The sequence below is a fragment of the Dunckerocampus dactyliophorus genome, chromosome 13 (genome assembly GCF_027744805.1).
Source record: "Dunckerocampus dactyliophorus isolate RoL2022-P2 chromosome 13, RoL_Ddac_1.1, whole genome shotgun sequence".
In the NCBI taxonomy this organism is placed as follows: Eukaryota; Metazoa; Chordata; class Actinopteri; order Syngnathiformes; family Syngnathidae; genus Dunckerocampus; species Dunckerocampus dactyliophorus.
In genome coordinates, this window is record NC_072831.1 from 17,114,789 (window position 1) to 17,663,486 (window position 548,698).

General features: G+C 41.2%; 19 protein-coding genes across 51 annotated transcripts; 9 read left to right on the plus strand and 10 right to left on the minus strand.

Annotated features, from left to right (window-relative positions):
• Positions 1 to 47,229: 47,229 nt before the first annotated feature.
• Positions 47,230 to 169,426, plus strand: ralgapa2 (Ral GTPase activating protein catalytic subunit alpha 2). Of its 9 annotated transcripts, XM_054796881.1 has the most exons (44): positions 47,230 to 47,858; positions 65,460 to 65,570; positions 65,795 to 65,844; positions 74,032 to 74,089; positions 77,199 to 77,242; positions 77,450 to 77,630; positions 77,743 to 77,858; positions 79,176 to 79,314; positions 80,347 to 80,555; positions 80,695 to 80,940; positions 81,149 to 81,331; positions 82,973 to 83,107; positions 83,208 to 83,356; positions 83,442 to 83,553; positions 84,745 to 84,982; positions 87,271 to 87,450; positions 92,299 to 92,445; positions 92,757 to 92,873; positions 94,575 to 94,660; positions 94,814 to 94,904; positions 95,459 to 95,632; positions 96,669 to 96,845; positions 97,446 to 97,639; positions 97,733 to 97,831; positions 99,204 to 99,359; positions 104,274 to 104,402; positions 105,883 to 106,011; positions 106,189 to 106,247; positions 106,424 to 106,532; positions 111,900 to 112,010; positions 112,143 to 112,211; positions 112,453 to 112,590; positions 117,737 to 117,914; positions 120,461 to 121,289; positions 122,747 to 122,818; positions 125,187 to 125,310; positions 126,987 to 127,142; positions 132,265 to 132,423; positions 136,003 to 136,130; positions 160,977 to 161,098; positions 162,674 to 162,733; positions 163,004 to 163,073; positions 163,515 to 163,555; positions 167,307 to 169,426. In XM_054796881.1, the coding sequence occupies exons 1-44, from the start codon at positions 47,753 to 47,755 to the stop codon at positions 167,480 to 167,482; spliced, it is 6,357 nt and encodes a 2,118-aa protein (XP_054652856.1). In that variant the 5' UTR covers positions 47,230 to 47,752; the 3' UTR covers positions 167,483 to 169,426. The 9 variants fall into 9 exon arrangements, with proteins under 9 accessions (XP_054652856.1, XP_054652857.1, XP_054652861.1 ...); XM_054796882.1 differs by lacking the exon at positions 162,674 to 162,733; XM_054796886.1 differs by lacking the exon at positions 96,669 to 96,845.
• Positions 169,427 to 170,915: 1,489 nt separating this feature from the next.
• On the minus strand, positions 170,916 to 173,370 carry insm1b (insulinoma-associated 1b). The gene has a single exon (XM_054796891.1). It carries the CDS (start codon positions 173,168 to 173,170, stop codon positions 171,749 to 171,751), a length of 1,422 nt encoding a protein of 473 aa, XP_054652866.1. The 5' UTR covers positions 173,171 to 173,370; the 3' UTR covers positions 170,916 to 171,748.
• gale (UDP-galactose-4-epimerase) lies at positions 173,053 to 197,314 on the plus strand. Of its 6 annotated transcripts, XM_054796892.1 has the most exons (13): positions 173,053 to 173,684; positions 178,423 to 178,584; positions 179,987 to 180,081; positions 193,985 to 194,108; positions 194,204 to 194,319; positions 194,636 to 194,749; positions 194,935 to 195,111; positions 195,200 to 195,313; positions 195,896 to 195,962; positions 196,035 to 196,120; positions 196,544 to 196,621; positions 196,711 to 196,825; positions 196,917 to 197,314. In XM_054796892.1, the coding sequence occupies exons 3-13, from the start codon at positions 180,046 to 180,048 to the stop codon at positions 196,979 to 196,981; spliced, it is 1,092 nt and encodes a 363-aa protein (XP_054652867.1). In that variant the 5' UTR covers positions 173,053 to 173,684; positions 178,423 to 178,584; positions 179,987 to 180,045; the 3' UTR covers positions 196,982 to 197,314. The 6 variants fall into 6 exon arrangements, with proteins under 6 accessions (XP_054652867.1, XP_054652872.1, XP_054652868.1 ...); XM_054796893.1 differs by lacking the exon at positions 173,053 to 173,684 and having other exon boundaries at positions 177,554 to 178,584; positions 194,207 to 194,319; XM_054796897.1 differs by lacking the exons at positions 173,053 to 173,684; positions 195,200 to 195,313 and having other exon boundaries at positions 177,550 to 178,584.
• Positions 197,315 to 198,323: 1,009 nt separating this feature from the next.
• On the plus strand, positions 198,324 to 202,582 carry zbtb8a (zinc finger and BTB domain containing 8A). Its single transcript, XM_054796750.1, has 4 exons — positions 198,324 to 198,487; positions 200,208 to 201,073; positions 201,152 to 201,321; positions 201,656 to 202,582. The coding sequence occupies exons 1-4, from the start codon at positions 198,423 to 198,425 to the stop codon at positions 201,968 to 201,970; spliced, it is 1,416 nt and encodes a 471-aa protein (XP_054652725.1). The 5' UTR covers positions 198,324 to 198,422; the 3' UTR covers positions 201,971 to 202,582.
• Positions 202,583 to 203,132: 550 nt separating this feature from the next.
• On the plus strand, positions 203,133 to 209,556 carry hmgcl (3-hydroxy-3-methylglutaryl-CoA lyase). Its single transcript, XM_054797417.1, has 9 exons — positions 203,133 to 203,261; positions 203,369 to 203,452; positions 203,616 to 203,723; positions 203,836 to 203,931; positions 204,012 to 204,160; positions 204,230 to 204,293; positions 206,353 to 206,541; positions 207,400 to 207,525; positions 208,990 to 209,556. Exons 1-9 carry the CDS (start codon positions 203,178 to 203,180, stop codon positions 209,089 to 209,091), a joined length of 1,002 nt encoding a protein of 333 aa, XP_054653392.1. The 5' UTR covers positions 203,133 to 203,177; the 3' UTR covers positions 209,092 to 209,556.
• Positions 209,557 to 209,773: 217 nt separating this feature from the next.
• On the minus strand, positions 209,774 to 214,262 carry gjb3 (gap junction protein beta 3). Its single transcript, XM_054797418.1, has 2 exons — positions 214,078 to 214,262; positions 209,774 to 213,225 (listed from the first exon to the last, which is right to left on the minus strand). The coding sequence occupies exon 2, from the start codon at positions 213,166 to 213,168 to the stop codon at positions 212,302 to 212,304; it is 867 nt and encodes a 288-aa protein (XP_054653393.1). The 5' UTR covers positions 213,169 to 213,225; positions 214,078 to 214,262; the 3' UTR covers positions 209,774 to 212,301.
• Positions 214,263 to 224,117: 9,855 nt separating this feature from the next.
• Positions 224,118 to 227,115, minus strand: gjb10 (gap junction protein beta 10). The gene is made up of 2 exons (XM_054797196.1): positions 226,693 to 227,115; positions 224,118 to 226,182 (listed from the first exon to the last, which is right to left on the minus strand). The coding sequence occupies exon 2, from the start codon at positions 226,126 to 226,128 to the stop codon at positions 225,343 to 225,345; it is 786 nt and encodes a 261-aa protein (XP_054653171.1). The 5' UTR covers positions 226,129 to 226,182; positions 226,693 to 227,115; the 3' UTR covers positions 224,118 to 225,342.
• A 225-nt stretch (positions 227,116 to 227,340) lies between these two features.
• ppie (peptidylprolyl isomerase E (cyclophilin E)) lies at positions 227,341 to 233,231 on the minus strand. Its single transcript, XM_054797195.1, has 10 exons — positions 233,164 to 233,231; positions 232,810 to 232,908; positions 232,686 to 232,729; positions 231,489 to 231,515; positions 231,317 to 231,398; positions 231,109 to 231,209; positions 229,515 to 229,638; positions 228,565 to 228,750; positions 228,318 to 228,460; positions 227,341 to 228,137 (listed from the first exon to the last, which is right to left on the minus strand). The coding sequence occupies exons 1-10, from the start codon at positions 233,192 to 233,194 to the stop codon at positions 228,069 to 228,071; spliced, it is 906 nt and encodes a 301-aa protein (XP_054653170.1). The 5' UTR covers positions 233,195 to 233,231; the 3' UTR covers positions 227,341 to 228,068.
• A 484-nt stretch (positions 233,232 to 233,715) lies between these two features.
• pabpc4 (poly(A) binding protein, cytoplasmic 4 (inducible form)) lies at positions 233,716 to 245,346 on the minus strand. Of its 3 annotated transcripts, none has more exons than XM_054797526.1 (16): positions 245,059 to 245,346; positions 244,780 to 244,987; positions 240,789 to 240,982; positions 239,214 to 239,329; positions 238,274 to 238,413; positions 236,549 to 236,643; positions 236,333 to 236,470; positions 236,152 to 236,247; positions 235,803 to 236,072; positions 235,179 to 235,269; positions 234,969 to 235,061; positions 234,718 to 234,848; positions 234,546 to 234,636; positions 234,324 to 234,454; positions 234,108 to 234,226; positions 233,716 to 234,017 (listed from the first exon to the last, which is right to left on the minus strand). In XM_054797526.1, the coding sequence occupies exons 2-15, from the start codon at positions 244,970 to 244,972 to the stop codon at positions 234,125 to 234,127; spliced, it is 1,881 nt and encodes a 626-aa protein (XP_054653501.1). In that variant the 5' UTR covers positions 244,973 to 244,987; positions 245,059 to 245,346; the 3' UTR covers positions 233,716 to 234,017; positions 234,108 to 234,124. The 3 variants fall into 3 exon arrangements, with proteins under 3 accessions (XP_054653501.1, XP_054653500.1, XP_054653499.1); XM_054797525.1 differs by having other exon boundaries at positions 244,780 to 245,000; XM_054797524.1 differs by having other exon boundaries at positions 244,780 to 245,346.
• A 5,906-nt stretch (positions 245,347 to 251,252) lies between these two features.
• LOC129192134 (tubulin beta-4B chain-like) lies at positions 251,253 to 263,259 on the minus strand. Of its 5 annotated transcripts, XM_054795755.1 has the most exons (6): positions 260,869 to 263,259; positions 254,231 to 254,412; positions 252,678 to 252,786; positions 252,471 to 252,581; positions 252,152 to 252,396; positions 251,253 to 252,083 (listed from the first exon to the last, which is right to left on the minus strand). In XM_054795755.1, exons 2-6 carry the CDS (start codon positions 254,285 to 254,287, stop codon positions 251,274 to 251,276), a joined length of 1,332 nt encoding a protein of 443 aa, XP_054651730.1. In that variant the 5' UTR covers positions 254,288 to 254,412; positions 260,869 to 263,259; the 3' UTR covers positions 251,253 to 251,273. The 5 variants fall into 5 exon arrangements, with proteins under 5 accessions (XP_054651730.1, XP_054651726.1, XP_054651729.1 ...); XM_054795751.1 differs by having other exon boundaries at positions 252,471 to 252,786; XM_054795754.1 differs by lacking the exon at positions 260,869 to 263,259 and adding an exon at positions 259,646 to 259,682 and having other exon boundaries at positions 252,471 to 252,786.
• tmem54a (transmembrane protein 54a) lies at positions 255,552 to 263,077 on the plus strand. The gene is made up of 6 exons (XM_054795757.1): positions 255,552 to 255,733; positions 258,614 to 258,810; positions 260,441 to 260,500; positions 261,388 to 261,582; positions 261,657 to 261,794; positions 262,807 to 263,077. Exons 1-6 carry the CDS (start codon positions 255,721 to 255,723, stop codon positions 262,939 to 262,941), a joined length of 738 nt encoding a protein of 245 aa, XP_054651732.1. The 5' UTR covers positions 255,552 to 255,720; the 3' UTR covers positions 262,942 to 263,077.
• A 141-nt stretch (positions 263,260 to 263,400) lies between the features above and the next one.
• LOC129192133 (histone deacetylase 1) lies at positions 263,401 to 272,058 on the minus strand. 2 transcript variants are annotated; one of them, XM_054795750.1, is made up of 14 exons: positions 271,894 to 272,058; positions 271,155 to 271,267; positions 270,975 to 271,092; positions 270,818 to 270,892; positions 270,592 to 270,730; positions 268,729 to 268,870; positions 268,562 to 268,654; positions 268,372 to 268,480; positions 268,157 to 268,297; positions 267,023 to 267,131; positions 266,681 to 266,811; positions 266,397 to 266,549; positions 263,950 to 264,001; positions 263,401 to 263,877 (listed from the first exon to the last, which is right to left on the minus strand). In XM_054795750.1, the coding sequence occupies exons 1-14, from the start codon at positions 271,940 to 271,942 to the stop codon at positions 263,850 to 263,852; spliced, it is 1,452 nt and encodes a 483-aa protein (XP_054651725.1). In that variant the 5' UTR covers positions 271,943 to 272,058; the 3' UTR covers positions 263,401 to 263,849. The 2 variants fall into 2 exon arrangements, with proteins under 2 accessions (XP_054651725.1, XP_054651724.1); XM_054795749.1 differs by having other exon boundaries at positions 266,379 to 266,549.
• Positions 272,059 to 272,785: 727 nt separating this feature from the next.
• lck (LCK proto-oncogene, Src family tyrosine kinase) lies at positions 272,786 to 288,016 on the minus strand. Of its 3 annotated transcripts, none has more exons than XM_054797267.1 (13): positions 287,846 to 288,016; positions 286,691 to 286,798; positions 286,470 to 286,518; positions 285,499 to 285,589; positions 284,852 to 284,950; positions 284,644 to 284,747; positions 283,556 to 283,705; positions 283,315 to 283,467; positions 279,151 to 279,330; positions 275,750 to 275,826; positions 273,482 to 273,635; positions 273,278 to 273,409; positions 272,786 to 273,168 (listed from the first exon to the last, which is right to left on the minus strand). In XM_054797267.1, the coding sequence occupies exons 2-13, from the start codon at positions 286,796 to 286,798 to the stop codon at positions 272,972 to 272,974; spliced, it is 1,494 nt and encodes a 497-aa protein (XP_054653242.1). In that variant the 5' UTR covers positions 287,846 to 288,016; the 3' UTR covers positions 272,786 to 272,971. The 3 variants fall into 3 exon arrangements, with proteins under 3 accessions (XP_054653242.1, XP_054653241.1, XP_054653243.1); XM_054797266.1 differs by having other exon boundaries at positions 286,691 to 286,803; XM_054797268.1 differs by lacking the exon at positions 287,846 to 288,016 and having other exon boundaries at positions 285,499 to 285,600; positions 286,691 to 286,764.
• An 8,868-nt stretch (positions 288,017 to 296,884) lies between these two features.
• fam167b (family with sequence similarity 167 member B) lies at positions 296,885 to 300,593 on the minus strand. Its single transcript, XM_054797120.1, has 2 exons — positions 300,134 to 300,593; positions 296,885 to 298,304 (listed from the first exon to the last, which is right to left on the minus strand). The coding sequence occupies exons 1-2, from the start codon at positions 300,395 to 300,397 to the stop codon at positions 298,041 to 298,043; spliced, it is 528 nt and encodes a 175-aa protein (XP_054653095.1). The 5' UTR covers positions 300,398 to 300,593; the 3' UTR covers positions 296,885 to 298,040.
• Positions 300,594 to 301,981: 1,388 nt separating this feature from the next.
• On the plus strand, positions 301,982 to 311,569 carry zgc:154055 (uncharacterized protein LOC556036 homolog). 5 transcript variants are annotated; one of them, XM_054797114.1, is made up of 11 exons: positions 301,982 to 302,260; positions 302,443 to 302,499; positions 302,788 to 302,896; positions 302,977 to 303,102; positions 304,901 to 305,074; positions 305,156 to 305,373; positions 305,492 to 305,653; positions 305,759 to 305,900; positions 308,484 to 308,704; positions 309,587 to 309,738; positions 311,305 to 311,569. In XM_054797114.1, exons 1-11 carry the CDS (start codon positions 302,076 to 302,078, stop codon positions 311,403 to 311,405), a joined length of 1,647 nt encoding a protein of 548 aa, XP_054653089.1. In that variant the 5' UTR covers positions 301,982 to 302,075; the 3' UTR covers positions 311,406 to 311,569. The 5 variants fall into 5 exon arrangements, 4 of the variants coding, with proteins under 4 accessions (XP_054653089.1, XP_054653091.1, XP_054653090.1 ...); XM_054797116.1 differs by having other exon boundaries at positions 304,982 to 305,074; XR_008573498.1 differs by lacking the exon at positions 311,305 to 311,569 and having other exon boundaries at positions 305,759 to 305,916; positions 309,587 to 309,734.
• A 1,798-nt stretch (positions 311,570 to 313,367) lies between these two features.
• On the plus strand, positions 313,368 to 316,464 carry tdh2 (L-threonine dehydrogenase 2). Of its 2 annotated transcripts, XM_054797118.1 has the most exons (8): positions 313,368 to 313,909; positions 314,138 to 314,180; positions 314,262 to 314,332; positions 314,439 to 314,588; positions 314,670 to 314,842; positions 314,925 to 315,015; positions 315,702 to 315,971; positions 316,062 to 316,464. In XM_054797118.1, exons 1-8 carry the CDS (start codon positions 313,723 to 313,725, stop codon positions 316,193 to 316,195), a joined length of 1,119 nt encoding a protein of 372 aa, XP_054653093.1. In that variant the 5' UTR covers positions 313,368 to 313,722; the 3' UTR covers positions 316,196 to 316,464. The 2 variants fall into 2 exon arrangements, with proteins under 2 accessions (XP_054653093.1, XP_054653094.1); XM_054797119.1 differs by lacking the exons at positions 314,138 to 314,180; positions 314,262 to 314,332.
• A 1,841-nt stretch (positions 316,465 to 318,305) lies between these two features.
• srrm1 (serine/arginine repetitive matrix 1) lies at positions 318,306 to 333,508 on the plus strand. Of its 3 annotated transcripts, none has more exons than XM_054797024.1 (17): positions 318,306 to 318,463; positions 319,245 to 319,334; positions 320,039 to 320,161; positions 325,079 to 325,249; positions 325,450 to 325,538; positions 326,485 to 326,730; positions 326,874 to 327,056; positions 327,163 to 327,282; positions 328,598 to 328,806; positions 328,886 to 328,963; positions 329,124 to 329,210; positions 329,328 to 329,463; positions 329,775 to 329,861; positions 330,092 to 330,559; positions 330,653 to 330,839; positions 332,436 to 332,609; positions 332,782 to 333,508. In XM_054797024.1, exons 1-17 carry the CDS (start codon positions 318,443 to 318,445, stop codon positions 332,890 to 332,892), a joined length of 2,580 nt encoding a protein of 859 aa, XP_054652999.1. In that variant the 5' UTR covers positions 318,306 to 318,442; the 3' UTR covers positions 332,893 to 333,508. The 3 variants fall into 3 exon arrangements, with proteins under 3 accessions (XP_054652999.1, XP_054653000.1, XP_054653001.1); XM_054797025.1 differs by having other exon boundaries at positions 332,436 to 332,580; XM_054797026.1 differs by lacking the exons at positions 318,306 to 318,463; positions 319,245 to 319,334; positions 320,039 to 320,161 and adding an exon at positions 320,378 to 320,483.
• Positions 333,509 to 335,360: 1,852 nt separating this feature from the next.
• Positions 335,361 to 357,141, plus strand: clic4 (chloride intracellular channel 4). 3 transcript variants are annotated; one of them, XM_054797066.1, is made up of 7 exons: positions 335,361 to 335,781; positions 337,844 to 337,889; positions 349,759 to 349,868; positions 351,491 to 351,616; positions 351,735 to 351,841; positions 352,879 to 353,060; positions 355,695 to 357,141. In XM_054797066.1, exons 3-7 carry the CDS (start codon positions 349,813 to 349,815, stop codon positions 355,857 to 355,859), a joined length of 636 nt encoding a protein of 211 aa, XP_054653041.1. In that variant the 5' UTR covers positions 335,361 to 335,781; positions 337,844 to 337,889; positions 349,759 to 349,812; the 3' UTR covers positions 355,860 to 357,141. The 3 variants fall into 3 exon arrangements, with proteins under 3 accessions (XP_054653041.1, XP_054653040.1, XP_054653042.1); XM_054797065.1 differs by lacking the exon at positions 337,844 to 337,889; XM_054797067.1 differs by lacking the exons at positions 335,361 to 335,781; positions 337,844 to 337,889 and adding an exon at positions 343,984 to 344,007.
• A 24,304-nt stretch (positions 357,142 to 381,445) lies between these two features.
• runx3 (RUNX family transcription factor 3) lies at positions 381,446 to 418,874 on the minus strand. 2 transcript variants are annotated; one of them, XM_054796805.1, is made up of 6 exons: positions 418,038 to 418,874; positions 417,409 to 417,565; positions 416,358 to 416,462; positions 400,277 to 400,420; positions 389,579 to 389,653; positions 381,446 to 384,093 (listed from the first exon to the last, which is right to left on the minus strand). In XM_054796805.1, exons 1-6 carry the CDS (start codon positions 418,293 to 418,295, stop codon positions 383,618 to 383,620), a joined length of 1,215 nt encoding a protein of 404 aa, XP_054652780.1. In that variant the 5' UTR covers positions 418,296 to 418,874; the 3' UTR covers positions 381,446 to 383,617. The 2 variants fall into 2 exon arrangements, with proteins under 2 accessions (XP_054652780.1, XP_054652779.1); XM_054796804.1 differs by having other exon boundaries at positions 389,579 to 389,656.
• Between the last annotated feature and the right edge of the window lie 129,824 nt (positions 418,875 to 548,698).

Here is a 548,698-nt window from a genome sequence, read left to right on the forward strand (position 1 = left end):
TTCATTAACGTTCTATTGAAGCCTACAATAGAGAATGGAGAGGCTCTGGCCCTGCAGTTCCCCTGATCATGCTCTGTAACTAAGAACAAAAAATCTGGATTGCATCCTGGTATACAAATGAAAAATAAAATGACCTCCCGCCCCTCCCAAAGTGATGAACAGTCACTTGCTTCCAATAGGAGCAATTAGGAATGAAAAGGGGAAAAAATACATTTTTGTTTCCAAATATAAAAGGCAGTTTTATTGCCAGGGCAAATATTTCAGGTGTCCCCATTGCTGCACTTGAAAATTGTGGATTTGTTTCTCATTCAGGCTTGACTGCGTCTTTGTAGTCACCCAGAGCTCTTTAAAAACACCTAAGCAGTTACACAAGCCATGCTAACTATGTCTGTGAAAGGTCACCCGCTATTTGCATCCTTGCACATATGGAGGGACACACACATAGAGTCTGGAGAATTCATCTCGTTGAACAGTCGATTATGTGATAGGGTGCTGTGACAAAGGCTAAGCATGTTGCTAACACGTTCCCTGTCAGCAGAGGGGCTGCATGTGGGCTGACACAAAGCCTCATTAAAATACATACATAGCTGGTGCTGCTCCAGTGGGTGGGAAAGATGCTCCATCAAGATGTCGTTATAACAAGGCTATCTCCACCCACTGGCATGTATCTCACTTGCACTGTCCTCCCCCATGCCTGGACGGCACAATGGCTGGCTCCTTTATAGCCAGTGTGGCCCATTCCCTCCATTCCCCTGCGAGGTCAGGGCCTAATCCTTGGGGAGTTCTTACATTGTGTTTTAGCGAACTGGGGTCAAATGAGGTGGTTTAGTTAAACATCTATTAAGCGGGCCCAGTGTGTTGGGGCGCGCTTGATTTATGTGCAAAGCTGTTGTGCTCAGCTGTTGTGCTACTCCAGGCTGCATGTTCCACAAGTTCTGTATGCGTCACCTTTAGCTTCAAATCCCAAAGCACAACATTTGCTTAAATAATGCACACTGACCCTACGTTCACCTCAACGTATGTCCACCTACACGTGCAGTGCAACGTCCAGGACGGAGTGAATGTGTGTTGCAGTTCTGCATTTTGTCTGTTATCTTCTTTGCAGCGGAGAGGCACTATGCTGAGCAAAAGGGGGTGGGGGAGGTAGAATTAAAGACTAAAAGTTGAAAGTTGGAGCTGTGTTGTCGCCACTTCCATGTAGGCACACTGCCCTGTTAGTGAGGCTGACATTCAAAGAGAGCTGGGATGCGACAACAATCCCACAACCTCCTGCTGTGAGAAGACATTTCCAATGGTGGCCCGGTGCTTTGATACAGCTCTTGTGATCCGGGCTTGCCATGCTTCGAGAAAGCACACACATACACACATACACACACACACACACACACACACGCACATGCTCACACAGAGCGCTATCATCATTTAATTTATCATTTCATGGTATTTTTGTTTCAGAATGTGCATTTGTGATGCTGATTAACACTGTCCATTTAACGTCATGAATCTGTTCCATAAGGTCAGAAAAAAAACAGAATACATTTTTCCCTTAGAGAAATAATGCAAATCCAATTAATCCATTCCAGACACCAAAATATAGTAACACAAAACACATTTTACAGGCAATAATTCTAGTTGTACATGAATAAAACTAAGCGAAATACAATGATCCCTCACGCTATCGCGGTTCACCTTTCGCGGATTCGCTGTTTCGCGGGTTTTTCTATAGTGCTTCTTTTTTTTTTAATGGCATCGTATGAACGCTGTTACAGATCGAGCCTGGCCCTTTAAGAAGAATTGCATTGTGGGAAGTTGAGTGTCTCTCTCGTCCCTCTCTCATCTGTCTGCACCGCCCATTGTTTTCTGCATCCTGATTGGCTGTAGACCATTGTCAATCAGTCTCCTTCGTGCCGCCCTGCCGTGTCTCCGGTGTCATCGCGAGCTTGCTTGCTTGCTAACTTGTACGCGTGAGTGACTTAGTAATTTCATGTGTCCGACCTGTTGGTCTACGTATAGTTCATTCAGAATGATGTAAAAGATCCTCAAATTGTCCGATATGGTAAAAAATATAAAAATATATTAAAAAAAGATCAAATACAAATACATTTCTGTATACGTACGCTCCTGATCAAATATTTAAGACCAGTTGAAACATTTTAAGAATTTACATTTTGCACTGTTGGCTCTTAAGGAGGTTTGATGTAGAGCTTCAAAATGCAAAAAGAAAAAATGAGAGTGAGACGAAATTGATTTCAAATGACCATTAAAGTGAAATAGGCTGATTAAAAGTTTAATACCACAGCTGTCACGCTCTGTTTTGTAGCCTGCGTGACAGTTTGTTTAGTTTCACTTTTATGCCTTAGTTCCTGTTTTGATACTCTTATTTTGTAGTTCTGCCTGTTTTGCCGGTGCTGTTTTCTGCCTGCTTTACGTTTCTGTTCCTACACACCTGTCTCTCATTTGTGTTTGATTGTTTAGTGGAGCGTTTGGCATCTGCCGGGTGTTGGAGCATTGTTTCCTGTTTGCATTCTTACTGCTCATGATTGAATCCGTCGCTGCACGGCAGCCATTCATGATTTAATAAATGCCTTTTACCTGGATTTGGGTCCTGTTCCCGGCATACCTGGGGTGGCGCCACATCACCTCCGAGCCAAGACGTGACAACAGCCTTTAAAAGACAAAATCTTGGCAAAATTGTGGATTCGACGTCACTTTCTGTCAGGTATTCAAAATGTCATGATCTCTTGATGGCAAAGGCAAAAAAGCTTTCTCTCTTTGAACTTCTTAAAAGATCCTGAGGGTGATGGAACAAAAAAGTCAAGTGGTAGACCCAGAACAATTTCACCGGCCCTGAGCCGAAGGATACGATTGACTGGGACGATCCTCGGCCCAAATGAAGGTTGGTACTGGTGCCAAGTACAGTCCAGTAACCATCAGAAGGCATCTGCGAGAGAAGGGTTTTCAGAACAAGAAACGTCTTCAAAGGCCTCGTCCCCTTCAATGCCACAAAATTGCCCATTTGGAATTTGCACTAGAGCACCAAAAAGGCATTGAAAGATGGAAGAAACTTTTATTTTCTAATGAGAAAAATTGTAACCCTGACAGTCCTGATGGCTTCCAACCTTACAGCCATGACAATGAGATCCCACGTGAGATGTTGTCTAGGTGGTCCAGTGGAGGGGGTGCCATCATGATCTGGGGTGCTTCTTTCATCAATGGAACAATGGAGCTTCAGGTTGTGCAGGGGTGTCAAACGGCAGCTGGCTATGTGGCGATGTTGCAAGGGACATCCCTCATCTGCCCTCATTTGTGTGGTAATGACTAGGTTTTTTTTAACAGGCCGACGCTGCAGTTCACAGTTCGACAAAGGACTTCCTCCAGAGGAATAACGTCACTCTTTTGGCCCGTCCTGTGTGTTCCCCTGATATAAATCCAATTGAGAACATTTGGGGATGAATGCCAAGGGAAGTTTACAAAAATGGACATCACTTCCAGACGGTGGATGCCCTCTGTGAAGCCATCTTCACCACCTGGAGCAACATTCCCACTGTCCTCCTGGAAACACTGGCATTAAGCGTGCCCAAACCGATTTTTGAGGTGATTAACAATAATGGCGCATCTACTCATTACTGAGTCCTTTTTTGAATTTTTTTTTTTTTTTTTTTTTTAAGGGAGTTTTGTTTTGTTTTTTTAGCTATGGTCTTAAACTTTCGATCAGCTGATGAAAAGCCTATTTCAGTTGAATGGTTGTTTCCAATAAGTTGCTTACTCAAAACCATTTTTCTCTCACTCACTCACTTTTGCATTTTGAAGTTGTACTTAGAACCTCTTTAAGATCTAACATTGCAAAATTTAAATTTTTGAAATTTTTCAACTGGTCTATAAATTTTAATGAGGAGTGTATCCCTACACAACTTCTTACTGTCTTGTCGTTTTAATTTGTTGTGTCACTTCCAGCCAGAATATACTCATTTATTACATAAATATAAACTCAAAATGTGTCCACTCATTCTCTCTCGTAATGTACAGTACATTATAAGATCTTAATCAAAAATAATGTAACTATGAATAGTTTAATGCCCAGTTTGACTGACACTGCAGGACACTGTTTAATTTAATTGAATGGGAAATAACGCTATTGTGATGCATTATGCAGCAATTCAACTACAACAACAGCTAACATGTTTAAAATGATTACATCTCACTCAGTGTCAGCAGAATCTGTATTTTATTTTTGTAAAGGCCAAGCTCTTATATTTGGTGACATTAGCTTTTGGAAGCAGTGAAGTGTCCCGAGCATTTATCTTATTTGTCACACTGAAATGACTAAACATTTAATATATGGCAGCCGCTGAAAATGTAAATTGAAAAGGCTACTTCATTTAAAGCTGGTTATTGATACAACCAAATAGGAAATTATTGCGTTGCTTTGCAAAGCTGTGACATAGAGAGATTTGCAAGCACTAAGCCGCAATGCAGGTTAGTGAATAGACAGCCCTCCTTCGAGGCTAAAGGCAAATAAGCTGCGCTAATTACTCAGGCGCTATGCAGTCATTTCTCTGAGCAAGGGTTACAGAATTGTTGCCTATTACTTCACACTCACCACACCAAATGCTTATGATAATGACCAGTTAGTAATTGGTGCTTATATGTCATATTAGATATAATTGCTGCTATTATGGCACCAAATAATCATTAGAATTAGCATCTTTCTGGAAAAAAAAGCACTAAATAGTAGTATGGAGCCTCTTGCACAGAGAACCTGTAATGTTGATGTATGTCTCTTTGATTTAACATTAACTAGAGAGTTCAGGGCACGGGAATGCCTTCCCTATCATACTGTGGTGTCAGTGCATCCTCTGCACAAGCTAATGGAGCTACTAATGGAGCATATTCACATCTGTGTGCAGTCTTGTGTGTGTGTGTCTACTTCAATAACAGGTCAGGGATTTCTCCGCATAATGTGTGTGCCTGGGCACGACTTGGAGTGCACAGGCGAAAGGAGGCAGGTCTGGATTCTATGCAGATCACGCTCCTCATGCTTCAGCAGCTCCTCCTTTGTGTCGGCCCTTCCGTCAGCTGTTGACTTCCTAAGTGTCTGAGACAGCCGTCTTTCTGTCTGTGCCTCTGTCCACTGCCTTGTCCCGCTCACATTTCTGAAGTCCACTGACTGCTAATGGCCGTGTTCACACAAAGAGCCCACTCTGTGGCCACTTCGCAGGACCAGGCCGGGGGCCAGGGACAACCAGAACGGGCTCCAGGGGGAGGAGGGAACGCAGGGGAGGGAGATCAGAGCTGGGAGGAACACCCGGTACTGCCTGCCTCTCTATACTCATGTCACGCTTGTGTGACTGCCTCTTCTCTGTGCTTGTTTCAACTGTCCTTCCCAATTAGCACTAATAAGTCACTCTGTACGGATGAACGAGCATTGTGTGCCCAAACACCGCCGGTTTGCATACACACAAACAGATTAGTTCTCAAAACACACTCATGGCATCAACCCCTGGGGCATCGGACGATGAGCGGAGAATAGACAGCAAAGCCTTTGAGGAATTTTACTCTCCCTTTCTCGAAAGAATTGATTGGATGCATGCTGAATCAATAAGTGTGGTTCCTGTAGCCCCGTTTACTAGTCCCAATCTTACTAGTATCATAGGTTGGGACCCGTTTTCAGTGGGTCCTGAGTCTTAAGCTTGCCCTTTTATTTTTTATTTTTTAGGTTTTTTTAATGCAGCAAGGCGTTGTCTGTGAAGGCTATAGGTGGCGACAACGTTCTGTAGTGCTACTTGAAACTTGCTGTCACAGACTTAACAACGTTTGTTAGTCATATGGCAATGTGTCGGCCCCGTCTCTTGTTGAGCCTTACAAAGTGTGTGGCTGTTTCATGCTTATTATACATCAGCTGTTTAAGTGGCACGTACGTCTTAGTTATCTATTTAATTGTCATATGTGGAGGACGGGTGTCTGAGAATAACTGACTTCGGCAATTCGATTCCGAGGAGTCTGATTCGACTCTCAACTTCACCGTCTAGTTTTTTAGGAACATTCCAAGGAATTATTGGAAAAAAGCAAGAACCACACAATATAACTAAAGTTGTAGCTCAATAATACAGCAGAAGCACACAAGACTGCACTAGAGCATTTGTTTTATTATTAGAATCATGCAGAATTAAAAAGTATGTCAATTGTGTGCATGATTGTTGCTAGTTTGCTCTCTGAAGAACACAATTTTGTTGAACTGGATGGATGTTAAAACCATTTTTGGATTATGGATTATTGTGCATACTCTCTGCCATTTTTACATTAAATGTACCCTGAATAAAGGTTATATAAAGGCACCGTTTGACTCAGGAACAGAGTATTTATATTTCTACTCCTGTTGGATAATTTACTCAGACAACGATCAGCATTTTGTTCGACCAAAGAAATTCCAGCTGGTCTTTTACTCCAAAAGCAGTACTGCATTGGGGGATACAAATACTGTATGTACGAGTAGTATTTCACAGCACAAACTATCTCACTCTGAGAGTATTCTCTTGACCAAAGCCTTTATCGACTATTTAGAGTAATTATTTAGACTGTGCATGGTGGCGGATATTAATTATAGTGGGAGTGGAGCAATTGCATTCATTATATTACACTCATATTATTCATGTGCTTGTGCATTAACAGTCATGCTGAGCCCATCCCCGCTTCTTCCAAGAGATAGAACATGTTGCCCAGATGCACGTCGTACCCATCAACCCTCCTGTTTTCCCCAGGAAACGCTGGTATTTTGCTCTTATTTTCCCAGTGCCATCTTGTTTTAATACTTTCCTGTATTTTAACTATCATGACAAAAAAGAAACTCCTCTCCGGTAGTGCTTGAGCTGCAGCTACCAGTCCGCTTAGCAACACCGGCATAACACATCCTGGAAGTAGAGTCAGGCCCTCGAAATAAAGGCGCAGCAGTAAAATAACACAGTTGCACCACAGGAGGCAGTCGGATTTTCCCTTATATTCAAATGTTGCGTATGATGCGCATCATTTTGCCCACATTTCCCAGGTGCAAGCAGCAAAAATACAACAACAACACACCAAACGTAAATGCTGGAGTTGCAGAAATGAGCCCTATGGGAGGCATTAGTGTAGATCGCATACAGGAAATGCATTAACCACTGCCTCTATTTCTGATTGTACACAAGCACTGTCATAATATAAAGCTTTAAAAACGATTTATTTTCAGTGGGGGTGGGGCCAAGAACTGTCAGGAACAATCACTTGTGTTTTCTCAAAGTAGAGCCTGGAGGACTTAGTCAAGCTTGGCTGTGCTCGGCTGTTTATTGTTGCCGCTTGTATATTGTCATGCAGAATGCATTAAAGGCAGATTTCGCCCTTATTTTAAAATGTGCTGCCCAAGATTAGCGCGCTTGCCAAACGCTGTGGAAACACTTAATTGATTTCCTTTCGACTGTTTACCTCTACTGTAGCCCTCCCGGAGCCAAGCCCTCGCTCCTGCACACACAAACACACATATAGTACAATCCTGGACCCACTGACGCCAACGCAGGCCTGCCAAGAGCCTCATTAGTATTCACAGCGGTGGCATTTGCCAGCCAGAGCGTTGCCGTGGTGATGCTGCCCACACAAGTGATGATAAATGGTGCTTTCAGCTTGTCTGTCTTCCACAGAGCGGAGTAGGGAGCTGAGGAGATGCTGGCCGGGACCCAGCGTCATCGGCCACGGCTAGCGAGGCCTCATCCCGACGCCGGGCAAGCGACACAAGCTCAGGACTGCTTGAAGTCTTTGGGTGCTGGGTAATGGTGGGTAAGAGGGGTTTGGTGTGTGTGTGTGTGTCAGCAGAGGGGGAGGAGGACAGTTCATGTTGGGCAAGTGTGTGCTTCAACTTGTTATTGTTGGCTGATAAAGGGATGTCAGTTTCAGTGTTTCTGAGAGTGTTTTGTTTCTTTCAGGGTTTTTTGCATGATAAGCTGATTACAAGTTAGCAGTATTCTACTCAAAAACGTATTTGTCACAAATATTCTGTCTTTATGACAAACGTGACAATAATTTATTATTTTTTTAATAAAAAGGTCCCGCTGTTATTTTAATAGATCACTTTATTTTGTTCTTATTTGTTTTTATTATTTGTTGTCGTGTGTTGGTTTACATTGTTACCACTTTCTATTGGTCAAGGAGCTATTTTTGGTCATTTAAGTGGCTGCACCAAATTGGCCCCCCCACTATGCGCCTCTAGAGAAGAATTACGTGATTTGCCCAAATTTTTCAGCAAAGAAAATTAATAAGTAAAGAACAGAAATAATTACTTAATAATGTAATATAATAATGATTTTAAAAATGAAAAAATCTACACAAATCCAAAAATGAATTATTAAATATCATGAGTAATTAATTAATAATGTAATATACTGATAATACAAAATGTACAAAATCACACAAATTAAAATGAATTCCATTTTTTTTTATGTGTAGCTATATTCACAAATGAAAATGAATTGTTAAATATAACGAATAACTAATTAATCATTTAATATGACAATAAAAAAGACAAATAAATCACACAAGTTACAATGCAATCCTTTATTTTTAGGTTTGCAGCCCATCATTTTTTGCAGTTGAAATTTTGCATGCATTTCAGTGTAGTGCATATGACAGCTTTATTTACATAAATGCTCCATCACAACAACATCCAACATTTATTTATTGTAGAAAATATAACACACCACAGCACGCTCATATGCGGTACACACAGCACGGAAATCCTGCACCATTGCCTGCAGCTCACCAAACCTTTTTTTTAACACTGACTTCATCCTAAAGCAAATCGAAAGGATTTAATATTTGAATGATTATTTGAATTCATTCCGAAACACAGTGCAATAGAATCCTGGCTATAGTGCAGTTTGCTTCAGTCCTTCTAGTGTTCATTTCAGTGAAGGTGCAGCAGTTTGAGCCTCAGCTCAACGTATTTCAGGCACCCAACTGCACTTGCCTTCTTTCCTCAGATTGCATGCATGCAGATGCAGAGGAAAAAGGATAAAACAAGATAAAGAAGCAAGTCAAACAGGGACAGGTGATGTTATTTCACACATTATGATGCATTAATGCCTTTGGAGCCAGTGGGAGTTTTTCTGTGACGGTTTCGTTGTAAACAGCGATTTACATAACAGGAACATAACGGTTCCTTCTTCCAGCTTAAAAAAAAAAAAAACACACTTCGGATGTGTGTTTGGTTGTGTGTTGAGATATCAGCAAAACTATACTCTATTTTTCCATTGTGATGAATTTAGGGTATTGTGTCAAAGGGATGCGTGGTTGATGGGACTGTCATTTACCAACTCAGCCAGAAGGAAGGCAACTGTGCTCTACCTGTGCATGAGACACTCTTGGGAACACCCATCGTGATCCACTGTTGTCCTTTCACCATACAGCCATACTTGCAAAAAGCCCAAATGATCTTAAAATGACAACTTTTCTTGTTTCAAGCAAAACATCCTGCCAATGGGGTAAGCAAAATCTCCTTGGCTCGAATTATTATAACAGGGATATTTTTAGTTGTGACTTTTAAGAATATAATGAGTCCGAAAATAAGAAATCAGGTCTACGTTTATTCTTAATCTTATTCTTGATATTCTTAACCATATAGCTAGATTTAAGTAAAATGTTTTTATTACAAGGTAAGAATTCAGCCAAATGCTCTTATAGGATTCATAAATTGGGATAAAATTTGCTTTTGTGATGCTAGATGTAAGCAAAAAGTTACTACATATTCTAGAATTACAATACTATTCTAGAAACAAGGTTTTCCCATAGACCAGGGGTCTCAAACTCACGGCCCGCGGGCCATTTGCGGCGAGTCATATTTTGAGACCCGCGACTTGACATAAAAAAAATTGTGCAAATGCGGCTCACGAAGTCTGGGCAAGTCCAAGGTTACAATCCTAGGTTCAGCACCACAGTGTGCACCTTCATAGATACGAGGGTTGCCAACCGTCCCTTAGAAAGCAAAATTATCCCGTATTTAGGAACAAAAGCACATGTCCTTTATTGAGTTAAAAAGGGATGCACTTTCTGAAATGTTATGGTAAACTTATTCTGAGCAGGGTTGCCCATTTATATGATTCTATTAATTTTGCTATTTTGCACTAAAAATAAATTATTGAACCGTCTGTTCCCTTGTAATCCAGTTTAGGTTTGAGTCAAATAATGTAAACATTGTTTCACACAAAGTTGCCAACAAGGTGTCCTGTATTTATTTCCAGGCCGTTGGCAACCAACATACACACCCCCTGTATGTGCATGGATTTTATCATTAAATCATGTCTTATTCATGCACCTTCATCCACTTTTGCAGCCAAATCGGATGGGTTCTTCCTGGGCTGATGCCCCACCTCTCCACAAAGTTTTGAACAAGTCATCTTGCTCACTAACGAGCAAATGCATTGGCTGAAATGAAAAATCACCTTTTTGCCAGCTGTACACAACACCACTACAATTTCATGAGCACGGAAAAGTTCTAATCTTCTTCTCCTTAATTATACACTTGTCTTAAATTCCAAACACAGCCATGATAAAATTACAGTCATTCTTTCACAGACTGTGAGCACAACCCTCCTAAGTTGAACTTGGGGGTGAACACCCTCTCCCCTCCACTGCTCCCTTCAGAAGGTGACCTGACCCTTCCAAAATCAAGCCTGATTACCCATCTCTAGGACACTAAGAAGCACCTTACTTCAAAAGGAGCAGAGACAATCACGGCTGTGGTGGGGCGCTCAGAACCCTCAGCCCTGTGCCGTGGCGCTATATGGGCCAGACTGAAAGCTCTCAGCGAGGGGGATGGGGGTGGGGCGAGGCTATTAAAAGATAAATGTATTTCTCCCTTCCATTATTCATGACGCGATGAGGTGGGGAGGGAGCACGGGAGCCGGAGGCTTAGCGCAGCGGTGGATCCCCTCTCGGCCGCGCCAGGGCCAAGACCCCCATGGCCGCCTTTGCTCCCACAAGCATGAGAGGGTAAATCTGGATAGGGGTGGGAGGGGGTGACAGCAGCAGCTGCTGTCCCGAGATACATAGATAACACAGTAACATGGACCGCCAGTGGCTTAATGATACATTATGGGTCATTTGATATCATACAAATATTTTTCATTCATACCGTATAAAAATGTATTTAAAATTCTATCATTTTAATTGTTGAATTTTAAATCAAATTGGCATATCTTTTTATTTTATAATTGCTTAAAAGTATTGTCTCTCTCCTCGCATCAGACTGGTGCTCAGTAACCTCTCAGCTGTGATTGGGTAAAGGGTTTGGGCAAATATTTTTGGAGACATATTGCACTTCTATGCCAGAGTGAGCTTTTGTGCAGGTCATCTCTAATCTGCACAGAAAGAAGATTAGGATGACCCTGGTGTCACCCGTTTGGAGATGAGACATAGTTAAGAGAAGACAAACACTCTGGAGAGAACAACTGTCAAACAACTCCAACAGCTTAGCGTCAAGTATGTCTTTGCACACAATATCAAAATGTGACATTTCTTTACTTTTAATGTGGATTTTTTAAATATTTTATTTAGTTGTAGGCCCCTATTCTTAAAAAACTCCACATGAGTATGGTCAAAATATGTTTTTTAAATACATTTTTAATTGTTTTCAAAGCATTTCAAATCCAGCTTGTATAACCCTGTCCTCCCAGACACTAGTAAACACGTTACTCCTAATTGCACATCCAAGGCAAAATAGTAAAAGCATTTCAAATGTGTCGTTCACTTTTTTTTATTGTGTGTGTGCGTGTGTCCAAGATGCACAGCATCAGGGCAAATTGGTGCATGTATAAAAATAAAAGGCTATATAAGATTAGAGTGGAGGGTGGTCTGAACACACCATGACTCCATGCTGTTTGCACACAAGAGGGCACATGGGTGGGAAAAAAGAATCCAAGACGCAGGCGGAAGGGGCGATGAAATGTTATGCCTGTGCACTCAGACCCATGAGTGTGTTTTATCTGTGTGTGTACTTATTTATGTGGATCGCTATTCTAGTTTTGCCACAGTGCAAATTCAGGCTTGAATTAGAGACAAGAGACAAAAGGCTTCATATTTGTGCTTGCATGTCAAGGATTACTTGTTCCATTGAATGTGTTCCCCCATTATCTGCTTATCACTCTCTGTGCTCTTTAATCTCTTTCTTGTCTCTGCTCAATGGTTTCCTCTCACTGTCTCCCCATCACAAATGTAGCCTTTCTCCCCTTCTATTTTTTAACACTTACAAAACTGAAAAGACTGGGTCTGCTCTGGGCCACCTGGAAGCATCAGTGAAGCTTTCTCCCAGGCCTGGCTCCCTGCCACTAGCCAGCTGTAGCATTGTGAGTGGCCCGTCTCAGTTAATTCCATGCATTGCAATTGTTGCCGGGCACTGTTTACAGCCACCTCCTACTCTGCCTGGGTAGCCTCTTCGATTGTCCCGGGGCCTCCCTTGTTTAATACTGTTTTGCAAGTTATTAAGCCCTGGAAGTCCATTAATCACAGTTCACGGGCTGTGTAAGCCCACACAAGGCAGGCAGAGGTGGGGGATGGGGAGGCACACTCGCTCCCCTCAATGGGCTTAGACGGTGGTCCATTCAGATCCCTAACGAGATCATTACCACTAACTAAATACAAACCTGACCCCACGACCCGCTGGGAAATTACGTAGGAGCTCCCCGGTACACGACATTAATACATGCCCCCCCTCCCATCCTAACCCCACCCCTTTGCAGCAGTGTGTAAACGCCCACCCCCAAAGTCTCCCAAAGTAAAGTAGCCCCACTCCCTGAACACCCCACCCCCCTTACCCCCCACCCCCTGGCCATTCTCACTTTCTTGCCAATGGACAGAAAACTAAACCTGTCATCAAAAGGGGGCTAATCACTACTGTGATTGTGGTAAACCAAGCCTGACAGACATTTCACTGAGACCTCAATGGCCAGCCTCCATCCCACCCTTCTCCCTTTTTCTCTCAGTCCCTCGCTCTCTCCTTTTACCAGGCCTCTGTCCAATGAGGGACAAACACCCGGGGGCTTTTCAGATTACTTGACACACTGTGTCCATTTTGGGTAGGGAGACCACCTGGTTAGCTCATTTTAATACAAAACCAGTTGAGACTCCTCTCCCTTTTCCATACTCCTCTAATTCCACCTCTCAAGCCAAGCTACCACCATGAATTCTGTCTAATCCAGTGACCCGCACAGAACATTCCTGGTTTAACACTCCTCGGAAGAGGCTGGATTTGGACGGATTACATGCCTCCAGTTCTGCTTGGAGCCACCTAGAGCTCAAAGTGGACGGACAGTGAAACACGAACAGATTCTTCTTTTCTTTTTTACTTTGGGAATCATTGCAAGGACCCCCTTCTGACATGGAAGTATTTTGCATTGTGGGATGTCAGGGTTGCTACATGCACTTTTGGGTGAGGCGGGTGAGGCGGGTGACCCAGAGAGAGTGACGAATGAGAGGATGATAAGAAGTTGGTTGGGGGTTTGCACTGACTTTCACTCGAGCCCTCCAGCTTATGTTAAGATGTTGTCACTTTCACCATCTCAAGTGTTGCCACTTCACATGCTGGAGCTTAGCGTTCGCAATGCTCTATGGAGTCGGGGGTGGGGTGTGGGGGCGGGGGGTTGCTCTGGGAAGATTTCCATTTTAACAAGCACAACTTTGTCACGCTGTCACCTGATTACCATGGCACCCTGTATTCAACGCTTCCCAACTTCCTGTTTCCTCTTTGCTCCTTTCGTGGCTCCTCTTCACCAGCCTCTCCATCTTTCTCAAGAACTCTTTAGGGCGGCATTTCCTGCTCCTGAATCTGGGGCTACCGGTTTCACAGCTTTTCTTTTTTTTTTCTGTACTGCGACGGTTAATTGTTTCATTGCGCGGATTCACATATTTTAAATTAGGTCCACCACTTTAAATCATGATAACGTCTCAATTGTTTCACGAGACGTAATGGAGATGCAGACGCAGGCAGTCCTGAATTCCATCAGAATCTTAATTTACGTGGTCGTTGTCTTCCTGTGAAATACCGTCACATACTGACTGAGCTCAACATTGAATTGACTCTTAATATCATAATGTCATCATGGAACGTTCAGGGCCTTGATCCCAAATAACAAGAGCTAAATTGTGTCAGCAAAATAAAATGTACTATTAGTGGGAGTGTTGCGGGTGATCTACTTTGTTTGCAAGTTTTAACAGGTACAAAAGTGATGCGGACCACCCTGTTTAAATGAGGATTTTGCGTGTGGTACTGGCTGTCACCATGGAGCTTGGGAGACAGGGTGGCCGTAAAAAAATGAGGTTTGAAACCATGAAGTTGGGGGTTCACACTGGTGAACACCAGCGAAGACAGCGCATCATCATAATAATGCTATATTTGTGTACTTTGTCATTTAATATACATGTTTTGCACTACAATATGTGTAGATATATGTGTTTTACACTACAACTGGTGATATGTAGGATTTATTAGGTTATGATATTCATGTGGACATGTCGAAATTGTTCTTACAGTATATCGCATTACACGTTTGTGAGATAGCTGCATAGCCAGGTTATATCCAGACTAAAATCCACACCATTTCTCTAAGGGCAGCATGGCATCGTATTACACTGGCACTGCGATGGTGCGCTGGAATGAACCAGACGCAAGAAAATACAGTGTGGCTCTTTTTTATTTCTGACAGCCCAAATATGTTGACAAGCGCATGCTCCTGCGTCTGTCATTGCACATACTGTATGCCTCCTTCTCGCCACAATGACCGTGGCCATGTGTTATGCCAGTCTGCACCTGTCTTCGAAACTTGCTAAATATAAACACCAGCCGCAAACAGGTTTCAGATGTGCAAAATCACATTATATTTGTATCTCCTCCCACCAGTATTTTGTGTGCTCTGATAATTTGCATATATTCTGCACGCTCATGAAGGCAAACACGCACAATGGATCGGCAGTGCTATTTTGCTCATTTGACAGATGCATCCTCTGGGTAGATCAGCTTTGCACACCCTTGCAAACCTTTAGTAGATCAGGCTCACGGTATGCTTCAGTGTAAATAAAGTTAAGATGAAGAAAGGGCTCATGTCCTCATAATCAGAGTGACATTTTTAAATTAGCCACTCTGGAAAACAAAAGTATACACAAACCTACACCACAGGATAGTGTTAAGAGTGTTGGCCCTGCATGTACTGCGTCGATTGTTCCTCACCACTGACAATTGGAAGCTCATAATGATGATCTCTGGCATGACAAGTGATTTTAACCCGCCTGTGGGACACCCCCGCGCCAAGTCACAGATCAGCTACCCCACATAAACAAAAACATTAGGAGAGCATTCCATATTTAAGAGCACACTAATTACAGTCATTCCCATCTGAAGTACTTTCTGCTGCAATTTGCTCAGATCACCAAACCTCCAGTCCCTCTCCTGCAAACAAATAAACTCTCACGCGGCACAACGATAAAGCAAATAATAAAATAGGTGTTGGTGCTTTCCAAAATCGGTAGGGGCACCGTGTGTGAAGTAGGCTTCAAATCGTATCACAAACACTACATCTTTGAGTCCTCATGCTAAAACCAACTGGGGAATAATTGCGAGGGTTTTTGATGTGTACAAAAAAATAATCCAGTAGAATAATGATTGATTCACGGAAGTAATAATGCATTATTTCAGTTGTATGTGTATTTAAAGCCAAAGTATGTCGTATTTTGACCCTGTGATAAGAGTTATCATTTGGACGGTACATTGGCAAATGTTGGGGAGAATACCAAAGCACAAAAAAAACATGACGTGTAAACATACACCAAGTCATCACCACAATACAATCCAGTGGGTGAGTTGGAGCCCATCCTATCCGACTTTGGGCAAGAAGCGGGGTACACCCTGGACTGGTCGCCAACCACAGGGCACATATAGACAAGCAACCGTGCAGGCTCACATTTCCACCTATGGACAGTTCTGAGTCTAGCCTAGCCTAACGTGCATGTTTTTGGGATGTGGGAGGAAGTCGAAGTATCCGGCCGCATGGAGTACGCACACACAAGGAGAACATGCAAACTCCACACAGATGCCCAAACAGAGATTCAAACCCTCGATCCTTGGGGCCATCATGCTAACCACTTGGACACCGTGCGGCCCTAAATTGGATTTTTTAGAAAGACAACCATTGTTTCCAAAAATTACCATTAACAATGTTACGAAACGATATCTTTGTCACTGGTAATTAATGTTAGGGTTACTGTTAGGGTATATAAGTTTGAACTCCAGAAGCAGAGGCTGGAGGCGAGGTCAAAGTTCAAAGTTGAGAGATTTAATGACAATAATAGATAACATTAAACAACAGTGTGGAAGCAAAGAAGTAACTAACGGAGCAACGCGAGGAAAAGTAGAATTAAAAATACAAAGTACAACAAAAAGCGCTGCTGAGCGAGCGTAACCACACGCAGCAAAAAATGAAACAAGCCACGGTAACACTAACACAGGAATAATGCTAATAATGCTAATGTAGCATACAGCATGAACAACGAGTCTGCAGGTAAGTAGCAAAGACGGGTAGAAACATGCAGGTAGGGAAAAATACTCTCGACACACATGACCAGTAAGTAGCACGGAGACTAAATAGTGCTAGGCTAACTGTCATCTAGAACCAGGTGCAGCTGCTCCTAGCTCCGCCCAGCATCCAATTACCGCAAGTCTGCAGGCACATAACACAGGAAATGCTGTAGCACACCAGAATAAGAGCATACCACATTGAACGTGACAGTGAGGATTCAATATTTTTTCATACATTTACTTATGTTTTTGGTTAATTTATTTTTACGCTTGTTTGACATTTAAGAAATTTTAAAATGTTACTTTAAAATTTTGGACTACCAAAGATATCCTGTTAATAAACCCGCTAATTTTGTAAAAATTGTTATTTAGGAGAAACAGGAAGCAATGCAGCTGCGGAAAGCGTGTGACATGTTTAAACACAACCTGAGCTGGGCAGACCTGGCTACAGAAAAGGGTCTTATGAATGGCACGTTCATCATAATGACTTGGGTCTTTTTTTGTTCCTTGTTAAACTTTGAAACATTTTTTTCCAACCGCTAAAACACAATTTTGCAAACTATGCTTGTTTTTTCAAAAACTTAATACCCCATCTATCCGGCAAAATAAAGCGTCATATCCAACTCAAACTTTTGCACCAAACAGCACACAATTCATTCATATTAACAGATTTTTGCCTAACCAACACCAAAATCACTCTCATATTTAGCATGCTTTGCCATAATACTGAAAAATGTACTCACGAGTGAGTTAGTGTCGCCATGGGTTTTGACTCTTTAGCTTACCTCCCCATGTATTTATATTAGGAAGTTGTGCGGGTTGTCATTGATGAGGGGACGTGTCCTGAGAGGATAAAAGAGTATGTTCTTCTCTGATGTGAGCTTGGAAAAATAGAGGAGATATATTTGGTTCCCGCTTTTTGCGGGTGTTACGATCGACGACTACCTGCAAATCTGTGAGTGATTGAGACAATTTAAGCCATAATTTTGCCTTGGTTTGTGTACGTTTTCTGGTTAGCATACAATATGCCCTCTTGTTGTGTTGTTAATACACTTCCAATCCAATCCAATGCACTTTCTTTATCTAGCACATTTTATAAACACTGTTTCCAAAGTGCTGCACAGACTAGCAAAACCACAAATAATAAGTAAACAAGGGAATGCAAATGCAAATGTAAACAATAACTAAAAATCACTACAGTAAAAAGTAAAAAATCTAATAAATAAAAACGTACAACAGTGACATATTTAAACAGGAAGTAAAAACAATAAAAGCAAAAAATTCCAAGAAGTAGATAAAAAATAAATAAATAAGTACATTGAATTAAAAATTAAGATAAATAAAACAATTAAAACTAAAAAAATAATAAAAGGCACAGACTCACGCCGAGTTAAAAGCCAGAGAATAAAAGTGGGTTATAAGACGAGACTTAAAGCTTTCAATTGTGGGGGCCGTTTTTACATGAGGGGGGGAGAGTGTTCCACAGAGTGTTCTTCATGAGTCCAGCCGTGCTCTTAATATATTTTTAATGACAAAACGTCCTTTTTAGCATCCTACTGCCTTGCCACTACATGGAAACAGGAAGTGGAAGGCAGCGCCATCGCCCGTTGATGATGTTATCAGAGGTTGACTCTCAAAATGTTAACACAAAACACATTTTAGTAGTTTTACAATTATAGTTTTACATGCATAAAACAATTTTATATCCATATAAATGACGAGTTAAAGGGAGAAATTCTCATTTACGGCTACTTTTACCTTCATTGAAGACGTGACTGTTCCCAAAGACACGATGCAGCTGCGACATCAACAGAGCCGCCACTTTCGTGTTTTGTCACGAGTCATTACTTGAATTCAATACTGTTTCTCACCTTCTTTATCAGATGCTGGCACTTGCAACTTTCTTTGGCTCCATTTTGGGTTATTAAGTTGGAAAAACTATTCCATTCAAGAAATAAATCAAGGCTAAACAGGAAGGTGGTGTCCGTGTTGACCTTGCTGCCATATTGTATCTTTGGGAACAGTCACATCAAGAATCACATCTTCCATGAGCGTAACCTTAAATGTTCATTTAGCCTCTTCATTCACTATTTATATGCATTTCCAATTGTGTTAAGCATGTAAAACTAACTATTGTGCTAAAAATTTGGGCTTTCTGGAACAGATTCATTGGATTTACATTATTTCTTATGGGGAAAATGTATTTGGTTGGCGTCCGTTTCAGACTTGCTGGAATGGATTAATGATGCTAACCAAGGTTCCACCGTGCCTGACACACTTACGTGTATTTAAAAGTATAGTTGTATAGGTACTCAACACTAGTTATATGTATGTCACACGTAAGTTTCATTTTTGCATCTCACATCAACTATGGTGTGTTCAAGCGCTGCCAAACAAAACGTGAAATTTCAACGCTTGACAAAAAAAACATTTTCAGTGCAGCATTAAGACATAAACGTGTAAATTTTTAACAGTGCTACATGTATGCTGTACATTTCCCTGTATTATCACATATTTATGAGTTATTACTGACTGGTAAATGAGATGTGTTTTCTTTGGAGGAAAAAAATAACCAAAAAATGTGACATATTGAAGGATCAGGCTATATTGCACATTTGGTACAATTGTTGAGTTGCTTAAATCGGAGGACGTTTATTTGGACATTATTTTGCATTAGAATTGGATCAGTTGTCGCTTGTTGGGCCAAAGTTGTGCTGCTTTTGAGAATACCTGTCAGTGCAGTAGACTACTGTTTAAGTATTGTGGAGAAGAGTTCTGGAAAACACTGGATTCTTTTGGATAAAAATCGAATAAAACTACCACGTTTTCTGTCAAATCAAACATTATTTGCAATTAATCACAAATTAACTATGAAAATCTTGTGATTAATCATGATTAAAAATGTTTAATCGATTGACAGCCTTATTATAAATGTAGAGTTAATAAAGTTTGTGTAAGAGCTACAGTTCCAATCTAGAACTGACAGAATCTGGAACAAATCAGAAATCAACCATAATGGATTTTTGGTCACCCATCAAAGTTGTCTTGGACATTGTGAACTCATGGTCTTGTTTCCTGTTTATTCATCTGTTGCACACACAAAAAAATGTCTATGTTTCCCAAAAAGAGGTTAAATCAGAAGTCAGTCATGGCAATTACACAATTAGCCGTTTCTACTCAACACCCCTCCTTATTCATCACAATTGCTTTCCTTTGCCCAAAGGCACCAGATCCACAGCAACAGATAAAGCTGAGTGTCACCACATCCCCTTCCAGCCCTCCAGGTGAGTGTGTTTCTCCAGTGTCGGAGGAAATGAAGCAAAAATGATAGAGTGTTTGTTTTCTGACATTTTGTCTCTCTGCAGCCTCATCAGGGCTGAGCCTCGCAGACGTCAAGTGTTAATTTAGGGCTCCTGCCGAGCGTGAGGCTGTCAGGGACGGCGCTTGCAGGAGGGAGGTGAGCTCTTGCAGAAAATGACCCTTCTGCTCTGATTGTCTTCTGGCCTGCACACTGCCACTGAGGGGGAAAAACAAAGGCACAGGCAAAGAGAGGGAGAGGCGGCTGAGTGCTAATGCATCTCGCAGCAATTAGAGAAGCTTACCTGACTGCATGAGCACTGCACACAATAACAGACATGGAACACTCAGGAACATACAACACCTCTCCTCAAAGTCCAAAAAAAAAATACAATTTTGCACACCCACTAAACACATACAGTAAACACCAGCTGATGTCCACATTTACACAAACAGAGATAAAAAACTACTTCTTAATAGGGGCCACACAGCACGATATGACGCATGTGATGATGGGTCACCGTGAGTACTTTGGTTAGTTGTTCCCAACACAGAACGGAACAGTTGAGCTGTAGCCTGTTCCAGCTGTCTTTAGGCAAGAGATGGCGGACACCCAGGACTGGTCACCAGTCAATCACAGAGCACTTATAGACGCACAACCACTGGACAATTTAGAGCAGGGATCTGAAACATGTGGCCCGCGGGCCTTTTGCAGGCCACCGGGCTATATTACATTAGGTATACAGGACAGTGCACCTAATAATAAACAGAAAAGCACAGTGAGACTAAAATGAGATGAGAACATTTCCACTTTTATGCTTGCTCCGGGGAAGGATTTTAATTCTTTGGGCTACGTCTGATTCATCCAGGGTTTGAAAAGTGTTTTCCCAGTCAAGTATTCGTTTTGGCCCAGCTACCGCCCTACTGATCTGAAATACAAAACCAAATGGGGGTGTTACTGAACAGACTCATGACACCTGGTTGCATAATTAAAAGATGGTGTCAATGCTTAATATTGTAATAATACTCAACAAAGTGCTGAAAAGGATCTCCATAGACAGGAGAATTGAGTCTAGACCAGGGGTCGGCAACCCGCGGCTCCGGGGGGAGCATGGCGGCTCTTCAGCCTCATCTTTGTAATTTTTTGTTAACACCGAAATAGCGGAAAGTGCATTTTCGAAAAGGATTTGAAATATCCGACTCACCCCAAGTCCCTGAATGCATCTAGACTGTGTTCTGACTGCTGATTGGATGAGCAAGGAAGCAAGTTACTGCACAATAAAATGAAACTATAGAATTTACGAGAGCATTGCAATATGTTTTGAAACGAGAAGCGCGCTGTAGCTACAGTATGTGTTCGGAGCCCGTGACACGCTAATCGCCGGGGTGGTGATTCTGGGAGACGCGGCTAGTGTGCGGACGGTGTCACCCCCCACTTGTGACTGCTGTGAGGCGGGGCAGAACAATACGTTTTTCACGTTTACGTCTCCAAATACCCGTCCCTACATTTTTCGCCAGTCGCTTTTTTGGAAAATAAATAACCGAGAGGGTTTTGAAAGTCGCCAGATTTTGCGAGAAAATAGCGAAGTTGGCAACACTGGGCTGCACATGATCGCACATCGTAAAGAGGGAGCAGCCGTTCACAGATGGAGAACACGTGAAAGAATCGTTTACAAAAACATCAGCGCATCTATTCTTCGAATCACAAAATAAACAAGAAATGATTCAGACAATCTAAGAATGCCGCCCTCTGCAAAGACAGTCAAGGACAGGCTCAATAGAATGGTTTTTGATGGCAAGTCAGCAAAGGCATAAAAACGCTATTGAGCAAACGACACAGATACAAAAATGTGATCTCTGATGAGTTTGTTTATGTTAAAGTTGGCTACATTTTGTTTTCTTTTTAAACAAACACAGGAACCACTGAGAAAGGCGTTTAAATGATTTCAGAGTAGGCCTACACATGCTTGCTGCACTTTTATTTGTTGAATTTCATTGCTATAACAGGTAACATTTAAAAAAGATTACAACTTTGAGAAGTTTATAAGCTGTGTAATGTTTTGCTGCTTTTTTTTTCTCCTGGAGGAGGAGGCAAAATGGCTCTTTTGATGCTAAAGGTTGCCGACCCCTGGTCTAGACCATTCAGTGAAGTGGATTTAGAGGCATGTCATGTTGGAAGAAAAGGTTCATTCTACTTTGCTGTGATTTTTTTGTCTTCCGAATTTGTCAGGAGATTCATTTCCATGCCTCTTTTTTGACTGCACCACAGCTCAAGTCAGCCACTTGAGTGCTTCTGTCTCGGTTATGGAAATAGCGTCTCAGAATGAAACCATTTGAATACCCGACTCAGCTTGTGAGTCAAGAAAAATAAGAATTCTTCTATTTCAAAGTCCCTTTTGCACAGTTCTGCTATTTATTTTGATATTGCCCCGCTAGTTAATTGCATGGAGTCTCTCTGTCTCTTTGTATCGCAGGGTAATGTTTCATGTTACACGATCATTTTAACGTCATAAAATGTGTCTTTCAGCAAGCTGCTCTGATACTGCTTGGATTGTGACGTAACAATCCATGTAATTTCTATGACGTTGCGATTAGGCGAATCACCTGACTGCTACTGTGGTGGAGAGGGGCGGGTGAGCAGTGGCTTTGCATGAGACACGATCGTCCCCAAAACCCGATGTTCTTAACAGGGCTGTTTCGAGGGGGCCTTTAATATTCTATCATTCTTGATCTTTGTGGTATTTTCACCAAAACATGTCACATATTAAAACCACCTAGGAACTGTTTTTGTCTGTGATAAAACTGCATTACATGTCTATTTTAATAACCTTCATCAGGTGGTTGTGACGTGAATTATGAAGTGAATGACACTTCCCACACATTTGTTCGCAGCCTGTTTTCAGTCTTTACACTGAAACAATGGTGTCGTTTTTAAAACCTCTTTGACTCATTTTTAAATGTTCCACAAGGCTGTTGTTGTATAAAGGAACAGCCAAAATAAACACAATATTTTAGATCCATTTTCATTTGAAAACAGTGTTCTGTACGCAGTCCTCTAACTTGAAGAATGAAACTGATATTTTTTGCTAATATAAACATTAGTTGGCTGAAACTGGCCGATGTCTAGCCTGGTCAGACTCCGCCAGGGTTATGGAGGCATGCAGATGTAACCCTATTATTTCGACTTATCCCCAGGAATAAGTCCAGCTAGCCAGGCTCTCAGCAGGGGGCTAATAGACTAGCTCAGAGGAGTGCCCCCTGAATCTTGATGTATTGTGTCATTGCCTTGTCAACATTTAGGATCACATGCCACAATTTCACAGTACAGCAGGGGGACTGGCCCCCAGCCCAGGCCCTGATTGGCCAGTGATGGATGGTGTTGACAGTTACAAGCTGAGTACCAAGTGGAGCAACACAAAGGTCAAGGTTGATGCTGCCAGTGTGGTCTGGTTAACAATGCAAGGTCTCCATGGTGGAAAAATGCTGAGGGCACAACACACTAATTACGCAGGGCCTTGTATGGCCACAATGGCTTTTGGTCACTTGAAGACATGTTTTATTGTTTTATTTGTTGACTGTCATTGTTCTCTCCAAAAGTACTCAACATGTCAGACTAAAATACCCAAGGATCATTTTTGATTCTCTCCTAATCTTAATCATTGTACTACATTGAACTGTTTTATTGTCAAATTTGAAATGGGATTAAGTAAGGACTCAAGCTGTGGCCCCTTTGTCTTTTCCAGACCATACCAGCCAACTAGTTATTTAAAAGACACGTGTTTCTGGAAAAAAAAAAAAAAAACACAAACCAATCCTTCTTTTGAGTGTATTCAACTTCTATTCCTCAGTGTCAGTAGCACTTAGTCGAATTCTGATTGCTGGGGAGGGAAAAAAAAACAAACTTGTTAGCTTTCAAAAGCACCCAAAGCCCTGCCTCTGCTCCCATAGTTCAAGGACAGCTTCACATTTACTCAGGTATGACTTTTTTAGGCATTTCAGCCCAAAAAATTCAGTAATTCTAAGGGTTTAAAGTCACATTTTCACAAACAAATGTAAAAAGAAGTTAACTGTAATATTGGTATATTGCACATAATAAATCTAAATAAACTTTAAAGTAAGTACTCTTTAAATAGTCTTGATCTGAATGACTTATAAGGGGCTTAATAAAAGTTGTGTCGCAGATGCATCTCAAGCGTCTCATTTTTTTATATTTTTAATTATGCAAAAGTAAAAAAAGAAGTCAATCACTTTAAAAAGAAAAACCTAAGTAGAAATGTCCATTAATATTGGCCGACCTTGGCATGAGAAATTATATATCGGATTATATCGGTATGGGTTTTTCGCCTTCGGATTGTAAATATGCAATCTGCAAACGCTGTAAAGTATTACGTTTTGTTGTTTGTGCAAAATGTGGCTCCACATAAATAGCTTTCCATGAGCTGCACCTCATGCCAAACTGGAAACAGAAAACTAAAATAAGAGCACAAAACAGAAAATGATGTCCAACCTGTCCTGTAAAACATGCAAACATGAGGCGTCTTTCTTCAATACTTCTAATTGACAGTAATATCACACCTCGGGAAGAATCACTTGGAGTCGCATGCAGCGTTTTGGCACTTTCTGGCAGTATTTGTCTTATTTTGCACAAACAGTGTTTATTTGTGAACTGCAGCCAGTAGAAGAAGCATAATGTGTTTATAACACGACATTAGTTTGAGGGAAGTGGTGCTGCCTATATCGGTATCAGTTGATATTGATAATGAAGTGCTGGAAAATAATGGATAGCGGATGCAGTCATCCCTCGAATAGCAATTAATTGGTTTAAATGAATTTCCGCAATATACTGTAGGATTCAATGTTAATAAATTTTGTATTTTCGTACAGCATAGGAAATCTGTTTATGACTTTCTAGATACAGTTTTTAACATTGTTAGAGCCCTGTAGACATGAAATAACACCCCTATAGTCACCTTTACGCTCCTATTACTTATTATGTACACCACATTGCGCAACTCATATGCTGCAGAGACGGCCGCTCGCTAGCAGGCTAGTGAGCTAACAACCGAACGAGCTAGCCAGTTAGCTTCAAATTTATTTCTCCTTAAGTTAAGAAGCCAAAATCTAACCACTTCCACACGGAATGGGAGGAGATCGTTTTTTTCACTCTATCATGTCAGACATGCCATGGCTGACACCATGCAGTGTTAAGGCAATGTAATGTAAGGTAATGTCTCCATATTTTGTGACATTACTGCTGCCTAAGTACCAGAATACTACATATCCTTTGTATTTCAATATGTGTTGACACAGAATAAACCATAGTCTACCATGAAAGAACATGTATTAATTAATTAATTTCTGGAAAAAACGCAATATAGCAAGGTAGTGATAATCGACGCGCAATATAGCAAAGGACGACTGTATTGGTATAATAAAAAGTGACAACGCAGAAAGCAGTTGGCTATTTAATGGTGGCCATCCACTCCTATTGTATGGACTTCACCAGTCTATAGCCTCATAAGCCTCATTCACTGTTCATTTCGCTTACTCATCCCCGTGGCTAACATTAGTAGTCCATCGTTTGGAGTAAGTGTCATAAAAAGCCACGAAAGGCCAAAGAAATCACTCTCAGAGTTAATCTTTTGACGCACATTGAACCAATATCTCTTGAGATTTTGAGTTTGAGTTTGAACCATCATTTTCCCCACAAATTTTGGTGGAAGTCCAAATTTCACAATCAATTTTGAGGTATGTCCAGACAAACTGAAAATAAAATATGAACGCACCAGTCAGCTCATACCTTTCCTAAGAGGCCATTCTTTTTTGTGCCCTCATAAATAAAACATTTGTTTCCACTCCATGGTCTTGCAGCGAGAAGAACTTGACGATGAAGACATTTCTCTTGTCATTTTTCTGCAGCACTTCAGTATAATTTCTTTTTTTTTTTTCACTCTGCCCTCTATTCCCCCCACCCCCAAGCGCCTGCAGTATGTGGCAGTCTGAATTGTGTGTTATTACCCAGCAGGAGACAATATCATTACCACATATTTGCTGTCAAGGGTCTGCAAAGAACGGTGCTGTCTTGGGCCTCAGTGATCTAACAACCTCACACAGGGCTCCAGAATTACCCACTCCTGGCTGGTGGAAGTCAAACACTACCAGTTAGAGAGAGAGGAGTGAACAAAAGAGAACCTCCTCTGTCTATCTCTCTCTCTCTCTCGACAAGGTAGACACACCTCCTCTGCGCAAAACTGGATGTTATTCTCTGGCGGATTGATAGAAATATATGCTTGGTTCAAGTGTGCAACAATGTAGATGCAGGTGGGCTGCGTATATGTCAGCCTGTCATTTTGTTTTGCCAAAGCGAGTGATTGTGTTCCCTGTGGTGTGCCATTAATGTTGAACGAGCTGCTCATAATTACCTGCGCTTGTCAAGTTTTTGCTGCTGAATAAGAGGAGACACCGTCACTTGCAATAATATTTGTACAAAACATGTCAAGGGGTTTTAGAATGAAACTTGCAGATAACGTCTGAAGAATAGGCAAACTATCCCTTTCATGAAGACGACTATTCAGCAGCTTTCTCATGGCACAATAGAATTGCTATCATTTCGGTTGACAGTGTACAACAAACAGATGAGCAGTTTATGCATACTGAGTGACAAAGCCATCTATTTTCTTTCTGCGAAAACAGGCAATACGCACTCTGGCAATTGAACCACAAATGAGGAGTGAAAAACTGCCTCTCCGATTCACAAGCCATAGCAATATATGATTGCACTTGCATATCTCCCCACACTTAAAAAGGCAGCCAAGCAATGCATGGCGACGTAAACAAAACCTGAGACATACTAGATGAGCCTATCATTTAAGAATCAAGCTGGAAAACAATCAGGAGGGAAAAAGAAAGGGAACTTTATGAGAGGTTTTACTTCCGGCCCTTTAAAAAGGTGTAAACAGACCCTTAGTTAAGGTAAGATGCGGCAGCGCCTCCTTGATACAACTCTTTGGTGAAAGAAGGCAAGAGTCCTTGATTTGTCACAATATTGGCCAGCGCTTCACAGAGGCGTAGTCATATTCATGAAATGGGAGGCAAAATAGAAGAAAGGGAAAAAAAATAATGTAAGTTAAGTTCATGATCATACTATATATGCTGTGATGCAAATCATTGAGTATACAATAGTGGAATAATTAACCAAATGTAACGAAGCGCAGTAGTACTGCTCATTGAGGAATATTATATAAGGTCAAGCAAACAGACGACATTGGAAGGATTTTCATTCTCCTGGTAGAGTGCGCTCATTGCAATTTAGAGTTTAATTGAATTTACGGCCCTGCTGGTATTATCCAAGATCATGCATCAGTAAGATGCGTTATCTGACATGATATTTAATTTGAACACCTTACAAACAGAGAGCACTCAAAGACACGAGCAGATGAGATGATAGGAAAACGTTTTGAAATCTTTGCCACTAAATTAACCCGATTCTGATAGGATTGGTGGTAGATAACAAGGAGCATTACTGTTTTCTTTTCAAGGTGATACACAAAATGGAAGCACTACTGATTCCCATTTCCTTCCGTGATGCCCTCCCCCCACGCATTCACACATTTTCATAATTTGAGATGAGGTGATACAGCATTAATAGTTCCTATCTTATCTTGTCACATCATGCAATTCTTGGAGAGGATATGATTAGCTGAACAATAGCACTTTATGAAGGCTATCCTGGTTTTTAGGGCAAAGAAAGTGCTGGTAGGACGCACACATGACTGTCAGTGGCGTAGTGTGGGGGAAGGGGGGAGCAGGGGGCAGTTGCCCTGGGCATAAAACCTCAAGAGAGGAAAACATAGGAGTAGAAGCTTTTTCTTTTCAAAACAATCGGCATAAAATTAATAACAAAAACAAGTTGAAATGATGAATGGAACAAAATAGCACACTCATACAAATAAATTTGCTTTGTGATGTACAACACAAAGCTGAAATGCAGGGGGCGGCAGTGGCTCAGGAGGTAGAGCAGGTTGTCCACAAACCGGAAGAGCGGTGGTTCAAACCCTGTTTCCTCCATCCCAGTATCTGTTGTTGTGTCCTTGGGCAAGACACTTAGCGGACCCCGCTGCCTGGTGAATACATGTGGATGAATAAGAAGCTGTTGAAATGAAATGGCGGCTAAGCTTCCATCAGTGTACCCAATTCAGCTGGGGCTCCAAATTTATCTTACGACCAGCGTGTTACTGCGGAGTGAATGAAGGGTTTCTTACCAGTATCCGATATACCAATATTGTCCAGCACTTCATTACCAATACCAATACCGATAATGGTGGCAGCACTTCCCTCAAACTAAAGTCAGGACACATCTTGCATAACAATGAACACATTATGCTTCCTTTACTGTCATGCCACTGGATGCATTTCACAAATAAACGCTTTTTGTGTAAAATAAGACACATACTTCAATATGCAATGCCAGTTATGGAAAAAGTGCCACATTTTGTCTCAATACAATAGTCATAAAAAAGACCAATGGTCAACTAAAATAATACACATAATTCATAACATTAATACAGGTGTATCAACTCCAGACAGCAGACTTATCGAGGTAGCAAGCTTGTTGCCGTGTGGAGCTCGACGTCATCACCCTTGCACCAATGTCATTATCGGCAGAAAAAACTATACCGATGTGAACTAATATCAGCCGATAATTGGATCCCTAGTTTTCAGGGTATCTTAAAAGGTGCTATATAAATCCAATCCATTATTATTAATAGTATTATTACAGACGGTGGCAAATATTACCATTTTTAAATCTTTCGGTACGTGGACTTCAGTGGAAAACGTTTAGACACCCCTGTCTTGAAAGCATCTCTCCATTCGACCATGCGGCTAATAAAGCTCACTTCTATGTTGCAGGACGCGAAGGAAACTACAGTGGCCCTAAAGGGACAAACCACATTGTGTTTGATGGTTTCATTACAAAGTGGGCAATGGGCTGGGCAATGTTGGGCAAATTACTTTTAAAAAGTAAGTAGTTATAGTTGCTAGTTACTTTACCAATAAAGTAGTTGAATTAGTAACTGAATTACTCCTTCATCAACGTAATTAGTTACCAGTGAAAGATGTGTCATGAGATTAGTGCTGAGTGCTAAGCTTGTGACTTCTCAACCAAAACGCTAGGGGGCACTAGTTTACCGTGTAGTAGCAGTGAACAATAGCGACTTCCAGATCGTTGGTTCAGATATCAGTGTATAACAATGTGCCTCATTTCACCGTCAGTGTTGTAATGTTTGAAATAGTAATTTATTAATTTACTCGTCGCTGGAAAACAATAACAGCCTTCCTAACACTTTTATTTTTAAGGCCAACACTGGTGCTGGGGAGCGTTTGGGGGTGCATTGGCAACCCACAGTGGTGCCGTGGCTGAATCGTGATTAGTCACACAAGTCGCTGAGTGTCGTCCAGAATCTGACCACGCATGTCCAGCAGTGTTGTGCCGTTCACACAGGATTCTATTATTGTTTTACAGGTCATTTAGGAACAGGAAGACTTCCCCAAGCCAAATTGTGAAAGCATGGGTCCCAAAGCACAGTGTTTTGAAACGGTTAAATGCACCATTAACCCTTTTAAAATGAGCTCCTCCCGTCAGAGACTAAAAACAAACGTGGCATTCTGGTAATCAATGGGCACCACTCAAAGGAAACAATGTCCTGTTGAGGCCCACCAGTTTCCTCATCAATGAACATCAAAGATGAATGAACGCTGGCTGACAACTTTGCTTTGGACTGACACCCACAAAGCCCTGTTCAATATCATCCTGGACTTGCTGCTGTAGGCTGCCCGAACAGGTGCCGCCCCTCCTCTCAATGCATCTTTTGACAAGACTGTGCTAGACAAGGGTTGGGGAGGGTTCCCGTTTCATATCCGGGCTAAATGCACCCCTACAATAAAAGCACTTTGAAAACTCAAACGCTTGTTTGGCCAAAGTCAAAGATGGGATTCATGTGTCGCTTTTGCCACCCCCTTCTCCTTTTTGCCGACCTTCATTTTGACCCTAATGTCACCTCTTCATTTGAATGGTACATTAAATGAGACCCAAGAGGATGTGATTCACAGCCATTTCCCTCCATCTACTGTTAGAAAAGCCAGTTATTTGGACTATGACAACAGAATATAAAGAAGAAGACAAGAAAGACAAGGAGATGCTGGGGGGCAAAGCCAGTCAAGCACACAAATATTTAAACTCAGTGCTTCTCTGGAGAGCACAGGCCACTTCCTGACGGGGAACCTACCATTGCTAATTGTGGGTTGGGGGAAACATCTCTAATTAAATTAGGGCGTACTCACACTAGCTCAATCGCACCATGCTTTGGCCCATTTCAAACCTTGGCTAGTGTGAGTGCACTGATCCGTGCCCAAGCATGGCACGCTTCCCCTCCTTTGGCATGATTGGAAGAGGTTGGCCAGGGCACTGCTCCTTTCCGTGCACATGCAAATGCATTGAATGACCATCATGCAATTTCTCCTTGTTGGTTCTTAATGATAACCAACACATTTTATAATAGAAATAAAATACAAAGACTCAAAATTATCCAAAAGTCAAACCCTCAGCTCATCCGCAACTATATTCATGTGTGTAATAAAGTGTCATTTAAGTAATGGTAATTAATGATAATTTCTTTGACAGCCACCACATTGCACACAAGAAATGTGCAACACAACTTCCTGTGTTCAACATGTACCATTTACCAATTTTGTAATAAACAAAATTGAAATAACATAAAAAAAATGATAAGGCAGTATAACAATGTGTTACAATAGGAGTTAAGGGTTGTAATGCATTGATAAATTATGTAAATAATAATAAATATAGAATCATTAGTTCTGAAAAGTTACAGGAATAGTTGACAGAAACATACCGTAGTTCGATGTTGAGTGAGTACAGACTAGGGATGAGTGAGTACACCACTATCTGCATCTGCATCCGCATCTGCATCTGCATCCGCATCCGCATCCGCATCCGCATCCGGATCTGCCTCTGTTCACCCATCTAAATTATCTGTACCATATCTGTACTCGGAGGGGGTGTGGCAGACTCGGGAAGTGGGCGTGGTTTAACTGAAAATGGGTGGGCCTTTAATCAGTATGTTATTTTAAGTGTGAAATTGCCATGGATTGATCAGAAGTTGCTTTGTTTATTGTTTATTATTCAGCTATATGTGTACTGTGTATGTGTATAAGTGATAGGTAGGACAGCTATAAGGAGTCTGTCTAGGGAGGGGTGGTCGCTGTGTGTGACTGGCCAATCACAGAGCGTGAAGAGTGAACACATAAATAGTTACCAAATGAGGATTTTCCTTCAGGACGATTACGGATAATGATGAGCTGTACACTTTTGTACTCTGCAAAAATGCATTATCTCTAACGGATACTCATCCCTAGTACAGACCATGTAATACTTCAAGTAGTCCTAAGAAAGGAGAAATTAGTAGTAAGTGCAAGAGTGATTAGACATGGTGTTGTATGTACAGTGGTTCACAATACTTCTTTCTTGTACTTTGTAAACATCAACTGTTTGTGCTGTTTCTTGAAATGGCTCATTTTAGTTAATTGTTTGAGTTCTTTACTTAATTTCCTTCATCAATATTACACTAGGTGTGTTATTATCAAAATCATTGGTGAATATATTATCAGTTAGTGTGGCACAATGGTCTGTTATTCTGCTTGGTCTGGTGATTTTAGGATATAGACTCATGCTGTACATTGTGTCTATGAAGTCATCTACTGGATTATCTTTTGCTTATTTGGATCCAAAAGATCAATACTGAGGTCCCCACATACAAAGATTATCTTTGGGCTGATGTGTGTGAAGGTCGCTTTGATCCAGTCCTCGAACCTTTCAGTATTTGACTTAGGTGTTCTATATAAACAACTTAGTAATACATTTTTACTTTTTTCTCTACAGATTTCAATCATTCTACATTCTAAAATGTTATCGATTACAAATTAAATGTTATTTACCACTTTGTCGTTCAGATGTTTGTCCACGTACACAGCTACTCCTCCTCCACTTTTGTTATTCCTGTTGATGCAGTCCATTTCATATCCTTCCAGCTCAAAATCCATGCCCTTCTCAGCATCCATCCAACTTTCTGAGATTGCGATTACCTTGAATTGACTGAAATACTGTCTAATGTTGTTTGAGTTGTAGTTTGCGTACATGTCTCTGCTGTTGAGGTGAATAATTGATAACTGTTGTCAGTTGTAATACTGTGTTATTATTCTATTGTTCCTTCATGTAGTAAAAGCAGACATTTCTCACATTAGAAATAAAGTTTGTGTCCGGATCTATATCTTTCTCCAATTCCAGTTGTTTGTGTTCTGGGAAGCAAAAGGTTTTTAATGTCAGGTCTTCTTGTCCTGCAGACCTTTGAGTTGTATTGTGGGTGTCACTGAATGTACAGTAGATAAACGGGTACGAAATTCCGATACTTCTTGTTGAGTCGTCCCTTGCAACGTGCTGGTGATGTTATCGATGTTAATAAATGTAATCCTTACATCTGCATCGTTCTTGTGAGTTGTGTCCTAAATTTATTATCATATATATATTATGTATATAGTTATTTCAGTCATACAGTGGAATGCATGTATCGATGGTGTCGATATCTACATCCACCTCCTTAGATTGTAGAAAGTTGGAAATGTTTTGCTCCGCTGAAGCAGCATCCATTTCATCTGGTTCTCCTCTGTTCTCAGCTGCCTTGGCATATAACCTGGGTTTAATTCAGAACCCCATCAGGATCACATCATTCATTCTTGCTTTCTGATCAATCTCATCAATTGTATTCTTCATCTGCTCATTTTTTTTCCCTTTCCTTCTGTATCTTCCTTAAGAGCGGTGCGCAAGGCATCATTATTATCCTGTAATATCTTGATATCATTCTGCAATGGTCTGTTTTTCGCCGTATTTTGACCTGTTCACAGATTCCAGAGAAGCTCACCTTGAGGTTGTCATACTGTGCTCTTAGTTCTCGCTATATCTCCTTCTGTTGCTCAGAGAGGCTTCCTTTGAGTTTGTCAATGTGCGCATTCAGATTCCCTTCTGTAGCTCTTTGATTTGCATTTGCTTTGCTCCGTCTAAGGCGTTGAATGACGAGCGCTCTTTGGGTTCCAACGGCTTGCTTCCCTTGCTTTTGGTGGCTTGGGAGGCGCCAGAAGCCAGTGGGGCACACTGTTCCCGACTAAAAATATGGACATAACCCACAAAGTCAGGGAAATTGCAGTAACACGGAAGAATTGTAGTGATGGAACAAGCAAACGGGCTGAAGCACGCATGCTCAGTATGAGTGCAAGTCAGTGGAGGCCAGGAGAGGCGGGGGGAAACACGCCCTTGTCCGGCTTGACACAAATGGCGTTGTGTGAGTACGCTACAGTACAAGTGGTTCAGTGAAGTACCCCCGAACCAGAGGAAACATTTTTAGTTGAAAAAAGATGTAAAACACAGCATTGTTGCATCAGTTTGTGATTCGTTACTGTCTAAATCTGTGCTCATCTGTAGAGGTCTTCTTTGAAACATTTCAAAAATAAAAATACATATAAAATAAATTTGAAGTGATAATACATTTTATAGAGAATAATTATAGTTTTACATGCAGAAAACGTTATAATTATAAACAATAAAGGGATTAAATGTATTGTTGATGCGGACTTCATGTACATTCTGGGAGGATGAAATTCAGTAGTGTTTCTCACCTTCTTTGTCTGGCACTCACGACTTTCCTTTGCCCCATGGTGTGTTATTTTTATTCAACTGTGCATTTGACTACTGAAAGTATTTGATCTGCACTCTTCATGTTTAATTCTTTTGTTTTATGAAATGATTCATGGAATTTTATGTAATGATTTAAGTGATTTTATGTTTTATGGAATGATTTTATGAAGTGATTTTATCCTTCGTTTCTGTGAGGCACTGTGAATTAATGTGTACGAATTGTGGTCTGTAAATAAACTTGGCTTGCCTTATTTGGTATTCACAGTTTTGCAGAACAATATAGTACAGGGCAAACAGACTAGCTTGTGACGTGCAATATTGTAAAAAAAAAAAAAAAAGCGAAAAAGACAGTGTATGACAAAATGTATGCAAATATTTTCAAAGAAAACCGAATCATACGATAACTGGGACGCACGAAAACCGTGCTCTGACTGTATGTAACCCGCCCTTTTTCGCACTGCCCGCACTGGGGCTCGAAACACAGGACCTTCGCAATGGGAGGCGAGAACGCTGACCACACGGCCAAAAGCCCGGACTGTCGACCGCGTGTTCAGCGCTGCTCTTGATCCTTGGCATCCGTTACACTTATACCAATTTTTTCATCCATACAGAGGCGGCATACTTGAAATGTATTGAAGTTATAAGTCATCTTTGAGTAAGCTTCAAGTATAATTTCAGTATCTCATTGCTGAGTGTCCTGGTTTTTGGTATTCAAAATTTGGTCGCCCTACACTAACTAATGAAAGGAGTTCAAAGCAGTCATCTTTCACACACCAGTGGCTAAAAAGATGTAAAAGATGGATTTAAATGAATTGTCATAAAAGATGGTCTTTGGATTAAAAGCTTGTTCTGTTCACAATATAGAGAAGCATACGTTTCTCTCAGTGATAGGCTTCTGCTACTTCATGGGGAGATTAGGGCTCCTCCACTCGTGGATATAGAAAGGCTTTCAGTGTGGCAGGGAGAGCCAATGTTGAGCATTTTAATCTAGAGTCTTAAAGATAAGATGCAATGGCAGATCAATATGTGCTCTATGGTGGCAGCTCCCTGAGAACTTGTCTCTCTGCCTGTGTAATGAGAAGCCTTACCCTGAGTGCCCTGTGGCTTCGTTTCACCCCACGGCGGCTATCTGTAGTGACTGTCTCTCAGTGACATCTCACACCGGGGCACGTTAAACCCCAGACACCACGCAAAACAGGCGCTGAATATCTAAATAGGATCGCCTGTGCAATTTGCTATGATAAATCTCTCCAGGAATCACCCATTTTGAATATTTGATATCGTGTATGTCCTTTCCTACCTCGGGGAGGCAAGGCAGCTGTGATAAGCGATATTCAAAGTGATGATAGATAAAAGTAAGCTAAATTCTTTTTTGATTGTGGGCAATGCATGGTAATGATATTTGCACTCTGACACGTCTGTGTGACTGAAGCAAAGTGTATATGCTACATTCACAATGCCATTTCGACTTCATTTGCGCTCCTCTGCATCGCTGCCAAATTCCATCATTCCACTATCATCAGATGTGCTGTCAATGGCGACGAGTTGTACAAAGATAAAATGAAAATTCTTTTGAGGATCGTAATGCTGCAAAGTGAGAAACCTTGAACTCGCTTAATTTTCAGATAAACCGCTCCCGCAGCATACCATTGTGTTTCAGAGAGACATTGGCATGCACTCCATGACACAGACATCGTTAGGACACAAAAGTGGGTGATGACAGCGCTCTCTTTCATGCAAGCGTACATCATTCCGTGTTTATGCCCGTCCTTCACATTTCAGCTTTCTGGCAACGCTCCTGATGCAACTGTGCAACTCCAAACAGAGAGACACTTAAAGTAGCAGTAAGGAATCATTTCTTTGTTTTGTTTTCGCTCCTTGGCTCCCCGCTACCTTTGCATGTGGTTATGTACTTTTAAACCACATTTGGTCAGCCACAAAGACATAATTAGTCGCTAAAGAAGCCAAGCCAATAAAGGGCTAACAAACCCGTCGCTGCTGTAATTATTAAATTAGATTCAGCTCCAAAACCCTCCCTGCCATTGATCACCAGCAATGGCAGCTATCAAGCTAAATTATAAATGCACAATCAAGGTTCAATCCCGAAATATGCCTCTCAAAATGATTAAATACATGTTTATATAATTATAAAATGTATAGGTACTCACCACTAATGAATGATAACGATGGAGCCACAGGCCCAGCGTGTCTAACAGCAACTATGGTGCGTTCAAGAAACGGAAAACAAAGTGCGACATCTCAACGCTTGATTTTTTAAAATGTGTTATGTGTATGGTGTCCAAATACTTTTTTTTACCAAAACATTTGTGAATTTGCGGGCAATCTGAGTGCTTAATTGCGAATGTGCGAAGATCCAATGTATTTGTTCGTATCAGTGGCCAATGGTATCGGTTGGATCAGCAATCAGGTGCCCCATATAAGACGTCAGTGCAGTGCCTAATATGTGTCTTCTATCTGAGGTATTGTTGTTTTTCCCCCAATCTCATTCCTTTCATCTTCGCTTAAGTAACAATTCTCTCAACCAATCAACATACAGCAGCACATTTAACCTTCTGAAAGCATTTGCACAAGTAAAGACTTACTTGCAAGTACATTCCAAAAAATATAAATGCAACACTTTTGTTTTTGCTCCCATTTTTCATGAGCTGAACTCCGGCATCTAAAACTTGTTCTCTGTACACAAAAGGCCTGTCTCTAAACCTGTGTTAGTGAACATTCATAATTCACTTCACAGGTGTGGCATATCAACATGCTTAGACAGCATGATTATTGCACAAGTGTGCCTGAGGTTGGCCACAATAAAAGACCACTCCACAATGTGCGGCCTGAAATGTCCAGGCTGGTCCATCAGTCATATGCCCCTCAGGTACAGTAGGTGTTCCAGAATCGCCAAGGCAATGGCACATTGTTGCACAAGTCAAGTCAGGCACAGTTACTGCATATTGTTGCTTTGAATGGAAAACGCAGTGTTGTACGTGAATTGTTGTAATATCGCCCTTGCATGCGGTTCCCAACAATGCAAATATTCTCCACGAGTGTACTATTAAAAACAACTTCAGCATTTTGGTTAAGGGTGGATGCCGCTTGCTGCGCGTGCACAGGTGCATGCACATTTGTGAGTGTTTGTATGTCTGGGCGTTTTGTGACAGCAGACCTCCCAGAGGAGCACTAGCAATCACTCCATTTGGCATCTGCTGCCGCACAGCTTATATTGTCATTCCCCAGTTTAAAGGAACCTTGAACGGCTTCAAAGATCTTTTCAAAGCCTTAATCCTAATAGGTCGCGGTTTGTTCTGTCACATCAAAAAGGGGGGGAAGAGAAGAGGTAGGAGGAATAATGCAACAGGGCTGGCAGAGATTCTTAAGGGCAGAAGATTGGCAGAGGATTTGCAGGACTGAAATCGGAAATATCGGACACAGAATGCCTGCTGTAATAGATATGAAATAGGTCTTCTCAACAGCTTGAAAGGCTGACATTTGCAGAAAGTTTGCCATGAGAAGGCCCTTTTATTCCCCGCTGTCTATCTGCGTTTGTACTGCCACCTTGTCTATAGTGGAAGTTGGCGAGTGTCACTCTGACAGGTTACAGAATAGGATTCGACATTTTCATGTTTTTTTCTTCCCACCTCTTCTCTTTTTTATTGAATGTTTCCGCTGAGAGACCAATTGAGCCAGAACCATTTTAGAAGACTGCCTTCCACATGGCACTCAAGTTATAAATACATATTCAACACTGGTTCCTTGAGACTATGCCAGCTTGAATGAAGTCGGTTTCATACAGGGTCCTTTATCATTTACTACGCTATATTTATACGTTCAAGTTGTTTTTTCAAGGACGATATTACATTTGCTGTTGTCAATAATGACTGCATTCACGGTCTCTCTTATTAACCAACCACAAAATCCAAAAATAGAAATGGAACGTCCAAAGTTGGACCAAGTCTGCTCCATGACGGTGGTTGACCAAGTGTTTTTTTCACAACTAAAAAGTCACATTCATTATTTTTCGCACTGTCACTGTCTCACTGGACTGAACATTTTCACATTGTTAATTGCTGTACAACTATAAAATAAGTAAACCCCTGGATAATCAAACTAAATAAAACAGAAATACAGTGGTACCTCGGTTTTTGCTATTAATTAGTTTCAAAACGTTCAAGGAAAAAACGAAACATACAAAAACTGAGGCAGTTTTTCATATAGGAAATAATGTAAATCCAATTAATCCGTTCCAGACACAAAAATATGAACAAAAAAAGTATTTTATAGAAAGTAATTAGTTTTACATGCAGAAAACAATGTGAAATAATTATCAGTGGCAAATGAATGGAAGTTATTGTTGATTCGGACATCCTGGCGAGATCAAATTCAACAATTCAACCACTCAGCGGCCCCTGGATTGCTCGTATTGTATCGTATTATTGTATGTACAACTTTATTATGTCAAAATAGGTTCAGGTTCTAGTTCTTTGGTTAGCATCACACTTTTTTCTCTTTGCTATTACTGGGACCTTTTTGTGGTGGCGTCACAAAAATACAAAACACATACACTGAGCTATTTTGAGTCTTAGTCTTAGTCTTTTGGATGAAAATGCTTCTTGTTTTGGTCGCATTTCAGTCAGTATTATATGTGATAGTTTCAGTCCAGTTTTAGTGGATGAAAACTAAAAACTAAACTAAAACTAAAGTAACTAAAAAATAAAAAAAATAAAACAATTCAGTCGACAAAAACGAAAAATGCTTTAGACAGTTTTAGTAAAAAAAATTATTTGAAAATTGAATTAAAATTACTGGATATTGGATGAGGAAAAAAAAGAGGGGATACAATTACTTTATCTCTGTATACAAAGTACACCCCCTGTAAAGGTGTACAGGTGAACACAGGTATAACATCTTAAAAAACATAATATACAGACACATGTATGTATACATATATATATTACTAATGTACTGTATATATATATATATATATATATATATATAATATATATATATATATATATATATATATATATATATATATATATATATATATAGCTGATTAACCACTTGACTGGCACCCACACTCTACTGAAGCCTTCTGACTTTCCTCCGTTCTGAGCAATGGTCAAAATTATAATGTATCTGCACTGCTGAGGTTTTTTTGTGTGAATGTGCCCCAAATTGTTTGTAAAACGCCACAGGTCACGGTTGATTATGGGTCAGCCTGCCACTTTTTGTTTGACTTATGAGCAGTGTTTGGCAAATTACTATTAAAAAGTAATTAGTTATAGTTACTAGTTACTTTCCCCAAAAAAGTAATTCAATTAGTAATGTAATTATTCCCTCATAAATGTAATTAGCTACCAGGGAAAGTAATTATTTTGCCCCTATTTTGAAAAACCAAATATCTGGCGTGTGCCGTGGAGTGTTTACCGTAACAGTGCATAAACAGCCTGCTTGTGTTTTGCGTTGATGTTTGGCGTTTCGATGTCCCACATGAGTGTGAATGGAGGAGAATGAGGAAGTGTTTGCGTGGGTGTGGAGAGGGCACAGAGACAGTATGCAGGTTGGAGATGTATACGGTGTTGGAACTGAGCACTGCTGTTGATGTGTTAAAGGTGCTGGCTGCCTTGGTTAAGTACGGCTTTCTTTGAATGTGCTGCAGGCTACAGTATATATCCCACCCTTTCCCTGTGCCGACGTTGCAAGCCACGCCCCACGTAACGCACACATGCACTAGTTATGTTTGTTGTCAGCTAATCATAGCAATTTTGGCAAAGTTCAGCTACTATTGTCAGATATCATTGAATGCATAGCCTATTGTAACAACAGCATGATTGAAAATTGTTGATTGCCTCTCGGAAACCGCTTTTGTGTACGTACATGTGCTGAGGGTCTTACTGGAAAACAATAATGGTGTGAGCAATGCTATTATTTTTAACGCCGTCGCGCCAAACACTGCTTATGACGTGTATTTTTTCACCAAATTTTGGCCGAACCGTTGATTGTGGAAGTGAAATGAATGCTCTGTCGAAAAAAGTAACATAAGCAACAAAGGTATTATTGGTGGACTGTGTATCAAAAATCATTGGAGGCATTTGTACGAGATAAGAAAGCCCATTTTGTTGCCCTCAGTGTGAGATGTCTGTGAGTCGGCCGATAAAGTTGAAATCCCAGCTACCAAAGCATATAGTGGGTGTGAGACGTGCTAGACCATAAGTGTCACTTGTGTGTTTACTCCTCACCTCTCTGACACTTTATCTGCAATGAAGGTGTCTCTCGTGCATTTCGTCCTATCGACCCGGTGGACAAAGAGATCTGGCCTGTGTTTTAACAGCTCACAAGTGTCCAGCTAATTAGGTGCTCATGGGAAACTGAGCATTGATTTTCTGTCTGCCCCCCAGAAAGAAACAAGGCTGTTTGTCTTTTTCTAATGATGCACAGCTTGCCATTGATAACCACGATAAAAAGGCCAGAGGTGTAACATAAGTAAACCTGAATGCACTATACCCGTGGGAACCCATACGTAATGACACCTTTTAATTGTATGGGGTTTGCAGGAAATATGTAGGTTGTTGCAGCCCGTGGAAGTAAACAAAGTTTGTTGGGGAGACTGCGGGAAAACATATCTTTCCAGCAAGGAAAAGGCGTGAAATCCCTCTTGTGCTTATTATTTCACAGTCCTGTGGCTCCAGTTTGTGCCATAAATAACACACAAGGCAACGAATAAAAACATGTGAATGCACACATATACACACACTTTATATAGAAGGACAGTGAATTTTGCCAGAGAACTTATTAATGGCCCGGCAACAATATAAATCCAATAGAATAAATTTATCAGGTTATGTGTGTAGCATTAGCATTGCATCTCAGCACCAGCATTTTTCTAGAATATAAACTACCCAAAGATGGCATCTACTTCCCATAAATTCAGCTTTTGCTGGGCAGGCAGAGAGTAAATCATGATTTCAGTATCATGGTGGACAGTGTAGCAGCCACCTGCTGATCCAGCTACACACAGGTAGAGCCAACAGTGACACACAGGCATTCAATCTGCCAGCAAACTAATCAGTAAAAGGGATGAACTCCAAGCTTATCGGACGAGGTCATGGATGTAGGTGGATGAGGCGGCAGTGGGAGAGCAGGAATGTTTTTTTTTTTTTTGCACAGTGGGGTGACACTGGCCCTCGAATGGGAGAATACACACATTTCAATGTAGAGGTTAGGAGAGCACAAACCTTGAGGAGGTGAAGGAAGCTGGGCTGTGTGCCACCTACACATGGAGTGAACTTGTCAGAGTCTGATGTTAACACCCTCAACTTAACTATGATATCATGACTGCCGTGTTGCTTTGGAATGGATATCTGACAGCTCAAGTATTCGCAAGGGATGGTCGTGCGTTTTAATGTAGTGTGGTGATAATGAGTAGTGTCTACGATGAGTTCACGGTGTTGGAGATTGACGGTTTGATCAAGAGAATTACAATGTGCCACCTTGAATCTACTGCAAAGGCATGCTTAAGTATTGCATCGGGTCCAAAGCGCTCTGCTGTTAAAAACAATTCATTTTACGAGATAAATGTTTTGTCTTTGAAATGCAAGGCCTCTGAACAAGCAGTTTCGAGACTGTTCTCTCACTGAAGCGTTGAATGGAGGCATTATTTCAGCTCCTTAACTGATCACCACTGGTAACCAGGCGGTATCAGCTTTTAAAGGCAGATGACTGTAATTCACATCTTAACAGAATCCAATTAAAAAGCGCAAGCATTTCAATTAAACGTCCCCTGGCTTGTCACGACGGTGTGGCATCCCAAGTGAAATTGGAATCAGATTACGGCGAGAACCAGTAGAAGTATTTTTCAGCTTAATATGGATCTCACATTCCAAATGGAGACCCCTGTCATGCATACTGCATAAGAAAAATAGCCTTTCTTTGCCAACATTAGCGGTTTAATTCGCCATCCTTATTAATTTCACAGCAGATTACCTGGGAAGATCCAAAATGCTGGAAGCGAAGAGTTTTAATTAAGTATAGCATATTTTGCAATGAGTACCTTATGTGAAACAGTCGCCTTATAACGCTCTTGTTTTAATTACTTCAGAGTGCCCCCTCATTAACCTCAATGGAGATGTGCTCCAAAACACTGTGTGCATTACAAACACCAGCTTGAATAATCGCTTGGATGTATTTAATACACAGCGTCATCTATATATTTGGTAATGAGAGTGAATAACTATATATTCTAGTAGAGATCAAATTTAAAAAATAATAAAAACTGAAGATATTTAAGGATTTTATGCTGTGAACCTAACAAATTTTGGATAACTTGGACAGTTGGGGGCACTATGACGACCCCTGGTGGCAGCAGGGATGTCGAATAGGATCTACGGTAATCTGTGCTATTCTACTCCATTCTATTTTATTCTATTATTCATTCAATTCTATTGTATTATATTATTATTATTATACTACATTAAATTATTGTACTTTAAATTAATATTAACTTAAAAAAGGGAGTTCTGACTAAACTAATATTTCTTGGTAAAACAATCCACACAGTTGTATTATATTTTTAAACACCAAAAACATAATTTGGTGCGTGTTGACCTAATAAAGTACAATTGTGTGGAGCAGTTTGACAAAATAATTTAAGTGAATTTAAAAACAATCTCACACCTGACTGCTACGTTAGTAACCAGGATTGTGTTTCATTTATGTAAATCGTCTGCCATGAGTGAAACAGCTGTTGATGATCTTTTTTTTTTATCCATTTCATTTCATTTTTTCATTTTCCCAATAAAATAAAACATGTTCAAAAAGAGGTGGCTTAGAGTGCCTATTTTCACTATGTGGATGGGAAAATATGCCACTGTCCACTCCACCGCCTTAATGTGGTTTAACTGGATACATTAGCTTTTAATGGCACTTAATTGTGGAAAAAGGAAATCCATAACCACATAAGGAGAAAAGTCAAGTATTACCAAGCTCTTTGTAGGAACAATTGAGAGGCGACAAGACAGCCTGGCCCTAAGAGGAGTCTACATTTATGAGGCTGCAGTGCCACCCTTTGGTCACAGGCCCTCGTAGCTCTGTATGGAAACAAGTCTCAGACACAAATTGCTCGACTAAACTATCTTTAAGGTGTCTGGCCTTATAGAAGACAAAGCATATAATAAATAGCCTCGGCCTGTCATTTGGAAAATAAGATGAGCTCAATACTTGCAGGTGCAGGGCCCTATGGGGAAGAAAACATTCAGTCTCACTGTTGTTGTTGATAGATTATCAATGGTCCATGTTATCTCAGATAATGAGCAATAAACTGCACTTGAACAACAGGGCAGGTTTGCCAAGACTGAGCGGTGATTACAGCGGTGATTACTCCTTTCTCAGAATGGCCCACTTCAGATAATGAGTGGCGTACCAAACAACAGGGCAAAGGCGGATTTCACTCTTCTTTTTGCTCCTTGGCTCCAGCTCCCATTCTCTCTGTTGTTCATTTCCTGTTGTTCAAGATCGATATTTTGAAGAACCTTGAAAAACAGACACAATCACTTCAACAATATTGTCGGGACTAAATATTTAGCGGCGGTCTGCTGAACAACGCAGCAGTGTTTTGATTTGTTCCATCACCAGTTATTGCAGTCCCTGATGGGAAGTACTGCAGGGGTGTCCAAACTTTTTCCACTGACTCCAGTCCAATTTGTAAAGCACTTTTTTTTTTTTTTTACAATTAAAGCACTTTAAAACAACCACAGTGCATCAAAGTGTATAGAGTATAATAATATTTAATAATAATATATAATAATATTTCATTATATATCATATTTTATACAGTATATAAAAGACATACTTTAATAAATAACACCACAGAAACTCACAAAAGGCAACAAGGTATATATTGTATCTAAAACAGCCATCCAACCATCTACTATGCCACTTATCCTCACTAGGGTTGCGGGGGTATGCTGGAGCCTATCCCAGCTGACTTCGGGCGAGAGGCAGGGTCGCAAGCCACGACCATTCACACTCACATTCATATCTATGGACAATTTAGAGTCTCCAGTTAACCTAACATGCATGTTTTTGGAATGTGGGAGGACGGGGAGAACATGCAGACTCCACACAGAGATGCCCAACCGAAGATTCTAACTCAGATCTTCCAGATGTCCTGACTGTATGGCCAACATGCTAACCATTGGGCCACCGTGTAAAACATTTCAAATAAAATCAAAGACGTAACATAATAATAATAGATTTTAAAAAGAGGATTTGATTCATTTAAAAAAATATATCAAAATTAAAGGATGTAGGGGCTATTTGATCCATTTTGTACGATGGTACAACCAAGCCATGTAGTCAAAGTTATTTGAAGAAAACATCCACATTTCAGCTTTTGTGTTACACATCACAAAACAAATAGTTTTAAAACCATTGTACTATCTGATAATATACCTTATTAATCATGAATGATTCAACTTTCAGAAAATGCTAAGGGCCAATAAAAAATGAACAGTGGGCTGAAAATGGCCCTCAGGCCAAGCTTTGGACACACTGGGTCTAGCAATTGACTTCCTTGTCTTCCATGCAGGCAGCGTGGGTTCGGTCCGCACTCAGTGACTGTATGAATATGAGTAATTGTCTGTTTGTATGTGTCCTGTGATTGACTGGTACTCCACTTTTTGCCCAAAGTGTGCTGGGATAGGCTCCAGCTCCGTGTGACCCTGTGCAGGGTAAGCATGAAAATGGACAGATGCATTGATAATTTACGAGTGCTGCACTGACCAGAATAATTGACTAGCATAATAATTCGTGTACAGTAATTGTTTAATTGGAGTATAACTTGTGTGTACTTTGGTTTTAGATATCTTCATTCCAAATGATTCGAGCGCCCTCTCTTGGCAAATGTTGGAAGAGCATGGTGCCCTGGTTGTACCACAAATAGCTATGAATAGTCAATATTTCTTCTGCTCTTCAGTTATCTGTCAAAACTCAATTTTTGCATTCAGGTTCATATCAATAGATGACACAGCATCTCAGAATAATGATATTTATGACGTTTTAAATGTCATACATTCAAAGGCACTCTGTTATTGAGAGCATTGGTCAGCCATAACGCCATTGTGATGCAAACGTAAGGCAAAGAGGTTAAAAAAACAATGACATCGCAAAGGGTTTCAAGTATGTATATGTGTCACAATTACATATTGTTCATAATTCCAGACTGAACAAATACATTTGAAATCTTTTAAATGACATTTAATTTAATATAACCTTAAATCAGCATTATTACTGCTGGAGAGCTCCCTTGAGTAGCCGCTCATAAAACATGTACATTATGCTCAGTGTTGATGTTTGATGCCTTGTGCTTCTTAAATCTGGAAGCAAACCAACTAATTGAACGTTGAACTGAGGTGAATGGGGGAAGGAAACCAAGTAAACTATCATCTATGATTTAATACTTTATATTAAGAGAGTGAAGAGAGAGATCGTTTGTATTCAGAGTGAGCTTAGTATTTGCATACATTAGTCTACAATGACAGTTGCACTTCCTAAAAGATATACGTACTTTTTGCAAAAGGTATTTTACACAACATATATATGTTAACATATATATATATATATATACAGTGGTGTGAAAAATTGTTTGCCCCCTTGCTGATTTCTTATTATAAGTATAAGTAGTTTGTCACACTTCAGATCACCAGTCAAATTTAAATATTAGTCAATGACAACACAACTGAACACAAAATGCAGTTTTTAAATGAAAAACTTTTTATTATTAGGGGAGAAAACTAACTCAAACCTGCATGGCCCTTTGTGAAAAAGTGATTCCCCCCCGCGATAAAACATAACTGAAATAAACTGAGATCTATCACTCTGGAAAAGGTTATAAAGCCGTCCACTATCGGGTTCGGGTCTTGCCGCCAAGACTGGCACCGACCACCTTGTGGCCACAGCTCCGATCGGTTGCCTCAGAGGAATACGGCCCATTCGATATCCTCGTCTTCCCCCGGCATGCAGGCGAAGCTCTGCCGGAGTTGAGAGTTGACGTTCCCAGCACACCCTCACTGCACGTTTGGATGTCCCAAGTCTATCGGGCATCCACCCCCGCCATCCAGTCCAACTCATCACCAGGTGCTGATCAGTTGACAGCTCAGCCCCTCTCTTCACCCGCATGACCCGAACATGCGGACAACTACAAAGTCGACCTGCGGCCTAGGGTGTCCTGTTGCCAAGTGCACTTCTGGACATCCTTACGTTCGAACATGGTGTTTGTTCTGGACAAATTGTGGCTCGCACAGAAGTCCAATAACATCACACCGCACGGGTTCAGATCGGTGAGGCCGTTCCTCCCAATCACGCCCCTCCAGGTCACACTGTCATTGCCCACATGGGTGTTGAAGTCTCCCAGTAAAACTACAGAATCACCAGCTGCCATTTGGCGCGTACGCACAAACGACAGTCAGGGCCCTTTCCCCAACCCGAAGGCATAGAGAAATGACCCACTCGTTCACTGGGGACCCTCTGATTCCATACCTTTCTAGTAGATGACTTATGATATTGTGATTAATTGTACCAAATGCTTTTGTTAAATCCATGAATACTGTCGCTACCCACTTCCTGCGGTCTACTGTATAGCGTTGGTCATTTTCTCGGTTATTTTGATTAGTGTCATACAAGTTGAAATGTTGGCTCTGTATCCGTATTGGATGTCTGTGAACAATTCATTCTTATTTATAAATGTATCCAACCTGTTGTTGAATAGCTTTTCAATGATTTTAGAAAACTGAGATAATACGAAACTGGTCGATAGTTTGTGAATTTATGTTTGTCTCCAGTTTTGAAAATTGGTACTACTTTAGCTATTTTTATATTATTTGGAAATTTAGCAGTGGGAAATGACAAATGACTGATGAGCGTCAGTGGTGCTGCAATCTCATGAATGACTTTGTTTATCATTTCCATTTCAACTCCATTACAATCAGTTGAGGTTTTTGCTTTACATTTGTTGACAATATCAACAATTTCCCTTTTTGCCACGTCAGTGAGGAACATGGAGTTAGGATGCCTGTCTGGACTGGAGCAAGGGAATGAAAGTATAGCTATACTTTCATACCCTTCAAATTTGGGATCCATTCTTCCAGATTTGGTTCAATATTTGCAAAAGAACCATTCCTGTTACTGTTTAGGATGCCCCAAACTGCTCTAATGTTGTCTTTGTTATTGCGTAATAATTGACTATATAATATTTTTTCTTACACAGTCTTAAAATATGTATTAACTTGTTTTCATACGTCTTGTTTTTTTTTCTGCTGCTTTAGTTTTTTGTATCATAAATCTCCTGTTATAGTTAATAAAGTTAGGATATTTACTCCCATGACACAAATATTTTGTAAAACAGATAATTGTATTACTGGTACTACAATTCCATCTTTTAAAAAATAAATACATGATTATTATTATAATATTAAGCAGTATTATTCTACATCAGCAGTCAAGAATGTCACAAATGCACTTCCGGGACTGGCTGAATTTCATCCGCTTTAGTGACTTTCTATTCCGAGACACCAGAGGGCGCTTTGGAATTATGACAACCACATGACGTTAACGTCTAATTATGAAATGTCTTTTGTTTATTATACCACAAATATATTTGTATATACGTATTGGTTCAAACTAGTTTCAATGTTACTTTAAGCGGTTTAAAGCATTTTTCGCGTACGCCAGCGTATCGGGCTCAACTAGACGCCAGACATAATACATTTCTTGACAATGTCAACGCTTGCTGGAAAGTATACTCCTATAGTAACAGCAGGAAACGAATGGTGAAATTAGAAAGTCCCCACAGAGCAAGTTAAAATGTGAGGTTATAAACCAGGCAGACCCCATATAGCCAGACCACTCCTTGCTGTCAAGACGCGCTTCCGTGTTTACGCTCTCACCAAAAAAAAAAAAAAGAAAAAAAAAACACTGGCGGCGGTGGGGCGAATGTTTACCGAGCAAGCATCGAGTGGTGGCGAGGGAAGTGACAGTCACACTGGAGCCTTGCTGTATGGTAAAAACACAGGTGATCGGCTTCCACGGTTACATTATACAGCGTAATGTTCACACGAAGGGGTCATGGAGACGTCAAGAAATCTACACAGAAAGTTTTGGACCCAAAGAAGGATGTTGTGACTCGGCTGAAACACCTGCGCTCGCTGTTAGGTGAGTGAAATGACACCGTGCTGTTGGTGCTGCATCACTGTCGCTAAGCTAGACAAGCTAGCTAGCAGGCATCCAGCCGACTATCGTCACACAGGTCGGCGACTTAGCCGGCTGGATGTCACTGTACATGGCTTGAGTAAGCTTGCTGACAGGTTCCGTTAATTTACAAAATAGCTCGACTCGGACTTTGGCGTGTTCGCCGCACTGCGTTCGTTTCTTTGCATATTGCTTGACGTAACAATGATCCATTGTGACACAACGTGGATGCTCGCTACCTTAAGCTAGCTCTTGTGTTCGCTAACTAGCCTGGCGATGCTAACTGCCTCGTTAGTGTATCAGTTGCTGCGTTGCCTCCCAAACAATTGTTTTCATCCAGTCCTTTGTCTTTACTCATAGCATTAATATAACTCAATTCGTTATTAACAGCCTATTGCTTTGTTTGCATTCGGCATTTATTTATGAATTACACATTTCGGTCAGTTTTACACACTATTTGTTTACGTATTTATTAATTCAGCTTTAGTATTTTTATTCCAGCGGATTTAATTTTCTATCAATTATAAATACAAACCTCTTTAACGGTTTAAATATTGACGATTAATTTCATAAAAAATAAAAAAAATCGTATCTGTACTTTATACTATACTATTATTTTGTATTTATTTTCTATGATTTCAATACCTTTTTCCCTTGTTTCTTTCTCTTTTTTTCCTCACATATGGTGTGAATGTATGATCACTCATAGACATAGAGAAGGGGTGAGATTAAACATCTGCTTCTTCTTCCTCCTCCTTTTCGAACATGTTAAATTGTGCAGCTAAAAGTCATATTCCTCAGTGTAACCTGTTACACATGTCCCAAACAAAGAAATCTTGTCATACCAATTTCCCACCAATGGCACAAGCAAAAGGCAGCTTTGACTCCAAGCGTACTGTGTATTACATGAGCAATAGTTATCCCTCACCTTCATCACCTGGAGCAGCTGACATCAAGTTGCTACCCCGTGGATATGTTTTCATTTTGTTACATAGTGTATGGTATTGTAATAAAGCACCGTACACTTCATCTGACTGGGAAGTGACTTATACACTCACTAGCCACAACATCAGGTACAACCACACAATCCTCCCTTTTGATAATAATGCTCAGTTTTAATTGGCACTTTCAGGGACTTAAGTGACACATTTATTGTGGCTGTGGTCTGAGGTGCTTTATAACAACTGCATTACGCTGAGAGAGATGTTCTATGTTTTGCCTGTATGTTGTCATGTAGCTCAATAAGTAACCAAAACATCAGAAGCACTTATAAACACAATATACAGCATATAATACAGTACAGTGTCTAGGCTAGCGCAGGGGTGTTCAAAGTGCGGCCTGGGGGCCATTTTGCAACATAAATTGGAAAATACAGAGCAAAAAGGCAGACAATGACGAGAAAAAGCAGAATAGTTTTATAAATAACTAATAATAACAAAACCTTTGTCTTGAAATTGATTTGTATTTTTTTTAGCCTTTTTTACAAAATAAAAAAAAAACTATAAAAATATCAAAGTGGCCTCGAGCATCTTTTGATTCTTCAGTTGCGGTCCTCGGTGTAAAAAGTTTGGACACCCCTGGTGTTGTGATTGACTCTCGCTGAGTGGGTTCAGTTCCCTGTCAGTGACAGTGTGCAGTGTTTTCCCCCATTGTCTAATTTGCAAAATAGTCCATGACGCATGAGCATGTCATTTTTATGGACGCTGTGGGAGAGACAAAAAGTGAGTAAAAAACATGAAAAGAAATATGTATAGCAGTACATATGAACGTTCATCTGTTTGTGGTTTTCGTTTTTTTTTGTCACAAGCAAGACGGAGCCGTCTGTGAGTGCGTTTGGATGGGAGGACTCATTGAGAAGAGCATTTAGAGAAGACCAGAAAAGGTTGCCATATTAGTCGCTGGTCACTGTTTTCAAGACGAAAATCTAGCGGAGTCTGAATACTCGCTAAATATGAATATGAATGGATGTCTGTCGCCCCCCTGGTATCTTGGGATAGGCTTTAGCTCTGTGCGACCCTGAACAGAATAAGCGGTAGAAAATAGATAGGATGGATTGACATTTTGTGATTGATAACCCTGTATTAGTGTCAACAAAATCAGTGCCTTGTTGTTTTCGTAAATGCAAAAATCTTTGCGACAACTCGTGTGTTAAACTTGATGTGTGGGTGTACCTCATGAAGCCTCCAGCGTGAGCGTCATATTCTGCAGTTAGAAAGCAGTGGGTAGCTGCTGTTAAACCCTCCTAAACATCTACCATTGTAATCTACTATGATTAGTATTGAAATGCAATGGATTTAATAACCAGGGCAATCTGAAGGTTATATTTAGTCAATGACAGACAAACACAATATCCCAAAACATACTGCGAAAGGCATGGCTCAGGTGGTAGAGTTGGTCGGCTCCCAATCTGAAGGTTGCTGGTTTGATGCGCCATCCGCCCGTGACCATGCCAAAGTATCATTGGGCAAGATACTGAAGTCCCAGTTGCTCCGGATGCTGCGTCATCTGTAGGTAAATGTAGTAAGAGTGTCAAAGCGCTTTGAGTACCTTGAAGGTAGAAAAGCGTTATACAAGTGAAAGTCCATTTTCTTACTCAAAACAGATTGCTTAGGCAATATTTTATTTTAGCTGTAAGCTATCATGTCTTCTCAAGAAGAACATATGGTGCACTGAAGAACCCTTGTCCTGAGCAGACAAAATTGGGTCAGTGTGTACTTGGAAAGTGTGAAGGAAGTTTACTAGAGGGAATTATGAGCCATGGAACTGCAGTTATGATCAGTGTAAGATGCGATGTAAGAGCGTTGTATGTTTTTGACTGGATGGTCTTGATGGTCTTTCTGTTCATTTCTATAAAGAAGGTCCCCCGTCAACTATTCTTCCAGGACATCCCATGAAGAACGACAGAAAGACCATTGGAAGATTATTTAAAGCAGAACAAAACAATGAGGAGTATAATAATTATAATAATAACAATAATAATGAAAAAACACTGTCATTTATTTAAAACTGCAGGTCATGACCCTATGTACTGTATGTGGAAAAAGTAATCCCAGAGAATCGCTGTCTCAATTTTAAACAAGAAAGTCAGAATCCACATGTTTTGCAGAATCCTGCAGCCCAGCCCGAGTAGGCATCTATAATCAGGCATGTCCTCACTTTGACCCATTTGCAAGCAGTTTTATTGAGACGTGGGGGCTGTTAACATTGATTTTTTTGTACAAATGCACCATGCCGCCACTGTGGCAGTCAATGCTGCTAATTGTTGGCCTACATTTTTGTGCTAAAATACAGGAGCAGAGCTGGGTTTCTTGTGCCGTGATACACCAGTTCAATGTCAAGTGGAGTTGCAACCCAAAGAGGTTGCACTGGAGGTCAAAGCCGGACTCTGGCAGACTGCGTGTCCTCTGTTTTTCTTTCCTACATGTGCAGTTAAAGTGTGTTTATCCAGCAGTTGAGTTGCTGAGTTCATATGTTGGTGACGACGGAAGGATTTCCTCCTGGTACTGCTGGTTCCTGTGTGGACAGGAAGCAGTGATGAGGAGGGATGCTATAAGGGATGCTGGTGAACAGGGAGTAATAGGAAAAGAGCTAACACCCCTCCAGCTCATTCTCTTTTTTTATTTACAATGAAAATACATGGGAATGGCAACACTGGTGTTGTATTTTACAGTCAATACGATGTGCCATATAGTTTAACAATCTAAAGTATTTACTGCACACAGCACTGCATCTTTATAAAACCCACATTAACGGTACAGACAAGTACCATTAATGAGCTAACAGCTAATGAGTACAATTAAGTAACATTTTACACATGAACATTCGTAACTGTCAAACAAGTATAAAAACAAGTTTTTTAAAAATTACTGAAAACACTTGTCCTTTAAGTAGGCATTCTTAGTTGACACACAAGTTGAAAATAAGTTTAAAACAGCTAAAAACCAACAAATTTCATACACGTCATCGAGATATCGATATTACTTACAAAAAGTGTTCACCCTCCTTCACTTACTTGCTGTATTTTAAAGTGCTAGTTCGGATTTTTGACATGACGTTGTATGACATCCCCATCAGCAGTGTTGTGCACCTCCAGTGACTTTTCCCTGACTTTGTTCCTAGAGCTCAGTTTTGGTGAGTTTTTGGTGTTGAAGAAAGTAGTTGCGGCTAGCTGGTGAGGTCAGAAAAATAAAGTGTTTGCTTCTGAATACAATATGCACTAATAAATGAGTGCTGTTTTGTTCGTTGAATACGGCCTATTATTAGTAAAAGAAATATGCATATTTAAGCAAACTGTTAGGATTCTTGGCCTAAATTAAGCATTTTGAAGCATAAAAATGGCCAAATGAGTGAAATTGCATATGTAAGGCATTTAGAAGACTTGATTATGAAGTGTAATACCTGTGAGTTATTGTGTGCACCTTTTAAGGAGTGGGGCCTGGGGAGTGACCTGTGTAATGTCAGCTAGCTAGAGTTGACAGTTGTGTTTCACAGATTGTTAGCAGCAGCGTCTTTGGTTAGCAGTGTGGAGGGAGCAGATAGGGGCATGAGCTGTGGCTGACAGCAGCTCCCGTGTGAATGTTCACTGCATACGTGTTCTCTGCTCGTTAATAAAGCCATTGAAGTGCATTGTGAGTCGCTCCTTAACCACAAACCGTATTCTACACTAGTCACTCCATCGTGTCAGTAACGGTTTCAGCACAAAGTGTATGTTACAAATGTGTATGGCGTCATGTTTTGTATTATTATATCTACTATATTGGGTAATACAAGTGTAAAAGTGACTGTACGAGTGTTATTTCATGTCTTGAAGGCTCTAATAATGCTACAAAGCATATTTAGAAGGTTGGAAACAGATTTTGTATGCTTTAACGGCAAAAATATTCAGTTTAGAAAGAAGAGAAAGTGTGTGTGGGGGGGTGGGGGGGGGGGTGTTTGTGCACTACAGTGATGATGGGGGTGTCACAAAATCCAGATCCTTTAAACTTAATTACATTAACACACAATTACGTCACAGTTCTACACACCCCGTAATGACAAAGTCAAAATATTTTCTTGTAAATGTTTGCAAATTTCTTAAAAATAAAACACTCAACTATCTCATTTACTCTGATCATGCCCTCTGCTATGTCACTTAAAATTAAGAGACAAGATTGTTATGAGACACAGATCAGGCGAAGTGAACGATGCAAAATGCAGTATTGGAGTCCGGACATCTGGACACTTCGTTGAGCTTCTTAATTATCCTAAACCAATGCCTTGAAATGCTGTGCAAATGTGTTGTGCTCTGACTTTTTGTGTCATTTGTGACTGTTTTTTTTTTCTGAAAGAAGGTAATCAGATCAGGCAGAAAGAGTAGAGCTAACTAAGCAAACAAATGATTCCGAGTACAATTTATTCCATCCATTTTCTATACCGCTTCTCCTCATTAGGGTCGCGGGGGCATGCTGGAGCCTATCCCAGCTGACTTCGGGCGACAGGCGGGGTACACCCTGGACCGGTCGCCAGCCAATCGCAGGGCACATATAGACAAACAACCATTCACACTCACATTCATACCTATGGACAATTTAGAGTCTCCAATTAACCTCACCTGCATGTTTTTGGAATGTGGGAGGAAACCGGAGTACCCGGAGAAAACCCACGCACGCACGGGAAGAACATGCAAACTCCACACAGAAATGCCCAAGGGAGAATCGAACCTAGGTCTTCCCGATCTCCAGGCTGTTACTGTGTTGGCCAACATGCTAACCACTATTTTCAAACCCTAACAAATCCAAGATTAGCCAGCGTCACGGAGCAAGTTCTTTGACTTTGGCAGTCGTTATGAAGTCTTAACTAAAAAGGTTTTCTGCAACTTGTGGCATATTTTTCCTTTGGTTATTTTCTAAGCTGTAGGGAATTCAAATTTGGAGTCTGCAACGGTTTCAATATTCTCAATTCAATATATGAAGTTCAACACGGTAAACTGGGCTTCATTTTGTCAGATACTTCTTATTACCAGTGGATACAATGTCTGAAACTTTTTTTTTTTAAAAGCATAGATCGATTATTAAGGCATTTTAAGCAGGCCATTGGTTTTGGCTGTTTTCAGAGTGGAGTGGCCCCATATTGGTTTTCTGCTCACTGAGCAGATCTGTCGGACAGTGTGAAAGCGGCTGCATGTTAATTTGTTGGTCATGCTTGGCTGGATTTGGCTGAGGTTGTTAATTACAGCAGACCAGCAAAAAAAACTCACTACTTGTCTCGCTTCAAGCAACAAAGAGTCAGAGGGATCGTGGCCATGGATATTTCTCGAGCTCTTTTGTTGCACACATGCCTCGTCAGCACGTTGACTGTGCAGAGAAGAAGTGTATTCAACAGTCAGATATTATTGAGATATTTTGCCAACAAATATCATAGTGCTAATACACAGCAAGTTTGAGGTGATTGACACATTGGAAGAAGGTCACTAGGAAATAATGGAATTGGAAATCAAATGTGGGTGATGTCGCATCGTAAAAGATGGGACTCATTTTTTATTTTCTTAATTTTCTAATTTTCATATTAATTGCAATAAAAAAATGTTAATCCCTGTTAATAGTAAAACATGAAAACACCCTACCGTAACGTTGATGACACTGGACCCTATCTCTTTGTAGCGCTTCTCTAGTCTTTTGTTCATTGGAAAATTGATTCTTTTGGTAATTGACCAATTAGTTGTTGCAGCAAGTCTTCTATTGTGTGTTGGAAGGAATCTTTGAGTCCAAGTGTTGTCTGATGGGATACATCGTGGTTGTGTGAGGATCTGTGTAGCGCTTGATTGGATCTCAGGATGCAGAGGTGAAAGAGGTGATTGCAAACAGTCTTTAATAGGACAGGAACAAAAAACAACTGTGCCAGGCAAGCAAATAGGCCACCGCGGAAAAAGGAGCATGATGGAAAAATAATAATAAACCCAAACTGGCCTGGCGGACCCACTGTACATTCAGCAGAGCAGATAGGCTGGACTGGATGGCACAGGGAATGACCAACAGCAGACTAATGGGGAGAATTGGAAAGATGGTGGCATGTGGCATGGAGGCTCTAGCAAAGCTAACCCAGCTGCTTACACTGGCTAGTACGTGAGCTCACGCTCTCGCTTGGTGACAAGAGTTTCAAAGTTTTTTTGCTGACTTAGCCGATGAATGATGAAAAAACGCAATAGACCGAGGGGGCGATGTTCTAACCGTGGTGTAGCGAGGGCCGACTGTATCAAGAGTCGTCAGTACTGTAAATTCACTCCGTTTTTGAAGTCACTGTCAAAATATGCCAGTTTTGTAATAATTTCCACAAATTTCTTTTTGTCTCCTAGCCTATTCAGTTGAACTCAGAAACAGGCTTCATGGGAGCAACATTGAATGAGTACACATATTGTGGGTGATAACATTAATGTGTTTTTCAGGAAAGGAGAGTCTGTAGCTCAAGGTAATGTTTTCCAAGGTTGCTCTTCAATCATCTGAAGTTAAATAGTGCCATTATAGTGTTACTTGAAATGTGTGAGGGTTGTTAGGAGCCAGGGTCAACTGTGCATGCGTTCCTTTTATGAGAGGAAATCACAACAAGGTGAACACAGCGGTGGAGGGGCTCTCAAGACGGTCCGCTGTGTGACTCAAGTGAAGGCTGAGACCACTCGACTTCTCATTCTGCCCTTTTGTGAAACTCTCACTATAGACTTGAGAATAACTTCCGCCTCTTATTATCTTTTAGTCCAACAATGCCGGTATAATATCAGCTCTTAAGAGGTTTTTTGTAGCCCAGCAGAATAAAGCTGTTAAATGGATAGTTCAGATTTTTTGACATGAAGTTGTATGATATCCCCATCAGCAGTGGACTATATCAACAGTGACTGCCCCCCCCCCATGTTTCGCCACAATGTTTAAACAATTGTTTAAATACAACTGTTTATTTTATTATTATTTTTCTATTAAAAAAAACTCAGAATGTAATTTATTTGAAATATCAGCCGAATGGGTTGCTTTTATTTATATTAAAAAAAATAATTTTGCATTTTTTAAAATAAAAGCATTTTAAGTCATTTTTTTCTACCTTTTTTGTACCGGAAATGAACCGAACCAAAATTAACTTTTGAGTTTTAAGTTACTGTGTGATGATTTTAGCATTCTTTCTAAGATGACACTGTGAGTCAGACTTATTGAGTGATGACCTGCGATTTCTGATGGATTGGCTCCTGCCACAGAATGAGCTACTGTTTCCTCACTGACTCGTGAGTGGCACAGAATTTAAACGATAAGTAGTAGTTCTGAAGTAAAGAAGATGTCACAAGATGAGAACATGGCCATAAATTAGCCACACCGCTGTATAAGCCGCAGTGTTCAAAGGTGAAGAAAAAAGTAGTGGCTTATACACTGGAAACTACGGTATACACTTATAGAAAATTCTAGGCTTAAAAGCTGCATATAACATTGTTAAATGTAACGGGGGGGTTAAAAAACAATTAATGTCAACAACAAAGTTTGCAGCAAAGTGCAAACAACAAAGTAAAAAGTACGTACACTATAACCACCATTTGTAATTTGTATTCATGTGTTATGTACAGAAACAAATGCATTGTCAACACACACTCACTGGCCATCAGTGTTGATAGGTGACAACATCAGGTAATTTGCATAACAATAGATTTTAGGGAAAAGGAGGGGAGAGACAAAACATGAGGGACAAATATTCCTACCTACAAATTAACCAAACAAACGAATTTAACAACAAAATCTAATTTGTGCATGTACATTTCCACTCAAACCTCTTAGGGATGAGGAGTCAAGACTGTCAAGAGGTACTATTGTTTTCAATTTTTATATTTTTCTAGTCAGATGAATACAAATTTAGAAAAATGGTTTGGTGTTCAATGTTCTATGGAAAGTGCCTTATATTGATCTATTAATGTAATGTTGTATATATTTAGGCATTCAATTTCTATCTAGTTCTATTTGTGCAAGGTAATATGTGTTGCAGAATCATCAAGCTCCAGTTCCTGCCTCTGCCCTGATATAATAATAATCTTTAGTCACCTCCATGAAGCGAGCGTGAAGGCGAGGGCTGTTATTGTTTGTCTTTGTTAGTAAGCAGAATTATTCAAAAACCATTGCACTGACTTCAGTGAAACTTTGGGTATAGATGGCACGTGCCAGACAAGAAGTCATAAAAAAATTTGTCTGAACCTTTTCCAGTCACTCCACACTCTTTACTGTTCTCTGGTGTTACCATATCTAACTTACTGTGTGGAGATATGGCGCGATAACTATAAAAGCAATGTTCACTCACCAAATGCAAACTGCAAAAAAGATGGGTGAGGATAATTCACAATGCCGCGTATCGATAACATACAAATCCCTTATTTTTAAAATCACAAATATTAAAATTTGCTGATTTTGTAAATTTCCAAACCACTAAAATAATGCATAAAGTTAACAATAACCTGCTACCCAAAAATGTCATACAATACTTACAATACTCTACAAGAGAGGAGAAATATGATCTTAGGGAAAAATGAAACCTGAAACACTTAATGTGAGGACAACGCTAAAAACCCAAAGCATTTCTGTATGTGGAATTAAATTATGGAACGGATTTAGCAAGGAACTCAAACAATGCACGAAGATGAGCGAATTAAAAAAACAATACAAGCAGTTGATGTTTGCTAAATACAAGGCAGAAAAGTATTGAACTTGTTTTGTTATGCTTGTCTCTATTATTATTTATGATTTATTTATTATTATACTGAGTATTATATTAATTGTGAAAAAATCAAAATAATTACATCATCATATTGTTACATTACCTTATCATTATTGTATTAAATCATTATCATTATGTATTAAAAAAATCACATATGGATTACAGGAAGTGAATAAGATGTACTGCACATGAAGTGGAACGGATGAGGGGTAGGATTAAATAAGCTTTGCTTCTTTGTACTCCTTTCGGACTTGTGGAACGGTGAATTGAATTATGTGATGTATTTCATTGTAACTTGCATGCATGTTCAAATAAAAATAAACCAAACCAATAAATAATAATAATACATAATAAGTTAACAAGTCCAGTCCAGCCACATTTTGAACATGAGCAAAATCACATGGTCTTGAAAAACATGCTTTTTGGAGCTATGAATGTTCTGAAGAGAATGAATAGAACGGGGCTGTTCAATTAACACAACACAACAAAATCACTTTGTCGAGTTCCACTGTGTTTACCTGTGAGGCTTGTATAATGTGAACTCAAAACTGCCCGGTTTATCGATATCTCGCAGTGGATTTACTTTGTATGATACTTTTGCTAAAATTCTGTAGATGAACAGCTGAAGTGAAATGAAAATCTAGTCTCTTTGCGATGTTTGTCTAAGAAAATGAGATCCTACGATATTTGATCATATTAAGCAGGCGTGTCAAACTCGTGCCATGGAGGGCCGAGACACTGCATGTTTTCTCTCCAACCAGTTTTTCCAGCAGGTGATTTAATTGATGAGCTCCTTCCCTCTAATTGAAAGAGGCGTTGCTCATTAAAGTCATCTGCTTTAGTGACTGGCAGTCTCTCAGCTCTCTATGGCACGAGTTTGACACATGAGATATAAAGAATCAAGGCATTTGCCAATGTTTGGAATGAATATTATTCTTTTGTAATATTTTTATGCGAGTCAAAACCTAAAACTCCAAACTAGCACAAGACAATGTATTTTAATGGCACTGGAGATAGTCAGCAGTGTTACTAAGATGGACTGAGAAAGGTTAACATTGTTGGGAAAATGGAATTAGATTACAAAAGTATTAGGAATGAAACATTATACAGCATACACATAAACCATTATATAATTATGGCGGTTTGTGTACTATTTCAAAATGTAATTATCACAATAATCGTGTTTACCATTCTACCATCGTTACTGTACAACAGTTGTCAGCCAACTGCACAACAAACGTATCAAGAAGAATAATTTATAAGTTATGGTATCATTTATTTTGCTATGATGAAACAGGGTGAATGGCAAATCACTTGGCAGTATTCAAAAGTGGACTACGGTTGATGTGCTGGTGTATTTTCAGCAAATGTTAACAATGTAGTGATAATATTGATATCAGTGATCATTTTGATCACAATGGTCATTATATAAAATGTTCATATCTAAACTTGAATCTCTAAAATGCCTCAAGCCACTGCAACAGGACAGACAGAAGAGTGGATACTACTGGCTCTCAATTTCGCTACTAAGACTCAATAAGATGCTCGTTTGCTGTCAGCATTTTTTACCTGAGGACCGAAGCACAAGTCTTGTGCTGGAAGACACAGCCATCCCAACGAGAGCGGACATTGCAAGTGTCGTCGCTGTTTCTATGCCGCTGTTGTTGACGGAAGTAGCGTTAGCTATATGGGCTATGTGAAATCAGTGTGCCTCGGAAAGAGGTTTTAGTAATGTTTTAAATCATCAAAATACGGCAAGATACTGTAAGTATTACATGTTATCATCAACGTGCCTGTTAATGCATGATCATAGCATGTGTATAAAACAATCAAATGTTGTTAGAGTTTTTTTTAGAGGGCTTCATAGGTACCTCCCATGACGTGCATTGTTACAGGCTCATACTAACTCGTTTTCTCTCATTAGAACACACAGAAAAAGGAAAGAAATATGTGTTCATGTTTCACATAAGGATTGTGGATGATGGGCAAAATTTTAAAAAAAGTGCAGTTTTCCTTTAACACACCACATAAGCACAACTAACTTGGTCGCGCATCTGTTCATTGATGTAGTGAGATCTTAGATGTACGTTACCACTGCAGTCAGTGCGCACTTCCATGGAGCCCAGGAAACATGAATGCTTTACGTGTGCGTGGTATAGGGCGCACGTACCACTGCATGAAATGAAACCAACACATGTAAGTCAATAACGTCATTTTCTGTTGTTTTAAGTAAGGTTTAAAAACATTTCTTATGGCACAAACCAAAAACTTCCATTTTATCCTTCTACACACAAATGCTAAGTCTGAGTTTCTAGCATCTCTACTCTGGCCGCAGTTTTGTGTCATGACATTTAGCACTTCCCCCCCGGACCCAATGCCACAGAAAGATTGCAGCCCTGTGGGAAACATTGTACTTTGGAACACTGGCTTTGTAATGAAATGATCTGCAGCAAAAACATTTCCAGGCAAACCCATTTTCCTAATGATTTCATCTCTCTGATTTGTTTTGATGCAAATTTGTGCCAAGAGACTTGTGATGAGTGTGAGGACAACACACTGTTGCATGTACTCTGTGCGTCACAATATTTATTCAGTCATCACAAGCCTGCTGGCATTTCATCTTAAGACATGAATGATTTATATTTGTTTATGGGGAATGCATTGCTGCCTATGGTTCCTGATGAATATGTTGTTCAGAGAGGATTATACATGTTATGAGTCTAAGAGCCACTGTGAAAGATGACCTTATTGTCAGCAGGGATGGCAAAACCAGAGGTAGCCCTTGGGAAAGCACATAACTCTGCCAAGCCCTATTTGAAGTAATTAAGTATTGAACTATTATTACATAGTTCAGTACTCGTTCAGTGTAATTGCCATTGAAAGTTTCATGTGTATTCATCAAATGTTAATTTATTAGTGCTTTGGTCAATCATTGGAAATAACGATGCAGATAATGATCAAAATTTAATTCATTTGTTCTTGGGTCACACCAAATACTCATTAATCCGCAACTCATATTTTACTGTCTATCCTTATGAGATTAGTTTTCCAAGCTCAATGTTGTGATTTCCTTAGTTCTTTTTTGCCATCATTTATTCACACTTACTTTATTTCGTGATCACAAATGAATAAATGTAAAAGTGGTAACGAACAGTAGATGACTTATAATCTCTATGTGGGAGAAAAATGTTATTTCCGTGGTCTTTTACATTTCAGTGTTGCCCTAACAACTTGATTAATGAACAGTGATGATCGGCCGTGTGTGTACATGATACAAGTACTTGAATTTCAGAAGAACTCAGTTCAGTACATTTGACAAATACTATACGTCCATCTTCCCAGTGAGTCTCTCCCATCAGTGGTGAAGTATTTAAGCTTTTGACTACCAAGCTCAAGGCACTTCCCTGACTGGAGTCTTAAAAGAGTCTTCTGTGTCTGAATTAAGCATATATTGGCCTGGAAGGATTCCTTTGCTCTCTCCTCATCTCCATTTTGGCAGCAGTGTAGAGCACCTGCAGACACAGCTAGCTGAGGGCTAATGCTAATGAGGCTATTCTCTGCGGCTGTTAAGACTGTGGCATGAGCATGACATGGCATATTAATAATGGAGGTGTTGTAAATGTCTCACACTGTGAGCTTTCCAGATAGTTAAATATGGTTTGGACATGAAATGTGCTTATTTTCTGCTGTGCATGTGGTAGACATAGTAGTCATATGACTGGTTTTGATTGTGTAAATATATCATTGGCTGCTTCAGCTCATTAGGTGACCTTCGCCCGCTCTGCAAACAAGGTCAGTTGTCACACCCAGTGTGAACGATGCTAATGCTTGCCTGGTAGATCAAGTTTAAAGGCAGTTCATTCGCCAGGCAGGCAACAGAAAGCTGGCTACTAATTATTATCACTAACGCATCATTCACTAACACTGTGGTATTTCCAAATTCATACATCAGAGATGGGAAAATAATCTTTGCACAGCTATTGGCATGGGAAGTTACAGTTAACGAAGATAACAAATATCCCTTTAGAGGTAGCATTCTGAATCTTTTTAATGGAAACGCTGCCTGCCTTTAGTTTGGATTCTGGCACGCATTCACTGTAGCATCATAAGCTTCTGCAATGTCACAACATTTACTTTTGTCCAGAGTTGCATTTACTTTTTTTCAAGATATTGATGACAGGAGATTTGGACCACTTTTTAAAGTCTTCTTCAACACGTTCCACAGATTCTCAGTGGGGCTTAGTCTGGACTTTTTGGTGGTCAATGCATGTTTGAAAATGATGTTCCCATGCTCTGTGAACCACTCTTTCACAATTTGAGCCTGATGAATCCTGACACTGCCATCTTGGACTATGCCTGTGCCATCATAAAGATGTATAAATAATAAATAACCAGAATGACTCCAAATAAGTCTGGACATTTTTCACAAAGTCAGAGAAATTTCAGTAAAACAGCAGCAGAATAGAAGTGATGAGACAAACAAACGGGCCATGGCACAAATGCACAGTGTGAGCGCAGGCCAGTGGGGTCCTGAAGAGGGAGGGAAGTTGCACCCAAGTCAAGCAGGGTATGAATGGCTTAGTGTGACTATACCCTAAATCAACAGCACCACTGCTGGTTGCGGTCGAATAGTGCACTCTTATTTTTCCTCACTTGCTTCACGATGCAATTACTGATCAATTAATCCCGCCGTTATCGTGCCCTTCCTGATTCTTGTCACCTTGGGTCATGTTGGTACACACTGGCAGAATTCCTTATAAATCTACAGACTAGATGGTATTATACCTTGTTTAACCATTGAGTAGCTGAAATAAATACACTCTTGGCCCAGTGTTATCATTTTCCAGCTGGTCTTTTCACATGGGATGGGGCTACTTGGGGGTGGGTTTCTTTGACAAATAACAGGAAACACACCACAGTCGTGAGTACCGTGATCATTTAAGCCAAACTTGCCATGGTTGCTGTCTTTGACATGTATTTATTACATGTCAGGCCTCTGCTTCATTAAGTTGTCACCAAGAGCAGCACTGAATCCCGAGTGGTTACAGTACATTGTTTAGCCAGTTAAGCTTAAAGGTTTGGTACTGGTATTTTATCTAACACTGTAGATTAGGTGTCATCTGCTGCAATTCAGTGTCCAGAAAACTGGTTCAGTCTGTTTCTTTCCACACTCAGTGGAAAGTGAATCTAATGGAGGGATGTGTCTCACTGGACAGTACTGCTTACAAAGCTGGTAATATCTGCAGTCATCCAGACTATACCAAAAACTGAAATATGGCTACCGATTGTTCAGACCCTTATTTAGCATGAATTATTCACTGTATGTATCAACGTTGAAGTGTAGCTTTGGTCATAGATTCAGTGTTTATTCTTGATATATTCCCAACAGTTGGCCGTTGCTCTTGTCCCACTCGGAACCATCAATATTTTAAAACTATTGTTTTCTTGTGAGATTCTTGCTATGTGTCAAAATGCTGTGATCCTCAACGTGTTCTTTCCATTTATTCGTCATGCTTCAGTAACTGGTGTGGGGCCTTTGAGCAGATGGGGGGCCTCTGAAGGCTTTTTAAAGCAGGATGACAAGCCCGCATAGCTCTTGAGCTGTGATGTGTTGCATATGAATTGGACCCGTCCCTTTCTGTACCAAAATTATATTCTTATTTTTGATCTGACGTTACTTTTCAGACTTTCGCTCCTTCACTATAGTCACATTTCATGGCAGTTAGTTTTGCCACAGTGTTGGAACACTGAACCCTGGTCCGGCTATCATTTCCATTTTGTGCTGGCTGAGGTTTGGGTACAGTGATGTATGCTAAACCCCGTCAGCATGCTAGATGTTCTGGCTGTAAGAAACACAAATGCTGTGAATCTTTTTTTCCATGGTAATACACTATTTTTTAATGCCAGTTAAAATGGAACATGTTGCAGAAATAGATTGTGGTGTGGATTAGGGATTTTCCGATCGATCGGCCAATTTCGGTGTGCCAATAAACGCCTTTCATAACCGATCAGAATAACCGATGGGCGTGTGGTGGAAAATCCTACATGTCTGCTGCTGAAATTCTACTGTTAAAATGTCATGGTGTCATTCCTGTTTTCTGGAGTCTATAGGCAAATTAGCATTCATATTATTGGCTGGTATAAAGCAAATCCCTTATTACAACAAGTTTAGGTGGGCAACAATATTGGGAATACAGGACTTGTACAACAAAGCACATGTTGACTGTAATAGAGTCACAATTGATAGGATGAACCTTTGTAGGACATTCCTTCATCAAGGCTAAGTACTTTGATTTAGAGCCTATTCTTCCATTTATCTATCCTCAGTATCCTTTGTTTCATCTCAGGGCTTCCGAGCCTCCCTTATTAGTCTTTGTCATACATAATTCCAGTACTAACTACCCTTAAGCGGGCTGACCCTCCAGGGTTTCTTTCAGTTTGCTAAGTGTTAGCAGTATGAACTCAACAGAAGGTGAGACGTAATTTCTGCTGTTGTGTCAGAAGGTCTGAGAGTCTTTCGTTCCGCAGACCAAGTAAAACTAACACTTTTCTTTTACATAAAGAAAAAACAGAAATTGTGTACATCATACGCCGTAATTCCTCAGTGATGATCTGTATTTGCACAACTAGTCTAGAAGGGTTGTCACGATACCAGAATTTCAGTAGTCGATACCAATACCTGTGAATTTTACCATTCTCAATACTTTTTTGATACCACAATTAAAAAGAAAAAGAAAAACAGAACCCATATACATATAAATATCTACCAACTCGTTGTAGATAATGCATTTTTGCTGAGTACAAGCCTGAAAGGAGTACAGCTCGTCATTATCTGTAATCGTGATGATGGAAAATCCTCATTATGTATTCATTATGTGTATGTGACGACAACAACTCTCAAAGCTCTGCGGCTGCCCTGGTGCAGTCATGTGCCCATCTTGTGTCTTAATTGATAGCTACGTTTAATCATACGTGAACTTAAAGGAACGAAAGAGAATGGCCACTACTAAAGCAGTCTTTTGTGCAATTTTTAAACTGTCTTTTTATATATTGTCATTTCCAGTTTACGTGTAAGTGTGATTTTAAACAAGAATAGCAACCCAAAAAAAATAGGTAAGGTAAGTGGTACTATTTTAGCTATCTTTAGAACAGGTTCGCAGTCCTTAGGGGCCACCCGGTACCCACGGGCATCTTGTTGGTGACCCGATTTAGACCAGAAATACAAGCATAATAAGGACGTTCAAAACGGAATGAAGTTTTCTCAACTGGGGAAATAAAACTACTGATGTAGGTGCCTCGGGCAGCGGAGCCTTCGTCCCGACAGTCAACACTTCCTTGACAAATATAAGCAAAACAGTGCAAAATGGTGCACACTCGCAACCAGTGTTGCAGGCTACATTGCAAAAACATACATACAGGCAACTTCTGTGTCAAGTTAATGTCTCACACAAATACACCATACACTATACTTGAGTACCATCTCGTGGTTCAAATGTGAAGAAGACCTCACATGACAATTACTGAAAAAATGTTTTTTGATCAAATTGATTATCAAAAAAATGTATAGCACAATTATCGACCAGCAAAATGTGTTATCATGACAGGCCTCGACATGGTATTGAAGTATCAATTGTTGTGACAGCCCTAATCCCTAGTACAGATATAATTTAAAAAAATAACAGCGGTACAATTTAATATGGCCACTCTTTGGACTGGCTCTTGGTGCATTTGTAAAACGCCATTTTACGATCAAACATGTCCACTAATTTAGGGTGGCTCTAGGTCAATCAGTCAATCAGTTGAACAAAGGTCTACAGTATGTTTGAATTTAAGATTCTTGCCTCTGTTTTCCAGATATCATTGACAAGAGTGAGCTGAAGCCCTTCTTCGAGAACAACTGTTCACAGATTTATTTTATCTTGCATGAAAATTTCATTACACTGGAAAGCAACTTAAAGCAAAAAGGTGAGTTCAGCCTTTGTTTTTGCAAACACAAAAGTTCAATAACTAACATCTCCCTACTCTGTGTGATGTATTGCAAGAGTTAATTTTGCTTTCTGCTAGCACTATAAATATATATATATAAATCACATACACTTACTGTTTATTTTTAACAGCTATTAGAAATGTCTGTAAAATTGATCACCCTGCGTGTTGAACAACTGAATTAGCTTACTTGTTATTCACAGGGATCAAATCTCAACGGGAGGAGCTGGACTCCGTCCTCTTTATTTTTGAAGTAAGTTGCCCTCTTTCTGTTTTTCTAAAATGTTCTAAAAGATACTGCTGCCTCTCTAACCCTCAATTTACCTGAAACAGTCAAGTTATCAACTGAAGGCTCTATGGGGGAGGGGGAATCGGCTCAATCATTCTCTAGCTTAAGTGTGTATGATGGCCCCTCCCCCTATTTTACTGAGCAGTCTAATGTTGCACACGTAGGTTAAAGTCCTCCACCTTGTTTTTTCCGTCTGAATGCAACGACGGCTCCTGTTTCCAACACAAACACCCAGCTCTCCAGTTACATTTGCTTAGGGCAGAGCCATAAGAGTGGCAGTGCATAAATCGGATGTGTGTGATGAAACTCACATTTCCAAACAAAAAAAGCTAAGCTAAAAGGTTGCCTGTAAATATTGTCATTCATCCAGGTCGTTATATTTTCAAGGCATTGAATCGATTGCAGCTGGACTGTTCAGGTTGTCTTAGAGGATGTTTTGCCTGTCATCCGAGCAGGCTTCATCAGCTCATCCTCAAAGGCTAGATAGGACAGCTTTAGCCCGCTGTAGTCCTATCTAGTTGAACGAAAATGCCATGAAAAACCTCTAAAATGTATTGTTATTTTTTAGAAACCTTCATTATTTTGCTGTGCTTCTTGCTGGCATTTCATGTTGGTCTTAGGTCCTGTAGTGCCTGTAGTGAGACCCACGTCTTTAAGGGATATTGGGCCGTGTTTGGTGCACACCGGGGTTTGGGTGATTGTGTATTCACATGCTAAACAAATCGGACTATCAGAGTAATCTAACTAGTGTCCATTTCAAACCATAGACCTGTGAATGCAGCCTAAATTTATTGGCAGGATACACAATGTTGTCCTGGCAGCATGTCCCGGAAACTAAACTTTCCATATTGTCCTTCACTGTTCCTGCCAATATTCCTGACGCTCTGCACACAAGCTGACCTCTAACTGAAGCCTGGATTCTTGCCTCCTGCATATTTATGCCGTCATCTTTTCAAAAAGAACTAATATTGAATGCAGCTTAACCCTCACTTGTCCCCTTTTAGCCCCTGTCTGTGTCGCCCTGTGCTTTTTTACTCTTGTACTGAGAAGATAAGCATTGGGCAATGTGTACGGGACAGATCTGCGACTTTGTGCCCACTCTTGTTCCACCACATTCGATTAGATCATGTAAAATAATTTGTTGTTCACATATCAGTGGAACCATCCTCCACAAATATGTACTGTGCAAGTTGGTCTGGATTGGCTGTGCAAGCCATGCTGTGCCACACGTTGAAATGCTGTATGACATGTTAGCAGCCTTCCCCTGAATATTTAAGATATAATTATGTCATTTAATACGCTGCGCTATGAGGAATAAACTATGTTCTTCCACACCCCCTCCCACATTGCATTAAAACCTGGCTGACACAGGAGACAACATTTATCCGCACTGCGCCTTTGCTTTGTGCAGCTATGCAGGGATTACTTTGCTATCATTATGAAGTATCTGGCCCCTTTTCTTGGTTTGGCGTTAGGTAGCATAGCCCCCATGGATGAGCCTGTTTGTGTGATAGGTGTCCAAAGGGAGGCAGGCCATTGTCCTGAATGTGCCGCAACCAACCCCCACAACCACTACCAGCCATTGCCATTCGCTTTCCTAGGATTTCTTTTCATGCTCCCGTAGTAGCTTGTAACGCTGCACGCCAACTGATGGACAGAAACCAGATTTACCCTGTCACGTCTGTGGTACAATTTTGTCTAGAATAGTATGAATCTTAATACATCCATGTCTCCATTGATGTTGTGGAAGTGAGATTTCATTAGCTGTGTAAATAGCTTTATGTCATGCTAGCTCCATGGTGAAACCCATCAATAAATGAAGCAAAGAGGAACGTTGCGTGGTAAATAATGGGGAACAATGGAGGACAAACAGTCATGTTGGTTAGGCTGCAGGCATACATCAGTAGCCTCCAGCCTCTTGGACCCTTAGCTTGTGGCTTTTAATTACAAGAGGAAGGCTTTGTGGAGAAAAGACATGTTTTGTGTTCTTCTCATTGTTTGTTGGAGATAATGCAACCAAAGTATGACTGAATTTACTTTTTTATTACAAAGCATGACCAACAATATTGTTTGGCTTTTGTAACAAACAGTGAGTCAGGTCCCTAATCCAATAAAAGTGCATCCAATAAAAGATAACATTGGAAAAAATGGGCGTGTAAAATACTTTCAGGGTATGGCTAATCATTTGACATGATTATAGATGAATTTGTGGTTTGATTTAGAATATATGACTTTTTTTTTTTTTTAAACAAACTCTCTTCAACACAATAGTGATTTATTTACAGTATAGTATCCCTGCCATTCCCGGAGCCAGAAATTTTTCATTAGGGTGGACAAGTTGAGAGCTTTACTCACATAGGGTAGCAATAAGTTGATACCTGAAATGTCTAGATGGCCAGTGGGGTGGCCGGAGAGGGACCAAGGGTGGCCACAGCCTCCATTGGCCGCCACATAGCTCTGCCACTGTACAGCGTCACTTCCCGTGCACCATGACACAGCAGTCCGAGCACAGTGAGGGGCAACTACCACTGTAGCTACGTAGCTGAATATCCACCCTCCAACTGAATCTTCACCACGGTACACAACAGACATGTCTGCATGGTGGTGTTGTGTTTTCTTCTTCTTGCGGGTGGCGGGAGTCAAGTGGCAACCAGCTTCGAGGCACATTACCGCACCTACCATGTTGGAGTGTGGCCCAGAGTTACGAACGCTATACGGCAACAGGATCGGCCCGATCTTGTGGCAGAAGCCAATATTATGCAATCTTCAAAATACAGTGGATCGGCAGCTGATCCCGTTCCTGAAGATCTGATCAGGACATCCCTAGTTTGTGTATCTGAGCTGTCACAGTGGTCCAAGACAGTGGAGTAGTTGTGTGACTGGGAAATTATCATTAGCTGTGTAACTGAGCATTTCCATGCGATGCCATGCTATCCCCAGAATAAAGGGTAGAGCAGAATGAGCAGTGATAGACTATTGAGACTGTGAAGTCCAGTCCGTGGGGTGGACTCCTAACGAAAGCTAGCCACTACAGGCGTTAAAGTTGTTTGTATCGAGTTAATATATTTTACAGCGCATGTTATACTTGTGTGACAGTTCAAAATGTTGCAAATAGACATATGCATGCCAAAACCTTCTTGCAATGCAGAATGAAATAACTTTTTCCCCCAGACAGTCAGCTGTTTTTGCAGTCACAAGACCGAGCCTCTCAGCCAGTCGACTCAAGTCTCCAGACTTGAGAGACTCCAGTGTGTTTATACTCCCATATGCCTGTACATGACCTTATCTGCTGACTGCCTGAAAGGTTGTGGGACAAGTCAGGACAAACGCGCGCGCACACACACACACACACACACACACACACACACACACACACACACACACACACACACACACACATACACCAAATAAAAAAACTCAGGGAAGTTTGCACATATCCATTTCCGTTGATTTTCTTTACAGGATACAACCTTACCATACCCCCCTTTTGTTATCCGGATTTGACTCAGCATTCTGAATTTCCCATGTCAGCCTCTTTCAGAATCACCTGTCTAGTTGTGACATGGCTAACCGCTGGTGAGGCTCAATGAAATCCGACTTAGCGGTGATGCACTCAGCGGTGTGCTCCATGAGACTGATGTTGTTTATGTAAAGAAATGGGAAAATGAATTACAGTGTAACCTTTGTTAGCATTATCAATATGTTCCAGAAGGTCTGACTCTAACCGCAATAGACACTAACTGAATCCATTTTTCCCATAAGAAATAGTGTAAATCCAATTAATTTTTTCCAGAAAGCCAAAAATGTTAACGTAAAACACATAATTATATTTTTACAATTATAGCTTGACATGCAGAAACAATTAAAACAAAGTGCATGTAAATACATATCAAAGAAAGGGATAAATGAGCATTTAAGGTTACTTATACCTTCATTGAAGACGTGATTCTTGGTATGACTGTCCCCAAAGACACGATGTGGCAGCGAAATCAACCACCACCACCTTCCTGTTTTGACGTGATTAGTTTATTGAATTCAGTAGTGTCTCTCACCTCAGTAGTGTAACCCAAAATGGAGCCAAAGAAAGTTGCAAGTGCCATCATTTTGATAAAGAAGGTGAGAAACACTATTGAATTTGAGAAATAACTCATAATACGGGAAGGTGGTGTGCCTGTGGTGGTCTCACTGCCACGTGTCTTTGGGAACAGTAGTCTTCAATGAAGGTAAAAGTAAACTTACATGTTCATTTAGCCCTCTCATATGTAATTTATATGCATTTAGAATTGTTTTATACATGTAAAAGTCTTATTATAAACTTTAAAAACATGTTTTGTTTTAACATTTTTGATAGTCAACTGCTGATGACAGATGTACGACGTAATGTAGCTGACGTCCAGTTGCCATTTTGTAAGCTAGCTAATAGGATGAACATAAACATTTTCTGATTTAAAAGAAATATATTAAGAATACAGATGGACCCACGTAGTCTATTAATAACACAATAAGATGCACACCATATTGTACGCTAACTGGAGAATGCTGAGGCAAAATTGTGGCCTAAATTTTCGACGTTAACCAAAAACCACGGATGTGACCTGAAGTTCCACTGCATATAAGTTCTGAACAGTATCCAGTCAATGTTTTTTTTTTTTTTTTTTTCCCCCAATCTCCCCACAGATGAATGCATACACTACCGGCCAAATGTTGTAGAACATTCCATTTTCTCTGGAGGAAAAACCTACATTTTTATGTTAAGATGGTCTGTTAATTTCCTTTTTTCTTTCCATTTTTGTAGCAACAAATGACCTTCTCCAGTACAATGCAGTTCAACTGATGTTCATGAGGGTATAGTACCACAGTGTTTTCCGAACACTGTTTTTATGCAGACAAAAGAGGTAGTAAGTACTCCAGAACTTGGAACACCCGTAGGAATTAGTTGCACCAACTGCCAAGGCTTGATCAACCTCCATTTCTGCAGAACAGCTTTCAACTGTTGACCCATTTTGTGTTCCCTGAAACAGGCTTTTTTGTATAACTCTGACATACACATTATTTTTCATTACCTTTTTTTTTTTTTTACCCTCTGGCACTTCACTTACCTTTGTACCATTTCAAGCTATTTAGTGGACTTGAATGACTTAAATTTCAATAAATAACTGAAAAAATTGGGGTGTTATAAAACCTTTGACTGATAGTGTATATTGGACTTATTTTTAAAATGTTTGTTTGGTTAATTTAAATAATGCTATACACTGCACAATATTTTTTGGCCCCATTGACGTTTAATAGTAAATAATGTAATAATAGATAATGATCACTGGGATAGCAGCCTATTTTTGTCTGTCTCCGCAGCACATGGATTGAATTGACTCGTAGTGATTAAATTGATTTGACTGCCACACACAATACAGTACATCATTTAACACATTATATTTCATTTATTATCTACTACACTTTAAGTTTGACATCTTTCATTGGCACTTCATTCCTTTTCATGCTATCTGTTGCAAGTGTTTTCAATATTTCATTAGCTGATGATGCAAATACAGTATTGTGATGGTGTGATCTGCTACCCAAATGAGAACCTGATGATAAGTCAACACAGGGAGCATGTGCATGAGTAGCAGTTTGATTGTGCTCTGCTGCTGCCATCTATTGGCGAGAAATGAGAATACATGCATGACTCACTATTATTTTCTAGATTATTCAGTAGTGCACTAGCAATGCGGTCAGATGCCAGATGCTTTGCACAATTTCCAAGCACATTAGTTAATATCAGCCCATGAAGCCAAGATGAGAGACTACGGTAAAATTCAACATGTCTAGCCTGTGCATACTTTCTATGGGAAAGATGTACACTCTTCTATGGGAAGGTTGTACACTATTCTATTTGACAGTCTATGTCCTGCTTTTTAATAAGTTTGTGGTTTTGGTTTCATTATCATTGTTGGGTTTTGATGATTTATTCATTTAAAAGTCAGACAAGTGTTAACGAGGAAACTGTTCTGAGAGTCCTTCTTGTTTGTCATAAAGCCCTTGTGGACCACCTCTGGGAGAAGTGTATTCTGCGCCATGTTCAGACCCTGCAGCTAGAAACCTAAGTGCGGATCATGTTAATGTGCTAAGGCTGTGGTGGCAGCACAGTAATGCTCCCATCTTTATGCTGGCGTATAGCTGCAGATTAGAGTATAACTCCACCAACCTTCAGCGCGGCAGAATCTGCTTTTGCCTTATATCAGCCAGTAAATTCCTCATTGTTGCGACGACCATTCCGGCTCCACGGGGAGTCTTTCTCAGTGAGCTTCTCCATCTCATGCCCCCTCTCCTTACCGGGTGTTCTGTAAGCGAGAGAGAGAAGGTGTTATTGTGTCTGCAAGCACATGCCCACACGTCCACACTGGGGAAGGCTTAAACAGGCTACCCTGCTGTGTTATGGCCTAGGATAATATGCCCGCCACGCCAAGGAGACTGACTGAGTGAGGCTAACACTGAGCCTGTACGGAGTTGCTATAATCTCATGCAGGATCAATAGTGAGGTGCAGCCACACACACACACACGTCTTTCAGCATCTCTGCTGCGGCTGAGAATTAAAGGGATTTAGCCCATACAGTAGGACAAAAAGGGGACGTTAAAGATGTTGGATGAGAAGAGAAGGAAGTTGAAACACATTCACTAACCGATTGACTACTGCAAAGCAAGCTGTAGTTCATAATATTATAACAATAATATCATAGCACACGGCTGCCAGTCACCCTCCATTGATGACATTTGCTACAAAAGCTGTTTGGGCAAAGTAATCATGGACTTTCCACTCTCCTCCCATCTGGCAGGTTCACGGAAGCTTATGCTTCTGCACTAGCAGGCTCCCAAAGAGCTTCCATCCTGAGGCTACTTAATCTGCTGAATCTGGCACCCGTATTTTGGAGTTCATTATCCACATTTTGCACTTTAAACTGTATATTCATACTTTGTATCTACAAAATGCACTGCATATCCTTTTTCACTGCCTCATATTGCACTCATAAGTGTTGTATGCAAGTTGTACACCTTGCTACCCAATTAACTGTAAAGATGCTGATATATTCTACAGTTTGTACAAAACACTTTTGTGTGTGTCTTTTGGCTTTTCCCGTCCAGGGTCACCACAGCGAGTCTATGGCATGTTTTGATTTGAGTTACTTTTTACGTTGTATGTCCGTCCTTATGCAACCCTCCCATTTATCCAGGCTTGGGACTGGGACTGGACATCTCCAATGGCCAGTGTTGGGGCGCTGGCCGGTAATCAAATCATGGGCATGAAAGGCAGTAGAGTGTACCATTACACCACTAGGGCAGTCACGTACATACCCCTGGAATTGTACCTGTAAATATTCCTATGTTTGGTACCTGTATCTTGCACAATGAGAGTCAAGTTGACCCTACCTATCTAATCTAATCTAATCTAATATAACCTCAAAGCATATTGTAATTGACAGAGCTGCTGTCTCGTGTTATTTAACAATATCAACCTTGTATTGTGCAAATATAAATGTAATTTTTGTTTTCTCACCAAGATACACAATTTGAAGGTCTATTGATGGGTAGGCTTCTTTTTCTTGCTGATGGTGTCTGACAAGTTTTTCATGCCTGACTTGACCTCTGTATTAGAATCATGAAGTCTTCCTGGTTCACTGATTTGGATTTGATGAGTAGTGAGCCGCTGCCACATCAGTTGCTCACATAGCAATGACTATTACCGAACTGTGTGCGTAAGCACGGTCACCTCCTCCATCACCCAGCCATTTTTTCCCTTCTCTCAAGAGAGGCCAGTTAACCTGCTGCTGCATTCAAGAATAATGATAAGCTGCTGAAAGGTTAGGACACTAATTGAGTTGTAAAGCGCTTGGAGGTGAGGTGATGACATTTCTCAGTCGTCTTCTGTGTCATGTGGATGACATTGTGGGGAATGGAGGCAAACTGCCCAGGCACTGTGGTTCATGTACTGTATGTGTGCCACATTGGCTAAATAGTCATACACAATGCTGCTCATTGGTCTTTAAATAAAGTAGACAATTACTTGATTGATGATAACTGGAGGCAATCTGTGTCTGATATGGAGCAAAGACAATGTTTGTTGTTGCAGCTCATATATTTTTTTGTGTTTTCCTCAGAAAATTCTACAACTTCTACCGGAGAAAATCTACAACCGGTGGCAGTTTCACAGTATCGGTATGTATTGTAAACTAAAATGTCACAAATTTTCTTTCTTTCTTTCTTTCTTTCTTTCTTTCTTTCTTTCTTTCTTTCTTTCCCCTGTTCTTCCATGACATTTAGAGATGTCTTCGTTTTCCACAACAAAGAGAAAATAATTAGTCTTAGAATGGAATATAAATGAGAAATGCTACTTAGGGATTCATTTGAAATGCAAATAAGTAATTGAGTTGTGATGGCATGATTTCACTCCCGCACAGAATGGAAAGTCATTGCAAGATGTGCTAACCCCAATTAGAACGGTTGTTTGTCAGCCATCAGCGGCTTAACAGTGATGGTTCATGATCACTGTTGCAGATTGGCCCTTCAAACTCCCTTCTGTCTTTAGTTTTGAAAGACAAAATTTGATGCACCTGTAACATTTTCTGAAACATCACAGCTGAGATTTTTCTTGTTGTAAAGTCAAATAAAAGTCACTTGTCTTTGTGTCATACTGCATATGTATGCATGTAGAGTCGTCTCTCGTTTATCGCGGTTAATTGGTTCCAGACCCGACCGCGAGAAGGGAATTTCCACAAAGTAGGATTCAACATTAATAAATGGAATATTGTTGTAGTGAAAGCATAGAAAACCTGTTTAAATACACTTTTCGCTATTATTTGAGCCCTGTGGACATGAAATAACACACCTATAGTCACTTTTACAATCTTAGTATTCTTTGTTTACACTACATTGTGCAACTAATATGCGCAGGCTACAGGTTCACTGCAGGGAAAGGAGAGACAAACGCTGCTTTAAGATTCATTCACGGACACTGCGAACATCACAACAGTGTCTTTATTATGCGTGTATGTGTGGTGTAAATAAACAGAAAGACCAAGATAAACAATAAGTGGATATTCTTATGACTCACTTTGTAACCCTTAATGCAAAGTACAATTTGCTGCATTTAAGTCTGCTTGGAAATCCCACAAAATACACTCAAAACATGTGAATTCAACTTAAATGACGTGGTGCCTTTGAACGCAACTCCACATTGCTCATAATAACACAGTTAAAGTGTGATTCACATGTTCCGCTACTATTAAAGAAACTAGTGTTAGGTAAGTAGCTCTTCAGACGTGTGCTATTTTTTGGAGGGGAGGGATAAAACACGAATCCTACTTTGCAGACATTCAGTTATCACAGTCGGGTCTGGAACCAATAACCTGTGATAAACGAGGGATTACTGTACATGTAAATTGCATATGTGTCAAGTTGGTCCGGACTGCGAGCCGTGTGTGTTTAAAAAAAAAAAAAAAAAAAAAAAAAAAAAAAAACGAAAAAATTATACGTGTCTTTAAAGACAAACCCTTGTGTTTTTATTAGTTATCAGTATCAACATCTTAGATTTTTCCAGTTACATTATTCATTTTTGCTCTATGTATCTGCGTTTGCTGGGTTTTTTGTTTATTTTATTTCTGCAATGAACCATGTTCCACAGCTGGCCCCTAGGCCGCACTTTGAACATCCATGCTTGTTTCACCAGGAAGTCCAGGTTTTGCCAGGTGACAGAGGAGTGTGTCCAAGCTCTGCCTCCTTGGTTCTCTCGCTGGTCAGGGGTTGGGGTGCGTTTTAGAGGGGTTTATGCAGCTTCCAGACTGGCATTACGCAGTGATACTTTTGCACAGTCAGAGGTGGAGCTCTGCTCCAGCTCGCCTCTAGGGTGGATACTTTGCAAAATGCATGACGCAAGAGACACTTCCTGAGTTTCACTTTCACTTTTCTGCACCCCTACTTGCTAAATATAGTGACCATGTCGCTAAATTGTCAACACGGATCTCTTCTACACATGAGGTGTGTTATGAAGCGCAGCTGGTCACCACAGTACCATTATTAATGAAGCAAGACACCCACTTAACTTTTTATCTTCCAATACATCGTCACAGATACGCCTGACTTTCATTTCTGCTACTAAGAGATGCCATGCTTTTAAAGTCAGAGCTCATTCAAATGTAATGATCATAAATAGAACGGCTCAGTGATTAAGGGTCCAGACAAGTCAAGAGAAGAGCTACACTACAACATCATCCGGAGCAGTTCAGAAACAGTATTTATGTAATTACATGACAAAACCATAAAACGTTTAAATAAAATACATCCACTCACCAGAGATGTCAATTTCCTCCTCAGTCAGCTCAGTTGTTGAACAATTTTGCTCTGACCAACCATTGAGAGGACAGAGAAGTTCTGATGCCACAGTGGGCTGGCTAGCTGGCCATGAGAGGCAAATCCAGAAGTCTGATTGGCTGCTAACACTCCTTATTCTGAAGGCTTTGGGCAGATTATATTAATATGGCAACACATAGAAGCTGAAATGTGATTGGACAAACATATGTTAAGTACACATTTACTACTAGAAGCAATGCAGCCAAGAAACGCGCTACTAAATAAAGATAATAGACTATTGGGATTAAGTGAGTATAATTTCATGGAGCAAATACTATAATTGAAGTTGTAGCGGTCAATGCTTCTGGTAGTGGTTAGGCCAGCAGAGAAGACTTTGCTGGCCCGGGCTGCACACCACTGATACATATAATTGCCTGTCTTTTTATCTGCGCTGTGATGGCCTGGCAACTAGCCTAAGTTGTAGTCCTCCTTTCGACTGAAGTTAGTTAGCTGCGGTGATTCAATGAAGCTTTATTCAAATAAATCTTGATAATAACCTGAAAAAAAGTTTTCCTGAACCTGAATCTCATTTCATAGTCAGAATTTCTTGACAGTCTGTCGTTCCTCCTTAGACATACCAGTATGTATGCAAGCGTGTCCGTACTCCTACACACACACACACACACACACACACACACACACACACACACACACACACACACACACACACACACCCCACCCAAGACATTTAGCAGACATCTAGCTCATTTGATTAGAGCAGATTGCTTCTATGAATGCATGTCCTACCATTTTATCAAGACCACCTATTAAGGTCAATTTGCCTCTGTGAGGATGACACCCCTCCCTGCCCTTGTTGTAATGTGTTTTGTGGTTGTGTCTGTGAGCATCAGCTTTGTATGGCGGTTTGTTGAATATCAAGACTGCAAACATGTTAACAATAACCATTTGTTTTGTTCAGGTTCTATTCTGAAAAAGCTTCTACACACTGGAAATTCCTTCAAGGTAACTGCTGTTTTCATTAAAATAAAATGATTTCATTAATACATTACTCTGTTACTTGCAAAATCATTGCATTTGAGACCAGATTCCACAGCTTTCTGATCTGTCTGGCCTCTTTTAGTATATAAAACACATCTCCTTGGTGTGGTTCCTCTTTTGCATAAAATTTTGCCTACCCACACTAATCGCCCTATCCCTTTCCCAATTTAGATCCGATGTGAGGGGATCCGTCTCTTCCTGCTATGGCTGCAGGCCCTGAGAGACAACTGTGCTGAGGAGCAGTTTCTTATCTTTGCCTGTCTGGTGCCAGGTTTCCCGGCAGTGCCCTCATCCAGAGGGCCTTGCACCCTTGACACCATCATATACAACCCCTTCTCTAACCCCCCTGATGGTGAGCTGAGAAAATACATAGGGGCTTGCATAAAGCTTCATGCACGGTTATTGCAGTAAACTGTACCACTCACTGGTGATGATGTGACTCTTAACACTTGCAATCTGAGCAGCCAAGGTGGTGCCTGAAGAGATCACCCCCCTTGTTCCTGCTGTGGTCGGCGAAAAGGTAGCAGATGACCAGACTTGTTACATCCTTGAAACCCTGCTCAAGTTCATGGTTGTCCAGGTAATTGTTAAAGGAAAGCTGCACTTTTTCTGGAATTCTGCCCATTATCCACAATCCTTAGGTGACACATAAACACATGTCTTTCTCTTTTCTTTGCGTTCTGAATATATAAAAACAGCTAAACTGCTAAAATAATGCATAAAGTTAATAATAATTTCTTACCCAAAAACGCCAAAGCATTTCATTATGTGGAATTAAATTATGGAACGGATTAAGCAAGGAACTCAAACAATGTACGGAGATGAGTAAATTAAAAAAACAAACAATACAAACAGTTGATGTTTACTAAATACAAGGCAGAAGAGTCTTGATCATTACACCGATTGTTCTGTCATGCTTGTTTTTTATTTTTATTATTTATTATGACACTATTATATAAAATATGATATGGAATGTGGGAAGTGAACAATATGTACTGTACTAAATGTGGAATGGATGGGGGGTAGGATTAAATAAGCTTTGCTTCTTCCTACTTCTTTTGGACATATGGAACTGTGAAAGGATGATTCATGAGATGTATTCCATTGGAACCTTCATGTTCAAATAAACTAAACTAAACCAAACCAAACCAAACCAGATCAAACTACACTACTGGCATACTGACACCTTGCCACACCACACCAACTAGCTACTAGCCGGCTAGCGACTAGCTTCACCTCACACTTGCCATAACGCGTTGCGATCTCAGTGCCTCAGGCCACTACCAAAAGGTAACGCTACATATTGGAGCTGCCGCTACTGCTGCTGCTGTTTTTGTCTTTGAGTTTGGAAAAGTTAATGTGTAGGCGTTCATTTCTATGTTGCTATGTGAAATCAATGCGCCCAAGAAGGAAGTTCCCATAATGCTTAAAACAACCAAATTACTGCAAAATACTGTAAGTATTACATGTTTTCATGAATGTACCTGTTACTACATGGCTACAGCATGTATACGAAACCATAAAACCTTGTTGGAGGTTTTTGGAGGTGGTCATAGTAGCCGGCATAGGTGTGTCCCATTACGTACAGTAATGACCAGTCTCTTTTTATCCGTTTTTATATCTTTAGAACGCACAGAAAAGAGAAAGGCTTGTGTTCATGTCTCTCATAAGGATTGCGGATGATTGGCAAAATTCCAAAAAGAGTTCAGTTTTCCTTTAAGTGTGTACAGTTGGAGTCTGTTGATATCATTTGCACAAGGCACACACCATGTTCCCTCAGTAGGCTTTTTTACTACCTTCAATCGGTCGACAATGAACTGTCAAGACAGTGACTAAGGAGTAATCTCTACTGGCTGTAGCCTGACCTTGTCAGTCTTTGTTTCTGTCTACCTGTCAGGCATCCAGTTTAGAGTGGAAGAACAAAGAGAACCAGGAGACGGGCTTCAGGTTTCTCTTCAGCCTGTTCAAGAAGTACTACCTTCCACATCTATTCCCCTCATTCACTAAGCTCACAAATCTCTACAAGCCGTTATTAGGTAAGGTGGTGTGCAGTTACATACATAAAATATTTCCTTGTTTTCTCTAACTATGCTTGATAAATGTTCTTTATCAGGTGGTTTGGTGTTCTCATTTTCTGTGGTTACTCCAGTTTTCCCACATTCCAAAAACATGCACTCTTAATTGCCCATAGGTGTGAATGTGATCGTGATTGCACAATTCTTTTTGCACATTGCTACAAACCTCCAGGGGTTGGTCTCATACATTTTAGTGATCTAATTTATCTTATTTGTTATTGGGGACACCCCAATCCACCCAAAAAAATCGGTCTGCAACTCCACCCCAGCACTTCTATCCAGCAGCGGCCTTAGATAGTGCACATGATCACAACAGCGTATGCTAACGTGTTAAGCATGGAGTGGGGTTGATGTCGGCCATGTGTATTTTTTGTTAAAGTGCGACAAAGACATTGCACCTGAGTGCAACACTTGTCATGCACAAGTTTCCCGGGGTGGCACAGAACCGGGAAATTTTAACACGAACCAAACATATTGTGGATTCGATGCAGCGTTACACAGGAAACTCCCACGGGATGACAAGAAGTCATTTGCCATAACTGAAAAGGTGACGTCAAACCCAAATGTTTTCAGTCTACAGCAAAAATAAAGAAATTTACCTCACCGTTGCAATACTTCTGCAGGGCACCACAGCCTATTCACTGAAGGTAGTGGTACTGAAAAGATCTGCTGTATGTATCCCAAGGGATACAATCAGAGCTAAAGGCCCTGTTGGCCTTAAAACTCTGTTGACATTGCCCAAGATTGCATAAGTGTTAAAGTGTTTAAGCACAGCTGCGATTGGCTGGCGACCAGTCCAGGGTGTACCCCGCCTCTTGCCCGAAGTCAGCTGGGATAGGCTCCAGCATACCCCCGCGATCCTAATGAAGAAAAGCGGTATAGAAAATGGATGGATGGATAGTAAGCACAGTAATGGTCTTTTGTCAAACCTTCACAGTTACATGTTCCCTGTTTTTTTTCCCAACTATTTTCCACTTTTGTTTTCCCAATCAGACCTCCCACACCATAGACCAAAACCTTTGTATGTACCAGTGACAAGGAACAATGAGAGCACCTTCTGCACCAGGGACCAGTACCTGGCACCCCGTGTGGCCTTCATCACTTGGCTAGTCACCTTCTTCCTGAAGAAGAAGTATGTCAGCAGTGCTGTGGCAGCTCAAAGCACCAAGAATGGCACTGAAGTCCTTCCCAAACTCATCCAGGTGGGCACGATGAAACGGAATGATGTGGACTGTTCTATAATAATGATGAGAATGAATGAATGTAGGGGTGGCTTATAAGGATGAGCGTGATTCAATAGGTGTATTATATGGTGTATCTTAATATGTTTGGTGTGTCCAGACTGTAACTGCAGGCAGTAGCAGCCAGGAGAAGGAAAAGGAGAAGATTTTAGACAGTGATACAAATGGACCTGCCGGGGAGCCGGAGAAGAGCCACTCCAACAGCAGCACGCTGTCAGACCGACGGGCCAGTGATTCAAGTTTATGTAGCATCGAGGAGGAGCACCGCTACGTCTATGACATGGTGCATGCCATCCTACTATCTACCAGGGACAATGTGAATTTTGTAAACGAGGTCTTCCACCAGGTAGGTTGATGGGATTTTTAATGGGATTCTTATTTAACACAATTACTTAATCATTTACTTAAATATTAGCTGTATCATTTCATTGGCTCTCAATTGTTTCATGGTGGCTATCATGATTGCACGGATTGTATTGCCCTCTGCTGGCCGTTTGTTGCAAGGGTCCCACATTGTCTGAGCACATGTAACAATTGTGTTGTTCCCTCCCAAGGCTTTTTTGTTACCGTCCTGTGAGGCATCAGCAACCAGGAAGGTGATCAAAGTGTACCGAACATGGATACTACAGGAGAAGCCCAGCTTTATGACAGAACCTGACAAAATTATACAGGAGGATGAAGTGGATGACGGCACTGAGCAGATTATTAGCGCAGAGAATAACAACATGCAAGCACAGGTACTGATGAACATAGATTCCTTATTTTGACAATCAAACACAATATCCTATTGATCAAATGTAATTTTTATAGAATTAATTTAATATAATTCAGCATTATACATGCATACCTGTCTTGTAATTTTCCAATGAGTTACATTTTTGGGGGGTCTGTATTTCCTTTTTTTAAAATAATGAACTGCTAAATTGTGTGGCTATTGTTTTTGGTATAATGCCATCACTTGCTGATAATAACCACGTTCTATTATGCATTTAATGTCTCTTTATTATATGAACGTGACTCTAACTTAAGTTTAAGTAAGGGATTTGTTTACTTAAAAGGACCAATGGATACTCGATGAACATCAGTATGCATTCAAAATAGAATATGACATGCAGATGTACTGCATCATTACGTGGCGAGATCTTGCGAGATTAAAACGTGACGAGATTTCTCATTTGGAGAAAATCTGTGTCGTGAGAACAGGGCAGCCAGAGGTCAAATCAGACTGTGAACTATGGCATCCCTACTGTGAATGATCATACAGTAATGTGGAAGTAGCAGGGTGCAAGGCATTATTGGAAGCGCACATGAAGTCCTTTCGGCACACCTGGCAATCCAACCTACCTTGGTGTTCACAGCATTAGCATCAGCGAGTGACGTGTGGCTGTTATTTCCATCGGAATTAAACAACTACTTGCTACTTGTTGATGTCCAAACAGAAGCTGGAGTAATTTTGTATTTGGTCAATTTTACTTAAAGATTTGTCAGATCAACCCAGGTAGATGTTTGGACTTGTCCGTTCCTTTAATCACCGAGCAATTCTATTGATGCTCATTGCATTTGGCTAAGCGCCAGCTTTCAAGCACCAACTCCGTTTCATAACGCGCCTTATACTGGACATAGAAGAGATCCGTGTTGACAATTTAGAGACATGGTTGCCATATTTAGCAAGTAAGGGTGCCCATTTAAGTGTTTCTTTCATCATGCATTTATTCGTTAAATACAAGTCATCAACAAAGGTGAAGCATTCACCGAGCAGACGCGCGGGAGTGAGCCCCACCTCCATAACGCCGTGCAATGCACGTCTGAAAGCTGTAAAGCGGTAAGCTGACCAACATTGCCAAGAAGGCAGAGCTTGGACACACTCGCCTTCCTGGCACACACATTGGTGTCCAAAATGTGGCGCAGGGCCCAAAAAATCAGACCTCACAATCGCTCGGTGTTATCACTATGCGTCTATTTTTGTGTATGTGTATGCAAGCCTCTCTCGTTGCATCCGTGCACGTAAACACATACACAACAATGGACGCGCAGTGATACGACGGGAGAGAAAGTAACGTCGAGCGATTGTGAGGTCTGATTTTTTTTCAAGGAGGCATTTTTTGTGATTCAAATGTATTACTCTTTTGAACACATTGTTTTGAGAAGCCAAATTCTTTACTTAAGTGGCCCCACCAACTAACCGGAGCTACGTTCCTCATCACCGAAATCCGACCAGAACTCTGCTCACGGGACGACGTGAGGGGAAAGTCACTGTTGATGCACTACACTGCTGATGGGGATGTCATACAACTTCATGTCAAAAATCTGAACTATCCCTTTAAGTCTCATACTTAATCTTGTCTGAGAGGTTGAGTGGCCTTTTTTTCATTTAACAGATATTGGAGAGTCATGGCCACAAGCGGTCATCAAGCTGGGGGAGGACTTACTCTTTCAGCAGTGCCATCAGTCGAGGCTTCCTCACTGAGGAGCAAAACAGGGACATCAAAGCAGGCATACAGCCCACACTACAGGTGTGTCTCGTATACTCCGAGGCATGTTTTACATTAGCAGCAATAATCATATTAGTTATGACTGTACTCATGCTTCCACGTCCCCTGTCTACACATGTAGGTGTTCCTGACCAACTCTTCAAATGTGTTCCTCCTGGAGCCATGCCAGGATGTACCCAAGCTTCTGGAAAATCAAGTCGAGGTCTGCAAGTGTGTGCTCAGCATCTACCGGCACATGATCATGGAGCACACAATGAACTCACAGACATGGTCAGTGGCATTTTTTCCCCTTCCTGGCTCTCCAGTGTGTATTTTCTCTCTCACTTCAATCTTTGTTCTTTTTCATTGTCTGCAGGGAGCAGATGTTGCAGGTGCTACTGAGAATCACTGAAGCTGTGATGAAGAGGCCTTCAGAAAACCAAAGAAAAGACAGCTTTGCTGAAAGTTTGGCGTCTATACTTTTTCGGGTATGTACTTGGGGAGTATAACAATAGAACATTTATTGCACCACAAGATGTTTTATAAGTACAGTCGTCCCTCACAATATCGCAGTTCGGTTATCGCTCCCTCGCTGTACCGTGGTTTTTCAGAAGTTAATTAATTAATGATTGCTGTTTCGTGGTAGACTATGGACTATTATTAGTCAAAACATATTGAAATACAAGTGATATGTAGTGGGCCACACGGTGGTCTGGTGGTTAGCATGTTGGCCACACATTCAGGGGGTCAGTCGGGAATACTTGTATCTGGGTTCAAATCTCAATTGGGCATCTCTGTGTGGAGTTTGCATGTTAAATGGTTGTTTGCTGTCTATATGTGCCATGCGATCGGCTGGCGACCAGTCCAGGGTGTACCCTTGACTGGCCTCTCGCACGAAGTCAGCTGGGAAAGGCTCCAGCATGCACGTGACACTAGTTAGGATAAGCGGCATAGAAGATGGATGGATATGTAGTATTCTGGTCACTAGGCGGCAATAATGACACAAAACATTGATGAAACTTGACCTTACAGTGCATTACTTTAAAAATGCATAAGTGTCAGCCAAGGCATGTCTGACTTGATGGACAATTCCGTGTGGAAGTGGAAAATTTTTGGCTTTTCAAGTTTACAAGAAATAAATTTGAGGTCAACTGATTTGCTTGCCAGCTTGCTAGCTTGTCAGCTCTCTAGCTTGCTAGCTAGTGGCGGTCTCGAGTCGCTTCAGGATATGAGTTGCACAGTGTGATGTAAACAATGAATAACTGCAGTGTAAAAGTGGCTATAGGTGTGTTATTTCATGTTTACAGGGCTCTAATAATGTTAAAAAACGTATTTAGAAAGTCATAAACAGGTTTTCTATGCTTTAACTATTTATAAATTTCCATTTGTTAGCTTTGAATGCTGTATCGCGAAAATGCATTTAGTGCTGTCGGGTCTGGAACTAATTTAACTGCTATAAACGAGGGACGACGGTAACTAAAAGGAGGAGTAAGTGGGTTTAAAATTATAGGGCAGCAGACGCTCGCTCTCTAAGAACTTGATATGGGGCCGTAGGGTCATGGTTGAAATGTCACTGCAAATGAAAAAAGACCTGTTGGAGAGATGCTAGTACTGACGACTGTCATAAACACCAATGTAAAAAATGTACCCATTCATCTTTGTCCTTGTTTTTCATTCAGACCATCATTGTAGCGTGGGTGCGAGCCAACCTCTGCGTATACATCTCACGGGAGCTGTGGGATGAGCTGCTAACAGTGTTGTCATCCTTGACGTACTGGGAAGAGCTGGTGACAGAGTGGGCCAGCATCATGGACTCCCTGACAGCTGTGCTGGCCCGCTCTGTTTATGGCCTGGACATGGCCAATTTGCCACTGGACAAACTCAGTGAACAGAAGGAGAAGAAGCAGCGAGCACGTGGTGAGGAGGCCATTTGATACAAAAAAAAAAAAGAACATATTTTGTGCCCATACTTCCCTGTCATCTGTCATCCTTTTACCCTCTCTAAGCTGTATGATTGTTTCTTCTTGCAACTGAACTGAAATTGAAGTTCATAGACTTTACAATGAATTTAGCTGAATGCAAGCCTTTTCTGTTAGGAGAGGTTTTATCCAAAACGTTTTCTTATTTTCTCACATTTGTTTGTACGAAACAATAGCATTTAATATCACAGTTTCCCCCAGTCTGATAAAATTAAGCTTGGTTGGGCAAATATTTGGCTTTTGGCTTTTAATGCCCAAGCCGTGGAATAATTATTATTAGCATGAAATGTAACATTTACATAATGTTTGTTTCACTATCCATCCATTTTCTATGCCGCTTATCCTCATTAAGGTCGCGAGAGCCTATCCCAGCTGACTTTGGGCGAGAGGCAGTGTACACCCTGGACTGGTCGCCAGCCAATCACAGGCACACACACCTATGGACAGTTTAGAGTCGCCAATTAACCTAACATGCATGTTACCCGGAGAAAACCCATGCACGCACAGGGAGAACAGGGCAGACACCAAACAGATGTCCCGATGTCCTGCTGATGGCCAACATGCTAATCACTCGACCACCGTGCAGCCGTTCTTTTTGCTAATCATTTAAAAATCATATACTTATAGGTGTGTCACGAGAGCAGACCAAAGCAGTTGTTTCCACATTTTTCACTTTTTAAACCATAATTGCATCTTTTAGGTTTAAAAATAACCTTGCCCTTAGTGGACTTCATGCAAACAGTGTTGCTGGTCACCCTTTTTTGCCACCAGCAATGTTTTTTCTGATAGATAAGACACTCATCAGACGTCTGTTATACTTTTGCTGTCCAAAACAAGATACAAAATAATTTAACTCGTTGATTAGAAAAGTCTGTCTGTATTAGCAGTATGCCAAGTGGAATTTGAATAAAATTGCTGGTAATGAATAAATCCAGGGATGCTAAGATTTCTGTGAAAAAGCATGTGATCGAGCTAATGCCGATAAATACCTTTTAAACGCTGATCACAAAAGCCGATCACCTGTGGCTTGCACTATTGCCTCCTGTAGATGCGAGCCCTGCGGGCAGTGTAGTGTCTTGGGTGGCGTCCTCCTCCCACTTTCCTTGTGGGAGGAAAGCAACCACATGGGGGTGCTAAAGTTACATCTTTATCACAGGTTTATACAAGCTGCTGTGCTTGTATCCTCCTGAGACCCAGCGATGCGTTTGTGTTCTTTGTAAGGGACGAGCATTTCACAGCTTTACGTCAAGTGACAAACACTCCACAATAATAAGAACACCAACACCGGTCACCACTGCGATGCGGGTCTTTCAGTTGTATGATTTGTTGTAGTTTGTTCAGTTCAATTGAAGATCTGTTTCATTAAAATGGTTGCAACGTTAGCCAGTAGATTTGTGGGCACAAGAGAAGTATGTTATCAAATTGGTCCAGTTATGGTGTTTTTGAGGGTAGAAATCGGGTGGATGTTTTTAAGAACAAATCTGCAGTCAATAGTTGGAGGTGCTTTTGGTTACTTTACAAAATAAGATATTATTACATAAGATAATAACATAAGATACTGACAAAAAAAACTCCCACACACTATCCAATGTCCTCTGTGGTTGACACGGGGACTCACCACTACTACTTTTTCATATAAAGTGATGGAAATGATTGTTGCTACAAATGCAGCATGATGCAGAGATGCATGTTTCTAACGTGAAGAACTAATAGTAGGAAAAACTGCTTCTTGCAGTAACATCCATAATATGACTGAAAAGGTGTGCTATGAAATTGCATAATGTCAAAACCATGAAAGTTTAAGTTCAAGCAATGGTTTTCAATATGTTTTTCATCCCCAGTGGTAATATAACTGTAAAAATGGAATATAGACAATATAGGCAAGTAGCCCTACAGACTGCTTTCTCTTGTAAATAATGTGTTCTTTTGTTTGTTTTATTGAAAGAAGTTCTTGTTTCTTTCATCAAAAACGTAGAGAATATGATGAATGAAAGAATTATTCATTTGGCAATAAATACGGTTGTCCACTGTGAAGGATATTGCATTAAAATAAAAAAAATAAACATTTCTCACCAAAATGTATCGTTTTCACCAAAGACAAAAAAAAAAAAATGCAGCTTTATTTTTTGGGGTCTCAGGAGGATACAAGAACACAAACTGCCGCACCCAGATAGGATCACCCTCCACATTTTGTCAAACAAACACATGCTGTGCTGTCCATGGCAGGAGTGATACCGGACTCCCAGAAGGCAGCAGCAGTGGCACGTTCCTTCTCACTAAGTTGGAGAAACCAAGGGGACGTGAGCGGGCCAGGAGTTCAGGAACCAATGAGAATTCGCTCTGCCACCACATCTGGTGCTCCGGGTGTGGAGAAGGCCCGCAACATTGTCCGACAGAAGGCTTCTGGTAAGGATACGCGCTATGACAAGCTGCTGCTATTGCTGCTGGAGGTATATGTATTCTCCACTTTAATCAAAGTAGGGTGTTAAAATGAATAGCTAATTAAAATGAAGGTGCATTTTATTCCCCCATTCACAGCGATATTAATTAAGCTAGGCCCAAGTATGACTAAACAGTGGGGGAAGTAATTATACTTGTATGATCCTCTGCTGATTTTGATGTTTACTCCTACAAACGGTCTAATTTGTTGTTTCTCCACCAAGTAGGGCTGAGTGGTTTATTTTTACGATGTGACAATATATTTGTTGCGGGGATATTGGATGAGACAACAATAGGGCAGTATATGTAATCATCACCATCACAACAACATTACGGAAGACATCCAGTCAAGCAGGGAACATGCCTGCTCTAACTTCACAAATGAAAGTATAATTAATAGCAATTATGTTAATCTATCATGTTTGACATTCCTTAGATAAATAAATATAGTCATTTATTTTTTTAGGGCCAAATGTTGAATGGAAAGGATGCCTCTTATATTTTCTTTTGACTTAAATTTGAACACTTTCCAACTTCTGTAGATACTATACCAGGATATACATACGGTGTATCATATTTGACCATTTAGCCATAAAGTACCAGGATATGACTTTTAGACAATATCACCCAGCCTGACCACACAAGTACGCTTTTGCTTGAAGATCAAATACTTAAAGGTGGTCCTCATGTTACGTATGAGTGCCATTTCTGCACTGTGATGTCAGTCGAGTTTTTGTGTAAGTCGGATCTCTTCCTCATTGTGACTAGACAACAGCGAGGGGCATTCACGGACACTCCGAACATCATGACAATGACTTTATTATGCATGCATGTGTGGTCTAAGTAAACAAAACGACAAAGAAAAATATTCTTCTCACCCACTAAAGTAACTTTTGGTGTTTAAGTACTACAATTTGCTGCATTTAAGTATGCTCGGAGATCCCAGAAAATATATCTACACTCAAAATATGTGAATTCAACTTAAATTACGTGTTGTCTTTGAACGCAACCCATCATGGCTCATAACACGGTTAAAGTGTGATTCAAATGTTCTGATACTATTAAGGAGACTAGTGCTAGGCAAATACATTTTCAGACATGTGCACTATCTTTTGCTAGCTTGATTTAAATTTTCAGTTCATTTTGAGCTGCTAATGCATATAAATATGTATAATCCTGTCCTGTCATTTCTTTCTGTTCATAAAATAGAGTCAAATGGGCACATTTCACACATAATTGCAAATGGTGATTAATCATGATCAATTAATTTCAAAACTGATTAATTTACATGTTTTAATCATTTGACAGCCCTAAGAAAAAGATTTAATAAAATAATTCATTGAAAAACCATGTAATTTAACAACTCCTTCCCTTTACTCTGTGGCTTTTTGGGAGGAGGAAGTAGACGAGGCAGGAGAACTAATAAAGTCCACTACGCTGCTTATTACTGTCGCTTTCATAGGAGTAGACGCTTTAACATGCTGAAGGCTACGATCTTTATCCTTCATGATGGTCATGATAATCCAACGTTTAGTACTTGTACCTAATGTGCTGTCAGAGGTATGATGTTAATTTTCACTTCTACGGTGATGGCTTTTGTCTTCCATGGCGTATTTCCACCAGAAGAGTCTGCCTTACACTTGGAAGACATTAATGAAATGCAAAAAGTTAATTAATAAGCAGCATTATTCACCCTGTGTATAGCTTCAAATGAGGCACACACTATATTCATCCGCTGTACTCAAGACGAGTGCAAAGTACATCCTTGCAGCGTGCATAGCATATTCATTTGCTTCGCATGCTGAAACTTGTTCTTGAGTGAGTGCAGTGTTTATGGACCAAAATTAAGTCTATGCAACTACAAAACGGAAACTCAGAACACCGTAACCCCGGGGACCACATGTATTTCACTCAATCAAATGTAAATTACTATAGTTTATAGTCTCTATCTGTTAAAATGAATCTACTAGAGAAATTAATGGGTAAACCTACAAAATCAGAACGGGATCAAATAATACAGATAATTCCCCCACTGTATAATTGCAAAAAGATCACAGGAGTCCTTATAATAGATCTTTTATGTGTATTTTTTTTTCTTTCTGCCTTCATGTAATAAGCTGATGGCACTAAGCTTCTGGGGCTCTCCATTGCATTGACTGCATTGAGATCCATGTGACAGGTCCATGTATACACCAGCCCAGGTGCCACTGAAAGGTCAAACACCACTGACAGAGAGCTCCAGCAGATGGCCCCCATTGTCCTCTTGACTCTATTTCCACGTCTTGACAGTGGCTTAAAACTCCCATTGTCACTAGCTCAGTCCAGACACAGCAAACGACTCTTATCTGATGGAGATGTGGCAGGCTAATTATAAGTTGAGGCCGTGGTAGAAGAGTAACTGGCTAAAATGCCTGTCACGCTTGTATGAATTCTTGGTCTAGACCGAATCTCATTGTGGAAGATAAAAGACAGACAATCCTTTTTTCCTTTCCACAATTACACCTAATGCTCTGAAATGACAAGCTTGTTCAACAAGGAACAGCATTTGAACCTGAAGATGGAAGACCGAAATAGGTGTGTGTGTGGGTGTGTGTGTGTGTGTGTGTGTGTGTGTGTGTACGTGCTGACACATCTGTGTATCCTAATGGGCAGTGTTCCTCGCTCAGTTAGTCTGCTTCTGTGCACACGCACTGCTAGACATTAAACACAACCGCTTCAAATTCTCTTCCCTTTCTTTGGGCCTAATTGGATTTCTCTCCCATTGATCTTCAAAGGACCAACAGCTCTTCTCTCTACTGCTCCAAAGAAGGTCCGCACATTAATTGCACCATACTTTTTGATAGTTTCATTAAGAGTGTAATTAATGCTCATTAACATGCATGAATTGGAAACAGTTGCACGCCGTAGCAGACGCAATGTATCTCCCACTGAAAGGCATAATTAAAGGGCACTGAAAGCATACAATAGAAGACTCCCCTTTCATCGCTCACTTTGACATTAAGCCTGAAGTACCATCCACATCCAAGGGCAATGCCTCATCATTGACATCTGTCAAAACTTGCCTGCACTCGCTCATGCAAATACAAATGCTTAATGTTTGGTGCTGGTCTTCATAATGAGAGGATATTTCATCAAGGTGATCTTTCAGTTAACTGGAGCCAACTCAGTTTGGACTTTAGCAAATTTGTAATCTCTCAAGGCAGCAGCACGGTGGGAATCTGTTAGCAGTTTAAAAAAAAACATATTCACGAGAAATATGTGCCCTTTTCATTGTTTTTATTTTTTATATATTTTTATTATTAGTTATAAAATTCTAAAGGAGAAACATTGTAATCAGCTGTAAATTGAGGACATAGGATATGCTTATATTGACAAAGATATGTTCAAATTTACTGTCAAAATGAAAATTGCAATTCATATTTTATCTTGTTGCGCTGTGATGATTGGTGACCAGTCCAAGGTTTAGTCCACCTTTCGCCCGAAGTCAAATGGGATAGGCTCCAGCTTCACGCAACCCTAAACAGTATAAGTGGGAGAAAATGGATGGAAGTTAATATTGGAATTAGTATCTCTTAAAGGTGCTGTCTGCCTTGGGGAGGTACTGCATGGGAGGCGCTAATTTTCAAATGTGCTACGAGCATTATAAACCAACCCTCTTCCTGCTCCAACATTGCAAGCCACGGCCTATGTAACACACACGCACATTATGTTTGTTGTTTGTTGTATCATAACCACACAATGACCCAAAATTGTTAATCACTTCTCTGAGACTGCTTTTGTGTACGTGTACATGTGACAGACATGTGCATGCAGTGGTGTGAAAAAGTGTTTGTCCTCTTCCTGTTTTGTTGTTTTGGGTTTTTTTTAACACTTAAATGTTTCAACAAATGCAGGAGGGGATGTGGTGGGTTGTCAAAACACCGCTAATTGTGAGGGGGTAGCGGGAATGTAAAAACAACAACAACCTGGGAGTAGCGGCATACCTGGTAGTGTCCGCAGGAGAGTCCTCGGCAAAAAATAGATAAGACCTGAGAATACAATGACCTGGATGAATGGTAATATTCACAGGCATAATAGATAGATAATTTATATCTATCTATGTAATAATAGTATATAATCGCGGTTGAGGCAGCAGTGGTGTTGAAGATCCCGCTGTAAGTGATGATGATGATGATGGCTGGGTTTGTTCGACAAGTGGATCAGACATTTTGTTGAGCTGGTATCGTGGAGACAGGGATCTGACAAATTCTGAGCCTGGTGATGTCATAATATGCAAATTAGATATATCAAACATTGGGTGATACAGTATGCCTTTAACTCTAACCATTTTCAAGCTACAACCTTTTCAAATAGTAACATCAAAACTGAAAAAAACTAAAGGGTTAAATCACCATTGCTTTAAATATGCTAACCGGTGGTGGTGTTATATTTTTTTTGGTTGGAAAGAAATTGTAGTTTGAAGTCGAAGAGGGACAGCACCTTTTTAACAAAACATCTTATAGTTGCCACTTCTATGTGTCATTTCTAGCAATAAGATGCACATTCAACAAATCAAAAATCACTTTAAATAAAAATGCCTTAACTGTATACATACAATTCAGACAAGTGCGCATATTTTACTTTTTCCCCCATCATGGTTTACATTTGGTTGTGACATGTTTGCATTTAGAAGTACAGTATATTTCCCATTCCTCTCGAGGAATTCATTCATGATGTCAGTTAAACCTTTTTCTGTATATTGTACTCCGTTATTATTGGATGCTATCTTTATTCTCTTTTATTCTTTTCTTTTCCACCCTCTTTCTCTGATGGAAGCTAAGCGAAGCCAGTCCATCAGCAACTGTGTTCACCTATGCGAGGCTATGCCCACTACTAAAAGCGTTCCTATGCTGCTCCACACTGTGAGCTCTTTCTTGCCTGGTGTCTCTTCTGGTAACTCTGCTTGCTCTCACAGACTCTCAGGTAAAGTGTATTCTGAGAGCTGAGTGTGTTGGTGTGTTTGTGACATCCACCCTTACTTTTTTCATCCACCTGTTGCTGTCCCATCATAAGCCATCTTTTTTCTGCTATGCCACTACTTGGTGCAGGGAGCATTGAGCTTTTCCACAGACTTTCCTGGAATGAATAACTTGGAATGAGATGTCTACATTCCCACTGCATGTGTGCATGCTCTAATTTTGCTAACTGCATTTCCAAGTAATGATTTTTATACATTTTGTTTCATCATGTTGCATTTGCCTCATTTACATGCTTTCTTATGCTCTGTTCACCAGATGTAGAGGAGTGTCAGCTTTCAGAATGTGGGGAGGAGCTAGGAGGAGGAGATGGACCACTCCCACGGAGCAGCAGCACCTCAGACATAACCCAGCAACTCTCTGACACCTTACAAGGTACAAAATACATATGATGTGAATGTATTTTCCAATAATGACCACGCTTGTCTAGGTACACTATTATTGTTTTACATTACATCTATGAACCTGTGAAGATATTTACAAGGATTTTCTATTCTATGTATGTTTTGAAATTGTAGGAAATGAAAATTCCTTAAGACTGTTACATTATTGAGGTATAGTGATGATAACCTTTATTTTTTTCTTGAATGATGATTTAATCCTGGCTATTGCAGAGAAAAAAGGACACAAAACTTGACACAAATATCAGTTTTATTGAGTGGCTCTGATATTAACTGCAATTGCATTCTTTGTAATGATTTGCAGTGGATGTCATTATTGATCTGCTGTTTGCAAAATATGCACACAATTTCCGCTATACAGATAATGTTGACAAAGTGCAGGAACTATCAAAATCCAATAACAATGGTACCTTTTGTGTCTACCAGCATCACGTGCGTTAATTAGCGTTGGAAGCGCTTTGAACGCCTTATGTTATGGAGCCAAATTACTCCATGTGAATAAAATGCTTTTAAGTTAATTATGTATTGAAATCTAAATATTTGGTGTAGAATCATCACGACTGCAAGGTGCAAGGTTTTATTTGCCACCTTTAACATTGTACAGTTAACTTTTTACATGTTTTTATAATGTAGTGATGATTGAACACAGCAAAAAGTTTTAACTGCACCTTAACTTTAAATTAAAGGTTCAGAGAACGTGTCGTATTTGTCTGTATGTACAGTGATGTGAAAAAATGTTTGCCCCTCCTCCTGATTTCATATTTTTTGCATGTTTGTCACCCTTAAATGTTTCAAATCATCAAACAAATGTAAATATTAGTCAATGACAAAGCAACTGAACACAAAGTGCAGTTTTTAAATGAAAGTTATTATTAAGGGCGAAAAATCAAAACCTACATGGTCGTGTGTGAAAAAAGTGATTGCTCCCTAAACTTAATACCTGGTTGTGCCCACTTTAGTAGCAACAACTGAAATCAAGCATTTCTGATAACTTTGGCGACAGAGTATATACAGTGGTGTGAAAAATTGTTTGCCCTGTTCCTGATTTCTTTTTTTTTTTTTGCGTGTTTGTCACACTTAAATGTTTCAGATCATCAAACAGATTTAAATATTACTGTAGTCAATGACAACACCACTGAACACAAAATACAGTTTTTCAATGAAACTTTTTATTATTAAGGGAGAAAAAAAATCCAAACATACATGGTCCTGTAGGGAAAAGGTGATTGCCCCCAATAACTGGTTAGACCACCCTTAGCAGCAACGACTGCAATCAAGCATTTGCTTTAACTTGCAATGAGGCTCTTACAGCGCTGTGGAGGAATTTTGAAAAATGTAAGTGTGACAAACGTGCAAAAAAAATAAGGAATCGGGAACGGGGCAAGCACTTTTTCACCAATGTATATATTGTGGTTCTCGTTTTCAAATGTGTAGAATCGCATTATAATGAGAAGTGTGATGTGTGATTTACATACATTGCTCTATGAAAGAAAAAAAAAACACACAAATCACTGATCAGTTCTGATGCACTGCATCGACAAATAATATAATAATGTAAATAGGTTGATTGAAGCATGGAAGACAAAATCATACAGTTTTAAATGCATCGTATTACTGTTATATTATAGCATGCAGTATATTATGATATTTATTTGAATCTTTTTACACTTTTCAGCCCAAAAGAGAGAGAACTCGCCTACTTCCTGTGGTTCTGACAGCAGAACCTCTGAGGACAGAAGAGAGAACAGTGAACCCCCAATGGTGAGTGGCTTGTCCTCTCTTTTAGTGTTACAAAATGCCATCCATCCATCCATTTTCTATACTCTTCTTACTCGAGAGTCGCGGGTCTTAAATAATGGTCAACAAAAAATAATTTATAAACATAAATGTTTATTTATCTTCTTCTGCTCATAGATCCTGATCCGGCGAAGCAGCAGTCCCCCTGATACAGAAGATAATTCTTATGGTTACCAGCAGTACACAAGAGCAAAGCTCAGAGAGAAAAGTCAGAATGAAGTCTTTAGTAATGTGTTTTACATCTGATACATTATACAGACAAAAGTATTTGGCCACCACCGCTACAGGACGTAAAAATATACTGTAGTTGATCCCCTTTTTGCAACTGTAACCACTCTTCTGGTAAGATTTGCCACAAGATGTTGGGAGTGTTTCTCTGGCTATTTTTGTCCATTCATCCACAAAGATGTGTGAGGTCAGATGTCATTGATGTTGGCAGAGAGAGAGGGGGCTTTGGGACACAAGTTTTTTGATGGGGTTGAGGTCAGGGTTCTGTGCAAGTTTTTCCACTACAAATTCATGTCTTTATGGACCTTACTTTGTGGACTAGTGCACAATCATGTACGTAGGAATGGAAAACAGAGGTCAAGAGCTCTTGACAAGATGAAAAATTAACAATCAGGAGGTCTAGTGCAACTCTCAATTGATTTATTACTTGATTGTGTGTCTGGATGCTTTTGTCTATATACTGTATATCTATAAGTTAACTCTTAACTGAAGTACTCAATTTCAAGCACAACTCATGCTGACTATCCTTCTCAGGCGAGAGTATAAGTAGCGAGACATCCAACGGCTACCTCAACGAAGCAGAGGTTACCTGGCAGGCCTTTGAGGAGGAGGCTGATAGTCAGTCCACGCAGTCAACCCATATGGATGTGATTGCTGACCCACAGAGCCAGGGGAGTCTGCTGCTTAGTCACCATGAAGCTCTAGCAGGTGAGGAATAAAAAAAAAAGGGTTCACACAGACACAACTTCACTTTTTTTATTTTTTATTTTTTTTGGTTACCATAGATGATTTTCTGGGGCCGCACGGTGGCCGAGTGGTTAGCATGGTGGCCACACAGTCAGGAGATCGGGAAGATCTGGGTTCAAATCTCCACTTGGGAATCAGTTTGCATGTTCTCCCCGTGCGTGTGTGGGTTTTCTCCGGGTACTTCGGTTTCCTCCCACATTCCAAAACCACGTTAGGTTAATAGGCGACTCAAAATTATCAATAGATATGAATGTGAGTGTGAATGGTGTGTGTGTGTGTGTGTGTGTGTATACATATATATACATATATATGTGTGTATATATATATATATATGTGTGTATATATATATATATGTGTGTGTGTGTATATATATATATATATATATATATATATATATATATATATATGTATATATATGTGTATATGTATATATATCTATATGTATATATATATATATATATATGTATATATGTATATATGTATGTATATGTATATATATATATATATATATATATATGTATATATATATATATATATATATATATATGTATATATATATATATGTATATATATATATATATATGTATATGTGTATATATATATATATATATATGTATATATATATGTATATGTGTATATATATATATATATATATGTATATGTATGTGTGTGTGCCCTGCAATTGGCTGGCGCCCATAAGTCAGCTGGGATAGGCTCTAGCATACCCCCGTGACCCTAATGAGGATAAAAGGCATAGAAAATGGATGATTTTCTGAGGGTGGATGCTGTACAGTTGCTACGTAACAACTGGGTTTTGCGAGCAAAGTAGTATTTTGCTCAGTGAGCCCCCTCGACCCTGTGACCCAAGCACACACACATACAGACACAATTGTGCGTGATTTTTTTTTTTGTCTGTGTTGTGATCATCATAAAGTTCTGTCTTTGTCACTCTGCTCCCCTCCCCAACCCCAATTTTATCCCTATCCCTTGTTCATAGGTCCTGAGTGTGCTTTCCCTCCCCACTCTACACCCCCACCCGAACACCTCAACCACTACCACTATCCTCAGAACCCCCCCGCCTCCCCAGCCCTCATGGTGCACACTGAGTGCCCGCAGGATTACCCTCTGGACGACAACATGCATCAGTCTGTCTTACATATGCCACACCACTTGGGTATTTCTCCATAGCTTCTACTCATCACTGACTCCTCTATTCTCTCCATTGTTCAGCATTACATTGACTTCCCCTCTTTACATTGCACATTTTTCTCATTGAAGTTATTTCACTGAAACAACTAACCTTGGATTAATCACGCTACATAAATTACTGCAGTGTCTCCTGAGATGCGCCACACTCACGTGATCAATTTCATACTCCAGCCAACAAATATCCCTTTGCCTTTTTCATGCCTCTGTTGGCCACTAAGGGGTGCTGTCCTCCTGCAAATCCAACAGAACTCATTTGGCTGCTGCATGCTACCATGAATGTTTTACTAAAGCCTTTCACAGTTCAGCACTTCTGTGGAGAAATATTGAATCACCTAGTGACAAAATGGCTACCTTGATTTTTGTATAACAAAAATGTACAAACAAACAGAACTGCTTCTCTGAAAGCCCTTCATCACTTGTTGACTGTATCCTACGTCTCATTGATAAACCTTTTGGTTCACTCTCTGACATTCACAGCTACATATAATGTACGTTTGCTACTAGTTGGAGTTTATAAAATCCAAACTTTTCTTTCCTGCTTTCCTTCTTCTCTTTGACAATGTAGACAGTAGCGAGTGCCTGGCTGATGATGTCAGCATAATTGCTGGTGGGACCCTGACAGGATGGCATGCCGATTCCGCCTTTGTCCTGTGGAGGAGGATTTTAGGTATACTTGGAGATGTCAACAACATCCAATGCCCCAAAATCCATGCCAAGGTCTTTTCCTATCTGTATGAGCTCTGGCAAAAACTGGCCAAGGTACATGGATACGCACTCTGTCATGTACAACAACATTTCATTGAAAATTGTGCTGCTTGTTTCACCTACTCAATGTTAAATATGTGCTCACAGATCCGAGACAACCTTGGAATCAGTGTGGACAACCAAACTTCTCCTCCCCAGCCTGCTTTCATCCCTCCCCTCCGTATGCTCGCCTCATGGCTCTTCAGGGTATAAACAACACAGTCATCCCTCACCACTTTGCGGTTCGAATTTCGCGGCTTCAGTCTATCACGGTTTTTCTAAAATATATTCATAAATCATGCTGTTTCGTAGCTGAATATGGCTATTATTACTCAAAACACGCATATGGAAGCAAGTATTGTGTATATTTTGCCTAAATGAAGCATTTCCGTGCATAAAAATGCCTCAAAGAGCTAAAATACTCATATAAGACATTCAGAAGACTCATTCAAAGATGCTCTGAATGATATGTAGTATTCTACACTGGTCACTGGTCGTCAGTAATGTTACGGTAATGCCTGGTGAGACAAGGATCAGACCTGATCACCGGAACTACAGGCTTTATTGCAGGTTTTAATTATCTCACAACAGGTACAATAATCCCTAAAAAATAGCAATGCTAATAAAAACACAGTAATGGCTTTTGTGGCCATTACCCATGCACAGCTGAAACGCAACTGTGAATCCCCAACGTCACTTCCTGTGCATCTCTCTATCAGGTCCCATAGTGAAGACATTTATTATTACATTATTACAATCAGTAACTATTATTTATGTTTTAAATGTCTAATTTACTCTGAATTTGTCTACTATATTGGGTATTACTACTGTAAAGGTAACTATAGGGGTTATTTCATGTGTAGGGGGTTCTAATAATAACGTATTTAGAAGGTCGGAAATATTTTTTCTATGCTCTAACTACAAAAATATTCCATTTATAAATATGGACTCCTACTTTGTGGAAATTCACTTATCACAGTCAGGTCTGGAACCAATTAACAATGATATACACGGGATTACTGTACCACTATCAACATTTATAAATGAAAATAATCTGTCTATAATGAAAAATTTACATTGACATGCTGTCTGAAGTTGATTGGGGGGGGGGAAATGAGTAAAATGTATCTTGAACAACTGAAATAGTGAATTGATTTATGGACTATTTGTGACAGGATTAAGGCTAAATGTATTTATTGGAAGATCTGGGTTTGAATCTACGTTGGGCATCTCTGTGTGGAGTTTGCATGCCCTGCCCGTGCGTGCGTGTGTTTTCTCCAGGTACTCCGGTTTCCTCCCACAGTCCAAAATCATGCATGTTAGGTTAACTGGTGATTCTAAATTGTCAATAGCTATGAATGTGAGTGTGAAAAGTTGTTTGTCTAAATGTGCTCGACAATTGGCTGGCGACCAGTCCAGGGTGTACCCCGCCAGCCCGTCAGCTGGGCTAGGCTCCAGCATACCTCCGCGACCCTTAAGCGGCATACAAAATGAATCAATGTATTTACTGTGTATGTATAGCCATATCAAAGTTTTACATTCATTAATCCTTCCGCTGCTCCCTGTCTCTCACACAAAGGCCACCATGCTCCCAGCAGAATACAAAGCAGGCAAACTGCAGGCCTATAAGTTGATCTGTGAAATGATGACCAGGCACCAAGATGTCCTCCCCAACAGCGACTTCCTGGTGCACCTCTATCACATCTTGCACAAGGGCTTCACTAGTGATGATCAGGTATGACCAACAGATGGCACCACAGTTGCAGGAATTTAGTTCATCGCGACACTTTGCACCAGCCAAACCCAAGTGCTGTATTTCGGTTTTGAGAAAAAAATACTTGAGAGATGCCAGTATTGTCATAGTTAGGTTTACTGTGGTTTGTTGTTTACCAAACAAGAAATTAGATGTAGTTCAGACCAGCTGTTTTCTATAAAAACATGGCAGGTACATTATATTCCCAAAATTCTGCTCTTCAACAATTTTTTTAATGAGTCAGGGGTTAAGTCCCCTAAATGATTCCGGAAAATCAATTATTCAACTTTCCAAGACATTTTGTAAAATTTTCTCAAACTTTGTTCTGGCAAAAGTTAATTCTGGTTCACAAATAGATGTCAAGAAAGGCATGGTTGGATGAGTTTGTTGTAGAAGAACTTGACAGGCCCACACTGAGCTCTGACAAAAACAAATGGAGATTGTGGTTCAGTTCTTGTCATCCACCATTTGTGTCTGACGTCACACATTTCCACAAACACACTACCAGGTCTTGTTAGTCTTATAAAGCTGCAAAAGTGAGATGGACTATATTTTCCTCCTGTAGGTGTAATAGCCAGGTGTCCCAATATTTTTGTCCATATTCCATATTGAAAAGGAGCTTGAGGATATATATTATGAGCACACAAGCCCCTCTTTCTTTTAATGTCAGTTATGATGTTGAAGAATTTTACAGTGTTTTGGCATCTTCAAGTTGATTTAGTCCTGTTTTCATTTTTAAATCTGGCCTAGCACCAATTCCTTCCAAACGATGCTGAGTGAAGATGAATGGAGTCCTCCCACCACCACAAAAAAACAAAGAACAGGATAAAAGTGTGGGTAGGGGGTATTTTGGATACAAGTATGTGTGTGCGTGTGTATCTGCCCTCCTGGCTGGGTTTCTATTGCGCCTTGGCAGTGCGACAAGCTTATTAGAATGTTTTCAATATCGTTAAATAATGTTTTGAGCCCCTGCCGTGTATTCGTGATTAATTAAGGATTGACGTCTGTCGCGCTCCGTTAGACTGACAAGTCGGCCAGGGGCCCAGAGTGGGCTGGCCTTCCTGTGTGTGTGTGTGTGTGTGTGTGTGTGTGTGTGTGTGTGTGTGTAGGTCTGTAAAGGAGCGGGAGGAGAGCCAAGGGATCGCAGTCTAGAGTGGAGCAATGAGGGGGGCACACTGAGGGACAAGGCAACATTCTCCCGCTTTTGTTGCAGCTCTGTATAATGCGTCAGGGGGCCAGAGCCAGGCTGGCCACTGAAGCATGCTCAAATTGGACAGAGAAAAGAGTCCTCACGTCACACAATAGAGGACAGCCGCACGCCTGCTTAACATAAGAAAGTGGCTCTTATTCCCCCTCCTCCCTCCTCTCCTCTTCTAAGCTGCCCTACCCCTCCCAAAAAGAGTAAAATCATATATATTGGATGTATATACTGTAAATTTATACTTTTTTTGTGCATTGATTCCAATTTGCCATTAAATGGCAGTCCTCAAGTTGCATGATGTGATTGTGCTAGCGTATTTAAATAATTTAAGATATATAGTAGCCTGTATTCATCTTGTAACTTTTGCATAGATAAAGGAGATGACATAATCACCCATGCTCTGTAGACAATTGAGGGGGAATCCCTGCATAAGTCCTCACCATTAAATTCTGATAAGCTTAAAGCAAAATGACAGTTCCCTTGGAGGGATTGAAGGGATTGTCACTGCAACTGACAAGAGGGACAAGGTCAGGGCTATTGTCCTTATAGTCTGTCCTGTTCTGCTCTCATAAAGACATGACCATGCCATGACAGGAGTAATCCATCCAGGAGGTCATTTGTCTGGTCTGCAACATATTATACAGAGCAAAAGTCGCTGGTCTTCTACTCGGTATATCTTTTTTACCGGTGATCACATACAGTGGAACCTCGGCTTTTGTCATTTACTCGTTCCAAAAAGTTAGATGACAACTGAAACGTACCAAAACTGAATAAAAAAATTTTAATCAAATTATAGTTTTGCGTGCAAAAAACAAAACAAAATACATTTACATAGAAATGATGAATGAAATGGTTGAATGAACACTTACAGTAACATTACTTTTACCATTATTGAAGACTTATTGGTAAACACAGCAATGAGGGGAGGCGACTGAAGAGCCTGTTTCACTCTTGTTCAGCCCAAACTTAACCTTAACGAGTAGATGTTTATTATAGCTGTGTACTTGCTCACCTTAACTTTTATTGTAAACTTCAAAAGCAGGTGCAATCATCATTAACACACACTGACGTGGCTCATCTCTCTGATGTGTCTCCCTCTGCAACTTATGTTAAAGGTTCCTGCCTATACATTACAATTCTCTTGTAACAGACGTTACCTTCGTGCTTTGCTACGAGTTCTTTCTTGAATTCAATAGTGTTTCTCACCTACTTTATCAAAGTTGTGTCATTTTCCATTTTTTTGCAGCTGTATTTAATTTAAAAAGCACAGATTTGTCTAACACTAAGAAATACGCAGTGCCCTTGAACACATCATCAGTGAATGGTCACTGTGCTAAGTTGGAGGAAGGAAGGAGACTGATACGAGTTGTTCATCGTTCTGTGTGAGTTTTATAAACGCATCTGGACTCTCAAGTAGTGGTCCCCAACCTTTTTTAATTCATGATACGTTCCAACAAACCTCTGGCGGACTGGATTTTGTTTTCCAGAGAGATCATCACATCATTGTTTGATATGTGGGTGACAGGCAGCGTGCTAGCATGAATTAACTTTATATCGAATAAATACGAACACTAGCAGTCAACACAGACATGATAACGTCAAACCTCACCTTTATGCATTTACACACAGCATCAGCATTTGGGAACAATGATGAGGTGAAAGAAGAACAACAAAAATATTATAGTCTTTTGTGGCAGCATCGGTGAAACTTTGGCTCTCAGAGAACACATCTATGGCAAGTTCAAGGACCGCTGAACAAAGTAGGAATAACCACTTGAAGAAACATAATAAACATGCAATAAATATGGGCTTTCTAAATGTATATTATTTTTACAATTAAATAATACAGTAGCTCTTATTTCCAAAATTGATATGCATTAACATCAAATGTTTATTTACAAAACTATTTTTAAAAACATGTCTTGACAACACCACTAAACACAAAATGCAACAGGGACCAATCACTTTTCCACACAAGGCCATGGAAGTTTGGAGTTTTTTCTCCCTTAATAAAAAAAAGTTTCATTTAAACTGCATTTTGTGTTGAGTTGTGTTGTCATTGGCTAATATTTAAATTTGTTTGATGATCAGAAACATTTAAGTGTGACAAACAATACAATACAATACAATCAAATAAGAAATCAGGAAGGGGGCAAACACTTTTTCACACCACTGTATAAGATGGGGAATAACCTTTTATCAGCACACCCATTTGTTGTCATCATGAGTATTTTTTTTCCATACCTAGCAGGAAACATCCATGTTTAGCGAATTAGAAACAAGAAAAATATTTGTATACTTTGCAAGGCGACGAAATGTCAGCATGCACCCTGTCACTCCAAAGGCCGGCCGGCGGACAGGGTGTGCTTACTTGAAATGAGGTCAAATGAAAAGGTGTCTCTATTCAGACATACATTAATGCTTCTTTTGTTGATGTGGGGGCCATTCCTTCTGCCAACACACAGCCCACACATGGGCCTCAATTCCCATTTCTATACACTCCTTAAATTTGCGCAATAAAAGACACTTTGCATTCTACATTTGCGGCTTCCTCCAAAATGCTCATTTCAAGCAATCAAGCAACAGTTTGTTGTTCGCTAATTACCTCTGACTGCACTTCACATTATGTTTCAGAGGTCAATTACCAACAAAATGAGGGTAAAATAGGCCCTCAAGCTCTTACCATCAATTTTCCACAGGCAGTGCATCCTGTTGGATCCACTTCCTGCATATTACCTTTGTGTGTTTATTCTTTTTAGTTCAACATCTCCGTGAGTGTCCGAGCTTGGGTTTATGGTTGACGATAGATAGAAAGGAAGTACGGTGCCAGGGTATGAGAGAACGGGGGAACATTTGATGTTTTATGTTTGCTGAGGTGCCCCGCAGAAACAGCCCAATGTTTGAACTGTGGGATTTGCACAGGTTTATGGCCAAGAAGGCAGATGTTTCCAGGCTGGACATTGCCTGTGTACACATATGCATGAGCCAGTGTAAGATAAGAGAGAGAGAACACTTGCTGCATAGCCATACGCAATGCATGTGTTTTTCTGCAATGGCAGTATCGTTTGTGTACTCCAAGATAATAAAAAATATGTCCAGTCTTTTGCTGCTTTATCTGACATTCCTGCTGCCTTTTCAACACCCAGCTGCATTCTTAAGCAGTTTGTACAACCTACTTAGCATACGCGAGTGAAAGGAGACCCATCTGCTACTGAGCTGCCTGTACCTCAACAAAACAATACAATGCCTGCAACTTTAATTACAGGTTTGCCTGTGTGTGTGTTTATATATACATCGATTGATTCACAAAGGTGGAGGTCTTTGTTTCCCTCTTTTTTTCTATGAGCAGTGCATCTGCTGCCTCTTTTTTCCACCATTCTTTTTTTCCTGTTGCTGCTTTAATGTCCCGTTGAGGGCCTTACTCTCTTCGCCACACTTAAACTGCTTAGTCTACCTGTTGGAAGACGAAAAAGCTTTCTCCCCACCATGCCTTGTACATTTGCCCCCCTTATGCACATTTGTATCTCTGCCCCCCTCCAGCAAAAAGCCTATATTGCCAAATGCACACAGTGTGTTTCTGGTGTTATTTTGTCTGATTTCTTGTGTTATGGTATTAATTCCTTATCTTAATGCAGGTGTTGCTGTACTGCACCATAATATGGCATATTACAAGTTTATGTTTATGTATGCACCAGGATGCATTAAACACCATCATTCGTTCCTGCTCTCCACGATTTTTCTTCCTCGGCCTGCCGGGCTTCACTATGCTGGTTGGAGATTTCATCACTGCTGCTGCCCGTGTCCTCAGCTGTGACTCTTCAGAGGTACATGCATGCTGTTTCCACCGAACATTAGATTAGATTCACAAAACCATTTTGGTTTTTTTTGTTTTTTTGGTATTTTCCCTGTCAAAAGTTGCAAAGTATACTCTTTTATACCATGCCACATTTCACCACCACTGTGTCACAAATGCAGTGACACAGGGACACACACTCAATTGATAGGTTCAGGGACAATCATTACCTCTGTGTAAACACGGTAATGGATTTCAAGGAACACAAAATGGACATAGAGTTTAAAGTGATATCTTTTTTACTAATGCAGCACACAGCACTGTCCCAGTCTGTGTTCCTCTTCTGTGGAAATAGCACACTACACAGGGTCGCTCTCAAATGATGTCACACTATTTGCATCACCATCCTACCAGGACACACACCCTGTGGTGTAAACGCAAATTGCCTTTGGTTGCTTGCTTTGCTTTTTCTTTATTGGTTTTACCTATCTAACTGTAAACACAGTAGAACCTCTGTTTTCCCCATTAATCCATTCCAAAAAGACGAAAACCGAAATAAGCAAAAACTGAATAAATTGTTTCCAAAAAAATATATAAATCCAATTAATATGTTCAAGATACCCCACAAATGTAAAACCAAAACACATTTTGTAGAGAATAATTCGTTTTGCATGCGGAAAACAAAGCAACATGCATATAAATGAGGAATTAAATGGATAAATTAACATTTACCATGACTTTTACCTTTATCGAAGACAAGCAAACTTCTCTGTTACAAGCTTACCTTTAAAGAGTGGACAGTTAGAGCTGTATATTTGCTCACTTGAACTTTATTGTAAACTTCAGCAGCAGGTACAATCATCATTACACACACTGGCCCACTCACTATCTGTTATGTTTCTCCATTAAACCATTCCCCCTGCAACCTGTGTTCACCAAGGAATCTTTACATTCCGATCCTATTGTAACAGACGCTACCTTCATACTTTTCTACGACTTCTTTGTTGAATTAAATAATGTCCTCACCTTCTTTATCAAAGGTCTGGCACTTGAAACTTTTTTCGCTGCCGTTTTTTCTCAGCATTCTTCTAACACTCAGACTGTAACTGAGGCAGTGTACAAAAACTGAGACAAATGTGGTAATCATTTTCATTGAATACTGAATCCTTCGCTAACCGAGGTTGCACTGTATTTACAGTTTTTGCAGCTCGTCATTATTACATTACTTCGACACCTGCCATGTGTCAACATGATCGACGTGTGATCAACATGATCTGTCAAACATTTTGTAGGAAATCATATGTAAAACTAAGCATTAAATTGTTTTCACAATATATAAGTGTAATTGCACTTTCACAAACCGTGTAAGTCCTGCCAATAATTTCCTGATATACATATGTTCCATATAAACACAGCAGTACATCAGTACATTTATGGACATAGTGCTGTAAAAAAAAAAAAAGATTTAAGAATTCCAAAGCTGTTGTGATATTATATTTTCCTCTTGCTAGGCTCCCAGGATGGAGGCTCAAACAATCCTTGGCTCTTTAGTATGTTTCCCCAACCTTTATGTCCACATTCCAGTCCTGCGGAGTGTAGCTGGCTCTGATGACATTGTTATAGGAAATGAGGATATCAAGGTAAGAGGTTGAATCATCAAAGGGGAATTCTGTGTTTTTCATTACTATAAAATGTTTTAAGACCATGGATGACTTCAATCCCACGATGGATTTTATAGGACATGTAGCTGGGAAACCACAGTATGTGTACGTGGAAGGACAAGACTGCCATTTTAATAATGTGTATTTGCACTGCAGGATTATCTTGTCAACATCCTTCTTGAGGCCGCAACAAAGGAACACTGTGAACGGGCTAGGTATGTTATTACATTGATGAAATGACATTGTATTTATTAGTAGTACAGTAGTAAAGAAACAATGATCTGGAAGGCAGCGACAACCTTATTAAAAGAGCTTTATTTGTGAAGCCATTCTCTCTAAATCAGATCTATTGTCCCTACTTGTATACAAGTTAAGTTTTTTTGCACTCCAGGTGTATTGCTGTGTGCAGTCTGGGCCTGTGGGTGTGTGAGGAGCTGATGCAAGAAAAAATCCATGACCAGGTGAAAGACGCCATCAATGTCCTTGGAGTAACATTAAAGGTTAGTAAACAACCCCATGCACAAGGCCTTTACTGTACTACGTGTGTTTACTAGGGATGCAACAGTAAAACCATATACCGTTCGGTCCGCCCTGCACGAGACAATCCACCTTGTGGACCGGCTGCGATACATTTTGCACTGTGTGCGTGGGTGTCCAGGCTGGCAAAACGGCCTCCCTATGACGTATAGTAATGTCCCATTTCTCACACTGTATGTATTTCAAGTGAGGGACAGTCTGCCTAAAAGCAGATGAAAAGGTGAGGCATTCGGCGACAGAGTATATACAGTGATGTGAAAAAGTGTTTGTCCCGTTCCTGATTTCTTTTTTTTTTTTTGCATGTTTGTCATACTTAAATGTTTGTAGTCAATGACAACACCACTGAACACAAAATGCACTTTTTCAATGAAACGTTTTATTATTAAGGGAGGAAAAAAATCCAAACATACATGGCCATGTATGAAAAAGTGATTGCCCCCTAAACCTAATAACTGGTTGGGCCACCCTTAGCAGCAACAACTGCAATCAAGCATTTGCGATAACCTGAGTCTCTTACAGCGCTGTGGAGGAATTTTGGCCCGTTCATCTTTGAAGAATTGTTGTAATTTAGCCACATTGTATGGTTTTCACGCACGAACCGCCTCTTATGGTCATGCCACAGCATCTCAACAGGATTCAGGTCAGGACTTTGACTAGGCCACAAGTCTTAATTTTGCTTTTCTTCAACCATTCAGAGGTGGACTTGCTGGTGTGTTTTGGATCATTGTCCTGCCGCAGAACACAAGTTTTTTTCAACTTGAGTTCACGAACAGATGGCCGGACACTGTCCTTCAGGAATTTTTGGTGGACAGCGGAATTAATGGTTCCATTTATGACAGCAAGTGTTCCAGGTCCTGAAGCAGCAAAACAGCCCCAGACCATCACACTACCACCACCATATTTTACTGATGATATGATGTTCTTTTTCTGGAATGCGGCGTTACTTTTACGCCAGATGTAATGGGACACACACACCTTCCAAAAAGTTCAACTTTTGTCTCGTCAGAACACAGAGTATTTTCCTGAAGGTCTTGGAGATGGTCTTCAAGATGTTTTCTGGCAGAATTGAGACAAACCTTAATGTTCTTTTCGTTCAGCAGTAGTTTTTGTCTTGGAACTCTGCCACGCAGGCCGTTTTTGCCCAGTTTCTTTCTTATAGTGCAGTCAGGCAAGTGAGGCCTGCAGTTCTTGGGATGTTGTTGTGCTGTCTTTTGTGGCCTGGATGAGTCGTCACTGCGCTCTTGGGGTAATTTTGTTTGGCCAGCCACTCCTGGGAAGGTTCACTACTGTTCCATGTTTTCACCATTTGTGGATAATGGCTCTCACTGTGGTTGGCTGGAGTCCCAAAGCTTTAGCAATGGCTTTATAACCTTTTTCAGACTGATAGATCTCAATTAATCTCAATTAAGTTGTGTTTTAACAGGGGTGCAATCACTTTTTCACACAAAGGGCCATGTAGGTTTGTTTGTTTTTTTCCTCCCTTCATAATAAAAGTTTCATTTAAAAACTGCATTTTGTGGTCAGTTGTGTTGTCATTGACTAATAATGAGATTTGTTTGATGATCTGAAACATTTAAGTGTGACAAACATGCAAAAAAATCAGAAATCAGGAAGGGGGAATACACTTTTTCACACCACTGTGTATCAGAGAGTATAAGGTGACAACAGTGGTGCTGACCCGCCCGTCTGTGTTGCCGATGTCCTAAAAAGAAACACTGTAAACCAGAGGTGTCCAAAATGCGTCCCAGTGGCCTTTTTCACCCCGCAGCTTGTTCTTTTTTCTTTCTAATAAGGATATGTTATTAGATATTAAACTAATTTGCTTTGTCACCTGTATCTTAATGTACACATCAAATTGGCCCCCCCCCCCCCCCCCCCCCACACGTAATTTTTTTTTGGTTTTGAGTATTGTATTTATTGCCTACCAGTAGTTTGTAAATCAGATGGTCACAGTGTCTGTAAATGAATAGAATACATACATACCCTGAGCACAACAATGATGAGCTTTTATAGAAATGATGTTGACTGTAGAATATTTAACAAGGTTTATAAAGGAAATTAGGATAAAATTACTCCATTAATGTGACTCGTGGGGGTATTTTGGAAGAACCCTCTAATTCCTCTGAGTAAAGAGATGTAGAAAACGTGCAGGGTGCTTTTTTCTTCCTTATGGAAACGGACTTGGATGGCGGCATAATTTCCAGGCTACTCTCTCTCAGTAGGACCAATTTAAGCAGCTACATCTCCCAGCTTCCTGCTCGAGCAACCCCCCCACCCCCATCTCTAATGGAGCAGTAATCACTCCCCTGTACAACTTGACACACAGACTCCGCCAGCCCCAAAATAGAGGGTATAGGCTGGGTAAGAGTATGCTGCAGAGGGGGAGAGGGGGTTGAAGAGTGGCACTGACAGTCTCTTTTCTAAAAGCAGGTGCTGAACTCTCAGGGCCTCTTTTTGTGTTTGGCCATTTCTGCACTCACCACATTGTCTCCCCTTGTTACATGTTGAGAGGCATTCAACTGGAAGAAAGAGGAAATTCTATTTCTCTATAAAGAATTTCAAATCACTGAAGAAATCCACATTTTGGCAGAAATTGTCAACAGTGCAATTCTTGTCTCTGATGAGTCCGGAGAAAATGAGGCATGGAGGTAGAAGTGGAAATGAATGTATGCTGATTATCTACCGAATTTTGAAAAACAAGATTCAAGTGAGCTTGTGCAGAACATTGTCTCAGTCAGTGTGTGTGTGTGTCTTTCTTGAGATTTCTTAGATTTAGATTTTAGATTTCTAATAGAATTTAGGTATTTAGAACACAAATTTATCAACACTCATTGTTCTAATGGGCTGTGTCAAATCAAGAACATGATCATTTTAGAAAGTATTGTTAATATATTTATAAATATACAGTGGTGTAAGAAAGCGTTTGTCCCCTTCCTGATCTCTTTATTTTTTGCATGTCACATTTAAATGTTTAAGATCATCAAAGAAATTTCAATATTAGTCAATGACAACACAACTGAACACAAAATGCAGTTTTTAAATGAAACTTTTTATTATTAAGGGAGGAAAAAATACAAACCTACATGGCCCTGTGTCTCTAGCCGCAGCCAGGCCTGTTTACTGCCACACCTGATCTCAGTCAAGAAATCACTTAGATAGGACTTGCCTGACAAAATCAGGACAAAATCCTGACTTTCCAAAGTCAACAGTTTCACCCTCCCCATCGACAGCTTTTCGGCATCCCTCTCACCTCAGGTAAAGAGTCTGGGTGCCATCTTAGATAGTGAACTGTCATATAAATCCCACATCAACAACATCACTCGATCTGGTTACTTTCACCTTCTCAATATTAATTGTCTTCAGCCATCCCTCACTGTCCATGCTGCCTCTATCCTTATTCATAGCCTGGTCACTTCTCGCTTTGACTAGAAGTCCCTCCATATATTTCAACTGGTCCAGAACTTTGCTACCCGGATTTGAACAAGAACCACCTCATTTCGTCACATCACCCCCATCCTACAGCAACATCACTGACTCCCGGTCAAGCAGAAAATAGACGACTAACTCCTCCTACATACCTTTAAGTCCATACACAACCTCAGCCCTCTGTACCTGACTGACCTCCACATTGCCACTCCAGCTCGCTCCCTCAGATCCTCCTCCTCCATTCACCTCACTGTCCCCTCTGCCCGCCTCAGCACCATAGGGAGCAGAGCTTTCAGCCGCTGTGCTCCCAAACTCTGGAACTCATTACCAACTGACATCTGAAATATTGACTCATTCATCTTCATATCCAGACTCAAAACTCATCTGTTCAAGACTGCATACTCCCTTTGAAGTGTTTAAGTTGTTTTTATCCTTTCTTGTTTTTTCATGTGCACTGTCCTTGGGTTTTTAGAAAGGTGGTTATAAATTAAATGTATTGTTATTGTTCTTATTATTACATCTGTTGTAAAAGTAATGCCGCACTTCAGAAAAAGAACATCATACCAACAGTAAAATATGGTGGTGGTAGGGTGATGGTTGCTGGGGCTGTTTTGCTGCTTCAGGACCTGGAAGACTTGCTGTGATAAATGGAACCATGAATTCTGCTGTCTACCAAAAAAAATCCTGAAGGAGAATATCCGGCCATCGGTTCTTTCAAGCTGAAACCAATTTGGGTTCTGCAGCAGGACAATGATCCAAAACACACGAGCAAGTCCACCTCTGAATGGTTGAAGAAAAACAAAATGAAGACTTTGGAGTGGCCTAGTCAAAGTCCTGACCTGAACCCTATTGAGATGCTGTGGCATGACCTTAAAAAGGGGGTTCATGCTTGAAAACCATCCAATGTGGCTGAATTACAACAATTCTGCAAAGATAAGTGGGCCAAAATTCCTCCACAGCGCTGTAAGAGACTCATTGCAAGTTATTGCCAACGCTTGATTGCAGTTGTTGCTGCTCAGGGTTGCCCAACCAGTTATTAGGTTTAGGGGGCCATCACTTTTCAAGCAGTTTGATGATCTGAAACATTTAAGTGTGACAAACATGCAAAAAAATAAAAATTCAAACACTTTTTCACAACACTGTATGATTATGTACATTGTACATGAAGACTCATATTAATAAAGAGATGTGTGTGTGTTTGTAGTAAGAGGTAGATCTTAGTCATATTAAAAGTAGCTTGCAGGCTGAAAAAGTGTGGGCACCCCTGTCCTACACGGACCAAATCAGTGTGAACCAAAGACAAACAGTGGTTTGGTCTGCAATCAGATGAGGCAAAAATGTCTATCACTGTTTTCCAAAATCAAAGCTGATGTATGAGAATACTGTGTTTTTCCTAAAAGACAAAGATAAAAGGCCTGCTTTTTAAGGGTGAATAAGGACATTTGAAAAATACATGTATTTACAGATGAGGCTGATTTTAGAGGCTATTTACATGAAAAAATGCTTACATAATCGAATACCAAAAGAGCTGTTGATTTGTTGCAGAGTTTACAACCGATTTCCCAAAGCTTCACAAATGTTCAACATGGGCGCCACCTATCACATGGCACACATCAAGACTAGTCCAGCTCTTGCCAAACATGCAATTGCATGTTTTGCACCTGAATTATTATCTCTAAATCATTAAACTTAGTTCATCTTTATACATCTCATTAAAGTTTTCGATTATTTGAGCAAGAATTGGCTATGTTATTAGACTACAAAATGATGTCAGTGTGTTTGCGATACTATCTATATTGTCATACAGGAGCTATTGCTGAAATAGCTATTATTTACTCTCTTGACCTCTTATTGTACACCAGTCCCCATTTTTTTTATAACCATTCTTTTCATGCTTTATGCAGTTTGGAAACAAAGCAGTGGCTCAGGTAGCCTCTGACGTGTTTCAGTTGCTCATCTCTCACTGGGAGCCTCTCCAAAGTTTGGATCCTACTCTGCCTAAGAAAATCATTGAAGTAAGATATGCATCCATTACCATATGTGTTGTTAGAGGCATACTATAATATATAAAACTTTTTTTTTTTTTTACCTCAACATGGCATTTGAGCCCAATGGGTAATTTGTGTCCATGCTTTGTCCCCTTGCAGATATTTGTGGCCACAATAGCCTTTTTGTTGCCAAGCGCAGAGCACTCAACAGTGGAAGCGGACAAAAAGGTATATGTTGGAAAGGACATGAAATGGCTGAGATCTGAAGGACCTTGATCTATCATGTTGGAATGGTGCATTTATGGAGGAATGTTTTCACTGTTGTGATTGATGTTTTCTTCTCTACCCTTTTTGTTTCCTTTGACCATTCCCTAACCCATTTGCTTTGGTGGAACATTTTTATTGTGTTTTAATGTTTACTGTTTTGTATCTGACCCCCCCCTCTAAAATGTCTTCCAAATGTCCTCAGTTGATGGTGTCCCTGCTGCTTTGTCTATTGGACTGGTGCATGGCTGTTCCCTTGAATCTGCTGTTGGAACCTATTACCATGTCTGTGCTGGAGGACAACACATCCCACAGAGCCCCACTACTGGACTACATATACAGGGTGGGTATCATCACTGGCAACTTGGGAGTTGGACAAGCTGGATTTTACAACTGTTTTCTTTGGTCTCTTCGAGCGTCAATTCTGGCAACTCGCATAGAAACAAACCACTCCGACACTAAGACCTTGTGACTATGGCTCATTTAACATAGTGGCACGTTTCATTTGTATAAAATTGTTTGAGACTTCCCTCTCATTCCTTTTTTGTGCTCTGACCCTGAGGATGCTGGGCAGGCTTCCGGCTAAAATGAATGACATATTATTCATTCCCTCCTGTCTAGGCAGATGCGGTCAACGGTAGATCTTTGTAAGGATGTCAGCCCTGATAAGAAATGGTCCAATTATTCAAACAGAACTCTTTGTCCACTTGATAAGCTCAGGCCATAAACGCTTGTCCTGCAGATTTGAATGGAATATGTCTTAATATGCGAGCGACTGCAGCTGCTATAAAAGCAAAGACAATTAGGCATGATTGGTTGTCTATCACCACACAAAAAACAAGGCCCCTGTGAGTTTCATTAGAAATAATACATCAAGTAAGGCATGACAATATTAATGCAATATCAAGTTGGAAATCTGTATATGTCCATTGACAGAGGGTGACTGCTAATTATTCCACACAAAGAATAGTTTTTATAACAGAGAAAAACCTCCCTATTTATTCCATTACTGACCAGAATTCATCACTGTCAAGGTAGTGGCCTGTCCGTTTGTCCTCCATTGTTGACCTTCCTTTTAATCACAATTTTCAATTTAAAAGCTTTTTCAAACCTAATAATGAAATATCAGCACAATACGTATAAGCACAAAGGTTTGTCGTCCTATTCATTCTGGCTCTGATAGTGTGTTTGTGATGCATAACACAATGCTGATTAGTTGCAAAAGCAACATTGCACTAGACCTCTTTGGCTTACTTGAGTTCTACTCAAGCTTCTCCATCTGCTGCCTGTTCCTGCCTCAGCAGTCAGCTGCACCACCCCTCCATGCGGGCATGTGAGTTGTACATCTGTCCTTGTGAGGACCAAATTTAAATTGAACCGCCTTCGTAAGGGTAAACTTGAAATAAGGAAAATGTGTGTCTATCACGTACAGTAACATTTTATTGAGACAGTTATGTTCAAACATGTATAAGTTGATGCTTTAGGGTAAGTGAAGGGGTCAATCTGAATATAATTCAATCCTTGCCATAGTGTAGTGTTATACATTTGTACCCCACTTAACTACGCTGTGCTCATTTGTCGTCGTGCTACCGTCCAGGAACTGTTGCTATGCAAAGTGTAGTCACTTAGTTGTCAAGCGCAGCCGTGGGTTTTCCCCCTCCCTTTCTGTCTCTCCATCTCTCCTCAGAGAGAAGCTCTTTGGGGGCTTTGGTGTAGCAGCTGTTTGGTTCAGGTCTTTTCACCATCAAGCCGCCAGTCCCTCCCCCATGTACTCAAAGGTCTGCATGGGAGATTCATCCACATACTGTCTGCATTGCCTCACACAATACTGTTTCAGATGACGGGCCCAGCCTGCCTTCTCTGTGCGTCTCTCCGCCAAGTGTGCACTGAAAGGGATAAGCCTTTACATGGCTTTACCCAAGTTGCTCTACTGTGACCAAGCGGGCCCCTCATTTACATACATTAGGCATATGATCTTTCCTCTCACAACCACTCGCATCATATAAAATACAGGTGTGTTCGGAGGATGCATGTGGCGGTGTGGAGTTAAACACAAGGAAAAAAGTCTTAATTAAATCAAACAGCATAAACCTGTCCAATGGCTGTAATCGACTGCCCCAGCGCGCCTTATCTGGCCCTGCCAACGGATGCTCTGCCATCTGTTATGTAGATCGATACATTCTCGCAACACAGGAGAGATGGATTAGAAGCAATAAAAACACTCTTTTGCTCCTCTTATCCCTCTCTTCTTCCATCTGCACAGTGTAAATGGGTCCGATATTTCTGCTAAGGAGGTTGTGTTTACATTATTGTAGGTTTTTTTTTTATATATGTAATGTCAGTTTGGGTGACAATCTACATGTGGATGACATTAAAAATTCTTAAATGTACAAAAAAAAGTTAAATCTTGAACATGATTTATGTATGTATGATATGTATTTTGGTTGAAAGTACAGTTTTACCCTTGTTTCTTCAGTTTCTTGGACATTTGAATGCCTGTTACAACTAAAGGTACCTTTATACAGGACATTTATCATTCAACAGACTAAAGAAGCAGAACAAAAGTATAAGACATACAAAAACAAGTTGACAACTATCTTGAGAGTGTGTAAGAGGGAATATTATAGTCACGTACTAAATAAGAACAAAAATAACATGAGAGCAACTTGGGGCATCTTAAATAGTATTATAAAGAACAACGTTAAGAAAGCAGACTATCCTCCCTATTTCATGGTTGGAAACACTTACAGGAATGACATGAATGCGGTAGCTGAAATGTTAAATGAATATTTTGTAAATATTGGACAAAAACTGGAAGAGGAAATTCCAAAACAAGACACAATTGATGAAGGGATTGATATTATCGATAGGAATCTTAATTCTATGTTTCTCACTGCTGTAACCAAAAAGGAGATCACTGACATTGTTAACCATTTTAAGGCAAAAACATCAACTGATTGTCATGGAATCGAAATGGAAACAATTAAAAGGGTCATCAATGAGATCGCAGACCCGTTAACATATATTAGTAACTTATCATTTCAGACTGGAATATTTCCAAGCAAAATGAAAACAGCCAAGGTGGTTCCAATTTTCAAAAAAGGAGACAAACACCAATTTACAAATTATCGACCAGTTTCCTTGTTACCACAATTCTCGAAAATTGTGGAGAAGCTATTTAATAATAGGTTGGACAAATTTATTAATAAGAATGAATTATTGGCAAGTAGTCAATATGGTTACAGAGCCAACATTTCAACTTCTATGGCACTGATGGAAATCACGGAGGAAATCACTACTGCCATAGACAACAGAAGATGCGCAGCTGCAGTATTCATGGATCTGACAAAAGCCTTCGATACAATTAATCACACTATTTTAATTTCAAAATTAGAAAGGTACGGAATTAGAGGTTTAGTCTTAAATTGGGTTAAAAGCTACCTAGCAAAGAGGAAACAATTTGTAAAGCTAGGAGAATATACATCTGGGAGTCTACACAATACGTGTGGAGTACCACAGGGGTCCATACTGGGACCAAAACTGTTTAACTTGTACATTAACGACATTTGCAAAGTAACTAACAACTTAAAATTGGTCTTATTCGCCGATGATACCACTGCTTTCTGTTCTGGTGAAAGCACACAAGAACTCATTAAAAAGGTCAAGGATGAAATGGTCATATTAAAGTCATGGTTTGACAAGAATAGATTATCTCTGAATTTAAGTAAAACTAAAATAATGCTATTTGGTAATAGTAGAAAGGACACGTACGACCAAATACAAATTAATGGAACGGATATTGAAAAAGTGGAAGAATATAAATTCCTTGGGGTTATAATAGATGAAAAAATGAGTTGGAAATCTCATATTAAATATATACAGCAAAAGGTGGCGAGAAATATCTCTATATTGAATAAAGCAAAATATCTTCTTGATCAAAAATCACTCCACACTCTGTACTGTTCCTTAGTATTTCCATATCTAACGTATTGTGTGGAGATATGGGGAAATAACTACAAAAGTAATCTTCACTCACTCACTGTACTGCAAAAAAGATCTGTGAGGATAATTCATAATGCCAAGTATAGAGAACATACAAACCCTTTATTTTTAAAATCACAGATATTAAAATTCGCAGATTTAGTACACTTTCAAACCGCTAGAATAATGTATAAAGTTAATAATAACTCGTTACCCAAAAATCTAATCAAGTATTTCTCAATCAGAGAGGAGAAATATGATCTTAGAGGAAAATTAAACCTAAAACATTTATATGCGAGAACAACGCTGAAAACCCATAGCATTTCCGTGTGTGGAATTAAATTATGGAACGGATTGAGTAAAGAACTCAAACAATGTACAGAGATGAGCAAATTCAAAAAACAATACAAGCAGTTGATGTTTGCCAAATACAAGGCAGAAGAGTCCTGATTGTTCTGTCAGGTTTGTTATTTTATTTTATTTATTTATTTTTTTATTTTCTATTTTATTTTATTTTATTTTATTTTTTATTTATTTAATTAAATTTTATTTGTTATTTATTTATTTCTATTTATTTATTTATTTATTTTTTATAATTTTCTTTGTTGTGTTTAAAAAAAAAAAAAAAAAGCTTTGTTCTTATTTATTTATTTATTTATTTAGTATTGTCATCATATTATCATTATTATGAATGTTCTCTCTTTTTTTGGGGGGACGGTTATCTCACCGTTATCTATTATGTGTTATCCTGACTATCACTGAAAACATGACATGGAATCCAGGAAGTGAACTACATGTACTGTACTAGATATAGAATGGATGGGGGGTAGGATTAAATAAGCTTTGCTTCTTCCTACTCCTTTTGGACATGTGGAACTGTCAAAAAAATGATTCACGAGATGTATTCCATTGTAACCTTCATGTTCAAATAAACTAAACCAAACCAAACCAAACCAAACCAAACTTTTGTTTGGACAAATATAACAATGACAACAAAAATAGCTCATAAGCGTTAAATTTGTTGGCAGTACAATGCTAAAGCTATTCATGTAAGAACTTAAGTGATTTTGGTTGTTAAGAAAACCATGGAAGTTGCTAATATAGCTCTGATGAGCTATATTTGTTATCATCATTATATTTGTCTAAACAAATGTACCTTTAGTTGTACCAGGCATTAAAATGGATCAATGAAGTGAAGAAATAAGGGTGGTTGAATATTTTTTCCCATGACTGTATACTGTATGTATGAAAATGTCTCATTTTAGCAATTAACAACTTTGATGTTCATTCTCTGATTTCGCTGGCAGCTTTTCTGAGGTCTGCAGGTTTGTCACTGCACATCATCTTTGCCAGACACTGCCATATCTAATCAGACAGTGTCTTTGCACATCACTGATACAATTTTGGCATCAAAGCACCTCTTACTGGCTGATGGGAGAATACATGGACAGGTCCACAATATCTGGAAATGATCAAGTTTTGTCCCCCTTTTTTTACTATTTCTCCAGATGCTGCACTGCTGTGTGTCAGGCTCGACACTCCACACGCAGCAAAGCCACTACCTCCTCAGCCTAGCAGACTTGTCCACAGACTACGACCTCATGTTGGGACAGGTTAAGAGCTTTGAGCCGCCGCCTTCCCAGCCAACCACCACAGACTTTGGCAGCTTGCTCACCGTAGCAGAGGGTAAAGTTTACAAGGTCCACGCTTATGACACAACTATACAACCAAATCACTGAATTCTGTTGGACAACATACAGTACTGTGCAAAAGTCTTAGGTGTGGGGAAAAAAACAGCAAATAGGGAGACAACATAAATACAAAACTGGTTTCCACGAAACTTCAAGGTGCATGGGCCAAGAACCTATCCCATTTTAGTGAATATCTAGATAAAGGTACAGCTAGAAAAATGTACCATATTGATCCAAATATAAGACGAATCCTATTTTTCAAGACCCCCAGAAAAATGTTTTTTAAGACAAAAGTAATCGTTTTTTTAAATCATCTTTTTAATATGAGTCAAGTCATATTTCATTCATCACATTATATTAATCATTAGCTAGACAGTTGTTTGATGACGGCGTCATTGATCACCATTATCTTGAAATTAGCATCCTGTGTTGTTTGCAAAGGCTGCGTTCACGCTTGTGGTTCAGTACTACAAACATTTTTGAAAAAGATTTTCATCGGAACAAAGGCTTGAGTCCATTCCAGTCTTGTGGAAGTCTACAATCTTGTTCCCGACTTCCATTGACAGCGCTTTGGTCTGTCCGTGGTGGTGGAGCGGTTTGAATGTTAAATAGTTTTACACATAAGAAATTACCTGAGGAGTACTCTCCTAAAGGGACAGGGCTAATGTGTGTGTTTTATGGGCACATAGTGAAATATTCAAAGACATTCCTAATTTTCACCAGCAATTATGTTACAACATTTTCTAAAGTATGCTTTTTAAGAGCGCCATTGGCACAAGCTGCTTGATAGTGATAATGCTACACGGACCAGAAATATGGACTAGTGTTAAAATGACAGCAAAAATGCAATATTTTCAACCTATCACAATCTCATTAGTCGTCTATTTTACACAGAGATTGACACAGAACCCATCGAAAAGCGGCATCACTTGTTTGTATTCACGTTCATTCAGTGAAACAGTATCCTGGGGTCGGATAGACGCGTGGCAATATCAGCGCTAGCATCAAGTGTGACATATAAATTGTTGGTAGACAGTTGCTGTCAACAGAACAGCGTGGTGGTCCAGTGTTAAATTTTTGACTTTGAGCCCCTATTCTGGGTCATTATTGTGCACACAGAACAGCAACTCAAGAAAAAGGTGTAAACGTTCTCTGATTTTATTGGCAACATGAATGGGCTAATGAAGCAACCCTCCAGAGTCATAATGGTACCTCTTGTCTGTTCATCATCGTTCATGAACCTGGAAACGAGCTGACGAGCAGACAAATGGACAAATACAAACATATTACTCCATAATTTCTTCTCACGTATTTGAACAGTTCAGCATTAGTGGAGGTCCGTGCTAGACTGACTGATATTTGAGTTGAATGATATTTGAGTTTGATGTGGTCATTAGAGGACTGCCTAAAAACACATCTCATCTCATGTTGGCGTACGATTTAAGCAGCTGTCTCTTCAGCGCAGTGCCAAACTACCTTTATCATCTTCCTAAAAATTTAAGTTAGCAGCAAGACTAAACTCTAAGTAGCCCATCCAGTTTAGAGATGGCCCATTGAATGTCAATGTCCTATTAAAAGTATGAAAAGAAAATCAACCATCAGGGAATGTAATGTTCACATTAGTGTTCACCCTTAGAAAGAAGATCCATTATGGGGTTTAGATAGAAATGTCATATTTTTCCTATTTTTGTGACCTTGTGATTCCATTAGGCACTGTTTTCCTCTTTCTCTCCGACTCTCTTGAACCCATGTAACATTTGCACTGAAACAATGTCTAAATTTGGAAAGTATGGTCTGCTTCAGAATTTCCACCTCATTGTTTCTTTGTGGTGAACAGCTGCGCCGTCTTCGTCGAAATAACAAAACACTATCAAAAGGGTAAACCAAAGAGTGCCGGCCTAGTTACAGTATGTCCAAGCCCCCACCTTGTATTGATCAAGTCACATCAAAGGGCCTGCATATTTCTAATGCAGCTTGGCCTACTTTCTAAAGAGCTTTTCCCACTTTGATGGGGGATGATGGTATTGATAGCACTGTCACAATGCAAGAGTGCATCTTCTTGTTTTTCGTACATCACCGCATAATGAAGCCCAGCATGCTTTTCACTTCAGCGTAACAACCCATGCATTTACATAAATGCAATTCACAGAGTCGGGTCCTATTCAGTAGCTTGTGAAGATGGAGGTTCTCATTAGCGTGCGGCCAGTCTAAACACTTGTCCATTATAAGAAGCCTCAATGGGCTTTTCAGAGTTGTCTCCTATGATTAGATGCTACTTAGAGTCGTGCTGGCTAAGCTATTGTGAGAAATGAATAAAGTACTCTTATTAGTAATCATAATTGAGATGTTGCTGTGTGTTTAAAAAAAAAGATAGCAGAGATAATAGCATGTCTACACACAAATGTGAAGCTTTTGAAATATGTCAAGTCGGGATTATATTAGAAATGATAGCCTTGCTCTTCATTGCCTCATTGGTATTTTTGTGATTATCTCAAACCCGTGTGTTGTATATTTATCTTAGTGTCCACATTCTTTTGCCAGAAAAGCGTCGCCGAAGCATGGAGCTGATTCCCTTGACAGCACGGATGGTCATGACACACCTGGTGAATCATTTGGGCCATCATCCTCTGAGTGGAGGCCCTGCCCTTCTTCATAGTCTAGTGAGCGAAAATCATGACAATCCATACGTGGAGTCCTCAGAGCTGTCCTCAGAGGTTTTCAAAAGCCCCAATCTACAGCTGTTTGTGTTCAATGACACCACACTGGTGTCCTACCTGCAGATCCCCACTGAGACTCCCTCTGTCGGAAATCCTCCTCACCTCTCCTCCCAGGTGCGCGTCATTGTCCGTGACATTTCAGGCAAATACTCATGGGATGGGTCAGTTCTGTTCTCTACAAGTCAGGAAGACTCTGAGCATATTGAAGTTTTTAATTCAGTGGATCACACACTTTTGACAACCACTAATGCCACACATAGCAGTTGTTGTTCTCCAACAAGAGGACCGTCCAAGTATCATTCCTCTGGCTCAGATGCCCTCTCTGACTTGTGCGATGTGGAAGAAGTGGATGTTCTCGATAAACTTTTGGAGGAACTTGGCCAGACCAGCCCAGAATGTCTGCCCCAGTCTCAGCTCAAGCTAAATCAGCCAGCCCCATCACCCTCAGGCATGAACTTGGAGCAAGAGAGCGCCATCCTTAGTGCCATTCTCCGCCAGACTCAGCAGGAAGAAGAGCAGGTGAGGAGGTGGGACGCTGATGTCAGCTTTCGGGCTGCCTGCCAGAGAGAACCATCCCACCAGGAGCCCAAAGCACCTTTTTATTTTTGTCGGCTGCTGCTCAATGACCTTGGAATGAACTCTTGGGACCGAAGGTATGCTGTCACTTTTCCTAACTGGCTCTGTTGAGCCTTGTTTGAATGTATTAAGCAGAAGGCACAGTTATGACTAATCGAGTAAACTGTACTACTACTATATATATAGTACTGTACTTATAATGTTTCCATCATTCAGTGTAGTCATCACTTCTACTGCCAACATGTAACCACTCCGAATTTTTTAAAATACCATAAATTCCGGTGTATAAGCTGCTACTTTTTTTTAAATTTTCAACGCTCAAACAACGGTGCGGCTAATTTATGGCTAAATTCTAATCTCATGACATCTCCTTTACTTCAGAGCTACTACTAATTGTTTAAATACTGTACCACTCACGAGTCAGTGAGGAAACGGTAGCTCTTTCTTTGGCATTAGCCAATCACGAGCTGTCAGTGCACGCACAACGAGGCTGTCAACCCATTGGAAATCACAAGAGGTCATTATATATAACAGTATAACAATATAACAGTCTGACTCACGGTGTCATCTTACTAAGAACACTAACCTCATAACACAGCGACTTAACACTTTAAAAAGTATACCTGACAAATATACAAACATGTATCAATACAAATATTAAATGGAAGAAAAACAACTCTCGAAGTTTTCCCATAATGTATTGCATCTGAGCAATGCATTCATTGGGGCGCTGCATTGACATCAGCCTGCTTGTCCTCCAATTAAATGCTTTGCTCAAACGAAATGCATTATGACTAAACTTTAAAATGTTGTTTTTTTTTTCATTTTCAACTACATTTTGAGTGTTAAGTTGCTGTGTGATAACTTTAGTGTTGTTTGTAAGATGACACCGTTAGTCAGACTTTTATATTGACCAATGACCTCCTGTGATTTCCAATGGGTTGACAAGCTCATTGTGAGTTTTTTCATAGCTCATGATTGGTTCCTGTCAAGTAAAGACCTGCCTGGTCCTCACCGACTCGTACGCGCCACAATATTACATTTCATGACGTGGACACGTACGGCTTATACACCATTGCGGCTTATATACTGTATGCACAGATCTGGTCTTTCCTCTGAATGTAGTGGGTGCGGTTTATACACCGGAATTTACGGTAGATAACAATCTTGAATTAACAGTGTTTTTTCATGCCTATCATATTTGCAATTATGACACCTTCGGGCTCACAGTGACATGTGCTTGTGACTCTTAGTTAAAAGCACTGGATTGAGTGCTTTAATCTTCCCTCCACGGGGTGTAAGTGCCCAGCTGTTTTCACTAAGGTCTACATTGCACTGCCACCTTTTTGCAGTGCCACCCGTAAATTAAAAAACCTTACACCTCTTAATGGTGATGGCACAGCATGCAAACAACTTGTGGGAGATTGTAGTTTGCACCTGTGCCTTTTTTACATTAATCTTAGCAGCTTCAGTACTTTTCATAATTTATGACACTTAATACAAGATGACTTATTTGGACCTTTTTGTCAACCAGGAAAAGTTTCCATTTGCTGAAGAAGAACTCCAAACTTTTGAGGGAACTAAAGAACTTGGATTCCAGACAGTGGTAATGCTTTTGAAATTATATTTGTATATTCCATATGGCTGCTGTATCTTAATAGTTTCTTCACAAGTAACCAGATGAAACAAGTACACATGTAGAGTACTGCACAAAAGTGAGGACATCCCTCACATTTCTGCAAATATTTTATATATTCCACGGGACAACACTGAATAAATGACAAATGCAAGCTGTACAGATGATCAATACAGTTTAGGTTCATCACCTTTATCCTCAGCTTTTTTAGCAAGGCAGTGGTTGTGTTGCAGGTATGTTTGGGGTCGTTATGATGTTGGAATACTGCCCTGCGGCCCAGATTCCAAAGCAAGGGGATCATACTCTGCTTCATTATGTCACAGTACATATTGGCATTCATGTTTCCCCTCAAAGAACTATAGCCCCTCACTGCAGGCAGCAATCATACAGCTCCATACCATGACACTTCCACCACCTTGCTTGACTGTAGATAAGTACTCCTCACCTGGTTGCTACCTCACACGCTTGACACCATCTGAACCTAAAAAGTTTGTCTTGGTCTCATCAGAACAGGACACAGGACATGGTTCCAGTAATTCAGGTGCTAAGTCTGATTGTCTTCAGCAAACTGTTTGCAGGCTTTCTTATGCATCATCCTTAGTATAGGCTTCCTTTTGGGATGACAGCCATGCAGATCAATTTGATCCAGTATGCGGCGTATGGTGTGAGCACTGACCAGCTGACCCCCCTCCTCTTCAACCTGTGTAGCAATGCTGGCAGCCTTCATACGTCTATTACGTGGATACGTGGATTGTTCATATTGCTCTAAGACTGCTTATTTTCTGTGACCTGAGTTCAAACTTGAGTGGGCACGTTTGGTCAAAAACCTTGTGCTTTGTCTCATAGTTTCACATTGCCATTGTTTGCCACAGTCTCTGAGCATACAGTATAACTGGTTTTGTGCTTCCAGAGGGAAGAATGAACATAATTGAGTCTGTCCATTCAAGGTTGAAAGCACCGTTCTCTTTTCTCTTCTCAGAGCACCATGTGTACTTATTTTTCTGTTGTCTCCGGCTCACTTGTCTCGCTGTCCTTTCACTCCTCTACCACTGCCTGTGGCCAAGGCGAGGGAGGGCGGGAGTATCAAGCAGGGGACAAGTGGGGGGCATATGTATCTCTCTTCTTTCCCTATAACTTCCACTCATCTCACTGTTGTTTTTGTCCATATCTTTACCTGTAAATAAGATATGCCAGTCAAAATAAGAAGTGCCACAATCAAAACTTGAACGCTTAAAAAATTTGACTATAGGTACAGGTCCATATTGGATGGCGTCTGGGTCCGGACTCGGACCACCGTCCGCCAGTAGGTGATCTCTGGCCTAGGCCATGTTGAGCTTCCAATGACCTGTATGACAGAGTGTGAGAGCAATAACACCATATTTAACACACCTGCTTCCCATTCACACCTGATACATTGCAACACTAACGAGTCACATGACACCGGGGAGGGAAAATGACAAATTGGGCCTAATTTGGACATTTTCACTTGGGTGTGTACTCACTTTTGTTGCCAGCAGTTGAGATATTAATGGCTGTTGTAGGAAAGCAGTGAGGAGAAGCGGTATTATTTTAGAATAAGTGTTTGCATTGATTGCCTTATTGTTGAGTGCCTTAAAATAAGTACGGCATAGAAATAACTGTTTAATCAATTAATATAATTAATGATTACAAGTAGTTTATAGAAATAAGTCTTTATTAAATAATTAGCTGAGTGGATGAACATCTGTTTTAAGTGTGTCAAAGGTGTGTCAAAGGTTAAACAGAAAAGTGGCGGTGCAAAACAGCTTGCACCAGCCAGGGTCAGCAGAATGTAGTCACAACAGATAAACATTGGCCTGAGCCTTGAAGTAGGTGAAGGACCAGCAGGTACAAACCAAGTCAGTCACTGGGACAATCTTTGGAGAGACTGGCACCAATGTTCTGAGCAAAGCAAGTATAAAAATGACAGATGGGACAATCGAGGGGAACTCTTTCATTCAGCCGGAAGATGGGAACAGGTGAATGAAACTAGGTACAGGGCTCTGAAGCCGCGAAAGATATCCTGTCTGACTTATTTTTCAATTAATGTCTGACTCATTCTTCAATACATTTTGTAAATCTAATTTGATGTGAGAGTCTTTTTTTCCTTCTCATAACTGGAAATTAAGCAACACGCAAGGGGGAGGTGAAATTGGCTTAATTAATTTTTCAAAGTGGTCCTTTGACCTTTAGGAGTTTGTGGAGAATTCCATCTCCAACACTGTGTTACGTTTTGAGGGGACAGTAAATTTACAAGCTGCACACCAACTACTTTGCATTGTAGTCAATGGTAACTGCTTTGTGCTTTCTTCTTCTGTAGTCGAGAGACTCACAAGATCGCTGTTTTCTACATTGGTGAAGGCCAAGAAGACAAGTGCTCCATCCTGTCCAACAGTGCCGGAAGCAAGGCTTATGAAGACTTTGTATCCGGACTTGGCTGGGAGGTAGCATAATTTTCGGACTATAAGCTTGGTCTGTCACGGTAAAAAATTTTGCTCAAGGATAATTGTTCAACAAATTATTGGCGATAATCGATATTGTTGACAACATTTTTTGAGACAATTTTTTCATTAATTATATGGCATAATAATGTGAGTACATCGTATCAAAAGCAATAAACTTAAATTTCTCAAGGATATTTAACATTGTAATTGGAATGTCAAGACCTTTTAAATCAAATGAATTAATTAATTGAACAAACAAAAAAAAACATTAAAATAAAATTGACTCTGTCTCATTTAGCAAAAATTGCAAAATCATAATCATAACCAGTAAACAAAATTGCACTTTAAAAAATAATCAACAATGAGTATAATTAACAGGTAAACAAATAACAAAAGTGCAGACTAGCCACAGGCCATATGCAAATCTGCAGCCACTTAATTTGACAGAGTCTAAGCAAGGAACACCAACATGTTGACATGGTTTAAGGCAGGATCACTCTGGAGGACCAATGTTGCCAGCTGTGCTAAACATTGTGCAAACAAACACAAGCAAACAGAGCTGGTGCTCTTTGCACAAGGAATTGCTGTTTGTGACATGCATGTCCTCCCAGGCAATTCATACTGTCTGTCAAACATTTGTAACATTTCCAGAAATGTTGGGTTTTCAACCGTATTGAAAGTTTGCATTTGTTTTGCAGTGTAGCAAGCGACACTGTCTATGACCGCGCACCATTTTTCACTGTTTTGTTTATATTTACTTTGCCAACCAAACACCTCAGTAAGCGTTGACTGTTGGGACTGTTTCGCCTTAGAAACCATCGGTTTTGTGCCTTCATTCATATTTGCGTTTGTTTGCTCACGAAGCTGACTTGCACCACTCTGTGTATCCACTCACTAGTAGCCCTGCCTCCACATACTGCAACAAAGAGGCTGAATGGCTGACAGGAGGGTTCACGCTCTCCGTTCATTCCACTATATAACCAACATGCACAGACAGACCCTCTTGTCATCCTGCCTGTGTAGTAAAGAGAGAGGTGGGAAACAAACACGTATGCACATGTCAATTTATCGAGGCCGGCAAAATTATCAACTTGATTTTATTTATCGTGCAATTAATCCATTTATTGATTATCGTGACAGGCCTACCTGCGGCTTATTTTATGGCTAAAAGTACTACAACTCCCATGATGCTTAGAGTCAGGAAGTAGTGATTTGGAGTAGTGAAGTGGACGATAAGTCTTATGCAGCGATCGTGTTTTGATCTGACAAATGTTTGATCAAGAGTAGAGTTACTTCAGCTTCTGCCTTGACTGCTTGGACCGCAGCAGTTGTTGAACTCCGATGGGGAAAAAAAGTGTCTCACGTCTCACCGGAGCTAACGAGTGACGCTGGGAACACAGAGTGTAGGTAGGATTGCAAGGTTTAAAGTGTCTTTTTGTGTAAATATTCCATGTTACGAGGACACCTGTGGTTTATGGACAAGTGCGGCCTATATATGTACATTTTTTTTTCTCTTTGGTTGGTGCGACTTACAGTATTATTCAGGTGTGTATCTATTCAGTCCGAAATTTACGGCACTTGCTAACTTGTCTGTCACTCAATACTGATGCATTTTTAATTTTTGCACACAAAAAACAGTTGCATTTCTATATGCTGATTTGAAACATTTTCTTCAGGTGGACCTAGCCACACACTGTGGCTTCATGGGGGGCCTCCAGCGGAACGGCAGCACAGGTCTAACTGCTCCGTACTATGCTACCTCCACTGTGGAAGCCATCTTCCACGTCTCTACGCGTATGCCATCTGATTCTGATGACTCCCTCACCAAAAAGGTAACTAACACTTACAACTGATGCCTGTAAGTCATATCTTCCTGTTCTAATTAGGATGCATGTAGCTTTACTTGGCGCCCCTGGAGTGGGGAAACAACACTATGCATGTCTGATGCAGAGAAATGGCTACACTGTTGCGTTTGGCCAGAATAGTATTTTTGATATCCTCCAGATTGGTGTTAAGCTGTGATCAGGAGGTGTGACTCCAGAATGCGACCATTGATTAGTGACCCTGGCAGGCAGGCATGACGAGTAGAGAGTGGCTGGTGTGCGAGTGAACAGGGGGGCATTTACCACTGTGGTAATGACAATGATTCTGCTATCCCCTGCCCCCCTCCCTGTGTGCTGTGACCAGGGCCTGGATTCAGCCATTAGCTCTCCCTGCGAGAGCAGGCGCCGGCCGGATGCCGGCAGGATCCTTTTATCCAATTCCTGCTGCCGCCACAGGAGCGATCGATTGAGTTCTGCAGTAGGATTCAAGACTGTAGTACACAAGTAGCAGTTAGTGCGAAGAAATGAGCTGCAAAGGCCCCTGCCCATGCTGCCAATCTTCTCATACAGTGCCCTGCTGAGAAGGGAAATTCATCAGGCCTCAACCTCACTCCGGTCCTCCACAGACCCTGCGTCACAGTAAAACACGTAAAATGCCAAAGCCATATAATGATCCGCAAAAAATTGCCCAAGTAAAAATATTGCCTATCTCGCAGAAGAAAAAGGGGGGAAATGGCAGAATGCAGTTTGCGGTCCCTCTCTAACCATTTCACGACAGGAACTTCTGTAATTGCTTATGCTCACCTTTCGGCCATGGGCTATATAGAAATTGGTTGGCTGGCTGCACGCACAAATTCCTGGAATGGGATGATTACAGTGGGAAGTGAAGATGATATAAGAATTGGAATGAGCAATGGGCTTCATCTCTTCGTGGATAGGTTGTTTTCCATGTCAATTTAAAAATAACACTTTTAGTCCAGCCGTCACCTACTTTACTGCCTGTGGCCATAGAGGCATACTGTGGGGGTTAGCTGCGTAGAAAAATGGATAAGAGGGGGGTCTTGGTGGCATGTTGCCTGTTTGAGAAGACCAAGGAGAAAAAAACAGCCAAATGAAACAAAAATGGTAAAAAAAAAAATTACAAATTCCTCAATCCAATTGTGTGTTGTTGCGCAGTGCAAGCTGCAGCAGTAGCAGCTGGCCTCGGTAATGCAGTTACAGAAGCGACATGCAGCGTTAGGGGTCAGGCCGTGTGTGTGTGTGTGTGTGTGTGTGCACGGGTGCGGGTGTGTGTGAGAGAAGATAGCCCAAGCTATTTAATTTGCCCCGAGGCACAGCAGCTTCAATGGGGCACCAAAGGTTGTTTTTATGAGTAGCCCCCAGTGTTCTGAGGTCCTCATCTGCTACATCCTTGTGTTTGAGGCGTATCTGTTGGGTGGGAGGTCAAAGACTGTTAATTGGACAGCATCCTTTGACTTGAATCAGATTTATAAAAATAAAACAAAGAAAGGAGTCTTCAACATTTGGATGTGATTAACAAGGGAGTGAATAAGTGCTGGAGCTGATTGATTGGAGCATAAGCATCCTCATTAAACTTGTAATTTAGCTCATCCAAATGCTAATATCTTAACCTAAATTAACATTGCAGTGTTAATTGTCATTTCTAAATGCATATTCAACATTTCTGTGAAATTGTCCCAGTGACTGACTTGGTTTGCTGGTCCTTGGATAGACTGGTGAGCAGTAATCAGCATGTCGTGTGTTTGTTTAAGATCACAGAATTACCATAATTAAGGGCTTATAATAGAATGCACTAATTGCATTTTTGGTGGCGAGGGCATGTTTTCTAATGGCTCATTAGGTCCGCAGTACATTGGCAGATGTTTTCTACTGAGCAGAGTCTTAATTTCTGCTAATGTATGAGCTACACTTGTCGGAGAATATAATGTAACTGTGTTGATTCAACTTTGGGTAAAGCTGTTTACCTATTTCAAAGTAGCGTCAGTCAATTTCCTGGTCTTTAAGTGTACCCTCTTGTCCTGCCTGCTTTCATTTGTGTTTGTGAATAGAGTGGAAATAGGAAGCAATTTAATCTCTGATGGGGGAAGTTAATTGGGTTTGAATTATTGGTTTTAAAATGCTCAATTTTATGCATTTTTGCCTTTCAATTTGAATGCATGTTGAGAACACTATAAAAGGGGTCAAATCTTAACCAAGACCACTGTTTAAATTCTTGTTTGTAAAATGTATTTACTGTGTTTATTTAACGTCGTAGCTGCCCTTGTATCTGATGCATTATGTGTTTTCTTTTGTTACGAGTAGGGATGTCCCAATCAGCATTTTTGGCCTCCGATACGATTTTGAGTCCCGATCCGATACTTTGACAATGTTATTATAGATTATGGAACTGAAAATGTTTTTAGCAAGTCACTAAAGTAAACACAATAACACCATTTTATGAATCTTTTTCATAAAATTAAGAATTTGCTAGTATTGTTGTAAATCCCATGAAATAAAACTCTGAGAGAATTAAAGGTCAGATTCACATTGAATTTGTGGTATTTAATGCAGCTCTGCTAATACTACCCACTGAAATTGTCATTTTGCAGACATTGCACCTGGTTGTAGGACTATTTTCATTCACACTGCAAAAGCGCTTCCACACAGCTGACATGGCTTTGGTTACTTTCCGGTCTGCCACAAAAACAAAGCACTTTATGGTAGCTGCCGTAAATATTGGGTGGGCTCATTTGGAAAAAAGGCAAAAATGGTCCCGATCCTGATCAAATAACATACGCACACAAAAGTTTGTGTGTAAAATGGGATACTAAGTAATGTACAAAAAAGGCTCACATCACTCCGACTTTTCTGTTTAGTTTTGGGGCTTCTGGGGATGATGCTAACCACCGACAATGACGGGCTGAACTCAGTCACTTGCCCTAAACCTCTAGCATTCTGGATGTACTGAAGTTGTGCAGCTTTGTCTGAATTTAGCTGGAGAATTTTTTTGCATCTACACACTGATCTGTTTGATGCAGTGACAAAGTAAATCTGCAGAACCAAACTTCTAAAATAATGCATAAAGTTAACAATAACTTGTTACCCAAAAACATTATACAGTATTTCTCTATAAAAGATACTATATGTTCTAAATCAGGGGTCACCAACGTTTTTCGTTGTGAGAGCTATTTTTACAAAATGAAAATGGCCAAGAGCTACTCATTTTTGTAACATTTATTTTCAGAGCTTATTTTTAACCCAAACAAAGTGAATATGCTTGTTTGACCAGAACATTAACAAAATGCTGGTGTCCACAACTCATATTTTGTATTTCAGAATGCATTTCTTTCTACTGTTCTTTCATTATTAACTGAAAACCTGAATGAAAAGCAGGCTTGCAGCACCTCATGTGGTCGTGGGGGGCTACCTGGTGCCCGCGGGCACCACGTTGGTGACCCATTTTCTAAATGAACCAATATCGTCCTTGCAACGTATCGGCCACCACGAATTGTGATCCAAATTAAATCATTACTAAAACGAATCGTTACACTCCTAGCCTTTGGTAATGTTCCAGTCTGAAGTGAGATGTTAACTAGATGAGTGAGTTGTGGTAGCAAACTACTCAGCACAGACTTTTATAAATCTAATGAGTAACTCATCAAGGCAGCATGTTGATGGACTGACTGAAATGTGTCAGCTTGAGGTGTCGAGCTAGCTGCAGAGTAGTTATTTGTGTTGTGGAAATGATTGGATTTGTTTATACCTTGAACTTTGTCATGAAAGAATTTTGCACATAAACTTAGATGAAACTGGAGGGGTTGTTAATCTGTTAACTGTAGCAAACAGTATTAATGAACCTGAAGCTTTGACTTGCACCGTTTCCTTTTGGCTCTCTGGCACTCCCATTTCTGTGCCATGACAGATTCTTCTTTTCTCCATGGTGCCTTTTGCCTACTTTTAACCATCCTAACGTTGACAGGAGCAATGATATCCAAAACATTTACAACACTTGATGTATAAGCGCTCAACAGATCATCACGCTAGATGTTTTCAAACCTAATCCTTGCCATAAACTGTATCCCTGTGTTATCATTAATGAGGCTTCCCTGAACAACTGCAGACCCAACTGCTGGTTTGGGTGTAACAGACAGGTCAATGAAAACACAAAAGTGATCACAAAAAGCAACATTCACATTTGTAAATAGTAACACCCTCAGTAATGATCAAACCAAGAATGTGGCCTCTGCTATGGGTGGGTTCAGTCACATGCTCAATGAGACCAATTTGGGGACAGCAGTGAGTTGTTTAGCATGCCTGTCGTTGGCTACATCCACATGCACATTCCTGTCCCCTGTACTGACCAAAAAGTCAAAATCAGTGGACCCAACTGAAAGTAAATCAGTAAAATCATCAATAAAACAAATCTGTTATGATTTGTAAATGGTAATATAAAGTATGGAAGTTCATTGTTCCAGCTATGTTGTCTGATGTCTATTTATAGGATTCTTATTTTTTATTTATTATTATACTGATTATTGTATATAATTATTATTTATTATGATTGTGGAAAAACTTTGACCATTATATTACCACATTGTTACATGATCTTATCATTTGGAATACAGACCTTTGGAATACAGGAAGTGAATAAATGTATTGCAATTGATTTGAAATGGATTGGGGTAGGATTAAATAAGTTTTGCTTCTTGCTACACCTTTTGGACATGTGGAACTATGAATTGTACTATGTGATGTATTCCATTGTAATTTGTATACATATTGAACTACAATTAAACCATTACTATTACCGTGTTTTAACACCATGTTGAATGACACATACTGTACTTTTTGGGTGATTTATATTATCGCTGAATATGGCACAAACCCGCCACCCCTCTGGTTTTGTCGTGTTTAAGATACAAAGTTGAAATGAAGTGGACTAGACTCAATCAGGACAGCATTAGCTGTGTTTTTGTCGAGCCACATCTCAGTTAAAAACACAAAATCTAGATGGTAAAAAGAAATAAAATCATTAATTTAAAAAATTATTGATTAATTAATCATCACCATCGGAGGAAAACTTCATGGATTCGCCAGTCTCTTGATCAGTCTGATTTTGCGTTTTTGGCAGCTGCGTCACCTTGGAAATGACGAGGTACACATTGTGTGGTCAGAGCACACCAGGGACTACCGGCGTGGCATCATTCCAACGGACTTTGGAGACGTGCTGATTGTCATTTATCCGATGAAGAACCACATGTATTTCATCCAGATCATGAAGAAACCACAGGTGAGACAATTGATTTTGTCATCTGTTTTGTGAAGAATACACACAAAGGACACATGGAAATAACACCCGGCAAACACCATATACTGTATATGATAAAACAGAATAACACAATGTGGACACTCAGTAAAGCGTAAGCCTCCGATTCCAAACCAGATGAATTTATCAGCATCAACTGTACCTCTTTAAGTCCTGCATTTACCCACATTTTATCATAAAGATTCAGATAAAATATATTAATTTGGGCTTTAAAAAAATGTGCCCTTTTCTTTGGCACACTTCCCCCAGAAGAACCTGCGTCACACTTGAAAGATATTGTGCACATTAAAGTTAAAAAGTACACTAAAAACAACAAAAGTGATATTGTCCATCCTCAGTGTAGCAACACGGGACTACAGTATGTATTACTCTACTTACATATTCTTCCACCATGCACGAAACTAGTTCTTTTTCCATTTTGTACAGTATTAATAATTTATTGGAGTGCGTTCGTCATCACAAAAAGTATATTCATGTTGTATAGCAAAGATTGTTTTTGTTGTGAAGCATTAAACTAATTGGGTTTTTTTTTCAGGATGACAGCTAAAGCACGTTATTTTTCTGGCACAATAAACAAAATATTGGATGGCTATATTCACAGTATTCATTTCTACCCTGTACACATTAATAACCCCATGTTTCCTGGTCATTTCAATTAGTTTTAGATGTTCTTTCTTCTGTTGCAATGTCTGTCTGAAGGCTCTTAGCTTCTGCACTCTCATAGTGCATTATTACCCACACTGTGGGTATGTGCTCTCAGAAATGGTTACTTTCCATTCATGGCAGGCTTTCATCTTCAGATACTCCATAGTACTTCACTGGATGTAGAGCCTTCCTGTGGATAGTTCCATTTTCTGTGGCTCACTCAATGCTCTCATATTCTCATATAGCATTCTACATACATGCAGCAAAACATTTAAATAATGTATTTCTCTTGTAGGCCCCATAACCCTGCTATATTTACGTATATACACTACCGGTCAAAAGTTTAGAACACCCCAATTTTTCCAGTTATTTACTGAAATTCAAGACCAATGAATAGCTTGAAATGGTACAAAGGTAAGTGGTGAAGTGCCAGAGGTTAAGAAAAAAAGGTTACCTAAAACTGAAAAATAATGTGTATTTCTGAATTATACAAAAAGGCCTGTTTCAGAGACGACAAAATGGGTCAACAATTTAAAGCTGTTCTGCAGAAATGGAGGCTGATCAAGCCTTGGCAGTTGGTGCAACTAATTCCTACAGGTGTTCCAAGTTCTCGAGTACTTACTATGTCCTGTTTGCATAAAAACAGTGTTCAGAACACACTGTGGTACGATATCCTCGTGAACATCGGTTGACCAGCATTGTACTGGAGGAGATAATTTGTTGCTACAAAAATGGCAAGAAAATAGGGAATTAACAATAAAGACACGTAACATAGACCTTGTTTTTGATGTTCAACTAACGGTGTGCGTCTATAAACGTGAGTAACCTGGTTATCTCTCATTCATTCAATGCTAGACGCTGTTTGCACTGTGATATTGTATGAGTTGTGTGCCTTAAGCATCCAGCCACCAAGCTGGTCACCAACTGCTGAGCTAAGTTAGCCTCGTCAGCATTGCCACCAATTCATTATATTGTTAGCTTGCTATTTCAATGTGTTTAGTGCACTGCTGATTGCTGAGATGTTATGTTGCTGTGCATTTGTGTATATGTCTAGGGAGGGGCGGCCGCTGTGTGTGACTGACCTATCACAGAGCGTGAAGAGTTAATATAAAATGAGGATTTTCCGTCATCACGATTACGGATAATGATGAGCTGTACTCCTTTCATGCTCGTATCCTGAAAAATGCATTATCTGTAACGGATACTCGTCTACAACATCCCTAGCGGCTTTCTACTTGTCTCACATAGGGATTGTGGATGATGGGCAAGCTTCCAAAAAAGTGCAGTTTTCCTTTAAGACAGTTAAAAGTAGGATTGGGCTTAGAGTCTCGAGCATCAATGGGAACCGGGACTAACATTGCGATTCTCCCGGGATCGTTCAAATGTTTTTATTTCGATTCCTAGTTTTGATGCTCACTTCGCCAACTGGAAGAAATAGCTGCGAACACCAATGAAGAAGAGGCCGGCGAGCACTAGCCAAAAAGAAGCGGCTAAAAAGTTTGGCTTGACTTCATTAAAAAAAAAAAAAACGGTCAGCTCAGTGCAACATTTGCTACACAATGATATCATGCAAAGGAGGGTGCACGATCAACATGATTATTGTTCAGAAATAACGGTTTACCTCGCATTTGAGGCGCTGTGTCGAACTTCCTCCAAGCAGCCAGAATCAGGGATGTTCAACAATAAATGACGTCTCCTACCAAAGTAAACCAGGATTTCAGGATCCTAGCTGATGTGGAAGTTTGGTGTAAATAAAGGACAGGAGCTATGGCTAGGCAATTTATGTACTTGCACAGTACGTCTCTGTTTGCAACAGTCAAGGGACTTTCTCAACCCACACAACACACTTCTGGCCTTCAAAATAAGAGCAGTGTCATAAAAAATATCTTACACCAACATTGAGACAGAAATCCAAGTATAATACTTGTCAAAAGTAAACATCTTTTGTGAAAGTGTACCCCAGTGAAATGAAACTTCATAACATTTATAATTCAAGTTGAATGCTTTGATGTTTGTATTCTGGTTGAAAATACCCCTGTAAGAAATTCAGACTAAAGTTGATCAAAAGTTCATATCATGAAACAATTCATCGACAAGTTCAGACATTTCATCCAAAAAGAATTCCAGTTAGCACCTTCATTTAAACCGTGCAAACTTTTATGACCCTGCCTTTTAAAAGCATTGGAATCGAGAATCGTTAGGAACCGGAATTAAAACAAGGAATTGGAACTGGAATCATTGAAATTCAAACGATGCCCAACTCTAGTTAAAAGGTACAGAAAAGCACTTCGCCTCCTTCAAATTTCAAAGTCAGAAGTCACATTTTATGGTACAATTTCATCCATCACTGCAGTTTTATGGCAAATGAGTTAATAATAATCACCTAAAAATCCCCTTTGTTATATCATTTGACTTCCTATTACCCCCCTTAAATTACCAAGTTGAAGACAGAAGGACCTTTAGGAGAGACTTTGACATTCCCGTCAACTTCCAGGTCAATAACCATTGGGCCTCGGTGATTAAGGGCCCGCATGAACAGACACGTGTGCCCACACACACTCACACACTGGCGCTGAAATGCTTATTGCTGCTTTGTATTTGTTTGGTAGCTCAATATGAGGGCATTGTTAAGTATCGATTGTCATTTTAATTTCATTTGCCATACATTGATTCTCACTCAATATGTGCCGTTGTCATGCAAAGTTGGGTAACATCAGGTTAAGTGTTGAACCTTGCCTTAAACAGATGGAAAAACGGTCGGAGCATGATTTTTTAATCAGCCTCTCTTATTTTTTTAGGTGCGGGATAAACCATCAACAAAATTAAGTTCAGATGAGCATGCATGTTGAAATACGCAGTGTCTGTATTGTTACAATTGTTTCACTCCTACATTTTCAGGTTCCCTTCTTTGGGCCTCTATTTAATGGTGCCATCATCAATGGGAAGCTACTGCCAAGCTTAGTGCGGGCCACTTGTATCAATGCCAGCAGAGCTGTCAAGTCCCGACTGACACTCTACCAGAGTTTGTATCCTTTTCTTTGCATTCATTCAGTTTTATATAATACTAATATGATTAAGAGGCATTCAATAGTTGTGTTATCATAATTACCCAATAATCTACACTTATTTAAGTCTGTGATATGTTTAAATGTTTTCTATGACTCTGCTGGATTTATAACATTGCAGAACTTATTCAGCAAAACCAGCATCCTTTTTGGGTAAAAGCACAGAGACATGTGGTGTACTTGTCACGTCAGCCAATGTACACAGCAGAGCGCTGACATGGATCTTTATTGGCTGGTTGATTTGCATACAGCTATTAAGCCGGGGCTGTTGCACAGCCTGGAGCAGCATGGGAGGTTGTATGGAGCTGTTTACGGTAGGCGCGCTGATGTGTCATCATCTATTACTACAATTTTATGGAGCACAAGGAGCGCCCAAATAAGAGCCACATCAACAAATGTGGCACATGCTCACACACACACACACACACACACACACACACACACAAGCTCTCATCCTTCCACCCATCCCTCCCAACAGTGTGCCGTTAAGAGCCTGACTCCAGCTGTAGTTGTCAGTTGGTTTAAAGGCAGTGTAATCACCAATGGAGACAAATTAGCATGTGAATACCAGCAGCACTGGATTTGGGAGGGAGATGGGGGGGGGGCTGTAAGAGGGACGGGATGGCCCCTTGAGGGGGAAACCTGATCTCTCATAACACCCCACTCTTTCTTGGACAGCATGTACAGCACCGCCTCACCAGAGCCCCGCTACCCCTCTGGCGGTTGCTATAGAAACCTTCCCCAAGGTGTTTTCGGTCAAAGAGTAATATTTATTGTTTTTACCTTGTGGATTATTGTTAAACTTAAATAAATTAAAAAGTGGCATATACAGTATGTAGTTAGGATGTGACTGTTGTTGAATAGAGCATCTAGCACCCCCTGAACCCTCAATTTTCTCTATCAGGCCTAGTCTGTGTGTCCCCGGGGGCATCCTGAGTGACAGATGTCTGTTACCCGACGCCAAGAGAATTAGCCTTGTGTGACTCTCGAATGGGAGGAGCCAGCCACAATCTTGCCTGCCTCTGTGAGCCTCGGGGGAGTGCAGGGGGACTTTGAGCGGCCACGGAAGCCTTACCTGGCATTCCTTAGCAGGGAAGCTTGCAGCAGAACGTCATGATCTATGAAAGGAAATAAGCCTCTGGAGTTCTGGCACTGATAGTCTGCCAGGCATCACCCTGTCCAAGAGACGTGCCGAATGAATCTGCCAGGCACACTAAGCACACAGCCAGTATCTGCATGTCCGTCTGCTGTTTGTCTGAGGAGAAGGGAAGTGAATGACTGCTTTGATTTGGTGATGTCAATGTACAGCATAGGCATGTTCCATAAAGCTAAGCCTGTTGTATGCTTTCATCATTGCATTTGCAGTTTCACACTACCAGCTTTTTGCACTTTCCCGCACCAGTGTTCAAATTTCCACCTTCTTTTGAATTGTAGCTCTTTCATCTTCTTCATGTTCGAACAATGGTACAAGCCTTTTTTCGGCTAAATCCCTGTCCTTAGTTTACCACAACACGATGCTTTAACACTCCACAGACTGCTCTCTTCCGGTGAGGCCACTCTCCTAGGTAATTAGTTGAATATTTCTTCTAAGAGAAGCTACATGACCCCCATGTATCCTGATAAAAGGCCAGTATGACGCTGCGGCCCCCCTCCCTCGCACTCTGTCAAGGCTAGAGAGGACTCCCAACAGTCTGCTGCAACACTCACAGATCTCGAAGACTAATAGGATTTGATATAGAAAATGACCACGGGCAACATTTTTCGGAAAATACAGAAACAGATAGGCCATGGGAGGGTTTTCAAATTCATTTCTCCCCAGCCCTTCTTATGTCATCTGTTCTGTGATTTAGGGAATCTGTGCAGTCTAACTAGTTTTCATACCAGTGCTCAGTGTCAGTTGGAATTTGCGTCAATGTTGTCTGTCAAGGCTCAATTATAGACATCATATAACAAGGCTCTCACAGACAACTCGGTATGTATCATCTATTATTTAGATGGTTGATGGAAAATGCAGCTGGTCTGGGTTTTGGGTGTGTTTGTGTATATTGTCTGTCTGGTCTTTCCTTTACAGTTGCTTTATGAATGCTGGGTGACCACAAGATGTTTGCTTTTATTAAACCGCATTTTCCATCATTTTATCAGCATCAAAGTATCAAAGTGAATGTCATTTGAAGCCTCTTTTTAATGGAGCATCATACAAATAGAAAAAGACGTATAGTGGAACCTCAACGAAAACCGAAAAATGACAATTGTGCATTGCAAAAGGCCTTGCTTATGTAGCTCAACAGTACGACGCATTCAAAGAGAGAAAGCTTTTTTGCCTTTGCCATCAAACGACCATGACAGTGTGAATACCTGAAAATGACATTGAATCCACATTTTTGCCAATATTTTGGCTTTGAAAGGCTGTTATCTTAAACTTCTGATCAGCTGATAAACAGCTTATTTCAGTTTAATGGTTGTTTGCAATAATTGCTTACTCAAAAAATGTTTTGTCTCACTCCCATTTCTTCTTTTTGCATTTTCAAGCTCTACTTAGAACCTCCTTAAGATTCAACAGTGCAAAATGTAAATTCTTGCAATTTTTCAACTGGTCTTAAAATTTTGATCAGGAGTGTGTAAATGACAAATGAAATGGATGAATGATCATTTAACATCATTTTTACCTTTTATTGAAGACTGTCGTTCTCGTCTGTTACAGGCTAGTTACGAGCCTAATTGTAAAATTCAGCAGCTGGTACAATCATCATTACACACACTGGCCTGGATAATTTTCTGTTATGTTATCTCCCTTAAAGCGTTCCCGCTACAACCTGTGTTAACTAAGGAACCTTCACACTACAATCCTATTGTAACAGACGCTACCTTTGTACTTCGGTACGACTTCTTTCTTTCAGTTGTGTTTCTCACCTTCTTTATCAAAGTTCTGGCAACCTTTTTTTGCAGCCGTATTTTTTTTTAAGAACAGATTCCTCTAACATTCAGTCGTACAAAGTGCTCTTTGCACAATGCTTGTTAGGAGGAAAAAAGGAGACAGATAGTTGTTCATCGTTCTGTGTTTGCACTATGAACAAACACAAACGTAATAAAGAGCATTAAAGGATTCCCTGGCCGGAACCTGTCTATAGTGTCCCAACTCTAAAAGAACCACTATCCATTCTTCACAGAGACTGTCACCTCCATGTGGATGCTTTCTTTGGGCAGTCAATTCCACTGAGTACTTTATTAGGTGCACAGTCTGGCCGTACGATATCCAAGACATATTTTTATCAGGGGCATACGAAAACCGAGGTTCCACCGTATTAGCTTGACAGAGCGTTTGATTGCATCACCTCAACCCAGCCTTGCTACCATGGCTGCTGCCACATACTGTGTCACCACTGTCACTCGAGAATAATGTCTTCATATCGAAGTTTGGATTCATTTCTTTCTTCGATAAGCACTTTCCATCACTCAATTTGATATTGTTGAGGGTAAAAACTGTCTTTGAGTGCATGTGTGTATTGGAGAGACTGCAAGTTTCTAATAGGTGAGACAGTACAGAGCTGACCTTGATTCAGAGACATGGCCTCCCTATTGGACAGAATCAATAGCTTTTGCACACTGTTCTTAGCCCCCATCCTCTGCTGTGACACACACAAACACATACACATGCACAGATCCATCTCCAGGCACCGATCAATAACCATAATCTGTTTCTGCCCTTCGCCAATCATGCGAGCCAGGCTTTTTTGAGTGTGTGTGTGTGTGCGTGTGTGTGTGTGCATGTGTGTAGTTGTAGAAAGATTAGAGGCAGGTTTGGTCTTTTCAGTGAAAAGCTGCTGAAGTCTGCCATGATCCCACACAGGCACTTATGAGTACAGAATGCTAAGAAAAGATGTACCGGTACATAATATCAGTGGATGTGTAGTGATGATATGAACCCCTGCTTGCAGTCCTTTGTATGCTGTTAATGCACCACCCCCCAGACGCCATCGTAATTACAGTCAACTGCATTGACAATGACATTTTCACATTCCTTCTTAGCAACTCATTGTCCCGTTCCTTCTCTCTCTTTCCGCATCTTTGTCTATTTTTTCCTTTTTCCTTTTGTCTACTGTCATGATTGCTCACCTAGCACAGATGAAAGTGTGATTGCATGGCTGTTGGGTGTCACGAATAGGATCTGTCATGTTAGTGTTGTCTCACATGAATTATTAATCACCACTGATAGGTCTAATTTGCCAGCTGTTTTGCCATAACTGTATTCAGTCTCATGGATAATACAGGGCAGTTTTATATCACTGAGGAGTATGCAGTGCTCCAGTGGGCACAGTGAGATGCCAAGCACTAGTCCATGATATACCAGGCCCACTCAATGGTCTCAATTGATGTGTGTATAACAAGTGAACTTCCTGTTTATTAAAAGCAGTGGGGATAAAAAAGTGTCAGATTGTCGTAATATAGATAGAACCACCCAAATATGTATGCACAGTGTTTAAGGTTGGTAGGTTAGGGTCAGAGGTCAGCATGGTTTTATTGTGATGGAGGCTGTCCTCAGCTTTGATAGAGCGGTTGAAAGTTTATGCAGTATTTGGGGGGCTACCGAGAGAAGGTGCAAGGAGGGGGGGGTCTTTTCCCCCACTGAATGTTTTAACCTAATCCCATTATCAGTGTAGCGCACTGCCTCCCAGTTTTCCCCCTCCTTTTCCCTTCCCCCCTCTCACCCTTCTCTCCAGCTGACCAGCTGTTCTTGCCGAGACTCACGACAATGTCCGATGTGTTCAGATCACTGAGTACCCCACCACCACCAACCCTCCCCAAACACTCACACAAATACACAACGCAACCATGCACAACCAACGCGTTTGCTTAGTTCATTGCTAGAGCCTAGGAAGGCCAAGAGGGAGGCGGGTGTTAGTTTGTGGAAAATGAGGAATCTTTGGCAGCATAGGGGGGTACTGTGGGTGGTGGGGTGTGGAACAAGCCCAGGCCCGTCAAACCAAGAGCCCTGACTCAGGGGGCAGCCCAGCTCGGATGGCATATGGCGTCTAGCGTCATACAACATGCAAAAGTATTCTCTCTCCACGCCCCCTCCCATTTACTCCCTCTTCTTTCTGTCTCTCCCCCCTGCTGCTAATGCAGAATGACTCATAGCATTACTCATTTTTATCCTAAACACTGCCCTCTTACACACACATACACACACACACACACACACACACACACATATCAGCTCCTCCTCCTCTTGCTTTCAACCCCATAAGACAAGGGCGTATGGGACCCACACCCTGAAAGCCCAGAGGGCCAAGCCCAACTCGCTTCACGGGGCCACCCCCTTTTAAACACAGGTAAAGCAGGCATGGAGCCAGAAGGGGCAACAGCAGGGACTCAGAGCCCGGTCTGTGCTACAGCATGCACATGACTAATGTCAAACTGTGGAACCTCAGTAGCATTCACCCCGGTTAGCGTGTTGGTTAATGTTGAAAATTTAAGCCACAACTTTGCCTCGGTTTGCATGCATTCTCCGGTTAGCATACAATATGTCCCGCCTTTTCTTGTGTTTATAATACATTGTGTGAGTCCGTCTGTATTCTTAATTATTTTTTTTTTATCAGAAAAGGTTCTTTTTTTGTTATCATCTTATTAGCTAGCGAACAAAATGGCAAATGGAATCGGAAGTTACATTGCCTGTCTACGATGTCATCAGCGGTTGACTCTCAAAACTTTTAACACAAAACACATTTTTATAGATTTATATGCACAGAACAATTCAAAGTACATATAAATGACAAATGAAAGTGCTAAATGAACATTTAAGGTTACTCTTACCTTCATTGAAGACTACTGTTCCCAAAAACACGATGTGGCAGCGAGACACCACAAGGACACCATCTTCCTGAGTTATTTCTTGGTTTCAATGGTGTTTCTCATCTTTTTTTTTTATCAAAATGCTGGCACTTGGAGCTTTCTTTGGCTCCATTTTGGGTTACAGTATTGAGGTGAGAAACACTTTTGAATTCAAGAACCAACTCGTCAAAACAGGAAGGTGGTGGTGATTGATCTTGTGGTGGTCACATCAAGAATCACGTCGTCAATGAAGGTAAAAATAACCTTACGTGTTAATGTATCCCTTTCATTCATAATTTATATATACATATTTATATCCATTTCAACTTGTTTTCTGCATGTCAAACTATATTTTTAAAACTATAAAAACGTGTTTTGTGTTAACGTTTTTGGAACAGATTAATTGAATTGGACGTTATTTCTTCTGGGAAAAATTGATTCGGTTAGAGTAAGACCTTCTGGAACGAATTAATGACACTAACCAAGGTTCCACTGCATTTTCTTTTTTGGAAACTGCCTTTGCATTTAGTAGTGCTTGTTGATTTGCAAAATTGCCCCGCAGCCAACCCCCACCCCAGTACATTTTTTATTATTTTAGTTTCCTCTGTCACCCCTGAATATAGTCCATAATGATTAAAAAAAAAAAAAACTAAGATTAAACTAGCATAAAATACCACATAGCCTCATGTAACACAAATAATATCGTGCTCTGTATATTTTTAAACTTGAACCCCCACCCCCCAACCCATGCCCCGCGACTCCCCTCCTGTGTCCGTCTGTTATCCATTCATGTCTGACATCTGTCTGTCCGCTGCAAAGTAAAAACCAGCAAGACTGCCAGTTTTGTGTGGGATTGCCTTCTCTGTGCCCTGACAAGCTCAAGCTCAGGTTGTTGGTCAGAATAAAGTCAATCTTGGTGCATTACCCTTTTTTAATAATAAGACAATTATTGTTGTGTTGGGGTTTTTTTTTCCAAAGTAAACATACTTCAGTTTTATTGTGCTATATTTATTACTAATGACAAATTTTGAATGTGTTCATCACCATTCTTGTGATAGGCATTTGTGGCGCAGATGTCTACACCAGTGGTGTCCAGCGTTAGAGCTACTCATTTTTGTAACATTTATTTTCACAGCTTATTTCAACCCAAACAAACTCTACCACCGATTAAACAATAACATTTGCGATTAGGTTACGATATTCATGTGAACATGTAGAAAATGTACTTACACAGTATAGCGTTGTCGTTATTTATATATAGATATATATATTAGTGTTTTTTATTTAACCGAGTCACACAACAACAATGCAGGTGCGTTTTGAAATGTTTGTCCCACAAATTGATGAAGATATTATTGTCAACATTTTTTAAACCAAATAAACCACTGTTATTATAATATATGATGATGATGATGATAATAATACGGCTCACTGTTTATCTCTTGTCTGCTTGTCGTTGCCTATTTATGTCAGGGCTGCCCTTTATTTCTAATAAAAAATTAACATAATCATAATATAATTATCACAATCATTATTAGTATCAACATTTTAGCTTTTAGTTACATGATGCCTTTTTGCTCTATTTTGTTTTGTTTTATTTCTGCAATGAGCCACGTTCTACAGATGGCCCTTGCACCACGCTTTGGACACCAATGCTTGTTTTGCCAGGAAGGTGAGTCTGTCCGAGCTCTGCCGTCTTGGCGCTGTTGGTCAAGGGCTGAATTGCATTGTGGAGGGTTTTTTACAGCTTTCAGACATGCATTGCACGGCCTTATGGAGGTGGAGCTCACATCCGCACCCCCGCTCGGCGGATACTTCACCTTTGTTGATTGTTTGTATTTAATTACTGAATAAATGCATAATGAAATAAACACTTAAATGCGCACTCTTACTTGCTCAATATATTGGCCATGTCCCTAAATTGTCAACATCTTTGTATGAGGTGTTTTATGAAGTAGATGATCGCTGCTCCTTGAATGTTGCTGCTTAGCCAAATGCAATGAGAGTCAATAGAACCGCTCGGTGATTTAGGGTGCAGATAAGCCTGAACCTCTATTCGGGTTGATCTGACCAATCCAGAGTAAAATTTATCAAATGTAGAATTAATGCAGCTGCTGCTTGGACATCAACAAGTAGCAAGCAGCTATTGAACTCTGATGGAAAAAAAAAAAAACAGCCACACGTCACTCGCTGACGCAGACGGTGGGAACAACGAGGTAGATTGCAAGGTGTGCATATAGCACTTAATGTGCTCTTCCAATAGTCTTGTCAAAGCCTTGCACACTACCACTTCCATATTACTGTATTATCATTCATAGTAGGGATGCCATAGTTCTCACTGACTGGCTTCTAGCTGCCCTGTTCTGGCAATGCAGCTTTTCTCCAACAAGAATTCTTGTCATGTTTAAAGTGTGCACCCATACTACTTACATGGTGCATAGCCAGGCAATATCCACCCTAAAAGCCACACTATTGCACTAAAGAACACACAACTCGACACAGGCGCGTTATTACACCTCCACGAACTGCAATGATCCAGACACAAGAAAATGCAATGTTGCAAGGAGTTTTTCCTAAGAAGATAATGAATAGCTTCCAAATCAAAGCTTATTCATTCAGCAGCTCAAAAATGGCTTTGCTGGTTAGACAATATGTCTGTACTATGTTTATTTCTGACAGTCCTAATATAGTCATTGAAAAAATGATTAGACCACCATTGTTTCTTCACTTTATTAATCCATTGTAATGCCTGGTACAACAAAAGTTACATTTGTTTGGACAAATATAATTACTATAAATGTAGCCCATAAGAGTTTAAGAGCTGATATCTAGCAACTTCCATGGTTTTCTTGATAATAACCAAAATCACTTAAGTTCGTACATGAATAACAATAGCATTATACTGCCAGAAAAAATGTAACTCTTATGAGCTATGTTTGTTGTCATTGTTATATTTGTCCAAACAAAGGTACCTTTACTTGTATCAGGCATTAAAATGAACAAGAAACTGAAGAAACAAGGGTGGTCTAATCATTTTCTTCCATGACTGTATGTTGAGAAGTGCACGGAAAATTCTCTATCTCCACCCTCTTTTCATTGCACCTATGCCATAATGACCGCAGCCATTGGTGCGTAACAAAGTGCCACCTGCATTTCAAATGTGCTAAATGTAGACCCCAAACATCGACCACAAACAGGTTTCAGATTTGATAAATGACATTGCGGGTGGTAAATGATTACATTAGCATCTCCTCCTCCTAGTATTTTGCACATTCTGATAATCTGCATACATTCTACATATTCTTTCAGGCAAACCCCCAGGTTTAGGTAATAATACCCTCATTCATAATGTAAAAAAACAAGTGCTCCTAAATAACCAGAAAATGAAATGTCTCAAATTGTGCTTCTTCTAAATGACCATGATAAGTCATCAGCTTGTATAGGCTGACCCTACAATGTCCTCACTGTACTTATGGTGTTATGGTACTCCATACATGGGTGTTAGAACATGTCTGTCTGCTTTAAGTGATTAGCATCCAGCTAGCCATTCCATCTGTTCCCCTAGTCCTGTTTAATTAATGAACTTTCTTTCTCCGCCCTGTAGCCAGCCAACGCTACACTAAAGCAAAAGCTGTTAACCCTCTCAGGTTAACCCCCCCACCACTGCCCCTGCACTCACACGCAGTCACACACACACAATCCTCAGTGGGTGCATTCTCATTGATTAGTTATGTTTTGTTTTCCTCTCTTTTGTCTTAGGGTTCTTGAAGAGAGGGTTAATGAGCTTTCCTGGCAAGCAGTAGCACTTGGAATTCAGGGATAAATGGGAATCATTTTGTTGTTGTTTTTTGTGTGCGTGTGTGATGAGCTTAGCAGAGACATGGAAGCCCTTGTGCCAGTGTATGGGTTTTTGTGCGTGTGTGCACGTGAATGGTCCTGTGTGTTTATTTGGATGGGTATGAATAGCTTTGAGGTGGGGTGTATTGCATTTCATTCCTGCTGGTCTTTTATTCCGCCTCAGAAGCAGGGAGTCTGGAACACTTTTTAAACATTGGCTCTGACACTATTCAGCCCCGCTTCCAGCCATCTCAACAAACTCTTGTCTTGTCCTTATTTTACCACCAAAGTACACACTCCCGCCCTTTATGTCCCCTTTTCCCTTCGGTGTCTCTTGTTACAAGGCAGCGGACAGCCTTTTGTCCAGCTAAAGCTGCCCCCTTTTGTTTGGGCTGCCTTTTTTATCCTTGTGCTAATCGCCATGGTCGTGTGCCTGTTTTGGACCCCATATTTCACACTCAGCTCCCCTTTGTTTGACACACCGCCCCTGATAAGAATCCCAATTCTAGGGCCTCTCTGATATTGAAATCCAACAGCGGTGCAGAAAGAGCCTTCAATCATCCATTATCTGTGCTCCAGTGATTACCATTCAATCTCTCAGGGTCCAGCCTCCTCATCACCAGCCACCGAGCTGAGGCCGTCCCCTGAAAGAACTCACATCCCCAAACGTTGGTGTCACATTCAGCATATCCATAGATATTTCTGCTGTCTTGAGAGAGCTATGCTGTTGGGAAATGTCAGCGAAATGTCACTCATCATTCTGCACTGGAATCCTTTGGTCTACGATGTGGCCTTGGGATTTTGGAACCCTGGAGGAGGTCACCTTGTGACATTATTGTTTTTTTTTGTCCAGAAATGGCGATTAAAATGAAATTCCCTTTTTTTTTGGTTGATGAGGATTGCTGTTTGTTTTTTTTTTTAACACAAGGCTGCATCGCTTTTAATACCACAGACTTAATTGGCTGTATAAAGGAGGAATTAGTTGATTATTTATAAGTTGCACATTAATGCCTCTTTGAAAGGTTCAAAGGCGGTGTCTGCTCCTCCGCTGGCCTCAGGCAATTGTTCTCTTATACAGATAGTGTCCTCGTGCCTTGTAGCATTTGCATTTCTGCACAAAATGGAATTTTCTGCATTGACTGTCAAAGCAGGGAAAACAAAGCAATAACTGAAGCAAAACATTTAAGTATGCATTGCTGTGCATTATTGGCCTCTTCATACAGAAACCTCCCTTTGATGTGTTAATATTGATGATAGTCTATTTCATTTTCAAGTGGTGATTTGAAGGGGTAGTGCTGAAAAAGATTGACCAAATCTTGTCTTGCCACTGCAGCAGGTAATGAGAAGATGTTGTGGGTTGTACAAGCAAGCACAACACCAATACTATAGATAGGCATCATTTTGATATGTAATAACTAGGACTGTCAAAAATAGTGTGTTAATGGCGATGACTATTTATTTAATTAGTTCCGTTACATTTTTTTACGTAATTAACGCATATGCATCGTGGCAAGCCACGGCACTCTGTTATGACGACAGACGGCGGAACTGTGTAGCTCCCCACAGAGTCACACAGAGTCTGAGGGTCTTTTTTTAACTTTATTCTTACCTGAACATATCAACAGCAGTGCAATTCCAACACCAAATATGTAGCTCCAACTCCAAACAAACACATCTCTAGTCCATTCGTCATTGCAACGACACTTCCTCAGTGTCACTAAACAGACCAGGAGATGCATTCATGGACACTCCAACAACGTCTTTATCATGTGTTTGTGTGGTCTCAATAAACATAAATGCAATGAAAAACACTAAGTTGATATTCTTATCACTCACTTTTTAACTCTTAATGCAGAAGTACAATTTTCAGCAATTAAGTATGCTTAGAAATCCCAGAAAATTGACTCAAAACATGTAAATTCAACTTAAATGACAAGGTGTCTTTGAACGCAACTCCTCATTGCTCATAATAACGCAGTTAGTCTGATTCAAATATTCTGCTGTGAAAGAAACCGGTGTTAGGTAAACAGATTTTCAGACATGTGTGCCATCTCTTAACTTGATTTAAATTTTCCGTTAATTGAGAGCTATTAATACATACAAATATATATAATCCTGCCCTGTCATTTATCTTTCTTTCAATAAAACACAGTAAAAATTGGCATATTTCAGACATAGTGTGACATGGTGATTGAGCATGATTAATTAATTTGAAAACCGCAATTAATCTGATTAATAATTCTAATCATTTGGCAGCCCTAGTAATAATCCCACTGTTTTTGAGTAAGAAATGTTTTGCATTTGTATTATCTCGGTTGCTTTTACTCATTGTTTTGGAGAATACTATATGTACACTATATGTACATGTGTATATATATATACTACTACAAATAGTGAAAAACAAATACAACACTCCCTCAAACAAGTCTCTATGTCCTGAGCATTTCAAGCTTGCCACAGTGTGCTGCATTTCAATCCAGTTGCGTACGATGTTGACATTATGTAATTTATTACTATATATTTACAAATTATCACCCCAAACTAGGTTAATTGAGATTGGGTTTCTACTAAGTACTGGTCTAATTATGGAGATTAAAAGTGACAGAAAATGACAGAATTTCCCTAAATTGAAAAAATGTTGTAATCAAACATCCACTGAATTGCAAATGTGCGGCTCTCCACTGTATATTTATTGTATATTTATATGTCATTGTATGTATGGACAACTGCCCTCTGTACATTTGTTTAATATAGTGTACACATCTTCATTAGTTACAGTATGCATAACCTATAATTACTATTGATGAGACCCTGGCTGATTTGGGTATGAATGTATAGCTTTTCTTATGTAAATGAGCATCATTTACCTTCAGTTCACCAAACTACGGGTCTTTGGAACGAGGTTTGTGTGGACTGATATAGCAGGAACGCACCCCAGCTACAACCACTTGTTTTTATATCTGCCGACTTTGACCAGATCCAGTTTTCCTCCCCCTGCATCATCACTTGTCTGTATGGATGTATTGCACTTCCCACTCCATCTGTTTTTGTCAATCCATGAATAGGTCTATTGTCATCTGCAGGATGCACAGTTGACGTGCCACAATCTTTGCGTGAGCCAATCAAGGCAGGGCGTGCAACTTATTCCCCGATTTCAAGGGGCCTACACTCCTCCCCCTGGGTAATTTCGAGTCCCTGGGCTGATTGTCGGAGATCTTCAGCAGAACAAGTTTTTATAACAACGTGGCCAACATTATCCCTCTTGCCTATAAAAGCCCTAGTCTGAATGGGACTGTGTATGTGCCCACTGGATGATAGCAGGCTCCTGATTAACCCTGGAGTGACTAGCTAATGTCATTGAAGGAGGGCCACCTGGCTGTGAGACTGTACAGTCAGCTGCCACTGAAGGGCCAGAATAGGAGACGACCAGGTGTTGGGCTCCAGCCCCCCTAATTGTTGCCATGTAATAGCCTGCTTGACTGCACAATATAGCCCAGGGGCGAGGATTAGGAAAAGCTGTTGCCAACACACAACTCCATTTTCTTTTTTCGCCCAAGGATTTGTGTCGAGATTTCTCTTGGTGTGCATGCTTATGTGTGTACAAATAAAAGCATCTCCTTATCCGTGACAATAATAGCAGAAAGGAAGCTGGTCCCCCATTTTTGTCAACATATTAACTCAAGAAGAACATTGCTATATGCCTGTGTTGTGATTTTGAAAGGATTGGAGTAAATCATTGCAGTCCAGTGTGCATTAGTTTTAGAATTATTCATAGTTTTGCCAAATTTTGTGTTAAGGTGAATTCTAATTTCTTGAATAGGTATTTTTTAGCTAGAAGTGACAGAGGAACATGGCAGAAGACTGAGATGTCATGTTAAGAGACATTAATGTTTTTTTAAAAAATACAGCCATTGTGATGTTCTAAATGAATCATGTTTGAACATGTTTAAATGCATCATACTGAACAGTCATGGACTCAAGAAAATTATCACCATTATTATACATATCATTTTGACAAAATACTACCAACAAAATGGTCTGATAGTCCCAAGCCACGATACTCAACTTTCATATGAGTACATTTGTAATTGTAATGTCCAGAATTCTAATATATGTGCAAATTAAAACACTCCTGTCCCTCGATAACAAAACCTTTCTGTGCATTCAACCCAGCTCTGATCATACGTAACCTGGGACTAATCATTAGCATTCCCACTAAATGCCTGGCGTTTTGCATGAGGCCAAGAAGCCTAATTGGCCTGATGAACCTTTCATAGTAAGGGCAATGGAGGGACAAGATCTGCAGTATGTATTGGCTGGAAGGCAGACAGATATGTCTGCTGTTAATGCATCATGGTTATTCACTTGCACATGCCAAAAGCATCATTAAAATTGCAGAAGCCCCTGTCCTTTTTTTGTCTGAATATTTTATCACTGTTTTTCGGAACTGTGATATTGCAGGGTTAAAATCTGATCCATTTGGCATGACCCACAGATTCTATACTGCTTGTGGTATGTAAGTGTCTTGTCAAAGTGTCAACTAAATAAATTACGGTACTGTCATTGCCACTGAACTTTGAGGCAGTTTAATATTATAAGATAAGGAGTTTGTCTAAATTAGAGCCACAATACCTTTCACCTGTGATGGATACAGCACACATTTTTAATTTATATTGTGTAATGTGTGTGAAATGACCATGAAATTCAGTTTTTGACTCTTTTTAGCACTCCTCTATTTATCCCATAGTGTGCTAGTGATGTAGTTCGACACGTTCTGTTAATTTATTGGTCATCATTCTTGTCCACTTCATGTCCACTATTCACATAACCGGCACAACTATCACATCTACACACCTTTGGTGGAAAAAAGTCAGATTACAGTTTACTGTTCCAAATCGGACTGTGGCTATCGCAACTGAACTGTACCTTCCTCAGTCAACAATGCTGACTAATGTCAAAATAGTTATTTCTTTTTCAACACAAAAGTAATTTACTCTCAAAAATGGGATTTAGATTGTGTGTTGGTCTATCCTGACCAAAAAGGCTTGATTGACATGTTGTGGCTTTTCAACTCTTTATAACAGCGAAGCAATTCAAAGGTTAGCAAGTCCGACTAACTTGTACTTTGACTTTACCCCCGGTTTCTCACAAACTGTGTGCTTTTCGAAGCAGGTAGGTAGGACTTCAATTGAAACCAGCTTGCCCTTCCCCCATTCATCTTTGACATTTTATTAAAAGTTCAAATTGAGATCAGATAGATGCTCCAGTGTCCTGTGTTGATTCTAAACAATTCGAATATCAGGAAGTGAAGCAGAAACAAGGTTGCATGTTCACCTCGAATAAATTATATTATGACTACCTTTGTCGTGACCTAATAATGTATCCAGTGATTCATGTCCCTCTGGTCATCATCACTGACAAAGGACACCTTCATAGAGAACTCACACCCAGCCAGTCACAAAACTGTATCTGTTAATCTTCATCCCTATCAGCCTTTTGTAGCTCATCTTATTATGACTTTCTGTTAAAGCATGATGGCAGTCTGTGGCTGTAGGACTATAATGGGCCTGTGTTTCATTAATCATGTCTATCCCTTGTATTGCACATCTAAGGCTGTTGTGTTAGTACTCATCAATGGAGACCAGGGTCCTTTTGAAAAGGAGATTGATTACGGTCACATCTCATGTAAATACACAAGCTCAGTAGGCTTTGATGGCTGTCATGTTGTGCTCATCAAATCACGTTAAACAAATTTTGATGCCCTCTGTGATTTTGTCCTTAAGGTGTAATTCTGCCTTTTTGTCAACTTGTGACACCAGTAATCAGCCATCAAGGGTCAACATTGACTTTGTTGTCTTATGATTTGTTGTGCAGCAAAAATCGATTTTTATTGTTCCCCAGTGAAATGGTGGACGGCCAGAGACTTGGTGTGCTTGAGAGAAGTGGCGACCACTTCATCTGGCCCACTCGTAAATAACCCGTCCATGCCAGCTCGCAGACATCAGATTTTCTTTGCAGCTGTGGCAAGGCTTTGTGAAATAACTGATGGGCAGTCATGATGTCACAGGTTAGGAGTGATGTCACAGCCATAACTCCCCACCCCACTGTCTGAATGCCAGATGGACGGTACAGAGGTGTGGAGGTTGCAGCTTAGAAGCTCTTGCTGGGTGAAGCTCACCCCTCAAGAGGTGTAATTAACCCAGGATCACTGTTTGACCCAACTCCTTTGGGCCTTTTCAGCTCCAGTTTCCTGGACCTGCTTCTAATTAGCCAACTTGTTTAAAAATCATGAAAGTGTCCATGCTTTTGTCCTTGCACATCCACAAAATGGCCACAAACACCTCTGCTAATTGTATTGCAACGTCAACACATTAGGACATTTTCTGTCTACGTGGTGCAGCTACAGTAAAAAACTGCTTAATGAGACACCAAGGTTTTGAGTGGCTGCTGTATATAAAGGGCAGTGAGATACACAACACACCTTATTCTATCATCCCAATGGCCGTTTCTGTCATTCTGGCTCTCCCTTTTTCCATCCCAATTCGTTGTTTCTTCCCATTCTGCCATTATTCCCGCATCCTTTCTATCTCCCAATGTTTCTCTGTCCAAATGTCTATGTCCCTCCCCGCTTTCCCCATAATCACCTCACACCTCAGAGGGCCTTTGCTGGGACGAGCTTCACACCTTCAGTCCTCGCTGTGACAACAGGTACCGCCGACACTCACCGCCTGGCCTCTCTTCAATCAACACCTGCTTCTTTTTGCCCCTTTTCTTGCATGCTCTTTGTCATTTTTCTTTTCGTCCACCTTCTTTTTGGATAGATGTGCTCCTCCAACTTCTTTTCCAGTACATCTTTTTTGTACGTATAATTTTTTTTCTACCCTTGTCGTCACCAGTATGCAGGCAAATCAGTTTGTCTCATGTACATGGTTAGCCTTGATGACTTGTTCATCCGCTGTCAGCACCTTCCTCAGTACTCATAATAATTTTTCATTCATTTATCAAGTCGCCTTTTTGTTTCACCAACATATTTTAGTGTGTTCTTGTCTGTTGTTTGGACTTTATCTGCTGAATAAATCCAAAGGGAAGGTCCATTTGGTATGTACTGTATGTTTGGTAACAAGTCCCATGTTATACAAGGTTGTAGGGCCTCCATGCCTTTCAACAAAAAAAAAAAAAAAAAAATCAGATTTTCTTTTTTTCTTTTTTTTTACCCTGCTTTCGCCTGGTAGCTCACCACTCTTGAACATCCCAGTCGCTTTCTCTTAGGAGGCCAATTATTTGACTGCTGAAGTCAATGGCACTGCGAGCTACTCATGAGTTCCTCTCCTCTTGAAGGTCAAGCTGATTGGCCCAGGTTAATGGGCAGATGTGGAGCTGAGAGAGTAAGGGGGGGTCAAGCACCTAGAGGCACACACTCCACCTCATCTCTAAACTGTGTCTCTTCAGCACAAGAGCCCCTTTTACTGCAAGAGCTTTGACAAACAGGATTAACCTTGGTTGTTCTGTGCAGGCCCGAACAGTGCAGTAGTAGTTTGACGACATTAATGGCAGACAGTCTTTTTTGGGGAGGGTTCATGTTTGTATTCCAAAGGGAAACTCTGTTTTCCTGTTGGCTTTACTGTAGTTGATGTCTTCAACTAATTATGACTTTTTTATCGAGACTTTAGATCCGGAATACTGAAAATTTCCTCAATGTATATTTTATGTTTGGTCAAATACTTTGTGCTTTGTCACTTTTTATGAGTGCCACAGTCTCTGAAAATATAACTGGTTTTGTGCTTCCATAGGGAAAATGAACACAAATGAGTCTGTCCATTCTGGTTTGCAAGCACTGTCTGCTTTTCTCTTCTTAGAGCGCTATGTGTATTTACTTCTCTGTTGTCTCCGACTAACTTGTCTCCCTGTCCTCTCATTCGTCCACGATTGCCAGTGGCCTGGGCGGGGGAGGGACATATTTCTCTTATTTTCCCATAACTTTCATCGTCTCTAAACATCAACTTTTGTCTCGCTATCATTTTTATCCGTATCGGTCAATCGTTTCTATCTTCTTTCCCTGTATGTCATACTCCTTCGTGGCATTCACTTCGCTTCTCTCCTCTTTGATCTGTGTCTGTTGTATTTAGAGTCGCAATGTTTAGCATCAGTGCTCAGATTTGATTGGCTGAGTAGCATCACGTGGAATGGTGGGATACAATTGGTCAGATGCGCAGGTCAAAGTAGAAGCACCCCATCATACTTTTTAAAATACTTCTTTGTAAAATACTTTGATCATTTATTGACCATAGATCCAGGTCCCTATTGGGCGGCGTCCGGGTCCGGACCCAGACCACAGTCCACCAGTTAGTGATCTCTGCTTTAGATGAATTCGATCATGATTTTCATTGTAGTCAAGATTCCTTCATAAATCACAATGTCATCATTTCATTTGTCAAGTTTTGTTTGGTTTGGACTCTGAATAAGAATGATGAGTTCATTGTGGGATTGCTTTTCTTAGGTGAGAAACCAATATGCTGATTTGTGCAGGCTTGGGAATGGCACTGAATAGCTCCATTGGTTGGATGTTGGGGCACTGGCCAGGAATCAATCAGCGGGGTGTACTACTATTATTTGAGTCACTGTTTAGACTATACAATATGTGATATTTTATCTTCTATTATATATTATAATACCTCTCATAATACAAATATGTTCTCACCATACTGTGTTGTTATATTTATGTTTATCAACATTTATCCAGTGAAAATGTAATGTACTTAAAATAAATACTTCATTTATGGCTGTACTGTATTGTAACAACATTTTGGATTTTTCCCTCGCACTTGTTCAAGGCTATTTAAGCTAAACGATGCAAATGTAAAGAATTTATTGTTTATGGAAACGTGTGTGAAGCAGTTCTGTATGTTTAAAGGCTGCATGTGTCAGAGGCCAGTAGTTGCATGAGGCCTTCTGTCAGCAGGGCGACTGAGGAGCACAAAGACTGAGGCTGGATGGTTAGGAAGCTCTCCAGGGAGACACCAGATCAGAGGTCAACTTTGGCTTTTGGAGGAATCGTGTGTATGTTTGTGGGTGTGTGCTTGCATGTGCCTGCTTATCCACAAACGACTATGTGTGAGCTTGTGTACAAGGCGGCTGCATTGGGTGTGTTGGACTACGCAAAAATGGTTCTCAGTGGACAGGCGGTTTCAGGACAGGTCCCTGTGGGCGGAAGGCGAAAAAGAGGTAGACGTTGATGAAGGTTGGTGCTGTTTGGCTGATGGGTTCCGGCAGAGATAGAGCAGCCTGCTATTGAAGAGCCATCTGAGGCCTTCATTCACCTTGAACATGGGCCACTGCAGCTGACCTGACCTTGGCTTTGATGCACAAAGATTATTGACCCCTGCTTTCCCTGAAAGCTGCCCTCCTGCCATCTGGGCAGCACACATGCATATGTATACATACATACACATACCATAGATGCATATGCATGCGCACGTACGTTGAACCATATCCCTTAGAAGATATAGTCTTACCGCTCTGTGATTCTCTGGTGGTGGTAATTCAGCCGACAGCAGCACTGTTTTCCTCCATTTAAGCTGCATGTTGTTTGTTAGTGCATAATTGACTGTTGATCGTGTATACACTACCGGTCAAAAATGTTTGAACACTCCAATTTCTCTGGAGGAAAAAAACTACATTTTTAAGTGTTAAGATGGTCTGTCTCTCTTCCATTGTTAATTCTGGAGAAGATGCTGAAGTGTGAAACAGTATCATCTGTGTATTATCATGTGCAAATTAGCATTTTTACTCCCTTATCTAAAGTGCTAAGGTAAGTAATAAAAAGAAGTGTGAGGAACACCTGATGTAACTTTTAGGAAGTTGGATTTTTGCTCCTGAACCCTTATACATTGCGTCCTATTGATCGGGTAGTTCTGGAACCAGTCTAGAGTATGACGTGTCTTTCGTATGTTAAAAAGTTTTTGTGGTAGCACAGAGTGGTCAACAGTGTCAGACACTTTGGAGAGCTCAATAAACAATACAGTGGTGTTTGTTGTCTAAAGATTGAATAATGTCATTTAAAACTTTAAAAGCTGCAGTCGTACTAAGGTACATTCCAAAACCAGATCAAAATGGGGATAAAATATTTAATGTTGTGAGGTATTCCATCAACTGTGTATTTTATTAGGGATTCCAAGACTTAACAGGACAGTTTAGGAATTGGTCGATAATTGTTTTGATTTGTTGGGTCACCTCCCTTAAGCAGAGGTGAAACATGGGCTGATTTCCAGACCTGCAGGGTGACACTTGTGGCCAGTGACAGTGACCAAATCAATTTTGAAATAAGTCATGGTAATGATAATGGTTTAATTTATTTTGAACATGCATATAAGCTGCATTGGAATACATCACATAGTACAATTCACAGTCATGCATGTCTAAAAAGGAATAGGAAGAAGCAAAGCTTGTTTAATCCTATGCCCCCCATCCGTTTCACATCAATTGCAATGCATTACTTAAGTACTTAGGTAAGAAATAATGGAAATCTAGAAATCGAAAAATGTTAACACAAGACACTTTTTAAAATCATAATTCAATTGGTTTAACATGCAGAAAACATTTCTAAATTCATATAAATACATACAAAGTATGACTGAAAGGGAGAAATAAACATTTAAGGTTACTATTACCTTCATTAAAGACGTGATTGCTGCCAAAGACACAATGTGGCGGCAAGATCGCCACAGACACCCTTTTTGCCATGAGTTATTTCTTAAATTCAATAGTGTTTCCCACCTTAAGTCTTTGCCTTTCTCTTAATCACTGCTTCAAAATAACCCAAAATGGAGACAAAGGAAGTTGTAAATGCCAGCATTTGATTTTCAAGAATTCAAGAAATGGCTCAATGCAAAACATGAAGGTGTCTGTGTTGATCTCGCTGCGTGTCTTTGGCAACAATCACGTCTTCAACGGTAAAAGTAACTTCAAATATTTGTTTATTCCTTTCGTTTGCCCTTATTATGCATTTACAATTGTTTACGCGTGTGAAACTATACTTGGAAAACTATAAAAACATGTTTTGTGGTAACATTTTTGAGACTTGTGGCATAACTTTGTTAGTTAGCAAAGAAAAAGTCAGCCGCTAATATGACATCATAGACTGGTGACGGCACTACAAGACACACGCCATATCGTATGCTAACTGCAGAACGTACACAAACCGAGGCAACATTTTGGCGGAAATGTTCAACCTTAACCGAAAAACACGCTAACCGTGGCGTACGCTACCAGTTGAAGTGTAAGGGGTCAACTGCAGATTTTCTCCCCCAAAAGAGTAACTGACTGCAGATTTGGTGTGCTTATTACATGGATATAATTGTTATCTTGTTGTTCTGGATGTGTCCCTTGATTAAGTTACTGCATGGACACAGCAGTGGCTGTGCATATGCAGGGGAACAAGCTGTACCCCTGGCTTAGTAATTAGAGACAAACAGAAAGAGGAGGTAGCACACGCATGCGAGAGAGAGAGAGAGAGAGACGGCAAGATTACCCCCTACTATGCATCAGGTCTGATGTCTGTGCTGCAATTTTTTTTCTCAGATAGCGTTGTACATTTACTTAAGTGAGCTGATTATGTCTCTCGTGTTCACTCTTCTGCAAAGCACCTTTTATTCGTCACCGTCCCTCGCTGTGTTTCTCTCCCTCGCCTGTCTGATAATTCTCCTCTATCTCGCCTCTTTTTATTCGTGAAAGTTTCTCATCTAATCCAATCCATTTGTCTAACTTAGATAGAGGGCAGCGGAAGGAAGTATTGGAAAAGAGGCGTGTGTCAGAGTCAGAGAAGAGCGCCTGCTCCAGCTGGAGTCAATATTTGCTTTAGGAATCTCAATAACAGGCCTGCAGTCATCTGCATCTCTGATAATGGACGGCCATATGGCTCTGTTGACCCACGCTGTGCTGAGGTTCTCTGTCTCTCTCCTCATCTTTCTTCCCTTTCATTTGTTGGCTTCATTCAAACTTGTCTCATTTCTTTTCATTTACTCCTTCCTTCACGTGTATTTGTCTTCCACTTATCGCCTAACGGGGCACATTGTGCACACTTTTACAAACATCATTTCTCTCTTTTAGTCATCCATAAAGCCCTCTAAATGACCCACCACACAGAGCTGTGACCCAGGTTACCATGGCAGCAGAGCCTGGGATGCCCACTCTTTGTCCAACACTGTTTCCAGTTAGTGACAGAAAGCAGTGACATGTCTGGCTGTGACTGAAAGACCTATAAAGAGCGCAAGAGTGCTTTTACTTTTTATTGTGTTCTTCATGGCTTGGATGCACATATAATTATACAACTTATAAATATGAATATGAGTACGGCAATTTTCACACATATTTATACTCTCAATATTCTATATTATAAACATTGTTCTGCTCACAGGGTCAGACGCAGCTAGACCTAGAAATTAACTTTGTCTTTTACCCCTACCTTTGTCTTCATCTACCCTGTCCGTCCCTGTTAGCAGCTTGGCCATGATACCCGTTGGAGTGTCCCGGCTCAGCTGCCCGTCAACCCCACTTCGCCATGGTTCCCTCAAAGCCATTGGTCATGGCTGCCTTGGCCCCCGCTGTGGCGGCATGTGCCCGCAGCAGGCCTCCTGCCCAGCCACTGTCTCGTCCTATCTATCTAACCCAGACCGGATCTTCTTAGCCCAGTCCAACCTATCTCAGTTCAACCTGGTTCATCCTTGGCGTTAGTTGCTGCCCTGCACTGCTCCACGCTGGGCTGTTATAATGGGATGAGGGGGAGGGTTGTTGAACTGTTTATGGTTTTCACAGAGAATGTGATTGTAATGGGTCGTCAATGGTGACAAACAGACTGCAGTGACAATAATCAGAGTTTTTGTTACACACGCATGGTTGCGTCCTGAAAGTGCTCGCTGTCATCATGCCATCACAGACCTTTTTACTTCAGTAGTTTCCTTCAGCATATTCTAGCCAGCTCCTGCCTCCATTCCACAACAGACTTGGCACGCTACATCTTCCATAATGACATGATAATGGCCGTCAGAATGTTTTCCACCATCACCCGCAGTCATTTCGCAGCCCTATTTATTTATTTGGACCTTCCTCTCCCATTTCCATTCCAGCCATCCATCCTGCATGCCGGCTGCTCAGGCTCCAGTTGCTGCTTGTCACTCTGAATTTCAAATGGCTTCAATTTTCCCCCTGATGACACAGAGAAGTGGCGGGCAGCGTATCAGGGTCTGTGGTCGTAGACATGTTGCCTACAGCAGGAGTTCTATTAGAGAGAGAGGGAGAGGAGATTGTTTAGAGCATCACGCGTAAGCGTGATGTACTCCTTTCTTCCTTTTTTTGTACTACAATTTTAGAGGCATTGCTCACATTTTGGGGCAATGTGGCATGGGTCCGTATTTGATTATGGTTGTGTCACTTTACTCTGCCTGATAAAGCTACAACCGAAAAATGTAATCATGAGAATTTAGAAAGAAATGATACTAAGCTAACACCGATATTGCTGCTAGTTTTATGAAATTACAGTATTTCCTCGCAACATTAGAACAACCATATTTTCCGGATTATAAATTGCACTTTTCAGCATTGGTTGGCTGGTCCTGCGACTTACAGTATATATCAAAATATATAGTCATCCCTTGCTACATCGTGGTTCGAATATTGCTCCCTCGGTCTATCGCTGTTTCTCAAAAATGAATTCATTGATAAATGATTGCTGTTCCGTGGTTGACTATGGCCTATTATTAGTCAAAAAATATTGCAAGACAAGTTATATGTAGTATTCTGGTCATTAGGCGTCAGTAATGTTATATTGCATTACCTTACCGCAGCATGTAGCCAGCCATAGCATGTCCGACATGATAGAAGGGAGGAAAAAAGTTCTCCAATTCAAAGTGGAAGCGGTACATTTTTGCCTTCTTTCTTTGTCCTTCTTCGCCACTCCATTTGAAACACTTAACTTTAGACTAAGTAAATTGAAGAGGCAAACTAGTTAGCTTGGTAGCTTACTATGCTATCAGCAGCTTTCTCTTATGTCCCTAAAGCGATCCCATAACCTACACAATGCGATGTAAACAAAAATAATAGGAGTGTAAAGGTCACTGTAGAGGTTTAACTTCATTTTTAGATGATTCCAGAAATGATGAAAATGGCAATTAGAAAGTCTTAAACAGGTTCTGTATGCTCTTAACTACAAAAATATTAAATGTATTAATATTGAACCTACTTTGCGAAAATTCACTCATCACAGTCGGGTCTGGAACCAATTAACCACATTAAACGACTGGATAATTAACATGTTTTTAAATGTTAAGTCATACTGACTGTCATGAAACTAGGAGTGAACATTAAAATATTGAATGAGATCGGGATTTTGGTGAACTTGCTTACCGGTAACTTCCTTGTTATGTTATTTTACCCTATTCAGCCTGGTATGTTCTTTATGCTATTATGTAGCTGAATAACTGTTAATGTGTTACTGTAACATACCGGACACCTATTCAGCCCTTTGTTTTGTGTGCTAATATGCAGTCAAATAACTTGCCTTTCCAGATTAAATGTCTGTTTTTGGTCATTAATTTTGTGAAATAGATTTCCAAATAAATGCAACATATAGTCCAGTGGAATTTATATATGATTTTTTGACTGATGCGACTTAGAGTCCGGAAAATATGGTAATAATCTGTCTGTTTTCTTGCCGCCCTCAGTCTCCTCCTCGATGAAGTTTGGCTCATTAACATGGCCAACAGCCACATGTCATGATTTAAATACAAAGAAAACCCTCCTTGTACGATGCATTCAATGCGGCATGCCTTTTGCAGTTGACTGCTGTACTATTTTGAAGTGGAAACGACCTAAACCGTGTAGAGTATGATTGAGCTGAGCCAGTACCGTGCAGAGAAAAAACTGCAAAACATGGATGACATGGCACAATATAAATAAAAAGCATACATAAATGCAAGCAAATTATTTTCATGTCAATATTATGATTTCCAGTAAGTAATTTTAAGGATAGCTCAGGAATGTATCCTTCTTGAGAATTTTGATAAGAGGAATTGCACCTTTGGCTTGGCTTTGACAGTGCTGCTGTTTATGTACTACATATCATCATATCCCTTAACATGCGTTAACCAGCTATGAAGAAAGGGCCCTCTACTTGGAAGCCATTGTCCAGAATCACAGGGAGGTCATGACATTTGAAGACTTTGCCTCACAGGTGTTCTCTCCCTCCCCTGGCTATCCAACGAGCGGGACAGGTGAGAAATGACCCGCAATGCACTTACTTCCTTTCTGTCTCTCCTCACAGTATCCACTGTTTTTTGCATCAATACCTTCTTATTTTTCCTTCTCTATCATCTTCATTTCTTACCCCTCGTCTTAATCGATCACACCAGGATCTTCACACCTATCCACATCTTCTCTCTGTATTTGCTTTTGTTCTTCCACCTTTACTGTTGAATGCCAAACAATAGGCTTCGCTCTCTACTGACTTTGAACACGCTCCTGAGGCCACTTTGTGCCTTTCCCATGAATATAGGCGGCCTTGTTAAATGTCTCTCAGCATGTTTCTATGTGTGCGTGTGTGTGTGTGTGTGAGGGTGTGTGTGTGCGTGCGCATCGCCATGAGATCATTCACCAGCACTTACGAGATCCATCCCGCAAACAGCAGCTCGCAGATGTCAGCACAGGACTCTTATCACTCCATGATGAATAGAATCCAAAGCGTGCCTTATCTTGTTCTTCCTACTTGTACCGGTGCTGATCGATCCACAGCCTCACCAAAATCAATACAGGATTGCACTTTTCTCCTTCACTGGTTCTCAATGCACTTTCTGGATGGAGAGAAGTGTACAATAGCACAGCATAGACACTGTTATTTTCAAATCTGTAAATAAAACTAAAATTGAGATACAGCATGATATTGATAATGAATGTAACCAGGACAGAAGTGGTCAAATCTACATATAAAATCTCCTCAAGCGATGCCCCTCATCTCTTTCATTCACCTAACTTGATTAAAGAACTGTAATAGAGGGAGACAGGGGGATGCAGAGGTGTCTGTTAATAGAAGTTATGGACAGTTTTAACTTTTCCTTGGGGGTTAACATGATTAACAGTAGGGGGCACAGGTTATAGCTAATGTGAGAGGCCAACACATAATGAAGTCTGCTGTGTCACCCTCACTGCTGTGGAAACTCGTTCTGGCCAGTAATTTATATTTCACCTGACTAGGTAATAACTAGATAATTGACAAATATGAAGAGAAGAGGTGTTCACATGTGTGCGTGGCAACCAAAATGTTGTACCTTCCTCTTAAGTTAATAATCCCTGACTAATCATAACAATTTAGGAGGCAATTCCTCCTTGGCTCCAAATTACCCCTTTTTCTAGCTAGCATATGTTACCAATTGTGGTTTCAGAACTACAGTATACATTCAATGTTAGTATCTAAACTTTGCCAAATCGCTCTCTTTAGCTGACAACACACATAACTAGTCTGTGTGCGTGTGTTACGTCGGCTGGAAGAGGCAGGTTGTAATGCTTGCAGTACATTGAAATGTTGGCACCCTCTTGGCAGCTGGAGGACCCCACTGCATACAGTCCCTTTAAGGCCAGTAAAATGTGTTTATAATATACTGTATAATCTTTTATGCTTCCTGTCTCAACAAGCATGTTGCTTCAATGTGGCAGTGACGGCTGGCTGATGCTGCCTATCAAATGTCCAAAAATTGTCCCATGTGTGTCTGAGTGTGTATTTTTGTGTGTGCGTCCCTGCGTGCTGCTCTGCTTCCCATTGCTGCCACTAACATGTCATCCATGCTTCATGACAGCGTGCAGGCGTTGGCCGGGGATGGTTTGGGACATGGAATACCCCTGGGCCAAACTGGACTGTAAGACTCTTGCTTTGCTTCCTCCTCACTCGGCATGACGCCCAGCCGCAGCCCACATTTGTTTGTTCATTTAGGTCACCCCTAAGCCCTACCACCACCATTATTAGATACCTGGGGGCACCGCATGCTTCAGCCTCAGACCCTACCAGGGGTCCACAGAAGTACATATGCTGCATGCTATGTGCTAAGTGGCCCTGCAGTGATTCCCTGTTTTTCTGTGGGGGGTTCCACACTCCTGACTCCTTTTCCATTTTGTTCCATCTTGATCAGTCATTGACCTCCACACTCCTCCTTCTCCTCACCTTGGAACTTCAAAGCAACATCAGAGCTTCCTGCATGAGTTAGTCCATCAACACTTTATGTATTGTACACCTTATTATATTTTTTCCCATTGACCAGACTGTTAAATAATCTCTGGGTGAAGAGCTCCTGTGGCCTTTTATGCCCTTACACTAAAACCATCCTAAGATGTAGCACTGCTCCTAAGTGTTTCTCAGCCTGTTGTTGCCATGTGAACTGCTCACCATTAATGTTTTGGGTTTCAAAATTGCCTCACATTTGAGATTCTGTAAATGGCACAATTCATCAGACCTTAATGGCCTTTAAAGTATCTGTGACTCAGTTAACCTTGAATGAAGCTTAAACCTTCCAGTGACAACTAACCCGGACGTTACATGTGCTGTGCAATTTCAGCGAGCCTTGTGTTGTGTTCACTGCAGTGTGGTGGTGTGTGTCTGTCCACTGCTGTCTCACGTGATCCTCTACTCTTTTTCCCTTTTAGATTAAAATTTCTTAACGGTCCAAATTCTGTATATGATGAAGGTAAGCACACGGGTCAGAACGGAAGCTTGTTTTGGTCCAGCGGCCAAACTACCCTCCACTCGCCATGCATCCTGGCTGTTACACCCTCCCCCTTCCTTTTTTTCCATCCACTACTAACCAATCTTTATTTACTGATCACACTGACAAAGGGAAGGGGACAGTGAAACCAGTCTGTTTATTCAGTGGGTGTCCTCCTGTCGAGGCCAGGCTGGTAATTGAGAGCGGTGGCGACAATTAGCACCTGACTAAGTAGCAGCATGTACAATACGGCTACACTTCTGGCCCTTGCTTCTGCATGCAGAGCACCTTTTATCTCTTTCCTGACAAACACTTTCCTCTTTTCTTTTCAACTTGCCTACCCTCCCCCCTGCTTTTCCTCCTGTTGGAGTGTGTGTGCCTGTTTGCCTGAGGCAGACTCTGAGACCAACACCTGCCGCACTGGAAGACATCTTTGTCATGTGAAGCCTTGTTTGAACTGCCAGAGAGGGTACCAGTGGGACACTGGGACACTTCAAGACTCTTTTGTTTTGCCTGCAACCCCTCTGTGCCGTCCCTTTGCTGTTTCCACCTGAAACAAACGGTCAGGGCAGGGGCAGAGCTCGCGATGGAAATGCTGGATCTAAATGACGATAACAGTGACTCATTGGAAATTCTTCTCCATGAAAATTCATGCTTGCAGAAGATTACACAAGCAACCACAGTCATTAAGCAGCACATTGTGAGTGCTGACTGGTTGAAGCAGCATGTTTTAATGGGCTGCTAAATGGATAGGGATGCCTGAGTGGGTGAACTGCACCGCCATCACGAATGAATGATGCTTCCTCCTGTCTATCATTTGCCTTAATGGCAGATTCAATTTTAACATGTAATGAGTGTTTACTGTTGGAATTAGTAGAAGAATACAGGAATGCAGGATATAAGCCGTACATAAGGCCATCCCCCAATTTTAGCCCCACCCGTCCCCGTTTTTTATATTCACATGCAGATTTGAGAATGTTTAGGCCCCCCTTCCCTTTTACGCGCTCCTCCCCTTTTGGTCGTTTACAATGCACACATCCAGGGTTTCATCCAAAGCCCGGCCCCTGGATGCTACCGGTGTCCACTGTGCTGCTGAGTGTCTGTTACTCCAGCCATCTGCCGTTCCTTTTTAACCGCTGCAACTCGAGATGCCTCGCGAAAAATGGCAGCAAATAAAAGGATAGGGAAAGAAAATAGGCAACCAGATGCTATCCCGACAAAGCCGAGAAGTTGTTTAAACTGACATCATGGGGCAGAGGCAGACAGGGGGCCGCAGGCCGACTAAGGAAGTCACGGCAGCGCTCACAACATTTGATTGTCCTCGCCCACATTTCATGCCCACCTCCCTGCCTATTCCATAATTGTAAATGTGCAGCCTTTTTGGGAACAGTATTTGACAAAAGAAGAGCTCCCAAGGTTCACAACAAGAGCTTAATATATCATTTTATTTCCATTCCAAGCATTACAATCTTTTTTTCTTTTATCTGTTGCAACAAAGGTTTATTCCCTTTTTTGTCACTTAATCATCTTGGAAAACTAGAGAGCCAGTTTCTTCTTTAACAAGCTTTGCCTTTCCTCAGCATGTGAAAACAGCATGACATTTTAAAAATGTTTTACAGTGGAACCTCTAAAGTCCAACGTCCCCTGAGGTGGTACAAAAAAGAATCTTACCAAATTTCAGAAAAAAATCACTAAGCATCCAAAGTACGCAACTCTCTCCAAATTACATTTTATGAATTAAAAAATATATCAGAACACCACCACCAGCTAGCTTTTACCAACTGTGGTTTAAAAGAACAAGTTAAAGTGCATAAAAATTCATCATGTTTGTTCAAAAATAACTTGTCGGTCACTCACGGCTGTCTGGTATTATATGATGCCACGTCCCATTGCTCAAGCATATGGGGGGCAAACAAGCGAGACGTCAAGTGAAATCAGAGAGAAGGTCCCGCATGCATGCATTCAAATAGGGATTTTGGAAAACGTTATTATGGACTACCTAAGATAGTCCATCATGAACCAAAAAAATGCAGCAAAAGGATGCTGCTGAACCTGTCGTTCTCGTCAAGGGGAGCCAGAGCATGAACACACTAAAGTTTGCAGTAAACAAACAACCAGCTAAATTTATACTAAAACCAAAGTTCAAATATTCTTGGAGCTCAAAAATGGTTGTGAAAATGGGAAACGCAAAAAGAATTGCCTCACAACAAAAAACCCGGTTTACATGACGGCAAAAAAAGCTTGTCAGCAACAAAGCAACTGAAGACTACAAAATGTAAACTTATGGAAAACATTGCTGGACAACAGGGAAGCAACTGAAACATCAAACTAAACATTGAGCAAAATATTAACTTCACACCAAGACAGAAACTGCAGACGTCGAATTATAGATGACAGCAACATATTTGAGAAGAAGAATGCGTAAAAACTTGTAAGCGAATTGCTTGAGAACACAGAAACCAACTCCGGCAAACAAATATTGCACTCATGCATCAAATACAGTACTTACCCATGCACAAATACGTCCAACATTGTCTTTCATGGCCTTAAAAAAACATCTAAAGAAATGATGTGCCTCTATAGTAGTGGTGTAGTTCTTCAATTTCTTTACGAGTGTAATGTAGAAAGAAGAGGGGCCGAACGTATGATTTTTTTTATTTGGCCGTGCGATTTTTGCCGTTTCCCAAATTGCTGCTTTTTTTGTTGTTTGTGGAGAAACGTAGTTGTGGTGACCATGAAGGCGTAAGATCTTGACACGCATGGAGGACGTACAAAATTTTTGTGGGGTGCACGTGTGGCGCAGGGCACACATAGGAGTCTGCAAGTGCGACGTCCGAGAAAATTGACATTTTACCCAAACCTGACACCAGCAAAACATACGAAAGACACACGTTGGCCATACGGACGATGCACAAGGACGTACAAAGTATGTGAGTTTGTCCTGCAACCTGAAAAATGGATAGGCGCCCGTAGAGTTTGTTTGACATGACAAAGAACCTCTGCAGCCAGTCTACAGCTCAAAAATCAGCACGTCACACATGCACCCTCAGTGCGTTTTTTGCGTTTTTTTCCCCACATAGACCGACCATAGGCACCCGTACGACCTGTACGACCAGACCCGTACAACCTAGCCTTAAGAGCTCAGTTCAGTGAGCATCAAAGGGTGAATCCTCTGCACGTTTTGTCTTTTTTTTTTTTGCTTTCTTGACACTTATTCTAAAAGGACCAGTCTCAAGAATAAAAGAGGATGAAGAATATCAAGCAAAAGATACATGAAATGAGTGTTTTATTGTTTTCACTGTTTCCATTGGTTCATTCATTCATGTTTACACTTGTATAACAGTTAAGAATGCCAAATTTTGCTTAAATCATTGTCTACACAGTTAATAAAAGATTTAGGATGACAACAGTTTAATCCAGTCAGATTATTTGCATTTGCATTATTGGAACATCGAAACAATCTGGAGGTTAATCAGTGTCCTGGAAGAGACTGTGTTTGGCCTCAGAGGTTCCACTATATTTGCTTCATCCTAATGACAGGAAACAAAGGTTTTAGTAGTGAACGGTGGCTCAAGTAGGACATCTTGGTTTGAGGGAGCAGCTGCATGCAGGAAAAAGTCCTCAGAGATCAGTTGACCAATCATGCCTGGCGCCATGTTTGACACTGCTCTTTTTTTTCAATCAACAACTTGCTTTTAATCGTCTCTCTACTTTACGAACATGTCACCTGCAGGTTCCCTCTCTAGCAGCACAAACACTGAAGTCTCCGCCTCCTCCTCTTCCACCACCGCTGCAGCATCGACAGACCCTGTTGACCAGGTTTCTCCCACCATGCCCCGTGCCGCAAAGAACCGAGTTTCTGGAAAGCTCCGCCGATCAGCGAGCGCGATAAGCAAATCGTCCAACTGATTTCAAATACAGCAATGTAATTCTTGAAGAGCCACGACTGCAAGAACGTCGCAGCTTGTTTTTGTTGTGTTTTTTTAATCTCATGTCATCCATAACTGGAGGGCAATGCAATGTTTAATTTAAGTGGTAATCAGTCAGTTTGTTGGGACATTTCCTCTTCAAGATGAACATGAGCCATGTGTTCAGCCACTTTGACTGTGGTGTCTTTAAGAAATGTGAGAAGTGTCATTTTTTTTACTTGTCTCCTCTAATGCGTTTGAGGAAGAATGCTTTCTTGGAAATGGGAGCCTGCTTTTCCTTTCACTCCTTTATTGCAACTCTTAATGTAACACAGCACTGATGCCATAGATCAGGCAGCTTGACTTACATTTATTCTGCCTTTCCCCTTCCCCACTTTTATTTTTGCATTGGTGTTGAAGGTGCCACATGAGCAAAGTGGGCCCCTCAGCACCATCTGCCAACAAGTAGAGTGGACAATCACTGACATCTTTCTAACTTGAGCGGAACTGAACGTTGTCGCGATGCTTTTTTTTTTTTTAATCACTAATTTTCCTTTTGTAAACAGATTCAAATAGATTGTGTCGTGATTTGATTTATGCAACTCTGCTGGAATGAGAAAAGACTGCGTTTGTAATTGCATTGTGATGTTGTTAACATAGGCTTGTGTCCGGTAATTGAATAAGTCCCTCCTGTCTCTTTCCTCCTCGATTAGTTTCCCTGTCCTGACATCGACATTCCAACATTCCGCCCATTGATTTTTTTGTTTCTTTGAACATTTTCATTTTCCCTTTCATTAACTAGCATTGAATGTTGTATGCGTATCGCTTTAAAAGTTATGTTTCTTAGATGTAAATAGAGAGTCCTATTTGATTAATTATTTTTGCTGTTGTGTTGTCCAATATGTTCCTGTGTATTGTAAAACTACCGCAAGAGCCTCAGGTGAATCTTTACGCCATGCACTGATGATTCTTTGTGTGTGTGTGTGTGTGTGTGTGTGTTTGTGAGAGTGTGAGACATTTTCTCCCAGTGCCTGTGTAATGTCTGTCCGCCGTGTGACACAAAACATGGACACCCTTTTGTCATGAGTGTGTTTCCTTCCCATGTGACCCTCAACAAAAACAACAGCAGATGGATTTCCAATGGCGGCTTCTCTTAATTATAGGTGCTACGCCTCTCCCTCTTGTCTTTACCTGTGAATGGAATCAAGTGCGTCTCCTCCTCCTCCCCATAATCGTCTTTGCACCATGTCTCCACCAGGTTGAGTTTGGCTTGGCATGCCTGAGGTGAACACTCCCAGCCTTCCTAGCAACGGCCGGGCTGGCACTCTCACCTCTCCCAAGCTGCTCAGGTTGCCATGGCAGCCAGGTGTTTCCCCACATACATAGGTACCCTCTGAGGGCAACGTTATCCTCACCTGGTCACATTAATATGCCTTACTTTTCCACTCCTACTCCTCCATGCACGTCTCAGCTGTTATGTTTGCTCATGTGGGATACAAACACAAGGCTGGAGAGATGTTTGTGCTCGTTCTGTTTGGAAGAATGTATAAATCAATACAATGGATCTCGGTCACATTGAGGGTTTTTATTCCACTTGAAATAACTATCTAAAGATTGCAGTTTAGTGATGTCTGTGCACTAGTGATTGCAGGTGGACCAAGATTGAAACCATTGTCTTTTGTGATGAAAATGACTTCTTAGATTTCCCACCTTTTCCTCCTCTTGGTTCTCTTTTTAGCATTCCTTGTATATGGTGTCAAATTTGAACTTTAATATATATGAATGCCTGTAATATCTTTTTATATAAGAGCACACAGGGATTTAAAGAAAAAAAAGTTGAGGATTTCAGCATCTCGTCAACATATCAGATTGTTTTTAATGCCCTGCTATCTTTATTAGAAATGTGAACACTGGAACATTTCATTAAATGCAATTTGAAATTGTATGTCTTTATTTCTCTTCTTGGCAGAGTATATGATATGTGTAACCTCTGATTTGGTGTGTGTGTGTGTGTGTGTGTGCGCTGTAAGCTGTCACCATGAGCTTTCTGACCCGGACCAGGCCTTGCGAGTAGCAGCAGGGGTAACCTGACCCTCCTCCCATCTGTCTCCCCTGCTGCTCAGCCCCGTTTAGAGGAGGTCCTGCATAATGGAGCCTCACTGGGAGGTGCAGGTGCAGTGGCTGCAGCACCTTCGGGTGCACTGCCTCGCCTTTATCCACATAAGACGCCAGAAAAGCACTTGACCGTAATTTGAGCCCTAAAACTGAGTGTGAGAAAGCACCCTAATGTTACCTAATTTTCACTCCTTGATAGGAGGTTTAGGGCTCCGTGTCCTGGACCCTCTGAGTCTTTCTCCATCATTATATGCTTTCATATGTTCACTGGATGAGGTCTATTTTCGCACCATTTTCCCCTAGTTGATGCATTGGTGTTTATCCTAAAGAGTCATTTCAGATGGGACACAGGATCACCTCCAGGCAATGAACAGGTATTAATCACAACTAGGAGCAAATGTTATAATCCACAGTATCTCACTCTCAAGTGTTACTGTACTTACTTACAGGTCACTTGACCCCCCCCAAATTAGCTGTCAAAAAGTGAGCTGCATGGCGTTTCCAAAGCAGACAGATGTTTTACTGCACTAGAGGTGAGTTTGAATGCAACAACTCTTTGTCCGCCTGTCATGTCCTGTCCTGACATTGTATTAAGGAGGAAATTTATGATGGGCCACTACAGCTACAATTTACTGCCAGGAGTCCCAGTGAGGGAATCAGTGGGCCTCCATAATTTGTATGTCCCCTGCCAAAAGCAGCACTTCTGTGACATTACATTATTGTAGTATATTTTTAAGTCACTATGGAAACCAGTTGATTACGATTACACTTCCTGTTAAATGAATTAAGGTGCATCTCAATAAAGTCCAACATTGTGTACATTGCGTTGTACAGACTAAGAGACCAATTAAAGGCTCAGGAAGTTGGTACAGTTCATCGCTGATTAGAGTGTCAACCAGTAGTTTGCAGTAGTGTTTTTAATATTTTATGAGATAGTTGTTTTTTTTATTACCTGTAAGCTATAAACAATCATTATCATTAAATCCATTCTTGAAATACTTCTCTCTGTGTAGTGACTCTATGTAGAATATAAGGGTTTCGCTTACTGAATTAAATAAGTTATTTATTTATTTACTGAGATGCACTTGCAGTATTATTTTATGTGTATTACATCTCACCTGTTATAGAAACTTTCGTTATTTAGAGACAACCTAAATCTAATCCCATTCCTGATCTCGTTCGCAGAAGGTAGTGCATTGTTTTTATTATGTGTCACGAGAATGTGTTGAGTTGTTTGTGTCAATATTGCTTAAAACACCTTGAGACAAAGGTTTCATTTTGAAAATATTTTTTATTATTATTTTTTTTCGATAGACAACAACAATATGCACATACAATCAAAGCGCTATAAAAGCCAACATTTAGGAAAAATAACGTCCTTAAAAAAGATTGCATCTAAGTTAAGAGCTTTGCGTTTCTTCTTTTTACAAGAGCTGTGGAGATTGATGATTAGAACCCGACCACGACACTTATCACAACTCATAAATTGGACAATTAAAAAAAGAAGAAGAAATTTGGCTATACGACAAAAATCACAACAAACACAATAAGTTACATAAAATAATTAGAATAAATAAATAAATAAACATATGACAAAAAATATTGCAACAATCTTCAATTGTAATAATAATAATAATAATAATAATAATATGTGCCAGCATTGAAAAGAAAACTATGTTGACTCTTTAAGGCAGGTGTACAGCAGGATTTGGATGAGTATGGAGGCTATTTCGGACTACACTAAAGGCATTTGTGGTTCTACTTCAAAGACAATCCTTCAGTCACACTTTATTAAGACAAATCCGTCTGTCTTTCTTAAACAAAAGCTACAGTGATATTTTTTAAGAACAAAAACAAGATTTCTGAACATTTCTTAGGTCTAGAAGCTATCATTGAGTACATGTGCTGTCCTAGAAAAATACCCTTTATAACAGTCAAACTAAGCTTCTCCATAAACTTATTTTGAGAAAGGAACATCGCAAAATAGTCCGAGATGTTTAGTTTAAATAGAAAGAGAAGCACTCAACAATCACTGATTGGCATGAAGGGGGAAAACACCACTCACAACTTACAAACTTTTTGTTAAAACCCACAAACGTTTTCTTTTTTTGTTTCTGTTTCTTCCTCCCAGTCAAAGGCACAAGTTCTGTGTTCAGCAGGCGGGCCTCACCGGCATCTGGAGCAGGATCACCTGGCGGTTCTCCGAGGGGTGGCACTTGTTTATGTGCCTGGTCAGTCCCGGCGAGCTGTACAGCGTGGCGGGACAGTACTTGCAGGGGTACGTTTGGGACGAATGCATGAGCCGGAGGTGTCTCTCCTGGCCGGCCCTGCTGGTGAAGCTCTCCCCGCACACGGGACACAGCAGGCGGTCCACGGGGCTCAGATTGAGGGGGCTTTGGTTTGAGGAGTCCTCTGAGGAGGAGGATGAAGGTACTGGAACCTGCTCGGCAGCGCCGTTCTCCTCCAGAACTTTCTTCTGCATGACCTGGTGTCCCATGATGTGTTTTCTTAGGTATGCCTGGCGCTTAAACCTCTTTCCGCAGAAGTGGCAGTCATACGAGCCGTCATCGGAACCGGACTCGGACAGACCTGGACTCGGGGTGTCTCTGTCACTCGCGTCTTTGGCTTCTTCTGAGGCTGATTTGACCCCCATGGGTTTTATGCCCTGCGCCGATGCGGGTGGCACTGCTTGGGCACCGCTGCTTCTGGGCTTGTGCCAGCGGCGGTGCGAGGCGAGGTTGGCGGGGCAGCTGAACATCTTATCACACTCGGGGCACCGGTACTCGACCCGGACGATGCGGGAGCACTTGTGCTGGGCCAGGGAGAAGGGATCCGCGTATGCTTCCTTGCAGAGCTGACACACGAACTCCCCCAAAGGCTTGTTGGCTCCAGAGGTTTGGGCCCTGGGCTTCACCTCCACTGGACCCTCTTTGATTTTGAGCCCCAGCACCGGGGAAGTGGTCACCTCGTCTTCAAAGTTGAGTTTCCTAATGGCTTTGGGTTTCTTGGGGGCGGCTTTGGGTTTGCGCTCCGTGCCGTCCGTTGCGGGTCTTTTGATGCCGGCGGCACGGTTGCTCGGTGCAGGTAGAGCGCTGCTACTGCTACTGCTGCTGGTGCTACTGGTGGTTCCGCTACGGCTGCTGTTGCTGGTGCCAATCTTCAAGTCGACCGGGGCGTACAGGAGGTGGTCCAGGCCGGACAGAGAAGCAGGTGTCGGGAATGACTCAGCAGAAATGGGCGAGCCCAGATTGAAACTTCGCTCGAAATATCCCCTATCGTGCTCCTTGCTGATGGGCCGGGTCGGGCTGTATAGAGCTTGGCACGTCGTCTCGGGATTTCCGAACTGGGCCGGCTTCTCCATTTTTGGCACCGGTGCGTCGGCAGCTGTGAGATCCGAGGATGCTGCGGGGAGATGCGGGCTGGACGACGCGCACATCGGCAGGGAGGGCTGGGTCTGACCCGGGAAGGCAGCGTGGGTGGGGGTGGGCTCCTGGAGGTCATCCTCGTCCGAACGAGTCCTATAGGAAACATGTGCGCACTTTTTGTTTCTTTTTACCAGGAATCCTTTGGGCATCTTGGCTGGGAGCGGCGGGAAGGCACTTGGAGGATGCGGATGGAGAGTCGAGTATCCAGGGTGGTTGGAAATATGGCAACACGTGACGCTTGTGGGACTTTACCTTCCCACTATATGGACCCTTCTGATGCTGTTTTCGTCTCCAAGGCATAGCTCCACTCTTTTTATGCCGGAATAATGCTATTGTTCTCGCCCCCCCGGTTGCAGCATCCCCGGCCAATCAGATGCCGCCATCATCCCAGTGGAGTGGCGTGTGGGAGGGCCCCCAGCCTGCTTTGGTGGATTTCGTTGGAGGATGTGCAGATAGCTCAGCAGATGCAATGGCGGTTTATTGCATTAATGTGCGCGCCCTGCCCCTCCCAGACACAGGCACACGCCGGGACCCCTCCTCTTTTTACGGTCTGATAGCTCCCTATACAAATGCACACGTGCCGTGGCTTTGTGGCTCTCATTTTGGGGATGGAAGGGGTGTGGGGGGTAAAGGAAATCTCCAACATTACAACATAGAATTAAGGTAGGTTGAGAATACCCACATGCACATAAAAACACACTTGCTATATCTTTGCGTCCATCCAGTTACGCACGGCCTTTACGCGCTGTGCACGCCAGTATCACTATCCAACTACATTTAGGCCTTTTTATCGGGGGGGGGGCTTTTTTTAGGACACGTGTCTTTCTCGGTAGTTTAACCCCACCTATAAATCACACATCTCGCTGCATACATAAGTAATAAGAAGACCCTCTGGTCTTTGTGCACAATAGTCACGTCTGCCCATCTTTAGATAGCCTTGACTTTTTTTGTGTGCACTTAGCAATCTGGTCCACGGTGTGACAGCTCCACACAAAGATAGAAAGAAGAAGAAGAAAAACGAAAACGAAAAACATTTCGTTTTTCTTCTTCTCCAAGTTAAATTAGAGTTAAGTCATCCATTTCTACACGTGGCTCTCACGATAAGTTGAACCTATAATTTTAAAGCTCTTAAATGCATGATGGCGGACATTGCAAAAGCAAAAACCGGATCTATTTTTTCCTAATTGTATTTATTTTTTCCACATAAATGCTCAATGTAGGCTGCAGTGCGCCACTTGGCAGAGTGCATTCTTTTTCCCTTTCAGTAGGCAGGCCGGGGAGGAATTAATCTCCATCGTCGTACATTGTTCCCCTCATTTGCATAAAGCTGCAGTATGACCAAGTCAAATAATTACACAATCGGAGCTGAGCCTGGGGCCTGTGCGCCTTCCTCTCAATGGGCCCCTATGCGTGTGTGCGTGCGCGCGTGTGTGTGTGTGAGACACCTGCCTGTGGCACACATTGCTATTTTGCTTCGATTGCTGTTAACTTGTACTTAAAATTAATTTATTTAGATTGTTTAGATTTTTGTCAGTGTTTTAATCAAATAGAATGTATTTCATTTTTAACCTTTTCTTTTTTATTTTTACTACTAATGTCTCATATAATGGTTTGGGGCCACTTTCATTCCTCCATTGACATTTAAACCTTTATTTCAGACATAGTCATTGTTTTATTGCATTGTTGAGACTTTGATGGTATTTTAACGAGTTCCTCTTTCGCCATGCTCGTGAGGCCTCAGCCAGTAGTGCGCATGCGCTGTGTTTGCTCAGTGGCGCGTGCTGCCCGGCTAGTGAGGGAAGCATAGGCGCCTAATTAGCATACAGCTGCCTCTAGCAGTCCTCGCACAAGACTGTTGTCATTCTCCTCTTTTTTTTTTGCCTCTCGGCTGAGTTCGCTTTAATTTTTGGATTGAAGGAAGGTACACCTTTTAAATTGTTAAAGTGACATTTTATTATGCTCTGAGTAAATATTTGTAAAAGCGTCAGTAAATCGCGTCAGGTTGTTGTACAGACGACATTGTTACACCATGTAGACTACCAGAAAAAGTCAAGCTGAATCAACAAAATACATCCAACTTATACCAGGGGTGACCAACACAGCTCGTTTTTTGTTGGCCCTCGTACGGTGACAGGGCAAACACAGAAATGATCCAAAACCAAAACCACCATAAAACATTGATCTTGCAGCATTTTCCCGTTGCATTTGATTTACGGTGTTTGTGTGTTTCTGATTTTGGATCATTTGTGTGTTTGGAGCACGTTTGCCCCTACAGTACACAATTTTAAATCTAAGATGTCAGGGTTTTGTTCAGAAGTATATTGGACTGGTTTTAGCATCTTTAATGGGGTGGCCACATTCTTCAGGTTTTCTGTACGTAGTCCTCGTTGGAAAAAGTTAGGATGACCGTGACTTACAACGTTTAACATGATTCAGCTATGTTATAGTTTTCAGTGGTGTGCAAACTGTACTACATCATAACAAGAGGCCTTTCTAATATACACTTTTAGCGACAGCAGATAGCTCTGTATGATGCAATTTGACACCGCTGCATACAATCACAGTAACTTACCTTTTTTCTAGGTCAATGGAAAGGATGAATGTTTGATCCAGCTCTTGTACTGGGTCTCATTAGATTGTGCAAGTGGCCATAATGTTGTGGCTACTTAAATCTAATTTCCTTACAGTTTGTTTCCAGGAGAGATTTTTTTTAGTCGTTCCGCAGTGATTAGCTTTATTCCCACCACAGATGCCTCCAAATGAATGATGGGCTCCTTGTGCCAAGGCAAATTGAAAGTGCAATAGGACAGGGCTCTAATTGGTGCTCCCTACATGGCGGTCTTCAATGCATTGTCAATCAATTACTGTAATGGATTAGCTGAGGTCTTGTTCTTGCTGCTCCTTTTCATGGAGAGCCAGCAAGGGACCCAGATTTAATCACGCGGGCTGTGGACACGGCACCGCTTCACTTTTAGCCTCTGTCCTTGAGCTGAGAGCATGAGGCGTCAACCTCAGTGACAAGAAGTAACAAACTGATGGGTTTAGTGGGTTTGTCTAATACAATTCTAAGCAAGGCTATGGTGGTACTCCATATTGTGTTTTCCCGTTTTATTTGCAAATCTTTTGCTTCTTTAGTTCAGATCGGTGCTTTAAGTTCTCAACTGAGCATACAGCTGGCTTGTCTCTGCACTGTGTATTTGTTGTTTCTGTGTTTTTTAGTCTTTTAATGAAATGCCCTAGCGGGACAACTATTAACCTCTGAAAACATTTGTTCCTGGCAAAAGCCTGAAGACTGCAAGCTGATCTCCATCCTTTGCATTGTATTCTTTGTTATGTCTTTCATGTGATTTCATGAAGGTCCTGGCGATTACTTCCTTCAACTCAACTCACACTGTCTGTTGTGGTATCTTATTGAGATTCATTACAAAAGTTTCATCAAAGTGATGCCATGACAAAGATGGTATTCCTCGGTTTTGACAGCAGAGTTCATGTTGTTGTTGTAGTTTGCTGTTGTGTAGAGCTGTACTGCATCTGACCATCAATACAAAATGAAGTGTTTTTCTCTTCGATAAAGTTCTTATATTGGATAGCATTAAGTGGAATTTAGATGAGTGATTCTCAACTAGTGGGTTGGGACCCAAAGTAGGTCGCAGAGCCTTTTTTAGTGGGTCGCAGATCTATGTCTGGAGAAAAAAAATAACGTAATGACCCGATGTCCGTGAATGCACCTCGCAATCTTGTCGGTACTATTTGCTTACTACTCTTCAACCATGTGCGTGCCATTTTTATGGGCGACTTGGTCAACCTTGAGCAGGAGGGGAAGAACATCGAATGGGGACTTGACGTGGCACACAGCAGCAGATACAGTATCTGCTGGAGTAAAGCAGCTTCTCACCCCTGCAGCCCACGTTGTGTTGTGAGGTGTCTTTCTAAGTTACACAATAAAATCCAGGCAATGACCTTTGTGATGCTCAAAAGGTCAGACCTGATTTTTTTCCTTATACTGTGTGTTCTCATATTTCACAGACTCGCTGTTAGGTACATCTAAACCAGTGCTTCTCAACTAGTTTGGCTGCACCATCGCCTCTCAGTGACAAGTCGCCCATAAACATGTCACGCACACCGTTGAAGAGTGGTAAGCGAATAGCACAGACAAGTCTGACGTCCGTGAATGAACACTTAACGCGGCACACATCTGCAGATATCTGCTGGAGTAAAAGCGCGCCATAAGGAGAGGACAGCTTCTCACCACTGCAGCTCAAGTTGATACAGTATATTAGATTTACATATAAGATATATTAGTTGAGATGATTACCAGTTGAGAAGCACCGGTTTAGATGTACCTAATAGCGGGTCTGAGAAAGATGAGAACACACAGTATGAGGGGAAAAAAAATCAGGTCTGACTTTGGGAGCATCACAAAGGTCATTGCCTGGACTTTATTGTATAATTGAGAAAGACCCTTCACAACAACACTCTACCCTTCTGTGAATTGCGCAGCAAAGTGGTGAAAGACGATGATGCAACCCCTACTGGGTACTTTTGACGGTGATGCTCTCACAGGCCACAGCGTTCGGCACACCTGTACAATTTAAGAACCCCACTACAAGAGATGTTATTGTTTTATTATCCTTTTATTATTATGTTATATTTTGTCATTGTTGTTGTAAAAGCTGCTCAATTTTTCCAATCTCAGAGATGTTACAATGTGAGTGAGTGGAAGTATTAAAAATTGCTAGCAGTGGGGAAAAAAAAGTCCTAGCTATACCACTGCAAACTACAATCACAATAATAAACATATTGTTAGATTAATACCGTTCTGACAGTGTCGGTTAAAAAAAGAGCATTATTATTGTGGAAAAGCAGACTTTTTGATCCAGCTTTCCAGTGTTGTGACCCATAAGTGTATAGTCTTTGGCAGTTCTCAAGAGATACAGCAGGTTTCAGTGAGGGATTGTGCACAGAGCCATAGCAAATGTAGCTAAGTGTTGCTGACAGTGATTTTAGCATGGACGGACACAGTATGAGCAAAAGCTTTAAAGGGACAACTAATGCATCTAACTGCCACATTTGCTTTTCTTCCAGAGACCCTATTATTAAACAAAAAGTCTTCCTACATATCAGTAGCTGGAGTCCCAGGGGCACGTTTAGCTCTAATATCCTCATCAAAAACATCAGAGTGTCTCTCGATAATCTTCACAGTCCATTGGTTGTTTGGGGCGGAGTCCCCTGCTAGAAAGCATGCCATGGAATGTTAAACACTAATTCACCTCTGAGCTGCCGAGGTGGATAAAGTGATTGTTCTATCTGGGAGCTGATTAAAACCACTCTGCCCTCTTTTTCCCTCCCTCCTGTGTTCACCTCTGACGTCCATCACATTCATTTCTGTATTCATGAGCAGATGAGGAGGCGCGGGGCGCTCGGAGGCCGTATTATAGATAATAAGGCCAGCAGGCGCTGCATTCGCTGCCACAGGTTCCCCCCCGGCCCAGCTCATTCAATTACTTCACAAGAGTTCTCGGAGGCGCAGCTGCACTATGGGGGTGAAGAGCAGTAAATTGAGGTACATGCATGTAGACACTCATGCACACACACATACACGCCCCCATCAGATACAATGAAAGGCGCAGTATGTACTGTAGATATTTGGCATACAGCTAACCATACTCTGAAGGTTGTCATGATGTTGATAATGGTTTGTGCATAAGAACAATGACACCAAGGCCAATGTTCACAGACTCCAAATATGAGGTCACCATTATCTTGATGAAAGTTCGGACAGCAGCTGTATCATCCAGCAAGGATGGACTATGCCCCACAAAATGGGCCGTGCTCTTTACTTATTGGCTTTTTCACTTACACACTGGCTGGTTTTTCTTCCAGCTTCATGCTGTTTGACTGCGTATCCCAGAGTGGCGAGCACTGAATTTTGTACGTGGGGCTTCAGTGGAAACTATCCACTTCTTAAGAGCACCACAGGCACTTTCTAGAATTATAGAAACCATCAGAAATATACAAAAAGGAAATATAGCAATCCGTGGCATTACAAAATTGGGGGTGAACACCATTATCACGACAGCGAGAAACCCAGTTAACCCTTCATCGTCCAATACGTCATCTCTAAGCAACTCCAAGCCTCTACACTACAACATCATCTGGAAAAGTTCAGAACCAGTATTTATCTTATTACGTGGCAAAAAATCAAAACTCAGAGTATGTTCCTTAGAGGCCTGGAAGTGGCAAACAATCCCTCTCCCGGGCTGAGACAAGCTAGCTAGCGGAGTTGGTCCACCTCTATCTGCTTTTCCGGAAAAGTCTGTCTTGAAATTGGATTTTTAAGAACGTACGACACCAAGTCAATTTCTTCTCCTCTTCTGTCAACCATTGTGAGCGTTATTGCGTGCATATCTCCACAGATATGCACATCTCTTTGTCTTCTACTGTTTATTGGCGGTTGGCAAGCAAGTTTTGGTGTACATTACCACCACCTTCTGCTTGTCGAACTTCACTTTGTTTGGCACTGATCAGCCAATCAGAGGACAAAAAAAATTCTGCCATTCCCGTATGCCTGCTGGCTGGCCCTGTGAGGCGAATCTGAAATCTCATTGGTTAAAGAAACAGCCCCATTGCTGATAGTTGAAGTGACATCAGGCCATTACTTCTTAATCTGAAGGCCCTGGGCAGATTATGTTGGCATGGCAACACACAGAAGATGAAATGTGATTGGATCAATGAATCTAACATCCACATACACTACTGGAGGCTGTGCAGCCAAGAGACAACCTATGCAATGAAGATAATGGACTGTTGGGAATAAATTAATATAATTTCATGGAACAAATACAGAATTTAAGTTGTAAATGTAGGTCGGTACTTCTGATAGTGTTAATGCCAGCAGAGAAAGCCTTGCTGTCCTGCATGACATTTTAAACGAGTTGGTCAAATGTGCTTCCTGTTGTCTGCAGTGTCAGACTGCTGTCCATGGTCCTGAACCTGCAGCGCTCTCAGACTTTGACAGCCTGAAATGACCAAATCAGTGATTCCAACTCTCAAACTGAAAGTAAGTCAGATTTAGGAGTATTTTTTTTCATTTTCCAATGTTATGACTTCAATTTTTGTGTTAATAATAGAAATGGGACAGGTAAACCTGTTTGGCTGCTCTCTCTTTGGAGCTCAAGCATTTGAGTATCCTCAACATTAAACCAATTAAGCCAACCTTTTATATGACCTTTATTTTTTTTAGGATGCCCCATTTTCCAACGGAGGTCCTCCCCGAAAGGGAACACTCCTCATTAGACAACATAATTTGCTTTCCCATATAATTGTGCTGTTTCCTTGATTATTAAATGATCACCCTAATTAGAGGAGCATAATAAGGTTAATCAGCCTCTGCTCATCACACTTATTACTATTCCTTCAAAAATGAAAGGAAAAGATACAGTACTTGATTAATTATATCAGCCTTTTCATCAACTTGGCTGCAGTCCCCCCCTCTGAAATTAATATCATGTTGTAAATGGAAGGAAGGAGCTGGCCGGACACAGACAGATGAAAGATTTCACTCAAATTAATTAAGCGCTAATTATGCGGCAGGAGTTGGGAGCAGTTTGCATAATGAGCTCTATCAAAAGAGATCAGTCATGGAGAGGGTCTGTGTTGAGTTTCAATGCAGCCTTCAGATGATACGCACACCGTTAAACTGCATGAAGAGGCCCGGCAGAGCAGTGGCCAAAGGGTTAAAGCACTTCCCAGGCTGCAGTAGTGGGGCTGAGGAGTTTATTTTGGGGGGGGGGGGGGGGGGGGGGTTGGACAAATGGAAGGCCTCTCCTTATTGCTTCACTTCTAATTACTAAAAATCTGGTCTACGTTTGTGTGTTTGTGGTTTTTTGTTTGTTTGTTTTGTTTTTGCTGTAAGCATTGACTGATGAATTCCCTTGTCCAGCAAGAGGCAATAAGAACAGAATGCACCTTTAAATTTGAGCTAATCACAAACAACCTCTATGCCTTCTCCAGGGAGCCTTAAAGACTCGAGTCACCTCCCACTCCAATTGTTGCCGTGTTGCGTTATTGCTGATCAGGGAGTGCCCTGTGACCGTCCATGCACACAATGCGGGAAAAGGGATTAAAGGGAAAGAAATCTGCAGTCTCTCGCTCCGTCTTAATCGCCTGTTTAATCACAGCCGCTGTGTGCAGTGTAGTGCATGGAGTTGAGTTCCTTGAACTGATTTGCACTGTAGCAGCAGCAATCATGCATAAGCTAATCAAGGTGTGCAGCCCACCGCTGTCCTTCAAGGTCTCAGAGGGGAATTACAAAGACTATGATTAGTTAATCAAATGAAGAACCCAATGTCCTTTCTTTATTTGTGTATACACCTGATCTAAATGGAAATTGTATAGTCAAGGCACTTCCACAAGGACACATCTACATGTGAATGATCCTTCTTGAGCCCTTGGCGCCGAATACCAAATACGATCTCTCACCAATCATCATCATGTTGTGGCATTGTGGAGACTTTTGCATGTCTCAATCACATTGGTCGCCATGTGATGGATGCAATCACTTGGTCTGTGGTGGAAAAAGCCAGGCTGCTCCAACTGTTCTCATTCACATGATTGTGTGAGGCAGAATGTCAAGATGGTGTTATTGTGGAGTGGAGGCGAGTAAAAGGTAGACTTGTTGTGAAAGGAAGGACGCTTTTTACTTTTGTGCAGAAATAAATAAAACACACTTGAACAAGGCCACTAGTTTAAATTGTCATCATTCTCAAAGGTGGTATAGAAGAGACACTCTGTGTCTACTTATCTAACTAGCTGCTTACCTTCCTGCTATCCAATCTTCTATGCTGCTTATCCTCACTAGGGTCGTGGGTATGCTGGAGCCTACCCCAGCTGACTTCGGGCGACAGGCGGGGTACACCCTGGACTGGTGGCCAGCCAATGGCAGGGCACATATAGACAAACAACCATTCACACTCACATTCATACCTATGGACAATTTAGAGTCGCCAATTAACCTAACATGCATGTTTTTGGAATGAGGGAGGAAACTGCAGTACCCGGAGGAAATCCACGCACGCACGGGAGAACATGCAAACTCCACACAGAAATGCCCAATGGAGAGCATCCCTTTCTCCTGACTGTGTGGCCAACATGCTAACCACTAGGCCACCATGCGGCCCATGCCTAGTAATGTTCAGTTAATTTTATATTGCAGTAGATAGCATCTTTAGGTTACTGATAGTAAAGTTAAGGGCACTCAAAAGTATGCAATGGTATTATATTTAGATGATCAAAATTGTATCATTTTATTAGGGGCTTGTCCCTTGGGCATCAAAGCAAACTCTAACACACGTCCGTCTGTCACGTGCTTTGTGAGCGTTGTTTCTAAAGAGAAAAGAATTTCCCTCCATTGCTTTGTCATAACTTCCTTCCAGGGGCAGCAGACTTGACCTGCCCACTCCCTTTAAATCCACTTCTATTATTTGTCAGTGACAGCAGCCCCCTAGATGGCAGGGGCCTCCCTGCAAAGGTACAGGGTCGTGGTCACCCCAATCCATCTCTGTCTGCCCAATGACTGATTGTGATTTAGTGCACGAGCTCCAGAGATGGTGGACTTCCATTCTGATGAGCAATAGGTCGGACCCCTTTGACTCCCAGCACATGGCACGCAGAGGCAAGGCTATGATGAGGGGTCAGAGGCAGCTGGTGCTGGAAAGTGGGGTGGATAAAGGGGGGCTGGATGTAGGCAGTGGGGGGTTTGCATAGATCACAAGACAGAAAGTGTCAAAGCTCCGGGACAAAGCCCCCCATTCGACAGCCTGAGTCTATCTCTTCACCCATCCATCACCCAGCCACCTTTGTGGATAGCATAACCATTGCTAGCTAATCGTTTTATTATCACAGAGATAAAGGAGTTGACAGTGAATATGGGGCAGCAGAATGGCAACACGATACACAGAAGAACATAGACAGGGTGGGACTGCAGTCGATGAAATGTGCTCCCCTGAATTTGGCGGATTCAGGAGTTTCTGCAAACCTTATAAAACTATGCAATATGATCTAACAATTGTGCACCCAAATGGTACAACAGTTATACAGTTGTGGTTGCAATAAACTGTACCACCATTAATTGCTCAACTGCAGAGAGTAGCAGGCATCTTGAGTAAGGCCTTTGTAACTGCATTTTGTATAACAATATTAAAAATAAATAGTGTTAATTAAATGTTATGTTAAATATCCACCACAGACTAATAATAAACTTAATTTAAATAACAATATGTATTATAATAAATAAAATATATCTTATATTTTTTAGTTGAATATACTTTCTGTGTACACAATCAAACAGGGTCAGGTTTTAGCTGGACTGGAATGGAAGCGTTACGTCTGTAGAGGAGACATTTTATTACATTTCTGAAATGGTGCACTCATTTCCAGATGAATAAAAAAACGCTGCACGGTCATGACGTGCAGGCCTGATGTGTTTGTTTGAACTTCAGTTAATGGTTAAACACGAGTGTCTATCTGGGTGCATGGTGGAACCGCTTGAATTCCACGAAGTAATTAGCGTGTTTAATTTTCAACCTGTTCTAATGGTATTTTTCCATCGCCACAGAGGTGACAAAATCCCCCATAAGAATATCATGTTGATATGATGATCCCGTCAGCTGTTCCCATAACCCAAATATCATAACCCACCAAAATATGCAACCTATAATTCATTTGCATAAATTGCTTATCTGCAGGAGTTAAAATGGCTTTCAGATGTCATCGTTACCCCACTTGGAGTGATGTGCTTCTTCCCATTCTCAGCATATCATCTGTTCTGCAAATATAACTAGAATGCACCAGACGGGTTTTTTTTTTACTGCATATTATGTCGAATATGATGTAAGGTCAAAAGTATTGGGCCACATGAATTACTGAGTAAGGAAACTTGAATGACAATTTTGGAGTGTGTTTGTGGCAATCAGAGGTCAGCGACTTACCACAGGGCCGAGCTCACAATTTCCGTTCTAATGGGTCAAGGTCTTCTTCTACACCAAGCTCCTCCAACTTTATGGAGCTGTTTTGTGCACTAGGCACATGCTAGAACATAAAGGGCATTCCCCAAACTGTTTCCACAATTGTCCAAAATGTCTCGGTATGCTTCAAACTATGTATTATTAAAAATATTGCATTGGTTCCGAGCTATGCCTTCATATATAATAGCATCTTGTTTTATATTCTCAGAAACACTGAACTCAAATACCTTTAAGGTAACGCTCCACTTGTGGCAAATACGTAAGTTATGAAAGCAACATTCATGTTGTGTATTCATGCAGGCCAGCACATTGTCAGCGACAGGAAGTTGTGTCAGCCAGGTGAATGTGTGGTCAGAAACCTGATCTGCTGTTGACAGAACGGGGACAGGTGCTCCAGTCAAACTAATCCATACACACATGTTTGGCTCAGGTCATCCATTAAGGTAGATTGATTCAGAGCTTTAAAAGACCACTCTCTGACCATCCCAGGTCTTTACCTTTACGGTTGCCATGATACCAAATTGCAGTAATTCCACATGGCCTGCACTGGAAAAGGAAAGGAATGTTCAATATTTGCGTAGATGATGCTGGAAACATTTTGTTACACAGAAGATGGGCGGCCATGTCTGGAAAATGGCAAATCATGCCCACGGAAACCTAATTCAGCTTCATAACCCAAAAATGTCATACAATACTTTTCTACAAGAGAGGACAAATATGATCTTAGGGAAAAAATAAACTAACTCATATGCGAGAACAACGCTAAAAACCCACAGCATTTCAGTATGTGGAATTAAATTGCGGAACAGATTGAGTTAGGAACTCAAACAAAGCACCAAGATGAGCGAGAACCAATACAAGCAGTTGATGTTTGCAAAATACAAGGAAGAAGAGTCTTGAACTTGCTTGTCTCTATTTATTATGATGTATTTATTATTATGCTGATTATTATATTAATTGTGAAATAATCTTAATAATTACATCATCATATTGTTACATTACCTTATCATTCTTTTATGTATTAAAAAATCACATATGGATTACAGGAAGTGAATGAATGTATGGATGAGGGGTAGGATTAAATAGGCTTTGCTTCTTTGTACTCCTTTTGGACATGTGGAACTGTGAATTGAATTATCTGATGTATTACATCGTAACTTGAATGCATGTTCAAATAAAACTAAACCATTACCATTACCAGTACCAATTTAAGGGTGGATTGGCCATCGGGCGTACCGGGAGGTTTCCCGGATTATAGTGGGCCGTTCTGGACCAAAAAGTCCAGGGCCAAATTTTTGTCCCAGTCCATCTTTGGCTTAATCTAACTAAAGTTAGCTGGAAATTAGTGATGGATGCTGGTGAGTGGCATTGCAGGGCGCTTACTGACGTAGCTGGCGTGTCCATCTCAGATAACCACATCACCAGCCTATAAAAGCACATTCACTTTGATTCACTGTTATTATCCAGCCCGCTCCCTCACGGCCCCTAAATGCCAAATAAAGGTTTACAGGCAGAGCGCAGATATCTGCTGTGCTCTGATTGGTTGAGTGGCCTGCAGCGGTCTCACCTGTTATACACAGCCCAGTGGATGGTAAACACCCTCAGTCAGACCTGCAGGGGAGAAGGAGCCCATCTGGTCAGCGGCATTAACAACCGGCTCTTTAACAATAGCTTCCAGGAAAAGAAGAAGGGTACAACAGGCCATATCAGCCAATAAAAGCAGGCTATGCATGACATTTAGCGCCTGATGCTGGGCTTTGCTTTGCGCAGGGTTACCTACTGGCTGCAACAGCCCCTGGCAATAAAACAAAAAGCAATCTAGCCGAGCTTCGTGTAAAAACGCCTTGTTGCTCTCGTACTTTCTCTGCAAATATGCATGAAGGGGCTCATTTCATGTAGCACTCTCAGATGTAATCATCCATAAAACAAACAGGCATGCACCTTTATTTATAATTTTAGCCTCTGTAGTTTAATTACAGTGTGAAGCCGCATCTGGGGACGGGAACAATTGCTTTCTTGTAAGGAAATAACAGCTTTAATGGTGAGAAACTCTCCAAGGTAAAGTCACAGCAGGGGTGGATTGGCCACAGGGAGTACCGAGAGGCTTCCCGGTGGGCCGACCAAAAATCGGCCAATGAACGACCGTTTATTTACTTATGTATTGCTGTGCTTTACTATTGCGCTATAATAAATGGAAATTGATACATGTCAGGCACTAAGACCAAGCGGAAAACGGCGATTGCCCATGCCCGCTGTCACTCCATGAACACTTGGACGTTCTCCACGGTGTTTTGCTAGTTGGCCAGGAGTTAGCGTTCATCTCACTCTCTGTTAATTATTAACATGTTGGCCGTTTGTTCTGCCCGGGTCTCGTAAACTAAACTGGTTTTAACATCAGACGTTTTATTTACATTAATATTTGAATTTGTGTACGTCCGTGTGTTTGTTGGTGAAAACCGAAAATGGTTCAGAACACTTGCTTATAACTGTCAATGAACTTTACTTGACATAATACATAGCAAACATGGTGTGGTACGCTATCGCTAAATCTAGTTACCTAAAGTACTGGAAAACAATAAGGATACTATACTGTTTCATTGATGAGTTGCTTTATTGAAGCACTTAAGTGATGCTTTCATCAAAGGACGTAACATTGCACATCTCCAAGCAACAAGTCACGTGTTGCAATATGATGCGTTTTGAGCATGCTCACGTGCCATTTTTACACTTTGTAATCATTTCTACCTATAATGGCATCCCACCAGTCATGTCACCTGCGGAGTTAAAGTGTTTAACGTGTCAACATGCTCCTATTTCAGTGCCCACAGTCAAATTTGCATCATGAAAGACATTGACCTAACAATGTAAGCAATATCAATGCTTTACGTATTTTTTCAGTCAGTGTTTATGGTCCTTGATAGTTACAATCACTAAAACGCTACTGTTACAATAATAAAATAAAATCAGATGGTTATATTATTGTTTTAGTACGTACAACTAGTCAAAGTTCTGATTGCATGCATACTTTATTTGCATGTAATCTTGTACATAACTATTGCACATTATTACTCTGCTTTTCATGCCCAGATCCCATAAATGATTTCACTCTCATTCATGTATTCACTGCTCCAGAATATACAGCAGAGGTATATTGTTTAATACAGTGGTGTTGTTAAGGACTTGTGTTTGTATGTACATCAATGGGGCGAGTTGGATCGTAGTGGGCCGGTCTGGACCAAAAAGTCCAGGGCCAAATTTTTGTCCCAGTCTATCCCTGAATCACAGCGACACTGGCAGTTATTTGACTCAACAGTGCCACCTTGTGTTCACTAGCTCTGACATCGCTAACTAGAAAAAATACAAACCGTATAAGAAATGTTCATACACAACAGTCTTTAATTGTTACATTACATGGCGTGTTTTTATATTTCAATTAATTTCCTGGTGTAGCATCGTGTACAGCCACTGTCAGCAACCTTAAAACCATGAAAGGTAATCTAGCATATCAGCAACCATTCTTAATATTAAGATATTTAATGACTTTTTCTTTTTTTTGCTTACAATTGCTGCAATCTAGCGCGTCTAAAAATGAGATGTGGGGAAGACAAAAAGGGGAGGCAGAAACAGGGCAGACAGGGTAGGGGTGGACTTTGAACAGCAAGCAGAGGGCTCTCTACAGCTGCTGGCACTAATGAGCATAATTACCACAGTAATAACATTAGCCTATCTGAGGGAATGGAGGAGAAGGACAAGTGGTTGTATTGATGCGCGTGTGGGTGTGTTTGTGTGTGTGCATGCCGTGTAAGTGTGTATGTACTGTACGGAGGTGCAAGCTGACCATACCTTCTTAGTTGCAGCCACACTCCCCTTCCCTGAATCTCAATATCTCTTTGTTAGCCCACAATAATTGTGTTTGGGCCTCATATCCGCTGTATCAGATTGGAGTTTGTACAAGGTAATTAGCAGAGGAAGGGAAGCCTCCACATCAGGAGGACAAATGCCCCCATGACATCATTGTATCTCCATTCACGGGAGGTGGGGAGGGAGCTCCCCCCCCCCAATCTTCTCCACCTCTGATTCATTTCTCATGTCATTCAGTCTCCCAAGAAGGGCGAAAAGGGCAGAAGTGCAGCACCAAGTGAAAGTTGATGACAATGAAAGGCCACGGAGTGGGGATTAAGAGTGACGAAGAGAAAAAGTGGAGACGGTTTTTGAAAGTGATGTGAGATAAGATGGAGGGCTGTGTTGTCACCACAGGCTTGTAATCTCCAATCAGCTTTGACTAACAGAAGAACACGAGGGGAAAGTTCTTGGCGTTAATGCAGCTCACCATTCAGTAGGGGCCTCCGTGTCCTGCTGGGACTCAGGGTGGATGAGGGGAGGATTAACTAGCACTCTGGTGGAGAGAGATGAAGAGAATCAGATGGGGACCCTGCTGATGGTCACACCCTTGCTCACTCCATCCATTACCTTTGTTTTTTTTCATCAGTGAATCAAAGCAGTATATGCTTTTAAAGGCAACCCCATTGAATTACCACATGTTGCGATTAAGGGTGGAGACACATGACAACAATCAAGAGCCAAGATATTGACATAAGATGCAGTGAACATCATGCTCTTTTAAAGACCACAATGTCCCGTTGGCTCCTTTTTGTCTGGTGTCAAAATATAAAGTGTTCATATGCGGTCATCTATAGGTGCCCAGGCCGCTGCCAGGGATTGGTACTTGGGTGGTGGAGACAAACACCTTAGTGTGAGAAAAAGATGAGACTTTATGGATTCTCAGAGTACCTAAATAGGGGTGGAGGGAATCCTCAGTGGGCAGTGCAAGGAAGGCTGGTCAGCGATCAAAGCGGCAGGGTCAGGCAGGGAAGAAGGTGAATCCCACTGCAAAAAGTGCAAGCAAACCAGGAGGTCAAAGGCAGTGGCAAAAAGCACGAAGAAACAATCTTACTTGAAAATCAAAGTCGGTGTTACCACTAGAGCAGGGGTGCTCACACGTTTTCAGCCTGTGAGCTGGGGGTGGAGTCCTCTGCAGGACCGCAAAGAAACAGCAGAGGGCAGTAGACCAAATCAGAGTGCAGAACATGACCGTGTGTGTGTGTGTGTGCCACTCAGGCTGTATGAGCCGTGCTTTAGTGCTTGTTAATGAAACCCAGCATTTTAGGTTAGCTGCTGACTTCCTGCAAGTTGTGTGTGAAATGGGGACAACAGCCACTCTTCAAGAGGCACACGATAGCTATCTCACTTAGCCATAGTCAAAACACATTTTCGTCACACTTCCGACCTTCAAAATGAGAGTGGCCCACATCCTGTCTAATACTGGTAAAAAAAAAAAATAAGGGTGTCATAAAAAAAGCTTACATTACAATTGCATCTGCAGTTTTATTTAAATGCTCTTGACATTCCAATTACAATGTTAAATAGTCTTGAGAAATTCAAATGTATTGCTTTTGCTATGATGCACTCGCATTATTATGCCATATAAGCCACTCCAAAGTCTTCATTTTGTTTTTCTTCAGTCACTCAGAGGTGGACTTGCTGGTGTGTTTTGGATCATTGTCCTGCTGCAGAACTCAAGTTGGTTTCAGCTTGATGTCACGAGCAGATCAGTCGGACATTCTCCTTCAGGATTTATCATTTATCATTTATCACAACAAGTCTTCCAGGTCCTGATGCAGCAAAACAGCCCCGCACCATCACACTACCACCACTATATTTTAGTATTGGTATGATGAAATGTTGTGTTACTTTTACGCCAGATGTAATGGGGCACACACCTTCCAAGAAGTTAAACTTTTGTCTCTTCAGACCAGAGTATTTTCCAAAGGTCTTGGGGATCATCAAAATGTTTTCTGGCAAAATTGAGGCTTAATGAGGCTTAATGTTCTTTTTGTTCAGCAGTGGTTTTGGTCTTGGAACTCCGCCATGCAGGCCGTTTTTGGCCAGTGTCTTTCTTATGGTGGAATCATGAACACTGACAAACTGAGGCAAGTGAGGCCTGCAATTCTTTGGATGTTGTTGTGGGGTCTTTTGTGACCTCTTGAATGAGTCGTCGCTGCACTCTTGGGGTAATTTTGGTTGGTTCCTGGGACGATTCACCACTGTTTCATATTTTCGCCATTTGTGGATAATGGCTCTCACTGTGGTTCACTGGCGTCCCAAAGCTTTAGAAATGGTTTTATGTCCTTTTCCAGACTGATATACCTCAATTAATCTCAGTTAAGTTTTAACAGGGGGATAATCACTTTTTCACACAGGGCCATTTAGGTTTGTATTGTTTCTCATTTAATCAAAAAAAGTTTCATTTAAAAACTGCATTTTGTGTTCAGTTGTGTTGTCACAGACGAACATTTAAGTTTGTTTGTTGATCTGAAACATTTAAGTGTGACACATGCAAAAAATAAGAAACCAGGAAGGGGGCAAACACTTTTTCGCACCACTGTATATAAAATTTAACTGGTAAACGTTGAAGCTACTATACTAAATACTAAGGATTAGCATTTCACATTCACAGTTTCACGTTTTACAGGTAATCAAAGTAGTTGATATCTTTCAATAATTCACAATTCAATTCAATATGACAATAAAGATAATTACACATAATTCCAATTAATCATGAAATAATAGTTAAACAGGCGGAAGTGTAGAAAACACGCATTTCTATAGTGGAGTTCATGATGCAAAGCAAAGCCATCACACAATTCACTTTTTCCTTACGTAACCTGCTGCTACAAGTGAACAGATAACTTTTATTACAGATATAGGTATCTTACCGCTGAGTTCGTTTATCTCTAATCAGAATAATAAAGATGAAAGTTGCATCTCTGTGTGTCGTTTGAAATGTCTGTTCACCACTTAAGCTTCACTGGCGGGGCGCACCAGCGAATCAGGAGGGGAACTTAATGTCAGCTGACTGACTGACTGTCATATGATATCTACAAAGTGACATTTAAGCAATCGACCGGTAGCTCGCCATTGACGTAATGGGCACCCCTGCACTAGAGAGTTGATAACATTCTGGTGATGTCTTCAAGGCATTATAGAAGCTAGCTAAAAGACTGCAAAAGACTGGTGGAAATTGTGTAGCACCACTTTGGGACCGTTTTGATCAGACAACCAATGGCCGCTTCAATTCAGACCATTTTTCAATTCAGACCAATACGGTATTACCAGTCCAGGGTGTACCCTGACTCTTGCCCGAAGTCAGCTGGGATAGACTCCAGCATTCCCCTGCGACCCTAATGAGGATAAGCGACATAGAAAACGAATGGATGGATGGAGAGTGTGTCTGTTTCGCCTCTTAAAATGTGTACATTGTACACATATTGTATTGTCCAAGATGTTTTGTGCAGTTGTAAAGTTATCTTGTCTTACTTGCTGTAGAAAAGAAGAAACAGCAGTCAGATGATCTATAGTACTGTAGTGTTAGGTAAAAATGTGTTAATCTCTCTGCAAAAGTCCGGGTGTCAGGCTAAGTGTATTTTTTCCAACGTGAAACGTGGCACTTTTTTCATCTCCTGGGTCAAGTCTGTGGAGGGTTGGACACTCCTAGGTAGGCCTGCTTAACAACCACCTCGCTGTGTGAATGGCCAAGGGCGTGGCCTCATTTACGACGATCGTGCGTCACAGTCATGTGGCACTCTAGCGCATTAGGGAAGGGACCGCGCAGTACTTCCGTTTTATCACATTAGCTTTCAAAATAAAAAACTTAAAAGACGCTGAGGCAGGTGAGAGCTTAAAAGTGGTTTAAGTAATTCAATATATATTTATATGTAGCATATGTAAATATTAAATTTATATCTTACATCAATGTTAAATCAGCTTTATGTTGTGTCATTCGAATTCTAAACAAGACGTTCATTTTATTTTGAAATACGATAAACAGGAAGCCGGATTTCAATTGTATCATAATACCGCTCCAAGGACCGGTCCACGTCGAATAGGAAGTAAAGAAATGCTCTCAGGAGAGGGACCTACCGTGTTAGACTGAATAAACAGATAGCGAAACCTTAATTTCTGCCTCCCAATTTTCACCTCATTTGAGAGACTCACCACGAAATTTGGTAAGTTTCTTCACGTATGTACCCGCTAATAGAGAGGATGTGGGGTCATTTGAAAATTTGATTAGGAAGTTGGTGTGGTATCAGAGCTGGGAATCTCAAGGTACCTCACGATACTATCGATTTGCGATACATGGCTCACGATAACATACTATCTCGATACAGCGTCAGGGTGAGCAAAAACAGACGAAAAATAAATTTAAGTGTTATTTTTTATTATATTATTTTGCAGCATAATTTAAGCAGAGTACAAACAGCTATGAGTTTGAATTTGAGTTTAGTTTATTAAGGACAGTGTGCAGTTTCATTAAAAAGATGTCTGCACCACATTTAGCTGAGAGCTAATTTCCATCTGCAGTCCTCATAGTCCTCAGTCCTATAGTGCAAAAACAACAGTTTTAGTGCAACATAACTGTAAACAGGATCAAATCTATTAAATAGAAACAGACAAATAAATATTTATCATTTGCATAAAAAAATATTTCCTTTTCAACAGATAGGCCAAAACATTTCTTATGTGAACAAAAACTAAGTAACAAAAACTAAATCTAAGGGTGAGAGCTACTCCTTTTTGTATAATTTCTTTTTAGATTGTATTTCAAGCAAATCAAACTGCCAGATTAACACAATGTTGGTGTCCACAACTCACATTTTGTACAAAAATATCAACACAAGGTGTTCATCAGCATCCTGTATTTCAGGATGCATTTATTTCATTTAGAGTGACCAACAGGCACGCAATCTGGCCACTAAACACGCCCGTACGCCTTGCCGCTCTCTCAACAACATCCACATGCTAACAAAGTCTTTTAATAAGAGTCACTAATAAAATAACCCCCAGTATATTAGATATACGGTATTAAGTATGCTTATTGACCATTTATGTTCATACATTAAAAAAATAATAATCCATCCATTTGTTTACAAAGTGCATTTCATTTTTCAAATCCTTTATGTGTTTCATTTGGGATTTCATGTCTTCATGCAGTTTTTGGTGTTGACAGCGCCTTGCTGTTAATAGAGCCCTCTTTCCTGATGTCACTCAACATCACAATTGTTCCTCATAGTGTACCTGGTTCCTTCCACATCCTCATCTGTAGTTGCGGCCCTTTTTGTAGGCATTACAAATGTTGGCAATCAACGCCTTTTGAAGATCAGACGTTAGCAATGATTTGCTTGTCTTGCTAGTGATTATCAGCACTCGATGTAACTCGTTATTTTTACGAGTTACTTCCTCACACTAGATCGTATACAAGCTAGTGCTGTCAGTAAACAGATCTGTAATTATGTTCGAGATCTGTGGGCAGGAAAGTGCCAAAATAGTTCACAACTTTGAGAGTGAGCTCCTCTCAGGCCATCCACACAGGAAGCAGGAAGTGACATCACAAAAAAAAAGCTGGCGGCTACGTTTGCTTTTCTTTAGCTATTCTGTCTTGAGTGGTGACATTATGGGAATGATTTACAATATGTGATATGTGTTCATTGTGTCCTATTTTTTTTCCACGCCAAAACAAGTCAACTGTTGCATGATAGTCAGACGATAAAAGTAAAAGTTACCACCTGGATAACATTTTCAGCTCTTTATTTTTGGGAAACCTGTGAAAGGTAATTCCATTAGATCTGGTTTGGACTGTTGCCAGGATGGTTTGTGTATGCCCTAATTATACTTATGACCGTTATGACTGTAACCATTAACTTTATACAGTATTTTAGAATGCACATGTTGCATCACTCAAGGTTTGTACAGACACCTTTGTGCTTGAAGTTGAACAGATGTCCTGCTTTCCCGGAGCTGCTTCAGAGTGCACCCTGAGGTCACTTGTGCAAACACCTATTAAAGTGTTGATAATATTTATGTTGTATTTTACATGTGCAGACAATGGCAGACAAGGTGCTGGTCACAGGTGGAGGGGGCTACATTGGTAGTCACTGTGTGCTGGAACTGATTGAAGCAGGCTATATACCCATTGTGGTTGATAATTTCAGCAATGCTGTCAGAGGTAAGCTGCTAAAGATGTGTTTTTTCACAGCTAGCATGTTTATATCTTTTAACAATGTGTGTCTGTGTGTGCGTGTGTGTGCTTTTTGGCTGGAGGAGAAGGGGATGTGCCAGAGAGTATACGTAGGATAGAAAAGCTTCTGGATACCAGCATTGAGTTTCATGAACTTGACCTACTGAACAGGGCCGGCTTGGACGCACTTTTCAAAAAGGTCAGTGCCTTCATCAAATATTATTCATTTAATTATTCCATAACTTGTAACAGAGAAGAAAATTTGAGATTGGTATCACGATTCGTGGTTGCCGATGCGATTCAAGGACGATATTGGTTCATTTGGAACGATACGATCCGAAACAATTCAGTAACCTTAAATCTATTCAGTAAGTTTTTTGCCAAAAGTTCTGTATATTGACATTAACATGAAGTGTACAACATCAAATCACTTTGTATACTTTCCCCCGTTATATTCTCTGGCCCGATCAATACTTCACCCATCTTTTAGCATCTCTGTCTTATGTGACTTGCAGCATTCTTTCAGTGCCGTGATGCACTTTGCCGGCCTAAAGGCTGTTGGAGAGTCTGTGCTGCAGCCATTACGCTATTACAGGGTCAACCTCACCGCCTCTATGAACCTGCTGGAGGTCAGTTACAGCCCAACTAAAGTGTGATTCCTGTTTCTACCAAACTGCATTTGTGTCTGCTCACGTCTGTTCATCTAGCATTGTGTGTTTAAATCAGCCAGCGACAGCCCTCTGACAGCTTGATAAACCCAGCCTCAGCAGTACTTAATGTGTGCAATGATTGTGTGCAACTGCATGTGCTGCAGGTGATGCAGGCTCACAGGGTGCACAATCTGGTTTTCAGCAGCTCAGCCACAGTGTACGGAGACCCCCAGCGTCTGCCCATCGACGAGCAGCACCCCGTAGGGGGCTGCACCAACCCCTACGGCAAGACCAAGTACTTCATAGAGGAGATGATTAAGGACCACTGTAAGGCTGAGAAGGTACTGAGCTGTCTGAGGAGAGGCACTCGCACTTACTTACCCACGTACTGTATAGTGTGTCTTACTGTCACTGTTGCTGTGTGAGCAGGGCTGGAATTCAGTGTTGCTGCGATATTTCAACCCCATTGGTGCTCATTCCTCTGGCCTCATTGGAGAGGATCCTCAGGGTATTCCCAACAACCTATTGCCATATGTCGCCCAGGTGCATGAACACAATCATTTATCTTCTGTAGTCGCCGCATGTACTGTACTGTATGGTCTGCAAAAGCAAATAAACCGTGGGGTCACTCATGAGCCTCTGGTCAAAAAACGATGGCATTAACAGCTGTGGCTGTAGGCAACCTGCTGATTCCTTTTCACTTTCCCATGCATTCCAAATTATTCTTGAGTTCAAAAATTAACGTGTTATATACTGTATGTGTGTGTATATATATATGTGTGTGTGTGTGTGTGTGTGTATATATATATATATATATATATATAAATAAAATGGGTTTTCCATCGATCCGTTTTTTTATACTGCTTCTCCTCTTGGCGGTGGCATGCTGGAGCCTATCCCAGCTGACTTCGGGCGACAGGCTGGGTACACCCTGGACTGGTCGCCAGCCAATATATAATGCTTTTCAAATTTCTTAAACAACCTCTCCCCAATTGTAGCCCTTCCAATTAACACCTTGTTCTCTTTTTTATTTAGGTAAATGAACGCTTCTGCGATAATTACAACTTTTATGATAGTTGCAGAAAAGGATGCATGGTTTCTCATTAGGAAATGTCTTTCTTGTAGGTTGCTGTTGGGAGAAGGAATTGCCTCAGTGTATTTGGGAATGACTATGACACACCGGACGGGACAGGTAATATGGAAAGAACTTTTAGATTTTGCAAGAAATACTGTCTTTCATCACTAATGAATCTTTTTCTGCAAGGTGTGAGAGATTATATTCATGTTGTCGATTTGGCAAAGGGACACATTGCAGCACTGAAGAAGCTGAAAGACAACTGTGGGTGCAAGGTAACACAATGACAAATCTAATTTAATGAGATGCGTGTATGTATCTAATCTGAATATGTAATGTGTAAAGTCATTCTGTCTTTTCAAAGGTGATAAGCCTGAACGTTGAGTGGCGCTGAGGGATATTAACTTAGCAGTATTTATTTTTACAAATGGATGTACATTTTAACGGGTTTTTTCCACTCCAATACTGTAGGTGGCAGTAATGTGCAGTACAAAATAGATTGATAGATATTGTAACTTTGTCATTTCAAGGGTTGACAAATTCCAAACCGCCTTATGGGAAATAAAAACATGTTAAACTCGACATGTAAATCAAATGACCAAAGGGCACACTCTTTGTATTGGATGTGATTAGATTGTGCAGGTATAGCTGTTACTGTTGCTGGTGAATGTGTGTTCATTGATGTTTTATATCTACAGGTTTACAACCTAGGAACAGGAATAGGCTACTCTGTCCTCCAGATGGTAAATGCTATGAAGAAGGCATCGGGGAAAGAAGTAAGTCACCGCCTTTGATTGTCAAACTGATTGATTAATTACACTGCATGAGGCTTGTGAGTTGAAGGTGACATCTGGTTTCTCTGTAGGTTCCCTACAAAATCGTAGAACGTAGAGAAGGAGACATAGCATCATGCTACGCTGACCCTCACCTGGCTGAGAAGGAGCTCGGCTGGAAGGCTGACTTTGCACTGGAAAGAATGTGTAATTGATCATACCTTCCTATTGCAAAAAAGTAGATTTTCAAAAGTAGAATACATTTAACTGATAGTATTTTGTACCTGTTTGCATGTAGGTGAGGATCTGTGGCGCTGGCAGTCGATGAACCCTACCGGATTTTCCAACGGGGCAGCCTCCTGATGCCACGGTCAATGCACATAGTCTTAATGTGCATTAGTGTGTCTTAGTTTTAATTTCTTTGTAACATAAAAAAATCATTAAGGAAAATGCTTTATAAATGCAAGTATAAAATGTTTTGTGCTTGACGTTTTAACACTTCACGGGGCAATGATCCATATTTGGTTACCTAAGTGGGTGTCCAAAATGTACCTTGCATGTCTACAATGAGGTAGTAGAACAGCAACATTTCTTTTAACTTAATCAACATAAAAATGATGTTAATAACCAAATATGAACTATATTACACTGACACATCTGTATGAATAAAGAAATGGGTATCAACTTTTGAAATGGTTTATATTCTGATTTACTCTGACTGTCCAGGGATGTAAATGTTGACTTTCCAAGTGCAGTCCTGGGTTTACGACATTTTGTGGTTATGGCACAAACTAATTTCAACATATGCGGTTTTGTTCTTAAATACGAGAGTCATCCGAGAACTAGTTACATGCACGCAGCGTCGAGTGCGTAGTCGTGCGTAGCTACACTGAGGCAGGGCAACGTTAACCACACTGTCACCAGCCTCCCACAAGGCAGAGTCTCCTGATGGCAGTGGACCAAAGACAAGGAAAGCCACATTGGAAGTGAAACCATACATCACAAACATGCTCAGAAAGGGAAAAAACACAGATCAACACTGGCTGCAAGGCATGTCCAAGCTGCTCGAAGATGGTATCCTTGAACATGTGAAAGGATCTGTGTGTGAAATCAACAGTGATAACATGCATCTTTTTTAATTACAGTTTCATTGAATTCATGTAGCTCATCTTTGTTACTGTATTATTTGTATTTACTGTGTTGTGTACAGTGTAGGTTAGGTGTTAATTTACTGTAGGTAAGGTCCATTTTACACTAAAAATCGACCTGCAACATATAGTAGGAACAAACCTTTGCAAACTGATGACCTGCGTATTAATCAACTGTTTTTGAGAGATTGATGATTGTGAGTGAGAATCTTATTTATGTCCACTCCGTTTTGGTAGTGCTATTTTTACCCATTAATTGAAGGTTGGTTTTGTATGATTGAGTTGTATTTGAGGGTCACTATAAAGAAACATTTTGGTAAAATTAATGTCTTGTAGTTAGTTTTTTTTTTCTTTTGAGGATCTACTACTGCAGATTTAAGAAATCTATGGTTTTAATGAACGTCGCAATTATGTTAAGTCATTTAAGGCATACACTAAAGTTTGAAGACATTATCAAAAAGCATTCATCTGCAAGAACCTAAGCGGGGCGCTGGGGCTTTAAATGGCTGTTTGCACCCTCGGGCACCCAGTTAATAAAACACCCACGTCAGCACAGCGCTCCCGTCTCTCTCGCCGGGTTTCGGTCTTTAGGGCTGAGCAGGAAGTGGCTCACTGTGGACCCTGGACGATAGGAAAAGGCTACAGGAAATAAAAAAATGGACATGGTGGCGGATGTAGGGGCGAATCGGCTCTATCGGGCGTCGGGTGAATCCAACCACCAGTGAGTATCGATGGGTTTTGTCGCGGGGATTAGGCGAGGGGCGTAAACGGGTCCTGGCGATTCCTCGCGCCGTGAGAGAGTCGATGCGTTCGGGCAAGCAAAGAAAATCCTCTCCGCTGCTCGCTATGCTCCGGACCTCCAGCGAGAAGTGTGACTGTGGAGGGGAGGGGGATTCACTTGGATAAAAAAAGCGGGTGTTTCGCCACGTCTAACCTTTAGATGCGTGTACTGCGAATATTATGTATTAGATACCACTAGGTTGTGTTCGGAAATGTCTTTTTTCCATTGTGTGCTGGCCGGAGCCTGAAGTGGGCGTCGCTCCAGGACACAGGGCTGCTCTGGTACGCCGCTGCCCGCTTTACCCTCGCAGGACTGCCGTGCTCCCACGGCGCTCTACCGTTTAACTGGAAATAGAAATACATATTACATTTATTTGGTTAGCTATTCGGGACACCGCGGTGCTATGCGGGCGGGTGGTTATATCGGGCTGTCAGACTGTATCGCATCATTAAAAATGAATGCGCGTCGTAGTCGACATGAGGATGAGAAAATAGGTTACTGTAAATATATATATTTATATATAGTATATATATGAATGTGGTTTATTTTAACCCGAGTGGTCGTGATGTTTCATTCTATCATATTAGGGTCTTGTGTGTTTGAAGTATCGGATTTTCGATGTGTTCCGCGTGTCCATTAAGGGTGATTACATGGATTTGTCACCCGAAGCTCCCTGCCTGGTGTGTCGGGTGTAGCCCAGTTGATGACGGCTTATGATTGACGGTCATTTAAGCCAATGGTAGTGCAGGATTAGCTTCAGTGGGCGGAGCGTGTGCAGGCCTGTCGAGTGTAGACAACAGCAACAATACAATTATACTTCTGTATTAGGGACACACCTGAATTAAGACGTTCAATTTATGAGGTGCACGCATATATTTACATATTCAACGAATTAGGTGCACACACACAGACGCAAGTGACATAGAGATCTGCCTTTGCAAAAATAATAATGATACATTTTGATATGATGATATGCTGAGGTGAGTTGTGTATCTAATATTTTGCACCTCTTATGTCTCTAAGTAAAATAGCCAATGTATCACTACAATGCAAACTCCACCCACAGTCCAACCATCCAGCTGGAGCCTATTCCAGCTGATTTGGGGCAAGTGGCTGGTCCACACCTTGAAAGAGCAACAGTGGATCATCAGGAAGTGAGCCAGAGTTATGAAAGCCAGCTATGTGAATCACTACATTACCAATGACCCTCACAATAGTCCCATCCATCCAGTCGGTGTACACGATTTAACCATTTGGCATTGTAGAATAAGCTCCATAGACACTGAAATGAGTATTGACACTGAAAAAGGTTCAATTGAAAAATAAAACAGACATTTAAAAAAATATTTTATTTGGATTTAGTTTTATTACAATGTGTGTTCGCATTTTCTTTTTTCGAAGATAGTTATATTTTTTCAGCGTCCTTGTTTTTAAATGCCACTTGCTGGTTTTTACTTGGAATGATTTTTTGGAGAAAAGCCGCTCCTGCCGTCCGTTACCTTGTGCTATTTTCAGCAGACCTTTGCCAGATTATGTGAAAAACAAGGATCTGGTTCCATAAAAGTGTACAGGATGCATGCACATGAACTGGCTTGTTGAATGATTAATGAGACAGAGAATTAATGAGGCTCAAATTGTGATGCATTTTGGTGCCCTGCAGGCAGCCTCAGAGATGGTTCAACACGGCCGACATCACGGTGGCTCACCAGACCAGCCTGCTGAAGCAGCTCAACCAGCAGAGGCGTCAGGAGCTCTTCTGTGACTGCAGTGTGCTGGTGGAGGGCCACCTCTTCAGGGCCCACCGCAACGTCTTGTTCGCCAGCAGCGGCTACTTCCGCATGTTGCTCTCCCAGGGGCCCGATGGCATGTCAGAGTCTGTGAACGCCACGTTTGATGTTTTCAGCCCTGAGACGTTCACTGTCATCCTGGATTTCATTTACTCAGGCCAGCTGGACCTCTCCAGTCACAACGTGATTGAGGTGATGTCTGCAGCCAGTTACCTGCAGATGAACAATGTCATCAACTACTGCAAGAATTTCATAAAATCCTCTCTAGACATCAGTGCAAAAGATGAAGACAGCGATCGCTGCCACAGCTTGTCAGAGACATGCAGCTTTACCAGTGGAGCTGGAGAGGAGACAGGAGAGCAGCAGCAGCAGAATGCAGACCCTCGTTCTGTCAGTCCACCACCAGCACTTTGGACCAGGGACAGCTCCAGATCCCATTCTAGCTACATCGGGAAGGACTTGGAGCAAGACATTTCAGCATTGAAGACTAACCCTAACAGTCCTGCCAATGAGCTCAACACAGACATAGAGGACCCACAGGACCCTTTGTACACTTTGCCAGTGTCTGAGCGGCGGCGTTCCAGAGGTGCGAATAAGAGGAAGGCGGCCAACAACACCCGCTCGAACCAGAATGAAGACCTGGACATCCAGGAGGCGAGGACACAAAAGGCAGAGAAGGCCGAGGAGCTTTACAACAATTTGCCACCTATTGTGGGTGTTATAGGACACTTTAACAAAGGTGAGCAGACACATATAAAAATAGACAAACCATTCCAGCGACTGACAAAAAATAAACACTTCCTCCTTTTCTTTACAGAGTCCAACCCCATAATGCGCTTCAAATGCCCCTTCTGCACACACACGGTGAAGAGGAAGGCAGACCTGAAGCGTCACTTGCGCTGTCACACGGGCGAGAGGCCGTATCCCTGCCAGGCCTGCAATAAGCGCTTCACACGCCTGGAGCACCTACGCAGCCACTTTGAGACAGTATGCACATCTTCCACCTAGAAATGATGTTAACAATCACGCTAAAATAGCAGAATGACTGTATTATTGTGTGTGTGTGTACACCACATGGACAAAGGAATTGGAGCACCTATGATAGCAAAAATGGACCACAATATGGAATTGGTCCCTCTTATTCAGCTATAAAAAGCATCAGATGCTGATGCTGGACTAGAGGGGCCTGCTCACAATCTCTGTTCTAGTTCATCCAAAAGGTGTTTGATGATGGCATGTCCCAATATATTTGTCCATAACGTGTATATACATACATATACTGTATGTCCAATAGATCTGATTTCTCACATCTTGTTGTCAGATTCATCAAGCCAGGAAACTGGTGTGCAGAAAGTGTAAGTGTCCGGTGACGGAAGAGACAGGGCACGTGGTGTGTGAGGGCACAAGGCGCTTCCGCATGTGCGCCACATGCATCCAGGAAGTGGGCTGCGACAGTATGCCCATGGACACTCTGGAGGGAACCAACGAGGAGCCGGCTCTGTTATTGGGCGTGGACGGCGAGGAGGAGGAGAGTAACAGGGCCTGGATGGCTACAGATGACGACGACCTGGCAGAGGACTCGGGGGCCGACCTCATCATTCAACAAGTGGATGACAGCGATGAGGAGCTGCAGTGATATTGGACCAAAGTGTGTGTGTGTTTGCTTTAGAGTGTGTGTGCAGAGGCATGTGCAAATATTGACTGTGGGTGAGCATGTTCAAGCCATACCTGAGAATGTATGCTTCAAATATGTCATCTCTTGATGTAAATATATACCTTTATCATACAGTATGCATTCACTATTATCTTGTCAGCTTAATAACTGGCTGATCACTAATTTAAAAGAGATTTTTTGTACTTTTGTGACAAGCTCCTTTGTTAAGTCTTATCATGTATATGCAGTATCCAAAGCATGCATACCAAGTTTTTTTTTGTTGCTTTGTGTAAGTGTTATAATATGATGTCATTTTTTTTTATAATGGGAACCTTTTTGCTTTTTTATCAGTCAGCTTTGGTGAAAGTTGGCACTTGAGCAAGACAAAACAAGAAGGAATGAATAATGGAGGACTGAATGATTTTCTGTTTCTACCCATGTCTTGCTTGTTTTGTTCACTTAAATATGCACTATGATGTATAACCAATTATAATTTATTTCCTTTTTTACTTTTAAACACATTAAAGATATTTTTCTAGACTTCAATGAGTAGAAATGTCATCCTGAATCAACAAAAAAGACCTTAATCCAGGTGTGTCCAAAGTCCGGCCCGGGGGACATTTGTGGCCAGCATTTAAGTTTTTATTGTCATATTCTAAACACAAAATTAAGCATAATTTGCTTTGTCAGCCATAACACAGAGTTGCCACTGCGCTAACTACAAAGCATATTTGACCTACATTGCATTGATTTTAGCATGTAATTAAGTAGACAAAAGATGAAAAATAAATATCCGCCGCATACGTCATTTTTTTGGACACCCTGCCTTAAACAGTATTAAAAATGTCAGTAATTAATTGCACGCATTTTGTATCCTGCATGGTTTAAGATAATCAAACACCTTACCACACAGTAAACATGAGTGACATGATTAATGTTCACTTATATTTGCATTATATTTATACTACATTGATTCGCATAATCTCTTGACACAGGTCCAAGTCAACATTGACCGAGGTAAAAAACTTGCACGTAGTAATCTTCACATTGTGACAGTATGTGCAAGTGTAGCCAATGTCAATGTGTGCTAAGCAATCATTGACCGCTAGATGGCGTCACGCGCCGCTCATTTAGCTGAGCGGCCCAGGAGACGAAGAAGAAGTGACGTCAGACTCGAGCCAGAGCCAACATGGCGGCCGTGTTGAGGTTTGTCAACAAAAATGCTTCAGCAGCAATGGGACAGCAATACTTGTTATTGAGCCTTGCAGCAAAGGTCAGAACAACTTCCACCAAGTTAAATTATTCATTTTCAGTGGGCTAAAAAGCGTAGTCAATCGTTGTTATCCTTAAATCACAGAAGTATTGTGTGTGTTCGTGTAGGCTGGGGTGAGAGCAGGTCAGACCTTCCCGCAGAGAGTGAAAGTAGTGGAGGTGGGACCCAGAGATGGTCTTCAGAACGAAAAGGTAACTTTGAATACATTTTGGTATATTACACACACACACACACACACACACACACACACACACACTATTTGATCATTGATAGTTTTTTGGGTCTAAAGTGGGTCTAATGTTCTTCTGAGGGGTTTTCATCCACTTCGATCTTGTTTCACCCTATTCTTGTTAGACTATTGTCCCAACAGAAACAAAAATCCATTTGATAGACATGTTGTCAGAATCTGGGCTGTCAGTAGTAGAAGCCACCAGCTTTGTATCACCCAAGTGGGTTCCACAGGTGAGTGAGTATCTTCTCTCTCTGTGATTGACATGCAAAATGGTACGACTGCAGTCCCACCCATGAAAGTGAGCACTAATTGGTTTCTGTGTTGATGTTTTCTATTTTCCAGATGGCCGACCAGGTGGAGGTAATGAAGGGGATTTGTAGGAAACCTGGGGTGTCTTATCCTGTCCTCACCCCCAACCTAAAGGGCTTCCAGGCTGCTGTGGGTATCAAGAAACTTTAGTCCAGATCATCTCCTTCTTATATGTTACAATGATCTTTCCCTATTCTGGCGTCATGCAGGTGAAGGCGGGAGCCTCAGAGGTTGCCATATTTGGTGCTGCATCAGAGCTGTTCAGTAAAAAGAACATCAACTGCTCAGTGGATGAGAGTTTGCAGCGCTTTTCTGAGGTCATGCAAGCTGCTAAAGAGGCAGGAGTGCCAGTAAGAGGGTAAGATGATTTTGTGACATGAAACATACTTTCTTCATGAACACGCATGCTTTTTTATTCACCCTACAGCTATGTGTCATGCGTTCTTGGCTGCCCGTACGAAGGCAAGGTCGCTCCTGCCAAAGTTGCACATGTGAGTAGTTGTTGGTTAAAACCCTGAAGTTCTTTATTGTTGTTACGTTCAGGCAGACCTGCCCACATGTATGCAAGTATTTTGACTTTAGAAAAGGCTTATAAGCTTTGCTGCACTCCCGGTACACATTTTGTTGCATTTTGCCTGTTTCAGTTTCAAGTTCAATCTCTGAAACCTGGATTATGTTCCTGTGTCGAGGCACCAGCGTGCACCTTTGTCTGCAAAACCTCTGGCGTAACGTGACCTAAAAAAAATATATATATATATATATAAACTCACGCTGTGGCAATGTGGACTGTAAAGACTGTGATTAGTTGGCTTTTAGTGCATTATTTCCTGTGTAAATACAACTCGTTCAGAGGGCCTGTAGCCCACCTCCACGACCGCTGTCTCCTCTGTTTTCAGCTTAACATTTGCAATAAGAATGACTTGTAACACATCTATTACTTCCAGTTGCGCTAACACGCCTCTTCTCTCTTTAATTAGCATCATTTGCTCACTAACAAGCTAATTACTCTATTATAGCTTTGGTTGCTCACAGAGTTGACGTCATGCTTTTCATTGTAGAAATAAAATTAAACAGAAAAAAACATTACAAATTGGAAAAATCAAGCCAAAGTCATAATGTATTGAGAAAAACATGAAGTGTTGATATTAATAACTAATAATAACAAAGCTTTGTTATACAGTATATGTTATAAATGCGGGTGTGGCTAGTACTCATAACATTTCTTCAAGATTGGCGGCTCTGAAAAAGTACTGTAATTTGCGGACTATTGAGCACACCTGAATAATAAGCCGCACCCACTAAATTTAAAGCAAAAGAAAAGATTTGTACATATAAGCCGCATCTGTCTATAAGCCGCAGGTGTCCACGTCGTAACATGGGATATTTACCACACAGAAGGATGTTACCCAAAATTTTTTAAACTTTTAATTAAAGTAATGCTTTTTTTTTTTCAAAACACTGCCAAACAGTGCGTGTAACACAGCTGGTTAAACAGTAGCCTACCAGAAAGGTCATTCATTGCTGTCTTCTTCTTGCTTGTCGGAATTGAACAGCCTCACAATTTCTTCATCACACATGTGTTGCTGTCTCTCGCTCTTTCGTTGTCGCTCTCGGTGTCACTTTTGTCTCGAGGCAAATAAGCCCCATCAGGCAGTAGTCCAGCCTTTCGAAACTGTTCCATGCTGTCAGGATCCACTGGCAGACTTGATCAACAGTTGAAACTTGAAAGCTGCGTCATATGCATTTCTTCGTGTGTTCTCTATGATGAGGAGGGTGTGTGCATGAAGCGCAAAATGGCCGTTCTGAAGTATACACGATGTCGTGAGATTACAACATGACCATAAATTAGCCGCATCACTGTATAAGCCGCAGGGTCCAAAGCATGAGAAAAACGTAGCGGTTTATAGACCAGAACATACGGTTAGCCCTTTAAGGACATGACATCTTTGCTACATACAGTCATAGAAAAAATTATTAGACTACTTTGTTTCTTCAGTTTCTTGTTCAGTTTCTTGTACAACTTAAGGTACATTTGTTTGGACAAATGTAATGATGACAACAAAACTAGCTCATAAGAGTGTAATTTAGTGTGTAAAATAGTTTTTGTAAGACCTTGAGTGATTTTGGTTATTATCTAGAAAACCCTGGAAATAGGTAGATATCAACTATTATGTCAAACTTTTATGAGCTATTTTTGTTGTTACAATTAATATTTGTCCAGACAAATATACCTTTAGTTGTCCCAGGCATTCAAAGTTACAACAAACTGAAGAAACAAGGGTCGTCTAATAATGTCTTTAGATGACTAGTTGTGTTTGTCACCTTTGATCTTCCTGCAGAAAAAAGTTTAATATTTTGGACTAAGGGTTAGAGCTGAGGAAAGTAATAGCTTACCAAGTAAAACACAACAACAAAGCACGAATGCCTGTCTCTTTCAGGCATTCAATTAGAACAGTACCTCCTCTCAATAAAAATGAGTGCATATTTGAGGTAGTAGTAATAGATGTGTTCAATTATTCCAAGTGATGCGACATTACATTTTCTTTGCAGGTGGCCAAGCGTTTGTACTCCATGGGCTGCTATGAGATTTCCCTCGGCGACACGATCGGTGTTGGCAATCCAGGCAGCATGCAGGAAATGCTGGAGGTGGTGAGCCGAGAAGTGCCAGTTGATGCCCTGGCGGTGCACTGTCATGACACGTACGGCCAGGCCCTCGCTAATATCCTTGTAGCCTTGCAGGTCTGTTGTTTCACTTACATTCGAAATGGAATACAGTGTTCCCTCGCGCCATCGCGGTTCACCGTTCGCGGACTTGCTGTTTCACAGATTTTTTTGTGTGCAATTTTACAGGCCGAACTTGGCCCTTTAAGAAGAAATGCACTGTGGGACGTTGAGTGTTGTAGTTCTGTGCTTTAGCAGGAAGCGGCGGTGTCTCTCTATTCTCTCTCTTCTGTCTGCACCGCCCATTGTCTTCTGCGTCTTGATTGGCTGTAGACCATTGTCAATCAATCTCCTTTGTGTCGTCTTCTGTTGTGGTCATGGCTACCAAACTAGCTAACCGTGTGAGCTGCTTGTTAACCGCCATTGCTGTAAACAATAGATGAAACAGAAGAAGCGAACCGTGTGAGGAAAATACGACGACAGGAGCAATGTTTTAACAAGGATACAAAAATGCTACAGTCCAACAGCGCCAGAACGATGAGGCACAGTCAGGGGAGTGAAATACGCGTCAGTCACTTAATAATTTATTGTCCAACCTAGTAGGTTGATCATTAACATTTAAACGAAATTAGAACTTTGAGGATGTTTAAACCAGAGAGAAATGTGATAAAATGTTAATGCCTGTCTGAGAAAAGTGTATGGAGAGGGGTTTTACAGCCTTAAAACATATAATAATTGTACAAAAATATAGCTGGCTACTTCGCGGACTTCACGTATTTTGGGAACCTATCCCCCACGATAAACGAGGGAACACTGTATTCAAATACATGTTGTTATAACATGGGCACACCTGTACCTGTTTCAAAATGCAGCCTTTGCAAAGATAAAAATGCACAGTTGAGTTAAATATGATATTTGATTTATTTTTGTTTGCAGATGGGAGTCAGCGTGGTGGACTCTTCAATAGCTGGGCTGGGAGGTTGCCCGTACGCACAAGGAGCTTCTGGGAATGTTGCAACGGAGGATGTTGTCTACATGCTTCATGGACTTGGGATTCAAACTGTAAGCAGGCCCACTTTGTCGCTATCATAGTGCAGCAGTTGCTTGTGCTTGGTCACTAGGAACCATGATGTTTGAGGGCGTACACAAACTGGGTCAGTTGACTCAGAAAACCAGGCATGTTCAAAGTGCTGTCCGGGGACTTTGGTACCCACGGCACATTCTGAAAATGTAATTTCACAAAATAACTTTAAATAACATGGCAATGTCAGCCATCATTTTACAAAATAAAGTCAAAATATTAATTTATTCATTCATTTGGGTCGCGGTGGTATGCTGGAGCCTATCCCAGCTGACTTCGGGCAAGAGGCAGGGTACACCCTGGACTGGTCGCCAGCCAATTGCAGGGCACATATAGACAATGTTAATAAATGGAATATTTTGGTAGTTAGAGCATAGAAAACCTGGTAATGACTTTCTAAATACAGTTTTTAACATTATTGGAGACTGCAATAACACGCCTATACACATTTTACGCTCTTATTATTCATTGTTTACATCAGATTGCGCAACTCTTATGCTGCAGGTACTGGAAATGACCGCTAGCTAGCAAACTAACCAGTTAGCCTCGAGTTGATTTTGTTTAAACTTAAAAAGACAAAAACTTACCACTTCCACACTATCATGTCGGACATGCCATGGCTGACTTCATGCAGTCTTAAGGTAATGTAATGCAAGCTAATGTCTCATCAATGTTATGTGTTAGTACTGCCGCCTAGTGACCAGAATACCACATATCACATGTATGTCAAAATGTTTTGACGTACATAGACCATATGCTACCACGAAACAGCTATCATTAATTAATTAATTTCAGAAAAAACGCAAAGTCAAAATATTAAGAGAACAAAAGCTGTATTGTAACAAGGAAAAAAAATTGCAATTTTATGAGAATAGATTAATACAGTATTATAAAAATAACGTTGTTAGTAGCAAAGTGTTGAAATACTAAAGAAAAAATGTCAATTTCAAAAAGTCGTAATATGAGAAACAAAAAAAACAAAGTTGTACGTTTTTGAAAATTGGGGTTATGGATGGAAAAGGTTATCATATCATGAGAATAAAGTCAAAATACTATGGGAATAAAGTCATAAAATTACTAAAACAACATTTACAAAGCTTATTTAAGAAGAATATTGAAGTATTTGGGGGAGGGAATAAAAGAGGAAAGACTGAAATTTATACAAGGGTTTGAATCCCTATTTGGGCATCTCAATGTGTTGTTTGACTGGGTTTTCTCCGGCTTCCTCCCACATCCCAAAAATTGACGCTAGGTATGAATGTGAGTTTGTCTATGTGTGCGGCCAAAGTCAGCTGGGATAGACTCCAGCTCACCCATGACTCTAATGAGGACTCGTGGTATAGAAAATGGATGAATGGATGGACAGATGTCGTTATTGAATGTATAAGACACATTTGGTTAGATCATTGGAATAGTTCAACTTTAAAGTATGTGCTTCTTCCAAGGGAGTGGACCTCTCCAAACTGATGGATGCAGGAGCTTTCATCTGTCGAAGCCTCAACAAGAAGACCGGTTCTAAAGTGGCACAGGCCACCTGCAAACTGTAGGAAAGAACCGAACGGCGAGGTACCTAATGAGCACAGTCAAGCCAGAGACCATCAGGTGTTGTCTTCCTCCTCATCACCTTCATGTTATCATGACGCACATGACAACTAGTAGTTCAAGTTGTCATTGTCTGATGGCGTAGCTGCAACAGTGCCTTAAATAGAGCCGGTCCTGACGTCTGCAGAGGACAGGCTTTCCTCTGTGGTTGTGTTGCTACTAACCTGACTTTATGGACAGTTGAGCTAAATGTGAAGCCGCTGTTGATGTCAGGAAAAGACACAAGTGTTTGATGGTCCTTTGTGTGCATTAATTACTGTCCTCCAATATGATCTTATGAGTTTTTAATAATATGGGTCTTTAAGTATCCCTTATATTTATTTTTAAAAATGCCATTGGATATACTGTATATAAAGTTGTGAATGACTGAAATAAACTGAAATAAATTTTGTAAGAGTGTCACAAGATGAGATGATGCACATGATTGGATCCACGAGAACGAGACAAGGTGACATTTTAACATTCATTTTAAGAACAGTACAATGACAAAATATGACTGGATAAACAAACTGTTCTGTTTAACTAAGTCATAAAACAATGTTGTGTTTAGAAATGTTTATTGTCCCACAAATTGACGCTAAACAACATTCTGGTCAACATTTTTTGAGACCAAATAAACCACTGTGATGATAATATCCATCAATCCATCCATCTTCTATGCCGCTTATCCTCACTAGGGTTGCGGAGGTATGCTGGAGCCTATTCCAGCGGACTTTGGGCGAGAGGTGGGGTACACCCTGGGCGGGTGGCCAGCCAATGGCAGGGCACATATAGACAAACAACCATTCACACTCACATTCATACCTATGGACTATTTAGAGTCACCAATTAACCTAACATGCATGTTTTTGGAATGTGGGAGGAAACCCACACACACACGGGGAGAACATGCGAACTGCACACAGAAATGCCCAACAGAGATTCAAACCCACGTCTTCCCGATCTCCTGACTGTGTGGCCAACATGCTAACCACTAGCTCACTGTGTGGCCCGTGATCATAATATATAATAATAACAATAAATATAATAATGCAATATTTATTGTAGTATGTCATCTTTCACCCTGTAAAGTTGCGGAATTGGCGTTTATGAGATTTTCTCACAGGCAATTCGTACTGTCTGTTTATTAGTTATTAGTATTAACATTTGAGCTTTTTCTAGTTGCATTATGCCTTTTTGCTCTTTTTTTTTTACACTTTTTCTGGGTTTTTGTTATTCCTGCAATGAGCCACGTTCCACAGGTGGCCTCTGCGCCACACTTTGGACACCCATTCATGTTCGGCGAGCCCAGATTGTCTTGTTTTTCCAGGAAGACGAGGTGTTTCCAGGCGACAGAAGAGTGTGTCCAAGTGCTGTCTTCTTGACTCTGTCAAGCTGCATTGTGGAGGGGATTATGCAGCTTTCAGGCCAGCATCAAACCGGCATTGCACGGCAATACTTATGTACAATAAGAGGTGCGGCGACGGATACTTGAAACTAGAAACACTTCCTGACTTTCACTTTTAATGTGCACCCCTACTCGCTAAATATAGCAACGATGTCTCTAAATTGTCAACACGAATCTCTTGAATGTATGAGGTGTATTATCAAGCGGAACCAGTGATTGTAAAGTTGGTGCTCAGCCAAATATAACAAGCATAAATGGAACCGCTCTGTGATTAAGGGTCCAGACAAGCCCAAACATCTATGTTTTTTGAGCTGACAAATCTTAAGTACCTTTGCTCAAATGTAGAATTACTACTGCTTCTGCTTGGCTACAGCTGTCCCTACTTGCCATTTTTCGTTCCTGGAACATTTGACGACAGGAAAAACAGCCACACGTCACTTGCTGAAGCTGGGAACTCCGAGGTAGGTTGGATTACAAGGTCTATAGTGAGCGTTAAGTGTGGGTGTCATTCATAAATGCCATAGTTGATTGATTGAATTTGATTGGCTTCTGGCTGCCCTGTTCTCACCAGACAGATTTTCTCCAAACAGAAATCTCACGTGTTTTAATCTGAATCATTGAGTCTGTTTCATGACATTGCTATAAGCAAACTTCCTAACTTAATAGTTATTCAACCTGATCAGGATTCGGACATGTTTTGCATTTCATTTCTTCAGTTTGTTAAGGAAGTCATTTAGAGTAAACAGTTTCCTTTTTCCTGCCACGCCAAATCGGAACCTGTCTGACAGGCAGGCTGAGATTCTTACTGTGGACTTGAGACTGCTCCTAAAAGTATCCAAAATACTTTGTCATCATGATTCGCAGCTCCATTAAATAACATCATTTCGTGTTCTAATTACGTCTGGTGACGGTTGATGTTGGAGGGCGGGAGGAGGGAGTTCACAGTGTGGTGTCTCTAACCAGACATGAGGCATTAGTTCAATAAATTTAATATGTATAAAAATAAACAAGTGTTAAACACATATGGTACAATTGGGGGACAGTGATATCAGTCCACTACCCCTGGAGTGTTATCCCGCACAGCACTCGACAGCAGCATTCCTTTCTCCTGATTTAAATCAACAGTGGTCTTAGAAGGAGGTGAGGTTGTGTACAAAAAAGCTAAAACACACAATGAGAGGCAGGTAATGCATTTTCTCACCTTTATAGGTCCAGTCATGTTAAAAAAAAACACTGAAAAACAAGTTTTGGGGCCAGTTAGCATACTTGTAAGCACAGTTCTCAGCCTTAGTCGTGTGTCCACATTCCAGAATCATTACCACTCTTCAGTAACCTGGGCCCTGCTCGCAGGTGTCATCGTTATATCAACATGTGAACGTTGCAAATGAAGTAGAAAAGCTGGATGAAATGTACAGCCGAATACACCTCTGTCATACCTCCCTGTGCGCTCACAACTCGCCTCACAATACAGAGCGAGAAGACTGCGACTGAAAAGGTATAAAGACCATTGTGTTCCAGAAGAATGCCACGTACGGTATTTATAAGAAATCAATGTGCTGTATTGGCGATGATGACTTACAAAGTTCATAAGCTTGGAAAGAGTCTTAAGGTGTGGACGCGGGGGCCCAACAGGATTGTCGCTGGCGGTCAATGACTCAACTTTCACACGCACTACGGCTTGGCTTGCAGTTGCGAATGTGTGTATGAAATGAGTCATGACCCAAAGCACTGCTCGTGTTTTTCATCTTCAGGTCTCCTTTGGGTAGGCTCAGTAAGGAAGGGACAAATTTGGAGCAGAGGCCCGAATCTTCTCCTCAAGCTTCAGCTTGGAAAGTCTGTACTCTGGTTTGTTTGCCAATTTGAACGACGGAGGCTTGTCCTTCAGGTCCATCTTGGAGGGAGGCTGGACACAGTTGTTGAAGGTTTCGTCCTTGTGCTCGTCATGGAGAGGCACAAGGATGTTCTGGCTGCGCCGCTTGTGTTTGTTTGCAATTCTTACAATTCGCTTGGAGATGAGGTAAATGATCTCGCAGATGTTGAGTACAATGCAGAGCGCAGAAGCCCCCACCATGAAGTAGGTGAAGACTTTCTTCTCAGTGGGGTGGCCGATGTAGCAGTCCACAATGTTGGGGCAAGGCAGCACCTCGCACTTGACCAGCCTGGGCAGGTAGAAGCTGTCGTAGACATAGTGGAGGATGTAGAGGAAGGCCGCTTCGATACCCGTCTTGACAAAAAGGCTGATGAGGTATGTCCACCACAAGCCGCCGTGCTTCTTGCCCGTATTGTTGTATAGCTTGGCGGTCTCGCCGTGCTTAGCTCGGTGCTTGCGCTCACGGTCGTCGCGGTAGGCCACGTGCATCACCACCATGAAGGACGGGCAGGTGATGAAGATGAGCTGGAGGGCCCACAGACGAATGTGAGAGATGGGGAAGAAGTGGTCATAGCAGACGTTGGAGCAGCCGGGCTGCTTGGTGTTGCAGTCAAAGTCCTTCTGCTCATCGCCCCACACCCGCTCAGCCGCCACCACGTACACCATCACCCTGAAGACGAACACCACAGAGAGCCATATGCGCCCGAAGGCTGTGGAGTACTTGTTCACCCCGCTTAGGAGCGCTTGGAAGGTCTTCCAGTCCATGTCTTTGGCTGGCGGTAGTCAAATATCTCCTTGTTGGAAGTCTTCTTCTTTACGAGGCTTGAAGCGGAAGGAGAGGACAAGCTTTTCAAATTCACTTGATCAAAGTTTTGATATAATCACTCAAGGACACATTCATAGTGTGGCGGAACATTTACAGTACAACAACACAACAATATGACAAGGCCACACCAGTTGAACCAACCCTGACTGGTTATATGATTATTAGCATGATATTATTTTACCATAGATTCAGTCCGGTTGCCACATAGAACTAAAATTCACTTATTTTCACATATCTTCCCATTAAGTACATTTTGCCATACGTCGGTGATTTTCCACTGGTAAAAAACACCTACTGATATTCCTCATAGGTGTTGCGTAACTTCAACCCTATTTTAACGAAGATTTCTTGTTAACATAACTGATAAGGTACAGTTAAGGGTAGATTTGATTCATTTTAATACATGTAAAACTATCAGGGTTTACTCCATGCTATTTATTTACATAATTTAAAAAAAGGTCAAATTAGTTGAATGCTGGTTTACACTATTTACTACAGATATACACTATTTTTTTTAAATAGTTGATACTTTTTATGCTGACAAAGATGTTACACACAAGCAATGGGCATATTGATGTGTAACCACTCATTTTATACAGTAAACTCCTACTAAGTACATTTAGTCATGCCACAAAAACGTGGCTTTAACGCAGAAGAAACCATAGAAAACACCCCCCATTATGCACAAGCTTTTCCCTTACTGTTCTTGGCATGTTCGATTCTACTTAATGATATCAATCATATAAATAAGCATTGACGTGTTAAGTTGAAGGTTTCCAGTTGGCCAGAAACGTGAATTGACAGACTGCATCCAAACGCACCAGAAGAAATTGAAGTTGTCATCTTACCAACAAAAAAGAAAAAAAAAAGACTTCTTTAGTCCATTTTAAATCAAGACGACGATCGGTTCAACGTGTGTCCTGCACATTCAGTCCATTCTTTTTGGAAATCCTTTGGAGCCGCGAAGAAGAAGAAGACAGGTAGACAAAAGCAGGCTTGAGAAATGTGTGTTTGTGTGTGTGTGTGTGTGTGTGTGTGTTTGTGGGTGTGGTTAGAATCCAACAAGAAAAAGAGCAGATGTTCCTCCCTTCTTTGCATGTCTCATACCAGGAGTGGACGATACTACTCATTTTGGTATCGACCCGATACCAAGTAACGATACCCTTTCAAGAGCATTGATTTTTTTTGTTTGTTTTGCGTATTAACTTGTTGATCAGAATATAATAAGAATAAAACACAAAATAAAGATTTTAGGCAAATGAAAATAAATACAGTAAACCCTCGTTTGTCGTGGTTAACTGGAGGATTTCCACACAGTAGAATTCCTTATTTATAAAAGGAATATTTCCGCAGTTAGAGCACAGGAAACATGTTTACAACCTTCTAAATACGGGTTTTAACATTATTAGAGATTAAATAACACTCCACAGTCCGCCAAGTATTACCCACTATAGTACACATAGCAAAAATAAGACATATTAGACATAACATAGACTAGTATTAGGAGAGTTCCTTGTTTTTTTTCTGGACAGCGTACTTCCTGCCGTGGCTATTGTCTCCTAATAATTGCTGACAGGGTAATTACTGACACCTAGTGACCAGCGTACAATACTACAGATGACATCTTCTGAATGCCTTATATTTATATTTTCCTTCATTTATCAATTTTCATACTTGAAAATGCTTAATTTATGCCCAGAATATGTAACATTTGCTTAAATTGCATATTTGAAAACAAATAATAGGCCACAGTCTACCATGAAACAGCGGTCATTTATTAATTATTTTAAAAAAATTGTGAGGATACGCGGAATAGAAAACGGATGGATGGGTGATAGAGTGAAGCCGTGAAGTGGCAAGGGATTGCCTGTATTTTCATCATCATGCTTATTATGAACAATTGAAATATATATAAATACAACAGTATAAGACAAATAGCAACAAAATAATATGATTATTTCCTTTCTCCCTTTTATTACCTACGATTGTTTGAACAAAACAAAAATGTCAATATTGCTCAGTGAGCTAAACAAAATAAAAATAAAAACAACCTACAGGCTCTCGTTTAAACAATATGACAACATGAACGAATGCAACAACATGAACAACACAATGAAAAACACAGACAGATATTTGTGACAGTATTCATAGATCAGACCTGAAAAATATTGATACCATCAGCCTAGTGATCCTTCCCTTGGTATCAATGTTGTGGATATTCAAATCGACCCGCCCACCCCAACTGTCCTTCTTTCCACGACATGTCACACTTCACACCAACTACGGAATGCTTGAAAAGAATCTAAATGGTGTAAAACTCTTCAAAGTCACATTTCATGACCTGAAGTCACCTTTCCTTGTTGCGTGTCTTTTCAGTGCACGTACTGCGCTTCTGCTCAGCGACTGCGCCTTGTGAGCAGTGTTTTGTGCTCCATGTTACCAAGGGCCGACGCGTTCTTTTGTCCTAACCTGTTTCAACATGCCTCACAGATGGTGAGACAGACACACCCTCCACTGAATACATGCATGCGCCAACATTTCAACATATTGTCTTCTTGTGGATGTCTGGCCGTGCGTCATTTCAACGACCAAGGTGTAGCTCATGATGGTACGATATCATCGCACTATTTCATTTCTATCGCAATACAACCATTGCGTGGTGATCAATATCCAACCCTTGGACAAAAAAAGGTTATGACTGCAAGCAGGGGCGGACTTACCATTAGGGAAACACAGGCAATTTCCTGGGGCCCCCAAACGTCTCATAAAAACGGATTATTGGATTTTTTCCCAATTTAAAGTACATGTTACTGTTTTAGTCGTATTTCAGCCATAAAAGTACATCACAATGCATAATCTATCATGATCATTTTGCAAAGGACTATTCCATGTTACTGATTGATTCAGGAAGACGGTAGTAAAACAAACTTGTTAGCGCATTGGAACGGCCACATAGTTCCACAAGTGAGTCTACAGATGTCTTTAAGCGCATCACCATTGGATACTCAGCCAGAAGAACACTGTGTGGCATCATGTACAATGTGAACATTTACAGGTTCTTTTTCTATCTACAGTATATCATCATTATCTATCTCTATAGATCTATACATACCGTGCCCTGTGTATAATACGGTTCAAAAAACGCACTATGTGGCGTGTATTTAAGCAAGGGTGGTGCTGCACGCCAGACGCGCAAAAAGAGTGATGTCACACCCCAACCTGGGATCCTGGCAGCCGGTGTTTATGCCACGGAGCCCAACTTGTCAATGAACTAATGAATTCACTAACTTTTGCCATTTTTTGACTGGATTACATTTCACCCGTGGAGTACTGGGACACAGGGATCGACGCCAAGTGGATGATAAAGTGGGTGTGTACGTTCGTGAGTGGAACTGCGGCTTTCGGCGTTGAATTATTCGCCTGACTCTGGGGACACAAAATTGGTGGGTCTTTTGTAGGGTTTTCTCCGGTCGCAAGATCTCGCAAGACTAAAACGCGACAAGATTTCTCGTTCAGAAGAAAACAGTCAACAATAAATAAATTCATCTCACGATAAATGAAAATGGACTCGATAACTTTGCCTTTGTCGATATGTTGCCATGTTCATGCATGTCTGTTTTCCTCGAAGAGAGTTCACTCTGGGCATTGGTTTCAGCACCTTGGTGCGTTTGGGTCCATAGAACAACAGCATGGACGGAGTGAGCCCATTTGTCTGTCATACAGTCTCTTTGTCTCAGTGGGTGGAGGCGGGGCCGCTTGCATACACACAGAATGAAGAAGAGTGTAGCCTCCTGAGAAGCAATACAAGGCAACGTAGTCGATATTAAATGAGTAGATTGCAATATATTGTCATATATTTCTAATCGTTTTTCATCGTGCTTTTCTTAAAGATCATGTTAAAGTCTCGTCTAGTTCTCGAGACCCAACCTCGTGCATCCTTTCATCTTGTGAACTGAGTGTCTCGGACACCCCTGGTATTTTGGGGTCGTACGGGTCCTATACGAGTATTTTATGTTTGATTTTTATTATTGACGGGTGGGAGGTAAAGGAAGGTGGGATGTTGATATGCTAGTTTGGGGGGAATGTCATGAATGTCATGAATGTCATGGCTGGTCTTCACACGACTTCTTGAAAGTGCGTTGTAGCTTTGGAAATTGTGTAAGTAAGTACTTGTTGTTACAGCATTTGTGGAGAAAAATGAAATTACGCCAGTGGGGAGGAGAAGGCTAGAGGGGGGTTATTTAAAAACATGGCAATGTATGGAGGGCCCCAATGACTCAATACGCCCCGGCCTGGTGGCTGTGAGGCAAACATGCTAACCACATTTCCACCGTGCTGCATTAGACGTTCCAAAGAGCCGTGAAGAATGGACCATGGAGACATCAAGCTCTTTTTGAATGGCTGGATACTTCCTGGACAGTGTTGGTAGTGACATGTTACCACTCAGAGTGAGAAGTTTTCTGTGCCGTGAGGGGATTGGAACACCAATATAAATAATATCTTCAAGATTAAACACTCTTGATGCACTAAATAATCATTAAATGTACTTATTTGTTCCATCGATGCACACAGAGCAATAACGCTGTCTCCTTTCTGCTCCATTCTTCTTGTGCCGTGAGGCATTCATGCGCACTCGTAATTGTGAGGGTTAGGCGCTCATTTTTTTAAAGTTTCATTTTATTCACGTACCGCCATGACAATAGGTGTACCCCTGGGGGTACGCGTACCGAGGATGTAAGGCATTACTAGCGTGCATAAAAAAAAAAACAAAAATCCTGCTGGGTTTGAAATGTCTTCCGTAATTCCATGTAGTCAGTCGGCACATGTTACTTCTCTTGCTGTGACTGGGATTTCTGTTTAAGTCCCGCCTTCCTTCGCTGTCACCCGCTGGCTTTTCAGCGACTGTTGATTCATCATCATGATAGCAGCATCACCGATGGGTCGTGATGTCACTTCAGTGTGCGCACACGCCAAGTAGGTCGTGTCTCTTCTGGAAGTACGCCATGGCAGTCATTGTTTTTAGTAAATGACTACATGAAGTTATGACAAACAAGGATGAATAACTACACGTTAATGTGTTCATGGAAAGGAGCTCTATTATTAACATTAGTATCATTAGTAATCTGTTGTTGTGGTTCCGCATAGACGGGTCAAATTAAACACAATCCGCTTCTTCCTACTTCTTTTCAAACATGAATTGTGAAACTGTGATCATGTGATGGTCCTTTCATGTAACCGGTTAAGCATGTCCGAAACAAATAAAGCATTACTTAACCATGAAAGTGGTGATAGAAAATGTATTAGATTTTGGAAGTAACTTGTCTACCACTATTAATAAGAATATTGGTTTTCAATGCCCTATCATTGTGGGCCTAGCAGCATGTTGGCCACAAAGTCAGGAGATATGGAAGATATGGGTTCGTATTTTTGTTCGGGCATCTCTGGGTGGACTTTGCATGTTCTCCCCGTGCGTGCGTAGGTTTTCTCCGGGTACCTTCCTCCCACACTAGGTTAATTAGCTTGCCTATAGGTATGAATGTGAGGGAGAACGGCTGTTTGTCCGTATGAGTCCTGCTGGCCGCCACTCCAGCGGGTACCCCGCCTCTCGCCCGAAGTCAGCTGGGACCTGACGCAGCTTGGGAACATGCTTGTACATTTTTGCCTTTGGAAAAGGTACAACATTACATTGGAGTAAAGTAAATACTCCTGGGAGTTGTACAAGTTTAGGTAATAGCTTGAGGGACAGAAATGAACTCCTACTGCAAAGTTTTTAGTTTTGCATTCATTTCATTGACTACAGGCGTGGAAGTAGAGGTCAAAGAGGTAAATCCACCGGTTTACAGCGGATCGCAATTCAGCATCAACCTCGCAAATTTGCGGATATCTGGTCCCCCAAATTTTTATTTTTTTATTTTATTTGTATTTGTATTTGTATTTGTATTTGTACTTTATTTATCCCACAGCGGGGAAATTTACTTGTTACAGCAGCAACCAAGATACGCAAGTAAAGAGTACAGTGTAAAGTGTAAAGAAATGCATATTGAGCAATTTATTTATGCATAAATGCAATAAATAAATGCAATTTATTTATTATTTTTAGTTTTAGTTAGTTAGTTAATTTATTATTAGTATTTATTATTCCTCCAGAAACAGAAACAATTCACCCTGAGTCAGTAATGATTTATAAATAGGTGATGACCGTACATTTACCACTGTTAAAAAGCCCATAGTGTTGTTTATGTCTTTATGTTTCACTGATAATGTTTTTTCATCAAGTTCATTTTGCTCCGTGGGCCTTGAATGCACCATAGTTGCTGTGAGACGCAGAAGTGAAAATGAAATATAATAATTCGGCCTCAGAACTTGCAGTGAGGAACGGTAAGTAAGAACTATCTGGAATTACAACAGGCAAGCAATGTGGTTTATGTTGGAGAAATGCCTTCCCCAACAGCTAGCCGGGACGGCCAAGCGGCCAGCAGAGCAGGAGGGCGTCGTGCTCCCGCTCTAGCCGCTTCAGAGTGACTTTGAGGCGGACCCACCACAGACGTAAACGCGGACTCTGAGTCATCTGTTCTTTTGATCATCGTTATCATACGTAAGTACCGCGAAAAGTGTGGCTCTACTGTAAGTCTTAAATGGTAAAGTTCTTATTTTTGTGGCACATCTTATAATAATGCTGAGAGTCACATGTTGACTGATTTATTTCAAATCTGTTGTGGCGGTGGTTTCAGGCAATATCCTAAAAACAGTCCAACGTTTGAACACATATCTTTTATATACGTACAGTATATACATCATAAACTTGTGACTGGAACAACATAGATTATTGTGTATGTATTGCACATTTATATATTAGGGTGTGCAGTAGATCAATGGCGAAAATCCACAAGTCATTGAGTCGCCCATCAAATGTCTACTTTTGCTCGCGCACCTCTCCCCTTCAAACCCTCCTGCTAGCGTGAGGTGACACTCTCCTCTCATTTTGGATCAACATTTGCAAAAAGACTGATTCTTGTAATTACCAGGTCCAGAACTTGCGTCGCATCTCACAGCAAGTATGGTGCGTTCAAGGACTGCCGAACAAAGTGTGAAAGCGTTTGACAAAAAAATATTATCAGTGAAGCATAAAAACATAAACATTCTTTTTAAAGTGGTACATGTATGCTGTACATTTTAGCTGTGTTATCATATATTTATAAAGAATTACCAGTTTAGGGTGAATAAGGAAGACACTTTATTTTCAGAGAAAAACATAAAAAATCATTTTTTGGACACAAATCCACAAATTTGTGAATGCTGCATCGTAAATGTGCGGGGATCCACCGGACCACCAAGGCTTCAGCCTTCTCTTATGTACTCTCATATACCGCCTTTCAACATGCTACTAAAACATGTTACTTCTGACAGACACTACTAATATTTTGCAAATAAAGTTCGCCACTAACAAGTCATGAGCCAACAGTGTTTACAGACAAAGTTGAGCGCGTACATGCTGAAAGGCAAAGCAATCAAATACTGTAGCAACTTGATGAAGCTAGCATGCCGACACTTGCATCGGGGAGGTTGTTTTCAGACGTGTTTTACATGGTATTTTTTTCATTTGTCACGTCAAGTCCAGTCTAGCACGTCAAAAGATTGCTCGCAGTCAGCAATGCTCTCGCAAGAGCCCACAAAATATGAGGAAAGACTGTTCAGAAAAATGCAGGAACTGTTACAATGCCATTTTTAAAAATCCTCAGGAAGCCTGATGATCAAGTTGGCATTTTAAAAGTGTTTTTACATCCTTGTCACACGCTTCTGGGAAAGTGTGGCACACTTCCTGGTCACAAACAATCTTTCTTCAAATGCTTAGTACAGGGTGTTCAAAGCGTTTTATTTTATTTTTTATTGGCACACAGCACATTTCAAATATAGAATTTAACACGAAAACTAAAGAAAAACAACAAAAAAAACAAGTAATTTTACGAGAATAAAGTCCAAATATTAAGACAAAATGTTTTAATCTAACAAGAAAATTTGTATGAGAATAACGTCATAATATTATGAGGAAAAATAACGGGACTCAAGCGAACCACGGTGAGAGCCATTTCACAAATGGTGAAAACATGAAACAGTGGTGAACCTTCCCAGGAGTGGCCGGACAACCAAAATGCCCCCAAGAGCACAGTGACGACTCACCCAAGAGGTCACAAAAGACCCCACAACAACATCCAAAAAACTGCAGGCCTCACTTGCCTCAGTTAAGGTCAGTGTCCATGACTCCACCATAAAAAAGAAACTGGGCAAAAACAGCTTGCATGGCAGAGTTCCAAGACCAAAACCACTGCTGAATAAAAAGAACATTGAGGCTAGTCTCAATTTTGCCAGAAAACATCTTGATGATCCCCAAGACCTTTGGGAAAATACTCTGTGGCCTGACGAGATAAAAGTTAAACTTTTTGGAAGGTGTGTGTCCCATTACATCTGGCGTATAAGTAAAGGCGCATTACAGAAAAAGAACATCATACCAACAGTAAAATATGGTGGTGGGAGTGTGATGGTCTGGGGCTGGAAGACTTGCTGTGATAAATGGAACCACGAATTCTGCTGTCTACCAAAAAATTCTGAAGGAGAAAGTCCGGCCACCTGTGGCCTAGTCAAAGTCCTGACCTGAATCCTATTGAGATGCTGTGGCATGACCTTAAAAAGGGGGTTCATACTGGAAAACCCTCCAATGTGGCCGAATTACAACAATTCTGCAAAGATGAGTGGGCCAAAATTCCTCAACAGCGCTGTAAGAGACTCATCGCAAGTTGATTGCAGTTGTTGCTCCTAAGGGTGTCCCAACCAGTTATTATGTTTAGGGGGCGATCACCTTTTCACACAGGACCATGTAGGTTTGGATTTTTTTTCTCCCTTAATCATAAAAAAATTCCTTTTAAAACTGCTTTTTGCGTTCACTTGAGTTGTCATTGACTAATATTTAAATTTGTTTGATGATTTGAAACATTTAAGTTTGAAAAATAATAAATCAGGATGCGGGCAAACTCTCTTCACACCACTGGATGTATAACTTAGCATATCTACGTGTGTTAGTGTACTAAATATCAAAGTGGCCTTGCATCCTTTCATTTTCCAGTGTGCGGCCCTCGGTGGAAACAGTTTGGACACCCCTGGTTTAGCAGGAAGTTACAAAGAGGAGTTCAGTCAAACACCCCGCCTCAAAGTCTTGCAGCTGTCAGCTAAAACTCACACAATATCGTCAGAAATCCACAGACATGCTTGAGCATGTGAATATATTCATTCTAAACGGAAGATTAGACGATATAGAGAGGGGGAGGGGTGAAACAGTCGCATTTTGTCTCCGGATGAAAAACTGGTCCAGTCAGTTGTGTTGGGACACACCAGGAGGAATGTACCACCTTTGCTCACCTTCTTCCAGCGTGTTTCCGCAGGATCCGACCTGCACGACTGCATCACAACACAATGCTGGTGTTGTCAGAGGAAGGAAATGCACCCTTATTAGAGATGTGCATTGAAAACACGCCAGTTTTTTACAGAATTGGGACGTACCGGTACTCGTCTCCGTTAACTCGTTCAATTGCTCACTCCTGCTACCGCTGGCTAAGTAAAAAATGTAAACCAGGTAACATGTCATGAATTGTGCAACTGTTACTTAACTGCTTTGGTATAAATAAACGTGTCATCCCGATTGAAAACAGCTCTGGTCCTCGCCTCAAATCATCTCTCCTTTCGTCAAAAAGACTCGATGAAGACTCGAGTTTCACCGACTCACGGTTTGTCGCCGAGCATCTACAGCTCAGCTGCCAAACGTGTTCGTATGTACGAGTTTCTGCTCATGCCCTCTGATGAATGAATCGAATACCCGATTTACTTCCGTGAGCGACTCATAAGAACTTGAGTCAGTGAAAAGAATGAAGTTTTCCATCGCTACCCAGGATGGACAGAAGCTGAGACATAACCCATAAAGTAGGCGTGGGCGAATTGATCCTTATACTGATAGCACTCTGAAGGCAGTATCAGTATCAAATTGATATTACCTTGATGAGATCAGTATTTTTCAGTTCTTTTTTAATGTTTATTTTCAAACATATCTGTGTGTTTTTTTGTTTGTTGTTCGTATTATTGCATTGCCGATATTGTTTCTTCATGTATTGTTAACAAACTGGGCGTCCTTCAACGTATGCAAGAGGCTGCTACAGAACTTGTACCAGACTGTGGAAGATGGCGCCCTCCTGTATGCAGTCTTGTGCCGGTGGAGCAGCCTCAAGAAGAGGGACGCCACACGCCTGGAAACTGGTGAGGTGGACAGCCTGACATGTGTGGCAGAGCAAAGGACACTGAGGAGGCTCCTTTCCATCACGGACAACCAGTGTCATCCAATGCCCAGCACCATCTGACAACAGAAGATTAGCTTCAGTGGCAGATTACTATCACTGCCCTGCTCAACCGAAAGACTGAGCAGATCATTCCTCCCCCACGCCATGCGGCTTTTCAACACAACAAAGGGGGAGGGAGAAAAACACACACAGGACGGGACTTATTACCTTATCATAAATAATAATGATTATGTATTATTATTATTATGTATTATTGCATTACAAATTGGAAGTGAACCGTTCTGTATTATTTATTTATTCTTGTTTTCTTATTTTTCTTTTATCTTGCCTTGTTTATTATGACTTTTGGAGAGCTGCTTGAAACGTGAATTTGTCTTACAGACTAATAAAGTATCTATCTAATGCATTTGTACACAATAAGAGTACTTCTAGAACCTAAAGTAGAACATATGAAGTTCTTCTCCAGACAAACACGTTCATATCAGCGTGGTTTATTGTCACATAACCTTTTCTTTTATTCTCAGCCTGAACAAAGTTCCCAGTGCAAATAAAAGAATCATCTATAGCGAGGCAGCATGAGCACTGAATTCCTGCCGTGGGTGGGCCGTGCACGTCATTGGGGATGAATCAAAGCAAGGAGCAGGGAGGCTCCTCCCTCTTTTCCTCCTCAAAGTACCAATCAACACAACACAAACCAGGGTGTTGCTCCTAGCAACATGGCGGCGTACAAAGATGGAGCTCTCCACAAGCAATACAAGCTCAAGAAGTGTAAATCAAGTGTATTTAATGAAAAATATACATCTTAACAGTGTAAAAGTTTCATACCAAAATGGTGATAAATTACAAAAAAAATATGTAAACAAAGTCAGCAAATAAACACACACACAGTGGACACAAGTATTGGAACACACGGCCATGACATAAACAGGAAGTAAAAATGGAAGAAAAATACACACTATTCTGGGAATACTTATAATCCCAAAATGGTTTGATGGGGTTGAGTTCACGCCATCACATAATTGATCTTTATCAATTTGGACAGTGTAGAATTGATCATTGCTAAGTAAAGGCATCTTGAAGCAACGGAGTGCACTGCTTGGCTGCACCCAGCAGAGGCGCTGCTGAGACATGTGACATCAGCTATGAAGTTAGGTCGCTCTCTGTGGCGCAACTCCTTCGCAGGCAGCATTAACCTGCTCAATATAACGCCGGCATGGAAACAGGAGTTCGGAACATTCACGGCGAGATTCTCCTATCCCTTTATAAACGTCACTCACATGATTTGAGTGGCGTCGTTTTAATGCCGGATGTTCTTCCTGGTGCGACGCTTCCATTTATCTGGACTTGGGAGGAGGAGCTTGTACCATGATACTACCAGCCCCACCCAAAAAAAATTCCATCCCTAGTTAGTTGAGTAAGAATTGTGTCCCAAAACTTTTGACCGTTTTGAGTATGTACGATTTGAGGAAACATAGTACAGCTTGAACGGAAACATTTAGAGGCTTGGCAACCATCAGAGAGGAAAATCTTCCACAGAACCCGTGTGTGTGTGTGTGTGTGTGTGCGTGTTTGAGAGCGTGTCCAAACCATGGGCTGACTCATGTAATGATATCAACACTGCACTGCACAAACTTGCCTTTTCTTTGCCTCCTAGCCGAGCGCCATAGAGAGGCAAGATGGAGGCGTACAGATCATGTCCTTAAGTCTATAAGAAAGTCCCTGTCTTGTTTAAGTCTTTGTTTGAAAAAGAGGGGGCGGGGGTGGCTCATGATCTCAAGATATAGCTACACTGTAGGCAGGGGCAGGGGTTCGGGGGGTGTTCTTTTCTGAGACAGAGTTCAGAGCATTGGACTCCATCAAGTTGCTTCCGCTGGTGGTGACGATGTGGTGAGAGTGATGGTTGGGGGTGAACCACTCACGGCAGCGTTTTCCCACCAGGTAGATGATCTCCAAAATGGAAAGGAAGATGCACAACATGCTGGTGACCACCATGAAGATGGTGAAGATTCTCTTCTCGGTGGGCCTGGCGATGAAGCAGTCCACCTTGTTGGGACACGGCTTCTGTTCGCACTTGATGAGTAAGGGGAAGTCATAGCCCTCGTATATATGGTACAGAAGGTAGACAAAAGTGGTGTCCACACCGACTTTAAAGACCAAGGTGAGGACGTACGTCCACCACAGGCCCCCGCGCTTCTTGCCGGTGTTCTCGTAGAGGCGACGGCAGTTTTCGCCGTACTTGAGGCGGTTTTTCCGCTCCCGGTCCTCCCTGTAAGCTACGTGCATCACCACCAGGAACGAGGGGCAGGTGACAAAAATGAGCTGCAGGGCCCACAGCCTCACATGGGAAACGGGGAAGAAGTGGTCGTAGCACACGTTGTGACAACCCGGTTGAGCCGTGTTGCATTTGAAGTCCTTCTGTTCGTCGCCCCACACTTTCTCAGCCGCCACCACGAACACCATCACCCTGAAGACGAACACAATGGAGAGCCACACGCGCCCAAAGGCGGTGGAGTACTTGTTCACCCCGCTGAGGAGGCCCTGGAGGAAAGCCCAGTTCATGTTGAACGACTATCACTTGCTTCTTTGTCTTCCTGCTGATGAACACTGAAAATACTGAAATAAAAGAGCACAGAGGAACATCAGCCAACCGTTCGGTTCGCAAAAGAATTTTTTTCAGCTCAGTGATTGTCACAGTAACAAGAAATACTTTACTGATGCAAATTGTCGGCAAAGGGAATTTGTAATATACTGTACTTCATGAATTTGTACCGTATCTGTGTTTTGGCAATACAGTACAGTGTATGTTTTTGTCTAAGTTTGTAGACAAATGTAACAACCCAAGTGAAATAAAAACCGAGTCTCGTGTAAAACAGGTCAAAACGACTAATTTAAACAGTTGATTTGTTTGCCGATTTTAAGGCAAATCGTTTCCTTCTACAGTATTTCCATGCCATCCCTGTTGCGTTCACGGAACCACAGTCAAGTCGTCGCTGCCACATCAAAAGCCATGACAAACTTTTCAACATCAGTGCTTAACATGAAGAGTAGAATGTTTTAAAAATCGACAAAAACAACACAACCGCCGTATCGTTTGTAGCATTAAAAGACTTTTCGAGTACTTACGGTGTTGTAGGTGTATCAGCACTCCGATGAACTCACCGAAGAGAATGTGAGTGGGGTTGTCAACAGGACAGACGAGTGGAGGGTGGAGCTGTGTGTGTCTGCCGTGTCTTTGCAACTTGCGACCTGCACAGGTGTCCTCAAGCAATCATGCCGCGAAATTTACATCTAAATGACTACGTTAAGCTTTACCAGAAAGTTCTCACCGGTATGCTTTGGAACACTACTCGCCCAATCGAAGATTGGGTTTTTCCTCCACAGACGTGTCCATGCAACTATTGAAACATACAGTACAGGAATAAAAGTGTAAGAACTACAAAATGGATGGCCACCGTCAATGTATCCCACGACACGTTCCATTCCTTTACACAAGTCGATAAAAGCACCACTAGTGTAATTGCGCCACCTAGTGGCTGACTTTGGTATAAAAAGGCATTTTCACACGTCATCGATCTGTTCAATTTGAAGATGCACTTTTTATGGCAAATGTTGAAATCTTAACAAAAATATGTTATAGATCAGATCTATGTAATAGAGCAGAAAAAAACAAAGTATGTTATATTTTACATTTAGTAAAGTGGTTATACAGTATATATTTAAAGACAACACTTTGTCTTATGAGTTGTTCATATCAAAATTTAAGTTTTTCTTTTTTGTATATATTTAAAGACAACACTTTGTCTTATGAGTTGTTCATATCAAAATTTAAGTTTTTCTTTTTAATTTTATTTGTTGTAGTGATTCATCTTCAGGTGCAAAACTAGGGCACACCATCAGTGATGTTACATGAGGCCATCGGGTGTTTCGGCTCTTTCAAACATCAGACACCCTTGCTCGTGCGACCCAGCTGAGGTTGATCAGGTCTCAGCTTGTGCCCTAGCAGCGCTCGGCCACGGATCTGCCCTCGGTCCAAGTTTATTAGTGGCGGGCAGCCACAAATAAATATATGGGAAACACCGTAGTTTACGCTAAATCTGGGGAGTGCATTGATTGTGCCTCATATATTCCGCATAGTAACAGAGAATCAGAGTAATTGTGTTTAAGGTGTGCCTGCTAGCAAGCCAAAGCTTCATAGTGTCACTATTTGTAGTCTGGACGTGCGTCTGTACCAATGACAAAGAAATTAAAATAAATTAAACTGTGGTTGCCTGAGGATATAGCTCATGTTAGTGGTTTGTGCCTACCCAATTACTTGAATCGCGGCACTGTCTCCGAGTCCAAATGTTGCAGTTTCTTTATTTTAAAAAAGTGTTTACCGAAATTATTTACATTGCAAAAGATTTGGTTTCAAAGTGAAAGTGAAGTAAAAGAAAGATGTTGAACACACTCGAGACATACGCACATAAAATGCATGCAAAACACACAAAGTTGTATAGCATTTATACAAGCTCTCCACAGTCCGAGATGATCACTTTCTGCTTTGTCTTGCCATCTTTTGATCCTTGAGCCTAAGCAATAAAAATGACAAGAAAAAAAATCAGCAAGAAAAAGAATGCCCCCGAAATTCAGATTGATGTTGCTATGCTTTTTTTTCTTCAACTTTGAATGACAATTATTACAGTAATAATGTAGCATTGGGTGTTCCCAAGTAATAGTTTTAAAAATTTCAAAAGTCATGCAATCTTCACCTCCATCGCTCGAAGCACATCCATCCCCTCCACCAGTTCCCCAAACACCACATGTTTGCCGTCCAGCCAGTCTGTTTTGTCATTGGTGATGAAGAACTGGGAGCCGTTGGTGTTTGATCCAGAGTTGGCCATGGAGAGCTGCCCTGCGATCACCAGAGGCAGGTTTTAGCATCATGCTAGTGAATATAAATCACCAAGCTTCCAGCAGACAACTTCTAGACTGCACATTGCAAGGGGAGCTCTTCACCTGGAGCAGTGTGTTTGAGGATAAAGTTTTCATCATCAAACTTCCGACCGTAAATGGACTTGCCGCCAGTGCCGTTGTGGTTGGTGAAGTCACCTCCTTGGCACATGAACTGTGGGATGATGCGATGAAAGCTACTCCCTTTGTAGCCAAAACCTTTTTCATGGGTGCATAAGCAGCGGAAATTTTCTGAAAAATAAATCAACCATTGCAGTTTGCATTAATAATATTTGTGATATTGGCAACCATAGTATTTGAGAGTGTGACTAACTGGCCGATGTCCTTAGAGTGGATACACAAGCGAAACCTCAACACAATACTGTATATTCTGGGACACTGGTCATCCTCCAATTTGTTTCTGAAACCATTTTTCCCATTTGAAATTACAATATACTGGCATCTGTAATCATCATAAAACACTTATTAACTGTACAGGCAATGTTTCAATAACGGTTTTAAAGAGGGTGCAAGTTATATAAAAACAAAGACTGAACTCAGCTCACTTTGTGGTACACATTCTGTTCTTTTCCTTTTACTTATTATTGTTGATCAGTTGTGGAATTAAGCATATTGTTACTGAGCAGCCTGGACAGAAGATGTATTTAACAAATAACAGACCATTTACCTAAAGACCAGCCCAACTTGGTGGATGCATTACTTATTTTTAGGGAAAGGGGAAGCAGTGATGGGGTCAGGTCAGGTGTGTGTTGTTGGCGTAACCATATTTCACTTAGCAGCCAGGACAGAAACATGCACCTCTTTGGTTTAACCCTCTTCTTTGCCATCATTGACACAAAACACACTTTTGGAGCTAATTATTTAGATACTCACTGAGGTGACAGAATGTTTCTGAAAATCATACAACTTTTGGGACATTCAAGTTTAGAGGTTCCATGCTATATCTATGACATCTAAGTGCTGCGTGAAAGCCCCGTGCAGAGCAGCATACACACCTGCTGTCATGGGAACAATGTCCGCCCGAAGGAGGAAGCGAAGTCTCCCTGCAGGCTTGTTGCCGATCTTGATGTCCATGTAGACCTGTGGATTAACTCTGCCCTTTTTAGCAGGGGGCTCAGCCTGCAGAAACAAGAAAATCGCACCCATGTCACGACAGCGTACTCTGTGTCATCCAACTAGGGATGCTCCAAATCGATTGGCCACCGAATGGTATCGGCCGATTTCCTTAACAATCACATGATTGCCATATGCCGATAAATGCCTTTCAAAGCCGATCACAAAAAACAATTGGCGTGCGGCAGCAAACACTACATGTGTGCCGTGTCACGTAAGGTTGGCAACCTCCGCATTGAGCCGACAAGGACCGCACTGTGTCCCGTATTGCCGCGAGAATCAACACTAGTCTGTAAAACCTCAATGGACTCAGTTTGACAGCTTGACACAGGCTACTCCAAACGACAGTGACGTTTTGTTTTTAAAACAAACAAGCAATGTGGTTAGTTCAATGCGTGTTTTTGTCCCACAGGGAAGTGGATATCACATTCATGGGGTAAGTACTAACTTTTTCAAGTGTCACTGAACTATTGCTCTTTTGTTGTCATTTGTCATTTTGTTGTCATTATATGAATGTGAGTGTGAATGGTTGTTTGTCTATATGTGCTCTGCGATTGGCTGGCGACCAGTCCAGGGTGTACCCCGCCTGTTGCCCGAAGTCAGCTGAGATAGGCTCCAGCATGCCCCCGCGACCCGAATGAGGAGAAGCGGTATAGAAAATGGATGAATGGATGGATGTTGTCATTATACTAATTATGTCTTGTCCTCAGAACACTATTTGTGTGTGGTTGTTTAATGAACATACTGTAAAACACAGTGTGTCCAGCCTTATTATGGTGATACTATCACAGGGGTCTCCCCTCTCGCCAGGTTATTTTGAGTAGCACACAAAAGGGTGAAAAATTATTTGTTTCAGCTGTTAGTAGTTTTTTGATTGTAACTGTTGAATTCAGACTTTATACCTTTGCATGATGACAAATTAGCACAAAATAGCATAAAGATGTAGTGTACAATTTAAATGTTGCCAGTCATAAATAAAACATAAATAAAAAGTGATGAAAGTTGGACATCCCTGTAACCTGGGCACTGAATTGATTCTGTTTCATGTTAAGCAGGACCGATTTCTATTTAATAAATATATATTTATTTGTATTATTTTATTCTGTTAATTTTGGTGTCTTGAACTAAAAAAATAATTATTGAACAATTTATTTCCCATGTATTTGTATTACTAAAACATGCATCAAATTCAATTAAGCTTTGCGTCGTACAAAAATTGTTTCACAAAAAACAATATTTTTTGTAATTACCTACTGTATGTGCCAGGGGCCCTTGGAATTGTATATCGGCGGCCCTGGCCGATAGCAATAAATAAATTGAAAAATCTAGTTAGTCCATGTGATCGGTATTGGCTGATCTCACTCATGGATGATCGGTATCGGAATGGGCAGCATAAAGCCCTGATGAGGGCATCCATAAATCTAACCTGATGTTGCACAATTAAAAAAAAAAACATGATTAGAGAAGCCACACCACCTCTTGTGCAGCAGTGTTGGGTGTTTCTCCCGCAGCCTCCCCCTCAGCTTCTTCTACAGTTTTTCCTGAGAACTTCTTCAGCCAGTCATCATCTGACCACACTGAGGATGGGAAAAAAAAAAAAAAAGATTCAAAATCTGAATGACTCAAAGAACCTCAATCTCATTCCACAAAAAGCCATCTTTTAAATCGGGCTTTCCCCAGTCACCTGGTCGAGAGGATCCCTCTTTGATTCTCATTGGCTTGGCGATGTTGACGCGTACAGTCCGTCCAAAAAGCTCAGACTCATTCTGACACAGGTGAGGAACAAGAGAACTTCAACACAGAAGCAGCGCATGCTGACCTATTCATTCTTCACAGATATCTACAGTCCAACTTACCATGTTATCAATAGCCGCTGCAGCATCCTACAAAAGTACAAAAAATATTTTCAGGGAAGCTACACGATGCATAATACAGTGGCATATAGGGGCAAATGCACAGCAACATCCATACACCCCAAACTCAGAAATGATCCAAAACCAAAAACACCATTAAAGGAATAGTTCGGATTTTTTGACATGAAGTTGCATGACATCCCCATCAGCATTGCAGTCCATTAACAGCGACTTACCCCCCCACTTGGTCTCCTAAGCCCAGTTCTGGTCAGATTTCTGTGATGAAGAACGTAGTTCCGCTTAGTTGCTGTGGAACATATATGTAAACAAGATGGCCGTGGCGCGCCGTCGCGGAGTACGTAGATGCGAGCGTCTTCATCACATATACAAGAATGCCCAGGCGACAATGCGCAGGGAAACGGCGAGAGACAAATATAATGCTGAGCGTTTTGTGAGATCTGATTTTTTTGAGAAGGCATTTTTGTGATGCAAATGTATTCATCTTTTGAACGCATATTGTTTTGAAAAGCCAAACTCTTGAATTAATTGTCCCCAGCAACTATGTCTTCTTCGTCACAGAAATCTGACCAGAACTGGACTTAGGAGACCAAGTGGGGGATAAGTCACTGTTATTGGACTACAATGCTGAGGGTGATGTCATACAACTTCATGTCAGAAAATACGAACCATCCCTTTAAACAGATGCAACAGAGGGACTAATAAGCCTATAGTCAACCACAAAACAGCAATCATTTAATAATTTTGAAAAATCGCGATAGGGTGAGGGACTATTACTCCACATACTTAACTAATGATAGCATTCGAATGAGACATATGACACCACGTGTGCATTTCTCTTATGTATATGTTATGGATCTTGCAGTGCTTATGTGATTGCAGCGTTTTCGTGTTGCATTTCGTTTTACGGCATGTGTGTGTTTTTGGTTTTGGATAATTTCTTTGTTTGGAGCATTTTGAAATTGCCCCTGTCGGCCACCGTAGCATAACGTCGTCAAACATCTGTTAGTGAAATAAATATAAGACTTTATGTTTCTGTTAACGGTAGAAATCTTCATGACAAACAATGTCTCCATTCATCAAATGTCTTCCATTTATAAATATGCTTGAGTTAAATGAAGCACTTAAAATGAGGTCAGTGATATTTGAAAAACATGATAAAGTTAGAGCAGTCTGACATACCTCTGCCAACTCAAATTCAACAAATGCAAACCCTCTGTGCTTTTCTGAAAATTGAGCAAATGCCACAACGTTAATAGGAAATTGCAATTATAATGTCAACAAACTCATAGACTGTCGACTCTACCTGTCTCATAGTCGAGTGGTATTTGAATGTCTGTGATGTCTCCAAACGGGATAAAAGCAGCATGCAACACTTTCTCGTCCACTTCCTCTGCCAACCCACCTAAAGTCAAAGAATTAACGACGTGAGAGTCAGAACGGTAGACCAGCATTCAAGACAGGCTTTGTGTGTATGAAACACGTTATCGCTCTCAATGACTACATTTGTCACAAATCCGCAGACGCATTTTAACTGCGCGAAGTTCAGAACACTTTTTCCAGTTCAGCCGGCTCATTCAGATCGGCTAGATTTTGGCATATTCGATACACGACACAACCGCTCACTTTTTGTCGCTGTATATCCAACAAAACAACTCACCAACATACAACACTCGTTTGCTTGCCGCCATGTTTAAATGACCTTTCAACTTTAACCCGCGCTCTGATTGGTGGAGTGGAATTACAGCCCGCCTCTTGGTTCTGCTTGCTCACGAGCGTCATCTAGCTACTAAAGCCGAGTACTTCACCTACACCGAGACGTCGCGTGTAAAAATCTGTTACACAATCATCATTAACATATCGTTCGGTGGAACATCCCTCCGTCGGTTTAACCGAAAATACAACCTTCTATTCAATGCATGCCTCATTTGTTACGAACAGCTTTAGTAAGCCATAGGACGGTTTAATATTGTTTCAAATATTTCTTTCTCCACGTACAAACACTGCAGTTATGGAAGTCTGTTTTGTACTAATAACTAATGCACAGTGCTAAAATGAAGGTGAGTACATGTTACAAATGAACAAATCATCTTAGAAATGTCTGGACTTAACACAACAATGTTCTATGATTTCCCATTACAGTAATACATTTGAACATTCATACATTTACAAAGTACCTGTGAATAAGAACACAATGTATGACTGTTTTCGTTGATATCATTTCTTTATTGAGAATGCTACAAACCCAAAGGGCTACAGGAATCCGTCATTTCAAATTAAACATTACATTTTCAAGCAAAGAAATAGAAGAGTCATTTTCCTTGAGGTCTGCATAGTGTTTGATACGCAGTTTATTAGTTAGAAAATAATTACCATTCACTTTCTCCTGAAATATTCAAGTATGTTTTAAAATATTTTTTTTCCTCTTTTTATCCATTTATTTTTGCACAACTGTGCAAAACTTTCTTGGTGTCAGTGTTGCATGTCTTTCCAGATCTTGATGAGCCATCCAGCCTGGAATACACAGTGACAGAATACTTTTGATATTTTGTGATGTACTTTATAAAGTCTGTGTTAATGAGCACATATTGCGTTCTATCATACCAGTTTGAATTCAGTATTCAAGATGTGGCAGCAGCACCAGTATTAGCCATGTTGCCCACTTTCTGAGTGGCATCCTTCTTTGCTTGGTGGGCCTGCAGCACTGCAACAGCTTCTTCCACCTGCACAGGACAAAACAATGATACACCACAGCGTTCCAAAAAAAAAAAAAAAAAAGAAATGAAAAAAACAACAGTGGGGAAACAGGAAATGACGCACCTTTGAACGCAATGATTCATGAGACTCCAGCATATGCAGCAATTCTGAGTTGTCGATCTCGAGCAGCATGCCTGTGATCTTTCCTGCAAGGTTGGCATGCATGGCCTGGATCAGCGGGAACAGACGTTCCCCTGTATGGAACAATAAAATGACAAAGGAGATCAACACTTAATATGGAAACAATATACTGGATAGGTATTTCACTGAGGCTAGTGACTGTACCTAGCATCTGCTTTTGCTCCTGTGGTGGTGCAGAAGCCAGCATGGAAGCTGTGAGCGGCTCCTGGCCTTGAACATGCACAGCTGGCTGAGTCTACAAGGAAAGATATTCTCACATATTGTTGACATACAATAACAATAAACAAAGATACATTGATTGTCATTTTGATCACACCTGCTGCAATGCAATAGGTTGCACCACCTGAGGATTAGGGTTGCGCACACCAGTGGCATATTTGTAAGGCGGCATGGCACGGGGACCTGGTACCCCCATTGATGGGCGAGCAGCGATGCCCTGGCCAGCACCTTTCCCACCAAATAGAGAGAAAAAAAAGTTCGATAATGAAAATCTTGCTCACCATCATCAGCCATGATTAAGTTCATACATGTACTCATATAATAATTCCAGGATCTGACAGAACCCACCTCGCGGGCCCTGTGTGCTGCTTGGAGACATGTGCCTCAGGTTGGCACGAGGACCTGGCTGACGGAGCGAGCTGGGCATCCCTTGGAAACCACCTAGAAATGAGAGAAGCACAAAAACCAACAATTCGATTTGAATAGAAAAATCTTTACCTAACAAGGTTGAGTACAGTACACTTAAAAAGATAAAGCTCTATGTTGCTGCATGCACACCTTGACCTCTACCACCTTGTTGTTGCCACCTGGGGTTGGGTCGCATTTGGGCCAGTTGATTGGGCGCATAATATGTTGTTCTATTCTGGGCCTGATGAGAAAAACAAAGAAAATCTTGCAGTAAAATGACAACTGTAAAATAGGATCATTTCATTAATTAAGTCCAATAATCACACAACCCTTTTTTATGTCCCACTTGTTCATCTTGTTGCTAAGTGTGTCAGTCTGCAATTTAAAATAAGGGCAGAGAATCAAAGTCTCTCTGCTGAAAATAATAGCAAATAATAGCTCAAATTCTGACCGGGCAGCTCAGGTATTTTAGTTCCGTTTTGTAGTTATGTTATACAGAGCAGCAGGAGAGCAGCAAGGCGTACGGGCGTGTTCAGTGGTCAAAGTGCGTGCATATTGGTCACTCTCGGGAGAGGAGGGCACTGATGTAATTCTACATTTGTTTTAAAATTTTCTGACGATCGACCGGCAAAGTCCCAAAGCGACTGGTGGTTCGCGTTCGACGGGTTGGTGAACCCTGCAGTAGATGAACAACTTTAAACCCATGTGTCCCTGAGAGGGATACGTATACTGTAAACAGAAACATTCATTATATTTTGGCTTCAGCACTCATACCTGTGGCACAGCTGGCATGAAGTAGCCACTAGTTGGCTGGAACTGATTAATGATGGCGTTGGCTGGCATGGCCCTCATTCCAGCGATACGTTGCATGTACTGGTTGGTGAGATGGGCTTTGCGCTCCTCTTTGCGCTGAGCGAGGGCCACATAGAGTGGTTTGGAGCCAACAATGCGTCCGTTCATCTCAGTCACGGCCTTGGTGGCCTCCTCTGGGGAAGAAAAGCAAACAAAGCCAAAGCCCTTGGAGCGACCCTCCTCCAGCATCACCTGACAAGACAGAGGGGTTAACTATTACCACAGCTGCAGAGAAGTGAAGTCTCTTCTATCATATTTTACAATCCCTCACCTTGGCACTTGTAATGGACCCGAAAGGAGAGAATTCTTTACGTAGTTTTTCATCATCTATGGTGTCATCTAGATTCTTGATGTAAAGATTAACACCCTAAAACAAAAGACATGATCACAAGCAGAGCGGTTTATATAGAACATGAACTGAATCACTTGTTGTATTAATGAGTCCTGCAGACCTGATAGCGGCTGATCCTTTCCTGTTTTAGCAGCTCAAACTTGCGCTTCAGCTCCGCCTGTCGTTCCATTTTTTTCTGAGCTCGTCCCACAAACACAGTCTTGCCGTTGAGTTCTGTGCCATTCATGTCCTCTACAGCCTGAAGATGAAGTTATTATCATCAGCGGGAACAGAATGATGACAGATGATTGACACATTTGCATAATACAGAAAATACCTTGTTAGCGTCCTCATGCTTCTCATAACTGACAAATCCAAAGCCTCTGGATTTGCCTGTAGGGTCCATCATCACCTTCACGCTAAGTGTTTTGCCTACAGAAACAAAACGAAGGTGGTGTGTACAGTGAAGAAATAAGTATGTAAAAGAATAAATCAATCAATCAATCAATACAGCTATATCGCTATACATCTATATAAAACATAATTGGATGTGTTTGGTGGAGAAGAACTTGAGAACCCTGACCTCAGCATAATCCAGAGCCGTTTCTTAAGCTACCTTGACACTTGCACAAATTTTGTCCCGCAATTCGCCTCAATGCATGTCATTAAGATGGTACGCCTGAAAGTGTGACGACTAGTTTGCGTTCTTCTTATGCATAAGTTACGCACTTGCCACACAATTTGTGACCGAAAATGGTGCACATTGGCACGAAATGCCACGCTAAATCTGTCGCCCCATTCCTGTGTATCCCTTTGTGCTGCTCCTTGCCCGGGTACCTGGCCCCTAACCCCTCGCACATAGACAGATCAGTGAGGTGCCGCTCTGTCTCTCACTTACTCGGCTGCAGTAGAGAAACAGTGAAAGAAACTGTTTTTTTTACACCATGGTAAGCCATGACTATGTAAAACAATATAACACTACACTTTAGTGCCACGCTGTCAGGGCTCGTCAAGAAGATTGTAGTTTTTTTCACACAAATTTTATAGAGCATATTTGTGAGATGAATAAAAGAAAGATGTAACTGCTAATTCACATGTCCACCATTATCTAAGACTATTATACAGCGTTTTAAAGTTGTGTACATTATCTTTGTAAGATGAACAAAGATGGAGGGACCTAAAAGATGCTGAACTCCAGAGAAGAAACTCCCACTGCAGAAAAGAAAAGGTTTATAAAAGGTATATTACCTCGCAGCTGCAGTACTATTGTGGAGGAGGATGGGGGAAAAATATCCCCTGTCCTGTCCTGTCTTTATCTAGCACTCACTTGTGCGCTTATTACATCTCTTATATGCTTTGTCCTATTGTGATCTGAGATGTCCTGGTTTGTGTCCACACTAACCCTTTCTGAGTGCGTGGTGGAGCAGTGTCTGACTTGGACAATGCGTTCAAGTGCACTACGAAGACAGAGTGCTAAATTCAGGCATGCTTGTGGGATCAAACAAGGAGTTTAGTCATCTTAATTTTCCCTTTTAATACAAATACAGTTAATTTGTTGGGTTATCTTCGATTTTGTGTGTTTGGTTGCTCTGTCTAGCTTTGCATTAATTTTTTTCTTAAGTTTTGTATGGTTAGCTGTGCTTATTCAGCTTGTGTGATTCATATAAAAATGCATTTGACATTTTGATCAAATAAAGTTGATATACTTGTACCGCAAATTTACTATTGTCTGATGTGTAGACCTGATTTGTATTGGTTCTGCGAGCCATTTTGCTCATGAAGCGTTAGATAAGATTGTGGCATCTTAGTGGACCATTTAAGGGTGAGCAATCTTCTTCATGGTATATTGACAAACTAGGGGCCCCCAAACAGCATCTTGCTTAGGACCCCACAAAGCTAGAAACGTCCCTGGCATAATCAAGACACATTACTGGACCGTAAGCAAGGTCCAGGTCCATTAGCTGGTAGAAATGGAGCCTTTATCCACTTCTTTAGCCAGCAAACTAGCTGAGACTGAATAAACAGCACCCTCTTCTGGTTTGGGCCAAGTAACACAACTTACCGTATTTGTCAAAAAGCTCCTTAAGACGATCATCATCCATGTCGTCCCCAAAGTTCTTGATGTAGACATTGGTGAACTCCTTCGCTTTGGCACCAAGCTCAGCCTCCCGCTCCTTGCGAGATTTGAAGCGACCCACAAACCTGATGATGGAGAAAGAGCAAATACACACACTCTTTTAAAACAGCCCTTGTTTGATCTGGGAAATCCAACCAGGATTCAACACTTTCTCTCTGTTGAAGATCCACATTGTCCACACTAGCTAGATAAGATTTGCCTTTCACAAAACACAGCTAGATTTCATCACCGCTGCTGGGGCAAACAATGAAAAAAATACACATTATTTTCTGTTAATATCACCATAGGCAAGCAGATATATTCGCATGCTTGACACGCCACAGTGACAACCATTAGCACCACCTTGGTCTGAAATGAGGAGAATGAGAATAAGGAAGTGGATGGAGAAGGATGGAGGCACAGTGTTGCACAGTACAAAAGGAAAGCTGAGGAGGACCAAATGTTCTTATCTATATACCTTGCATGACGACCTCTCCCATTGTGCCATCCAGCATTGCATTCCTGTATTCGATCCAGCACTAACACACACAAGCCCGGTCACACACACAAACACGCTTAGACGGGTGACCAGAGAGTGCATGAACTGCAGGAAATGTTTCTGGGAAATAGACAAGCGTTTTAGTTGGTTATTTCATCAGTTCAGTGGTTATCTTCACACTGACAAAAGCGGAAGAGGGTCTTATTAGTTGCATTATTCAGTCACGAACTGAAAAAAATGTCAATTACTCGACAAGTGCAGAACAGAAAAGTTGAGGTTGGCAAATAAGACTCGGGGCTGACATTACAGTATCACCACAAGTGCAGCATTTCAATGTTTCTTTTGTGGGGGACAAAATGAACAGTAATACAATGATGAGACACTCACACCTTGCGGTCATTCAGTAGCATGCCGTTCATCTTCTCAATGGCTCGGTCAGCAGCATCCTGGGTCTCAAAGTGGACAAAGGCGTAGCCCTTGGAGCCATTTTCATCACAAACAACCTGGAGGACAAGACGTTAAGAGTGCATATATGGAAATACCCTCTGTTATTTATAAAAAATAAAAATATAATATAGTGGAGTTTATACAAGTATAGTCAGAGTGGGTCTTCGACAGAGAATACACGCATCATAAACTTCATTAGTCTAGCCAGTCTGATAAGATTGGGCATAAGCGCTACATCAAAATCCCTAGCCTAGTCACACAAATAACGCAGTACAGATCTGGGTAAGAGGGGGGGTTCCTCAAGTTATTTCTCTCAGTCTGGCATTGGTTGCGAGGCAAAAAACTTTCATTAGATTGACATGACAGAGTTACTATATGCTTATTAGAGGTGTCACTAGATATAGAGAGATTAAAACATGACAATACTTTTCGTTAAGAGAAAAGCTGTCTCGCGGGAACAGGTTAGCCAGAAGTCTAAAGGCAGAACTATGGCATCGCTACTGTGAATGATAATACACGTAATACGGAAGTGGCAATGCAGGAGGCTGGATTGGAACTGCACATTAAGTCCCTTATGCACACTATACACCTTGCAATCCAACCTACCTCGATGTTCCCAGTATTACTCACTCGTGATGTGTAGCTGTTTCTTTTTCCCCATCGGAGCTTCCTCCATGTCCAAGCAGAAGCTGTAGTAATTCTACATTTGATCTAACTTACTCAATAGTTGTAACATCAAAACACGATCGCTGCATAAAACTTAGCAAAACATGTGATAGTAGCATCTATTTAGAAAATTCCCTACTTCCTGGTACCTCTAAGCATCATGGGAACTGTAGTTCTATTAGAGTAAACATTAAACTAATCTACTTTACATGTCTTTACATAAGTACACTTCCACAAAAAAGATTAGCAGTAACAGCTACAACTGCTGTCATTATTTTCACTTATATAACTTTTTGTTTGTTTCAATTTGTGGAAAAAAAAGTTCAGCAGTTAAAAGCATCATGCTTTGGTCATGCATGTAACATTATAAAACACTTCACAATGTACCTGCATTGTTTTGTGACTCAGTTATACAAAAGTGTTTGTCCAGTCCTATCATTTCCAGTGTAGTTTTCTTTAATATAGTCTCGTTCTTGTGAACCCAAAAATCGTATGTCGTCTCGTCTCGTGCGCTGAGCATATCGTGACACACCAAATGTTTATTACTGTGGTTGTAGCTTACAGTGGTGTAGACATGTATTGCATCAAAAGCAGAGGTGCTTCTCATAGTTTGGTTAGCTACATGTAGTGCAGCTCCATACCATTACTACACTACAATAAAAGTTTTGTAAACTAGTACGTCTTACTGTCACTGCAAACTGAGCATTATTATTTTTGGTAAAGTCAGAATATTAGACACAGCTCTTGTATTGGATCCCAACAGAATTCAATTTTAAACATTTTATGTGCATCAACATGCTTGTTGATTCAGGCTGTATCTTTTTATATATTTATTTGTGTTAACAATACCTTGCAGGAGAGGATGTTTCCAAAGGCAGAGAATGTGTCATATAGGGCTTTGTTATCAATGGACTTGTCAAGGTTCTTGATGAAGACATTGCCCACTCCGGACTTCCTGAGGGAGGGATCTCTTTGGGACCACATGATTCTGATTGGCTTTCCTTTCACTACGTCAAAGTTCATGGTGTCTAAGGCTCGCTCAGCTGTTTGGGGTAGAGACACACACAGGAGAGATAGGAATGCTTGTTTATTATTGTGTGTTAACATGTTCACATCAGAGCAAATACTACTACAGAACAAATACTATGTCAACAAGGGCTGGGAATAAAAAGCTGCACTTTTTGCAGAATTTTGTCCATCATCCACAATCCTTATGTGAAACATGACCACACGTCTTTTTGCTGCACGTTTTAAAGAGAAAAACAGCTAAAAAACAGCTAGCATGTGGGAGCTAACAATGCAGGTAACGGGACACACATATTTTAACTATAAAAAAAAAATTAAAATAACGCCAACAATGTTTTACTTACATAATTGACCTCTATATAAACCAAGCTACAGCGACATTGTTATTGTAGCAGTTAATAAGAAGAATAATTATTTTTCGCGCAGTGACGCAGCGCCTCACGGGCCCACTGGGAAACAATGAACAACTACAAATAGACAACCAAATTATCTGTAAAGTATTAGCCCACAGTCCAGGTTTTCTTTCTACACTGCCAGATGGACGGTGTTGTGGTATCATGTGCTATGTGCTCCATGTATGAGAATCAATATGGTGACTCACTCGATGGACAGCTGGTCTGGGGTGTCTTTTCCACTTTACTGTGGGCAGGTGGAACAAGTTTCAATCACAGCAGGGTTTGTTAGCGCTAGCAGTTATTCGTTCGTTGATGATGCAATCTCTTGGAGCAATGTCCTCCTCGCCACACACATGACCTCTTTCCATTGATGGTAACACTGTATGCCACTCAGTGCAGCAGAAACAAACAATTTCTGTCGGCATGGCTTGGGAAGCTCCACATTTACACTTGCCCCCCATATGCTACGAAGTTTCACTCTCTCTCAGTGGCAGAGCCAGAAATTTTTCACTGGGTGGCCAAGGTGAGAGCATTACTCACATAAGCGTGGCAATAACTTGATACCTGAAATGTCTAGATGGCCAGTGGGGTGGCTGGAGAGTGGCCAGGTGTGGCCACCCAGTAGCTCCGCCACTGCCCTCTTTTCTTACGGGCTGTGGCTCATCCTATGTATATATTCAAGTGCAAAATGATAAGGTTCTGGATTAGTTGGAGGCAGTGGCTCTCACAAAGTCTGCGATGATTAGTAGTAGCAAAGAAACACGCGCTTGATATGCTGCTGTTGTTGACGGAACAATCGATAGATCTGAAATCAATGTGCCCAGGAAAGAAGTTCGGGTAATGTTTAAAATGACCAAAACACGGCAAAATAGTGCAAGTATTGCATGTTACACCTACCTGTTACAGTATGGTCACAGCATGTATAGAAAACAATAAAACGTTGTTGGAGGCTTTTTTAGAGGGCTTTACAGTATAGTTGAAATAAGTGTCCCATGACGTGCATTGTTAGCTGCCTCGTGCTACACATCCATCTTATATGCCGCTATGCTGGAGCCTATCCCAGCCGCGAGAGGCGGGGGACATCCTGGACTGGCACATATAGACAAACAACCATTTATCGCCTTCATCTTATATTCATACAATTTAGAGTCGCCGATTAACCTAACATGCATGTTTTCGGAATGTGGGAGGAAACAGGAATACCCGGAGAAAACCCACGCACGGGGCGAACATGCAAACTCCACACAGAGATGCCCAACGGAGACTCGAACCAGATCTTCCCGACCAGATCTTCCCAATCTCCTGACTGTGTGGCCAACATGCTAACCACTAGGCCACCGTGCTGCCCTTTAGAACACACAGAAAAGGGAAAGACGTGAACTCATGTTTCACATAAGGACTGTGGATGATGGACACATTTTTTTTTTTTAAAGTGGAGTTTTCGCTTAACTCTCGCCCACCGTTATCACCGTCCAATAACCAACACACAGAAAAACTGTAGTGGACCACGTGGTAGACACGCTGTCTACACAAGCAGCTGTGACAATTGTGGGGGGTGGCAGCTGTAGTGGGCAAGCTGGGAACACATGGGCCTCCCCCCTGCCTCAACACATGCTGTTGGACACATCCCACAGTGGCACAGTACACGGGGTCCTCTGATAACACCCGCAGCCTTAAAATGTAGTGTGAAGACATCTGCTTACATTCAACACCCGTCTTCAAATGATACAACTCACCGAGTTTTTACTCAGTATGAGACCAAAGATAGGAGAGGCTCCAATGTCTGTGCGGTTGTACAGGCCTAACATGCTTTTGTTTGGTCACACACACACACACTTTCAGAGGCCAGGCTGCCCTGCAAAAAAAAAAAAAAAAAAAAAGTGTCTGGTAAACAAAACAGAGCTGCCTTGCGTCTGCTGGCATCAGCAGTTTGGCTCGCAATTGTACTTCACAAGCAGTGTGCTCAGAGGTTTGTGATCACAGACGCGGCCTTTGATGCTTCAATCTTGGCTTTAAAAGGAAAAATACTGTGTTAGCTGGGGGTGCTTGTGTGTTAACAGCCCATGTAATTACACACTGGCCAATAAAACCAAAAATCAAACAGAAATATTAACCTCTGTTCCTTTTCTGTCTTGTCATTTCCAAGAAGTCGTTAAAGCGCAGGCAGGTTTTCGGCAGCTCAGAGAGATGTTCTATATTTAGAGAGGGGTCCTGAGAGGTATGTGCTGGCATTGAGTGTGAGTGGAGAATTCTCTACCATTGATGGAGAGAGACACATTCAACAAGAATGCTCGGATGAGCAACGCCAGGTCTCGTGAGTGCTTCCAGCAGCCTTGATCCCAAAAATTCAAACACACGGCTTACACGACACGGCCAAACATTCCACTAAATCCACTTGACACAAGCTTTGTCAAAGGTAGTGGTTGTAGGTAAGTTGCACTTTAAACACAGCAGTGTCACTCAAAAAACATGGCTGGACTGCATGGAGTTACCCAACAGCTATCACTCCCTTGGGCACTCCCGCCCGCCCGCCGCCGTCACCACCACACGTACACTTCCAACAACAAATGGTGTCATCTCATTAATGAGTCGTCTTACACTTAGACCAGCAATACCAAAACTTCTGGAAGCCATCACTTCATTGCCTTTTGGTCTCTCTTGTCCACCTGTTGGGACAGGTGCAAGCCTGATACAAAGAGGGTGAAAAGGCCATACACGCAAACGTAAACACCATTACTAAATCCTTCTTCCATAGCCTTGACTGTCAAACTTAGGTCCTAACACATATTAGACATGTCTCTAAAGGGCCATCATCACACCTTGGACCACATGGAGTCATACATCTTTATTATAAATCGCAATAGACTGAAAAACAGCTTCCCAACAGCTGGAAGGGTCCCATGGGTTACGCTGCACCTTATTTAGATTGTTCATAGCAGTGTATTTGTGTTGCCTATTTTAATCCATTTTACGCTATTTACCTTGCAGTTTTTAGTTTTATTTTTTTATACTAGTTTGCCATGTGTCGGTCAAAACTGAGCCAATATACAAGAACAAGACCATGCCTGTGTGGATCAAAGTCTTTATAAACTTCTGTTGCTCTAATTTGACGGTGTCAGATTGTACTTAATTAAACTCTAAAACCAATGCAAACTAGGTCAAAATATATTAGGCAAGTAACCATGTTGTGTTATAGCTGACAACGCTAAATTAATAATTTTGTGACGAGAATATGCAGCGGACCATTAAAAAAAGGCCACTGGGCCGCACTTTGGAGACACCTGTTTTGATGGCTTCCGTCATCAGCAAAAAGCAGCAGCAGTGGTTGTGAATTACGATATCAAATAATGTATAGTTATAGGCAGCTATTAAAACGATGACTGACGGCATGAATGGCGTAAATGACAAATCCTTCTTACCGTCCGCAGGCTGGGAGAAGTTGACATAAGCGTATCCCAAGGACCGACGGGTGATCATGTCCCGGCAGACTCGAATGGACAGCACCGGTCCAGCTGGGCTGAATTTCTCATACAACATGGCCTCCGTTATGTCTGGGTGCAGGTCGCCAACGTAGAGAGAAGCCATCGGATAACTCCCCGCTGCAGTGTTCATATCTCAGGCGCCAAACTAAGCGAATTTCCTATCAAAATGTTGAAATGGAGAAGCGGTTCTTATCCAAACTAGCCGTGTCCACTCACCTACGAAGACGTGTTCCTACTAAAAAAAAAATGAAGTCAACCAGAAAAAACAAAGTATTTCTTCTTTTTTAAAGACCGTCGGTCTTTTTTTCCTCTCAATTTTTCTATTTTTTTAACGCTTATATTTCCTTAATTTTAATACTTCGTTTCTTTTTATGAAGGTTTTCTAATGTTTTATATTTTTTATGTATTTTTAAGTTTTTCGAGAACAGTGAGTTGGACACTCACGGTGGTTTAATGGCTGTAGAAAGAGACTGCATTGGGTAAGCGTGGCCACTTTATACACAGTGTGCTGCGCGTGGAGAAAATGTGACAGGGTCAAACTTAGGAGAAACATGCCTCTGCGCATGCGCATCCTAAAAGAAACAGTGTCCCAACTACACAGCTCGGCTCACGACAGCGACATCGAGAGGTCACTATGGCGCACTGACAGAGCTTAACATTTAGGACTGTGATGTAGAAAAACATGAAAGACCAAAGTACATAATGTATTTTGGAAAAACAAAAACAGCAGCATGGGGTGAAGCGTTTATTGTAGTATTGTATTCTCTTTGAAGCTGCAGTTACTCCGCTGTATGCATCCTCCTGAGAACGAGAAAAAAAAAAAGTAAATCACCAGCAAAATCATTAGGCACACCTGCAAACTGAATGAGACCTAATGTACACATCAGAAAAATACATTTTTAGATATACAGCAAGGGTGCCTGAACTTTTTCTGGGGACATACTGAAAAATCAATCAAGGATGCAGGGGCCACTTTGATTTTGTATGAAGGGGGGGGGAAGAAAACTTTGGTTTAGTAGCCTTTTCTCTTTATATTGTACATTTTTGCTCTATTTTTTCCCTCCAATGTAAAATTTTATTTGTAAGTGTACTGCAGGGCACACTTTAGACACCTCTGATACAGTATAAAATAGGCACCGTTTACCAGTTTTGATTTGTACTTGAATTTTACTAAATGAGGGGCAAGATATTAGAAAGTACAGCTTTACACTAGCTGCAATAATCATACTTTCACATAATGTTGGATTGCCTTCATCTCATTAGAATGTGCAAGTGTACCTATGTGGACATTATATGTGAACAAGCACATGCAGGGTGCACTATGCAGTTACCTCAACAAATCCAGAAAAACAGACAACAGTCCCTTGTGTCGTGGCTTCCATTTCCGCTCAGCTTCGGCAGGTCTTTTGCTTTCACGTCTGTCTTGCGCTGCCACCTCTTCTTCATAACTTAGAGTATGGGAGCCATCTGGGCTTTTGGACAACTGGATTTTTGAGTGGATTATTGGCAGCATGTGTGTTCTCTTATGGTGTTTCACAGTATGGTTGTGCTGACTCCAGTCCTGTGTCATCTCAAGCAGCAGAGGTCTGTACGAGGGCCAGTTTCCACTTTGGACTTTCGCAGTGCTCGGGTTAGTCTCTCGCTTCTTGCTAGAAGTCTGGAGTTCATTCAGTGAACTGTCCCTCGGCGGTTGTGAAGCAGCATTGCCACCTTGCTCAGTGTCCTGCATCTGTGCTGGTAACACAAGTGTCAGACTGGAGATTGGGTCCTGCCTCACGACCACAACGCCCTGTGGGGGAGAGGACCACTGGGATTCAGAGGTCATCTTTTCTGGTGCTGCAGAATCTGCCAGCATGGAGTTCCATTCTGGTTCCAAGTCTGAGGGTGCTGGTCTTTCGTTCATCTCCACAATGTACAATGGACCACTGCTGACAACAGCCTTTGCATCTGTTGTGACAAGTTTGATTTATTACTACAGTATAGATGCACTTTAGTTCTGTTTCTAGACATAACAACAGACCAAGAGAAAGGTGCTTGACTGACAGGCCTTTACACTTAGAGCTACAGCAATTGCACACCTCCACATTTCCACTTAGTTCCTCCCACCTGAAATAAAGCCAAAATGGAGCAAGTTATTCACATTAAAGTTGCACAAGTATCCATACTTACTCAGAGGGCAGAGGAGTTCAGTTACTGAACTGCAGCGAGTACTGGAAGTATATTTTGTTAAAGCTGCCTTGCTGTGAAAAAGATGGTATCACTTTGGAGAGAAAGGCAATTGAAGTGGTTAACGCACCCCAGGAGATTAGAGGCAGCACATCAGAGCCGACCCGCTCATTAGGCAAATGTGAAAGATGCCTTGGCCTCCAGGAGGTGCCAAAAGGGAAGGGGGACTTCAGTTGTATAAAATTTGTTAATTTGAACTTAAATTGTAAAGCAATGGCCAATTATTACTACAAATAAGCATTTTTGCACATAGTTCTGCATACAAGTTGTAGTTTTAGTTCTTTATAGTTATTGCATAGTGTAAATGCTTGGTGGTTGTGTGTATTGCATTTCATATTCTGCATTTCTAATTTGTTAACCATGTAAGTTGTGTGACATGTCACTTTACAAATTAAACAGTGGCATTCAATTTCTTTTGCAAATGCATGTGAATCGCAGATGGAGGGTGGCACGTTGGGTAGGGCTCTGCACCATATAAGAACGGACAGCATGTGGGTACGTGGCAATTCGCAAATACCTGGAGTTGACCGAGTTAAAGTTGCAGGATTTAGAGCCACTAGTTATCTCCTGGTCCGAGATGAGCACTGTGCAGTGGATGTACATCTTCAAGGAGGGGGAGGAAGAAAAGGTCACATCGTTGAGTGATAGAAACAGTGAAACATTTTGACCAAACTCACCTCTGAAATTAGATAAGTAGTGTTCAGTGCAAACTTCACCACATCTGAATCTTGAGAGTCAATAAATTGTACAGCAGGATAAGGTGAAGCAAGTGGGGCTGTGCACCTGCAAGGAGCATAAATGCATACACACGGTGACATTACCACAAACAATATAATGGCTGCTTACCCTTTATTCATTACAACTGCATAGCGAGGTTTAGTGTGAGGTTCCGGAAAGGAAGAGACAAAGCATGACTGGATGAAGAGACGCTGGTGAGGACTGATTGTAGCGGACACTTCCATATTGATGACTTGGCCTCGGGTGTAGGTGTTTGACTCAGTTGGTCTTGTCCACGAGGCTGCAGGATCAACATTGTAAGCGCTGCAGCATCCACATAAATAACGTCTTCAGTTGTGCTATACTTACAAGTCATAGCCTGTATTCTGAAATGTCTGCCATGATCAGGAAGTACTGCAGAGGCAGGCAGGTTTGGATCTTTCGACCTAAAAAGTCATCAGTTACCTCCACTTTTAAACATTTACATGCATACATATTAAAAGGGTCAGAAGCTGTATTGTCAACCCTTATCTAATCTGTATATTTCAATTTAACAAGCAGATTTACCATGTTCTACACGTCACTCAGTCAGGTTGTAATTTATAAGTATAGCATATACACACACACACACACACACACACTCACACTTTAATTCATTGTGCAGTTTACAAAAATGTACAGCTGTGACCAAACTCTTCTTCGGGTATGTGAACATTGTTTTAGAAATGTGATATGCACATACCCATTTGGAATGCAGGAGATGTGCACAGTAGGTGTCCGCTTCCTGTTCAAGACGGGCCTTTTGGGACTAAAGTGAAGAGCATTGGAGAGCAAGTCCAAGCCATTTCGCACCTGTCAGATAATATAGATTCAGAAAACACATGCATAGAATATAATCAGCTTATAAATGATTTTGGCCAACACACTTCATGACTTGTCCCACATTGATCAAAGCTGTAAGTGAACATCAGCTGGTTTGGTAGCTCGCTGTTGCTGTAGCAGCCATCACCCAACTGGATGTCTTCTCTTTTCAGGGTGACATCACCCATTCTTTTGTTCACCAGCAGTATTAGTTCACTCTCATCACAATAAACTTGCACATCAGGAACCTCCATGATAGAAGAGAGCTCAGCAAACACGTCAAACTCCGGAATCTGGTCGCTCCAAGAGCTGAAGATGGTATCAAACGGGTTCAAATCATTGCGTATTTCAAATGGAGAAGGCAGAAGGTTTTGAAAAAATCCTGGCGCTTGCTGTGAAAATACAGCTTCGGTTGAATGAATCCAAAAGAGCTGACTAACTAATACACACAAAATTAACTTCAGAACCTCCATTGCAAAGCTCAAAGTGGATCAACCACTCTGAAGATTGTGTGAAACCCATGTGTCATTAATAAGCCACAGCAGGTGCAGACAATCAACTCGTGGCAAGCAGAAGTGGGGCATTCAAGATGACAATTCAGACTTTTAGCAACAGTGCATACATTTTCTATAATTCGTCACCCTATTAAAATAATGGCCGATGTCATTTTTTGACGAAAATTTGTTTTTGGCCTAAATCATCTCTTGATAATGCTGGCCATCTCTGGTGAAATCGCCTAAAACCTTAGTTGAAAGGATCATGCTCTTAATGCCCTTCTCCAAGAACTCTGAGTCGTTTTGTTCCCAAAAACTTGAAAATATGACTTAGGCCATTGTTTTTAATGGGGTGAAGATAATACATTACAACAGGTAACATAGTACTTTTCCTTGTTCTCTTTTTTGCAGTAAAGGAGGGAAATGCTAATCATAAATGAGGGAAACTGTTTTTTGATGGGTTTGAATATGAGATTTATTTCTGGTGTTACATACAAAAATGTAACTTTCTGGCTGATAATAGGATAGTGATACAATCCATTTTGTGACTACTTGGTGTTCCTGAATGTAACTTATTAAGCGCGTCTGAAACAAATCAACCATACTATACCATTTTCTCTTTTACACTGTTTTTAAAATGATTGCATTAAATACTGTGAATGTATTATGAAAAGTAGAATTTAACAGCAAACAGAGAAAACAGGTAGTAGTGTTAGTGGTACATTTCAAACACCGTAAAATCACAATCTTGTAGTGGATTTGATCGTGTGGACGTACCTGTAGTACCTGAGTGTATTTTGAAAATGGTTTGGAGGTAAAAGCATATTTTGGAATTTCAGAATTATTGCTGAGAACTATCACTCCTGTCATGCTACATGCTAAATGTTTTGAATATTAAAGGGAAACTTCAGATTTTTTGACATGAAGTTGTATGGCATCCCCATCAGCATTGTAGTCCAATAACAGCAACTTACCCCCCACTTGGTCTCCTAAGTCCAGTTCTGGTCAGATTTCTGTGATGAAGAACGTAGTTCGGCTTAGTTGCTGGGGACAATTAAGCAAAGAGTTTGGCTTCTCAAAACAATATGTGTTCAGAAGATTAAAACATTTGCATCACAAAAATGCCTTCTCAAAAAAATCAGACCTCACAAAACGCTTGGTGTTATATCTGTCTCCTGCCGTATCCTGCGCACTGTGGCCTGTGTGTTTGTTCATGTGTATGTGACGACGACACTCGCATCTTCTTCCGCTGTGGAACTTCCGCCTGTTCTGAACAGGTTCATTGACAGCTCTTTTAGTTTGACACTGAACATATGAGGTATCCAGTCTCGTCATCAGGTAAGTAAATGTAAGCTATGGTTTAGACACCCTTATTTTGTCACAAGTAAACAGGATGTGGATTCCAGTGCTCTTATTTTGAAGATCAGAAGTGTGTTGTGTGTGTTCAGAAGGTGGCTTAAATGTTGCTTTATTTACGCTGAACTTCCACGAGATCAGCGGGCATCCTCAAACCTTCAGTTACATAAACGTGATACCATGGCTTCTCGAAAATAACCAATAATTCAAGTGACTTCAAGTGACAAGCAATGACAGTAGCAGTGGTGAAATATATACTTTCTTTGGAAACAAATTATACTGCAGGGTTGCAGTCAAGTCATCAGACATTTCCGTGAAAGTCCAACTCCAGTTTCAAGTCTATGACAGTATTGTTGACTCCAAGGTCATGAAGTCGTGTGATGCGAGTCTACACTTCTAAAACTAAAACATTGAGCATTTATTGCAATATAGACAGTATCTTATTTACCAGAATGACTGACTGGTTTCTGGTTAGTATAATTAGCGTGAATGAAAATGAAAGCGAAAAATAGCACCTTTAGCAAATAAAATATCAGCACAGCCGTGGGAATCCCCAACATGATTGTGGAGTATGTTGCAGAATTTGGATTTAAATAACGGTTTGTGCATGTTGCTGGAAAATAGTCCAAAACTTGTTTCCCACTTTCTACCAAATGTTTAAAGATGTGCTGCATGAAGACACTGATGACCATGTTTGTTTATGTGAACAGGATTCCCTTTATTGAAAGAGCTATATATAAAATTGTTCACTTTTTAAAATAAAGTTATCTACAAGCTTCAATCTTCTTCAGGCTCCTCCTCGCCTTCCCCTTCATCCTCCGCAGTGGCGTCCTGGTACTGCTGGTACTCAGACACTAGATCATTCATGTTGCTCTCTGCTTCAGTGAACTCCATCTCATCCATTCCTTCACCTGTGTACCAGTGCAGGAAGGCCTTACGACGCAGCATGGCCGTGAACTGCTCGGAGATGCGCTTGAACATGTCCTGGATGGCCGTGGTGTTGCCGATGAAGGTGACGGCCATCTTAAGTCCACGGGGCGGAATGTCGCAGACGGCGGTCTTGACGTTGTTGGGGATCCATTCGACGAAGTAGCTGCTGTTCTTGTTCTGGACGTTGAGCATCTGCTCGTCCACCTCCTTCATGGACATGCGCCCACGGAACACAGTGGCCACGGTCAGGTAGCGGCCTTGACGCGGGTCGCACGCCGCCATCATGTTCTTGGCGTCGAAAGCTTGCTGGGTGAGTTCGGGAACGGTCAGGGCTCGGTACTGCTGGCTCCCCCTGCTGGTCAAGGGGGCAAAGCCCGGCATGAAGAAGTGCAAACGCGGGAAAGGCACCATGTTGACTGCCAGTTTACGGAGGTCAGCGTTGAGCTGGCCGGGGAATCGCAGGCAGGTGGTGACGCCACTCATGGTGGAGGACACGAGGTGGTTCAGGTCTCCGTAGGTGGGCGTGGTCAGTTTGAGCGTGCGGAAACAGATGTCATAGAGAGCCTCGTTGTCGATGCAGTAGGTTTCATCTGTGTTCTCAACAAGCTGGTGGATGGACAGAGTGGCGTTGTAGGGTTCCACCACTGTGTCGGACACCTGATGAGAACGCACAACCTCTTTAGCCTCACATCTTCACACTCGCGCTGTATCACAAAGACGCTCACCTTGGGGGAAGGCACCACGCTGAATGTATTCATGATCCGATCGGGGTACTCCTCACGAATCTTGCTGATGAGCAGGGTTCCCATGCCCGATCCGGTTCCACCACCGAGAGCATGCGTGAGCTGGTAGCCTTGCAGACAGTCACAGTTTTCAGATTCTTTGCGCACAACATCCAGAACTGAGTCGACCACCTCAGCTCCCTCAGTGTAATGACCCTTGGCCCAGTTGTTACCTGCACCGCTCTGACCTACACAAGAAGCGATACTTAGTTTCACCAGTCTGACCGAAATGTATGACTTTAGCACGCTTTAATTAACCCACCAAACACAAAATTGTCAGGTCGAAATATCTGCCCAAAAGCTCCGGATCTCACAGAATCCATTGTGCCTGGTTCCAAGTCCACAAGAACAGCACGGGGCACATATTTACCTCCTTCATGCACAACAACGACAATGATCCAAGTCAGAAATAGACAGGACTTGACAAAATTGAACAAGTGACATGAATGTGTCAGTTGTAAGCATGAACCTGTGGCTTCATTGTAGTAGACATTGATCCTGTCCAGCTGCAGGTCGCTGTCTCCATGGTAGGTCCCAGTAGGGTCGATGCCATGCTCGTCACTGATCACTTCCCAGAACTGCAAAATTAAAGAAATCTATTACAAGAGTACTTTTTGAACACAAGTACAGGTTAGCAGTCTGTGATTGATTCTGCTGGACTCAACCTTTTTGCCGCAAGCAAACTTTCTTTAGTGCTAAACATGGCACCACTGAGGAGTTGGAAAAGAAAGCTGTGAATTTGCTTTTTGGAAGTGTAATTTAGAGGATTTGCTTTCGTTTTCAGGACCAAAATCTTCTGCCAATATTAAAAACGGACAGAAAACTTTGGTGTAAAATATACAGCTGCATTTCAATAAGAAAATGGTGCAAAAGTTATGATTTCAGGAGTTCAGTTGCGCATAAATAAAGGTTCGGGAAGTTTTTGTTGTTTACTTGGTAATTAGAGCACGAAACAGTAGTTTACAATATAAATTTTTTTTGGACAATTAAAAAATTATGACATACTGAATTGGTGGATTTCATTTGCTGTAAGCTATCATTATCAAACAATATCTTCTTTGTCCTGAAGACCATCTTCATACATCACTACTTGATGAATGAAAGGATGTGATGAAGATGGCTGCCGCGTGAGTTGGATTTAAGTGAGGGAGAGTTGTCTCCCTATCTGGGCCCAGGGGCAAGACAAAGTCGAGACGGCTGGTTGGGATGCAGCAGTATGCAGCAGTATGGAGGCCGTGACTGATCGCCAGTAAGAAGGTCGAACTTGGTCCATAAGAGGAATCTTCCGTCGGAATACTTGAGGTGGATCCCTGCTGCCAAATGCTACGTCCCATAGCTGGGACCCTGACAGGTGCTATCACTCCGGGTCAGAGTGAACCTGGAGGTGATGGTGATTAAGGGGTAATGTCACTTTCCCCAGAGGGTCAGAGCTCCCGCACTGAAGCACTGACGCATCACCACCGGATGTAGTTTATTGTCTTTTCCAGGACAAAAACTACAAGCAAATGAATAAATACATTATTGAAATATTTCACAGTGTTTAGTGAATATATAGAAAATAAAAGTTGAACTTTTTGGCTTGAACTACTAAAATAAATTCATTAAATGAGATGCACTACTGTATATTGTTCATTTACAGTAAATAGTTCATCCATGAGAACATTTTTGAAAAGGATCGGGAGAGGGCCTGCTGCATCACAATCTCTGTTCTTGTTCACCCCCTAAGATGTCTGTTGGGGTTGAAGTCAGTTCTCTCAAGTTCCAACACCAAACTCATCCAAACATGCCTTTACAGACTTTGCTTTTTGCACTGCTGGAACAAAAAATAATCTTCCCTTAAATGTTTTCACAAAGTTGCAAGCATAGAATTGTCCAAATGACTTGGTGAGAAAAATAAACACATAAATACAGGGATCATTTGGTTCAAGGGTCTTTCTTTTTGCCTTACTATTTACAGTATGAGATTAAAATCGATTTGTGAATAGTTGCAATTGCAAAGAAATAAGTTGTGAACTGACTTACCTTGGCACCGATCTGGTTTCCACACTGGCCAGCCTGGATGTGAACGATTTCCCTCATTGTGGATGAAAAAAGGATGGCGCAATAGAAGATACTTGGGAACCTTGGAAATCTTCTTCTTCTTGAGGTATTTTACGGTACCGGAGCTGTGCAGTATCCTCATGCGAGTCGTGGCCCCCTCCTCTCTGTCACAGAGATGCACGGTCACAGTACGCGGCAACGTTGGCGAGTGTACGCCGGTGACGCCTGCACGTCGACCTTCTGACTAGCGTCTGTCAGAGGGCACTGTTGCAAATGAAAGCTTTACCATGCCAATATGTTTTTCTATACATGAAAACATAATCATTACAGCATGCTGTTAATCATCAGACGTGTTTTTTAATCGTAACATCAATTAGATCATTACAAATGATGTAATAACTTAGATAATGTGAAACTAGTAAATATTACCTGCATGTTATGTGTATTTTTTAAATGTTTTTTTACTTCATGTATACTAAATGCTTTTACATATTGCATATTGTTTATTTATTTGGATTCCCAGTTGCAGCATGAAGCTGCAATATATGCTGTCCACATAAAAATCCTCTTACAATTCACTATCAGAGTGAGAATCAGAATCAAAACCTGGTTTATTGCCAATTAGTTCACACAATAGGAGGTATTTGTTCTAGTGCGTCGTGCAACACTAAGTATAGGGGAAAAAAGGATGCAACATCTGACGGAACATTGCTAAAAAATACATCTAATATATCCTAAAATATTCCCAATAAATGAGCAAATAAGCTAATATTTTAGAAGTTGTATCAAAAGGTAGGTCTTTGCAAACTGAATGTTAAGTTTCAGGTCAGAGAGGTGTATATGTTTATCATTTATTGTGGTTGTATGGTGCCGTGGTATTGAAGTGCACTGCATCATACTGAGAGGTTTCTAATAACTTGTCTCCTTGTGTACATAAATTGGGTAATATAATACTTTTTACATTTTGTTCAACAGAATACAGTACAATACAAGTATACTGTACATGAATGTGCAAATGTTCAGATATTATGTGTACAACTATAAACATTATATAGCAAAGCGTGCAAAACGATTTAAAAATTGTTTTTTGAGCTATCGTCGCATATTTTCGTTGTTTCAAATGTGATTTTTTACCCTCTAGCCTTGCCATAGCTACAAAGCGCGTGCACGTTTTTTAGTTAAAAGACATGTCATTAACTGTAAAATACGTTATAAAATATTCCCTGTTCTGTTTTAGGTGTTTGAAATCTGATAGTTTCCCCAAAAGTGCAGTAATTGTCACGCGAACGTGCAGAGGGGCGGGTCTTCCGTTCAGGTACGGAAGTAGGGGGTGTCTGTGGTGAAGCTACCCAGGTGAGCGACAGTTGAAGACAACTAGTCGCCCACATATGCGGAATTGTTGTTTAAATGTTCTCATAAATGCTAGCAGAGCGACTTGTAGCGTAGAATGATATGAGAAGAGGACGTCAATCATGGTGAATTTGGGTATGTTTGCTTTCTTTCACTTGAAATGACAGCGACGTGCTCGTACACTTTAGGCGTGGTCTCCACATAAGGTGCACGTCCATGAGACGTTTGGGTTGTTTATAAATGTTTTATTCAAGCGGCAAGTGGCACATATCATACTATCTGATGTGTACATCTTTTAATTGATTTTGTTCAGTTGTATACTGTGAAATTACAAGGAAAGCTGAAAAATGTAAACTATCTCCCAAAAGCACATAACAAAAGTATGTAAGATGGTTGCACAACTCTAAACAATCTAATATGAATGTAGTAACTACAGCAGTGCTTCGCAAATACGTACGTGAAGGCACTCCGCGGGGTATTTGAGATTTAAAAAATAACACACAGTGGGGAACATAAGTATTTGATCCCCCCTGATAAAGGTTTACCACCTTACAAAGATTCGAACAGTACAGAATTCTATGGCATGTTTATTCTAGACAATGTAAAAAAACATCCATGAAACAACGATTTTGTATTTGCATTTAAGAACACGTCTTTATTAGGCTATAATCCCAAGAGAGGGCACTTTAAATTGCTAATTATTTTATGTGCAAAGTGTTTTTTAGTAATGAAGTTAAGTATTTCTTCTTCTTTGGCAAAGTAGGATTCCTTGTTTATAAATGGAATGGTTTTGTAGTTAGAGCATTGAAAACCTGTTTACAACCTTCTAAATACAGGTTGTAACATTATTAGAGCCCTCTAGACATGAAATAACAGCCACCTTTACACTCATATTACTCAAGTAATTATTAATAAGAGAAAATAATCTACTTGTACATAAATAAAACTTGTGTTCGTGTACGTTGAAATAAATTGTTCTGGATGTGCGGACAGGAAGTCACGTCGGGGATTCAGAGTTGAGTTTTATCTGGATTACAGTAGCCTGTGTTGTTATTACAATTATCATTATGATTATTATGTTATTATTATTGTGCCTGTTGTGAGATAATTCACACCAGCAATAAAAGCTTGTTGTTCCACCGATCAAGTGTGGTGCTTGTATGTTTCACCTACTGACACCTAGTGACCAGTGTACAGTGCTGCATGTCACAATTTGAATGCGGCTTCTTAGAATGCCCTGTATTTGTATTTCAGCTAATTTAGCCATTTTTATCTTTGAAAACGCTTCATTTAGTATTTTATTTAGAACGTACATAACATTTGCTTCCATATCCATTTGCTTAAACATGCATTTTTTTTAACCAATGTGCCGTATTCAACCACGAAACAGCGTCGATCCATCATCTATGGCGTTATCCTCAGTAGGCTCGCAGGCGTATGCTGGAGCCTCCACGAAACAGCATGATTTATTAATTCATATATTCATATAAAAATTATGATAGAGTGAAGTCGCAAAATTCGAACCACAACGTGGTTTCGGACGACTGTATTTTTATTCCCAAACGAGACCGCTACATGTGAGCGCTGTTTTGGACAGGAATAAATCAGATGATGAACAGTGATGCTACAGTGCTATTATACGTCTTTTTTTTCCAACAAAAACCATCTTACCACAAGTATGATTTTGGGTACAGCTATTAGATTAGACTTCATGCGATTATACAGGTGTACCTAATGTTCTGGCTTTTTTAAACTTTATATGTAAATGTGAATAGCAACACACAATACACTAATATTATGACCCCAAACACTGAGGATGTCTGCACAGTTGAACAAGCAGCAGGTAAAAAGCATAACCCGACCACCCCTCAGGGAAGATGGAGAGTAGAGCACCACACCCATACCTTTTGTTCACTTTGTGAAAGCAAGGGGAGTTACGTGTCATCTCTGGTATGAAATGAAAAAAAAAAAACAAGAAACAAAGGTAATATTGTGCAGACCTCATCTCGAGTGATTACAGATGCTCGATCGTCTTATAAAAATGTGCTCCAAGGTGTTTGAATGTATAGCCCACTTTCTGGTAGAACTGTTGAAACCACAAACCATTTCAGACATTTTGTCTGGATGCTGCTTGCTGTTGTCTTGATTTAATAAATGTAGGTAAGCTGATATGTGAACTGTACACAATTGTTTTTGTATGTCAGTAGACCGCTTTTTGCCTTGTCTTGCACAAATATTTTTATATTGTATGAGTAATACCACCCACCCACCCCATCGGACAATAGGGCAGCGGCGCTCATTCACCAATAGACTCCTCCAGTTCCGTTCCCACAGTAAACGCTACAGTACTTCATTTATTCCACATGCCATCCAGCTCTACAATACCTCACCTGCCTGTGAAAGATCATTCACATCATTATTGCGCTGTACTGTCTGCCCTCCATTGTGTGAAGTGTAAATTGACTTGTAATTACCATATTTCTACACACTATTTGTAAATATTTTTATTTTATTCCATTTTATTCATATTACATTGCATTTTATTTCAGAGTGTTTGTCTTTTTTCTTCTGCAATTGAGCTACTGTAACCAAGCATTTCCCTTGTGGATCAATAAAGTCTGTTTAAGTCTAAAACGTAAAACTAAATATCCTGCAAAGAATTGACAATATAAAGCAGCTTACATTTGTTTTGAAAGACCACCTTAACCATGTCTCTGAAGCTCATAGTCAAAATTTTATTTAACGGAGACCCGAATGCATTTGATAAAATGATACCGTGGATGCGTGTTTGCGCTCTCGCTTATTCGCAATTTCTCTTCTCTGGCTTAAATTGTAAATAATTACTTTTTTTGTGGTAACTTTAACAGAAACCTGGCAGATAGAATAGAGCACAATGGCTTTAATGAAGGGGTGTGCAAATGTTTCCACTGTGGGATGAAAATGGCTGCCGGCATGCACTTTGGACGCACCCACTTTATTGTGTTGCTCATGTTGTATAATGTTTCTGTTGTGTAGGAGTGTGCTGCGCCAGCCTCAAAGACAACAAGGCCCTGATGAAGATGGGCTTGGGGCTGGTGCTGGTGGGCCATGTCAACTTCCTGCTTGGAGCGCTGGTGCACGGTGCTGTGCTCAGGCACATTAGCGTGCACACCGAGGCCCGCATCATGGTGTACGCCATCACTAATGTCATTGCCATTGTGGCCGGACTAATGGTAAGATACCATCCTGCAGGCATGAACCTATGTGATGAAGATCAAAGCGTTTTCACACCTACGTGACATGTTTATGACATGGCAATAAAACAATAAGTTTATGACAGGCCAATAAAACAATAAAACATCAAAGCGTTTTCACACTTATGTGTCAGGGATCAAAGCATCAGGAAGCAATAAAAGTTTATGACATACCAATAAAACAATAAAACATCAAAGTGTTTTCACACCTATGTGTCAGGGATCAAAGCATCAGGAAGCGGACATCTGGAAGCCATAAAACATGAAAGAAGTTTCACACCTATGTGTCAGGGATCAAAGCATCAGGAAGCGGACATGCAGAAGTCATAAAACAAACAAACAATCATAAAATCATTCCCACGTGACTGTTTTCTTCCGGCTGCTGCGTCTTCCCCCAATCCCATACCCCTCCTTTCCTAACGACCCCCCTCCAACCCCACCACCCCCCCAAGACCTCCTCCAGCCTTATCTGGGTGTGTCTCAGCATGTGTGACTGGGGCCCCAATACCGCCCCCTCGGGCCTGTCTGTGTGTCAGGTTGTGTCTCAAACATGTAGTTTTCCCATTTAAACAATATAAATAATACTGCTAAGACAGTCAAAACATTGCATCCTTAGCTCACGTGTTCCCATTCAAACCATTTAAATCAGCCAATTGCAAAGACATTCAAAAACATTGCAAACTCTTTTTTACCACATTTCCATTGAAACAATACAAATAATACTACTAAAACAGTCAAAACATTACAACCTTAGATACCAGTCTTTCTACTATAAGCTATTTTGTTAAAAATTATATTTTAATGTCATGATTACCTGTCAGCCGTCCATCCACCAGCCTTGTTTCTTCAAGAGCAAAGTACAAATGACACATCTAGGCCACTCCCTCCTGCATCTAGACCACTCCCCCCAACCAGCCGATACAATTACAGTTGAAAAATCACAGCTATCAGCTTGACCCCTTGGCGTTAAAACAGACTTTATACATGAAAGCAAATAAAGGTGATATACCACAGAGTCAGGAAGCTGTAAAAAAAAAAACAGGAAACCTTGGGACAACTATCTTATCACCCCCCATGACTCACACGCAGCCGGAAGAAAACACAGTCACGTGGGAATGATTTTATGATTGTTTGTTTTATGACTTCCGCATGTCCGCTTCCTGATGCTTTGATCCCTGACACATAGGTGTGAAACTTCTTTCATGTTTTATGGCTTCCAGTTTTATTGTTTTATTGGTATGTCATAAACTTGTATTGTTTTATTGGTATGTCATAAACTTGTATTGCTTCCTGATGCTTTGATCCCTGACACATAAGTGTGAAAACGCTTTGATGTTTTATTGTTTTATTGGCCTGTCATAAACTTTTATTGTTTTATTGCCATGTCATAAACATGTCACATGGTGTGAAAACGCTTTGATGTTGGGGTAGTGGGGGGAGGGGCATGTCATAAACTTTTATGACAGGGGGTCATAAATCAATCAAGATATGTCATAAATACCTTTTTGACACAAAGTGGATTCTATACCTCTCTATTGTCAGCTAATTTAAAACCTTAATTCACAAAGGTTTGAAAGTAAATACTGTAAGTGTATCTTCTTCTCCGCAGGGAATTATTGGTGGAATAATTGCCATTGTCCTTTCCAAAAACAAGAAAAACAGGATTCTGGTGGGTTACGTTTACCTCACATTTGAAAAGTCTTTATACTGTATGTATGTTATTTGCATGCTCCTGTCAGAACTTGCCTTTTCTTTTAAGTGACTGTCATAAACTAGAACAGAACATGTACAAAACAACCTCCAAAGTCATAGAGGCTGGTCAGTCTTCTCATTTATTTTTATTTGTCCCATTTTTTAAAATTAGATTTGTGTAAAATACATTATGCATATTATATTTAATAATTAATAGTCCACCTCCTACAGTCAAACCATCATAAAACATGCAGTATCTTAAGGCTTTTAACATTTTTGTCATACAAATGTAAAAATACCTAAATGAACTAACACGACTAAGTGAAATAAAGTAGAACTACTCACCATTTGAGGATGCATGACATCAATGTTGCAAGTGCGCACGTGAAGAGAGGGGACTGTGTTAGTTTAATAGAGCAATAACCACTTTACTGTAAATTGAATTTACTCACCATTAACTTTGATGGCATCTGCAGAACACGCATGTGCCTGACAGGTGTGTCTGGTTCACATTAACACTATACAGAGACATGTTTACTAATACGTTGCAATGATAAATCATCACACTTTTCCTTTTGCAGTCTTTGGTACCCCTTTTGTGGGGGCACCATACAAAAACACAAAGAGTCATAGAAAAAGCAAAACTTGTTCAGCCTCACTAACGTTCTACAATATTTGCTGATGTCTAACGTGACGTCATGCATGATGACCGGTCGACCTTCAAGTTATTGTGAGTTATGAGGCATCATTCTCAGAAAATACAACCCAACAAAAGAAAACGAAATGAATCTGTGATGGAATTAGAAAACATGTGCTCCCAATTCTGCCTTTTACTGATTACACTATGTTGTGTTGTGGCTGCAGAAGTGGGTCCTGCTGGTGTTCAGCCTCATGGCAGGGCTCTTGGCTGTCGCCTCCACCTTGGGGCTGCTGGCTTCTATGGTGACCGCTATTATTCATAAAGGACGGAGCCTGCTGACACACTGCAATCTCCTTAAGAGTGATGTTGGATCTTCCAGTGTCACCTATGAATGCCCCTTCGACCCCACCCGCATCTATGTGAGGACATAGTCTGTGTTTAAAAAGAAATGTCAGCTGATAAATGATACCTATATCTTCTTTTCCCCAATCAGAGCACCACAATTATTCTGTGGGTGCCGCTCATCTTGATGTCTGTGGTGGAAATGGTGTTCTCCTTTCGCTGTTTCGCTGCCTGTACGTCGTTCCTGTATCTCTGTCCATGCAGGCGAAGGCCCACTCTGGCAAAAAGGGTAAGCTTCTTGCTCACCACCATCACAGCAGAACTGCAGCATTTACCTGTCATAACCTACAATTGAGTAGTTTTTAAACAGCTTTAGGTGGCGATGCAGGCAAAATCCTGTGACGGCAAAGCTATATTTTCTTTTTGTGATCCAATGCTGAAACTTCCTCCATCTTCTTGCTCAGATAAATCATTTTGTGTGTTGTAACACAAATATTACTTGTCAGTGACGTATGTTTGGAACAGAACCAGCAATATTGAACTGACCACTAACGGTGAATCTATCCATAAACTTGAATTTCCAAAATATATATACGTATATATATTAGGCCCTTTAAATATTGTTGACCACCATGAAAGCTGATGTAATCCAGTGGTTCCCAACTGGTTGACCCACCATCACCCCTTAATGACAAGCAACGGCTCAAACTGCAGACATTTTTCAACTCAAAAGTGTTACCTTTTGAGACAAGACATTAAGGGTAGTTTGAATAGGAGGTTGTGCAAAACAGCAGTTTAGCAAAAAACAAGTTTAATGATTACTACTACGATTACAATGAGTTTTTGTGCAAAAACTAACAAATTTTAACAAAGTGCAATTCAATAAACTTTATTTCACTGCTGTTTTTTATGTCCTTTCCCTCCTGCTTAAGCTTGACAGTCACCCAGAAACATGACACACACATCGCGGTGTAGCAGACAAATAGCACAGACAAGAGCACGAGGTGCACTGATGGACATCAGGTCATTACATTTGTCGGACACTTTTTTTTGCCTAGGCAAAGACATGCAACCCAGTGAAAACGAGTCCCCAGCCCACCAGTTGAGAATCACCGATTTCATCCATGACTGATCCACGTGTTTTAACAAGGAAAATGTAACATTGAAGCACATCACCTAACAAACTTAGGGTGTCATTTTGTGATGTACATAGAGACATTCACTCACTGTTTTCCAAAGTGGCAAATGCAGCTTTTGGTGCTCCTGTCCTGAGTGTGTTTATGATCTCTACTGTGTTTCAGGTCCGCATCCAGAGGGCTGTTGAAATTCCCAAACCGCCTCCATCCGAGCAACTGACCGAGCTCGACAGTGAAGCTGCAGAGCAGGATGAGCTTCTGGACAGCGGCGCTTCACCGGAGCAGAGCCACTGGCTGTGAGCATGTTAAACCTAATGAGATAGGTTGGAAACTGGACTCAAGTGTCAAATTGACTTTTTAAAACTGGGAGCCACCAAATGAAAAGTCTCATTTTCCTACATTTGCAAAAAAATAAATAAATTACTTGTTAAAGCACTGCCATTTTATATACTGATCAGCTTGTGTATTAAAATTGTCATTTGACAGATTGCTTACAGAACAATGCTACATTACCTTTGTAGGGATTTTATTGGTATTAAAGTTCTGATGTAAATGAAATTTGAAAGCATATTTATTTAGGATTGTTCTCTTTAAAAGTGAAAATATTTGAAGTCCACTTTAAATGGAATAAAATCTAAAATCTGCAATTTTCCATCCACCATTTTGCAGGAGTTTTTAATTACAGTACTAAATAATGCTAAAATCTGAAATACAAACTATTCAAGGAGACTTAAGCAGGGAAGACCACTGAGACAGACATATTATAGAAAAGTATCTATTATACAAACATGCATGAAGCTTACTCTCAGAGGCACAGGACAGTAGGACTGAAAGAAAAAGAAATATAAAAAAACAAAACAAAAAAGGGGTAAACCAAAAGGATCTGATTTAAATAAATTAAATCCATCAGATATAAAATCATGCATGTGCTAAGCAGTTTTAACAGTTGCCTGACATAAGAAATGCAAATACTGGAGCATAAAAAATTTGGGTGAGGAAGAAAAGTTTACAAAAACAATACTCAAAACATGTATTCTGACTTCAGTTCATAAACAGTAATATTGGAACAGTGTCCTAGGAAAAAATGTTTACTGTCCCATTCCATATCCTATACCATAGAAGCAATACCCTCCCATCCCCAAAATAAAAGACAATCTTGCTTTACGATCGTTTCTGCCCAGCATTGACATCTTTAGGTGCGGACGACCTTAAGGTGTCTTCGACTCCTCTTTTGGCCTAAAGGAGCAGCACGTGGCATGATTAACTATTGCTTGGACAACATGGGTGTTAAAAGTGTGTTTTTCTCACTTTGATGTGTCCATTTTCTCCTCCTCTGGGGCCTTCTCTTCTTCTTTCACTTCTGTGAAAAAGATTTGCAACTATAATAAGTAGGCTATTTAAAGCAGTGATAAATGTTATGCTCATACTTCAGACATTTTCCAAAGAGAACTTATTTGCCAATATGGCTGTGCACTTTAATTCTGAACATGTCCTAAATGTAAGCATTTCATCCAATGTATATGTGGACACTCTAAAGTAACACAGGCACCTAACTGTATTCGACTCGATGTAAGCAAAACACAAATAGAAATAAAATATGTTAAGAGATGTGTTGTTCTTTCACATATGAATAACAGCTGTGTCTCAATTTCAATACCTGAGTAGTGGTCCTCAGTTCACGGCGTTCCAAGTTTTGTGTTTGTGTAATTAAAAACTTACTGTGTGCACAATTATTAGGCAAGTCAGTATTTTGACCATATTCCCATTTTTATGCATATTTTCCAGGCCCGAACTGAATAAACTTGAATGCCTATTGTGTTTAAGCATACCAGGTGATGTGCATGTGTGTACTGAGGGAGGGTGTGGCCTTAGGAGATCTACACCCTTTATTAGGTGTGCACAATTATTAGGCAGCTTCTTTTCCTTTGGCAAAATGGGCCAGAAAAGAGATTTAACAGACTGAGTCAAGAAGTGTAAAATATCTTTCATAGGGATGCAGCACTCTTGAAATTGCCAAGATATTTGGATGTCACCACAGAACCATTAAATGTTTTGTTGCAAGTGCACAAAAGGGTCGCGGGAAACGTGTCGAGAGAAAAACTTGCAAATTAACTGCCAAATATTTGAGAAAAATCCAACGTCAAGCTCCCAGGAACCCATTATCCTCCAGTGCTGTCATATTCCAGAACGATAATCTGCCTGGAGTGTCCAAAAGTATGTTACGTGGTGTTCAGTGCTCAGAGACATGGCCAAGGTAAGAGAGGCTGAAACCCAACCACCACTGAACAAGACACACACGTTCAAACGCTATGACTCGGCCAAGAAACATTTGAAGACAGATTTTCAAAAGTTTTACAGACTGATGAGATGAGAGTGACTCTTGATGGACCAGAGGAATGGGCTCGTGGCTGCATCAGCAATGGGGAGAGAGCTCCATTCCAACTCAGACGCCATCAAGGTGGAGGTGGGGTACCGGTAAGGGCTGGAATTATTAAAAGATGAGCTTGTTGGGCCTTCTCAGGTTGAAGATGGACTCAACTCAACTTTTTTTCCCCCCCACACAGTGGTACAGGAAAAAGTGTGCATCTTTCAAGACCACCGAGATTTCTATGCAGGACAATGCTCCATCTCATGCATCCAAGTACTCCACTGTGTGGCTAGCTAGGAAAGGTCTTAAAAAAAAAAATAACATGACCTGCTTCCTACCTGACCTAAACCCTAATGAGTACTTGTAGGCCCTTAAACGTAAGATTTACAGTGGAGAAGAAAGTACACCTCTCTGAACATTATCTGGGAGGCTTTGATTGCTGCTGCACAAAGAGTTAATGGTCAAATGATCAAGAAACTGACAGACTCCATAGATGGAAAGCTTATTGAAAAGAAGGGTGGCTATATTGGTCACTGATTTATTTTTGGAAATGTCAGAAATATTGGTGTTTGTTTTTGACTTTAAAAAATAAAGAAATAAAAAGGAGCGAGATGGGAACATTTTTGTTTTTCTTTGAGTTGCCTAATAATTGTCCACAGAGATATTCTCAACAAAAGCCAAAACCTCACTTTCACTTCCTTAAATATTCAGGTTTGAGGTTTATTAACATTTTGGATTTACCAAGAGGACAGTTATTGTTAAATAAAACTAATGAATAATGCAAATTGCCTAATAATTGTGGACGCAGTGTCATTTTGGTGCATAAACCCGAGACTTACTTGAGAACTAAAAGCACTTCTACGATATGCGGCTCACGCGCTGCCACACTACTCAACACTGGACTGTCATGACCATCAATAAGGATAAAGATTGTATTGTAACGTCTACCCAGACATGGTAAGGATGACGACGGGGTGGTCGATGAGCAATCTCTTTACTGCCAAAACAAAACTGGCTGCTGTCAGCCAAACCACGCCAAAACAACATCAGCAAGTTGTCCTCTCTGCAAGTAGCCATCCTCCTCCTCCCACACCCATGAACATAGTCAGGACACAAGCCATGTTCAAAGACATTTGGAAATCACAAAACTCCTTAAAAGTCGTATGTAACCCGAGGACCACCTGTAATGGCTACCAGGTAGCACCTGAGTGTTTGAAAGAAAGTAACGAAACAGTAGTTGTAGCAGCTTTCAATGTGAGAAGAGGTGAAACAATGAGAGTTCAAGCAGATGGCCTATAAACTGAAACACAACACACACAAGCCAGCTGAATGGGTGAGATGAGAACAGAAACAAAAAATGAATAAATACCTTTTGTTTCCTCCTCACCTTTCTTCTCCTTTTCTTCAGCCTCTTTGTCTCCCTCAGTCTTAGCTCGCTTGGCCTTCTTGAAGTTGGTTGTGTTTCGGCGGCCTCCTTCACCTTCGTCCTCGGAGTCGGAGAACTCCTCCTCACAAGCTATCCTCTTGTCATGAGCACGAACTGAACATGAACAGGGCGGTGTTATATTAAAATATTGACATATCTAACAAATGATGAACAGTTGAATGGATTTATGTTTGGAATGCTCACTGAAGTTTTGGTTATGTCAATGAAGACTGAAATGTTCTTACTGGAGATGCGTTTGTTGGGGTCCTCCTCCTCCTCGTCTCCACTGTCCTCCTGTACGGCGTCTTCTGGAATGGCCTGCATCTGTACCCCTGGAGCATGGGGCAGCATGCGCAGGTTCTCAAACAAACGCTGCCTAAAAAGGGACAACAGACGTCACAAGTTCATCAACACTTTGTACAGCCTCTCTCCTGTATGCCAATGCAGCTGCAAATAACTGCAGTCTTTCATATACCTGTATATAAAAAAATAATAATAAGATTTGCAACATGAAAGAAAAATGTTACACCCCAAACATCCATAATTACTTTTTACTAATAGAGGATGTAGCAGTTTAGCAAACATACTTAATCTTCTCCAGGTAGTCGTTGGTGTTCTGGTTGGTCATATTGGAGGGGCTGATGTGCAGCTTGAAGTCTGGTCCAAAGTACTCAAAGTAGTCGTTGTATGGGAGTTCTAAACAGATGAGCAACCATACGAAATATTTATCAGCAGATGCATTTTTTGTATGAGGCGGTAAAAAGAGATTTATGACCAATTAAAAATACAACAGTCAATAGGGATGTAAACGTACGGGAGAGGAGAGGGACATTTCACCAGCTTTTCTCAACAACAGCAATAAAAAACAACAACATTTGACATTACAAAGCACACATGGAAAAATATAACAGCTACAAAATGAAGTCACATACATGTGGTCCTCGGTTTACGGTGCTTCGTGTTATGTTTTGTGGTTCAGAATGTGCTACCATAAATTAATTTAAACACAAGACTTGCTAAAGAACTAGATTACAGCGTGCGCCGGCAGAAGAACAACTGCGGAGCGCACAATGCTGTGTGCCTCGTGCTGGGGGGACGAATTCGGTGCGTGCCAGCTCAGCCACACTAAGGAACAATAACATTGCTTTTTACATTTCATTTGGTCTCCCAAGCAGCATTGAACCAAAGAAAAGGAAAGCCATCACAACATCATAAAGCTCATTATTGGCCGCTCTTTTGGTTGTGACTGCTCGACTGTGGCGACCATCATTAAGGATTATTGGGAAAGATTATGCTTAATGCTAGAGGGGTCATGGAGAAATCTGTGAGGAGAAGAGGTGGCTAGCCTTCCAGACTAGCCTGGGACAGTATTTTGAAAAGGTAGAAAGGCCTACAAGACAACCACAGGAATAAAACTAAGAAGTTTTTCCTTTTTATTACAGCTTCATTTAATACTTCTATTTACTCATTTATTACTTGGTTTTATACATTATTTGTGTGTTTTGTGTACAGTGTGAGTGACTTAGGAGTTAATTTAGGTATAAGTTCTGACTTATACTAACACTTGACCTACATCATCTCCGAACAGAACTCGTTCGTAACCTGAGGACCACCTGTACACCTAACAAACTTAACTGGTGATCAGTGGCGCTGTGACTCATTTGCACCACAAATACATTTAAAATCATATCTAACAATAAAACACCTAAATAAAAACTCACCATTAGGAATGGATGTATCAAGTGCGACAGCGGTCTCGTACGTCCAGCAGCGTGCTACATTTCGGATGGTGTAGCCGCCTCCTCCCAGCATCAGCAGCGGCAGGTTGAAGCTTTTCATGTACTCCACACACTTGGCATGGCCTGAGCAAACATAGCAGGGCCGCTAGAGAAATTGCTAATGAAAGCATCAAATGTGAGAGAAAGGTTTCACTTACCTTTAATGGTGAGGTTGAAGCAGCCCAGTCTATCCCCCGACAAAGAGTCTGCTCCACACTGCAGAACCACTGCACTGGGCTGATACATCTCCATCACTTTGGCCATGATCTACACAAGACAATAACACTTGCTTGAAAAGGCTCCTTTCAATCAAATGAGGACAACTCAAAGTCTGTTTAATTTACTCACAGGCTTGAATATAGCTTCATAAGACTCATCATCAATCCCGTCTCGCAGAGGGTAATTCACAGCATAATATTTGCCCTTCCCAGCCCCAATGTCCTGCAGAAAGAAGGGGGGGGGGGAGTCACTTCGTGGCAATTTAGACAAGTCAATTTTACTTGTCAAGCACATACTCTCAGGTCTCCAGTGCCGGGGAAGTACTCTCCATACTTGTGGAAAGACACAGTCATGACACGGTCTGTGGTGTAGAACGCTTCCTCCACACCGTCTCCATGATGGATGTCAATGTCTATGTAAAGAACTCTCTGATGGTACCTGAAGAAATACAGCAGCGTTTACTTCAAATGGACATACTGTATGAAGCTATTAACTTACCACATGTGGAGTTGGCAAGGAAACTTCCAAGAAGGGACAAAATCTGCAGTAGTTGCCATTTACATCTACAGTACGTATATGTATTAATAATGCTTGGCAGTGTTTCTTCTCCCATTATAAAACCATCAAGTTCAATGGATTTTCTACATAGGGCCAGATCACAACAGAAGTCATTTAAGGATATCTTTCATACACATTGTTCTTTTATTAAACAAACTAAATGCCCTTAACCTATTTATCTTAATGACACGGCTGCGCATTTACAGTTGCTCAATTACTCTGTATAGTGTGCCGAGGAGAAATCACATTCATTACATGCCGCACCTTATTTTTGACTCTTTATACTGCTTTTTATTATGCATGTGAGTGAAATGAAACTGGAAACTGTGGTGGACTAATTGCAGTACCGATGGCTAGGCCGCACACAGGCATGTGTTGTGTATGTGTTTCAGTGTTCACGCGTGCGGATGATGACCGCTCGGACGCCAGAGAGCTAAAGTGAGAGCACTGCGAAACACAAACAATGGATAAGCGGCACCATGCAGTGATACAAAGGGAGAGAAAATAACGCAGCGTGATTGTGAGGTCTGACTTTTTTATGTGAAATGGTTTAGCGATGCAAATGTACTTGTATTTCCTCTTTTGAACGCATATTGTTTTGAGAAGCAAAAAGCTGTCCTTTTCTGACACCAACAAGCCGGAACTACTTTCACCAACATCAAAAAGTGACCAGAACTCAAAGCTGGAGAAAAGTCACTGTTTGTGCACTACGCTGCTGATGGGGATGTCATACAAGTTTGTGTCAAAAAATCCAAACAATCCCTTCCACTCTCAAAGCCCTGATTTGAACTGAAATAAGCAGAACTACGGAATACAGTCGTCCCTCGGTACATCACGATTCGAACATCGCTCACTCGCGCTATGAGTTTTTTTCAAACATTAATAAATGATCACTGTTTCGTGGTTGACTAAAAGCTATTAGTCCAAAAAAACACATTTAAGCAAATGTTACATATTCTTGACCTAAATTAAGCATTTTCATGCATAAAAATGTTCTAAATGAAGTAAAATACAAATGCAGTTTAAGGTAGTACAAGACTTTAATGAACTGTAGTCTACACTGACCACTAGGTGTCACTAGGGATGTGCACCAGACTTTATCTCCAGCTACATACAGCCTTTTATTATTTTATAATTATTTATCTCACAACAGGCACAATAATATAATAATAATGATAATAAGAGTCATCATCATAACAATAATAACACAGGCTACTGTTGTGGACGAACTACAGCTAAAACTCAACTCTGGATCCCCGACGTCATCTTCTGTCCACACGTCCGAAGACATTTATTGAAACACACACGAGCCTGAGTCTTATTTATGCCTCTAACGACTTATTTTTCTGATTATGTCTACTGTATTGGGTAATATGAGTGTCAAGGTGACTATAGGGGTGTTATTCCATGTCTAGAGGGCTCTAATATTGGTAAAAATCGTATTTAGGCAGTCATAAACATGTTTTCTGCGCTCGAAATACAAAAATATTCTGTTTATTAATATTGAATCCTACTTTGTGAAAATTCACTTATCGCGGGCTGGAAGCAATTAACCGCGATAAACAGGGGATTTCTGCAAGCAGTTAAATCTGTGTGCTCACTTCAGTAATTCCAGTATGGCCAGCACAATGTCATTGACGTAGCAAAACCCTGAGGCCTCAGACTTTTTGGCGTGATGCAGGCCCCCCGCCCAGTTGATGGCTATGTCCGTCTGCTGTTTGTTCAACTTCACGGCACCGGCTGAAGCGGGGGCAGAAGGTGAAAATTAGCAACCTGGTTCCACCAAGGTTCATAAGTGCTGCTGTCCTGCGGGACATTACATCTTACCGACAGAGCCGCCCCCTGAGAGCTGGCAGAACTCAAATAAACCATCAAATACTGGACAATCTTCTCCTACATTGACTGGGGGGAAAAAAAAACAATGGCAAAGAATGAGCAATCGCTCTCAAGCTTGAGATATCTACATAGACTGTGACTAACTTACAGCGCTGCATTTGTTTGCTGTACTCTGACATGTTGTCTGGACGGATGGAGCGCAGAAATTTGATGTAGTCATCACTGTGGTACTTGGTCATCTCCTCACCGCTGGCTTTGTGTGGACGCTGAAATGTAGAATACAATTAGATAGCAACACGTATCAACACGGTTACCGCCAAGAACATACATATATCTCCATCTTTCTGTAGAGGCCATAGTTGAGCAACAAGTTGTGAGTCATACGAATGCGGTGGGGCTTCATGGGGTGACCCTGGCCATAGTAATAATTTCCAACATCGCCTGAAATGAGAACAAATCAAAAATAATATCGATTAAAACAACTTCAGCTCCACATTCCTGTGCACAGCAGTGATGCACGTAGACGAACATGAGTCAATCCACGCACGTCGCTTCTTTGGTTTCACATTTAAAAATACTTTTTTTAGAGCGAATCTCATCGATTTGATGCAACAATATTCCTGAGAACTGAGATGGAGAGAGAAGTACATTTGTGCAAGCAGCCTTTCATTTAGACCAGATTCATTGCTTGCTAGCTTGAGGTGCAATGATGTGCTATGTTAATGCTAGCTACAGGTTAATTGTGTTGACAATGACCCACTCATATCGTCATTGTTAGCGCGCAAGCTGTAAAGTTAATTTGGTCGATGAGATAAAATATACTCGATAGACGCCTATGATGCATATAATGCCATCACATTTATAAAGGCTAGATTAGTACTACTAGGTCAGTGTTATGTTGTGCATCCGGGCACAATTGTAGCAGCTGTAGCTTTAAGCTAGCTACGCTAGCTAGCGTGCGCGATTAGCGACTGAAGAAATTAATGAAACCTTTGTTGCCGACAAACAGAGGATTTGGTAAACTGCTGCAACCACTGCTCAAAATACACGCACATCAAGGAACTCACCGTCGTAGTAGTAGCAAACTTTTTTCTTTGTTCCTTGACTAAGCGCCATTTTAGTCCTTTTTGGTTGGTTTTCACGGCTCACCCGCGAGAGACTACAGCGATGAGAGGCGGACCGTAAATTCGTATGGCGTTCAAATGAATTAGCTGCAACGCTTTACAGCCTCCACTGGGGGGCGTCAATATCACAGTTTCCTCTTTCTTCTTCGTGGTTGCTTTTTGCACAAAGGAAATCACCCACACAAATGCGGAATGTTTTGAAACAGTGTTAAATATATATTGAGCATAACCCCCCCCAAAAAACAATTCCAAACCCCAAAATAGAGATGTGGTGACAACAGCGGAGGCAATGTGATTTTTTTTCATGGGACCTTCCTGGCAGTATCCCTGGTTGTCCCTTTACCGTGAGAACCAAACATATTTGGTAAAATGTCAACGGAACTTACCAGCCCTTTCTTGCTCGCTCACCAATGAGAGAATAAAAAGGCAGAATTAACCTTTTATTTGGACCGCTACTGGTGGTATAATGGTATACCTTTCTACCCGTGGTGACAGAATGCAGGGGTTCAAACCCCTGCATTCTGTCTGCGATCGCCCCGTTAATTCTATTATTTTGCACTAAAAATAAATCATTTTATTGAACAATTTGCTTCCCATGTATTTGTATTACTTCAAAACGTGCGTGTAATTAAATTCAGATTAAAGTCAAATAGTACAGTATCAAAATTGTTTCAGGCAAAAAATAAATGAAATTATCACCACAGTAGGGGTGCAGACATCAAGGTTTCCCTTATTTAGTTTTCAGGGAGTTGGCAACCCTATTTACACAATTAAATAATAATGATTTCTTTTCAGTATATGACTAGACACTTTATTTTGATACATAATGGTGGTTGTCTTTAAAATGTGTGTTTTTTAAAACTGTACAAACAAGGTAAATCAACGCAACACATTTTAATCATAATCGTAAAACATTAAAACACGCGGAAGAAACATAGCTGAATCATTACAAGTGTACCCCAGAACCACACCCACAGATTGTGTCTTCAGTTGTACTGTGAGTCTTTCTGAGCAGTCAAAGCTACTCTTGGTACTGACGCTCTGTGGCAATAAAGAAGTCCTCCAGAACGCTCCTCAGGTACTCAAAGGTGGGCCGAGTTTCGGGGTTTTCCCTCCAGCAGAGGCACATAATATTATAAAGTCCATCTGAACATTTTTCCGGCTTTGGCATTCTGTAGCCCTGCTCCAGGTTCTGGATCACCTCGGGGTTGGACATACCTGAACGAGGATAGAACCCGTCTTACTTATTAAGGTTTTAACATCAAGTGGGGTTATACTGTATCATTTTCATGATTATTATATAGCAGATGTAATGAATGCTTCATACCAGGGTATGGTATACGTCCATATGTCACTATTTCTGTCAGGAAGATCCCAAATGACCACACATCAGACTTTATGGAAAATTTCCCATAATTAATAGCTTCTGGGGCGGTCCACTTGATGGGAAACTTTGCACCTATTCACAGACGAAGAATTGAGCTGCTGCAGTCGTAAATAGCATCTTTGTGAGTAAAGGTGTTGTTGTTACCCTCTCTGGCTGTATATTCGCTGTCTTCAATGATCCTAGCAAGCCCAAAGTCTGCAACCTTGCAGATGAGTTCGTGGGACACCAAGATGTTGGCAGCTCGCAGGTCTCGATGAATGTAATTTTTCTGCTCAATGAAAGCCATGCCGTCTGCCACCTGCAGGGGGCGAAACACCATCAGACAAGCGCTCGTGCGAGTGCACAGCAGCTTTTCACAAGCATCACGTTCAAGACACCCAGCCTTTGACAAAACCCCACTCGAAAAACAGACGCAAAAAGTCCTAAAAATGCCCATTTTGATACTCTAAACCTGATATTATGCCTCTCACATTTATTCAGCACATTTTAATTGTCACACTTTAAGAAACACTTACAGGCATACAGTATAGAGTACTATGTTTACAAAATTTGCAGTTACGCATCACGTCTTTTCAAAGCATCTTGTTGCTGTAAAATGTTGAGTGAACTGACTTGCGAGACAGCGATCTTTGTTGGAGTCATAGCTGCTGCACTTTTTAATCCCACTAATTTATTCAATTTATTCAAAATTCACGAATTTAACACTTTAAACATTTTAAGTAGCTGCTATAAGTCATTTCATAAGAGCAACAGGGAGACCTGCAAGCTTGTCAAATAGTAGGCTCTACTGTTTTGTCTCAATGCTAACACAATGTGCACTGAGGCCAGGATCTGCAGGGTCTGGACTATAATACAAGCCAACATTAATTGTTGTAGATTATTGTAAGTAATTTATATCCACATAATGATTATTTACAGAAAGTCATAATGTGCTTGTTTACAGTCATTATATTGGAGCTCATTACACACCACATTTTTGCAGGTTTAGCTTGTTGCAGCAAATTTACGTGCATGTGTGCGTGCATGCGTTTATTCTGCATGGGATGGCGTGTGTTTGTGTGTGTATGTGTGGAGAAATATCTGTGCAGTGTATGTTTTGGACGACTGAACAGAAATCTCCCAAGTCAGGGAGGTAACACTTCCTTAGGTCAATTTTTCACCCAGACTTGACAGCACCTCTCATCTCTACCTACGTTCTCCACCCAGGTACACAAATGCGGCTGGTGAATGTCACCTTTGCCCTTTCCTAGCCCAGCCCTGCCTATCATATCCTTTTAGCCTTTACCCAGTTACCAAAGCATACCAGCGATACAGCCTAGTTCTTGTGACGACTCTTTACAAAATATGACCCATTTTTTTATCAAATTGAGGTATGAGGTTCCTGGAAAATAAACAATGATAGAATTTGAAGAATTTTGTTTGCTTGGTCTGAGGTGCACATTTCAGACCTGTACAGAATGTATGTCATAGGTGCCATTGGCCCAGGAGGACTTGTCAGAAACTTGACATGTGCACCAGTCTGTTTATTCTTGAAGCCTTCAGCCGCTGGCATCCTATACAAGAAACTGAGGGCCTCTGTGTCAACCCCTTCATTCACTTGAGACATCAGTCATTTTAGTTTGCTTTGTCTCCCCTGTTGAATTATTTTTCTAATCCCTTATAGGACATTGTTGCAGAATAAAGAAAATAATACAAAGTATGACACATTTGAAATAACAGGGATAAACCACCTGAATCATTTTGTATTTATTTACGACTACCTAGTTTTAAGAGTCTCCATTGGTTGTTGCTGTTTGCTAGTAATGCAAGTCAAGTGTTGAGTCTACGCCAGAGATGTGCAAGTCATGAACAAGCCATTCAAAACTCGTGAGATTTTTACTGAACCAGGACTCACGGGTACTCGTCTCCATTAACTTGTTACGTTCGTTTACTCAACCCTGCTACCACTAGCTAAATTAAAAAAGGAACTCAGTTAACACGCCACTAACTGTCAAACTGTTACTGTAACTGCATTTGTATTACATGTGTATGAATATATTAGAACCTTGGAAAAAGCAACAGATGGTCCGAATCTCCTTTTTGCTTCCTGCCCGATCGTCTGACTCAACAAAAGCCCGCAAGTTTCACTGACTTACGAGTGCTTGACAAAAACTCAACTCGCGCTGACTCACAGGTACTTGACAACGTCCCAAGCGTCACAGGCACAACTCGACTACCTGATTCACTTCTGTGGGTGACTCATAAGAGCTTGAGCAAGTAAAATGAATCAAGCTTCCCATCAGTTGTCTATGCCTTGTTGCCTTAGTGGCTGACTTCTGTTCTGTTCGTGCTGACAGAAAGTGAAAGAATAAGTAAAATAGTGCAAATGGTGTGGATGAACTCAAAGGGAGAGAGAGAAGTGAGCTGCCTTACCTGAGATGCCATGTCTATCAACGTTTTCATAGACAAATTACTCCCCTGTGTTGTTTTTAGGTAATCCAGCAGGCTACCTGTCAACAATATAGACAGTCGTTTAGAGTCGTTTCTCTAACTGGACATTTTATTCTGAAGCAGAGATTCTCTCACTCGTGAGCAGTTTGCTAATACATGGAAACAGGAACCGAAGTCAGCGCCGTCACCACAAGTCCCTGCTTTTCTTTTGCTCATGGATGCAAAATAACCCACAATGGAGCCAAAGAAAGTTGCACTTTGAGAAAGAAGGTGGGAAACACTATCGAATTCCAGAAATAATTCACAGCGAAACACGAACGTGGTGTCCATGTTGCTCTCGCCGTCTTTGTCAACAATCACATCTTCAATCAAGGTTGAAATGTTTTCTTCATGTAAAACTGTCAAATTATAAAAAATAGGGATGCTCTGATCAGGGTTTTTCTGATACTGATGATTCATGAATGAGATCGGCCGATACCGGTCACCTGGATTTATTCATCATGAGAACTATTGGCCAGGACCGCCGTTAGATAATTTCCAGGCCCCTTGGCAAATAGGTAATTATCATAAAATAAACTTTTGGGCAGATACATTTTTTTGTTTTTTTGCCTTTGTTTTTGTGAAACGACTTTTGTACTATAGACACAAACCTGAAATTATTTTGATGCATGTTTTTGAGTAATACAAACACATGAGAAATAAATTGTTCAATCATTTATTTTTAGTTCAAGATAACCAAATGAGCAGAATAAAATAATACTAATAAATGTATTAATTAAATAGAAATCAGTCCTGCATAACTTAAAACTGAAGAAGTTCAGTGTTCAGTGTGACAACAACAGTGCGATATTGTTCAATGACACTTGAAAAAGTTGAACGTGATATCCACTTCCCCGTGGGACAAAAACAAACTCCAAACTAAATGCACTGTTTGTTACAAAAACCAAATGTCACTGTGGTAAAAAGTCACATTTGGAGTCCGAAGACAAGAAACTTGGCGGATAATTCTAGCAATCTAGTTAGCTAGCTGCTGCCAGTGACAAACATGCAAGAAAAGCCGAACTCCAATTGGTTTGACCAAACACGCTGGCAAAGACTGGCGTAGCCTGTGTCAAGCTGTCACACTGAACCCATCGAGGTTTTACAGACTAGTGTTGATTGTCGCGGCAATACGGGACCAAGTGTGCTACTTGTCAGCTCAATACAGGTGTTGGCAACCTTACGTGAAACAGCACACATGTACATTCATGTCCTGTTTGTGTTGTCATGACATGAATTGTTATGTTGCCGCCGCACGGCGTTTGTTTTTCGTGGCAAGTTTTGAAAGGCATTTATCGGCATATGCTGATCACATGCTTTTAGCCAGTACTACTACTACTACTACTACTAATACTAATGTGTGGCCGATCGCATCCTTAATAAAAATGTGTTCTGAAACAGAAGAATTGGTTTTGCATTATTACTTATGGGAACTTTTGATTTGATTAGTGTACATTTTGGTTAGAGTCGGACCTTCTAGAACGGATTAGTGATGCTAAACAAGGTTCCACTGTATTAGGTTGGAATGTGTGGCGTAAACAAAGTATTTCCTTCCATGTTTTGCGATTGACATACAGTAAGTCTAAGCCTTGACTGAGGTCTTTACTATTACTATTGCCACGATGTGCATGGAAAGCCTGTTAATGTCAACATAATAATAACAATTTCTTTAGAAGAATGCTGACAGTTTCCTTATGCCATGCCTAAAGAGGCATCAGCAGATGGACCAGAATAGCTGTTCATATTAGGGAACATAACAGTGGCAGGAAGTACATGTAGCATCAGTCAAGTTGATGCTAAGTCTGACAGTCGACTGCACTTCCTGAGATTTTTTGGGGTGGTATGATTAGAACAGAACAATACCTCTGCATGCCAGTTAGCCACATCAACCCAAAAGGAAGCAGTTAAAAAGAGGAATGTCTCTGGCAGGAAAAAAAGAGGCTCTGCTGCCCTTTGCTTGGATTGCTTTTGAAGTCGCAGAGCCAAATGAATGCCCTTTGTCAAGGTCACACAAGGAGGCTGTGACGACACGCTTGTTATTTTCCATCTTTGTTGTCGTCGATGGGAAAGAAAGGCACAAATTGAAAAGACGGGAACTCCAAGCCATCCTTTCTCTTGACAACAGAGACAGCAATTGTTTCCTGTCTTCACGTGGATGGCAGACAAAGAAAGAGGCTCATGTAGAGCCACTGCTGCTGGTTTTTACAGGCCACTCGTACTGGACTTTTACAAAGGACCCCTATTCAGTCGAAATGTAAAACTGTTTTTAGGACAACACCACAATTAAATTTGGCATTTTTAAAAATATTTGACAAGAAATAATAAACCTTTGGGGATTAATTTAAACAGCCAATTTAATGCAATTTATTTGCAGGCTTTTATCACTTGCGTGTTTACTCAGTGTTCACATCCCCATTGTTATTGTTAAAAAGAGAAGAAAAGGAAGATCCAGTGGCAAGATACAGTACAAACTGTTGTTGTTTACTCCAGCAACTGGGCTGTGGCCGTATTGGAGTACATGTGTCCGTGCATGTGCTTTTAAACGCATGTTTGTCCCTGCGGATGCATGCGAGCGCTACTGTTTCTGGAATGGAGCCAGTCATCATCATCATGAGAACAATAACTCGCTGAATCACCTTCTCCATCTCTAAACCCCCACCCCAGTCAGACCCTGAGAGACTTCCCTTCGATTAGTAAACACCAGAGATGTTACAGTATCTGCAGGAGCATGCAAACTTCACCCGCCCATTATCATGAAAGCACACATTCCAAGCAAGGCATGATTTGTCAGAAAAGAAAGCCAGAAAGATATGAATAAGATTGTTTGGCCTTGGTGGAGGCGTGCTTTACCGAGTGCCTTCTTGTTTAGTTTGTCTCATATGGATGATTGTGCTCCTGCCTTTGCAGATACTGAAAGTTAATGTCACCATGTGCTGTATACAGTAAGATGGTGGGAAGCTGTGGTTTGCTGTAGAAAAGGTCTTCAAAATTCACTGACTCACTGGAGTGGAGAATACATGAAAACTAAATGACTCATGAAAAAAGTAAAACACCAGGGGCGGTCCGGGTGTTGTTCAAGCATGTGCCCTCCAAACCAGAGACTGAAACCAAACTGGCATGTTTGATCCTGAACATGGGTGACATAATGCCGTCTTTGTGCGTACTCCACCGTCTGTGGGAAAGAAACTAAATAGACCTTTCAGCCTTTCATCTTTTTTAAGTTTTGCAAGTCATTTTCTGGAAATACCCATCGGCCAAATTCTGATTCATTTTGTCTCTTGATGCCTCGTACTGGCAGATATGGAGTTCCCATGCAATCGTCGTGGGGAAATTCTCATACGTACCGTTTTCCATGTATTCCGTGACAATATAGATGGGCTCCTGGCTAACCACAGCCAAGAGGCGCACAAGGCGAGGATGTAGTAGGTTTTTCATCATGTTGGCCTCTGCCAGAAAAGCTTCTGCTGACATTGTGCCAATCTTCAGAACCTTAACGGCAACTTTCCTGTCATTATTGTAGACACCTGAAAAAGGATACTACTTGAAAATGGAGAAACAACAGGAAGTTTTACTACATTCAGAATACTGTTTATGATACTTTCTCCGAATCTGCTGTCTAAAAACCTGACAAGGGAGTCCAAATTTTAAGTTGAGGTACACTCAACTTTAAAAATCAAAGTGTTCAGTCACCACCACACCATAAAAACATGTAAAAACATAACTGTACAATATTAAGTTCATGAAAAATAGTGCACTCACCAAAATATATGACAGTAAGAACAATTGTGATGATTTGTAGATAATTAACTTAATTAACTTAATAGCGTTTTATTCAGGATTCTGGAGATTGGGAAGATCTCTGTGTGGAGTTTGTATGTTCTCCCCGTGTGTGTGTGGGTTTTCTCCGGGTACTCCGGTTTCCTCCCACATTCCAAAAACATGCATGTTAGGTTAATTGGCGACTCTAAATTGTCCATAGGTATGAATGTGAGTGTGAATGGTTGTTTGTCTATATGTGCCCTGCCATTGGCTGGCGACAAGTCCAGGGTGTACCCCGCCTCTCGCCCAAAGTCAACTAGGATAGGCTCCAGCATAGCCCCGCGACTGTAATTTGGATAAGAGGCATAGAAAATGGATTGGATGGATGGATGGACGTTTTATTCACATACAGTAATTTGGCCCCAAAACGATAGCCTAGCGTCTTTCTTTGCAGCTGGCGTGCGTTAGGCGCTTCTTAGGCAATTAACAAGTGTTTTTTTTTTTGCCCTGTCCAGCCACTTGGGCAAATAGTATTGTTGATCTAGATGCCGATGCAGATCTGCTCTGCCATAGAACAATGTAAGATAGTCTTCCCCTGTTACATAGATTTTATTTGACTTTATTTGATGTTTATTGGAGGATAGAGAAGAAGGAGAGGATAGAGGAGAAGAGAAAAGAAGACGGGAGGGATTGCGGGGACAACAGGGGAGGACACGTCAGAGAGAGACAACAACAACAACAACAACAATTGCAACAACAACAAAGGCAACAGCAATAACAGAACAACAGAAACAAACAACAGGACTACATCAGCAAATGTCTTTGACAGCCATAAAGTCCGTAATAGAAATAACAAAATCCACAAAAAGTTACGAAAATGCTTAAAATGACCAAAGTATGGCAAAATACTCTAAGTATTCCATGTTATCATGAATGTGCCTGTCACTACATGGTCACAGCATGTATATAAAACCATAAAACTTTGTTGGAGGTTTTTGAAGGTGTTTTAATAGCGAGCTTTGTAGGCGGAATAGGTGTGTCTCACTATGTGCATTAATTAATAAAGAAAAGAGAAAGATTTGTGTTGATCTCTCATAAAGGATTGTGGATGATGGACAAAATACCAAAAAAGTGCAGTTTTCCTTTAAAAATAAGAGTACTAATGTTAAATGGTCTTTCACTTGTATCACTTCCATCTCCAAGGCACTCAAAGCGCTTTGACACTGCTAGCACATTTACCGACTGATGATCAGGAGCAACTGGGGGAGCAAATGGGGGTTCAGTAACTTGCCCAAGGACATTTAGACACGATCACGGAGGATCGAACCCGCAGCCTTTAGGTTGGAAGACAACCTTCAGGTTGCGATGACTCTTTCAAATGTTACTACACAGGAAGCTAAATCAGGAAGCTAAAATGCAAGACAAGAAGAGGTGTGAGTGCTGACTCTCAGGAAAACACAGTAAAACAGTTTGATCTTGGAACATATTGTTTCTATATGTTTCTATATGTAATATGTTTCTATATTAAAACTGTTATTGGAAAACAGTCAAATTAGAGGTTGAAAGGCTTGTGTTGAATCTTTGGGATGCCGCTGTAGTAAGAAGTGGCTGTGAAATGTGGACAAGTTCAAGTGTTGGTCATGTTTTCCACACACATTGTGGCAATAGTTCATCACAGCTGGTATGCGGGCGTTTTAAAAAGAAAGGAACTACGCGTCCAATTAATGGTACAGGGGTCGTGACACAGATTATATAACTTACACCCATTTAAACAACTATTTGGCCTCTGGGTGAACTTGAGCAATGCATCTATTGTTAACTAAAAATTCCTCAAATGCAGAAGTTCCACGGAAAGGTAGATTCACGTAGTTTTAGTTATGCTGCATGACAGGTGAGTTCCTTGCCTGATCCTCTGGGTCAAGCAGCTCAAACTTGCCCACACTTAAGACTATATTGAGCAATACGTACAGACCAGTAAGGGCTTGTACTATGAATCCTGCTGCTGGCAAAAATAACTTGTAAATGTTGCAGTTCTCTCGCATTGCTTCCCCCCACAATCCAAAAAGCATGCATGTTGGGCTAATTGGATACTCGAAATTGTCCACAGGTGTGATTGTGAATGGCTCTTTGTCTAAATGTGTTACGTGACTGACCAGCCCTAACCCTAACCCTAACCAGGGTGTACCACGCTGGCACAGCCCAGCCTGGGGTCTATCTTCAGCCCGCAGCTTGTTTTTTATTGGCCCATGACATATTGTGAAAATAAAATAAATCGATTATTAATGAGATATATTTAGGGATGTCCGATATTGTTTTTTTGCAACATCACATATCTCCTGTCGTGGAATTAAAGGAATAGTTCTGATCTTTTGACATGAAGTTGTATGACATCCCCATCAGCATTTTAGTCCAATAACAGCGACTTGTTGACTTGGTCTCCTAAGTCCAGTTCTGGTCAGATTTCTGTGATGAAGAACTCAGTTCCACTTAGATGCTGGGGACAATTAAGTAAAGAGCTTGGCTTCTAAAAGTCCCAACTGTAAACAAGCACTGCTTCCCCTTTCTGAGGCGCCGGACGGTTTTGGCAGAACCTCTTCGAGGCCGACCGAAAGACATGCTCCATGGCCTCACCGAACTCCTCCCACACCCGCGTTTTTGCCTCGACCACCGCCGAAGCCGCGTGCTTGGTCTGCCGGTACCTATCAGCTGCTTCAGGAGTCCCACAAGCCATCCATGCTCGATAGGACTCCTTCTTCAGCTTGACGGCAGCCCTTACCTCTGGTGTCTACCATCGGGTTCGGGGCTTGCTGCCACGACTGGCACCGACCATTTTGCGGACGCAACTCCGATCGGCTGCCTCAGCAATGGAGGTTTGTACAGAAGTCCAACAACATCACACCGCACGGGTGTGACGTAGTAATTCCGGGTAAAAAAATTTATATATTCCGCTCCATCAGATTTAATTTAAATTTCATCTGTAGATAGATATTAAAGTGAATTTATATCCTACTAACCTTTTATCTTGTCCTGAAGCTCCGATCCATGAGTTTGAAAGGCTTAAAGCTGGGCTTAAAATTTAAAGCCGTCGTGTCAGATTTTTGCGTCGCTAAAATATGGGTTTTTTTAACATTGCTAGTCTAGTGGTCAAAATGATCAAAGGTAAAGTCTTACCTGTGAAATGTTATTCACTGGGATTTGGTTCGCAGCACATGAATGAGGCATCTTCTCCGCTCCAACTCTTGCCACATCGAATATGGCGGCAACGTTGATGTATGAGGCGTCTACACATATATATATCTATGAGCTACCCTACTCACCATTAGCGGTGTTTTGACAACCTACCATGTTCAACCACCCCGAACACGTTTAAGCAAAACATCGGCTCAAGTATATGTTGTGTTTCGACTGTTATGGCGACAGCAATGTTGCTTGTGGCGCTTAATGTGCCAAAACCAATGCCGATATTGACTGATATTACATTTTTATGCCAATATCGGGACGGTAATATTGGTGGGCCGATATTATCAGACATCCCCAGATATATTATTAAATCTTACACTAATTTGACTTGTCACCTATAACTGAAAGCTAAGTTTTGTTCAGATATTTTATCATAAACTGACCTACATTAGATTGGTTTTGTACAAAATGTAGCAAAGTGGCCACTGCAGCCTTCATTTTTCTGTACACGGCCCTGAGAGGACAAAGTTTGGACACCCAACTATATGTGTACTATATGTTTCTCTCACCCATCCAGACGTCTCCAAATTGGCCTGCACCAAGCTTGTTCACCAATTTCAAGGACTCTCGCGGGATCTCCCACTCATCTTGCCACCAAGGTTTCTGAGGTGCTCTCGACTGGCATGGCTTCTCCAACTTGGTACATAAACCGTCCGCATCACCTGGGTGAAGAAAAGTGAATTAGATGAATAATCGCAACAAGAACCTTAACATATACGGCATGTGTCAATGTGTCCTGAATACACATACGTGAATGATGCTGGACGAGCTCCTTCAGTGAATTAAAAGATATCTTGGTGGTGATGTAGAAGCCACCGCTGTCCAGGTTTCGGATTCTGTAGTGCTTCACTCCTTCACCAGTGCTTTGGTCAAAGTCCCTGACTGATAAGGAGTATGACCCTGAAACAAAAAAGAGGCAAAAGAGTTCTGTTTGGACGGTTCAGGTCCCCATCTTTCACAAAAAAGGCAATTGCCATTTCATTGCCATTTGTGTCCTAGTTCTCGTCAAAACACATGCTGCTCATTGCAGAAACTGCCACCTGCCACAGTGTGGTTGGAAATGCAAACGCAAACACACCACCATTCTTTTTTCAGTTTTCTCAACGGTTCAACCTTTGCCATTCCAGTTCATTTTGCATGCGCTACAATGGCACATCAGCAGTGTTCAGGAAGTAAAATGGCATTTCCAATTTCGATAAGTTTTGCTCTATACGTATTTGGGCTACTCCTGCTGCTGCAAAAGGAGTTCACTGACGAGGAATTGAGCCTGAGCTAGAGCAATAAAAAATAATATGCTTTTTGTGGTGCTGCTGCACTACAAAAGTGAGGATGCCTACTGTATGAATTATTCATGTCCATTCATAATGGTTATCCTGAAAAACCACGGTAATTGTAATGTCAACATTTTACATACTGTATCCCAAAATGCAAAGATTGACAACATCAAAGCTGTAAATGAACACTGTTGAGACAATTGTAAGGAAACGGGGAGGGCTCTCGGGCAAAATCCACAAAACATTGTCCATCTGTTTGTTAGTTACAGTCTACTTTTCTCTCTCTCTTTCATGGAAGGAACGCACGCACGGTTATACAGAACCTACCAAACTGTAACAGCTTCTTCTTTAGCCGATACACCACTACTCAACACAGTGTCATGGAAACTGGGCTTGGATTTTTTGTGTAATTTTACTAACTGGATCATCCCTTACTGTTTTACTGTGTCGGGATGCCTGTTGCGAAACAGCATTCAGTCGTTTAAAAAGTAAACTAAGTGGTCTATGGTTTTTGCAGAGTACAATGCATATTGCTGTTGTGGAGCGATGGCATGCATCTGTCACCTGGGGTTGTCTCACTGTCACGAATGAGGAAAGAGCCTTTTGTGTTCCCAGGAGCGAGCAGGAGTCTCATGGCGTCATTTCTAGAAATGTTCTTAAAGAACCACCTGCAACACACAACAAGCTTTCCACCTCAAAACCAACTGAACTGTGCTCTTTCAGGCTGGTGATCTGGTACTGAGGTATCGCTGTATCGCCATGTGTGACTTACGGTTCAGTCTCCACTGTGTTCATTGCAATATAGTTGTGTGGGATGAAGCCCCGCTGCCCTGTGGTAAGAGATTCTGCCATATACCACTCTGGATCATCCCTGGATGTCAAAAACATAGAATAGTATCATGAGTAAGCTGTGCACTGTAGCCACATGTATGTTTGTATTCAGATTACTGAACTGTTTTTCTATATTTTAGTTTAGTTGCACAGAAGTGGAAAAATTCTACAGTACATGATCTTTTCTACCTTATTTTATACAATTAAATAGTTACACCTGGTAATGTACTGTGCATGCTACCAAGTACAGTGTTAGCGTGATGGTACCAGGACCATTACTGTGGAGTATTCATGTCTTAGTCATATCATCTCAGCAGGGGATCAAACACTTCTTACCTCCAATATATAGAAGAGAAGGGCCAGTATGTAAATACTAGTGTGTGCAACCGTAACCTGTAACTCAGGCCGTTAAACCACTACTGCAAGAACTCTGGAGGTTTGGTCACTTTTGTTTTTTTGGAGCAGCAATTAAAATGAAAGGTAGAGGTCTTAATAGGGCTACCCTAAAAACACAGTGGGGTCTATGTTTGGTTGCTGTGATGAAGTGTGGAAATTTGAGGAGAAACTGTACGTAGTGTCAAAGCTCACCTGTTGAGTATCTTGAGCTTTTCTCCCTTTTCAAACCCCAGGTCACCATCATGTGTGGGTTCACAGCTGTAGCAGGCTACCGCCAGGTTCTCTACAAATGGACTGCCGTCAGAGGTTTTTGATAATGGATCTTTATTTTTGCTGCTGAATGTCTACGGACAATTTTTAATTTATAACATTCGTCTTTATCAAGATTACTGTACACAATGAATTATATCGACTTTCATTTTGTGTTTTTGTGTTTCACCAGCGAATGGCGAAAAGTGACGTTTGATGTTCACTTTCTCCTCCAACATTTGCAATAAAAGTGACTGCTGTAATTATTAGATTAGATTCAGCTCTCTTCAATTACCGTACAATCCAGTTTTAGGTTATGCTTATACATATTTCAAGTATAAAATGTATGGGTACGCACCACTAATGAATGACAATGTAAGTTGATCAATACAACAAATTGGAGTCAACCCGGTTGTCAGGCCAGTGCTAGCTAGTGCAACAAACCTTTTTATCTCAACACACAACTATGGTGCGTTCAAGGACTTTCAAGCAAAGTGCGAAAATGCAACACTTGACGAAAAAACATTATCAGTGAAGCCTGAAGACATATTTAAACATTTAAAAATAGGTGGCTTTCTAACAGTGGTATGCTGAACATTCTACCTGTACCGGCACGTAGATATACTGTAAATTGTGATACGGGTGGCAAATGCAATTTGTTTTTAGTGGAACAAAATTTGCCTATTATTGGAGGAAAAAAAAAAATTGGCCAATAATGTGAACGTTGAATCGCGGATGTGTAACTGCCTCCCAATAAAGTCACAGGTCTACTCTGTTGGAGTCAAGGCTAGCTATAATGCCAAGGAGAGGCAAGAGCTTGAAAATGAAAGTCTCCTTTTTGAGAACAATTCCCAGTGAAATACATAAAAGGATAAAGACAAATGCATAAGTAAAGCAGTGTGTCGGCGTGGTACCTGGTAGAGGAGACGAAGGTGGTGAAGCAGGAATAAGTTGATCTATATACTGGTTATAGGCGACAAGACAAAAAAACATGAAACAAATTGTTTGTCACTGTGGGAATGTTACTTTGTGCGATACTTGTAGTCCCCTGTAAGACACACTTATATCACACCTACAGCACAGGAAGTTAATATGCGTGCATACTGTATGCTGTGTAGTGTAAACTTGCACTTACTGGGTTGCACGATTGTGGAGGTATGGGACAGTTACAGTGCTCACAAATTTCATCCAAATTCTCCATCCATTCAGTGTCTGAGTAATCTGAACTGCAGTTGCATCCCATCTTTTCTGCAAGATAATGATTTTTATTTGAATACATATAAAAGTAGTTGTTAATGATGGAGGGTTTGGTTAGCAATAATGAATATACAAAATTATACGCATTGAATTTCAGACCTTAAAGAGTGAGATTTGGATAGAGGACATGAGGAACACCAAATGTTCTATGAGATTTTCGAGCACTGCCTCATCCATTGCGTTAAGCTTTCAAAAGGACGCAGTAAAGTCAGGTACAAGATGGATTCACCATAGTATTCTAATACAATAAATGTCTTCAAATGATTGACAATTTAATTGCAGATTTTAGAAATTGACTAGATAAACTACCACCGATGAAACAAAAATGTTTTTTCAACATCACATGGTTCCCATTGGACCAGAACCAGGTCAGTGGGCTGATGGCAGAATATATCTCCCCCAAAGTCTCAGAGTCATGGGAAAAAATCATGCAGACCAGGACCCGAAGGAATTTTTTTTCTTGACTATCTCCCTTATACTCTCAGAGGAAAATGTTGCTTTTGCAAACAAAGTCAGCATTTTCCACTGAGGGGCTCTTCTTCTGATGATCTGCAGGTGAAGCTTTTCCAAAATAAACCTCGCTAATTGTTATTCTTTGCTATTTTTCCGTTTTTACTGACCCAAGAAGGATTTGTGTTTTTTGTGTCTATTTTTGTACAACTGACAGATTCATTCAGTAGCCAAAAAGATGCTGAAAACTGTGTAACCACTGTAAATAAGTGTATATGTAGAAAATACAAAATAAGAATTTAGAATTCTAGGACACATACATTAAATAGGATTTTAATTATATGATAAACGTTGACTTTTCTTATAAAGACCATAAACCTTTGTTTCTCTCTGTAAACTTCTTAAAATAGGCTGTATATATATACAGTATATATATACACACACACATGCATATATGTAGAATTTGTCAAAAATATCAATACAAATATACAAATATCACTTTTAATTCTAATCATATATACTATATTTTATTTTTTAACCTCTCCAACTGTCTCTATATTGATGATCACAACGCTCCACTCACCTCTTTTGATATGAAACGTGACTTCACGCACCCAATAGTATCAGAATTTAGGTTCCGCCATAGGTATTTTCTATAAAAGCAGATATTTAGCCATCACTTTTCACCACTTGTGCTGTAAAGATATCATCATCTGCCTGTCTCGTTTGAACGAACTCATTTCTAGGAGTGTTGGTGTGTGCCTGTACACAAACACACACACACACACACACACTCAGAAACACACTTTGAAGAAGCGGAGGAGAGCGGCCAAGAGTGCTTCCTGTCGTTGAGAGGATGAGGGTTGCTCTGCAAGCATTTAACAGGTGCTTAGTGTGCAAGTGTGTAGCTGGGGGAAACATTTGGCTACATGGTAAAGGGGTCAGGACAACATTATTCCCAAGACATGATTGTTCCAGTACACATAGGCGGCGGTGTTTTCACAGCTATACGTAACGGGCGTGGCACCGACCTTTTTACTTACATCCAGACAGCTTTAGTACTGTCTCTCACTGACTGATTCTTTAAATTTCTTTACATTTTTCTTTCATTGATATAATTTACCACACACTACTCATCTGAAATGAAATGCAAACTGTGGTGTCGGGTTGAAGATGTATCATTCGTTACAAAACTACGCAACATTGTCATTCCTTTCTGTTGTGCATACGGCCTAGTTAGTACATACCGTAGTGCCTTTGCTAGATGGGATGCACCACAATCAGATTAGAAGAGATGAAGATGAGACATGAATTAAAACAAACTCTGAGCTATCTCATGTTAAATCTTTCCACTGACTCTGTCGTGGACCACAACTTTATTCTTGTGGTGAGATGCTGCTGCAACACAGCATGCACAGATAGGAAGCTAGTCCAAACATGACAGGAAGTCTTCTGAAGTGCGTGCATGAAGGACTGCCTCAGAACAAACTGGTTTTGACATTTTTACAATGGAGAACGTGTATTTTATTTATTGCATTATTCTAATCTTTGAAGGGGAAGCCAGCGTTTACCGCTTGTTTGCATGCATTACACCACACAAAAACAAATGTACCCAAATTAGTGTTTAATTCGGCTCCTTAAGACATTTAAAGTTTTCATATTTTTGACTGTGTTAATGGTTTGTGTTAAGGTAAAAAAAAATGCAACCTCACTTCACATCACACCTTCATAGATTAAAAGTACACACATGCACACATACAACCCCACACCCCATATGGCTCTCGTTAACTCATTCAAACCACATTTTATTGGATGTACAGTCGTCCCTCATCACGTTGTGGGTCGAATTTCGTGGCTTCGAAAATGTATTAATAAATCATGCTGTTTTGTGGTTGAATACCGCCAGTATTAGTCATAAATATGCATATTGAAGCAAATTTGACATAATATTTTGCCTAAATTAAGCATTTTCAAGCATAAAGTGGCTACATGAACTAAAATACATCTTTAAGGCATTCAGAAGACGCATTCAAAGACGCTGTGAATGACATGTAGTATTCTATAATGGCCACTAGGTGTCACTAATGTTACTGTAATGTTCGGGGAGACACACAAACGCCAGACTTGATCGACGGAAGAACAGGCTTTTACTGCAGGTTTGAAATATCTCACAGCAGGCACAATAATGCAGAATAAAAATCCCTGATAAAAACATGGTGTCACGCACTGCCGTGGTTGGCACTTTGTAGCCCGAAATGCAGAGTGGAAATCACACACAAACGGCTGAAAAAACAAAAAGAGTCTTTAATAACAAAAGGTGTCCTTCTACGGGTGACAATAGTCCAAGTGCAAAAAAAACAAAAATATAGGAGAGTCCAGAACAGAGGATAACAAGCAAAAAGGTACAACAAAAAAATCACTGTAGCAAACGTGCGACAGGAGGAGCCAAGCTAAGCTAAAGGAACAGAAAAGGCTGCCGAGAACCAGGCAGGAAAACTAGCGGTGCAAAACTACTCACTACACCACGGTAGGAAACAGCAGGACAAAAGCACAATCCTGGAAGCAGGTTTGGCGCAGGTTGCCGGAAAAGGGCTGAGAACAGTCTGGCGCCGGAGTGTTGGCTTCCCATGGCTTAAGAGCACATCAGGTGATTGCTTGCAGGTGTGTTTGTCGCCAGCACCGCCTCAGCAAGGCAGCATGCACTTAGACAGACAGACAGCAGAGCGACAACACAGATCATGACACACGGGCTACTGTTTCTGCAGTAACTAAAACTCAACTCTGAGCCCCTGACATCACTTCCTGTCTGCCCGCCACTGAGTTCCACTAGGGAACACAATTATAGCAACACACACGATCTTACTTAGTCTTATTTATGTCTTAAATGGTCTAGTTTCTGTTATTGTCTATACTATAGTGGGTAATACCAGTGTAAAGGTGGGTATTTATATGTATAGTTTTTTTTACATGTTTTACATGCAGAAAACAATTCTAAATGCATATAAATACAATATATATATTAATGATATATGAATGATATATATAAATTACTTTTACCTTCATTGAAGACGTGATTGTTGATGTGACTGTTCCCAAAGACACAATGTGGCAGCGAGACACCACACGGACACCACCTTCCTGTTTTGCCATGAGTTGTTTCTTGAATTCAATGGTGTTTCTCACCTCAATAACCCAACATGGAGCCATTTGATAAAGACAGTGATAAACACGATTGAATTCAAGAAATGACTCACAACCAAACAGGAAGGTGGTGTCCGTGTTGATCTCGCTGTCACGTCGTGTCTTTGTGAACAGTCACGTCTTCAACAAAGCCAAAAGTAATTTTTTTATGTAATAATAAAATAATTTTCATAAAATATAATCATAAAAAATATAAATATTATAATATATAGTTTTTAAAAGCTGAAATGTTCATTTATACAGTAAAACTATAAAAATTGGTTTTGTGTTGACATTTTTGAGAGTCAGCCGCTGATGATCATTGACGGGCAACGTAGCCGACTTCCAGTTCCTGTTTCCATGTAGTGGCAAGCTAATAGGATGCTAACAAGAACTCTTTCTGATAAAAAATACATTATTAACACAGTTGGACTCACATAGAATATTAACAACACGACAAGATGCACAGCATATTCGCTAACCGAAGAATGCATGCAAACCGAGGCAAAATTGTGGCGTATATTTTTTATGTTAATCGAAGAACACGCTAACCAGGGTGGCTGCTAACAAAGGTTCCACTGTATTTGGATTGATCAACACACTTCTACCGATTATACAGAACAACGACAGAAAAAAAGCACTAAAAAAACTTTTACTGGCAGCATCAAAGGTGATTGGCGGAGTTTCTGGAGCAGAATTGAACCAATGACCCTTTGGTTCTCACAGACACTGTAAATGCATTGTATCATACTGAAAATAAGTCATAATTTGCTCCTCTCCTTTGTACATTACATTATACACCACAACATAAAATGTCCAATGAACAATCAAAATGGAGCAATGCTGTGCTATAGGATTTTATGAGATTTCGCAGGTGTCCCTATTGAAATGTCTGGTGTACGTATGACATGATAGTAAACTGTGTCATTTGGTACAATGAGTGCATCCCACCTGAAGGGTATTCCCATTTTGTCCATCAGCCCAGCTGCTTTGAAATCTCACAGGAAATAATTCTATTTCCAGTTAAAGTAAGACACTATCATTATGAGTAATATTTCCTGACTTTTCCACCTCCCACGTTGACTAAGCAGGTGCAGGCATGTTCATGTGACACTCGCTGATACTCGTGTAAACCTTTTAAAGCAGCATTTAGTACAATGGCGTCTTTAAAATGTGTTTCTAGATTAAATCAAGTATACTGATATGTTTATCTGTGACATGCTTTATTTCCAGTCCAGTGTCAGCCTCTGCTCTTATAATAACAATGTGGAAAGATGTGGGGAAAAGGTCAAGGGAAACTAGCTGCAGGGCATAGCAGAGTGGCAAGAGAAACCTAAGTAAGCAGCACTTTATTGTAAAAGAACTCAAGGACAAATAAGGCCTCAAGGTACAATACCACGACCTCTATGCATTTTCCATATGATATTCATTTCCACTGTGGAGGTTTCAAGGCGCACATGAGGTCATCCATGTCCTGAGGTATGCCACGTTGTCAACAGTCCGAGTAGTGCTCTCTTTCACAGACTCTGCCAAGGCATATTTGGTTTCTTGTTCCGATAATTGTGTCTAGCAATGTCTTTGCTTCTACTCTTCCCCCAAGGAGATCCTTCATATGTTGGGATGTTACATTACGATTGTGCACGGTGACTTCAAAAGCATGGGTACATGATACAGTGTGTGGACAAAAGTAGTAGGTCACACCTACAAAAAGAGAAATGGAAAAAAATACGGAGACAATTCCCCTTTGAGGCCAGATAAGCTTCCACTCTTCTGGGATGACCTTCTACAAGATGTTGGCGTGTGTCTGTGGGAATATTTGCCTTGAGAGGGGGCACAACCCACAACCTTTGTTCTAGTTTATCCCAAAGGTTTTCTTTTTTTTTTGTTGACTGGAAAGGACGTACATGGCAAGAGGTCTGCTGTTCAGAACACATTGCTGACACCCTCAACTTGAACTCGGACAGATTCTTTGAAATAAATGAGTTACAAGTGCTGACAGCGGCTAGAAAGCCAACCCAAGGATAAATGCTGAAGGTCAAAGCGGTTGCCAGGCAGCAATGCCAAACAAAAAGCGAAATGATACCAGTCCTGGAAATCCACAATCAGAAACAGGGCCTTTCTGGCTGACACATGAGGAGGATTTGACATTAGATGGCGCCTCGAAGAATGTAGATATGGGTTCAACATAATTTTTACTTCTAGTTGACAAATTGTGGATATGATTTTGCGCATTGAGAGAGGAGATGAAAGCACAACAGGAGAAATCTGTAGCAAAAATAAGGATAGCTCGAGGTGACCTGCTAACACAGATTTGATGTACAATCACTGAACAACAGCCTCAAGAAGAAGATTCTCAGAGATCCATGATGAAGTCATAAACCTTAAGGAGGAAAATATAGCACTATACAAGGATACCAAGGCCTTACGAGACAATATCAAGGTACTACAATATCTGATGATAATACTGCCTTGCGGAGGTTGTTGTCAGAATGTCAAGTTGTAAGCTTCTGTACCTCCTCTCTGTAAGCTGCTTCGTCTCCCTTTGAGATCAGCCCAACCACTGCTGTGTTGTCAGCAAATCTGACAATGATGTTGCTTTTGTGGACTGGGCTGCAGTCATAGTACAGTACAGGAGGGGGCTTAGCACGCAGCCCTGTGGTGAGCCAGTGCTTACAGTGCGGGTGGAGGCAAGATGGGGGCCAGGTTTTACAGTCTGGGGTCAGAAAGTCCTTGATCCAGGTGCATTGTATTGAAGGCCAAGCTATAGTCCACAAAGAGCATCCTGGTGTAGCTCTGCTGTTGTTCCAGGTGACTCAGCACAGTGTGCAGGGCTATAGTGATGGCGTCCTCTGTCAATCTGTTCGCCCAGTATGCAAACTGGTGGGAATCGAGTGTGGGAGGAAGACAGTCTCTGATGTGTTTGAAAACCAGCCTCTCAAATCACTTCATGATAACAGGCGTGAGGGCAACAGGGCAGTAGTCATTAAGGCTGGTTATGGGTGTCTTTTTGGGTATCGGGATGACTGTGGAGGATTTCACGCAGGTGGGGATGACTGCTTGTGCCAGGGAGAGGTTGCATGCTCTGAGCACCTTGCCTGGTACTCCGTCTGGGCCAGCAGCCTTCCTGGGGTTCACAGCCAGGAGCACACGCCTCACATCATGCTCCTTAACAGTGAGTGGGGGGTTGACGGAAGGGGGTAGGGGCAGGGCTGTAGCAGATGAGTGTCCCTGTGATGGTTCAAAACGAGCAAAGAAGCTGTTGAGCTCCTCTGCCAGAGACTAGCTCAGGTCTCCTGGTGTCACGTCGCAGCCTCTGAAGTTGGTGATGTTCTTTAGACCCTGCCACACCTCCTGGGATCTATTGCTGGCGAGATGGGACTCTTTCCTCCTCTTATAGTCCGCTTTGGCTTTTTTAATTCCTTTTTTCAGCTGCGCGCCAGCCATGCTGTAAAGTGCTCTGTCACCTGACCTGAAGGCAGTGTCTCAGGCATTGAGGAGTGAGCGGACTTGGCTGGTCATCCAGGGTTTCTGGTGAGGGAAAACCCGGATGCTTTTGTCTACAGACACAGCTTCCTGTGTGTTTTTCCGGGTCCTGGTGTTCAAATAGGTCCCAGTCTGTATGTTGGAAGCAGTCCTAAAGTTCACTGAGTGCAGTCTCAGGCCAAGTTGTTACAATCTTGGTGGTGGGCCTGCATCTGTGTCTCAGGGGGGTGTATGCAGGGATGGGCAGCAGGGTGAGATGATCTGACTCGCCTAGGTGGGGGAGAGGTGTGGTTCTGTAGCCATGCTTGATGTTGGTGTACACATGATCCAAGGTCTTGTCTCCTCTTGTTCGGCATTTGACATGCTGGTGGAACTTAAGGAGTACAGACTTTAAATTTGTCTTGTTAAAGTCTCCAGCAATGATGTGAACACCATCGGGGTGGGCCCGTTGCTGTTCATTTACGACGGAGAGAGGCAGGAGAGAGAGTGCCATGCTAGCATTAGCATCCGGTGGAATGTAAAAAGCGGTGACAATAACTACAGTTTGCTCTCTCGGGAGAAAAAAAGGCTGACATTTAAGAGACATGTACTCAATGTCAGGTGAACAGTGTCTCTCTACAATCACGTTGTTGTTGCACCAGTCATCATGCACATAGATACAGAGCCCCCCACTTCTGCTTTTACCGGAGTCCTCAGTCCGATCCCAGCGGTGCAGAGAGCAGCCTGCTAGCAGCACGCTAGCATTGGGAATCATCGGGGAAAAGCCAGGTCTCAGTAATAATGAGGACGCAGCAGGCTCGAACAAAGCGATTTCCCACAAGTTGTAATTCCAGATCATCCATTTTGTAGGTGATGGATGTGGCATTGGTGAGGTACAAGCTCGGAAGAGGTGGCTTGTGTGGATTGTTGAAGCTGCTGCGTCTGAACACGCCGCCATCTTGGTATGTGGTATCATGTAAGTTGTAAGTGTTGACAAAAACGTCCAAATGGTGACCTATGCCTTTTTTGCATGTGCTTGGGACAATGTTCATCCCCTGAGCAGTTCCTACAACACTGGCAAGAAACCGTTGTCTTCTTCATGTATACTGTGGTGGTGTAATGGTACACACTGTGTCCAACACTTAGCCATTGGAGATGCCCAGTGCCTGTGCCAGAACCAGACTAATAGGTGGGTTGTGTCAGGAAGGGCATCTGGTGTAAAAACTGTGCCATCGCCTTCCCGTTTCGATAGTTTTACGTAAACTTCCCATCTTTCATCACAAAAAAAATCCTCTCCGATACTGCAGGCGACAATGGCGATGGGTATCTACATTGGCATTGCATTGACAGTGGGCAGTCGGGCATTCCACTTTTCCCTCATTTTCCAGAAAATGTCTCTTATTTTAAAACGCAAATGTTGACAGGCAGGATTGACCTGCTATAGCGTCCCCTGATGGGAAAAGCTGAAAGACGAAAAACAAACCTGGACATTTGCTTTGTTGGTGTCCACCTGCAATAATGGTAATAATTATTGGCCTGCCAGTGAAACGTATCACTTCCTATTATTCATGCATATTATTTTTTGTCTTATATCTTTTTCTGATGCCACAAATACGGGAAAAACCGTGCGAAGAACCCCCACACGTTATGTCACTAGAAGGTTCTCCATGGTGGGTAGTGTGCTATTTATAGTGTAACATTCTGTGTAACCACGGTGACATAATTGACAAACAAAGTTGAAAACTGGCCACTTGATTAGGTTTTCTCAAGTGCATGCATCTCATCCACGATGCCTTGGTGTATGCCAGAGAACGAGGGTCTCTTTGTTCATATGCAAACTCAGTTTTAGCTCACTAAAATCCTACTTTCTGGAAGCCTCTTAATCAGGTGAAGTCTTTTTATGCATAAATGTGTTACTATCGTTTTGTATTCCCTTTTTATCATAAAAATCCCAACATTTGTTGTTGACTAGATTTGAAGAAGTGAGACTTTTCTGCTACGTCTGCTTGGCAGTAGTGATGGAAATTTCGGCTCTTTTTAGAGAGACGGTTCTTTTGGCCGGGCTTATTAAAAAGAGCCGCCTCTTTCGGCTCCCAAATAGCTCCTCACATTTTTGTTGTTGTCTTAAAGTCTTTTTTTTTTTTTTTACCAAATAATGTGTATTGTGTAAAACGAATTACTAATGTAAAAATACATGATATGAATTGTTTTATTTAAATGGATGTACTTAAACCTCAATGAACAGCTACAAAAATATATTGTAATATAATGTTATATTATAAAATACAAAAGCAAACATATAAGCAAATACAAAAGACCCATCTCAATAGACAAATTAGGTCGGCTCTAAGAGCAACAGAGCATGTTTAACCCCGCCCCTCCCGCTGCCCGGTTTGGACACAGAGACGATGCCACACATCTTGACCAATGACATTCGCCTTTAACAGACAAAAACACTGATGAAAAAACTAATCTCTTGTCATTCATTTCCTGCTCATTCCTCCTGATTTCCTGCCATCACTAATTGGCGGTGACATGAGGCCAGGCGATGATGAAAAATCCAAAAACAAATAATAGCACTAGCCCGCAGAAAATCAAATGCATTCAATATATTTTTATGCTTTGCTGAATGAATGAATGAATTTGACTGCCGAGATGGAGGATGATATACCCAAACTCACCAGGAGGTGATCAGACTTTTACAACAAAGTATCTCTTCCTAGAAAAGGAAAGGTTGTGTATATTTCATATACAAATAAAAGGTAATAATGCAATTTTTTTTTCAATATAAAAAAAATCTGTTAAGAAGTATCAGAAAACATTTTGAAAACATTTTTTTAACCAAAGTGAATGATCTTTTTTTGGTTATCGTCTTAATGAGCAACCTGTATTAATATAACAACTCCAAAGCAGCCATGAGCCTCACAGCACGTCACTCTGATTGGATACCGTGGCTTGCGGTTTTGGATGACCTGGATGACCTGCAAACGTGTATTCATTTGGATAACACCGTGTATTGTAGCGCAGTCGGTATTCGTGCACCCCTTGCTCTGACATCTCTCCTTGCATGTCTGCATGTGTGTGGCCCGGTTGCTGTGTGCAACGCAATATATACAGAATACTGTTTATGCCCAGAATGAGCATAACAAACCAGTATCATTTAAAAAAGAATAATTGAAAGTAGTTTATTATGTGGAGACTCTGTATACGGAATTATGCCATTATTTAAAGCTTGATAACATTATTTTAATCACATTCATAGGGATCGCTCGCCTTCAAACTTTGAGTAGTGTCAGAGCTCAAACCATAAAGGTCAAGTGGGTGCATAACAATACATGCAGACTTCTAAAATCTCTTTTAGTGTCTTTAATATTGACTTGCAATGAAAATGTACATCAAGACTTTATGGAGTTATGCAAATTATTTGCAATTTAGATACATTCATTGTAGAGTAGCACATATAAACAACCATGCATTGACTTGAAGAAATATCCCCCCAAAAAATATGCAACTCTTCATAACAGCTACTGATCATTTGTGGCTGAGCTCAAGAACACGTTTCGTTCTCTGCGCAGCCACAAAGCTTAAAATAAGCACTTAGCAGTGCATATCGTAATGGAAAGAAACCCAATAAGACCTGCCTCCTGTCTCTTATCTCTGTGGTGGGGAGGACATGGTGATACTTTGGGTTGGTAAAGAAGAGGTGTCAAAATGCTGATGTGCGACATGAGTGAAACTCATGAATGTGGGAATGTGACAAAACATTTTGTGTAATTTATCAGCAAGGAATTGCCACTCAAAATGATTTTACATCATCATCTAGCTAGCGCCTCCATTTTAAGTTCAACCAGACGAAGAGTAGATGTACTCACTGGTCGCAGCATTAGGAATATAGTGTCTGGTACATCCCTTGCATTGTGCAAGTGTACCTTGTGAACTGGTATAATGTAATGGTGCGTCTGTGTTAGCTTTTGCATGCTGGTGAGTACTCCCTATGGATGACACGCCGTTGTGCATTTTGCAAATAGCTTGCAGCCATGCTTGCCTTTGTTGACACAGTGCAGACCTCCCAAAGAGTAAATATGGACTCAACATTTGGAGGGATCAAATGGAACATTCATCAGAGGAAAAAAGTTTTAACAAAGTGAGAAACGTCTGGAGTTGATGTTCATCTTGGTGAGGCCCAGGTGTTTCAGTGGGGTGGACAGAGCGAAAGTGGCCTTCATGGGGATGTCACACAACAGATCGGACTCCTCGTCACACTCCTCCAGCTCATATGTTGCATTGTCCAGCATCTCTTTGTGGCGCTCACACACCTGCTCCACTTTCAGCTTGTGGATCTCCCCACGCAGGCGGATCAGCTGACGGGCCAGATGGTTGTCCTGAACTTGCATTTCCCTCTTAAGGAGAGAGAAACGGTGAAATGTGAGCAGTTACAGTATCAGTTTTCACCAAAGTATGTAGGGAATCAAGGTTTCAGGCTGAGAGAAAACGCTTGAGTGTAGATGGACAACATGAAATCAGTCATGCAATTTAAATTAAGCAATTAAATACAACAGAAGACTGGCAGCTTTTTAATAACAGAAGGGTCCAGTAAGAGGCATGTTCGCCACACAGTCAGGAGATCAGGAAGATCTCGGTTTAAATTGCCATTGGGCATCCTTGTGTGGAATTAGCATGTTTGTGGGTCGTGCATGCATGGGTTTTTACTACGGGTACTCCAGTTTTCCACAACATTCCAAAAACATGCATGTTAGGTTAACTGGCGACTCCATAGGTATGAAGGATTGTCTATATGTGCCCTGCAATTGACTGGCGACCAGTCCAGAGTGTGCTGAAGACAGGTGAGATAGGCTCCCGACCATACCCCCCCGACCCTAGTGAAGATAAGTGGCATAGAAAACAGATGGATGGAGGTTCAGTAAGCAAGTAGAAAGAATCCACTGATGACTTTTGCTCAACCAGGTTATTAAGTTGTTGACACTTATGAGACACTTCATTAGGTACATCTGCACAATCTAATAAGATCCAGTGGATCCAAAATTCTGTCTTTCAGGATAAGAATAAAGATCACAATACTTTATTGATTTCCAGGGAAAAGTAAAGCACGTGTACAAATAAAATACAAATACAGAAATGATCAAGAATCAAACATCAAACAAAGAACAGCTAAATTAGTGTAATCTGAAACATGCATAACGCGCAACGGAAGCTGTTATCAAGTAGTAGAAGCCGTGCAAAATGGTTCCTGTAAAGTACTTTACTTAAAATGTACTTTAAAACAAGCATTCTTAAAAAAAAAAAAAAAAAGCTCTCAAAATGACCGATTGAAGTCATTCACCACTGCCAACCATTGCTAAAAGAGATTCTCTACTGGATTTTGTTGCATTTTGCACTACTAACTAGTATGGGCTGATCCAATTGCATCGACCCCAAGTATGGTATCAGTATCGCAGTATTGTGGATACATACTAACATGATAAGTTTGACATTTTTCAGTCTTCCTCTGTTAAATTTATTAGACCACCCTTGTTTCTTCAGTTTCTTGTTTATTTTAATGTCTCATACAACTTAAAGTATTTTTGTTTGGACAAATATAACAATGACAACAAAAATAGTATAGATATAATAAATAGTTATAATAAAGAGTTATATTTTTGGCAGTGCAATGTTATAGCTATCCATGTAGGAACTTAAGTGATTTTGGGTATTATCAAGAAAACCATGGAAGTTACTAGATATCAGCTCTTAAATTAAACTCTTATGAGTTATATTTGTTATCATCATTATATTTGTCCAAACAAATGTACCTTTTGTTGTACCAGGCATTAAAATGGATCAATAAACTGAAGAAACAAGGGTGGTCTAATCATTTTTTCCATGACTGTATATATAAAAATATATATAATTTTTTTTTTTAAACACACACACACACACATGCATTTTTTGACTAACTCAGGGAAAACACGATTAGACAGAGGAGGGCTTTGAAGGAAAAGAGCCAAAAGATTTGAAAGACGTTTCTATTGTATGTAATAATAAAGGGAAATATTTTAATTGCCTAAAATATGTGTCCTGTGTTTTATTCTGATTATAATCAGGAGAAGAAAAATTAAAGGCAAAATCACAAAAGTATCAAAAAGACCTGTATTTATTTGATAGAGGATCAATATCAAAATGACCCACCCCTAATACCAAGCTCGACTAACTAAAGTTCTGTCGCACTCACCAACTCTTTCCTGAGGAACTGCAAGGCGTCATCAAGAGTGTCAAAACCGCAGATGTTTGGCACCACTTGTGGATTGTCGTGTTTTAACGCAGCTTGGATGTCAGACTTTGGTGGGTGTTTGCCCTTCCACGGTCCACTCTGGAGGCGCTCCTGCCACTCCAGATAGGATGGCCTGCGAGTCTCTAACTTCAGCTTCTCTGTCAGTGCCTTCACTTTGTCCAGACCTCCTGTGTCTCCCTCGCCTCCCGAATGTTGTAAATCCATATGAGCGGAGATGATCTCAATGTGAAATTGTCGCTTGGGTGTCTTGTCTTTTTTAGCGCCACAGGTCCGAACCTACTTTTTTTTATAGGCGGTTAGAAGCAATGACCGCCCATCCCACTTGGGATGGATGATCCTGCGTGTGGAAGTGTAACAAACAGCAAATACATATTATCACTCCACCATAAACTGTTCAGTTTGATTGGCTATTCTTTTTTTTACGTTATAGACTACATTTCTTTCAGTTCACATGCTTTGTGACGTTCCACTGTGTTTTCTTTCATCAGTTGCTAGAATGAATCAACACATAAAATGGATACGTATAAAGTCTTTGGTTAAAAAAGCAACCATGTTGTTGAACTGTGGAAGTAAAAGATACACTCAACCTTCGATACTTTTTCAACTTCATTTGACCATGCAGCCATCTGGTGGCTATTTGTTGCATTACACCTTGTCCTCACATGATTGGGTCCGTAACTTAGTTTGATTTGCATGCGCGTGAAAGAGAAATACACAAGCACATCTCAGTCAATTAGAATATCTCTGAAGTCCATGTATTTGAGCAGTTCAGTTCAAAAAGTGAAACTTTTCATATTCTATGGAGTCACTAATGGAATGGATGGGGGGTAGGATGAAATAAGCTTTGCTTCTTCGTACTCCTTTTGAACATGTGGAACTGTGAAATGATGATTCATGAGATGTATTCCATTGTAAACTTCATGCATGTTCCAATAAAATTAAACCAAACCAAACCAAACCACACAGAGTGAAGTATTTCAAGAATGTATTTTTAAAATAATGTTGATGATTATAGCTTAGCATGATTACAGCTAATAAAAAAGCCAAGTTGAGTATCTCATAAAACCAGAAAAAAATATTTCAGTATTGTAAACTATCCATCCATCCGTTTTCTATGCCGCTTATCCTCGCTAGGGTCGCGGGTAGGCTGGAGCCTACCCCAGCTGATTTCGAGCAAAAGGCGGGGTACACCCTGGACTGGTGGCCAGCCAGTCGCAGGGCACATGTAGACAAACAACCATTCACACTCACACTTATGGACTATTTACAGTCGGAATTTAACTCCTGAAATCAATTAACTTTTGCACAATATTCTAATTGATTGTGATGCTCCTGTACAGTAGATACTTTAGGTACAGTTGATACTGTATGTGTTTACAATAATACCAGTACTTATGCATTCATAAAAATAACTAAATAAGTGGTCATGGTTTAGTTCATTTTGAACATGCTTAACAAAATGACAATGAGGAGCATAATATGGTTACACTTGCGCAAGACAAGTAACTCATTTCTAACAAGATATTCAAAACAAGATTTTTTTTTTAAAGCCAACATCTGAAAACCAGGTCAATCTCTGTAGACAAGAGAACAAGATAGAAAGAAAGAGAAAGAAGATGTGAACTTGACAATTGTTGCCACATGAGTCATGCAACGGCTTGCAACAGTATTAAGAACATGTAATGCATGTTAGGGCCTATGCTCAGGGGGTGGGGGGAGGCAGCCACTTCTTTTCATGCAGCTGAAGCAGGGCCAGTAGAAGGAAGAAGAGGAGGAGTAACAGTGAAAGAGTTTGCTTTCATTTTCAGCCAGGCGAGGAAGTGATTGCAAGTCAGAGCATTGTATTTGCACCCAAAGCTTGCCTGTGCTTGATTTGGGTTGAATGGAGTTTTCTGAGCATATCAAGACTGCCAATGTAGAGGATGTTGTGCTCCAGCAGCCGCTGCACCCACCGAGCAGGGGCACCCTGTGCATCACCGGCCACCACCTGCTCTTCTCGGACCGGGAGGAGGAAAGCTCTCGGCAAGTTCTGGTGCTTCTCAGAAACATTGATGCTATTGAGAAAAGGTGAGGACATTTGAGTGAGTATGTAAGCAAACCGTACATTTAATAGATAAGGATGACATACAGTACATCCCTCAGCATGGTAGAGCATAATCTACTTACGTCAGTGCGTACTCATTCTCATGTACACTTAAGCTGACACAACTGTCTGATATCTAATGACACCTCAAATGTCTTTTAAGCAGTGTGGAAAACCTTTTGAGCTACTTCGGCCTCTTTTCTAACACAGGCCGCGGCGAAAGGTTGGAGGATCATTTGTGTTGCAATGTGTCAGCAAAGTGTTGCACCTATACAGCCCACAGGAAATTTGTTGTTGTTGCTGTTCTTCCTCACTGTTGTGTGTGTGGCTTGCTACTACTAACAGCTTTTCATGTCCTCTGCAGCTAAAAAACGTACAGTTTTGACACCAAAAAGGAAGTTCCATTTAACAACGTTGTGCAAGCCCAATTTTCTGCACTGCCACGGCCAAAACAGGGGGCATCTAAAAAGGGGGAGGTGGTATTGTTGCTATTGTTTGCTGTGTGTTTTAGGGTTTCTGGATCTTCAGGGACCATCATCATCAAGTGTAAAGATCTGTGTGTACTCCAGCTTGACATCCCAGGCATGGAGCAGTGTCTCAACATTGCACAGTCTATTGAGGTACAATACATCACTGGCATTGAACTACCATCCGAGCAGCTTTAAATCTGTTTCACAAATTTCATTTCTGCTTTCTCCAGACCCTGTCCTGTTTGGACCGTGTGGTGGAGATGTACCCTTTCTTTTACAGACCATCCAATGCCATCCCCTGGGACCAGTGGGGCCTCTCAAACCCTGAGAAGCATTACATGGAAACGGAGGAGCTTGTAAGATAGAAAAAACACAACACAACTTCTTTCTATCTCAGTGCCCACAATCACATGACAGGAAAGTGCCAGGGAAATTGGGGGTTGTGGTGGGTCAAGATTCAGGACATCCCTTGTTCCAAAGATTACAGTTGCACAGTACAATCCTGAGAGCGCTAAAAATCAACATCACAATGTGCTGCGCATCACAATTCCTTCTAAATCCACAAACATGTGAGTGTTGGCATCCAATGCAAGCATTGTGTCTTACTTCATGTACATACTACACATGTACAGCTTATTTCCTCTCTTCTGCTATACAACAATAGCATCCTGGCTCTCATTCAAGCATGTTAAAGTTGCTCTCTGCCTTGGTTGGGTACTGCATGGGGGGCGCTAACGTTCGAATGATAAACCCGCCTGCCCACGAGACACTATGATGCTTTTATGTGTTGTACAGTAGTTAACTTCTTATTACATTAATCTTTCCCTTTTAGCTTTTGTCCAGTGTTGTTTTTTAACATTTCTTTTGCTTTTTCTTTGGCTTATTTGACATCACAGAATAGGTGAGATGTCTCACAATGTATTTATTGGCATTTTACAGTGTATAACTTCTTTTTACACTTATCTGACAAAGACGAGAGGCGGGGTACACCCTGGACTGGTCGCCAGCCAATCGCATACAAGTGTTTCAAGTTTAGTCTTTCCCTAAGGTCATATTTCTCCTCTCTTCTAGAGAAGTATTGTATAACATGTTTGGGTAGCAGGTTATTGTTAACTTTATGCATTATTTTAAAAAAAATTACTAAATAGGCAAATGTCAATATTTGTGATTTTAAAAACAAGGGATTTGTATGTTATCTATACGCGGCAATATGAATTATCCTCACTGATCTTTTTTTCCAGTACACTTAGCGAGTGAAGATTGCATTTACAGTTATTACCTCATAAGTCCACACAATAAGTTAGATATGGTAACACCAGACAACAGTAAAGAGCAATGGGTGAGAATGCTGAGAAATTCAGTCGCTAAGTAGAAATGCCACTGTAACTCTTTTAGTCCGCTTTTGCCATGCAAGTGTTGTTGTACGAAAGTACAATGGTGAACCTCACATCCGGACATTGAGTTGACAGATTGGGCTTTTACCTCAATGCCTTGTGCTCTCGAATCTCATGCAGTGGACTATGGAACACACGGGTTTCACAAGCAGTGGCGGAGCCAGAAATTTTTCATTGGTGTGGCCGACGTGAGACCATTACTCACATAGGGGTAGCAGTAAGTTGATACATGAATTGTCTAGATGGCCAGTGGGGTGGCCGGCGAGTGACTGGTAGCTCTGCCACTGTTGTGTGCTGCAGTGAAATGCGTCCAAGCGGAAACGGCGGCTAGGCTGAACTAATGTTCTGCACCACAGAGCAGACCAAGGGTGGTCACGGCCACCCCTGGCCACCCTGTAGCTCAGCCATTGTTCACAAGGAACCATATTTGTTAACGTGGATGTTCAAAATGTACCATGATTTCTCCCACCCAATCACCAAAGAAAGACGGTGAAGATAATGATAATTGTTACGTAATGTAATGTCAGAAATAGAATGATGACTAGAAACTAAATGAAAAGGTTAGAAAAGCAATAGTTCATATGTCTCACGACATATCATTGAGGCTGAAGCCTAGAGGCTGTACGTAGTGATAGGATGACATCACAGCAAACTGACTGGGTGCTTTGTAATGTCACTGTGCTGTATTTGTAAACAGTTGCCATTTCTCTTTGCTATTTGACATTATATGCTTTGATGGCACCCATTCCCCTGTTCGCAGCATGAGAGGTGGAGACTGAGCACTGTGAACCGAGAATACTCAGTATGTCCATCTTACCCTCCAGCTGTCATTGTGCCCAAGGCAATCAACGATGACGCACTGAAAAAGGTGGCCAAATTCAGGCAGGGTGGACGCTTCCCTGTCCTCTGCTACTACCACAGGAAGAATGGCATGGTGGGGCCTTGGTGTCCTCCCTCAATTCTCTTCACTCTTTAGCTTTATTGTGTTTGAATGAAAACAAAAACGTCTTCTCAGGTAATCTTACGCAGCGGTCAGCCACTGATGGGAGCGAACCGGAAGCGTTGCATGGAAGATGAGCTGCTCCTGCGGGCTGTGATTGAAGGCTCGGACAAAGGTTACATTATTGACACACGCTCAGCTCAGCAGGCACAGCAGGCCCGGATGATGGGTGGCGGGTTTGAGTCCAAATCATGTTACAGCAGCTGGAAGAGACTGCACAGACAAATGGAAAGGTGTGTATAGGAAAAGCCAGACGCCAAAGCCTATCTTCACGGTGTCATGATACAGAACCTTCCCTGAACCATCTGAATATGCACATGTAGACAGTAATGACTAATTGTGTTTGTATAGGGGGAAAACACTCCAAGAGAGTCTAATCAGGCTGGTGGAGGCCTGTGCTGACATGTCCCATAATATGGACCGCTGGCTCAGTAAGCTAGAAAATTCCAAGTGGTTGTCTCATGTCCAGACTGCTCTGTCAACTGCTGGCCTGCTGGCAGAGTGTGTGGAGAGGTAGGCATTTGTTCCATGCGGTGTTTACCACATGCATATACAGCACACGTGTATTTACACTAGTATAGTATGGCCTGCTGTTTTCTGTTTTTGTGTATTGCCCAGGGATGGTCACTCAGTTCTGGTTCACGGCTCTGACGGGATAGACTCCACTCTTCTTATCAGCACTCTTGCACAAATCATCATGGACCCAAGTTGTCGTACACTCGAGGGGTTCCTGGGTCTTCTGGAGAGGGAGTTTGTGCAGGTGCATGCAAGGATTGGTCAGAAATCATTCATTCATGTTCTGTACTACTTGTTCTGTTCAGGGTCAGGGTAGATCCTGAAGTCTATCCCGCTAGCTTTATTCAATGGGAATTGATCTGACAATGTGTGATATATTGTGCGCTACACTACAAATGCACTGGTTAGGAATGATACTTTTCTGTCTGCATGTTTGTAAAACCATTAAAGATTACCTCCCTGTGATCGTCCACAGGCAGAAAATACATGGATTCAACAATCCTGATCCAGATTTTAAGACCAGTTGAAAAATTGCAAGAATTTATATTTGCACTGTTGGATCTTAAGAAACTTAAGTAATTTATTGCAAACAACCATTCAACTGAAATAGGCTGTTCATCAGTTGATCAAAAGTTTAAGACCATTGTTAAAAAAACAAACAAACCCTGAAGCCCCCATAAAAGCAGATTTTCAAAAAAGGACTCAGTAATGAGTAGCTGCACCATTCTTGTTAATCACCTAAAACGGTTTGGGTATGCTTGATGCCAGTGTTTCCAGGAGGCTACTGGGAATGTTGCCCCAGGTGGTTGGCTTCACAGAGGGCATCCACTGTCTGGAAATGATGTCCATTTTTGTAAACATGTCCATCCCCAAATGTTCTCAGTGGGCTTTATTATTAGGGGAACACACAGGATGGTCCAAAAGAGTGAGGCTATTCCTCTGGAAGAAGTCCTTTGTCGGGCAGTCATTACCACACAGACGAGTACCTTCAGTCATGAGGGAAACTCCCTGCAACATCTCCACATAGCCAGTCTGACGCCCTGCACATCCCGAAGCTCCATTGTTCCACTGAAGAAAAAAGCACCCAAGATTATGATGGCGCCCCCTCCTCTGTACCATGTGGAGAACATCTCAGGTGGGATCTCCTCGCCATGCCAGTAACATTGGAAGCCATCAGGACCATCAAGGTTACATTTTTTGTCATCAGATAATAAAACTTTCTTCCACCTTTCAATGTCCCATGTTTGGTGCTCTTGTGCAAATTCGAAACGGGTGATTTTGTGGCCGTGAAGGAGATGAGGCCTTTTTTGTCCTTAAAAACGTTCTTTTGCAAATGCCGTCTGACGGTTATTGGACTGCACTTGGTACCAGTAACAACCTTCATTTGGGCCGAGGATCATCCAGTGTCTTGACGGACAGCCAATTGGATCCTCTGAAATTATTTTGGGTCTGCCACTGGACTTTTTTGTTCCATAACCCTCAAGATCTTTTAAGGAGTTTAAAATGACTCTCTTACTACGGCCAAACTCAGCAGCAATGGCACGCTGTGGAGGCCTTGGTTATGCAGCTCAACAATCCGACCACGTTCAAAGAGAGAAAGCTTTTTTGCCTTTGCCATCAAGATATCGTGACAGGGTGAATACCTGACAGAAAATGACACTGAAGCCACATTCAAGATTTTGGCTTTTAAAGGCTGTGGTTTAAACATTTTGATCAGCTGATGAGCAGACTATTTCATTTTAATGGTTGTTTGCAATAAATTTACATTTTTTTGTCTCACTCCCATTTCTTCTTTTTGCATTTTGAAGCTCTATTTGCTCTAAATGTAGGTTCTTACAATCTTTCAGCTGGTCTTAAAATTTTGATCAGGAGTGTTTAATATTATGCAGTCATGCCCTGTTTATCGCAGTTAATTGGTTCCAGACTGTGATAAGTGAATGTCCGCAAAGTACATTTCAATATTAATAAACGGAATATTTTTGTAGGTAGAGCATGGAAAACATGTTTATGACTTTTTAAATACGAGTTTTAACATTATCAGAGCCCTGTAGATATGAAATAACAACCCAATAATCACTTTTACACTACTATTATTCTTTGTTTACATCACATTGCGCAGGCTACGGGATCGCTGCAGGGACATAACAGACAGCCGCCACTAGCATAGCAAGCTACCGAACTAACTAGTTTGCCTCTCCAATTTACTTATTCTAAACTTAAGGTTTTTCAAACGGAGTAGGGAAGAAGACAAAGCCAAAAACCTACCACTTCCACACAGAATCAGAGGAGAACCTTTTTTTCCACTCGATCTCAGCCATGGCATATCCGTCTCAGCTATGGCATACCGACTCGCCTCTGCTGGCTCAGTAACCAGTCTCCGTGCAGTGTGAAAGGTAAATGTTATCTAACATCATGTCTCATATGTGACCAGAATACTCCATATAAGTTGTCTTTCAATATTTTTTGTACTAATAATAGGCCAAGAAACAGCAATCTTTTTTTTTTTTTTAAACGCGATATAGCGAGGGAGCGATATTCTAACCGTGATATAGCGAGGGACGACTGTCGTGTTGTATGCGAGCAGCAGGTGCATAGGTAATTGAGTTTGCAATTTATGTGTTTTCCCTTTGCTCGTGTGAATTCTTTGTGGGTATTCCAAGTGTATGTTAATAAGGTTAACTAAAGACATACAGCAGGTGTCCACGTGACTGGCTGTCTTTGCATATGCGACCCTGCAAAAGATAATGGTTAGAGATGAATTGATATATATATATTGTATGTACAGTATATTTTGTATATGAATATATACTGTATGTATTCCCTGCAGGCAGGGCACCCATTCCAGCGGCGATGTGCTCACTCAGCCTTTTCCCACGCTCGTCTCCAACAAGAGTCCCCAGTATTCCTTCTGCTGTTGGACTGTGTGTGGCAGCTATGGCGCCAGTTTCCCCTTGCACTCGGCTTTTCTGAGGCGCTGCTACTGAGGCTGGTGACTGAAGCTTATGCCTCGAATTACGGCACATTCCTCTGTAACAGTGATATGGAACGGTCAGTCATGCCTCGATTCTTGACTTGATGGGAATGTTCTATGTTCTACTTTTAAAAAATTGCAATGGGATGTTCTAAAAAAAATCCCGTAAAATCCAGACTATTGAGCGCACCTTAATATAAGATGCACCCACCAAATTTAAAGTGAAAAAAAATTGTGTACATATATATATAGGCTACACTTGTCTATAAGCCGCAGGTGTCCACATTGTAACATGGGATATTTACACAGAAAGACACACTTTAAACATTGCTTTTGGACCTCCTAGCATCACTCATTAGCTCCACAGCTGCCGTGGTCCAGGCAGAAGTTGTAGTAATTCTACACTTGATCAAACTTACTTAAGATTTGTCAGATCAAAACACGATTGCTGCATAAGACTTCAGAACATGTGATATTAGCTTCCATTGCGGAAATGCACTACTTTCTGTTTCGCTATTCAAAGCATAATGTCAACTATAGTTCTTGTAGCCATAAATTAGCCGCCTCTTTGTTTAAGCCACAGGGTTCAAAGCATGTGAAAAAATGAGGGTATATGTATTTGTTTGTGTAAGTTAATTCTTCTGCATACAAAAGGTGAACATTTTGCAAATCATTCACCTCATAAGTGATTGTTTGCTGTGACAGCCTGAGCCCATCAGTCGAATCCACTTGAAATTTCTCACATTGTTCAAAGCGCTCTACAAAACACCCACTACAACTTTAGGGTGTTTTTGCTACACAAATTTAGGGCTCTGATAAGCACATATCTGTAATGTTTTAGCAAGATTGCATGTAGCATGTGTAATCCCATCAGGATGCCACAAGTGTCTTCATTTTTCACATGCTGTTCAGAATGAAACCTCACATCTAATTCTATCCCCTTTGTCTTGTCTGCTCAGCTGTGCTCTAGAAGTGAAGAACAAAACTCACTGTTTGTTTCGGGCGCTGTTGAAGCCAAGGGAGAGACAGCAGTACACCAACCCACTGTATGAGCACACCAAGTTGGCCATTTGGCCGTCAGTCCACCCACAGTCCTTACAGCTATGGAGAGGTGAGCTTCGGTTAGCACATTCATTTCTGGGTGTACTGACACTGGGCCATTTGTGCCGTGCCAGACTTGAGCCCAATTTCCCCTTCCTCTCCTGGCCCCCACTGACCTGCGCGGACACTGAGTATTCGTGCTTCGGCCCGTTTGCTTGTCCCATCAATTCTATTCTGCAGTATTATTGTAATTATTCCATTGCTCGGCTCTGTTGCGGGTGCGCATGTGGGTGTACATCGTCCCTTGTTTATTGTTGTTAAACGCCTTTCATACTTATAAACCAAATATTTTTGTAGTTAGAGCATATAAAACCTGTTTATGACCTCTTAAATATGTTTTTTTAATATTATTAGAGTCCTCTGGAAATGAAATAATTATTGTCACCCTCACACTCGCATTACCAACTATAGTCGACATAATATAAGACATGGCTATGACGTAATATAGACTCACACACACATACTACTAGCCTATGTTTTCTTTTATTTGATATGCTTACGCTTGTATAGTAATAATAATTACGTACTTGTACATAATTACACATACACACGGTTCTTACACACAACCGCTAACCTGTGAAAATACTGCAATTTGTTAGATGATGATGCTACTTTAGATACGCATCAGTGTTGTCAGGTCTGGAGAGAGAAACCAGCAGCTAGCTCTCTGAAAACAAGCCCAAAACAACAGGGAGCTTGAGAATTTGCAAACAACTTTACAAAAAAGAAACAAGCCCAAAGTCGCTTATAATAAGCGGACTTGGCAACACTGATATGCTGACCCAGGCCTTTGTCTTTGAATGGGTGAGTAAGTATGTCTTCTGAATTAGTTCATTTAGCCACTTATATGCTTGACATTGCTCAATTTAGACCAAACACATGTAAAATGTGGTTAAATATGTATTTTTTTTTACTAATAATTGGCCATAGTCAACCGTGTGACAGTGAGGAACCGCAATATGATCTTTTTATTAATATATTTGAAAAAAACGTGATACAGTGAAGCCATAAAAGTCAAAGTGTGAAGTGGCACGGGACGACGGTACATGCAATTGTGCCACGCCATGGTCTACCTATGCCAATTGGGAAGGGAAGTGTGCTGTGCTTGGCCACGGATCAGTGCATTCACACAAGCTCAAAGTGCCGGACATTAGGTGTAAAGTCGGCCCAAGCACGCTATGTTTGGCGTAGTCTATTATTGCTGCCAAATTTCAAAGTGTGATAGCGAAAGGTAAAATTATAAAAAATATTACATTTTGGTGCGTATCTGGATATTATTTATTTTCTCTTTTTATTGTGTGAGTCACGATAGAACCATTGCAACTTCCACCAATCAAAAATTCAATTTCCAATCAAAATGCGATTTTGTCCATCCATTGTAACATCTTACATCATTCATGCGAACCATGAAGTTGCCTGCTAACATCTGGTCAGACAAATGAACACAAATACAATTTTTTTTGTTCTTTCTTCTTAGTAGTTCAGCCCTGGTGGAGGTCAGCGCTTTTTATACTGGACATTACATCCTACATTTTTTAATTCTTCTATATCACCTTGAGTTTGTGTCTTTTTACAGGGTTTTTTCTGAGGTGGAATCAACAGACCCGTCATTTAGAAGAAGTCCAGGAGGAAATAAAGAACATGGTCATTGAGTGGGGGAAGATGGCACTCAGCTAATGACAGTTCATCACCCAAGACACATAATTTATGTATTTATAAGGAGGAATGATACAAATATACCCTGACTTTCAAATTTCGACTGCTACATTGGTCCTCATTAACATTGACTGTACAGTATTTTTGAGTGTAAATGTGTGAATCAATTCCCACTGACACTGAAATAAAAGCTTACTATTTTGTTCATAACTGCGTTGTTACATCTGGAGCCAGTTTTTTTCTGTGTGTCAAGCCACACTAAAATGAGTACACAATATACGTATTATATCACATCAGTGACAAGTTCTTATACGCATAAAAGTACAAAGATACACTTTTGTGAGTATAAAGCCATAGTCCCTATACATCATTTAACAACTAATCATGGATTTGGGATTTGGGGCTGATTGCTGTTTTGAGGTTGGCCAAGGGAGTAAATAACATTCACTAACACCAAAAGTTTAGCATTGTTAATAGAGCCACAAATTACTCTTGCCCACAATCAACAAGTAGTTTATGAACGTGAAAAAAATTGAATAGTAAAATCTGCTCTGGACCAGGGTGGTACAGTAGGGGCGGTATTCCGAGAGCTCAAGAAAGCCTTTGATATCGTAAATCATACGGTTCTTATTACAAAGTTCCAACATATTTTCTCTGATGCTGCTGTGAAATGGATTGCAACATATTGAGGTCATTGTTCTCAGGCTGTTTCTATTGACAACTGTCAACAGGTATTCCTCAGGCATCAATCTTGGGCCCATTACTATTTCATTAATGATTTGCCATCTGTCTGTCCTGACTATGAATGCATTATGTACGCAGACGATCCCGTTTTATTCTGACATGATAGCTCAAAAGACATCGTCGCAGACAAACTCACCGGAGTAATGAGTTGGGTTACAACACGGCTGCAGCAGTGCTGCTTGCAGTTAAATGTCTCGAAAACAGGCAGTCTGTTTGTTAGCAAAACCAGGTTCTGATGAGCCAGCAATATGTGTCGCTGGTGAACAACTATAGTTTTGTAAATCAATAGAAGTACCTTGGATTAGTAATAAATCCAAGCTTTTCATTTAAATGTCATATAAACAAAATGTGTAAAAAAAAAAACTAATTTTATCTTACAAATGTTCACTTAATCAGATATGTAATGTCTTCTGAGGCAGCAATGTCTACCTTCCCATACCCTGATGTATAAGGTAATATACATAGTCTAGTTCCAGCTCCTCTTGCAGATTTGATCAACCAAAGAAATGCCAGTGTGCGTGTAACAAGAGGATCTGTGGGAGGGGACTGTGTTGCTCCTTTGCGTAAAAGCACATTTAGTCTGTCAGCCTGGTATGTGAGAGGTGCCAGAGAGTGGGCCTCAATACCAGATAATATTAAACGATTAACAACATTTAAAGCTTTCACTAAAAATTTAAAACAATGGCTTGTCAATACCTACTGTACACTTGTCAGCATTAAAGGTCTGCACCTCATTTTATTTTTGTACTGTTTTATTTTTTTTATTACTTGTTTTATTGTTGTATTTTTATTTTTCTGATCTTTTTAACATTTCCCTGATGTCCCTACTGTTGTAATCCGCATGCGTTTTGTGTTTGTTTTATTGTTTTGTCTTATTGTACTGAATTTTGCCTTTTTTACATCATGGCCAGGGGACTGTGTTTTATGAAATTGCATTGTCCCCTACAAACTAATCTCATCTAATCTAGTTATCTTCAGTCTCCCATATGTCGGCATGCATTTGAGTAAAAAGTTACATGATGAAATAAGTGAGAAATCATCTGTTTCACAATGTAAATCCACATGTGCACATGTGTTACCAGATTTTTTCTTTGTCCTTCCAAATCGGCGCTTTACTACCTTTGTAAACTTCCCTGCTGTTGAATATCCAGCATATTATCAGTCAAAGGCAGCATCATGGACACACCCCCCAGACCTGTTAAGCTCAGCTAAACACTCTTCACAATGCAAATCCCTGTACACAGCATGTCAGCATTATCCTGTTTAGGCAAGGGGCACAAGTGCAAGTGAATGTAAAATGTAGACAAGAACCACAAAGCCCTACGTGATTTTCTACAACCGACGCTGCTTTACGGGTGAACCAGCTGGATGGACTTCTTTGCATTTTAGAGGACTTGTTTAAACTTTACTAAGCTGCATTTGACAGTCAGCAATTTTGCGGATGCACCAACAGTTTTAGGTCAGTTTGTGTGTGTGCTGATTCAAATTCAACATAACTTTTATACAATGCTCCTTTTGAACACTATACAGTTTTCTTTCTGTCAGCATGCTTCGAGTTAAGTTTACTTACATTTTGTAAGGACAGCTACTGGCCATGCAATCTGGTGTACGAGTCTGTGCTTTGGCTGGTCTGGGTATGTCTTGCCAAGGTTTTCTCAGCTGGACTCAGAAGTTGTCCTGTCGCGGCTTTGGCTGCATACATGGACACACGAGCAGGTGGAATAGGAATGAGACTAGTAATCCAACACCAGCCCAGGAAAACCCCCGTGTCCTCATTACTGGTGAGACATCTCTTTCTCTTGCAGCCATGAACTATGGATGGATATTTTACAATACAAAGTTTGTTGAGACTGGCTCTTCCTCAATTAACTGTTGTAATTGTGGTTTACAATTTGGAACAATCATTTCCCTGTGTACTGACAATAGTGTATCAACAACAACAGTCATTTCTTCTTCTATATAAAACTCCCTACAATGTTATGACTTACATGTTATACACTTTAATACAGGTGGGCTCGGACAGTTAGGTGTGGGGCTAGCACAGTTACTCAGGTGAGCTATATTAGTAATTGACCATGTAAAATCTCAACGTGCATGAAAAGCTGATGACACCATGCTTCAATTGTGGGCCAGGAAACAGTATGGAACAGAGAACGTAATCCTGTCAGATATAAAGAAGCCCCCACCTCATGTTTTTAAGAGTGGTATGTTCTGTTTAACTTACACAACTCCCATCCAGTATTAATACACGCAAATGTAATCATGAAGTAGATGTTTATGACACGCCTCCTTGTTTTCTTTCTCCATCAGGTCCATTTGTATATGCTGATGTGTTGGACTACAAACATCTCAGAGAATTAATTGTAAATAACCACATCACTTGGCTGATCCACTACAGTGCCCTGCTGAGTGCTGTCGGGGAGGCTAATGTGGCTTTGGCACGCAAAATCAACATCACAGGTCAGCGGAAAAACGCGCTGTTACATCAGTCACCTTTTGAATGCTTTTTATGTTCAATTACGTCTGATTTTCTCTATCAAGGTCTTCATAATGTGCTGGACTTGGCTCTGGAGAACTGTTTGCGCCTCTTTGTGCCCAGCACCATTGGAGCATTTGGTCCTTCTTCTCCGCGTGACCCTGTGCCTGACCTGTGTGTCCAAAGACCACGAACCATCTATGGGGTGTCCAAAGTTCATGGCGAATTAATGGGGGAGGTGGCTTAATTTCAAAGACCCTTTCATTCAACATCCACATCAACATTTGACACAGAATAACACATCAATACACTTCTTCTAGTACCTTCATCATAAATATGGCCTGGACTTCCGCTGCTTGCGTTACCCGGGAGTGATATCTTTCAACACACATCCTGGGGGAGGAACAACAGGTATCTCTTCACCATCTTCATCTGAATTTACACAACAGCGGATAATACTGGAAATACCAGCTTCTATACATCATACATCATTGCAAAAGTTTTTTTTTCTCAATAAAATGTGACTGATAACTAGTACAAATAAGTCTGTAAGTAAAGGTGGCGGTACTTGGAACAGTTCTAAATACTAGTGCATTTTGGTCCCAAATACAAATGTCTGATACTCCTACTCAAAAAGAAGACCTGTTGAAGTCACAGGTGAGCTGGCTACCCTAGCTGACTTTGGGCAAGAGGCATGGTACACCTTGGACTGATCACCAGTCAGTCACAGGGAACAGCCACAACCAACCCTTCACATTCACATTTTCCTATGGGCAATTTTCAGCCTCTGGTGAACCTAACATGCATATTGTTGGACAGTGGGAGGAAAGCGGAATACAAAACGCACACAAGAGAACATGCAAAGACCACACTGAGGTCCAAGCTGGAACTCATACAACCTCCTGCCTGTATGGCAGACATCCTAACCTAACTTGCCTTTTAAATGTTTTGAAATGACTTCTTGTGGTCTATTTTACATTACATTATAAAAATGTATGATAACGGGGGTGTTTATATATGTATATATATGTCCACTGTATACTGTCCTGTCATGTTGGATGTTCAGGACTAAGCGTTCTCAACCTCTTTATTTACAGACTATGCCGTTCAGATCTTCCATGATGCCCTCAGCAAGGGTCACCATGAGTGCTACCTGCGCCCCGACACTCGTCTTCCCATGATGCACATTTCTGACTGTCACCGTGCCACTATAGAGTTTATGCAGGCTCCTGAGTGCCAGCTGTCCCTCCGTACCTACAACATCGCTGCCATGAGCTTCACTCCAGAGGAGGTGGCCCAGGAAATCCGCAAGCATCTCCCTCATCTCAAGGTCACCTACAACCCAGATGCTGTTCGTCAGACCATTGGTACAACTTAAAACCTCTGTTATGCCGTATAAGCCATAACATGAAAGGGTGAACGCCATTGACTCTGTCATTATGGTTGTGTCTCTGCAGCAGACAGCTGGCCAGTGAGGTTTGATGACACCAACGCCAGGAGAGATTGGGGCTGGGCGCCAGCGTTTGGGCTTGAGGAGCTGGTTTCAGATATGCTGCATTCCATTCCGGAGAAGTGTTCACCAGTCAGCTAGCAACATGTGCTCTATGGACTAACTAACTTTTCCTCAACCTTCTGCCATTACACTACTGTTGGCTTCATCTTGAATTAACATGCAGAAAAATGGACTAAATGATGCACACACACACACACACACACGCAGGCACATTAGGACTGTTTTTCAGGAATTACATACTGTCCTGTTACATACTCATCTGTACTGTTTTATTTGTTGTCATAACTGAACATTGGTATGGAAAAAAATAACAAAATTAAATAACAATATTATTTTTAACTTTAAAAGCTCTGGCTGTTCAAATGCAACATTCGTTGATTGTGATGACATGTTCTGACCTTTTTATAAACTAGTAATTGCAATTTCTAAATTTTGTGTGCACGCTGAGAGGGGCTGTCACCAAGCCGAAGTAAAAAGCTAATGGGGAACTTGAACACATCTTGTTCACACATCACAGCATATCATAACAACATCCGAGTACAATACACATTGGCCCCCTAGGGGCAGTGAATAGCATAGAAGATTCTGCCATTGCCAGATCATTCATTTTCTGTCTATGATCTTGTTTGTGGTCAACCACCAAGTCCAGAGTTTGAATACAAAACCATAAACAATGCTTTTGTGCGCCATGGAATAACATTGTCAATGAGTGACGCTCAGCATTCACACAATGAACTGAACAATAAATATTGTATACACTCCTCTACCTATACTGGAACATCTAACGGAGATTTTTTTCCAATCTCTTTGCCAATAGTGTGGTTTTGGTAATGAGTGAAATCCAGCTGACAATTAAAGCGTTCTTTTGTAATTACTTTAAAAATATATCTATATATAAAATGCTGTGTGCTTTAAATTAGACCATCATATTCAAAAAATACATTTACTCAGTATTTTTATGCATGATTTTACTGTTGTATAATGACTTTATGCATATGTCGACTTGATATACAGTAAATGCTGTATACTGCACTGATACGGGCAGATTATTATTTGATTTTGATTTTCTCACAGCTTCAAGACTTTTTGGTGGTTTGTTTATTTTAAGTTACACAACATTTACACAAAACATGTCTGAAAAGAAGAAGCAGATCTTATTTAATTCTACCCCTTCTCCAGAGAGGTTCATGGCAGGTCAGATAAAGAAGCTCATAATTTGCTTTAGTTAAAAACATGGTTTTATTATTATTATTTTGCTTTTTATTATCTGAAAAACATTTGTGGTCTTACCTTTTATCTATAAATGAATTACATGTGCCTTATCTTTCTCCAGGAAACGCCCTGATTCTTTGTTGTAAAAGTCTGATCACCTGCTGGTGAGCTTGGGCAGGGGTCCCCAACCGCTTCTCGGTTTGGCCCCACCCTGGAACCGGTACCAGGCCGTGGAAAACTTTCAGGAGCAATGACACTTTAAAAATACATGTTTTGTAAATAACTGCATAAAATTTGTATGTACATGCATTCCAATTTTGGAATTAAGGCTACTATTTTTTTTTAAATAATATACAGTTAGAAACCCCCCAGTTTTTTCAAGTTGTTTTGCAGTGTTGTTTACTTGTTTTACGTGTTTTGGAGAGCGGTGACCCTTATAATTTTGTTTGACAGTCCTTGAACACACCACAGTGTGTGACTCATTGAGTTGGGACCAGGTTATGAGTTTAGCCTAAATTACCATGGTGATACACTTTACTGCTTTATAAGAAAGCTCCTTCGTGGAACACGCAAGTCTGGCTTTTCACTCAACATACCTCGCTAACCCACTGAACTTGCTTTTCAGAATACCCCCTAAGCAGTGACAAAGCTAGGAAAGAAAAGAAAGGAAGTTCAAAAAAATAAAATACTAATATGGATTGAAAACGGTGACATCTGCATGTGTATATAATCTCACTTTCCTTCTTTTCTTTTTCGGCATTTTTGCTTGTCCCACGAATGTTTACAGTGAATTATCAAATGTAAATGTATTATTATTGTAAACAAGGATCAAATGTCAATTTGATTGAAGCCAGATATATTATGTTTGTCGTTGAAAGGACACGTCCACCTTTTACGTTGAGTGCCACCCGCCATAAAAGAAAAAGAAGAACAAGGACACACGTCATGCTTACGGTAAAGGCATGAAAGCGTGAACTGTGGGCTTTGCAGTGAGGCTGCTCGAGGGTTGTAGTTCCTGGTGCTTCCGATAGAGGCGCATTCTTCACGGAGCTGCCACAGCACCTCAGACGTCTCACTCAGCAGCGGCCTTCTATCGACTAATATTCATCAACGATGGACGCGGGTTTTTTCCGCGTAAGTTATTTTGCATTTTAGTCGTTTTTAGAAATATGCTGCCAATGGTATATATTTTGCTTTGTGCGTTCATTTGGTATCTGCATATATCTTGTTGGTCGCTATCGACTTAGAAGCGTTGTGGTTTAGGGCTCCGGCTATCAACTGGTGAGAGGAAGCAACGCATTTGACCACATATTTAGTTTAAGTTGCTTTTCGACCACTGGTTAACCACTATAGCACATCTTTTAAGGTCGTATTATCACCATGAATTTAGTTTAAAGTTAATCTCGCCTGACAGTTAAATTGAAAGTGACGTCTAACTTTGCTAACTGGCTACATGTAAACTGCTAGCCTTTGCTAATAAAGATGGCGACCGGGTGGTTCATCGTTTCCTTCTTCGTGACCGCGTTGCTTCCATTGCTAATGTAGGTTTATATACAAGTAGTCTATCGTAAAACATATTAAAATCTGTTATGGTTACAATTTTCAATGGTAAAGGCTGTATTGTTATTGTATGAGGTTACACGCTGTTTATTTAGCCAAAGTTAGCTTGATGCTATCAATGTCATATGTTGAAATAACCCGATTCCTTGAGCCGCTCTGCTCAGTTATTAAGCAATACATTCAATGTACAGTTGCATTAATGGTATTTTCTCAGAATTGTTATTTTTAATCTAAACAGAAACATATAACACTGTGGAGGGCGACACATAGCAACATAGTATATGGCCTTTGCATGTGTTGTCGTATTGCCATGCTTTTAGATGATCAGATGGCATGTGTTCATGTATTTTTACAGGGCACAAGCGCGGAGCAAGACAACCGGTTTAGCAACAAGCACAAGAAACTATTGAAGCAGCTGAAATTTGCAGAATGTCTGGACAAAAAGGTACACACAATCCACATTTGACGAATTTGATGAACATATAGCCTAAGTGTATGTTTTGTGGTTTTGTGTGTGTGTGTGTCAAAAGTGCGGCCAAGGCGCCATTTGTAGCCTGGGGCTGTTTTTAAAAAAAAAAAATTAAATTGGCCCATGGCACATTATAAAAATATAATTGAACAGAAAACAAAACAAATCAACAACAGCAAAAATGGAAAAATCAGCAGTAGTTTTTCAAGCATAAAGTCAAACTATTAAGACAATATATTTTTTTTTATTTTACAAGAATAATGTAATGTTATGTGGGAAAATAACGTCATTTTAGGAAAATGATGTTGTGCAAACAGTTATGTTACAAGAATAAAGTCTGTGGGAATCAAGTCATATTTACGTAAAAGAAAATGTACAAGAAGTTGAAATAGTTGGAAAAAAATCCCAAGAGAAATGGAAAAACTGTTATTTTGCAAGAATAAAATAAAAATATTAAGAGTAAAAAAAAAGTTGTATTCTAACGACAAAAAGTGAAAATTTTATGAGAATAAACTCATTCTAAGGAAAACGAACATCATTTTAGTAGCAGAGCTGAAATAATTGTTATACGTTGTAATATTATGGGATTTACGTTGATACAGCAACCACTGCTGCTTGAAGATCGATTCGTTCTGAAGTGTACTGCAGTTTTTAATTTGCTTAACTTAACTGATTCATAGGTGGATATGACCAAAGTGAACCTGGAAGTCATAAAGCCATGGATTACCCAACGAGTGACAGAGATTTTGGGGTTCGAGGATGATGTCGTCATAGAGTTCATATTTAACCAGCTTGAAGATAAGGTATTGCTTTTAATTGTGGTTACTTGTCAGTTTTTTTTCTTAACAACTGAGGGAAGTGCTCAAATTGTGCTCACCATAATCAAAATGAGTGGTTAAAGTAGCCATTGGTGTGATGATAACAACAATGTTTTGCTGTTATGTGAAAAAGTGCTTTTATTCAGCATACTTCTAATGATGATGTGATTTATGATTTAAAAGGCCTGAACCAATATGGATGTTATACCTTGCATCAGAAGTATAGCACCAACACCTAATTAGCTCTCTCCTGAGCCCAAAGTCACTGAGCCCAACTCTCCCTTCATGATGCAGTGTGTGTTTTGAGGTGAGTTATATGTAGGGATCATTAATATCATGCCAGTGATAGACACACCTTAAAAATGCTATAATAATGTCCTTTTGAGGAATTTACAGGGCATCATTAAAATGTCCAGATCCCTTTTTAAATGCAGCTGAAGAATATATAGGGGGAAAGTTGCATATTTCTTTAAAAAAGTACAGTGGATCCCCGCATATTCGCAATTCAGCATTTGCAACCATGCAAATTTAAACATTTTTAAAATATTTTTTTTTTTACTTTGTAATAACAACCCATTTGTACTTTTTCTCTCAAATTTTATTTTATTTTTGATTTTTTGCAGAAAACATCTCATATACCCTAAGTCGGTAATAATTCATAAATGTGTGATAACAGCATGAAATGTACAGCATAATACGCCCCCCGTTACATGGTGTGAGGTTTGAATGAATGAGTGCTTCATTTGTACCTTGTACTTCCTGTTGGTGGCGCCACATCCACAGGCATATTATAGTTGTCCCTCGTTTATCACGGTTAATCATTCCAGACCTGCTATAAGTGAATTTCTGCCAAGTAGGACTCATATTAATAAACTGAATATTTTCGAAGTTGCACAGGACAGCAGTTTATAGCTTTGTAAATGCGGGTTTTAACATTTTTAGAGCCCTTTATACATGAAATAACCTAATAGTCACTTATACAAACCTATTAGTCTGTGTTTACATGACATTGCGCAGGCTACAGGATCACTGCAGGGGCATAACAGACGCCCGCCGCTAGCAAAGAGGCTAACTAATTAGCCTCTCCATATCACTGCAGGGGCATAACAGACGCCCGCCGCTAGCAAAGAGGCTAACTAATTAGCCTCTCCATTTGACTTGGTCCAAACTTAAAGTGTTTCAAACGGAGTGGGGAAGAAGACAAGACCCCCCCCCCTCATTCTCAGCCATGGCATATTGGCTCAGCTGTGCTGGCTCAGCAGCAAGTCTCCATGCAATGTGAAAGGTAATGTAATGTAACGTCATGTCTCATAACATTGCTGATGACTAGAGACCAGAACATATAACTTGTCTTTTAATATTTTTGACTAATAATAGGCCATAATCAACCACGAAATGGTGATCAATTATTAATTATTTTTTGAAAATCGCACTATAGTGAGGGAACGATATTTGAACTGCGATACAGCGAGGGACAACTGCACAGGGCTTTAAGCTTGGATGGTGCTTTTATGCATTTAGCTTGTTTGTGTTCTTTGTTGCTAGTGAACAATGACAATTGCAGAGAGGGGAGGGTTATTGTAGTGTAATCTAATCAAATAATTCCCACAGTCAGTTTTATTGCACATGGTGATGCAATATCAGAAGTCACCCGCGAGCTAGCAGAAGTTTTGGAGGGGGAGGAGCTAGCTGGCATAACGAACAGTGGCGCATCGCTACAGCAGCATAATCCAGGTATCATTAAATGTGCGTATCAGTTACTTGCTGCTGTTTGATATTCGTGGATAGGGGTGTCACGAGATCTTGCAAGATTAAAACGTGGTATTTGTGGTTTGGTGAAAAGCTGTCTTGAGAGAACAAGGGAGCCATAAGCCAGAAGCTGTCGTAATTCTACAGTTGATCTAACTTACTGAATACAGGGTCAGGCAAAAGGATCTGACACATTTGTAGGTTAAATAAAAGGCAAATAAAGTAAAGAAACAAAGTGTTTATATTTTCAAAAAGTACATAGAATGCCATTCTGTTTCATTATGTTTTAAAAATGAAATCAGTCAAATGGGATCCATTGTTGTCCACACACTCAATGCAGATCCAGTAGCTCTGAAGTTGGTAACCCATAACAAGATAGTGTTTTGAGCTGGTACGGGATCATGTCTACCAAGATTGAAGTGCAAACGGAACGCTCGTTGTGTTGCAGTTACAGATTCGTTTGTTTTGATAAACATTTCCACAATGAAAGCGCGATGCTCACCAGTCCAATTCATGGCAGCAACTGAAAAAGAAACAAAGCAAAATGGCATTATATGAAAAAAATGGCATATGTACTTTTCAAAAATATAAACACTTTTTTGTTTCTTTACTTTATTTGCCTTTTATTTAACCTACAAATGTGTCAGATCATTTTGCCTGACCCTGTATTTGTCAGATCAAAACATGGTCGGCGCAGGAGGCTTCTATCAAAAAATTTGATAGTAGTATCAATTTCACATGTTCATCTACTCTAAGCATTATGGGAACTGTATCTTTTAGCGTAAACCATAAAACTAATATGTTGCAATCAGCAGTGTATTTTAGGTATGTCTTTACATAACTACACATCAGCATAAATGGTTAGTAATAGCAGCTACAATTGCAGTCATTTTAATTTGTATCATTTTTAGTTCTTGTTTCAATTTGTCGAAACAAGTTAAATGCCTCATGCTTAGGTCATGCATGTGACGCAGTTAAATAAAAGTCCAGTCCTATATTTTGTCATTGTAGTTTTCTGAAAAATAATGTTAAAATATTGTGTCGTCTTGTTCTTGTCAACCCAATATCGCTTATCGTCTCGAGCTGAGAGTATCGTGACACCCCTATTTGCAGGTGGACTCGGATTGTAACCCCCTCGAATTGCGGGGATCAACTGTGCAGTAGAACTTTCTAGGAGTAACATTTAAAGAAAAAAAATTTGCATTAAAACAAGCTTTTCAACTGATTTCCAGTTTTTGAAAGTGTCAGGAATTTTTCACCTGGTTGTGATACAAATAGGTGTGTGACCACACCATCATGTAGTGTATAATGAACATACCAAAGATTCCTTATCTTATTTCTTATTGTTCACAAAGCCTCTTAGATAATCCATCTCCCCTTTTTTTTTTTTTTTAACTTGTCTGAGATTATTTAGACTTTTTTTTTTTTTTAAATACAGTGGAACCCTGGTTAGGGTCCGCCCTGGTTAGCGTATTTTTTTTGGTTAATTTTTTTTTGAAAATTTACACCAAAATTTGACCTCTGTTTGCATGCATTCTCTAGTTAGTGTACAATATGGCGCGTGGCTTGCCGTGTTGTTAATACATTGCATGAGTCCGACTGTGTTCTTAGTGTATTTTTTTTATTACACAACGTCCTTCCATGCTAGCATCCTATTAGCAAGCTTACAAAATGGCAACTGGAAGTTAGGTCGCCCATCTATGATGTCATCAACGGTTGACTCTCAAAAATGTTAATACAGAACACGTTTTTATAGTTTTACAACTATTGCTTTACATGCATAACACAATTCTAAATGCATATACACGACGAATGAAAGGGCTAAATTAATTTAGGGTTAATTTAAGGTTACTTTTACCTTCATTGAAGACATGACTGTTCCCAAAGACACAATGTGGCAGCGATATCAACCACCATCACTTTCAGTCATGTCACATCTTCAATTAAGGTAAAAGTAACCTTAAATGTTCATTAGTCCCTTTCATTCATCATTTATGTGTATTCATATGCATTTTTTTCTGCATGTAACATAACAATTATAAAACTATTAATGTGTTTGGTTTTTACATTTTTAGCTTTTGGAATGGATTAATAGGATTTACATGATTTTTGTGGGAAAGTTTCATTCGGTTTACGTCCATTTTGGTTAGAGTCGGACATTCTGGAATTAATGACGTTAACCAAGGTTCCACTGTAGTCTCAGGATACTGTAATGTTTAATTAATGCCCTTTTTAAATGCTAATAAGCATCACCCAGTGTTAATAGGCCAGCTGCATTAACATTTAATTAATCTTGGTGTAGGTCAGTATTGTCAGAGGGCCTTCTAGTTAGTCATGAATTTCTATAACACAAGTAACCAAATGTGCATCTGTTTACATATCTCGGGTAGGTATGATTGTTTAAGCTAAGTTAATAGTGCTACTGATAATGGTAAGACTGCTCATTGAATTGACATTCATGTGTTGAATAACACCTTTTTGTGTTACTCTGTACTCATTATTGCTTGTTCGTCTCTTGCAATTTAGATAAATGATATAACATTAAGCTCAAGGTGATTGAGTCTCAAGCTGTAGTGAGGCGGAAGCAAGCCAAGGGAGCTCCATGCCCACTGATCCCACGGGACTCACTGAAGACACCGGAACTGTGCTTAAAGTGTTGGGTTTAAATGCACTCTATTGTGGATATTTATTAAACTCCTGAAGTAGATTATGGGGATCTGTACATGGGAATATGGGAAGGGATACAGGTTTAAGTCCAGGGAATATCGCTGAGGAAATTTTAAACACAAGATGTGATTGATAGTAACTGATAGTGTATGTATTTGAGGAGCAACACCTAAAATTTGCATTGACAGCAATAGTGCATGCAAGTTTTGATCTGTTAGAACTCTCTTCCCTTGAGTTATCTCACATTCTCAAATGTATGAGTTGGAGTTCAGATAAAATCACTTTTTCCCCCAGTGGACTCTGGGATTTAAGATACTTTAAGTATTATCAGATTATTTTTTTGTACAGTTAACAAAATCTCAGGTATAGTTTGTGAGAAATAGAAGGTAGAAAGATGGATTCTACCTCTTTTAAATATGTTATTTGTTCCATTATCTCAATAGCAAAATGCTTTTTCTTCTCTTCCCTACTTCGTGTGTGTTGCAGCACCCGGATAGCAAGATGATGCAGATTAACTTGACTGGTTTCCTGAATGGGAAAAATGCCAGAGAGTTTATGAGAGACCTCTGGCCCCTGTTGCTGAGTGCCCAGGAGAACATTGCTGGCATCCCAACTCCATTTTTGGAACAGAAAAAAGAGGAAATCAAGCAGCGACAGGTGCGATGTACTTCATTTATGAGCCAATTTATTTAGTTATTTATTTTGGATTATTGATATACACAGTATATTTTGTGATGAGTAAATAGCCTCACTTGGGCACATGCAGAGATGAATAACATTCATCTCATTGGTACATTTTGAGATAGATTGTTTATTGTTAGTGGTAGTGAGTTCATTTTTTTGGGCTTTACCTACAGATTGAACAGGAGAAGCTTGCATCTCTGAAGAAATTGGAGGACGACAAAAAGGATTCACGAGAGAGGCCTCAATCAAAGAGCCCAAGAAGGTAATACAATCTAGGGGTTCCCACCGGAGCATCTATTGAGGACCACTGCTTTTTAACCTCAATGTGTAGTTTAAGGAAAAAAAGATTTTTCTGCTTGCCATAATGTTTATTCTTTTTTCTTATAAGTACACATCAACACTGAAATTGCACTTCTAACATGAGAGCATTAATAATGCACAATATAAGAAAAAACATTTGAGTGACTTTTCCTTGTTTCTAGTTGTTGGCTGTGTAGATATGCAGGGTGCTGAAGCGTCAGTGTAGTTCTGTGATGCCAGCTGCATGTGACAGTGCAAACATTGTTCTATGTTGTCTTTTTGAGCTTTGAAACGATCCCAAACATGACAGCTCTATGTCGTTTCATTTGGGCCCTTTCGTCTCTTTTCCCCTTGTTGCTACTTTCGCTTGAACGACCTCTCTCCATAGAACACATCACTCACATCTCGGCCCTCGTGTGCTCTTCTTGCAGCAAAGGTGCGGAAACAATTTCCACATAATTTAAGTTCTGGTCACTCAGTGCGGCCCGGATTTGATCAACTTTTGTTAGTTAAACTCACTAAACGAATGGTCAAAGTGGTAGAATAGTGATCGAGGCACACGCACATCCACTGCACATTCCACAATGCATGTTTATTGACAACCTATACGCTGCGACCTTTGGGTCCCCTCTGCAACACTTGGGCAACCTTGCCACACCGCATTCTGTAGGTACGCCTTCAATGACTTCATGTTCTGTTATAAAAGGTTTAAAAACATGACAATGCGTGCACGCACAAGGACCAATTATGCAAATGATGATGCCATTTTAACACCCACCCTTGGACCAACACACTTCCACAATTAACTACCCGACTTGTGGGAAACACTGCAGTTCGTCTTGGGAACGATCTCTGAGCAAAGCTTGGATATGTGTATGAATCGCAGCTTTCTCCTTTTTTCTATCCAGACGGAAGACGAGGTCACCATCGCCACGACGGAGGTCACCATCACCACGGCGCAGGTCACCAGTGAGGCGGGAAAGGAAGCGTAGTCACTCACGCTCCCCAAGGCGCAAAGCTAGCCCAGCTGGTGGAAACTCACCTCCTCCACCCTTGATGCAGCTGCCCACAAAACCTGTGGAGCTGCCGATGGCGCCTGATACATCAGGAAGATCCATGCCAGGACCAGTCATCCAAGAGGCATCTTCCACGAGGTATGTATTTTATTACTTGCTAGAATAGAAGTTAGTGTAGAGATTTTTTTTATGGAGGCGTACACTTGGTAACATTTACATCTGAACTAACTTCAAGGTTCCACTGGACATTTAAATCTAATCTTCTTTTTCTTGACGTCCAGTGAAACTATTATGGAGGGTGTGAAAGCAGACTCTGTGACTGAAGACAAAGAGCTGTCACATGAGATCAATAAGAAAGAGGAAAGGCCCAAGTCCAGGGATAGGGAGAAAGACAGTAGGAAGGAAAGACATCACCGCCGCTCCCGTTCTCATTCCCACTATCGCAAACGACGCTCTCGTTCAAGGTTATTTATTTTACATTCGTTATTGGATTGGTTTCATTCAATACTTGACTTAATGCACCCTAATTATTCTTCAACCTTTTTTTTTTTTTTTTTTTTTTTTTTAAAGATCTTACTCTCCACGTAGAAGGCAGAGTCCCAGAAGGAGACTCTCTCCACGTCGAAGAAGCCCACCCAGACGGGGCCCTACCAGCTCCAGAAACAGACACAGGCGGTCACCTGTCCGCAGGTTGGTGCTTTCCTCAGAACTTTTATGTTTCAGCTGGGTTAATGTTGTTTCCACCATATGTGTGAATGCTATTCACACATAAAATTGTGCACCTTTTTTCATTTATTTCGTCCTCCCCCTCCCCCTCCTCCTCCTACTCCTCCTCTTCCCACTTCTTATTCCGCCTCTTTTTTTTGTCCACTAACTACTCCTCCAGTTCTGAACCAATTCAAGCAAATCCAACATGAAAAGCTCGTTCGGGACAAGTGTGCTACCAATTCATACTTTCCAAAATATTCCCACATTTACTGTGATTTCATATTTTCTGTGCAAATGTTCCTGTTGAAAATGAATGGACAATATATATGGCGGCCTCTGCTGGTGCAACCATCTAACTTCAAGCCAGCACTTGATTAAAAATGATACTACTATTCAGTTTTGCTTCAACTGACTTGCGTCAAGGTTGCTACCAAATCAGACTTTTGGAAATATTCCCACATTTAGTGTAATTTGATATTTTCTATGAAATTTTCCCATTTAAAATAAATGGGCTTTTTAAATGCAAGGAGGGAAAAATGAGGCACAATAATATATAATATAATAATATGGCTCAGTTGGTAGAGTGCCTGCTTTCCAACCCAAAGATTGCCGGTTCAAGTCCAGTGTCAAGTTGAGCATCCCAACTATTCTTTACATTTGTTCCACGTTTTAGCATATTTCAGCATTTCAGTCCAACTTCAGCATCCAAACAGCTTCTACAGGGTCAGGCAAAATGATCTGACACATTTGGAGGTTAAATAAAAGGCAAATAAAGTAAAGAAACAAAGTGTTTTTATTTTCGAAAAGTACATATAATGCCATTCTGTTTCATTATGTTTGAAAAATGAAATCAGTCAAATGGGATCCATTATTGTCCACACACTCAATGCAGATCCAGTAGCTGGTACGGGATCATGTCTACCAAGATTGAAGTGCAAACGGAACGCTCGTTGTGTTGCAGTTACAGATTTTTTTTGTTTTGATAAACGGTTCCACAATGAAAGCGCGATGCTCACCAGTCCAATTCATGGCAGCAACTGAAAAAGAAACGAAAAACAATGGCATTATAAAGAAACAAAGCAAAATGTACTTTTTGAAAATAAAAACACCTTTTTGTTTCTTAACTTTATTTGCCCTTTATTTAACCTACAAATGTGTCAGATCATTTTGCCTGACCCTGTATATTCATTCTAAATGTACGTTTTCGTACATTTTTAAAGCATTTCAGTTTTGCTTCAGCTTTTCAACATTCACACGCAATGTCTACATATAGTTTAATTTTTTTTGTGTCCCACAGGAGGCGCTCTCGTTCTGCTTCATCCTATGGCAGCAGCTCCTCACGCTCTCACTCACCCAAAAAACTAATAAAAAGAATATCCAACTCACCCCTGCGAAAACCACCCCACATTCTTGATGCCTCTGTTAGCCCCCCCAGGAAAGACAGGCGATCACCATCTCCACGGGCTAGAAGGGGAAGAGGTTCAGCATCTCCTCCCAGATCATCTGGTAATGGGATGCAGAATTTCAAAATGCATACAACCATGTCTTTGCGTCAACAAATTCATCACCTAATTTTGTTTTTTAGGCGTTAAGAGAAAAGCTGGTCCAAGAGGTGATTCACCTTCAGATAACATTAAACCCAGGCATTCTGGGTCAGAATCAGGTAGGTTTTCAGAACAAAAATGTCTTAAGTATCAGTACAACACAATTAACCAGTAAATTGACAATAACATGGTTTTCTGCAAGTTGTTTGTCTTGCAAAATGAGTTCCAACATTGGTCACCGATGTCAATGTTGGCCCTTTTCAATATGTAATATTTCAGATGAGGATAAACACGAAAAAGGCACAGCAGCTGATTCAGTGCAACAGAGACGACAATATCGCAGACAAAATCGGGAGTCATCTTCAGGTTGTATGCATTTTTATCTCTGATCTTTTCCCCTCACATGGCCCAGCAAGGCTTTCCATAACATTCACTGCTTGGAGGATTGAAGTGGGGCCCTAACGTAAATCGTGTTGGTTGCAGATTCAGGATCTTCCTCCTCAGAAGATGAAATATCTAAGAGGCCAAAGGCAGGACCAGGTGCAAGAAATGGAGATGTTCGGAAGAGACGGAGCCACACACCTTCCATGCGTAGGCGACCCAGAGATGCCTCTCCTAGGTCAGACATATTACTATATGCAGTAAATCCTTGGTTCACAAAGTGGGGTACGTGTGCAATAGAGACTATGTGAATAACAATGGGGGGGGGGACACTTCTAAGTCACAGTTGATGCACTACACTGTTGATGGGGATGTCATACAACTTTGTGTCAAAAAATCTGAACTATCCCTTTAAGTGTGCAGGAGTAGGGGGTACATGGCTTCGGGTCAAATGTGTGATGGGGTACGCAACTGTAAAAAGTTGAAGAATCACTGCAGAAAATTACTTGGACTACTTTGCTTGGTCATCATGTTCATGATCTCTTTCAGGAAAAGGCGATCACCATCTCCTGGTGCACGCAGACGCCGTTCTCCTACTCCTCCAAGGCGTCGCAGATCGCCTTCTCCAAGACGAAGGTATTGAAGTGTTCTTAATACAGTGTCTGAGTTATAGGATATCTGCACTGTTAATCCATTTTTTAATGCATGTCTTAATGACATCTACATAAAGACATAATGACAATTATGTCTTTGAATATTCCATTCCAAATGTTTGAGTTTGGAAGAAATGCTCACAAATGTAAATACAACTTTTTCAAATACAACACATCCCTTTTCTATTCTAAATGTCTTGTGGTGCTTTACAGGTCTCCTTCCCCACCTCCCCGCAGACGATCTCCATCCAACAGGCGTTATTCACCTCCCATCCAGCGTCGATACAGCTCTTCACCTGTACCTCCAACGAAGAGGAAATTATCTGGCTCTCCCACAAGACGTGCTTCACCGGGGGGGAAACGGCGCCCTTCTAGATCCCCAAAACGTAGAAGTTCTCCTCCTCAGCGGCGGCGCACACCTCCATCCTCCTCTTCCCCTCCTAGACAGAGAAGAAGCCCCATGTCCTCTTCTGGTCGGCCAAGTAGGGATGCCCGATCTCCTGCTGTAGCAGCATCAAACCGCCGCTCCCTGTCCCCAGCAAACCGCAGTCGCACTATCAGAGGTTCCAACAGTCCTGCGAGGCGTTTCGAAATCTCCAACCAGCGGAGACACTCGCCGTCACACAATGAAAAACCTATCAGAAGAGTTTCACGTACCCCAGAGCCACGCAACAACCAGAGGTAAACAAGTAAACACATTTTTTTTGCTACAGGAACATGATTTGGTTGTATTGTCAGAAATGGCCCATTATCACCACCTTTGTTCTACCACAGACCTTCGCCAAGCCCCCAGCCTTTGCGAAGGGTTTCCTCCAGGTCTCGATCCCTTTCCCCTCAGCCAGCAGCTGTGAAACGCCCACCACCTGCATCTGCCTCTCCCTCACCGTCTCGCTCTGCCAGTGTGTCCCCGCCACCAGCCAAGAAGGCCAGCAGTGGCTCTGGAAGCCGGTCACCTAGCAAGGTTGGCTTTATCTTACTGGTTGTTCATTTAATTATTTTAACTTGCCATTGCTTTTTCTGGACAATATGGACCAAAACACATATCCCACATATTTATGTTGAATCATAATATACGATGTTTAGACAAAGTCAAAGTCAACTATGCGTGCAAAGTAGTTTCATTAAAATAAAAATAAAAGAATGATAGAAAACGTAAAATATAATCAATCTTCATAACAAACCTTTAGCTATGCTCAAATCCTCATACCAAAAGCACAAAAGAACAAAATAAGAAATAAAGTGCCCGTTTAAGAGGGAATTTTTAAATGTCAGCGTTTTTGTCAGAAAGCGGAACATTGTAGGAGAGACAAACAAGTGAGTAAAAACACCTTAATTACGTTAAGAATTACAAATATAAACCTGATTCTTAGTTTAATTTAAAATAAATAATAAATTAGAAATAACAATTTCAATATTTTATCTCGGCTAGTGCCTCTCAAAAGTCTAGACAGCGTAATAATTACATCCAGACTCACCTCCACCTTTTATCTTGTAGTTAGGACTACTTATCACACATTGTTCTTCCATCAAACGTTCTGACACACTCACATGTTAGTAACCGAGTCCGAATGAGGCTTGAGTGTAATGAGTAGCGGTTTAATGAACATTAAGAAACATTTACGTTTTAGATCCTGCTCTGTAAAACAGGCCGAGAGCCACCCCCGTGGCAACGCAAGTCCCTTATTCCGGTGTGACAAGTTTTTAAAAAGTGTCTATCTGCTAGGGGTGTCACAAGATCTTGCAACATTAAAACGTGACAAGATTGCTCGTTCAGAAAAAAACTTGTGGACAATAATAAATTAATTCATCACACAATAAATGAAAATGAAAAATGAGATGAGATTTCAATATTACTCCTGACGAGGAGAGAGTAGCTGTAATTCAGTGGTTCCCAAACTTTTCAGTCGCGTCCTCCTTCAGACATTTGACTTGAAGCCATGTACCCCCTACTCCTGCACACTTAAACATAAACCTTTTTTTGATCTTCATCAACTTAAAATATTGAACATGATTGACTAACGTTTATATAAAGTAAATCTGGTTAAAAAAAAAAAAAAAAAAAAATTTTGCATGGTAAAATTTTTACATGATAAATTGGTAAGTATTCATCCTACATATCTTTTATTTCAGTCTGAAGTTTGAAGCTTTACTTTTTTTGTCCACTTGCAGTTGCTATGATTTAAGTCTGCATATTAACTTGATACCAAATTGAAAGAGAAAGTTTAACAGACACGATAAAGCAGTGTCCAAAGTACAATCTTACATAGCACAAATGATAAATTCTCATTTTCGGGGTAATCGCCACTCTGTCATCCTGACATGCACATTTAACAGGTTTTTGCAGTGCTGGGATTGGAACACAAACATAAATTAAATCTTCAAGATTAAACAATCTTAATGTACAACATAATCGTCTCTTCCTTCAAAGGAATAGGATTAACAAAGATCCCTGGTCTACTACTTAGACATATTTCTTTTGTATTAATTTACTAATTCCATCAGACCATACTGTCTTAATTTTTGGGGCCTCTTTTAATCACATCCTTGTGTTTTGCAGAATTCAGATGTTGATGGCAGTGCAAAGAAGAAGAAGAAGAAGAAGGAGAAGAAGCATAAGAAAGACAAGAAACATAAGAAGCACAAGAAGCATAAGAAGGAGAAGAGTGGCAACACAGGGACTGGAGACGGCCAGCAGAACCAGGGTGGGGATGAAGATGGTGAATCACGAAAGGTTATGTCTGTTATGATCTCCTAAGCGTCCTAGGTTTCTAATTCCTGTTCAGTAAACTGTACAATATTACACTGGTGTATTGTTTGAAAACAAGATTGTTCTTAGTTTAGTAAAAATGAAATGGTGTGTATTGTTCTTAGTTTAGTAAAAATGAAATGGTGTCCTCTTTCAGGAATCAGAGAGTGAAGTGGATGACGGCTTGGATGACCTTGAGAAACACCTGAGAGAGAAAGCACTGCGTTCTATGCGAAAGGCCCAGGTGTCTCCATCACAAATGTCCTAATACTTAGCCCCTGAAAAAAAGTTTCCATGTAACCTTCATGTTTGTGATCAACCTGATTCAGCTTTAGAATGTACAAACTGTCAATTCTGCAGTCTTGTTTTCTTTATACGGATTTGGTACATTTTGAGGTGTTCTTTTTGAGCGTGATTTGTCAGCCTGTTATCTAAACTGTAAAAAGTGTGTTGTCTATAACTACTAAATTGATTAGCATGGGAACGATGTATACTGAGGAGTGAGATGGACAGGTTTCATTTTCTCCCCCCCAGAACCCAAAGTAGATTCTTTTGAGAAGTGATTGCATGTGCAGTGATCGTTTCTGATGTGCATGAACCACTGGCTATGGCATATAGAGGAAAACCACACACACACAATATATACAGTTCTATTACCACCTGAGCGTGAACAGTAACAGTTTGGTCGTTTAAAGCAGTGCACAATGGTTTACCCAACTGTTGTTTTTTTTTTTTTTTGTTTTAAAGAGGACCCTTTATCCATCTCAACTGATAAGTTTTTGACATCCTTGAACCAAGCTAATTCATGTGAGACTGCTTTATGTTTTGTATTTAGTACCCTGAGTTGTCTTGTCATCCTTTCAAAATTAAAACCTTTTATAGGACCTCTGTTCTTTTGATGCTTAAAATGGAATGCTCTATAAAATACCATTTCCATTTGTGTGAGGGGTTTGGTAAACACTAGTCGGGTAAAAACCATTCAACAGGTAACATAGTAAACATAAAAAGGACTCCTGGACACCTACACATTGCTTTAAATCAGGGGTCACCAACATTTTTCCTTGCGAGAGCTACTTTTACAAAATGAAAATAGCCAAGAGCTACTCATTTTTGTAACATTTATTTTCAGAGCTTATTTTAAACCCAAACAAAGCGAATATGCGTTTTTACCAGAACATTAACAAAATGCTGGTGTCCACAACTCACATTTTGTATTTCAGAATGCATTTCTTTCAACTGTTTTTTCATTATTAACTGAAAACCTGAATGAAAAGCAGGCTTGCGGGCACCTCGTGGTCGTGGGGGGCCCTGCTTTAAATAGTCACAAATGGGACAAATGGACTCACATGAAATGTGAGTTTGAATGGCGATTTGTCTGTATGTGCCCTGCGATTGACTGCCGACCAGTACAGGGTCCTCTGTGACCTCCGTGACCCGAGTGAGGACAAGTGGCATAGGAAATGGATGGATGGGGACACAAGCATATAAACCAGCACAAATTTAAAAAATGAAAGAAAACCCTAACACGAACTGTATTAGCTTATGTAAATGTACATATTTTAATTGGTTACTAAACAAGCTACCAACTGAAGAAAGTTTGTGGGGAAATGAAAGCCTACACAATTCAGTAGTCAGTGATGTGTGGTGGGGTTCAGGTTTGGAGCATATAGAGTATAATTCACTTTTTAAAAAGCCTTGTTTTCCAGTATTTCTCAGTACCATTAATTTTTTAACTGGAAACATTTGTATTCTGACCTTTTATCTGTATATGAGGTACATGCAACCTTTCTACAGGAAAAGTTCTGATACTGTTGCTAACGTCTGATCACCTCATGGGTGTTCGAGTATATGATCCTCCATCTTGGCAGTCAAATGCTTTCATTCAGCATGGCATAAAAATATCTTGAATGCAGGTGACTTTCTGCTATCTGGAGCTGGTGCTGTAAAAACAAAAAACGCTGGCTTTTCAGCTGTAGAAGAACGCGAGTGAGAAGCACCTTCCAGCTCCAGCACGCCGACCGTTTCGGGATGCAGCAGTACTGCAAGTACCTCCCTTAAGACACTTCTATGCATTTTATTGCCCGAATAGATTAGCAAGGAGAATGACGTCACACTTACATTAAAGACAGTACATGCGCTGTATACGTCATGGTGTATAATAATGGTGTGTTTTGGGGGGTCATCCTAACATTTTCATGCTAACACTTGTTAGCATATAATAAGAACCTGAAAAAGTCCTGAAGGTGGGCTGAGTAGAGGAAGAAAGGAGGTTGATGGGAATAGGACAGGTTTGAAGGTAGACAAAAGGAGGGAGGGATGATTGTCCTCCCAGGGACCTCTTCCACAAGAAAATATAAAACAGTACATGGGTTGTACAAGTCAAGGCGTATAATAAATGTTTCTGCAACATATTATTGGCGACATAATCCAAATGACTATTGTGTAGTGTGTCCTTAGGCAGCCACGCTATATCGCAAATTCAGCGATTTTTACTTTAGAAAATGTAAAAAACGATTGGACTCAATGTATTTTCTATACATTTACAATACAGTTATATGAACAAATATTAATATTTGTTTTGTTATTCGTTTTTTTCTTTTAATTTTTCATCATGATAGGCGAGGCTCTGCCTCACCTGCCTCTCCTGACTGCACGTCACTGAGTGCAGTAGTAGTGGGTATCCTCCTTTTCTCCTCCCCTGTCATGTCCCTCCCATCAAGGAGACTCCTCGAACCCTCCCACTAGATTTTTTTGTATTTTAGCGCCGCTGATGACGCCACGACATTAAAAAAATCCACTTCACGGTTTGTCTTTGCCTAACCAACAAGGCTTGCAGTCCAGTGACGTCATCGATTTAAGTTACGGCAACTTGGGACGAGAGCTTGTGATCGTCTCCGCTATTTGTTGGCTTTGTACCTTCAGTAGCGGCTCCGGACTCCTTCAGGGCAGACAAAGCGTTGCGTGGACCTCAGTGCGGGGGAAGAAAAAAGGGGTGTTGGTGGAGAAGAGGACCGAGCTGAGTCGGGCGTGGTAGTGCAGAAGGAAAGTAGTATTTGCTAGCTAAAGTTACAAGAAAGTAGCGGTCGCCATGTCACTGTCGGTACCGCAGAACGGCGTAAAGGCGGATAAGGAACCCGTTATTGAGCTGTTTGTGAAGGTAAGTTTTATTATCTTTTAGTAGACTGGTGATGAAATCACATTGCGGCACTAATTGCTTCGTTTTGCTTTGAAGATGAAAGGAATGTTAGCTTTTGCCACGTGTTTGGCTAAGACCATTAGGCACAGCGAACTATGTCCCTTTAGCCGTTGAGTTCATGTGCTATTGTCTATTTAGTGGAGCCTCCCAGCAGTTGGAGCTCCGTACATTCCCCCTGCATGACACAAGGCAGGGTGGATGCATTTCTCCTCCCATCGCCTTGTAGGAAACAGGCACTCGCTTCTTTTACTTAAACTGCATATACATTTATATATATAATAAATGATAGGGTTACTTTGAAAGCGCGGTACATTGAGTTCTTTGTGTTACTGCCTCTCTTTATTCCTTTGTGATCGTGTGTTACTGGCATTCACTGTGGAAAGCAAAGGAAGAATTTCATTGTACGGGGAAACTTGTTTCCTTACTGTGTATATGAAAATAAACTCGTGGTCAGAATGAGTTATTAGTGATGGTTTTGCATTGAGAATATGCACAATCCCTCTGTATCAAACTATTTTATATTGTTCTGTTGACAAAAAGAACCAGTATGGTTTGATCATTTCTCTGTATGAGCAACACCTTCTCTTTAATGTGGACTTCAGATTGTCATCGCCAGAGCATAGGCAAGGCTTCTTTTACTCTCTTAAGCAGGGCGGGAAATGGGGAGTAGGGGAGTGGGTTTGGCCCACCAGAGGCAGGAGTGCTGAAGGGGATATGTGAACTGAATTGAGTGGCGGTGCATGTGTTCCCGACAAAGACCAACATAAGACCTGCAGCCTTATTTCCATTGTTTGCAGCCCTGAAATGCAAATGAAGCGATTTCATTTTATTGGTGTTAAATAGATAAAATACCCTTTTCTAATTGCTTTACACCTGCCCGAGATTAGGTGGTGTCACCCAGCACAACACATCATTTGTTGTGCTTTAGTTATGATTGAGGTTGGACTCTGCGAGTTTACCATTTATCCTGGATTCAAATAGGAAAATTGTCCTTCCAACTGCTGATGACGTGCAGTGCAGTTCATGTTTGGGATGAGTGTGTGGGCTTTTTTTTCTAGTGTCCAGAACATTTCTATTACCGCTTACATGAGAGGTTACGTCATCCTCCACCTTGGAAGGTTTACACATGATTGTGGCCAACCCTTTCCTTCTGCCCCTCCTTTGCAATGTGCACTTTGTTGTGTGCAGAAGTTTCTTTTTCAGCCTTCTGTGTGGTACAAAGCTGGGCACCATTTAGTGTAACTAGTACATTTGTTGCAATGCTTATCAGTTTATTGTCACTGTCCCATGACAACCTTGTAACAGACGAATGACGATTTTGTTCTGTTGTCTGCTGCAGGCACTGTTAAGTGTGTAGTTTAACAACCAATGAATACCTGTTTAGAAACTAGGGTCGAGCATCGTTTGAATTTGAACCATTCCGGTTCCGATTCGGATTACTTGTGTTGATTGTGGTTCCTAATGATTCTCGATTCCGATGCTTTTTAGAGGCGGGGTCATAAATGTCACGAAATGGGGTCATCACCCGAGAATGTCTGAACCTCTCCATGAATTGTATAATGATATCAACTTTTTATCAACTTTATTATGAATTTCTTACAGGGCTATTTTCAAACAGCATATAAACATCAAACCATCTTGAATAAGATGTTTGAAACTAAGTTTCTTTTTACAGGAGTACACTTTCACAAAAAATGTTTACTTTAGACAAGTAGTATACTTTACTTGCTGCCTCAATGTTGGTGTAAGCTATTTTTTTTATGAATACCTTATTTTGCGAACATGGGTAAACGGGATATAGCTGAAAGTGCTCTTATTTTGAAGGTCAGAAGTGTGTTGTGTGAGTTGAGAAGGTCCCTTGACTGTTGCTAACAGAGATGTACTGTGCACATGAATAAACCCTCCTAGCGCTAACCCTTAGCTCCCGTCCTTTATTTCCACCTAACTTCCATATCAGCTAGCATCCTGAAATACTGATTTGCATTGGCATGAGACAGACGTCATTTATGGTTTGACTTCCCAGATTCTGACTGCTTAGAGGAAGTCCGACGTAGCGCATCAAAAACCAGGTACTGTGTTATTTCCACAACATGAATATGTGAACATTAATCATGTTGCACCCTCCGTTGCATGATATCATTGTGTTGCAAATGTTGCACTGAGCCGACCGCTCCTTTTTATGAAGTTAAGGCAAACTTTTTAGCTTCTTTTTTGCTGGTGTTCGCCGGCTTCTTCTTTATTGGTGTTTGCGGCTATTTCTTCCTGTCTGCGATGTGCGCATCGAATCTAGGAATCTAAATACATTTAACAATCCCTGGAGAGTCGAGATGTTCGTCCCGGTTCCCATCGATGCTCGAGATTCGATGCCCATCCCTATTCGTAACACCGTGTTTTCGACCAGTGCGTCCTTCAAACACTTAGCTTTGAAGACAAAGCAAAGGCAGTGAAAATAAAAGCAGATCATACTTTTTTTTTTGTACTTTGTACTTTGTATAATTCTATTATACATTCTATAATTCTAAACTTTATAAATTCTGTATTTAGACTAGATAATTGACATATTATCTAAGATTATATATACACTCCTGATCAAAATCTTAAGACCAGTTGAAAAATTGCTGGAATTTGCATTTTGCATATTTGGATCTTAATGAGGTTTTAAGTAGAGATACAATATGCAAAAACAAGAAGGGGGAGTGAGACAAAAAACACTTTGAAAAAGTACATTTATTGAAAACAACAATTAAACTAAAATAGGCTGTTTATCAGCTGATCAAAAGTTTTTAAGACCATCGCTCAAAAAATAACAAACTCTCCAAACCAGAACCAAAAATGTTCTCAGTAGGACTCAGTAATGAGTAGCTCCACCGTTCTTGTTAATCACTTCCAAAATGGGTTTGAGCATGCTTGATGCGAGTGTTTCCAGGAGGCTAGTGGGAACATTGCTCCAAGTGGTGAAGATGGCTTCACGAAGGGCATCAACTGTCTGGAACTGATGGCCGTTTTTAAAAAAACTTCCCTTGCCGTCCATCCCCAAATGTGATTTAAATGAGGGGAACATGCAGGATGGTCCAAAAGAGTGACGTCATTCGCCCTGAAGAAGTCCTTGCTCAAGCGAGCATTGTGAACTGCAGAGTTGTCCTGTTGAAAAACCCAGCTGTTACCACACAGACGAGAGTTATCAGTCATGAGGGATGCCCGCTGCAACATCTGCGTGTAAGCAGCCGCCGTTTGACGACGAAATTAAAATGAATCCAAAGACGCTCCAAACTTCAGTGGGATTAGACCGTCGTGAGACAGGTTAGATTTACCCTACTGATGTGTTGTTGTTGCTAATTACCCTACTGATGATGTGTTGTTGTGGCTAGCCTGCGCTGGTAGCGAGCCGGGGCCCTAGCTTGGTAGCTGGCGCGTCAGTATTGTTGTCTTCAGCTATGGCAAGTTATGGAGCATGCGAGACAATCCTCGTGCATTGTTTATTAGACATTAGACAGATGGCTTTTCTCATGATTGCCGGTGCATGTCTCCACAATAGATTATTCTAAAGATTTATGGCTGATTATTATCGATACAGGAGGCTTCTTCCGGCATTGTAGTAGTTCCCTGTTGAAACCAGATGTCTGGTCACATCGGTTTATTGTTCACATCCCTAATTGTTAAGATATTGTGATTAATTGTGTCTAATGCTTTTTGTCAACTCGATAAATACTGCAGCTGCGCACTCTGCGGTCTATAGTGTTGGTAATTTGTCACCACAAGTGCCATTGTTGAAATGTTAGACCTATATCGGTATTGGCTGTCAGTGAGTACTTAATTCTTATTTACAAATTTGTCTAGCCTGTTATTGAATAGCTTTTCGTGGATTTTGGAAAATAGTGGCAATAAAGAAAGTGGTCGGTAGTTAGAAAACTGGTGTTTGGCTCTAGTTTTGAAGATTGGTACGACTTATAGCAATTTTAATTTTTGATATTTATACAACCAGCAAACAGTGTTATAATTTCTCCACTTTGCACAATGGTTATGATATTAGATATAATATAAAAATATATAAATATCGATTATGTTGACAATTGTTTAATCTAAGGGGGTGAGGGAATGATGTACTGTATATTGCACATGCTTGGTACAAATCGGGTTGCCTGATGCGTGTGCACAATCTGAACTGCCATAAAATAGGCCAAGCGATGACATAGTTTGCACATGCGTACGTAGTACAGATCAGGTTGCCTGAAAAACAGGGTGACAACGTAGCAATACTTTGAATGGCAGTCGCCATTTTGTTATGCTCGGACAGCATCTGCGCATATATGCCGCTTCCAACAAGATGCTATTTTTGTAGAGTAAGCAGGGAAAGAAGGCAAAAATGCCGCAGAAGAAAAAGATAAAAATGATTTATGGTTAACAGACTATTGCAACTGTATTTTCTGCTTCCAGTACTACTGATCAGCTTCGTGACAGTACCTCAACATTGTATGTATTGCGTTGAATCCGTAAACTTTTCACATTTGGAATTTTGTTTAGATACATCCGTTAATTACAACAATATCATACCATACCAACATCAAAGGGCACTACAATTTAAGAAAAAGATAAGAAATTGAAAGAAGTGTTTTTGTTCTGTTCTTCATTAGGGATCCATTGAATTTCCCAGGGACCCACTCAATTCACCACCTGTGGGTCCCGGGGACTCACTACACTGAAAACCTATCACCATCGCTGCGTATGTATGACCCCACGCATGAGCAGAATACCCTACCTGTAACTCAGTCATTTGCAACACAATCCAGTCTGCTTGTATTTCAGCTTTATTATTCTGCTTGGAGGAGCCTTAATGAAAGCGGGATGTAAAGCAAAGTGTTTTACCAGAACATTGAGGATAAAATGACAAGACTTCTAACTCCTGATCGTGGTCAAAATACATGATCATGGCCTTTGTTGTCTCTGAAACCCTGGCACGCTGCTCATAAAGAACAGCACTGTCAAATGTTTATACCCCAGTAACTGTTTGTGATGGTGATACAACATAGATTGTTTTATATAAGGTTGATGATTAATATGACTATACACAGTGCCAGTCAAGAGTTTCTACACTGTTGACCAGGCTTATGAGAGCGAGAAAGTGTAACACAACTTTTGACTGTTACTTAGGCCTGTCACGATAATTAATAAATCAACTAATGGCACAATAAATAAAAATGAAGTTGATAATTTTGTTGGCCTTGATATATTGACATGTGCATGTGTGTTTGTTTTCCTCCTCTCTTTCTCTAACAAAAAGGTTGATGACAAGAGGTTTCACTCTATGCATCTGTCTCAACGCCTGGGCGTGTTGGTCCTGTAGCGAATGTGTGAGCCGCCCTGTCAGTCATTCACCCCTTTTCCACAGTGACTGGTTCAGAGCTTTTTTTGGAGTTGGTTCTCAGAGCTTTGCTCTTCCATTGTCATGGTTCCACAATTGGTTCGAACTGAAGCTCTCTTTTTTTGGTTCAACTTTGGCTCCAAAAGCTTGCTGGGCCGAGTGAGCAAACCGTTTGCATAATGAGGGGGGCGGGGTTACCTAAAAAAAAAAAAAGTTTTGGGCTACATACACCATGCATGCCAACTTGCTGGTGAATGCTGGCAAATGACGGCATATACAGTATATATTATGCCATATATATATAATATAAAATAAAATGCCCTATGTTATCATTACATTAAAAAAAATGTCTCATAATGTTGACAATAATATTGTTTATCGACAATAATTTGTGGGACAATTATCGTCCAGCAAAATTTGTTATCGTGACAGGCCTACTGGTACTGTATATTCTGGGTAAACTGTGTTGTGTGTTTTTAGTGTATTTAGAGTTGGTGCATTTTACTGCCATGCTTATCTGGCTTGTGTCTTAAAAACTACATTTTTGGATTTAAATATGTTTTTGAAAGATTTATAAAATGTGTTCTTGTTTTCATGACAGGTGGTCTAATGAATTTGTTAAGCACTGTATGGTATGTGGATCGGATGTAGTTTGTTTCAACAAAAAGTGAAGAATATCAAGGTGGTCGCTGCGTCCTTAAATTTTTCTGTATGTGACACTTGGTGGAAAGAGTTTGGGTAACTTTGATTTAGACCCACAATGGAATGCCGTGATTATGATAATTAGTATTAATAGAACATTGGTCGATTTGGTTGTTCTTTTTTTGGGCAAAAATGAGCTGTTATGTTGATATGAATGTCTCAGTCTGAAGTTAATGAGTATGTAAGATGTTTGTAGTATGTAAGATGTTTTGTAGATACTGGCAACAACTCTTGTTATTTCTTGTTGAACCCCTCTGACCATCTGATCTTAAATGAAGTAATTCAGACTTACTCTTTCCCTCTTTTAAAATCTATTCTCAACTTTCCACTGTAAGTTGATAGTTTCCTTTGTTCATGTGCACCAGCACAGTAGTCCTGTGTCTGACTGGAAGTCTAGAGGTTTCCACTGAGTGAGGTCACGCTGAGTCAGAGACTTGTTATGGGATATGATGGGCCTGCCACAATCTGGAATGATCTGAACTGTAGTTGTACTCATCTCTGTGGCCATGGTAGGGCTTAGGGACCAAATAGTCATCACCCACTGAGTCCAGTGCTCAGTACTCATGGATAAAACAGGCACATGTCAATGAATTAGAATACTTCTGAAAAGTTAACTTACTACAGTAGTTCAGTTTGAAAAAGTGAAACTCTTCTCTTCTATAGTTTCACTATACTAAGGAAATTAAAAAATAATAACATTTGAGAGGCTGAAATCAGGATATTTACAGTACATTTTTAAATATAACAATCAATTACCAAAATAGTTGTCAATTATTTGGATAATTGATTAATAATTGATTCGTTGATTAATCATTGTAGCTGTATTTAACATATTAACTTATTTAATGTTATGCAGCTTTAATTTGTGTTTTTGTTGGTGTATACACCACCTCTCCCTCTAGCTTGTCTTCTTCGCCCAAGAATTTAATGGTTTTCAGAGCATGGGCATTATCCTCTGGAGACCTGCACATGTATCAAAGCCCAGTGATCAATCTATATCTAAGTGTATATACGCAAGACGGATCTGGTTTCCAATCGCATAGTCCACGTGTGTTAATCTGATCCTCAAACAGTCAAACATGATCTAAAAAGGTGTTTACACGTGTTTTTAAAAAGCTGGGTTCAATCAAATTCATGCAATAAATCAGATTTATTTTATTTGTGCATGTAAATGTAGTGGCTATTACCTGTCTATTTAGTGAGCAGCTTTTTCCATTTTAAAATAACTTCGTAGTTCATTCAACCACCATAAGTTGACCTGTACTTTCCTAAACATTGAATTGTTTGTGTTCAGTGACTGTCAAAGGCCTAATACTATACCAGTCTGCATGCCTGTGCAGCAAATAGTGAGCGGCATTGCCATGTGGTTGCCATAGCTGCAACCGTCCCAAATGAAAATCCCTGCTGTGTCAGGGCTTGAGGAGGAAAGCTCGAGCTCATTCGTCCTCAGCTCCTTATTCGGTCAAAATGTGGCCTGAACTTGCCGAGGAGCCCACCCAATTTTAGACTATAAAGTGCGTTGGGGAGGGGTGAGCACGGGCCGCCAACTTACTAAAATTAGGCTGTGAGCTGTGACTGAGTGGATCTTGCTTGGGCTGAGCAGGATTCATTGTCCCTGCCTGCTGCCTCCTACCATCACCAGTCTGAAAAATATCGTATTAGAATACTGTGCCTATAAAACATAATGTTCTACATTTGTTAAAATGTCCATAAATAACGTAACAGCTGAGGAAGCAGGTGGAGCAAGACCAGCATTTTATGTGCAAAATGTAAAATGAGGACTGTCATGTTCTGCAAAGCCAAACATCAGCATCATCATCATCAGTGCTGAGATATGGCCTTTGCATTATTGTTAATATATTCACATTGGATGTGGCTGATGATAGAAATAAGAGATTGTTTCCCCTGACCAACAGAACATCACCGCACTGCTGGCCCCAAGCTAACGTCAACCTCAACATGAGTCACACCCTCCACTCTGTGCAGTTATATGTCATTTGACATTAAATAAACACATCGGTGTTGACTTAAGGGCTGTCCTTTTGAGCCCGCCATAGTCAGCTGTCCTGTTGCCTGGAAGTTTCATATTGCCTGTTCACATCGGGGGGGGGTCAACTCTGTCAAAGGTGATGTAACTGTCTGCAATATGTGAGTCATTTTCTGTGACATACCGGGCAATAGAATTGCCACTGCTAATTGTTTCTGTGGATGTTGCTGTTTTACTTTGTGGAAAATGTGCGTCATTCTCAACAAGTGCTTAACTTGTTCTTGCCTTACCCGCTGTGTTTTTATTGGGGTGTGAACTACCCCATAACCCCGAAACCCATTCCTGTCAGTTGTGAACTGGTGATGTGCCTAAAACTGCTTTATGTTTTTTCTGCATAGAATGTTCTGTAGGAGCCCTTTGCTGACTGCTATACTATTATAGTGGTGCTCTCGCTGGGAAAGGTATTCTGATGAACAATGTTTTTGATTGTAATTCGATTTTACAGATTAACAAAAAATCCTCTTCTAAAATTGACTGTACTGTTAGCTCAATGATGTTGAAGGCGGTCTATACAGTGACCTCTCGTTCTCAACAGAAGCACAGCTTGTGAAATCCAACCCGACCACCACCAGCATCGTCATGTCACTTCAAGTAAACGAAGCATGCTTTTTGGCGGGTTGAATGGGACATTTCTGGAATAGTTTCTCCCTCCTCCTCCAGTGTCCAACACGCCCCGCCCTCTGACTCAACAGAGGGGCCCAGGATAAGGCTAAGGATGGAATGGAGGAGGAAAAACTGAGCAGCACGGCAAATAGTCTTGCCTCTTAAATGTCTTTTTTTTTTCTTTCTCCCTTTTCACTTCAAGCCTTTTATTACTGCTGGTTCTCACTCCTGTCAAATAGCACTACCTATCATCCCTAATGGTGTCCTCATTTCCTGCAATTTATGTCCCTCACTCTGTATGAAATCCCTGCTATCATTGTCTTTGGCAGGAAGCCGCATTCTACTCTTGAGTCTTTTAAAAGAGGAAAGCACTGGTAACAGGGATCCTGACACGTGGACAGTGGCCAGTGTCAGTCTTGGATGTAATAGTCGTTTCCTGATTTGTAAATAATGTTGTATTGGGCGTTTTCATTTGAAGAAGGAGGTAATCGTTTCCCTATGAGTTGGTCCGTCACACTGGATCGCTCCCGCCACTCATGTGTCTGGCCATTGTCATGGTAACAGTGGCTCTACTGCATTGCCAGCCTTGTTCTTCACCTGAATCTGTATACTTGTGGTGCTGTGAGTGAAATGGACTCATCACCACATTGTTTAAGGTTCAGGAAATGAAAGTCCACTTGTGTAAAGCAATGTATCTCTTGTTATTTCATTCACAAGTTTGCAGAACAAAGGCACTGATGTAAGTCTTTTATATTGAATTCAAAAGTGGTTGGGGGCGGGCGGGGAGTTGCAGGGGGACAGGCGCCGTACAATAGAGGTCAGCAGATGAAAGAGAGTCATCCCACAGGGTGTTACACAGAGGACAACAGCAGCCAGCCTGTGCACAGGAGCTGTTGTACTGATCCATGACTCCAAAACAAAGTCCTCCATTGAAGAACACTCGTGACAATCCACTTTTAAAATCTACCTGTACTATTTATTCATACAGCTGTTGTTGTCAAGTAGAAATCAACATGAACTTTTATGCATTGCTTCTGCACGTCTATGAGGCGATTAGTAGGGGTACACATTAATTATTGAGACATTTTTATTTAGTATATTTTGAATAATTATCAGGTATTTTACCAAATGCTCTGCAAACATTCAGCGATGAGGGAAATAAAATGGAGCTCCAAGACATCAAACCTTATCAGCCACCTGAAACACCAGCATCACGACGACGCTCGGGGCCTAGGGTTTGTTCGTATTGCCTCAGCGTTTGTAAATCAGATGACCCAAGGGATAAAGCGATCTGTGATGCCATCATGGAAATGATGGCGCTGGATGACCACACCTTTACCATTGTTGAAGAGGCAGGCTTTTGTCTGCAAGTTGTGGCACCCCCCTTGGCACCCTTGGAGCCACCATTTTGTACTTGTACAGAGCCGCTGTTTTTTTGTTGTTTCCTTAATAGTAGTGATGTTGTGATATTTGGTAAGGACAAATCTACAGGTACAGTTTGTCAAATCCAACTTTTGAGTTGTTCTTGCCTCCAGGTGTACGTAAACTACAGTTATATATCAATAAAAAAAAGATATAAAAAGTTATCGGTATTGGTCTTGAAGATATGCTGGCTTGAAAAAAATATCGTCCCTCGTGATTACATTAAGTGGAGATGTGAGTCCAGGAAAAACGTCTTCACAAAATGGAGTTTTGTTTTCGGTCACAGAACAGTCAGCTTTGTCATTATGAAGAGGGTGCATACCACTTGAATTGATCTCATTCGCATCACCACCGCTCACTTTTGTATTGTGCAGTCTCGAATTAGAGGAAACAAGAAGCCAGCATGTCTAAGTCACTTCAGAAGTTTCCTGTTCTCTGGTTCTACAGATAAATGGAGACATAGTGTGATGGAGCACTAGAGAAGGCCATCGGCCCCCTAGTCTTTTTAGTGCAGCCAGTCATGTGTGTTAAAGTCTTTGTTGGAAAAGGGCTCTCTGCCGTGTACAATGCCAACAAATGGACCAAATGTTTGTGCAACACAGATATGAACCCATGATTATTTTTCACTTTGCATTTTTTGAGACATTTGAGAATAATTTTAATTTCATGCTTGCAAATGATGTCATCTTTGATAGATTCATAGATACTGCTTTTATTTTGACTATGTGATACACATTCCTGATCTTTTTTTTTTTTTTTTTTTTTTTTTTTCCCCCTGTCCTGTCCAGCCTTTAAAGCAGATAGAATTGTATACCTAAATGCCGTCAAGTGCTCAACAGATTTACTCTGCCAGAGAGAAGTGTGATATACACTTCCCCTGTCATACAAAATTTATTCGACCTTGATGCTTGTTATAAAGCAAATTTGGAGCGCCCGGACCGGAGCAGGAGGGGACAGAGAAGAAGAGAAAAGGAAACGGGGGGGGGGGGGGGGCGAGAGGGGACAAAAACAAAAAAAGAGAGACAAGAGACAAGGACAACAGCAGCAACAACAACAATTGTGACAGAACAACAGAAACATACCGAACGACATCAGCAAATAAATGTCCGTGACAACTATAAAGACGAACAAGGATAAAGGACAAATCAATATCAACAACCACAATGACAAAGCTGTCAATGACAATCAGACATAATAGCAGTCATGAAATGATGACCTATGACAGTGATCACAATGACAATACTGCATTGAAACAGTCGCACACAATAGCAGTCATGAAATGATGAATTATGATAGTGATCACCATGATAATACCGCATTGAAACAGTCACACATAACTGTAGTAATGAAATGATTATCCATGATAGTGAATAGAATCAAAGTTACTGTAATGCACATCATTGTAAAAAAAAAAAAAAATACATATACACACATATATACATACATACACATACATAAATACATATATACATATATATATATATATATATATATATATATATATATATATATACACATATATACCGCACATACACACATATATATATATAGTCATACTGCTGAAATCACCGTCGCTGTAATAAAACCAACAACATAATAACACCCTGGATAACTCAGTGAGTAATGTGGGGAAGTACGTATGTACTGTGAGTGTGCATATGTACAGGTATCTCTGTATGTAAGGAAGACTTCATATATATATAAAGGTGCAGGAATGTGTGGGCGTGTGATTGTCACTGAGAGTGCATGAAAGGAAAGGGGCCGCCTTCCACCTCCCAGAGAGCCCCGCCCCAAATAGCAAGGCCGGGCCCCGGCCGCCAGAAGGCCACCAGGCCCATAGGGGCAGGCAGCACAAAGAACAGTGCCCCAAGAGCCAGCCCAGAGAGCCCCCCCCCCCCCCCGGGAAGACCAGTAAGGGGCCGAAGAGAGGTAATCCCAGCCAAGGACAGGGCGCCAGCGGGCCGGAGGACTGCCAACCCCCGAGACCAGCGAGAGATCACACCCCACAAAGGCAGACGGGTACCGGGGGCCACAAACCGGCAGGCCCAGAGACGCCTCCACAGCCGGAAAGAAGCCCGCCCGCGCCGGAAGCGCCAATTCTCCCCCACCGCCACCCCCACCCCCAGGGAGCGGAGCCCGGCCCGCCCCGGGCCAACCCCCGCCCGACCCCCGACACAGGGCCGCCCCGCCAAGGGATGCAGGAGGCACACCCTCCACCCACCCGGCGGAGGCACGGGCGGCAGAGATGTATCGCCCAGCACCTGACCCCACGGAGCAAACCCCTGTATGCCCCCCCCCAAATAAATAACTAAAATAAATAAATAAATAAAAATACACACACGCACGCACATACACACTCCTACGCACCCACACACACGCACATAAACGCTCCTACGCACAAACACACCCCTATGCGCACGCTCATACACACTCTTACTTACTCAAGCGCGCACACACACACACACACACACACACACACACACACACACACACAGTGGTCGACTGCCCGACACCCGGAAGCCCCACCCTATCCCCCGTTGGTAACCCAAGGAGCAGCGGAGCCGGGGACCCCGGGGTCCCAGACATACGATTCAGAACCCAGGGGCGGAGAGCGCAGACTGCCGGGGAGCAGGAAGACACCCGGCCACACCCCCCCAGCGGTAGGACGCCGCCAGCGAGGCAGACAGGGGAGTCAGCGAGGAGGAGAGCGGGAAACCGAGCAGGCAGGCGGGAAAACGGGCGAGCAGCCAGGCGAACCACCACACAGCGCCAACCGAGACCCGCGGGCCAGCAAACCCCGAAGAGAGAGCGGGAGCACCACACCCCAAGCCGCAGGGAGGCCAAGCACCAGCGCCGAGAAGGCGAGACCAGCAGCCGACCAGCCGACGGCCCCCACATACCACCAGAAGCCAGACCAGCCACATGCCACCAGAGCCGACAGCGCACCACCCGCGCACCGGAGCCCCACCCCCGACAAGCCCACAGACAGACCGGGGGAGGCGAGGACACAGACAGCGGCCCGGCAGCGCACAAAGCGCAACGGCGACAGACGCCCAAGCGCCCGGCAGAGCACGACCCCCCCCAGCGAGCCCGGCCCCAGGGCACCCGCCCCCCCACCCCCACCCCGCCACCCAGGCCCACAGTACCCGCAAGCATGACCAAGCCCCAACCCACCAGCTGGCCCGGCGCCCCAGCAGCCGCCACAGCGCAGCAACCACCGGCCGCCGCGACAGCACACGGGCCACCCGAAGCACCAGCACCGCCCCCCGGAGACCGCCGAACCCGCCCCAAGAGCGCAGAGGCGCCCGCGGCACGTGTCAGTCCAGGGGGGGCACCGCAAGCCGCCCCCCCCGGCGCAAGCCCCGGCATCAACAGGCCCCAGAGGGCCACCCCAGGGAAGGGCAGGCGAACCAGACAAGGGCACCCCACAGGCCAGGCCGCCCCGGGCGAGCCACCGCGACGGCCAGGCCCCCGGCCACACCGCCGACCCTGGCGGGCAGACGCCGAGGTGCACGAGGCACCCCAATCCAGCCCGCCCCACCCGTGTATGTGATAAGGTGTGATAGTGTCTATGATGCAATTAAAAAAATAAATAAATAAATAAAATAAAATAAAAGAGGATGGTGTATCTGTGTGCATGTATATGGAGTGTATGTGGATGATAGCTAATGATGCAATTAAAATCGGGGGACAGCTGCCGCTCGGAGGGCCCCTCACCTGGCCAGCCCCCCCAAACCCTAAGTGTCTACTCTGCGATTAAAATACATTCCTGATCTTAAATTTGTTGTGCTTGTATCTATTGTAGGCAGGAAGCGATGGCGAGAGCATCGGGAACTGTCCTTTCTCCCAAAGGCTGTTCATGATCCTGTGGCTTAAAGGCGTCGTTTTCAACGTTACCACAGTAGACCTCAAGAGGTATGCTTGTCCTCTTCTGTTCCTCAGATATCTCTACTGACTCAATGTTTTGGTATTTAAACTGCCCTAAACTTGCAAATGCTCGGTGTACTTTAAAATGCATTGGTTTATATCACGGGTTCTGATTATTATTTGGTCACACACAGCTTTTCCTGTTCAACTGGTATATCAAAGTGTTGAACAGTTGCACATTCAACACTTTGATATACCCACAGCCCTGACATGCTCACTGCCTCCCACTGTTTATTTGGTTTTCCCATGACCCTTTCCCAGGCTGAACAAAATTTGAGAAAACCAAACAACCAGGCTCTTTAGAGGCTACAGACTCCACACACATCCTGCCTCCTTTGCTGGACAACATGTCATTTATCATCACAGAGATCCAAATATGGATGATGCTCTGCAATTTTGACTGCATTTCCTCCCAGTTGCAAGGGAACACATGGATTCCAGCTCCAGACAGTCTTTACTAAACCCGCTCCATTTCCCTCAGTGTGTTTCATTTTAAAATGCTGTTGGAATTGTTTTCTACTTGCCAAGCCAAGGCATCAAGTGCCAGACTATTTTCAGCCATGGTCTTTTCAACATCTGGTCCGTTGTCCCTCAATGTGTCAATTTACCCTCATCGTGTCAATTTGACCAGCATTCAGGATTCCCTCCATTTTGTATCAAAGCATGTGGCAGCTGCTCACACCCTCTATGCCACAGCTTCCTGGCCAAATACTGTACACCTTTTAAATCGTCTTTCCTCTCCCGATAAAGGGTGAATGATATTTTCCCAGAAATTTGCATTGACTTTGCTAGAAGAGCATGTAACCTAAAACAGCTTAGTGAAATCCTTGAGAAGGTGACAGAAGACTGCCTACTTGCAGCATCTGCTTACATCTTTCTCCTCAGACAAACCTTTGTTCAGCAGCAGGGACTTTTAGCATTTACTTGCTAGTTGATGCTAAATCATTCTTATGAAAGAAGAATTTGTGCTCATGGTTCTTACCGTTGCATTAAATTAAAAGAACATCACATTATTGTGTCTGCAGGAGAAAATGTCACATGTACAAGTCAAATGGTTTGTCCGAGTTGACAGAGTTGACCTCCTCTTCCAGGTCAAATATTATATATCCTTAATGAGATCCTGTGACTTAGTGGCTGCTTCTTACCACTGCTTAGTGATATCATTGGCCAAGGGTGCCACTTCCTCTTTGCATGCCGAAGAATTGATGTTATTTCCTGTTTTTGTGCCCCTGCATGCCTTGTCCAAAAGCTGCGTCTGTGTGCTTCTTAACTTTACAAAACACTCTGTCCGTTCATAGATCATTTGGTAGTTTATAATTACAGCATCTATGAAAGCGTGCTTGTTGATCCTGTCAATTGTTAAATACTAAAAGAGAAAAAAAGCATTAGTGTACACACTAATTACTCCACACATGTTCATGATTGTGTGTGTCTGTCCTGCCATCAGAGGCATCTGGTTTGAAATGCAAAGGCAGAGTTAAAGGCCACAGATTGGGATACACATGCTGAGGAGGCAAACAGTTTTAAAGCACAACAGTGCTCACTATGGCATAGCAAACTTGGCCTTGTGAACTTCACCTCACTCAAAATCTTCCCTCAATGTCCTGCAGGAAGCCTGCGGATCTACAGAACCTCGCCCCAGGCACACACCCTCCCTTCGTCACCTTCAATGGCGAGGTCAAAACAGACGTCAACAAGATTGAGGAGTTTCTTGAGGATGTCCTCTGCCCGCCCAAGTAAGCATTCTCTTACCTTTTTGATAAGTGTGCCACGACCTTGTAAGTGCTCACAATGCACACTGTTGCCAAGCACACTGTAAAAATGAATATTTCTTTGTGTATATTTCATGTGCAGGTACATCAAACTTGGAGCGAGACACCCCGAGTCAAACACAGCTGGTATGGATATTTTTGCCAAGTTTTCAGCCTTCATTAAGAACTCAAAACCAGATGCAAATGAAGGTAGGCATCCCCTCTTGACATATACAAATGTATACGAGGCATGCTGATGAACAATGCATTGTCTGGCTCTCATTAATCTCAGCCAATAAGTACAATCGGAAGTATGGGCCCCCCCCCAAATTCACATTTAAGATGCCTTTTTTTTCTTCGATACTCTGCAGCATATCTAAAGACGGCTGTACATGTACGTACAATATTGTGATGTAGCTATGTTGTTAAAGAACAGATTGCCAGAAACCATCCACCAATCTCAGAGATTCTTCTGGTTACCTAGCAACATTGCTTGAGCTGTCCTGATTGGTTGCTTTCAGGCATGAATCAAAAACACTGAGCTTTTGTTCTGCTGCCTCTCTGTGTCCTCAGGCTCCTCACCTGCTAGGGCACTGTGGAAAAAACAAAAGAGCAGCTCTACTAGCATGGACTAATGCTGCCAATTGCAACTTTCATGTTTTATTCATTAATTCGCCCTCATAGGAGCTGTTGGCAAAATGTATTGTCAGTAACGTAACAATGATAAGGTTACTTGAAATATTTGTGTGCATGCGCTGCAACGGACGTTAACCATAATGACAAAATGGCATGATCTTGTGACGTATTTTTAGTTGGCTATTCTCCGCCCTTAGAAAATATTGAGCAATTTGAAAGGCAAGACTGTGTAAACAGCATGGGGCTGAATGCTATGCGTCGTTGATAAGTGCCCTATGAAACAGTTCTGTTGAACGACTGATTGGAACACACACAACATTCATGGCATTTTTCAACTGTACCATGACTTGTTAATAACCAACTCAAAGATGAATGGGTAGATACAGGCTATAAAGTACATACCCATAACTATGTCTGAAGAACAGCCTCAAATGTGTCACTGCTGTCAGATATCAGTCATACACTAAGAGGCACACAGCACAAAAAAATTTATTTCTGCATTTTTTTTCTTCACAATGAATGTTGGTGAAATACTGCCCCCATGTGTTTGGACATGGTATTTAAACTAGGGAAGTCTACCTGGGCATGAAATTGCTTGTGGTTCTGTTCAGCTCTGGAGCGCGGGTTGCTGAAGACCCTGCAGAAACTGGATGAGTATCTCCGTTCACCTTTGCCGGACGAGATCGATCACAACAGCATTGAGGACGTCAAGGTTTCTACTCGCAAGTTCTTGGATGGTGAGGAAATGACCCTGGCCGACTGCAATTTGCTTCCCAAGCTGCATATCGTCAAGGTGAGTGCACCAGCAGCATTAAATACTTCATAATTGAATTTTCCTGGTTGACTGCTTCTCCCTGATTTCTGTTACTGCAGGCCATATTGCTATATATACTCATCAAAATTGTAAGACCAGTTGAAAAATTGCAAGAATTTACATATTGCACTGTTGGATCTTGAGGAGCTTTTACGTTGAGCTTTAAAATGCAAAAAGAAAAAAGGGCAGTGAGACAAAAAAAATTTGAGTAAGCAATTTATTGCAAACAACCGTTGAACTGAAATACAATCATCCCCCTTTATCGCGGTTAATTGGTTCCAGGCCCAACCACGATAAGTGAATTTCTGCAAAGTAGGATTCAATATTAATAAATGGAATATTTTTGTCGTAGAGACTCACGATGCACTTCAATCGCTTTATAAACAAGCAGAGAACACCTGCAGTGAACATTCACACAGGAGCTGCTATTGGCCACTCGCTACACTGCTAACCTGCTGCTAGCACTTACCTAACAGGCAACTTTAGCTAGCTGACATCAAACATGTCACTTCCCAGGCCCCGCTTCTTAAAGACACACACAGCAAGTCACAGATACTGTGTTACGCATAACACGTCTTATAAATGCCTTTTTATATTTGTATTTTCATTCATTCACACATTTTTCTGCTTGAAAATGCTTAATTTAGGCCAAGGGTGCTAAAACCTTTCCGGCCTGTGAGCTGCTTTGAAAATGACTAAGTCACAAAGATCTACCTCCTACTATAAATATAAAAGAAATAAATATTTACTAGTATTATGTACTTTGTACTTTTTTAAAATGTATTTATTTTATCAGGGGTGCGTGCGCACACTTTTTCAGCATGCGTGTTTACTATAAAACACATGTTATACTGTATATGTAAAATCTAACCGATAAACTCTGAAACCACAATGCTAAATACTAATGATTAGTATTTCACATTGACAGTTTCAAAGTTTACAGGTCATCAAAGTAGTTGATAGTTGATTATTTGTTCACAAATAATCCACAAATTCAATAAGGCAATAAAGATAATTACACATAATTCCACTATAGGTTTATAGTACATAACCTGATTCCCGGCAATGTCAGTCAAAATAGCTACGTAGCGTTCATTAGACACACTGGTCATGTAGTACCCCAGGTAGCATTTGCTATCAAACATTACCTATATCCAAGAAATGGAAATGATTATTTAAACGGCAATGAAGCCGAAGTCAAGGTGACACATTCAAAAGGTTTCAGCAATAGGCACATTTTCCAGTTAATCATGAAATCGAGGGAAAGGCTTCATGAGACGTCATCTGTACTTCTGTGAAGAATGTGTTGGACGTTTCGCTCCTCATGCAAAGAGCTTCGTCAGCGAACGAACAAGTGCTGGTAGCCTAGGCCTTAAATACAGTAATAATCATGAAATAGTAGTTTATAATAATAAACTAATAGTAAAATAATAGTAGTGAAATAGTAGTTTAAGAAACAAAAGCATAGAAAAGTCGTTTCTATAGTGGAGTTCATGACGAAAAGTAGCCATCAAAGATTCACTTTTTTTCTACATAACTAGCCACAACAAGTGGCAAACAAAGACATCTTACCGCTGAGTTTGTCCCTAATCAAAATAATAAAGGCGAAAGTTGCCTTTCTGTGTGTAGTTTTGAGACGTCCCTTAACCACTTCATCTTTGCTGTAGGGGGAGCAAGAGCGAATCAGATGGGGAGAATAATGTCAACTGACTAATGTCATATGACATCTACAACACTACCTTGGCGAATTACTGGTAGCTCACGATCGACGTAATGGGCACCCCTGATTTGCTTTTTTACAAATAGACCATATGGAACCATGAAACAGCAGTCATTTTGTTAATTAATTTTTTTAAAATCGCGATAGAGTAGGGGCGCAACATTTGAACTGCAACGAGGGACGACTATATGCTGTTCATCAGTTGATGAAAAGTTTAAGACCATAGTCCGAAACCCCCCTAAAATAGAAATACAATTTTCAGAAAAGGACGCCAGTGTTACCAAGAAGCTAGTGGGAATGTTGCTCCAGATAGTGAAGATGGCTTCACTGAGGGCATCCACCGTCTGGAACTGATCATTTTTGTAAACTAATCTAACAGTTCCTTAGCCAAACAGGTTGCAAGGGAAACAGTTTAACAGAGATGCGTGACAGATAGTGAGCTGGGCCAGTGTGATGATTAAATGAAGTTTGCAATGGACGAGAGTGAAACCGCGTCTGCGTGTCTTCCATAAAGATAAAGTGATATTAAATGTTTAATTCGTCATTTATATATATTTTGTTTTCTGCATATAAAGCTGTAATTCTTTACAAAATGTGTTCTGTTTTAATATTTTTGAGTGTCTGGAATGGATTAATTGGATTTCCATTATTGCTTATGGGAAAAATGTATTCGGTTTTCATACGCTTTGTTTTCTTCAGACCGGATTCATGATGAAAACAGAGGTTCCACTATAATTTGGATTTAATTAAGCTAAAACGTATTGCAGTGAAGTACATAGAACCACCTTGAGATAAACGTTTGCCATGTTTTTGGAGTGTAGGAAACGTTTCAAACGTAATGTAGCGCCTGACACCACTTGCTTCTTGTAATGTACATGACACTGTACCCTCAGGTGGTGGCCAAGAAGTACAGAGGCTTTGACATCCCCAAGGAGATGACTGCTATCTGGAAGTACCTGAACAATGCCTACACGCGCGAAGAATTCACTAACACCTGCCCCAGTGACAAGGAGATTGAGATCGCATACGCAGATGTAGCTAAGAGGCTCGTCAAATAAGATAACCTGTCCCGAACTCCCCAACCCCTGGTACCGCTTCACACCTACTCTCCAGCACATGGACTGAAGTGCTTACACATGAGAAAGACAAACTGCATCTTTTTGTTACTTTGGTAACTCATCACTGATTACATAAACATGTCCAGTGCATTCAGCAGCCTTTATTCAACATTAATAGCTTTCATTTTGGTTTGCTGATGAATTGTGAGGCACAGTGAATGCAGCCAGACCCTTTGTATCCAAATCGGTATTCCTTTCTCTCCCTGATAAGTGATCCTTCATGTGCATGGAGGGACGAGGCCGTGAACTGCTCTTTATTTAATTGTAAAGTGGTTATAAAACAAATGCTGAGAAGCAGTTTTTTCTGGTCTTTTGGCTTGTGAACAGTGTTTTAGACAAGAACTCCTCCAAATCTGTGATCTCATGGATCTGCTAACTCAGACCATGTAATTCCAGGTAAAGGCACCTGGTATTCAAACAGGTGAAAACTTATTGTAGCTCAGTAGAAGTGTAGGAAGCCACCTGTACCCGGCTGCAGGAGAATTTCCTCAGGAATCGTAAGAACCTGAGTTCTCACATGTTCGTCATATGTAGCTCACAAATAGATGCCCGCTATTGCCTTCTATGATCACCATATTGCCGTAGAAAGAAAATGTCCACCAAACAGAACTTCTTGAAGCGAAGTGTCCAGCTGGAGTAGCGGAGGAGCTGACAGAAAAGGGGCACATGTATTCTGGTCTCACTGTGGAAACATGACTCTGGTTATGTAAGAAAAAAATGGATGTAAAGACAGTAAGGTGCAGTCATGTGCTAGTAGTAGTACAGGTGACACTAAAGGTATTTGGGACACAAAAGGAATCAGCAGCTATTAGCATCAAAACAAATCATCCGTATATTGATTATTCTTAAAGCATTGAATGTATGTTAATGGTTACAGTAGCTCCAAAAGTGCTTTAGCAGAAGAGCAAAACATTTCATTCTTTTTTCCCACAGTTTTTGTTATCAGACGAATTTGATAAAAGGAATTGTAAATATTTGTTTTGATTGCTCTGATTTGATTGTGCAAATTTTACACATTTCATGGTCATGGTTTGAGGACATGGGTCATTTCTTGCCCGCTCAGATTTCAGTTTTCCATGAGCCTTCTCCTTGCCTTACTTGTCTTTGCAGGATCATTTCAGTACGTCAGGTTGTTGTTACCTAAGATAATATCCAAGTTATGCTCTGTAACTTTTATTTTATTTCCTTCAAAAGCCAAATTGAAATAAACTTCTTACTGGAATTCTCATGTGTTTTTAATGTATCCTTTATGCCGTGACGCAACAATCTTTGTATTGTTCACGCTCTAATAATGCTGCTTTTTGAGGCTCCACCGCTCCACTGGTTTGCCCCCCCCCCCAGACCCTCCCGCTAGCTTGACGTTGACATTCTCTTCAGATTTCAGGTCAACAGTTGCGAAACACAGTGACTGTTGTAATTATTAGATTGGATTCATCTCACGAACCGTCCCTGTCTCTCATAATTGGCATTGCCACGAAGGAAGTAGCAAGCGAAATCCTGGTTTAATACCTAAACATGCCTCACACTTTATAATACGCATATACATTTATAAATGTTTAGGGCCCACACGGTGGCTGAGCGGTTAGCATGTTGGTCACAATCAGGAGATGGGGAAGGTCTAGGTTCGCCCCGTGCATGCGTAAGTTTTCTCCGGGTACTCCGGTTTCCTTCCTCATTTCAAAAACATGCATGTTGGGTTCATTGAGACTAAATTGTCCACAGCTATGAATGTGAACATATTCATGCAACCCTAATAAGGATAAGTGGCATAGAACACGGATGGGTGTAAAATGTTTAGGTACTCGCCACTAATGAATGATAATGATCAAATAGAACAGATGGAATGGGAATCCCGGTGAGTGGAGACTAGTAGCTACTGGTCTGTCCCAGCTAGCTGCAAGTCATGCCTACATAAGCCACACTTTGCCTGATGTAATTTCAGTATCGACTTATGATCATGTATTGTGTTCGCATCGCTGCGCGTTTTAAGGCTGGGTTGGCAGCAGCTCCAATATGTAGCGTTACCTTTCGGTAGTGGCCTGAGGCATTGTGAGCAAGTGTGTGGTGAAGCTTGTCGCTAGCCGGCTAGTAACTAGCCGGTGTGGTGTGGCGAGGCGAGCTCTCACATGATGTAAATGGAACGTCGTTGGCGGTTTTTCAAAAGGCTTTATTGGCAGAATAGTTGCGTCTCATTACGTGCATTCTTAGCTGCCTCTTTAGCTGTTTTTATATCTTTTGGACGCACAGAAATGAACGTGTTCATACTGTATCTCACATAATGTGTACATTATATGCTTTATTATCATGTATTTATAGGTTATTACTGACTTAAGGCGAATGACAGCGGAAGAACTGCCTATTTTTGGATTTTAAAAATTGCAATACATTTGTTGGACTAAAATTCTGCCGTGAATGCCGCATGTGAGTATGTGAGGATCTACGGTATTCCTTTCCAAAAATGTTTATTGTTGTGGTTGTAGTTGGAAGTATTATAGCCGTTGTTTAATACTGAGAGGGGTTTATCATATTTTGAGTACCTTATTGTTTTAACACAAGTGGGTCAAATGGGATCTTAATGTACAGGTTTACCTAGCGTGGTGTTGTAAGTGTATTGAGCGCACAATTAGGATATATTGGCTTGATTTGCTATATTTCTATGTCTCCCATGTACATCTGCTTTTTGAAGTGATACTATACATCAATTGTTTAGGACTGTGAGCTCCTCCTGAAGAAACACTCTTCACCATGTGTTTCACCGACATTCAGACAACTGTGGAGCTCAAACATGTCTTTTTGTAGCTTGACTGTGGGGGCGTGTAGTTGTTGGATGCTCTCCAGGTGATTCAGGTTTCATGTTTCAACTTCTCCCTCCTTACAGAAGACAGGCTCTACTACTAATTCAAATGGAGGCACTTCACCCAGACAAAACTGTGGGTGTGCAAAGAGAAGACACAACAAGGCTGTCTATCATTCAGACCACACACTCGTTACAAGCAGGGTGAGTGTGAAGTATTAAGAGTAGTTGTGCAATGAAAGCTTATGTGTGTGTGTTTGTGTTCGTGCTCGTGCAGTGCTCCACCATCACCCACCATGAGAGGGCGACAAAACGAGGGCTATTTGTGGCCTGCTGTTCCGTTTTTTATTACATTGTAGAGATAACATTCAACAAACAAAAACCCATAAACAATGGAAAAATACAGCACAAAGGCACAATGTAAAGACAAAACGCTGAAATGTTGATACTAATAACTAATAACAAAGCGTTGACTTGTTTTTGAAAAATGTTTTTGGCATTTTCAACAAATATATATAAAAATATGAAAGCGGCCCCTCACATCCTTTGAATTTTCAGCACGTGGCCCTCTGTGGAAAAAGTTTGGACATCCCTGAACTAAGGTAACGACAGGTTGTACCTACAGTCATGTTGTCACGTTTCCCTTGTTTAAGACGATAATATACACATGATGTACATGAACAATGCATGATCCCAAAGACAATTACCAGTGGAGCATTTTCTGTTCAGCATGAACTATTTCTTGCTGGTTTTCTCACTTTGCCCGTTTCACACAACACCCATTTATACAGCTGGCTAAATATTTACACTGGTGAAGTAGATCGCTCAAGGGTACACACCGATATCCCAGGTGAGTACTGGACCTGCAATGTGTGAAAAAGCTCATTTGCTTATGGACTTAGTTTGACTATGTGCTGTTGTGGGTCTGTATGGTGTGACTGTTTGCGATATCCAGATATGATTCATCTATGATGGAACATCTTTTTTTGGTTCACTGAGTTGGACACAAAGCGAGAACACAGCTGGACAAATTATTTTAAATCAAATTATGTTGTTATATGTGTGATTTTGGTAACATGCTGCTGTTGGTGGACATCATCAACACAGCAGCATTTGCTAGTTTTATTGCTTCAAAAGTCCTCCATCACATTTCCAAGTGCATATGAAATACACACTGAAGCAAAAATCATATTTTGGGTCTCAACTTTTCAAAACAACAAAAATGGATATTATTTTTTTAAGCGACATTGTTTATGGCTGCAAGTGTGCGCATGGATGGTTTGTAACACTGTACAGAAGTATTGGAACAGTGACGCCACTTCCTTGATTTTTGCTGCAAACTGAAGACATTTGTGTTTGACATCGAACCAGAGAACATTTCAGCTTACATTCCGGGTATTTACATCTGTATCGGATGCACAGCAACTATTTGTAACCAAACACAAACATTTTAGGTGAGCAAAAGTATGGGAGACATGTGACTGACAGGTGTGGTTTGACCTGGCGTGTCCGTTTACATTTAAAAACTACATAGCACGGAATGCCTACGCTCAGTTTTGGATTGGGTAGGATAGGTTTGTCCTGTGCAGGCTGCATTTAAGGGTGAAACCGTGAAAACCAGAGAGCTGTCTATGGGTGAAAAATAAGCAGTTGTGAAGCTGAGAGAAGATGGAAAATCAATCAGAACCATTGCAGAACATTGGTCATAGCCGGTACAAGCATTTGGAGAAAGAAGAACTAAAGCACCGATGTACTAAGTAAGACTTTGAACGGGTACACCAAGGAAAAGATCAGTAATTAATGACAGAAACACGGTGAGAGCTTTGACATAAGTAACGACCTGAAGAGTGCAGGAGTGAAGGTATCGCTATCTACTGTTCACGAACAAAACAGACTTCATGAACATAAGTAGAATGGTTACTCCAGAAGATGCAAACCACTCATTAGCAAGAAGAAAAGGCTGGAATTTTCCAAAAAAAGTCAACAATTCTGGGACAAGGTTTTATGGACTGATGAGCCAAAGATGACCTTTTACCAAAGCGCAGGAAAGGCTAATGTTTGGAGAAAGAAAAGATGACCACAAACATATCAGCTCATTTGTGAAGCACAATGTCAGAGCTCGAGCTCGTGTAATTCCTTCCTTGATGATGTAACAGCGGTAAAATGAACTGAGAAGTCCTCAAACATTTTGTCTGACAATTTAAAAACAGATGGGACAAGAAGTGGGCGGTTTTACACAGGCCAAGTCTCCAGACGCAAACCCTATATACCATTTTACCTCCTCCCTATGTTCCATGTGTTTGGGATGGTTTCCTCTTGGTACTCACATCCCCAAAACATGCGTGTTCAGCTAAAGACAAGCGGCATAGAAAATAGATGGCAGGATGGATAATACAACATCCCTGACAACACGCTTACGGATGTGCTGCAGTTAGCAGTTGCCAGTCAGACACACACACACAACCTTGTTGTGTGTTGTTGGTCGATACCTTTTATCGTTCAGGTGCCACACACAATATAATGCTCACCGTGTCCTTCATTTGGCCCTACAGAAATGCTGGCTTTCAGTCAGAAGCTATATTGGCATCAGCTTCCACAACCCTTCATCTGTAAGCGGTTAGAAGGGTGCTTAGGCCATGTTGATCCTCCAGCAAGGTGTGTTTTTCTTGCCAAATGCCTTCAAATCATACAAGCTGTCATTGACCCATCAATCTTAATGTCTTTTTTGGCTGCCACAGGGGGGTTTTGTCTGGTGGGCATATACAAGTCATAAATAAGCCTTTGATAGTTCTGCATGACACATCAGGATGCTTAGAGTAATTGACTGTGGCACATTGGTGGAAAGCATGAAACTGGAGAATATTCTTATATATTTGGGTTTTTCAAATGGGTTTCAAATGCAGTTAATGTCAGGATTTGAGCATCTGGTGTCAAGACTGGTTTACATGGCTGGTGTGCTTTTATAAGTATAAATATAAGTATAAGTATAAAAAAGTGCTTATAAAAGATCATTAAAAAACCCAAAAGCTCCTTATTATTGTTATTACATATAATGCGCACATTTGTGTGAGCACTAAAGGAGAACCTTGTAATACAATACTGTCCAGAGTATAAAATGTCAAATATTATTGGCAAATGCACTTTTTGTACTTAAAAGTTGCACCAAATTCCCTCTGTGAGTTTGTTATTACACACCACCTTCACATAAGGTGTCATACAGGATTTATGTGCAAGAAGAAATACTGTGATGTTAAAATTACATTCTGTTAAACCAAAGACGTCCAAAGTGCAGCCCAGGTGCCATGTGCAACCTGCAGCTCCCTTTTTATTGCTCATATTTTAGCGGCACATTGTACAAATAAAATTAAACAAAAAAACACTTTTTTAGCCTTTTAAGAAAAATGCTAAGTATCAACGTGTCAGAGGATGCGGGGCAGCACCCTTGGTGTAAAAGGTTTCGACACCCCTGTGTTAAACAAAGCAATGGAGTAAAATGTGTACAGCATTTGAAGATAAATGTGTTAGTTTATCTCAGTATTGCTGTTATTCATTTGATCAAACAGTACTTCCAGCAATGTGTCACATAAATGCATGCGGTAAGGTTTGAACCTTCACCCTGACAACTGCAGTTCTCTGGCTGCGTTGGTGGAGCATCAGCTACCACATCAACTCCCAAACCACCAAGTAAAAGCTTATCTGCCCTCCTCCAATGCCTACAGTCAACCAGTCAGGGTGGGTTTTGTGGGCTCACATTGTTTATTTTAGCCCTCATTAAAATGTGGTGGGGTGGCTTTTTCTCTCCGGGCCTCGGTGGCTACTGTGGTGGGGAGATAGGGGACTGTGGTAGACCCCCTTGGGTTGCTCACAAAAACTGCTTCACCCCCGATTCCTGACTGGCCACTCACCCCATGTGGGTCCTGCAGTTATACCCTGTGGCAACGCTGCGGTTAACTGCTGCAGTTGGCTGGTAAAGTCCGAGCAAGGGTTGAAGACAACGTTGTAGTTGACTACTTCCGCCACAAGAGGGGGCTCAGCCACAGTAAGCCACATACAGTAATGCTTCTGCAATTTCCTTTCCACTGTCAGCACTTTTTTCACAGGAAGCATGGGAGGGATGTTTGTGTGCAAAGGGAGGGATAAAAAGACATGTGGGTGGTAAAGCTTCAAAGACACACACACACACACACACACACGCGCGCGCACACACACGCACAATGGCGTCTCTGAAGTCTTGTGCGCTTGTAAGATACCTTGTGACATCAGGTACGTCAGGCCTCTGTAGGGCCTTTGTCAGGTTTGTTTAGTCTCTTTCAGAGCTGACAATAGCTGCTTTTTTTATTTTGTCTGTGAGGAGAAAACGGTTTGACTTAAAAGACTTGCAGTGTCAGCACGCCCACCATCTTGGCGTTACCTGGCAGGTTATGTTACTTCAATGTATCAAGTTTGGAGGGGATTTCTGATGGGTACATGAAGAATTACAGACGCAAAACTACAATTATCAAAAATACTTGATAGGAAATCCCAGGTGTGTGAGAGTATGTGTGAGACGCAGAAGTTTGTGCAACAGTGAACAGGCAGGTTCCCTTTTCGAGCTATATGGCACGTTGATGATGAGTGAGGTCTTTGAAGTAGTGCTTCTCCCATCCATCTTGAAGCCACTGGCTTTATCTCCTTAAAAGCCCTGCAAAGCAGAATGGCTCCTCCCTGCCATTATGTCTGCTGTAGGTGAATGACACATTACTCTCGCATGTCCCTGAGAGTCAAGCTTTGTTTTGATACCTGCATTTTGGTTTAAGTTTACCTTGAAACACCTTTAGCACAGTCGAAATAAGTGTGACAGCCCTGAAGCAATAGGCAGTGAACTTAAGTTAATGCGTGCTTGTGATCTTTGTTCATTCTGCAGGTGCAGGCTCCTCCTCCCTGCTTTTTCTCCTAACCAAAGGGTCTACTTTACTCGCCAGCAGCCATTGAGGATGCTGTGACATTTAGATTTAACACCGGGGGAGCAAAGGAGAAGGAGTAGAAGTATATTGATCGCCCTTAGCTGCCCCTTCAAAGCCTATGTTCATGGTTTGTGTTAGCTAAGCCCTGCAGTCTAATGGCTTTTAGACTTCCATTAGGTCTTTGCAGGCAGTGTGGTTTAAGTAAGTAACAAAAGGCTTTGTCTGAATGCTTTAAGCAATAATAAGATAGTCACTGTTACTTGTCAGGCCTTACAGGATGAGTTCCCAGTCCAAGGGTACGTTTACATGGCAACCTACGGCAAACCTTGAGTTTATGAAGTTTTACATCCGTCTATTCCTTCTCAGATGGACCTCCAAAAAGCTCCTATCGTTCAATTTGATCAGGTTTTGCGGTTCGAGTAGCCCATGTTGGTGGTGCAGTTATGGTACGGGCAGGCATGCGTTATAAACTGCTCAAAAAAATTAGAGGAACACTTCAAAAACACATCAGATCTAAACTGGGGGGAAAATGATCTTGAATATCTTTCCTGATAATAAGTGGGTGATGTATTAGTAACAAAATGATGCCACATAATTTGTCCTTCCAGGGATATGCCTCCCCAGACCATCACTTACCCACCACCAAACCGGTCATGCTGAATGATGTTGCAGGCAGCACAACGTTCTCCACGGCATCTGCAGACCCTTTCACATCTGTCGCATGTGCTCAGGTTGAACTTGCTCTCATCAGTGAAGAGCACAGGGCACCGGTGGTGTAGTTGCCAATTCTGGTGGTCTATGGCAAATGCCAATCGAGCTCTACGGTGCTGGGCAGTGAGCACAGGACCCACTACAGGACGTCGGGCCCTCAGGCCACCCTCATGGAGCCTGTTTCTGATTGTTTGGTCAGAAACATTCACACCAGTGGCCTGCTGGAGGTCATTTTGTAGGGCTCTGGCAGTGCTCATCCTGTTCCTCCTTGCACAAAGGAGCAGATACCGATCCTGCTGAGGGTTGAAGGACCTTCTACGGCCCTGTCCAGCTCCCCTGGAGTAACTACCTGTCTCCTGGAATCTCTTCCATGCGTCCAGGTACCGCAGTGATGCCCTGGTCCAGATCTGGGAGGAGATCCCCCAGGACACCATCCGTAGTCTCATTAGGAGCATGCCCCGACGTTGTCAGGCATGCGTACAAGCACGTGGGGGCCACACAAACTACTGAGAATCATTTTGAGTTGCTACAATGACATTTTGGCAAAATGGACCAGTCTGCTGCATCATTTTGTCACTTTCATTTTTGGGGTGTCTTTGATTTCCCCCCTCTATAGGGTGATCATTTTCATTTCTATCAAATTATGTGGCATCATTTTGTTACTAATACATCACCCACTTATTATCAGGAAAGATATTCAAGATCATTTTCCTCCAGTTTAGATATGATGTGTTTTCGAAGTGTTCCTCTAATTTTTTTGAGCAGTGTATATTATATTATATATCCACATTTTAACACGAGCTGAAAAAGTGGAAAAATGTACAATTTGCACTGTTGGATCTTAAGGAGGTTCTAAGTAGGACTTCAAAATACAAAAAGTAGAAGTAGTGAGACATTTTTTTTTTGAGTAAGCAATTTATTGCAAACCATCAAACTGTTGATCAGCGGGTCAAAAGTCAAAGATCAAAAACGACTATAGCTCAAAAAAATCTCAAAGCCCCTCGAAAATAGAAATAAAATTAAATCTTTAAGTCCATTTTAGCTGCACCAATCACCTGAAAAATTGGTTTGGGCATGCTTGATGCAAGTGTTTCCAGGAATCTAGTGGGAATGTTGCTCCAGGTAGTGAAGATGGCTTTACAGAAGGCATCCACTGTCTGCAACTGATGTCCATTTTTGTAAACTTCCCTTATGGTCCAACCCCAAATGTTCTCAATTGGATTTATATCAGGGAAACACACAGGATGGTTAAAAAAAGTGACGTTATTCCTCTGGAAGAAGTCCTTTGTCAGGCGGACATTGCGAACTGCAGCGTTGTCTTGTTGAAAAACCAAGTCATTACCACACAGACGAGGGCCGTCAGTCATGAGGGATGCCCCCTGCAACAGCTTCTGCCGTTTGACGCCCCTGCACAACCTGAAGTTACAGTGTTCGACTGAAGGAAAAAGCACCCCGCCCAGATCCTGGTGGCGCCCCCTCCACTGTGCCATGTGGATAACATATCAGGTAAGATCTCCTTGTCATGCCAGTAATGTTGGAAGCCATTAGGGTCATCAAGGTTTTTTTTTCTCATCAAGTTTCTTCCACCTTTCAATTTCTCTTGTTTCGTGCTCTCCTGCAAATTTGAAACAGGCAATTTTGTGGTATTGAAGGAGACGAGGCCTTGGAAGACGTTTCTTGTTCTTAAAACCTTTCTCTCTCAGATGCTGTCTGATGGTTTTTGGACTGCACCCCGCACCATTTACAACCTTCATTTGGGCCGTGTCTTGAAGGACAGCCAATCGGATCCTCCAGCTCAGGGCCGGTGACATTTTTTTACAATGCAAGCATGTCAAAAGTGTGCGTTTTCAATGTTTAGTTTTGATAAACCTCCTCTTTGAGAAGATATTTTGCCTGTCGTCCGAGCAGACTTCATCGGTTCATGCTCAAAGACTACTGTAGCTAGAACACGATGAGAGGCAAAACTCTGCGATTCTCAACTGGTGGGAGCCTTTCTCAGTTGGTCTTGGGGTCACGTAATGACCCAATGTCACGCCGGTGTTGTTTGCTTGCTGTGCCACCACGAGGTGCGTGCCATGTTTATGGCCGACTTGGTCAAGCTCGAGTGGGAGGGGAAAGACATCGAGTGACAGCTACGATCATGGAAAAAACAATTAGACCACCTTTGTTTCTTCAGTTTATTGATCCATTTTAATGCCTGGTACAACAAAGGGTACATTTGTTTGGACAAATATAATGACGATAACAAATATAACTCATAAGAGTTTAATTTAAGAGCTGATATCCAGCAACTTCCATGGTGTTCTTGATAATAACCAAAATCACTCAAGTTCTTACATGGATAGCTCTAGCTTTGCACTGCCAAAAGATTTTGCTCTTATGAGCTATTTTTGTTGTCATTGTTACATTTGTACAAACAAAGGTAGCTTTACTTGTATCAGGCAAGAAACTGAAGAAACAAGGGTGGTCTAATTGTTTTTCATCATGACGGTAGATATCTAGCACAAGAGTGCGGCATAAAACGAAAGCTCACGTTGTGTTGCCGAGGGAAAATTTGCCCACAATGAAATACTGTTTAATGCTCAAATCTACCTACCAGCCCAGGCAGAGGGGTGGTCTACAGAAGAAATGGTCCTCCTATTATAATTCATCTTACCTTCTAAGCTTTAAATCATCGCAACTGGACTCGCTTGATTTTTCACTTCTTGTTTCACTTCTCATGCAGGTCCATGTGCAAATGCTCTGATTCAACTCCCTCGATATAACGTACTGGAAACCTTTACGCACACTTTTTCATCTTTCATCTGTGTGCATCCCCAACAATGCTGTGCACTTTTTTTTTTTTTTTTTACTAGCAATAAGAATGTTATTACTATGTGAGACCAATTTACTTATTTTAAATGAAAATAACTAAAACCTGAGATCCAACTCCGAAATTACCAAAACAACAGACACAACACTGTTGTTGCATTTGTTTCTTTTTCAGTCATGTTTACAAGTCATGTGAACAGTTTTCATCATTATTTGAATTCAAAGCAACGCTGTAAAGCCTGGAAGAGAGGCATAACCGGCTGGGTGTCGTTTCGCTTGAGAATCTTTTTGTTTTTAAGCTGACTCCTGGTTCTGCTTCCAAAACCAGCTTGTTTTTATAAAGGTTGTGCCTCTCTTTTTTGCATGGAAAGGGACTGTGGTTTTCACTGTTTCAGATCACTGTAATTATTGGGTTGGTCTGGCTTTCACAGCGTGCATATGCTGGCATACGATATTCACAATGGCCACTCGAGTCTATATGACTGGGGTGACACAAACTGAATGCATGGATGCAAACATGCACATGAATGCAAACTGGGGGAGTAAAACAGTTACAGTGCTGGAATGATGCTTTATGCGCCTCTTCCCCAAAAAACAATACAACATCCCTCATCATTGCATCAAATGATGCATTCAAAAAGAGCAAAATGTGCAACTTTTTTGGCGTAGTTCAGTATTATTTTATTGGCCCACTTTTTCTTCCAAAATATTGAATCAAGAAAATAAAAGTCAGGATAATGAGTCCACCCGAGCAGTTGTTGACTCTATCATGTGAGTATTTTATGCCACATTCTGCCCAATACTCGCTTCTTCTCCCTGGATATGTCATACTGTATGTTTCTCCCACTCTGCCTGTCTTTAATGCCACTAGGTCCCTGCAATCCGTCAAAGTTCTGGGCTTAAATGAATCTGTTACCATATTTTTCCACCAAGAGGATGGTGGCTTGCCGGGAAAGCCGCACGTCGTGTGTATGCGTGTGCATGTGTACTTATGCCATTTTTAGAAAAGTCTGTACGTGTGCTTTGCACCAGCACACAAGCTTTACGGAAGCCTTCAGGGCCCATTTCTTCTGTGGCTGGACCACATACCTCAGAATCATGCTTTGCTTGGAAAAGTGTCTGTTTTATTTTCCAGACATCATAAGGAGTCAAACTTCTCCACTGTCTCCCCATTGGACAGTCAAAGGCTGCATTGGCCTTGGACTAGCCCGTGCCAGTCTTCTTTGGGTCGCTGCTGGTTACCGTAAAAATCAACACCTCTTGTACCCCAGACTGTGACTTTTCAACATACAGATCCGGTTTCTCCCATATGCACTCCGCTTTTTCAGGAGGGGTGTGTATAGTGTTAAAATCTCCACTGACTTTGGAGGTCTCCAATTGTGGCTTCTGAGGCCAGCGAATCTTCTGGAAAGCTTACGGTTTACTCCACAGTCCAGCGCATGCCAATTCTTTTATTCTGATGCACGTGCTTGCTGTTTTCTAGGGTTCTTGCTGCGCTACCAGTCCCATCTGGACAAATATCGGTGGCACTTTGAGACATATCTCAGGTGGCCTCGTTTTAGATGGTTCCTTTGGTCTTCTGACAGAGCAGGACATATTTGAAGGCCAGACATGATATGGTATTTACTTTTTCATTACTCCTGCACGTGCACTGCTCTTTGTCTTCAATCCCTAAAAGTAGACTGGTTTTAATCTTCGAGCTGACTGCTGTTTTAATTGTGTCCCAGAACCTCCAGAACACCAAACGGTTAAATATTTTTGGAGGAATCGTGTTTGTTCCTGCAGAAAGCTGTAAGACTCGATGCCAAAATACATTGCTTTTCTTCAGGCTCATGGTGGCCCAACACATCAATTAGACACTTAATGTTGTTTCTTTTCTTTCAATATGTCACCCGTCTGTGGAAGCATTGTGTGTTTTAGTGTGTTGGCTCGCTTTGTGCTGCTGATTTATGCCAGTTTCCATTGATGGGCTTCCAGGATCTGCCCATAAACAGCATTTAAATGGGGACTAGTGGAACTGGCATTCAAGTCTAAACTATATTACCACCCAAGCGTGTGGCCCGCCTGCTGTGGTCCCCTTTGCCTGGCCCTCACTCGCTCCCACCACTCCTCATAACCCCCCTCCTTACCACCAGGCCGGAGGTAGGAAATCAAACCAATTACTGTTGTATTTAAAGAAAATTGGAGCAAGGCCGGAAAAGTGGGGGCATTTCCAGAAACCACAAAAAGAAAACTGCAGGGCCACTGTTTGGCATAACACAGAAGGATTTTTGGCGCACAGTGGAATGGCACTTATCAAAAAAAGTCAATACAGACCAAATATATTATTGACTTTTGACAAAATAATATAACTAACAAATGCCAAAAACATTCACACATTACATGTCCACTGTAATAAGTACAAAATGGTCATATTTTTTGTTTACCTGTCACACACGAAAGACAGAAGGTGCTAAAGTCACCATTTTTTGGTTGACCGGTTTGTGCAGGGTTATGCAAAAAGTAAACAGCTGACATGCAGAGTGAATGTCGAGCTCATGTAAGGTAAATAAATGGGTATTTACTTGCAATAGTCAACATTTTAAACCTGTGGAAGGGTGTGCACGGACCAGTGGATGAGTGGTGTCTGTGTGCAGTACGTGCACACATACAGACAGGCTGTGATGCAGGCTGTACCTGACTGCGGACCAGTCGAAGGTGGTACCCAACCTTTTGCCCACGTCAGTTGGCACAGGCTCCGGCTCAGCACAATTCTGAACAGGATATGCAATAGAATATGGATGAACGGATGAAGGGATGGATGCATGAACTTATCCATACATCTTCTGTGCTGCTTACCCTGACTAGGTTCGCGGGGGTATGCTGGAGCCTATCCCAGCTGACTTCGGGCAAGAGGCGGGGACATTAGTATACCGATCATATCACAACTCCAAATGTCCAAAAGGAGCTCACTTAATCCTACTCCCTCTTTGTTTCACATCCAATAGCTACAGTAATGCATGTCACAATTATTAATACAATTCACATCAATTGCTGACACATTTGTTCATTTCCCATTCAACATGGTCCCTTTCCTAGTCCTGAGTAGCAAGAGAACACAGTAAAGCAATATAACAATGTGTTACAATAAAGGGCAGGTTTGTAAATCTGCTGCAAATCTCACAAAGTGCAGGAGTCATATGGCTTAGCATAATATCTCTGTGGTTCATGATTCTTCTTCCTTATATGTTCTAAACATCAACTGCTTGTAGTGTCTTTGGAATTGGGTCATTTTAGGGCATTGTTGGAGTTCTTCACTCAACCTGTTCCATACGTTGATTCCACATCCAGATATGCTGAAGGTTGTTAGCGTTGTGTGGGCGTATAAGTGTTTTGGATTGGCAAGGACTTATGTTAAAATGTTGTTAGTGTTTAGTGTTTACATGGTTGGATAGGGCCTATTATTAGAATACAAATATGCATATTAAAGAAAATTTGACATATTTTTTGCCTAAATTAAGCATTTTCAAGCGTAAAAATGATAAATTAGCTAACATACAAATATAAGACGCATTCAGAGACGCTGTGAATGATATGTAGTATTGTACACCGGTGTGTCAATAATGTTACTGTAATGTTCACGACACAGAAGCACCAGTCTTGTCCAATGAGGTTCATTTGGTCTAACATTCATACATTTTGAACAGTTCTTTTTACAGACCCGAGTTACCTAGTTTTTTTGTACCTGACTAAACTAGCTAACTCTGATCTGTAAAAAGAAGTGTTTAGAAAGCACTAGACTTGATCGCCGGAACAACAGGCTTTTTTTTGCAGGTTTGAATTATCCCGCTCACAACAGGCACAATAATCTCTAATAAAAACACAGGCTACTGTTGTGGCTGTAAACTACACCATGCAAAATGGAATTCTGCCTTCCTGTCTGCCCACCAATCTGCTCTTTTGCATTTATAGCAACACACGAGCAGTCTTATTTATGTCTTAAATAGCTTATTTTCTCTTATTATGTCTACTATATTTGGTAATACGAGCGTAAAGGTGACAAAAGGGGGGTTATTTCTTGTCTAGAGGGTTCTAATAATGTTAAAATAACACATTTAGAAGATCGTAAACGGATTATTTATGCTGTAACTCTGAAAAAATGTATTTTATAAATAAGGAATCCTACTTCACGGAAATTCACTTATCACCGTCGGGTCTGGAAGTTGTATGGCAAAGCACGAACACCTGCAGGTGTCAAACTGAGAAGAGAATATAGCACTTAAATAAATGTAGCCATTCCTCTGGTCGTAGCATGTCATAGGCTGTGGTCATCTTTAGTCATAAAAAGCCTGTTTAAGATCAGTGGAGCTATTTTCCATCTCCCTGCTCTGATATATTCTCCCTGCTTTACCTCTCCCATGTCTCCCTCTGATCTGCCTCCTCGCTGTCAGTTCAGGAAAATCCCTTCATTACCAGGCCTTGAATATAGCTTCTTCATTTTCCGCCCCCCCACAAGCCCTCTTTGTTCCACAGCCTGTTTGGCTGTAAGATCCCAGCAGTTAAAAGCAATTATTCCAAAATATGAACGCTCCCTGTAGGACATCTCCAGAAAAATGTTCTTCCTTCATCTTCCTCCATGCCTCATGGGCAGAAACAAAGGGAGAAGAAATGAAGGTGTCTGCTGTCCACAGGCCAAGAATCATGAAGCATTTTGCTGGATGAACATCGCTGAGCTCACACAGAGCCACCAGCCCTACCCAGAGTGGCGCCCTAACATGAGATTTGATAGATTTACACTCTTTGGCATTGGTTTTACTATTGTCTTTAATTTGTAAGATAGCACGCCATCCAATTTACACAGATGACAAATTACAAACACATTAAAATACATAAATACCAAATAAATATAAATAAATAAATAAATACCATAGTATAGTATTTCTATTATATACAGTAGAGAAAGGTTTATGAAAGATGGGAGCAAAAATAAAAGTGTTGTCTTTATATTTTTCTTGAGTGTGTAGGTCGGTGGGGCCCTGCCACTCAGTTTAGCTGATGGGGTCCAATCCAAATGGTGTATCAAAAGTGGAGTTGGGCAACCACAAGAATGAACATATTCTCATAATCTCTGAGTGTCATGCAGATTTTTTTTACAGCTCCTGTATCGGAGCTCATGGTGTACCTGATGTTTTGGCAGGTGTGTGTCCCCATAGTATGAGGAATACACACACACACACACACACACACACACACACACACACAGACAATAATTATTTGCCTTTATCAGTGCAGGTGCATGCATAATACACAAAAAAACATGCTGTTTGTCACACGCACACACACGCACACGCACTATAAAGAGTGTAAAATGATCTCCCATTAAGGATGAAAACAAACCAGTGAGGGGGAGGTGTCCCCTGAGGTAGTCAATATAGTGGAATCATGGAACCATGGGAACTGGTTTGCAGGGGCCTACGGGCAGCCTTGACCAGACATGGGGGTGTGTAACACAACCACAGTCACACACACATGCATGCACACGCACACACACGCCAAGCTGGAGACAGAATCACGAAAGCAATCAGTATTCATCAGCTCACATGTCCAACAACAATGCAGGACACTTCAGTGACCGTCTGCAGTTGTCAGACAGTTTGGGAAGGTGCTTAGCAATGAAGTTTTTACCGATTTCTTCGGCGCGGTGAGACTCAAACTGTCCTCCTGATTTTGGTGAATCATTAGCGCTTTTTTAAAGACAGTTTCAATGTATGAGCCCCCTTTGCTCCATGTGAACGAGGCAGTGGGAATCAAATCGGAGGAACGATACAACCCAACGGCAGTCTCATTCCCACGTGACTTAAAACAGACTTTAACAATCATCCTCATGTTGCATGCGCACTCGGATGAAAACAGTGAGGGAGACAGAAAGATAGAAAGCGTGTTTATGTGAACTATAATTTAGCGTGTTCCCCGAGCAGGAAGTGAGCAGAGACCTGGTCCACTGGGGCCTAATATGTTTCCCCTCCTCGCCATTTTACTCAGGACCCCACCGGGAAGGGGTTGAGGACGCTGAAAGAAGCCTGGCACAAAAGCTGCAGCGTGTGGCGCTGTGCTCTGCGTACATGCGTGTGGATGCTAATTTCCTGTTTTATCGAAGAAGCAGCGTGCACGTGTACAGATCATTATTCTGATTTTCTGTGAGAGAAAAAAGAGAAAAAAATAGTGTCATTTCTCATGAACGTGCATGGGAAACAACTCGCATTGTTTCTGGGAAACTGACCCGCTCTTTTAGTAAAACCATATTTAGGTTCAGTGCAAAGTCTTAAAAATACAACTGGTCTCAACTTTAGTCCACAAGTCTCAAAAACACTACAAGCTCTTCAGTGCGACAACGTTCTGGTTTACCCCAACTAATTCAATGATGGGTTAATTGGGTGGACACGTTTGGCAAGCTTAAAGTGATTTAGGCTTTTAAATACTGTACATGTTTCTGTGGTTTTAGCCAGTGTATCCCTTACGGAGGTCTTGGTCGCTTGTCCACCATGCTGTGGTCTTTTGGGTTCTGTTAAGCCTCTTCTGGTTTCTGGTCAGCTTATCGGTTTCCTCGAAATCAAAGAAGGAACAGATGAGTCAGGTTCCTCCTTTACTGTATTAGCAAAATGAATGTTTTCTTCTGAGCATTGTATGAAAATGACTGCACACTTCAGGCCATAGTCACATGACCATGAGTATTTGAAAAAGAAGACACATTTGTGCATGCTTTTGGGACTTCAATCTTTTTCATCCAGGGTGAATTTGATGTCACAGTGTGTACTGTTACCTGTATGTTGTTTTAGAGAGACTTTTTTTCAAGTCATGTCTACACGAATACGGATACGGTAATCCCTCGCCATTTTGTGCTTCAAATTTTGTGGCGTCCCTCTATCACAGTTTTTCAAAAGTATATAAATTAATAAATCATGCTGTTTTGTGGTTGAAGACAGCCTATTATCAGAAAAAAATATGCATATTAAGGCAAATTTTACATATTTTTGGCCTAAATTAAGCATTTTCAAACTAAAAATGGTAAAATGAACTAATACAAGTATGAGGGATTCAGAAGACGCATTCAAAGATGTTGTGATGCTATGTAATATTCTACACTGGTTGCTAGGTGTCAGTAGTGTTACTGTAATGTTTGGTGAGACACACAAACACAAACACACACACAAACACCAGACTTCATCGCCAACACAACAGGCTTTTATTGCAGGTTTGAATTATCTCACAAAAGGCACAATAATCTCCAATAAAAATCCCTAAAAATAAAAACACAGGCTGCTGTTGTGACCGTAACTCACGCCAAGCAAAAACTCAGCTCTGAACCTCTAACATCACTTCCTGTCCACCCCCCACCCAGCTCCCCTAGCAACGGAACACATTTAGAGCAACACACACAAGCATGAGTCTTATTTATGTCTTAAATTGCTTATTTTCTCTTAATTTGTCTACTGTTTGGGGTAATATGGGTGTAATGGTGACTATAGGAGTGTTATTTCATGTCTAGAAGGCTCCAATAATGTTGAAAACCATATTTAGAAAGTCGTAAACAGGTTTTCTATGCTGTAACTATGGAAATATTAGGTTTATAAATAAGGGATCCTACTTCGCAGAAATTCACTTATCGCAGTCAAGACCGGAACCAATTAATCACGATAAATGACAGATTACTGTATTTTAAGAACACATATTTTTGGAAGCGTTGTGGACTCTCATCCACATGCACACTGAGCTTTTGGAAAACTCTGGCCAGAGCGGAGATTTTCAAAAACTCCGGCTTCAGCGTTTGTGTGTGTGTGTGTGTGTGTGTGTGTGTGTGTGGACAGGCAAAATTTAGCTTTTTGGTTTGTGTTATAAGAAATGTGCGACCGTATGTCATGTTTTTAAAACCTATTTAACAAACAGAACATTAAGTTATTGAGGGACGCACATGCACAGGCAATTAAAAATGAATTCATGATGGGACTTGGGCTCTGTGCGAGGGAGTGCTGGTTTATTTTGACCTTGATGCATCTACACTGTATATTTCCAACTCTCCTCTCCTCTCCACACCCACACAACACTTGCTCATTCTCGACCAATCGGACATGAAGTGCATTCACGGACATCTGAACTCCAAACTTCAACACAAAACACAAGCAGATCGTTCCGTTATGCACCTTTATGGTAAGATCTCAACGCCATACGCAGGAGAGTTGAGGGTTTTTCAAAGAGGTGATGATCACTTACTACTTACTTACTTACTTACTACAATGATTACTTTCTTTGGTAACTAATTACATTTATGAGGGAGTAATTCTGTTACTAATTCAATTACATTTTTGAGAAAATAACTAGTAACTAGGGATGATCGTTTAACTAGGGATTAACCAGGTTTTTTGCAACTATTTGTATTGAAATATGCTATGTGCTAACCTATGAAAAAGAGTGTGGCACCTCAAACTAAAATTGAATTGCTACTGTCTAAATTGATCTGCATGTGTTTGTAGAAGTGGTCGTTGGTTTTAAGTGATCCTCAGGGTCCACTGAGACCAAAACCACCGGAGAGGAGCTCCACTGTGGGAACTGTGCTCTGCCTGCTGCATTGTAACACAGAGTACTCTCTGTAGACCCAGCATGGATGAGAAACTACCTTCGCTGGGATCCCTCCGAACTTGGAGAGCAACGCGGTCCGTGAAGCAGCACCAGGCGTCAGTGTGAGAACGGTTGCATCACAGCTCTGGTGGTTTCTCAGCCCCGGCCCCTGTTTTTTGTGATCAATCTGTGGGAACCTCGGTTTTGGACTGTTGCCTGTGTTCCCACCACCAGTCCGGTTAGAAAATAGACTTCTGGTCATGTACCATGCATCCAAACTGAACCGGTTCTAGCCCGCTTCTTCTCATGGGTTCCTTTGGGGTAGGAGAGGTCAGTTGGTGCTGTGAGGTAACTTAATGGCCTAATTTGATTTGAACATGCATACACGTTACAATGGAATACATCACACACTTCAATTCGCAGTTCCACATGTCCAAAAGGAGCCAGACGAAGCAAAGCTTATTGAATCCTACCCCTCGTCCATTTCACTTCACTTGCAATACATTTATTCACTTCCTGTATTGCAGTGTAGTCTTTACCAGGTAATACATGGGGAAATGATACAGTGGAAAATGTAACAACGTAGTAATATAACTGTCACGGTGTTTGTATGGTCAATGGGTATTGTATACAGGCACTACAGTACAGTAGTGACACAAAACGTTTTATGGAAGACAAATGAAAGGGCTTTTAGGAGTCACTGCTCTTTTCAAAACACTCACTCCTTTTTTATTTTTGTCTTCTTTCTCTGAGCCTACGGCCAAGTTTGCATCAAATACTTTCTCCAAAAGGGCTTTGAATAATTGAGGATGAAGCCATGTGATGAGACATTGGAAAAATGCACAAATAAAACCCTGTTTATTAGAGCAAAATGTATCATCTTCTCATTTTCGCTTCAATCTCATGCAGACAGGAGTGCTCCTATCAAGGGAAACGTTTCAACGCTTCCTGTCGCAATAGTGGGAAGAATGGCACAAGCAGGAACTGAGAGCAATGATATGAAGCAGCTCGTGTACTCTATATGTCCAGATGAGCGCTCTTCTGCTCCCCACATGTGGACGGGAGAACCCGCTCTCCCAGAACATGCGAAGACAGCTGGAAAATCCCCCTGAGCCCCATCTAATTGAATTCTTATCATCTTCTCTTTGTGCTTGGTGAGAAGGGAGTGAGTGGGGTGGGTGGACGTCCGAGTGTGTTGGCAAGGAAAAAGTTCGAGGCTGCCACGGTGACGACACTCGCAGAGCACAGTCAGGAGCCTTGAAGAAAACTGCGCGGATTTGTCAGACACACTGGGAAGCGGAGCTCAGACTGTCTGGGCTCTGAGGTAGTGTGAGATCTGTCAGCAGGGGTGTGTGTGTGTGCATGTGTGTGCGTGTGTGTGTGTGTAACAGATAGTGTCTTGCGTGCATGGAGATGCTTTCAGTGTGCAAAGTTAATTGAATACAGTGTAGATCAAGGCAGTGTGCATCCCGAGGCTTTGTTGTTTTGCCAACAGTGCCCCCATAGAAGGCCTAACGCACACACAGAACACACACAACTACACAACATAAGTCTAAGTCAGAAAGATCTGAATTGGAAGAAGAAAGGGAAAAAAAGATGGAGGCGAGAATATAAACAGAAGAAAATTGTCAGCCGTGAGAGGTCTTTCATTGTATATCAACAGGCGGCGTTGGTGAATGAGTGAGGATTTGTTGCTGTTCTATTACTGGTTAACGGCAGGGGGTGTCACACCTAAACACTGAATATGGTAGCATCTCGTATGTTTATATTTCAGGCTCAATCGCATCAGGGAATCCAAACAAACACAAACATATAGAATGGTTGCTTATTTTAAAACTACAGGAGGTCCTTGGTTTACCAACAAGTTGCATCACACTGTACAGTACGGAAAACACATAAAATACAGTAATAATACAGTATAAACGTGAATCAAACTACTAACAAATACACATTTCCTTCCTTTATTCCTGTCTTTGCCTGGCATACTGTAAGTGGCATTGCAGGGAAGGCAGAGGAAGGAAGAGGAGGCAATAGAAGCTGCAATAATGACACCACTACGCTGCTTAGTTATCACTGTCAATTTCATAGGAGCAGATCCTTTCACATGTTCAAGGATCGAATGGCTTAAACCAAGCGTGTGTCCCATGTTGGTCAGTGTGACTCCTCTTTCTGACCGTTTTACGATGTCTAATTTCACTTCCCTATGAATGGCTTTCCTTTTCTTTGACACACTGCCATCAGAAGAGCCTGCATTACACTTAGGAAACATAATGAAGGGCAGGAAGTTCACGAAAAAGAGCTAAACTATGTTCTTCGGCAGTGTAGCTACGCCCGACTGTGTACATTTTAACCAAACTCACATTGAGTCTCTTTTGACAAACCAAACCACTTAGTTTGAAACTAAGTTTTTAGGTAATTCATGGGAGTGTGTCATATATCCTTGCAGGCCACTATGTTTTGATACAGAAAATTCCTGTTTATGCCGTCCTTGAATTTCCCAGCAGTGAGCATTTGTTCAGCCAGGTGTCAATTTTTGAAACAGCCCATGTGAGCCAAGTGAGTTGATAATTATGAACCGGTTAGGGTGGGCTCAAGACAAACAAGCTCTGACACGAGAAGCATCAGTATTCAGCGTTGGCCAAAGTTTTCTAAATATTTATTATAATTGCCATTTCAGCATTTTTTCCTGTGGGTGGGCCTTGTTGCAATATTCGTCCAAATTAATTCATCTTTATTGATGAATAAGAATGATTCAGCCTGTTGAAATGATTTTGCTTGTTTTATATGAAAAGAAATGGGGTGCAATCGAAAGATGCATCGTTGATACATATTTATTTCAGTGATTGCTGTGGCCCATGTATTAATATTCTAGTCATGCTGACCCTGTTAAATCTACTCTTTTCTTTTATTCTTTACTGTGTTGGCTTAGAATTAGTATTAGTTAGAACTCCGGTTCAACAGTTTGTATAATTAAACAGTGTTATATGTGCTTAGTGCACACATTCTACCTGTAACAAAGCTAAACTAAAGGTAACACAATTCCGTTCGATGGTCTATGGGACTTTTCATGAGATATTAGCCTCAAGCTAGCAAGCTGTAACGTTCCTAAAAACTAGAAGACGGCACTCAAACAAATAGAAAAAGTCTGGGTAGGAAATGCCGGTGTAACTAATGCAGTATGTGTTCGGGTTTTGTTCATCAATGAGTTCGCCACGGTTTCACATGATGATGTAACATGTGCAGAGGTTCTTTGCACGGTTTGTGCTGCATTTGTTGCGGCAGAATAAGACATAATCAATAAATAAAGAATGAATAAATGAGGAATAGTGAGATGGGCTGCTGCACTTTGCTTGCAGGCCCACAACTAGACACCTACCCAGCTTTCCTTCACATCACTGTCTTGTGTTCCAATGGGGCGTTATGGTGGTTCACGTTTGCGCCGTCATTTCTGTGGTTAGCTTCAGTCTTTGTTATGGGCCTGCAGCCCATACCACTATTCCCAAAGTATTCTTTATTATTGAAATGAGATCTTATTCTGCTACCGTTAATGCTGGCTGAACCGTCCACAGAACCCCTGCATGTGTCACATCACTGGAGAGGTCGTGATCATGGGTGGTGTGCTATTTATAGTGTGCAACATTTTGTGTGGGGACGTAATTGACGGAAAGAGGCGTAGTCTGGGGTAACAGCCACATTTAAAAGCAGCGCTGAACAGATGGGTGACAGTCTGGCTGTTTAACTCAGTGGGATCGTTCTTAACTCCCATTTCAAAGTTTGGTGTTCAATCCCCGGCGTGGGTACACTTACATTTTATCTACTTGTATCATGGATGTCATATATGCAAAAACATGTATAGAGTGCAACTTTCTGTGTAACCGTGACCGGTAAACATCTCTTCAAAAATAAAAGCATCTTTAAACTTCAAAATAAAAGCAAGAATTTAGCAAACTTAAATTACAACTCTGCTCTTCTAATTCCAACATTATATACATTATAGCGATCTAATTTATTTTATTTATGATGTATTGTGTAAAACTAAGACATGAACAACATCAAATTAAAAGCATAAAATGAATGCCGACCCACCATCCACCAGTTCAAGCCTGGAGTTTTTCCAGAAAGATTATTACATCGCTGTTTGACGCGGGTGGTAAAAGGCAGTGCGCTAGCATGAATTCACTTGAGACAAATGTGCACATTAGCACTCAATAAGTCATCAAATCTTACCTTTATGCATTCCCACATAGTATCAGCATTTGACACCAAATATGAGGTGAAAGAAAAATGGTAAAAATACAGTAGTAGTCTATCTGTGCGGCATGAGATACAGTTAGCTCACCCACAATGGATATGCGTCAAGTGAGACGGATGCAACAGAGAGAATCCGGCCACTTTTCAAAATAAAACATAACAAAAAAATGAAATAATGGAAATTATTTTTTCTTTTTGTGCGGCCCGGTACCAAATGACCCACGGCCCGGTACCAGGCCGCAGCCCGGGGGTTGGGGACCACTGGTCTAGTGGTTAGCATGTTGGCCAACAAAGTAACAGTCTGGAGATCGGGAAGACATGGGTTTGATTCTCCCTTGGGCATGTTCTCTCCGTGCGTGGGTTTTCTCCGGGTACTCCGGTTTCCTCCCACATCCAAAAACATGCATGTTGGGTTAATTGGTGACTCTAAATTGTCCATAGGTATGAATGTGAGTGTGAATGGTTGTTTGTCTATATGTGCCCTGCGATTGGCTGGCGACCAGTCCAGGGTGTACCCCGCCTGTCACCCGAAGTCAGCTGGGATAGGCTCCAGCATGCCCACACGACCCTAATGAGGAGAAACGGTATAGAAAATGGATGGATGGGATGATATTATTCCCTTGCATCAGTTAGATATTGTGACTGGAACCTTATACCTGAAATGAAGCTGTTATTACATGATACTTACTTTTACTCGTGAGAATTTGTGTTGGCATTGAAGCTGGGAGGGTGGAGTTGGATTCCAGGTTTGTGCTTTATTTATGGCCTGGGTACCACCGTGTTGACAGCGAAGGCTTTTTCTTGTATCCCTTGAGACGTGTGCTTAATTGGCAGTATCACTAATGGCAAAGAGCAGGGTGCTTATTAAAGAGGTTTTCTGAGAATGAGCCGTAATGAAATGGAGGCGCTGGCATGCACGCTATGTCACCCACTTGTGCAAATAAATAAATACTGTAGAATCTGCCGTGCCAGAATGTGCTGGCGTGAGATTGTGTCTCATTAACCTTTATGACGTTTTGGTTTCTGCTCATCTGTCGGCCAGCTTGGTGGTTTGTGTTTGTGGAGGACTGTGCTGCCCTCTGTCACCGTGCTGAACATTTTCTCTTCAAACACCTTCCTGTGTTCAATTATAAGAGGCCTCATAATCCAGACATGGCAGCATTGAGTTTCAACTGTTGCAACATGGTATTGTTTTAAGGGCTAAGAAAATAATGTTGAAGAATGTGTCCGTGAATACTGATCCAAAAATCAAACTTGGGTGGGATTTTCCTCAAAAAAAGGACGTGAGGAGTGATTAGTTGTCATAACACTCTTGGAATTTCTTTGATTGAGTTTCCTTTAAAAAAAACAAAAAAACAAAACAACCAAAAACGATTTGTGATGGAAACGGTAACACATTTTTTAATTAAAATTATTAAAAACTACATTATCTGAAAACTTTACAAGCACTCCATATGGAAACATGAATGATATTAATACATACAGGGAATCTTTAAATTAACATATCAGATGTACATGCTTTGAGCATTAAAACAGACAGGGAAAGCAAGTTAACATTTTTGGTATATGGAAAGAAAATTCTTTTAAAAAGAAGCAAGAAGAAGTAACATTGTGCTCATGAATCCAATATACAATAAATTACAGTTCACTTGTACATTTTGGCTTCCTACTTTTACATTAAGAATCAGAGAGATCAAGATTTTTACCACACATTTTTCTCATTGCAAACGCTTTTGTACACATAAAAATGTATTTGGTTTCTCTAGCTGCATGATTTTTTTTTTTAATATCGTAACAGTCTTCAACCACGTAAAGAAGAGAAAAGTGTTTTTCCTCTTTTAGCACAAGGAGACAGGAATGAGGCATAAAAAGAGCAAAAAGGCTTGTGTGTTTGCATAAGTGCATAACATAACAGGACTTTTGGATCACAACTCTCTGACCTTACTACAAAGTATCTTTTAAAGCCATGACTCATGTTGTGTAAGATCTTCTCATAGATAGGATACCTGATACATGCCGTAAATGCCTCAGTGTGGCTCATACCGAGATGATCCTGCATAGACGTGTGAAATATTGGCAGCGTCAATGAGCCCCTGGCACCACTGATCAGTAAATTAGGCCACAAGCGACAGGCCGTCAAGGCTTCGAAATTCTTACGGATTTTCCAGAACAAAGGGCCTGTGCACGGCGGGCGGCTTTCTTCTTGTGCATAATTGCCTTTGGTGTAAGAAGACACCGCTTCGACTCCGCTCCTCCCTTCATCCCCACACTCTTCCTCCTTCAGGGATTGAAGGATCATATGCGTGCACACACGCATGTACGTGCATGAGTGTCTAATTAGGAGCCGTGCATGAGTGTGTTCGGCAAATATGTACAGAAATGTGCTTTAAATGCTTTGGCGGGCTTTTATATGTCTCGAACGGCATAAAAAGAGAATTTAAAATTGGAACTTAGTGCAAAAATTAAACAAATTTTCAGCGCAGGAAGGCAAATTTGGAAATGTTAAAGCTTTCGATACATCATCTCACTAACAAAGTGTGTCGGGCGTGGTTCATACGGAATAAAGGTTTTTTTAGTGCATCAAAGCTACATTGGAAGACAAAATAATTACATTAAAGCTTCGTTTTTTTTCATAATTTAGTTGCAATATATTACAAGAATTCCAAATGTATACTTAAAGACAAAACATGATGCATATGCTGTAAAAAAATCTATATATAAAAAGAAGAAAGATGGAGAGAAATACTTTAAGGATTTGGGGGAAAATGCACACATTTCCTCGAAATTTGGCTCAAATAAATATGAAGAAGTAAACCGTCTCATCCAGTTTCAAAACACCAGTTTCATGAAAAAAAAAATAAGAAACTTCGGAGAAGAGATAAAAAGCCGTAACAGGGTTTCTCTCCTGCAGGGACTAAAATCAGCAAACTCTCCTCTGCACATTCAAGATTGTCCACTGTCCTGTTCTAACTTGATTGACGGATGTCTCAGCAGAGGAAGTCCATTGTCTTAAAGCCAACCTGCATGCAGCATCACCAAGGCCAAGGTGTCCTTTTGGATAGTAAATTAAGGTCCACGTGAGCATATGAAGCAGCTTAGGATGCAACTGGGAGATGTTTTTTTTTTATATTTGAAACATTGTTTTTGCATAATTCCAAATGAAAGCTTAGAAGGACTGATTGCTACAGCAGTGCAGCCAAGCCTGGGAAGGATGTCTGAGTCACTCGTGGGGCAAACATTCAGTCTGGTTGCTCTCCTCCACCCTCATGTGGGCTGACTCAGTCTGAAGTCCACGTCTGCTGTTAACTATATGGCTTCTTCCAGCTCGACATGATCTCAGCTCATATGGCTTTTTGATAGGCTTAAAAGGTACATGTCTTAGCACAGTGCAAGGATTCACGCAGTTTACAAAATACATGGACGTTTCGTCAGCATTAAAATGCAGAATGTCTTAATAAGCGAGTGCTACAGAAATAAAAGACAAACATGCATCATTTCTCTTTTTTCTTTCATTTCGTTCAGTGTTCACGATTTTGTTCATCGTTTTCTTCACTTTTCCACCCCTCCTGCACCCTCGGGTTCCAGATATCTGCCAGTCAGTAAGGCCTCCAGACAGACTCATCCAGGCGACCCGAGGCGCTCATGGCCGTGGGGGAATTGCTGTGGCTGCCATCGGCCTCTACGCCCTCACTCTGGGCATTCAGGCCCGGGTTCATCAGGCTGTTGGTGCCACCGGTGCCCCCGGCGCCCGAGCAGGAGAGGAGGCGTGTGGGGGAGCGTTCGCCCCCGGTGTTACCCGGCGCCACCATGGAGAATTGATAGGACCCAGATCCTGTTCCGTAATACAGGTAGGAGTTGGATTGGAAGTTCTGGGTCTGGTTGTTTGAGTAGGGTGGCGGAAGGTAGGTGTGGTATCTAGATGGGGCGGACATGCTGAGGCCGCTGATGCCGGTGCTGGAGGTGTTAGTGGAGTAAGGGAAGGCTCCAGGGTAATGTATGCGAGGGTCGGAGAAGCGTGGATCAGTCAGTGGAGAGGGGAAAGTGGTCCTCTGCTGGAAGAGATCGGTCGTTCCTGTTGACAGAAATAAAGAAACAAAAGTTGGAGGGTCAAACAGGATTCAGAAACAAAAAACAAATGCATGACCTCTGCCATGTCCACATTTTTAAAGAGACCTTGCCTTCAGGAGCCTCCACGACCGTGGTTAGCTCTGACACCTCTACTTTTACAAGATAAATACTTTACTACACCAACTCCTCAGACTAGAGCTGTCCTATCTAGTCAAACTAGAGCTGCCCTACTTAGTCTTTGACATGAACTAATGAAGCCTGCTCAGATGAGAGGCCAAACACCCTCTATGACAACCTGAACAGTCCGGTTGTGATCGATTCAATGCCCTGAGAATAAAGTGACCTGGATGAATGAGAATATTCACAGACATACTGTATTTCAAAAGATGATTGTGTACCGTTGGTTGACAGTCTAAAAGTGTTATTTTCTTGTCTTCTTTAAAGGGTGCATCATTATCGAATTTAAATGCATATGTTATTCAACAGCTGAACAGGTTTAATTATATAACTGTCTTATGTAAACCATATTTATTTTGTGCAAAGAAAAATATTCATCATGTCGTTTCTTGGGTGCAGATAACGATTAGCGTATGTATGTGTCAAAAAAAGACATAGAATTTTGGAGGCGCAGCCTTTGTGGTTGCTCTTGCTTTTTGGGCTTCTTAATCAGCATTTGACAACTGCTGAATATGTTTTCATGGATCCACTTTTTGACGAGTGGCCACCTTAGACACAACATTTGCTGGGCACAGTTTTAATAGGAGAGAAAACTGTTCCTGCCCATAATGGCCCAAGCCAGCTCGGAGGTCTGTGACTGAGGCTGAGTACAAATGCAGACCTTCACTTGGTTTTACTGACTTCCACTTGACTTCCACTTGACTTCTCTCTTCTCTTTGTGAAGTCCGGTAGCTTTAAAGCAGGGGCGTCAAACTGGTTTTCACCGTGGGCCACATCGCAGTTATGGTTATCCTCAGAGGGCCACTTTTTATAATTCTATTTTACAATTTTGTTAATGAATTATTACATTAATTTTTCATTAATAAAAAAAAATGTCATTTGAAATTGGATTTGACAACAAAAAAATATAAGTTTTTCTGTCAATATTGACAACAAACACATTTAGCAAGAAATATTGTCTTTTTGATAAAAAAAAAGAATTTAAGTTGTTTTTGTTAGTAATATTAATTTAGTTTTTACTTTAATATATAATTTTATTATTTATTGCAAATGTAACGGTAAATGTTTATTAAATTATTGTAAAAATGTTTTAAATATTAAATTTTTTGATATTATTGTAAACATATTTTATATACAATTTTTTTTTTACTTATTTAAATACATTTATATTAAATAAAAAAATCTAAAATTATAGCATACATCATACATATTCAAGATTCAAGAGAGTTTTATTGTCATGTGCATAGTACAACAGAAGTTATACCATGAAATGAAAATCTTATTCTGTTCATTCTCCCAAGAAAAGAAAGAAAACAAATGAAAGAATAAGAACATAAGAAACATAAACACATAAACATATATACCAATAAATTAAGCAACAACAACAGAAGAGACATTAATACAAGTAAATAATACAAATAAATAAATAAATAAATAAAGTGCTATGAGTGTGTGCGTGTGTTGCGTGCGGCGTGTGCGAGTGCTTCGTTGAGGAGCCTGATGGCCTGTGGGTAAAAGCTGTTTGCCAGCCTTGTGGTCCTGGACTTCAAACTCCTACATATAAAAATACAATAACATAAATATAATTTTACAATAGTATAAAAGTAAAATAATGAAAAATAAAGCTTAAAAAAGTAAAGACAAAATTAATATCAATGACAAAATTACAAATATTTTTTAAAATATTAAAATAAGTGTCCTTTTGACATGCATTATTTCAAGGCTTTCGCGGGCCACATAAAATGATATGGCGGGCCAAATCCGGCTCCCGGGCCTTGAGTTTGACACCTGTGCTTTAAAGGGTCCAGTCCATCTCATATAAAAATGTAATTCACTGCATAATTTGCTTAATAGTGGTCATCAAGCATACTGTATAGCACGTGAGGACCCTCTCAGCACAGCCCAGCCTTCCTATGTTTCCTTTCAAACACAGCAACTTAAAGGATTCTGTCGTCAAAGCAATGAAAACAGGCTCTGTCAGAGCCAACGGGTGTTTTGTACAAACACAGACGACTTGATGGACTGTTGTTGTGCAAGCCATCATTAATCATACTCAACAGACAAACACGAAAACCGGGAAAAAGCAGTGAGAACAAAAGGATATATTTGGGGGAATATTCTCTCAATGATTTATGTCTCACAAGAAGCACATGGCCTTGCATGACGTGTTGAGCTTGTTCGCTTTTCATGCCGCACAACACTGACACATTTGGAATGGAGGCAATATGGCCATAAGCCATAACCGTAAACGCCCTTCACCCAGTTGATGATCACAAGTTCCTTATACCTGGCGACACCTGCTGCTTGACTTTGTTTAGCTGCATGTGGCTTTTATGGGTCCAGCATGCCCACATGACTGCAAGTGTAAAATGTGGATTTAAATGGCAGAAAAAAGAGAGCTTGTATGAGTGAAGCAAGCAGTTGCACGCTCCAGCCCTGAGGGGGGAGAATGCCAAACTTGCGTGCCACAGTCTTGTTCAAATGTCTTTTCCCTATGTCTGAAAAACTGGGTCCGTTTTCAAGTTTAAAAAAATATTCCTTTGCACTTTCCATTGGTCCTGCTGTGCACTTTTCTTTTTTTGGAGTAGAATTTTGTCTTCTTTTTGGGGTGACGGAGTCTGGTGGTGGTGGCGGTGGTGGGAAGGTTGTTTCTTTTTCCAGAGTCTACCAGGCGCTGGAGTTCATATCTGATTTCACGCAAGGAAAATTCGAGCCTTCAGCTGCTGTTGATTCGGGTGAAGTGGAGTCGGCCCACTAATTCCTACCGGACTCCCAAAAGAACTCTCCCTTTCTCTCTCTCTCTGTCTGTCTCTCTTCATCATCCTGTGCCTGTGCTATATTTAGGTCTCAGCGTGCAGCACTGCCAGGGGAGGGTCCTGAGGCCTGTGGCGTGGGGTGGCGGTGTGGCCCATCTCGCACATGATCCGCACTTGATTGGAGTTGGTGGAAACGTGTTGGCTAAACTGCGGTGGGGATCGACTCCTGTGTTTTTTCAGGGGAAACTCGACTGGACACGTATCACAACATCTTAATGGGCTTGTGCAGTCTTAAGCTCTTGGCACCGGTCCAGCTGCTGCTACCCGAAAGTCTCAAAAGTACAGTAGCTCCCTCTAGAGGACAGGGCGACATCAATTGTAGCCTTTCTCTTCTCTTCTCTTCTCTTCTCTTCTCTTCTCTTCTCTTCTCTTCTCTTCTCTTCTCTTCTCTTCTCTTCGCTTCGCTTGTCTTCTCTTCTCTTCTCTTCTCTTCTCTTCTCTTCTCTTCTCTTCTCTTCTCTTCTCTTCTCTTCTCTTCTCGGTGCATACTTTCCTGCCCCCACCCACCATAAGAACAGGCTCCGCTGTTGTGACTGTGGTAACTGTGGTGTATCGTTGACAGAGAAAAACTGAGACTAGTAGTAGCTGCCTGTAACCTCTGTATCCCCAAACCACACATGATCTCCATTAGGCTCATCTGAAATGTGTTTGCAGGGACAGGAGAGGAGATGGACCCCAGAGGGCTCGCTTGGCACGGTCCAAAGTCTGTGATGTTCACAGGCTACAAAGCGAGTAGCAGGGAACCAGAACTTTTTATAAGAGAACACAGTGTTCCGTTGCTCTCTTTCCTCCTTTCCCTCTGAAGCATAGCAACACGTACTTATTTAATTCTGTACAACCAAGGGTGGAGTCCGTCGCCTACTTTTTAGTTTTTGCTGAGCTCAAAAAGACCACTAGTCCACAGTGAAGCGTGTAACCCAGATAGAACCCAGAGGTTTGACTCATTTGCTTATGGGGAAAACAGACTTTAGTTGTTAACATAAAGGCAAGCTTGAGACGACCGTGTCTCTGTGTGGGATTGTACACCATTGTGTGTGTGTATGCATGAGGTGGCTGGCAAAGACGACATGCAAATCCAGGCGCTCACCTGTGAAATGTTTACACAAGCTTGATGCAAACTGTGACGGCCAGCACCTCGGCAATGGTGTCTCAGGCAAATGAGTCAAAGGAAAGAAAAGCGGGTGGACCAAACTCCAAGAATCATTTTCTCATCTTTTTCCTCATACCTCCGTCATGTGTGATGACATGCTACTGTACCTAATTGTGGTTTTATTAATGCAGCCTTAACCACTTGGCTCAGGTCAACAGGTGCTTTCTGACTGCTGACTGGTTTGGGTAGTTTGACACCTGTACTCCATGAATACCAGCAATTAATGCTGATAACTGGGCGTGGCGTGCCGAGACATCATAATGATGGTGCAAAGCTTCTGTTAAGATGAGGACACCTACGTGAACATCTCCAGTTGTTTATTCAACCTCTGATGCTTCAAGGCCAATGCATTATGTGGAATACAAACTACATTCACCTCTATTCTATGGCATCATGGTCCTCTGCTCCAGTCTTGGCACTTTTATCATGTTAGTGCAATTTTTTTTTTTCCATGTGCCCTTCTTGTGACGTAAAATAGAAGCAAGGAAGGAAAAAGTGTGGTGACCAAAGCATGACTGTAACCCCAGGACATAAAACAACAAATAAAGGTGTGGTGGGATGAGTTTGCTGTGGAAGAACTTGACTTGTACCTGAGATGAACTAGAACTGACATTGTGAGCCAGGCCCCCCTCTTATCCAACATCAGTCACCACTGATCTAGATCAATAGACAAATGGAGGAATTTCCACAGACACGCAGTCCTAAATCTTCCCCAAAGTTTCCCCAAAAGAGTAGAAGCTGTTGCAGCTCCCTGTGTTCTTCCATTTCCAGCTCCAATACATTTGTCCAATGGACCTTGTATGTGGGGCACTGTGCTGATTTATGATACAATGTGAGTAGATGATTCAGTGCATGTTGTGTGGCGGTTTGTGGCGGGTTGGGGACAAATAAGAGAATAAGAAGGCTGTTTGACAAAGAAGTGGGAGGGAAAGTTACAGAAGCCAAGCAGGGTGGTGGCGTCCTAGGAATGTTCCGGGCTGTTCAAGGCCCCTACGGGTAAAATGAAGCAGACTCCAAAATTGTCAGAATGGCACACCCTGTGTTGTGCCCGCCTTTCCAGATTCTCTACTTCATGATTGTTTTTTTGGTCTTTTAAAAGTCAGATGGAATACAAATGTATTTTATAATCTCTGCTATGTTAAAAGATGCTCCTGGACTGTGTGAACAAGGCTGTTTCCAGACACTAAGCACTAACGTTAAGTCACTTACTCGCTATTGGTTGGGCCTTACCTCATGATGAACCAGTGAACAACATGTGCGCACGCTTACAGTATACAATGCACATAATGCTCCGTCAATGAAGAGGAACATGAATAAAAGTTTGGCAGGTCTCAGCAAAGTCTTACCTGGCCATGGTCTCAGGTCTTCCTCCACCTTGCATGTCTTCAAAGTGGGGGTGTCCATCTGATCCTGCCACAGGGCTGCTGAAACACAAAATCCATGAACATTAAATGACACAAATCATTGACGGAAATATATTTTTGCACTGGAATGCATACTTTCAGTATTTTGTGGCATGCAGAGTGAGGTGTGGGTGGTGTGTGTGCACGGGGTGAGGAAGTCACCACCTGAGCAATATAAATAAAGCTAAGTCCAAAAAACCCCTCCATGACAGACATGTCAAACTGTCTTGGCATGCGGTGGTTTGGAGATGTGTCTTCCTGTCACAGGCCGGCCTCTGCTGACTGAGCAGTGGGCAGTGACGGCTGGTTTTCTCACCAGAGTGAGAGCAGCCTTGGAGAAAACATGCCTGATGGGGGCATGGAAGATATTTTTGGGTCTTACAGGCGAGACAATGGAGAGGCAGTGGAGACATGTGAAAGGCAACAGCAACCTGGCCAGTAAAGCTGTCAAGAAGCAAGAGAAGGTCGACGACCTGCTGGCCCAACGCGTGGGACCCTGCTTCGCACTCAACGGCCACACCGCAAAAAAGCTGACACAAGCAGGCTCTGTTTGCTTTCGGTCTGAGATGGTGCACTTCATGCAAGTCAACTTGTGCTGAGCGCTGTGGCCATCAGCACCTGGGCTGGGCAGTGATCAGGTCAACATGCCTTGGACAAATACTGGAAATGGACTAAAATTTTGAACAGTATGCCTAAAGAAACCAGCAGTAGTTGGAGTTGCAATGACACCAAAGCTGATTGGTTCTAACCCTCCACCAATTTTGTGAATTTTATTTGGCATCAATAAAGTATTTAGTACAGGGGTCTCAAACTTGCAGCCCGCAGGCACCACTCCTGTCGCTGGGAGTGCTTCTGGCTTCCCAGCATGCTTTGCGGCATTTGTTTAGTAAAAATTAGCCATGTGTTATCTACCTGTTGCGTGTTACCCTGCTGTGTGATTTATTGATATCGAGTAATAACCTCCTGTTTGTTGACGAGTTAGTCCCTTGGTTTAAACATGATTAGAGACTGATTACTTGCCTCACTGATTACAGCCTCATCCACCCTCATCCTACCCCCAGCGCCCCCCAACTGAGTTCTGTTTGAGACCCCTGATCGAGTTCATTAGTTTAAAAGGGACATTTGCATCTACAACATCTTCCGCTCTTCTGGGAAGCGTGTCCATCAGAATTTTGCTCCATTCAAGCAGAAGAACATTTGTTGGATCACAAGTCACTGATGTTTGGACTTGCTCACGAGGTTGAAAGTCAAATTCAGGGCAAAATGGGCGGTCAGATGAGATACATCAAGTGAGTAAATCTCCTGTTGTGTCAGGACAGAGAACGATGACAGAAGCAAGAAGAGGACGGAGTGGGATATTCACCTATGGCTACGCTGGGCTCGGCATGTGTACAATCTACACTTCCCCTTGACTTCCTCTGCAAAGGCCCAAATCAGCACTCAGTCTCCGAGAGGTCCAGCACGATGGCTCACAATGGCAAATTCTTACATATAAATGGCCTTATTCAGAACGACTCGCAAGCAGCTGGTGTGATTTGCTCAAGAAAATAAACATTTCCTTCAAATATTTTGATTGGCCCGCAGACAACGTCAATACCAGAAGCACAGATTACCCCTGTTAATAAGAAGGCCCACCCCTGGGTGGAGCCGGTGCAGTGGGTGAGGCAGGGGGCTGAAATGGGAAGGAGCAGAAGCATCACTAAAACCCAGCGTCGGGGAGGCGCTCCTGTAGTTTTGAGGAAGACGTAAATAAACACGAGACACTTTTTGAAGTTTATGTGGAGATGAAAGTGATGGCCGGGAAGACCTTTGAGCCAAAATGGCGGCCTCGTGACTCCGGGTCCTGCGACGCCTCTGAGATATGTAATGCGCCCGCCGCAATGAAGCGTGTCATTGAGTAACAGTGAATGCCGGCCCTTGTGCTGGCTTCCTGTTTCACTTAGGCCTTAGGCGTCGCATCAGGGAGAGAATGTGAGAGTGCGAGCCAGCGAGAAAGAAAGACGCCAACGAGCGGAGAGAGAAAAGAGAGCGTGTTAGAGACGTGAGGAACACGGCCTTGGCTCAGCTACGTTGGACATCTGATATGTCTTTTGAGCCCTCACTTATAACGCGAGCAAAAACAAACACATGGGCTGAAAATTTTTAAGTTCTTTTAGAGGGCTCGTCGCTCCCCCCGCACTTCCCCTTCCCCCCCCCAGACTCAATAGAGACTGTTCATGGCGTGCATGTAGTTTGTGTAATTGCTGAAATGTAAAACTCTGAAGTGAAATTTTAACTTATATAAACAGAAGTGACCTGTAAAATACAACTTGCTTTCACTTCTCCTTATCGTTTTTTTTTTCACAACTAACTTGTTTTTGTTGAATCATTTGCAGTTTGAAGTATTCGTCTCAGGGTCACCAAGAGACGGTAACCACAAAAGAAGATTGCAGGCACCATAAGAAATAAACTCCACGGTTGCCATTGACTTATTATGTAAATAGTGGAGTGTTTTAAGCACCAGTCCAGATGCTAGTTTGGTTGCGCTGGCCTCAGAGGGCCAGCTTCCTGCTGAGGTTTGGCACCAATCTTCTTACAGTGTGACGGCTACACTTTAAAGTCCACGCCACAGCTACCTGACGGTGCACATTTCCTGTCTTGCTCATGCTCCTAATTGGCTGATCATGTCACTCTGGATGTGGGAATTAGTTTGAGACTCTTGGCCGCGATGGTAGTACAGCGCCACCTCGAACCTGGGGGGCCGACCAGCTTGTTTATGTGGAGTAAATACTGTGGTCACTGTGGACGAGGCGGGAGGGGCTTGGCTATGTTGGGCTGGTTCTCCATCAAACGGGATTTTCTCCAGCCCAGAAGCAACAGCCTGGACTTTCCGAACAAGGAGGCACAACTGCAGCAGATGTGTGCCAGTGACAAAGTCCGGGAATGTAACATTTATGGGAAGTGTCACTAATGCAGATAATAATATAGAATCTGGAACATCAAAATAGCTCACATTAACCGCCTCCAACCTCCTTATACAATTACTGTGTTTTTAAATATTTAAACTATAGTTTGTGGTGCTTTTGGTAACATACAATAATTGTTAAGATAGTGACAACAACACATTTTTGCATTGTCCTCTCTGGTGGACCCGAGGACTTACTGCTACTACAATTACTACAACTGCATTAAGATGCAGAAATGCATGCGTGTAAACACAAAGAAAAACTCATTCTTGCGGCATCGTTCATAATGCTAAATGCTAAAACCAAGAAAAGTTCATGTTCAAGCGACAGGTTTAGGGTTTTTTTCTTCATGTCCAATGTTGATATAGAAATTGAATATAAAAAATATAGTCTGCACTAGATACAGTTGTCCACCGAACACAATGTTGCATACAAATAAATAATCACATTTTCTGATCACAAAATCGCAAAAAAAACCCCCCAAAAACTATTGTGCTTTATAGAATATTGACCCTAGACAATTATTTCATACAAATAATTGCTCATTTTAATTGCCTGGGTCCGAGGAGGTTAAAATATTGATGAGGTTGATCATTTTTGCCAGATTCTATTGCTGATTTTATCAACATCATCAGGGTCGCTGCCTGAAACCAACACGTAGTTTTGATGTTTTTATCAAAGCAGTTGACTTGACGTCTCACCATATCTGACATCCTCTTTCAGAGGGGAATTCATAAACACACACACACACACACACGCACACACACACACGCACAGAGGTGATGGAGGACAACATGTTAAATGATATTATACTTTAGAAATGCTTTTTCGATGTTACATTGCTCCTCTTGTTAAAATGTAAAAAAAAATGTCCACATGTGGTTTGTCAGGATTTAACATCAAAGACAAAATCAGACTTATTTCCACTTTTTCAAAAGCACAAACTTAAATGGTCTTTCACTTAGCGTTTTTTCCACCTCCGAAGCACTTTGACACTGTTAGCACATTTACCTTGCATCAGGAGCAACTGGGGGTTCGCTATCTTGTTCGGATCCGATCACTCTACCACCTGAGCCATGCCATGCCTGTACATGTTTTTTAAGCAACAAGAGCGGGGATTTTTTTAGGCTTACGGTTAGCTTGACGTTTAATTTGGGGGAAAATACCACAACAGACATGACCTCAGCATGTTGTACTGGAGCTCATTTGAGCTTTTTTGTAGATTGTTATGGGGCCGCACGCTGGTCTAGTGGTTAGCATGTTGGCCACACTGTCACAGTGGGAGTTCGATTCTCTCTTGGGCATCTCTGTGTGGAGTTTGCATGTTCTCCCCGTGTGTGCGTGCTTTTTCTCCGGGTACTGCGGTTTCCTCCCACATTCCAAAAACATGCATGTTAGGTTAATTGGCGACTCTAAATTGTCCATAGGTATGAATGTGAGTGTGAATGGTTGTTTGTCTATATGTGCCCTGCCATCAGCTGGCGACCAGTCCAGGGTGTACCCCGCCTGTCACCTGAAGTCAGCTGGGATAGGCTCCAGCATGCCCCTGCGACCCTAATGAGGATAAGCAGCATAGAAAATGGATGGATGACAAACTACTCTTCTAATACAATTCAGTCCACTAGTATCCAAATGGTAGCTGTTATCTTAACGTTAAATTATTGTTGATTTAACGTGAAAAAAACTGTCTACATAAGAAGCGCAAGGCCACATGTTGGGTGTTGGATGTTAACACATTCTGTGTGACAGGAAGACAGCAAACTACCACCCACAGACATATACAGCGCACACACAAAAGAACACTAGAATAACAATTTAGATCTCTAGAGTGTTGGATCTGCTTGACTGCACGAGTCAAACCATGAATTTGAAACCACACACACACACAAACACTCCCTCTGCATTTTGCCAGGAATGATCTACATGTCTAGCAGGCTTACCTTTAACCACAAAAGAACAAAAACAAGCAGTCAACGCAAAGTCTGCCAAACTGCAGGAATCCTGTTGCTGCATGCACTGTAATGAGCTCTTAATTACGCTGTCTGTCTGGGACACTTGCGCAGAGCTTGCACGACGGCGATTGAACTGTGTATGTGTGTGTCTAGTTTGCGCAGCAGGTCTACGGGGCAGTCGTCTACATGCGTGCGTCTGCGTGAACCCAGTGTGTTGAGCAGATGACGCGTCCTGCTGACAACAAAAGTGAGACACTATTTCAAGGCTCAGACAGCAAAATGAAGCAAGGAGGCTTTCGGAGGAGATGACACCGTGTTGTCCTCTCTTGGCTGCACAGGGAATAGAAAACATCTTTTGTACTAATGAGGTGGGAATGCGTCTAATCATGACATGGTGATGGGCGGGCAAAGACTCAAACAAATAGGACTAAAAGAATTGGCACGTTATTATGGTGTCTGGCAGTGCTGCTAAAGGCAGAGTTATGTCTGCTGTTTGTATGTAAACACCTCCTCTGAATGGGTTTCATTAAAACAGGCTTCATTTGTATGAGCTTGTAATACCGCCGTGTCGCTGTCTGTGCACGAATGCTTCACATATGTCGGTGCTTGATGCTCATCTCCACTCTTATTTATTGACCTACCAAAAGGTGGGAGGGAGAAGGCCTATTATTTAATTATTTTACAGCGCCTGCCCTGCGGTATGCCGTCATGATACTAATACCACATATTAAGGTGTGTGGTTTTTACAGCCCTTCCCTTTCTCCGTCTCACATACACACACACACACACACACACACACACACAAACACACACACACACACCTCTCGTAAATGTCCTCCAGCTATTGGCAGCTCTTACGTGAGGGCCTTTCGCCTCCCTGTCAGGTTCGGAGGAGGTTAAAGTGTTGTGTCTGCTCAAAGTGTATATCCAGTGCATGTGTAAGTTGCAACATCATCGCAACGCCCACAAGGGTCTGGACAAGCCCCTAATTTCTGCACTAAGACTGTGAGAGGCAGGCATACCAAGAGCCGCTGCTGTCTGTCTCACCTGTGTTGGAAGCTAGCCTCCCACCTAATAGTCAGTCGTGGAACCCCCGTGGATTTGAGGTTTTAGATAACCTACAAAGGTTGCGGGTCCACTTTATGCGACCTACAAAGTGTAGATTTCCCATTTTTTTATTCTGTTTTCTGACTGTTCTGTCGTTGCTTTGATTTTCCGCCAGTGTCTCTGCAACCGTTGGGTGTCCTACATATCAGTCATCACAGCAGCACCGCCGATTGGTTGTGATGTCACTTAGTATGCATGTCGCAACCCGATCTGCAGCTCTACCCAATTTCTAGTGGAAGTGGTACGGCAACACTGTTTGGACAAACAAATGTCTGTTTAGCTAGGAGGGTTTGTTATTTGCAACCATTGCTTTGGAGCTTGCTGACCGGCTAACACACGCATGCTACTTAAATGTGTATTTATGTGTATTTAAATGTGTGTTATCCTTGCAGCGCAACTCTGTGAGTGACAGACGACAAGTGGGAACAATGACGAGCGAACACTGTCCAGCCAATGATGAGATCCTGCTGGTATCTTTTTACTTACGCAGCCAATCAATTCATTGACAGCACGTTACGGAGAGCATGCCGCTGTTTTGCAGGTTAGTGTATAGCTACTGGTGCAGGGGACTTAAGGCAGCTAAATGCTTCCTGCTAACCTGTATCTTGGCAAAACAAATGGGCAGTGCCACATCCACTCACCAAGCTGAAGGAAGATAAATGGTCTTTAAAGGTGGGCTGACTGTCGAACTATGTGGGAACACCAGAACAAGAGCTGAATATGGATGCAATTTTTTCTTTTTTGAATGAGAAAGGGCTGCTCTGAGCCAGTTTTCTGAGCGAAAGCTGGCTGGCTGAGTGAAAAGTGTGGACTAAATGACTGGCGTAGCTGTACACGTGGTACTGGGGCATGCTTTTATTTTGATGGCTGGACTTACCGAATAAAGGAAGTGTTACGCAGAGTTTGCGCGAATGGTGTCGGAGTGACCGGAACGTGTTTAAAATTTTCATTGTTTATTTAGACAGCAAAAGTGGCATCACTTTCAAGTACATTTCCACAATGAAATGGTGCCAGAACAGGCTGCTGCAAAACAGAAAGGAAACAAAAGTACACATAATTAACCAAATAAATGGTAAACAAGAAAAGAAATGGAAAATGAAATGATAAACTAGGGGTTTCCTACAAGATTCACATCATTAACTGAAATATTCCAAGGCTTGTTTTGAGGTGGAGAAAAAAGAAAGCTACGTTGTGAAATACGCCTTGCTGACCTCTTGAACCCACTCATATAGAAAATACCACAGATTTCTCAGGTTTTGGACAGGTGTGATACTACAGGTGTGCACGTCTGATGGCCGTGTGGGTGGTTTTAGAATTACTGTTGCCTAAAAGCCACAAAAAGCCCCCAAAAAAAGCTAAACTTACAGTATGCTTGGAGTTAACCTTCTGCCGCTTGCTGAGTTCAAATATTGTATAATTGGGGACATCATGCTCAGTTCCTGCGACGTTAGAGTGCACGTTTTTCCTGAAAGTATTGGTTAGATTCCAAAACTTTGTTCTCTTTTTGGAATCATTTTTGTGCCCGTTTTTTAAACTTTTTTAAACGTTCTTTCTTTGGAATTTGTCTTTGGTTATAGATCATATTTTTTAGGGCCGTCAAAGTTAACACATTAATAACGGACATTCCCTTAAACGTCACTATTTTCTTTTGACGGCCGATTAATGTGTGCACGTCCCGGTTGACCCTCGGCTCACACCGTAGCTGGAGAAAAAGCAGTGGTGTACTTAATGTTGATCCACAAACGGGTGCAAACGTTGAGCAGAAATGGACGAAGAAAATGGTATTTTGAAGTTTAGCTTAAGTTTAGCTTCAAAGCCGACAAGACCAAAGTTATTTTTATCTACTGTCGCTCTAAGTTGAGTTGTCACGTCGAGTCTTAAATGCCACATGCTGGCTGAACTCAGACGAAGACACTGAAGAAGCTAGAGAGTGCGCTGCACTGCAGGTATGTTTTATTGTCATTTATACAGTGGTACCTCGGCATACGAGTGTCCCAACTAACGAGTGTTTTTTTTACATAAAAGCCGTCTCTTTGCTACAAGCTAAAAAATTGGGTTACAAGCTGCTAGTAGCTGCTGCTTGTAGCCGCTGCTTGTAGCCGCTGCTAATAGCCGCTGCTAGTAGCCGCTGCTAGTAGCCGCTGCTAGTAGCCGCTGCTAGTAGCCGCTGCTAGTAGCCGCTGCTTGTAGCCGCTGCTAGTAGCCGCTGCTAGCAGCTGCGAGGGCTTGTGTCACCGTAGTATGTGGGGACAAAGGCGGAAGTGAGCGAGCGCACACAGCGCTCAATGACATGACAGCAAAGGCTCGCGAGGGAATTTATTAGTGTTATTATTATTTATTAGCGTGCTAAAACTGTGCTTGAACTGCTGTGTTTGTCAAAGAGGACAGAATAAAACTTGCATGTTGCCATGGTGTCGTATGTCCGTGCTGCTGAAGTCGCCAGACTAAGAGAAGTGTGATAAAGTGTGTGTAAAAGAGTGTGTGTGTGTGTGTATGTCTCTGTAAAAGAGTGTTTGGAAGTGAAGTATGAGCTATAGCTGGACTGCACCACAGTACATGGGCGCAGTCCGAGGTCTGGAAACTACTGACTGTTCTTAAGCACTTTATTTTTTGTAAGTTCTCAATGTTTCTTTTTCTCTGTTTTCATTTCACTTCGTTGGCAGGTGTTTTTGCAAACCTTCATTTGTAATGTTAGTCACAATTATGTTTTGAAGACAATGAATGAAGAGAATCTGCAATTAATTGCGATCAATTACTAATTAACTACTGGCAAAATGCGATTAATCGTGATTAAACATTAGAATAGATTGACAGCCCTAATGTTTTGTAAGATAACCATTCTCTAACCATACAGAGGCGGCATATTTTAAATGTATTGCAATGATAAGTCATCTTTGAGTAAACCTGGACTATCATTTGAGTCAAGTGTTTTCGGTAATCAAAATATGGTCCACTTAGACTATCAAGCTCATCCTATGTTATCTGCTTTCCTCAAGACCAAGCATCTGTTAAATCTAAATGTCACACTTTGGCCCCTCCAGCAAAGGTGCTCTTGTCTTGATAGCTAAAATGGGATTGCCCCGCCGCATTGTGCAGTGTTGAAGCGCAGCACTGCTTATTTTGATGATATCAAGTCGCTCGTTGTTTTCACGCTTTCTCGACGGCACAGGCTGTGCAAAAGATCTCAATTAATATCAACAATGACTTCGGGACATGTGGGTGCTGTATAAAAGTGCCTGTTTTAGCCATCGTCAGCTGGTAGATACCGTAGGTCCATGGCGCTGACTCAGTGCTGGCTAAGCTGAGCACAAGGCCAAACAGTGGTGAACGCTCATGATACACACTGATAGAACTCCACCCACACACGTCCCGACGCTCCCAAACAAGCGCCCCTGCACACAGCAACATGCTGATACAAAGGTAATGAGATTCATTAGCTAGCATGAGAACTAAAGAGTGGGTGGGAGGAGGAAGAGCGCAAACTGAGTGTGTTTAGTCTGCATGATTCCAGACATGGCATCCTGTTAAAAAGCATCTGACATATGACAGAGAGTGAACACCCATCTTCACTTCAAGCATCACCCACGCAGCTGTTCACAGTGTTTGCACACATCGCACCACCTAAGTCTGAGTCTAAGCCCACCAACCCCTCTGCCCCTTACACCCACCCCCTCGTATTCAGCCAGTCTGAGAGTGACGTGATTGCCAAGGTAGCGGGCAACTGTTACATTCCTGAGGCTGTCGTGTGTGGAGTGCGGAGGCCAGCTTCAGCGCCCACGCCAAGTTGGGGCTGGCAGCATCCACCGCACCGCCTGGCCACAGAGCTACGAGCCGTAAGGCCTCGGACCCACCGATCCAGGGCATGTAGGGACAAAGCTAACAAGCGACATTCCCAGATTGGGGGGTACAAAACTAACTCCAGCCCTCCTGATATGCATGTGCATGGTGAAGGTGTTTTATTTTCTGCTGAGCGCCCAGCATGGTTCAGGAGAGTGGGATTTTTATGTCATAAAAACTGGCGAGACGTCAACCACTTAGGTAGGCTACATACCACGAAAACTACTGTACTCTCTCCTAGTTTTATAACATTCATAAAATAAAATAAAATAATAAAAAAAAATAATAAAAAATAAAATAAAAAATTCAAATTTGACCTGCAATGTTATCTTCTTTCTCCTGGTCACTTTTGCCTGACTTCTTGTTGCCAGGCAGATTTCCTAGGGTTAAATTAAAATGATCTCATATGCTAATGCAAACAATAGCATATCCAAGCCACACCCACTAGTCCACGGGGACTCGCCCCTGGACTTGATTTGCTACATGCGCAACATGCAGTGACATGCTGTTGCCTTTTATGCAGTCTGCGCAGATTTGATTGGATCTGAAGTGTTTTCAGGTCATTAGGTTGACAGGTCACTTCCGCGGTCAACTTAGTCATTTATTCTGGATTTCTGGATCCTACCTTTGTGCAATAGACCCCCGCTGTGATGTCCCTCTATTTACATAGCTGACACAGAGCCACTGAACCATGCCATTCGGCGTGTCTTTGGACTTTGAACTTGAATTTGCCGTGTGAATGTTCATGTATTTATCGGCAGATAAGGCTGAATATGCAGTATTATACTGGTGGTGCGTACCTGGTGTGGTGCTGAGGTGGCTTTGAGGAAGGGGCCGAGGATTATTGTTCACCGGACCTATCCGCATGGTCCGCTGATAGCGTTCGATCTCCGACAGCCTGTCCGAAAATTGCTTCTGGGAATCTTCCATCTTCACTCTGTGCCCTGAAATATATGAAGCACAGGCAACAGAGAACACGTGTTAATAGACCACCATCCACAATCACAATCATCACATGTGGAAGCTTCTTGACGTTACAGTCAACAACAACATGAAATCTTTGCTTTTCTAGTGAGTGCCTTTGTGTAATTCACACGATGGGGACAATGTTGCCATGTTTTCAACCTCCAGGCACAAAAACATGATTCAGAATCCTGGTAGACCTTGAAATGTATGGGTCAAAGCTGCACCTGCTGCCCCGTCACCCAAAGATAACAGTGACAAAAGTGCTTGAAAATAATTACTTGAGGAATGCTGTTTTCCCTCAATGTTCAGACACAGCACGTAGACACACACACTGTATGTTCACTTTGACTGACACAACACTTAGTCACATGGAAACGCCCAGATAGAGCAACTACATCACAGTCATCAGCATTTTGTCACTTTTAGCCGCCCATGCTTATCACCTTCATCTTTACATCCACCCAGGAAGACATCGGCCTCATAATAATAGTAATAATAATACATAAAACTCTTATCATGGCTTTTATGTAGACACTCACATGTCCGCTGACATGTACACACACACCACACACTCCACATTTATGTGGACACACCTTAAATGTCCGAGTCCGGATGAGGGTTATTCCCTCTAATGGGAGGAAGAGATTTTAATGTAACTATCAATGCACCAAAACTGTGTGTGTGAACTAGCATGTATACATTCTGTGGTTTTCTCCTTGGCATCTCTGCAGACTACCCTAATGTGAAGTAATGGCTGGATTTGAATATTTTATCACTATATAAAGGGGGCAAGGCAGACGGTCCAATATGGATTTTGCCCGTCCTTTCTCTCCACTGACCCATGGGCAATATATCTTCACTTGGAGGCTGACCCATGGGTAAAGTTTGCTTTTCGTTTACCGCTCTGTCCATTTGGTTGTGCCCACCGCCTCCCCTCCATCCAGCAATATATGAATATGTACCTCTGACAGTGCCCCCCCTAAACACACGTGAGCAGACAGAGAGGGTACGCTGGCGTGTTCGCTGAAATAACACTATCTGAACGAAAGAGAAGAAGTGCAGATGAGGACTATGATTCTTTTCAGCCCAAACACTTGAGCAACAAAGGCAGTGTGTGTGTGTGTGTGTGTGTGTGTGTGTGCGTGTGTGAAAACGATAGACTCACAAATGACTCATCTGTCTGAGCAGACGCGGCAGTCCTGTTTGTTTTTTGGGATGTGATTCCACCCACCCTGTGCCCAGGAACATGCTGTGAACACATTCTGATAGATGCTATGGATAAAAGTGATGGGAGAGACAAATTGAAGGAAATATGAAGCAGCTATAAAATCTTCCTTTCTTCGGGAAAGACTTTAGAGCAGGAGTGTCCAAAATGTTCCCAGGGATGGCTGCAAACGGTAAACTCGGAGGGGCTTCTTTATTATCTTAGATGTTGTAAACCAACCCATGTAGACATGCTAACAAGTTTATGTACTGTATATGAAAGAACAAACAGCCCCCATCTCAGCTTTGTGTTGTAGGTGACAAAGTGGATTAGGACTTTTTCTTCACTGCTCGTTTTCCTATTTTTGTTGCTGCTGTTTTTGTAAATTTTTTTCACAACACTTTGACTTTATTCCCATCATTTTTTCTCATAATATCACAACTTCTTTACCAACCTCATTTTTTAAGAATTGCAGCTTTGTTCTGTTTTGTTTTGTTACTAATATTGTGAAAAATATCTTGAAAATGAATATTTTTTCTCATAATGTTGCAATGTTATTCTCATGAATTTTTTTGTCATAATTTTGCAATGTTTTTATATTGTTATTATGACTTTAATTATTGTTTGACTTTAATATTTGGACTTTATTCTTGTAATATGACTGCTGTTGTTATTGTTTTTGTGAGTTTTCTTGTTTAATTGTATTTTTTTAACATGTGCCGAGGGCCGGTAAAACAAATAGCCACGGGCCACAAATAGCCCCCGGGCCACACTTTGAACACCGCTGCTTTACGGTATGAATGTGGGACCTTTTGTCCGAGGTCAGAGGCCACTGGACCTGAGAGAGGGCCTGACTTCCACACCAAACACACCAAGCATGGGTTGGAGCCTTCACCAAACTGAAGCCTATCATTGCCCAAAACGCCTCATTATGATGAAGGCGTAGGCTTCAGGGGCTCACTAACCCTGACTGACGAATTCACCAATGATGTCTCTATACATTTGCCCATGCATAGTGTGCATTTTATTTAAGCTCACACACAGCCCGTCTATTTTTTTTAAGCGCGATTCTGTAAAGCACGATGGAAGGAATGAAGGCTGGAATTCTTTCTCTTTTCTCTCTCGCTCTCTTTCACACACACATGCACACCGTCCCTCACCCACACTGAGGCTACTGTCTGGTCTGGGGGCTGACGGGGGAGGAAACGCACCAAATATAACCCCTATATGTGTCCTTGTGTAGTTATTAAGAGATTTACACCACCTCAAACGGCTCAAGACAGGGAAATTATACATCCCTCCGCTCACACATTGGGGAAAAAAGGCAGACCAGCAGGGGAAAAAAAAGATAATTGGACAGTTTTGCAGATGCCACAAGAAGAACTGCGTGACTCTTTCGTGATCGTTCAAGCTGGCCACAAGCACACACACTTCAATCAAGCTTCCAGCGGAAGGTTGTAGTAGGGTGAGAGGGTTATTTTTGGGAGAGCGGTGGCTTCATTAGAATGACGCCTGGAGCTCATTAACACGAGGGCCACAGACGCTGTTAACACCACTAATCAAGCGGGAGGCAGCGTTAAACGTTCTCTCTCACCTTCTCAAATGTTTGCGGAAAACTCTCTCACCCACCTCGCTGCTTCTGTCTCCTCACAGTCGAGCCAGTGTGGAAGGCAGCACACCCGCACTAGTCACTCACTTTATCCACTCTTTTCTCCTTTTCTACTTCTTGATAACTTGGAATAAATCAGTGTTTCCCACTGTTGACGTGTGTGTTTTAATATGGTTTGGAAATAAAATGGACTTTATAACTGCATCTGTAGCCTAACATCAGCACGAAACTAATGACAGTTGATGCTGGCTTCTGCTACGAACACGTTTCCACAAATACATGATAGCTGTAGCTTCTGGCCATGTTTTTCTTAGTTCATAAATGTGCGTTTGTAACTGTGGCGTGAAAGTAAAACTCATTGATAAAAACGGTTGTTACCTGACTACTTCTTGAACCCTTCACGACAGGTAGTCCTCGGTTAATTAAAAATGTAAGTTTGGCCTGCAAACACGAGACTCGGTCAAGAAGTAGTTGGAGCGCGGTGCGCCACGGAAGAATACGCTATGTGCTCAATATTGGCCCCACTTGTGTGAATCGTTTGACTCTCGCGGCCATCATTAAGGATGAAGATCGTCCTGTAACGTCGACCGGGATGTAGTAAAGATGACAAGGACATGTTTTTTTGCAAAAACAAAACAGGCTCTTGTCGGCCGAACCACGCCAAAACAATATCAGCAAACTCGACCGTCCTCACTACACGCTGCCACACACAGTCAGGACCCATGTCATGTTCAAAGACGGTCAGATTTCACAAAACTCTTGAACACCACAGTACACGTAACTGCCAGGTCGCTGACGTCTGAAAGCAGCAGTAATAATAAAGCAGTGTAGTGGTCATATGATTGCCATGTAAAGGCTTTTGTTTTGTATTATTGCTTCATTTAATTCTGTATTTAGTGTTTTATGATAGTATTTTATGTTCTTCATGTGTTCTGTGTAAAGTGTGACTTAGGGGTGTCTAAACTTTTTATACTGAGGGCCGCATGCTGAAAAATCAAGATATTTTTAATTTAGGTTAAAAAAAAAAGCCTTAAAAAGCCATTATACACATTTAAACACAACACTTGTGTCAGCTTTTTGTTGTAGGTGACAAAGTGTATTGTTTCTAGCGTTATTAATAGGAGTGTCACGAGATCTTGCCAGATTAAAAGGCGACAAGACGACAATAGATAAATTCATACTCAATACTCGATAATTTTGCCCGCCTGTGTGTCTGTTTTCCTTGTCTCCCGCCTCCAAACCGGCAGGAAGAGAGTTCACTCTGTACATTGGTCTCAGCACCTAGGCACGTTTGTTCCATAGAACAACGGCATGACGAAGTGAGACCTTCTGTCAGTCATGCAGTCTCTGTCTCGGTGGGTGGAGGCGGGTCCGCTAGCGCACACACATAGTGCATAAGAGTGTAACGTACTACATATTATATTACTACATGGGAATATATTGTCATATATTTTTTTATGTTTTGTCACTGTACTTTTCTTAAAAGTAAAGTTAAAATCTCATCTTGTCTCGTTCTCGTAGATCCAGTCTCGAGTGCCTCGTGACACCCCAAGTTATTAGCGTCAACATTTCAACTTCTTCTTGCGACATTACACCTTATTGTGTTTTTTTCCCCCATATCATTTTATTGCTATAATGTTTCGTGAGTCATTAAAAAACAAGCTGTGGGCCCCAGGACCCTTTGTGGGCCCCTTTGTACACCCCTGCCTTAAATATTAATGGGCTACATACTATGGTGAAAGTTTGTCTCTAAGTTTAACATCATTTTGTTGGCGAAGAAAACTTTCTGTGTGTCAAAAACAACACAACCTTTGCTTTCCACCTGTATCCTCCAGTTGATATTCATGTTCATGTCAATACTGTCTCTTTGGCTCCATGACCCCTGCAATTGCAGCAGCATGTCTGATCCGGCTGCCATCGTTTGACTTCTACTCTGCAGGGCCCGGGGCCAGAGGGGTGCCGGAGCTCCACTGCAGCCCCATTTCAGAGGGGTTTTTGTGGTGGGATGAATATTTTATGTGTCAGGGTGCACTTAGGAGAGAATGCCCTGTTTTTCTCGCTATGATATCATAACCACAAGATAGAGCTGGGAGACAGGGGCCAGTGCACACATGAGGCCTAAACAGCGACGCTCAATATGCTCCCGAGCTGAAATGGATTCTGTAGATTTACTAGCCTACTTTCTGAATCATCTGAAAGCATTATGGAAGTCTATGAAGAGCAAATAAAACGCTTGATATAAAATGTTTTGATGTATTAACGATGTACTGAGATGTGTTTTGAAGAAATGGGTGTGCCGTTGTCACCCTCGCTTTGTTTTGTGAGTGCTACAGTATATTTCCTGAGTGTTTTATCTCCGCAGCAAACGACTTCCCTTGCAGTCGCCAATTCTGCTGTAGGAGACGTGACATTTGTGATGCTGCTTTTAACAGCAAGCGCGGTTAAGTCCTCCGCAGCCTTCACTCCACAAAACCCCGTATCAGTGTTTGCTCACTGAGGTGACCGCCAGGCCTTTAGCACAGTCGCCCCATTGCTGAATGATCACCTACTATCATCTGTTTTCCTTCCTTCATCCACTTCTTCTTCTGTGTATTTGCCTCCATTGAAAGAAAGAAACATATGTTCCCATCCGGAAGGAGACACATTAAACACAAGCTCTTTTTAGTAAAGGCCTGGGTGCTTTTTCAGGGGCAAACTGAAACTCTATCTGGACGACAAAGGGCAATACGTGCTTTGGCCCGAGCCCAAGTCTGCACTGGGTATATCTGAAGTGTAAATATTTGTATTTGCAATATAAATGGACTTGATAGGCGACAGATAACAGGCTTGAATTGAATCTGACTGGATGAATCACACATTAGAATGACAACTATGTCTGGACTGCACAGTCAGCGGCAGACATGATATAGGATTAGCAGGAGATACTGTATATCTATCTTATTGCTTTTTTGGAGACATTTGATGTGATTAATCAAAAGCCGAGTCTTCAAGGGCTGTGGAACCTGATCCTAAGTTTGTTCATGTGAGGCAGCAGTTGCCTCAAACCGGCATGTGAGCAAACTTCCGTTTCAACAAGGTTTCAACATCTGTTGAGCAAAGCCGTGCACACCTGTCTTTCTCTTCCTCCTGAGCCCCGAACAGCCTTGTTGCCACCCTGCTTTGCTTTCCGTCTCGCTTTCTCAAACTTCCCTTTGTGCTTTTTTTTTTTTTTTTTTTACTCACACCAACACACAGCTCGGAGTACATCACCACAGCAGTGCGCTCGGTGTTCCCAAGGCCACCAATCACATTCGGTATTTTGAGTGGGCCAAATCAAAGTTCTTGTTTTGAGGCTGACCCTGAAGGATGTGGCTTTTACCCTTGGTTGGTGTTTGTGGCTGTCTCGTCTGGGCCTGAATGAGTCCATGCTTGCTGCACACAGACGTTACACAAATCAACTCATTTACATAAGTGTTTAAGATTGCTTCAGATTTGTTTTTTTGAGAATAACGCATTTGTGTGTATAATTATAGGTGGAGGATCGCGGTGGATCTTTGCAGAAAAAACATTTTTATCTTTTCAAAAACCTTTTTAAAAATCATTATTAATAATATATTAATTATTTAAATTGTTTTATTTATTTATCTATTAATATTTATTTATTTATAGCCACAGCGCTCGAGTCCCTCGGGCAGATGCAGCATTCGTCTCATGGGACATCAGCAGTGTGAAAATCCCCCTCCCATCAACGGAAGTTGCTACATGAGACCGCTTGAGCAGAGAACGCAGCCTTCCTTTTCTGATAAGATGATAAAGCTCTGTGTGTGTGTGTGTGTGTGTGTGCGTGTGTGTGTGTGTGTGTGTGTGTGTGTGTGTGTGTGTGTGTGTGTGTGTCTGTTAATGTGTGTGTGTAGCAGAGGCAGTGCCACACAAGGACAGGTTGAGGCAGGCCATGAGAGGCGAGGGGTGCCAAATGCACCCGGATTCCTGACCAACACAACAGGGCCCGTAGCATGCTTCCCGAGCAATCAGCCTTCTTTTGTCCCGCCACTCTCTGATGTATGTGCACATATGTGTCCCTGTCGTCTAGAATGGACTGGAGGAGTGTTTGGGAGGATATGGGCATAGTTTTTTTTCATAGTTTTTTTTTTTTTGCCTGAAGACTTTCTCAGTGGTGCTTGTGGAGCACAGAAGCCCCATTTGGTTCAAGTGACACATCCTATTAAAGCAATGTGTTGCTTTTGAGTGTGTTATAGTATAACTTTCATGGTGAATGGGCTTGCTTTGTTTGTCTGTGCGTGTACTCTATGTGGCAGTCGAAGCGGGAAGGCGTTGGGGGAACTGTGGGGCCTCGCGTGTCTGTGGGAAAGGAAAGAGCTGCTGCTGCTGTTGTCACATACATACATCAGTGCCAGCAGATGTGTCAAACGGCTTCTTGCCTGCAACACCTCAGTGCACACAAGCCTGCGTACAATATTGTGCAACCGCCCCTCTGTGCTTGTGACAATCGAGTAACGTGTGAAATATAAAATGTGTGACATTTTGCACTGTGCAAGCATGTAAACACCGTGTACCACTTTCGCTCCATCGCTTGACATGAGGTTACAAAAAATGGACCTCTCTTCTTCTGTGATGTTTTCAGTACAGTTTTCCAAGCCAAGACTTCCCTCTGTGTTTACCCACAGGATTACAACCTTCTACACTCCTGGAAGCACAAGAAAGACCTCGCTTCACCTATTATTTGCTCACTGTTCCTAACCAGTAAAGCCTGAAGGAATAAAGATCCAAACCACATGGTGGTGGTACACAAAGTCCTTTCCAGTAAGCAGCAGGTGCTTACTAACACCTACCACACACACACACACACACACACACACACACACACACACACCACCGTCCCTCCATTTCACCCCTCTGCCTGATGCCCACACGAGAGAAAACGGTTTATTGTCATAATGCAGCCGAGGAGAAAATATTCCCCCACTCATGGGCCATTTATTTTTCTAAATGCAGATCGGAACTTTTATTGAATTATGCCTGAAAGCTTGTAATGGGTCCCTCCTGTGTGGGTCCGAGTAAATATGGAAGAGTGAGGACACACAGAGCGAGCATTTTACTTCCCCCTCGTAGGTAAGTAAACAGGAAAGACGCTTGGCTGGTGCGTTTAGCGGGCGCAAGGGGAGTTGGAGGGAGGCGAGCAGCGGCGATGGCCGTGCGTCTAGGTCTTTCTCCAAAAATGTCTTCAATGCCGGCTTACTTCCATGATACATCACAATGAATTCATGGTGTTGTCTCGGGCCTCTGTAAATAATTTGGTCATTCATAGTGTGTCTGGGTGTTCTATCTGGCGTCAGCAAATATAGGGTGGAAATTTCAGTCTGAGTGGAAAAAGAAAGGGTGCTTGAGCCTGAGGCTATTGTGGCATTCACAGACATCAGCTGGCTTAAAGAGCACATATTGCACTCTCCCAACATCATATTTTTCTTTTTTGGTAGTACAAGTGTGTCTCTGCAGAAACACAGTGACGAGAAACAAGGCACCAAAGAGACGACAAGTGTCAGTTACAGACTCATGAGTGTATTTTCTGTTGATACTGTATCTGCCTAGGTGAGGCATTCAGACCTATTTTGACTAATCTTTTTTCAAAAAACCTCAGTACCAAAGCCAAAAGTGCCACTAGCTGTGTGTGACTGAATATAATCGGCCTCAGAATGTCTTGTCGTAAAGCTGTGGACAGTGGTAAAATACAAACTTTAGCTTGAATATCATTACACAGGATTATACATCATTATTTTACAAATGATGTGTGTTCTTCTATATTTAAATGATCCATAAACAGGAAAAATTGTTCAATTGCTCAAAATGAAAGTGTGTGCCAATAATGTGACAACGTTCTTCACCCATCGCCAGCCTCAGACCGGAGATGGACCGTTTGTTGAAGTTCCTCAAGTCAGCCAAACTGTACTGAAAAGGTACTACTAGTGTACGTTCAACTATAGTGCTGTGGAGTTGCATCAGAGCTGTAGAGATACACAGTGGATCCACACAGATGAATAGCCAACATTTACGGCCCCTCAAATTTGAACGTTTTTGGTCAAAAAATATTTTTTTTTTATTTTTGCTTTTTTTCTTAAAAAGTAGAATGTTTTTTTTCTCCACAGGAAACACATCTCATTCACTCTAAGTTGTTAATAACAAATACAAATATGTGATAATACATGCAAAATATACGGCATACTGTCCTAATTTTGTACACGTTTTACACGTTTTACACGTTTACGTTACGCGTTAAGATTTCTAACTTTGGTCCTTGAACGCACCATAGTTGCACAAAAGTGAAACTTACAGTATATGTAACTTCTGCACTGTCAGTCCACTCATTGTACGTTATCATGCATTGGTGGTGAGTACTTTTTATACTTTAAATGTGTTTAGTAAGTGTCAAGCTGGCAGGAGGGTTTCAAGGGGGAGGGGAAATAGACTCACAGATTTTCGCCATTCACTGGTGGTCCCGGAAGATGACGCCTGCAAAAAGCGGGGATCTACTGTATATACGTAGCTATACCGTATATACAATATATACTGTGTATATACTGTAGATATGGTGGAAGTGAGATTAAGCTAGCTGCTGTTGGTGTGTGCAGTCATCGGCCACTATGTTTTCAGGTTATACAGTTTATCAGCCAGTCACAGTGAGAGGCATTAACAGTCAGGAAAGCACCCAGCACACGCCCTCCCCTGGCACTGACACACCCGGAGGCCTTTCTTTCAAAGACAACCATCTCCATTTTCAAACATCAAAGTTGCCTTTGAGAGAGCAATTCGCACCGAGGCCGAGCCTTTCATGTGATTTGTGGAGCGGGGCGTGGCCCACAGGGCACCTACTTAAAGCGATGGAAGCACCTGGCAGGTGCATGATCTGCAACACACACACACACACACACAGACGCACACACACGCACACACATGTGTGCAACAGCACCCATACTGCCTTTTGTTGACTTTATGGCAGGACAGCAATATCATAGGAAAAAGAAGCAAATGTCATTGTGCGTCTATTTGCATACTTTGAACAGTATGTGTGCCAAATGCAAATAGCCACACACACAAACACACACACACACACACACACACACAGGTTCAGTCGTGTTTTGTTGCACGTATTTATTCGACTGGGTGTGTACAGCTACCTACAGTTCTAGAAATATAAAGGCGAACTTGGGGTATGTGTGTTTGTTTGCCTGAGTGTGTGTATTTATTTATATATTCTTTCAAGTGTCATTGAATTATTAAACTATGGCTCAGACATCCTAATGATAACAAATGATACTTCTGGACATCTATAAGTAGGGTTCAACAGCTGCAAAAGTGATTTTGATGCACAGCGGGGAAAAAAACATTTTGCAAGCAAGTCTTGGTAGTTTGAATTAAATGACTTCGAAAAATAAATGTTTGGGTAATATGAGTACAGTCGTCACTTGCTACACTGCGGTGCAAATATCGATCCCTCACTCTACTGCGTTTTTTTTGTAATTAATAAATTATCACAGTTTCGTGGTTGACTAAGGCCCATTATTAGTCCCAAAATATTGAAAGACATACATGTCGCATTCTGATCACTAGGCGTCAGTAATGACACAAAACATTGATGAGGCGTGACATTACATCACATTACCGGCACACTGCATGTAGTCAGCCATGATAGAGTGAAAAGAAGTTCTCCTCCTGTTTTGTGTGGAAGTGGTAAGTTTTTGGCTTCTTATTTTGTTGTTCTTCCCCACTCCGTCTGAAACCCTTTCTTCAATTTAGATTTTAAAAATTGGAGGCTAGCTAGTTAGCTCACTAGCATGCTATGCAGCCATGGCCGCCATGTTGTGTCCCTGCCGTGATCCCGTAGCCTGCGCATTAGCAATGTGGTGTAAACAAAAAATAATAGTGTCAGAGTGTAAAGGTGACTATAGGGGTGTTATTTCATGGCTACGTGGCTCTAATAATGTGTTTTTGATTTTTTGATTTGGCTTTTGTCACAATTTTTTTGCCAAACTTTAGCCTCTGTTTTTGTACAGTATTGCTTGTAACAAACAAGGCCGTTTGCCCTGTACTGTGACATTCAGCGACATCGAGTGCCCCAATCAAAGCCCCCTACATTCTACTGACTCACTGTCTGTGCATTTTTTTAGAGTCAGACTGCCAAATAACCCACCACGGGGCCAAATTTACGAGCGTCAGCACTTTGATAAAGAAGGTGAAAAAAAACTACAGAATTTGATCTTGGCAGGATGTACGGGAAGGCCATATGAACAATGATTGTCATTCCTAATTATTTGGCATTGTTTTCTGCGTGTAAAACTATAATTATTCTTTATAAAATGTATGTTTGTTAATGTTTTTGAGCGTCAGGAACGGATTAATTGCATTTACATAATTTCTTATGGGAAAAATTGCCTTGGTTTTTGGACATTTTGTTTTTTGTCTCATCTTTTGGAACACATTTGACGAGGCAAAAAACGAGGTCAGGTAGCAAAAACGCTTTTGATTGACGATGTCCTCACTGAACAGTATGTTTATTACAGTGTTGAAGTTTGCATCAGCTGTTTCTAATGTTTCGTCCCTCTCTAATTTTGACAGAGGGAGTCACAAGCTCAAAATACAGAGGGCCATTTTAAAATGTAACTCACAAAGAGTGACTTCATGAAGGTACTGATTCATCTGAGAGGGACGAGAGCAGCAGATACAGAAATACAAACAGCCCTTCCCCTGCCAGTGAATAGGCAGTGGCTGATCTCATGCATAAGCGAGGCAATGAGAAGAGCACCCAAAATATAGTTGGATGTTGGCGAGAGGAACCCTGCAGGGCTGTGCGGTGTGGAGCTATCTGATAGCAACGGCAAACAACTTTTTTTTTTGTCCTTCATTTTCCCTCAAAACTGCTTCTCAGAAGAAAAAGAGTGGGGGCTTTCAGTTGTGACAGTTGTGCTTCCAGTTTGGCCTCAGCAGAAGTTCGATAATAATATGACAGATAGATCGAGTTGAGTGACGCATGCCGGATGTGTGATGAGGAAATCAGCAGCGAGGAAGACAAAAATACTGAACGTGGAACTTATTTTGTGTTCAGGGACCGAAGGCTGTGTGAAATGCACATGAAACACGAAAATGGTTGGGGCGCGTGCGACTAAGCAGACATATTTTTGGTATAGTGTGACAAGTCACCTGTAAAGTGCCAATAAAGTCCATGAACGTGTGAACAGGTGAGCACATAACAAGGCCAAGCCGGGTTTCTCTGCATAGCTTCAACATGCACAGGCAACGCTGTGGATGAAGGCAGTAGAGTGCAGTAGCATTGGAACGCATGATTGTCCCTGTGGATCCAAGTTGTAATAAAAAAAAAAATGCTGTTAGTTTTATGTGTTGGCAAAAGTGTCTCTTGCCTGAAAAGGGTTGCAGAGCTGATGTAAAGTGATGCTTTGCGGTTAGAGAAGAATCTTATTATTTTTATGGTGCTAATAATTTCTCAATGGTCGTGTGTTCTCTCTTTTCACATGACTGATATTATTATTTGATTGCATTTCGATTCAAATAAGAGAAGCGCGTTATCTCAGCTTGTGTATCAAGCGGCTTCTAGCATTCGAACTACACTGGAAAAAGGCATTCCCTTGAAGAAAATATGCACTGACTGGCACGTTTGTTATTGTATTTGCTGTTTGCAATGGTGTTGAACCGCATCGCGTCATACAGGGAGGTGTTTCTAATTCCTTGGAACCTTGGTTAGCGTCATTAATCCATTCCAGACAGACAAAACCCCAAACGTACTAAAGCCAATCAATTTAAATTTTCCAAAGGAAACCATGTAAATCAAATTAATCCGTTTCGGACACCCAAAAATATTAATACAAAACACTTCTAATATAGAACAAATATAGTTTTACAATGCATATCAGTACATATAAATGACAAAGGCAAGGGACAAAGGAACATTTATCGCCACGTTCACCTTCATGGAAGGCTTGCTTGTTGACAAAGACGATGACGAGCAGTGAGGGAGGAAACACGGGTGAAAACGCTGGCACTTGCAACTTTGTTTGGCTCCGTTTTGGGTTACTTTACAGCCTGGATGAGTAATAGAAGTAGAAACCTGTGGCGTAACTGTGTTAGTTAGCAATGAATTGCAGAGTCGACCGCTGATGACATCATATACGGCCGACGGAGCTGGGGGACAACGACCTCCAGTTCCGGTTTCCATTTTGACAGCATGCTAACAGGCACGTTTTGTAATAATGACATCTGACAAACACAGTTGGACTCACGCAGTCCAGTGCACTTCCTGTGCATTCTAAAGATATAAAAACAGCTAAAAAGAGGCAGCTAATTAACGCACCTACTGGGCCACACCTATTCCGCCTTCAAAGCCCCCTATGAAAACACATCCAAAAACCTCCTACAACGTTGTATGGTTTTATGTACATGCTGTGACAACGCGTTGTGTGTGGTGAAGCTAGCTACTAGCCGGCTAGTAACTAGCCGGTGTGGTGTGGCAAGGTGTCACTACGCCAGTAAAGTTCTTTGGCGTAATGGTAATAACAATAAAAATAACAATGCTGTAGCTTGGTTAATATGCAGGTCACGTTATATGTAAATGGAGCGTTGGTGGTTTTTAAACCTTTTTTCAGAAGCCTCTAAAGGCGGAATAGTTGCATCCCATTACGTGCATTCATAGCTATCTCTTAAAAGCTGTTTTCATATCTTCAGAACGCACAGAAAAGAGGAAAACGTGTGTTCATTCCTTGCATAAGGATTGTGGATGATGGGCAAAATAAAAAAAAAGTACAGCTTTCCTTTAATAACACGACACACGCCATATTGCACAACAACCGAAAAAAATGCACGTAAAACGCAGCTAAATTTTAGTGTTCATTCTTGACGTAAACCGAAAAATATGCTAACTGAGGAGCCACTGTATTTGACATCTTGTCATGTAGCTAAATAAAAACAACATAATTACGTTGATTTCCTCACCTTATTATTATTTCCTCATCTTATTATATATAATGTAATTATGATCTTATTAAATATTGTATCCCAGCTCTTGTACTGATACTCCGATGTGCAGATGTAGCTGATGTTGTGGCCAGTGAGTGGACGCTGATTTACAAATTTCACATACATTAAATTCAGATTTCTTTCTCCTGGTTGAAGATTGACTGAGCTCGCCCCTCCCCCCCCGGTCAGTGTATAGCAGAGTCTAGTAGAGACCTAAGTTGGTCGTGTCCTATATTAATCGGTGTCACCTCTTCGAACTGGGCCAGTGTAAAAGAAGCACGGCCACTCTGACGCCCCAGCTGGAGCTGTAACATTTTGACAGACAGACGGGAGACGTCCTTTATGCACACAGTTATTTCAAGCGCAGACGCTTGCAGATGCACATGTGAATGCATTTATGCACACACACACACACACACACACAACACACCATCAGACTGAAACTATCCACATGCACATACACACTGTTTATTATTATCTAGTCACTCTCTATTTGCACCCACTGTTCTCTTCTGCCACTGCAAATAGCGTGCAACCTTGCTGGTGCTGATGGCCCTCTCTAAGTGCCCCTCGGCCCCTGTGCCAGGCGTACACCCGCCCATGTGGCACCTGATACCACTCTCTCTGTGCTCTGTTTTGACTGAACTAAATCCCCCCCTGTCCCAAATATCCCCATGCGCAGACATGAGCACAAGCCTCAGTCATCCGCCCGCTTGGAATCCTTCAAAACCCTGCACGCTAGAACCATTAAAAACTGGATCTGTCCATTGGAATGGTCATGAAATCTTACCCATCTCATCTATCCCACCTTGAGCTCATGAAAAATGGCACGCATTGCATGTGCACATAGCTGCTGCCACCAGGCCCTGACTCATCTGACGACTACTCCTCTTCATCCCTCACACTAGCAGCATGAAACCACATGAGAATGCGACTGTGGCTGCTAACAGCTCTGGGAGACCCAGCCTCCCCCCCGGAGATGACAGTTGTTAAGAGTCAACCCTGTGTTACATCGGAAGCTCACCCACAGTATGTTGTAGGTTGGGTACGACTGCAAGTCATGACTATGTCTGACTAAAAGGTAAAGGTGGCGTGACGTGTGGAGGGGGTTTAATTAAGAGGTACAATTCAGCCACAGTGCAGTTTGGATGTCTAATTGTGGGTGCGGGATGACGGTACTTGCGTCAGCTACTTAAAAAGTGTGACATCATCGAAATATAACTCGCAAATGAAAATCAACAAAGACACAATAAACAACGATGGAGGTCATTAAGGGTTTTACCAAGCACACAAATGTGTTGATTTAGTTCGCAGTGTTTGACAAAAACTACACGAATCATCTTGACTTACTTTCGTTTTGCTTGAAACTTGGTGGTGGGGAGGCAACATTTTTTTGCAAGTCTGTATACATTTTGCTGATAGAAGGATTAAGTTTGTCTGTCTTTGAGATGCAATGGAGCCAATCCCCCCCACACCAGGATGCAAATGGTACAGTCCGCCAGCTTTTGAGAACCACAAACTAGCTAACATAGATTTGCTGTCCAAGGGAATGCATGCAGCTCCGTATTGTGTGTGTTTTACTTTTTATCTGACAGAAACCTTTTCCGGATAGAAACGCAAAAACAATAATTAGACAATGTGTGAATAAGCTTCGGGGGGATGTAGTCTAGTTTTAGCATGTGCCAGTTTATTACAATAATCTTAAAAGTTATGTGAAAAAACACGTTTTGCTTTGTGTGTGCGATAGATCCACTTTTTAGGTACCGTAACACCGCATCTGGTGCCCTGATGGTAGGGTGCCAAAAACGGGTACAGAACAGATCCATTATATTGATATATTGTTGGAATACTTGCCGATAGAAACAGGAAAAAAATCAACGACCATTGCATGAGCTAGCTGCCGGGCATAGAGACTCACTCAGTTTCTTGTGTAGCCACCTACTTCCCTTCACGGCTGCTCTACATAACATGTGTGAGAGGCAACGTGATTTTCTGTACACCCCTTACCAGGATAGAGTGGGAAAACGTATGGTTACTTCACCATATTTACGTGTGTGTGTGTGTGTGTGTGTGTGTGTGTACTCACTGCGTGGTTCACGAGGCCCATCCACAGTGACCTTGATGGCGCGGTGGTAAGTGGCCACTTGAGGCGGTCCGGTGAAAACAGTGATGGTCAGAGTGAAGCTTTTTCCTACAAAATAGCATCCATAGCATTTAGGTTTAGGTCACTTCTATGTCACTCATGAGATTCCCTTTGTCGGTCACAATTCATCGTTTTGTCAGCCTTTTAACGACAGCACCTTTAGTGTCGCTGCGGCCTTTGCCGTTAAAAATTGTAAATGAGAAAAAACATGGGACCACCTCTGTTGAGGGCCTGGCTGCGGGTATACGATTTGGATTATTGAGAGAATGTGTTCCAGATTGCCTGAAAATGCTCACAATGATAGTTTATTGTTCAACAAGGCGGGCTCTTGCTCCCATCTGCATGCAAGTCAGTACCGGGAAGAAGCGGGGGAGTTTGTCCTATGCAGCCATGAGAGAGAGACATCGCAAAAGAGACTGTGTGGGAGGAAGAAACACACACACACATAAAAAAAATCCACCACTGGGTTAATTTACTGCCTAAATTGATATGCGTGTGGTAAATCATAATCCAAGGACAATAGGCTGCTTCTATTGTTGATTTCAAATGATCTTCAGAATAAAACACACTATAAATACTACTAAGAGATTTAAAATATTGGTGGAAGAATTCTCAGAGTATGTCAACATATTGTCATTATATTTGTGCATCTCCCTTTGGCACAGTATATTTAAATGTAAGTGTCGCACAATAATAAAGCTGAAAAATGCAGAAATTCACCAAAAAAATATAAAATATCTGATACAGTCTCTCAGAACTGCACCATGCGGACAATGAGAATAACAATCAGAATAACTAAATGATTCCACATGTAGGCTCTTTGTGCTTTTAAATCATTAAAATAAGCAATAATGATCAGGCAAAAATTGTCTGTAAACATCTAAAATGTGTGTTTAATATTTGCATTCTACGCAGGAATCCTAAAAGTAAAATACCCCGCCTTGAAGAAGCTATATGAATAATAGAGACAGCACGCGCGTGTGTTTAAATTCACCTCGTCCGCTCCTTCCAACGAAGCGCAGGTCGTTGAAGCGGGCTACTTGGTTCTTCATCACCGCGGAGGCGTTCCTCAGCTCGGCCGAGTAGTTCTCATCATTTCCGGCCATAACGGTCACCAGCGTCCCGTCAGGAACATCACCGAGGGCCACGACCTGCATGACAAAAAAAGCAGAGGGGGACTGTCAACATGGAGCCCCAAATCATGCGAGCGTAAATTGTAGATATTAATTAAACACTGTATGTTTTTGCACCCTTTTGAACTCTGTCGTCTCTAAAGTGCATGCATAGAAATAAAAAGAAAGTCATAGTCTATTTTTAATTTGCGCAAATGCTGTTTTACTCTTATTCCGTATTAGAATGGATGCCCAAGTCATGGCATTTGCACATGACACATACAGGTTAGAGAGCCGTACTATTTTTTTCTGTAAAATTATTGATGATTTAGAACCCTGTGTGCATTGTCAAATAATTCATATTTGCTGTAATTCTATTTTCATCATTGAAACTGACGTGGTCAGCCAAAATATGCGCATGAAATATCCTTTGAACAAAGCTGTTTATTTCATGAATTTGTTCAAAGCCACCGTCGTGTAAATGCAATGAAGATAAATTGGATTAGCTTGCCTTAAAAGCCACGGGCAGGGTCTTGTTGCACCTCCAATGGGACGGAAGGACGGAACAGAGGAAGTTCGGGCTGTCGGTACGGACCAACTCGCCGGCGTGGTCCGCCAGAACGTCCACCACGTTCCTGGTGTCGGGTCTCGCCCTGAGAGGCCCCGGGGTGGCCATGGCCCCGTTGCCGTCTACAATCTTACTACAGGTGAAGGATGTGGAGGGCGGCGTGAACCGTCTGGTGGTGGGCGGCTCTACGGGAATATGCATCACAACAACAGCTCGGGTCAGTGTCACGCTGACTGGGTCGGTGGACAACTTGCAGAACGTCTGGGTCTGCAGAGGATGCAAGATGGGAGAGGAGGCTCGCAAGCGGAGATGTGGAAAAAATGTGATGAATGAGCGCTAGATCATCTGGTGTTGAATCACCAACTTCAGGAAAGAAATACACAAAATGTCCTGTGTGACACTCCTAAACTTTCAGTCGGTGATAAAAGTTTCTGACAACCAGCATGAAATCCACCAGTAGAACAAAATGTCCAAAATGAACGCCTTTCGCGTCTAAATGAAAGCAAAAATGTGAAACAAAGGTCTCTTCTGCTCTCCAGTAAAAACTTTTTACATCAGAAGCGAAGCTGCAGGATAATAAGTGTACGCGTCCCTCTGTTGCGTAAACGTGCGTAAAACTTTATCCATGTCCTGTCCAAAAACAAAAAAAACACCAACGTGACCCTAAGGAGGTCTGTCTGCTCCTGCAGATATGCTTCCCTCCAAGTTATCCACCGCAGAGCAGATTTAGGACAAGAGAAGACGTCGAGAGGCTGATCGGAGCGCGCGGAGTGCCGCGGTATTATTTTACCCGAGTCATTTTAGTCTTTAGTGGTCTGGAGTGTGGCGGTGATTTCCACCAATCAATCTTCTGGGCTGGGCTTTCAACGGACCAATCAAGCTCCTCGCTGCAGGGCTGGGGCTTTCAGCGACCAATCAAACTCCCAGATGCTGCTGCTTCTTCTTCAACCTTTAACTGTCTCAACCTCAATTATTGATCCATCTCCTTACTTTTCCCTGTCCAACCAGCATAGACAGATAAGAAAAGTACACACGGTGAGCTTTTTAATAAGCAGCAAAATGACACATTAACTGAAAATCATTGAAATAACCATTTAAGTAGATTTTTTTGAAAAGAAAACGTGCATATGTGTGTTTAGTCCGACAAGTAAGCTCTGTAATTTGATGATTAAAAAAAATAAAGTCAAAATAAAAACGTGTTTTCATTCAAGTTAAAGCACAACAACTGTCAGAATATTTCAACAGGAGTTGCTTAAAATGTAAAGAGTTCATATTAATTGTTCTCGTTAAGAATTAGTTTGCTTCCACTCATATCATGTATTTTTTTAATGTTTTTGTATTAAATACAAAGACAGACCTCACATACAGTACTAAAATGAAGACGGTGAAATAAATGAGGCAGCTTCAATGCAGCTAATAGAGTGTGCAATTCCGCTTACGGACACTAGTTGGCGCATTTGCCCTTAATTTTAGTTGGCTTCTGCATGGCAGAAGACACTTATATCTTTTTAAGGTAAAACAACCGAATCCGTCCGTTTATCAAAAAAACTTCAACACAAAAAACATAACACTGATGCAACCACGAGTTGTAGTTATTAAAAACATTGGGCTTCAGGTTTTCATGTCATGTTTTAATTTACATCGCATTAAACCGGTTATCACTGAGAATAATATTATTTTCAAGTTCATGGCATTTATTCGTTCAGTCAGAGCACATTAAAACACATTTTGAATTAAGCTGATTTTTACATGTCGTGAAATAATGTATTTGTTGCAAATGCTTTGTTTTTAGGACGTTCACCCCTTAAATGTGGTGCTCATGTAGATCCTGTACTGTTTGTGCATTTCGTAATAATTATTAGAATTGTCTGCGTAAATGTTGTGATATTTTGTGATTTGTGATCATTGTGATGTCTGTTGCTAAAGTCCCATGCTTTGGCAGATTTAAAAATATTTTGTCAACATTACTGAATGATTTCAATTAATTCAATATGATCGGGAATTTTAAAAGCCAAGTAAAGCAGGTTTCAAATGAAGCATGTATATTAAAAAAAAAACCCTTTAATTATACAATGAACGTTGGATGATTTAAATATTTAGTGATCGTTTTTTAAATTGGATTCCATCGCACGTTAATAACGTCAGTATAAATAATTGGCTTGTTCAGAGCATTTAAATACTGTCCATGTATCTGACACAAGGTGATATGAAATGAACGGTTCATCAGTATTCAAAAATATGCGTTTTCTCTCTATTTAGTCCACTACTAATGCAAAAACGAATTCCAATTTATTTTTTAAAAAGGTGTTTTAAAAAAAACTGCATACTAACATGCAATGAACTGCCACTAAATCTACAAACAAATGTTTAATCCTACTGTATTGAGGAATTAGCTTCCTATTTATATGGAGAGGTCACCACAATTTTATTATATAAGCTCATTTTATTCAGATGGTGAATCGAAACGTGGTCCAACTCCAGTAATATTACTTCACTGGGCCCCAGGGGGAAGAGAGTGTAAATGTGTGCCCACTTTGCTGTTTAATGCCTAGAAGCTCATATCCCATAAGACACATCCAACTGCACTCACAGCATGACAACATCACCTCTGATATGACACACACACACCTCTATTCCAAGTCAGTCTTAATGGGGACACAACGACAATGCTTTGGGATATTTCAGTTATCACTGCTGGTTCATTATTAAAACGTGACCACACACTTCAGCTCGGCCTTTATACGCCAGCTCGGCCTTAATGTGCCCTGTGGGTGCCTGTCACATTTAGACCTCCACATTTCAGCAACCACTTTCTACAGTTTCAGCCGCACAGAACGGCGCTCGCCACGGCCCTGAACGATTTTTAATGATTTAGTTGGCTCGAGCCTGAAATCAAGACAGAACTGCCGGAGGACATGCAATACCTCAAACTCACCTCAGATAGGCCGCAGCATGGTATACTGTCTGAATGTTCATGAGGTTGAATACCTCATTTGATGGCTCCTAACAAAGAAAGTGGCACCAAAAATAAAAACATCCTCATGCCTAAAGTTACACGCCCTAAGCTTGTACAATTTGGAACTCCAAATTATGCTCGGAAGGTTTATAAACGCTATAAAGCTCATGTATGACATTATGCGGCACATCTGTAATTTCCTTGATTCAGTTAGCATCAAACTATGGACTCTGGGTGTGTGTGTTTTGCTTTTCCTTTGGCCTTTTTTGCAACTCTGTCGAAAGAAAGGTCGGCCATCATGCACGCCGTCATGTGAGACGTCAGTTTAATGCATGAGACCTCAGTATGTCTCGAGAATCAAAGGATTACAGTAACTTGTTTTCACTTATACATTTTGTTAAAACAAAAACAATGCAAGGAGAAAATAAGAATATACAGTGGAGGTGTTAATCTGACTGACACCCAAACAGCAGTGATACGGTGTCCCAATATTTTTTGATTGATTTTAATAGTAACAGTGGTTACGCATTTTAGGAAATTGTGTCCTTTATGTTAGACGTCTACTATGTCATTTCTATGGGCAAAAAACATTATCCTGGATCAGACCACAACGATATAAAACCAATCTTATTTACTGGATACACTGTAGGTCCTCATTTGGCTCAGGAACTGAAGGAAAGTTTGTCGAAAAATTGGAATCCTTAGATTCCTGCCTCTATATGCCACCCACTCTGACTCACAGCCACTTAAAAGTCGCTTTGAAGATGGGCGAAACCTCAGATACGTGAATCCCATCACAGTTTTACTTTCTTTTTTTCTAGCTGAATAGACTCTATTAACCTGTGTCAACTTTTGGGCTATTTTCAGACCAGCCAGACACATAAGTCTTTGGATGGGTAGCTATTCATTTGGAAAGGGGGCTGTGGGTCCAATTAGAACTAATTTGAGGTTGGGCGATGACCTAAGACAAAGATTTCTATCTTTAGAGAAGCTGTGGCCATCACACATTTATGTACATTCACAAATTACAGGGCAGGCTTTGGCCCTCAACCCACCGAATGCATTCCTTCCCAAAAGTGTCTGCTCGAATTTCAGCTGGAGGTTTGTGCTCAGTGGAAATATGAGTGCTCTGAACGGACGACTTCTATGAAATGGAGTTTTATTCCTCTCAGATCAAATTAAGTCCTCTTCTGGGCTTTGGGTATTTTTTTTTTTTTTTTATAAATGATGAATTCTGTGGCTACTCTGTAACATTGAGCTTGTTTACCCTTTCCGCCTCGTTGTTAGACAGGACGCTATGGAAATGACTTTCTACGGAGTAGAATGTCTGTGATGATGGACAACACCAAAGCCATTTGCACAAGTCCCCTCAAAGCCACATCACATGTTGATGAAGGAGGACCATTAAACAGGAGAGAGTCAGCTTAGGCTATTGCTCCTCTGATCACTTCTCTGGATTGATTATAAAATGTGTCAGCACTTCACATTTGCTAGCCCGTGTTGGTATTTACACTCCGGAAAACATTAAGCATTTTGATTGATACTGATTTAATTGTAATTCTTAACAAGTTAATAACCCTAGTTTTATAATCTTATAATTTGGAGTGTTTGCCCCCGAAACCTAATAACTGGTTGGGCCACCCTTAGCAGCAACAACTGCAATCAAGTGTTTGTGATAACTTGCAGTGAGGCTCTTACAGTGCTGTGGAGGAATTTTGGCCCACTCATCTTTGCAGAATTGTTGTAATTCAGCCACATTGGAGGGTTTTCCAGCATGAGGCGCCTTTTTAAGGTCATGCCACTGCATCTCAATAGGATTCAGGCCAGGACTTTGACTAGGCCACTACAAAGTCTTCATTTTGTTTTTCTTCAGCCATTCAGAGGTGGACTTGCTGGTGTGTTTTGGATCATTGTCCTGCTGCAGAACCCAAGTTGGTTTAAGCTTGAGGTCACAAACAGATGGCCGGACATTCTCCTTCAGGATTTTTTGGTAGACAGCAGAATTCATGGTTCCATTTATCACAGCAAGTCGTCCAGGTCCTGATGCAGCAAAACAGTCCCAGACCATCACACTACCACCACCATATTTTACTGTTGGGATGATGTTCTTTTTCTGAAATGTGACATTACTTTTACACCAGATGTAATGGGACACACACCTTCCAAAAAGTTCAACTTTTGTCTCGTCAGACCAGAGTATTTTCCGAAAGGTCTTGGGAATCATCAAGAAGTTTTCTGGCAAAATTGAGATGAGACATAAGCCTCTTTTTGTTCAGCAGTGGTTTTAGTCTTGGAACTCTGCCATGCAGGCCGTTTTTGCCCAGTGTCTTTCTTATGGTGGAGTCATGAACACTGACCTTAACTGAGGCAAGTGAAGCCTGCAGTTTTTTGGATGTTGTTGTGGGGTCTTTTGTGACCTCTTGGATGAGTCGTCGCCGCTCTCTTGGGATAATTTTGGTTGGCCGGCCATTCCTGGGAAGGCTTAGCACTGTTTCATGTTTTTGCCATTTGTGGATAATGGCTCTCACTGTGGTTCGCTGGAGTCTCAAAGCTTTAGAAATGGCTTTATAACCTTTTCAGACAGATAGAGCTCAATTAATCTCACTTTTTCACACAGGGCCTTGTATGCTTTTTTTTCTCCTTAAAAATAGTAGTAGTAGTAGTAGTTTAAAACACTTTTTCACACCACTGTATATATGTATATTTTTTGGCCGTGGAAAAGATAGAAAAGGTTACACCTATTGAGGTACATTAGTAAAGATTCTATCCCGAAGGGATCGCGATGGACTCCTCCTGGTAGCAGCTACACATGCACACTGACCTTTCTGAGCTTAGCTTTGCAAGATGTGTCTCAGTGGCTCATATCTGCCTGAAGGCTGGGGGAGATGGGCTTATTTTCAAAATGGAGATAGTTTTGGGCCTGAAATGAGCAGCCAAATAAGAGGTAAGATATGAATCATACAAGGACAGGATGACAGACGTGCTGGCTACTTTTGGATTTGGTGTTCGTTCCTACACCTTATCTCATAAGATACAAATTCAAAGTAGATTTTTGTTATTTTTGACCCATCCGCATTCTACAGTATGCACTTATTGAGTTAAGGGTGAGCCGAAGCTTATCCCCAGTTCACTTTGGGTGAGACGTGGGGTACACGCTGGACTAGTCGCCAGCCAATCGCGGGGCATGTACAGACAACCAACCGTTCACACTCACATTTCCAAATTACAGTCTCCAGTTAACCTAACATGCATGTTTTTGTGATGTGGGAGTCAACTGGAGTTCCTGGAGAAAACCCACACACGCACGGAGAGAACATGCAAACTCCACACGGAGAAGCTTAAGCAGAGATTTGAATTTGCAATCTCCTGACTGTGAGACATGCTGACCACTAGGCCACCTTGACATTATTGTAGCCCAAAACGTGAAAAAATATGCTCCACGGAGCCCTGAGAAAAAATAGTTATGAAAGTACTTACAATAAAATTTGTACAGTATGTGGACATCTGTCACCTTGCATCCACTGCCTCACTCTGTCACTGTCACTCGTGTATATAAATATATGTTGTCGACGTTTTTAAACCTGGCAGCTATATACACTGGAAGCCTGATGTGTTGAGACAAAACACTGAAGGAGATATTGAGCCCATCGACCTCATGCATCTTTAATAATCTGCTTACTTTCTATAAAAGGTGCAGAGTGGAGCCGAGGGCTTATTAAAGCCTCTTGAATCAATTGAACAAAATAATGGCTGTTGGGGGACAGCTCCACCTATGTTTATATTTCAGCCTGCAATGTAAATGGATTTCTTAAGGACTTAATTTTCAATGTTCCCGGCATGTTGCAGTCTGTGAAACAACTTGAGGTTGAACATGGTTCTACCCCGAGCAACCAGCAACATTGAATGGGTAGATGCTACTCTTACTTGGTTTCAACAGCTCTCCTGATGGATGAACAGACGAACGCTTTCACCGGACAAAAAAACAACACATTAAGATGCTGCCAAAACTGCACAGTGACATATTACACCATAGCTCGACACATTGGAACAGCTTAGCTATTTTGGTGGAGGAGCTAAATAATACAAACACAACAAAACATAAATCATTTCAATGGTAAAAGCTCAGCAAACAGGATTATCAAAGCAGATGTAATAAAATAAGATTAATAATCGCATTTGCACCATATTTGGGTGTTCACAATGGAACCTTCTTGCCTCGTTATGTAACATGCATGATTTCACACAGCTTTTGTCCCGTGTTTTTTCCTCTTTTATATTAGCGCGGGTGTATTGTAACGCTGCTACGTCAATATGCGTCAGGGTTTAAAATAAATAAATACATAATCATCTAAGTTAATAATTTATTTAATAAATACATGAATTAAATGTCTTGTATTCTTTATAGCATGGTATGGAATACAGTACTTTTTAAAATTTAGCGGACACATTAAGTGAATTTGCAAAGTATCCGTTTCGGATGGGATCGGTATCGCCGATACCAGCCTGAATTTTACTCAGTATCAGATTGAAAATGAAATCAGTGGTATCACACATCACTATTCATTAGTGGTGAGTACCTATACATTTTATACTTTAAATGCATTTAATAAGTACTGTATATGAGACATAATTAGGGCTTAGACTTGGATTGTGTCACAAGTGAACCATGGCAATTAAAGAGAGAAGGGGGGGTTCAACAGTGGTGTACATATTCCACAATGCAGTCGTGATGACAGCTCGTACATAATAGAAAACACTGGCAGACCAGACAGTGGCCCCAACTAGGCAGCCTTGGCAGGATGGCACCTCATTTCTAAATTTAAGGCATTGCAGAGTGACATCATTGCTGTGTTTACAAAAATTTGACTTTGCTTTCTAAAATGTTGCCAGGTTATGACTCAAATTTTCCAAATCCTATTCCTCAAAGTAGGCGCAAATTGTGTCTTATGTAGAGACAATGGAGTATTGTTTTATCGGACGTCACGCTGGTAATTCTGCAGAGGATTCACAGTGACTAGCTGCAAGTCAGGTGTGTATTCAAACCATCAAATAAGTGAGATGACCTCTCCTTGAGATCAGTGTTCAGGCATGGGGTAGCCCTCATTATCCCAATCCTGCCTCCGTCCACTCAGCACACACTCTCTGTAAACCCCTGTGTCATGGTGGCTCCATCCTCACATCATCCATCGGGTACACTCACCCAATGATGACAGTAAGCAGTCTGTCATGTGGTTCCCGAGCCTGTTTATTCTTTGGAAAGCCACTAAAAGTGGCATTGCTGTATAAGCTCACCAAAAAGCCCCCGTGCTATAATAGGAGCACTTTGAGTTAAGTTTTGATCTGGTGGGTTTGTAAATAAGGTCCCGCCTTATTGCGGTCACCGCTTTTCCAACTATATTGTTTTGAATGAAGGAAGCTTTTTGATATCAAAGCAGGATTTTTAACCTGGATGTTAAGTCCAAAATGTGGGTGTTCAGTGAGAAGATAGTTTTTAAAAGTTGATTATGTACAAAGATCTCCTAAAATAACTCCCTTGTTTTGTGGAGGACCATTGTACTTTATCTTTATTTACACCATGAGAGTCCATATAACTTTTACATCCAAATGACTACCATAAATACATCAACTCCCCCATTTTTTAGTTGTGGTTTTTCATGCAAGCTATAATCATTTCTCATCTTTCTTTGTCTCTTTGTGTCTGTCTGTCTCTTTGTGTGTAGCAACACACACACTCACACAAATGCAGTGTTTCTCCTTTGCTGGCGAGAGCTTCTGATGCAAGGACGGCAATCTGTAATCTGTAGTAATTGCATGTTGCAGAAAAACATTTTTCCGCTGTGGTAATCGCTGCAATATGTGCAGTTGCGTTGCCAAAGTGACAGCACCCCCACCCCCTACGCATAAACACACTCACGCCACACAATATCCTGACTCACTCTGACTTTGTCGAACGTGTCCAACTCAAATTTTGGAGTCTAAATCTCAGGATGGCTGCAAGCCAGAGACACTAACAGAGACAAGTCACTGTTTTATTGTGACAAACTGGGGATTGGTGAGTGCGCACACACACACACACACACCCCCACACACGCGCGCGCGCACACGAACACACACACCTGTGCTCTGTCATGTTGCATTCACCTTCTGTAAAAAGTGTGTCATTTTTGCCAGTGACAGTTTAACTGCTGTGCACCCTGAGTGCGAGTTCCCACACAAAGATCAGGGGGACTGCAGCTTCACACTGGCTTCTCACTTTAAATTTCAACAGCTACTATATACATCATAACACAAGCAAGCAGGTGATGAATTTACCCTCGCATCTTATATGACTATCCCTCATTTTTTTTCTCCGAGAAGTAAGTCATATTTGTCAGGAGTTCCTCAGGATTGGTGGAAGTTGAAGCCACAAGAAGTGTAACATGCAGTGAGAGTCTGCGGCCATACTGTTACAGGCATTCATGAGGACGTGGCCTCCTTTCTCACCACTTTGACACCACTTTTTCTCTACTTTTGGATTTTGTTGCAAGCTTATGAGGTCATCGGAACTAACGGGTGTCAGTGGTGGGAGGGACTATGTGGGTTGACCTTTAGACATCATGCTGCCTCAGTATTACCCCGCATGCGTGATCCTGTTTTGTCTCAGTCACAAAGTAATGTTAATGAAATAGACCTCTGCAGTCCAAAAGAGTCCTCTCTTTTTGTAGATTTTGGTGTGTGTTTGTGGGACATTTTGTGACTTCAGAGGTCACAGATGTTGGTCTAGAGCAGGGGTCACCAAGGTTTTTCCTTGTGAGAGCTACTTTTACAAAATGAAAATGGCCAATAGCTACTCATTTTTGTAACATTTTTTTTCAGATCTTATTTTAAACCCAAACAAAGCGAATATGCTTGTTTTACCAGAACATGAACAAAATGCTGGTGTCCACAACTCACATTTTGTATTTCAGAATGCATTTCTTTCTACTGTTCTTTCATTATTAACTGAAAACCTGAATGAAAAGCAGGCTTGCAGGCACCTCATGTGGTCGTGGGGGGCTACCTGGTGCCCGCGGGCACCACGTTGGTGACCCCTGGTCTAGAGGGCCTAGCTGATAAACCTTGTTCAAGTTTATTCCAAATGTGTGGTGGTATGGTTTATTTGTTTCAGACATATTTAATAAGTTACATTAAGGAACATCACGTGGTCACAATTGCTCAATTGAACATGTGCGAAAAGGAGCAGGAAGAAGCAGAGCTTATTTACTAATATCCCTCGCTCCATGTCCGTTACTTCCTTTGTGAAAAGAAGGTACGTGATGAAAAAAACATCAAATATCAATAAGAAAATAGGAGATAGAAAAATGACATGCTGTAGCTTGTGCAGTGTTAAGTATAAAAATAAAATAGAAATACATCCATCCATCCATCCATTTTTTAGGCCACTTATCCTAATTAGGGTCACGGGGGTATGCTGGAGTCTATCCCAGCTGACTTCGGCGAGTGGACTGGTCACGAGCCAATGGCAGGGCACATATAGACAAACAACCATTCACACTCACATTCATACCTATGGACTATTTAGAGTCTCCAATTAACCTAACATGCATGTTTTTAAAATGTGGGAGGAAACTGGAGTACCCGGAGAAAACCCACACACACACGAGGAGAACATGCAAACTCCACACAGAAATGCCCAGCGGAGATTCAAACCCAGGACTTCCTGATCCCCTGACTGTGTGGCCAACATGCTAACCACTCGGCCACCATGCGGCCAATATAAATACATATATACTGTATGTAAATATAAGAAGATACAAATATAAAGCTAAAAATAAGATTGAACTGTAATAAAAGGAATAAAATAAGAATACATTTTGTTTTGACGTTCAAATAAATGTTCAAGAAAATAAAAATAAAAATTCATTCCAAATCCAAAAACAAAAAGTCAGAACAAGTGGGGACATTAAATAAAGATGAGTAAAGCAAAGACAGTGAGGTATGTATACACTGGACTGAATGGCACAGTTAGAGTCAGATGTGGACATACTGTATGTTAAGTAATAACCTATTGGTCAAATTCACTGAATGAAATGTATTGTTGATTATTGTTGAATGAGACATAATGCATGTGATTATTGAAGAGTTGTTACTCTTGTTGTTGATGACTTCAAGCTGCGTCTTTGTGAGTTGCGTCTTGTATTTTCCTTATTGTCGAGCTCATGTCATCTTCAATAGTTCTCTTCGATGGGTCAAGTTCTTGCACACCTCTAATTGTCCACAGGTATGAATGCGTGTGTGAATGGTTGTTTGTCTATATGTGCCCTGCCATTGGCTCGTGACCAGTCCAGGGTGTACCCTGCCACTCGGCCAAAGTCATTTGGCATAGGCTCCAGCATTCCCCCGTGACTCTAGTGAGGATAAGCGGCATAGAAAATGGATGGATGGAAGTTCTTACACACCAAACTCATCCAGCAATTGTGATTGTGAAGTACAGCCATGCTGGAACAGAAAGGGGCCTAACTGTTATCCGAAACTGGAAGCACTGGATTGTCCAAAATGTCCTAATGAGATGAAGATGATGCATGATTTCTTAATGAATTCATCACATAGGAGGTATTTATCAGTATGTTTGTCCTACATATGTAAAAGGAAACCAACATAGACATTTTTCATCAACACAAAACCACATGCACACCTAACCAACTGACCAGTAATTCTCAGAGACATTTATAGATACACAGGCATAGACACCAAGATTGCAACCAGACTGTGTGTGCAAAGCTTTTCCTTTCTGGGCCGCTGCCGTCACTGCTGCAGCCATCCAACCTCCCAGCAGTTGAACTTTCCTGTCTCTAATGGAGTCTTTCTGTCAGATCAAACAGCTCCCACTGACGAGTAAAGGAGACAGATCGCAGCGCTGGAAGCCATTCAGTCTGACAACCCAAACACGTTTGACTGGCAACGGAGTCTGCCTCTACGCTCCTTACGCTAGAGATTCCACACAAATATAGTTATGCCACCAGAGAGAGGAAGAGGGGGTGGGGAGCACAAAGACAAGGCCCCCATAGCCCAGTCTTTCCTCAAAATGAAATTGCATGTGAGTCAAATATTAGGAAGCGTGCTTGGCTTCCAGCAACCGCCAAGACATTAAAGTGAAGACTGTAAACCACATTCTACCAAGAGACAATGCCCCTTTGTACTTGGCTGTCCCCTCTCACTGGAGGAGAAGCTTTGAAAACTGGAAATAAGAGCGAGAAGATGCACAGAGAAGCGATAGGATGATAGGTGGTGTGGAGTGAATGGAAATGGGTGGTGGCACTACATTTTTGGGTTGATTGAGGGCCTGTCAATGGAGGCATCTTTGTATTTCCTCGTGGGCATGTGGACTTTTGTTGCTCTTCATTCCCACCTTCGGGGATAACAGGCGAGTTGTTTTAGATTTGTCATCAACTGATCAATCGAGAGTAAGAAACTACAGTTAAGTATCGTATGTGAATTTGAGGTAGGCAAAGAAATGCTTAATGTACTAATGCTCACTGTAAAGATGGTCCTTAAAAGAGCTGCTTTATTTTGACATAGACATAGAACAATACAGTATTTTTTGAAAGTATTAAAGTCACAAAATGTCATTTTTTTGTTTTCTAGAACAACTACAACCACAGTAAGAGATGTTATTAAGTCAATATCTCTCAGACTGTGTCAATCTTAACTGAAGAATTTGTGATACAGTTCTGCACTGGATGTTTTGAGGGCATTTCCTAAATTTCAGCAATCGTCATCAGTGTTTGCCCCTTTCAGCTCCCTACATGACTGTTACAGGGTCATTCCAGGTTCTGTCACACTCATTCAAGTGCAAAAGGACCTCAAAGGGATCCTCAATATTGAATTTGCATTAATTTCCCTCTTCAGAGAAGTTCTGCTTCCCGAGTGCCATCAGACTCACCACAGTCCATCCTGATTTCAGCAGCAAGCCCGATGCTAGTTTCCTGACAAACGTCCATGCCACTTTCCTCTGCAGACCCGAGACAACTCTTGGAAAGTACTTGGCAGGTCTTTGGGGCTTTTAATTGGAAGGAAACAAAGGCGTGGGGACTTTCAGCCAGCATGTCAAGGAAGTTCGGAGCCCACTTAAACACACAATACTGTCATTCCTCAGAAAAGCATTATTTGGCACCAAAAGATGATTGCCAGTAATTCCAATTGATTTAGAACTGAAATCTAACAAAGAACATGGACTACCTCCACATGTCACTTTTTTTTTTTTTGCAGTGAGTACAGAGAGCGACAGCTCAGCATGCAGCAGTTCTCTGGGCTCCATTCCCATCCCCACATCCACCAAAATGAAACCCCCTTTTAAACCTGCTAGAGTCAAGGACCTGACTTGATTGGTTTCCAGGAAACCACCCATGTGACTGAAGTGACTAAATGTTTCCTCTCATCATCTCCATCACTAATCAGCTGTGGCGTTCCCTGTGTACCATTATCACCCACGCCACGTGGAGCTAGAACACGGCGAAGGCAGGATTTTCCCTCTTTCACTCAGAGCCTGAGGCGTCCACATGAGGCTTCGCTGTGACTGCTCGCTAATCCCCTGATTGCAGTGTTTAGGCCCAGCTCGCTGCTGCTCCACGTCAAGGCGGCCACAGCTAACGACAAGCTAATGACAACGATGACAAGGAGCGTTTGTAAATCCAATCAGTAGCATGGAGTCTGGCTCCCTGGTGATTGGGTTGATCAAACTCTATGCTGACTGAATGACTGGCCCGCCGTCTGACTCTTATGTCATCACACTGATTAAAGAGCCTGTCAGTCTCATGCACAGACGTCTCTCTGCTAGTTTGGCAGTGTCCGCAGATAGCTGTCATGTTTTTCGAAATGTGAGAGAAATGGAAGGCACTTGTCCCTATTAGATTGAAGAGTAGCTACATTTGAGCTTCTGCCGTACACACTGGATCATGATATAACATAAAATACCTGGGACTGGCAGCACGGTGAAGTAGTGGTTAGCATGTCTGCCAATTCGTGACCAAAAATGGTGTACATTAGCACGAAATGACCACCCTCCTTATTTACACCTTGTCAAGTACTGTTTACATCTAGTGGACGACAATAGTGTGCGCAATGCGCAATGTTCCCACATGGCTATGCATTGTCACCACCACTTCCCGCATCCATGAAGCAGTCGTGATATTATTTGGTCCCGCTGTGTCCCACGTGACGGCATGCAAAAGTGGGCACCACCCCTACCGTCATTAATTCCTCTATTTGTAAAGGACCCACAAGATGTTGAACTCCAGAGAAGAAGCTCTTATTGCAGAAAATAAAGGTGAGTCGATGTTACCTCACGGCTGCAGAATGCAGAAAGACCAGGAAGGAGGCATAAACTACAAAAAAGAAGCACGGACAGTGTGGGAGAGGGAATTGCTGCCGAGAAGACATCGCATTGGGTATTATCGTAACAAGAAAGATCCAAGAGGCTACAGAAATTACCTGAGAATTCCCCTCGATTTGCTCCAAGAAGCGTACACGGTATGTTCACAAAGCCAAAAACTTACCACTTCCATATGAAACGGGAAGAGGACTTGCATGTATTTTTCCCACAATGTCATATACAAAGTTCAAAGTTGTGGCAGTTACTCGCAAAGAGATTATTAAGTCTAAATACCATTGAGCCTTGATTATTGATTGATTGATTGTCTATCAGCAGCTTACATCTAAATACGGACTATGCATACCTGGCTGATTCCAAGTCATCAGAGTAAGGTAATGACGAAAAATGTACAAAATTGTATTGTACAGTATGGATTCATGCAGTAACATGAAAATTCAAAGTAACGTTTATTGTACATATGAAGATTACTGAATATATAAAAGATAGAGAGTGAGCTCAATATATACAATATATTGTGTAAAATATATATTGCATATTGTGTGTATTGTGTATTGTACATACAAAGATTACTGTGTATATACATTATATTGAGTGTACTCATATCAAATATATTGTCTTCTTTACATGTAAAATATATGTATAATATGCTTGTTACTCAATAAACAGTATCAAATATATGGACTAAAAGTATATATATTGTAGATATCAATAATACTCAATATATTTTATATATTAAGTCAAAATATAGAGAAAGTGTGTCCAAACTTTTGACTGGTAGTGTATATACAGTATATATACTGTAGGTATAGAGGTAGATCATTTTGACTTGGCATATTATAAGTAGCTTGCATGCTGAAAAAGTTTGGGCACCCCTGCTATACATGTGCTGTGGTAAGATTCTACTGTAGCAGATGGTCCTGAGCAACATCAAATTGGCTAATGTACGATCATTTCCCTTAAAATAATGCTAACCTTCCGGCGTGATATTTTGTCATTTGCCACCTGGCAACACTGTGTGTTATCTTCTTTGTTTCATTCATTGTTGAATTACACACTGTCGTTCTGGTCTGCCATCATACAGCATCCCACCTACACATCCCACGGTGGACCTGACCAAGTTTTAATGTACTGGAATTGTGGTAGGAAACAAATCAATCCACTTCATATTATAAGTCGCAAAATACATTAGTTTCGACATCTACATTTATTCAGGAGAGTTCTTCCACAACAATCCAAGAATAATAAGAATAATAAGAATAATCCAAGAATAATAAATCATCTTAATGTCGCGTAATAATGGGTAGTTACATGAAATGTGGAAAATAAAACAATTTCATGTTGTAATATTTAAATTTGCGTACATGTACACCAAAGTAATCCCAGGGCATGATGTAGATTGAAATATGCAGTGGCCTCAAGACAGATGCGTGAGGAACACCTTGAGTAAAATGTCAAAACAGTATTTTCAGATTGTCAGTCAGGTAAGAGTGCAAAAAGGTCGAGACCAAGGTGTGTTTCAAGGAGGCTACTGTGTGCTATATCACAGACAGATTGCAGCTTCCCGCCATAACGACAGACAGTTAAAGTAACTTTCTCCAACGTTTGATCACTGATCTTGGTGAGCAATAGAACAACTTTGTAGAATAACCTTCTTGACAAGGAGTGAATGATTGCAAACCCCCTTAAAAACCTCACGCGTTTTGTAGCACCTACACTACACTGTAGTCACAAAAATACTATTTCCGAGGAAGATGCAAATTTGCTACTTTAAGAGGGAAGTCCACCATAGTTTTGTCACCATGTGGGTAATACTGTGGGGCTGACACATGAGCAGACCATATGTTTGTCTTGACTGGTTATTGCCATGAGGTCAGACAGTATTTAGAAAGCGGCAAAAAGTCACAGTCATCATGTCAACATGCCGCTGTCTTCATGACTCAGCATGACAAAAGAACACAAGGTGCGAATGCTTGTGTGGGGGACATTGGCTGCTTTTTGAGGATATAACTATATGCCATAGAGGCCCTAGGGCATTGGTGCTCATGACTGCTGTGACCATGAAACGAGAGAAAAAAAGCAGACAGTGTGACCTCACAATACGACAGTAGTCAGACGCTGGAGGAGACAAGGAGGAGACATTTCTGCCGCACAGCTGACAGGGAATCCCTTTCATAATGTGTCCGACGTAGCCGTTACACAAATTAACATGTGAGGATGCACAAGCTGGGTTTACTTCCCAGCAAAACACAATTTCCACCTGTGATTAATTAAGTATTTCTGATTTTGAAACAGGAATAATTGCCAATAACTGACCATTAAGAATTCTGCCAGTTGCATGGAATTGATTGCTGATGAATCCAGTGTTGAAGCAATTGATGCAAAATTCAGAGCACCGCTAAGTGGCAACCAGCAGGAGCGCTGTAGATTTCAACTACAGGTGGTTGTCATTTTCCAGCGTTCCATGTTATAACGTTTCATGAATTATTAATACTGCACAAAAAGGAAAAGAACCAGTCCAGAGTGTACCCCACCATTCGCCCAAAGACAGCTGGGATAGGCTCCAGCGACCCTAGTGAGGACAGGCGGTATAGAAAATGGATGGATGGTTGAAAAAGAAAAAGAGAACCAGGTACGCGCACACAATGGAAGAATACGTAGGCGGAGTAATTACTTATGTGAGTCAATTTAGAATACAGTCATCATCGTTTATCATGGTTAATTGGTTCCAGACCCAGACGCGATAAGTGAATTTCGGAGGATTCAATATTAATAAATTGAATATTTTGTAGTTAGACAGATAGAAAACCTCTTTATGACTTTCTATGATTTTTACCATTGTTAGAGCCCCATCATGAAATAATACCCCATAGTCTCCTTTACACGCCTACTATTACTGTAGTGACACAAGAGACAGCCGCTGCTTTAAACATTGCATGCTACCGAGTTAGCTAGTTAGCTTCCAATTTATTTATTCTAAACTTTAAAAAGTTTTAAACAGGCTGGCGAAGAATGACAAAATAAGAAGCCCAAAACGTACCACTTCCACACAGAATGGGATGATACCATTTTTTCACTATGTCATGTCGGGCATGCCATGGCTGACTCCACGCTGTGTGAAACTAATCGAATCTAATGTCAGGTCTCATCAATCTAGCATTACTGTTGCCTAGTGACCAGAATACTGCATATATCTTGTCTTTCAATGTTTTTTGGCTAATAGTAGTCCATAGCGGGCCGCACGGTGGTCTAGTGGTTAGCATGTTGGCCACACAGTCACAGACCTGGGTTCGATTCTCCACTGGGCCATCTCTGTGTAGAGTTTGCATGTTCTCCCCGTGTGAGCGTGGGTTTTCTCCGGGTACTCCGGTTTCCTCCCTCATTCCAAAAACATGCATGTTAGGTTAATTGTCCATAGGTATGAATGTGAGTGTGAATGGTTGTTTGTCTGCGATTGGCTGGCGACCAGTCCAGGGTGTACCCCGCCTCTCGCCCAAAGTCAGCTGGGTTAGGCTCCAGGATACCCCCGCGACCCTAATGAGGAGAACCGGTATAAAAAATGGATGGATGCAGTAGTCCACAAAACTGTGCTCATTAATGAATTAATTCATTTAAAAAAAGCAATAGAGTGAGGGAGTGATGTTGGAACCGCAATGTAGCGAGGGATGACGGTATAAGACAAAAACATATCAGGAGAATGTGGACTGGGAGTCGTGCCAATGGTTCAGATGTGTTGGCAGCATTACACAACCCGTCAATTCTGGTTGTGACGGCGACCTCGTTTTCACCCACAACGCCGTTGCCGTGCGGATGAATGTTCCTTTACCGTTTCAACCTGAAAATGTTCCCACTGTGGACAGACCCTGAAACTCAACTGACATCACAGCTGTCGGAACGGAACTCGGAACATGAGGACCACTTGTAGTTTGTTCAGTTTTGCTGAGTTGTTAAAAGTTTAGCTGCATCCACACCGATTTTAAAGATATAATATGTTGTCCTTCGTGAATAGGCCAAAAACCTGAATCACATTCCTAAAGTGCTGAACATTTTTTACATTGTGCTTTTTTTGATGCAAAAGAAGAAGCAAACCCAAAACATGTTTTATTGTAAATTAACAGTTAACTGTTTGTAAACAAGTTGAAAGGAAAACAGACTCAAGAATCTGAAACTATTTCATGTCAGTCTGCAGTTTGTCACATCCTATCATTATCTGCATTTTTCCTCTACCGCAATTAAATTTTTTCTTTATTGGTTATGGGAATGAGGACAGGCTATGAGGGTGTTAAAGATTGTAATTATGAAGTAAAGATCCAGTATGGTGGTGAAAACATTTTTGTCTGTGAGAAACATCCCTCTCTGTCCCCTTTGTTCAAACTTCTTTGTGTGATTCAAAAAAACAAACACTTTTTTCCTCTGCTGTACGTTTTATAAAGACAAGTTGCTTATACTGTAACGGAGTTGAACGGGTACATGCTGAACACGATCCCTGAAGGAGTGCGATTCACTTCGTGTTTAGTCAAAAGGAGGTTTTGCTTCTTGTTGTTGTGTGTAACGAGAAAAGGCGGGTGCTTCTTCCTCTGAGTCATGATGAAAATGTGTCCAAATGCTTCTTTATCAAAAAGTAAATGTGTCAGTAAAATCTATACACATTGGATCCCCACATATTTGCGATTCAGCATTTGTGACCCCGCAAATTCGCATATTTTTTTTATCAAAACGTTTTTTTTTTGTGGGAAAAATCTCACATTTGTGCTTTTTCTCTACAAAAATAGGCCGTTTTTTGCAGAAAAAAACATCTCATCACCAACAATGGCAAATACAAAGCTGGGGAAGATATTATAGCTGAATCTAACCTAATAATGACAACAGTCACTTTTATTGCAAAAGGCAAAATCAGAGAAGTCAACTCAAGCTCTACCAGGAGGGCTTGGAGGGGGGAGAAGTGAGCCTCTGTAGCGTATGGTTGCGCCTAGGCGCAACAGATTAAACAAGGCTTTATTAGAGTATCAAAAATAGACATTTTTATGGACATCCAATTACTCATGTTTACTTGTTATTAGCGACTGGTCTCGCCTCGTGACAAATAGCGAGGATCAACTATACGCTGAAAGTAATGTGGTGGGACAGTAATATCGTGAAAAAGTAAGGCTGATATAATATCTTTCTTAACTCTTTTATTGGGATGTGTGTGTGTGTGTGTGTGTGGGGGGGGGGGGGGGGGCAGAGGGTTTAAACATTATTAACAAATTAAAAAATGTCAAAATGCTTCTTGATTTTGGTTACATAGTGAATGAAGTCACAAAGAGTCTATTCATTTTTAAAGATTTTAGGAACAATAAACAGCCTGTAAGCCAGGGATGTCCAAACTGCGGCCCAGGGGGCTTTTTTTTTTTTAATTCGCCCGCGGCACATTGTACAAATAAAAATTCAAAAGCAAAAAAATGGGAAAAACGGAAAAAAAATGTTGTAGTCTTTTTACAACATTTTAAAATATATAAAAAAAAATATATCATATATCAAAATATCAACCCTTGGTGGAAAAGTGGAAAAGTTTGGACGCCCGTCGCAGTAAGTCAACAAAATCAACCATAAAGAAATGACCTGAAAGAACCTGACACCAGGTGTCATCCGGTGTTGTTTCGAAACCAAGGGATGATTCGATGAGAAATCTAATAATACAAATGTCTTGGCAGCCTGCATATTTTCCTAATTGCAACGACTTCCTGAAGACCTCAGCCGAAGAAACATGAAGAAGTTCTCTAATATAAACTTTTAACACAGTGTGTGCACTTGTGTATCCAACTGTGGGCGACATTTTCTTTCAACAAAGTTAGTCCATTCAAAAAAAGATGGTCTCACAGTAGTTTTACCGCAATTTGAAAGTATTAAACCCTGCAATGACACATTCCAAAACTCTTTCAAAACAAGTCCTGCACTATCAATTTCACAAATGTGGAAATCAGTAAATACCGGTAATTACAAATTAAGAACAAAGACAGTTTTAGTCACTTCCTTTTCAAATATAACTAATACAATATATTCATATAAAATCCATATCCAATACAAATGTTACCCGTCCGAAAGGAATGCTTGTTGATTGTAGTGACTCAACTAAAATATATTCACCCCAGTTGGAGAAAAGCTTTATCAGATTGGCGTCAAGGAATTTGGACCATAACCACCAGAAAATTGTATTTACTACTACACTTAGCCTGACCTACACGGGGCTCAGCATGGTGGTTTGAGCCAAAAGTGTAGAAGGGTGGAGGCAGCTTTCGGATTAGTCAACCACATAATCAGAACGGCCCTCTGCCCTCTTTACCTGGAAGCCATCTTACTGGCAAACCCTAAAAGTGCTCCCCATAAAGTTGTGTTGACAGACGGTGAAAACGGCGAGACAGACCAAAAAGTAAATAAGTACCTCCAAAACGTTTACAGACATAATCAAGTCCAGATTCTTTCTTCTATCCAATATGCCTTCAGAGTTTTATAAATAGATATTATACCCAGCTAAATTGGAGACAGGATTGTGCTTCTCCGTAGTTGACATGAGTTTTCTATTATTTGCTTTCACTTGAGAATATTGAAACTGTTAATATCTAGTTACAAATTTCAGCTTGCTCAGCTTGGCATCTAGCGGGGGCCTCACACTCAGCAGGACTTGCAGGACCTCCAATCAAGCACATTTATTTAAGTCACATCGATAATCTTAATCAGATAATTATGAAATGTTGCCAGATGCCAGCTATATCATCTTTCAAATGTATAGCCTTTCTTTTCCAGCTACTGTACGTTGTTTTTATGCATCAGTGGTTCTTTGCTTTGAGGATTATCCTCTGGGAGTGATTCACATGCATATAAAAACTCTCCTTTTTTCACACTGTGGATCCGTCCTCTCGGTTTTAAACTCCTCCTAAAATGTGTTGAACAAACCGTATCACCTCCCACAATCCTTCAAAAATAACCCTGTTACAACTGCGGTGAGGCACGGTGCATTTCTCACACATCCAGTAAGTCCTCGCTTCCATTCATACAGCGCAATAGGCCAAACGTATAAAAGCATTCCCACCCTAATAAACCTTGGCCTTTTTAGTCTGCCACAAAGGGGACTGGCTCAAGAGTCTAACACTCTAAAGTTGGCTCCTGTGTAAAAAAGGCTGGCAAGAATGATGATGGAGGGAAATGCCTCCAATAAGAGACTTGGCCAGCGTCACTATAGCAAATCATACACAGGGATATTGCGGGTACGCACATGCCCAGAAGACAAACTAAATGGACGCCCTACACTCTAGGGTGCGCACATGCCCAAAAGACAAACTAAATGGACGCCCTACACTCTAGCCAAACAAATGGCACAACCACACGGCATGTATGGGTTAACCCTAGGGTTAGGGTTAGGCATTAGGGGTAGGGGTTAGTGGTTAGGGGTCAAAGGTTAGGGGTCAGGATTGGGGTTAGGGGTTCAGGTTTAGGGGTTAGGGTTAGGGGAGAGAAAGACAAAGCAAGGTGATATTTCTGAAAGATGTACTTAGCGTTGTAGTTTACTGTTGTGGGATTTATAACGTCTCTTCAGAGGAAACAGTCATTTGTGTCCAGCTCTCTGTGTCTTTGCTTCTAAAATATCTGTAGCAATGTAGTGTATAGTTTCTTTCAGGCATCCCTCTTGGCTACTTTGTTTTACTGCCCCTCATTCCATTGTGTTCATATGAAAAATGTTACTCTTTTAGTGTTGGAAATGGAAAGTATATGCAACCCTGGTGGTCCCAGCCAGGATGTATTCCATTTGTACAAACAAATACTATAAGTTAATATTGGCTGACACATAAGTCAAGCTAAAGTCCCGGTTTCAAGCCCATAGTTGTATGGCATGAACAATAATATCAGTTTAGACCATAGATTTGCATGAATTAACATTAGGGATGAGCTGGATACTCGTTTTAGACAAGTATCCATGACGGATGATACATTTTTGCCGAGTACGAGCATGAAACGAGTACAGCTCGTCATTATCCGTAATCGTGATGAAGGAAAATCCTGATTGGGTAACTACTTATGTATTCATTATTCACGTTCTGTGATTGGCCAGTCACACACAGCGACCACCCTCCCGAGACAGACTCACTAGAGGCAGAGAGAGGAGCCATGCCTCTCACTCTTTCTCACACAGACTCAATACAAACAGTGACTCTGTGCTTGCTTGGCTGGACTCCAGCTTACGTTCTCTATTAAGCTGTATTTCGGTTTGTGTGGTATTGAAATTTAGTTGGTAGACCTGTTTCGTTACTTACACCGTGCATTTGACAAGACAGAGTTAAAAAACGCTCGTGTCACGTTGCTCACTGCCTCCACTCCAGATGTTTTTTTTTTGTAGGTTTTCCTCAGCTCTGCTCATATCTAAAGTTACTCGGTAAACTTGTTTCGTTTTGTACACGGTGCATTTGACAGACAGAGTTGTAAATGGCTGGTGTTACGTCAGTTTGTTTTTTTTATTCTGTCTGTTTGCTTTTAATTTGGCTGGTGATATAAAGTCAGTTGGAAAACTTTGCTTGTAGTACTGAACGCGGTGCTTTTGAGAAAACTATTGTGAACAAGGTTGACAGATTATTTCACTCTCCACCACTGGATGTTTGCATGAATCCCCAACTTTACACAGATCACTAAAAAATAATTAATTACAGTAATAAAGTCTTACAGATCACTTACACACATACACAGTACACATACAGCTGAATGATAAACAATAAATATAGCGACTTCTGATACGTCCATGTCAATTTCAGACTTGACATAATGTACCGATTTAAGCCCAACCCATCACTCAGTACTTTCTTAAAATTTCGCAGCTTTAATCTATCACAGTTTTTCCACAAACATATTCATGAATGATGCTGTTTTATTGTACTATTATTATTTAAAAAAATTATGCACATTGAAGCAAATTGTAGTATTTTACCATGGTTCACTAGGTGTCAGTAATGTTACTGCAATGTTCGGCGAGACACACAAGCATCAGACTTGATTGCCGGAACAACAGGCTTTTATTGCAGATTTGAATTACCTCACAACAGGCGCAATAATCCCTAACATAGGCAACTGAACACCCCCACAGTTCTCTCCCTGTTAGAGGTTAGGAGTTAGGGTTAGGGCTAGGGTTAGGGGTCAAAGGTTAGGGGATAGGTGTAATGGGGTCAAAGGTTAGGGGTTGATGTCAGGGGTCAAAGTTTCATCAAACAGTTAGGGGTTAGGGTTAGGAATAGGGTTAGAGGTTAGGTGCAACGGGGTCAAGGGACAGGGGTCAAGTGTTATGGGTCAAAACTAAAGGGTCAAGGGTGAGGGGGCAAATGTTAGGTGTCAGGGGTCAAAGGTTAACATCGCAACGTGCTGCTTTTGTCCCAGAGATGCCTCTCCTCCCCATGCCCAGAAACATCTCTCTCTCTCTCTCTAAGGTGGTGGATGCAGACATCCAATCTATCGTTACTTGCATCCCACTGTATGGTAGGAATCGCACTAAACCCGTCATCATCGTCAAATTCACTAATAGGAAATTCAAGGTTGCACTGCTGAAACAAGGAAAGAAGCTGAAAGGAACAAACGTCTACATGAATGACCACCTGACAAAGCGCAATGTTGAAATTGCTACGAAAGCACGTGATCTGAGGAAGCAAGGAAGGATCCGAGGACCATAAGAGTGCAAACTGCAAAATCTTCATCAAAGTAAATAGAGGACCAGAGGCCAGAGATCTTGTTGTCAAAGACATCAAGGACCTAGAAAGATACTGAGGTCTCCCAACAGCTTTATTATGCCACAAGAAGATCTATAATTGGACACTTCTGTTTTACACTTCTGTTTACACTTTCTGTTTCAGATCACAAACAATTGAAGATGGAAAAAGACATCGATCCGGACACAAAGTTTTTCTCTCACATTACAAATGACTGTTGTTATTATACGGAGGAGAACTATAACAAGAGTTTCAATAACGACAATAAGTTGTCCATTATCCCCATAACATACAAACAGAACATACAAACCCTTTATTTTTAAAATCACAGATATTAAAATTTGCAGATTTAGTACACTTTCAAACCGCTAGAATAATCCATAAAGTTAATAATAACTCGTTACCCAAAAACCTCATACAGTATTTTTCAATCAGAGAGGAGAAATATGATCTTAGAGGAAAATTAAACCTAAAACATTTATATGCGAGAACTACGCTGAAAACCCACAGCATTTCCGTATGTGGGATTAAATTATGGAACGGATTGAGCAAGGAACTCAAACAATGTACAGAGATGAGCAAATTCCAAAAAACGATACAAGCAGTTGATGTTTACTAAATACAAGGCAGAAGAGTCTTGATCATTACACCGATTGTTCTGTCATGCTTGCTTTTTTTTTACTGTTATTTATTATTACACTGATTATTATATAAACTATGACATGGAATGCAGGAAGTGAATAATATGTACTGTACTATGGTGGGATGGATGGGGGGTAGGATTAAATAAGCTTTGCTTCTTCCTCCTCCTTTTGGACATGTGGAACTGTGAAAGGATGATTCATGAGATGTATTCCATTGGAACCTTCATGTTCAAATAAACTAAACCAAACCAAACCAAACCAAACCAAACCAAGCGGCTTGTCCTCAATTGCAGGAAACAACATGACAAAAGTTGCTCATAAACTTTCAAACTCCTTGTTTTCTATTCACTCAAAAGCTTTGCTGTTTGCAAGTGAAAGATAAGAGATTGGAATTACCATGGTAACAAATGGTTTATTCATTAAGGCCAGCGCCAAGTATAGTGCACTCACCTCACCACACAGACCAAAAGTACCTTCTGGAAGGAAAGCATCTTAATATGTTTGTTTCTCTCTCTATCTCTCTCTCTTTTATTGTATTGCTGCATTCCAGTAAAGAGCTCGATTGCATGGAGCGAGTGTTTTCTCCTGATAATGAATGTCTGTGGTGAGAATCCCATTATGGCACATTACAAGTGGAAAGGCAAGGAGAGGAGGAGATCTTTGGCGGACGCAAACCATCCTGTCGTATCTGCTGGTTTGTGCACAGATAAATCTACTCACTTTGAAATAATCTCATGCAGTCATGTTAAAGACAAACCGGTAACATTCAAAAGAGGTTGACATCGGGTGTGACTGCGAGAGGGGAGGGGGTTTCAGGAGCTAGGGGTGGGGGTTTTGAGGGTGGGGGCGGATCAGCACTCACCTCTGAGCAGACTGCTGCTGTAGTTGGAGAAGGAGTCAAAGATGCTGTTGGATGCCATGACAGGGAACGTCTCTCAGCACTCCACTACACCAGCTTTCTGGAACAGAGGGAAGGACAGATCTCCTTCAGCTCCCAGCTTGTTTGCAAGCAAGAATCCGGGGGTTTGTGACTACCGCAGGAATCCCAGAAGCCACAAGCCAGCACAGAGCAGCAGCATGTGTGAGCACCAGCACAGATTGAAGAGAGAAGGTGGAGGTCAGAGAGGGGATTGATATGGGCAAAGTGAAAGTGACAGTAAGCGACAGAAGCAATGGTGACTCCAAGTGTTGCAGGTGGGCTCACCAGAGCTGGAGGCAACAGTAGGCCCACCAAACTGACCTCGGAGGACGGGAAGGGTTCAATTCGTGGTCCTCTCTGATGGACTGCGGAGTCTGAGGTTAGCAAGGTAGCCTGATAGCGTGGTCCTTGTTTCTCTCACCCAATGTTGGTACCCTGACTAAGGCGTCAGTGCGAGTAAAACACTAAAAGCCACAGTGCATCTGCATCCTCCTCGCCATCCTCCACACACGCAGGCACGCACTCTCCCCCTCCGTGAGTGGTGGAGCCTGCGTCACATGTGACGTGAGGTCACCGGGCCTTTCCCTCCCCTTCCCTCCTTCCCTCACCCGCTTCCTTTCCTATCGTATTTTGCTTATTTATTTTTTAAATCCCTCTTCTTTTCATTTCTTACTTTCCATCATTCGCTCACTCTACACTCACTTTTCGTTGGGCGTACAAGTTTTTGGAAACATTCTATTTTCTTTTCAGTTCAAACCAGGCGGCGGCATCCGCCACAGTGGTTGCGCTGAGGTTTTCACAGAGCCCCTAGATCAGTGCACCAGAAGTGCGGCGGCATTAAAATACATTAAGCCAAAAGATGGAGGCAAACAAGAAAGAAAACAGATACAAATGTAACTTCTCAACAACACGAAGTGTGTTGCTCTTGGCTGCACATGTGCTGTGTGTCCTGTGCTAGTTTTATGCTTTTCTGACTCACAGCACATCTGTGTTTGTAAGAAACAGTGGTTTGGGGCCTGCAAAACCTACACCCTCACTTACCACTTGATAGTATCGCAATCTTTGTCTCATTAGAAGCAAGTAGCAGAAGCTCAATTCAGGCAGGATCTACTGCCTCACTCGCTTCTTTCATCATTTCATAACATTTATTACAATTACAGTGGACCTCTTCCTTGTTTTTTTGACAAATATCAACATAAAGACACTCTCACATGCATCTTTGGGTGATAATTATTTGTTGGCTTAAGGAATAGTTGCACACTGCCCTTTGACACTGCCACCATTTTAATTTCACCAGGCAGGCTAATAGAATTGTCATTGCTTGTGTTGCACTAGGCTGAAGATGTCCCATTGGTAATTGGTGTAAGTCTAGGCAAGCCGTAGCACTGCAATCATCATCAATTAGTTATTTATTACTTTTTAAAAAATCGGTTTTGCTGCTACACTCAAAGGCCAGCTCTCGAGATGACTGGTATCGGTCCAGGAGGCCTAGTGTCCGGCACTGCCATAATACTGCCATCCTCAGCCCTCCTTCTCGTTTGCAACCATTGGGTGCAATCTTCTCTTCCATGTTATGTTTCTCTCTTATTTTGTGTAGTGTAGGGTGACCATATTTTGATTACCCAAAAACCAGGACACTCGGCCCGGCAATGAGATACTCAAACGATACTTGGTGTTTACTCAAAGATGCTTTACAATGCCAGTACATTTAAAGTATGCCTCCTCTGTGTGGATTGTTATGTAACAAAATATACAGTATTACAGACACAAATTCAGATAGGCTTCTCAGAGGTTACGCAAAATGATTTATTCTGCCTAAAATAATTTAAAAGTATAAAAAATAAGTTTCAATGATGCAAAAATAACTTCAAAACCTCTGGAATAAAACATCGATCAACATAATGTCTCTTCTGTATTAGAAAAATCAGCCGGGGAGAAAATTGCTCTTCTAAAAAAATATGAAATAATATTAGCCATATGGCCTCTGAGAGATTACGTCACATGCAGCAAAGACCAATTTAATGGCCCAAAAAAAAACAAAAAAACAATTAAACCCAGGACATTTTCATAACTTTCTAAAAAAAACAGGATGGCCAGGACGGGATGGGAAAACAGGACATGTCCTGGAAAAACTGGACGTTTGGTCACCCTAATGCAGCGTTACCCCAGGATGCAAGGACGTGGTGGCTCGTGCAATCCAAGTATTTTATCACACGGTGCAGTACATCACACAAAAATGCAAAGTAGCACTGCTAGGTCGAAAGTAAAAGTCACCATGGAAGGTGGAAAAAAGGAAAATCGGGAAAGAGCCAAGAAACAGTAAAAGTGCTAATGGACGTGCAAACGGGTTGCACCGAGCACACAAGTAGCATGAGTCCAAAGTGAAACACAAGTCTAAGCAAAAACAAACATCCAATGAAAGCCACTGGACAGGCAACGAGCTGAAGCCTCAGCTCAACCTAATAGGATCCTAATTACCAATAGCACACCGGTGCGCTCCTCGCTCCCTTAAACAAGAGTAAAGGTGAAGCTCACAGCACTGAACAGGAAATCAAAATTTCAGAATTAGAGCACAGAATGTCAGAACAGACAAAAACCTAAACCAAGAGTGTGACATTCGGCCTGCTCCGCTGCTCAAGTAGGCCTCTATTTGACCCATAGCTGGGGCACAGCAGTGACTAGGATGGAGGGTTCAACCGGCTGCCAGATGACCTGGTCCACCCCGAGTCACTGCTGCCCAACTAGTAGCCAATCAACATATTTAATGAAGCTACAGTATGCATGTATTAAATACATTCAATGGCAAGACACTTTTATTTACATCTACATGAGGTTACCAGACCTTTGTCTCAGATGGGCAGGCGTTGGCAACTGGCAATGGGCTAATATGGGCTAGGAATATAACTGAGATCTAGCATTAGTACCTTTTGACCTAAAAAACGTCTGGACGAATCGTTCAAAAATTCACGCACATGCTCCAAAATGTTATAGAAAGTCTTCATTGCTGGGTGGAAGCTGTCAAAGCTGCAAAAGGGGGCGGACTTTCTATCTTTTTTGACATGTTCCTTTATTATTACTCCATATTCTCTTATGATAAACATGTCCTTTATCATATTTGTGTGCCTGTGTAGTATCTTCCCTCTGATAAAATGCATAGTCCCTCGACCCGATTGTAGTTTTCACATTTTTCCACTTTATTGGGTTGATTTTATAACGGAAACATTTTTTTTGATGTGGCTGCTGCTTGCAGTGTATCATGCTGAGATTGGAATAGAGGACAATAATGTTTTTCTTTCTTTTATTTCATGAAAATGGATGAGTGGGGTCGTAAAGGGAGCTTAGTGACGTTAATGGTGGCGTAGTGCATGCATGTGTGTACACTTAATGTGAATGTGTACACAAATCACTGGCCTTTGCAAACCTGTGGTATCCTCACTTCCTCTCTCTGGTGTCTCCCAGCAACACAATGACCACGTCTGGTGATGGAAGAGCAGACCCAAACCACCGTCTGGTCACTCATGTGACCCGCTTTAGTTCCCATGGTTTCTTTTTCACACTGCCTTGTGTACAGATGCCAGCCCACGGTGTGTTCTGTTAATTGCTGGACACAACTGCTGCACGGACCACAGCATGTGTTTGTATGTGTATATACAGTACCATGTTTTCAATGAGTGTGTGTGTCAGAGAACTCTTCCCGGTAGCCCGCACTGCCCCTTAAATGAGCAGTTGCCGTGGAGTTAGGCGGCAACGCGGGCTAAATGACACGGCGCGTCGGCAAGTGTGGCCGAATCCTGAGGCCACAGCCGTGGCCCCAGGGCTTTTATCAGTGCGTCCACACGGCCACTGCAGGCCTCCGATTTAACCTCACACACACAGCGAGGCTTCCTCTTCTGACACCTCTCTTGCCTCCCGACATGGCCTTGGTCTTGGCCTGCCAGCCCAGCGACAGATTACAGCTCAGCTTCTGCTGCTGTTACACTGGCTCATGCTGGCTGGTCCAATAAAGGCTTGGCACTCAAACCTTCTTCCTGAAGGACCAGGAAGCAAATTAGGAAGCTGGAAACAAACAAAAGGTGCCCAATCCTTTCGGTCCAGAAAGTGTGCAGGGCACCAGACGTGGTCTCATCTGTGCTTGTTTAGAAAGGGTGAACCTCAGGAACTCAGCCATTGGATCACTGGTTTTACAGCCCACATTTAAAATAATGTATCCCACGTGCATTGTGAGGCTCAGGTAAAAATACATGCTTTGTTTGTTCTTCATTCTGCTTTGTATCACATTTTTTAAAGATTTTTGTGGAAAGACAAATATTGAATATGGGTTTTCACTTGCGAAAAACAAAAATAAACACCGGACCATCGTGTAGCTTTGAGCAAGAATAAGAGCTGGCACCATTCTAATGTTGTCCAAACTCGACATTTGACGAAAGCGCTGCCGTTAAGGCCTTCTACTTTGTTTTTTCTTCCGTGTCTAGGTAAACATCTGCTTCATGTTTTGAAATCTATCTCATGGCTTTGCTCGGCCCATGACTGTGAGGGGAAAAATAGTCTGAAGATCATTGTGGCTGTCTTTCACTCAATTCTTTTTTTCCTCTGCCCAGACCTTGTTTATCAAGCCCCTGTATTTAAGCTTAATATAACTCCTGTTTTGCTGAGAAAACTGTGGTGGTTTAATCACTGTCAGTGGTCCTACGCCTCTCGGGTGTGGCTCGCGAGTCAAAAAGGACCCAGTGCGGTCGTGCGTCCAGCTGCAAAGGGGCTTATTTTGTGGTCTAAAAATTGCAGGCTTCCCCATATGTTCCCCATAAACGTGGAATGCAGCGTGGGACTTGAGGAGGCTTTTATAATGAAGTGGCCGTCATTGAATCAAACACCATGGTCCTTCCTGCCTCTGGGTTAGGCCTTAGAAGCCCATTTTAGGCTGTACGCACAGGTCTGATGTCCTTCGTGTCATTTGCACTTCTAGTGGACCTTTGCTGCCATTAATTGAGGTCCCTGCTTGTTTTATCTACAACCCACCCATATTCTATTCTTACACCTTTATATCCAGACGTATTGACGGGGCGTTCTCCTCAATGGCACCATGATATATTATGGTCTTATCAAAAGTACAATCATCCCTCGTTTATCGTGGGTTAATCACTTCCAGACCTGACCGTGATAATTACATTTCCTTATTTATAAATGGAGTATTTTTGTAGTTAGAGCACATAAAACCTGTTTACTAAATGCAGTTTTTAATACTATTAGAGCCCTTTAGACATGAAATAACACCCCTATAGTCACCTTTATACTCGTATTACACAATATAGTAAACACAATAACAGAAAATAACACATAATATAGACTCACATATGTAAGCATTGTGTTTTTTTTTTTTTTACTTCTGGGACTTATTGCCAGCTAATGTATCATTACTGACCTGTGTAGAAAACGACGTATCATCACAATGTCTTTGAATGCGTTTTCTGAATATGCTCTATCTAAACTCTGAACCCCTGTAGCTTATACAGCGCTGTGGCTAATTTCTGGCTATTTGTCGTGACATTTTCTTTACTTCAGTACGACTACTAATCGTTTAAAGACTGTGTCGCTCGCGAGTCAGCGAGGAAACAGAAGCCCTTTCTTTGGCAGGAGCCAATCACGAGCTATAAGAGAACTCTAAACAAGCTTGTCAACCCATTGGAAATCACAAGGTGCCATCTTCAGCGTCCCTCTGAGCCCTGGGCCCCTCTGGCTTCTTATGAGCTTTCCTCATAGCTCATGACTGGCTTATTTCAAATAAAGAGCTGCCTGGTCTTCCTGCACTTGTGTGCATCACGATATGCCATTTTATGACGTAGACATGTGCGGCTTATAGTCTGGTATGGCTTATATATGTACATATCTGTTTTGCTCTCGAAATTTAGTGGGTGCGGATTAAACAGCAAGTGAGTCCAAGCAGGGCTAATAAAGGCCTAATGAGAAGATTGCTCCCAGGTGTGACCAGATGGCTTCGCCCAGACCCGCCCCTCAGGTGCACTGCAACACAGAGGAGACAGGCGGCAGCAGAGTAGCTCAAGCAGCACAACACATTTATTTTTGTGGTTTTATTATTTTACTTATTTCTTGTAATATTGTTTAAAATACAATTTTCACATATTTCATCCACTTTTTTCTGTTGTACATTAGCTTGGCTATATGAATAAATTACTTCAATTAATTATTAAATAATGAATTTATTGAAATGTAATAATGCATTTAAATGAATAATTTACTGAGTCAATCAATTAATGAAATGTCTTGTACTCTTTATGCTATGATATGAAATACACAACTTTTCAAAATTTACCAAACACATGTAAATTGGAATTTGCACAAAGTATCGGGGTCGGATCGATATCGGCGATACCAGCCTGAATTTTACTCAGTATCGCATCAGTGGTATCGCACATTACTACTATTTACCATTAACCTTGATGACCTTGAGTGGCCAACACTGCTTGTATCTGTGAGGTGAGTCTCTTCCAATCTCTTCTTCTTAAAATGGTACCCCCATGGACAGAGGTGACCTCATTGTATAATATCACAATCATTTTGCTTTTACTATTGACGTCAACAGATGCCACAGCCAGAGAGATAAGGAGTTCTTTTTCAGGTTCTATGGTTATTGTCACACTTTTCCTGTTTGCCATGACTGCTCTGTTATGGTGTAGCTAAAAAAACAAACACTTATAGAGTTGAAATGTTGACCTGCAAGATTTTGTGCAACTTTGGAGGTATATTTTTCCAGAGAGCATTCCACTTTGGAGGTACCACTGTAGAATAATGCTCAGTTTTGACTGACATGATCACAGAAGCAATGATTTAAAGCTGTGTTTATTATTGTGGTTGTATTTTGCAGTTCTGTACCAGTGCATTGCATCATACGGTACATGCCGAAAGACACATCTGATGGTCCCCACCCCATTAATAAGGCAAGAATCTCCACTAAGTAACCCTGACAAGACACACCTGTGAAGTGAAACCCATTTCAGGTGACTACCTCGTGAAGCTCATTGAGAGAACGCCACGGGTTTGCAGCGCTATCAAAAAAAATGATGACATAAAATATATGTTTAAAATAATAGACATATTTAGAGTTATTTCACACTTTTTTGTTAAGTACATAATTCCACATGTGTTCATTCATAGTTTTGAGAATCTACAATGTAAATAGTCATAGAAATAAAGAAAATGCATTGAATGAGAAGGTGTGTCCAAGCTTTTGGCCTGCACTGTATCTAAATGTGCTTCGAGTATTTGGATTACCTTACAGCTGCATGAAAGAGGCCAAACATTAGAAACAGATTTGTGTATATGCTACACCACAGCAAACCATAACACAATAATAAACATATTGTTAAATACTGGGGATGAAAACTGAGTATTATTTTCTTGATGCATGCAGAATTCATCTCTTAAACTGGATTTCATTAAACTATGAGGGAATGCCTAAAAGTGTCTAGCAAATATAACAAACTACTCAAGTACAGTAAAGAAACATTTGAGTTCCACAGCACAGACGTGAGCTCAGCATTGCTCCGTGTTTGTGTGTCGACACGTACAGTACGTGTGTGCTGCTGTCGTTGCGAGTGAGGCACTCCCAGATGCCGTGGTTTTAGCATGCAGTATCACGGTTGGAAGTGATCACCAGGCCCATTATTTATTTATTGGCTCCAGCCGACATGGAGACTGTGCTAACCACACATAGAGGAGGGGAGACGGGGGTTGCAGGCAATGTGTCAGGGCGCAGTGCACAATGCAGGCGCATCCCATAAGGAGCGCTGCATGTGGCCCGTGAACAGCCATCACACGAGGGGAACACGGTGACTGTACTGACCTTTACAGACAAAGTGGATCCCTCCTGTGAGACCAATGAGGATCATGCCTGGTTGCACACGGTTGTCACATGTGAAGCTGAGTGCTTACAGGTAAAAGCAGCAAGCGCCAACTTCTTCACTCTAGCTTTTCCTGTTATGTAAAAGCCGTGCCAACACAAAGACTGGACATCCAGGTTTCTTTCCAGCAAGCCTGCTCAGAAGCATCGCTACTCCTGGCAACGAGCTGTGAAAGCTCATTTGAAAATTTATGGATGTGAAATAGACCCTGTTTGTCTTATGAAACGCAGCACAAAATAAATGTTTTACTTGGTCACATTAACCAACTCTTAGCAGTGGCTATTAAGCCATAATAAAAATACTTCTAGTCGGATATATTATATATCAATAAACAAAAAAAGGTAGAATTTTTTTTTTAATTACAAGTTGACTATATTTGAAACGTTCTGTTCAATTTCAGTAGTTCTCAGATTCACTACACACAGACTGAAATATTTCAAGAATCTACGTATTTCTTAATTTTTTAAGAATTTTGATGATTGTAGCTTGCAGCTAATAAGAACCCCAAATTCTGTCAAGTTCAATATTGTAATTGCTGGCTGAAGCTTGAAGCAACAAATGAGCTGCTGAAACATCCTGAGCCTTTCATTGGTCTCTTCATCTTAAGTGAACTCCTGGAATCAAATAACTTTTGCACACTATTCTAATTTATTGAGCAGCACCACGTCGTTGTATATGACACGTTTTCACCTGCCATTTCATTTCATCTGTCCAATCAAAGTAGCACATTTGGTTGCATTTATATGGTATCGCGTAGACAGAAGATTGTTTTTCTCATTTTGAAATAATATAGTAGGTCTTGATGCAAAATGTCCTTCCATTGAAAGGGTTTACAAACCGACAATCTTTCCTTGTTTACTTATTCAACTTGAGCTGCTTTTAAGTGTTGCTTGTAACAGAAATGTTGGGTTTTTTTGGTGCAAAGTGCAACTCTCGTAATTGCATTTATTTTTATTTTAGTTTTATTCCCACAATAACAATGACAAATATCCTGTGAAATATATGAATAAAAAAGTTGCACAATGTTTAAACATTTTCTTTAAAATATTTTCATTAAATATATTTGAAATTTGGCTCGTAGTCCACGGACAAATAATGATAGCGAGCCCCTAGGATTAGGATCAGTGGAGCCTATCCCAGCTGACTTGGGGCAAGAAGCGGACTATACCATGGATTGGTCAATCCGTCAATCACAGGAGTCTCCAATTGGCCAAGCAAGCACAGGAAGAACGTACAAACTCCTCAAAGAGATGTTGCAACTGTGAGGAAGACATGTTAACCACAACGCCACCGTGCTGCTCATGATTATAACAGAAGACATGTTACACAATTGACAATAAAATCCAAGGAATAAGAAAAACTAAATAAACAAGTCAGAGCCTCTTGGGTTTTGGAATATTTTAGGCCATGGCCACCCAAATGTTTTCAAAACCGCAAAATTTTCTCTGCGTTTGAGCCTTTTGTCCACAGGCAAACGTTGTTTTTTGTCCTTAAAGATGGAGCTTTGCAAAGCTCAGACCAGCGTGAAGCCTTTGTGTGTGGAAAGCTGAGCTTTCTGGCTTGTGAACTAGATGAGAATGGATTTGAATCATGGTGCATGCATCAATGTCAGCGCTTTTTGTTTTTAAAAAACAAATAACAAAATAAATATTAATATTTGTCCATTGGCCTGTTACCTGTGTGTATTTTTTGGATGATTACGATCGTTTTTAACAATTTCTTTGGTAAAAATCACTGAATTTGCACATTTCCTGATCAAATACAGGGCAGAAAGCTGAGATGAGGTTGCAGTGAATCTCTCCCCCTGGCTTAATGCGCAAGCTCAGCTGCCGTCTGAGGGCACTGCACTGGCATGTGCCAGTTTCTGTCAGCATGTTGGCAATAAAATCATGTTACAGAAACATGTCTTTAATGTAAGTAATGTATTTAATGCAAGTTATTCTTGCTAATCGGACAAAAAATTCAAGAGAAATGTCACACGTGGAGGCGCTGCGGTACTTGACCTCATCCTGAAGGGGTGGGGGTGTGCGTGAGCTGCCGTCCTTCCATAGAGATCAAATACCAGCTTCTGGTTTTTGACAGCAGCACCAGCTAGAGCAGGTGTTTAACAAGTATTTTAATGAAAGTGAATTATTCTCTTCTTTTCCTTGTCACCCTCTTAATGAGCAACCTGTATGAACATAAACAAAAGATCCCAAAGGAGTTAGTACCTCACCAGCTATGAACCTCACTGTATGGCACTGATAAATGTGCATCTAAATGGCACTATATTGACAAAGGGAGATGTCACATTGCAGGGCCAGTCACATTAATGTTGCTATAGACTGGCCAAAATTCATTTACATCCTTCAAATGTGTTTTCATGTGGACAGAGGTTTTTTTTTAAAAACCCGTTATGTGTAGACGTAGATCATTTTGACCGCCAGGACAGGATGATGTGTGTTTTTAAAATGATCTGTGTTCATGGGGACGTAGCCTCGGTTCACACTACTTCTCACTCTCGAGTGTGTGTGTTTTCTCAACCGCTTGTCTTTACCAAAGTGGTGAATTCACACTCAACTCAGAGGCACACAGTGGCACCACATCATGGCAAGCGAGTAGCAGGAGCGCGGCAGCGTCACATAAAAGCACCCGTAAAGCCGAGACCTATGTTACCCCAAATGCCCCAATGCGGCGCGCACACACACATACGCCAGACCAGAATAGAGCAGCTCATGGTCTTGCCACAAACCCAACTGATCCCAGTGACCTCAGTGTATCATCACAACAGTCTGAGCTAACACCGCTGGAATGCAGCAGTGTTGCAAGCCTTTATTTTCCTCTTTTCCACCTGATTGCTGATTGCGAAATGAAATGTTACTTGTAATGGAAATGCGAGTTCACATTTTGCAGAGTTGCAGTTGCTGTACCTGTGCATGTAGATGATCCTGTGCGTGCTGATACGCACTTCCTGTGGTTCAGACGCGGCTTTTGGATGTGACAGACAAACTTGCTTGTCTGTGTGGGGCAGGATGTTCCTCTACTGCAGATGCACAGCGGTTAGCTCAGACATCGTGTGCATGTGAGCACGCCACTTCTGCATTAAGCACTCGATCTAGTGTCGGTCGTGTTTCTTTGAGAACAACTTCAGCTAAAAATATTTAGAAATAATTAGACAGTAGGTTAGGAGATTTGGTCATTAGCGCCAAAGTTTTGAAAGATTGTTTTACTTTGTAATAAGGATAATCTTATAAAACATTTAGAAATTGTTAGCACTTTATAGATGTTTACTAACTTGATCGTGACCTCATGCGTTTTGCTGCGCATATATAAACAAACATTCACGCACACCTATGAACAAGTCTTCAATGAACGTAACATGCATATTCTTTGAGTACAGTAATCACAGACTTTGCGGCTTCAATCATGGTTTTATATATTAACATTAATATATCATGCTGTTTTGTGGTTGAATTTTTTGTCAAAATACATGGATATTTAAGCAAATTTTACTTAATTTTTTTGCTTAAATTTAAATTTAAGCATAAAAATGGCTAAATGAACTAAAATACAGTGTATATAAGGCATTGAAAAGACACATTCAAAGACTTTGTGATATGTAGTGTGCTACACTGGTCACTAGGTGTCAGTAATGTTATGTTAGGTGAGACACACAAGCACCAGACTTGATCACCGAAACGACAGGCTTTTATTGCGGTACAACAGGCACAATAATCCCCAACGCGGGCTACTGTTGGGGCCCTAACGCACGCCAAGCTAAAAAAAAACTCAGCTTTGAACCCCTGTCACTTTCTGTCCACCCCCACTCAGCCTCGCTAGCACCGAAACACATTTACAGCAACACACACTAGCAGGAGAACATGAGCACAATAATAATGCCCATAAGGGTCATTAGATTACATTGATGAGACCTTAGCCACTGCAGGAAGTACCGTACAGAACATGAAGCTATGCTAACATGTGAGTCCATATTATGCCTTATTTTCTCTTATGTTTACTATATTGGGTAATACAAGTGTAAAGGTGACTACAGGGGTGTTATTTAATGTCTACAGGGCTCTAATAATCTTAAAACCCATATTTATAATGTAATGAGCAATTTTTTTTATACTCTAATTACGAGAATTGTCACAGTCGGCTCAGGTATGGACTAGGATCCCGGTATGCAGAGAGAGAAGTCTCAGGTGGTTGACGAAAGAGTTTACGAGGAGCTGAGGACAATCAGGCAACGAGTAGAGGCAGCAGAGCAGCTTAAGTATTCCAGCTGTCCTAACGAGCGACAGGTGTGGACACACGCAACACATCTGATGGTCCCCACCCCATTAATAAGGCAAACGCCACTAAGTAACCCTGACAAGGCGCACCTGTGAAGTGAAAACCATTTCAGGTGACCATCTCATGAAGCTCGTTGAGAAAACACCAAGGGTTTGCAGCGCTATCAACAAAAATGATAAGACATAAAATACACGTCTAAAATATTAGACATATGACATATGCCTCTGCTGGCACAGCATGCACGGCAAACGATGGCAAAAAGATGACACAAATATTCCATTTATAAATAAGGAATCCCACTTCGTGGAAATTCACTTATCAGATCCAATGAACCAATGAAGTGCGATAAATGAGGGTTTGCTGTTCATACTGATACGAAAGATTGTACTGTAGTAGTCTGAGACAGGCTGCTGCTCTCTTTCATGAATGTGTGACCCCTGCCATATATGAATCAAGTAATATCGTTACATATTTGTTAAATACTCTTCTGGTTGAGGAAAAGGCTTCTTGAGACGTCATCTGTACTTCTGTGAAGAAGGTGTCGGACGTTTTGCTCCTCATCCGAAGAGCTTCGTCAGCGAACTAATAAGTGCTGGTAGCTTAGGCCTTAAATACAGTAAGAGTGGGCGGAATTGGTGTGCCAACACCCTCCTCCTATTGGTTCGTTACACTAAGCCTGGGCGGAGTAGTGGTATAATCCTATCCTGTTATTAACACCTCCGATAAAAGGGAAGTGTCGCTCCCTGAATTGGGTATGAACGACTCTGATACTGGCTTGTATACTGGTTGATGATGAAACAAACCCAACAATAGAGGAGTAACTTTTGCACAGTCACATGAGACGGTTCATATTGATACCAGAGTTGTGTAGTGCTTTGTTTGTCAAACTTATACAAGTGTAATTTCACAATATTTCAAACAGTCCTCATTTGAATGCACGTTTATACTCGCAATATTCCGATTTTGAAACAGTGCTTTTTTTCTCGTCATTTTTCAAGCTTACCAGCATTAGCATAGTAGTGTTTTTTTTAATTTTCAGTTTAACCCTGATACTCCTTTGTATACAAATGACTCTACAAACAACTTCAAATATCAAGGCATAGCTGTGGTTGTCATTGTTGCTAACAGCTTACTCAAATGCAACAAGTGGCCCCACTATTGACACTGCGTGTCTCTCTCATGCCTCAGCTGCATTTTGGCAGGTAAACACGCTCTAAATTCTTTTGAAATGATACATTGTTTTTCCTTCCATTAAAATCATACCTCTGCCACCCTGTGCGTGCGTATTTCTGTGTGCGTGCGTGTGCATGTGTGTGTAGCAGTGACCTGCTTTCATATAGCAACCCACAAGTTTCAATACCTCTGTGAGTTTGACTGACCTAGAACAAGCAAGGGAAGGGGGGTCAGGAAATCCAAGTGTGTCTGTGAGACTGTAAATGCAGGCATATGTGCATAAGCCTTCTATAGTCTCTTGAAAGCCAGTAACATGATAGCAAGCACCATTTTTCTCCAAAATGTTGTTCTCACTTTCCCTTTCCCCCCCTCCCTTGTGCCGCCACTCTTTCATTTGTCTCCCTCTTTGACAAATGTGCGCGATGTCCATTAGGATGCTTTATGAGGTGCTGGTGAGATGGGGCACTCTTACAGCCCTGTCTCAACTCTTCTAACGCACACACATACACACAGCTGTCCCTCTCTGCCCCCCCCGTTCATCCACTGTGCTCTTTAATATCAGAGCTCATCGCTCTCTGTCATTCATTGTAGGGCACCCTTGTGCTCGCACTGTGTATGCGTGTGGGTGAGTGTGTAGGCAGGCCTTCCTCAGTAGTACAGCGTTGGCCATGCAGTACACATACTGTATCATCTACGATCTAGAGCTGGCTTTTATTCCGACGAAGACATACAGTGTTTCCTTTGACGGTGTGTGTGTGTGTGTGTTGGGGGGTATGCTGCTCTTAATGAAGGCCACTCAGGGCGGTCTCGCCCCCAGCCCGTAATGCATCCCAGGCCACCAGAACTTCAGCAGGCAGAACGGTAGTTCTGCTCTGCAAGTCTGCTAAATTGACTACTTTTTTGTAATTTTTTCTATAGCATGCGTGTCATGTGAAAGACGCTCCTGGTTAAACTTTTTTTGATGAGGAACCTTTCATCTATCGATTAATGATTTCTATAATGTTCTGTAGTGTGTGTTCACCACTCAGGATAGCTGACCTTTGCCACAAACAATAGCCAATCAAAAAGCAAGCTGACTGAAGAAGACGCAAAGTTGACAAACAATAGTAACCTGCAAGCACAACTAACAAGAGCGGCCAGCAGCTCAAAGTGAGATGGCTGTCCAAAATGAGGACGGCCTTGTTGAGTTGTGGCAAATACGGTCTAATAAGTGTTTATTTAATATGTCTGACAAGTCTAACCACGATAGAAAAAATACCCAATGTACATTGGGCCAGTAAAGTGCAAAAACGTGTCAGTCATTGTTTTCTAAGCAACAGCGTATTGAGTTTGTATGTCATGCATGTCTAAATCCAACAGATATACAGAGGTAGAGGTAACAGTGGTAAACAGCCAAAAATGGTGGGTACATTCTGTTTCATTCCAATTTCAGCTGATCTGCTCCAAACGTTTGTATGGATTATTGTCCTCTGTTGACTAACAAAGGCTACGAATAAAGGCTGCATACCTGTGATTGATGGGCCCAAAGGTTACCTTTTTTTCAGATTTTCCTTGTGGCTAATGTGTGATGACAGTGACATTAACAGATTAGGGGCTTCATCTACTGAAATTATATACTGTGTGTATAAAAACCTGATTGCGTGTGCAAAGCTGATCTACTGACAGGGTGCACCAAGGATTGCGTCTGTCAAATGAGCAAAATAGCGCTGGCAATCCACTTTGAATGTTTGCCTTCATGAATATGCAGACTATATGGCGATTATCAGAACGCGCAAAACATTGCGAGGAGGACATACAACGTGATTGATCAAATCTGAAACCTGTTTGCGGTCGGTAATTTTGCGTCTTTTTTTCAAACGTTTGGAAGGCAGGTGCCAAAAGGCACAGCATTACGCATGGCCGTGGTCATTGTGGTGAGAAGGAGCCAGTAGGCGCAATGACAGACAGGGAATCTTCCGTGCGCTTGTCAACATATTTGGACTGTCAGAAGTAAAAATAGTAGACAGAATTAGTTGAGACATATACTATATGAAGCAATGCCATTTTTCATTTCACGTCTCCTTTGGAAAAACACCTTGCAACAATATTTTACCGCACCACTGCAGTTCCAGTGTAATAACAAGCCATGCACCCCTGTCGAGTTGTGCATCCTTTTCACCAGGCTATGCAGCTATGTAAGTAATGTGTAAGTAGATCATGCCATAAAAGTACATTTGCGACATGTTCACATAAACATCATAACCTGATAAATCGCAAATTTAATCATCAGTGTAAAAAAATAGTGTAAAACATGTATATTTACGTACCTCATTTTTCATTTACCATGGTGACAGCCGGTACCACACGCAAAATCCTCATTTAAATCGGGTGGACACTTTTGCACCTGTTAAAAATTGAGCAAGAAAAATCGCAGTAGGTCACCTGCACCATGACCACTAATAGTGAGTGCAATTTAGTTACTTATTTGGGATCTTAATAGACCAGGCCCCAGGTGTTTTTATACAAACAATCCTGTTGAAAATTTTAAGACCAGTTGAAAAACTGCCAGAATTTACATTTTGCACTGTGGGATCTTCAGGAGGTTCTAAGTATGGTGGTCTCAAAATTTGATCAGAAATGTTTATTTTGTTCAACATAAAAATGTTTCAATTAAAGTTACACATTTCCAGGAAAAGGAATTACAAAGTATATTTTGCCAGAGCACAAAAACACACTATAATAATGAAATGATAAGAAATTACAGTAAATAATCATTACACTCTTTAGACTCAGAAGTAGCTGAGCACTGCTGGAGAAGTCTAATTTTAACAATATGTTTTATTGTGGTTGTACTTTGCTGTGTTGTAGATCCACATTGCATCATGTTGCGGTATGCAACATGATGCATTTATGCATCATGTTGCATTATCCGTGCTCTTATAAACGAGTATCCGTTACAGATACGTGCATGAAACGAGCACATCTCGTCATTATCCGTAATCGTGATGAAAGAAAATCCTCATTATGTATTCACTCTTCTCGCTCTGTGATTGGCCAGTCAGACACAGCAACCGCCCCTCCCGAGACAGACCGCAATCTTAAACTTGTTTCGTAACGTACAAGGGCGTCAGGCACTGCCGTGTTCTTATTTATTCGTCTGCTTGCTTCTAATTTGGCTGGTGATATAAAGTCAGTTGGAAAACTTTGCTCGTAGTACTGAACGCGGTGCTTTTGAGAAAACTACAGTGAACAAGGCTGACAGATTATTTCCCTGTTTGCCATCACTGGATGTTTGCATGAATCACCAACGTCACACAGACCATTAAAGAAGAATGAAATAATAAAGTCTTAGAGATCACTTACACACATACACAGTACACATGTAACTGAATAATAAACAATAAATATAGCAACTTCTGATCAAGCCATGGCAATTTCACACTTAAAATGATGTATCAATTCAAGCCCCGCCCATTTCCGGTTAAACCACGCCCACTTGCTGTGTATGACCTGCCCACCCAGAGTACAGCTACTAATACGGAAAGTTTAGATGGGTGAACAGATACAGATACAGATACGGATACGGATACGGATACGGATACAGATACAGATACAGATACAGATACAGATACAGATACAGATACAGATACAGATACAGATACAGGTACAGGTACAGGTACAGATACAGAGAGTGGTGTACTATAATTACTAATATTGTAACCATTGAGTGGACACAAACAAACATAAGACTTTCCAGTTAATTTTGTTTCCATACAAAACAAAATGTTGCACTCATGGTGTTTCCCACGCAGATTGCTATAAGTCGGTCCTGAGGCACCAGAGTTCACACGTTTACTGTGAAAGAAGCAGGTGCCTTTTACATCTTCCTGAGAAGGAAAACCAAAGTGCGTTGTTTGATACTGGTTTTGATGTATTTGCGTCTGTGTTTGTGTGTGCACGTGTGTGTGCGCCTGTGCATGTTGACTGGGAGTGGATGCAGCCAGGTGCGTGCTGACTTTGGGGCTTCGTGGTTGCGGTCTTGCTTGCTGTGCAGACGACCGAGAGGGAACTGTCTCTTTTTATTCCTTATTTCTATATGCTCTGTTTGTGGCTGTGTGTCGTTATGTGTATTGTAATTCTAATCTACCGTTCACATATCACTGGCTTTCAATATTGTGCAACCTGAGCATGTTTATGTGGACACTGAAGGCACGGGTGTCCAAACTTTTTCCACTGAGGGCCACATACAGAGAAATTGAAGTCTGCAGGGGTCATTTTGATACATCTTGTGCAAAGACGCTAAAAGCAATCCCATGTAGGTCAATATGTGCTACGCTTTCTAAACAAACATTGCCATTTTAGATGTGTGTTAGAGGTGGCAAAGCAAATGAGTGTAATATAGTATAATACACAGTATATTTAATTAAGAATGAATTAATTTTCATTTTTACAATATGCCGAGTGCCAATAAAAATAAAAATGCAGCAGAAAGGAGACACAGCACAAAGTTGGTAATTGCTCTGTGTGCATCATATGAAGAAATAAGTAAGTTTGATGATTATTTTGTACATTGGGAGTGTTTAACCTTGAAGATTTCATTCCCCGCATGGCGCAGCATGAAAACCTGTCACTGAGAGTGGTGATTCCCCGTAAAATGAGGCTTTATCGTTGGTTGTATGTACATATTTTTGGACTTCAGATACTGCTTAATCATGATAGTTAAACTTTACCCTTCAATTTGGTATTAAATTAATATGCAGATTTAAACCATAGCCATCATGAGTGGACAAAAAAAGTGATGCTCAAATTCAACCCATTCAAACGGAAGGATGCCAACATCAGACTGGAATAAAAGATATGTAGGATGACTACTTATCTATTTATCAGTGCTCATGTGAAACTTGATCACAACCAATCAAGTCCATGATTAACATGCATACTGCCCAATGAAAAAGCTGGCCAATGATGGTAGTATCAAATCGTGCAAGAAGACATGACTAAAGTCATGAAAAAGTCACAACAAAGCAGAAGAAAAGACCAAGACACAAACTCATGTGGCAAGTCACATGATATAGAAGTCTGCAAGCAGTAGCAACAAAACATTCTGGATGGGGCATGGTTGTGATTGACTGGATAAGAGTCATCTCCTCATCACTCAACACAAAAAAGACCAAAACCTTGTGCTCAAATGTAGCAGCACCTACATGCAGACTCAACATGGCTGACACTACCACAGAATAGGACACACATTGCCACATTCTCACGGTGGTTGATGAACCTAACCTCTCTACCCAGAATCCTTGGCTAGCTTCTGCAAAGATGAGTCATCTCGACATAGCACAAAGGCTTCAGCGTCACCCACTCACAAACCACTAAGTATTGTCTGAGTCAGAAGCAAGACGTGCGCAAACCTACAACTATATTGTCTTCATTCTCCCAATTAGCCAACATCAAAGTTGTTAATGTACCTCATCAAATGGTGAGCAGATTATTTGGATTTTTTTTTGGCTCAATACAGAGCTCAAGAGGCACCAAAAAGGCACTAAAAGTTGCTTGGTAATTTGCCTGCCGAAGGAATAGTTTCTATGAAGCCCACACATGTACACACTTTTCCACAAAAGTATGAACCTGTTACACGTCATACCCTTCATGTCGTTGTCTTGATGCATCACTGGGACTGTTCAGGCAAATGAAGAGTTATTGTTCTAGTGATAAAGCACAAAGATCATTAAGGTTCAACATTGTTTTTAGATCAGGCATCACTGCAGTCAGGACCACATGCAATGTAGCCTTAGTCCGTTACTAGTGTAGTAACGTTAATTGTCACTTCTTCATTGTGTTTTTATTTGTTGTCAACTCCGAGGGATTAGAATTGATAGAAAAATAGATTCCTGTCCCTCAAGAAGAAAGTTTATATTGCACTCTTGTAAACAAAGCACCATGAGACATTTCTAAGTTTCACGCTTGACATAAGATCACCTTCAAGGTAAATTCACATTTATCATTTCCATCCATCCATTTTCTATACCGCTTCATCCTCATTAGGGTCGCAGGGGCATGCTGGAGCCTATCCCAGCTGACTTTGGGTGAGAGGCGGGGTACACCCTGGACTGGTGGCCAGCCAATGGCAGGGCACATGTAGACAAACAACCATTCACACTCACATTCATACCTATGGACAATTTAGAGTCTCCAATTAACCTTAACTGCATGTTTTTTTGGGGAATGTGGGAGGAAGCCGGAGTACCCGGAGAAAACCCACGCACACACGGGGAGAACATGCAAACTCCACACAGAGATGCCCAACGGAGAATCAACCCAGGTCTTCCCGATCTCCAGGCCGTTCCTGTGTTGGCCAACGTGCTAACAACTAGACCACTGCCCCATTTATCATTTTGCTCCAATTAAAACGGACTTTAGAGAGTCTGCTCTGCTAGTAATTTCCTTTGGTCAATTGTGTACGCAGTCTAGGACCAACACGACCAGCCCAAACAGGGAGACGGCCTCGGAAATGGGTCTCAGTCCGGCCTTTCTTCTTGAGTGAGGCAAGTGGGAACGCCGACCGCACCAACAGACCAAAACACAAAATATGATGTCACCAAATGCAAGCAAAACCAGGCAATGCATAACAACACCCAACTGAAAGCTGAGTCGAAGTCATCAAAAAATAAGAGTTTATTATTACAGTTCAGTGAAGTCATTAGAAATGCTGTCTCCTTGCGGCTTTATATCATTTACAGTATATGGCCCTCATGACATCACAGCTGGTAAAATATCAGCCAGTAAAAAATTCTCCGTAGAAAGGAATTTTCTGCGATTGTATTGTCACATTGGTCATCCAGTCGAGACGCGACTTTGTGCACATATTTACCTGTAACTAACATCTGGTCCATTGTGTGAATGCAAACTAGACCACACTAAAGTTTTGTTTTTGTTTTTTTTAGTCTGTACCAGAGTACTGGACTATTACCCTTACAGTGTTCAGGCAGTGAAAAGGCCTCCATACAGCAACCCAATTTTCACACAGGAGGTGGCTTGCAATGTATACGAAAACATAGGTAGGTATATATATATATATATATATATATATATATATATATATATATATATATATATGTGACAAGGTATATATACACACATACACAAGGTTGCTGATGTCATCAATTACTTGCAAGGGATGACATGTTGTATTCTGCTGCATTACTGCAGTCGCTTTTAATATGTGATCTATTTTCGCCCATATTTGGAGTCGTTGTGATTATTTTATACAAGGGTTTCTACTGTCGCTAATTACTTGCGAGAGGAGCGCATTAATTAAATGACACGTCTTTATACACACACAAATGTAGTCACGTGTAGCCAGCGTGCTCTGGGTTTCACTTTTGGATCATTATGAAGTTTTACATTTTATTTACATTATTAAATGTGTTGATTATCATTAAGAATCAGCATTAAGCAATCGCATTCTTGTAATTCCATGACTCCACTACGCTGTGAACGTGCATGTGTGTGCATAGAATCGTGCCAGGCCATCGACCGCCTCTGCAAATCTTGCCAAAATAAGGGAATGGTTGAGTGTGCTCACACTAGTCGAACATTTCGTACTTGAGGTGGCCCAGACACGATACGACTGGCCTAGTGTGAGTACGCCTTAAACGGCTGAGCTGCTGTCATAAGATCCCGATTCATTATAAATTCTATCAGATGCCAAATAACTGAAATGAAACGTTAAGCCGGTGCATCATCTGTTTCAGTAGCTAGTAATGAACTATTTAAAATGAGGCCAATATACAAACATAAGCAAGCTAGTTCATTGACAGCGTTAATGTTGATGTCTCTGTCTGGTAGGACTAGGAGTCAAACTGTCGACTGTGATACTGTATATCAAATGTACTGGATTGCATAGAACAGTGCTATAAAATGAAGCTGAGGTTGCTTAAATTTCACAGAATTTAAGGTCTGAAAATAAGTAAGTTTGTTTGCTGTAAATCAGTCACCTCTTGGCTCTTTTGTGTTCACGTGTGCGTCATCAGCCTGCTAATGATAGCAAGGGAGCCTTTAACTTTTTATGATAGCACAGCTAAGGAAAGTGTTTTGTTTGGCTATGTGCACATATTGAAATATATTAAAATTTTAGCTGACCTAAGAAATTTGAAACCTCTTTCAAAATACCATAAGTGGAGGCAGTGACCATTCAGAAACTTGTGCAGTCGAAAGAGGCTTTCATTTCTTGCCCAGAAGTTGTTTTAGGTTTTGCTGAAAAGCAAAGGCATGCGTGCTGTATTGTATTTCGGGTTTGTTTGTTAACAGCAGCCTGCAGACTGACCGGCCCGCTACAGCTGACAGAAATAAGAGCCACGCTGGAAGAGACTTGACTTGGCACAGCTCAGGCCGCAAACGGGTTCCGGTGTGAGTTTACAGTGTAGTTTACCTCTCTGTGGCTTGACAGCTCTGTATACAAGGAGAAAGGTTACCATGCACAGATATGGTATGCACATCCCAACAGCTACTGAATACGTCAGGATGCTCTGGTTAACATTTACAGATGGATTCCTTCTGTTCACCTTTATTTCATTTAATGAAGAGCAACAGATAAAGCGTCTGTGAACAAAATGTTTTTGATTTCTTCCAGGCTGCGCAGCAGTGAGAGTGTGGTGACTCACTGCTTGCAGAAACTCTGAACAGCCGATGGTCAGCAGCCTTGAAACAAGAACACACATGACTCACCTCGTTCAACACATGTGGCGATCATGTATTGGTAGGCTCTCTTAATGAGGCCAACTAGTACCTAATGAATTTACCCTGATATCTAACAAAATCCCAAACAAGAGCTCATTAAAAATGATTTCTGAAATGATAATCATCCATCCACTTTCTATGGTGCTTATCCTCACTAGGGTCGTGGGGGTATGCTGGAGCCTATCCCAGCTAACTTCAGGCATGTGGCGGGGTACACCCTGGACTGGTCTCCAGTCGATCGCAGGGCACATATAGACAAACAACCAGAAATGATAATAATGCTGAGGTTTTTTTATATGTGTATTTTATTACATGTACAAATGAATTTGTGAATATTTCAAATTACAGATGAGGTTCTTCATATAATTGTATTAATTTATATATACTGTATATATATATTCGCTAAATGACTTTTCTTGTGAACAGCTCTACACAAGGATTCTGTATTGTGTCTGCATACCTCCCCCGCCTCTCCTAAATCAAGAAGGCAGAAGTGAGAAACGGTTGAAAACTGCGACAAGCGTCTTCCTGTTGTGTGTGCGCAAAACCCCAGACGACCGTCTAAGCTGCTCGCACGCAAACGCTGGCTGAGGAACCATGGCAACGGCAGGTCCTCACATACAGAAGGCGGAAGTGAGCTGACACTGAGGAAGTTATTGGTTTTTTGATGGCCATCGCCGCAGTTTCATGAGAAAAACCACGTCTCAGACGGCTGCTGCGCAGACGCTCAGCCGGCGTGGGAATGTAATCTCATCATGATTATCGTGACGACACCATGAGTGTCATTACAGATCAGCACAGGGTGGACAAAACACATATGCAGTATACATACACGTACATGGATTAGTTCTTAGTATAGTGTTCTTACAATAGCAGCATCATTTCTCAGTTTAGTTGAAAATTGGATGAACTTCATCTCTTTTTCACTTCACTGTTAATTGTTATGTACTTGTATGTATTAAACAGTGTTATAGTTCTCAGTTATTGCTAGTGTTGGGTAATTAACGTCTACTCTGGCTCATGCCATGTGTCCCCGCGTGGCTGTCTGGCTCACGGTGGGTGTATGGAAGACAGAAAATCTTGCAACACTGATGAAATATAATCTTCAACTCTTCAGTTCTCCTTTTATCTGCAGCTACGGGAGACTGATTTCTCTTTGTTTTAATTTTAGCAGTGCTGAATAGTTCAGTAATACATCACTGTAAAATGTATATAGAGCATTCTTAAACTACCACTAAGTGTTTTTTTTTAATCCCAAGAGTTTACTCCTTTTTCAAGCTTGCTGCTTTATTGGAAGAGGATAATTTCACACATGCTCAACATTTCTTGTATGAAAACGTAATCAGAATAATCGTATACGCTGAACATTAGTTTAATCCGGAAACCCAACCCACAACCCTGTTCATGTCACGTACTTTGGGAAGTTGCTGTTTTACACCTTTCTGCCCGAATCAGAACACAGTGGATCTCCGCACATTTGCGATTCAGCATTCGCAGCTCCACAAATTTACAGAGGATTCGGTCAATTTCTCTGAAAATAGGCCGTTTTTTTCCGCAGAAAACACATCTCATTCACAATAAGTCTATTCTATAAGTAAACGTATAAATAGGTAATAGCCTAATACAGGTAAAATGTACACCATACATGTACCACTGTTACAAAGCCCACAATTTTTACATGTTTATGTCTTTATGCTTCAATCATAATGTTTTTCCATCAGGTGTTGAGATTTCACACTTTGGTCATCAGTCCTTGAACGCACCATAGTTTTGTGCTGAGGCGCAAAAGTTTGTTTGGCTACGTAAACACTAGCTAGCGCTAGCCTGGCGATGAGGTTGACTCCATATTGACAATGGTAATTGAAGAGCGAAGAGGGGAGTTCCAGAGCTAAATGATTTATTAATTATGAATTAATAAATGATCGCTGTTTTGTGGTTAACTGTGGCCTATTATTTAGTCAAAAAATATTGAAAGACAAGTTATATTTCGTATTGTGTGGTACGTTTTTGGCTTCTTTGTCCTTCTTCCCCACTCCGTTTGAAAGACTTCCTTAAGTTTAGAATAAGTAAATTGGAGCGGCTAACTCGTTAGCGCGGCAGTTTGCTACTGTATGTTAGCGACAGCTGTTTTTTTTCTTCCCTTCATTGATCCCGTATTTAGAAAGTCATGAACAGGTTTTCTATGCTCTATGAAAATATTATTTTTAATAATATTGAATCCTACTTCGCTGAACTTCACTTCTTGCGGTCGGGTCTGGAACAACAAATTAACCACGATAAACAAGGGACAACTGTATACTTTTAGATCTTTAGCTGGAGTCCAATAATCAGCCCTATCGAGTACATTAGCGTTGCTTGTTCCTGAAGGACAACAACGGACATCTATTGTATCCCTATTTCTGACGGTGTAACTTAAGCAGTGCACAGGAGACAACACATCTTGCAGTGTGTGGCAACACATGCGGCTGAGTCCGTCCATATCCCAAAGCCACGCCTGCCACAGCTTTGGCCTCAGTGTCCGCTGAGCAGTGCCTGGGTTTACCGATCATGTCACCAAGCACCCTTGGCTCCCCTCAGCGGGAACCCTACAACCCCCAGGCCCCAACCCACCAAAGGGAGTCAGTCTGAGGTAACTTGGGGTGAAACCACTTGTGCCTCTAACTGGGTTCTGCGGTGCTCAGACACCAGAGCCTGAGAGCTGCCCCAACTTGGGACAAAAGACAAAACTGGAAACAGATCATGTGGAAGCAAGCACCTGTTAACTGCGGTGCATGCATGTGTCTGTGCGTGTCTGCCTGCGAGAGAGCAGAGGAGAGAGGAGTGGGAATGAAAAATGGGGGATACGTTTATGGGCTGCTAAATGCCAGACTCACCACAGGTGGGAGCTCCTCTGTCGACCCCATTAAAAGCAAGCCAAATAGAGGGTCTTTTAAACTCCTCTGTGATTTAAGATCCACAACGGCACAGAACAACTCAGCAACACGAAGATGTTCTTAATACGGTTTCTGCAGCGTGTTGACACAGTTGAAAATGTAATGTGGTTTAGTTTAAGAGGGGGGCATGAAGGCCTTTAGGATGGTCTGGAAAGTCCCCTGCTGTCGAAAGACACGACAACAGTAATGGAGGTCAGCAGCCACGCGGACCACACTTGATTCAATAATTCTTTGTAAAAAGAAAAATGTTAATGCCGTTTAAGTGTAAAAATTCCCACCAGAAACACCTATCTGTTCATCTATCTCTGTATATTGAGTTAGTAGTTGTATGTTGGCTGTTTAAGTGGAGGATATACTGTATATATAAATGTCACAATGGATACTCACACATGTTGTTCTTACCTCGTACGAATGTCCAGCTAGGTAGAAAGACATGTTTCCACAAGGCACACAACATCATCAAAACATTACATGGATAAATTAACGTGCATGACTCATAGAAAGAACTAATTTAGCCATCCTGCTCTGACCTGCATGTGCTGATAAGACTGGATTCATAAAAAACAGTCAAATTGTCAACGAGTGGACTCAGGAGGTTGTCATTGGACAAACAGGTATCCCTAGGTCGACCATGTCGGCTTGCTGGTACAGTAATAGGGTATGGCATTGCGTTTCTTGCTTTAATGTTTTTGATTACAGTTCTTTGCCAATATTTCAAATGCTCTTGGATCGTCAGCCCACATCCTGCAGCTGAGTCTCGTCAATGCCTTTGATTTTGTGGTGAGGCAGGCTGATTCTATTGATGTCCATTACATTGTCCAGTAAAAGGCCACTCTTATGCGGGCTGGTTTTAGGGCTCTGGTTAAAAACACAAAACCAAGCCAGGCTTTTAGGGTTACTGCAGAGGAAAACCACCACTCGGCGACAATGAATATTTTACCTTGCTACCGGCAGTCGCACAGCATTTACTGACCACAGGCAGTGTTAAGTGTTTTTGACCAGAGGCGAAGGGGGCACTTAACAAATGATAATGCCCACTATCAGTCAGTGCTCTGGGCTGCCACTGCTGCCTGAGAGCTCCTTGGTGGCTGGAGCCAGACCACTCCAGGTCCACCACTGACCTGCCAGCTAACCACACAATCCACAGCCTCCAGCGCAAACACACCTCTACTTCCTGGTGGGGAGAGGGAATCTCGACATCTGGTGGTTGGCTGACCCTCTGACACCAGCAAAAGCAAGAGAAATGACCCCAAGCCACCCCTATAATAGCCTTTTTGCAATGGCAAGGAAATGGAGGATGAGTAGTAGATGATTTGGGGTTTCAGCATATCAGCTTAGAAGATTTTTTAAATTTAATTTAACACAAAAATATTTTATATGAAACACGAGAACGGACATTTCAGCGGCATTTATGTTTAAATAAAATATATATGGGGCACAAACCACATCAAGGTTAAATACCATGAAAATGACAGTACTCAGTCTGACATGTCATGGCATTTTTCTTCCAACGTCATGTTATGCTTAGTACACAAGCATAACAAATGATTCATGATTTAGTGTTACTTATACCAGGTGCTCAGATGTAAATCGTTACACAAAAAAATATTCCAAGGAGTCAAAGGTCCATTGAATATAGTTGGCAAAGCCACAATTCATAACAAGGTGAAAACAAAATGTCCTTTACATTAAAAACAACACAAATGCATACTACAATAAAATAAAATGCCATTTTTATTTTGACATGAAATACCCAAACAAAACAAAAACCCTGCAAAGAATCCATAACAAATATATCAGGTTAAAAAACCATTAACATTATAAATACTGTATGGACACAAGGAACCAAATGAAAGGAGGAAAAAAAATGCATCATGGGCGAACTACAACCATACACGGAATGTTAAGCTTTCTGTTAAGTGCACATGTGCACACCCTTATGCTTGAACGTAGTGTTTGTTATTGACAATCTGTGACGAGCACAGAAGTCCAATAACAAAACACCGCTCGGGTTCAGATCAAGGGGGCCGTTCCTCCCAAATACGCCAGTCCAGGTCTCTCTGTCGCTGCCAACGTGAGCGTTGAAGTCCCCCAGGGAATCCCCTGAAGGAGCACTCTCCAGTACTCCCTCTGGGACTCCAAAAACGGTGGGAATTCTGAACTCCTGTTTGGCACAGAAGCGCAAACAACAGTCAGCAACCGTCCACCCCATCCGAAGGTGGAGGGAAACTACCCTCTCATTCACCGGATTAAACTCCAACATACAGGCCACAAGGAACCGGCGCAACAAGAATTGCCACCCCTGCCCCTGGCCTCTCACTGCTGGCAACGGCAGAGTGGATTAAAGTCCAGCCCCTCTCGAGAGGACTGGTTCCAGAGCCCTTGCTGTACACTGAGGTGAGTCCAACTATATCTAGCCGGAACTTCTCAACGTCGCACACCAGCTCAGGCACACTGTACCAGTGCAGTACAGAACACAGCAATGCCAATCATCATGACTGAGTTCTTCACACAGGGGGATCACAGTCCAAGGTCTTGAGAGGGGGCTGAGGTGTTGCAGGTGAACTAACCCTAAATTGTTCACTCCGTAGAAATGGTCCAAACTCATACCAGCGACTTCAGGGGGTACACCTGCACAAAACAATCAATAAAATGAAAGTATAATAACAATTACAAAATTTGTCTGGCATTTACTTAACAGTGTGTTTACTACTATGGTTGTACACAATATTAGAAACAGCTTAATGTAAAATACCACTAAAATAAAATAGTAAGACCTGAGTTAAATGAATGGCAAAACTGTTTGACAAAAATAATCTTATTAAAGGCTACATTTTTATATAACATTTGTATTGAATTTGATTGATTAACTGGATTGTGTCGGAATATCTATTGTTGACTCAATCAGAGTACGTGTGTGTGTGTGTGTGCGTGTGTGCGTGTGTGTGTGTGCGTGTATAAATCTTATAACATGCACGTTGCTATCGAAGGAGAAGAGAGATACAAGCTCATGCTTCTTTAACATTTGCATGACATGAGCAGCACAAAAATTTGATTGAGATGAAAAAGAAGCAAGAAATAGTAGCCAGCAGTCTCTGTGTGGTCCTCCTTGAGCGTGTGTTCTGTTTAACTCTCGCTTAAGTGTTTTAAAGTGTTACGAGTACATTAGTGCTGTAGGTCACGCCTCTGCTTGGCTAACCTCTAACCCCCGCAACAATTCCATTTGCTGCTACGAGTGGGAGAGTGAGCTCACGTTGAGGGGTTAGGCCCCACTGTTTGGAGAGGGAGTCGCCTCAGGGAAGTGAAGGGGGGGGGGGCTGCAAAAGGAGAAGGCACATAATGATGTCCTCCTGGATACTTTAATGGCTCCCCTCCGTTAGCGTTAGTGTTCACACTGGGGGCGACACTGAATTATTCAGAAGGCTACAACTGTGATCACACAGACATGCTCACAGATGACAGTCATATACTGTAGATACAGCATGCTCGTAGAAGTAGATATGATTGTGAACTATTTTACTTATCGCTTATTCCTCCTGTTAGTGACTACAAACAGCAGCAAAACAACATCTGCATATTTGCTTTCTTTCTTGGACTTGTTAACGCGACAACTTTGCTGACAATGCGAGGTACAATCACACGTTGAAGAGAAGACATGATGATATAATGCATATTTCATGCTCGAGTGTCATTTTGTTCTTTCAAGCTCACGCATCGTGCTTTGGAACATCATATTCTGTGATTTGCATGCTCTTGTATGCATCAGCTTGTTTATGAGCTACTCAGCAAAACCTCATCAAGCTGTGATGAAAACTACTGTATGATTCCTGTTTTGATTGTCAAGTGTTGTGCATGTGCAAAGTGTCCATGCCATCTAGTGGTATTGTAAACTGTACAGTCTTTCATAGCATGGGGCAAGCTCACAGTTACGGTACCCTAAACTGTACAACAAAGCTATCATCATACAGCGTACATTTACAGATGAAAGTGAGCACTATAGCAAGCTGCGTAGTTGATAGCGGGGTTCAAGGTTCCACTGACGTTTACAGGCTGAATGATCAAAACTGTGATTAACCCTCTGTTTCCTACTCGACTCTTGATCCCTAAACCAAAACCTCTCCACACAAGAAAATACTGTCAAGACCCGCAGACCATAACCACCCTTGTAAAGTGCACACAGTTCTTTGTCATTAGGAAGAGTGTACAGCCAGTCTGCAAGCAGCCTGAATTTTCAGGTCTGCAGATTGGAGCTGCCTTAATTGAAAAGGGGAACAGGCTAAATCTCTCTCTGGACCATTACAGCCTGCACCAGAGGCCTGAGCTTCATTAGTCAGGTCAAAGTAGGCTCCTAAAGTCTAACTTTTACTGGAGGGTGGAGACAGGGTGCTGTTTTTACAGTGTGTGATTGAAAATGTGATTGAAACACATTGTGATTGAAACATGAAAATATATCAAAAACAGGTACAATGTTAGTGAAGAAACTACATCAATGTAAATGATAGGGCAGGATTCGGTTCCGTCTAAAAAGCCAAACCTACAAAAGTACATCGTGAATTGCCATAACATCAAGATATGCTTCTGAGTTAATGATAAAGATCACAAATATCACAAGAGACAATCAAAAAGCCCTTCGCCATGAAATTATTGTGTCTGTTTAATGCTTAATAGAACAATACTGAAAAATAGATACCAAATAAAAACCGACCTGGGACCAGTTTGAGTTGCAGTTTGGGAGAGACTGCTATAGGGCTACTACCCACAATGAAAGGAATGTGTTCTTTTTCAGTGTCCCCAATGATACATACTGTATATGTACAGTACAAGGCTAAAAGCACTGAGAGATACTGTACCATCTATCCATCCATGATCTATACTGCTTATCATCATTAAATTCTAGGTGAGCTGAAGACATTCCCAGTTGACTTTTTTGGGCGGCGAGAGGCAGGGTAGATCCTGGTTGCATCACCAGTCAATCCCAGGACACGTATACTGTAGGCAAACAACCTTTCATCCATCCATCCATTCATCCATCCATTTTTTAATCTTTTATATGGGTCCAGGTCGATGGGGTAGCAATTTCAGTAGGGAAGCCCAGAGTTGCCGATCCCTGGCCACCTCTTCCAGCTCCACCAGGAGGACAACGAGGCATTCCCAGGCCAGCTGTGAGACATAATCCCTACCAGCCTGTCCTAGGTCTGCCCCGGGGTCTTCTTCCGGCTGGGCATGCCGGGAACACCTCACCAGGGAGGCGTCCGGGAGACGTCCGCACTAGATGCCCGAGCCACCTCGACTGGCTCCTCTCGATGTGAAAGAGCAGCGTCTCTACTGTGAGCTCCTCCCGGATGACCGAGCTCCTCACCCTGCCTCTTAGGGTGAGTCCAGCTACCCTACGGAGGAAACTCATTTCAGCCGCTTGTATCCGCGATCTCGTTCTTTCAGTCACATATCCAATGATCACCAATAGGGGTGATTAAAGGCTGTGTAGCAAATGGGCTTCACAAGCACTTTGATGATATTAATTAATATGAACCTGCTGTGCAGCATTGTGTCATTGTCCAGTATCGCTCATATTTGAGTGTGTTCCTGTGTATAACGTACATATCCTGATTGAGCATGTCACTGATGGCTGATTGGGGGTCCCCAGGCGCCAAACAAACCTTCACCTTTGAGGCTGAGCTGCATCTGTCTCTCTCGTCTGTCTCGCTTTTTCCGATTTGCCTTCAGCCCCCTAAGAGGCCTGCCGTAGTTTTTGCTGCAGACCCAGGGGTCAGATGGAAAACCTACACTCATAAACAGCATCTATTATTCATTGCCTTACAACGTTGTGAACTACTCACAGGACACATTGGTTACAGCAGCTGTCCAGTCTCTGATCTAAGATGATCTCAACTACATTCAAGTTCATTATCTCACTGGACACCTCATTTGGTACATCTGAGATCTAATACAAGAGCTGCAGAAAAGCGAGTGCTTCTCGAGAGATGATAATGCACAGTTTCGATTGACACTGTCGGAAAGGTATTACAGTTTTTGCCAGCTGCTTACACCCAAAAAACGAATGCTTGCAACAAAGCTTCAAAAACAAAAGCTTGTGTAACAAAAGCTAAAGCACAATGTGACAAAAGCTTAAACACATTTTCTACTTTGGACTTGGCTTGCAATTAAAATACCTTGTTATGTAATAAATTAGATGCCGCCGTTAACGCGCTATTTTTGACAGCCCTAATTGTTAGGTTTTGATTGTAGAGTTTTAATTTGACAGCGCTGTGAGGTGTTCTACAACAAATATTGGGTCTTATCTTGCTTGTGTGTAGAGTTTGGACAAAGTGAGCCAAATTTTGCAAAATGCGTGAAAGCAATCGGCAAAATCTGCAATTTGTTATTTTAGTGTAAATTTGCAGCAGTGCTTCTAGTATTTTGATTATCTCGTGAGTAGGCAAAAACAGTGAATGTATTGAATCCATCCCTCTTTTGGAGTGTAAAAGCAGAAGTTTTGATACAGCGATATCATTAGAAGAGGCGATTCTATGTTGCTCCAACCATCTGCAGTGTATCTGACACAAACACATCTGTTTTGCATCTGTGTGCTGAAAAAAAGGTAGGTGCCACAATCTTTTGATGGTAATAAAGCTGCTGATGATCGCTTGTAAATATACTGCTTGTATTGTTGCCTTCTCTAATCAACAGACACAAACATTGGCCTGGAAATGAGTCATTTGAGTATTATTAAGTTCTCTGTTGACATCTAACAGGGGCAATTAGAACTTTTCCAGCACAGTGATTGTGTCATTTGACAATGTAAGTCACTTTGTGTGAAAGAGTGGGCCCACAGTTGACAGGGTGTTAGCGAACTAACCCATTAGGGCCCCCAAAGGCCCAGTGATTACACACACCACTAATACACATGCTGGCACTTTTCTTTCGAGACTTTTTCTGATGATATCAGCGGCAGTTTGTTTGTTGGTGGTGGATGGGTGGAGCAGATGGATATTTGCCCTTTAATTGGCCATTCAATTACAAGAGAGTGGTGCTCCCTTTTGACACCCCAACCTCACTCATCTCTACAAGCTCCTGCACCGTGACTCCCGCCACCCCCCTCAACATCCCTTTAACTCCATTTTTCTCCACAATCCCACCCAAGCTTCACAGCGAGCTCAGCGGTAAGTGGCTCCCGCTAACGACCTCTAATGATCTTAATTGTCCGCAATCATGCACAGCACTCATGAATCTCAGGGAGGGTTGTCATATGGCGTGTATGATCCTGGCACAATTACCTCCAGAGCTCCAAGCGAACATGACTCCCAACTTCAAGCGCAAGGAGACGGAGAATGAGAACAGCGTTCCATGCTCAAGCATGCTTGTGGTGGTTTGCTGCATGATGTGATATCTGTAACAGGAGAACCTTAAATCTTTCTTCTTCTCTAATTTGACAGCTTGGTTCCAACTCTAGTTTGGCAGATGATTTTAGTGCTCTCTCCTGATTATTTTACATTTTTGTTGTGGTTCATTGACTTAGGAAGATAGAAAGAAGGATATGGAAAGTGACAGGGTTTTGTTGCACTGGAGGATGGGTAGTGTAAGCATCCATCCATCCATCCATCTTCTATGCCGCTTAGGGTCTAGTAGGGTCTAGGGTCTAGTATGAGCATGAAGAGAGAAATGGCCCAAGGTTAACATGAACAAGACACGAGGACGTCTTTGCTTCCCTTCAACTGTCAGTAACTTCCTGACTCAGTGGCCAATGTATAAACTCAAATTCAAATGCAGACTAAATATAAACGCCCCTGTGTGCAGACATTCTTCTTCACTTTGCACTTCTCCAAAACCCTCAAATATACAGTGCATCCACATCCGCCCTTATGATAAAAATATAACTTGCAACATTGACTGATTCTCAGTGGAGCTCCACATTGGGAAACACAGCGAGGTTGTTTGCGGGAGCTTTTGGGGTTGGCGGGAGGGGGGCACTGGAGCAGCGCTCTGCCAGAGCCGCATGAAGCAGGACCACCCAGGATGGCGTCAGGAGCTTGGCAGGAGTTCAGCGAGGTTGGTCGGCTGGCCGGCTGGCAGTCCGTGCCCCGGGCTCAGGCGGGAGGCGGGAGCAGGCACTCTGAGGCCCTGCCAGAGTCGACTGAGATATTCAGCTCAACCCACAAAGGCCACTTCAGCCTCCACAGCAGAGCTACAGTGATAGGGTGTGTGTGCGGGTGTGTGTGTGTATGCGTGTGCTGCAACGATTGTGTGTGTACATCCATGTAGGTCTGTTGGAGAGTACAAGCCCAGGGAGATATTTTAAGGATGTATTTTCCTCCAATGTAAGGGACCTCCCATATGGAAATGAAGAGGTTGAACCAGAAAATATTTATTCATGAGAAGTCCATACCTCAGCAGTCTAGATATCCGTGCTAGGAGCATAAGAAAACACTGCAGCACGTCGAAGTGTACAACCAAGTCGCGTAAATGTTAACTATTTCCTTTCTGCTGGCCTGTGATGGTTCAGTGAGGCTGCAAAACAAAACTTTTTCCCCGTGTTTATGTCTTCCAATGGGGCCAGTCATTTCATCGCAGCACTTACAGCTTATAAACTCCTCAACAAATCACATTAGTATTTAGCTTCTCTCAGCAGTTTATTGCCTTGCTGCCAAAGTATCGTTTATCACCCTGTAATTCACTTTACTAGGTAAATTCACTTTGGCAGGTCTATTGGGCCTGTCTGCTGCAGAGGACACTGCTAGAGAAGCGAGCCTGTTTGGATTCCTAGCAACATTGGAGGAAACTTAATATGAAAAGCGAGTTGAAACATATTTAGCGGAGTAGAAACTACAAACACATTGTGACAGTGAACGTAGTTGCTAACTTTACTAGTTGGTAAACCAGGGTTTTATTCAATTACAGTTACCTAGCTCCCAAGTACAGTCCCTCGCAATATCGCAGTTCGATTACCGCTCCCTCGCTCTATCACTTTTTTAATGGATTAATTAATTAATGATCCCTGTTTCGTGGTTGACAATGGCGTATTATTACTCATTATTAGCCTCCCTGGGCCTGAGAGGCAGGGATGACTTTCAATATTAGTGCAACCTGCCAACATGTATGAATTTGTTGTACTCAGCATGCAATTTGACTCTTGAATACGTTTGTATGCTTCACTGCTCTCCATTTAGTTTGTGAGTTTCAGTTTCAGTACAGATAAATAAATATGTAGATATGATCAGCATTTCATAGATATTATTAGTATTCATAGATAGTAATATATATTGTTAGTATTTCAAACCATTATTAGTATTTCAAATCAATATTTTCAATTAGTATTTCAAATTATTTTCTGTCATGCCCATTGGGAACCAGCACATTATGGTACATGACATTAGTGGCTTCTTTGTCCTTCCCCATTCTGTTTACAGTAAATAAACTGGAGCCTAACTAGTTAGCTTGCTTGCTTGCTAATGGTTAAAGCCACGGCCATCTCGTGTCCCTGCAGTCATCCCGTAGCTTGCGCATTACAGTTGAGCAATGTGGTGTAAACAAAGAATAATAGGAGTGTAAAGGTGACTACAGGGGTATTATTTAATGTCTACAGGGTTCTAATAATGGTAAAGATTGTATTTACAAAGTTATAATTGGGTTTTCTATGCTCTAACTACGAAAATAATAATATTGAATACTACTTCAAGGAATTTCAATTATTGCGGTTGGGTCTGGAACCAATTAGTCAAAATAAATGAGGGATGACGGTGTACCAATGCAAAAAAAGAACACAATGTGTGGGCTCCTGAGGGACATCTGACGGTGTAGCATTCAGCTTAATCAGTTTCTGTCATGAGTCTTTCTTTTAGTTTGAATAGTTTTAATGGTACTTCTTTGCAGGGAAATGTGTAGGCTGGGCTGAGTCAGTGTATCGCAATACTGTCGCAAAATTGTATTCTTGCAAACACGCCCCATAAACACACATCATTGCTATTTGAAATTGTCAACCACAACTTGTTGTCTTGGCCAAGGCAGACTTTTTCAGTATCCCTGATCTTCTCATTAGATTGTGCAGGTCTGTTTAATTGTGTGGTTGTGTATTGCATTGATAAAGCAAGCATTAAAATTGAGGCAGATGTGTCAGTGGCATGAAGGTATGCCTCTCCTTCCTTGGGATGGCATACTTCACTTGCTGCTCCTGCATCTTGTTTGAGTTGAGAGGAATCATGCTGGGAAGGGCAGGTGTTTGACTGATCTCCACAGTCTATTTCCCGAGGCCGTTCATCACTGTCACAACCACAACCAAAAACTCCCAACTTTCCACCCCCAGCCTCCTTGCCCTCTGGAGGCCAGCTTTCTTGAAGATTAACAGCTCTGACTCGGCTTTCAGATGCACTCAAACATAAATGCCCATGTAACAGCCCACTGATCCCTCCTTTTCTTTTTACTTTCTCCCCATCCTTCACTTGATTGAACGTATGCTGTCCTCTTCTTGTCCATCAGCAAAGATAAATACCCGAAATCTTGCCCACTTTCCCGATTTATGAAACATTTGCAATTGATTTATCTTGTGTCCCTGTGCTACTTGATACAAAATGTGGTGATGGTCTGGAAATGATTTTGAAACGTTAGTTTTTGCAAGCAACTGGGTACATTTTGTACGCCTGTCTTTTTTGCTTGACTGTTTAGCAAAGAATCTCTTTGTGAGATAGTTTTATATAGTTGAAGGTTTACAGGCATTTCAGTTCTAATGTTGTTCTAAATTAGTCTGTGAATGTAGACCTTGTTTAGATGCAGAAAATTGTCTTAATAATATTGAGGCATTCAAGTCAGTCCACGACCCTCGTGACAAAATGGACGGATGAAAATTGAGGCGTACAGTAGATCCCCACATGATGGTGATTCAGCGTTGTCTAAAATGTCTAATAAATACACAGGATGCCGTTGTGGCTGTAACCTACGCCAAGCTAAAACTTGACTCTGAACCCCTGACGTCACTTCCTGTCCGCCTGGCACTCAGCTCCCCTAGGGAACACATTTATATCAACACACGAGCATGTGTCTTATTTATTTAAAATGGAATATTTAATTTTCTTATGTTGACTATCGGCCGCACGGTGGTCTAGTGGTTAGCCAACACAGGAACAGCCTGGAGATCGGGAAGACCTGGGTTCGATTCTCCCTTGGCCATTTCTGTGTGGAGTTTGCATGTACTCCGGTTTCCTCCCACATTCCTAAAAACATGCATGTTAGGTTAATTGGCGACTCTAAATTGTCCATAGGTATGAATGTGAGTGTGAATGGTTGTTTGTCTATATGTGACCTGCCATTGGCTGGCGACCAGTCCAGGGTGTACCTCGCCTGTCGCCTGAAGTCAGCTGGGATAGGCTCCAGCGGACCCTAATGAGGATGAAGCGGTATAGAAAATGGATGGATGTTGACTATATTTGGTAATCAAGTGCAAAGGTGGCTATACGGGTATTATTTCATGTCTAGTGGGCTCTAATGATGTTAAAAACTGTATTTAGAAGGTCGTAAAAAGGTTTTCTATGGTCTAACGATGAAAATATTTGCTTTTTAAGGAGCGAATCCTGCTTCATGAAAATTCACTCTTCACTTGTCACGAATCTTGTCTGGAACAAGACACACGGTAAACGAGGGATTACTGTATACTTAAACCAGCTAAAAGTACTTTATGCAAAAATATGTGTTTAATTGGGAAGAGCATGTGAGGTGAGAGAAACAATTTCTAACACCAATTAACTGTTTAAAAGTTGACAAAGATTGATCATAGCTGATCATCCGGATGTTGCGATGCGGACGGTTCGGTGAGATTATCTTTTGGCCATCAACGTTCCCGAGGGCAAATCAAAACTTTTACCTATTTTTGGAAGTTCTGGGGATAGTTTCCTGTAACCAAAATTGTTCAAATACACTATATGACTACATTTGAGCAACTGACAAAAAAAGCAAATACAGTAGTTGTTTTACACTTTTACTATACGTGGCCACTGGTTGTTTATATCACCACCTCTTAGGTCTGAACACTGTGGCACAGCCATAACAGTCAGTGGTCATTTGGGGGTGTGGGGGTGCGAGCTTCACAACTACTGTATGTACGGTATAAAGTTGACTAATTGCCCCCCACAGGCACACCACACATCCATGCATATGTATGTGCAAAAATACAAATAAAAAACATCACTGGTCTGACTGATGGGAGGGAGGAGAAAGGGTTTATTCCTAATTGCGGTGTGCTGGAACCTGGAGAGAGGCCAGGATTACCGGGGGCTTCTCCTTGATCCATAGAAATGCTGATGGTAATGCACCCTCGCCATCCATATGGATCGGATTCACCATCCACTCCCCCTTACAGCAGTGTGTCACCATCAGAGCAAACCATAAGTATAGGTCCAGTCTTCTGGTGATTCACTATTCCCACTGTGTGTGTGCGCGTGTGTGCGTGTGTGTGTGTGTGTGTGTGAGTGTGTGTGGCTAAGGCCTTGCGTCAGGTCTGGTGCACTGCTGTTTATATCTGCAGTTTTATACGTAGGCTGTACCCCCAGCTGACGTACTACTACCTCAGTGAATTAAATCAGAGGCTTAAGCTACAGTTCCACAACAAACCAGTAAAAGTTGGAACATTTTGTCCTTGCTTTTTGCAAGGTTTCATGTACAGACAGCAACCGTTCAAGTTCACAACAACATGCAAAAACACTTCCTGTCTTACACGTTATCCGTTCTTACCCTCCATTCTTCTAGTACGTGTCCAGAAATGTGGGTTCAAATATGAAAGAAACCTGATGGTTGTAGCAGCGGGTCGTAGAGGTACAGACACGAGTCACGCCAGCTGGACTGGAGTCAGACTTGAGTCAGAATTTTGATGACCTGGGACTTGACTTGACAATATCATCAAAGACTTGCAACTCAACTTGGACTTTGACATCACCGGAATTGACTCGGACTTTAGTCTGATGACATAAAAACTTGAGATTTTCAGTGGATGTGTTGAGTAAAATGTGTCCGCATTCAAAGTACTCAACTAACGTGATCGTTATCATGTAATTTCCAGCAAGACAACATATTTCCCCTTTGTGTCAGCCTCATTGAATGCATCTATTAATGTCCAATCACGTTTAAGAACAAACAACAAATATTTCCATTACATTTGATGCACTTACTAAATCCCGAATGCTACTGTCAGTTACTCAGAAGTCTTCTCCAGTCTTGTCACACTGGTCTTACTTTCTTTAAAAAATGAAATAATCCAAAATGGATGAATTGTATTTGTCAAATTGAATAGATTGTTACAATTTTAAAATTGCATTTTATTTGAAAGACACCAAACAGTGCTTATGATTTGTAAGGACTCGAAAATTTCAAGCTTTGGAATTGACCCATCTGTCTTGAGACTTGACTTGGACTTGCACGTCTTTCCTTGAGACTTGACTCAAGACTTGAGATTTGAGATTTGCAAAACACTGACTTACTCCCAGAACACGTTAAAACAGATAATTGGTTTTAATATGGCTGTCACAAATGGCACACCACAGTGATGTTGCAACATTTGTGTTACATGCATCAAATGTTAGTCCCACATGTACTGTACTCTCACTGAATGAATTAAAAATATGCTTTTACTAAGTCACCTAGCCTACATCCTAGCCTAAACTCTTCTTGTGAGGTTCAGCATGGAGCCAGCCCAGTCAGGGCTCTTCAGAGCTACACTAGTCGTTGTGTGAGAAGCCGCAGCCCTGCCCTCTGCCTTAACAAAATCATGTCAAAAGCAATTAATATCTTTAATACCTCCATCAGCACCGACCACCAAGCCGCTGATAGGCCTGGCTCTTTTGTTTTTTTTCCATCTTGGTGTTTGCAGCTTTTGCCTGGCCAGCGGTTTCCTCAATTTCATTTCCCAGTGCCCTTTTGGACAGCTGTGGTTTTCCAAGGGGCATGGGGCAGGGCGTTGTGGGTAGGAAGGTCTTCCATTCCCCCATAAGTATTAAGTACTTCTGCCCATAGCTGAGAGCTCCAGTGTCTTTAAAGCTAATGCATCGGGCCGCGAACCAGCTCTGACCAGAGACACTCTAGCCATCCATTAAGGATATTCCAAAGAAGGCCTGGATGGTGATCAACACCTGACATTATTGCAACAGATTTGATTACCGGCAATGGTGGCCTCATCTTTTCTTATCTGAAAGTGAAAACCATTTTTCAAGGTTTTGCTGAGTAGTACTGCTCGCTTATTTTCTTTTTTGGAAAATGATGAATGATGATGTATTTTCTGTGCTCAAGCCACATAATATAAAAATGCTGATGTGGCCATTGAGTGTCATCTTATGTTACTGAAGCCAGGTGATATTATCCACAAAAATTCTTCTCACAACACCAAACCTGATTAAAACGTTTCCCTTGCTTCTCATCGCCACAATCTCTGGATACAATACCTGGTCCCGTTTAGGTGTTTCTTTTACAGCTCAGATTTGTAAAAGGAAGAAAAAGATGACTTTTGCCTTGTGAGCCATGGTTCCACAATATTTGGTTTCTCCACATTTTCATTCATTTCTTTTGGCAGGCACGACCAGTAACTGAGAGCAAGGTCTTGGCAGAGCATGCGATAAAAGCTCATGATTAAAGGGCCTAAAATAAGTACTGTATATAGTTCATGTATCCATTAAACACTGGGAAAAGAAACAAAAAGGGTGAAAAAAATATATTTTTCTTTTCAACACTCCCCTGGTCAGTTGGTCTGTATTATAAATATGTAATATATTCACTTCATGTCAATATCCCACTCTCTGTGGGCCATGAGAGTCCTTTGTGGGTTCTGCTTTTTTTATGTTGTATGCACTATAGGAATACAGCAGACCTGCTCTTTAAACATAAAGTACATGCACGTCCATAAGCCTACTGTCCACAGTCATTTAATTCCAGTCAGCAGGCCCACACACCTTGGTGGGCTGGGTGGTGTTGCCGGTGAGAACACTGTAGTGGTTTGGCGCCGCGAAAGGGCTTACCTCGCCAACAGGAGTGTGTGCTTTTGCTCTTCAGGGCAGTTGGCGTCCTCAGGCAGAGACAGGCTGGCTATCTGACTCTGCTAAACCTTCAAACAGCAGCTAACCAGCAGCTGTGCAAACATATATACATCAAGACAGAATAAGTAACTTTAAGTTGTATTGTTTTAGGACATCGAAGTACTGTAATTGTTGAAGTGGCGGTGGTCTTTTGCTGTATGCATAATTATTGCTGATGTTAGCTGATTCTCCTCACGATAGCAAACAGGTGTGAAGCATGGCAGAGTACCACTGGGGCCCAGCTTGACGTCAGAAAGTGACTTTTGCGTATTGTATTGCATGGGACATTAGTTCACTTTTGTTGCATCACATTCTATTCAGTCGCTGATTTAAAAGTTATATTGTTGTTTTAGCTGCCACTGTGTTTTATTGTGAAAAGGAACAGACTGAGATCTCCTGATATACAGTATACGTGACGTCATACGTGATGGCGGTTTAAATTCCCATTTTTCCCAAACATTTAGTTATATAGTGGACCCCCACACACATGCGAATCAGCACTCATGGACCCACAATTGTTTTGGGTCAAAGCATTATTCTTCTTCTTATTATTATTATTATTATTATAGTTGCTATTATTATTATTATTATTATTTCAATGTAACCTGCAACAATGGATCGATGGATGGATAGATGATTATTATTATTTCTCAGAAAATAGACATTTTTTTGTCAATAGAAAACATATCCCATTCACCCTAAGTGGATAATAATTTTTAAATACCTGATAGGAAAAAATAAAATGTGCATAACATGAACATAGGCCTACACAGGATACATACACAGTCGTCCCTCGCTACATTGCAGTTCAAATATCGCTCCCTCACACTATCACGGTTTTTCAAACATTAATTAATAAGTGATCGCTGTTTCGAAAATCAAATGCGTTCAATATATTTTTATGCTCTGCTGAATGAATGGATGAATTTGACTGCCAAGATGGAGGATTATATACCCAAACTCACCAGGAGGTGATCAAACTTTTACAACAAAGTATCAGAACTTTTCCTGGAGAAGGAAATGCTGCATGTACTTCGTACACAAATGAAAGGTAAGAAGTAAAATGTTTTTTGGTTTACAAAATAAATAATTAAATGGGTTTAAGAAGTATCTTCAATCAAAATCAAAGTGAATTATTTGCCTCTTTTTTTTTTGTTATCCTCTTAATGAGCAAAGGAGTCGGTGCCTCACCAGCCATGAACCTAACCACACGTCACCGGTGAGTACTTCTACATGTATTCATTTAAAACGTGGTTAATAAGTGTGTGAGGCATATTTAGGACTTAAACCTGGCTTGTGCATTAAGCATTTACATTGTAAACTGCCCGGTGACATTGGCAGAGGGTTCTGGAGCTGAATCGAATATAATAATTACAGTAGTCACTTTTATTGCAAATGTTGATACAACATCGGGGGAGAAGTAGTCAAGCTAGCAGGAGGTTTTGGAAGGAGAGGAGGGTAACCGTGTGTCGAAAATGTTTATGAGCGTATCAATTACGTTTTTCACCATTCGCTGGTGGTCCCGAACATAACCCCCGGGAAAAGCAAGCATCTACTGTACTAAGAATTGTACAACCTAAGGGGCAGCAAGGCTTCCTACCACGTAAGGAAAATAATCATTTCCTATACCACTTAAACGTATTTCAATGAAAGTTATACGAGAACTTTCACACCTCAAATCGTTGACGTACTCATGAGCATCAGGAGCAAGGAGAGGTTCTGTATCTTTCTCAAAGATACTTTGACATGGTCGCACAAATGTAGCCTCACGTGGACAATGTAGGAAGCTGTGTACAATCAGGCAACCGTGAGCACATTGTCTTTTTATAATGACGCATTCTACTGTATGATTATGCGCTTTCTTCCTGTCCTTTCCAGGGCTTCAGTTTGTCTTTTCAAGGAGGAGACAAATGATCAGCTTGAGCTGTGATTGTTTTTCATTTAAGACAGAATGAGGCTGTCAAAATCTGCTTCGTGCAAGCACTGAGTGGGGCTCACCGTAAAAAAGAATTGATTTACTATTTATCCCTCCAACAGCACACATAGGGAAGAGTAATAATTGTATGCACCGGGGAGATTAAATTCCTGTATCGCTGTCAGCTACATTAACAGACTTCCTGGATCTCAATTCAATTAGCGCAGCAGCATTCTCTAGCATTAATAAATCAATAGCGATGCCCTGCTGATAAGCATGCGGCAGCATGTCAGCAGTGCGTTGTATGTGCATGCGCGCACACTCAAAATAAGCAAACTCATCTGTTGCAGAATGCACATTTGCATTGTAATCCAAAAATTATTATCACATGCTTAGCTGGGCATGTTTCTTTCCATATAAATACATTATAAACAAGAAAACACCATACACGCTAAGTTATACTGTATAACAGAGACCAGCCATCCAACTTTCCATCAAAATGCATAATTTTGAGCAGCTTCCTGTTGCTCCCGCTGCTGCTGAACACAGTAATTAAAGGTTGATTGTCCCCTGAGGCCAGTAACTCTGTGCTTAATACCTTGTCAAGGACTCCAGCCAACAAACGCTTGCGCCTGAGAGCTGAAGAAAAGACATAAGCCATTGTTTTCCAGCCGTTAAATCCTCACAGCTGTTCGGAAATGTCTGTGACAACCGGTGGAGAAGCAGAAACAGATCCTGGTTGCCACTGATGAGGAGGAGAAGACGGGGAATTCATGATATTAATGAAATGAAGCAGAGAAGCCGAGCACCAAACAGTTGGTAGGCTCAGTCAGTGAAGGGCGAAATTGTTGATCAACTTGTTCTGCAAATGATCAATCATCTATATACACATTTTGATTTGTATTACGTCCTGGTTCATCTGTTCATCTACCTGTGAACAAACACAAATCTCATTTGTTGATTTTCATTGTACTGTGTTCTTCATCAGTTCCTGTCGTTGACCCATTTTCTAGTTAACTGGTCTAGTTTTCCAGTGCGAATGCCTGTTCTTTCATTCTTTGATTCTTAGATTTTTCCCTGATTACACATATGATGCGTCACTCCGTGAATCGCCAGTAGCTAATTTGACCAGTCGGCCTGATGAGACAGCTGATAAGGGCATTGGTTGGCTGTCTTTCTAAAGGAGGGAAGGGTTTCATTGGGACAAAGATACGGGGGTACCACGGCATCCATTTCAGCAATCAGCCCCGTCTTCCCTCCTTCCTTTCCTTTCCCCATTTGCCCAAACTCTTCCCAGAACTCTTTCAATATGGATTACACTGCAGGGTGCGTGTGGTAATTCAAGGTGAAATAAAACTCTTTAAAGCATATTGGTTGCGGCTGTGAGAGGATGGGAAAGTGTAGAAGGACAGACATCAAACTGGAGGTGATTATGTCTTTCCTTTGATGCCCCTATCTGCCTTTTCTACTTTTGAAACTTGATTTGGTAGCAACGGTCTAGTGAGCACATCCTTAGTCAAGTCAACGTCTTCTACATGTGAGCTCGGCTCCTAAAAAAAAAATCATAGGCCTTCATTATCTCCAGTTGGGCAATTTTGGGAACATAATACTGTCCTAGGATTTGGGAGCTTGCTACCATCAGGGTTAGTGCCTGATCAAAACATGTGCACGGGGAAGGAAAGTTAAAAAGAAGCACACCCACTGGTCGGTTCATTTCCCTTCATATGGTGCAAATTTGATCAAAAGTGGAGGGGGAGGAATTGAGTGGAGCATATATGTTGCTGATCTAAAAAATAAGAGCCACGCTGTAAAAAAACAAATCAAACTTTGCTTAGCTTTCTGGAAGTGATTAGAGTAAAAGAAGAACCAGCTGCCCTCTTGTCAAATGCATCTCAATCTCTCCTATTGGCTGGAGGCCACAGACAAGGGACGAGACAAGTGGTCAACCCTTCATCTGTCTTCCATATATTACCATTAAAAAGAAAGAAAAGGATATGAGACTCGTGTTTTAGGAATAAACAAGGCAAGGAAGAATTAGGATGATACAGTTTTGCATCGTATTCTATATTTATTACCCTTGGATCAGTAATGGTCTTTTGGTAAATGGTCTTTCAACTGTATAAAGGCACTCATCACACATATGAAAGTGTCTGAGATTGTGCACTTAGAATTAGCCTTTTGAGTGCACGCTGAGAAGTATGGCAAACTGATGTTGCACTGAAAATACTAAAAATGGTGAGTGTGCCGTGATGAGCTCTTATCAGATAGATAATAGATTATTAAATAGTCACAAATGAAAGCACAATAAATTATTCCTTCACGTTCCTTTCTGAATCTGTTCCATCATTTTACTTCACATACTGATATGCTAAAGGTTGTTAGTGTTATGCAGGCATATGGATGTTTTCAATTATAATTTTTCCTGAGATACATAACCAATTAAAAATCACAGTAACAGTAAAAAGCTATTTCATTTGTTTTATTTTTGTTGGTTTACTGCACACTACTGCAAGTTTACAAACGTTCGAAATAGGGTTGAATACTTTCGAGTGCAACTATATATAGTTTGTACATAACATAATATAGAATTGAATGTAAAAAAAAAAGGTTCACGTCATACTTTCTTGTGGTTTCAAGGAAGCCTTTCTGTATGCATTCAGTGAAAAAGCATCTCCATTCCCAAAGGTTAATTGCAAGAGTCACCAAGGGCTAACTCCTCCTTGCAGTCCTCTCCACCTTAATGACAGCAGTAATTGAGATGAGAGGATAGAAGTCCTCACCCCGTGACACAGACTGCATCCTCGCCAGGGCCCTAAAAGCCCCTTTGTCTTCCACAAGGGACTGTATACTTTGTATTTTACGCCTCTAGGTAGGCACTATTTGTCATCACCATGAATCATTCAAAATACTCAAAAGAGCAATCTAACATCCATTTTGTCCCCCTGAATTAAGGCCATCAGTTAATCTCATCTGTTTGCAATGTTCACCCAAGATCAAAACCCTTGTGTGCAGAAGCAGTAATCAATGCCATTACCAATGGAGTCACATGGATCACGCCAGAGTACAGCCACTCTCTCAAAGCTCCAAAGCCATGGTCAGGTCCAGAGGTGAAGGTCAAGTCGTCAAGAGTGTCCCTCCCAGCTGTAGCTCGACCAAAAAGCATAAGGCTCAATCTCAAGCCCCGTCTGTTTGCACATTTTGCCCTGACCTAGGCTTTTGTCAAAACTATGGCACCCCCAGATTTGCCCCGATGTATCTACGTGGCCCTTGTGGTCATGGTCAGCATTGACCTTGCTGTTAAAACAAAGGTAGGGCTAAAGGCACAACAAAGACCTTTCCTGTTAGCCACAGGGAATACAGGGTTTAATACAAGTTCAGCGTTTGCAGGAAGGCAGATTGAAGGTTGCTGATATTGATTTGGTTTCTTTCTTTTCGTTGTGAAGATACCAGACTGCTTTAATAAAGACATAGACAAAGTGTTAATTGCGGGTCTGGGCCTCCGGGTTTTTTGAGTGAGTCAGTCAACGTCTAAATTAGCATGACCTCAGTGCAGAGCGAGCATTAGCTGGTCTTCCTGTGTGTGTGTGTGTGTGTTTTTTTTTCTCAGTACTTCAGCTTTATATAGTCTATAGTATATAGTTTATATAGTCTAACTGGATACTCTTTGACCATGGATGTGAATGGTTGTTTGTCAAAATGAGCCCTGTGACTGATTGGCGACCAGTCCAGGGTGCACCCCGCCTGTGGCCTGTACCTGTGGCCCTAATGAGGACAAGCAGTATAGAAAATAGATGAATGTGGGGAAGTCGACCGGTATCCGAGAATTGATTTCTGCTGACTTTCGAGGTTCCACTGTATATCCTTGCCCCTAATGAATAGAGTAGGTCTTCCACCAAATATTCTCAACCACAAATTTGACATAACTAACTCTTTCCTGGCGAGAGGCTTGCCCATCATGCTTTCAATAAATACAGTTACTAAAAACTAACTGCCCTGTCTCCATTAGCAAACGGATCATAATTGTGCATGCTGGTTTGGTAAAAGTGAGGCAAACATTTCCACACCACAGACAGAAAATGATCCTTCGCGACTAAAAATTTATATTTATTTACTGCAAATAACAACTATAAATATTTTCCGGCGTTGACATCGACAGATATCATGCAAGCACATATGATCCAAGACTCTAACACCATTTTTAGCCAAAGAAAAAAAAAAGCCACATGAACATCCATCCATTTTTTCCTGCTTTTCCAGGTCTGGGTCGTGGAACATTTTGATTGATTAAAAACTTTAAAATGTTTGACAATCATCCTCCCCCCCTTCTGTGAGTTTTGATCATTTATCTTCCCTACTGATGTATGGAGGTTATGTATGGGTGTATTTCATCAAATATCCATCCCACTGGAACATGCTATTACACAGCCTGTGTGTAACCTTTATGTAACCACCAGTCGAGTACAAAGTTCATTTGATGGAGAGCCCCGCTTGATTTGTTTGTGGCTCCAAAGAGGCTTATGACTCGCATGCTGCCCCTGTTTGGTTCTGATAAATGTTTCTGGTGAGTGTGGGGTGTAAAAGGAGGGAAAACTGTGTGTGAGAACTAGCCAACGACTTTGGTGGATTTCACAGCTTAACTACATTAAGAGAAAATCCCACAGACATGAACACCCGCATGCATAATCAGCTATTAAATACACATACAGCATATAAGTTCCTCACACATACTGGGTGGTATTCAATGCAAGAGGCGAACGAACTAGGAAGTTCTCTTTTCTTCTGACTCCAGTGACCGGTTGCTGACAGGTGACACACACAGAACGGGACACAGTGTTCATACAGTTACCCCCCCACCCCAACCCCCATCCTCTCCCCACTGAGCACACACATATACGCACAGTCCTAATGTCAATACAAGACCAGGCAAAGCGTGCCACTAGAACACACACATTTGCTCTGGCTGATGGCAAACCACAGCAGTGGAGTCTGTGGCAGCCTGCATTTCCTTTAATATCCTGGATAATGTACAGAGAGAAGCCATCGCCCCAGAAAGCCACTGGATCCCAGCCAGACTTCCTATCCTACCGCCACAGAAGTCTTATGTAATGTTTTGATCACTACATTAGGCAGTCTTTCGTGCGGAAGATGTAAATGGGACTTATATTTGGACATGGCAGTGTCTCAGCTCCTATTAAAGTATTCCATTTGTTTGCAATTTTCCTGACGCTTGGGCTGAGGTTTATGGTTCCATTTCTTATTGTAATTTATTTGAGGCTGAGGCACTGGCTCATCAATCAAGGCATGCACAACAATGCATCTTCATGAAATATAATTCCTCTTTGGGTGTAGGGCGTACCAGATGACGATTTTGCAAGAGAGTTTGAGTGTGATTCTAGAGATATCCAAAATAATTGACAAACATGTTATAGTATGGCAATCGACACGGGACGCAATGAAGGGACTACTGCTACTTGATGGAGGAAAACTGTACTCTCAAACTAAACTCTCAAAGGCGACATATTTTCTCAAAAGCGACAAATGTAGAGATTTTTCTAGCTTTGTTGGAGTGTTTTCTGGTATTTGGGGACTTAAAAGTGAAAGCACGTATTGTTCTGCAGTTGTTGTTTTTTTCACTGAGCAGCAGCAGGTGATGCTGAGAGGTCCGCCTGACCCCAAAGCACTCACAAGCGGTCAGCGGTCAGCTCCCACGGCACACAGAGTATAATGGAGCTCTATGCATCCATGATGGCTGCCGCCAGGGTGGATGTTGCCCTGTTTTACAGTGCAGGATCTAAAACGTAAATCTTTCTAAATCTTCATTAAAGGGATAGTTCGGAATTTTTTGACATGAAGTTGTATGACATCCCCATCAGCAGTGTAGTCCATCAACAGAGACTCACCCCCCACTTGGTCTCCTATGTACAGTTCTGGTCGGAATTCGGTGATGAAGAATGCAGTGCCAGGTAGTCACTGTGGTTTCACAAGTAAGGAGTTTGGCTTCTCAAAACAATATGCGTTCCAAAGCGTAATGCATTTGCATCACAGAAATGCCGCTTGCATCTTCTCCTGCTGTGAAGCACACATGCAAACAAAGATGGCCGCGGCGCTCCGGCGCGGAAGTAGATCCGAGCGTCTTTGTCACATACACAAGAATGGAGAGGCGACAGTGCGCACGGATACGGCGGGAGACAAATATAACGCAGAGCGATTTGTGAGGTCTGATTTTTTCAAGCAGGCATTTTTGTCCGTTTTAACTCAAATCCCTTTAACTAGTCATTACACTCAAACCTCATTCGGACTCGGTCACCTACCGTTGACGGAAGAACGTTGTGTGATAAATTAAACAAGTAGTCCTAACTGAAAGATATGACAGCCTCTTGGACCACCAACAAACATTCACATTCATACACCAGTGTGGGCAGCACTGGAGGTAAGGTGAGTGGAGTGTCTTGCCCAGAGACACAACAACAGTGACTGGATGGAGTGAGCGAGGATCAAACCGCCAACCTTGGGGTTTCTGGACGACCTGCTCTACCTCCTGCACCACTGCCGCCCATTCAAGTCACAGAGTCAATAATAATACAGGTAAAATGTACAGCAGGGGTGCCCATTAAGTTGATCGCGAGCTACCGGTTGATCGCGAAGGTAACGTGGGTCGATCGCATAAACATCACTTTGTAGCTGTCATATGAAATCAGTCAGTCAGCAAAGACTAAGTGGTGAATGCAGATGTCTCAAGCTACGCGCGTTCACTTGTTGCGGCTAGTTATGTCGAAAAAAAATGTATGATGACTTTGCTTTGCGTCCTGAACTCTGCTATAGAAACGCGTGTTTTCTATACGTCCGTGTGTTACACTAATATTTCATGATGAATTGGAAAATGTGCCCATTTGTGAAACCTTTTTAACAAATTGCCTTTTCTTGGGCTGCATTGTCTTTTGCATAATCATTTTCAATTCTTGTATTTAGCTATTTTGACACCTCTCCAGTAGAACCTAAAATGTTCAGAACTGACTCATTTAGAAGTCATTTGTCTCGAGTGGGGGCTGTGCAGAAGATAAGCGCTGATCATAATGTAAAGCAGAAGCTCTAGGAAAATAGGGGGTGTTCCAGTGCCCCAACCACAAAAGTTAAGCATGGCTTCATTCGAAGACCTTCAATGCCGCATTCACTGAAGAAACCACATCTCCTCCCATGGAGCAGAGTCAGTGCCACAACCAGATCAGAATAAGCATAATCTTTTTTTTAAACCACAAAAAAAGACAGAGAAATCAAGAGGGGAGGCAGGACAGGCCACTCTAGAGGGCAACAGTATAAGTTAGGCTGTCTGCATTAATGTTGTGGGGCCAAGGAGGTGAGGAAGGAAACCACAAGGGGGGTGGTTGAAAGTGAGGGTCTCTGTGTTTCAGTTTAGAAGTTCTCTCTCGGAAACCGTTATAAAGACTTGTTAACCCTTGCTTCCTCATTCACAGCCTCCTGCCCCCCACCCATGCTCAGCCTAATCACACCTATTACAGAAACAGTGGCAATGGATTGTTGCTGCATCAACATTTAAAAGATTAAATGTAATTAAAAAGTAATTTCTCTTAGATGATGTAATTACCAGAGTAATTGTCTTGTTGAAAAACTGTTATTGTACATCAATTTACACACAAAATTATTCAACCCTCATGGTAAATTCCATGTCTTTGCAAAGTTGATACAAGGACTGAGGTACCCTGCCCATACTGCTCTGACATGCACACTACTGCTGCCAATAAGCGTTGCAGAGGACCCTCCTCTTCGGCAAAGAAACCAATAACCACCTAGTGCACGTACTTGCCTGTCCACTCTGTAGTGGAATAAAACCCGTATCATATTCTCGAGGCATCTTTTTTGTACAGTTCTTCGTGCATGGCTGTACCTACAGTGTTGTAGGGTAAGGTGTTGGGAAATTGGCCGAGTTTTAACATGACAATGCCTTCATGTACAGTAGAACCCCGCTTTTCACAGGAGTTTGTTCCCGGACCCACCTGCGATTGGCAAACATCCACAATTAATTGACACCCCATACCCCCGAAAGATTTATTTCTGACACATGGCTCTCTCGCCTCACCCTCCTAACCCTCCTGCCATAGTTCACTAGTAACACAAACCAGATTTAAGCTGTAAATATGGCACACACTCTAATTAAACACATTTTAAAACATCCAACGTATTGGTAGTCATCGCGAATAAATGATAATATAAGAAGATTGATGAACCGATGGGATCAGATCCACGGTGCAGCCTTTAGCCTGGTTGTCAGGCGAGCACAGCAGCATGGCTCTCCAATCGTTTTTCTTCTTGTTTTTTCTTATTACAACCCAAACAAAGTGAATATGCTTGTTTTACCAGAACATTAACAAAATGTTGGTATCAGACTCAATGATAATGTGAGATGGATTTGTTAAGCTGTGGCAGCATCGGAGATCAGAGCTGAATTCAATACCACAATGTTAATGCGTCATCTGAGGACCAAACAAACTGGAGTACGAAGCAGTTAGCAAAGCCACCAACGAAAACTCTGGAATTACGGATGACAGACAAATATGTGAAAGAAAGCGGGTCACTGAAAAGGTTGGCGAATTTATTGATTTGGACAACGAACCCATCTGCATCGTGGAGCATGTGGGGTTTTTCTGTCGTTAACAACGTATGGATCCACGCTACAGTATGTCCGGCCTTCATGACACTGCATTGCCATGTTGCGCAATAGTGTGGCTTTAGTGTGCATTTCACCTGCCTATGCAGCTATTGAACTAATGTGTAAGCAGATAACGCTATATAAGTACATTTTAGACATGTTCACATGAATATCATAACCTACGTCGTAAATGTCATCATTTAATATAAACACGTATGGGCACTACACAAAAACTAGAAATATACTAAATGGCAAAATACACTAATATAGTATTGTTAAGTGAAAATATTGTACTCAAGTACAAGATTACTTCAAAACGGATGCGCGTTTAGAAGATTTACTACATTTACAACAGGCTTCCTTGTTGGTTTCCACAGTAGCGTCGGTGGCAGTTGTCGACAAGGGCACACGTCTTGTCGGTTGTACAAAACAGTACAGCAAAACAGTACAGGAAAACATACAACGTGGCGAAAGAAAACTCGGCAGCTGTGAGTGTCACCAGGGATATATGGAGCCCTGACATTTGCCTCATGTCATTACTGTCATTACCGTTTCCAATATGTCCCCAAGTCCATGTGTGATTTGTCTATTTTTCCAAAATATTAAAGTGAATCTGACTTTTCATTGAGTTTTATTTCATGGTATTTACAACAATACTAGCAAATTCCACATTTAATGAAATAAGCTTAATAAAAATGTGTCATTATTTTGTTTGCTTTAGTTATTTGCTTAAAACTTTTTCAGTTCCATAATCTATAATAACGTTGTCAAAATACGGGATCGGGATTCCAAATCGAATCGGATCTGGGGGCAAAAACGCTGACAGGGACATCATGTAGAAAAAAAAAAAAAGTAAAAATATGTGGGCTGGAACGTATACATTTTACCTGTATTGTCACGTATTTATAAATGAGATGTGCTGTCTGTGGGAAAAACAATTTTGAGGCAAAAAAAAATAGACATAAAAATTGACTGACTCGTGAATGTGCCGGGATCCACTGCACTCTCATCGAGTCCATTCATAGTGGAGCTCAAAAATGGTCAGCAGCACTCGATGTTGATGGGCAGGCTACTAAGCAGACGAGAAAAGAAATGTAAGTGGGACTGTCATTTATTGCTGCGTTAAATTTAGCAAAATTTGTGTCATAGCCGTTGAAAGTTCTTCCTGACCTTGGTCATGTGACAATAGTGGTTTGGTGTTCTGGCCTCATCTGTTCTCTTTGTTCACATTGCGGCCAGCTTTGGATTGACCTGGTTTCCGCACCACATGACGAGCCACGGTGGTCGGTGTTAACAATGGCTGAATGTTACAGTTGGTATGATTTTGTTACAGCACGGAGTAATTACCAACATTCCAGTGGTCCTCCTTTGACCAGAGCTATATGCAGAGTATTCTCGTTCTTTAACCATATATTTGTCCCGTTTTGATAAATACTGTGGCATTTGACCTGTCAATTTTTTGTATGGGATTATAATAGGGATTAAGAATGTATGCAAAGAATAAACTGAAATCACTGACATGAATACAGGACATCTTTCTGTGCCACTAACGACTGCAATTAATACAGTAGAAACGCCAATGATGAATGATTAATCAGAGAAAGCACATGTAAATTAGTGTGGTTACTACGTATATCCTGTTGCTGCTTGCACACAAGGACATTGCTATTTCCATTTATTGTCACTAAGACTTTCAAGTTCATCACGGAATAACTTGTTACAACAATGCAGCAGCAGTACTTTACTGGTGCGATATCACGTTTTCTACTCATCTCAGACTTTGGAGAAGGGTGACAAACATCTGCAAAGTGCTTTAGTAATTATATCTGAGGATGTTGAGACAGAGTAAGGAGGATGAAGGGGTTTATGAGAGAGGGGGGGAAGACAAAAAAACGGACTGTGAAATGACTGCCAGATTTCTATTTGTGCATCTTGAAAGGCCTGTGTCTCTACTGCTGCTGCTGCATATGGGATGTGGGATGAGATCTCTGGCAAATCAAAGGCCCTGGATAAAGATCTCTGGAAGCCCATGCTAGTAAACAGGCCCATAAAAGCTGCTCGCAGGGAGGAGCGTCAAAGAAAAACTTGAATGTCTGCCCACTTCCAATAAAGCCAGAGCTTCTGCAGGCGTCAGTTGCAGCTTGTGCATCACCAAGCATGGGGGGGCTGCATCACTCATATCTGAAGGTTATCAGTCATGGAGAATTTCACCATGTTCACAGTTCAGTATCCTCTTTTCAGCTTTGTTCCTCTTTGTATAATTTAGTCCATCACCCCGCATTGTCATCCTTCACCTTTTAAACACTTTATATCCGCCTTCATCCTGTTATTTTCTCAAATTAGTAACTTTAAGGTCTCATCTTGACAAATTTTCCAGCAAGGAAGCCCTGTAATACTGCCAGCATTAGCTATCAGTCAAAAATAACAAGTCAGGAAATCTATTGTGGTGTCATTTTACATGAAGGACGTACAGTATGTGTTTCTGACTTTGTGGCCTTGAGGCCCAAGTGAAGGTGTTGATGCTACACTATTTTATTTGCAACCCGGTAGCATTCCAATGTCGACAAACCTCCTACTGATTGCCCAAGGAAAGGAAAAGAGAACTACAAAAACATGGCTGCAAGAGGAAAGTGTCATGCTGTGTGGAATTTGTACGTTGTTATTTTTCATCTTAGCAAGTTCATGTATTTCACAGCACACGCCCCGCACCTTTGGCATTTCTTATGGGGACTACTGCTCATATTTGTCCATTAGGTGGTCTGCCTCATTAGTGTCTTAGAGTATGTGTAGAACAGCAATGGGACATTTAAGATTAGGGCAAAAAAAACAATCACCTTCACATAGTTCAACTTCATAGATACCCACCTCCCGCATATGTCTGACCTTTGTCGTTCACATTCATGTTTTTTGCGGGAAATGAAGGAAAATATCACTAACATCCCTACAACGTACACACACGTGGATTCACACACTATCCACGTGCAAAGCAAACTTAATAGCTTCTTCTTTGCTCCATTCCCCACCCATCAACAAATGTCTGTGGTTATCTGTTAAGCATAATGTTGTGAACAAACCATGAAAACACACAAAATCATACCCAGAATGAAAGAGTAATTGTCGCTGCTTTGTGAAACCAGCACAAGTGGTCGATAGCGAATCTGACCTGACTTTATCCGTGCTAAGCTTCTGTATCTACAGCAAAAGTATCCCAACAACAAAGAGCACGCTGTGCAAATTGAGACAGAGCAGTGCCCTCCAGTGGTGTAACAGCTTAAAAAAAGGGGCCCTTCAGGGCCAAATAGCTTTGCATGCATTCTTTCTCTGCTGTCGTCAAGGGCTTCTGGCTGACAAAAGCACACAGAGCAGCTTTTTTTAAAAACTCCCTTTCCACCACAGTCTGTGGAATGTTTATCAGTGGTAAGCATGCTGCCCTGTTAGCATGTGCTGTGGTTTCACTGCTGCGGCAGTGCAAAAGGTAAACTTAAGAGTAAAAGTATGAAACCTCCTACAAGTGAGCTTAAGGTTCCACAATTTCATTAATCCGTTGTTTCATCGTTAATTCCACATCAACTGTGCAAGGACATGAAATGGTTGTTAATTACCACAACGTCTCATTCATGACTTTTACACTTATTTTATTGTATGAAATGTGAATTGTGCTGTGTGATGTATTCCAATGTAACTTGTACGCATGTTTAAAATAAATTCAACCATTACCACTTATAGTTACTCACAATTTAGCAAACTAACAATGAAAAATGGTATCGTTGCACAAAAGAAAATTCCACTTCAAGCAACACAATCAGTACCATGCTCATTGACCTAGATGACGCTACATCATCAAAGAAAATACTTTGTGTTACACACCCAGAACTCAACATGACGATAATTGACATATTACCTATAGAAAGCGTATTTCAAAGCAGGTTGCATTACAAACTGTGAATTCTGTTTACAGTGCTTGCGAAGAAGGAAGTGCTCTCTGCTTTGATTCTAATTTTGGATTAACTTTGAACTATGATCGCTTTTGTTTAGTTTTCAAAGTTGTATTTCTGGTTATTCGTGTACTTTCCCGTCTTGTCATGCCTTGGTGCCTATCCATAGTCCATTCACCTTTTTGTCTTGTCATGTCCTCTGGCATCTGTCCTGCTTTCTCCTTCCGCTCATGTGGAGTCCAGGTGTGCCTCTGATGGTTTTTGTCTACAGTTGATCCCTGCACATTTGCGACACACCCCCACGAATTTGCAGATTTTTTGTCAAAAAAAATAATAATTTTAATAGGGATGTCCGATATTATCGGCCACCGATAATTATCGGACCGATACCGAAATAAAAAAACGATATCGGCCAACATTGGTAATTGGTATCTTATTTTTTCCCTACAATAAAAGCCGATACAGAGCTTTTAACGCCAAGGTTGCTAATTTGCAACACTGCTGAACTTGCTGCATCATTAAGTTAATACTGTACTGCTCACAAGTCTAAAGGATAATGTAACACTACATTTGAACAAGCAGAGTAACAACAACAATCACAATAAACTTACCAGAGCCTTCGAAATCGTGGTGGGGTTACACACTAGTCTTACTCAAGGGTTTTTTTTTAAAGAAAGAGCTAAAAAAAACATCACACAGCAAAGTAAGAGGTAGATAACAACAGACAAGACACTACCAACAAATAATGCAGAATAACCGAGCTCTGAACATGTAACTTAGCGGCTATTTACAACAACGGTACAGCAAAGCACGCTGGGAAACAGGAAGCTCTGCTGTCAGAACCAAATACATAGATGCCGTTTCGCTGAGCCATGTTGGATGTGGCAAGGCTGCGCTTTAAGTGAATACCAGGAAATATACTTCATAAAACGCCTTTCTACAAAGAAATTTAAGTTAATGCCTCTCGTTTATACATTCACACACGCACGAATACACTTGGGAAACAGTTAGGCACCAAAAACAATGTGTTTGATCTTCTCACATGGCCAAGATAAGAACTTAATTGATCCCACACAGGTAGTAATTCACATTACATCACCTATAGAGCACAAAGTAGTGCCAAAAAACCATACACAGCATATATATGTAGTAGTTTTAATGCAATAAAATAAGAATATAAAATAAGAACATGAAAGTGATCAATCAAAATAATAATCAGCGTGTATTTTAAACGATACCCCTTTAACTTTTAACTTTGACTAAATCAAGGCACAAGAAACACAAATGTATTCTTATATAAGATATGTAATACATGAATTATATGCTCAGAGATGGGTGGAGTAGCCAACAAAACAACTGTACTCATTTAAGAGTATTGCTGCAACCATTTTATCCCAAAAAAAAGATACGTGATGTTACACATATCGGTTTCGGTTGATATCAGAATCAGAAATTGAGAGTTGGAAAATATCTGCATATCGGTTATCCCAAAAAAAAGCCATTATCAGACATCCATCATTTTTCTATGCCGCTTATCCTCACTAGGGTTGCGGGTATGCTGGAACCTATCCCAGCTGTCTTCGGGCGAGGGTCATACCTATGGACAATTTAGAGTCCCACTTAACCTAACATGCATGTTTTTGGAATGTGGGAGGAAACGATGAGATTCGCCCTTCACTGGTAATCCTGGAATGGAAAACCAGTGAAAACCAAGGATTACTGTATTTTGTTTGCTGGCTTCTGTTCAATCATTTCCTGGTTGACGCCATATATGTTGAGTGTTCCCAAGTGCTCCTTATACTCCTAATGCTCCTTGTATCTTTGCAGGGTTTGTATTTAGTGTTTTATATTTTGATACTCGTGTTCCAGTGTTTTCCGTTGTACGTATTGCACTGCTGTAGGGCTTCTTTGCATCCGGGTCCGCAAATCATACAAAAAACAACAAATGCATTGTATATAATAATAAATTAATAATAAAATAAATATACAATCCATCCATGCATTTTCTTTGCCGCTTGTCCTCATTAGGATCGCAGTAAATATATAATTTAAGACCAGTGGAATAATTGCAAGAAGTTACATTTTGCGCTGTTGAATCTTAAGGAGGTTCTATACAACAGTGCAAATTGTCAATTCTTGCTGCCGTTTGGATCAGGAGTGTCCTGAATATAATGTATAAAGTCTTCTTTGTAGTTGGCGTATACGTGCGTATACGATGCATGGTTTGCATCGCTTGCCTTCAAAGGCAAGGCGATGAGTTTGAATAAATATTCTTTTAAATACTTAATACATCAGCAGGAAAAAACGCTAATAAAGAGGCAATACAATTATTTTCCTATCATATATATTATGTTGTTTTGCTTGAATGCCTTTTCCAATGTATTTTTAAATGATCAGATCAAAGAGAATAGAATGGAAGAGCACTCACTGGCCACTTTGTGAGGAAAGAAGAGCCAATACAAGAGCTATATAAGAAACTACAATAAAGCCATTGTACCTCTCTAACAGTATCAGTCAAAATACAACTTTATTGTCTTTGAAAAGGCAAAATACAGCTTGCAGTTTAGTGGCCGGTGAGTGTATACTGTATACAGGTAATACCTTGACTCCACCGAGCCATCCTACACACACTGAGCTTTGTGGGCATTAATGACCTTATCCCCCGGTAGGCATCGTTAACTTCTCCTTATAACAAATTAGGAGGTGTTACACATTTGAAAGGTCACTCTGCTGCTCTTACGGCGGTATGTGGCTCACTCAAACTCAAAACACATGTTCTGGTCGTCTGTAACCCCAAAAGGTGTTAACTCAAAGTTCACCACCTCATTTAAAGTCCTCCGTGAGAACCCCTGGCTCAGTCAAGCTGAGTCATGTGCAAACAGTGACAAGTCTTGTTGGCTCAGACTATTTCTGTAAGAGAGACAGCTGTTTTTCTTGAGTTCAGACAAACACAACCTCTGGGTGAAGGATGACATTGACACTATGCAACCATGCATGTGATTAAGAGGTGTGGATATACACTGCTCATGATAATGTGAGAAATCTCTGGAGCAGAGCAGCAGGTTGTTTATTTTGGTATGATGCCATACAGTATGTCACTAGCATATTTAATAGCGGATTGATATCACGGAGAGCGAACAGGGAAGAATACGGTTTGTTACTGATCTGCAAGATGGGACATTTGTTGTCTGTTTGTCAAACTCATCTCACAGATTCTTTGCTGCTTTTCTGCTGAAGATCGGTGAAATCAGAGCCCATGGGATGGAAATCATGCAACATCTTTAGTATATGGTGCATATCCCGTAATGTCTCGGGTGTGAATGTAAATTACATGTCACGACCATTAAATATTAAGCCCAGTGAAACATTAATAATAGACAACGTCATTTCTCGCAAAGAATGGCTGCTTGCATTAGACTCTTCTTGAGGTTAGACACTGCGGCCACCACCATGCACATCTTTTCTTCTTAGCAGGCTGATGGATGATCACAGGAAGTTCGTAAAAGACGATCTCCCCCACCCAAACTGCTTCTTCTTGGGCAGGGAGTGCTGAGTAGATGTAAGTGCTTCTTCAACCACAACTAAGTATGTTCTCTTGACTCTTGAGCTGTGGGTAGGGTGGGTATAATGATTGGTTTGGAGGAGAGAATGGTTTGTGTGCTTGTGTTTGTATGCGAGTGTGTGTTTGTGCCCGCCTGTGGACAAAGTGGTATACAGCATAGGTTACCCACATGGCTTCCACCGCTTGTAAGCCGCTCCCTCTGCCCCAAAAGTGGTATGTTTGGGGTGGCTCCAGCATCTCAGAGTTACCACTTCAAAAGTTTAGTCAATAACTGGACAGCTGTAATTATTGCAATATGAGCTCAAACCCACTGATGAAATGTGATGGTAAATATAAATTTCTCTGACACATGCCGAGAATTAATCCACAAAGCCAAGACACAAACATAGCAATGAAGTGCAGTCTCCATAAACAATGTAATTGGTGCTCAGTTTACAAATCTAGAATATATAAGATAAGAAATAATTGTGAATATGGAAAACAACCAGAGTAAGAAAATTCTTGTCACTTGCACTGACTGTGGTATTATTATTATTTTTTAACTATAACAAAACACACCCCAAAATTGGAATCAGATAGTAGCCAGTTTCCCACTTTTAGCTATTAAAATCATGGGTAAGTAACTAATAATAATCTTATCCACTCTAAACATGTTGCACTGAATTGTTTGTGTTAAATTTGAATTGCTGCTAAATGCACAATTTAGCACAAACTTGGAGCACCACCACAGCTTGAAAGTGAACATAGTTTCACACAAACCTCTTAAGATCATATAGATAGATACTGTTTTTTAAAATAACAAATGTAGAAAAAGAAAGTTTTTGATCACAGTGTTTTACATCATTTTCGGGTGAAGTCATTAATACTGTGCTAACAAATGTGGCCTGAATGGGAAGACCCTTCCAACAATACGTACCCTCCAAGCATGAGCAGGCAAAGTTGTTAATGTTGCTGCTGTTGTTGTCTACTGCCATTTTCTCCATCCCCTCTTAAATTCTGCTAAATCAATCAAATTGATGTTGTTTTGCTGTCGTTGTCTCTTGTTATTGCTTTTAAATCTATCTTCTTTTTCTGTCTATCCACAGATTCTCCAAGGTCCTAGTTAGCGTAATTGCACCTCTTTTTTTCCTCTTTGTCTGTCCCCCATTTACCAAAAATACTGCTTTTTTGCCCCTTGGCCCCAGGGCCATACTACTTTTAGTTTGTGCAATGCAAGATTACAGCTGCACAGGGTCATGGTGCAGGTTCAAGTCCTTTTTTTCGTGCATTGAGCATATGTTTTGTCCATTCACAATATAAAAGTCAATTTTGTATGGAAAATGACTGAGGTCCCAGCCTTAGCGATGCTAAAGCTCGCTGCAACCTTCACTCTACAGATCCAGAACCTGGTCAAGGACAGAACAGGACTTCACGTAAAAAAACAACAACAGAACACATTTAATACTGCACAATACGACCATATGGTGTACCATGGTGCAGGGAGCTGTAAAGGTCTTCTCAAGAGTCTCACCAGCCTTTGATTTCCTAAACAATACAGCTTAATAACGTCTAATAGTCGCTGAGTGATGGTGACTGATGGGGCTCTATTGTCTGTCTGACGCTTACACTAATGCACGCTCACTGTCTATGTATGACTGTTTATTATCCAATAAGGGCATTAGGAAATAGGATGATCAATATTGAATGAGTGATGTTACTGTCTTTATGTATGAAGAAGAGGACTAAACAAAAACAAAGCTTCTCATCGTGAAGAGGTTAACTTACATTTTTGACAGCGAGCAGAAAAAAATACATACTTAAGTTTTGCAAAAATAAAACTTAACTTAATATAATTGCTCAATTCCAACTGAACACAAATGATGTATTGGAATGAGGGTGAAGGTTCACAGAAAGCTGTAAAAAGCACATTAAAGTCGTCCCTCGCCACTTCGAGGTTCAAATTTCATGGGTTCACTCTATCATTGTTTTTCAAAAATATATTAATTCATAAATCATGCTGTTTCGTGGTTTAATACGTCCTATTATTAGTCAAAACATATGCATATATGAGATAATATTAAATATTTTTGCCTAAATTTAGCATTTTCAAACATAAAAACGGCTAAGTGAACTAAAATACAAATATAAGGCATTCAGAAGACGCATTCAAAAATGTTGATGTAGTATTCTATACTAGTCACTAGGTGTTAGTAATGTTATTTTTATTGCAAGTGTGAATGATCTCACAACAGCCACAATAATCCCTCATAAAAATCTCTAACAAAAACAGCAGCTACTGTAAAGGTACTGTATAACAACACACAGCGAGATGATACATACTTAAATGGCTTACTTACTCTTATTATGTCTACTGTTTTGGGTAATGTGAGTGTAAAGGTGACTATAGGGTTGTTAGTTAATGTCTAGAGGGCTCTAATCATGTTAAAAACCGTATTTAGAAGGTCGTAAACAGGTTTTCTATGCTCTAACTATGATAACATTCCATTTATAAATAAGGAATCCTACTTCTCAGAAATTCACTTATCATGGTCTGGAACCGTGATAATCGAGGGATTACGGTACTCAGGTAGTGGGCTTGAATCATTTCAGCACAACCTGTGACAATTACGGTAACGAGCATTTAATGGCTTAATCGTGCATGTATTTTCATCTGTGGTAGGAGGGGCCCTTCGCCTCGCAATAGAGGACCATTTCACATGGTCAGCCGCTTTGATTCAAGCCACTGAATGGTTCTTTTCAGCGGACATAGTCACTTTGAAACAGCAAGTGACAGACGTATATAAAAGCAGCTCCTCAGGCCTTAGAAAATATTTTGGGAAACCAAAATAGCTCAGTCCTAATGAGAGAGAGAGAGAGAGAGAGAATGACGCTGCTTTTTTGAATGTAACTGGATGGACTGCAAGCAGGCCATCGACCTGATGCAGAAGTGAAGTCCTAAAATAGGGACCCTATGAATATGCAGTTCTCCACTCTTCGCTGTCTGATCAGTATTTGCTTTCAGAGTCGTCAAGGGGGAGTTGTGACTGCCTCTAAAAGTGGCTGAGGTTTCCTCAGGTCGGACTGAGCATAACGAGGCGGTCCTGTTCCTGGGCCCAGTTGAACACCAGAAGTAGCCCTGTTTAAGAGAGAGGAGACGGCCCATCGTCTGCCCGTCTCTGTCAAAATATTTGTTCTATGTGTGAAGAGAGATACTTGTGCCCCTCTCTGTGTGGGCACTACCCAGGGTGCCTTGCAACCACACACTCACCCGTCTCACCGAAGCAGGATGAGTCTCTGTCCATCCTTGTGCGTACACACACACCTAGCAGCAGCAGAATCCGACCACCCAGGCAAGCGGGGAACCATGAGAAGGCCACTTTATACTCCCAGACAGCCTGGGCCGACCACAGTGGCGCCCCTCTGACACCCATGTAGCCGCTATTACCCACAGAGCACGCGTGTGTGTGTGCATTTAGGTCAGTCCTCTTGCATTGAAAAATATGTCTGGGGTTTTGGATGAGGCTGTGACTCTTCTCTTTGTATTCCACCAACCGCAGGCTCCAACACATTTAACTGGGTTAAATTAGTTTAATTACAGTTCAACATCAGACGTTTCATATTTTGTACCTGGAAAAGCTCAACTAAGTGTGTGAATGTCAAGAGCTGCCACAAGTGACGATTTCACTGCTTTCTAGCTCAACCGTATCCTCGCTAATCCTCATCAAGCGGATGTGTTAAGGGAGGAAGAATGAGAGGCTGGATTGCTCCAAGTGCCAACATTTATCTTGTGTGTTTTGTGGCTGCGATGGTTTGGATAGGACTTGTTATGTGACCGCCTCAGCTTTGCTGTATCTGTCTGAGAAGAGAGGACAAAGTAGCCGCACGTGTCAATGAATAGTGGTTGCAATAAGTGATTGGGCACATTGTGGCTTAAAAACCAAATTCCTGAAGACTAGGTGAAGACCCACCGTCAGGCTGCAGGCTGTACAGTAATTGGAGCAAAAAATAAATAAATTAGCAGAGGTAATTTATCAAGCAATAAGGTCTAACGCCAGGAACCACGAGACGGCATAGTAAAATATTTGACAGGTTTAACTGCAATATTTTTGGAGTCATACAGTGTTGGTTTTGGCAGCCATCTTGGTTTTAGTCTTTTACACCAAAACTATTTTTAGTCCTTTGTATACTTGATCATTTTAGTCCAGTTTTAGTCCACAAAAAGGGTTTAGTCTAGTTTTAGTTAAAGAAAGAAAGCAAGCAAAAAAAAATACATTTTGATAGCTTATTAACCACATGACTGGCACCAACCCTGTACTTAAAAGAAAAATGCACTTTTTGGGGAATTTTTCCCATCATCCACAATCCTGATGTGAGACATGAACACGTCTTTCTCTTTTCTGTGCATTCCAAAGATATAAAAACAGCTAAAAAGACGTAGCTAAGAGTGCACGTAATGGGAGGGCTTCCGTGTGATTACTGCATTTATTACTGCATTTAGGATTTCATCATTCCACTAATTCTTAACTGCAGATCAACAGTGAGCCTCTAGCACGCTTATTCCCTGAGCTGTGACATTCCTGCTGAGGGAGGAGAAGATGCGACCAAACTGCAGCCACAAATCTGGAAAAGCGTGAGTTATTTTTGTGCGATGCTTCTCCAGCCAAGCCTCCCTCATGCCACACATGCTGTGGCAGCTGTTCCACCTTTGATAAATGACTCTCCATATTGTCGACCGTCTCGCCTGTGATCTTTTATTTAAGCTTGTATTGACGCCCACCGTGCTGGTTAGAGTTACTAATTGTGAGGCGTCACAAGGTTGGTGTTAACCGTGAGATGAAGTTTTTAATTCTGCTTTAATTGCTTTTGGATATTGAATATCAAATGTGCAGGTTCTCTCTTTAACTTACAGTATATCAACTATAAGATATAGAAGATAATATATAACATTCCACCAGTTTTCCTCTGAAATAATGGCTGCATTATGCATTCTGTGAGGGAAACCTCTGAGTGTGCATGTGTGTGCGTACGTGCGTGTGTGTGTGTGTGTGTGCACCAATTTCAATGAAGATTCGTTGGCCAAGACGAAGGACTCAAGACCAACCAATTACATTTTTTTTTTTGGTGAGGATCCAAGAATTTGTTTTGTTGTTCTCCTTAATGAATTCGCCATTACTGCATTTCCCCAGCCTACAGCACTGCGGCAGGGACAGTATCAAATGCAACGCAATTGAATTTGTGACAATATCCGGAAAATGTACTTTTCAAACAACTCGACTGTCTTCTGATTTTTCCAGAAAAGTTAAGACACCTGACAGCAATTTCATTGATTTTTGCAGTGTTTACATGAGGCGAGATGATACACGATATTGGGTTCATGAGAACAAGACGAGACAATATTTTAACATTGCTTTTAAGCAAAATGATAATGACTAACTATAGAACTGGACAAATAGACTTTTTATTTAACTGAGTCACAAAACAATGCCGGGACATTTCGAAATGTTTTATAACTTTGCATGCAAAGTATGACACTTAACTGTTGAAAGGAAAACTAAAAATTGTAAAAGTAAAACAAAAATGACAGCAGTTGTAGCTGCTACTGCTAATGATTTATTCTAACATATAGTTACGTAAAGACTCATGTGAAATAGATTGCATATTACCATGATGCTAGAGTGCTGAACCAGGAAGTAGTGAAGTATGTGTTACTATCACATGTTTTGATAGAAGTCTCATGCAGCAATCGTGTTTTGAGCTGACAAACCTTAAGTAACATTGACCAAATGCAGAAGTACTACAGCTTGGTTGCGTAGGTTGGATTGCAAGGTTTATAGCGTACATAAAGCACTTATCCTGCCTCACGTACTGCCGTTTCCATATTACGTGATGCCATAGTTCACAATCTGATGGGCTTCTGGCTGCCCTGTTCTCACAAGATAGCTTTTCTCTAAACGAGAAATATCGTCACGTTTTAATCTTGCGAGATCTCGTGACAAGCCTAGTATATATTATCCACTGAGTGGGAGGTTGAGTTTGGTCAAGTTGACGTACAATTAAAGTAACAAAGTATAAATAACTTTGTGGTGGTGTATGACATTTTTAAGCCAATGCGGAGGTTCTACCAAGTGCTGTTGTCCTGACCGGCTGTGCCCTCATCAAGCCGTGCTACCAAGTGCTATTGCACATTCGTATAACCAGGAAACCTGTTTTAAATGTTGCAAACATGCATTCCTTTTAAGGGAACCAGTCCAGTAGAATCTTTATCGTAAATAAGGCAATATTATTGCATTTTGTCGTTTATTATGCATGTTTAATACTACATGTAGTGCAAATATGCGTGTTTTACACTACAACCTATGCTTATGTAAAACCATGAATTGGTTCAAACAGGTTAAACTGAAATGACGCCTTGTGCACAAAATGTCACAAGATGAAGGAAAGGAAACAGTACATGGAAAATTCTAAAGCCTTCATAGAAATCGTGTCACCATCCCACAGGATGATGAAACCACCAGTGTGAGCTGTTCATTCAGTAACAGTGTGCTCCATTTATTTTCCCTTGCCTCTCTCTGATTGGCTCGAGGAGATCTGTGACCACTGAGCTGCAAGCTTCCCCTCCAGAGCCCGATGACAGATCTAAAGGATAGTTCTCCATCCTTCTTGTTACAAATAACTTCCTCTGACATGTTTGGGCACGCTGACAATGTTTTGACTCAAAACAGCTTTCTGGATGGAATACAAGCTTTCAACCCCCAGGGTGGGCTACTTATTCAACTGCTGCTTTATGCCACAGAGGAGAGGACCTTTGGGAGCAGAATGAGCCCGAGCAAGGCCAGGATCCAACATAGTGTAGTGCCTTCAATAAAAGTGTGGCATACGTCCTTTGGTGTCTTCCTCTCTGCGGACAGAGAGATGCGGTCAGGTGAAGGAGGGAACGGAGTTGTGTCACATTGTTGTCACTACTCATGGGAATTTCGGCTCTTTTAAGGGAACCTCTTCCTTTGGCTCGGCTGCCGAAAAAGGGCTCTTTCTGCTCCCAAATGGCTCCTCAGAAGTGATTTCTTACAAAAATATATGTACATTGAATTTCTAATGTAAAAATATAATTATGTCAAATGTTTATTGTTTATATGGCTTTATATGGAACAGTTTGCAACAAAAATTAATTATAAAATGCAAAAGCAAAGACCCATCCGAGTAAGACAATGTTCAATCTGACTGTGTGTATTATTTGTAAATTTCCAACTATTTACTCAACTAAACTATTTACTAAACCATTTACAAAACCCTAAATCCAAATAAAAACGCAGAGAACTAAAAGAAAAAGTAGCATCCAGGTAGCAGTTTTTGCTAGTGAAGATTGGCATTCAGATCCTGCTGCTCATTTTCCTCATCTTTCTAGCTTGCGTTGCGTGTAACCCCTCACTCCCACTTTTCTTCTTCCAAGAACTGTCTCGTCGTTCACGTCAATGACCCATCAACTAGTCACTAGTTGTCACGGGCAGGCACAAATTTCTGGCCAGTTGTTCTTCTGTATTGCTATCATGGAATCCACTTTTGTGACCATAGAAGCAGTTCCAGGTTGTCCCACGTGGTCTGTGTTGTGGTTTTGAACAAGCTTTGCGTCTCAACTCTAGGTGTGAAATTACTGAGCTGAACATGAACATACTTCATGCTCTCTGCAAATCCTATCTGAGTCACAGTCGGCTTAAATCAATTGCTCTTGTGGCTCCTCTCTATGAAACCCTGCTTAGATCCTCTATCACTGTTGCCGAGTAACATCTTGAATTTAATGATGTATATATCGCATGAACGTGTTAGAGTTGACTAGAATTATACAATAGAAGTACTGTACACTTAAACAGTGGTTGCACTGTTACTTGAATTTTGCACAGACAGGTTGCCTGGCAACTTTATCAAGCTCACCGCTGCTGCACACGTAGGGCATACACGCAGTCACAGTCATAGTCACAGTCTCACACACTGAGCCACTGAGGACAGAGTAAGACCCCTGCGTGGGCGGGACTCAAGAATAGCATAACCAGGTAGGCACATCCTAGCTAAAGACCTTCTGGGTTCCTCCGTTGAAGGGCAGAGGTCCAGCGCTGTACTTTGTCATATCTTCCAGAAAATGTCTTCACTAAAATGTAAAATAGAGAAAAGTGTGTTCAACTGATCTCTTTTCAAGAAAAACGTTTCAGGTGTCCAAAATGTGACCCGTGGGCCATTTTAGGTCCACAGCTCTTTTTTTTAATGAGAAAAAATACAATGAATTACCGTAATTACTACTGAGATATATCATCAGATGTTACTCTAATTTTCTTTGTCACCTACATCACACAAGATGTTGATGTTTTGTTCCGATGGCTTTGCATTTTAGGATTTAGTGTTATCAAGCATAGCAAAGAGCATTGGGATTTAATAAAATAAGTGTTTCCCTTAACTGTTGCGTTCATTCATCCATTTTTAATACCACTGTTCAAGATCATGGCAGAGGCTGGAGTCAGGCTTCAGGCTGTCGAATGAATGAAGCCTCGCCACCCCCCCTTCTCATTTGTTTATACGCCAGCAAACAAATTTCATTATAAAGTAGATAGTCATGTAAGAAGTAACATACAACATACAACTGTGTTCTGGTTTAAGATGTTTTTATCTTTCAGTCAAAAAACAATGGTTGCTACGAGCTTCCCACAAACCCCAAGCCTACAATGTTCACTCTTTATGTTAAAATGTTTTGCATTTTGCATCTTAATTTTTACATTTCTGAACCTTTTTACATTTCTGAACCTTTAACTGTAAATATTGCGCAGTGTCATGACCATAGTTAGTTGTGTGTTTTCATTTAAAAAATGGTCAACACTTGAAATGTCCTGTTATTTCCTGATCAGAGGTGTAACCCCTGTGACGTAATGACACGGCTCCCTCCCCAGGACAATGGAAAATTAAACTGGTGTCGGAGTCAGTTTGCAGGCAACACTGGTTCCACCTGGGAGCGAACTGAATCCAGCACCAACACCAAAGTTCGCTAGTGGAAAACAGTGGAAAAGAGGTATGACTGTCTGTAACGCTTGTCCCCGAGAGCACCACAGTGTGTGATGAGACTGCCAAACGAGGGTGCATCCAAGAGCAGTTTGGGGCTGAGTCTCACGGAGTGGCGTGGTCATGACACAAGAGTGAAGTGCAGGTAAAAGAGTCCAATTGGAGCACAGGCAGGGGCAAACAATCAAGACACAAGGAGTTGAGTCAAAAAAAAGTGCAAAAAAGCACTTTGAGTCGCGAGATGAGAAGCACTGGAACGCATAAAGAGTCCGACACAAACAACTGATATTGAACCAGCAAAAGGGCCAGCTGAACTCAATAGCAATGCTGATTATTCTACAACCTAGTTTGCCAAAGTGGGGTACGCGTACCCCCGGGGGGCTGGCAATTGTAATAGAGGGTACGTGAATAAAAATAAAAAAGCAATTACGAGTGTGCCTGAACACCGCACGGCGCAAGGAGAACACAGCAGAAAGAAGACAAAGCATGAAGTTGTTCATTAGTCTATGTTTATTATATGAAGAAATAAGTAAGGCTGATGCTTATTTTGTGCATTTAGAGTGTTTCATCTTGAAGATTTCGTTTATTTTGGTGTTCCAATCCCCACACGACACAGCGGTGAAAACCTGTCATTGTGAGTGGCGATTCCCCTGAAAATGATGCTTTATCGTTGGTTGTATGTATTTTTGTACTCGAATATACTTAAATACTTACATTTGGTACTAAATTAATATGCAGACTTAAAGCATAGCCCTTGTTAGTGGACAAAAAAGTTAAACTCATATTCAATCCATTCAAACGGAAGGATGGTTTGATGGTATATGTGGCCACAAGTCGAGGTTAAAATTTCGCCCCCGCCTCCCACAGTATATTGCCGTGAAAAGATGTTTATATAACATGTGTGATGCTTCGCAGCCTTGTCACTATGGTGAAATAGTGTTTAGACACCACTTCCTCTGTTCTGTGGCAACTTTGATGCAGTGGTCATTCTTCCTTGTTTTGTGTACCAGTGGAATAGCATCTGTTCTTTCAAAGAAGTCATCAGTGAAATGATCACTGCAAAGGACAGAACTCAAAGTGGGCTTCCATCTGTTTCTCGTCTGCACTTGCTTCGTCCATTCTTAAACGTTCCTCTTCTGGAAAAGAAAACAAACTTACAGTATCACCCGGATGCTGTGAACATCCATCAACAACACAACGCTTCCTTTTTTCATGAAAAATATACTGAACCAAGTCGACAAACTACCTTGAGAAGGGTTTCTTTACTCTGCTTTAGCTGGGAGGTGTCACCCCGATGACATCACTTCCAGAATTAGGTTGAACTTCGACAGCTAGTTCATCATGGGTGGCTCCATGAACTATAAATGCCACTTTTGTGAATTTACCGTTCGCTTTAAAAAATCGATCAATGTAGAACATAATTACAAACAATATATAACATATTTAAGCAAAGCTGATGAATCATGGCAGCGACCCTTTAAGGCTTTTTGTACTTTTTCCCATTTCTAATTTAATTCTTAAAGGTTGATGCTTTGAGCTGATCCCATGACAAGCAAGCAGCATTCTGTACAGGTGTGAATACGCTCAGAACGCATGTTTGGCATCCCAGTCACTTGAGCCACATTCCCAGGTGAGCCTGGGCCACGTTACGTTGGGAGTGGCAGCGCATCATGTTATTTTTAAGAACTGGCAGAGACACTCAATCATTTAACCGGTTCTCAGGAGCAAGAGAGTTAGGCCATGCCAAGTAAATTTATGAGGAAAAAAAAAATCCCCATATCTGTGGGGCTTTTGGAGAAATACAGTATACTGTTGCTGTTTCCATGAAAATGATAATATAGCCTAAACCAAAGCTTCTTAGAGTGTGTTGGTCCTTATTCTGTCAGTGTTTTGGGGGTGCAATACTGGATGAGGTTTGTACTAGAGTTCACACAATGAACAACATTGCCTAAATATACTGTAGTGAATACATATTCAGCAGATAACTAAGTAATCTAAGAGCTTTTTAATCAAGTCTAAATTTGGAACACTGGATATGCACAAGTGGATAAAATTGTTGGTACCCTTCTGGGAAAGAAAGAAAGAAAAACACACAGTGGTCAGTGAAATAACTACAAACTCACAAAAGCAATCATTTAAAAAATATACTGAGATTTGCCAAAATGCATTTTTACAAGATGGAATGTTTTGGGAAGTTACATCAGCTCTATGTTTACAGACGCAAAAATTAAGCATACATAGAAAGAACACCAGAACTGCTATGAAACATGGAGCAGACTCGGTTATGTGCTAGGCCTGCATCCAACACAGGGCATCTATCGTCTGGGCAAGGTACAAGGACATTTTAAGACTATCAAGGCATTCTGGAGCCATATGTGTTGCCCAGTATTAAAAAGCTTGGTCTCAGTCGCAGGTAAAGGGTCCGGGACAGGACAATGACCCATAACACACTGCCAAAAACACTCAAGAATGCCAAAGGGCGAAACGTGGCTTTCTATGAGCCCTGATTTAAATCCTATTGAATATGTGTGGAAAGAGCTGAAACATACAGGATGGAGAAGGCACTCATCAAACCTGAGAGAGTGGGCCAAAATACGTGTCGACAGGTGCAGGAGTCTCATTGGGAGTTACAGGAAGTACTTAATTGCAGTATTTGCTTCAAAACGTTGTGCAACAAAGTATTAGGTTAAGGATACCATCATTTTTGTCCAGGCCAGTTTCATTCTTTTTTTTTCCAACCACAATTGAAAAGCAATTTATGCTTACAGTGTGTCATTTAATGTCTAGAGCAGTGATTCTCAACTGGTGGGGCTCGTCGCAGAGCCGTTTTCAGTGGGTCGCGGGGTCTTTGCCAGAAAATGTTATACAATGACTCGATGTCTGTGAATGCACCTCGGTGCTATTTGCTTGTGATGCCACCATGAGGTGCGTGCATGTTTATGGGCATCTTGGTCAATACTTTAATACTAGATGTTGGCCTTTTGTCATCTCCAGCTAATATATACGCATTCACCAAATAAAATCAAGGGTATGAATCATTTTTGACTCGTACCATTTATGAAAGACAGCAGCCCGTGTGGTTCATTTGGGCCCGGCCTCAGTGAAATTCTGTCCACATCCACCTTCTCTTTTTTTTCCCTCCTTCTCCTTTGGGGCAAGTCTTCCTGATCAGGCAATCGGAACACTGGAATGCTCCCCTCAAGTGCCTAATCAGAGGAGATGGTGAAATCAATGAAGTGGATGGATGGTAACAGGAATTTGAAATGAACACCGGTCCTGAAGATCAATGAGTATCTTCGCCTGTTTGTGTTTATTTGTGAGAGTGTGAGGGGCTGAAGAGATTCGACCTTGCTGGTTGGATCCGACGGCTATTTATAACGGACAGTGTGGAAAGATGGGAGCATATAAAAGGGTGTTAATTTGAAGTCAAAATTCTGCCAAAGGAGTAAGCCACCACTTTATCAAAAGGGGAGATGTAAAGTTAGTCTCTACTTATTTAAAAAGTCACTCGTGCCCATACAATCAATCACAGACATAAAGATTGATTTAGTCTATTATGTGACAATTGTTTTGGAAACCAAAAGCAATACTTAAACTGATGGCATCGCTACTGGAGGACAAACAGTCACCTTATCTGATGAATAAGGATAGGAAAAACACACATGGATGAAAGGTGAAGAGTGCAAACATTAAGGAGTGAATTGGCATCATCTTGTCACCATCTGGTCCGATAACCTCTGCCATGAGTCCAATGATGTCACCCTGAGGGAAGATGGTACCAATTACAACAGGGACAAATGGGTTTTATGAAGGAGATAAAGTAATTTTGGTAGATATCAAAAGCATAAGAGACATTGCTACCTTGTAAGACTGGAAGTGATATTCCCAATCTTTAAAGTTTTGTTCCATTCTTTGCCGAGAAAATGACATTCAGCTTTGGTCTCCAGAGTGAGACAAGCGATATGGTCTCTTCTCTTGTTTCTCTATCAGAATTGGAGACGACTCAAGCGCTTTCCCAGAATCTGTCAAGGTGCAGCAAGAACAACGCTTCATCCATCACTGGAGCCAGCTCCATAGGCTTTTCATTTTTCTGCAGAGGCCCGCTTCAATGACCCGGCCCATTAGGTTTTCAAATTCATGTTCCAACGCCTGTCATTTGGCTCACAGACACTAAAATACTCATTCATTCTTTCTTGCCGTTGTCTCTCTTTATCCGCCCCCGTGTCTCATTTATCTTTATTTGTTACTTTCTCTGTCCCGACCCTCTGACGCTGGATGACTTTTTCTCACTTCTAATGAGGAGTTTTGAAAATTATGATGTGATCCGCAAGGTCAAAGCTGCAAATCAAACACACATTTTGGAGCTCACCCAAGACAAAGCAGGAGAGGATGTGCAACACTTCCAACATAAAGCTGCAGTGTGTACATCATGTATGCGTCTTCCAATCGGCGTAAAAATATTTGTTTCCCTTTTTAATGTCGTCTACAATTACATCCAATTTCTATTTACTCTCAAGTAACGTGCATACCCAAAAGTCAGAAAAACACCTTTCCCTCGGGAGTTAATCAAAACCATTTTGACCATAACACTACTACAGTGGTACCCTGGTTTTCATAAGGAATTTGGTCCAAAAGGTCAGATGTAAACTGAAAGGATTTTTTTTTTAATGTAAATCTAATTGAACCACACCAGACACCCAAAAATATTAACAAAAAATACACGTCACAGAGAATAATGACAGTTTTACAAACTGAAAACAACTCAGAATAATTATAAATGAGGAATGAAATGAAGAAATGAATATTGAACTAATAATAAACACATCATTTTGACCTTTATTGAAGACTCTTGTTGGCGAAGACGGTGAGGTAGTGGGGAAGGGAACACCATCTTCGTACTTTGCAATGGGTTCTTTCTTGAATTCCATAGTGTTTCTCATTTTCTTTACTAAATATCTGCCATTCACTTCCAGCTCTCTTTGGCCCATTGGAGCTTGTTTAGCAGTTAGCTTAGCACTTCATCAAAACAGTGAGTCGCACGCATACGGTGCTTTGTTTGGGCACTTGATTCCACGGAATGATACAATACGGGGCAAACGAACTAGTTTGCTACAAACAAAATTGTACGAAAACTGAGATAAAATTTTTGCAAAATTTCTCGTCAAAAACCGAATCATACTAAAACCGGGGCTCTCGAATTTCAGGATTTAAGTATAACTTGCAGTACATTATTCTGGATGCCCAACACTGTCAATTATGCTGATAATCATTAGTTCAAAACAAAGTTGACTGATCAAATGATTTGACTGGATAGTGACTATCCAGTGGATGCCATTGAAAAGTCTAATAAAACAAGTCCTGAAAGTTCATTCAGAGCTTTTGGCTGTGCTTCCACTCTAGGGCTTTGTTCTAAAACATTAGTGTTTCGGTGAATTCCAAATCATTAGACATGATTACAAATGTTTAGTTTGGGTTTTGCAGACACATTGATATGTTTTCATTGTTGTCATGCCAGACCAACATTTGTGGCCTTCCGTGTTCAACTGCTAATAGGACAGCATTCAAAATAAACACTCAGAGCATTCCAGTGTGTTGTGAATGTGGTATCATGTGCAGTCTGAGCCAGAAGCACGTATCACCCTCAGCATGTCAACACGCCACAGTTAGGGTTCAGGGAGGGAAAATTGATGAGGGGTCAGCGGCACGCAGATGGTTTATTTACTCACCTCTGACATTGGCAATTTGAAAGCAAGGGCTGACAAATGTTCCTGAACGGCCTCTTTGTCGATTTTGACTTTTTCACCTCTCTTATCCCTCTCTGCCACTCGTAACTCCAACCAGGAAGGAAACTGTTGTTGTGAAACACTCAGCCGTTTTTCCCTCTGTTCATCTTCTGTCAGTTCTGTTGGAAAAACAGAAGTAATGACCTGAGTCATTTTGGACATTGTTCTATTTGGCATTCAAAGTGTTATGCTTTACTTGCAGGGCAACGATCAACCTGCAAATGTGCAACCCTCCGTAAAAGCTCTACTTGAATTCTGGAACAAAATGTTTATATTTTTCACCAGCATATAGTTAATGACAATTATAAGAAACTACTTAGAAGAAAGTAATCTACAGAAATGTATTCTACTTAGAATACAGCAATCTCTCGCCTCTATGCGCTTCAAATTTTTCAAAATTGTATTAATTAATAAATCATGCTGGTTGAAAACAGCCATCGCTCATTAAAAACATGTATCTTGTAGCAAATTTTAGGTATTTTGCCTAAATTAGGCATTTTCAGGCATAAAAAAATGACTAAATGAAGTAAAATACAAATATAAGGCATCCGGAAGACCCCTGTATATTCAAAGGCGTTGCGATAATGCGTAGCATTCTACACTGGTCACTAGGTGTCAGTAATGTTACTGTAATGTTCAATGAGATACACAAGCACCAGATTTGATCGCCGGAACAACATGTTTTTATTGGTGGTTTGAGTTAGCTCACAACAGGCACAATAACGTCTAACATGGGCTACTGATGCTCAAGTCTGAACCCCCGACGTTCACTTCCTGTCAGCCCCCCACTCAGCTCCCCTAGGGAACACATTTACAGCACACACAAGCTTGAGTTTTATTGGTGTCTAATAAATGACTTATTTTCTGTTATGTCAATTATCTTGGGTAATATGAGTGTAGAGGTGATTATCTAGACGGCTCTAATAATGTTAACAACATATTTAGAAGGTCTTAAACAGGTTTTCTGTGCTCTAACTATGAAAATATTTGATTTATAAATAAGGAATCTCACTTCACGGAAATTCACTTACTACAGTCGGGTCTGGAACCAATTAGCCCTGATAAATGAGGGATTACTGCAGTGGAATACTAATACTATATTGACATTGCCATCCTTCCATCGAGAGGAAAGGCCAGAAAGTTTTTTTGACAGCAGCAAAAGCTGGCCAGGTCCAAGTCAAATTCAAGTTATGTTTATTATTATTCAAGCATAAGTTATGTTTATGCTCTGCTGAATGAATGAATGAATTTGACTGCCAAGATGGAGGATTACATCCGCAAGCTCGGCAGGAGGTGATCAGACTTTTACAGTAAAGTAGCGCAGCTCTTCCTGAAGAAGGATACAGTGTAAAACCTTCATATCCAGATAAAAGGTAAGAACAGAAATGTTTTCCAATTAATAAAAAAGAAATAAATAAATGGGTCTAAGACGTATTTGAAAACATTTTTGTTAACTCAAAGTGAATTACCGGTATTCTTTTCTTGTCATCCTCGTCATGATTAACTTGTATTAACATTTAATAATAAAAAACCCCAAAGGGGTCAGTGCCTCGCCAGCCATGCACTTGACTCAGCTGAATTCAAGCGCCACCAACACACCCACCTTTCCTAACGCATGCCCTCTCTCTCGCTGGTAAAGTGGTTACCAACTGGTTAGGCTGGGGGACCCGCCATCACCCCCAATGACATTTTTCAACTCGAACTTCTCAAATATCTTCTATTTAAAGGGACTGTTTGCAACGCAGCGTGAGTAAACACGCTGCGTGAGGTGCATTCACAGACACGGAATGAAAGCACTTTTGCCATTATTGAAGACTTGTTGGGAAAGACCAACACGGAGCCAGGGAGTAGGGCGCAAGAGAGCCTCACAAATGCCACCTCTGTACTTTACTACCTCTTCTTTCTTAAATACATCAATACGTGTTTCTTAAAAACACGTCACACAACCCCACACATGTTGCAACCCCACAGCACTATGCGGCAGCATGCAGTGCATTCGGGAACTTCAACTATTTGTGTCATATAATTGCTGGTTATACAAAAAAATAATAGTAATAATAGTAATAATATCAGACAGTGTCCATTACAATTATTGTCACTATTTGTATGGGTGCTAACATTAAATGTAACGTCTGATTGAGCCTCTGTATTCCCCTGTAAGCAAGGGAAAAGAGAGTAAATCTATTTCTCCTCACTCACCGCTTTCTAAGGTGTTTCCATAAAGAGCGTATTGAATATGTTGCTTATTTCCACTTCACTCTAGGTAAATAAAAGGAAAGACACATATTAAAACGTATTTTTAAAATTATATGATAATTAAACCAATTAGGAGTTGTTTATGGCCCTGTGCTCGGGCGCTGGCCACTTTGAGCAAAGACTGAACAACGTGGAACTTGTTTGGCTGACGTTTGAAGCGGTTTGACTGTTTGGAGGGTCCTGTTAACCCAGACTTTTAAATAGCTGCTTTTTGAAGCTCAGTTCTGTGCTCCGTACTCAGCCCAATCTACGAGCTCCTGGAAACCCGAGGGGAACATGATCAAATTAAAGACAAAAACACACTTTCACCCATTTTTTTTATTTTATTTTGTTCACCATAAAACTTTCAATAACCCCAAAGACACCCAGCTCCTTTTTTTCATCAAGAGCTCCACCTACTGCCCATCAGCCATGTAGTAGCTATATGGTACAGGTATAGCATGTGAGCACAGTACACTGTATAAAAATAATAAGCTCATGTGTAAACTCCCCCGCCCCATCATTAGGTGCACCTGCAGGGTAAAGAGAAGTGTTAATTTGATATTACTGAGGTTTGCAGTTTGCAGTAATGTAGACTGCATCCAACACACTGTGGCTTTTAAAGTACAGTACATGACGCATGCACTGCAGAAGTCAGTTACAATAAATAATCTATTTATATTGCTCCTTTTTTGTCATGTTTTTTGTTGAATGTCATTATGCACATAAAAATGGCTATATACTGTAAGACCAATGTATTGCTGTTTTTTGCTTAATATACAGTACAGTATTGACTTCACTATTAAATGAATACCCTTCTGAGAAGATCCCAAAAAAGGCAGTTCATTGCTGTCGATCCAGTATTGGATTGCACGACCGTATTTTCTGTTTTCATAGTTTCACTGGTCTTGCAACTTTTGGTGTGAGTTAGGTGTGAATTATTTTTCAAAATATGCACAGTATATAATATAACATGTGCTGTATTTCAGTTAAAGTGCGACACCTAGTGGCAGCAATAATTCATTGAGTTCAGTTGTTGTGACGCAGTTAGGCACATAAATTGAATGATGCACAGCATACCGGACATTTTTTGTTACAAACTACTTTCTAATACGCTTCTACCTTGGAGACTATGTGTCTGTAAGTAATGTGCAATTATAATTGATATGATGGACTGAGAAATGTGTATTTTAGACAGCAGTGTTGCTTAATTAGAACACCAATTATGTCTCTGATGATAGCGCAATTATAAATACTAGTAAATGAAATTTATAGTCCAGTGTAACTGATATATGTTTTTTTCGTCTTTACAAGGTATTCTTTGACTGATGAGACTTACTCTATACTCCGGATATACAAGTACTATAGAGGGCCACACAGTGACCAGGTTGGCATGTTGGCCTCGGATTCAGGAGATTGAGGTATTTGGGCTTCTCCATGTGGAGTTTCTTCCCTGTGCATGCCTGGGTTTTCTCCAATTACTCCGGCTTCCTCCCAAATCCCGGAAATATGCATGTCGGGTTCATTGGAGACTTTAAATTATCCACATTGGTGTGAATGTGACTGGGAATTGTTGTTTGTCAGCTCGCCTATGATCCTAATGAGGACATGCGGTATAAAAAATGTATAGATGGCCGGATATGCTGTAAGTAAAAGGTGGGGTGAGGAAGGTTTAAATTGAACTTTCATTCATTTTCATCTCCTGCTGTTGTGAGATGAACAAAGACAAGTGAGACTCTATCAGTGCATTTCAGGGAACACTTTCACAAACCACTGGTAAAAATGTTTGTCTCCAGTTAATGGTCCTCTGCTCACACATGAGACCAAACAGAACAAACAAAAAGCACTTATGTCGAACGCATAGGAAAGAGAATGTTTTATTAACTCTGAATAAGCCCCACATCTATCATAAACACCTGTATTACTGTAATGCTATCATTAATACGAGCGCAAGGAAGCCTTTCAGCCTGATAAACAGCAAACAGCTCTCCATTTGCCTCAGACTAAAATCATTTAATGGCCGGATTGAATCAGGGAAATTAAATTGTTGTTTCAGCCCAGATGTATCAGCAGCTCAGCATGAGCCAATGGGAAAACCAAAAAAAAGCCTCTAACTCAGGATAACTTCCCGATGGGGCTTGTGACTTGATTGACACTGGGGCAGAGCTCTTTAATGGATGACATTTTAGGTTCTCTTTTGAAAATAAAGCCCAGTTTGAATATATAAACACGAGGTGCAAGATCCCTAATGCGTGCCGGGGCCTACACTCCACAGCCTTGGTAAACCATTATCTTAATCAGGTTTTACGTGCTAGGCCGCAGCCCAGATCACACCTGAAGTCTGTGGTTGATATGAGGTGTGAGTGAGGCGTGTTGAGAGCGACATTAACTGCGACCGTGCTACTCATGGGCAGCATGGAGTATTTTTAACTGTCGGCACTAAATGCCTCATTCAGCCCTGGCATATCTAACCCCCACCCTCAGCATAACCTCAACCAGAATGTCTTCACGTGTGTGTGCACAGCACCACAGAAAGGCTTGCCAGCTATTTATACGGAAACACAGTTATACACACATTGGAAAAAGATGTTCCCTGCACGTTACATTACTGTTCAAACGTCTGAGGCCAACTTCACATTTGTTCTGCAATAGAACGTGACACAAAATCAAACAGAAGTACAGCCGCTTCGCGGCTTCAATTTTGCGGCTTCACTCTATCACGTTTTTCCAAAATATACCAATAAATCATGCTGTTTAGTGGTTGAATACATTAGTTTCATTAGTCCAAATATATGCATATTTAAGAGAATGTTCAAAGACGTTCATGTAGTATTCTACACTAGTCACTCGGTGTCAGTCATGTTATTGTTATGTGCGGTGAGACACACAATCACCAAACTTGGACCAACAGGCTTTTATTGCTTGACTTATATCACAGGCACAATAATACCGAATAAAAACACGGGCTACTGTTGCTGCCATAACCCACGGCAAGAACCCATCCATGTCCTGTCCGCCACTCACTTTGCTGCCCTGGTGAAAACATTTATGGACTTTCAGACAAAACAGAAGCAATGTTCCCGCTAATTGTTCAAGTATCTGAGCATACACCGAAACAAACTGAGCATTCCTTGGACCTCCGTGAGCGGCATCGGACGTCCAAAACCTGAGAAGTGAGAAATTCCATTCTGTCATATTTTGTATATGAGTGGTTTTCAACAGACGGCAAGGAGGATCCCACAATGTAGCTTTCTTTATTCTACACCTCAGACAAAATGAGCCATGGTCTCATACAATTAATCGTCTGAATCTTGTAGAAAAACCATAGTTTATCCTTTTTTTTTCTTGGTTACCATTTACATTGTTAATTAGGGATACTTTAATTTTCTGTTTTGACTTTCACTTTCTGTTTTAAAGCAGCCAGTTGTGGCACTATTTTATTCTTAAATTTGACGTACAATTGATGCCATGTTTGTTGTACATGTATACTTTTGTCTAAATTTTTAAAAAATGAATTAACTCTTAACCGACCTTTCGGTCCCTTCAGCAACACAAACTCAGGGTAACACTTCCGGTATTACACTTCCAAAATAACTGTGCAGCCAAACATGCACAGTAACGCCACACATTCAGTCCACATTTTCACTCAGATAACTGGCTTGCTACTTTGGCTTTGCAGCATCTTTTATTCTTTCTCATTCAAAAAATCTCACCCAGCTTCACCTCTTCTTCTGTTTGCACACACTCCGACAGCCATCCATCCATCCATCCATCTTCTAAGCTGCTTATCCTCACTAGGGTAGCAGGGGTATGCAGGATCCTCTCCGGCAGCCAGTCCACCCTAAAAGAACCGCTTTTTTAACCTTAGCTTGGTGAGACGTTGTTGCACTGCCCGATGTTTCTCCATAATACAGGGTTAGCAAGCAGCATTAGCTATATACTAACCTGCGAAACAGCAGCATGCACGACGTAACGCGTTGTTATTGAATTGATTGGCTGTGAACGTGCAAACAGGATCTTATCATTGGCTGGACAGTGCTCATCATTTTGTTAAATGTTACCCCTTGTTGTTCCCTAGTCACTCACTGCGCTGCATTGCAAAACGGTGCAGAATAAATTGTTGTGTTGTGTTTTTATTCACAGTTCAGGTTGGATTGTATTTTGTGCGCAGCGTGCTTTGCCGGCACTCAGAGAACTCGAGAGCAGTGCAGCTCAGAGGGAACATTGAACAGAAGGTAATCAGACTTTTACAACAAAGAAACAAGTTTTCGTAGAGAAGGATAGCACAGGTAAGACCGCAAGTGTTTTTCTGTAAAACCAGAAAAGCACTCGGAGATCGCAGACCTCCGCCAGGCGCCATAGTTTCCCCCATATTGTGATTCACACCAAAATAATAATCCTACATTTTTTAGGATCAGTCTTTGATATTTTGTAGAACCCGTTGTTAACTTGTCTTGTATTTTTTTTTCCAAGTGATCTGACCATTTTTTGTGGAATTATATGCACAAATGCCGAAAAAAATCCTTTAAAAAAAATTCCTGGATCCAGACCGTGATCCAGATCACCCCCAACATGTAATCAGTTCTTCCATATCCCATTTTCCGACAATTTCTGAAAATTTCATCCAAACACATTCAGAACTTTTGAAGTTATTTTGAACACAAACGGACAAACAAACAAACAGATAAACACCGGCACCTCCGCGCTGCGCTTGCGCTTTTCACTGCGCTTGGTGGAGGTTATAATACACAACACCAAAAAGTTGCACAAACCTGCTTACTGCCTACTTAAAACATGCACGGACCCCTAATGAATGTCACTGCTCATGCCTATACCTTTCATATTTCAAAAGTTCATTAAAAGAAGAAAGCTAGTGGTGTTCAACAACCATTGCACAACACTGCATATAAAATAAACATGGACATATTTGAAAATGCACACTTCCACTGTACACGGAGTGATTTGGTCCGGGCCTGCACAGCTTGTTGACAAGTTGAAGGAATGGAATGTCTAAGAAACTGTGCCCACACATCGAGCAGCCGCCCAAACGCTCAAATGGGCCTCCTACAGCAGTTCTGCAGGAGGTGCAGTGAGGGAACAGCAGGAGAGGAATGCAGACAAATAACTTGTGAAACAATGCCGCTGCAATTAAGCACGTACTTTCTCTATGATCAGCTCTTGGTGATGATGGGTGGCACAATTTGACAAGATGATGATTATCTCTGTGATGTAGCCACAGGGCAATCACTCCTGTGGATGAGACAGCTTTATTTCGCTTTTAATGAATTACTGTCCTCGCTCAACCACCCACATGCAAGATTTGGAATCTGGACCAGGGGAGGTCTCGGTCTCCAGGGTGCATTCATTTGGCAGTAACTGGAAGTTTTTCCTTGGCTGCCAAAAGAGCTTCAGCTTTTCCTCGGGCATTGATGAAATCTGAAGCTGTCTCGGGTAACACCGACGGGTAACACCTACCGTTTGAGATATTTCAGTGTTGCATCACAGCCGTGTGGTGGGGCCTGCAGTATTTTCCCCTTGCCTTTAAGAGTTAATGAATGAAATGAGGGGCGCTTTGGTGGGGCTGTTCTGTATTTTTAGGGCTGCGCGTCTGTGGTCTATCTGGCCCGGCCCATTCAAAGGAGCCATAGGAGGATATTTTTGGCCAGACTGAGTTCGGGCCCACACAGAATTGCTGACAGTCACAGTCAAAGAGGAAAGAGGGATGCTTTTCTTTTGGGAGGAAACCAGATTATGAAGGCCCAATTTCAGCCTTCAAAGAAAACAAAAGAACTGGCAGATTAGATGTTTAAATGTGTGAAAATGTGACATATGTCAACAAACATACATTATTGTGCAGCACTAGCCTCGTTGTTTTCATAACCTCTTTCACAACAATTATTTTGAAATCGTAAAACAATAAGTAGTCAGGCAGTTACTTTTCGCAGGATTACACAGGAATTTACCGTCCACCCATCGCAGCTCAAACATCGCTCCCTCACTCTATCATTGTCTTTAAAAAATGTATTCATTAATAAATGATCGCTGTTTCGTGGTTGACTATTGACTTAGTCAAAAAATATTGAAAAACAAGTGATATGTAGTATTGTGGTCACGAGGCATCCGTAACGTCACAGTGATGAGACATTTGTTTACATTGCAGTACCTTAGCTTGCAGCCATGGATCCCTGCAGTCCGACATGGCATAGTGGAAAAAAAAAAACGCTCCCCTCCTATTCCGTGTGGAAGTGGTTTGCTTTTTGGCTTCTTACTTTGTCCTTCTTCACCACTCAGTTTCAAACCTATTCTTAAGTTTAGAAAAAATAAATTGGAGGCTAACTAGTTAGTTGGGTAGCTTCTTATGCTAAAAGCGGCGGCCGACTCTTGTGTCACTTCAGAGATGCCGCAGCCTCTGCATAAGCGATGCGGAATAAACAAAGCTAGCAGTACTGTCGGAGTGAAATGTTCGAGATACTACAAAAACATGGAACTTTCCCAATGCTAACGGTGAGTTATTATGTCTTATTTCTCATCTTATTGCTTATCTTGTCTACTATATGAGGTAATACGAGTATAAAGGTGACTGTAAGGTCATTTTAGAAGATCATAAACAGGTTTTCTATGTTGTAACTATGAAAATATTCAATTTATTAATATTGAATCCTACTTTGTGAACATCCACTTATCGCGGTCCGGGCTGGAACCAATAAACCGCGATATAAAAGAGCAGCTATAATACAGTGTATAATTTATTTTCACCATTTCCCGTCACTATAGCATTAACAACACTGTCTAAAACCCACCATAATGTCACCAGCCATCTGTAAATGATCCTCCCTGAAAGGGTAAATAGCCTGCTAACTACATGGAAAATTAAACAAGAATATAATCCTCCACTTATTCATGGTCATTATGCTATTGCTTAAAAAAAAACACTTAATGCACAGTATTTCGATTTGTTGGTAAAGTAGAACCTCGGTTAGCGTACGGCCCAGTTAGCGTGCTTTTCACTTTATGTTGAAAATGTCCATAAAAAGCCTCAGTTTGCATACAGCTCCTGGTTAGTGTCTTGTTATGTTATTAATACACTGTTTGGCTCCAACTGTGTTTCTAACGTATCTTAATTAAAAAGTTCACATTAGCATGCTCTCACAATGAAAACCTGAGACGGACGTCACTGTCCCCAAGCTCTGTCGCCGCCTATGACATCATCGGCGGATGATTGTGTAGTTCTTTGCTAACTAACGCGGTTACGGTACGAGTCTCTGCTTTTCTTATTCATCACAGCTGCAAAATAACCTACAGTGGAGCCAACGAAAGTTGCAAGTGCCAGCATTTTCATAAAGAAGGTGAAAAACACTATTGAATTCAAGAAATACGTCATTGCAAAACACAAATAGTCCTTTTTTTCCAGCCTGTAGTTGGATTAGTTCAAATTAATGGTATCAAAAATAAAGGTTGTCTTATTTATACAACTTACCAGATGCTATTTCAGTTGACTCACTGATTGAGGCAATTTGCATGCACCGTGTAATGTGGATACAGCTCTCCAGCTATGATTCCCTGTATTAATATTTAATTGCCATCAAAGTGTGTTTTCAAAGTATAGGGTGACACTGCAATCTCTCAGTCCAGTCACAATAGAGCTGATTCCGGAGCGGCTGAGGAGCATAGTGTGGTTCCAAAGAGACGACTTCTCGGTCATCTTATCCCTCCCTCTTCCAGTGATGACACCTGTAGAGCCCCTCCACCAACAGTAAATCACGTGACCATTTCCTCACAAAGAAATCCTAATCCGTGCGACCAAGTGGCCTCCCCGGCTCAAGACAGATTGAAACCCGAGGCAACGGCATTAAGAATTAAAAATGCGAGAAAGTGGTCCCTGTGCGCGCCGTGTTTTGTCATCAGTGTTCCATTAGTGTCACTTTATTCCGCACCTCCTCTCCTCCTCCCCTCAGCGTGTTTGAGTCAATATCGGGAATACAGGACGGTTTCTGCCCCAATGGTTACAATATACCTTCTTCACGCCTAAAGGGATGACAAAGGTTATTAGGCTGACAGGCTCAGCCACTTCGACAAATCACAAACTGTGTGGACAAAAGTATTGGAGCAAGCGGGACCTGGCTCACGATCTCTGTTCTGGTTTGTCACAAAGGTGTTTGATGGGTTTGAGGTCGGGTCTCTCAGGTTCTTTTACACCAAACCTATCCAAGCATTCACTGACCTTGCTTTCTGCACTGGGACGTTATGCTTGAATGAAAAAGGCCTTCATTAAACTGCTCCCACAGAGTTAGTTAGTTAGTTAGTTTCATTTTCCGAAAAGAGTCAAAGAGCCCGCATTCATGAAGAAGTAACCCAACACCATCTATGTATGTTTTATAGGAATCTGTTTTAGAGTGACAATCGGAGCTGGAGTCTATCCCAGTTGATTTTGAGGGAAGGGGATACCACACCATAGACTAGTCACCAGTCAATCAGGTTAGATATTTAATCCACTCTACTAAGAGGCGTGAGTAACTCTGGCGTGGTACTTTTGTTCATGTACAGGCGCCGCTGGGTTTGCTCACACATGTCAACATAGGGAAGCTTGTTAAATGGCCTCAAGCATAAGCATAAAACACTCAAAAAACACAGTTGAGACATTATCCGTGCACTATTACGGTACAGAGAGGGTAAAAGACAAGGTTTGGAGACTCCCCTGAAGCAGGAACAATACGCTTTGTATGTGACGTGCATAACATATGGAGAACAGAGCCTTAAAACAATACTGCACAAAATTAACCTTTTTCTTTAGTTAGTCAAGTCACTTCCTCAACTGCTTTTGAGTTAGTGCACAGACATAATAGGTCCACATGATAGGAGTGTAGAGAGGCATGCTAATATTGCATTATAAACGTAAACATTTCAGTCAGTTCAAGCCCAAAGAGCTGTGCACATGACATAGCTGTGTGCTACACAACATTGCACCAAAACTATCATGAGAAAGCGATGACATTTTTTGCAATTATGAGGTGCATCTGTCAGCATGAAGTTGATATTTGTAATTTGGCAGTTACTTTGAAAAACTTTGCTCAGCTAGCTGCCAGCTGATTCCAGGATTAAAATACTTTTATCTTCAACAACTTTTCGTGCGTTTCCATTATTGCCTTCCTCTTTTCATATAAAGTGTCTGTGATCCCCCGCTTTCTCTGCCAGTTCTAGTTGTTTTCCTTGTGTTCAGCAGTTCCTTGTGCAACCTTTGCTGTTAAGTTTTGCATTTGCTCTGTTTTTTGGGCCGTCGGCGTCTTTTGACGTTGCACATTTTGTGTTCTCACCCGACAGCTCGTTCGTTTCATTGGCTCGTTTCACTCATGTACTGAGCCTCAAGAAAATGTTTTTGAAATTATCTCCTGTGTTCATCGAGTATTTGAGCTTACACTCAATATGCATAGTCATTTTATAACCCGAGGTCATGTGAGTTTCTATGTGGAAGGTTTTACAGAGCTGAAAAGTTATTAGTTTTATCTATTTTTGGAATAGCACAGTCAGCTGAATACAACTGAAAATAATTAATGTAGCACCCACAGACCGCCAAACGCTATTGACTAGATGGAGACCATAGCCCAAACCAGAAGCCATGACCCAAAAGGGTTGTGGACCACACCAAATTAACAATTCTAGAACCATACATAAATTACACACCAAATAACTCCAATAGATAGATTCATTCTTCTCATCGGCTCCATCTTAAGAAGATCAAAGAATGACCTAGCATATAATTGATCAATAGACTGATACTGTAGACCAGGGGTGTCACAAGTGCAGCGCAAGGCTGGCCCGTGGCTGTTTTTTTTAAGTGGCCCACGGCATATTATAAAAATATAACAAGAAAGCTAAAAAAAAAAAAAAAAAAAAAAGGAAAAATTTGCCATAATTTTTCAAGACTAAAATATGAAAGAAAAAAGTAGTAATCTAACGAGAAAGTGTCATTGTACGAGAATTACGATGTTATTTTATGAGGAAAAATATTGTAATTTTCGTGGCATAAAGTTGAAAGATGAAAGAAAAAAAAAGTTTAAAACAAACAAAACAGTGAAAAAAAGTTGTCATTTTTGGAAAGTTGGGTTGTGGAAAAGGTTATAATGTGGGGATAAAGCCATTATTACAAGAAGAAACTTCACAAGAAGAAAGTTGACACTTGGGAAAAAAAACACTGTAATTCTACAAGAATAAAGGGTAAATATCCATCCATCCATGCATTTTCTATACCGCTTCATCCTCATTAGGGTCGCGGGGGCATGCTGGAGCCTATCCCAGCTCACTTCGGGCGACAGGCGGGGTACACCCTGGACTGGTCGCCAGCCAATCGCAGGGCACATATAGACAAACAAACAAGGGTAAATATTAAAAGAATAAAGTCCAATTGTAACAAGAAAGAGAATGAACTTGTAATATTATGAGGAAAGATAATGTCATTTTAGTAGCATAGAGTTGAAATATTAAAGAATTATTTTTTCAAAGTCGTACTATTATAACAAACGCAGCAAAATGATAATGCGATTTTTGAAAAATTAGTTTGGGTGGGGAGTTTGAATATTATGGGAATAAATATTATTAAGAAAAGAATAGTTACAAAGATTATTTCAGAAGAAAGTTGAAAATATTTGGAAAATTTGAAAAAAACAACAGCAAAAGTGAGGCGGGGGGGAAGCAATGACTGTTCATAGTTCATTCATACTAATGATGTGCTTTTTCATCAAGATCACAAAGCTGATATGCAGTTTTTTATTGAAATATAAATAGTATAACTTGTTAGCATATCTACTGTACACATGTTGGTTGACAAAATGCCAAATTGGCCCTTGCATTCTTTCATTTTTCAGCATGTGGCCCTTAGTGGAAAAGGTTAGGACACCCCTGTATTATGCAAATGCACTCAAAGTCTGGCTTACTCACATAACACTGTAGGACAAATAAGTTAATTCTTCACTTTCCAGGTTACCTCATTGCTCAATAGCTGTTTGTATATCAGCCGTCAATCAAAAAGTTTCCTGGAAGTAACCATAATTATATGCTTTAATGAAAATACATCAGGCTTTCCAGTTTGTATGAGAGACTAAAGTGTTGGGCTGTCTGCACTAAAGAGGAATCACAAATTCGTTTCAGAGCCAGGTCATAAAGTGAGAGTGACCAGCTGTGGAGCACTATGTTTCAGAGGTTTAATGGTGGGTGAAGCCATCAGCTCACATGCCTCTTAACTCCTGTTTTCCTCCTGAATTTCAGTTTGACATCTTTCCTAGACATGTGGGAACAGTTTGGGGAAGACCCTTTTCTTTTCCACCATAATTGGCGCCCAGTGCACAAAGCAAGGTCCATAAATGGATGCTTGGATGAATTTGGTGTGGTAGAACTGAAGAGTCCTGACCTCAACCCCATCAAACACCTTTGGGATGAACTAGAACAGAGATTGTCAGCCAGGCTCTCTCATCCAACATCAATGAACTCTGACTTTACAAATGGATTTTTCTGGATAAATGGACAAAAACCCTACAGACACGCTTGTAGACCTTGCTATGTCGCCTTAAATTATTCCCATGAGATGGAGTAGTCTGACTTTTTCTCAACGTTATAGGCTCTAGCTCCCCACAACTCTGAATAGGATAAATTAATGGATGTATGGCCATACAGTGGTCCATTATTTATCACTGTTAATTGGTTTCAGACATGGCAGCAATAGTACATTTTCACTAAGTAGGATTCATTATTAATACATTTAATATTTTCATCGTTAGAGCACAGAAAAACTGTTTATGACTTTGTAAATGCAATTTGTACTATTATTAGAGTCCTGCAGACATGAAATAACACCCCTATAATCACCTTTACACTCCCATTATTCTTTGTTTACAACACATTGCTCAGCTGTAATGGGCAGGGTATGGGATCACTCCAGGCACACAAGAGATGGCCACTGCTTTAAATATAGCATGCTAGCAAGCTAACTAGTCCGCCTCAAATGTATATATTCTAAACTTAAGAAAGGGTTTCAAACAGAGTGGGGAAAAAGGGACAAAGTAAGAAGCCAAAAACTTCAGACTGTGAGAAGAACTTCATTTCACTATGGGGCTATCCACAGTGAAACGTTTTCAGGTCAAAACGGCAAATATTTTATCGTTTAAGGCTTTTATCCACACCCTGGCGTTCAGGGTGGCCTGAAAAGGTATTTTTTGAAAACGGCTTCCAGAGTGGGAAAACCTGGGGAAACGATTATATCACCGACCCATTGCCATCCCATTGCCATCACGTGACCACAAGTGAGCTTCGACGACAAGCCGACATAATATCGAAATATTTTGACTGGCATGGCTCATCCCAGTCGACATTCTCCTGAAATTTTGTTGTCTTGTACTTCCAAGTGACTGGCGGAAGTAGTTCCACTTCGTCGTAAGTCTAGATGAGGAATGGAAAGCGGAAGACAGTGGACTTATGCGCATGCGTTCTTTCTTTTTCTATAGTTTGTGTTTGTTTACAGCGCCACATGTAAGTGGTTTCACCCAGTGGTCCGTTCCCATCTGGATGCAACCACTAAGCCGGCACAGTGTGGACGCAAATTTTTTTTAACCCATCAAAAAAAACAAAAATGGAATGTCGGCCATGCCATGGCTGAGTCCATGCAGTGTGAAGGTAATCTAATCTAATATCATCTCATCAATGCAACATTACTGACACCTAGTGGCCAGAATACCACATATAGCTTGTCTTTCAATATTTTGTAAGAAATAATAGTCCATAGTCAACCACCAAACAGTGATCATTTATTAATGATGGCCAACGGAAAGTCGTGCCCCATGGCCTCACCAAACTCCTCCCACACCCGAGTTTTAGCCTCGACCACCACGGAAGACGCGTGCCGCTTGGCCTGCCGGTACCTGTCAGATGGTGGCACGGAAAACGGCCCATTCGGACTCGATATCCTCGTCCTCCCCCGGAATGCAGGCTAAGCTCTGTCGGAGGTGAGAGTTGAAGACTCGACAAAGAGGAGATTCTATCAGACTGTAAATGGATTTAGTGGTGAATATGAAGTGTTTTTCTCAAAGTAAGAGTCAGTAGAATTTCCTGAATGGGTTGCTTGGGTCTGATGTTGTATAAAGTCACTGAAATACACAGACACAAAGACGGTGCTTCCTGGCCTTGTGCAACATCAATAAATACAGCAAAATAGCATTAGCAAGACCTTCAACTATAGACCAGGCTCTAATATGATAGAATTAGTATCTGTGTTTTAAGGTTTGGCCATTTAGGTGAAATTCTAAGCCGGGCAGGGAGTAATTTGGACACAGGGAAAATTGATTTTGACCATCAGCACTTTCTCATTTTCAAACAGCGCCTGTGGCTAAATGGGTTAGCCTGTTAAACACATTACACAGGTAGCTTCTCCTTTCCTCCCCAATGATTATGTGTCCGCCTTGAGCAATTGATATTTCTTGCAAATAAGAAAATTATCATATTCCATGACTGGAAAGAGAAATTAGGACCTGCTGTTACAGAGTGGAGCCCCACGACTGAGCGAGGGGGACCGAGGTGCGTTTTTCTTTCTTTTTTGTTTCTGAGGGAGGAGTGTTCATATCAAATGTCTTGAGCTACAATGAAACTGTGGTGTTGTCAGCCCTCATCAATAGAATTATACAACAGACTATAAGTGGGACAGAAGGAAGGCTGTAACTCAGAGCTGAAACACGTAGGAAAGATGTAATTTCAGCACCAAACCATAAATTGTGTTCATAAATCATAATTCTAGCCATATTCCTCTCCGGAATACCTATTTTTTGCTGTGTCAGACTGACAAGAGAAGCATTTGAATTATTTCTCTCTGTTTGGATGGTCTATTTTATCTTAGAAGGAAGCAGGAAAGGTCCACCCTGAGTGTCAGTAATACATTCAGTCTGGACTTATGCCCCAAAGAAGCAACAAGGCACCAGTTGCTAGCAATGAGGTGTGCGTCATTATGTGGTTTATTATCCAGCCATGTCAGAGGGGCCTTCCCTTGCAACGCTCCTACCCTGTGGCCCGAACGTCTGTCTGCAGACTCCATAGTTGGACCCCTTGGCGGTCTAAGTGGAACCACATGGAGGAACCTGATAGTGGAGCTTGGCTTGGTGAAGCACTTAACTTGGGCAGTGTGGCAGGCCTGTGAGATGGATGGTCACTTGCCACCAGACCTGACCCTTTTGCATGCATGCTCTAATAATCATCCTTCCATGTTTGCTCACAGTTAGTTTGGATGGACACGTGCTCTCTCACTTTGCACTCCTGCACACAGCTCATCCATCCTACATGCTCTCACGGGTTTCTGTGGCTGCATTGCCCTCAGGAGTGGCCGAGCGATAAGGAACATTTACTGTAGGGTCGGTCGGCATGCGAACAACACCAAACACACTAATGAGAGTGAGACAAAGCCACAGGCCACAGACATCCAGTAAACAGCAGACCACAGTCCACAAGATGTAAGCTCTCGCCTCCATTTCAATGAGCTTTCAGGTATTGAACACAGAGGCACCACCAGACTTTCTCAAGTCTTTTTTGGAGTGTTAGTGTTCTCACTTACGGGAGCTTGTATGTACAGTCACAAGTGGCTGTATCATTTCTTTGTACAGTAGAACATACACAGTGGAATGACACAAAAGTGGTACAGTTTAAAGACAAACTAGACTTCTATTGTGGCTAATCCTGCAACTCAAGTCACAACACAATATTTCCTTAGAAAAAATAAATAAATAAATAAATGCAATCAAGTGACCCAAGAAGGTCACAACATAAATGTAGAAACGGTATGACGCAAAATTTTATCAAACAATCAATCAATCAATCATTTATATAGCGCCAAATCACAACAACAGTTATTTCATGGCACTCTAGACATCTACAATTTTGACATTATTGTCCTCAACATCTGTCCCCTCTTTTTGAGATGCAAATTTAGTGCTGACTACGGACCTGAAGAAACCGCTCTCCTATGTTGTTCCATATGTTTGTATAAGGGTTGTTTGGTTTCTCCAATGTAGAGGTCATAGCACTTCTCACTACACACTGAATAAACAACATTGCTGAGTTAGCTTTTTGGGATTTTGTCCTTGGGGTGAACCAGCTTTTGTCTGAGGGTGTTATGTATGGTGTTAGCTATGTTTGAAATGCCATTGATCCCATTGATTAGCGTTAAAATGTCCAGAGAGCCACCAACAATTTGAAATTTCTATTTGAAAAAGTTCATTCTGGCAAAGCAATCATAAAGCTATGTAGCTGCCAACAGACAACCATTCACTTATTAACACAGCATTACCTATAAAATGTACCTATATTATGCGTATATAAGTCATGGAAAAAATGATGAGACCATTCTTGTTTCTACAGTTTCTTGTTCATTTGAATACCTATTTGAATACAACTAAAGGTACCTTTGTTGGGACAAATATAGCAATGACAACAAAAGTAGCTCCTAAGAGTTATATTTTTTGGCATTACAACGCTATAGGAATACATGTACGAACTTAAGTGATTTTGGTTATCAAGAAAACCATGGAAGTTGCTAGATACCAGCTCTTAAATTAAACTCTTATGAGTTATATTTGTTACCATCGTTATATTTGTCCAAAAAATGTTCCTTTAGTTGTACCAACCATTAAAATGGATCAATAAACTGAAGAAACAAGGGTGCCCTAATCATTTTTTCCACTGACTGTATGCATCTTTCTGGAAAAAGGGTTTGCAGAAGAGTCTGTTCCCTTCATTACGTGTCAGTCAGGTGTCTTTGAATGGTGAGTAGCTTTACTTTATGTTGGTTTATTACACAATTGTTAACTTCTCTTGACATTTGTATGATGTTAGGAATAACATGTTTCTTTTAAATCACCTGCTGTGCTGTGAATAAAGGTGTTACGATGGCAGCAGTTTGAGCGTGGAGCAAATTGACTTTACATTGGTTCCTATGGGATTTTTTTTTTTAATTGGAACTGGAATTCAACTAGTCTCATTTTTTATATTTAATACACAGCAATGATTCTATTGGCAAATTAATGTGCATAAACAGACCTGTCTCATAATCATTTGAGTGTTAGTTTTGGAGTATTTACTGAGTGTGTGTCTGTTTAACTTCCTGCTCCTGCCCACTGTCATACAAACAGTCTAGTGGGCAAATTTAAATGTTTTCATGGGCTCTGGGTGACAAATGTTTGCCTCACAACAAGTGGCTGGGCAAATATGCGATGTGACCAAGAAAAATAAAATCTAAACAGTTGTTTTATTGATTAACATTTCTTTTTCTGCTAGAATAAAATTTGATTTCAGTTGTGACGTTTTATATGCTGGAAGTTTTACTGGAATTTTAAGGAGACCATGACAATAGGAGAAATGAATGTAACTTTCCTGGTATGTAGCCTTCCTACGTGGTTGGTGCCCCATCATTTTTTTTAAAACTCACTGTATACAGTAGAGGCAAATGGGCCAGCTCCTGTGGAATAAACGTGTCATTGGCGTGCTTGCATTCTCACAACTCAATGCGATGACTGATATTTGATTGTTGAGTCAGGCAATAGGAATAATCCATCTCCCTCCTGTCTAATATGCTCTGCAGCCATGTGCTTCCAGTTAAGTTGGCCCTCAGTCCTGAGCAGAGGTTAAGTGAAACTACCTGCTGCTCTGTGTCGAGCGATTATTTGCTTTGTCCGCGGCACTGTCAGATCATAAAACACTTTCACCCTGCATGCTCTCAAAGTCCCTGTGGTTCATTATTGTTTCGCCTGGACGTGTTGCCTTCTAAAGCCACCTTTTTAATGTTGTGCTGTGACAGCCGACTAAGTGTTTATACTAACAGTTGCCAATATGTTAGCAGCAAACTATCTCTTTGCCAAAAGATCCCTTTCTACTTGCATTTAAACAATACTGATGATCATCAGTGTGGAAGTGATACAGTAAATAATGAAAAATGAGATTTCTGCAAGCAAATGGGACTTGACATGAAAGAGAACTGGAGAGCTGGCTTTGGTTTCCTGTCTGAATGGCTGTTAATTAATGCAGCAGACGAAAGCCATCGCTACTCTCTGGTCTATGAATGCCACAAGCAATTCTGTGACCTCACTCATCCAAATACAGAATTGTTGTGTTTTTTTCAGTTTTTAGGCATGCATGTCCATTAGTACATTAGTGAAGCCACCTTACTTTTTCCCTTTATGCCGCACACATGCAACAAGAGAAAAAGAGAGATCAAGGCTTTTTCACCCTCAATCAACTCGGAGAACTGGACCATTCTGAAAGGTTTCCAAAACCGCAGGTGATTCGTCAATGTCTCTCTGTTAGACTTCATTTGCAAGACTGAGAGATCTAAAGGTTATGTAGATCCTCCAAGATGAGCTCTAATCACTTGAGACTCCAGCAAGATCATCAAATACTGTAACATGGATGTCATTGCACCAGTGCCAGCTCCAAATTTCTGCTCCCTTTAGCAGACGCCACTCATGGGGAAACACTGGCGCCTCCCATAGACTGTGATTAAAGCAAATGAATGAAATAAGATACAAGGAAATTGAAATGATTAGTTTTTATAGTAACCACGACGACTGGCAAGGCCCCTGGGCTTCAGAACAGGAACAGCTGAGCCAATATAGCGACTGCATTGGACTGTAAATGAGGGTAGACGAGCAGGCAGGGAGGGTACTGTATAATAGCAACAGCGCAACGTAAGACAAAAATTACATTGACTATGCATTCCAACCCAGGGGTTTCTCCATGAAATACAGTCAGCTTTCAAATACGATTACATTTCAGACGTATAGCCAGAAATTCCCTAAACAATGTCTGGTTTTGATCACAGACATTGACATCTCTGTCACACAAGAACGTTATTCCCGGAAAAAAACATTATTTTTTACTTATATTTCAGTGTTTAAGAGTTTAAAATGTTTGAAATGAAGCAGAAATAGTGCTACAGCCGTGACCTTTGACTACTCCTATAGTAAGCAAAAAAAAAAGCCAAAGTACAGTGGAGCCTCCAAGGTAAAACAGAATTGTTTGCACAACGTTACAGTCAGTGTACAGTGTACAGTCCAAGTTGCAATTTCAGAACATTTTTTTCCATACGATGTCATAAAAGTAAAGTCAATCCATTTGTTCCAGGCTAAAATGTTTGCCATTAAAAACCAAAGCAAATTGTAAGTGATATTTTATTTATGCACTCAACAAAAATAAGAATGCAACACTAAACTCAAACCCATGTACACAAAAGGTCTATTTCTCTCAAATATTGTTCACAAATCAATCCAAATCTGTGTTGAGCATTCATAATTCATAATCCATCCACTTCACAGGTGTGGCATATGAAAATGCTAATTAGACAGCATGATTAGTGCACAGGGGGGTACAAAACCTATCAGTATTTGGTTTGTCTTAAATATTGTATACATGCTCAATGGGTGACATTTTTGATGAGTATGCTGGCCATGCAAAAACTGTGATGTTTTCAGCATCCAGGAATTGTGTACAGATCTGTGTTTGTTTGAGATATTATAATTGCACCGCCACTCTATCCGCAACACAGGACAGCATATTTACCGGACATGTCACCCATTGAGCATGACTAGGATGCTGTGGATTGGCGTAGCCGGTATTTGAGGCAAATGGTGATCACGCCAGATACTGACTGGTTTTACTATCCCTTTCCCAACATCTCATCTCAGTTTGTGAGCTCCAACATGGGTGTAATAGGGACCCCTTTAAGCAATTGAAGGCAATTAAACCCAAACCTCTAAATGATAAATGTCGTTATCAGCCTCCAGTTGGACTACAGCCTGTGAGCGGTGCAGGTCTGTGTGTTCCGTCCTCACCACTGCTACTTCTGGTAGAGCCCAACAGGTAATGAGGCACTTGGGAAAACCAAGGCACCTGCTCACAGACACAACATCAGGAGAAATTCCCAACTTCAAATCCTGCATGCAGAAAAAGAGTTTGGACAGCGATGGTGTCAAATGGCAAACTACAGACATTGGTCAAAGTGAAGTGTGTTATGATTTGTAAACCATGCTTTGCCAGTGCACATGGAGTAGCACTTGCAAACATGGAGGAAACTATAAATACCTCATGTTGACAAGTGTTTCTCGGATACTTTAGATTGCCTTAATACCTGTGCAAAACTGTTTCAATTTGAAGGTTGTAAAAATGAAACGCTGCTTGATGAGTGGTAAACACAAAGCTGCATTACACGCTATCGAAAATCATATTTGATTTCAAATACCTAACCAGCTAAACAAATCATTTTTCATTATGCGCCCCCTTCCAGGCCAACTGTGCTCTTTAATACCCGCCCATATGGCATAAGAAATACTGCACTGTGCACTGGTGGGCATTGTGTGATATGTTCCTTTCCACATTCTCTCGTCACCTGTTTCTTCTCTAGAAGCTGAAATAGGCCACTGGGCCTCAGCACCTTTTCCACCTCACAGCATGACTACAAAGGCACGGACCTAGTAACAGTGTGGAGTCAGGCATGATAGGAAATAAGAGAAGAGTTTTTATCACAAAGGAACAAAAGTGAACACGTGGAGCAACACGAACCCTGCAAAAAGGCCTCCAGTGAGTCAAAACAGCTGCATGGATGTGTGTCTTGCTGTGAGACTCTGTGAGGGTGTGGATGTCATGGCTGGTTGCCAAGTTGGAAGCTTCAGCGATTCATAGTAGGGCACAAATTGTCACAAGCGCTAGTGGCCAGACTAAAACCACCATGACCGTGGGGGGAAGTGACATCATTCGCTATGGTTTGGCACATAACTATGATGGCGTTATAATAGTGATGGCCTCACATCCAAAATTTGGTTAACCACTGAGGAAAAGACATGGGGCCGCAGTTAATGATGAGAGAAGACGGCTCGGATTCTCAGGTGAACACATCCATTTGTAGCCAAGTAGAAACAGTTTAGACAGAGATGGACCAACCTTCCATTTGAACGGCCATTGGACTTTTATGGTGTTGTAGTTATGGTGTTCAAACCCGAAATCCTAATGATTATAGCATTTGTCTTTCATGCTACACATTTACAACACCTGTAACACAGATTGTGATCGCTCCGAGCATTGGATAAATCCAAATTCCCTTCAAATGGAAAGGATGTTTTCACTGTTTACTTCACTGGCTCACACCAGCTGCAACACACAGAAAGTTCAAGATCTGATACTGTATATTGTCACAGCCCTAATCTGGAGTGATGCCATCTCTCTTGCATAATCCCATGCAGTTGCAAAAAGATGGTCAAACACAAACACAGATAAATGTCACAATAGATGATAAAAGGATCTGGAAATGGGCCGCATGCTGGCCACACAGTCAGGAGCCCACTGAGTGTCTGTCATCATTTATTCTGCATTCATTCATTTACTAATCCATTATGTATTCTGTACTTATTCATTCGTTAAAGAATGTTTCTGTCAGTATATACTCATGCATCTATGTTTTTTCAGGATTTAAAATATATATATATACACACATATATTCCTTCCCCTTTTCTGTGCTATCTAAAGGTATAAAAACCGACAGTTCAGTACTGCACGTATGGGACCCACAATTCTGCCTATGAAGCCTTCTGAAAAGCCTCCAAAGAGCATGAATGTACCTGTCACTACATGGTCATGGCATGTACCTGTATATAAAACCATAAAACCTTGTTGGAGGTTTTTGGAGGTGCTTTAATAGAGGTCTTTGTAGGCGGCATAGGTGGATCCCATTACGTGCACTACTGAGCTGTCTGTTTTTGTCTGTTTTTACGTCTTTAGAACGCACAGAAAAGAGAGAGACATATGTGTTCATGTCTCACATAAGGATTGTGGATGATGGGCAAAATAAAAATTTTAAAAAGTGCAGTTTTCCTTCAAAATAAAAATAAGCCTGCCATAAAAATGATGGCCTGTCTTTGTATTTGTAAGGAGGTAAACGTACAAAATCTGCACTACTGTCCACTAGTGTAGAATACATTTTGAGACCTGATATCAATTCCATCGAACAAATTTGAGGCGAACTACCACAGACACAGTTCAACACTTAAAAATCTGTTCTATAGTTTTTTTCTCTATTCACTTTGAGTAGGTGCAATGACCTGTTGTTCCAATACTAGTGAATGTTTTCTCCACCCATTTTTAATGTACTGTAACTACCTTTTTAAATACCCTTTAAAGCCTTTGTGCTCTCTGGATGCTGAGATACATTTTAGTACATTCATCACTGGGGTTTTCAAACAAATTATTCTCTAGAAGCATCCCAAATGTGTGTTTATAAACAAGATTCAATATTATTGTGATGTCTGAGCTGAATTCAATAGATTCCTTCTCTTTTAGTTGCACCTCCACTGCAATCTGATCTTAAATTGCATGCAACAACAGGAGATGGGCAGAGATCATTCTCACTGGCGCAGCCCTTTCTAACTTCATCATAGGGGCTCAGTGGGCCCCGTGAGGGGCCATCAGAGTCTGAAAACACCCTGGTCCATTACTCAGGCCGAGCAGCTAACCTGGAGGTGGAGCGTTCCCTCCGAGGCTTTTGGCTGTAATGGACTCTGCTAAACACATTCTCTCTGTATATTACTTTTAGCGTTGACCCCTATCTGGTTTCTATATATTCAAACTTGTTCTACTTCATGCTTTTTTTTTTGCTATATATGTAGTTTAACATTTTAGATTTAAAAGTGTACCTCAAGTCTTCATTAGCGCTGAATATTTTCTTTTCGCTCTCCTGCTGCTGCTCCTCCCAAGTGGGTGAGATTACAGTAATCCCTCGTTTATCACGGTTAATTGGTCCCAGACCTGACTGTGATAAGTGAATTCCCGCCAAGTGGGAGTCCTTATTTAAAAAAACAATATTTTCGTAGTTAGCACGTTAGAAAACCTGTTTATGACCTTCCAAATACAGTTTTTAACATTACTAGAGACATGAAATAACACCCCTAACTTTACACTTGCACTGCCCAATACAGTAGTAAGTGTATGCATCGTCACCAGCGCTTCCTGCATCCGTGAAGCATTGGTGGCATTATTTGCTGACATCACGCAACAGCCCAAGCTAGATTCATTCCTCTATTTGCAATTGACCTGTTGAACTCCAGAGAAGAGGCTAATGCAAAAAAGGTAGGTCTATATCAGGAGTGCTCACAATTTTTCAGCCTGCGAGCTACTTTTAAGATGACCAAGTCCCAAAGATCTACCCCATACTATAAATATAGAAAACAAAGTATTTATGTACATTGTGCATGTATATTGCATGTTTATTTCAGCATGCAAGTTACAGTATAAGTCGACATGATCTATCCCTTACTATAAAATATATAACATATACAGTATAAAAAATAATATATAAACTTTTAAACTACTATACAAAATACTAATGACTAATATTTCACATTCAATTCCAAGTTTACAGGTAAAGTAGTTTATATCATTCACAATTCAATTCAATATGACAATATAAAGATAATTATATCTACCGGTAGCTCGCGATCGACGTAATGGGCACCCCTGGTCTGTATTATCTTGCAGCTGCAGAAAAAGAATGCATGAAGAGCAGGAAGGAGGAAATACATTCCAAAAAAGAGTTGCTGACAGTATGGAAGACATCGCTTTGGGCATTATGATCACTGATGATCAATGATTAACTGAAATTCACAAGGAAGATCCAAGGGGTTTCAGAAATTACTGGAGAATTACCCCCGACTTGCTCCAAGGGGTGGTGGAAAAGTTAACCCATTCATGTGAATGAGACGTGCTTTGATCTGCACCACCCGCGTTGTTTAGGCATAGGTTCGCAGTGCATTCAGGGTGCATTCACGTTGCGTTCACGTAAGTTATGTTTGCCACAAATTTTCACACAGTTTACACATACTTCACACCTGTTTACCAATTCACTCATTGGCACGCCATTGGCACACCATTGGCACGCCATTGGCACGCTTTTGCCCCAGAGAGGCAATTGCGTGCCTCTGTGGGATTCACAGTTGAGTTTTAGCTTGCTAATACAAACATGAAATACTCAATACTTCTTTGAGTGGTGTGGAAAAACACAAGTATATTTGTTAGACCTGATACAAAACAGATTAAAATATACATACCAAAAAATGCAGTTTGCGTTATCAGTTAAATTTTTGCAAATTATAAATTAGGACAATTCTCTCCACCTGTAAAGTGGCTCAATTCAAATGCTCACAAGAATCCTCACAAAATCACGTTATTAAAGGATATAAAAGATCTTTTCAACCCCTCAATGGCTCAGAAAGTCAACTACACTAACCACGAAGAAAGAGCTCATTTATCAGTGAGAGGTAACGTCACAGTGGTTTTGCTGTTGACATTTGTTTTGGATATCTGGCACTGGCTTTTTCGTCATCAGATTTAAAGTAGGACTATCACCTTCAGATGAAAGGAGCCCTGCCTTTTGAAATGAATTTTTGAACAAATTGGTGGTTCTCACCAAAGTAAATCATGTGCTAGGAATAGGATACACTTTTGTGTATCAGTTGTGTGTGCACTGTATCTGTCTGTGAGGTTTTTTTCAAGCCGGAAACCAATACAGAGAGTCAAATCAGGGACAAATCTGTCGAAAACTGTCCGGAGGCTTTTCTCTGTGATCCCAGCCATCGACAAGAGCATATTGTTTGTCCAAAAAAGGACTTCACTCTCAGTGTAGTAGGAACAACTCTGTGAAGTGCTCAAGGGAAGACACTCATGCTGAACTTTGTGGGTGTCGTGATGAACAGTTCAGGGCTCAGAGCTTTCGTTTGAGATGAGCGCTCCAAATGTTTTTGGCTTGGGGAAACAAACTAACATTTGCATTAGAAGGAAGGAGTGTGATATGGAACGGCTGCCCTTTTATTTCATATTATAAGAGGTTTAATTGTCATATTTGGGACAATATGAAGGAAAGGTCTCCCTCTTGTGGTTACTTGAGATTTGACAGGTAGCAACAGGCCTCCCTAACTAACTGGGCAATGAATTTGGTACTATAAAGTATAATTACGATATATTTTGATATAATTTAACTGAATGTTTAGTACTGTAATTCCAGTGGTGTAGTGATATTATGTCTCTCTTATGTAGCTAACTAAGGTCATCAAATTATTTGTAACGCCTCTCAAAATGATGCATTGGAGTTCTTCACCACTGCAAATTACAGCCACAACAGTAAACATAGTATTGATTCAAACCGATCTGAGTGTGTCAATGAAAAATGTTCATTAAAGACAGAATTTATGATCAGCTCATGTAGCGGATGGATGTGCAGGTGTGCCTAATGGTGTGGCCTCAATCCTTCCCTCACAAACACTTATCTCTCATCGTGCCACTTGGCCCTCCCACTGATCAAAATCATTCCGACTTTTTTATTGCTGTCCTTAGAGTTTATGTTGTTGTAGCACTTTAATTTTAATCAGTAATTGTGACCATAAAGTTGGTGGATCATTCCATTGGATGACAACTCCAGAGACATCTATGTGCCCACAATGTATGAGCCATAGAGCTGCTCTCCCTGTGGTTACTGCTAGTGGAAAACCCATAATGGGCTTTAATTGGAAGTTTAATTGTGTGCGGTGAAGGAAAAGCATCTGCTACAAAACTGGTGGTATTTGAGTGCATACATGCATTTTTTTGTGGATTACTTGTAGTAGGTATAGTTGCTCACCAAGTCAGCTTTGCCTTTGAAATGTTTCGTGCAAGCTAAAGAGGCGAGCACCATGTCAAATTAAAAGCATCATGACGTACATAACATGAGCATTCTTTTAAGTTCATTAGTGAATCGAGAACCCGCATGCACTGGCATTTGTGATGACACAAAGATGTGTTTGCTGTGAGGGGTTTTATAGGGATACTTTCCCAAATAGCTCAGTGTTTGTTCCGCTGATCCATGCCCTCTGGATATGTGGCAGAGCAACAGCAGCTCAGACATCAATAGGATACATTTTGACTGCTGGGGTGACTGACTATAATATGCTGTGAGGAACTGTTCCAGATGAAATGTGTTTAATGACACATGACCATGGAAGAGATTCCAATTTCCCCTTTACAACAAATGTACTGTATATCTCCACTAACGTTTTGGCAATAAACAGCTTGTCACTCCAAAGTTGTATGATGTTAATCATTTTCTGTATTTATTCAATCAAAATGTAAAACATGTGATTATTATTTTACAAAGTATATAACTTTTACTGTATCTGTATATGTTAATATGATGTTTTCATTGCCATTTGTTTGTATCATATAGTGGGCTGAATTGTGTCAGAATGACTTGATGAAAAGGACTTGCACAAAAACGTGTAAATGGGCGGGGCATGAGCTAGGGAAAAAATATATCAAGAAATATTGACAAAAATACAAAGGATCCTTCACAATCGGTTCCAGGAAGTTGGTCAACCTCCAGTTTGTTTAGATTTCCCGATTGCCATCACTGGTACACTTTTGTGATGGCATCACAGTCGACACAAAAAGCCAAAGAAAAGCCAATTTACATGCTTAACAAATTACAAATAAATACAAAAAAAAATCTGAAATAACTACTCTTATCACAAAATAAAAATCCTGTAAATAAGGGAATAAATAATAGTAATAAGAAAAGTAATAAACTGCAAATACAGCAATCAACATTTAACAATTCTAATAACCACACAGTTGGCACACAATAACTCTCTACCATGGGTTGGCAACCTTTACTAGCAAAAGAGCAATTTTGCCTCCTCTTCCACGAAAGAAAAATAGTCTGTAGCCTCAAAACGTAACACATCTTGTAAACAAAGATAAAAGACTGAACCTTTCTTAATTTTACTTGTTACAACACAATACAGCAAACAGAAGTGCGCATGTGCAACGGATGCCAACTAGTAGGGTTGGTAAAATGCAACAAAATAGAGAGCAGTGAAGCGTACAAGCACATTTAAGAGTTAAATTGCATTCTACAAGAGTACAACAAATTCTTACATGTTGGCAGGTCTGCACTAATACTGAAAGTCCTCCCTGGGGGGCCCGCCCCACTATTTGAGAAGCACTGAAAGCGTATTGGTTAAACCTCAGGGGTTTGAGCTCTACTGCGTGTCATTCTCTTACCTACAGTGTGTGTCATTCTCTTACCTACAGGACTTCTAACTTACTTCATTGTGGGTGTTCAAGCTTGCAGTGAGTGGCTGGTATGGACTTTAACTTGCCATGCTGCTGTAACCAAAGTATCTTTCTGCATTGTTGGTGGACACCCCTGTAAAATTCATCATCTGGATGGCAGCATCTGTCGACCCGCCTCTTAAAGTACGTTCCTTTCAGTATTAATGCGCCATGAATGCTGAGAAGAACAAACTCCCAGATGTGCCAGTTAACATCACAGATGCTGTTCAACTTTGTACTGGTAATAAGATGGTCCTTTTCCACTTTATCCTGGTGGAAGTAACACCTATTGATTTCCATTGCAATGAGGATGTGTCAGACCACAGCACGCTTTTCCATTTTGTCCTCGGCTGAGAGAAGTTGGCAGAATTTCTGGAAGTTGTTGATATTATTTTTGCTTTGCATGGTAACGTCTTAACTGCACGCATGCATTAAATTTAGTACAGTGTTCCCTCGTTTATCGTGGTGATAGGTTCCCAAAATAGCCTACAATAAATTTAATCCAAAAAGTAGCCAACTCTATTTGTTTACAGTTATTATATATGTTTTAAGGCCGTAAAACCCCTCACCATACACTTTATACACTTTTCTCAAACAGGCATTAATATTTTCTCACATTTTAAACACACTCAAAGTTCAAATTTTGTTTGAATTTTAATGATCAACCCACTAGGTTGGACACAATAAATTATTAAGTGACGTGTATTCACTCCTCTGACCGTTCTTTGTCCTGGCGCCGTTCGGCTGTAGCGTTTTGCCGTCGTCCTCCTCCTTGTCCTACTCCTTGAACAAAAGATTATTTAGCTGGTTAGCTGCTTCTTCTTCTTCTATTGTTTATCTGCGGTTAGCAAGCAGCTCACACAGTGAGCTAGTCTGCTAGCGACGGCAGAACGGAGATTGACTGACAGTGGTCTACAGCCAATCAGGACGCAGAACGCAATGGGTGGTTTCTCCCTTAGCCAGCCCGGCAAGTAAACGCACTGACAGGTGGAGCTGTCGTCAACATGAGTATACAACCCCCTCTACTGGTAGCAGTGGTAAATACAATAACAGACACATACAGCAGAGCACCGATAGATCGCTCTAATACACGACAAGGATGCACAACACAATGCGCGTGGCTATTAATATGGAAATATGGAAAATTGCACTTTAAAAAATCAGCGAATCCGTGAAAGGTGAACCGCGATGTAGCGAGGGAACACTATATATGCTTCTTTGATTTAACATTGGATATCTTGTCTTTTGTTGTTTTCCATGACGGATGGGTTAAAAAATTCAAATAATTGCAAACATCATTTTTTATTATGTTTTATACATGAAAATTCAAGGGCGATCGAAGTTGTAGTATCTGGAGTCATTCCAAAAGGAAATGAAAGACAGTGTGGTTAAAGCTAAGAGCATCATTTAGTGGAGAAAAAATGTTTTCGAGCTGCAGGACAAGACCAGTTTGGAAGATGCGGAGGGGGAGCAAGGAGATGGCAGAAGATGAAACAAGACAAGTGGTCCCTGGTCTTGATCATGTTGGCACCAGTGGGGAACATTCTGGGTGAGATGGAAAACAAGACGCCATCTTTATGTTCCATTCATGTCTGTTGTGCTTCAACCCAAGTCCCCGTTGACTCCCACACTCACTTTGACACATTCACACACACTCACAGAGCAGGCTGGAGCTTGTGGTTCCCCTCCAGTGACAACAGGCTGTAGTCAGGGTGGCGACGCTTCAGGAGCAGCTCCTCATCTTGGAGAAGCATGTTTGCATTGGCCTTGAATTAATAACTTTTCATTTAGTGCGGAAATGACAGGAATAGTAATTAAGGAAATGGAATGATTTTATTGGCCATGATGTTTATATTAGGTTCCAGATGTGAAACAGCTGCTTGCACCGTAAGCGCCCAACATTGCCCACCCCCCATGCACAATCTGGAGAAACCTTTATTAAGAGTAAGATAACAGTACCAGTCAGATTTCTGGGAGTACAATAATATACGAACTTGCATTCTCACCATGTCTAAAACTCACTTAATATGACATTCACTTTGATGAACACGTGATGGCTATAAGGCACCAGAAGGTCTGTTCTGTATTTATGAATATGTCCCTCAAGTGTAATTTATTTGCAGATATAATGTTACTCTATTTCAGTCATGATTTGCTTGACTGGTTAAGTTAATATTGAAGAGTGGCTGTTCAGCAATTTTGGGTGGCCTCCCTCAGCACATATGAGATCCATATCGTACTGCACAAGTTCACGATATACTAAATGACAGAGACAGCATTATTGGGATCCTTATATTGCCTGGCACAGAGCCTCCATGCATTTCAATTTCATTTAATGTCTCATATGAAACGCACATGCACGGTGCTGCATACATTGTGCAAACCGTCTCATATGTGTAACAAATATGGTATTTACATTCCTTGTTGTTGTGTAAATGTTTGAAAACTATGTGAGTGTGAGAGTTTTGATGGTGAGGAGGAGAGGAACTCTGAGGGATCTTTGAAGAAATAGTCCATGTCCTGCAAAATGTTGGTGTACATCATTAGCAAAAATATTCAACTGTCAATAAATGAACACAACCTGACACGAACGTGTAACGTTTGGATTCAGATCATTTCTGCATGTTTTGCAACTGTCCTGCTCAAAAATGTTGTACTAAATTAAATATGCAGTATGTTTCTTTTCTCTGTTTCCGGTGACTGGAGACACATTTTATAAAAATGCCTTCTCTCTTTCAAGGCAAAAGAAGAAGCATGTTTCCAGTGACAGTTGTGACGTACTCCCATCTGGTTTCCAGTGAAGATGCATCAATCCATTAACTTAGCCTGTGATCTTGAGGATGCTTTAATCTAAGACAAAACTCCATTTAATTACATCCTACAAAGGAGTTCTGTTAGTGTAATGCAATCAAATACAGAGTGCATCCATTTGGCAACTCAAATGTCTTTTGAAGGTGTTTACTTTTTTCCGCACATGGAATTATATTCTAAAACAAGTTTCATTGGTAAAATGATTAAAATGTATTTTATCTTTTCGACACAGACTTTTCATGGAGCACGTGACTGCACGCTTGACCTTTCATGCCTCCGTGCATAACCCCCAATAATATGAATGTCTGTCTTGTCTTTCCAGTTTTCATTAGTCAAGCTGTTATTTTCAAATTATCACTGTGGCATTGGCTCCCCCCAAACATGATTAGCGGTAGAAAGTGGATCCATGGATGGGCTTGTTATTATCATTTACAATAATTGTTTACCTATCACTTGCTTTATTTATACTGTGTTTTATCCTAACATTTTTATTATTACCATTGACAGTCTTAACTGATGGGTTAGGACAGGGGTGTCCAAACGAGGGCCATATACTGAAAGGATGCAAGGGCCACTTTGATATTTTGTAAACCAACCCATGTAGATATGTTAAAAACATATATATATTTCAAGAAAAAATTGCATCTCAGCTTTGTGATATAGGTGAAAAAGCGTATTATTGGTATGAATTTCGGTCTTTGCTCTTTTCATTTCCATGTTGGCTGTTGTTTTTTTTTTTTCTAAATATTTAAACTTTCTTCCTAAATAATCTTTGTAAGTTTTCTGTGTGTAATATTATGACTTTATTCCCATAATATTATAACTTTTTAGTGATTCACAAATTAATTAAACCTAACTTTCCAAAAATTCCAA

Bases quoted from the DNA above. Each gene is read 5' to 3' on its own strand.
- zbtb8a (XM_054796750.1), top strand. From the start codon at position 198,423: ATGGACATGGTGGCGGATGTAGGGGCGAATCGGCTCTATCGGGCGTCG. The intron at 198,488-200,207 runs GTGAGTATCGAT...GGTGCCCTGCAG, and splicing joins TCGGGTGAATCCAACCACCA to GCAGCCTCAGAGATGGTTCA. The intron at 201,074-201,151 runs GTGAGCAGACAC...TTTTCTTTACAG, and splicing joins TATAGGACACTTTAACAAAG to AGTCCAACCCCATAATGCGC.
- tmem54a (XM_054795757.1), top strand. The intron at 258,811-260,440 runs GTAAGATACCAT...TCTTCTCCGCAG, and splicing joins CCATTGTGGCCGGACTAATG to GGAATTATTGGTGGAATAAT. The intron at 261,795-262,806 runs GTAAGCTTCTTG...ACTGTGTTTCAG, and splicing joins GGCCCACTCTGGCAAAAAGG to GTCCGCATCCAGAGGGCTGT.
- tdh2 (XM_054797118.1), top strand. From the start codon at position 313,723: ATGCAATCTGGTGTACGAGTCTGTGCTTTGGCTGGTCTGGGTATGTCT. The intron at 314,333-314,438 runs GTATGTTCTGTT...TTTCTCCATCAG, and splicing joins ACCTCATGTTTTTAAGAGTG to GTCCATTTGTATATGCTGAT. The intron at 315,972-316,061 runs GTACAACTTAAA...GTGTCTCTGCAG, and splicing joins TGCTGTTCGTCAGACCATTG to CAGACAGCTGGCCAGTGAGG.
- insm1b (XM_054796891.1), bottom strand. From the start codon at position 173,170: ATGCCCAAAGGATTCCTGGTAAAAAGAAACAAAAAGTGCGCACATGTT.
- gale (XM_054796892.1), top strand. From the start codon at position 180,046: ATGACCAAATCAGTGATTCCAACTCTCAAACTGAAA. The intron at 194,109-194,203 runs GTAAGCTGCTAA...TTTTGGCTGGAG, and splicing joins TTTCAGCAATGCTGTCAGAG to GAGAAGGGGATGTGCCAGAG. The intron at 194,750-194,934 runs GTCAGTTACAGC...CATGTGCTGCAG, and splicing joins CCTCTATGAACCTGCTGGAG to GTGATGCAGGCTCACAGGGT.
- lck (XM_054797267.1), bottom strand. From the start codon at position 286,798: ATGGGATGCAACTGCAGTTCAGATTACTCAGACACTGAATGGATGGAG. The intron at 286,519-286,690 runs GTAAGTGCAAGT...GCCTATAACCAG, and splicing joins CTCCACAATCGTGCAACCCA to TATATAGATCAACTTATTCC. The intron at 284,748-284,851 runs GTAAGTCACACA...TGTGTGTTGCAG, and splicing joins AACACAGTGGAGACTGAACC to GTGGTTCTTTAAGAACATTT.
- LOC129192133 (XM_054795749.1), bottom strand. From the start codon at position 271,942: ATGGCGCTTAGTCAAGGAACAAAGAAAAAAGTTTGCTACTACTACGAC. The intron at 271,093-271,154 runs GTATGTTCTTGG...TCTACATTTCAG, and splicing joins ACAGAAAGATGGAGATATAT to CGTCCACACAAAGCCAGCGG. The intron at 270,893-270,974 runs GTAAGTTAGTCA...TTTTCCCCCCAG, and splicing joins CAGCAAACAAATGCAGCGCT to TCAATGTAGGAGAAGATTGT.
- gjb3 (XM_054797418.1), bottom strand. From the start codon at position 213,168: ATGGACTGGAAGACCTTCCAAGCGCTCCTAAGCGGGGTGAACAAGTAC.
- ralgapa2 (XM_054796881.1), top strand. From the start codon at position 47,753: ATGTTCACACGAAGGGGTCATGGAGACGTCAAGAAATCTACACAGAAA. The intron at 97,832-99,203 runs GTATAAACAACA...TCTCACACAAAG, and splicing joins TCGCCTCATGGCTCTTCAGG to GCCACCATGCTCCCAGCAGA. The intron at 163,556-167,306 runs GTAAGCACACGG...TGTCACCTGCAG, and splicing joins AAATTCTGTATATGATGAAG to GTTCCCTCTCTAGCAGCACA.
- LOC129192134 (XM_054795751.1), bottom strand. From the start codon at position 254,287: ATGAGGGAAATCGTTCACATCCAGGCTGGCCAGTGTGGAAACCAGATC. The intron at 252,787-254,230 runs GTAAGTCAGTTC...TTAATTTTGCAG, and splicing joins GAAACCAGATCGGTGCCAAG to TTCTGGGAAGTGATCAGTGA. The intron at 252,084-252,151 runs GTGAGCGTCTTT...CGTTCTCATCAG, and splicing joins GCGTGGTGCCTTCCCCCAAG to GTGTCCGACACAGTGGTGGA.
- hmgcl (XM_054797417.1), top strand. From the start codon at position 203,178: ATGGCGGCCGTGTTGAGGTTTGTCAACAAAAATGCTTCAGCAGCAATG. The intron at 203,932-204,011 runs GTGGGTATCAAG...GGCGTCATGCAG, and splicing joins TAAAGGGCTTCCAGGCTGCT to GTGAAGGCGGGAGCCTCAGA. The intron at 204,161-204,229 runs GTAAGATGATTT...TTCACCCTACAG, and splicing joins GCAGGAGTGCCAGTAAGAGG to CTATGTGTCATGCGTTCTTG.
- ppie (XM_054797195.1), bottom strand. From the start codon at position 233,194: ATGGCGGCAAGCAAACGAGTGTTGTATGTTG. The intron at 232,909-233,163 runs GTGAGTTGTTTT...CTTTGACTTTAG, and splicing joins CAAACGAGTGTTGTATGTTG to GTGGGTTGGCAGAGGAAGTG. The intron at 232,730-232,809 runs GTAGAGTCGACA...CTCAATTTTCAG, and splicing joins ACCACTCGACTATGAGACAG to AAAAGCACAGAGGGTTTGCA.
- pabpc4 (XM_054797526.1), bottom strand. From the start codon at position 244,972: ATGAACACTGCAGCGGGGAGTTATCCGATGGCTTCTCTCTACGTTGGC. The intron at 236,471-236,548 runs GTATTTTCTGTA...CTTCATCTTCAG, and splicing joins AGCATGAGGACGCTAACAAG to GCTGTAGAGGACATGAATGG. The intron at 234,849-234,968 runs GTGGGTTCTGTC...TTGGTGGGAAAG, and splicing joins CAGCACACAGGGCCCGCGAG to GTGCTGGCCAGGGCATCGCT.
- runx3 (XM_054796804.1), bottom strand. From the start codon at position 418,295: ATGCATATTCCCGTAGAGCCGCCCACCACCAGACGGTTCACGCCGCCC. The intron at 417,566-418,037 runs GCAAGCTAATCC...TTTGTCATGCAG, and splicing joins CCCTGCCCGTGGCTTTTAAG to GTCGTGGCCCTCGGTGATGT. The intron at 400,421-416,357 runs GTGAGTACACAC...CATATATTTCAG, and splicing joins TGGGCCTCGTGAACCACGCA to GGCACAGAGTGAAGATGGAA.
- srrm1 (XM_054797024.1), top strand. From the start codon at position 318,443: ATGGACGCGGGTTTTTTCCGC. The intron at 328,807-328,885 runs GTAATGGGATGC...TTTGTTTTTTAG, and splicing joins ATCTCCTCCCAGATCATCTG to GCGTTAAGAGAAAAGCTGGT. The intron at 329,464-329,774 runs GTCAGACATATT...GATCTCTTTCAG, and splicing joins CCCAGAGATGCCTCTCCTAG to GAAAAGGCGATCACCATCTC.
- fam167b (XM_054797120.1), bottom strand. From the start codon at position 300,397: ATGGATTTACAACATTCGGGAGGCGAGGGAGACACAGGAGGTCTGGAC. The intron at 298,305-300,133 runs GTGAGTGCGACA...TCTCTCCTTAAG, and splicing joins AGTTCCTCAGGAAAGAGTTG to AGGGAAATGCAAGTTCAGGA.
- zgc:154055 (XM_054797114.1), top strand. From the start codon at position 302,076: ATGGAGTTTTCTGAGCATATCAAGACTGCCAATGTAGAGGATGTTGTG. The intron at 302,261-302,442 runs GTGAGGACATTT...TCTTTTAAGCAG, and splicing joins ATTGATGCTATTGAGAAAAG to TGTGGAAAACCTTTTGAGCT. The intron at 308,705-309,586 runs GTCAGTCATGCC...TTGTCTGCTCAG, and splicing joins TGTAACAGTGATATGGAACG to CTGTGCTCTAGAAGTGAAGA.
- gjb10 (XM_054797196.1), bottom strand. From the start codon at position 226,128: ATGAACTGGGCTTTCCTCCAGGGCCTCCTCAGCGGGGTGAACAAGTAC.
- clic4 (XM_054797065.1), top strand. From the start codon at position 335,713: ATGTCACTGTCGGTACCGCAGAACGGCGTAAAGGCGGATAAGGAACCC. The intron at 349,869-351,490 runs GTATGCTTGTCC...AATGTCCTGCAG, and splicing joins ACCACAGTAGACCTCAAGAG to GAAGCCTGCGGATCTACAGA. The intron at 351,842-352,878 runs GTAGGCATCCCC...GGTTCTGTTCAG, and splicing joins AAAACCAGATGCAAATGAAG to CTCTGGAGCGCGGGTTGCTG.